This window comes from Schistocerca nitens, chromosome 1 (assembly GCF_023898315.1).
Source record: "Schistocerca nitens isolate TAMUIC-IGC-003100 chromosome 1, iqSchNite1.1, whole genome shotgun sequence".
Taxonomy (NCBI): domain Eukaryota; kingdom Metazoa; phylum Arthropoda; class Insecta; order Orthoptera; family Acrididae; genus Schistocerca; species Schistocerca nitens.
Genome location: NC_064614.1, coordinates 19,314,511 through 19,891,226, shown reverse-complemented (window position 1 = coordinate 19,891,226; position 576,716 = coordinate 19,314,511). Strand labels below are relative to the sequence as shown.

Sequence of the window (576,716 nt, the reverse complement as noted above, 5' to 3'; positions counted from 1 at the left end):
AGAAATTTAAGGTGTTTAAGTGTTTGGGAGGACTTCTTAATACCTGCTGTTAGCCATCTGTTTTTTTTTTTTTTTTTTTTTTTTTTTTTTTTTTTTTTTTTTATGTTGATACAGATATTCATACTTTTGGAAATGCCTTTTCAAAGTTCAATTTAAACTATGTGGAGAATAGAGAATTTCATATTCACTTTGGTTTCCTTATGCACTTCATCCCAGCTTTGTTTTTCTAGTTCTTTTGCAAAATATTTTATTTTGATTTTTGATAGATGTCATTTGTAGGCTTGTAGTTTAGGGAATGATTCAATGCCTGACTTTACTGTTGTTATTTGACAGAGATGGTCTTAGAGTCCGAGATCTTTTACAGCTACATCACATTTTTCCCTGTCCATATTTGTGGCCATATGGTCAACTACTGATGAACTCATTGTGGTAACCCTTGTTGCACTATTGACCAATAGGGACATGCCAAAACTTTGAAGGATGTTTATGAAGGTGCTGCTGGATTCATTTATGATGTTGGTGTTGATGTTAATGTCTCCACACAGAATTACGTTGACCTTTGTACTTGAGACTTTATCTAGAACTTCTGTTAACTTATTGAAAAAAGTGTCCACACTACCACTGGGAGATCTATATACACATAAAACGATTAATTTCTTCGTGATATTAATTCAGTAGGTGATATTTTGAAGTGTTTCTCTTCACTTACGGTACTGAGGTCATGTCTTGGTTTGAACTGTGTTCCTTTACTGATATAAATGCATGATCCTCCACCCCTTGAAGTAGTTCTGCAGTAAGAGTTTGCCTTTTCATACAATGATGATACTACATGTTGCATTTTTGTGTCTCTACACCATTGCTCAGTAATACAAACTACTGTGCAGTTCAAAGATTGGAGCTAAACTTATAATAGTTGTATTTTATTTTTTATTGATGACATGTTTTGATGGGGGATTGTTAAGTCTGTGAAATGCCCTATGTTACTCTTTCCAGTAGTCTGTTTTTATTTGTGACATCTGGTATATGTGATATTTGAGGTGTCAAAATCTGTCCTGGGAGTGATTGTTTCAGTATTTTTTAAAGTGCTGGAGATACTCTTTAGGCAGGGGAACCTGTTGTCTGGATTTATCCTAAAAAGACCTACTTTTCCTACCTATGACAACAGGTATTTCACCATGTGTGGCTCGAGATCCACCCCCTATACTTTCATGAATCACCTGTACCAATCTTCCCTTCCCAGTCCTGTTTATGTGTAGGCCATGCCTAGTGAAACCCCATCTGTTGATAGTCCCAACAGGCACCAGAGAAACATGAGCAAAGTTGGCTGTCCTCAGAGCCATCCTTAACCCCACATTGGTTCAACTCACAGCTCCATCAAAGTTTGGTCGATCATGACGCTAGAACAGCTCAACAATGTGTACGTTGGTGCCAAGAGGCAGGGAAGCTATCGTGTCCAGTTCACCACCTATGTCATATGCCCCATCCCTGTCCAAACTGTTTCCCGCCCAACCCACTATCACTACATGGTCCTCTTTTGTAAAGTCCTTACATAAAGACCCCAGGTCCTCTATAACATGACTTAGCCCTGCATTTGGCTTGAAGATACTGGTGACCTGGTATGCTGCCCCTAAACTTTCCTGTAACTGAGGGCCTACACCTCGCCCATGGCTACTACCTAGCAGCAGCACTTTCTTCTTCCTAACACTTTGTACATTCCTATGCTTCTTGGCCTCCGTTGAAGTGTGCTGCACATTTCCAGCTCCTCGTTCTACCTGACGCTCGTCTCCACTTAACTCTGGCAGTGGTAGATACCTGTTTTTGGCGTTGATGATAAATCTGTCAGATCGCGTTCTCTTTCTTCCTATCCTCCTACTAGCTGCCATTTACTAACCACCCTCCACCCCCCTATCTCCCTTTATCCTTGTAAGTTCCTCCCTTGCTTCCTCCAACTGTGTCTGAAGGGCACAGATTTTCCTTTCCTGTTTCCCAATCAGAATGTTCCTACTGCATACCCTGCAGTTCCCGGAGAGAGCCTCCTTTGTTCTCCCAACATTCTCCCCACTGCAACCCCCCCCCCCCCTCCCCCCAGTGAAAATATTTCCTACAAGATTGGCAACAAATCCTTCTATTCACTACCCTATAACAGCTCCCACATTTCTCACTCATGGTCAGTTTCGAAAGAATAATTGAGTTTAAAGATTGTTTTAAATTTGTCAAGGACACGAGATTGGCTGTGTGTAAACAAAAAATGACACAAAGGTCTTATGTGTGGTGCTTTATTATTATTATTATTATTTTTAATACTTATTTAGAGATGCAATGACAGAAAAATGAATTTGTTATTAATTTGCTTATAGAGAATTTACATTATCAGGCGTGTTTGGTCAGGTTTTTAAACGTTTATAACTCGGAAAATTTAGGCCTAGATCGCGTCTATCTAACTAGTAAACAATACGAAATGTGTAAGTTAAATACAATTTAGAAACATTTAATTACTCTTTTATTGTGACAATAAACACTGATGAAACTAGTAGCGTTTTTTTTTTCTAAACGAATTTTGCACTATCAATAGCACAAGCAAAATTTCGAGTTATGTCGCGATTATCGGGACTTCAGCTAAAGGACAAGTTTTTTCAAGAACAAGCACTGCTGGGATACTAATATTCAATTGTTTGACAAGAACGGACACTACAGCAAGTTTACAAAACAAAGAAAATTTAAATTTGACACTATTTCTTCTTAAATAAGTTCTTTTGCCGGACGAATAAAATACCTGTGATCTCACTCAGCCATCTTGATGCGCAATGACGAATAAATGTATTTATTTGTCTGTCTCTTTGTTTGTGTCTGATATATACTATTCATGAAGAAATTGGTCAAATATTTACTGTGTTTTAGAACACAATGACATTAGGCTACTGGCCTGTTTCTGTTCTACTCCTATGATGTATGTTTATTTAATTTGTTTATATATTTAATAATGTGTGTTGGAGCGTGTTTATGGCCCCGCTGTAGGAATATTTATTTAATTTCAAGTTATTTAAATGTAAATCCAGTATTTTGAATGTGTTTCTTTATGTTTGTGAGTGTGCATTGGCTTGGAGACTGGGCGGGAGTGCTCTAGCCAATAACAGCAATGGTTTTCAAGAGGGACACGTGGAGAGACGTATGTAGGTTGGGGAGGAGCATCATTTCCAGAGAGGATATAAGGCAGTTCTGAACAGTGTGGCACGAGGGACAGTCGCACAGGACAGGGCAGTTCTGAACAGAATGGCGCGACAGACAGGACACGGGAGGTGCTGGACAGAGTGCTGGACAGGATGGCGCGACGGCCGGTCGCAGGAACTACATTGGGAGAGTGGAGCAGTTTGTGCGTGATGGCGGGAGGTAGAAATATTTCGTAGTGTCTACTTGTGCACTTTGAGATTTCCGTGGCTTCTGCAGTGAAGACGTAGTATGCGTTTAGAAGTGAATATCTTGCGAGCTATGTTGTTGCCCATAACTAATTACGTGAAGTAGGAATCTATTGTTTCCCTGTTATTCAACTTCTATTTTATTTAATTGCTGGGCTATCGACACCAATAAGTGTTTTACAGTAATAAAGGGCATTCTTAAAGGTACTTCTGCTATCGTACCCATCATTTAAAGTCATTAAAATAGTACCTGCAGAATTTATTTAATTGCAATCTTTCATTTATAAATATCTATATAACATTCAAAATTCGCAATTGCTGAGTTATAGGAACCTTCGACCATTCGATTCATGTGTATATTCATATTGTATACTGTAGACTCACCAGTATTTTACTTGTAATGTGGCAACTACGTATCCCATCCCCTATACAACAAAACCAGCCAAAACTTTTAATATTTCATCTTTGAATCTGTGGGTATGTAGTTGAGGGCCACCCACACCATCACACCTCATTTTATAATTTGAAAGCCCGCAGGTCTCACCTTTTGCCTCACTCCCAAATTCAATCATGCAAGACTTGTTAAAGACCTTTGCTACTTCTCTCGGTCCCTACAGTGGAAACACTTTTTCGCCACCAACCCAACCCATCAGACTCAACCAAAGACCAATGTTGAACACTCTCTAACTCAATTCGCTCCTCCAGCCAACCATGATTCTCCCCTACTGCCCCCCAAATCACTCCCTGTTAACTTTCCAGAATTTCTTAACTTCAAAGCTTGCCTCATCATTCCCCAAATCCGTCATCATGCTAACCAACATTACATCCGCAGAAAGAACCACAGTCCACCATCTAAAAACTGAGCCTGACCTCATAATCCTACCTGCATACAAAGGCTCCACCATTGTTGTTTTGTACTGCAAGGATTACATGGCAGAAGGACCCTGCCAGCTGTCAGATACATCCACCTACAAACTTTGCGTCAGTGGCCCCATTCCAGAAATGAGCCATTCCATGTCAAATCAACACACCTATTTTACCTCACCCTCTTAGATTTTGCTGAAAGTTGGTATACTTATAGTGGGCACTGAAACTAAGAACAATGCCAAATTTCAATTTTTTAACTCAAACCATTCCTGAAATACGGCTATGTAAACTTTTCAAAAACCAGCCAAAAATGTGTGAACGGACTTTTTTAAATTGTCTTAGGAGCTGCCCTAATGGAGCTAGAGAATTGGGAAAGGTGTCATTTTGCAGCATTTTTCATGCTCTTTCCAGTGATAGACAAAAAACATAGCTTCTAATTAATAACCTTTTTGAAAATGGTAATTAATATTTTGATTTAATTTTTTTACAAAAAGTACATAATTGAAAATTTTCAAAATATTTCCATAACTAGTTCATCCTGTTGTAAATCACATGGCAAAATATAAATGTGGGATGATGAGGGTTCATTGTTAAAAAAAATTATTCCGGACTCTTGTTTCTCACTAACAGCCCTAGTTTGACCAAATTGACCTTTAACAAACAGGAATTTCTTTAAAATATACTGAAAGGTAAGTAAAAAAGTATTAGAAATATCAAAACATCACCTTATTAAACCAAAACTAATCAGCATATTTTATAATTAAGTTGATTACTTATTTCTATTTCATACAACTTCACTAACAGTATATTAACCGATATAACAAAAACAAGAAATTGAGCATTTAACTACAAACTGAAATAAAGTATGAATAAGTACAAGTATTTACATAATAGTTCTGGTCCATGATGTTTTAAATGGAACTATTAAACAAATTAAATACGTAATGCTTGTTTTTGAGTAACAGGTATCTGTACGTAGCTAAATTTAACACAATAGGTACTAACAATAATTTTGAAACAACTTTTTATAAAATATACATTAACACTAACCTGAGACAAAAATTAAGTTTTGAGTTGAAAACAGTTTCCCAATAAATTGTCTTGGAACTTCACATATTACATTTTAATAAAGCTGACTGGGTTTGGTTTACATCACTTTCATTAAGAATGTATGTTCTTCCTGTCAGAGTAAATGGATTCACTTTTGTGAGAACATCCACAACTGACACCCACAGGACATCTGCATGTGCAGGATAATAATAATAATAATAATAATAATAAGGCCCGGGAAAAGAATAGGCCTCCGGTATGTTCTGCCAGTCGTAAAAGGCGACGAAAAGAACAAACCACTAATAGGGCTAACCCCCCTTTAGTGTGATTAGTTGGTTCAGGACAGAACTAAAGAAGCCTCGGACAAGCGCCGTCATGGTCGGGGACGACGCTTGAACCCTATGCCCGCCCACAATGGTAACGACACTGCTAGCCAACTGGAAAATGATTTAAATCCAAATAGAGGTGTTTTGCAGGATATGCTTCCTGCAACCACCCTAGAAGGAAAACAAAGACAGAGGATGAGATGGTCAGATGAAGTTAATCGACACCTCATGTTCTGTTATTACCAAGCAACAAACCTAGGAACCAACACAACTGGATACAGATCACAAGTATACACAACATTTATTACCAGATACCCAGAATTAAAATTTTTAACAGAACAACGACTAGCTGATCAGATCCGTGTAATAATCAAAAATAACAGGATACCCCAGTCAGAATTAGAAAACATCAAACAACATGTACAACAAATACTGGAACAAAATAATGTGCAATCAGAAGAAGAAGAAAATACAGTAATGGACTCAAACATCCCAGAGCAAACAAACAAAGAACAGCACGCACCAATTAAACAATCAGAGGAAAACGAAATCTTAAGACAGCCACCAGAACAAGCACAAATAGAACACGAAGTGACACACATGTTAGATATAGAAGAAAAATTTCAGCTGACATATATAGAATACAAAGACACAAATACAGACATAAGACCATTCTTGCATAGACCACCAAATAACCCACAAGTCGAAACAACAATAAAAACTATCAACACAATCATACACAACAAAATAAATGAAAACACAACTATGGAAGAGTTACAACTACTGGTTTATATAGGAGCACTCACTACACTAAATATACACACTAGACAGAGATCAGAACCAACCAACACACAGAAGAAACCCACAAAACCAGCATGGCAACACAGGCTACAGATCAGAATAGAAAAACTGAGAAAAGACATCGGACAGCTAACACAATTTATAAGAAATGAAATCTCGGAAAAAAAACGAAAAAGGTTAGGTAAAATCTCACAACAAGAAGCGACAGAGCAATTAGACGAAAAGAAGCAGAAATTACAAGCATTAGCCAAACGACTCAGAAGATACAAAAAAAGTGAAAATAGAAGGAAACAAAACCAAACATTCAACACAAACCAAAAGAAATTTTACCAGACAATAGATAACACACACATTAAAATAAACAATCCACCAAACATAACAGACATGGAACACTTCTGGAGCAACATATGGTCTAACCCGGTACAACATAACAGGCATGCACGGTGGATACAAGCAGAAACAGACACATACAAGATGATACCACAAATGCCTGAAGTGATAATTTTGCAACATGAAGTCACCCAAGCAATTAATTCTACTCACAATTGGAAAGCCGCTGGAAATGATAAAATAGCAAATTTCTGGTTAAAGAAGTTCACCTCAACACATTCACATCTAACTAAATTATTTAACAGTTACATTGCAGACCCACACACATTCCCTGATACACTTACACATGGAATAACTTATCTGAAACCTAAAGATCAAGCAGACACAGCGAACCCAGCTAAATATCGCCCCATAACATGCCTACCAACAATATACAAAATATTAACTTCAATCATTAAACAGAAATTAATGACACATACAACACAGAACAAAATTATAAATGAAGAACAAAAAGGCTGTTGCAAAGGAGCACGAGGATGTAAAGAGCAACTGATTATAGATGCAGAGGTGACATATCAAGCTAAAACTAAACAAAGGTCGCTACACTACGCATACATTGATTACCAAAAAGCTTTTGATAGTGTACCCCACTCATGGTTACTACAAATATTGGAAATATACAAAGTAGATCCTAAATTGATACAGTTCCTAAACATAGTAATGAAAAATTGGAAAACCACACTTAATATCCAAACAAATTCAAATAATATCACATCACAGCCAATACAGATTAAGCGTGGAATATACCAAGGAGACTCATTAAGTCCTTTCTGGTTCTGCCTTGCTCTGAACCCACTATCCAACATGCTAAATAATACAAATTATGGATACAATATTACTGGAACATACCCACACAAAATCACACATTTGCTATACATGGATGATCTAAAACTACTGGCAGCAACAAATCAACAACTCAACCAGTTACTAAAGATAACAGAAGTATTCAGCAACGATATAAGTATGGCTTTTGGAACAGACAAATGTAAGAAAAATAGCATAGTCAAGGGAAAACACACTAAACAAGAAGATTACATATTGCATAACCACAGCGACTGCATAGAAGCGATGGAAAAAACAGATGCCTATAAATATCTAGGATACAGACAAAAAATAGGAATAGATAATACAAATATTAAAGAAGAACTAAAAGAAAAATATAGACAAAGACTAACAAAAATACTGAAAACAGAATTGACAGCAAGAAACAAGACCAAAGCTATAAATACTTATGCCATACCAATATTGACCTACTCATTTGGAGTAGTGAAATGGAGTAACACAGACCTAGAAGCACTCAATACACTTACACGATCACAATGCCATAAATATAGAATACATCACATACATTCAGCAACAGAAAGATTCACATTAAGCAGAAAGGAAGGAGGAAGGGGATTTATCGATATAAAAAACCTACATTATGGACAGGTAGACAATTTAAGAAAATTCTTTATAGAACGAGCAGAAACTAGCAAAATACACAAAGCAATCACTCATATAAATACATCGGCTACACCACTACAATTTCATAACCACCTCTACAACCCTTTAGACCACATAACATCAACAGATACGAAGAAAGTAAATTGGAAAAAGAAAACACTTCATGGCAAGCACCCGTATCATCTAACACAGCCACACATCGATCAAGACGCATCCAACACATGGCTAAGAAAAGGCAATGTATACAGTGAGACAGAAGGATTCATGATTGCAATACAGGATCAAACAATAAACACCAGGTATTACAGCAAGCATATTATTAAAGATCCCAATACCACAACAGATAAATGCAGACTTTGTAAACAACAAATAGAAACAGTAGATCACATCACAAGCGGGTGTACAATACTAGCAAATACAGAATACCCCAGAAGACATGACAATGTCGCAAAAATAATACATCAACAGCTTGCCTTACAACATAAACTTAACTTTTAAAACAACAAGTTCCTACATACAAGTATGCACCACAAAATGTACTGGAGAATGATGACTACAAATTATACTGGAACAGAACCATTATAACAGATAAAACAACGCCACATAACAAACCTGACATCATACTCACCAATAAAAAGAAGAAATTAACACAACTAATCGAAATATCCATACCCAATACAACAAATATACAAAAGAAAACAGGAGAAAAAATTGAAAAATACATCCAACTGGCTGAGGAAGTCAAAGACATGTGGCATCAGGATAAAGTTGACATCATACCAATTATAGTATCAACTACAGGAGTCATACCACACAATATCCACCAGTACATCAATGCAATACAGCTACATCCAAACACATATATACAACTACAGAAATCCGTAATTATTGATACATGTTCAATTACCCGAAAGTTCCTAAATGCAATATAACACATACCGTACAGTTAATAGGAAGTGACGCTTGATCAAGGTCCGCGTCACTTTCCATTCTCAACCAGACTTAACGTCTGAGAAAGTAAAGAAATAATAATAATAATGGAGGCCCGGGAAAAGAATAGGCCTCCGGTATGTTCTGCCAGTCGTAAAAGGCGACGAAAAGAACAAACCACTAATAGGGCTAACCCCCCTTTAGTGTGATTAGTTGGTTCAGGACAGAACTAAAGAAGCCTCGGACAAGCGCCGTCATGGTCGGGGACGACGCTTGAACCCTATGCCCGCCCACAATGGTAACGACACTGCTAGCCAACTGGAAAATGATTTAAATCCAAATAGAGGTGTTTTGCAGGATATGCTTCCTGCAACCACCCTAGAAGGAAAACAAAGACAGAGGATGAGATGGTCAGATGAAGTTAATCGACACCTCATGTTCTGTTATTACCAAGCAACAAACCTAGGAACCAACACAACTGGATACAGATCACAAGTATACACAACATTTATTACCAGATACCCAGAATTAAAATTTTTAACAGAACAACGACTAGCTGATCAGATCCGTGTAATAATCAAAAATAACAGGATACCCCAGTCAGAATTAGAAAACATCAAACAACAAGTACAACAAATACTGGAACAAAATAATGTGCAATCAGAAGAAGAAGAAAATACAGTAATGGACTCAAACATCCCAGAGCAAACAAACAAAGAACAACATGCACCAATTAAACAATCAGAGGAAAATGAAATCTTAAGACAGCCACCAGAACAAGCACAAATAGAACACGAAGTGACACACATGTTAGATATAGAAGAAAAATTTCAGCTGACATATATAGAATACAAAGACACAAATACAGACATAATACCATTCTTGCATAGACCACCAAATAACCCACAAGTCGAAACAACAATAAAAACTATCAACACAATCATACACAACAAAATAAATGAAAACACAACTATGGAAGAGTTACAACTACTGGTTTATATAGGAGCACTCACTACACTAAATATACACACTAGACAGAGATCAGAACCAACCAACACACAGAAGAAACCCACAAAACCAGCATGGCAACACAGGCTACAGATCAGAATAGAAAAACTGAGAAAAGACATCGGACAGCTAACACAATTTATAAGAAATGAAATCTCGGAAAAAAAACGAAAAAGGTTAGGTAAAATCTCACAACAAGAAGCGACAGAGCAATTAGACGAAAAGAAGCAGAAATTACAAGCATTAGCCAAACGACTCAGAAGATACAAAAAAAGTGAAAATAGAAGGAAACAAAACCAAACATTCAACACAAACCAAAAGAAATTTTACCAGACAATAGATAACACACACATTAAAATAAACAATCCACCAAACATAACAGACATGGAACACTTCTGGAGCAACATATGGTCTAACCCGGTACAACATAACAGGCATGCACGGTGGATACAAGCAGAAACAGACACATACAAGATGATACCACAAATGCCTGAAGTGATAATTTTGCAACATGAAGTCACCCAAGCAATTAATTCTACTCACAATTGGAAAGCCGCTGGAAATGATAAAATAGCAAATTTCTGGTTAAAGAAGTTCACCTCAACACATTCACATCTAACTAAATTATTTAACAGTTACATTGCAGACCCACACACATTCCCTGATACACTTACACATGGAATAACTTATCTGAAACCTAAAGATCAAGCAGACACAGCGAACCCAGCTAAATATCGCCCCATAACATGCCTACCAACAATATACAAAATATTAACTTCAATCATTAAACAGAAATTAATGACACATACAACACAGAACAAAATTATAAATGAAGAACAAAAAGGCTGTTGCAAAGGAGCACGAGGATGTAAAGAGCAACTGATTATAGATGCAGAGGTGACATATCAAGCTAAAACTAAACAAAGGTCGCTACACTACGCATACATTGATTACCAAAAAGCTTTTGATAGTGTACCCCACTCATGGTTACTACAAATATTGGAAATATACAAAGTAGATCCTAAATTGATACAGTTCCTAAACATAGTAATGAAAAATTGGAAAACCACACTTAATATCCAAACAAATTCAAATAATATCACATCACAGCCAATACAGATTAAGCGTGGAATATACCAAGGAGACTCATTAAGTCCTTTCTGGTTCTGCCTTGCTCTGAACCCACTATCCAACATGCTAAATAATACAAATTATGGATACAATATTACTGGAACATACCCACACAAAATCACACATTTGCTATACATGGATGATCTAAAACTACTGGCAGCAACAAATCAACAACTCAACCAATTACTAAAGATAACAGAAGTATTCAGCAATGATATAAGTATGGCTTTTGGAACAGACAAATGTAAGAAAAATAGCATAGTCAAGGGAAAACACACTAAACAAGAAGATTACATATTGCATAACCACAGCGACTGCATAGAAGCGATGGAAAAAACAGATGCCTATAAATATCTAGGATACAGACAAAAAATAGGAATAGATAATACAAATATTAAAGAAGAACTAAAAGAAAAATATAGACAAAGACTAACAAAAATACTGAAAACAGAATTGACAGCAAGAAACAAGACCAAAGCTATAAATACTTATGCCATACCAATATTGACCTACTCATTTGGAGTAGTGAAATGGAGTAACACAGACCTAGAAGCACTCAATACACTTACACGATCACAATGCCATAAATATAGAATACATCACATACATTCAGCAACAGAAAGATTCACATTAAGCAGAAAGGAAGGAGGAAGGGGATTTATCGATATAAGAAACCTACATTATGGACAGGTAGACAATTTAAGAAAATTCTTTATAGAACGAGCAGAAACTAGCAAAATACACAAAGCAATCACTCATATAAATACATCGGCTACACCACTACAATTTCATAACCACCTCTACAACCCTTTAGACCACATAACATCAACAGATACGAAGAAAGTAAATTGGAAAAAGAAAACACTTCATGGCAAGCACCCGTATCATCTAACACAGCCACACATCGATCAAGACGCATCCAACACATGGCTAAGAAAAGGCAATGTATACAGTGAGACAGAAGGATTCATGATTGCAATACAGGATCAAACAATAAACACCAGGTATTACAGCAAGCATATTATTAAAGATCCCAATACCACAACAGATAAATGCAGACTTTGTAAACAACAAATAGAAACAGTAGATCACATCACAAGCGGATGTACAATACTAGCAAATACAGAATACCCCAGAAGACATGACAATGTCGCAAAAATAATACATCAACAGCTTGCCTTACAACATAAACTTAACTTTTAAAACAACAAGTTCCTACATACAAGTATGCACCACAAAATGTACTGGAGAATGATGACTACAAATTATACTGGAACAGAACCATTATAACAGATAAAACAACGCCACATAACAAACCTGACATCATACTCACCAATAAAAAGAAGAAATTAACACAACTAATCGAAATATCCATACCCAATACAACAAATATACAAAAGAAAACAGGAGAAAAAATTGAAAAATACATCCAACAAAGACATGTGGCATCAGGATAAAGTTGACATCATACCAATTATAGTATCAACTACAGGAGTCATACCACACAATATCCACCAGTACATCAATGCAATACAGCTACATCCAAACACATATATACAACTACAGAAATCCGTAATTATTGATACATGTTCAATTACCCGAAAGTTCCTAAATGCAATATAACACATACCGTACAGTTAATAGGAAGTGACGCTTGATCAAGGTCCGCGTCACTTTCCATTCTCAACCAGACTTAACGTCTGAGAAAGTAAAGAAATAATAATAATAATAATTTTATTGTCATTCGGCCATTACAGCAATAGACAACGTCATATACATATTAAAATACAATTAATAGTTTGAAAGAAACACAGGTTTCTTGTTAACATTATAATATTATATTACAGTTGATAAATTCTCTTATGTCATAGAATGGGTGGAGGACTAGCCAGTCATGAATTGTTTGTTTGAATAATTGTTCAGGTAATTTTTGAACAGATTGAGGAAGTTTATTAAATAATTTGTACCCCATGATTTCGTAGCTGTTGAGTGACTTTGACAACCTGTGGTAAGGAATATAGAGGCACCTATTCCTTCTTGTATTGTGGCTGTGTACATTTTCTCTGGTTTTTGTTTCTGGTAATTTCTTCTTCGTATAAATTAGAACATAGTATATGTACAAGTTTATAACAGTCATGATTTTCTGTTCACAGAACAATGGTTTACAGTGTGCCTTATATGCAGAACCAGTAATTACCCTAATAGCTTTTTTTTGCAGTATTAATATGTCATGTACACAGCTAGAGTTCCCCCACAAAATAATTCCATATGTTATTATACTCTGAAAGAATGAAAAATAGGATATTCTAACATATTTTTCAGGAACACAATCCATAAGTCGCCTTAACAGGTAAATAACTCTAGACAATTTACCACTAATATATTGTACATGTTGACCCCAAGATAATTTATCATCAATGTATACCCCCAAAAATTTGACATAACTTGGATCATCTGACAGAAGCTTGTCTCTAAGACTACAGACCATCTGCTGTGTTTTGTTTTCATTCAGCAGGAATCCATTTGCCTTGAACCAATAGGATGCTTGGTCAATTGTCTTTGCTGCACAAGTTTTAAGGCTATTGAAATCCTCACTAGCATTAAGAAATGTTGTATCATCTGCATACAACACAGTGGTGGACTTGATAAATGACGGCAGATCATTTATCATTATCAGGAACAAAAAGGGGCCCAGCACAGATCCCTGCGGAACACCTACCTTGACTTGCTCTATACTTGACATTTCTCTCCCTACACAAACAATTTGCTTACGATTCTGAAGATATGATTTTATTAATTTAAGGCTGTTATGTCTAATGCCATAGAATTCCAGTTTTTCTAGGAGTGGCTTATGCTTTACACAGTCAAAAGCTTTGCTTGGATCACAAAATGTGAGTTGAGCATAGCCCTTATCCTCAAACACTTGATGTAAGTATTTGACTACAAAGTCTATAGCATCCACAGTAGACAACTTTTTCCTAAAACCATACTGAGATTCACTAATTATTCCTAATTTTTCAAAATAGACAGATAGCTGTTGGTAAATTACACATTCCAGTATTTTAGAAAAAGCTGGGACTATGGAGATTGGTCTGTAACTGCAAGGTGAGTCCATATCTCCCTTTTTATATATTGGAATTACCCTAGCCACTTTGAGTTCTTCGGGAAAATATCCTTCAGATATGCATTTATTTATACAGAATGTTAAGGGGTACACAATATAGTCTATTACTTTCTTTAGTAAATTACAGGATATGTCGTATATATCTACACTGTCTGAAGATTTCATCCGTTTTACAATGCTTTGGACATGACTAGGTGAGACCTCGGAGAACATAAACGTACCTGTGTCTGTTGGTGTTCTGCAAACATTTTTAGAAAGTAACTCTGATGAACTGATATCAGGTTTGATTATAGTATTTTCTACATTTTCAACAGATTTAATAAAGAAATCATTGAATTTTTGGGGACTTATATTAATTTTTTTGCTTCTTACATCTTTAGCAACACCATTTATTAATTTCCATGCAGCTTTGCACTTATTTGTGGAATTATCAATGGTATTGAAATTATGTGCTTTTTTGGCTTCCATGATGGCTTTTTTATACTCATTCCTGCATTTTATATAGGCTAATCTGGCATGTTCTGTTTTCTGATTGCTACATATATTGTGCAACACCATAACTTGGTTTTTCATACTTGATAATTGTTTAGTGAACCATGAATTTTGTCTGTTTGTAGCCCTGTTTGTAAAGCCTTTGTCAGTTAATTTGCATTTCTTTATGGGGATATTGTCATTAAATTGTGTCAGAAATGTTTTAAAAAATCTCTCAAATAATAGTTTCCCTGACAAATCAGTATACGGTCCTCTACTGACGTACTATCTTAAAGCTCAGTTTGGTCAAACTAGGGCCGTTAGAGAGAAACAAGAGTCCGGAATAATTTTTTTTAACAATGAACCCATCATCATCTCACATTTATATTTTGCCATGTGATTTACAACAGTATGAACTAGTTATGGAAATATTTTGAAAATTTTCAATTATGTACTTTTTGTAAAAAAATTAAATCAAAATATTAATTACCATTTTCAAAAAGGTTATTAATTAGAAGCTATGTTTTTTGTCTATCACTGGAAAGAGCATGAAAAATGCTGCAAAATGACACCTTTCCCAGTTCTCTAGCTCAATTAGGGCAGCTCCTATGGCAATTTAAAAAAAGTTCGTTCACACATTTTTGGCCAGTTTTTGAAAAGTTTACATGACCATATTTCAGGAATGGTTTGAGGTAAAAAAATTGAAATTTGGTATTGTTCTTAGTTTCAGCAGCCACTATAAGTATACCAACTTTCAGCAAAATCTAAGAGGGTGAGGTAAAATTTTTATTTAAAGTGTGTTGATTTGACATGGAATGACTCAAATCCAGCAGGATCTCCACTCAGTTTTCAAATCTTTAGGCCCATCCCAGAACCTCTCCCCAGTGTCCATCTCTCTGCTCACCCCTACCATTCCCTGCACTCCTACCTTCTACATACTTCCTGAACTCCATAAACCCCGACCACACAGGACACCCCACTGTGGCCAGTTATTGTGCCCCCACTGAGAAAATCTTTGCTCTGGTAGACCAACACCTTCAACCTATTACCCAGAACCTACCCTCCTATATAAAAGATACCAACCATTTCCTATACCGACTCTCCACAGTTCCTGTCCCTTTACCTCATGGTGCCCTGTTCGTCACTGTTGATGCCACCTCCCTTTACACTAACATCTCTAATACCCATGGTGTTACCGCTATTGAACAATACCTTTCCCAATGCCTGACGTATCCCAAACTAACAACCTCCTTCCCAGTCACCGTGACCAACTATATCCTCATCCACAGTTACTTCCTGTTGGAAAGCTTTACTTACAAACAAATCAATGGTATGGCCATTGGCACCCGCATGGCACCATCCTATGCCGACCTATTCATGGGTCATCTAGAGGAATCCTTCCTATACACCCAGAATCATAAACCCCTCACTTGGTTTAGATTCGTTGATGACATCGTTGTGATGTGGATCGAGGGTAAGGACACCCTATCCACATTCCTCCAGAACCTCAACAACTTCTCCCCCAGTGGCTTCACCTGGTCCTACTCAACCCAACAAAGCATGTTACTAGACGTTGACTTCCACCTAAAAGATGCCTAAATCAGTACCTCCGTCTGTATCAGACCTACTAACCAGCTGCAATACCTCCACTATGACAGCTGCCACCCGTTCCATACCAAGGAGTCCCCTCTGTAGAGCCTAGCCGCCCACGGTCGTCACATCTGCAGTTACGAGCAGTTGATCTCGAAATATACTGAGGGTCTCCTGAAGCCTTCACAGGCTGTACTTATACTCCCAACCTTGTACAAAAACAAATCTCTCATGCCTTATCTTTCCAGTCTCCTACCACCTCCCAAAGTCCCACTGTCCGGCCACAGAGGAGCATTCCCCTCATAACTCAGTACCACCCAGGACTGATGTAACTGAATTACATTCTCCTCCTTGGTTTCGACTACCTCTCTTTGTGTCCTGAAATAAGAAATGTCCTGCCCACTATCCTTCCCACCCCTCCCACAGTGGTATTCTGCCGTCCACTGAACCTACACAGTATAGTCGTCCATCTCTACACAACTCCTGTCCAAACCCCTTACCTCATGGCTCATACCCCTGTAATAGACGTATATACAAGACCCATACATCCTCCCTCCACCTCCTACTCCAGTCCATTCACAAACATCACCTATCCCATCAAAGGCAGGGCACCTGTGAAACCAACAGTTGTGTGATCTGCAAGCTAAGCTGCAACCACTGTGCTGCATTCTGTGTGGGCATGACAACCAACAAGTTGTCTGTTCACATGAATGACCACCAACAAACTGTGGCCAAGAAACAGTGGACCACCCGGTTGCTGAGTACACTGCCAAGCACGACATCCTCCATTTCAATGACTGCTTCACAGCCTGTGCCATATGGATCCCTCCCACCGACACCAGCATTTCTGGATTGCGCAGGTGGAACCTTTCCCTGCAATATATCCTACATTCTCATAACCCTCCTGGCCTCAACTTTCAGTAGGCCTTGTCCTCACCCATCCAGCCTCCATGTTCCCATTCCAGCACTATACAGCCGTCATTCCACCATCACACCCAGTCGTTTTTCCTCTCTTCTTTTCTGCGCCCCATCCCCACCTCTCCCCTGCCCTCCATCTAATCTCCCAACTGCGCGTGACTGCCCTATCCTCTCTCCACCTCATCCCTGGGCACTCCGCAGCAGAATTTCACTGTGCGCCACCCCTACCCTACCCTACTATCTGTCCCCCTCCCCGGCCCAAATTGATTGGTTGTCGTATTAATAGTTGTTTTACCTTCCCTTTAAATCTGAATGTCAGAAGTTTACAAACTGAGCTGTTAACCATCTTTAAAACTTTTTCACAGGTGGGACTGCAAATGGACAGAGCTTTAAATATCCACCAACATATTACAAGAAATCTGAGTTATGCAGTAATTTTCTTTTGAAAACATTGAATTCACACTAATAAAGCAATTCTTTACACGACATAATGTCAATAAATATTACATTATTAATACTTATAATCATTGCAATCGCAGACTGTCATAGGTGGGACAAGGAATTGTCACGAGTGGGGCTTGTGTGAAGGAGAATATATTTTTTAATTTAAAATTAATTTTATTATATCAGTTATCTATTACACTGATTATTTATTATATCAATTATCTGTTTCAGTATAGTATTACTTTAAAGTACTGAGAACTTAATTATTTCACTTGCACAATATACTACTTAGAAAAAATATAGAATTGACTTCTCATCCACTTTCAAAATTATCTAAATTTCCTGCAGACTCATAATATAAGGTGTCCCCAACATGTCTGATGCTTGGTTTTAGCAGAATAGCAAGAACTACTTGAAACTCTGTGAATGTCAAATTTGAATACCTTTGCTGAATCCCCTATAGATCTCATACACATAATCAGTATTTCCCCATTGTCTTCAACACTTCTCTGTGCAATTACAGCATATCAGTATTTAGTGGATTTCTTTCTAGCAGTTTGGAACTCCACTAAAATAAATATTCCCGGCATGATTTTTTCCAAGTTGGTTTTGAACCTGTAACTTCTTGGGGATTTTGTGAACAGATCATCAAGATACGATTCCTCATCACTTACCTCAGAAACTGTTTAGATGAAAGAGTATACAGTGGGTGAACGTTGAAAAACCTGCACTTTCTCGAAATCTGATTTTAGAAAACCTATACCACATATTAGGATACAGGTATTGTAACCATTGAAGTAATGCCTGCTACAAATATCTTTTCTCTTTTTAACAGATTTCCAGCGTCTGTCCAGTAGGTCTCTGTTTTCATCAATATGATTTCTTGTCAGTAGAAAGAAGTTTATTCCAAAAACAACTAAAATTTCCTGTGCATTATTGATCATAACTTTTCTTTGCTTAACTTTGTTCCAAACAGCCGTTTTTTGTTATAGTTCCGATGCCATCCACTGGCTCTTTCCCATGTATTTTTGCAAAGCAAAACCATTTGGCAGACACTCCAATGTCTTGCATCATGTAACAGAGGTTGGAGGTGGTGAATTTGTTCTTAAATTGACATGTGCAACCATCAGAAAAAATTCTAACGTAAGTCAGTTTTGATAGAAGATCTTGTTTCAGCTTACGTATTCCATCTTCAAACAAGCATAAACTGAGTACTTGTCATGGCACAGCTCATTGCTCACAACTGCAAATAACTGTAATCCTGTTTTTAGCCAAGCACAAACAGTGGCCACTGTAATCTGTGTATGACTTCAGTGGGCACTTTGTATCTCACGTTGTGTCAGTGCTACATAGTTTCCTGCAAAATCTCTTTGCAATATCACTTCATTGTCAGTAACTGATGCTTTCATAGCCTTGAAAGCTGTAGATTGCATCCTTTTGGCAAAGACGTGCTCATTGAATTTTTTAGTTGAGACTGAATTTCAGAGATAGCTGCATCAAGACTTCCACTACCAGTAATCTGTTTAGAGTGACACACATGTTCCAAGATATTATTTCGCATAAATCAAACTTTCCATCAATTAGTGTGTGCAAATTCATCATGATGCACTTCTTGCACTCACTTGTCATGCATGTTTCACTTTCTGTGTCAGATCAAACAAGATTCATAAGGTCAGTGTGAGTAGCTGGGAAACTACCTATGTTTCAGTGAATGGCCTCAATGATAACGTAGAAGTTAGTGTGATATTTTACACACACACACACACACACACACACACACACACACACACATTGTGAAGCATTTCAGAAGTCTTGCTTAAAAAGAAAAAAATGCTTCCTTAACTGTTACATTCATGTGATGTTTCTGCAAGCTAACTGTCTTCCCAGTTTCGTGGTCTACAATAGACTTTATGTTCTTTATACCATGTGTTTGCCTGCTGTTTTCTTCATTTGTGAAAAAGTTTTGTATTTTGAACAGATTATCACCTGTAAGTTTATGAGCCTTTTTTTTCTGAACTGAGAAAATCGGCTTTTTAGGTAAACTTTCACTTATAAGCTTTTTTGTTATTGCTGATTTTTTTTGAGGGGTTTGAAGGAGACACCTTCTTTACCTGAGAAACAGCTTTGCCGAGGTACTCAGGACATTTATAAGGTCCTGACTGTGAAGCAAAGGTCTCAAGCTGATCTCCAGTTGGTACAGATTTTAGTTTAAGTCTGTACTTCCTATTGCTTTCAGATTCCTTCTTGCAGTACTCCAGTAAAGATTTTTCACTGGAAGATGCTTTCATCTTCATATTTTTCCTGTCTTCTTTTATCCTGTCCTCTTTCTTTTTCTTTATGGGAGTTGTACTTGCTGGCATCTTTCATCAACTTTTCTTGAAATTTAAGTTTTTATTCATTGTAAACCATCAGGGCACTTGTTATACCAACCAACACAACAGTGACAAGAAGTGTTAAATGGTGTATGTTTTAGTAACATCCAAAAAACTGTCACAAGTGGCACACAATTTCTTTTAATATTTATAAATGATCATTTAAAACTTAAAAGCTGCCTTATGGATCACTGTGTGCTTTTATTATTTTTTTCTTACGTGTAACCTAAAATACACTGAGTTAGAGGGTAAGCTTTTTCACATTTTTTATTCCTTAAAAACTGAAGTTTGTCTAAAAGATAATGTTTTGCTCTTGAAACTTCAGAATTAAAACAACAACAATCACTGCAACCCGAATTTAAATAACTGCCAACACAAAAAGCAAACCTCTTTGCTGATGTTGAGTAAATGTAGTGTAAAACTGGGATATCATAGTCAGAAAATAATAAATGAGTGGGAAAATAATTGTTCATTTTGTTCAGGCATTTTGTAAAAATAATTAGGTATAGAAAATAGCTTTGTATGTATATTTTTCTGTTTCTGGCATTATTCACAAATTTTTGTTGCCTTCTGTCATGATTCTATTTCTTTATGACATTCCATCAACTAGAATTGCCTACACTGCAACAATCAACACTGCACTGTTGAAAAGGATTTTTTTTTCATCTGCTCCTAATTGAACTTGATTAGCCAATCTGAATTTCACATGGACAAGGATGATCCAACAAGAGCAGTACTAGGGAAATGGGAACTGCACACTGAGCTGTCGATAATGGCTTTTGGAAAGAATTTGCCAGATCACAGTGTGTCATAAAGAAGATGGATGCATCTTGTGGCTTATGAGAAAAATTAATTATTTGTCCCACCCACCAGTGATTGTCATACACAAAAGAAATGAAAACAATCAATGTATGACACAATAATTAAATTGGATACATAAAAACTCTACTCACCAAGTGGTGGCAGAACTCACACATAAAAGGCGGTTGTAACCGGCAAGCATTCGGAGCCAGTAGCTCCTTCTTCAGGCAGAAGGGTTGAAGGGAAGGAAGTGGGGTGAAAGAAAAGTACTCGGCAGGTCTAGGAAAAGGGGTAGATTTTGGGAAAGTCACCCAGAACCATGGGTCAGAGGAGACTTACTGCATGGGATGAGAAAGACTGATTGTTGCGGATTGCATTGGACGAGATCTGAAAACCTGAGAGATTAAGGGTGGAAGACAAGATAATACGCAGACAGAGATTACTGCCTAAACATTATGCATGAGTTAATAAGAGGGAAAAGTTAAATGCATTGTGCATAACAGAGGTGGGAGAAGGGAGGTGAAAAATAGATGGGTAAGACAATGAAAAATGTTGAAAACTAAAATGGAGTGAAGCAAAGAGTAATTACTGTGAAGAAATGCTGAGACAGAAGAAATTAACGTAAGTTAAGGCCAGGTGGGTGGCGAAAACCAAGGACATGTTATAGCCCTAGTTCCCACCTGCGGAGTTCTCTCCCATGCAGTCTTGGCATCCAAGGCAAATGTATTTGTTCGAATGCAGACTCTTTACAGCAATAAACCACCATCCTCACCTACGCACCTGCACCTAATTACCCCACCAGCTTATTTCAAAAGCGGATTTCCTGGGCCATCACATCCAACTTGGTACTGCTGATCCCTCCAAAAAACAACTTCAGAGCACACCACTGTTCACTCAATATTATCCTGGTCTTGAATGTATTAATCAGCTACTTCGACAGGGCCATGACTTCCAAAAATTGTGGCCTGAAATGAGATCCATTCTGTCTGAAATTTTCCCCACCACACATAGCTTTCTGTCACCCTCCCAATCTCCACAATATTCCTGTCAGTCCCTATGCTCCTTCTGCAGCCATCTCCCTACCCTATAGCTCCTAGCCCTGTTACCATCCCCACTGCAAGACTTGCCCTATGCACCCTCCTACCACTACCTGTAGCAGCCCTGTAACTGGCAATACATATACTATCAAAGGGAAAGCCACCTGTGAAACGACATGTCAGACACCAGCTGTTATGTAAACACTGTTTGGCCTTCTACATCATTATGACTACCACCAAATTGTCAATCAGGTTGAATGGGCATAGGCAGGGCATGTATACTGATAACATACAATATCCTGTTGCAGAGCATGGTCTACAACATGACAATCGTGACCTCAGTGCATGTTTCACCACAAGCGCTATCTGGATTCTCCCCCCAGCACCAGTTTCTCAGAACTCTGCAGGTGGGAACTAGCACTACAACACATCCTTGGTTCCCGCCACTCACCTGGCCTCCATGTTTCATTGTATTACCCAGCTCCCATCTCTGTTACGCACAATGCTGCCCAACACGACATCCTTCATTTCAGTGACTGCTTCACAGCCTGTGCCATATGGATCCTTCTCACCAACACCAGCTTTTCTGAATTGTGCTGGTGGGATCTTTTGCTGCAATATATCCTATGTTCCCATAACCCTCCTAGCCTCAACGTTTGTTAATCATTGTCCTCACTCATTCAGCCCCTCCCTTGTTCCCATTCCAGCACCACATAGCCCTCATTCCATCATCTCACCCAGTCTTTTCAGTTCTCTCCTTTTCCACTACCCCCCTCCAACTTTCCTCTGCCCTCCGTCTAACCTCGCCAAATGCACCTAGCTGCTCTACTGTAACGTTCCCTTGTTTTATTTCCTTGTTGATTGTCCTCGGTGTCGATGTACTCCATTGCTATACTGGCAGAAAAATGGGAGGGGGGGGGGGGGTGGAAGTTCAACACTGACTACTTTAAATGATGTAGCCGACAGGTGCACATTTATGTTTCACATTTCTTTTCTTTCACTGTTCGCAATCCCGCCCCCAATAATACACAGTTACATGGCCAGTCCACTATTGGTTAACTTTAATGAGCCTCATTAATACCGTATTTACTCGAATCTAAGCTGCACTCGAATCTAAGCCGCACCTAAAAAATGAGACTCGAAATCAAGGAAAAAAAAATTTTCCCGAATCTAAGCCGCACCAGAAATTTGAGACTCGACATTCAAGGGGAGAGAAAAGTTTTAGGCCACACCTCCAAATCGAAACAAAGCTGTTCCATTGTAATATGAGACACAATTTAGGTCGAATGAATGACGATACAGCCACAGTAGTTTGGTTCGAGTCGTAAGCTTAGCAGTTAAGCTTTACCAGGTAGCCATTGCTATGCGTCAGGCGCTCCATCCGTATTTATACGGGTACCCTTCCTTTTTCACATGCTTCGTCTGGTTTGAATTGATTGCTTATTTTTCTTTTATCTGATAAGAGGCTTGCTTTTGTGCACGCTACCGCCGCTTACAATTAAAAAAAAGGAGAGGAATCGTCTCATTAGCGAAACAATGGCAAGAGACTGCTATTTGTTGCTACCTACACCGCTGCTTTTTTTTATAATGATCAACAAGAACCAAATAATAGACTGCATATGATAGAAGATGTTCTGAACGAGAGTTTAGCGAAAAATTTTCTCCGTTTGAAAATCTTTGCAGGTGCCTCTTTAGCACTTTATCTGTGATAAATTCTTATTTAAGTAACCGAAAACAATTCGTTTCAGTCAGAAATTTAAATTCTTCCATCATGGAAATCAGCACAGGTGTACCACAAGGGTCTATCCTTGGACCCTTCTTCTTCATTGTCGCTATTAATGATTTACTTAAAAATATAGCTTACCCTGTTGTGTGTTATGCTGACGATACAACACTACTTACCACACATTAGAACATTTCGGATCTGAATAACCTAACAAAAGAAACACTAGATAAGAGGCCCTGGACTGGTTTGCAGCCAATAAGCTCCTATGCAACCCTGACAAAACACAACAACTTCTAATGGGAACATCAAATGAAGTAGGCAATAAGTCAGTAAAACTCTTAGGTATTCACATTGACTCAAAACTATATTCGGAGGAACATGTCAATCATGTATGTGAAAAAATATCTCGGGTGGCATACCTTCTCGTGAAATTAAGGGAGGTAGTGAGCTTGGAGTACCTCAGGGTGACATACTTTGGGCTATTCCAGTCACATATTTCATATGGTCTGATTATATGGGGGCACTCCCCTCACATCAAAAACGTATTGAAATTACAAAAAAAAAGTCGTACGTATAATATGTAAAAGAGGTCATAGGGAGCACTGTCTTCCTCTTTTTTCCAGACTCAGAATACTTACAGTTATAAATCTATACTTCTGTGTGTCTGTACTCTATTCAGAATTTATTGCCAGAAGGGAAATACACAAACACAACACCAGGGCGAACGGTAATTTAGACATACCGCGCCACAGATTAGCGAGAGCAGGAAATTCCCACAAAGTTAACCCACTCAAAATGTTCAATAAACTGCCAGTTCATGTTCAGTCTATGGATACAAATTCTTTTAAAATTAAGTGGTACAGCTGACTGTCAGATCATCCATTCTATGACATAAAAGAATTCTTTGAGATGCCTGAGGAGAATATAAGCATTTAAAAGTTGTCTGTAGTTAAACATATTATTTTGTGCTGTGGTCAATCGTGTGTAATTACAAAGTTTATACTATAAACAATAAAATACCATATTATATTAGATTATAAGATAGCTTGTTGCGTTAACTTTTAAAAGCTATCCTTTGTAATTTGGTACACTGCCATGCTTCAAATGTATTCTATAATGTATTGACAGAAGTTTATTTTATTATTCTGTATGTACTAGTACATCTTGTATGACGAAGCCAATATCATTGTAAAATGATCTACGGTGAATAAAATTCTTGATACATTACATTCTACACAGAAATTAGAGTCATCTTAGATTTAAAAATCCAGTCAATTGCCGTGTTACATTTCTGACTGTATCACTATTAGGCATAAGAATAATATGAATATAAACATGACATGATATGTATATTTTTCCTTGTTTGCTGTTGTCTCACTCTAGTTTCGTAGTTTATTAGGCAGACAGGATTTAAATGAGATAGCAGCAAACACGAAACAATACATGGCAAAATGTTTATATTCGTATTATTCTTATGGTGAAGAGAATACTGCATGTGATTCACAATTCATAAAAGTTCCTATTAGCAACCATCTCTTCCCACAGGTAGGAAAAATTCAGGATGTGGAGTTGGCCATATTGACAAACATCCCAAACAGTCTTGCCAGTCGGATTTTTGTAGTACATTGAAATACTGCTACATTTGAAGATGAACAATACGGAATTTGTATTTACTTCTTTGGGTAATGTATGAAAATGCAGTGGTCGAAACTCGGGGCGGAGAAAAAAAGCTCGTCTTCCACCTCTTTTTTTTTTTAATTTATTTACTGACGCAGAGGTTTTGGCGCCAGTATTTATTTTCGTGCCTGCAAAGCATGCCTGTGTAGCGCTACATATATTCGACAGCAAAAGTTAGTTGTGGCAGCACCTACCAACATTTTTCAGAACTTTCGCTTGCTTTGCACTCGATTGTAAGCTGCAGGCGGTTTTTTGGCTTACAAAAACCAGAAAAAAAGTGCAGCTTAGATTCGAGTAAATACGCTAGGTTGCAAGCAAACATCAACATACTGCAACAATAGTTTACTGTTGAATATCTATGAGCAGTAAAAACCTAACCTCACAGCTCACAACTCTTGCATAATAATACGGTACATATTGAACAGACACTGTTATTGTTTTAACAGTGGCCTATTTGTCTTACACTTATTTCACAGTTAAGTTGATGCATTGTAGTTGACCTAACCAGCATGGGTTTCTCGTCTGAAAATCAGCCATTGACTGACTGCCTTGGGACAAAAAATTGGGCCCTTATATATCCTCACAACAATAGGCACTGAAACTATACATTGTTCGATGTTTAATTTGCAGAAATTACAATTGAAACTTAACTCACTCAATTAACTGCGTATATAGAAAAATTCCGTCTTTTTAACAGTTTCTTCTACTACAACGGTTAAGCCGTATTATTTGTTTAAATGATGAAATTAACAGATATAGTTATACAAACAACACTTTTGACAAACCTGGTAGTTACTTTGGAATTAATTAAGGGCTGGGTTTGCTAATATATTTTCGAATAGAGCAAAATAAATACCTAAAGAATGCTATTGGTGGTTCTTCCAAATGTTTATAATTATTACAGCATTTATATTTGTTTATAATCAACAATAGAGTTTAAGTTACGAAGCAATTACTGATTTCACCCTATAACAAAAGTATTAACTAGGAACAGTCGAAATAAATTTGGAAATCAAGTACATACATAAAACTAAGCACAATTAGATCTGGTGTTATATTGTTTAATACTGAGGGCCAATCTTTCTCTTTTATGATAATGCAGATTATACTCACATATGTTAACGGTAATTAGTCCAAAATGAAAAAAAAAATTAATTTAAGCCGGCGGATGGCAAAACCAGAGGGGAGGTAAAAATACCCCAGCTTTCTTCATCACATCCCCACCTCACTGGATTGACCAGATATATTGCAAATAGCTAACTGGGAAATTCAATGACTACAAGAGACCTCAGAAAGTGGATTTAACAATCTACACACAAAAAAATATAACATAAGAAATCTTATCAAACCTGTATATGTTTTTCAAATTTCTACTTATATGAAATGGCCATATGAAAACCCCATACAGAATATTTACATACAGTGTACTGTACAATTGCACAAAATATCCACAAGTTATATTTAATAAAAATTAGGAATCTTCATCATAAGTGATGTCCTTTTTGGGTAAACAAAGATTACATTTTAAGATACATACCACTTTACACAAGTCCTGTCTTGCTTAAAAAGATAAATCCTCATGGGTCGCAAAAAGTAAAATTACAGTGCACAATGCAGTTCACTTTTTAGATGGAAAATTTTACTTGCGTGGTGTTTAATATTTTTCACAAGCACTTTCACACTTTTAATGAGCTTTTGCCTACTTTCTCACCAAGTTGTTCACGCCTTCAACAGTTCCAAGTGGCAGTTAATAAGGAAATGCACTGCTATCGGTACCCTTGGAGGTGGTTCTCCTCAGGCACAGCACATGAAAAAATGAGACAAAATACCCTACTTTAGTACACTTACTTTTACTTCTAACTTGGTCTAAGAAAAAAATGTTTCACACTAAAATTTATAGTCATTACTTCACAGATATCTTACACTGTTCTCATACCATCACAATAATTAGCACTAAAATTGACTATAATACAAAAGGTGGGGACTAGAAAAAATTTGAAAATCAAGACCACATTACACTACGAGACATTACTCCATCATAACTGTCTGAAACTGGTTAAACTTGAAAGATTTGGGTCTCTTTCCCACTTGCAAAATAGCAAAAACTCAAGGTGTGCTGCAGCATAGATTTACTAATCATAACATTATTAAAAAAAAAAAAAATAAAATAAAAAATAAAAAAAATGAATAGATTCACCTACTCAAATCAAAATTAAGGATATAAGATGAACATCAACAAAAGCAAAACGAGCATAATGGAATGTAGTCGAATTAAGTCGGGTGATGCTGAGGGAATTAGATTAGGAAATGAGACACTTAAAGTAGTAAAGGAGTTTTGCTATTTGGGGAGCAAAATAACTGATGATGGTCGAAGTAGAGAAGATATAAAATGTCGACTGGCAATGGCAAGGAAAGCGTTTCTGAAGAAGAGAAATTAATTAACATCAAGTATAGATTTAAGTGTCAGGAAATCGTTTCTGAAAGTATTTGTATGGAGTGTACCCATGTATGGAAGTGACACATGGACGATAAATAGTTTGGACAAGATGAGAATAGAAGCTTTCGAGATGTGGTGCTACAGAAGAGTGCTGAAGATTAAATGGGTAGATCACATAACTAATGAGGAGGTATTGAATAGAATTGGGGAGAAGAGGAGTTTGTGGCACAACTTAACAAGAAGAAGGGACCGGTTGGTAGGACATGTTCTGAGGCATCAAGGGATCACAAATTTAGCATTGAAGGCAGCGTGGAGGGTAAAAATCGTAGAGGGAGACCAAGAGATGAATACACTAAGCAGATTCTGAAGGATGTAGGTTGCAGTACGTACTGAGAAATGAAGAAGCTTGCTTTCTCTTTTCTCCAAGGGTCTCTTTAATTTTCCTGTAGGCAGTATCTATCTTACCCCTAGTGAGATAAGCCTCTACATCCTTACATTTGTCCTCTAGCCATCCCTGCTTAGCCATTTTGTACTTCCTGTCGATCTCATTTTTGAGACATTTGTATTTCTTTTTGCCTGCCTCATTTACTACGTTTTTATATTTTCTCCTTTCATCAAGTAAATTCAATATTTCTTTTGTTACCCAAGGATTTCTACTAGCCCTCGACTGTTTACCTACTTGATCCTCTGCTGCCTTCACTACTTCATCCCTCACAGCTACCCATTCTTCTTCTACTGTATTTCTTTCCCCCATTTGTGACAATTGTTTACTTATGATCTCCCTGAAACTCTGTACAACCTCTGGTTTAGTCAGTTTCTCCAGGTCCCATCTCCTTAAATTCCCATCTTTTTGCAGTTTCTTGAGTTTTAATCCACAGTTCATAACCAATAGATTGTGGGCAGAGTCCACATCTGCCCCTGGAAATGTCTTACAATTTAATACCTGGTTCCTAAATCTCTGTCTTACCATTACATAATCTATCTGATACCTTCTAGTATCTCCAGGACTCTTCCATGTGTACAACCTTCTTTTATGATTCTTGAACCAAGTGTTAGCTATTGCTATACTGGCTGAAAAATGGGGGGTGGGAGTTCAACATTGACTACTTTGAATGATGTACCCGACAGGTGCACATTTGTGTTTCACAGTTCTTTACTTTCACTGTTCACAGCCTTTCCCCCCCCCCCCCCTCCCCCCCCCCCCCACCATCACCACCAATAATATGCAGTTATATGGCCAGTCCATTATTGGTTAACTTTGATAAACCTCATTAATAGATTGCAAGCAAACATCAACATACTGCTACAATAGTTTACTGTTGAATATCTATGAGCAGTAAAAACCTAACCACACAGTCCATGGTTCTTGCAGAATAATACAGTATGTATTGAATAGACACTGTCATTATTTTAACATGCAGCCTATTTGTCCTACACTTATTTCACAGTTAAGTTGATGCATTGTTGTTGACCTGAACAGCACGGGTTTCTCGTCTGAAAATCGACTGTGGACTAACTGTCTCGGGAGCAAAATTAGGGCCCTAATATTTGCGATAGGTCCTGTATGATGGATATCTCTGACAGTACCATCACTGTGTATTCCACCATGGTTGTAAGGCAATTAACAAGGTGTGGAAATCTGGAAAAGATGTCGAAAATGAGGAACCATTTGGTATTCAGAAAAGGGCTTGCAAAATTGAGGTGCACACACTCCTAAGTTTTGGTGGTTACTGGCCAAGGCGAAAAAGCATCATGTGGGACTGCCTGTGGCTGCACACATCTGTTGCATTTCCCAATAAATGCCCAGCTAATAAATATGGCATTGATTGAGCAGGTTGGTCCTGGGCCATTCTGTGCCAAGTGGTCTAATATCGAGAAATGTTCCCACATGACCATCATGGATTTTGGTGAAATTTTGTATGAACATTCACACAAGTTCTCAATGAACACTGGTAAAGCTTCAGTTTCAGAAATTCAATACTTGCAGAGATACAGTCACTTGTTTGAAACCATAGCACAGCTTCCAATAGTGCATCCTTGAATTTTCAGCAGCTTTGAGATGAGATATCTCTGTAAGTATTTGCATGAAAGAAACAAGACTTGGCCATCTTATACAACTTTTTAGAGCTCTTTAAAGTAAAATATTAACAAAATGATTTCTGAGCAATTTTCATATAGATAATTTGAAGCAAAGTTGGGTGAAAAAATAGCTGTTTAAAAAAATGCGAACTTCTGTTTTTTATATCTCCAAAAGTAATTGTGGGATGTACATGAAACTTTGCACACCATAACTCACCAACACAAGGTCTTAGAATATAAAATTTCGTTCTCCTATTGCTATCCATTATTTCACAAATGTAGGGTAAAGCTGACGATTTTTCAAAAAGTGCTAAAAATGGGTATTTTAGTCAAATTTTTCCAAACTCTTCTAAATTATGGTCATTAGAAAGAGCATATTCTAAACTATCTAGAAAAGTGGATTTGGTTTTGCAATGCAAGCATATAAGGCCCTAAAAAGTAGCATCATCAAAGAGGCGCACTGGAAGTTTGAACACATTTTTCTGGCACTCAAATTATAGCTGAAACCTTTTATTATGCCTAATAAATGTTTATTAGTGCCTTGAATAATTGAAATAAAAAGATCTGGTAAATAGGCAATGAGGTTGTCAGAAAAACTTGAAAACTATGAGAAGTAGCCCTTCTGCTTTTATCGTAAGTGTTCATCTGCATAAAACTCTTCTCATTTGTTTAAAATAAAAATCGTAAAGAATTCAATGAATAATAGCTTCATATTTTTTGTACTTCTCAAAATTGGAAATATTTACAAGTGGAAAATGAAGACCTAAGTTTTGGATTCAATTGTATAAAACATTTTTCCAAAAAAGAATCGGCTTGCTTGAATCATGCATCAAGTGATGTAAATTTTCCAGAGATTTTTAATACCTAGGTGTTGTAACCTGTGAATTTTTGTCTTAAAGTTATTAGGGAAACGTGAAAGTGGTTGGCTAACATCTAAGAGTTTTAATTTTGTATTTAATCACACTTAAATGTAGCCTACTACCTTGGTAAATACGTAACCACTACTTTCACAGAGAAAATTCACAAGATTCACTGTTTATAGAAAATATAATGGCAACAATTAATTTAACAATCAGATTGTTTCATTATTGTGAGCCTTGTTTGAACAATCAGTAATTCAGTGGTGTGTTTGCAGCATAGTGAGTGGGTTCTCTTGACTGAGTGTGGCTTGTTAAGTGATTCATAAGACCATCAAAGTTTGTAATCTAATTTACAAAAAATTGTTTTGATTGTGTCTTTTATAGCATATATCTCTTATTAGATTTTTTCATTGGTATTATACATTGTGTATAATTTCATTCAGTAGCAATTTGTCTGAAATTTAAGCAGATTATAATTTGCACTTAGAGGCCAAATACATTATTTAGTTACTGATTAGAGATGGATGCAGAAGGGAACAGCATACCTTCCTGCTCAATTGGGCAAGGAGATAGTGGAACAAAGTGTCATGTCACTTTCTTTGCCAAAAAAGCTGCTTTAAAATGGTTTGCTGATTTTAATGATGAGGAAAAAGAGTTGTTGGTCCGACGTTCTGAAGCAAAGCTGGACAATACCTCTCAAGTTCGCCTACACCATAAAGCCCCGTTATTGACACAATATGAGACGTTACAAAAGAAAATGCTTCAATCCCTTTGGGAAGGTGAATCATAATGTTAAGGCAGGAATTCGCACTCTTGATACTGAAACAACTAATAAGGCTTCTGATATGTTGAAGAAGCAGCTTGTTAATAACATAAAGCCCGGTCAGAAAATTTGTCCGGCTTGCAGGACTACCTTAAATAAACACTTGGACGAAGCTTTATCAGCCTCATCATCACATTCTGATGAGGACTTTACACCAAAAGAAGAATTAAATAGTAGCTTCTTGTCTATCGGTATTTCATCCCTGAAGAGAACGGTAAGCTACAGAGATAAGCCCCAATATGTGAAGAAGAAAATTCAAAAGGCTCAAAATGTGATTAAAAGCAGAATTGTAAATGCAATGGGAGTAAACCGACAAATTGAAGATGCTAGTGAAATTGAGGAATGTTGAAACTGTGCCGACTATGCACATTTGCTGACTGAACTGAAAGCCAAGATGCAGAATGCAATTCGTAAAGAACAGATGCAAATTTTAACCTTGGCACCTGTAAGTTGGACAGTCAGACAAACAGTAGCTCAGTTCAGCGTGTCCGAAAGAATGGTGAAGAATGCTCGGAAGCTTAAGGCAGAGAAGGGCATTCGAGCAACAAAAATAGGCAAAGCAGGAAATTACCAGCAGAAGTTGCTAGTAGAGTGCGAAATGTTTTTGAAGATGATGAGTATAGTAGGGCGTGCCCTGGAAAAAAAGATAGTATTTCAGTTAGACTTTTAGATAGAAAGACATACATGCAGAAAAGATCGTTACTTTGCAATTTATGGGGAATGTATGTTATCTACAAGAATATAAATGGTCCAGAAATAGGGTTCTCAAACTTAGACCCAAATGGTGTGTAACAGTAGGATCAGCTGGAATGCATGCAGTTTGTGTCTGTGCAATTCACCAAAATGTTAAGCTTATGCTTAGCGTAGCTGGTATACATGAAAATTACGAGGTGCATTCAAGTCCTAAGGCCTCCGATTTTTTTTCTCCGGACTGGAAAGAGATAGAAACATGCGCATTGTTTTAAAATGAGGCCGCGTTCATTGTCAATACGTCCCAGAGATGGCAGCACTGTACGGCAGATGGAATTTTACCGCCAGCAGCGAGAATGAGAACTGTTTTAAATACTTAAAATGGCGACGTTTTCCTTACTTGAACAGCGTGCAATCATTCGTTTTCTGATTTTGCGTGGTGTGAAACCAATTGAAATTCATCGACAGTTGAAGGAGGCATGTGGTGATGCAGTTATGGATGTGTCGAAAGTGCGTTCGTGGGTGCGACAGTTTAATGAAGGCAGAACATCGTGTGACAACAAACTGAAACAACCTCGGGCTCGCACAAGCCGGTCTGACAACATGATCAAGAAAGTGGAGAGAATTGTTTTGGGGGATCGCCGAATGACTGTTGAACAGATCGCCTTCAGAGTTGGCATTTCTGTGGGTTCTGTGCACACAATCCTGCATGATGACCTGAAAATGCAAAAAGTGTCATCCAGGTGGGCGCCACGAATGCTGATGGACGACCACACGGCTGCCCGTGTGGCATGTTGCCAAGCAATGTTGACGCGCAACGACAGCATGAATGGGACTTTCTTTTCGTCGGTTGTGACAATGGATGAGACATGGATGCCATTTTTCAATCCAGAAACAAAGCGCCAGTCAGCTCAGTGGAAGCACACAGATTCACCGCCACCAAAAAAATTTCGGGTAACCGCCAGTGCTGAAAAAATGATGGTGTCCATGTTCTGGGACAGCGAGGGCGTAATCCTTACCCATTGCATTCCAAAGGGCACTACGGTAACAGGTGCATTGTATGAAAATGTTTTGAAGAACAAATTCCTTCCTGCACTGCAACAAAAATGTCCGGGAAGGGCTGTGCGTGTGCTGTTTCACTAAGACAACGCACCCGCACATCGAGCTAACGTTACGCAACAGTTTCTTCGTGATAACAACTTTGAAGTGATTCCTCATGCTCCCTACTCACCTGACCTGGCTCCTAGTGACTTTTGGCTTTTTCCAACAATGAAAGACACTCTCCGTGGCCGCACATTCACCAGCCGTGCTGCTATTGCCTCAGCGATTTTCCAGTGCTCAAGACAGACTCCTAAAGAAGCCTTCGCCGCTGCCATGGAATCATGGCGTCAGCGTTGTGAAAAATGTGTACGTCTGCAGGGCGATTACGTCGAGAAGTAACGCCAGTTTCATCGATTTCGGGTGAGTAGTTAATTAGAAAAAAAATCGGAGGCCTTAGAACTTAAATGCACCTTGTATAAGGAGATTCTCAGCAAGGCAGTTTGCAGTTTGAACTCTAAACAGTGCAGGCTACATCGCTGTGAAAGGTGTCCTGGGCCCGAAGCTATAGCATCTGAAATTGCCAGCTATTTCCTAGATCATGAGCCACAGGGAGTTATTGTGTTTAAGCAATGGATACATACTGATCGGGCCACACTGGACACGAAGCAAATGGTAGTGAATGAATTTATTGAAGATGTAAAAAATAAAATATGGAGTCTGTCACGCCATCATTACATTGCCAAGCATCAAAGCTTGCATCTTAAAGGCCTTAAATGTCATCTGAAAGACAAAGAGCTTGTTGTCCTAATGGATTTTGCAGAAAATTATTCTTTTATCATTCAGGATGCTGTGCAAGGCTTCCACTGGGACAATAGTCAAGCAACAATTCATCCATTTGTTATCTACTTTTGTCAAAATGAGAAAGTAGAATCTTTAAGTTTTTGCATTATCTGTGATTGTTTGTGGCATGACACTATTACAGTTCACGTTTTTATCAAGGAGCTCAAAGCACGGTTTGCACAGATATCCCACATTCATTATTTCAGTGATGGCTCCAGTGCTCAATATAAAAATTTCAAGAATTTCCTAAATTTGTGCTATCATAAGAATGATTTTGGAATGACAGCCGAATGGAATTTTTTTGCTACTAGTCATGGGAAATCACCTTGAGATGGGACTGGAGGTGCAACAAAGCGGTTAGCAGCAAGAGCAAGCGGAAAAATATTGCATCACAAGAAGAGAGGTTTAAACTTGGACAAACTGTAGCAGGCACTAGAGAAAATCATCACTTTTTACCTATTGATGAAACAATTCAGGTCAGCAGAGTTTCAAATGATTGTTCATCTTTTCTAGCTAAAATGGTTCACAGTAATGAAGGAGGTATATTAATGTCTGCTCTCCAACCAGGACAATATGTTGCATGCATCTATGAAAACGTGTGGTGGACTGGGAATATCTGTGAGACCTCCACAGAGCAAAGGGATGCATCAATAAACTTTATGCACCCACAAGGTCCAGCAAATTCATTTTATTGGCCGCCAAGAAGTGACAAGTGCTGGGTTCCGGAACACCACATTATTGCAGTTATTCCAGCTCCATCAGTAAATTCGTCTGGCCCGCAATACACCATTCCTCTTGATATTCATCAGAAAATTAATGTAGCATATCAAAAATTGAAATAGGTTAGAGGAAACAATCTAAAGAACCCAAGAGTGCCTTATAATTTTACACAGGGCACTTAAATAATTTTACTATCAGGCTTGGTAACCTGTGTAAAGAAACCCTTATCAGGCTTGGGATCCTGTGGTAAAGAAACCCACCCGTGGCTGTTGATGCTAAGCTGTCAGGCGTGGCCCCTATGGCAATATGAATGCTGGTTTTCTCGGGTGAACTGAAACTAGCAGTAGTTAAGCCACCATGACCATAGCATCTCATTTATACACTTCTTTTCCATCAGTAAGTTGGTGTTGTTCATTAAACAGGCAACTAAGAATTAGATGATTGTGCAAATAAATTTTACGATTTACATTCATTCTTAATAATAATTTTGTGTGTGTGTGTGAGAGAGAGAGAGAATGGGGGGGGGGGGGGGAGGAAGAGAGTAAGAGAGTGGGGGGGGGGAGGTGACAGTTAAGAAATAACATTGTTTCTATTTTTATTCTTTTGCTATTCGGACTTAAGCTAGGTCCTATTCATCAGGACTTCTTATTTCCCTTATCCCAGACATTAATAATCAAACAGTGTCACATCACATAGTAATTTTGAGGAAGAGTTGATTGTTGCCTGGCCAATTGCTCCAGCCAACCACTCAGGATGAAGATGTGAACTTGATTGAGAACATTGTCCACCTACATGACAGTTGCAATGTGGGCTCCTGTAATGGAGAAATCGTCCACGGCTTGTTGAATCTCATCTCTTTAGAGGAATAAGGCCCAGTGCAGGGCTGAAGAGCAGTATGATTTGGGATGTGAGCTGTTGGATTGAACAATGAGATCAATGGCTTATGGTCCATTACCAGGTGGAACTTGGAGCAATGAAAAAAGACATGAAATTTCTTCAAAGTGAATATAAATGCCAGTGCTTATTTCTCAGTTTGAGAGTATTTCATTTGATGACCCATCAGTGCCTTGGTGCATTAGGACAGTCCCCACACCATCATCTGATGCATCCATTACAACGTCTGTCTGCTTCCCAGCTGAAAGTTGCTAAAGAAGGTGCTTAGAGTAGATGCTGTTTGAGCTTCCAGAATGCCTTTGCATATGCAGCCAACTACATGAAAATCTCTCCTTTCTTACTCAAGTGGTGTAACACATGAGCTATCCGAGATGTCACCACAGTGAATTTTCTGTAATACTTATTTTTTTCCAGAAAGGCATTGAGCTGCAAGCAGTTTGCTGGCTGAGATACGGACGCAATCATTTAAACATGTTTCTGCATTGGTAGTATGCCTTTGTGAGCTAGGATGTGGCCAAAATACTCCACTGAAGGCTGAAAACATTTACATTGCTTAGATTGCACTTTAATCCTACCTCGTGAAAAATGAGAAAGAGTAACTTCAGGTTTACTAAATGGTGCTTGTTGGAACTTCCCATGATAAGGATGTAATTTAAATAGTTGATACAACCTGGCATATTGTGAAGCAGCTGTTTTTGAACCTCTGGACAATTGTTGGTGCACTGGAGACCCAAAAAACCAACTGCTTGTATTTGTATAAACCATGCAGTGTGTCAACCAGTATCTTCTGGGAACATTCATCTGTCGGGGGCTGTTAAGTATGCCTCAGTGTGGTCAGTTCTGGAGAAGTATCCATCTACCAGTTTTGTGTATAGTTACTCAGGATTTGGAATGGGGTACATGTCCACATCAGCTTGAGCATTTACTGTGACCTTGAAGTCCCTACTAAGTCTGAGTTTGCCGGATGTGAAGATAACCAGGGGAGCAGCCCATTGATTAGATGACGTAAGTTCTGTCACATCCAATCCCTGCAACATGTCTAATTTGTCCTTGACCTGGCTGCCAGTGGAACCGGCCAATGGGGGAAAAAAATTGAGGCTAAGGCATAGGTTTCAGTGAAATATGAGCTTCAGAATTTTTCAACTTTACCAGACCGGAAGGATAAAGGTCAGGGAATTTGTTGCAGAGCACATCCTGTTGTGGATAAGGAACGTTCTCTCAAAACAGACTTGCTGTGACATTGCTGGAAAATCCAAAAGACTTAAAAATCATCCAGACAAAACAGATTCTCAGTATCAGGACTGAAAGTTATGTCCCTGGCCACAGTTTTTATAAATGGCTTCCATGGTAAATTGACCTTACAATGGAGTGTTTTGCCTGTTATAATTGACCAACCATTGAACTGTTGAAGTTAGTGTGTGCCGCCCCCCTAATTGGAAATGTTTTTGAAAATTGATGAGACTTATGATGGCCTCAACTTGAAAGTTGACTGTCTTGCCATTCATCTGCAGTGAAATGAGAAACACACAGTATTAATGCCCATTTGATTTTGTGATTGTGAGACAGGAATGGCAGCCCAACAAACAGATGTGAGGTGACCCAGAATGGACAGTCATCTCTAGCATGCTTCTGTAAACAGTCCGAGCAGAATGGATAAGACTACCACAACCAGTGGTGGCATGAGACCCATTGTTTACGTGCGGTGCGACACATTTACTTTTGTTTGTGTATTGCTACGATGTCACCACTGGCTGCTGAATCTGCCACGTATCTGGGTTCCATGTTTACTGCAGCAACTTTCACCCAAAAATCTAAGTTGCAGGCTGCCACTTGTGTGGCTTCATAGGACTGCTAAATGCAACACCTCATCTAATTTACTCTGTTATTCACAATAAAGTGCCTGGCAGAGGGTTCAATGAACCACCTTCAGGCTGTTTCTACTGTTCCACTCTCGAACGGCGCGCGGAAGAAATGAACACTTAAATTTTTCTGCGTGAGCCCTAATTTCTCTTACTTTATCCTGATGATCATTTCTCCCTATGTAGGTGAATGTCAACTGAATATTTTCGCAATCAGAGGAGAAAACTGGTGATTGAAATTTCACGAGATCCCGCCACAACGAAAAACACCTTTGTTTTAATGATTGCCACTCCAGTTCACATATCATGTCTGTGGCAATATCTCCCCTATTTTGCGATAGTACAAAACGAGCTGCCCTTCTTTGAACTTTTCCGATGTCATGTGTCAATCCCACCTGATGCAGATCCCACACTGCAGAGCAATACTCCAGAATAGAGCACACAAGTGTGGTGTAAGCAGTCTCTTTAGTAGATCTGTTTCACCTTCTAAGTGTTCTGCCAATGAATCACAGTGTTTGATTGGCTCTACCCACAACTTTATCTATGTGATCATTCCAATTTAGGTTACTTGTAATAATAAACCCTAAGTATTTAGTTGAATTTACAGCCTTCAGATTTGTGTGACATATCACATAATCAAAATATAGTGGATTTCTTTTAGTACTCATGTGAATAACTTCACACTTTTCTTTATTCAGAGCCAAATGCCGCTTTTTGCACCACACAGGTGTCTTCCCTAAATCATTTTGCAATTCGTTTTGGTCATCTGATGACTTTACAAGACGGTAAATGACAGCATCATCCGCATATAATCTAAGATGGCTACTGAGATTGTCTCCTATGTCATTAATACAGATCAGGAGCAATAGAGGGCCTATAACACTTCCTTGGGGAACATCGCATATTACTTCTCGTTTTACTCAATGACATTCCATCTATTACTACGAACTGTGATCTTTCTGACAGGAAATCATGAATTCAGTCGCACTGCTGAGGCTCGCAGTTTGGTTAGCAGACACTTGTGAGAAACGGTGTTGAAAGCCTTCTGGAAATCTAAAAATTTGGCATCCCCTGCCGATAGCACTCATTACTTCATGAGTATAAAGAACTGATTGTATTTCACAAGAACAATGTTTTCTGAATCCATGCTGACTATGTGTCAATAAATCGTTTTCTTCGAGGTAATTCCTAATGTTCGAATACAGTATATGTTCCAAAACCATAATGCAAATCGACTTTAGTGATATAAGCCTGTAATTCAGCGATTAATCCTATTTACCTTTTTGCGTATTGGTGTGACTGTAGCAATTTTACAGTCTTTAGGTAAGTATCTTTCTGTGAGTGAGTGGTTGTACATAATTACTAAATATGGAGCTATCACGTCAGCAAACACTGAAAGGAACCGGACTAGTATACAGTCTGGATCAGAGGCCTTGCCTTTATTAAGTGATTTAAGATGCTTTGCTACACCGGGGATATCTACTTCTATGTTCGCAGTTGTTCTTGATTGGAATTCAGGAATATTTACTTCGTTTTCCTTGGTGAAGAAGTTCTGGAAAACTGTGTTTAAAAACTCTGCTTTAGTGGCACTGTCATCAGTGACTTCACCATTGTTATCATGCAGTGAAGGTATTGATGGCATTTTGCCACTGGTGTGCTTTATGTATGGATTTTCTGCCAGACTCTGAGACAGAGTTTCCTTGTGGAAATTATTAAAAGTATCTCACATTGAAGTACGTGCTATAATTCGAACTTCTGCAAAACTTTGCCAATCTTGGGGATTTAGTGTTCTTTTAAATTTGGCATGCTTTCTTCATTGCTTCTGCAACAGCGATCTAACCCATTTTGTTGTACCGTGGGGGATCAGTACCATCACTTATTAATTTATGTGGTATATATCCCTCAATTGCCCTCGATAGTATCTCTTTGAAACAATTACACATATTTTCTATGCTTACATGATCAGAATGGAAGGAGTGGAGACTGTCTCTGAACCTCTCCAGTCCCGAAGATAAAGAATGGAAAAATGTTTCCCTTGCTTTTTTTGTGCAGTTGATCTCAAAGTAGCACAAAAAAAAACTAATTTTGAAATTTTATTTTAAATAATGTTTGAATAATTGAATGTACACATATGTGTACATTCTGTCTTAACAGAGAAAAAAATGCTGTTCTCGTCGTCTTTTGATATTTTTATTTACAACGAAAAATGTTCACATTACTTCTCATGTTTATGGAATTTAGCAAAACAATTGTTTTTTAATATGCACAAATAAACATTGCACTTTTTACACATCATGCGAGAACATGATTTGCACCCTGGTAACCGACACTTTGAGGCAAAAATACTCTCAATATATTCAGGTAGGTGGCCAGTCCTGTCACATTTGCTTTCTCTAGTTGGCTTTGTCACAATTCGTCTTCGTTTTGTGTGGTTTGATGCTCCTCGTCTTCATCAGAACTGCTGACATACCCCTGTGTTACACTCGGAGAAATTTCTTTCGACAGTTCCAGTGAGTCTACAATTCTTGAAGATTTTACCAAGTCGTGGGCCATGTGAATTCTGAAGTTAATGAGAGACATCCCCTTTTGTTTTGGTATCCTTTTGTACATAATACATGAATTAATTATGGCTAAATCAGTGAAGTGGTTGAATACTCTGACAGTCCATTTTTTTGCCGTGATGTTTGACCTTTAGTATGCCATGTATCTATCATAAAGATCAATGCCACCCATATTGTGATTATAGCTTTTGATTATGGCTGGCTGTTTGACACTAACTTTTGCTTTCTCCGTATTACACCACCGTTTGCAGGTACCCTCTGGTTTGCTCCCTATGCACAAGGATAACAAAGTGACAGATTTATTGCCCTTCCATTTGAGGGCACAAACTTTCTGGTTCTCCCTTATGTTCTCATCCCATTGTACCCACTGTAGCTCCTGGTGTGTCTTGAACTTAGGCTGTACTTCTTTCATTCTGTTGGCCATCACAGTTCCTGTTTGAAATATATTTTTGTCTAGCAAAATATGAACAGATTTTGAACTGGTGAAAAATCTGTCACTGTAAATTACATGGTTGTAATCATTGGGTACAGTTCTTGCCAGTAGTTTGAGTATACCTGCTCCCAGGCAGTGTTCTTTTTGATCGCTTTCAGTAATTGTTCCTTTGCCATTGTATATAGCAAAATCGAGGACAAGTCCATCTGATGACACCAAAATAAAATTTTTGAGGCCAAGTAGATTAGGTTTGGGAGGCACATATGTCCGCATACAGACATGTGTTGAGACCTGGGTAAACTAATACATTTATTTCTAAAAGCATCAATTACAGGTCTAACCTTCCACAGTTTGTCATTTGCGTCATGATCTTCCAAATTATTTACAAAATGTAGTTTATTCTGTAGTTTGTAGTATCTATCTCTTGTCATGGTTGATGATACAAGTTGAATATCAAGTTCCATATTCCAGTACAGTTGTGCCTGATGCAATTTCAATGCAGCCATAAATATCTCAATGCTGACAAAGCACAAAATGTCATTAGTATTTGTACCAAGATTTTTTGAGTTCTTTTGGCAATGATATAAATTAGTTTGTCCTGCAACATTTTTCCAGAAATTTTTATCGAAGTACTCGAAGAAAAACTGTGAAGGGTTTCTCAGTTCACCGTCTATCTGTTCTTCAAAGTTGTCACCAGAAGGCTGTCGATTACACATCCTGCAAACAAATAGTACAACTGAAAAATACTGATCTAAATTGTGTCAGATGACACACAGAATGACACCAGTGTATTGCTTACTTAGATAGTTTCCATCTTAGTGGAGGACAGTGAGAAAATGAAGCTGATGTTTCAGGATTGTGTGCATCATTGTCAGATGCAGGTGCCTCAGGAGTAATAGCCACACTGCATGCTTCAGCTTCAAGCACACCAGTATATTCAGGTGGAGTTGGAAGTTCATCAACAGTATCCTCATCTTCATCTGACAAGGTACTCAAGTCGCTCGTCTCAAGTAGTTTCATAATTTCATGTCAGTCAGAGCTGAGAAGCAAAAATTTAATGAAGTGGGGGCAATTGAATAAAGAAATGAAAGGGAACCTAATAACTAAATTAAAAATTTTAGAGATTACTGTGATTAGTACCCAAGACCAATAGATTACATATCCAGCATGCTACCCGTAACACCCACAATGACTTTGTTCCTATTCTACCTTATTAATAACTAAACTTTCAGATTTTAATTTAGATTACATTTTAAATTACGATTTCACAATGAGATCAGTCTTAGCGTTAGCACCACTACATTCTGTGAGCTGAGACCTAATGTACACAAATGTGTACTTCAAATTCAACAGCTGATGTTTGTAAAACAACAAAACTATCGTTTTAATTGCATGCACATATCGCTACCTTGATATCTTGTTTGGAGTAAGACACAATAAAAACAGCAATACAATTCAAAAATGAATATTTAAACTGAATTTACCTTTCTCGCGTGTCGCAGATGATGCCAACTTTAAGATCGGAAATTTCAGGATGCGAGAAAATCTGCTAAAACTGACATGCGCGTGACCTAGTGGCAAAAACAGAAACCACATGATGTGCACAGTCGTGCACATCAGGTGTCAATTCGTGAAAACTACACTTGGAAGAATGGCACCACAAAGTCCTGATGTGCACATATGCATACGTCGGGACTGAAGAGGTTAAGAAGGAGTTAGGAGCATTTTTATCAGCTTTTTTTAAATAGATGTACTTCGCGTTTCATTTTGATGGTTGTGGGTGTTACGGTATTCAGTCTAGCAGCAACTGCCTTGTGGTCGCTTATCCCCGTACCCATCATGATACTCTCTATTTGTCCAGGATTATTTGTTGCTAAGAGGTCAAGTATGTATTCACAGCCATTTATGCTTCGAGTGGGCTCAAGAACTAATTGTTCAAAATAATTTTCTGAGAAAGCATTCAGTGCAATTTCGGATGACGTTTTATGCTGCCACCAGCTTTAAATGTTTAATTTTTCCAGCATATCGAGGGTAGATTGAAGTCGCCACTGACTAATTCTATGAGTGCGGTACCTATTTGAAATGAGACTCATTTTCTTTGAAGTGTTCAGCAACTATATCTTCTGAGGCCGGGGTAGTCAGTAAAACGATCCAATTAATAGTTTAGTCTGATCGTCAAGTATAACCTCTACCCATACTATTTTGCAAGCACTATCTAATTCAATTTCACTGCAAGGTAAACTACTTCTGATGGCAATAAATACTCCTCCACCAACTGTATTTAATCTATCCTTTCTGAACATTGTTAGGTCATCTGAAAAATTTCGGATGAACTTATTTCTGGGTTTAGCCAGCTTTCTGTACCTATAACTATTTGAGCTTCAGTGCTTTCTATTAGGGCTTGGAGCTCTGGTTCCTCCCCAACACAGCTACGACAATTTACAACTACAATACTGATCATTTCTACAACTGCCTTACTGCGTTTTGCCTGCCCCCTTTTAGACAGACGCCCTTTCTGTGGTTTCCTGAGACCCTCTAACCTAAAAAACCACCCAGTCCCTTCCACACAGCCCCCATTGCCCATGTAGCCACTTCCTGTGTGTAATGGACTCCTGACCTATTAAGCGTAACCCGGAAACTCACCACTTGATGGTGCAAGCCAAGGAATCTGCAGCCTAAACGGTCACAGAACTGCTTGAGTCTCTGATTCAGACCCTCCACTCAGCTCTACACCAAAGGACCACAGTCGGTTCTGTCGACGATGCTGCAGATTGTGAGCTTCGCCTTAATCTTGCAAGCAAGACTGGCAGTCCTTACCATTTCTGCTAGCCGCCCGAAACCAGACAGAATCTGCTCCGATCCAAAGTGACACACGTCATTGGTACCGACATGAGCCACCACCTGCAGTTGGCTGCACCCTGTACTCTTCATGGCATCTGGAAACACCCTTTCCACATCCGGAATGACTCCCCCCGGAAAGCACACAGAGTGCACACTGGCTTCCTTCCCCTCCTTGGCAGCCATGTACCTAAGGTCCCCCAAAACGCACCTAACGGAGCTCCCAATTTCTTCGGCAGCGGCATCCAGATGTCATTGTTTCTCACCTTCCCCCTTCCGTTCAAAAATGCTGGGTTGGTTACTAATCTCTGTCCTCTCTGTGTATCTGTGTACTCTTTTGTAGTATCAGCTTGCGGCTGCAGTTTCTGCCCTTCAACAGTTGCCCTTATATTCCTTTAGTCATTTCCTGACCGTTCTTTTTACCCACACCCACCTCTCCATAGTTACATGTTATCTTGTAAAATCCTGCTTTTTTTTGCTAGCATCCTCCACCTGTTCTGGGTTGGTTTGTAGATCCTAACGATATTCCGGATCGTCAAAATCTTTTCTATGCTGTCAGTGACTTTTTTTTTATGAACTACAAGAATACCTTGGATTTTGCAGACAGCTGTACATCGCTATGATCATTTCATGGCTGTCTTAAGGCTCTTTTTATCTCCGCAGACGAGTATCCATTTTTTACCAAAGTATTGGTGAGATATTCCAGTTGCACGTCCAGCAGCGTTGACTCCGTTGCCGAGCGCGTGGCTCAGTGGTTAGCGCACTCTAGTCGCATGCAGGAGAAAGATGGTTCAAATCCCTGTCTGACCATGCAGATTTAGTTTTTCGCGATTTCCCTCAATCGCTCCAGGCAAATGCCGGGATGGTTCTTCTGAAAAAGGCACGGTCGTTTTCCCTCCCCATCCTTTCGTAATCTGAGCTTTATCTCTATCGACGGTGCTGTCGACGGGACGTAATACTCCAATCGTCCTTCCCTGAAGATGTGCGCAGATGGAGACGAAGTGTTGGGTTTCAAAAAGAAATTCATCAGATTCATCAGCCCACGGGATAATAGCAGGGAATATTTTAAGAAGTGTGGTATTTCCGATTCTGAAATTTTATATTTTACGATTTTAGTGCAATGTTTTCTAAATGGATTATGTGTAACAAAAATGCCATGTTATGTAGATGGTGATATCCTCATTTTTCTTTTAAAACAAGAAAAGAAAAGAAAAGAAAATGAGTCAAGTGTACAAAATATTATCAAGCTAGGAATAAAATTGTCAATTTCTTAACGAACATACATATGCATGACCTTCTGTATACTTCTTGTCGGTGACGCACTTTTGCGGACTAGCGAAATTAGTACGTGGAAGCAGGATTTTTTAATTTCGTGTAGGCGCTAATTTTCAATGCCTTTTAGATCATGTTCTTGAATAATATAAAACGAGGTGCATACGATTCGCACAACTATTGAGTCAACTCCCCGGAATTCTAGCCCAAATGTGAAACCAGCGGCTTAACAGTAATCTTTAAATAACCTCGGTCGGTGTAGTGATTAACCCATTGGAAATTACTCGTGGATGACTTGCTTCCTTTGTGGAGAGGTTTTTCATATGCCGTCCAAAGAGTCACCGCTGAATATGACCCCGTGTATCTGTCTCATATTATAGGAAATATTTACCCTGTTTATCATTTTCAGCTCTTCGTTGAGTCGAAATCTTCAACTTGTTTCATATATCTAGGCGCACATGAATGAAATGTGTCGTAGGAGGTACATCTACTTCCAGATGCATACTGCGCATACCACCATATGGTGCCTTGCAGAGCCACCTCGTATCACTGTTGTTCCTCTCACAAATGTAACGAGGCAAAAACGACTCTGATTTCTTTTCTCTTCGTGAATTTTACGAACATGTGCCCCCTCCCCCACCCCTCACCCCCAAAAAACCTGTATTTTAGTGGAAGTGCCTATATTTTTAAATACATCAATTCCCAAATTCCACATGAAAACTAAAGTATCTCAAAAATGGCTAAGAGTTTTATAAATTAGTAGCTACGCTTAACAAAATGTACTTCTCAGTTTCTTGAGAGAGCACCTTGCGTACTTGAATGGGTTTCGATCTAACCAGTAATGTTTCAGCCAGATTAAGTTGCACACTCACAGGCTGTCAACAACAAATCCGAAGCGATTCTTGAAGAGTACAGGACGAGGGAAGGGAAGAACCCCCCAAAAAGGAAATAGAAGACTGGCCTAAAGAACGTAGGTGGAACAACTGAAATTAACACCGTACCTCTCAAATTATCAGCAGGATGCCGTTCAAATACTATATTTTTCTGAATTACAATTTCTTGGAAGTTATGCTAAACCGCCCCCCATGAACCATGGACCTTGCCGTTGGTGGGGAGGCTTGCGTGCCTCAGCGATACAGATGGCCATACCGTAGGTGCAACCACAACGGAGGGGCATCTGTTGAGAGGCCAGACAAACATGTGGTTCCTGAAGAGGGGCAGCAGCCTTTTCAGTAGTTGCAGGGGCAACAGTCTGGATGATTGACTGATCTGGCCTTGTAACATTAACCAAAACGGCCTTGCTGTGCTGGTACTGCGAACGGCTGAAAGCAAGGGGAAACTACAGCCGTAATTTTTCCCGAGGACATGCAGCTCTACTGTATGATTAAATGATGATGGCGTCCTCTTGGGTAAAATATTCCGGAGGTAAAATAGTCCCCCATTCGGATCTCCGGGCGGGGACTGCTCAAGAGGACGTCGTTATCAGGAGAAAGAAAACTGGCGTTCTACGGATCGGAGCGTGGAATGTCAGATCACTTAATCGGGCAGGTAGGTTAGAAAATTTAAAAAGAGAAATGGATAGGTTAAAGTTAGATATAGTGGGAATTAGTGAAGTTCGGTGGCAGGAGGAACAAGACTTTTGGTCAGGTGATTACAGGGTTATAAATACAAAATCAAATAGGGGTAATGCAGGAGTAGGTTTAATAATGAATAAAAGAATAGGAGTGCGGGTTAGCTACTACAAACAGCATAGTGAACGCATTATTGTGGCCAAGATAGACACGAAGCCCATGCCTACTACAGTAGTACAAGTTTATATGCCAACTAGCTCTGCAGATGATGAAGAAATAGATGAAATGTATGACGAGATAAAAGAAATTATTCAGGTAGTGAAGGGAGACGAAAATTTAATAGTCATGGGCGACTGGAATTCGTCAGTAGGAAAAGGGAGAGAAGGAAACATAGTAGGTGAATATGGATTGGGGGGAAGGAATGAAAGGGGAAGCCGCCTTGTAGAATTTTGCACAGAGCATAACTTAATCATAGCTAACACTTGGTTCAAGAATCATGAAAGGAGGCTGTATACATGGAAGAAGCCTGGAGATACTGACAGGTTTCAGATAGATTATATAATGGTAAGACAGAGATTTAGGAACCAGGTTTTAAATTGTAAGACATTTCCAGGGGCAGATGTGGATTCTGACCACAATCTATTGGTTATGAACTGCAGATTGAAACTGAAGAAACTGCAAAAAGGTGGGAATTTAAGGAGATGGGATCTGGATAAACTGAAAGAACCAGAGGTTGTAGAGAGTTTCAGGGAGAGCATAAGGGGACAATTGACAGGAATGGGGGAAAGAAATACAGTAGAAGAAGAATGGGTAGCTCTGAGGGGTGAAGTGGTGAAGGCAGCAGACGATCAAGTAGGTAAAAAGACGAGGGCTAATAGAAATCCTTGGGTAACAGAAGAAATATTGAATTTAATTGATGAAAGGAGAAAATATAAAAATGCAGTAAATGAAGCAGGCAAAAAGGAATACAAACGTCTCAAAAATGAAATCGACAGGAAGTGCAAAATGGCTAAGCAGGGATGGCTAGAGGACAAATGTAAGGATGTAGAGGCTTGTCTCACTAGGGGTAAGATAGATACTGCCTACAGGAAAATTAAAGAGACCTTTGGAGAGAAGAGAACCACTTGTATGAATATCAAGAGCTCAGATGGAAACCCAGTTCTAAGCAAAGAAGGGAAGGCAGAAAGGTGGAAGGAGTATATAGAGGGTTTATACAAGGGAGAGGTACTTGAGGAAAATATTATGGAAATGGAAGAGGATGTAAATGAAGATGAAATGGGAGATAAGATACTGCGTGAAGAGTTTGACAGAGCACTGAAAGACCTGAGTCGAAACAAGGCCCCGGGAGTAGACAACATTCCATTAGAACTACTGATGGCCTCGGGAGAGCCAGTCCTGACAAAACTCTACCATCTGGTGAGCAAGATGTATGAGACAGGCGAAATACCCTCAGACTTCAAGAAGAATATAATAATTCCAATCCCAAAGAAAGCAGGTGTTGACAGATGTGAAAATTACCGAACTATCAGTTTAATAAGTCACAGCTGCAAAATACTAACGCGAATTCTTTACAGACGAATGGCAAAACTGGTAGAAGCCGACCTCGGGGATGATCAGTTTGGATTCCGTAGAAATGTTGGAACACGCGAGGCAATACTGACCTTACGACTTATCTTGGAAGAAAGATTAAGAAAAGGCAAACCTACGTTTCTGGCATTTGTAGACTTAGAGAAAGCTTTCGACAATGTTGACTGGAATACTCTCTTTCAAATTCTGAAGGTGGCAGGGGTAAAATACAGGGAACGAAGGGCTATTTACAATTTGTACAGAAACCAGATGGCAGTTATTAGAGTCGAGGGGCATGAAAGGGAAGCAGTGGTTGGGAAGGGAGTGAGACAGGGTTGTAGCCTCTCCCCGATGTTATTCAATCTGTATATTGAGCAAGCAGTAAAGGAAACAAAAGAAAAATTCGGAGTAGGTATTAAAATTCATGGAGAAGAAGTAAAAACTTTGAGGTTCGCCGATGACATTGTAATTCTGTCAGAGACAGCAAAGGACTTGGAAGAGCAGTTGAACGGAATGGACAGTGTCTTGAAAGGAGGATATAAGATGAACATCAACAAAAGCAAAACGAGGATAATGGAATGTAGTCAAATTAAGTCGGGTGATGCTGAGGGAATTAGATTAGGAAATGAGACACTTAAAGTAGTAAAGGAGTTTTGCTATTTAGGGAGTAAAATAACCGATGATGGTCGAAGTAGAGAGGATATAAAATGTAGACTGGCAATGGCAAGGAAAGCGTTTCTGAAGAAGAGAAATTTGTTAACATCGAGTATAGATTTAGGTGTCAGGAAGTCGTTTCTGAAAGTATTTGTATGGAGTGTAGCCATGTATGGAAGTGAAACATGGACGATAACCAGTTTGGACAAGAATCGAATAGAAGCTTTCGAAATGTGGTGCTACAGAAGAATGCTGAAGATAAGGTGGGTAGATCACGTAACTAATGAGGAGGTATTGAATAGGATTGGGGAGAAGAGAAGTTTGTGGCACAACTTGACTAGAAGAAGGGATCGGTTGGTAGGACATGTTTTGAGGCATCAAGGGATCACAAATTTAGCATTGGAGGGCAGCGTGGAGGGTAAAAATCGTAGAGGGAGACCAAGAGATCAATACACTAAGCAGATTCAGAAGGATGTAGGTTGCAGTAGGTACTGGGAGATGAAGAAGCTTGCACAGGATAGAGTAGCATGGAGAGCTGCATCAAACCAGTCTCAGGACTGAAGACCACAACAACAACACATGCTAAACCGAGTTACTAAGCACAAATGGAAACACGTTTTTATTATGATATTAAAATATTTAATATGTGGTGGTGTTCAAAATTGTAGGCATTTGTTTTACGCCAAAAATGGATGTTACGGGAAGTTGTGCCTGGTGTGTGTGTGTGTGTGTGTGTGTGTGTGTGTGTGTGTGTGTGTGTGTGTGTGTGTAAGTAAGGGGTGGAGAGGGGGTGGAGAAGGGTTGAGAGACAGAACCGAACCTTCATCCGCGCCTGTCCTTACATGAGATATTCGTTAGCGGCAAGTAGAATCGTTCTGCACTCTATTGCAAATGTCGGTTGTGGGGTAGGGAGGATTAGCACTTGGAAGGAAGCAGGTTAAACAGAGTACTAGGAAGGAATTTTCAGAAGTTCTCACTGGTGTAGCCGCTTTAATGACACTCAGTCACTCTGCCCTGTTATCCTACTGATGCATTGCCCACAATATCATGGACTAACCCAACAGATTTTGTCATTCACAGTTAATAAAATGTTCCAAGCTATTATGGCGTGGTCGAATGGATTTCACCTTAAAACCCAACATTTCGTCCCCGTCTGCAGAGGAAATTTTCAAAGGTGATCGAAGTTTCTTTGAATGTCCGATTCACTCTCCGGCCCAATACTGACTAGCAGAGTGCAAACCGGACATTCAAAGAAGCTACGATCCCCTTCAAAATGTCCTCCATAGATGGGGACAAAACATTGTTTTTCAAGGTGAAATCCATTCGATCACAGCATAATAGCCCGCAACACTTTATTAGGTATATTTCCGGCCTTGAAAGTTTACATTTTACAATTAGATTTGTCATTGTCACCATCACATAATTGATGCGTTTCTTTCGTTTCTGAAAAGGGTAACACTACAAAAATACAGCAAGTCGCCACTAGCATTTTGTTTTTAGAAATGTTTATTCAACAACTACAGTCATACAGGTAATGCACTGCGTTATTTTTTTCCACTGCAAACAAGATGTTCATGTTTTTGCCATACCACTTTATTAACAAATTATTCCATTTTTAAATTAATTTAAGGTCAAAAATCAACATCTCGTGTGTTTCTACATGCACTTGTTAGTATACTATCTCAGTATTAATATGAAATTATTTACTGCGACTACCGACAACAGTAATACAGTGCGGTAATTATGTTATTTTAAGTGACTGATTAAAACATCTTTGAAAAGAATCAAATCTCGGTAAATTTCTCCATCACAACACACAGTTGTGCTATACGAAAGTAAATTTTTGTGTGTAATAAAATCGCATGCTCTAAAACATTCGCCTGTATAAATATGGACAACTGCTATAAACAAGGTATTGTATGTGGAGTTTTAAGTAAGGAGGGACCTTTCACTCGTCTACCGCATAACCAACGATCATTATTGCATACGGTCTTGAACGAAGTTACTTAAATAATAACTGAATAGAAGGCTTAATTTTGAGTATTTCTTTGTAAGTTGTCGAATTTTTATTTATTTTTTCTGTGCCTTTTATACTTTCTTTTCTTTATAAATGTTGCATTTTCCTCTGCTTCAGTGCCGCAAATTGGCGACAGTAAATGACAAAATTTTCAGATTTCTCTAATTATTTGCACTTCATGCATGCTTTCTTCACTGTCTTAGTAATTCTTATTACCGATGCATCAAATGAGCCTATATTAATACTTTCCTTTGTGCTGCTGGTTCCTGTTGCGTGGTATGTTTCTCATGTGCTACTCCGGCCTTCAGAGACAAGCACTTCTTCAGTATAGTGTTTGTCGCTCTGTGGAGATAATCGTCATTGCTTTATTTGCATCAGTTTTTTCACGTTCGTCAGTGCATCTATTTCCTTTCCGTGCGTACAAGACACAGGGCTGTTATTAATGCCTGATACCTTAACAAATAAGGCTGTTAAAGACATTTAGCGACATAGCACGACTAATCCAGAGTTTGAGTGTGTTGGCTTTTACGTAAATGCTTAACTTTTCTCTTGCAGGCACTGAGAACTGCAAAGTGAGGTCGTGCCCCTATTTCAGGCAACTTTACAAATTCGGTAGCTGTTTTACCGGCATGTTGTTGTTGTTGTTGTTGTGGTCTTCAGTCCTGAGACTGGTTTGATGCAGCTCTCCATGCTACTCTATCCTGTGCAAGCCTCTTCATCTCCCAGTACCTACTGCAACCTACATCCTTCAGAATCTGCTTAGTGTATTCATCTCTTGGTCTCCCTCTATGATTTTTACCCTCCACGCTGCCCTCCAATACTAAATTGGTGATCCCTTGATGCCTCAGAAAATGTCATACCAACCGATCCCTTCTTCTAGTCAAGTTGTGCCACAAACTTCTCTTCTCCCCAATCCTATTCAATACTTCCTAGTTAGTTATGTGATCTACCCATCTAATCTTCAACATTCTTCTGTAGCACCACATTTCAAAAGCTTCTATTCTCTTCTTGTCCAAACTATTTATCATCCACGTTTCACTTCCATACATGGCTACACTCCATACAAATACTTTCAGAAATGACTTCCTGACACTTAAATCTATACTTGATGTTAACAAATTTCTCTTCTTCAGAAACGCTTTCCTTGCCATTGCCAGTCTACATTTTATATCCTCTCTACTTCGACCATCATCAGTTATTTTGCTCCCCAAATAGCAAAACTCCTTTACTACTTTAAGTGTCTCATTTCCTAATCTAATAGTCTCAGCATCACCCGATTTAATTCGGCTACATTCCATTATCCTCGTTTTGCTTTTGTTGATGTTCAACTTATAGCCTCCTTTCAAGACACTATCCATTCCATTCAACTGCTCTTCCAAGTCCTTTGCCGTCTCTGACAGAATTACAATGTCATCGGCGAACCTCAAAGTTTTTATTTCTTCTCCATGAATTTTAATACCTACTCCGAATTTTTCTTTTGTTTCCTTTACTGCTTGCTCAATATACAGATTGAGTAACATCGGGGAGAGGATACAACCCTGTTTCACTCCCTTCCCAACCACTGCTTCCCTTTCATGCCCCTCGATTCTTATAACTGCCATATGCTTTCTGTACAGATTGTAAATAGCCTTTCGCTCCCTGTATTTTACCCTTGCCACCTTCAGAATTTGAAAGAGAGTATTCCAGTCAACATTGTCAAAAGCTTTCTCGAAGTCTACAAATGCTAGAAACAGGTTTGCCCTTCCTTAATCTAGCTTCTAAGATGAGTTGTAGGGTCAGTATTGCCTCGCGTGTCCAACATTTCTACGGAATCCAAACTGATCTTCCCCGAGGTTGGCTTCTACTAGTTTTTCCATTCTTCTGTAAAGAATTCATGTTAGTATTTTGCAGCCGTGACTTATTAAACTGATAGTTCGGTAGTTATTATATTCTTCTTGAAGTCTGATGGTATTTCGCCTGTTTCATGCATCTTGCTCACCAGATGGTAGAGTTTTGTCAGGACTGGCTCTCCCAAGGCCGTCAGTGGTTCCAATGGAATGTTGTCTACTCCGGGGGCCTTGTTTCGACTCAGGTCTTTCAGTGCTCTATCAAACTCTTCATGCATTATTGTATCTCCCATTTCATCTTCATCTACATCCTCTTCCATTTCCATAATATTGTCCTCAAGTAGCCTACATCGCCCTTGTATAGACCTTCTATGTACTCCTTCCACCTTTCTGCTTTCCCTTCTTTGCTTAGAACTGGGTTTCCATCTGAGCTCTTGATGTTCATACAAATGGTTCTCTTATCTCCAAAGGTCTCTTTAATCTTCCTATACGCAGTATCTATCTTACCCCTAGCGAGATAAGCCTCTACATCCTTACATTTGTCCTCTAGCCATCCCTGCTTAGCCATTTTGCACTTTCTGTCGATCTCATTTTTGAGACGTTTGTATTCCTTTTTGCTTGCTTCATTTACTGCATTTTTATATTTTCTCCTTTCATCAATTAAATTCAATATATCTTCTGTTACCGAAGGATTTCTACTAGCCCTCGTCTTTTTACCTACTTGAACCTCTGCTACCTTCACTACTTCATCCCTCAAAGCTACCCAATCTTCTTCTACTGCATTTCTTTCCCCCATTCCTGTCAATTGTTCCCTTATGCTCTCCCTGAAACTCTGTACAACCTCTGGTTCTTTCAGTTTATCCAGGTCCCATCTCCCTAAATTCCCACCTTTTTGCAGTTTCTTCAGTTTTAATCTACAGGTCATAACCAATAGATTGTGGTCAGAGTCCACATCTGCCCCTGGAAATGTCTTACAATTTAAAACCTGGTTCCTAAATCTCTTGTCTTACCATTAGATAATCTATCTGAAACCTGTCAGCATCTCCAGGCTTCTTCCATGTATACAGCCTTCTTTTATGATTCTTGAACCAAGTGATAGCTATGATTAAGTTGTGCTCTGTGCAAAATTCTACCAGGTGACTTCCTCTTTCATTTCTTAGCCCCAATCCATATTCACCTACTACGTTTCCTTCTCTGCCTTTTCCTACTACCGAATTCCAGTCACCCATGACTATTAAATTTTCGTCACCCTTCACTATCTGAATAATTTCTTTTATTTCATCATACATTTATTCAATTTCTTCATCATCTGCAGAGCTAGTTGGCATATAAACTTGTACTACTGTAGTAGGTGTGGGCTTCGTATCTATCTTGGCCACAATAATGCATTCACTATGCCGTTTGTTAGAAATATGATATATGAATTCTTAATATGTGCATATAACGTTCTCATACGTACAAGTAGGAAACAAACACATCAGTGTTCCAGGTTTTGCTGGTGTTAAGTATCCATATTGAGAGATAACAATGTCTTTTTATAATCGAAAATTTAACAGTTTCGTCATAAAAGACTGGTATTCTTATGTGACATCAGGAAAAATTTTTAAAAACTGCATTTCGGTAAGAAAAGAAGGACAAGGTCAGCTGACAAGTAACAAGAGAAAAAAGGGCCAATAAATACATAAAACATGCTCTGAGAATAGCTGATATTTTAGAGACACTGCGGCCATTCAAAATTTTACGGGAACGTAGTACAAGTTTTGTTTAAGTTTTAAAGAATGTTCTCTTGTAGTAGGAGTTCCACTTCATAGGCAACAGTATAAAAGGCAAAAAAGTAATTAAATATCAGAGAACAGTAGTGCATAGTGTTTCAATGTGTCACTTTTATTAGCTTAAAGATTATTACGCGGACAGATCTCGAGAATTATTTATTGCAGACGAAACGAAGTGAAGAGAGATTAACTGTTTATTCCGAAGGTGAAATATGTTTCTAAGGGTTAAACGTGTATCATCTTTATAGTGATTACTTAATGGCATGTTCGTTAAATTAAGACTTAGTTCCTGAAAACAAAAGTAAATTGCTTGAGCATCGTTATTAGCTCTGTTTAACAAGTCCATGTCTAAAAGCTACCATGTTAATATGACCAGTCAACATAGTTCCTATTGCTCCATGAGACAGTTCAAAATTGTTTTGTTGCAGCCTTTCTGTGGACTATAATATGTTTCGATATAATTCGGATTAACCGTCTTGTGCCAAATTCTTCCTTCTCACATAGTTCTTGGAAAAAGGGAATACGTGTGTAATAATGCAACTACCAAGAGTGATTTAAAATTTTTAATGTGATTTCCTTATCTTTGTTGATGGCATTGCACGAGCAAGATAGTCGTAGTGCGTATGATGCTGTCATCATGTCGACACTCCCTTCAAAATAATGAAACATGGACAAACTTTGTACAACATCGCAGATAATACGCATCTCTCTGATAAACATCAAGAACCTTGTCTGCCCTTCTTATGATCAACGGGCCAGACACGGTAACTGCGTCAAAAATTCATCTTCCGAATTCACTTCCTTCGTTTACCGTATTATGATAATAAAGAAAACAATTTTTTCTTGTACCAGTTTTACATTTGGAAATAATTACCAATAACAAAATGCAAAAGAAATGCATCTCATAATTCTTCAGTATTTTATTTGTTTGTTATGTTTACATTGTGTCTGTGAATCAAAACTGATATGAGACAAAGTACACAGAAAAAGCAAGTATTATTCAGATGGTTACAGATAGTAATTCGTTTGTACAGAAGATGACAAGACATGTAAAGTATGAAGAAGTAACTATATAAGAGTATCTTTCGCTAACTGATTATTCTGTGTTAAGTGTAGTATTCAGGGTCTCAGGCCTTTTTTGCGTAATTCCTCCTAACCAACAAGGCCAAAACCTTTCTGGCTGCAGATCATAGCTCGAAGAAACTGGCTTACACGTGTCCCAGATCTGTCCCCTTGTGCTGCGTTTTCTTCGTAGACTTTTGTGTTAGCTTTATTTCTAATAGTAGTCTCTTCTGCACACTTTAATCGGTTCATATAATCTAAATCTGTAGTAGCTCATCGTCTTGTTGTTGTTGTTATGTCGAGTCTGAAGACTAGTTTGCATTTCTTATTTATCATACCGTAAATTCTCCCTCTCTCGGCATTTGGTGTGAGTTGCGAACATGGACAGCTAATATTTGCATTCTCAGCATAAAAATTGGCACTACGGTGTAAGGCAGTAACGGATTTCCCGTTCAACTAAATCTCTGTCACTGAATAATGCGACGCTTTTGCAACTTGCAAGAAGGAAAATGTTATAAAGAAAACGCTCTAATTACATTGAGTGATTAAACTTTAATAAGGTTTTAGCAGGATGGCTTCCAACTATTGTTGAAACATGGACGATAAATAGTTTGGACAAGAAGAGAATAGAAGCTTTCGAAATGTGGTGCTACAGAAGAATGCTGAAGATTAGATGGGTAGACCACATAACTAATGAGGAGGTATTGAACAGGATTGGGGAGAAGAGAAGTTTGTGGCACAACCTGACCAGAAGAAGGGATCGGTTGGTAGGACATGTTCTGAGGCATCAAGGGATCACCAATTTAGTATTGGAGGGCAGCGTGGAGGGTAAAAATTGTAGAGGGAGACCAAGAGATGAATACACTAAGCAGATTCAGAAGGATGTAGGTTGCAGTAGGTACTGGGAGATGAAGAGGCTTGCACAGGATAGAGTAGCATGGAGAGCTGCATCAAACCAGTCTCAGCACTGAAGACCACAACAACAACAACATGTTTTAGCTTGGATTTCGCCATCATATAACCACATTACTAATTATGGTGACATGATATCGACTCTGATGTCTGTGCACCGTATTCCTTGGCTTGCACCGAACGACTTGGCAATGTGATTGGGACACTGCACACATATTCAACAACAGAGGTTGACAATTTCAAACCTCGCCCCTGGAGTTTTTGGTCTCGCAGTCTGAAATATTTGACTAAAAAAAAAAAAAAGTCAGCCTTACACATTTAATACTTTTTTAATGCAGTCTGCTGTTGTATTTATTTTAACAAATACAAATGGTTCACATGGCTCTGAGCACTATGGTACTGAACATCTGAGGTCATCAGTCCCCTAGAACTTAGAACTACTTAAACCTAACTAACCCAAGGACATCACACACATCCATGCCCGAGGCAGGATTTCAACCTGCGACAGTATCGGTCGCTCGGTTCCAGACTGTAGCACCTAGAACCGCTCGGCCACACCAGCCGGCTTAAGAAAGACACTGAGATTCGTTGTTTACTAGCATGTGCAGATAAGTCGTAGCTGCATTCGGTTTCATGTGTTGCACACAGTCACCTTAGTAATATGAATGCTGAGTACAGCACATGAAGCCTACTGATTGCTCTGCAACAGTGATTAGTCTACAAATGTTCATAAGAAAGAAATCAACTGTCATCGTAAAAATAATGATAAACCAGAATAAAAGACATTATAATAATTCAGTTGTTGACAATGTGTCAAGTTTTCATCCAGATTTACCTGTATTACCTTGTTGGTTCCTTCCAAACCGTCTGCAGTCCATGTTGTCCCATCGTAGTCCAGTCCGCTCTCGTCCTCTGCGCCTATGGACTTCGCCCTTAAATCTGAACAGTCCTTCCTCAAGTCTGCTCAGACTCATATAAGATTAGTTAAACATAAGAAATTTCTCTTCATGTATAATTTTTTAGTACAAATAAATCAATAAAGCAGATGAAGCATAACTTATTGTTTTCATCTGTCACAAGCAATTCAATTTTCTGTACCCTTCACCAGCATGAATGTAAGAAGACTAAAAGTCAGGTAGGTTCACTGAAGAAGCAGTGGAGCTTCTTTACTCCCTTGTCCCTCCGACCTATCACCCCTCCCAGTATCCATTCTTCCTCCCTTCTCCCTCTCTCCTTCCCCCTCCTTTCTGTTCCAGATGGCGCAGTACTTAAGACACAGGATTCACATTCAGGATGACGGTGGTTCAAATTCCCATTGTCATCCTGTTTTAGGTTTTCCATAGTTCCCCTAACTCGCTTAAGACAAAACGCCATGACCTGTTGCCCAAACAACAATTGCCTCTGATGATGTCTCCAGCACTAGTAAATCAAATATTAGACGCAGAAACATGCCTTAGAGGACTGCCTAACACCCATGTTGCTACTATCGCCAAGGACATTAATATCGTCTGTGCATTGTATGGTGAAGTGCAGTCATTCTGTAATGACACATTGGAGACCATGTGTTACTCATTCTCCTCAGCCCCGAGAATGGTTAGCTATGAACAACTTAATAATAAACACACAGAAAACAAACACTGTGCATCTACACACAGTGCAGAATCAACAGCCTCTAACTGCAACCATAGAACTGTTAGGGAAAAGACTTGAAACTGTAAATAGCAGCAAATTTCTAGGAGTTTGTATCCAAGATGACCTAAGATGGCAGAACCATACACAACACCTATGTGTTTACTTCTGCCAGTACCTCATCTCCTACCTTCCAAACTTTACAGAAGCTCTCCTGCGAACCTAGCAGAACTAGCACTCCTGAAAGAAAGGATAATGTGGAGACATGGCTTAGCGACAGCTTGGGGGATGTTTCCAGAATGAGATTTTCACTCTGCAACAGAGTGTGTACTGATATGAAAGTTCCTGGCAGATTAAAACTGTGTGTCGGACATTCATTCTGGGAACATCACCCAGGCTGTGGCAAAGCCATGTCTCCGCATATCCTTTCTTCCAGGAGTGCTAGTTCTGCAAGATTCGCAGGAGAGCTTCTGTGAAGTTTGGAAGGTAGGAGACAAGGTACTGGCAGAAGTAAAGCTGTGAGGATGGGGCGAGAGTCGTGCTTGGGTAGCTCAGTTGGTAGAGCACTTGCCTGGGAAAGGCAAAGGTCCCGAGTTCGCATCTTGGTCCGGCACACAGTTTTAATCTGCCAGGAAGTTTAATACCAGTACCAGTTTCGCAAGCAAGTCAGAAGATTAAAGGCTGAAAAGATTAACTCGAAAATACAAAATTCAGATTGTATCTCCAAGACGTGCTGGTCAATAGTAAATGAAATAAGAGACAGTAAAACAAAACTAAAAGGTAATATCAACATACAGATATCTAATAACAATATTGATGTCACCAATCCTCAAGAGATCAGTAACATTTTTAATGACTATTTCATAGATATCATAGAATCTGACTTTTGTACCACAGATAAAGTACCTATTGGAAATCTTGCTGAGGACAATTCTGAAGCTAATCAACTCCATGATATTGAAATCAAGGATATTTTGCAGCTCATCAGAGAATGTACAAATAAAAAATTCCGCTTGCTGGGATGGAATTTCTCCATTTTTACTTAAACAGTGCAAAAACAATCTAGCATATCCTTTGGTGCATCTAATAAATAGTGTCTTAAAAGAAGGAGTGTTCCCTGACATACTAAAATTAGCCATTGTTAAACTTTTCTACAAAAAAGGTGATAAACAACTAATAGAAAATTACAGACCACTCGCTTTAACTTCCGTTTTTAAAAAGTTAATTGAAAAAATAATTCTGAAATATATGTTTGAGCATTATAATAAGTACAAGGTCCTGGGAGATTTTCAATATGGTTTCAGAAGTGGTCATAGCACCATGACTGCAACACTTCAATTTATGTTGAAAGCTCTTTGACAATATTGATAAAGGCATGCAAATAGCTGGAGTTTTCCTAGACCTATCAAAAGCTTTTGATAGGGTTGATCATAAGGTACTTCTGTCAAAACTGGCCAGAGATGGCATAAGTGGAAAACTATGGCACCTCATCACATGACATTTCAATCTCACACAATAATGGAGAAACATTATAAAGTTATACATCAAGGGTCAGGAATATTAAATTTGGTGTGCCTCTGAGATAGATAATTGGTCCCTTCCTTTTTATATGTTACGTCAATGACTTCCCAAAGATAGTAAAAAATGATACCTTCATTACAATGTATACAGATGACACTTTAGGCCTTTGTTGGGGAAATGATATTCTTAATCTCGGTAATCATAGAGGTAAAAAACTTTATAGATACTGCAAAGGAAAAGTTTGAAAATGACAATCTAAAAGTCAGTTACAAAAAACAAATATAATACCCTTCAGTGTTGGTGATTTACAAACTTGTATTGTTTCTCAAGATTGTAATATTTTAGGGAAAATCTGCAGTGAGTGTAAATTCCTAGGAACATGCATAGATAGCAAACTACTATGGACACAACAGATTGACAATATATGTGTAAGGCTATCATCTAGCCTATACGTTTTAAGAAGAATAGCTCCATATGTCAATACCCAAACAATGAGGATGATGTATTTTGGTTTAATACATCCATTTGTAGCATATGGTCTTACATTGTGGGGCGGGGCTTCCAAAACTCATGTAGACCAAGTATTTAAACTCCAGGAAAGAGCCTTGTGAATATTAGGCAAAAAAGATGCTAGAACATCATGTAAGGGATTGTTTATAGAATTTAAAATTCTGACTATCTATTCAATGCATATGTTTGAAACAACAGTATTGACCATAGAAGATAAGAAATATACCTGTCATAGTGCAGAAATTCATGATCACAATACTAGACAAGCACAAAATTACCGTATGATACAAAGAAGACTGAAAAAAATGCAAACTGTCCATATATTCATGGAGCAAAATACTTCAATGCATTGCCAAATGAACTGAAGGTAATAAATGACGAGACATTCAAAAAACATCTAAAATCGTGGCTCATTGAGCAGTGCTTCTATGGATTACTGTAGAAACTAAAATGTAAAGTGTTATTATGCCAAATAATTTGGACTACATTCTTTAGTTCCTATTATAAAGTAAAATTGGATTGTGTACTGTTGTATTGTACTACCAATTGCTATGCATGTAATTACATGGTTTATGCAAATTACAAAACTTACCACAAAGATACTTGACATGTTGACTTCAAGATAATTTGTCATCCAAATATACCCCTAAAAACATAACTAGGATCATCAGATGGTAGCTTGTCTTTTAGACTAAATACTATCTGCTGAGTTTTATTTTCATCAAGCAGAAATCCATTTGCTTTAAACCAGGATTATGCTTGAGCAATTGTCCCTGTAACACAAGTTTTAAGACTATTGAGGTCATTACTGCTGTTCAGAAAAGTTGTATCATCTGCACATAGTACAGTTTTTGATTTAATACATGACGGCAGGTTGTTAATCATTATTAGGAACAGGAAAGGGCCCAGTGCAGATCCCTGTGGGACACCTACCTTAACTTGTTCTACACTGGACAATTCTTTGCCAACACAGACAGCTTGCTTATGATTCTGTAAAAATTATCTTAATAGTTTAAGGCTATTACCTCTAACACCTTACAAGTCCAATTTTTCAAATGGTAGTGTATGTTGTACACAGTCAAAGGCTTTGCTTAGGTCACAGAAAGTCACTTGAGCAAAGTCTTTATCCTCAAATACTTGATGGATGTATTTTACAACAGCATCTATCGCATCAGTTATTGACATATTTTTCCTAAAACCATATTGACATTCACTAATAATTCCTAGATTATCAAAGTAATTTGATAATTATTTGTAAATTGTGCATTCCAGAACTTTAGAAAAAGATGGGGCTATGGAAATTAGCCGGTTACTTGAGGCGGAGTCTTTATTGCCTTTTTTATAAACTGGAACTACCCTAGACAGGGTAGACATTTGTTTATACAATGTGTTAAGAGGTATACTATACTGCCTATGACTTTCTTCAGTATGTTACAGGATAAGTCATATATGTCTACACTGTCTGATGATTTTAACTGTTTCTCTATTCTTAATACCAAATCCTGTGAGACCTCAGAGAAACTGAAGATACTTGTATTTGTTGATGATCTACAACTATTTTTTGACAGTGACTGTGATGAGCTGATTTCGGGGTTAGCAATACCACTTCATACTTCTTCAACCGATTTATCAAAATAATCATTGAATTTTTGGGGAGAGATATTAATTGTAACATTTCTTTCATCTTTAGCAACACTATTTATTAGCTTCCGAGCAGCTTTGCACTTGTTGGTGGATTTCTCAATACTTTTGAGATTGTGTGCTTTTTTTGCTTCTATGATCTCTTTTTTTATATTCATTCCTACATATAACATAGGCTAGTTTAACTTGATTAATCTTCAATCTACTATAAACATTGTGCAACAACATATCTTGGTTTTTCAGAGTGGTCAACTGTTCTGTATACCACGTATTTTGTCTTTTTGGAACTTAAGTTTTCAGGCCTCAATCAGTTAGGCCTTCTTTGAATTTGTTTGTTGGAATGCAGTCATTAAAGTGTGCCAAAAATACTTTAAAAAACCTATCAAATAGTATATTTGCTGGCAGATCATTACTTAAAGTATAGGGTGTGTCGCCATAACACTGGCCAAACCAGTCTGTCAGCAAGGGAGTTACAAAACCTATGACTTTTTTCATCTGAGACAGGTCTGGTGATTTCAATTTTTGGGGCAGGCTTAGTTGTACTAGTCTTATCAGGAGGGAACCTACTTGTATAATTTAAGGTTACAGAACTATGATCAGAAAATGTAATCTCTGACACATCACATGATTTGTCTGTTGTTTTAAAATTCACATAAATATTGTCAAGACATGCTTGTTCTCTTGTGGGCCTATTATTGACACAGTGTAAGTTGGATTGTTTTAGTAGATTTTGAAGTTCATTGAAACTACGTTTGTGTGTTGTTACATCAAAATCTGCATTCAGATCAACACCTATTACAATATCATAATTTATCCATCTAGTTTCGCCAAGTACATGTAACAGCTGGTCCAGTTTCTCTAGAAATACACTGATGATGCCCTTAGGTGATATGTACAGGGATATTACCAATAACTTAAAACTTTCTAAAACCATACCAACAGCTTCAAAGTTCAGTTCATCACATAAAAAATCTAGATCCAATCTATTGATTGAACATCTAAGTGACTTGTTAACATAGATTGCTACACCACCTCTTAAAAGCAATTTTCTGCAGTAGGTATTGGCTATATTATAGTTATCAAATTTGACAAATGTTAGGTCATTCTCAGTAGCCCAGAGTTCACTCAAACACAAAATATCAAACCCCTTTTCTATTCCTTATCCCTCACTCCTTGAATGTTGAGATAGCATATTTTAAGATCAAACCTGTCTTTCCTCACAGATGAACCGTTATGGCGAGGGGCTGTTAAATCTCCTGCACTGTTTACCTTATGGGCTTCTTCTCTTTGCTGGCTTTGAGTAAAAAATTGTTTAGACAGAGAGGAGGAACTGTTAATTTCGCTTACCCACAACACTTGACACTGCTACTGCTCATTGAACTCTCTTCCCTTCTTCGTGTTTTCTTGTCTTGATCTCAATGACTGGGTTCCCCTTGTGGGTAGTTCCGATGTTGCCACAGAGTGGACACCTGTACCACTTGATGGAATAATAGTTTTTGTAGCTGAGTATGCTGTCACCCTTGCTGTTTCTGTTTTCGCTGTTCCTTGCTGTGTTGTTCCATCTGTTGTAGCTGTTAATATGCCTGCTTCTCTACCAACACATTCTTCTGTAATCAATGTTTCTTCAAGTTGTGTTACTGCAGCAGCTGGAGTAGTTGGTAGGCAAGATACATTGCAGCTCTCATTCACTATCAGCAATGGGATTGGATTACATTTCTTACTTCTAAGAGAAACACTTTCCACTAGTGCCTTGATCTTCTGGCTGAGTAGCGATTCGCCCCATTTATTTAAATGCATTCCATATGTAGTGAACTGCTTTCTCTCCAGGTCATCAATATTAAGGAAAAACACATTTGAAGTGGCCTTGCAGATCTTTTTGTACATCCTGTTTGCTTTTTGGATCTCTCTGTTGACACAAGAAGATTCAATAAGATCATATCTGTGTGGTATGCCTACCACGATCACGTTTTGATTCACTAATGTACATAGCGCATTTCTTAACACACTGTTTGCCACTTTTAGTTGATTCTTATACACATCATTTGCACTACCCATTATTACTATACATTCACTTTGCGACATAGTTATAGTTTTTACAGTCTTTTAAAACTTCTGTCAGACCTGCTCCCGGTTGGGAGGTGAAGAATACCCGCAACTCCTCTCCCGTGGCTGTCAGCAAGCAAAACTGTAGGCCTACTAAAGTTTATTTTCATAATTTTATTTGCATTGTCGCGGCAGTTACGATTTTCTGACATTTCCCATTTTCTTCCTGCCACTTCAGACAAATAATCTTGGTGCGAATTGCCGGAGTCCTCATTATTAACTTCACAATCTGTAATAAGTCACTGAAATCTGTTTCTTAGCAGAACTTTAAAATTGTTTGAAGCAGATTTAGGTTTTGCACACTTCTTTGGTTCATTGTGCCCCTGAAATTGTTCGAGTTCTTTAAGTGGTGGACCAGATAGGCTTTTAATCATATTTTCCAACAACTGAACATGTTCTCTTGTTGCTTTCAGTTCATTCTGCAGTGTTTCTAGTGCTATAAATTCACGATTTGCACCGTACACTTCAGTTGCAGCCAAATGTCCGTTTCACTTAGTTCCATAAGCACACGAAAGGTTCTCTTGATTTATTTTCGCGAAGCAATGTGACTGATACCATGTATGCATCACTGAGCATGTTCTAATACCACTTGACACAATTCTGTCACATAATATGCACATTATAGACCCTAAATACTCGCAATTTATGGATCGATTTACTACCACATCTATACTCGCCGCCATCTTACCAACCATGGGGCTAGCATTGGAACATGTATCAGAGCATGCATTGGCATCTGTGGTGATCACACACCCTATTAAGAACCATATCTTGCTGTTTGTGGTGTACTGGAGACTATCTTGATTCGCGGTGACTTCATTATACGAGAGTTGGAACTTTAATAGTGGCAACTATTTATTTGCAGCTCATACAAAATCGATACATGTTTCAAAGTTTTACTGAGCTTCAAAGTAGTCACCAGCATTGTGTATAACCCATTGCCAGCGATGTGGAAGTCGTAGAATACTCTTAGCAGTGCCAGTTGTGTTAACAGTTCAAGTGGCGCAATCTATTGCCTGACGAGTTTGTAGCACTTCTGAAGCGAATGCCGTAAGTGTTTCCTTCAGTTTAGAAGTCCAGTTGAACTCACGAGCGCTTAAGTCAGGGGAGTGCAGTAGGTGGTATAGCACTTAGCAGCCCCATCAGTCAAACAAATCAATAACAGTTTGCGCTGTACGTGCTTGAGCATTGTCCTGCACAATGATGGTCAGGTCCTGCAGAAAGTGTCGTCACTTCTGTCTCTAAGCTGGTCATAGGTTGTGTTAAAAAATGAACAGCATAAGAAACAGAAGTGATGACACTTTCTGCAGGACCTGACTAAGATAGTTGGCAGGATGTTGTGGAGTGATCATGAGGTCCACACAGATGATAATATTAGCTCCAGGGTAAAAATAGACAATCAGTTGTACGAGTATAGAGCCTAAGTATATGTGGCTTGGGTAGCTTATAAGACAGTGTGTACTAATTTGAACTTCATAATATGGGTGTCCCAGAAATGTTGTGACAAGCTTCAAGGAGTTGTAGAGGGTGTTTTGAAGAACAAATCAGGGTAGGAACCTGTATCCTGAATGATGTTACAGAGCATCAGAGTTATAGGTGCCAGCACCTATCACTAGTCCACCCTTCAGCAGAAAATGTGACTGTACACTGACGAACTGTAGGTGGAACATCTTGCAGTGTTGTTTGTTATTCAGTTATCACGACTGATTGCCACAATCATTAGTGAAGGAGATGGAGCTAGCTGCTGTATAGAAGGGCCTTGTCTCATATGAATCCAATGCTCTGTTGCCTTGATGAATGATGGTTTCAGATATGGGGTTCCATCCACAGTTTATTTTTTTCCTGTATACCAACAAACATAGGGTATTTTAAGAGGGTGCCAGGAGAAAAATAAACTGTAGATAGAAACCTGTGCTCGAAACTGTCATCCACCAAAGCAACAGAGTATCGTATTCTTAGGAGACAAGGCCTGTCTCCGCAGTAGCTAGCTCCATCTTTTTGCTGGTGACCGCAGCAATCAGTCATGATCAATGAATAACAAACAACATCATGAGACATTGCGCCCACAGTCAGTTGGCATACAAAGTCACATCTGTTGTGCAGGGGCTGATTGAGTGGTATGCGCCAGAGCCTGTAACTTCAATAGCCTGTATCATTGTTGGATGAAGTTTCTGGAGATGGGTTCATATCCTCAATCTGTTCATCAAGACACCATCTACAACCTCTCAAAGTTTGGCACATTTCCATTGGACCGTATATGAATGCTTCCAAATATTCCCACAGTTGTAAGTATATAGGGAATAAAGGCTGACAAAAATTATTGCCATAAAAAGTAGGTAACATACAGGGTTATGAGTTCATACACCTGTGTAAGCTGGAATAATTATTCGCCAGACATAAACTTTTTGATCCAATACATCCTGTAGATGAAGAGAACGTGAGTCATTAGAATATACCAGTATGTAATAAGTGTGTCACAAGAGATCTACTTATACATGCATTCTGGCTGGGACCTGTCTCTTGGCCAGTACCACTACTGGTGTATTCATCTGGAGCTGGGGGGTTGCTATACTCCTGACGTCAGTTGCCAAATCCAGCGTGTATGCAGGCATTCTAAACCGTGGCCAAACACACTGCATGATTACTAACATTGGTGGGACACAATATCAGCAAACCAATGTGCGTACACATCAGATGGCGACAGCCACGAGTCTCTCTGTATACCCCTCAGACACTAGCAGCATCGCCTTGTGGCTGCACCTCGCTGCCATCTGTTGCGAGCGTTCACCAGCAGCAGTTCCAGCACAGCTCAGGGTGCCAGCCAGACACCATCCCCTTGGAATTTCCTGACACTGTGAAATTACAATGAAATCCTGACCTTTAGCTACTTAGAGGCATTGATATATATCAACCTGGACAGTTGAAAATGTGTGCCCCGACCGGGACTCAAACCCAGGATCTCCTGCTTACATGGCAGATGCTCTATCCATCCAAGCCACTGAGGACACAGAGGATAGTGCGACTGTCCACACACTACATTTGTAGTACCCCTGCCCACTATACTCATTACTCGTGGCAGTCAATCTGCCAATTCCCATAAGAGTTTCGACATTGTAAGTGCATCAGCACTGAAGAAGAAGATCATTAGCCAGTAAGCCTTATCTATATGAAGATGGTATCTGTTCTTTCATCCATGGGATACTGAATGTATAGAGATAAAGGCAACACAAATGGCCAAAGGTTTATTTAATCCATGGGGTAGTGTTACAGAGGTACTGAAGGAACTGAACTGGAAGACTCTTGAACGTAAACATAAAGTATCCTCAGAAAGCCTACTAACAACGTTTCAAGAACTGGCTTTAAATAGTTACTCTAGGAATATACTGCAACCCCCTACATATCACTCACATAGGGATCGTGAGGATAAAGCTGGGATAATTAATGCACACACAGAGGCATTCAAACAATCATTCTTCCCATGCTCCATACGTGAATGGAACAGGAAGAAACCCTAATAACTGGTACAATGGGATGTAACCTCTGCATTCACCTCACATTGGTTTGCAGAGTATAGATGTAGATGTTAGTTTGAGAATTCATAATTAATAATTCCAGTATTCATAGTTTTAAATGTGATTGAAACACATTGGAAATATGAAAGGTGATAGTGTTTCTTGAAAAATAATGAAATTAGTTAATATCTGTTGTAGATCCATCATTTGAACATAGATTCTTATATCTGGACAATATTAGAAATAGAATAGATTGCTACTCACCATAAATATGATGCATTGAGCTGCAGACAGGCACAACGAAATGACTGTTACACATGTAGCTATTGGCCACAGTCTTCCTCAGCAAAGAAAATTTACACACATTCACATAAGCAAGCACACCTCATGCATACTCGGCTGCCACCAATGGTCAGAGCTGCAAGTGGCGGTGGCTGAGTATGTGTGAGGTGTGCTTGCTTGTGTGATTATTTATGTGTATTCCAAAGTACAAAACAAAATGAAAATGCTACCATTAATCAGTTCCAGGGGTGGTTTAAGTGCTGTCAACAGAAGAAAACCAAGATGAGCAAGAAAAGGTCTTCACAAGCATTCCTGGACTCCGTCAATCAGTCTACTTATTTTATGGGAGTAGGGAAAGCCATTAACATGATTTCTGATAAATGCAATCGGTGACCATAGCAGCAGTTTTGAAGCAAGGATTTCACCAAATGTCAACCGGAGACGTTGTCCAGACAATTGTAGAGCATTTTGCAGTGACTACTGGCACTGCCAGCCAGGGTCCATCATTTTGTTGGTACTGTGAGACCATGGAGAGGGCTGAGTTGTACTTCAGATCCAACTATTCTGAGTTGTACAACTGCCCTTTATTCTGAGTTGTACAACTGCGCCCTTTATCCATGTGGAAGCTGGATGTGACATTGTCAGAAACTTGTGATACTGTGCCCAGTCACGACCAAACCCAACACAGGATCTGAAAAAACTTGCAGACAGTGTCGAAGGAAATCCTAGAACATTTTAATTTGATTTGCAGACGGGACAATTTCCCAACTTCCGGAAAGAGGCAACTCTGATACCTTTCCTCTGAAACCAGAATTGTCTAGGGGTTAAAATAGTGTCACCTTAATGAGCTGTGTAAGAAAGACCTTGGAATGAATGTGTCAATTGCGTTCTGGTCTTGATATTAGAGACCAGGCATCTCCTTAACCATTTTCAGTGTGGATTTAGGAGACATACACTCCTGGAAATGGAAAAAAGAACACATTGACACCGGTGTGTCAGACCCACCATACTTGCTCCGGACACTGCGAGAGGGCTGTACAAGCAATGATCACACGCACGGCACAGCGGACACACCAGGAACCGCAGTGTTGGCCGTCGAATGGCGCTAGCTGCGCAGCATTTGTGCACCGCCGCCGTCAGTGTCAGCCAGTTTGCCGTGGCATACGGAGCTCCATCGCAGTCTTTAACACTGGTAGCATGCCGCGACAGCGTGGACGTGAACCGTATGTGCAGTTGACGGACTTTGAGCGAGGGCGTATAGTGGGCATGCGGGAGGCCGGGTGGACGTACCGCCGAATTGCTCAACACGTGGGGCGTGAGGTCTCCACAGTACATCAATGTTGTCGCCAGTGGTCGGCGGAAGGTGCACGTGCCCGTCGACCTGGGACCGGACCGCAGCGACGCACGGATGCACGCCAAGACCGTAGGATCCTACGCAGTGCCATAGGGGACCGCACCGCCACTTCCCAGCAAATTAGGGACACTGTTGCTCCTGGGGTATCGGCGAGGACCATTCGCAACCGTCTCCATGAAGCTGGGCTACGGTCCCGCACACCGTTAGACCGTCTTCCGCTCACGCCCCAACATCGTGCAGCCTGCCTCCAGTGGTGTCGCGACAGGCGTGAATGGAGGGACGAATGGAGACGTGTCGTCTTCAGCGATGAGAGTCGCTTCTGCCTTGGTGCCAATGATGGTCGTATGCGTGTTTGGCGCCGTGCAGGTGAGCGCCACAATCAGGACTGCATACGACCGAGGCACACAGGGCCAACACCCGGCATCATGGTGTGGGGAGCGATCTCCTACACTGGCCGTACACCACTGGTGATCGTCGAGGGGACACTGAATAGTGCACGGTACATCCAAACCATCATCGAACCCATCGTTCTACCATTCCTAGACCGGCAAGGGAACTTGCTGTTCCAACAGGACAATGCACGTCCGCATGTATCCCGTGCCACCAAACGTGCTCTAGAAGGTGTAAGTCAACTACCCTGGCCAACAAGATCTCCGGATCTGTCCCCCATTGAGCATGTTTGGGACTGGATGAAGCGTCGTCTCACGCGGTCTGCACGTCCAGCACGAACGCTGGTCCAACTGAGGCGCCAGGTGGAAATGGCATGGCAAGCCGTTCCACAGGACTACATCAAGCATCTTCACGATCGTCTCCATGGGAGAATAGCAGCCTGCATTGCTGCGAAAGGTGGATACACACTGTACTAGTGCCGACATTGTTCATGCTCTGTTGCCTGTGTCTATGTGCCTGTGGTTCTGTCAGTGTGATCATGTGATGTATCTGACCCCAGGAATGTGTCAATAAAGATTCCCCTTCCTGGGACAATGAATTCACGGTGTTCTTATTTCAATTTCCAGGAGTGTAGATCTATTGTCAACAACATTAGCCAGCTAGTGCTGGCTTTCCAGCAGTCTTTCCTACATAACACTTTTTCAGGTACCAGGCTGGTGACATGCTGTCGAATATTTTTCAGCAGGAGAATAGTAATGCCAAGGGAAACATAAGAGCTAACCTCTTTGCCATAGTCATAAAAAGCATGACATGAATGGTAAGGTGTCATATGTGATATTCCTTATTTGTAGACGATATTTCAGTTTTTGTTCCTCCAATACTGCAACAATAACTCCTCAGTTGCAACGTATCAGTGACGCGTTTGAAGGAGTGGGCTGCAAAGACATGTTGTCCATTTTCTGTAGATAAGTGTGTGGGTCTGTTTTTAACTATTTGTTGTCCTAAGTTGCATTTGTTGTCCTAAGTTGCATATGCCTCCCCCCCATGAACCATGGACCTTGCTGTTGGTGGGGAGGCTTGCGTGCCTCAGTGATACAGATAACCGTACCGTAGGTACAACCACAACGGAGGGGTATCTGTTGAGAGACCAGACAAACGTGTGGTTCCTGAAGAGGGGCAGCAGCCTTTTCAGTAGTTGCAAGGGCAACAGTCTGGATGATTGACTGATCTGGCCTTGTAACAATAACCAAAACGGCCTTGCTGTGCTGGTACTGCGAACGGCTGAAAGCAAGGGGAAACCACGGCTGTAATTTTTCCCGAGGGCATGCAGCTTTACTGTATGATTAAATGATGATGCTGTCCTCTTGGGTAAAATATTCCGGAGGTAAAATAGTCCCCCATTCGGATCTGCGGGCGGGGACTACTCAAAAGGATGTCGTTATCAGGAGAAAGAAAACTGGCATTCTACGGATCGGAGCGTGGAATGTCAGATCCCTTAATCGGGCAGGTAGGTTAGAAAATTTAAAAAGGGAAATGGATAGGTTAAAGTTAGATATAGTGGGAATTAGTGAAGTTCAGTGGCAGGAGGAACAAAACTTCTGGTCAGGTGACTACAGGGTTATAAACACAAAATCAAATAGGGGTAATGCAGGAGTAGGTTTAATATTGAATAGGAAAATAGGAATGCGGGTAAGCTACAACAAACAGCATAGTGAACGCATTATTGTGGCCAAGATAGATACGGAGCCCACACCTACTACAGTAGTACAAGTTTATATGCCAACTAGCTCTGCAGATGACAAAGAAATTGAAGAAATGTATGATGAAATAAAAGAAATTATTCAGATAGTGAAGGGAGATGAAAATTTAATAATCATGGGTGACTGGAATTTGAGTGTAGGAAAAGGGAGAGAAGGAAACGTAGTAGGTGAATATGGATTGGGGCTAAGAAATGAAAGAGGAAGCCGCCTCATAGAATTTTGCACAGAGCACAACTTAATCATAGCTAACACTTGGTTTAAGAATCATTTAAGAAGGTTATATACATGGAAGAAGCCTGGAGATACTGACAGGTTTCAGATAGATTATATAATGGTAAGACAGAGATTTAGAAACCAGGTTTTAAATTGTAAGACATTTCCAGGGGTGGATGTGGACTCTGACCACAATCTATTTGTTATGACCTGTAGATTAAAACTGAAGAAACTGCAAAAAGGTGGGAATTTAAGGAGATGGGACCTGGATAAACTGAAAGAACCAGAGGTTGTACAGAGTTTCAGGGAGAGCATAAGGGAACAATTTACAGGAATGGGGGAAAGAAATACAGTAGAAGAAGAATGGGTAGCTTTGAGGGATGAAGTAGTGAAGGCAGCAGAGGATCAAGTAGGTAAAAAGACGAGGGCTAGTAGAAATCCTTGGGTAACAGAAGAAATATTGAATTTAATTGATGAAAGGAGAAAATATAAAAATGCAGTAAATGAAGCAGGCAAAAAGGAATACAAATGCCTCAAAAATGAGATCGACAGAAAGTGCAAAATGGCTAAGCAGGGATGGCTAGAGCACAAATGTAAGGATGTAGAGGCTTATCTCACTAGAGGTAAGATAGATACTGCCTACAGGAAAATTAAAGAGACCTTTGGAGATAAGAGAACCAGTTGTATGAACATCAAGAGATCAGATGGAAACCCAGTTCTAAGCAAAGAATGGAAAGCAGAAAGGTGGAAGGAGTATATAGAGGGTCTATACAAGGGCGGTGTACTTGAGGACAATATTATGGAAATGGAAGAGGATGTAGATGAAGATGAAATGGGAGATACGATACTGTGTGAAGAGTTTGACAGAGCACTGAAAGACCTGAGTGGAAACAAGGCCCCTGGAATAGACAACATTCCATTGGAACTACTGACGGCCTTGGGAGAGCCAGTCCTGACTAAACTCTACCATCTGTTGAGCAAGATGTATTCTTCTTCATGTGCCGTCTCCTCTAAGAAGGTTGGCTGTCATCATGGCAATTTCTGATCTTGATTTGGCCGATCTAAGGAGTTCTGACGTTGAACAGTTGTACCAATTTTTTAGATTGTCAATCCAGGATGTCCGTCTTCTACCCCTCGTTCTCTTCCCACAAATTTTCCCTTCTAGTATTATTCGCAATATTTTGTAATTTACTCCCCTAATAACATGGCCTAAATATTGTAGCTTCCTTACTTTAATAGTTTTAATTAATTCTTTTTCCTTTCCCATTCTTCTTAGGACATCTTGATTAGTAATCCTCGACACCCAACTAATGATGTATGAAACAGGCGAAATACCCTCAGACTTCAAGAAGAATATAATAATTCCAATCCCAAAGAAAGCAGGTGTTGACAGATGTGAAAATTACCGAACAATCAGTTTAATGAGCCACAGCTGCAAAATACTAACACAAATTCTTTACAGACGAATGGAAAAACTAGTAGAAGCCGACCACGGGGAAGATCAGTTTGGATTCCGTAGAAATACTGGAACACGTGAGGCAATACTGACTTTACGACTTACCTTAGGAGAAAGATTAAGGAAAGGCAAACCTACGTTTCTAGCATTTGTAGACTTAGAGAAAGCTTTTGACAATGTTGACTGGAATACTCTCTTTGAAATTCTGAAGGTGGCAGGGGTAAAATACAGGAAACAAAAGAAAAATTCGGAGTAGGTATTAAAATCCATGGAGAAGAAATAAAAACTTTTAGGTTCGCCGATGACATTGTAATTCTGTCAGAGACAGCAATGGACTTGGAAGAGCAGTTGAATGGAATGGACAGTGTCTTGAAAGGAGGATATAAGATGAACATCAACAAAAGCAAAACGAGGATAATGGAATGTAGTCGAATTAAGTCGGGTGATGCTGAGGGAATTAGATTAGAAAATGAGACACTTAAAGTAGTAAAGGAGTTTTGCTATTTGGGGAGCAAAATAACTGATGATGGTCGAAGTAGAGAGGATATAAAATGTAGACTGGCAATGGCAAGGAAAGCGTTTCTGAAGAAGAGATATTTGTTAACATCGAGTATAGATTTAAGTGTCAGGAAGTCCTTTCTGAATGTATTCGTTTGGAATGTAGCCATGTATGGAAGTGAAACACGGACAATAAATAGTTGAGACAAGAAGAGAATAGAAGCTTTTGAAATGTGGTGCTACAGAAAAATACATATATATTAGTGTTGAAACTATTTTGCTTTATATTTTGGACATTATATACTGTGTTTAAGAACAATTCTGTCACATTTTGCTTATTTATTATGTAGTGATAATATAAATTTATACTTAAAAATTTGATAGAAGTTGTTCTGCGCATGTTCTTTTTCCTGTTTCTCTTGTTGAGTGAAATCCTGTTCATTATGTATAGCTTGTGTCTTAGTGCAGCTAGCTTCCAGTTGTTGGGATGATTGGATGTCAATGTGTTTTTATGTCTGTGGCAGTTGGTGCTCTACAAATGTTAAGAGTGTTTGCCATTTTTGTTTATTACTCTTATGCTAGGAAAATTTATTTGGTTTTCGTTTTCAAATGTGTACTTTATGTTTTGTTGTACTTTGTTGATTTCTGAGTGCAGTTCATCTATTTTTTCATTTGGCTCATCTACTAGACAATAAAGTGCCATCCACATATGTCTGTGAATATATGATTTTAAGTTTTTCAACAGTGGCTATCTTTTTAGATATCTGGTTCTCCAAATGACTGGTAAAAATGTTGGATATGGATCCTGATGTTGGGGATCCCATCGACAGTCCCTCATTTTGCAGAGGAAACAAAAGAAAAATTCAGAGTAGGAATTAAAATCCACAGAGAAGAAATAAAAACTTGAAGTTTGCCGATGACATTGTAATTCTGTCAGAGACAGCAAAGGACCTGGGAGAGCAGTTGAACGGAATGGACAGTGTCTTGAAAGGAGGATATAAGATGAACATCAACAAAAACAAAATGAGGATAATGGAGTGTAGTCGTATTAAATCAGGTGATGCTGAGGGAATTAGATTACATCAACAAAAACAAAATGAGGATAATGGAGTGTAGTCGTATTAAATCAGGTGATGCTGAGGGAATTAGATTAGGAAATGAGACACTTAAAGTAGTAGATGAGGTTTGCTATTTGGGGAGCAAAATAATTGATGATGGTCGAAGTAGAGTGGATATAAAATGTAGACTGGCAATGGCAAGGAAAGCGTTTCTGAAGAAGAGAAATTTGTTAACATTGAGTATAGATTTAAGTGTCAGGAAGTCCTTTCTGAAAGTATTCGTTTGGAATGTAGCCATGTATGGAAGTGAAACACGGACAATAAATAGTTTAGACAAGAAGAGAATAGAAGCTTTTGAAATGTGGTGCTACAGAAAAATGCTGAAGATTAGATGGGTGGATCACATAACTAATGAGGAGGTACTGAATAGAATAGGGGAGAAGAGGGATTTGCGGCACAAATTGACTAGAAGAAGGGATCAGTTGGCAGGACACATTCTGAGGCATCAAGGGATCACCAATTTAGTATCGAAGGGAAGCATAGAGGGAAAAAATCGCAGAGGGAGAACAAGGGATGAATACACTAAGCAGATTCAGAAGGATGTAGGTTGCAGTAACTACTCAGAGATAAAGGACCTTGCACAGGATAGGGTAGCATGGAGAGCTGCATCAAACCAGTCTCTGGACTGAAGTCCATAACAACAACAACATTCATCCTTAAACTGTAAGTAGTTTTTATTCAGTAACCCGTTTGAACATAGTTGTTATTTCTGTTATTGCTTCTGTAGTGAGGTTGCTGTGAAATGTGAAATTTTATTCTATTACTTCTATTGTTTCTGTATAGGGATGAAGTGAATGTATTTTCTAGACTATGTGATCAAAAGTATCCGGACACCCCCAAAAAACATACATTTTTCACATTAGGTGCATTGTGCTGCCACCTACTACCGGGTAGTGAGGGGTGAGATTAGTGTTTAACATCCCGTTGACAACGAGGTCATTGGAGACGGAGTGCAAGCTCGGGTGAGGGAAGGATGGGGAAGGAAATCGGCCGTGCCCTTTCAAAGGAACCATCCCGGCATTTGCCTGAAGCGATTTAGGGAAATCACGGAAAACCTAAATCAGGATGGCCGGAGACGGGATTGAACCGTCGTCCTCCCGAATGCGAGTCCAGTGTGCTAACCACTGCGCCACCTCGCTCGGTCTACCAGGTAGTCCATGTCAATTGCCTCAGTAGTCATTAGACATTGTGAGACAGCAGAATGGGGTGCTCTGCAGAACTCACGGTCTCTGAATGTGGTCAGGTGATTGGGTGTCACTTGTTTCATATGTCTGTACGTGAGATTTCCACACTCCTAAACATCCCTAGGTCCACTGTTTCCGATGTGATAGTGAAGTGGAAATGTGAAGGAACACACACAACACAAAAGCGTACAGGCTGACCTTGTCTGTTGACTGACAGACACCATCAACAGTTAAAGAGGGTCGTAATATGTAATAGACAGACAGTTATCCAGACCATCACACAGGAATTCCAAACTGCATCAGGATCCGCTGCAAGTACTGCAGAATCTACTAGTCAGTGGGGCAAGTCCTTTCTGGCACTGCTACCAGTTATATCTACTCTCTACAAACCACCATGAGGTGCATGGCAGAGGGTATATCCCTCCGTACAAGTTATTAGGGTTTCTTCCTATTCCATTCATGTATGGAGAATTAGAAGAATGATTGCTTTGATTCCTCTGTATGTGCAGTAATTATTTTTATGTAATCTTCACAATCCCAGTGTGAGTGATAAGTAGGGGATTGTAGTATATTCCTAGAGTAATCATTTAAAGCTGTTTCTTGTAACTTTGTGAAATACTTTCTCGTGATAGTTTACTTATATCTTCAAGAGTCTTCCAGTTCAAATCCTTCAGTATCGGTGTGACACTCTCCCTTGGATTAAAGAAACCTGTGACCATTCCTGCTGCCCTTCTCCATGTACATTCAATATCCCTCGTTAGTCCTATCTGGTACGATCCCACACACAGTTGCGTGAGTGATTTGTAAGCAATCTCGTATGCAGTTTGATTGCACTTCCCCAGTGTTCTACCAATAAACCAAAGTCTACCATCTGGTTTACCCATGACTGAACGTATGTTGCAAAGTGTCACACCCAGGTATTTGTATGAGTTGGCCGATTCCAGCAATGTCTCATTGATATTATAGTCATAGGATACTACACTTATTCATTTTGTGAAGTGCAAAATTTTGCATTTCTGAACATTTAAAGGAAGTTGCCAATCTCTGCACCACTTTGAAATCTCATCAAGATCTGACTGAATATTTATGCAGTTTGTTTCAGATAGTACTTCATTACAGATAACTTCACCATCTGTAAAAAGCTTGATTTTACTATTAATGTTGCCTGCAAGGTCATTAATATACAACATGGACAGCAAGGGTACCAACACTCTTCCCTGGGGCACACCCAAAGTTACTTCTACATCTTACAATGACTCTCCATCCAAGATAACATGTTGTGTCCGCCCTATCAAAAAGTCCTCTGTCCAGTCACAAATTTTACTTGATACCCCATATGATCGTACTTTTGACAATAAGTGTAGGTGTAGTACGCAGTCAATTGCTTTTCAGAAATCAAGAAATACTGCATCTATGTAACTGCCTTGATCCAAAGCTTCCAATATGTCATGAGAGAAGAGGCAGTTTGGTGTCTCACGATCAATGTTTTTGAAATCCATGCTGGTGGATATTGAGGACTCATTCTGTTCAAGATACCTCATTACATTTGAGCTCAGTATATGTTCTAAGATTCTACAACAAATGAATGTCAAGGATATTGGATGGTAGTTTTGAGTGTCACTTCTACTACCCTTCTTGTAGAGGGGTGTGACCTGTGATGTTTTCCAAGAACTAGGCATGGTTTTTTGTTTGAGGGATCTACAATATATTATAGTTAGAATAGGGGCTAACTCAGCTGCAATTTCAGTATATACTCTGACAGGGGTTCCATCAGGTCCTGGAGCTTTGTTCAGTTTTAATTATTTCTCAGTACCACTGACACTAATACCCATTTCATACATCTTTTCTCGTGGATTTTTCCTTTGTAAAGGAACATTAGAAAATTGAGTTAAGAACTTCAGCTTTTGCTTTGCTACCCTCAATTTCTCTTCCTGTCTCATTCACTAGGGACTGGACACTAAGTTTAGTGCCACTAACAGCCTTGACATATGACCAGAATATCTTTGGTTTCTGTGAAATCACTTGACAAATATTCTGCTACAGTAGTCATTGAAGACATCATGCATTGCTCTCTTGACAGCCAAACACATTTCATTCAGCATCTCTTCATCTATAACCCTACCCTTTGTTTTACCCCTATTATGCAGTAATCTCTGTTTCTTTAGAAGTTTCTTTGCAGTGACTGTATACCATGGAGGTTGCCTCCCATTATGGACTGTTCTACTGGGTACATGTCTATCCAGTGTGTGGTCAGCTATTCTTTTAAACATGAGCCAGAGTTGACATGCTCCTGCCCTGTGGTGAAAGTTTCAAGCTCCTCATTGAGATATGACACTGCTAGTTTACTGAACATATATATCTTTCAGCTTGTTTTAGTTGTCCTTTTTTCTTTGGTAATCGTTGTTGCCACAATCGTTTCATGGTCACGGATACCAGTTTTGATGTGGACATCCTCAAAGAGTTCAGGTCTATTTGTTCCCATTAGGTCTGATGGGATCTGACACAAATGCACTGTTAAATGCTCTGAGGGGGTCATTTGTATGCAGCAACAAATTGAGACAGTGGAACTATCCAGTCTAGGTAGTTTTCAGAGAAGGCATTTAGTAAAGTTTCACAAGATGTGTTATATGCCTACTACTAACAAAACTGTAATATTCCCAATTAATTGTTGAATGATTAAAGTCTCCACTGATGATTACAGTAGGATTGGGTCTCTTAACTTACAAGTGAACTGAGGTTTTCTCTAAAGTTTTCGGTTACCGTACATCATGAGATGAGACTGGTGGCTGATAAAAGGCCACCCCTGTGACTGAGCCTATGTGGTCATTCTGTTTCATATCCCTTCAAAATATTACTCACAGTTATTTGTGCGATTTGGCTTATTCCAGCTGTGACTCATTGATATTATAGTCATAGGATACTGTCATACCTTTTTTTTCATTTTATGAAGTGCACAGTTTTAATTTTCTGAACATTTAAAGCAATTTCCCAATCTTTGCATAACTTCGGAAGTTTTTCAAGGTTGTGTTGTTGTTGTGGTCTTCAGTCCTGAGACTGTTTTGATGCAGCTCTCCATGCTACTCTATCGTGTGCAAGCTTCTTCATCTCCCAGTACCTATTGCAACCTACATCCTTCTGAATCTGCTTAGTGTATTCATCTCTTGGTCTCCCTCTACGATTTTTACCCTCCACACTGCCCTCCAGTACTAAATTGGTGATCCCTTGATGCCTCAGAACATGTCCTACCAACCGATCCCTTCTTCTAGTCAAGTTGTGCCACAAACTCCTCTTCTCCCCAGTTCTATTCAATACCTCCTCATTAGTTATGTGATCTACCCATCTAATCTTCAGCATTTTTCTGTAGCACCACATTTCAAAAGCTTCTATTCTCTTCTTGTCCAAACTATTTATCGTCCATGTTTCACTTCCATACATGGCTACACTCCATACAAATACTTTCAGAAAAGACTTCCTGACACTTAAATCAATACTCAATGTCAACAAATTTCTCTACTTCAGAAACGCATTCCTTGCCATTGCCAGTCTACATTTTATATGCTCTCTACTTCGACCATCGTCAGTTATTTTGCTCCCCAAATAGCAAAACTCCTTTACTACTTTAAGTGTTTCATGTCCTAATCTAATTCCCTAAGCATCACCCGACTTAATTCGACTACATTCCATTATCCTCGTTTTGCTTTTGTTGATGTTCGTTGATGTTTTCAAGGTATGATTGAATATTTGTGCTGTTTCTTGCAGAAAGTAATTCATTAAGGGTAACTGAATCAGCTGAGAAAAGTCTGAAGTTACAATTAACTCTTGTGTGGGGGTTCCAGTTTTAACAAAACAAGCAATCATACTGCATAATTTGTACACAGGTAAAGAATAACTGTTTCTATGTTTTAATGTAATCATGTATGAGCAGAATGACAGTTTAGTCTTAGTTTAAGTAATCAATGATAAAATAAACTTTTACAAGCTAAAACACTGTTTAATTAAACAATAATAAAAAAACTTCCATTGTCTCATTCTGTTGCTGCATACAAGTTTTACCCCATAGTAATGACCCCCTTGGAGCATTAACAATGCAGTTGTGCCAGATCCCAGCCAAACGCTTATTTAATTACTGTTTATTTTGTAGACAACTACTTCATTGTGGGATTGTACTGCTAGCTCAGAGTCTGGGGCATTTATTTTGCATGGATCATAAAGTTTTTCACATAGCTCTGTTTATTTTATATTACTGCTGTTTACTTGGGTGTACAGCACCACATCTTATCACTGTGTTAGCTGAAGCAATAATGAAAGTACAGGTTCGGGCTCACAATTGTGAAACAACTACAGAACGGCACAAGACAAGTTATTTGTTATAAGTGCACACTATATGCAATGAACATGGGTTGCTAGGCTGTATGAAAAGTATTCCTTGGTACGGAATGGGTGGTAGCTGTCAAAGTGGAGGTGTAGTTTGTTGTTGGTAGGTTTGTTGCGGATGGAGGTTCTGATGTGGCCCCATGCTTCCTCCCTTACTCCCACCACCCACCCTAGCAGATTGCTATTCACACAGTCACAGCCCAGTCCTGGTGCCCGGTGATTGTGGCCCCATGTGTGTGGACTGTGATTGTGTCAGTATGTGTGTGTTTTTTATTTTGGAAGAAGGACTTTGTCCAGAAGCTTAAAATATTTCAGCAGTCTTCTTCACTGTGCCTGTCTCTAGCTCAATGAATTCTCTGTGTGGTGAGTAGCAATCTGTCCTCAAATTGTTGTTACTTTGGTAATTATTGTTGCTACATCTGCTTCTTGGTCATTCATAATAGTTTTGACGTGGACATTGTCAAAGAGTTCAGGTGTATTTAGTGCCATTGGATCCAATATATTTCCATCACGAGTAAGGTTCTGAACTGTCTTTTCAAGGTAGTTTTCAGACAAGCCATTTAGTAATGTTTTATAGGATGTCTTGTCACACCCACCACTAACAAAACTGTAATTATCCCAGTTGATAGATCTATGGTTAGTCTCCTCTGGTGATAACAGTATGATTGGGGAACTTATGTACAAGGAAACTGAGGTTTCTTTAAAGTTTTTGGTTGTATCAGGAGGTGGGTCTGGTGGTCAATAGAAGAATCCAAATACAATTTTATGGCCATCGTTCATATTTACTTTTGCCCATACGATCTCACACACATTTTCAAGTAATATCTATGTGGATTTAAGTTTGTTGTCCACTGTGATGAATACGGCACCTCCATTTCCCATTTGCCTATCCTTTCAATTTGTGCTTAAATTTTCCCCAGAAATCTCACTTCTGTGAATTTCAGGTTTTAACCAGTTTTCTATACCTAGTATTATGTGAGCTTCACCGCTTTTTAGGACCACTTCAAACTGTGGCACTTTGTTGCAAATGTTTCAGCAGTTATCTGCTAGGATTTTAATACTCACATCTGTTGTTGTGGTCTTCTGTCCTGAGACCGGTTTGATGCAGCTGTCCATGCTACCATATCCTGTGCAAGCTTCTTCATCTCCCAGTACCTGCTGCAACCTACATCCTTCTGAATCTGCTTAGTGTATTCATCGCTTGTTCTCCCTCTTTGATTTTTACCCTCCACACTGCCCTCCAATACTAAATTGGTGATCCCTTGATGCCTCAGAATATGCCCTACCAACCAATCCCTTCTTCTAGTCAAGTTGTGCCACAAATTTCTCTTCTCTCCAATTCTATTCAATACTTCCTCATTATTTATGTGATCTACCCATCTAATCTTCAGCATTCTTCTGTAGCACCACATTTTGAAAGCTTCTATTATCTTCTTGTCTAAACTATTTATCGTCCACTCACACCTATGAGGAGCATTTCTTTGGACCTTACACTGATACTTTGGGGTCTGCTATAGCTTTCAATATGTGGAATGGATGGACTCTTAATCTGAAAAGCCCTTGTGTGCACCCCATGCATTGTCAGCTACCTGGTACTAGTCTCTTATGTATAGTACATATCTGACCCATTTCGGGGGACCATAGAATTCTCAGGATTGTGCCACAGGATTGCCTACTTTGATCTTGGCCACAGTTTGGCGGTGGCCATTCATCCTGGTAGCCACCCCAAAATAAAACATGTCATATACCAGCTCCACTGCAATCATTGGCCAGCTTCTCATCTTCTCACCCCTTTTGTGTGCCATCCTCTGCCAGTGCACCCACTCGTCTTTCCTCTTTCCCACTCCTCTCCTTTTCCACTCTACATTTCTCACCCTCCCCACTTCCCTGCCCCACAACCTCCTGATGCTGTACCTGCTGGCAGTCTTATGCTTCCTTCATGTCCCTGCTATCCGTTCCCCTTCATCACCCCCTCCTGATTGCTGCTTCCATTCTATGTGACAGTTGCATTCTGGTCCGAGCTGCTGAAGACGGCACTTTTTGTGTGTGTGTGTGTGTGTGTGTGTGTGTGTGTGTGTGTGTGTGAGAGAGAGAGAGAGAGAGAGAGAGGAATGGTTGCTTGTGTGAATGACTGTGTGTGTGTGTCCTTCTCTGAAGAATTCTGTGGCTGAAAGCTAAACGTGTAACAGTCTTTCCATTGTGCCTGTCTGTAACTCAGTGTGTCATCTGTATGTTGATTAGCAAGATATCTCTTTCCTTATATTGTTGATATTCCAACCTGGAGTTTCCATTGTTCTTCATAGTCTCCCATTTAAGCCTTACATTCAACTACAAACTAGGGAGTCATGAACCTTTCTGGGGAAAAGTGCTGTAGATTGTGATCCTTGTTGAAATTCTGTGAGCAAGGATGGCATTCTCAGTCTTCTCTGCCAGTCGCTGGAATGATCCAAGTATGACCTTAGGACCCAGATGATAGAAATTGTTTGTTCAAATGTGCACTACAGTCTGCAGTTGCTTACATCCTTTGCTGCTGGAATAGCCTCTTCAACACATTAAATGAAGTCTCCAAGCATACACACTGAGTGCACGTAGCATTCCTTCCCATTCCTTGCTGCTGTTTTCCTGAGAGGTTCCATTATTTGCCATCCATTTGAATTGCCAACAATTAACAGACTATGCTTTTGTCTTTGCCTCCTCTTGACACAAGATAGAGCATAGTTCCCAACAGGTAAAGTGATTCTCAAATGGCTCAGTTTCAGTTTCAGTGGAAGACAGCGGCTCAGATTTGTTGGTTAGGGGGATGGATTTAACAACCTGAGTTCTCACTGGTGCCTGTCTCCTCCATACACAACACCTTGACCTACTGAATGCCGTTCACAGTCAGGTGTAATAGTAATGATAGAAAATCTGTTTTCTGCAGAACAGACAATATGCACTGGAGATGGTAGTACTTGAGGTACATTTGTTATCTGTGGTACACAACTCTCAGTAGCCCTCCAACAACTCATTCTCACCAACTTCCAATTGGTTGGCAGTAGTCTGTTCAATGACCTTCTGCATATGAACAGTAACTAACTCAGCCCGTGCGTGAAAACAATGTGTGCAGTGGGGGCTGCATTATGCCTGGTGCAATATCTCACAGAACATTGTTTGTTTGCTCATACAATGGGTACTGACATAAAATTTTAAAAGATTTTTCCCACTGCTCACAAATTTGTTATGTTATTACATTGTTATAGTTCTGTTTAATTTTTCAGTTATATTTCCTGATAATTTTTTTTTCATTTGTTCATAATCTGTTTTACCTCAAATTTTATATTATTATCTGAAAGAAATTCATTAATATGTGCAAAATTAAACAGTTACAAGAAGTCACATAAACAAAATTGAATATATTGTCCCATTTAATGGTCTGAAATACCATTGTTAGCTTCTATTCTCCTAAGGATATTATTAGTACTCATTATTTATTTATTTATTTGTCCATATAAATCTCTTTTCCAGTACATATATTGTACACAGGATATTGGACAGAAAACCTTTCACCGCCGCCCGGATTCCAGCAATATCTCTCCAGCACTCCTGCTGTCGTAGTGGACATGCCGCAAGAATCTTCGGAATCCTTCAGCCAGAACATGCAGTGGAATTCATCGAGTGTCGCCAGTTTCTTCCAACCGTCAACGGTCGTGGACTCTGGATTTGTTAGCCTGGACCTTCCCATGTGTTCTCCACAGAGTGTTGGTCGGAACATTCCTACTCCTGTGTCGAACACACAATTCATACAGTTCATGGCGTCGAGCGAGGTTTTGCTACTTTGGAAAATCCAGTAGTAAATTCAAACTCGAATCAGTTCCCGCCACGTGTGTATCCTTCCGCGCCGGCTAGTCAACAGGTGTTCAATGCTCGCCAAACAGCAAATAGCACACCGAGTGTGCATCCTAGTGAACGTGTGTGTGATCCTTGTGTTGCTTCTAATCAGGTCAACAATTCTGTGCTGGACAGTAATTACTCCGACATCTACAACCAGCCCCACCACTCACAGTCGAGTGAATACTGTGTGCATAACGGACATTCACTGGCGTACTTAAGCACTTGGGGCTTCTCTCCGAGCTACCACGTCAATGAGAATGCACATTTTGACTACAATCCTCACACCGTTCGAGCGTCCGTCGCTTCTCAGCCCCCCCCCCCCCCCCCCGGCATCAAGTGAATTTCGCGATTCCCGCATTACGGGACGCCAATAATTCGGACTCGCAATCTTCTGCATGCTCTTCTTCCGTCCGAAGTAATAGGCGGGCCTCCGCAGTGACAGCAGTGCCGAATCTGCCGAAATTACCAGACTTCAAACCCGCTCACTCGGAGTTCTGGTTTAACCTGGTTGAGCAAACATTCAATGTCTGTGCTTTGGACGACAACGCACGCTTCGCCTGCCTCATGAACCTTCTTCACGACCGCGTCGATTTAATTTACGATCTAGTCAAAGCACCCCCCCCTAGCAGGGAAGTATGCTGTGGCGAAACAGACGATACTGGAGCGCATCTCTAAAACCAGGAGAGAAAATGTGCGACAGCTCATCTACGAAGAGCGTCTCGGCGACAGGTCTCCGTCCCAGCTGTGGTGGTGCATCTGTCTTCTCGTCGATGAACAAGTTATGCCTGATGACACGCTCGCAGAAATCTGGACTCAAAAGCTGCCTTTGCCTGTCCAGACTGCAATCTCTGCGTATGAAGATAGGCCAGTAAATGAACGTTTACGCGCCGCCGACAGAGCATACTCCGCCAGGCAACGTGAGCTCCGTGCACTGCATCCTGGACGTGACCACACTAAGACGCTTTCTGACGCCACGCCCTTGTCTGGTGCTGCTAATAACAAGTTTGTTAAACTAGCCGCCCTGCCTGCACCTTCAACTCCCCACAATGACAGTGCATCGGCCTCGGTGGAAGACTCTGGGGCACATACTCCGTCACCTAGCAACTACCCACAGGAGCACAGGCCCGCCCAACCTTACTGTTTCTTCCACGCAAGATTCGGGGAGCAAGCTCGCAAATGCCAGTCACCGTGTTCTTACCCAAACTCCAACCGCAGGTAGGCTACGGTGCCACCTCCTGCGATGTAAACAACGGGCACCATCCCACGTTGCACTCCGTTTCGGACAATAACAGTAAGTGTGGTCGAGTCTTATGTTCGCGATTTATGATCAGGTGTATGTTTTCTGGTAGACACTGGCGCAGATGTCTCTTTGCTGCCGGTTCGCCTAGCAACCAATAGAGTGCAACCACACAAAACAGTACTTCGTGCAGTGAACTTGTCTACCCTACAGTGTTCGGGTTCCACTTTGTATACAGTGAAACTTTCGCCCGAGTGCAAGCTGGAGTGGACGTTTCTAGTGTCAACAATTGAAGAACCTATTCTCGGAATTGATTTCCTCAAGCACTATCAGTTGTCACTAGATTTTGTGCAAAATACTGTGTTTTACCCCCCCCCCCCCCCCCTAACAAACATATTCCTTTCGCTTCGCCGAGTGACAGTTCGGCTAACACCAAACATGTGTGCTGTGCTAAGAAGTGTGTAAACCTATCCTTGGAGCTGCAATCTTGGACAAACAAGTGGCTAGTGGAGTGCGCCAAGTCTTCGAAGTTGTGGATGGAACGTATGGAAATGCTGCTGCATCTCCGCGACATACACCACGAGTTGGCCTCCACACAACAACACCTCGCGGCACTACAAGGCTACAGACAAGGTCAGTCCGTGCCAATCTGGTGTTCCCGTGCCCGCGCACATTAACGACAATGTTGTGAACTCTGTAAACTGTGTCAGCACCCCCTTTTGTAATGATAGGGTATGCCCGAGTGCTCATGCTCCTTGCGTTCCGAATGGACAATTAACTTGCCAAGCTCGTGGCAATGAACTACGGCCATCTGCTGTTCGGCCACGCCCACTCATGCCTACAGCGCTCGTAGCGGCACGGCCCGCTACCGAGAACCAGTGTACCAACCTCGCCCATGTTAACACGTGTGCGGCCATTACGCAGCCTACGAGCAGGTGGCACACCTGTACTTCCGTGCCCTCAGCGCCACAGCTTGGCCCGTCCGCCACTGCCTGCTCCGCTTCACGGACATCTGACTGTCATGCCGCGCCACGTATTGCAGTAGTCACTAACGGCACAGTTCATCGGTTACGTCTAACCGATGGGCCGCCCATATCGCAACGCCCACGCCGCCTCAAGCCGGAATTTATGAAAATTGCAAAAGAACAATTGGACGATCTGTTACAAAAGGGAATAATTGAACCTTCTTCCTGTTGCTGGGCTAGTCATATCCTGTTTGACCAAAAGAAAGACGGTACTTGGCGAATGGTCGGAGACTATAGGCGTTTAAATGCCCGCACCATCATTGATAAATATCCGGTCCCACACATCACAGACTTCAATCATGCACTCGCAGGTGCAAAGTACTTCTCTGTTTTGGACTGTAAGCACGCATTTCATCAGATTCCTATGGCTCCGGAAGACATTGAAAAGACTTCGGGCTGTTCCAATACAAATTTATGCCATTCGGGTTGAAAAACGCCCCCCAAATGTGGCAGCGTTTCATCAATCAAACTTTATCCCATCTAGACTTTTGTTTCGTATACATGGACGACATATAGGTTTTTGCTTCTACTTTAGAACAGAGTGAGGAGCATGTTCAAGTTGTGACAGGTATTTTAGCAGCCGCTGGTATTGAACTGAACAATAAAAAGACTCAATTGCACCAGTCATCCGTCACATTCCTAAGTTATGTTGTGTCATCAGACAGTCTGACACCACCACAGGACAAGATCAAGCCTGTTCTCGAGATGCTACGCCCTCAGACCTATAGGGAATTACGCAGGTTCATCGGAACAGTTAATTATTATCGGAAACATTTGCCAGCCGCTTCTGCGGTGCAGGCTCCTCTCACAGATGCTCTCGCTGGCCCACAAACTTCTGGCACCCGCCAGGTACCATGGACACCAGATATGGGAGGAGGAGGAGATCATTGTTTAACGTCCCGTCGACAACGAGGTCATTAGAGACGGAGCGCAAGATTGGGTGAGGGAAGGATGGGGAAGGAAATCCGCCGTGCCCTTTCAAAGGAACCATCCCGGCATTTGCCTCAAGCGATTTAGGGAAATCACGGAAAACCTAAATCAGGATGGCCAGAGACGGGATTGAACCGTCGTCCTCCCGAATGCGAGTCCAGTGTGCTAACCACTGCGACACCTCGCTCGGTATACCAGATTTGGACAAGGCGTTTAATGAACTCGAACAGTTGTTGGCCTCCACTGTCACTATTGCTCACCCACGGGCGGACGCCATAATGTTTATCACTACTGACGCTAGTGACAATGCTATCGGCGCAGTACTGAGTCAGACATACAACGATGGTACGACCCCTCTGCAGTTTTTCTCAAAAAAGCTAAACAACACTCAGAAGAAATACTCAGCATTCGACAGAGAATTACTTGCATTTTATGAGGCCATAAGACACTTCAGAACTGATGTTGAGGGACGAGATTTCTATGTGCTCACTGATCACAAGCCGTTGGTTCCTGCCATAAAAAATCCTGTGGCTGATCCGCCCCCACGACGCTTTCGTCACATCGATTACATCTTGCAATTTACAAATGACATTCACTACATCCGAGGAGCGGACAATGTGGTCGCTGATTTTCTCTCGCATGTTGGTGCTGTCACAACCTTAATTGACTTAACGGACCTACCTCGGTTGCAATCGGTAGACCCCGATACCATGCAGTTAATTTCAGACCACAGCTCCTCTCTCCAACCGGTACGCTCTACTTTCCCTGGCATATCTGACTTAGTGTGGTGTGATGAATCGACTGGTATGTTGCGGCCATTCATTCCTAAGCCCCTTCAACGCCAGGTCTTTGACAAACTACACACTTTAGCACACCCCGGTGTCAAAGCTTCCACCCGTCTGGTAACTGAACGGTTTGTCTGGAGAGTCGTGCGCCGTGACTGTCAGTCTTGGGCAAGGGCATGCATGGTGTGTCAACAGAACAAAGTTTCCAGGCACACTTCTCCACCCCTTGGCTGTTTTGCCCAACCGCCAGGCCGGTTTCACCATGTTCATGTTGACCTCGTAGGCCCTTTGCCCCTCTCCGAGGGTTTCCGTTACTTGTTTACAGCTATTGACAGGATGACTCGGTGGGCTGAGGCTGTGCCTATTCCGAACATTACCTCCGAGGCAGTAAGTCGAGCATTCTTAGATTCGTGGATCTCTAGATTTGGCTCGCCTGTTTACCTCACCACTGACCAGGGGCGACAATTCGAGGCTTCAGTTTTCTCTGACTTATGTAAAATGTGTGGTATTCTCAAAATTCATACTTCTGCATACCACCCCCAAATCAGTGGGCTTGTCGAGCGATGGCATCACACCTTAAAGTCTGCCCTGCGTTGCCATGACTCACTATGGACAGAGGCACTGCCCTTCGTGCTTCTTGGCCTTCGTGCGACTTTCAAGGAAGACCTCAAGGGTTCCGTAGCCGAGTTTGTGTATGGCCAACCTCTAGTTTTGCCTGGAGAATTAGTCACTCCGACCCCACTTCCACAGCCCTCTGAACTCCCTTCACTTCTCGAGCGGGTGCGCTTGCACTGCAGCAAAATGCAGCCGCCACCTCCGGTTGCTCATACACATCCGTGCGTGTACGTACCGCGCACGCTAGACTCTTGTAAGTACGTGTTTCTCAGAGACGAATCAGTCAAAGCCCCGCTTCAGTCGCCCTACACAGGTCCTTACAAGGTCGTCAAACACTCTGAGAATAACATGGATCTCCTCATAAAAGACTCTGTAGCCACGGTCTCACTCAACCGAGTGAAACCAGCTTTCATTGAGCCTCAGGTGAACCTCCCTGATTCTGCCCCTATTTCTCCCACTCCTGCTTCGAGTGGCCATCCATCTTCCCACACCGTGCATTTGGGTATTGATTCTCCACAGCGTGCTTCTCTGCCGAGCACTGCTCCTTCTCCGCGTTCATCTAATTCGACTGGCCAATCTTTTCGGGGCTTCACTCCTCACAGCCCTCGCAGTCGAACTGCCAACCACTCGGATTCTACCATTGTGTTACCATCTTCGTGTTACCGCTCTTTGTCACGCCGTTCAATCCACGCTGGCTCCTCGTTGCCTTTGGTCACGCTCCCTCGTCTGTCAGCTGATCGCCCGAGGTTGTCTCCTGCACAGTCCAGTGCACCTGCCACCCCCCTCTTAGCAGATGCTTCCCCCTGCCATGGCTTTCCCACACCTCCCTGCCTCCCTACCATTGCTCGTACAGGTGCCATCCAAGAATTCACAACACATGTGCACCCTGATGACATACATAAATTATCTGTTGTTGTAGATGGCGATACGGTGTGTGTGGTACTCGCGTGTGACAATACTGAGGGAGGAAGTGCAGAATCTCGTGTGGTGCGCCACTTTAAATTGAGCAGAACTGCTGCTTGTGGCAATTTGCGTGCCTTTGTTAGGCCTTCTGGCAAGGTGATTCTCTGCCTGCCGGCTGACGAAGTGCTACACCTCCACTCCAGAACGGGACGTCGTCTTCAGCCGCCGGCGTCGCTTGCTGACTTCACCGTCGACGTACCGGTTTTCACCCCCCCGGTCTCCTACCAGTCGACCGCTTCCGCCTGACGCAGAAGAACTGTGCGTTACCTTCCTAACTTCTCACCCCATCCCACCCCATTCACAGGGACGTACTCCATACTGTGCGGGGGGGGGGGGGGGGGGGGGGAGGGGGGACGACGACGACTATGTGGCATTGAGCGCCATAAATATCAATATTTGTTCTGTGCGTAAGTGTGCTATCTTTGAGGAGAGGGCTTTGGGGCAGGATGTTGGACGCTAACAGGAGTTAGCCTCTGGACTTGTATCTGTGTAGAAGCTAAGTGTGAATAAATCTGTATCTGAGAGAATTCTAGTTGTTTACCTACAATTATACCATATTCCCTCAGTTCCATCCTGGATTTTCCATTATTTCTACATGAGCTATTTACACTACTGTCATCAGCAAACTATACTGTGAATGGTAAAACTTAGAAAAATGTAGCTGGAGTAGGAAATTAGCAATTCATGTAAATATTGTATATGTGGTTCTAATTAAGAGAGATTAGGGAAAAAAATAATAATATTAGCATCAGGAGTGGTGTAATAACAAGTAAAATATTTTACATTTATTTATTTTTGTGTTCCGTTGATCCTAGATGCGAATGTATCGCTAGGATGTAGAATGTGTCAGGTTATTACAGAAATAGCCACATGTAGATGATCAAGAGGCGACCAGTTTAACATATATAAGCAGATACGTGAAAAAGGACATCCACATGTCAAATAATTACACACAAAAATTCAGATAACAACACAGATAATAGTACTGTAATGACATAGATGATAATAATAGTGCAGTAATGACATAGATGATTACATAAACAAATTTAAAGAAATTCATCTAAAAATATTCTGCCAATAAGTGATTTGTTAATCTACATAACCAATTCTATTAGAAATGCAATAAATTAAACATAAATTCAAGGAGTATTGCACATTATCAAAGAATTCTTGCAAAGGATAGAAAGAATTATCTGAAAGATGAAGTTTTAGCTCTGTTTTGAATTTAGTAAGATCCCCAATGACTGATTTGATATAGACAGGAAGTTTATTGAACACTTTTATAGTTGAATAAAGAACTGCTTTCTGTGCCACACTGAGATTTTTTAAATCTTTGTGGGGATCATGCTTTCTTTTTGTATTGTGATCATGGTACGCACTATTCATTTTGTAAATTGCAGAATTTTTGTTCACGAAGCACATTACTGACAAGATGTATTGACAAGACATGGTGAGGATCCCCAGCTGTTTGAATAAATATCTGCAAGAAGATCTGTGCAACAAAGACTTTATTTGCTTGTGGTTGAATGAAAATAACCAACATATGCAGTTTTGATTGTTTCCTTGTCACAAACAGATGCAGTAGAGCGAATGACAAATGCTGCTGAATTAAGTCTTTTACATAGGTCAGTGATGTTGACAGACCAGTTTTGTTTGTTATCAATATGTAAACCCAGAAATTTGGATGATACAACTTTCACTATTTCTTTGTCCCTACCTTTTATTTCAACATTTTCCAATTTTTTGTTTATTGTTTGAAATTGAATGAAATGAGTCTTATTAACATTGAGGGACAGACCATTTGCAGTGAACCAATCTAGAACTTCTTGGAATATAGTGGTCGCAGAGTTCTCTAGACTGCGGGTGGGTACCTTGTCAATCATAATGGTTGTGTCATCTGCAAATAGGGTGAAGTGCGCTTCTTGGGTCACACACCATGGGAGGTCATTTACAAAGATTACATTTTTTTTGTACCCCAATCAGACCTGGCACATTTGCATAATTGTTTAATACTACCTTCTGATTTCTGTCATCTAGATACGACTCAAGCCACTTCCCTACTTTATCTTTTAAGCCATAATGCCCAGCCTTTCTTAGTAGAATCTTGTGGTCTACACAGTCAAATTCTTTTGACAGATCAAAAAGATTCCAACTGGTGACATGTCCTTGTTTATTGATTCAAGGAGTTGGTTGACAAATGAGAAAATGGCTTGTTCAGTCAAAACACCCTTTTGGAATCCAAACTGATTTTTATTAAGGATGTCATATTTATTAAGGTGAGCCATGATTCTATTGTACATAAGTTTCTCAAGGATTTTTGAAAGACTTGTTAACAATGAAACTGAACGGTGGATAGAAACCTTTAACACCTGCAAATTTTAGTCTATTAGGGACAGTACCTTGATTTAGAGATTCATTAAAAATGTGACACAGAACTTTAAGAATATATTTGTGGCAATGTTTCAGTACTTTGATAGATATATTGTCCACACCAGTGGAATTTTTGTTTTTCATTTGGCATATCACCTTCTCAATCTCATCTGCTGCGATGTAGGGTACAAAAAGGTGAATGGCCTTTCAGATCATGATGCGCAAATTTTAACTTTAAAAGATTTTTATGCTGCAACACGTGTTAAATATAGTCATCAGCTGTTCAGGAAAGCTGATCCAGTTGCTGTAGAGACCTTTGTAAACCTTATAAAGGAACAAGAGTGGCAAGATGTTTATAGCGCTGATACAGTAGACGATAAATATAATGCTTTTCTCAAGACTTTTCTCATGCTCTTTGAAAGTTGCTTTCCGTTAGAACGTTTAAAACAGGGTACTAGCACAAACAGGCAGCCTGGGTGGCTGACTAGAGGGATAAGAATATCTTGTAGAACAAAGTGGCAATTATATCAAAACGTTAGAAACAGTCAAAATCTAAGTGCAGCAGCCCATTACAAACAGTATTGTAAGGTGCTTAAAAATGTTATTAGGAAGGCAAAAAGTATGTGGTATGCAGATAGAATAGCTAAGTCTCAGGATAAAATTAAAACCATATGGTCAGTCGTAAAGGAAGTTGCTGGTCTGCAGAGACAGGTCGAGGATATAGAATCAGTGCGTAGTGGGAATGTCCATGTTACTGATAAGTCGCATATATGTACAGTATTTAATAATCACTTTCTGAATATAGCAGGTGAACTAAATAGAAACCTAGTCCCAACAGGGAATCATATAGCGCTCTTAGAAAAAAGTGTTCCGAGACTGTTACCTGAAATGCTCCTCCATGATACTGACAAGAGGGAGATTGAGTTAATAATTAAATCACTAAAGATCAAGAACTCTCATGGATATGATGGGGTATCTAGCAGAATACTGAAGTATTGTTCTGTGTATGTTAGCCCAGTTCTCAGCCATATCTGTAACTTTTCCTTTAGGAGTGGTCGGTTTCGTGACCGATTAAAGTACTCGGTAGTGAAGCCACTTTATAAAAAGGGAGACATTGATAATGTTGACAATTTTAGACCTATTTCTATGCCATCGGTGTTTGCTAAAGTTATCGAGAAGGTTGTATATGCAAGGTTACTGGAGCATTTAAATTCACATAATTTGCTGTCAAATGTTCAGTTTGGTTTTAGAAATGGTTTAACAAATGAAAATGCTATATTCTCTTTTCTCTGTAAGGTTTTGGACGGATTAAATTAAAGGTTGCGAACGCTAGGTGTTTTCTTTGATTTAACGAAGGCTTTTGACTGTGTTGACCACAAAATATTACTGCAGAAGTTGGACCATTATGGAGTAAGGGGATTAGCTTACAATTGGTTCGCCTCTTACTTTAAGAACAGAAAGCAGAGGGTAATTCTCCGCAATATTGAGAGTGGTAGTGATGTTCAGTCCCAATGGGGCACTGTTAAGTGGGGCATTCCCCAAGGGTCGGTGCTGGGGCCACTTCTGTTTCTTATTTATATAAATGATATGTCTTCTAGTATTACAGGTGATTCAAAAATATTTCTGTTTGCTGATGACACCAGCTTGATAGTGAAGGATCTTGTGTGTAATATTGAAACAGTAACAAATGATGTAGTTCATTAAATAAGTTTGTGGCTTGTGGAAAATAATTTGATGCTAAATCACAGTAAGACTCAGTTTTTACAGTTTCTAACTCACAATTCAACAAGAACCGATATTTTGATCAGACAGAATGGGCACATTATAAGCGAGACAGAACAGTTCAAATTCCTAGGTGTTCGGGTAGATAGTAAGCTGTTGTGGAAAGCCCATGTCCAGGATCTTGTTCAGAAGCTAAATGCTGCTTTATTTACCATTAGAACAGTATCTGAAATAAGTGACACTTCAACACGAAAAGTAGTCTACTTCGCATATTTTCATACGCTTATGTTGTATGGTATTATTTTTTGGGGTAATTCTTCTGATTCAAAAAGGGTATTTTTGGCTCAAAAACAGGCTGTTCGAGCTATATGTGGTGTAAGTTTGAGAACCTCTTGTCGACCCCTATTCAAAAATCTGGGAATTCTGACATTGCCCTCACAGTATATATTTTCTTTAATGTCGTTTGTTGTTAGCAATATTAGACTATTCCCAAGAGTTAGCAGCTTTCACTCAGTTAATACTAGGCAGAAATCAAATCTGCATGTAGAATGCACTTCCTTGACTCTTGTGCAGAAAGGAGTGCAGTATTCTGCTGCATCCATTTTCAATAAGCTACCACAAGAACTAAAAGATCTTAGCAGTAGCCCGAACTCTGAAACTGAAGAGTTTCCTCATGGCTTACTCCTTCTATTCTGTCGAGGAGCTCCTGGAAGAGCTAAAAAATTAAGCAAATTCCGGTGTTACATTGTTGATTTTCTTCATTTAAACCTACGACTTGTCACCTGAATATGTTTTTTTTTTTATATTTCATTTTATCTGTTTCTAATATCATGTTATAATTTCATGTATTGACTCGTTCCATGACCATGGAGACTTCTCCTTAATTTGGTCCCACGGAACAATAAATAAATAAATAAATAAATAAATAAAAAATAAATACATCAGGCTAATTTTTCTCTGCAGTGCTTTTTGTAGAAGGTTCATTGCTTCATCCATAGACCCTTTACATTGTTCTATTACAGGTTTTCCCGGAATATATATAGTTTCAACATATTGTTGTTAGGGAACCAGCAATTTTATAAAATTTCTTAAAGTGTTTATTAATGATTCTGTTAACAGTTGCAGTATTTATATTAGGCAACTAGTTTCAAATCTTACAGGTTCATTTTCAATCCTGGCCTACTGAGGCTGACCTGACAGTGCCTGATCTTAATTATAAATATCAGCGTGACGACACATGCTTCATAAATGTTTGCAGAATGAAAGCCACAATCCACACATGCCTCTTACCAAGTCAAAATCAAGTTGCGATACTGCAACTATTGGCTGAATCATTAATAAATGGTTTAAGAAAAAGTTATAATGTATGCTTTATTATTACTATTTACCTGTGTCTAATTTTTTACCAAACTCCGCCTTTGTGTTATTTAAGTAATTGTTCACATACAGATTGCAAACATAGTGAATATGTTAAGGAATGAAAGAAAGTATTTTATGTCTTTACTTAATATGAACTTGTCGCCAAAACGTTATTGACCAACATAGTCTCTTACAGAGTAGAAACATTAATTGAGTAGAAATTTTTAAAATTTTTCTGCTATAAGGTTACTGCCATCTTCTAACTTTCTGTTGTAGACTGGCAGTTAGTTGTTAAGTTTAACATCTACATGGCTCACATGCCCTTGTGTGGTCTTTTTGTTTGGTGTATGTGGAGTGCTGTATTATTTAAAGTGTTGTAGTTACGACGTTCAGCATTTGTCTGAAAATATTCAAATTGTATATCTATGTTGAGGGTATTGTTAGTATTTTAAGCTTCCTGAATATGAATCTGAAGTTTTTCTTTGGAGGCCTGTAGGTTATTATTTGGATACCCATCTCTGTGTAAGTTTTATTACATAATTCAGTTTCTGCGCAAGTTTTATTACCCCCGTACATTAGCTGCACTATCTAAGGCAGTGGCTGCCAACCTGGGGATGCTTACCCTGTGAGTGGTAAAATGAAAAAGGCTGAATTTTGTTTTGGGAAGGAAACTAAACTAAAAGATCTTTAATGTTATCACTATTTCATAAGACTGTAATACTGGTTACTAAAGTTACCAAATACTAGCATTAACATGTGGCAAAATGTGGTGGAAGTTACAATTGTTAAACAAATGTATGAACAAAAGCTTCTCACACTGTCCACCCACTACACGTGCTTCTATGACAGGAAAATTGAGATATATCACATATGCTGAAATATCTCATGAAAATGCATTCTCCCAGTTGTTCTCGCAATAGACTTGATATTGCTTCATTGTCACTTTGTAACAATGAACAAACTTGAGGTCGATGCTTGGGTGAGATACACCAAACACCACCTTATAATCAGGAGTTCATTTATTTACCTCTTCACACAAGTAAGGCCTACAGAGAACTGGATGGCATAACTACATAAAGATAATGTTTTGCTCAGTTCAAAGATGATGCTCAGATCAATACTGGTGTCGATCTCATTGGCGCCACATAGCCCCCCCCCCCTCCCACCACTACCACCACAGTGCAGGGTACCACTAAGTGGTCGGGGGGGGGGGGGGGGACTATGGCGTCGGCAGGGGTGAGGGGTGGTCCGCAGGAGCCGGACCACGGGCAGTGTGACAGCGTTGTCGGGGAGCTATGTGGGTAGATGTCGGGGAGCTATGTGGGTAGAAGTCGTGAAGGAAGGTCCAGCCACCGAACCTGGAAGTCGTTGAAGTGCTCAGGGCGTCGTGCTGGTCGTGCGGCGACAGGTAGACCGGCGGTTTGCGGTGGGTGTGGCGAACACACGAAGCATGTCCAGGTCGACATCAGGCGAGAGGGGAACACATTTCACCAGGTGGCAGGGAATGGCGGAGGTTGTGTCCTGAGCACCGGATGAATGGGAACAGTGACTCATTGGGTAGTATTATAGAGATGTCGTGGATTATGTCTGGGGGGACAGGCACAAACACCTCAAGCGAGGGCACGTTCAAGATGGGGAGGCGTGAGAAATCTTGACAGGGCGAGGCAGGCGACGGGGGAGAGGTCGAAGGGACTGGAGAAGGGCCCGGCGGAGAGGGCATGATCATAGGTAAGTTCGACGTGGGGAGCATGTGATCACTCGACAGAGTGTGTGAGACCGGAGTAGACAAAGACGAGGTCGGAGAAGAGCTCGACGATTGGAGCTGGAAGTCACTCAACTGAGTGAGTCCGATGTGGAGGGAGTGATTGGAGCATCATGGGCCACGACAGTCGACGATTGGAGCTGGAAGTCACTCAACTGAGTGAGTGAGTCCGACGTGGAGGGAGTGATTGGAGCATCATGGGCCACGACAGTGAGTGGCGTGGTCGTGGCCTGAAGGGGGGTAGAAGCGGGCTCGACATGAGCAGGCTTAAGTCTGTTGAGAGAGACTGTGACAGCTGAATCGTTCATCTGGATATCGTAGGTGTTGGCTGAGTGCCGGAGGACTCAGTACGGGCCGGTATATGGGGGTTGGAGGGGAGCATGGGCAGTGTTCAGAGATTTTGGGACGTGAACCTTAGGGCGGGAATGGCTGGTGGGTGGAGGGATATGGAGATTGATGAAGTGGCGTCTGTTGCGGTCTACGAAGGAAGGTAAGTCAGACTGAGGTGGAGAAGTGGAAGGGCTCACAAGTTCGCCAGGGAGAACAATGTTCTGGCCGTGTACGATCTCAGCTATTGTGCCTTTGAGGTCTTCCTTAGATCGCACAAATGCCGAGTAGCACCAGGGGAAGGGCCTCCATCCATAGAGAGTCATGGCACCGAAGAGCCGCCTTGAAAGTGCGGTGCCAGCGCTCAACTAGCCCGTTACTTTGTGGGTGATATTCTGTGGTATGGATGCGCCGGATGCCGCAAATGTTACAAATCTTGTTGAACAGGGCCGACTCAAATTGTCTGCCCTGGTCAGTCGTGATGATAGTTTGACATCCGAAACGCAATACCCATGACTTGACAGAAGCTCGAACAACAGTTTCTGCCGTGATATTGGGGAGGGGGACAGCCTCAACCCAGTGAGCGAGTTGTTTGGTTGATAGATGAGAGAACATAACGAAAGCCATTAGAGGGGGGAAGAGGGCCGAAAATGTCAATGTGAATATGCTGGAAACGCCCAGGAGGGATCGAAAAGGCACCGAGGGGGGGTGAAGTGTGCTTGTGTACTTTGCAGCATTGACACGCAACACAGGAGCGTGCCCATTGCTGGCAGTCCTTGTTGACATTTCTCCACACAAAGCACTCCGCTACGAGGTGGGTGGACACATGCACGAACACCGGGGCGGGCAAAATTATGCAGTGCGTCAAAGACAGCTCGACGGAGCGTGGTTGGGATGAGGGGGCATAACATGCCTGTACTGTCGTCGCACCAGATCTCACCAGAAATGCCAGGGAACGTGGTGCAGACAAAGTGTAGTGAAGAGGTAGAGTCTGAAATCAGGTTTTGTGTGTCCTCGTCAGCGAGTTGGAGGTTAGGCAGTTCAGAGAGGTCTAACAGCGAATGAATGGCGTCTACTGGTGAAAGGAAATCAGCAAATATATTTTCAACACCGTTTATGTGTCTGACACCGGTGGTGAACTGAGATGTGAAGTCCATGTATCTGAAACGGCGAGGAGGTGGGTCAGCTGGCAGGTTTGAAATGGCCGCAGCCAGGGGTTTGTGGTCTGTTAAAACATAGACAGTGTGTCCCTCAACGTCGGTCTTAAAATGCTTGATCGCTTTGTAGACCGCGAGCAACTCCCTGTCAAACGCAGTATATTTCCATTGTGCATTGGTGAGCTTGCGCGAGAAGAATTGCAGTAGCGAAGTTTGGCCGTTGACTGTCTGGCTAAGGACAGTGCCGATGGCAGTATCGCTTGCATCTGTGGTGGTGAAAAGCTACACATTGGGACGAGGATGCACAATGGTGCAGGCCTCGGCAAGAAGATTTTTGAGGGCAGTGAAAGAGTCAGTCATAGCAGGAGTCCACGGAACGGGCCAAGGTCCAGAAGTCTTGGTGCCTGCCAAGGCGTCCGTCAGTGGAGCCTGAATCTCTGCAGCCCGAGGTAGATGGCGGCGATAATAATTAACCGTCTCCAGAAAGCGCCAGAGTTCTTTGAATGACGAAGGTCTGGGTAGGTTTAGTATTGTTTGTACTTTGCCAGGGGGCGGTGAAATGCTGTCGGCAGAGACCCGAAAACCAAGAAAAGTGACAGCGGGTTGATGTAGCTGCAATTTGTCCTGGTTGGTCTCGATGCCTGCTGCCGTGAGAGTGTTCATAACAGTTTGCACATGTCGAATGTTGTCCTTGACAGAGAAGCTGAACACAAGAATGTCATCAAGCTATGCAAAGCAGAATTTTAGTTCGAATAGCACTTCGTTGATGAAGCTTTGCCAGGTCTGGGTTGCGTTTTTCATACTGAAGGGCATGAATCGAAACTGAAATAACCCGATTGGGGTGGTGATTGCTGTCTTCTCGATGTCTTCAGGAGCCATGGGGATCTGATGGTAGGCTCGTTTGCAACCAATGACAGAGAACGTGGTCACACCTGCGAGGGAACTGGTAAAGTCGGCAATGTTGGGTATGGGGTAGGTTTCCATAATTGTTCGTGCATTTAGTTGATGGTAGTCTCCGCACATGTGCCAGGACCCGTCTTTCTTGGGTGTCATATGAATGGGAGTAGACCAGCTGCTGGCAGAGGGTTCGATGACAGCGGAGCTTAGAAGTTCAGAAATCTGCTTTTTAACGTCGGATATGCGCTCGGATCAAAGTCGACGTGGTTTACTGGAGATCAGGGGGCCTGGCGTGAGGCGAAGCTTGTGAACCGTGCCATTGATGACGATGGAAATGTTGCCAGCGGCACGGGAGGCGGTTTGTTTACAATGTGAGGCGGGTGGGGCAGGTGAGGCGAGGTCATGGTGTTCGGAGCCACTCAGCGGATCCGACAGGAGCCGAGGTGGCAAAGTGTCCGAGGAGTTAACGTGACAAGATGGCTGCCGGCCCGAAGCAGTGGCACCATGGTCGGGTGAGCTTGATAGAGTTCGTGAAGCGTTAGTGAGTCCATTGTCCGAGGGTGCTGCCTGTGGCAGCACAGTCGCGGGTGAAGCGCTAGGCGCGAGTGCACTGTTTGTGTTGTCAGTGGCGGTCGCACGGCAGCGTGCAGGAGCCGCTGTTGCATAGTTTGAGGTGCTGTCCGCGAGGGGAGGGGTAGGAGCTGTCAGTACGGTACACGTGACGCTCATCATGCATGCACACTCGTGTCCGGCCGAGTGTCAAATGCTGACATGTTAGGAGAGTGTGGTCCTGTGGAAGTGTCAGTACATGTAATGGTAGACTTGATAGCACAGTTGCGAGGGGTAGTGGGAGGTAAGCACACGGAGGCTCAATTGCTGGGACTACAAGCAGATCCAGCACACTTACTGACCCTGCTTTGTACTTGCTGCAGTGTCTGTAATTCCTTTGCTGCTTCAGATAGCTGGAGCTGAGTTTTGTGGAGCCGGAGGGAGAGCTGGAAGTTTTCCTTGCGTAGGTGAGCGACGTTTTCAAGCTCAACAAGGCACCTGTGCGTTGTTTCTTGTAACAACGTCGACAGAGCCGAGCATGTACGGATGAGATGAGCCCGGACCGACGTGTCACGGGGGGGTTTGTTCGACGGAGCACAGGGGAAGTGAGTTTTGGACAGGTGATGAAACACAGTGTTTTGCACTAGGTCTGGTGAAAGTTTGTGGTGTCACAAGAAGTCAATGCCTAGTATAGGTTCCTCAATATTGCACACTAAAAAAGTCCACTCGAGTTTGTAGCTTGCAGAGAGTGAGACGACGTGGGAGGTTGAATCCAAGCATTGTAGTTTTGTGGAATTCACAGCTTTCCATGAAGTATGATGAGGGCAGATGTTCGACGACACTAAGGACATAGGCAGCAGCGAAACATCGGCGCCTGTGTCCACTAGTAAAAAATATCCCAACGAAATGTCTTTAATATAAAGTCATCTGTAATTATTTAATTGTTCCCGGACAGAATGGAGCACTGGGAGGTGCCTGTCATGTTGTGCGCAGGAGGCGGCACCCGGACCTACCTGCGATTTGCGTTTGGGAAGCAGCAGGGTGGTTTGCAGTTCCGCGCCGCCTCACCAAACCATGTGTAGAAGTAACAGTATGGGTAGTGCAGCTGCATTTCGTGCAGAAAGTTCGTTGCCAGAGCCAGTGGCCAAGGTTTGGAGGCCGTAGCCAGTTCCATTGCAGGAGGGGGCATGACCGAGGGCAGAGACAGTGACGTCCCAGCTGTTTGTATACTGCGCCCCGGAGCGAGCGGAACAGTCAGTACAGTGCAGCCCCGGCTGCGTCTGGCCGCGGGACGAGGACCCTGAACCTGAGACTTGCCAGGTAGGCAGTGGCTGGCGAAATAGAGCAGTAATGCCTCATGCAGTTTGTCAGCAATTGTCATTCGTTGCTTGACAGGTTTGGGAGACCCCTGAACCAGAGCAAAGTGGATGTGGGGAGGTAGTTTATCTGCCCAGATGGCGAGGAGATCTGTGTCAGAGAATAGATCGTCGCTGACCAGGGCCCGTAGCCATCTCCAAAGTTGTGAAGGGTTTCCGTTGCCTAGTTGCTCGACGTGGAGCACTTGCCGTATTGCTGTGTCAGTTGAGCGCGCAAGCCAACGTAGAACTGTCTTTTTGGCTAGAGTGTACTGGGTAGCTGAGTCCGAGGCGTCGACCAGGTCAGCAATCAAGTCGTCCTGGTCGTGCAGGTGGGTGATAAGGCACAGACATCTGATTGATTCGTCGAGTTTGAGATGGTCGAACACTTCGTCCACAAATTTGTCGGTGCACTGCCCGAAACGAGCTGTTGTTGCTGCAGTATTCCAGGAGACTGTGTCTCCAGTGTATGTGGCGACGACAGCTGGTCGGGTGGCAGCGTGAAGGTGACACATTGTGGTTGAGCGCGATCCATTGCGATGCGGCTGAGACACCGTAATGTGTCAATTGCAGTTGCGGAAGTTCTACTGGAGCCGGCAGGGGGGCGACAGGTGAGAAAAAGTTAAAAGTTTGAAAATGAGTGCCAGTCTGCCGAAAGCTCGATGTATGATCAGAGCCAGCGCCACCTGTGTTGCAGGGAGGCTGCGGAGGTGCGGGCTGTCCAGAAGCACAGTGTGGGAAATGATGTCGAATGTGGGATGGAATGTGTGAATGTTCACTGTTCATAGTCACTCCACCCAAAACGGTGTGCGGATAAGGTGACTGTCGTGGCACAAACCACTGAGGTGTAGCAATGAGATAGAGGTGGAGGTCAGGCACAGATAACAAGTTATTGTTCCTGTTGCAGGCCGAGGTATCGAAGTAGGAAGGCATTTGCTGATGCTGAACTGAGGCAGACACGGGCGTGGTCGGATGCTGAGGAGGTTGACCTGTGAACGAAGCAGTTCTGGCCACGTGGCAGGAATCCGCGTGTGGTACTGCACAGATTGCGGCATGGCAAACGGTTGTCCTGGCGGTGGTAGGTTATGCAATGGAGCATTTGCAGAAATCGGCATTGATCCCGCCCTGCATGGAGATCCGTAAGAGGTAACTGCACCGACAATGAGGGAGGGCACATGTGGCGGGAACAAAGGCATCCGATAGCCGCAGTCGTGCACACTCCGAACCTCACTTATTGTTGCAGGCATGAAAACGTCCGACGAAATCGGCGTAATCGACGAGTGAGAGGCATCGTGTTGCAGTCCTGGTGGGTGTACATCGCCCGCAACACGATGCATGTCGATCACAAAATCCAGCGTTAGGCGTTGGGCCAAAGCCATTGTTCGAATGTTGTGTTGATGTAATACATGAGAAAATAACCGACGCATAGGCCGTGGGCACAGTAAAACGGCGAAAACAGAATACATCACAACTCGGGGTCACGAGTGAGGTGGACGCTCAGGTGAGATACACCAAACAACACCTTATAATGAGGAGTTCATTTATTTATCTCTTCACACAAGTAAGACTTACAGAGAACTGGACGGCAGAACTACACAAAGATAATGTTTTGCTCAGTTCAATGATGATGCTCAGATCGATACTGGTGTCGATCTCATCAGCACCACCAACTAATTGACAGTACACACAACAGTAACTATATAATGGCTGCTACAATGCTGTATGGTCTACACTTTGATATTATTATTATTATTATTATTAGTGGCAGTTGAAACATACAAAGCATTGGCAGCTGGAGGTCTTCCAATTTCTGCCAGTTCACAACTATGGAGTTCAACAATGAAGTGGTCTACAAACAGCACCCTAACAAATTTTAATTTTGTTGATTCTAAATTGGGGTGCAGGATGTGTATGAAACAAGTGATACTATGGAGAGAAGTGGTGCATAGTTCGCATGTTTTGCAACAAGTGTCTACACTCAGTATTGATCACTAGCTCTCTTTTCTGAGAAGGAGTTTAAGTAGGACTCACAGTGTACTGAAAATTGCATTCTGAAGAGGGAAAAAAAAGTATATCCAACTGTCTCATTGACTCATTGGTTAGAGGTTTAATAAAACAACTGCAGAAACGAAATATCATTTGTCTTTCATCAATGTAAAAAGCAAAGTGTTGAAAGGAAATTCTTTTTCATTCTAATGATTATTTAGGTGTTAATGTTGTTCAGTGATTGTGCAGGTGAGGGAGGGAAGGAAGAGGAGGGGGGTGTGGGATAAATCTAATGTCTGACTGGATTCAGGGATAATTATCTCAGAAATGTTGCGAACTACTGATGTAAGGTGTGTGTCATTTGTAGAAATGTAACGGCCTGTTTACTTCTCAACTTTCACTCTTTTACATTCTATGGTATCATCACTGGAGCAACTCTGTGCCTTCATAAAGAATGCTCTTAAGCCAGAAAGATGTAGTCAAAATGATCTCAGTTGTTAAAGTAGTTGCACAGTTAAAGCATCTCTCAATTCTAACTTTGCCATCCTTGTACATAAACTCTCACCTGCAGTTAATAATGTTGACACACTGAAAAGGGGCAAAGAATACTAGTTAAAAAATGATCTATTCTTCGAAATAATTCCTGTAGCAGTTCTACAGAATGATGTACTCTCTTGAGTTGTTTCTGAAGGTTTCCTTCTCAATAGGCCGCCAGCAGGCTTGAGAAATTTGGGTGATATTTTCTAGATTTCAAAAACTTCGTTCAGACGTACTCCACTTATTCTGTGCTCGGATTCCTTGCAGTAGTTTAAAGGCTTGACCTCTGCACTGTAATACGTGGTTTGTTGTATGTTGTTGTTGTGGTGTTCAGTCCTGAAACTGGTTTGATGCAGCTCTCCATGCTACTCTATCCTGTGCAAGCTGCTTCATCTCCCAGTACTTACTCCAACCTACATCTTTCTGAATCTGCTTAGTGTATTCATCTCTTGGTCTCCCTCTACAATTTTTACCCTCCACGCTGCCCTCCAGTACTAAATTGGTGATCCCTTGATGCCTCAGAACATGTCCTACCAACCAATCCCTTCTTCTAGTCTTCTCCACAATCCTATCCAATACCTCTTCATTAGTTATGTGATCTACCCATCTAATCTTAAACATTCTTCTGTAGCACCACATTTCGAAAGCTTCTATTCTCTTCTTGTCCAAACTGGTTATCGTCCATGTTTCACTTCCATACATGGCTACACTCCATACAAATACTTTCAGAAACGACTTCCTGACATTTAAATCCATACTTGATGTTAACATATTTCTCTTCTTCAGAAACACTTTCCTTGCCATTGATCGTCCACATTTTATATCCTCTCTACTTCGACCATCATCAGTTATTTTGCTCCCCAAATAGAAAAACTCCTTTACTACTTTAAGTGTCTCATTTCCTAATCTAATTCCCTCAGCATCACCCAAGTTAACTCGACTACATTCCATTATCCTCTTTTTGCTTTTGTTGATGTTCATGTTATATCCTCCTTTCAAGACACTGTCCATTGCGTTCAACTGCTCGTCCAAGTCCTTTGCTGTCTCTGACACAATTACAATGTCATTGGCGTACCTTAAAGTTTTTATTTCTTCTCCATGGATTTTAATACCTACTACAAATTTTTCTTTTGTTTCCTTTACTGCTTGCTCAATATACAGATTGAATAACATCGAGGATAGGCTACAACCCTGTCTCACTCCCTTTCCAACCACTGCTTAGCTTTCATGCCCCTTGACTCTTATAACTGCCATCTGGTTTCTGTACAAATTGTAAATAGCCCTTTGCTCCCAGTATTTTACCCCTGCCACCTTCAGAATTTGAAAGAGAGTATTCCAGTCAACATTGTCAAAAGCTTTCTCTAAGTCTACAAATGCTAGAAATGTAGGTTTGCCTTTCCTTAATCTATTTTCTAAGATAAGTCGTAGGGTCAGTGTTGCCTCACGTGTTACAATATTTCTACAGAATCCAAACTGATCTTCCCCGAGGTCGGCTTCTACTAGTTTTTGATTCGTCTGTAAAGAATTTGTGGTAGTATTTTGCAGCCGTGACTTATTAAGCTGATAGTTCGGTAATTTTCACATCTGTCAACACCTGCTTTCTTTGGGATTAGAATTATTATATTCTTCTTTAAGTCTGAGGGTATTTCACGTCTCATACATTTTGCTCATCTTTTCCATCTGAGCTCTTTATATTCATACAAGTCGTTCTCTTTTCTCCAAAAGTCTCTTTAATTTTCCTTTAGGCAATACCTATCTTACCCCTAGTGAGATAAGCCTCTATATCCTTACACTTTTCCTCTAGCCATGCCTGCTTAGCCATTTCCACTTCCTGTCGATTTCATTTTTGAGACGTTTGTATTCCTTTTTGCCTGCTTCATTTACTGCATTTTTATATTTTCTCCTTTCATCAATTAAATTCAATATTTCTTCTGTTACCCAAGGATTTCTACTAGCCCTCATCTTTTTACCTACTTGATCTGCTGCCTTCACTACTTCATCCCTCAAAGCTATCCATTCTTTTTCTACTGTATTTCTTTCCCCCATTCCTGTCAATTGTTCCCTTATGCTCTCCCTAAAACTCTGTACAGGACCCATCTCCTTAAATTCCCACCTTTTTGCAGTTTCTTCAGTTTTAATCTACAGTTCATAACCAACAGATTGTGGTCAGAGTCCACATCTGCCCCTGGAAATGTCTTACAACTTAAAACCTGGTTCCTAAATTTCTGTCTTACCATTATATAATCTATCTGAAACCTGTCAGTATCTCCAGGCTTCTTCCATGTATACAACATTCTTTTATGATTCTTGAACCAAGTGTTAGCTATGATTAAGTTATGCTCTGTGCAGAATTCTACTAGGTGGCTTCCTCTTTCATTTCTTACCACCAATCCATATTCACCCACTACATTTTCTTCTCTTCCTTTTCCTACTATCGAATTCCAATCACCCATGACTGTTAAATTTTTGTCTCCCTTCACAACCTGAATAATTTCTTTTATCTCATCATACATTTCTTCAATTTCTTCATCATCTGCAGAGCTAGTTGGCATATAAACTTGTACTACTGTAGTAAGCATGGGCTTCGTGTCTATCTTGGCCACAAGGTGTTCACTATGCTGTTTGCAGTAGCTTACCCGCACTCCTATTTTTTTATTCATAATAAAACCTACTCTTGCATTACCTCTAATTGATTTTGTATTTATAACCCTGTATTCACCTGACAAAGTCTTGTTCCTCCTGCCACCGAACTTCACTAATACTCACTATATCTAACTTTAACCTATCCATTTCCCTTTTTAAATTTTCTAACCTACCTGCCCGATTAAGGGATCTGACATTCCACGCTCCGATCTGTAGAACGCCAGTTTTCTTTCTCCTGATAACGACGTCCTCTTGAGTAATCCCCGCCCGGAGATCCGAATGGGGGACTGTTTTACCTCCAAAATATTTTACCCAAGAGGACACCATCATCATTTAACCATACAGTAAAGTACTGTATGGTTTGTTGTGTATACTGCTTGAAGTTTTGTGTGTGTGTGTGTGTGTGAGTGTGTGTGTGTGTGTGTGTGTGTGTGTGTGTGTGTGTGTGTGTGCATGTGTGCGTGTGTGCTTTTTTAGTTTTTATAGTCTTTTGTTTTTCTTTGTAAATTTTCTTATCAGATTTCTGTGAATTATGTTGTGACTCATTCTAAGACCAAGTTCCTTTGACTCACATTGTCACTTAGAAAGCAATAGTAAAAAAAAAAAAATCAATCAATAGAACTCGCTTGTAGTGGCTATTTCTTCTTTTTAATCTGCAACTTGACTTTTTCCACATTCCTAAAGGCTCTACCTCATGATGGGATCTACCAAACACTATATGTGGATGAATGAACAGGAGGGAATTCACTGTGCAGCAACAAAAATGTTTGGTTACTTATTCAATAACACATTGTGTCTGGCAGGTAGTAAAACAAATCTTAACACTAATGAGAAATCATTTCCTGAGATGACTCCTATTCTGTAAATGTATATTTAAACAAACAATAGTAGTACATGTAGTACACTAAATGAAGGTGGTTCTTCATTGTTAAATTTATGTACCACTTGTAGTACATGTACTGATATCTATAATATATTTTCCTTAAAATGTAAGGTATGCTGAAGTGAAATTTTATGCCTAATCGTATTTTACAAATTCTGATCATAAGCTTGGATTGTTAAGAAGTGCTCAGGGTCAAGGAATATGGTACTAAGTTTTCTGATGTCATATTTGGATAAGGATTATATGTATACAATAAATCCACTATTATACTGACTCTGTGCTGAAAGTTGATAATGCAAAATATCAATAGTAATAATTAAGGCAAAAAGTCAAAAATAATAATAAGCAATCATGAGTATTGCCTAGTAAAGCTTGATGCTGGACTTTCAAATTGCTCTTATAATTCTGACACAAAATTGTCAATTGACCAATGCAGTGACTGATACCCTATTCAGTTTGGACCACATTTCGTTGGTCAGTTGACTTCACTTTATTGTTTTCCAGTTGTTGTTGTTGTGGTCTTCAGTCCTGAGACTGGTTTGATGCAGCTCTCCATGCTACTCTATCCTGTGCAAGCTTCTTCATCTCCCAGTAACTACTGCAACATACATCTTTCTGAATCTGCTTAGTGTATTCATCTCTTGGTCTCCCTCTACGATTTTTACCCTCCACGCTGCCCTCCAAAACTAAATTGGTGATCCCTTGATGCCTCAGAACATGTCCTACCAACCGATCCCTTCTTCTAGTCAAGTTGTGCCACAAACTTCTCTTCTCCCCAATCATATTCAATACTTCTTCATCAGTTATGTGATCTATCCATCTAATCTTCAGCATTCTTCTGTAGCACCACATTTCAAAAGCTTCTATTCTCTTCTTGTCCAAACTATTTATCGTCCATGTTTCACTTCCATTCATGGCTACACTCCATACAAATACTTTCAGAAACGACTTCCTGACACTTAAATCTATACTCGATGTTAACAAATTTCTCTTCTTCAGAAACGCTTTCCTTACCATTGCCAGTCTACATTTTATATCCTCTCTACTTCGACCATCATCAGTTATTTTGCTCCCCAAATAGCAAAACCCCTTTACTACTTTAAGTGTCTGCTTTCCTAATCTAATTCCCTCAGCATCACCCGACTTAATTCGACTACATTCCATTATCCTCGTTTTGCTTTTGTTGATGTTCATCTTATATCCTCCTTTCAAGACACTACCCATTCCGTTCAGCTGCTCTTCCAAGTCCTTTGCTGTCTCTGACAGAATTACAATGTCATCAGCGAACCTGGAAGTTTTTATTTCTTCTCCATGGATTTTAATACCTACTACAAATTTTTCTTTTGTTTCCTTCACTGCTTGCTCAATATACAGATTGAATAATATCGGGGAGAGGCTACACCCCTGTCTCACTCCCTTCCCAACCACTGCTTCCCTTTCATGTCCCTCGACTCTTGTAACTGCCATCTGGTTTCTGTACAAATTGTAAATAGCCTTTCGCTCCCTGTATTTTACCCCTGCCACCTTCAGAATTTGAAAGAGAGTATTTCAGTCAACATTGTCAAAAGCTTTCTCTAAGTCTACAAATGCTAGAAATGTAGGTGTGCCTTTCCTTAATCTCTCTTCTAAGATAAATCATAGGGTCAGTATTGCCTCAGATGTTCCAATATTTCTACGGCATCCAAACTGATCTTCCCCAAGGTCGGCTTCTACTAGTTTTTCCATTTGTCTGTAAAGAATTCGCGTTAGTATTTTGCAGCCGTGACTTATTAAACTGATAGTTCGGTAATTTTCGCATCTGTCAACACCTACTTTCTTTGGGATTGGAATTATTATATTCTTCTTGAAGTCTGAGGGTATTTCGCCTGTCTCATATATCTTGCTTACCAGATGGTAGTGTTTTGTCAGGACTGGCTCTCCCAAGGCTGTCAGTAGTTCTAATGGAATGTTGTCTATTCCCGGAGCCTTGTTATGAATTGGATTATTGAAATATTTTGCTGCATGTTGCATAAAAACCAATAGTTGGTTATACTTTGATAGGCATGCTGAAAGAAATTATTATCAGGAAGTCTTGTGTGTGGGTGGGTGGTGGCAGGGGTAGGCGACTCCATCTTGTCCCAGTTATGGTAGTTGTAGGAGACCCTAAAATATTAGTGTAAGATCTGAAGAAATCCCTCACAGATGAGATGATTGAAAACTTATGAGCAACTGCTAAATGAGTTACAATGAAGTCCCTGCGCTTGAAATACTCATAAAAGGTAGTTGAGTTCACACAGCTACAAAAAGCTGGGCAAAATGTGAAATTGACAATACTAACTGAGATTTTTTGCGTGAATCTAACAAGGGAAATGTGCCTACTTGTTATCACTGATTTTGTCCACATTTATGGTATGTACAAGGTCTGTTCAAAAAATTCCAGAACATTCTTAATTTTGTGCCAATGGTGTGTTGGAGCGAAAAGTGGTCGGCATCCCTGCACACACCAGTGATTAATGCGTAACTGCCAGAAGTTTCAGTGTTGTTTGTGTGTTTGTTATTATTGAGTGCTGTATTGGGTAGAATGTTGTGTCGCACAATTTTGTAAATTTCGAGACAGATAGAGCAGTGCATGTGCATTAAATTTTGTACGAAACTCAAGAAAATTCTTACAGGGAGACACCAAATGAAGCATGAAACCTACGGTGATGCGTGCTTAAGCTGTATTCGGTGTTATGAATGGTTCACATGATTTAAAAATGGCTGGACGAAAGTTAAAGATGACCCTCATTCAGGGTCCCCTTCGATGTCTACAGAAGACGCTCATGTCAAGAAGGTCTACAAAACTGAGCATGCCAATCAACAACTGACTGTATGAGAGTCTGTAGAAGATTGTAACATTTCAGTTGGATCATTTTGTGAAATCCTGCTGACACAGCATCTTGCAATGCATCGTGTTGCTGCCAAGTTCATCCCACACCTCATGAGTCAAGATCAGAAAGACCTTCGCTTTGCAATCTCTGAAGAGCTTTTGGATCATGTAAATGAGAACAAAATGTCCCTTAATAGAATAGTAACTGGTGATGAGATGTGGGTCTATAGTTATGATGTTGAGACCAGGGTTCAGTCTTCACAATGGGTCGGGAAAGGTTCTCCAAGACCAGTAAAAGCTCATCAGGTCAGGTCAAATGTCAGAGCCATGCTAATTGTTTTCTTTGACTTTGAAGGGTTAGTTCATCATGATTTCGTGCCACAGGGACAAACTGTTAATCAGTGGTACTATGGGAACATGTTGCAATGCCTGCAAGAAAATGTGAGAAGGAAATGGCATGAAATGTGGCTCTTGCATCACAAAAACACCCACACATACATCTCTGTTGGTGCATGATTATTGCCACTGTGCTGCCTCATACTCCGTACTCTACAGACTTTTTTTATTTCCAAAGTTGAAAACTCCATTGAAAGAATGAAGATTTGCAATGGCAGATGAGATAAAAGAAAATTCACAGATAGCAGTTCATGCGATCCAGCAAGAGGTGTACCATGACTGCTTCCGGAAGTGGAAATGGCATTAGGAGCAGTGTATCAATTGTAGAGTAGAGTATTTCAAAGAAGATCATGCACAATAAGTAAAAGGTAAGTTTTTCCATTCGTCTGTAAAGAATTCGCGTTAGTATTTTGCAGCTGTGACTTATTAAACTGGTAGTTCGGTAATTTTCACATCTGTCAACACATGCTTTCTTTGGGATTGGAATTATTATATTCTTCTTGAAGTCTGTGGGTATTTCACCTGTTTCATACATCTTGCTCAACAGATGGTAGAGTTTAGTCAGGACTGGCTCTCCAAAGGCCGTCAGTAGTTCCAATGGAATGTTGTCTATTCCAGGGGCCTTGTTTCGACTCAGGTCTTTCAGTGCTCTGTCAAACTCTTCACGCAGTATCGTATCTCCCATTTCATCTTCGTCTACATCCTCTTCCATTTCCATAATATTGTCCTCAAGTACACCGCCCTTGTATAGACCCTCTATATACTCCTTCCACCTTTCTGCTTTCCATTCTTTGCTTAGAACTGGGTTTCCATCTGATCTCTTGATGTTCATACAACTGGTTCTCTTCTCTCCATGGGTCTCTTTAATTTTCCTGTAGGCAGTATCTATCTTACCCCTAGGGAGACAAGCCTCTACATCCTTACATTTGTCCTCTAGCCATCCCTGCTTAGCCATTTTGCACTTCCTGTCGATCTCATTTTTGAGACGTTTGTATTCCTTTTTGCCTGCTTCATTTACTGCATTTTTATATTTTCTCCTTTCGTCAATTATGTTCAATATTCCTTCTGTTACCCAAGGATTTCTATTAGCCCTCGTCTTTTTACCGACTTGATCCTCTGCTGCCTACTCTACTTCATCCCTCAGAGCTACCCATTCTTCTTCTACTGTATTTCTTTCCCCCATTCCTGTCAATTGTTCCCTTATGCTCTCCCTGAAACTCTCTACAACCTCTGGTTCTTTCAGTTTATCCATGTCCCATCTCCTTAAGTTCCCACCTTTTTGCAGTTTCTTCAGTTTCAATCTGCAGTTCATAACCAATAGATTGTGGTCAGAATCCACATCTGCCCCTGGAAATGTCTTACAATTTAAAACCTGGTTCCTAAATCTCTGTCTTACCATTATATAATGTATCTGATACCTTTTAGTATCTCCAGGATTCTTCCAGGTATACAACCTTCTTTTATGATTCTTGAACCAAGTGTTAGCTATGATTAAGTTATGCTCTGTGCAAAATTCTACACGGCGGCTTCCTCTTTCATTTCTTCCCCCCAATCCATATTCACCTACTATGTTTCCTTCTCTCCCTTTTCCTACTGTCGAATTCCAGTCTCCCCTGACTATTAAATTTTCGTCACCCTTCACTACCTGAATAATTTCTTTTATCTCGTCATACATTTCATCAATTTCTTCATCATCTGCAGAGCTAGTTGTCATATAAACTTGTACTACTATAGTAGGCATGGGCTTTGTGTCTATCTTGGCTACAATAATGCGTTCACTATGCCGTTTGTAGTAGCTAACCCGCACTCCTATTTTTTTATTCATTATTAAACCTACTCCTGCATTACCCTTATTTGATTTTGTATTTATAACCCTGTAATCACCTGACCAAAAGTCTTGTTCCCCCTGCCACCAAACTTCACTAATTCCCACTATATCTAACTTTAACCTATCCATTTCCCTTTTTAAATTTCTAACCTACCTGTCCGATTAAGGGATCTGACATTCCACTCTCCGATCCGTAGAATGCCAGTTTTCTTTCTCCTGATAACGACGTCCTCTTGAGTAGTCCCCACCCGGAGATCCAAATGGGGGACTATTTTACCTCCGGAATATTTTACCCAAGAGGACGCCATCATCATTTAATCATACAGTAAAGCTGCATGTCCTCGGGAAAACCTTCCATGTGGGCATGTAAATTACTGCACTGCTCCACTTCCTCAAGATTTTTCCTATGCGGGCAGTCACTTCCTTAATGAATGGAAAGAAAATTTTCGATTTCACCAGTGCTTGAGCATCACTAGGATTTCTGTGTGGTGGTCTTACCGCTCATTTCACCTCAGTGAATGAATAATCATTCTTGACACATGAGTGGTGAAATTTTTAATTCTGCGTCAAGCACCTCTGATTCACAGATTTTCCTTGCTCTATCAGCCAATGTTTTTATGGTGCCTTGCTTTTGTTGAGGGTGGTGGTTCAAATCCCAATGTAGGTAAAGGTCTGTGTGCGTGGGTTTTTGGTAAACTGTGTGTGGCTAATATTCCCCCTGCCTCCACCTCCTCCTTTGTAAACTGTGTCTTCAGACTGATCCCATTCAGATCTTGTTCCTCCCTGCCATACCTCCACAAAACAAACGTATCATCAATGTAACGAAACTAAATATTCGGTTTCTTGTTCACAGTTTCCAATGCCTGCTCCTTGAATTTTTCCATATAGAAGTTTGCTACAACCAGGCTTAAGGAGCTCCCCACAGTAATACCATCTGCCTGATCATAGAGCTCATTGTTCTATTTGAAATACTTGGTTGTGAGACAACACTTAAACAGTTCTGCAACATTAGGAGGAAAAGTCCGATTTAGCTGTTGCAGCGCTTCATTGAGTGGAGCCATAGGGAATAGCGACACCACGTCACAACTAACTAATATGTCCTCCGGTTGTACCACTATGCTATTTAATTTACTGATAGAATGTACTGAATTTTTGATATACGAATCTGATTGGCCCACATAATAATGTTGTCATGAACTTGGCAATTGAATAGGTAGGGAAACCAATGGCAGTCACTATAGGCATTGGAGGAACATGTTCTTTACGCACCTTCAGCAATCCATAAAGTCTTGGTGTGAGCACAACTGAATTGTACAGGGTTTTCTGAATGCTCTGTTCGACAGAGGGCTTCTTTATTAATCACATAACAGTTCTAAGATCTTTGTCAGTGGGGTCTTTACTTAGTTTCCTGTATGTTTGCCTGTCTAATAAATCGTTAATTTTACTATGATAGTTGGTCACATTCAAAACATTCATTGCATTTCCCTTCATCAGCGGGGAGAATGATAACACTGTCAGCCTCATTCAGGACATCGTGTCGCTATTCACTATGGTTCCACTCAATGAAATGTTGCAACAACTGCTGATTCGGATTTTTCCTCCTGATGTTGCAGAACAGTTCAAGTATTGCCTCATAATCATGTATTTTGAATGGAACGATGAGTTCTATGAACAGACAGATGGTATTGATATGTGGAGCCCCTTAAGCCCGGTTATAGCAAACTTCTTTATGGAAAAATTCGAGAAGCAGGCAGTGGAAACTATGAACAAAAAACTGAATATATGGTTCTGTTACATTGATGATACGTTTGTTTTGTGGCAGCATTGCAGGGAGGAACTGGATTGTTTTCATAATCGGAAGATTCAATTTACGGAGGAGGAAGAGGCAGGTGGAAGATTATGTTTTCTTGATGTAATAGTTTTCAAGAAAGAAGATGGTAGCTTGGGGCGCACACAGACCCTAATCTACATCGGGATTCGAACCACCACCCTCAACAAAAGTAAGGCATCATAAAAACATTGGCGGATAGAGCAAGGGAAATCTGTGAATCAGAGCTGCTAGATGCAGAATTAAAACATCTCACCAGGGCATTGCTCAAGAATGATTATTCGTTACTGAGGTGAAAGGAGTGTTCAGACCACCATGTAGAAATCACAGTGATGCTCAAGTGCTTGTGAAATTTAAAGTTTTCCTGACATTCATTCAGGATGTAACTAACCACATAGGAAAAATCTTGAGAAAGTGAACATCGTGGTAATTTGCACGCCCACACGGAAGATACAAGATCATCTAAAATTACGGATACCACAGAAGACTACACAGAGAGGCCATAGAGTCTCTGAAGCACCCAGGAATTTTAATAAGAAGGAGGGCATGAAATTTGGATTCTGGTGCAGAAGAAGGTGTGTACCAGTCTTCCACCATGGTATGATAGTAACAGCGGACGACGACAATCGACAGAGGCCAGCAGTGCTCATTTATTCAAAACATGTGGCAACACACCTCTGTGGACTTTCGCTGTAATCAGTAGCGAGCCAGGAGGTGACTCAGACATTCAACAAAGCTACGACCCCCTGTGGGGCGGCGGGTGGAATTATTTTAGAATAATTGTTTTGTATTTATTTAATGCTGTTGTTTGCCGTTCTCAACACTGGCTCTCTAACTACAATATTGGCAACCAGAAAGCGATTAGCAAAACGTTAAGCCTGTAATTAGAATTCCTAGTGCCCACTTCATCTGAGAAATACATTTATAGCTACAGCTTATAGCTCTGAGGAATTAGGAGATTGTCTGGGATTCATAATCAAAAACCATTTTCTCTAAAATGTTCACTATATTCTGAAAGTCACAGACCAAAAAGAATCCACACAATCCAACTACCAGAGCAGTTCCGAGTCTAATGCGCTGATGCAACTATAATTGTTCAAATTAAATGTTTAAGTGAATGCTCGCCATAATTTGATGATAATGTTCATCAAACGCCACGCTAAATAATGGTAGAATGTCTGTCCCGCGGCGGCACGTGAAAATACGACATACGCAAACTGAAGATAGATCATTAAAGTCATCCCGGAATTAACACTTCACTCGAAAACGATTTCATGGTTACGCGTATCCCTAGTAACTTATTACGGCATCTGAGGCTGTTTATAGCAATGATACCGACGCGACGCGACTCCTGGCACAGGTGGTGCGCTAATCAGCGTCTGGAGGGAACTGGGGCCTTATTCTCTCACGCAGCATTCGTATATATAAAGCCGCCGTGCGGACGGATAAGGGAACGCCTGATCAAATCCGCTCTCCCGACTAGCCGCTGGGCTAGTAAAGCACCACTTTAAGTTATCGAATAAATCATTGCTTCCTTTGCTGATGGCCGATGAAGCTCTCAATTTAAATGTGCAATCAGCACACAGGTAAGTAATCATAATAAAAGTCTGACATGGCTAAGTCAAATATTTTGGGCGAGAGAATTAATTTAATTACACTACACACAGTAGACGAGCTCTGAACTTGATCTTTGGAGATACGGTATAGGTATAGTTTTATAGTTATTCAGTTGAAACTTCTCACATCTTTATGATTATAGCGGATCTCCCTTCTACTTAAATTTAAACATCCTAGCCTTATTTATTCGCTTACTTAATCTATCTTGCTTCCTTAATTTTTTAAGACAAAAACCAGAAAATCATGAATTTCAACTAAAATTTTAATTTGTGAGATCCAGAATACTGTTTCTACTAAATTTTTATGAAAAAGGAATGTAAATATAAATTTTTAAGTTTCTAGCTCTTTTCTGTTGCGCCAGTCATTTTTACAGAAAACGTCCAAATTTCGAAAATGGTTAAAGTTATTGAACTGATATTCAGTACATATTGATTTAGTATTACTCCTGACATGCTAGAAACATTTCAGGTTATTTACTTGATTTTTAAAGTATTGCGCAACATTTATGACGTCAGAGCTAGTTACAGCGGACTAGGCTGGCACACAATGGAAAGACTGATGTGAATTTTATACGGTGTGAGTAGGCTGCATCCCTACATCACCCTCTACTTAATTTTTTTTTAATGTAAATGGAAAAGAAAAAAAATTAATTACAAAAAGGGAAGCAAGAGTACAGCTTAACTCCGTATGAAAAATTGAAATGTAAACATATAGAAATATTAAAAGAAAGCTTATTACCTACTTCAATTATTTAAATTGCTAGGATGTTCACTGCTTAATAAGCAACATTATCACTTAAAATTTAAGCAAAATCAATGAAACACTTTGGCATACATATTGCCTTAGACAGACAAACACATAAAATATGTAAAATTATGAAAATCTTAAATCCATTAAATACATTTTTACATACACAAATTCAAAGAAAATAACACAGTTATTCATGATACATAAACAGATAATTATATCTTAGCAGTCTTTTCTAAACCTGAAAGAAAATTTCACAAATCATGACAATTTCATTTTTACACACGTTGTTGTAGCTGCTTTGGCTGGCGTTCTACACTTCCAATCACAAGGGTGGAGGAGGGAAAGTTGCTATGGAGTGTGTCCTTTACATTCACTCTAAATTACATGGGGAAAGGGGAGGGGTCACTGTGAGTTGTGTCCAAGTCACTCCACGCTTTCACACAGCTATCAGGCTGCCATTATCTGGTTTGTCCTGTAGAACAAACAAAAAGGGTGCCTCAGACTCTGTTCACTTAATATCTAAGGGTGGGTCACATTGAAATGGGGATATATACATTTTATCTTTCAATATGTTACTGGAACAGTTACTCTCGCAGTTACTTATCTGTCATAAAATCGATAAACAAATGGCTCAAAACGCCGTTAGTCACGTACTAGAGAAAATTTATGCTCAAGTGGTGGTGGTTAGTGTGTAACGTCCTGTCGACAACGAGGTCATTAGAGACGGAGTGCAAGCTCGGGTTAGGGAAGGATTGGGAAGGAAATCGGCCGTGCCCTTTCAAAGGAACCATCCCGGCATTTGCCTGAAACAATTTAGGGAAATCACGGAAAACCTAAATCAGGATGGCCAGAGACGGGATTGAACCGTCGTCCTCCCGAATGCGAGTCCAGTGTGCTAACCACTGCGCCACCTCGCTCGATATTTATGCTCAAGGCATACAATCATAAATCCTATTTAATTTCAATTTATTATTTCTGGGCCAGAACATTGAACCAATGCTCGGTACATTTCTGATACATTTGTGTTTTATTTACTTAGCTGACTCATCTTCGATTACCTTATTCTTAGAGATAGTATGAGTATATTTGATTAGTAGTTATCTTCTCAGCTTCTTTGTACATGTGAGTAACTTGTGGTAATAGTACAGTTCTGAGTGTTCAAAACACACTACGTTTAGTTGACTACTAAATCCACTTATTGGTCCTCTGTTGCTGTGTCAGTTCCACATCTGCAATTATATACTTACTTCATCGAAGTGTATTTATGCTGAGCTATAAATAATGTTTCACGTCTGCCATTATGTTACTCAATTATGTTGCTAGTGTATGTACTTATTTAACACTCACTCTAGTAACATTTAACGCATAGGATAGCACATTTATTTCATATCTATAGTGTATTGCAGCTGATCAGTTGGCTCACGTGGCAATCCATTTCCACTTGATTGAATGCTGAAACCACAGGTAGTCTCTCTCGACCTACCACTAAAGTGCATTAAGTAATTATGGATGAGCGAAATGCTAAATTCCTTAAACCTATAGGACACCATGGGCTACTCTGTCTCATCTAACATAAGGGTACCTATGGTCGCATTCACGCCTCCAACTCATAACCTCAATACGTGTAGGTGTGTCCTGTCACACACTACACCAAATGATGGCCAGCTCTAACCTTATAAATATTTCAAGGACGTGTCCTTCACGTCTCAGCCACAAACACTGTTCAATTCTATTACACTGCCATTCCTTGCTACACAAAGTGAGTTCATTTTTACAACATATCTGCATATTTTTCATAACACTAAGCAATCTCTTTTACTATTAATTAGTTAGCTCTACAGCATACAATAGGTTCCACTGCCACTTCAGATTCTGCTTGTACACGAATTTGTATATCTTTTTAAGCTACTGTTGGTCAACCATTTCCAATAAAACAACAACTTTGTACTTATAATATTACCAGGGTTCTATACATACTTGTTACTCAAATACCTTTGTATCTTGATTACATCATACTTCTCTGTTGTTTATGTCACTGTTAGGTTTGTCACATTAGATATTTTCTTCACTAATCGGTGGATAGAATGGTTACAGAACTCATGGCTTGATAGCCATGACAGAAAATTTTAGTATTCCAAAGAAGGAGTCGAAACTTTGGTGGATAGGAAAGATGAAGAATGAGTGAGACCTGAAAAGGAAAGAAGATCTAACACAGCTGGGACTGCACAGCTGCCACACTGTGTAGAGGTTACAGAACAACCTCCTCCCTACAGAATTCATTCACTACGTATGAATTTCTTTAGGTCGATCTCGTTCCTGAGACCTAATAACTTTTTACTCTTAGGGTACTCTAGCCTATATGCATTGGCATGTGGTTTTCCTATGATCCTGAAAGGTCCTTGGTATACAAACATGAATTTCTTTGTTTCTGCATTTATTTTCTTTGATTTTTCCTTGGTTTTGACAAGGACTAACTGACCTATTTCAAAACTGGTGGGTACAGCTTTTGCGTCATGACGCTTCTTCCTAGATACATGTATTTGGTATGGCTTCCTGAAAAACACTTGGTCAGGTTTCACCTTTAATGGACATTCATAACCTTTGACCACGCCAGGTCGATTTGAAAATACCTTATGATGCCTTTTTAAAACCTGTCTCAGTTCTTCCTTCTGATTAGCTGAAATTTTTTCGATTTCCTGCAATTTAGCTTCTATCTTGTCCAAAATAATTGCTTCTTCTTCTTCTTCTGTGTTTAGCTTACTTTTACTAAGATTAACACCTTCGTCCCAATATCCCCTATTTTTCAGAACTCGTATAGGCAGCTTCCAAGTTTCATCATTAGTTACTACATGTTTATCAATAAAAGGTACCGTAATTACTCTGGTTATGGGCAAGACCAATTTTAACTGGCTTCTTTCAAAGTCAACAACACTCTGATATTTCGACAAGAAATCTATGCCAATTAGAACCTCAATACTGAAATTGTTTACAATTAAGCATGGATGATCAATTAAATTACCATTAATGTTAAAGGGCAGCAAAGCTTCTTGTTTTACCATTTTTGACATCTTGCCAGTAGCACCAATTATTCTTAGTCCTGATACCCTCATTACTGTAAGCTTGTCTTTACCAGGTAATGCATCAAAGAAGGACTGAGATATCGCACTCACCTCACTTCCACTGTCTAAGAGACAACGTACATTGATACCCAACATATTCACTATTATTATAGGGTGGCTTATTCTAATTTGTACAGGTGGTTCCTCAAACTCATCCAATAGTTCCTTTTGGATTTGTCTCCAACTAAAGTGATCGACATCTGTCTTCATTACATTTAGGTCAAAGTGTGTAGGGGTTTCCTGAATTACATTTTCAGCTGCCTTTTCCAGTCGGTCTATTAATTTCAAATCGAAACACCGCACGACTTCATTACATTTAGTTTGCTGAACATGACACAAATTACTGTAGTCTGAGCGATTCTGCGCCTCCAGACCGGGCATAACACTAGTTACAGCTAAACCACTTTCACTATTATTGTCGGGTTCCTTCTCCAGTGACAACTGGTCACAGCTACTGGGTTCATCGACCCCCAACAGGCTATCCTCTACATTCTTACTTACCTCTTGTCCTAAATCTATTAGTACAGTATCAACATCCTGCACAGGCACTTTAGATAAGAGCACATCATCCTCATCGTAAATATAAGCATGAATTTCTTCTGCTTCTTCACCTGACAAAACAGTATTTTGTAGCTCTTCCCTACCGTTACACTGCTGCGCCTTCTCTTTCTCTTCCCACTTAGAAAGCGTCTCTAACACGGTATCTATCAAATACTGTGAGTGATCTAATATTTCTGCTGTATCCTTAGATGCTACCGACCCCTCATCCACATGTTCAGTCTGAGTGTTCTGATCTGTCTTACCAATTACTGTAATTACTGGCTTGGGAAAAGTAACCGCCTGGTGAGCGCCAGTGTCCTCATAGACGGGAACTAGTTTTCCTGCCTCAGCCTACTACTGTTTCCTTTATTTCCATTATAGTTAACTGGCACAGCATTGCTTTCCGCATTGTTGTTTATCTGCATAATTTTGTTCGGAACAAAATTATTATCATTTGTATGCCATTGTTGGTTCTGATAATTATTTCTCCAATTCCTACCTCTCTTAGGATGGCGAACACCTACTGTTCTGATGTTTACATTGCCATTCTGCTCGTTCTTAAAATTACTACTAGTGTTATTACCATTTCTGTTATTACGTGCTTGCTCCTCATTGGCAGCAACACGCTCTACACATTCCAAATATTCAATGAAACGATCCAGATTGTCTCTAGGGGCATATATAATTCTAGTTTGCCAATACCATGGCAGTTTGGCTTCAAGACCTAGTATTATCATTTCAGGTTTTAGCTTTTCAGCCAAATGTGACAAACGTGAGATCCATGACCTAGCAAACTCTTTAATAGATTCCTTGCCTGCATTGAAGCATTTTCTACTCCAAAATTCTCTCAACACTTCATTTTGCTTATTACTAGACCAATACTCATTAATGAAAGCTGTTTTAAATTCCGCTAATGTTTTACACTTCAACATAACATCAGCTGACCAACGCATGGCGTCACCTGCTAAATGGCTTCTAATAAATGAGATTTTCTCTCGTTCAGACCAAGTTGGTGGAATCACATCTTCAAAATCATTCCAGAAATCTAGCGGGTGGATATTTTTATCTGGATCGAACCGCAAGAACTGCCGACACCCGATAAAAGTGGCATTTGCAGCTACAATTTGTTGCATACTACCATTACCAGAAGTTACTGAAGCTACTTTACTCTCAATGTTAGCAATGTTAGTACTAATATTTTCTACTTTCATTTCAGCATTATCTACTCTTTGCACAATATGAGTAGTATCAGTTTTGATTGCATCTACTTCTGCTTGACATTTGTTTACTTTTATATTAACATCTTTAAACCTATCTGAGCACAGTTCAGATTCCGCCTCGATCTTTTCTGTTAACTTGTGCTCCAGCTTCGCATCTTCCATTTGGAAGTCTCTGCGAACCCCAGCAACTTTGGATTTTACTGTTTTATACATTTCAGAAAATTGTTGAGCAACCTTTTTCTTAATATCCTCATGATTGTAATCAATTTTATAATTCAAACTGTCCAGATCCTCTTTCAACTTATTGCAACCAGCCTTGAAGGTATTGTCCATTACCTCCAATCGTTTATTAAAATTAGTTTGGCTGGCCACAATCTCATACTTTAATTCAGCTGTCATTTTAGCATTACTAGGTGACATTTTTGCATTACTGGCAGCTATTGCTTGTAATATTACATTTAAATCAATAGCCCCAGTATCTTTGGGTTGCTCACTAGCTGGCTTTTTATCACACTCAGGTGACGAAAAACTAGCTCCAACACCAGACTCATCAAAACTAAATGAAACTTCTGATTGATCAGTCATATCTAACTTATCCTTTTTAAACTCTACCACCTCTGATGACTGTTTTGTTTTTAACTCATCAGATAAACTATCGTCCAATAAATTAACAATTTCTGATTTCTGCTTTACTACAGGGGTCTCTATTATTGAATCATTGCCCCTTTTCACACTACTGTCAGGAGACAATACTTCATATTTCACTTTAACATTACTATTTTCATGCATATTTACATTTGAACCGTTGTCTGGCTCGTCACTGGATGTCTGAAACCAACGCCAACAGACAAACTCTACCTTGCTGGGATTGCACCTCCTGCAGTGCGAAGAGAAGCGGCAGCCTATAGTGAAAGAGCGAGGGCTGAGATGGCAGAGAGCCGCCTCCTCCACAAAACTCAACCAGCCACCAAACTCTTGAAATCTAGACGTAGTTTTCTCAGAGCAACCGAAGATTTTAGCGACCAACCTGGATCTAGGGTGGAGAGATGGAAGCAGTCGGGAGAAGGGCACTGGATGGAACCAAAGGAAGAATTGGCACCAGGTTACGATGAGGACTGGGTGGTCTGGAGATCACTAAACAGGCTACGCACCAACACTGCACGGTCAAGAGATAACCTTCTGAAGTGGGGATATTCTACAACATCTAATCTCTGCGACTGTGGAGAGGTGCAGACGACCCAGCACATGTATAACTGCCCTGAAAGTCCTTCACACTGCACTTTAGAGGATCTGATGTTGGCAAACCCAAATGCTGTCGACGTAGCCCGCTTATGGGCCAAATGCCTATAACATTTTGTTTCTGTGCACACACACGAATAAAAAAAAAATCGTTGTCTGGATTTACGGTTCCCTCACCAGACATAGTTTTTGATTCAAGTTTAACCTCAGTTTCTTCTGGCGGTTCCATCGCTGACAGTCTTTTAGTGGTGCACGACATATGGCGTTGCCAGTGTGGTGTACCAGGATTACTGATGAGACGCGGCGCGTTGAATTGCAGACGGCACTTGGACCGCTGCTGTGTGTTTGCGTGGCCCGCAACTGCAGGTGCGGCTCCGGTTGATCCGGCGGACAACTGCGGTGAGGCAAAACTGGCTTCTCGCGATGCCGGCAGCGCCGCTAGACTCAGTGCCAGCTCCGTCAATCCAGATGCATTGTTAATCCAATTGCGTCATCCACATACACACATAACACTATCACTGTTCTATTACTCAGTTTCGTGTCGCATTTCACTCCCGATCCGATTATTTAAAAATCACTTTCACTTTTACTCAGTTTCTTTCCCGGCCGATTAGCAACATATGTGGGGCGGCGGGTGGAATTATAGAATACTATGTTTTGTATTTATTTAATGCTGTTGTTAGCCGTTCTCAACACTGGCTCTCTGGCAACCAGAAAGTGATTAGCAAAACGTGAAGCCTGTAATTAGAATTCCTAGTGCCCACTTCATCTGAGAAATACATTTATAGCTACAGCTTACAGCTCTGAGGAATTAGGAGATTGTCTGGGATTCATAATCAAAAACCATTTTCTCTAAAATGTTCACTATATTCTGAAAGTCACAGACCAAAAAGAATCCACACAATCCAACTACCAGAGCAGTTCCAAGTCTAATGCGCTGATGCAACTATAATTGTTCAAATTAAATGTTTAAGTGAATGCTCGCCATAATTTGATGATAATGTTCATCAAACGCCACGCTAAGTAATGGTAGAATGTCTGTCCCACGGCGGCACGTGAAAATACGACATACGCAAACTGAAGATAGATCCTTAAAGTCATCCCGGAATTAACAATTCACTCGAAAACGATTTCATAGTTATGCATATCCCTAGTAACTTATTACGGCATCTGAGGCTGTTTATAGCAATGATACCGACGCGACGCGACTCCCGGCACAGGTGGTGCGCTAATCAGCGTCTGGAGGGAACTGGGGCCTTATTCTCTCGCGCAGCGTTCTTACATATAAAGCCACCGTGCGGACGGCTAAGGGAACGCCTGATCAAATCCGCTCTCCCGACTAGCCGCTGGGCTAGTAATGCACCACTTTAAGTTATCGAATAAATCATTGCTTCCTTTGCTGATGGCCAATGAAGCTCTCAATTTAAATGTGCAATCAGCACACAGGTAAGTAATCATAATAAAAGTCTGACATGGCTAAGTCAAATATTTTGGGCGAGAGAATTAATTTAATTACACTACACGCAGTAGACGAGCTCTGAACTTGATCTTTGGAGATACGGTATAGGTATAGTTTTATAGTTATTCAGTTGAAACTTCTCACATCTTTATGATTATAGCGGATCTCCCTTCTACTTAAATTTAAACATCCTAGCCTTATTTATTCGCTTACTTAATCTATCTTGCTTCCTTAATTTTTTAAGACAAAAACCAGAAAATCATGAATTTCAACTAAAATTTTAATTTGTGAGATCCAGAATACTGTTTCTACTAAATTTTTATGAAAAAGGAATGTAAATATAAATTTTTAAGTTTCTAGCTCTTTTCTGTTGCTCCAATGATTTTTACAGAAAAACGTCCAAATTTCGAAAATGGTTAAAGTTATTGAACTGATATTCAGTACGTATTGATTTAGTATTGCTCCTGACATGCTAGAAACGTTTCAGGTTATTTACTTGATTTTTAAAGTATTGCGCAACATTTATGACGTCAGAGCTAGTTACAGCGGACTAGGCTGGCATACAATGGAAAGACTGATGTGAATTTTATACGGCATGAGTAGGCTGCTTCCCTACACCCTCTTGAAAATGTCGTCCGCAGATGGTGACAAAACATCGGATTTTGAAGTGAAACCCCTTAGCCCATTTCATAATAGCCCAGAATATTTTATTAATTGAAGCAGCAATCTTACAAAGACTCAAGTCAATGAAAAAAGAATTACAACAAAAATCATCAAGACCCATCCTTGTGGTACAACCTGACCTACAATCTCTCCTTAAAACCTCTGGTCCCTTACAAGGACTAACACTTTTGAGGTAATCGGCGAGTTGTGGCGCACTGAAAATATTCTAAGTTCGGAGTTGGCGTGGCTGCAGAGGCCGCTCGGCAGGCTGACCGCATGGTGCCGGACAAGAAGAGTAGCCCCAGCACATGGTCCAGGCCGCATGGCTGGGAATTCCATGTTGATGCTGTGATGAGGACTGTGCTTTGTGTCGGTGAAGGAGATTTGTATGCCGAGAGTGCCAAATATGGCGGACTTTGTGAAACCTTAATGGCAGACATTTCACAGTTCATATAGAAATTAATAGTAGCCAGATGAATCATGATACCTCAAAAAGAAACGTGTACATTTATATGATTTGCACAATGATTCTGATGGTGGAATCAGATTTTCAGTATCTTTATTAGTTTAAAGTTTAGTATCTGGGGATAAAGTACACAAGTAACACCCTGCAACGAATTTCCAAAATCTAAATGGCTCATCCAATTTTGTTGATCAATGGGTCTTTAGAAAGCTATTAGTGTAAACCTAAATTGGTATAAATTACAGGAATGTAACGTGAATAGTACATGAGTTATTGGATGTCAAAGTGGCCGATTACTATCGATCGCGTCAGGCCATAAGTACTCCACAGTTACACAAGTAAATGGTAACAACATGCTTATTTATAATTATTGGTGTTTCGCCCTTAAAGAGCACAGTTGGACTAAACTACATGGCCAGTTCCTTTTGCTGCCTTCCTTGCTGCCCAAACTTCCCTCATTCGCTCGCTGTGTTTCTGTTTCCGGTCCTCTGTCCATGCTTCTTGTCGGCTTTGTGTCTTCAGCTTCATCTTGATTGCCTTTTTGGTTGCCCAAATTTCTTTCATCTTCCGGCTGTGATCTTGCTTGCATTCTTCGGTCCATTTTATGTCTGTTCATTTGTCACAGTGTATCTCATGTCGTTTACTTTTCTTAATGATGTTTCTGAATTTTATTGTGTCATTTATTGTGTCTGGTGTTATGTTGAGTTGGTTCAGGTCGTTTTTTACCTCTTGTTGTTGTTTCTAGTGGTTACCCAGTCAAAGATCTGTTTGGTCAGTCTGTGTTATAGCATTCTGCGTTTTCTAATCTTTTTCTATGATTGTCTCCGTATGCTTGTATAGTTCCTCTGTAGGTTTCTTGATCCATACTCCGTTGTTATTAGTTGTGCCAAATATTTTCCGAAGTACTTTCTGTTCTACTTTTTCTAGTTGTCTGATACGTGTATGCCCTAGGATTAGTGTGGTCTCTGCTGCAAATAGCACCTCGGGAAGCACCACCGTGTCGTAGTAGTGTAATTTGGCTTTTTGGTAAAAATGGAAGCAGCATGCTTATATATTTATTCATCTACGTCTTTGTTTATATCCAATATATACTATTCATGAAGAAATTGGTCGATTATTTACTGTGTTTTAGAAAGCACAGAGACATTAGGCTACTGGCTTACTGCTGTTCTATGCCTTTGATATAGGTTTATTTAATTTGTTTATGTATTTAATAATGTGTGTTAGAGTGTATTTATGGTCCAGTCGTAGGAATATTTATTTAATTTCAAGTTATTTCAATGTAAATACATTATTTCGAATGTGTTTCAGAATGTTTGTGACTGTGCGTTGGCTTGGAGACATGACGGGAGCGCTATCACCAATCACAGCGCTCGTTAGTAAGGGAGGCAACTACCGAAATGAATGGAAAGGGAGTTCTGAACAGTGCGGCACAGGGTATGGCCGCACAGGACATGGGGAGAGTCCTGTACAGTACAGCACGACAGACGCACGGTCGCGGGAAAGACTTGGACAGTGGAGCAGTTTGCGCGTGGTCGCAGGAGGTAGAAATATTCGTAGTGCCGATTTGTGCACTTGTGAGATTTCCATGGCTTCTGCAGTGAAGATGTAGTATGTGTTTAGAAGTGAATATCTCGTGAGCCATGTTATTGCTCATAACTGATTATGTGAAGTAGGAGTCTATTGTTTCCCTGTTATTCAAGTTATATTTTATTTAATTGCTGGACCATCAACACCAATAAGTATTTTACAGTAATAAAGGGCATTCTTAAAGGTACTTCTGCTGTTGTACTCATCATTTAAAGTCATTTAAATAGTACCTGCAGAATTTATTTAATTGCAATCTTTCATGCATAAATGTCTAAGTTACATTCAAAATTCGCAATTGGCAAGTGATTAGAACCTTCAACCATTTGATTCATGTGTATATTCATATTGTATATTGTAGACTCAGCAGTATTTGGCTTGTAATGTGACGGCTATGTATCCCAATCCCTAGACAATGAAACCAGCCAAAACTTTTAATATTTCAACTCTGAGGGTACGCAGTTGAGAGGCCACACCATATGATTATTATTTGAAAGCCTGCACACTTGTGCCCTGCAAAATGGTAATTCTTTTGCTCTTTGTTATTTGGCATACTATGCGAAGTGTAAAAACATTTGCAAAACCAATAGAGGTTTCTGTAGAGTGAGCCTCTCACAACACAGAGTGTGAGATTGGTTTTTTTTTTCCCCGCAGGTAGGTTTCTGGAAATAGTGAAATTACGCAGCAATTTTCACAACTAACACATGCTATCGATAGAGGTCCTAATCTATCATGTTAAAGGCAATTTGCATGGGGGCTCAGAGTCTAAATAAGTTGAGTGCAGGGAACAGTATCTCTTAGCGCATTTAACGGACAGCTGTATCGGATATGGTTGGAACAAGCGGTAACGGGCGGCAGCTACGGTTACTTCAGTTGCTTCTCCAGAGGCGGATGCAGCTCAACAGCAGTACCATGGCAGCATCTTTGAGTACTCCAGGGCAGTCTTCAATGTCGTCTAACCGACGGCATCACCATGGCAGAGTTAACCATCTCAAACAGATAAGTGCCTGCGCAAATAGTGAGATAGTGTTTAACTATGAAGTTAAAGCTCCACTTATAGATCTCGCAAGTATAAAACAGTCACCTAGTATGTGTGCAATTCTGAAAACGGAAATGAGCCGGTTAGTCCGAAATCAAAGCGCGATTGTGTAACCAGTAGGAATTCAGGCAAGGGGAATGAATTTGGGGGGGATATGATGTATCAGCTAATGCAAGTGATCCAGGCATTGGGAAATATTATGAATACAATGGCAAATAATATCAGTACAATTCGAACAGATATGAGTACAATGTGAACTGAAATAGGTTCCGCTGTGAAAGAGGAAGTTGAAAAAATTATAGGTAACCTTGAAAAAGCAATTGATGATAAATTAAAATGTGTCCGAGTGGATATGGGGGAAATTACAGATGAAGTTGTAATAGTAAAATCTAAAATCGAATCAGTGGAAAGAGATCTTGGGGAAAAAATGGATAAGATACAGGCGGATCTTAGGTTCAAGGTAAGCGACTGCGTAAAGGTACAAGATGCTCATAAGAGCGATATAAATTTAGTAATTAGTGACATTGCCAATTGTGTAGGTGAGGGGGAGAAAGTAATGGGCAAAATTAAAGATAAAATAGAGTCCAGTATCAATAGTGAAAAAGAATTTAAAAAACAAATGCAACAGATAAAAAGTGATTCAAATTTGTTAGCATCCCAACAGGCCACACCGGTTATAAATATCCCTTGGGCAAATACCAGATCTGTGAAATGTTACTCAGATGATGGAAGATATCACCCAGTAAATTTCTTGGCTGCGTGTAGGGACGCTTTTGTTCGCGGCATGTCAGACGAAGCGAAAATAAAATATATTAGATGGCATTTGGAGGGAGACCCACAGTCTTGGGCAAATGTTAAATGTAGTTCATGCAAATTGTACGAAGAGTTTGAAAAATGTTTTTTGAATAAATTTTGGAGTGAGGCAAAACAGATGCGGATCCAAAATGAATTCTTAAAAGGGCCGAGTTACAGGTACAGTAATGGGACGCTGAGAGATTTTTGCAAGCGCGAACTTAGCAAGCTTATGCATGTAAAACATCCATTGGAGGTTTTAATGGATATCACCACCTTAAAAAGGTGATTACCCAAACATTTGCAGTGGGATCTTGTCCATTGTCCATGTGATTCCGTGGATGAATTTCTAGAATTTGTAGAAAAATTATAGAGGGCTATGAAGTTCAAACCTCAGAGCAAACTGGGTGGTATTTATCAAAATGGGAATCCAAATAATCATCACCAAAATAATAATTGTGAGAGAAATTGTATGAATTCTCAGGGGGATAGTAGTTGGAATGAATAGAATGGTCAGAGAATGAACAGGAGTGATAAATTCTGTGAATGGGACCCAAGTAAAGAATGCAGATTTGATGGGGGAAATTCATGCGAAATGCAATCACCTAACAATCAGTTGGGAAACTGATGTTCACTGCATCTCAGATCCGGGGATGGCAATCTGAACAGGCGATGAAAAGGACTGGAGATAATGATAATAGTAGGAATGTTCACAGGTTTGGAGAAAGGCAACAAATATGTAATATGGAGTATGATTAGATTAGATTAGATTAGATTAGTACTTGTTCCATAGATCATGAATACGACACTTCGTAGTGATGTGGAACGTGTCAGATTAATTAAAGGCATCTATACAAGATATTACATTACACAAAATATTACATGACACTTAATTTTTTTTTTTTTTTTTTTTTTTTTGGGGGGGGGGGGTTGGGGAAATTACCCACTTATTATATCCAAAAATTCATCTAATGAGTAGAAGGAGTTGCCATTAAGAAATTCTTTTAATTTCCTTTTAAATGCTATATGACTATCTGTCAGACTTTTGATGCTATTAGGTAAGTGACCAAAGACTTTCGTGGCAGCATAATTTATGTTAAAGTCAAAGGCTATATATAGGTGGTTCTTTCAATAACAGCAGGCATGAACGGTGGAAGCATAGATTTGTGAGAGATTTAAGTAAAAGTAATGGGAATAAATTTGCGGGGAATGATGTAAGTTATGAATGTGTAATGAATGAGTGTGTGAATGGTGGTGAATGGAAGATTCAGTGGTTCAAAAAGAAGTTAAAGAGGACATGAATTTTGTGAAAGCAAATTGTGTGGAGAGTTCTGAAGAGGTATTAGCAGATAGTAGCAATTGGACTGAGGGTGCGTGGAGGTCAGTGACCTCATGGATTTAAGTAAAGTATGTATCGATTTATGCTTTGTATAAGAGTGTGGCAAAGAATGAAGTGGTAAAGTTGAAGGGTATTAAAATTGCAATTGTGTGTGCATGCATTTTTTGGTGCGTGGAGGTAGGAAGGATTTATTAAAGTCAATTAAATAGAACTTGTGGGAATTTGAGCTTACTGTGATTCAGTCGTTTGCCTTGTGACTTTGTTCCTAAAGTATCGTTTCCGCTGGAGGGAATCTTTACCGAGGTTCCTAGTTGGTTTGGGAAATGGTTTATTGACAAGTTTCTACTTTTGGTTTTCGTTGTAGACAGATCTGTCACGATAAATGGTGGAACTCGGAATTCAGAGGCAGACACGATTTCTGCGAGGCACTTGGTCAAAAGACTGATGTGAGTTGATCAATACTTCGTGCTAAAATCCGTGTGAGTGTGTGTAGTGCAACAGAAAAAATTAGTGCATGAAGGAGCCTTAGCACTGAGTAAGTGGCACAAGACGTGCTTACAAAATCTGAGTAAAAGTGCATTTAAAAATTTTATTTCTTGTCCAAAAAATTATTTATGCATAACTGAAATGCATGCATTTATTTAATATGCTGTTACATTGATAATTTGTGTTAGTTTAAGTTTATTTTAGAATTCATGCTTGGTTCTGCATAACTGAAATGTAGGCATTTGTTTAATATGCCGTTACATTGGTAATTTGTGTTAGTTGAAGTTTCTTTGAAATTCATGCTGCTCCCACACCATGACAAAAATTTTGCAAAAAAACTGTTGGCCCAGCGTTTTAATCATTCTTTGCAATTTCTTTTATATGTACTCATATGAACTGAAGGTTGCTACTTCTGAACATTCGGGCAACTAGAATATTAATAAGTGGAGGTGTGTGAGGTAACGGGAGAGTTGTGGTGCCCTGAAAATATTCTAAGTTCGGAGTCGGCGTGGCTGCGGAGGCCGCTCGGCAGGCTGACCGCATGGTGCCGGACAAGAAGAATAGCCCCAGCACATAGTCCAGGCCGCATGGCTGGGAATTCCATGTTGATGGTGTGATGAGGACTGTGCTTTGTGTCGGTGAAGGAGATTTGTATGCCGAGAGTGCCAAAGATGGTGGACTTTGTGAAACCTAAATGGCAGACATTTCACAGTTCATATAGAAATTAATAGTAGCCAGATGAATCATGATACCTCAATAAGAAACATGTACATTTCTATGATTTTCACAGTGATTCTGATGTTGGAATCAGATTTTCAGTATCTTCATTAGTTTAAAGTTTAGTATCTGGGGATAAATTGTACAAGTAACACCCAGCAACAAATTTCCAAAATCTAAATGGTTCATCCGATTTTGCCAATCAATGGGTCTTTAGAAAGCTATTAGTGTAAACCTAAATTGGTATAAATTACAGGAATATAACTTGAATAGTACATGAGTTATTGGAGGTCAAAGTGGCCGCTTACTATCGATTGCATAAGGCCATAAGTACTCCACAGTTACACAAGAAAATGGTAGCAGCATACTTATATATTTATTCATCTATGTCTTTGTTTATATCCGACATATACTATTCATGAAGAAATTGGTCAGTTATTTACTGTGTTTTAGAAAGAACAGAGACATTAGGATACTGGATTACTACTGTTCTGTTCCTTTGATATATGTTTATTTAATTTGTTTATGTACTTAATAATGTGTGTTAGAGCGTTTTATGATCCAGCTATAGGAATATTTATTTAATTTCAAGTTATTTCAATGTAAATCCAGTTTTCGAATGTGTTTCAAAATGTTTGTGAGTGTGCATTGGCTTGGAGGCATGATGGGAGCACTGTCGCCAATTACAGCGCTCGTTACTAAGGGAGGCCACTACCGAAGTGAATGGAGGGGGAGTTCTGAACAGTGCGGCACTAGTTACGGTCACACAGGACACAGGGAGAGTCCTGGACAGTACAGCACGACGGACGCACAGTCGCGGGAAGACTTGGACAGTGGAGCAGTTTGCGACTGGTCGCGAGAGATAGAAATATTTCGTAGTGCCAACTTGTGCACTTCTGAGATTTCCATAGCTACTGCAGTGAAGATGTAGTATGTGTTTAGAAGTGAATATCTATTGTTTCCCAGTTATTCAAGTTATATTTTATTTAATTGCTGGATCATCAGCACCAATAAGTATTTTACAGTAATAAAGGGCATTCTTAAAGGTACTTCTGATGTACTCATCATTTAAAGTCATTAAAATAGTACCTGCAGAATTTATTTAATTGCAATCTTTCATGTATAAATGTCTATGTTACATTCAAAATTCGCAATTGCTGAGTGATAGGAACCTTCGACCATTTGATTCATGTGTATATTCATATTGTATACTGTAGACTCAGCAGTATTTGGCTTGTAATGTGGCAACTATATATCCCAGCCCTTAGATGATGAAACCAGCCAAAACCTTTAATATTTCAACTCTGAGGGTACGCAGTTGAGAGGCCACACCATATGATTATTATTTGAAAGCCTGCACACTTCAATCCATGGGCCGTCTTACCATACCAAAACCATGCACTCCCATCTGTTATATTCTTTCTAAGACCTGCAAATGCAAAACCACCGCCGGGCGCTGTGGCCAAGCTGTTCTAGGCGCTTCAGTCCGGAACTGCGCTGCTGCTATGTCGCTGGTTCGAATCCTGCCTCAGGCATGGATGTGTGTGATGCGCTTAGGTTAGTTAGGTTTAAATAGTTTCAAGTCTAATGGACTGATGACCTCAGATGTTAAGTCCCATAGTGCTTAGAGCCATTTGAAACAAAACCATAGTGACTGTTCCATTGCTGCTTGCTTCAAAAGCACCCTCTGAAGGTCTCTCTACCGTGGTTGATCAACACCTGCAGCCTGCAGAACAAAGACACCCGTCCTATATGAAAGACACCAGCTATTTTCTAGATTGTCTGAAATCTGTGACCATCCATTTCCACCACACGCATAGCTTGTCACCATTGATGCTACCTCCCTCTATTCCAACATTCCCCATGTAAATAGTTTGTCTTGTGCTGAATACTACCTCAATGAACACCCATCTGATTCCAAACCTATGACATCCTTCCTGCTCATCTTAACAAACATTATACTTACCAACAACTACTTTACCTTTGATAGGCAGACAAACCAACAGATCAAGGGTATAGCCATGGCAACCACAATGGCTCCTTCCTAACCTAACCTTTTCATGGTTTGCTTGAGGGGGACTTTTCTGGATTCATAGGCCTTCAGCCCCTTGTTTGGTTTAGATACATTGATGTAATTTTTGCCGTATGGACTCATGGTGAGACTAACGTGTTGAAATTTTTGGAGTCTCTGAATCTACGTCTGCATCTAAATTCTGCAAACCACTGTGAAGTGCATCTTTTTCACGTTCCATTGACATATAGAGCACCCAAAGAATAATTGTTTAAATGCCTCTGTGGATGCTGTAAATAATCGAATCTTGTCCTCAAAATCTCTATGGGAGTGATATGTAGGGGCTTGTAGCATATTCCTACCATCTTTTAAAGCCGATTCATCAAACTTTGTTAGCAGACTTTCTAAGGAAAGTTTCTGTCTGTTCAAAAGTCTACCAGATCAGTTCCTTCAATATCTCTACAACAATCCCCTGCAGGTCAGAGAAACTTGTGACCATTCATGGTATCCTTCTCTGTATATATACAATATCTCTTGCTAGTCCTATTTTTATGGGTTTCACACACTTGAGCAGTATACTAGCAGGGTTCACACAAATGACTTGTTAGCAGTCTCCCTTGTAGAATGATTGCATTTCCTAGTATTCTGCCAACAAATTGAAATCTGCTGTGTGCTTTACCCATGACAGAGCCTATATGATGATTCCATTTCATGTCCCTACTAAGTGTTATAACCTGATATTTATATGGATATACAGATTGTAGTTGTGATTCACTGATATTATATTCAGAGGATACTATGTTTTTCTGTTTTGCGAAGTTAAAATTTTACATTCATGAACATATAAAGCAAGTTACCAATCTTTGCACCACTTTACAATATTAGGAAAAAGATGATTGCTACTCACCTTAAAGACTATTTGTTGATTTGCAGACTGGCACAATGAAAAGACTGATACACATTATACCTTTCAGCCAAAGCCTTCTTCAGCATAGAAAACAAACACACACACACACACACACACACGTTCACACAAGCAAGCGCACCTCATGCACACAAGCACACTACCACCAGCAACTCCAACAGGAATTTGCCTGTCACAGGAATAGCAGTTTGGAGTTAGGTGGGGAAGAGGCAGGGATAGCAAGGTACTGGTGGGGGGAAGGGGGGGGGGAGAGAAGTGCGCTGTGTGGCGGGATGTACAGGGATGAGAGATTGCCAGCCATAGCATCAGGAAGTGAGGTGTGGGGGAAAAAACAGGGAGCGGAAAAGGAGAGGAGCAGGGAAAGGGGAAAGAATGGGTGGGTACATAGGCAGAGGCCAGTGCACTAAGAGAGTGAGGATATGTAAAAAGGAGGGGATGATAGGACTAAGGGATGGAAACTGTTGTGGGCAGGATTGGTGACAGTAGGCTACCACACATTGAGGAGGGGGGGGGGGGGGGGTAATTTCAGGAGCAGAGAATGTGTTGAGGGGAGGATCCAGATGGCCCAGGTTGAGAGTCAGTCATTGAAATCAATCATATTAAGTTCAGCTGCATGTTGCACCACATGGTGGCCTACTTTACTTGTGCCCACAGTTTGGCAGTGGTCGTTCATCCTGGTGGATTGCTAAATCTATGGTAACCTTCTGTCCCCACACCCTCCAACAAAACGTTTCTGCCCCCTCATCTTATCAACTTCTCCTTTTTGCACATTCCCTCACCCTTCTTGTATGCTGTGCTCTGCAAATGTACCTGCCCATCCTTTATCCTTCCCTGTTGTCTCCTTTTCCACTCCCTGTCTCTCCCCCCCCCCCCCACCCGCTCCCACCCACACATCCCCTACCTCCATACACTGCAGCTGGCATTCTCTAGTCCCTGCACATCCCACCAGCCAGTGCTCTCTCTTTCCCCACCCGTACATTGCCATGCTTCCCACTTCCCCATCCCACTCCAGATTACTATTCATGTGACAGTCACATTACAGTCGGAGCTGCCAGTGGCAGTAGTCTTGTGTGTGGTCTCTTTACAGTGAACAGCAATCTGTCTTTTTCCTAATATTATTGATATTCCAACCTGGAGTTTCCATTGTTTGATTTTGTACCACTTTGAAATCTTCTCAAGGTCTGATTGAATATTTGTACAGATTCGCTCACACTGTATGTCTTTGTAGATAACTGCATCATCTGTGAAAATTGAGGTTACATTTAGTATTGTCCATAAGATCATTAATATACAATATGAACAGCAAGGGACCTAAAATAGTTCCCTGCAGTACAACTGAAGTTACTTCTATGTCTAGCTATGACTCTTGATCCCTTATAACATTTTGCATTCTCCCTATTCTCAATCCAGTCACATATTTCGTGTGATGTTCTACATGATTCTACTTTTGATAATAAGGTTATGTGAGGTATTGAGAGAAATGCTTTCTGGAAATCAAGAAATCCTTCATCTGCCTTGATCCATGGCTTCCAGGATATCATGTAAGAAAAGCGCAGGTTGGGTTTCACAGATCTGTGTTTTCAACTTCGATACTGGTTGATGTGGATGAGGTAATTCTCTTCAAGGTACCTCATTATGTTCGAGCTCAGAATATATTTTAAGATCCTGCAACAAATGAATGTCGGGGACATTAGCCAGTAGTTTTGTGGATCACTTCTGCTATCCTTCTTGTAGACAGGTGTGACTTGTTCTTTATTCCAGCTACTGGGCATGGGTCAAAGGAACTACGATAAATTATAGTCAACAGAGTGGCTATCTTAGCCTTGAATTTGGAATAGAATCTGACAGGTATTCCATGGGCCCATGGGGCTTTGTTCAGTTTTATAACTTCAAATCTTTCTCAGTGCCACTGGCTCTAATATCTGTTTCATTTATCTTTTCAGTGGTAGGAGAATTAAACTGGGGTACAAAAGGAACATTTGAAAACAGACATAAGTATTTCCAGTTTTGCTTTCCTACTCTCAGTTTCATTTCGTATCTTGTTTGTGAGTGAATGGACTTCAACTTTTGTGCCACTAACAGCCCTTACATGTAAACAGTATTTCTTTGGGTTTTGTGAAAGATCGTTTGACAGTATTCTGCTAAGTTATTCATTGAAGGTTTCTTGCATTGCTCTCTTGGTTGCCAAATGTGTTTCATTCAGCAGCATTCTATCTATAGCCCTATGCAGTAGCCTCTGTTCCTCTAGAAGTGTCCTTACAGTGACTGTATACTGTGGAGGATCTCTCCCATTGTGAACTCTTCTACTGGGTACTTATCTATCCACTGCTTAGTCAACTATTCAACTTGGGCCATATTTCCTCTGCATGCCTCGTCCTGAGCAAAATGTTTCAAGTTCGTCATTGAGATATAACAGTACTGCTTCTCCATTTAGTTTGCTGAACATATAAATCTCTCAGCTAGTTTAAGTTGCCCTTTGTACTTCAATATTCATTGTTGCCGTAACTGTCTCATGGTTGCTGACACAAATTTTGATGTGGACTTCCTCAGGCAGGTCGGGTCTGGTTATTGCCATAAGACCTAACATATTTCCATCATGAGTGAGGTTCCAAACTAATTGTTCTGTGTAGTTATCAGAGAAGGCATTTAGTAATGGTTCACAGGATGTCTTGTCATGCGTACGACTAATAATACTATAACTATCCAAATTGATTATTGGATGATTAAAGTCTCCTCCAATGATTAGAGTGTGATCAAGGAACTTATGTACCAGCAAACTCAGGTTTTCTCTAAAGTTTTTGGTTACATGAGGAGGTGAGTCTGGTGGCCGTTAGAAGGCACCCATTATCATTTAATGCCAACCCTTGATACTGAGTTTGCCTAGACTGCCTCACATTCAGGTTCAGTTTCTATCTTGTTGGATTTGAGTTTCTTGTCTAACCGCAATAAATACACCACCTACATTTCCCATTTCCTTACTCTTTCGGTATATGCATAAGTTTTCCTGAGAGATCTCCCTACTGTCAACTTTGGGTTTTAACCAGCTTTCTGTGCCAAATATTATGGTAGCTTCAGTGCTTTTTAGGAGTGTTTCAAACTCTGGCACTTTGTTCTGAATGCTTTGGCAGTTGATCACTAGGATTTTAAACTCTCACCTGCAGGAGGCATTTCTTTGGATCTTACAGTGATACTTCAGGGTTTCCTGCAGCTACCATTATCTGCGTGTGACGGAGAGTCGCCTAATCTAAGAAATGCTTGTGTGCACCCCACACACAATCAGCTACTTGGGTAGGTGCCCATGTTGTGTGGTGCACATCTGACTCGTTTAAGGGGACCCTACAACTCTCACCCATGTGGTGCATGTCTAGGAAGTCACAGCCTAGCCTAGCTTATCACAGGACCCTCATTGTCTCTGGTTCAAGCCTTCCTCTCAACCCAGAACCAGGGAGCCACGATGTGTTCTGGCGACAATGCTGCAGATTGTGACCTTCATTGAAACACTGTGAGCAACGCTGATATTCTCAACCCATTTTTCTAGTCATTTGAATGGTCCAAGTATGACTTCAGAGCCCACTTGATAGGCATCATTTGTTACAGTGTGCACAACAATCTGTAGTTGGTTGCACCCTGTTTCCTGAATGGCTGCCAGAATAGCCTTTCAAGATGCTGAATGAGGCCTCCAGGCATACACACTGAGTGCACCTGGTGTGCCTTCCTATCCCTGCCATTTCCCTAAGGCGTATCATAATTTGCCATACTTTTGAACTGTCTTATGATTAAACAGACCCATAACTCTTTGCTTTTGCTGTCCATTGACATGGAGGACAGCAGGTTTTCCAACAGATGAAGCTAGTTCTACTGGCTCAGTTTTGGTTTCAGTAGAAGACAGCACCTCAAACCTGTTGGTTAGTTGGATGGGTGTAACATCCTGTGTTTTCCCTGATCTCAGTCTCCCATGTGCAGGATGCCTAGATCCATCATTGACACATCTGTCATGGTCAAGTGGGCGAGCAATAATGGAGCTTGTATTTCCTGCAGGAAAGTCAGTATCTACAGGAGAGGATAGTACCATAGATATTTTTGGTACCTCTGGTACATAACTTTTGGTAGCACTCACAAGACACACATTCACAGCAACTTCTAATTGTCTGACAGTAGTCAGAGTGATTTCCAGGTGCTTATGAATAGCAACAAACTCATCTCTTGCCTAATAACATCAAACACAGTGGGTCTGCATTATGCTAGATGCAGTTTTTTATGGAACAGTAAACAATATCTTATGCCCAGTACATTTTTTTCTTCAATAGTAAACAAGTTCCTTTATACTAAGCTTGCTGAACACACTTCCCCAGTTAAATTTCACATGGTCCTGTTCCAAATCTCATGCCTCTTTTCCTGATGTTGACCTTCCCTCACTAAGGGTTAGCTATACCCTTCTATTCACAGTAAACCTAAAAACAAACCAGAGTACTCACATTTTGACAGTTGCCATCTTTCCATGCCAAACATGGCATTGGAGCCAAATGTATTTGTTCAGATACAGACTCTTTACACCAGAGCACCACCATTCACAACTCAGCCTTCACTGTATGTAATTATCCCACCATCCTAGTTCAAAAGTTGATATCTTGTGTTGTCATGGCCAATCCTGGTCCTATTGTTCCACCCAGAAAACAGCTTAATAGTACGCCTCTTGTTACTCAGTTCTGCCATGGTGTTGAAAATATTAATCAGTTACTTCAACAGCTTGAGCATATGCACTGCTTCCCTACTCCCGCATTCTTACTGCTTCTCCCATTTCTACCACTCCCCTCAGCTTGCAGTCACTGCTGCCACCACTTCTTGAGCTAGCCTAGCAGCTGCCAACGAGGGACAGGGAGGCATGAGGAGTGGTTTGTTTGGATCTCATTCTCAGAGATTTTTGGTTCAGCAGCCAGAGATGGCGATCATGTGTGCATGAGTTGTGTATGACTGATTGTGTGAATATGTGTGTGCTTTCATTTTCTGACAAAGGCTAAGGTCAAAGATTTAGTTGTGAGTGTGTGATTGTCTTTTCTATGAGCTTGTCTGCAGCTCAGCGATCATCTTCACGGTGAGATACTACCTATTCGCATTAATGTTGATTCTCAGAGTAATTGTGTAAGTTATCTGTAGCATGGTTTGATCACCGTGGGCTCATTTTGTCAACATGGAGTCTGTGACACTTGACTAGCTGGCCACACAATTGAACTTCCATGATGGGCCAAAACCGCAGACCGTTTCTATTGGTATCTCTGATGGTTTGGGACCTGCCGACCTGAAGCTCATCATTTCTCACTAATGTGCAGGCCCTGTCCGTTGGGTCTAGTCTCACTGATCTGTCCGCAGGCTGGGTCTGTTTGCGTGTGGCGTAATCTGGTGGATTTTCATGGTTTATCCATGGTCCCAGGACTGCAGTGCTCCTCAGCAGGGCAGAGCCCACAGACAATGGATTTCAGGAATTGTGACTGTCTGACTGCAAGTACATTGTATAGAACCAACATTTTATTGGTGGTCACCTATATTGTTGGTTTACACAACCGTTCCTCGCCTTATACACTTCTTTCGAGAGGCCTACTTTTTTCTGAGGTTACTTCTGAAATCAATGAAGGTATTTTAAATATGTCTTGAGACTCCAAGGAAATGCATACTTTTGTCACCAAATGTGTTTTGTTTTATTGAAATAAAATAACGTCAGTGGTCTTAATGAAACACATACACCACTTGGCTTGCTTTCTCCATCTAAAAACAGTTCATTACAAAAAAATGTTAATGTTGGTACTTAAGATTTTTGCTCACACATTTAGAAATACAGAAGTCCTTACATTCTCTCTCTCTCTCTCTCTTTTTCTCTCTTTGTCAACTTAAAATTCACAAGCATCTCGAATGCAATGTTTCCCACATATTCGCTCATTTCACGATTCCGTTGGAAATGCTCTTCACCTCTTGACACAAAAATGAAACGCAGTCGGTAGGACTCGAACCTACACTCCCAGAGGGAATCGGATTTCTAGTCAGACGCCTTAACCACTCGGCCACGACTGCCAGTCGCAGAAGCATCTCTTGAGAAGTGAAACTGCTGCTTTTAAAGCAACCTGAAGGCAGAAAATGACATGGCCTCACTCGTTTCTGTAGTGCTTCCGTGGCCAGCACAGTAGCCGTTATGACGTACCCTTGAGATCTCAAAATTTCTCAGGGAATAATGCTAAAACTTGTCTGGAAATCAGCGAAATACAGGGAATTTCACTTGGAGTAACTTTTGGCAGCCATGCTGAAGCATCCCCCTACCATGACCTGCACTATCCCTGTAACTGACAGAACATATGCTATCAAAGGGAGAGCCACATGGGAAAGGCAAGCCATGTACCAGTTGCCAGCAGTTATGTAAACTCTATTCAACCTTCTATATTGTTATGACTACTACCAAGTTATCTCTAAGGGCTAATGGTGTATACTAACAACACACTATATCGTTCGTTTTGCAGAGTCGACTCTACAACCATACATGCCATGTGGATTCTCTCTCCTGACACCAGTTTCTCAGTGCCTCATGGGTGGGAACTGACTTTACAACAAGTGCTTGGTTCTTGTAAAGTTACATTAATTTCTATGGTCTCACCATTTCTGTCCACTCTGTATGCCCTTCCCCCTCCCACTCATCTGTCTGTCATGTCCATGTGTAATGCTCTTTACTTTCCAGTCTTACTGATTCTGTCACATTGCTTTTCAGTGACCTATTTAGTTTATTACCCAGTCTTTCATCTTTAAGTTCTCCGATTTCTAAATCTTGTCCAGTGCCATCTTTCTTTGTCATTCAGTGACCTGGTGTCCTGGATGTCTTTTCTGTAACCCAGCAGTCCTTTTCCTTAATCCCTCTTCCCTCCTCTTCAATCCTTTTGCCAGAAAGAGCCACTGGCTCCAAAAGTACACATGTTTGCACATTTTTTGGGTGTTTTACCCTTCTGTTGCTTGGTTAGTAGATTTTTATCTACCCATACTATATTTTCAAAGACTCAACAATTAAAAAAATAAATTTACTTATACCTAGACAGAGATCAGTGGACATGCACTGGATAATGTGCCATGTATGAAGTTCCTAGGCATCCATAAGGCTAATAAACTAAACTGCATCTGTATGTGGGTAAGTTATGCAATACACTCAGTTCTACATGCATTACACATAGATATATCTTTCATTGTGTTGATGTGCTGATGCAGTTGTTAAGCATACTTTCACTCAGCACTGTTTTACTGTGGAAGAACATTAATGACCACAATGTCATGTGCCCTTAGGCGAAAAAATTACAACAACCTACCTTGAACAGAACTGTAAAGGCAGAATTTTATCCTTGACATGCACCTAATATCTGTTACCACAGTTTCCCCCAATAGCTGCACATTCTTTCCCAATTCAGTGCACAAAGAATATTAAATTATGAAATTTGTATTCAAAATTCTGGATACAAATACACATTTCTACAATTTTAATATGCATACAAAATCTATTGCACAAACACTTATTTTTGTAAACATATAGGTTTTTAAAGAATTTCTTCACAACATTTTAATACATTTCTTCATAAATTAACATCTCTTTTAAGATATTGAGAAACATTTAACATCAATATTTTTTAAATTCTTTTGATTTGATTCCACACTCGGCTGATCTGAGCAAACTGTTATAAAACCACTTTTAAAAACAGCCTTCTACACAGTAAAGAACTCACAAATAGCAATGGCAAAGCTGCTGCTATTTTTTCACAAAACAAAGACTTTTAGCACATACAGCAGCAGTTTTTTTATACTTTTATAAAGACACAATCTGCACATGTTTGTGTAGTGTGAATAGGTCGGTAGCCTCTTCATCGTTAAAAATATGAATGTTAAAATAGTTTGAAATATATTTTATAGGAAGAGAACTTTAAATTTTCTCTTTTGACAATAGATATTGTATTTACTAACTTCAATCCCTTTCAGAATTCATGCAAAATAGTAATCTTAAACTTACATTTTCCTTACAGTTAATATAAGTCTTTCAAGAAAATATCTTGTTTCTTTTCTTTTGTTTAACAAAATTTACTACCATTTTTCTTTTATGGCTTTTTGGAACTGCCTGTTTTGAATATTAAGTAGATCATATTTTCTACACACCTGCTCACTCCTGTTGTGAGTAATTTACAGTGGATGAGGTATTTACTATGAATCATATGAGATCCTAATCCCATAATGTATAGTGATTTAACCCAATGCTTTATACAGAGACTAGAATGAACTATTAAATTTTCAGCTGAAGATGGTGTCAACAATTGACTACAGATGGATGTCGAAGAAATTGTGTAATTTTGTAGAGGCACGATGTTTTTATGTGAGAATCTAGCTCAGTGAATTTGATAGCTGTGGCTTTATTTAGCATGAAAGAATTATTCTGTCTTGCACAGTAAGAAAATCTATGGGCCTTTCAGTCTAATTAATAATTTGTTGTGATCTAGCCCTTATGAACAGAAAAACAGTATGTACATGGGATTCTGGTGGTCTGTACATAATCAAAAGCCTTCGAATTGAATGTAAAGCCATGCTTGAATAAGTAAATTTATGTCTTTGTTGGTTAAAGGAAGTTTGGAGAAACAATTTTTTTGTGTGCCCAGTCTTTTGGAAGCACTAAGAAAATGTAATGATGGTATTTATATTCAAGAATGCTCCTTTAAGAAATGCAAATGGATATGTTGCCAAAGTTGTCATAACTGAATCTTTAAATGCAAGTTGGTTCTTTAACTTTCATATTGTAAGTAACTTGAGTTAAACGAAAGTACTGATATATCAGTGAAAGTACTGATCTGTATGAATAAAAATAGAAAATTAGTTAGACTAATAATAATGATGAGACTATGATTTGCTGACACATGATGGCAGTGTGAAATGTTGCAAATAAAATATGATGTACTTAGATCAGCTGTACATATGATTGAAAGATTTTCAAAGTTTCTCTGTGACATGCAGGAAAAGTAACTGAGTGTAAGTGTAATTAATTCATTAAATAGAATAAATGAGTCTCAAGGGTGAACCATGCAAAAGGGAAAATGTAAAACACAGAGAAAAACAAAAGTTTTATGATTAATTAAAGGCTGAAAAATAAAATTAAGGTAACATTATCCTGGCAAAGGGCATATGGAGACATATCTTCACATGAAGAAGCTGGCAGTTGAGAATGAGATATGTGGTTAATTATTATTGTGTGAGGTCATGTGCAATTTCAGTGAGGGTTAAAAAAGTTGTCACTGACTAATTTTTGATATATCAGTGACAGAAGAAAGTATTCAGGCAACTGAAAAAGAATACTGTGCACTCAAGTTTCACATCCTTCAGATTAAAACACTGCACTTTTTCTCTTTGGTAAATGAAACAACCATGCCTCTCTTCCATTCTTGAATACTTGACTGTTATCACACATTTCGTACAGTGTTTGTATCTCAGATATTGAGAATGGAGAGAATAATTTTGTGTTTGCATCTTTGTATAACATTCTCTTTGTGTTAAAACCACATCACATTTGAGTAGAAACTCAGACGTCCAAAGGATTCCTCCATTTTCATTGACAGTCTTCTCCTGATGACGAAGACTGTGCACATTTTTAAGAGCTTGAGTTGTTGCTATGTATGTGGTTTAACACTAATGGGTTTTCATATTGCTATTGCTGAGCATCCTTTTCCAGAGCTGACAAACAGAAACAGAAATACACACAAACACACACACACACACACACACACACACACACACACACACACACACACACATATCAAAAATTAGTCGGTGACAACTTTTTTAACCCTCACTGAAATTGCACATGACCTCACACAATAATAATTAACCACATGTCTCATTCTCAGTTGCCAGCTTCTTCCTGTGAAGATATGTCTCCATATGCCCTTTGCCAGGATAATGTTACCTTAATTTTATTTTTCAGCCTTTAATTAATCATAAAACTTTTGTTTTTCTCTGTGTTTTACATTTTCCCTTTTGCATGGTTCACCCTAGAGACTCATTTATTCTATTTAATGAATTAATTACATTTACACTCAGTTACTTTTCCTGTGTGTCACAGAGAAACTTTGAAAATCTTTCAGTCTTATGTACAGCTGATCAAGTACATCATATTTTATTTACATTTCACACTGCCATCATGTGTCACCAAATCATAGTCTCATCATTATTATTAGTCTAACTAACAGGGGTGAGGTGGGATATGCTCAGCTACACTTTCTGGAGTGGGTTTAACAATGAGTAAGAAAATATGAGGTAAGATACTATGGACTGCGTGGTGAACATATTATCTTAACCAAGGTAAACATGAAGCCCATGCCTACCACAGTTGTACAAGTCTATATGCCAACTAGCTGCACAGGTGATGAAGAGATTGAAGAAATATATGATGACAGAAAAGAAATTATTCAGATAGTTAAAGGAGACGAAAATTTAATTGTGATGGGGGACTGGAATTCAATAGCAGTAAAAGGAAGAGAATAAAAGAGGAAGCAGCCTGGTGGAATTTTGCACAGAGCATAATTTAATCATCGCTATCACTTAGTTTAAGAATCATAAAAGAAGGTTATATACGTGGAAGAGATCTGGAGGCACAGGAAGATTTCATATTGATTATGTAATGGTTAGACAGAGATTTATGAACCAGATTTTAAATTGTAAGACATTTCCAGGTGCAGATGTGGACCCTAACCACAATTTATCGGCTATGAACTGTAGAATTTGCGAAAAGATAGGAAATTAAGGAAATGCGACCTGGATAAGTTGAAAGAACCAGAGGTGTTTGAGAGTTTCAGAGGAAGCGTTAGGCAACAGTTGACTAGAATATGGGAAAGGAATGCAGTAGAAGATGAATATGCAGCTTTAAGAGATGAAATAGTGAAGGCAACAGAGGATCAAGTATGTAAAAATACAAGGACTTGTAGAAATCCTTAGATAATACAAGAGATATTGAATTTAATTGATGCAAAAATAAGATTTAAAAATGTAGCAAATGAAACAGGCGAAAGGGAATAAAAAGTCTAACAACAGATTGACAAGAAGTGCGAAATGACTAAATAGAAATGGCTAGAGGACAAATGTATAGATTTAGAAACATTTTTCACTAGGGGAAAGATAGATACCCCATACATAAGGGAAAATTAAAGAGGTCTTTGGGGAAAAGAGAAGCAGCTGTATGAATATCAAGGGCTGAGATGGAAAATCAGTCCTAAGCAAATAAGGGAAAGCTGAAAGGTGGAAGGAATATATAGAGGGTCTATACAATGGAGATGAACTTGAAGGAAATGTTATAGAAAGGGAAGTAGACGCAGATGAAAGATGAGCGGGGATATATGGTACTGAAAGAAGAATTTGACAGAACTCGTGAAAGATCTAAGTTGAAACAAGGTCCTGGTGGTAGACAACATTTCATCAGAACTATTGATAGTCTTGGGAGAGCCAGCCATGACAAAACTCTTCCATCTGGTTTACAAGATGCATGAGACAGGCAAAATACCCTCAAATTTCAAGAAGAATATAGTAATTCCAATTCCAGTGAACACAGTTGTTGATAGGTATGAAAATTAGCAAACCATCTGTTTAATAAGTCATGGTTGGAAAATACAGGCTCTTTACAGAAGAATGGAAAAATTGGTAGAAGCTACTCTTGGGGAAGATCAGTTTGGATTCTGGAGAAATGTAGGAACTCACAAGGCAATATTGACCCTACAACTTCTCTTAGAAGATGGGTCAAGGAAGGGAAAACCTACATTTACAGCATTTGTAGACTTAGAGAAAGCTTTCGACAGTGTTGACTGGAATACTCGCTTTGAAATTCTGAAGGTTACAGGGGTAAAATGCAAGGATCGAAAGGCTATTTACAACTTCTACAGAAACCAGACGGCAGTTATAAGAGTTGTGGGGTATGAAAGGGAGGCATTGGTTGAGAAGAGAATGAGAGACAGGGTTGTAGCTTATCCCCATTGTTGTTCAATCTGTACTTTGAACAACCAGTTAAGGAAACCAGTGAAAAATTACCAGTGAAAAATTTGTAATAGGAATTAAAGTTCAGGGAGAAGAAATAAAAACTTTGAGGTTTACCAATGACATTGTAATTCTGTCAGAGATAGCAAAGGATTTGGAAGAGCAGTTAACAGAATGGACAGTGTCCTGAAAGGATGAATTTAGATGAACATCAACAAATTCGAAACAATTATAATGAATGTAGTCGAACGAAATCAGGCGATGCTAAGGAAATAAGATTAGGAAAAGAGCCACTTAAAGTAGTAGATGAGTTTTGCTATTTGGGCAGCAAGATAACTGACAGTGGCCGAAGTAGAGAAGATATAAAATGAAGACTGGCAGCAGGAAGGAGGAGGAGGAGATTAGCGTTTAACGTCCCGTCGACAACGAGGTCATTAGAGACGGAGCGCAAGCTCGGGCAAGGGAAGGATGGGGAAGGAAATCGGCCGTGCCCTTTCAAAGGAACCATCCCGGCATTTGCCTGAAGCGATTTAGGGAAATCACGGAAAACCTAAATCAGGATGGCGGGAGACGGGATTGAACCGTCGTCCTCCCGAATGCGAGTCCAGTGTGCTAACCACTGCGCCACCTCGCTCAGTACTGGCAGCAGCAAAGTCATTTCTGAATAAGAGAAATTTGTTAACATCAAATATAGGTTTAAGTGTTAGGAAGTCTTTTCTGAAGGTGTGTAGCCATTTGTGGAAGTGAAACGTACGATAAACAGCTTACACAAAAAGAAAATAGAAGCTTTCGAAATGTTGTGCCACAGAAGAATGTTGAAGATTAGATGGGTAGATCATGTAACTAATGAGGAGGCACTGAATAGAAATGGGGAGACAAGAAGTCAGTTGATAGCATACATTCCGAGACATTAAGGGATCACCAGATTAGTATTGGAGGGAAGTGTGCGTGTTTGGGGGGGGGGGGGGGGGGGTTGTTGAACATCATAGAGGAGACATGAGATCAATACAGTAAGTAGACTCAGAAGGAAGTAGGTTGCAGAAGTTATTCAGAAATTAAGAGGCTCACACTGGATAGAGTAGCATGGAGAGCTGCATCAAACCAGTCTTTGGACTGAAGACCACATCACCACCACCACCACCAACAACAACAACAACTACTTTTTCCCATGTGGCTACATTATCTCAACAATGCACCCTATCAGGCCAGTAGCACAGCTGCACTGATGCAATTTAGCCCTTCAGGACAATGTAGCTGTCTGTGTTTTTGTTAGTACATTCTGAAGGAGGACATTAGTAACAATTTCATTCTTCTTTGTTTGCCTGTTGGCCACTCACTGCCACTGCTATACAATGAGTGTTACCTTTATTAACTGCAGCACTTATATTAACACAGAGTTTGATGATGACATAGAAATCAACAAAATCAAAGAATCTTGTACATACATTCTATAAAGATATTGCTTGACACATTTAAAGATATAAATAATGAACAAAAAGAATAAAACATTGCCCATTGGAGGAAATTAATTGGTTATTTTTGTTAAATTTAGCATCCTGTGCCATGATGTATGTCAGTTATGGGATCTTCCACTCTGTTCACATTTCCCATGTACTCTGGTAAGCAACATTCTCTGAAATATTACTCCATATCTATCACACATTTCTGTGTATATTCAGCATGATACCACTTTTATTTATTAATAAATTTTTGTAACATTCCTTATTCATTTACACACAGTATAAAATAAAGCAGATTGAGATGTACCAAAAGGATTCAGATTGGCATTATGCATGATTCAAAATAAAGTTATTGGTGACTGGAGGCAGCATTTGATTTGCACGTGTCATAGAAATAAATTGACGAAGATAGTATGCTACAATCACCAAGCAGCTATAGCTTCGTGAAATGCTGTCAGTCTTTGGCAGATTAAAAATGTGTCCCATACTGGGACTCAAACCTGGGAACTTTTATGGGCAAGTGCTCCTCTAACTGGGCTAACCAAGAACAGCTCATGACTTGCCCTCAAACTATTTTTGTTACTTCATGAGTGCACAAGAATAATGATTTTACAAAGGATTAAGTTATAAAAGTTCACTCTTTACATCAGCAGAGAGGACATAAATATCTTGCTTGTCAGTAGTTTTAGTGGTAAAGTGGTTGGCCGGAATACACAAATGCAGATGCTGTGTCCTGAGATATCAAAACATTTGTCTTTGAAAAAATGCAGTAACAGAGCAGGGAATAACTTTTTGTTAGATCACTCCAGTAGAAAAATAAATGCCCTTCTATTCTCTTGGTACTGTTAGGAAGAGGACACTACCAACACCATAAAGTGGATAAGAGCATGTTGTGACTGTTAGAAAAAAAAAAAGAAATATTCTACTAAAAAATTAACAACGCCCTCCACTCAGAAGGTGGCATAGCAGTCATAAACCAAAATTAATGTTACCCACTCATTAACCGAGACTTGTAGGTAACAAGTAATATGAAGAATGTGCGAGTGTAAGCAGATTAATATAACAAATGACTTGTCTCCATGTTCTGGTTTAAGGAACAGCTAATCCAATGACCTCAGGATACAGTACCATGTTTTTCCATGTGGCAGACTTGTAGACCATAGTCTAGCCACATTATACAGATCAGCCTTTATATACATCATATTCAGCTTGTAGCTTTCATTTTTGACTTTCGTATATCATGATCAGTGTACAAGAAAGGGAAAAATGAATAAATTGAACTTAAATAATACTATCAACAGCTGCAATTTATGATTTTCTTCCTTTTATTTGACTACACATACATCTGCACTTCTTTTCATTCTAAACTTAATGACCGTCTCAATGTCCATTACATCTGAGTACAAAGCTGTGTGACAGATGATAAATAAGGAATTGTTCATCCATCTGAGGAATGAGGATGTTCGTTAAACAGCAATCTTCATATAATCTATGGCACAGTGAAGCATAATAGCACATCAGTATTTAATATTTTAATAACAGCAGAAGATGGCAAGGGAAATATTTTCTGTTGAGGTCAAAAATTAAAAACAATCCAAATCTTATGAAAGGTAGGGAGATGAAGAAAGTGAGAAAAAGAATGAGAGATGAGCACCTAAACAGTATTCCATCAAAGTAACTGTATTTGATTACTTTCATGATTTACTGTTACCTTCACATCTTTAATTATTTGCCATTTACATTTTTTTGCATGTATGTCACTCAGCTTGTGTTAATGTTTAATTATTGTTATTCATTTTTCTTTCTGTCAGATCATTTTACTGACTTCCACATCCTTTATCAGCATAAGATAATTTTTTTCATTTCTTTTGTAAAATCCTGTGCTTGAAATTACCAAGTTCCCTTTGTCTGACATCTTTCAAGTCTCATAGTTTATTTTGTTGCTGTAATTTGTTCACTGTTAAATGACTTGGGAATTTTTTCCATTAATATCTGTGTATGTATTGTGTTATGTTTGCCTGGAGAAAGGATTTTCTCTGGCCACAAATGGTAGCTACTTCTATCAGCTTTGTTGTTAGGATACTTGATATTATATTAGTGCAAGAATTGTTACAGGAGTATAGTGTCAGAATGTGCAGATGGTGCAGGTACAGAATGCAACAATTTGTCCCTAACAATCAATGGAGCAGGTTGTTCTTTATGCGATCACATGGTTTAATACTTGAAGTCTGAAGTAGATAATATATTAGTATCAGTCTTTTGACAGATAGAAATACATTGTCATAAAAATATATTATCTAAAGAAACAATTTATAAGATTACACAATGAAATATTAAGTTTTCAGTAAACTCTTTTTTATAAGTACAAAATTTGTTTTTGAGCATTTTTATTTATTATTACTGCTAAGCAGCAGTGAATACAAATGGCAGATGATTAAAAATGCTGTAATTTTCGTCATGTTGGTACTACTGGAAAAATTCTCTGCACACAAATGGGTAACTTTCCTCTCTGAGAAGTGTTGCTTTCATACTTAAGTCTTTATACATATAGGTAACTTCCCTCTTTGAGTGTTGCTGGAATACATAACTTTAACACAGTGTCAAGTTACATACATGATATTTGTAATTTTCAGAATGAACCAAGTAAAATTCTTCGCACAGACCAATAATGCTAACTTCTGTCAGTGATAACAACAAAGTCAGTATAGAAAACAGTAAGGTAGTAAAATATAGATACATAGTAGTGTTCTTAGAAAACACCAATATTGTATCAAAACAACCACAGATGGTCAAATTTTAATTACACACAATGTTCTTCCTTAAACATTTTTTTGTCTGAAATACTGACCTCAGAATAGAAACACGAATATCATAAGTTTAAAGCACTTCCTTTCAACTAATAACAATATAGCATCAAAAATCTATATTACCAGTGCTGTTAACATCAGCTCTTTTCTTTGCTACCACTATTATTCTTTTATCACAGTTTTCCTTGGGAACCATTGTTTCTAATAAGAGAAAACATTTAATTTACTTTCTTTGAAGGGCCACATACAAATCAGCTGCAGTAATTGCCTCAGACCAACGGCTTCATTGGTATTACTGTAAGCTGTAATACAAGAAAAATAACAACCAGTAATGGCACACAAAAATGCTTATGCTTCAACTCGAGTACTTATAGTACTATGTTGATAGTCAAAATTAATTTCAGAGAATGTAGATATTATCAACTATCCGTATTTCATGCTTACTTATAAATGTGTAAAAATAATATGCTGGCTGTGTGCACATTGTAGCTGCTAGTAGGAACTGGTATGCTGATTGCCTTGAGAGGTTTCTAAACATGAGTTTCATAGTAAAAATTGTTGTAGTAATGTATACAACTTGCTGTATATTGTGGGTAAATCCAGCATGTATTATAAATTAAATGTCAGGTACATTATGAAAAACAGACATCTGGGATTTAGAAAAGTTATGGAGTAAAAATAACAGTAAATGTCGTCAGCAAGGCACACAGTCCTATATTATATTGCAAGGCCATGATGCCATTTAGAGTAAGTGATAATGTCCTTCAAGATCAATGTTTCTCATAATAACATCATTAGTGCCATTCTCAAAAGTTATTTTTCTGTTAATGTTTAAAAGATTTGACATATATTAACAAAGGTGGATAATACATATCTTAAAGGGCACTGGCCCTTAATTTAATTCAGTAATGTTCTGCAATATATTTAACACAGACACACACACACACACACACACACACCCCTAAAGACATACAACTAACACTATTACTTTAAAAGTAATCATTCTCACTGACTTACAGCTATAAACCTGACCAGTTATGAATGATAATATGCAACTTTTCTTCAGTGCAAATATTAAAATTATTAATTCTGAAAACATCAGTCAAAAAATGAAAGCTAAAACTTAGATTTTCAAACATTTTGTAAGCACATAGCACCACATATATCTTATTAGATAATACTCTTTTTTTAGAAATGAGTCAAATAGCATTCAAAAATATAGATATGTGACGATATAAAAATATTTTTATTACTGCTGTTTACTAATTTAGGAACTTCCTTTTAGGTTTTTAAAGATTACATGCATTACGTCTTTGATCGGCGTGTGGAATATCTACGTTTCACACCTTTCCGAGTTTGCTGAGCCTGAAATGTGGGTGATGCTGTGTCACTTGTCTCATCTGCTGTGGCTGCTACTCTCATATCTGTTGCAGATGTACTGTCAGTTGATACAGGCTGGAAAATAACCTGGGGATCAGAATTCGAGATAAATTTAGCCGACACTGTCAAATTTGCATCAGGATTACTTACACAGGTTGCCTTTCGGAGAGCATTCGCAACTGCTCTACTGTTTCTAGGTGCCACTGCTGTTAGTGGTCCATTTCTAGTATTGGTACTAACAGGAACAGTAGCCACAACTGGATCAGTTATTGCTTCAGATGAAGTACATGTATGTCTGTATGCACTGTTGTGAAGAGAAACTGGTTGAGCATGAGATGTATCATCAAGTGTAGGTATAACTTCTTGGGCACTATCACATTTACTACTAAGTGTACTGTCTGATGGAGGCTCAGTGTCCATATCTTCTTCTTTCTCAAATGACGTCCTTGATCGCCGTGTTTTTCTCCGTTTCGCTTTTGGCCCCTTGGCGTCAGGAAGTGTTTTCATTTGCACTGGAATTGGTGAGGGACTACTCTGAGCCATTTGAACAACTGGAACCAGATGAACAACTTTTGAAGTACAGTGGTCCTCATTCAGCTGTTGCGTGGTCTTCGAAAGATTGGAAGCTGTTGAACCATTCATTGGGGACTGACAATACTCGGATGTTCGAGTCGTGTGGGAGGGTGGAGTTGCTGGTACATCAGGAATTTCAGACTGCTGCAGTGACACAACTGCATGGTAGGCTGCATTCAGATCTGCTTCTTCAACATCTGTGTCCTCCATTCCATCCACATTCAGATAAGATCTGAAAATATATGGAAATACAAACATCAAAATACTTTGAAATAATACACACTATGGTAACAAAAGTCATGGTTTAGCAATATACACTTATACAGATGGTGGCAGTATCGTATACTCAGGGATAAAAGGGCAGTGTATTGGTGGAGCTGTCTTTTATACCCAAGTGATTCACGTGAAAAGGTTTTTGTGTGACTGCGGCCACATGATGGGGACTAACAGACTTTGAACATGAATCATTTCAGAAATCATTAGGGAAAACAGTAGTGTGGCGAGAATGCCAGATTTCATGCATTACACCTCACCGTGAACAACGCAGTGGCTGACAGCCTTCACTTAACGACCGAGAGCAAGGCTCTTTGCATAGAGTTGTCAGTGCTAACAAACAAGGAGCACTGCATGAAATAAACACAGAAATCAATTTGGGATGTACGATGAATCTATCCATTAGAGCAGTGCAGTGAAAATTGGTGTTAACGGGTTATGGTGGCAGACAATTGGCGTGAATGACTTAGCTCACAGCATGAAATTGCCTGCAATACCTCTCCTGGGCTTGTGAGCATATTGGTTGGATCATAGATGATGAAAACCATGGCTCAGTAAGATGAGTTCCGATTTCAGGTGGTAAGAGTTGATAGTAGGGTTTGAGTGTGGAGCAGACCCAACAAAGCCATGGACCCAAGTTGTCACCAAGGCACTGTGCAAGTTGGTGGTGGCGCCATAATGGTGTGAGCTATGTTTACACAGAATGTTCAGGATCCTTTGGTCCAACTGAACCGATCATTTAGTAGGAAATGGTTATGTTCAGCTATCTAGAGACCACCTGCAGCCATTCATTGACTTTATGTTCCCAGTCAACTACGGAATTTTTATGTATAACAATGTGCCATGTCACCAGGCCACAGCTGTTTGTGATTAGTTTAAAGGACATTCTGGATAATTTGAGCAAATGATTTGGCCACCCAAATCACCTAACATGAATCCCATCAAAAATTTATGGGACGTAATTGAGAGGTCCGTTCGTGCACAAAATCCTGCAGTGACATCACTTTTGCAAATGTGGGTGGCTGTAAAGCAGCACGGTTCATTATTTCTGCAGGGGACTCGCAACAACTTGTTGAGTCCATGCCATATCAAGTTGCTCCACAATGTGCCAGGCGAAACAAGGGACAGCAAATTATTAGGAGGTATCCCATGACTTCTGTCACCTCATTGTGTTTTCAGACTGTTTGAAATGTGTTTAGCATTAAATTTTCTCTTCTGTTGAAATTAAATATTTTCTTAAAAGTTAAAATTAATGGTGTGATAAACATCTTATGAAGACTATCATCGAAATTTGTTACTTAACAGGGTGGACTACTGGGCAGTTCATATTAAACTTTGCTTGTCTGATTGGCACTGACAAACAACAACACATATTCTCTCATGGGTCAAATAATAAAGATATTATTAAGAACAAGGGGTGACAACAAGAATAAAGAAGGGGCAAAAGTTATATGAAGTATAAAACATTTGTTATAGCCCACTGCATGTCATTCAGTTTCCAAATAATGCTATGTAGATGGCTTAATGTATTTTCGTTTATAGTTAGATTTTGTCTACTGTCATCATCATATAAGAACTTAGAATTTGTGAAACAAAGTCAGCGTTCATTACAATAAAATGTAAGCATAAATAGGGCAGTTGACATAATACAAAAATATCATATATATATAACACAAACGCACTACCTTTGAACACTTTGTAACACAAACCCTTTATCTTAGTGTCTCTTTTATGCTGTTTTGATGATATTTTATTCCAAGCACCACTGTTACATTACATTCCAGATGACAAGATGCTCTACAGTAGAATTCCTACTTCTGGACTGCCTCATAATAAATAAATAGTTCATCATAAATAGTTCACCTAAATCACCTGTGTGTCACTGATCACAAATTGTAACAGTAATGCTTCAGTTACTGCCAAAACTCGGTACATTATTATCAACCAGCAAAAGGCATCCAGTAAGCTCAAGGACAAATTGTACAGGCTGAAAATTATTTAATGTGTTTACTACAAAGAAAAAAATAGTAGCTTGAATACAGTTAGACAGTGTATTTAATTCATCCATTATAGAGGTAGGTAAGAACTTATTAAAGCAGTGATATACAAAATTACTGGTGTCTTACTGTAATAAATTAATTGAGACTCATAAAATTACCCAAAACACACAAATATAAAAGAAATAAACGTACATTATAAGTGCCAAATTTAAACTGAATATGTAGTGAGAAATCAAAGTGAAAATTATGTAAGCAACTACAAAATTTAGTTCATATGAACTAGAAAGTGAGTTAAATAAAATGTGGATTCACAAATGTAGTCAATACTGTTCTAAACTCTGGCCTTTTTACTGAATGTCTTCAGGTGTTTTTCAAATATACTGAGATATACACTGAAGAATTCAAATTGTAAGTGCAAAAAGTAAATAACACTGAATGACTGAGAATCCTTGGACTTTTAACTCTCACTAAACTTTTTAAATACAGTATTTGTAAAAATAAACTGGCAGACTAACTTGCAATAAACTTTTTAGTTGTGTTTCTGCAAAGGTTGCTTCAGACACTGTTCTGTGAATAGTCCAGGTTAACCTACTGCAATGATCTAGCAAAGACACTGGATGGCCTATGAAAAATGTAATGCATGCTGGGAAATAAATATCCAAGTTCAGTGAACAAACTCTTTGATTAAGGAGGTCACTCAGCTAGTATACAGATGTTCTTAGTATACACATTAACTTTTAAACAAATAAAAATCATCACATGCAGTTACAGCCAAAGAAAGTAACAAGTGCAAGTAAATGAAACATAATATATGCTTTCGTGTTGTGATGGATAGTATCTGTTCATCAATACATTTGACTGTGTAGATAAGCATTTGACTGTGTAGATCACAAGATTCTACTAAAAAAGACTGAGCATTATGGCTTAAAAGATAAAGTAGGGAAGTGACTTGAGTCGTATCTAGATGACAGAAATCAGAAGGTAGTATTAAACAATTGTGCAAAGGTGCCTGCCAGCTCTGATTGGGGTACAAAAAAAATGTGGAGTGCCGCAGGGCTCGGTGCTTGGTCCCTTACATTTCTTAATCTTTGTAAATGACCTCCCATGGTGTGTGACCCAAGAAGCGCACTTCACCCTATTTGCAGATGACACAACCATTATGATTGACAAGGTACCCACCTGCAGTCTAGAGAACACTGCAACCACTATATTCCAAGAAGTTCTAGATTAGTTCACTGCAAATGGTCTGTCCCTCAATGTTAATAAGACTCATTTCATTCAGTTTCAAACAGTAAACAAAAAATTGGAAAATGTTGAAATAAAATGTAGAGACAAAAAAATAGTGAAAGTTGTATCATCCAAATTTCTGGGTTTACATATTGATAACAAACAAAACTGGTCTGTCAACATCACTGACCTATGTAAAAGACTTAATTTAGCAGCATTTGTCATTCGCTCTACTGCATCTGTTTGTGACAAGGAAACAATCAAAACTGCATATGTTGGTTATTTTCATTCACTTACGACATATGGCATCATATTCTGGGGAAATCAACCACAAGCAAATAAAGTCTTTGTTGCACAGAAGAGAGTTATCAGGATTATGAGTAGAGTGCATCCTAGATCTTCTTGCAGATATTTATTCAAACAGCTGGGGATCCTCACCATGCCTTGTCAATACATATTGTCAGTAATGTGCTTCGTGAACAAAAATTCTGTAATTTACAAAATGAATAGTGCGTACCATGATCACAATACAAGAAGAAAACATGATCCTCACAAAGATTTAAATAATCTCATTGTGGCACAGAAAGCAGTTCTTTATTCAAGTATAAAAGTGTTCAATAAACTTCCGGTCCACATCAAATCAGTCATTGGGGATCTTACTAAATTCAAAACAGAGCTAAAACTTGATCTTTTGGATAATTCTTTCTATTCTTTACAGGAATTCTTTGATAATGTGTAATACTTCTTGAATTTATGTTTAATTTAATGCATTTCTAATAGAACTGATTATGTAAATTAACATATCACTTGTTGGCAGAATATTTTAGATGAATTACTTTAAATTTGTTTATGTAATCATCTATGTCATTACTGTACTATTATCTGTGTTGTTATCTGAATTTTTGTGTGTAATTATTTGACATGTGGATGTCCTTTTTCATGTATCTGCTTATATATGTTAAACTGGTTGCCTCATGATCATCTACATGTGGCTATTACTGTAATAACCTAACACGTTCTACATCCTAGCGGTACATTCATGTCAAGGATCCACGGAAGTTGAAAATAAAAAAATAAAATAAATAAAAAAATAAATACACTTTGGAATGAACTGTGTTCAGAGTAATTTTTGATTATCAGTATTTCCTAATTTGTTGACTTCTGTGCAAAAATGATGGCACATTTTGCATATCTTCACACTGTGGTTTTATGCGGTGTAATATCCTGCCATACTGCAGAAAAACTGCAAGCTATTTGTGTTTCAAAACCAAGCCATGAGAACACTTTTGCAGTGTTTGCAGCTGACTACCATGAATTACCTTGTTTGTTAAGTCCCATAGTGGTGAGAGCCATTTGAACCATGAATTACCTTGTTCATAGACATCTTGGACACAAACATAAATGAAGGGAACTTATATCAAAAGCTATAAGACAAGTCTGAAAAGTAATTAAAAAGACTTGGACTACATTTCACTTCTTGCTGCACTTTCCAATAACTGATACACAATCTGAGTTGCAGTTGTGTTTACTGGTGTGTCATGAGAGACTCCTTGTATAATTTCGGATCTCTTAGGATTAAAGATCAACTCAGTGAATGAAACTGTCATGTGGTGCAGACAAATGGCGAAATTCTGCATAACCCACTGAAGTGTCGGAACATCGATGCTGTCAATGACCTCCTGAATGTTGTTTCAGCTCAGGAGTCGTATGTGTTCAGATCTGGAAAACATGGTGGCCAATCGAGGCCCATGCCAGTGGCCTCTGTGTACCCCAGAGGAGAATGCGGTCCCCTAAGTGCTCCTCCAGCACATCAAACACTCTCCTATTTCAATGGAGCCAAGTTCCATCTCGCATGAACCACCTCTTGTCGAAGTCAAGGTCACTTTGGATAATGGGAATGAAGTCATCTTCCAAAACCTTCACCTACTGTTCAGTAGGCACTGTGCCACAACAATTGTTGTGACCAGCCATTGCACACCACACAGTCACCCGTTGAGAGTGAAAAAAACTTCTCGATCAAGAAATGTGCCCCAAATGTACCAATTTTCCTTACTGAAGACATTTACATGTACAAATGGCTGACAACAACAAGTTGCGAGCACATGCATATACAAATTCCCATCATGCCTCATGGCCAACTGTTCAGTTTGAATGACCTAATGCATACCGTTCAGAAGTTATGATGATTTTATTCCACATAGTTCAATTATTTATTATTATTATTGTTGTTGTCAAATTTGTTCCCTCTAAATGCTATGGAAACTCTTTTAGTTTTTCATTAATTTCAGTGTTACTTATCTGATGGCTGTTAAAAAATCATGCTATTCATTTTATTTATATCAAAATTTTGAGGAATAATTGTGATAGTACAAGTCACAGCATCCACTAAAATATAATAAAAGTTATGTATGTAATCAAAGAGATGTTTTAAGTTGAAACGATGTAATGAATGCACCGTTTGGTAGCTGGTGGTTGTGATATCAGGCAAGGGGTGCAGGAAGGGGCACTGTGTTTGGTGGCCTTGAAGGAAACATATATTGTATAGGATCATAACCTATGAGATCAGTAACTATGTTCAGTGAAAGTGGAACTTTTATTTCAATCAATCATGGATATTACTCAAACATTTAACGATTTGTATTTTTAAAATTGTAGAAGAACATCACAACAGGATTATCAAGATTGGACCGTAGATTAGTGGAAATTTGTCACCTGGTCAAATGAATCATGTTTCATGTTACAGCAGCTCAATGGTTACGTCCAGAAACAGCATCATGCAGGCAAAGCTGCTTGAAGCATGGACCATGCCATAAATGCAGGCCAGTGGGGCAGTATTATGCTATGAGGGACATTGACCTGGGCTTCCATGGGACCTGCCTTACTAACCGAAGGCACCAAGACAACTGTGGGTTACATGGACATTATTGCTTGGTATTAATAAAAGGTGCCATACAACTGTGGACTATGTGAACATTATTGCAGACCACCTACATCCCTTCATACTTGTCTTTCCCAATGGCCATGCTTCTTCCAGCAGGATATCTGTTTGTCACAAGACCAGAATTGTGCTCAGTGACTTGAGGAGCACTATAGTGACTTTTCTTGGCCTCCAAATTGCCTGATCTGAATAGAATTGAACACCTCTGGGATTTTATCAGATGCTAGCTCCACACACAAACCATAATTTATGGGAACTGCATGACCTGTAGTCATCTCAAGCCACATACTTCCTGAAACCTACCCAGGACTTGTCAAATCCATGTGACACAGAACGTCTGCTGTATTGCATTCCAAAGTTGGACCAACACACTATTAAGTAGCTGTAGTCATAATGTTTCGGCTCATCAGTATATCTTTCATAATGTGTTTTCCATTATTTATTGAGGTAGAAGATTGAATTTTTTATTTCAGCATAGTCAAATACTATTTGGAATAACACTTATTTCATGTTCTCCGGAATCGTTGTTAGTGATGCTATGAGTATGACCTTTGGAAATAGCGACTAAGACGAATTCCATCCATACATACTATAAAAATGGATCTGTGTGTGTGTGTCCCACATCTCCTCCTAAACTATTGGCGGAAGGAGACTCATGAAAAACTGCCACATCATGCAAGACTTTTAAAATTTATTACTTCTTTTCTACTAACTATTTTTACAGTGATTTTGCAGACGGTTCCGACATATGCCACAAAATGTACCTACAAAAATATATTATTGTATGACATGTGGTTCATGTGATATGTCATAATAAATACTGAGGTGCAAGGGGGGGGGGGGGGAGAGATGCATCATGCATTATGTTTTAATACGTTTACTCTTTACTACTAAGGCACTTCTAGAGTTGAGTAAAATTAAGTAGCACAAATGGCTGCAGGCTAAGACGTGCGAAGCAGCTGCATCCAGTGTACAGAAACTGTCCAGGATCATCTCACACCAAGTCTACTGCATAATTTCAGACATGTTTTCATGAGTACATGGAAATGAAAGTTTTTCAATATTACACCACAACGTAGTTCATCTTATGCTTTTGTTTGTAATGGAAAATTGGCACCATAAATATCCAGGCAATGCTGAGATTGTCAGCTAGTACTAAAAATCAATATGGGATATATTAATGAAACAACAGGAACATTCATTTATGCATGTGATCATGTAAAGATTGGGGGGTGGGGGGCTGAGAGAGAGAGAGAGAGACAGCTGTAGCCTACAACCAGTTCAAAGCTATTCTGTCTCATTTTCATGTGATCTTTGTTTGCAAACTTGACATATTCCATTCACTATTAGAGGTGTTAACAATTGCTGGATATGTCAGACATTTTCTGCATGAATTTTTTGTGTCTTCATAACATTTTTCATTGCTAATATTTTTATTATTTTATATTTATGGTGCTGTATGGCAGCAGACTTTCATGATATGAAACAATTTACACTGCCACAAAACTCTTTCAGAATTTACTCTTTTACTTTATTGAGAATGTTAGGTCCATATATTTTATACTAGGCCCATAGATTTTCCATATAATTTTTTCAGTGAATAATCTGAAATATTTCCAGTAGCTGGCCATGTAAATTGTATAATCAAATGAAATTATTAGATGATTTTTCTAGCAATTGGCTGCCTCTGTACTTCAACAAAATATTGATGTACAATTCCATACTGCAAAAGATTTTATTAACAATAATGCATAAGGGAAAATCAATACACTAATCATAGTTCACTGAATTTTGGGATGAGTTCGTCCAGTCTTAGAGTATTGTTCGTCTGTATGGAACTGTTACCAGTTGGGTCTGATTCAAGAGATTGAGAAGGGCCAAAGAAGAGCAGCAAGATTCATGACTGATACATTTAGCCATTGCGAGAGTGTTACATATCTCATAGAATGTTTGAAGTGGGACACACTTGCAGATAGACGACGCACTAAACGGAAGGGGCTGCTCAATAAATTCTGAAATTCGATCTTCGCCGAGGATATAGAGCATATATTATTGCCACCAACTTTCAAATCGCCCAATGATCACCACTCGAAGATAACAGAAAATAGAGCTTGTACTGAGGCGTTCAGACAGCCGTTTTTGATTGATAGGAACTTGAATAGGTTGTTATGTATCACAGATATCCTGCAACATATCTGGTCTTTGGTCTTATGGTTAATAGTGAACTTTTATTATATTCCATTATAATAAATGAATTACCTTTGGATGTTACAATTTGGAGCGTACTTTTAACAAAAGTGCTACATTTTGTGCATAATGGAAAATTTGATGGCAACAAAAATAAGAAATTTTAACATTAATGTTCCTAAAAAGCTCTTGAGTGCAGGCTCATAAGATTCTCACTCCATCACATGAAGGAAAAACGAGAAACTTTTAAAAATATTTTATAAAAAATAAATTTTAATTGAAAGTTTAAATTATGCTTATCCCAACATGATACATTTTTAATCTATAAATAATTTTTTGGTCACTCAAAACTACAGCATTTCAGCAAATTCATTTTGAGTGATTTTTAAATAAACAAGTACATCTGATTTAAATGTATATATAATAAACCTTTTTTGTAATTGCCACTACAAAAATGGTTAAAAGTTAATTTATTTCATATATTTTACCAATCAATGTTTTATGTCCATGTAGAGTTGCTAGTCTCCCATTTGGCACCTAACCAGGTGGCAAAAAGGGGAATGGTCAACAGATATGATGGGTACCAGGGAAGTAAAATTACCAGGATGAAATAAAACTAGTGGCTGCTGCCTTGTAGCATAATACTGGCTTATCAAAGGCTAAAGCAAGGAAACCTTAAGAATAAATTACCTGGTTGTCCAGGTTGGGGATTGTGCAGTGGGCTAGCTTCTCACTCACATGAAAAAATTAAATTAACGTAGTAATATGTCTCAGAAAAAATTGGAATCTTCAATGACAAACTGGCAAAGATATAAGGAAAATGACATTCGGTTGCTGGAATGTGCAGGTGTCTGCACAAAATTGAATGTATTACCAACAGAACTTGACAGGTTCAAAATAGATGTTGTCATACTCTCTGAGACCAAGAGGAAAGGCAAAGGAAAAGAACTTTGTAATTATGCACATATTTGGAGGGGTGCCCAAAGCGGTAAGAGCCAAAGCAGGAGTCTCCATTATGATAAAGAAAGCATGGAAAAAGAGAATCACAAATTGGTGACTTATTTGTGAATGTGTTGTTATAGCGGAAATGACTCCATTTGCAAGGAATGTTGTATTTATTGGAGTATACACACCCAACAATGATACAAGAGATCAGAAGAAAGCACATTCTGGAAAATCCTTAGAGAGACTGTAGAAAAAGTCCTAACAAGGAAAGAACTAATTATTATGGGAATTATAAACTGATTAGTAGGAATTAGAGAATCATGTACAATAGTGGGGAAACATGGAGAGACTGAATATAATGACAATGGAGAATGATTTATTGAAATTTGAGAACTGGTTCGATTTGAAAATTATCAACAAATTTTTTAAACACAAGGATATTCATAACTGTATGTGGCAACAGAATATGAGAGAACTTCTTTCTGTAATAGATTAGAGTGGGGCAAGTAAAAGTGGCCTGGAGAACAGAGTTCCAAGGTGCGAAGAAACAAAGCAGAAGAAAGGAAATACGGTACTAACCTGACACTAGCATATGTTGAAAGGGACTAACATTCATCTCTTTGCACTTCTGAGCACTGGTCAGCAGGTTGCTGAAGGTGGTTCAAAGCTGGATTGCTGGAATTGCCGCAGCTGATCCAAAATGCTCTGCTGCAGATTTTAGATCTGTCAGTGTGTGATTACTTTTTATGGAGAGCCATCAAGTGTAAGGTGTATCACAACAACCCTCATAGTCTTCTAGAACTGCATCAGAACATTTCGGATGAGACTGCAGCAGAACAGCTTTGAACCACCTTCAACAACTTAGTGACCAAGCCCCAAAAGTGCCAAGAGATCAGTTGTGGTCACTTTCAACATATGCTATAGTCAGATTAGTACTGTATCTCCTTTTCTTTGCTCTGTTTCTTTGATCCCTGGTACTCTGTTCTCTGGGCAACTTTTATTTGTCCCAACCTTTGTTATCATTAGACAGACAAGTAATTTCAGGGCAGCACATGTTAGATCTTATAGACAAGCCCAGTGTGGATCTGATTATTATCCAGTAACAATGAAGAGTTTTTGGTCATGGAAGAATGCAAAGAATGATACTAACCACACTAAAATGAATTTTTCTGAGAAAGTTCAAATTTGACACTTTAATATTGACAGTCTACAAGATGAAAATGTACAAATGTTCTTTGCTGCCAGAATGAAAATGACATTGGAAGAATCATTAGAATGGAAATGACATTGGAAGAATCATTTGAAGAAAGTAGAGAGGAAATGTATGAATACATAAAAATCAACATTACAAATTAGCAGCAGAGGTGCTGAGCATAAGATGAAACAATCACAGGTGTACAACAGAATAATGTCAGAGGAGAAAGAAGTAGTAGTTAAAGAAAAGAGGAACGCATTCAATCAGTGGCTGAATGATAAATTGGAAGCAACAAGAACCGTCTACAGGGAAAAGAAAAATGAAGTGAAGAAAAAATGAAGATAGCAAAGAATGAAGCATGGGGAAGGGCATGTGCTAATGTCAATAGCAAACTAGGATTTGGGAGAGTGAAAGAAGTGTGGTCAGTATTAAAAGGGCTTCGACAAGAGATGAAAGCCAAACCCAATCTTCAACTGATAAGACCAGAGAAATGGGAAGAATATTTCTGGAAATTATTAAATGAGGATAGAGAAGATTATCTGGAGAAAGGAACAGAGGAAGGAAAGGAACAGGAAGAGAAGGAGATTCAAATTTTAGAGGTGAGTAAGGTATTACGAACAAGGAAGAATGGTAAATCACCTGGATCAGACAGTAGCAGTCTGGAGCTCTTAAAATATGGTGGTGACAAAATTGTGAAACTAATAACACAGTTTTTCAATAAAATGTACCCAAGGAAATGAAGCTAAGATATATTAATACCATATTTAAGAAAAGGGATCGCTAAAGCTGCTCAAACTGTCGAGGAATTTGTGTTATAAACATTAATGAGAATTTCTGTGAAAATAGTTAAAAACAAGTTGGTAATAAATTTTAAAACCCAGAAAGAATAATGTAGCTTCACATCTGGTATCATGCATAGATCATATTTTCACATTACAACAGATCATGCAGAAACATAGGGAAAAATCAAAAAACATAGGATTAATTTTCATAGATTTAGAAAAAGTGTGTGGTACTGTCCTGATGAAACCACTTTGGAGAGCGTTACATATGGTGAACATAAAGGGTCCTTTAATTAAAATAATACAATAAATATTTAAAAATAACACACATCAAGTGAAAATTGATAATATACTTTCAAAGAAAATAAGAACAAGCAAGGGTGTTTTACAAGGCTGCCCCATGTCACCAACATTGCTTTGAAATCTAAATAGACATTAGTCTTAAGTCATGGTCTCATAAATGCAATGGGATATGGCTAGAAATTTAAGACAGAGTTTATTTGAACCACCTACTATTTGCTGACAATCAGGTAGTTATAACACAAGATGGGGAGGGTGAAAATTATGTACGTAATCACCTAGCAATGAAATACAAAAACTGGGGATTGAAGAATAATCATCAGAAAACAGAAGACCTCACTAGTAATCCAAGTGACTTATACATAGAGGGAAAGAGAATTTAGAAGGTCAGTACTTTCTGTTATTTGGGATCCATTTTAGGGATGGAGGGAAAATCAGAGGTAGAAATTAATAAAAGAATTAGCAATGAAAGGAACATCATTGAGATGCTGTATTCAATCTTATGGAGCAGAAATGTGATAAACCAAACCAAAAGAGTCATATATAAATCAATACTAGAGACCATAGTTGCTTATGGAGTGGAGACAGGTACTAATTATCTGAAACACATAAAGAGCTACAAACAGTAGAAATGGACCTCTGGCTAAGATAAGCAGAAATTACTACAAAAGAGAACATAAGGAACGATGAAATAATAAAGAGAATGGAAGTGAGAGAAAGAATACATGACGTGATATACAAAAGGAAGAACAAAGGAAGCCACAATACCAAAAATGATCCTGGAATAAGAACCGGAGGGAACAAAGAGAAGAGGATGCTTGGTGACCAACTAGCTCCAAAACATACAATTAACAATGACAAGTCTTGGCGCAGAGGAAGGAGATATAGAAGGCCGGGACATCTGCAGGGACATCGTGAAGAGATGAATTAAGATATTATGTAACACAGATAATAGTTTCCTGGTGTTTGTTATGTTGGAGAAAAACCTCTGTACAGAGGAAAATCTCAATAAACAAATTTTTAAAAAGTTTTTGGAGAAAACTTTCCACAGAGGAAGAAAGTGTTCATTGCACATAATATGGATCTTTTCAGTCGCTTTTTATGTAGCTTGGTAACTGAAAATAGCATCACTTCCATGAAGGTGTTCTCAACAATAAGTTCGGAAAGGATACTATTATTCAATATACTTGACACAAAAATAAACTGTGCAGCAACAAAAAAAGTTTTACCATTTTTTCACTGCTGTGAAATCTTCCCCAGTCTGAGAAAAATTCTTAACCAGTGAAAGAGAGCAAGTGATAAGGGAACATTGTGGGATCCTCTTTCCTCTCTGCAAGTGAACTTCCAGCCCCCATACACATAAGAAAGTAGGATAGTAACTGCTGATGAAAATGATGGAATGTACCTAATCTTTCTCAAAAATGTAGGAGATAAGCCTAAGCACAGGAATGAGATGCTGTTCCATTACATTATGTCTGCCTTCAGATTTGTGGAAATACAACTCATTCACAGAGAGATGTAGCCATCAGATAATCACTTTGTATGCTCTGTGAAAAGTCAGCTATCCTCAACATACTGTTTTCTGTTTGTACTTAAACAGGCTATAAATTAACAAAACAAAATTAGCAATAAAGCTGCTACCATGGAACAAACATGTTTCATCTATTTACAAAGCTTCATTTGGCCTCACACTGTAAGAGCAGGAGTAGATCTGCAGTGAGCATTACACGGAGTAGATCTGCAGTGAGCATTACACCAAGCTGGTTACAAGAATTTTCAGTAGTTGTGTCTAATTCATAGGAAGAACTGCAAGTAAGACATGGTTTTAATTTCTTTTCAATTTGTAGATATCCACAGTTTATTCTGCTATGTCTGCTAGCTGGGAGAGCAGTCTAGTAAAATTTATTTTTATGGCCTTTATAGTGTTAATGTTAATTATAGTTAATGAAAAACTTATTTTTCTTATTAGCAACAAATACATCTACAGCTACATGTATACTCTACAAATCACCATGAAGTGCATGGCAGAGGGTACATTTCATTGTACCAGTCATTAGGATTTCCTCCCACTCCAATCACACATTGAGCATGGGAAGAATGATTGTTTGAATACCTCTGCATGTGCTGTAATTAGATCTTATCCTCATGATCCCTATATGAGCAATAAGAAGGGGTATGTAGTATATTCCGGTTGTGGTATATTCCTAGAGTCATCATTTAAAGCCGGTTCTTGAAACCCTGTTAGTAAACTAGATTTTCTCAGATAGCTTACATCTGTCTTCAAGAGTCTATCAGTTCAGTATCTGTCTGACAATTTCCCACAGATCAAACAAACTTGTGAACATTCATGTTGCCCTTCTCTGTATATGTTCAAGGTCCCCTGTTAGTCATATATCGTACAGGTCCCACACACTTCAGCAATATTCTAGAACTGGTTGCATGAGTGATTCGTAAGCAATCTCCTTTGCAGACTGATTGCACTTCCCCAGTATTCTACCAACAAACCAAAGCCTGCAACCTGCTTTACCCATGACCGAGCCTATGTGATCATTCCATTTCATATCCCTACATAGTGTTAAACCCAGGTATTTGTATTAGTTTGCCAATTCCAGCAGTGATTCGTTGATGTTATAGTCACAGGATAGTACATTTTTTTCATTTTTTGAAGTGCACAATTTTAAATTTTTAAATATTTAAACATTTGAAACAAGTTGCTAATCTTTGAAACACTTTGACATCTTACAAGATCTGACCAAATATTTATGCAGCTTCTTTCAGACAGTACCAAATTATAGATAACTCCATCATCTGCAAAAAGTCTGGTGTACTATTTATATTGCCTGGAAGGTCATTAATGTACAGCATGAGCAGGAAGGGTCCCAATATACTTCCCTGGTGCTCACCTGAAGTTACCTGTACCTCTGATGATAACTCTCCATCCAAGATAACATGCTGCAATCTCCCTGCCAATAAGTTCTCAATCTAGTCAAGATTTTATTTGATACCCAGTATGAGCTTACTTTTGACAATAAACATAAGTTTGCTACAGTGCTAAATGATTTTTGGAAACCAAGAAATATGTCATCTACATGGCTGCCATGATCCAATCTGTATGTTTTGAGAGAAAAATATGACTTGGGTTTCACATGATTGATGTTTTCAGAATTCATGCTTGGTGGCATGGAGGTGGTCTTTCTGTTCGAGATATCTCATTATGTTTGAGCTCATAATATGTTCTAAGATTCTACAATAAATCAATGTCAGGCATATTGGATGGCAGTTTTGTGGATCACTTGTATTACCCTTCTTGTAGACAAGTGTGACCTGTGTCTTTTTTTCCAAGAACGGGGCATGGTTTTTTGTTTGAGGGATTTATGATAGAATATAGTTAGAAGGGGGGCTTACTTAGCTGCAAGTTCAGTATAGAATCTGACAGGGATTTCATTGGGCCCTGGAGCTTTGTTCAGTTTTAACAATTTCACCAGTTTCTCAACACTATTGACACTAAATCTTATTTCACCCATCTTTTCAGTAGCACGAGGATTAATTTGGGGTAATTCACTGGGGTTTTCATTTCTAAAGGAACATTTGAAAATGGAGTTAAGCATTTCAGCTTTTCCTTTGTTACCCTCAATTTTAATTCCTCTCTCATTCCCCATGGACTGGACACTAACTTTGGTGCCACTAACACCTTTTACATATGACCAGAATCTCTGGGTTTTGTGAAAGATCATTTGACAATATCTAGTACAGTGGCCATTGATGGCATCACACATTGCTCTCTTGGCATCCAAATGCATTTGATTCAGCATCTCTCTATCTATATTCCTATGCTTTGTTTTACACCTATTATGCAGTAATCTCCGTTTCTTTAGTAGTTTCGTTATAGTGACTGTGTACCATGGAGGGTCCCTCCCTCCCATTACTAGTGCATGATGAATTATTCTTTTAAACTTGAGCCATAGTTTTCTACATTCTTCTGCAATGTGCTGAAAGCTTAAAGGTCCTCACTGAGATATGGCGCTACTGCACTACTGATTTTTTATCTGGTTTACTCAACATATATATCTTTCTGCGTGTTTAAGTTGTCTTTTGTAATTTGGTAATCACTGTTGCCACCACTGCATCTTGGTCACTGATATCAGTTTTGATGTGAACATCATCAAAGAGATCAGGTCTATTTTTTGCCATTAGATCCGATATATTTCCATCATGAGCTGGGTTCCAAACTATTTGCTCTAGATAGGTTGCAAAATGGCTCTGAGCACTATGGGACTTAACTTCTGTGGTCATCAGTCCCCTAGAACTTAGAACTACTTAAACCTAACTAACTTAAGGACATCACACACATCCATGCCCGATGCAGAATTCGAACCTGTGACCGTAGCGGTCGCGTGGTTCCAGACTGTAGCGCCTAGAACCGCTCGGCCACTCCATAGATAGGTTGCAGAGATGGCACTTAGTAATGTTTCACATAATGTCTTACCATGCCCACCACTAACAAAACTGTAATTTTCTCAATTGAATGGTGGATGATTTAAGTCTCCACTGATGATTACAGTATGATTGAGGAACTTATGCTCAAGTGAACTGAGGTTTTCTCTGAAGTTTTCAGTTATATCAGGAGATGAGTCTGGTGCACAATGAAGGATCCAGTTATCAGTTTATGCCCGTCCCTGATACTGAGCCTTGCCCAGAAAGTGTCACATCCAGCTTAAATTTCTATCTCAGTGGATTTGAGTTTCTCACCCACAGCGACAAATACACCACCTCCATTTCCCATTTGCCTATCCTTTCAATATAAACTTAAATTTGCCCCAAAAGTTTCACTGCACTCAATTTCAGGTTTCAACCAGTTTTGTGTACCTAGTATTATGTGGCCTTTACTACTTTTCAGGAGCATTTCAAACTCTGTCACTTTTTTCCAAATTCTTCCACAGTTAATCAGAATGATTTCTCTCACCTGTGTGAGGCTTTTTTTTTTTTTTATCTAAAGCTGATACTTCTGGGTTTCCTACAACTATCATTATCTGGGCTGAATGGAGAGTCACCTGATATATAAAATCGTAGTGAGCATCTCACACACAGTCAGGTACCTGAGTAGCAGCCTCTGTTGTATAGTGCACTCCTAAACCATTTTGAGGGACCCTGTGGCTCTCAACCCTACAGCACAAGGGCAGAAATTCACAGCCTAGCTTGTCATAGAAATTTCGAAGTCTCCAGTTCAGTCCTTCCACTCAATTCAGCACCAAAGGGCTGTCATCAGTTGTGGGTCAATGCTGCAGATTGTGAGCTTCATTGAAACTCCATGCACTAGGCTGGTCTTTCAACTTTCTCTGCCAGTGGCTGTAATGACCCAAGTATGAACTTGGAGCCTGCATGACAGGCATCAATTGTTCAGTGTGCACCATGATCTGCAGTTCGTTGCACCCTGTTCGCTCAAAGGCTGCTGAAATATCCTCTTCAACATGTTGAATGGGGCCCACTGGCATATACACTAAGTGTGCCTAGTGCCCTTTCTTGTCCCTTGCTGCCATTTCACTAAGGGGTACCATCATTTACCATGTGTTTGAACTGCCAATGATTAATAGACCCCTACCCTTTTGCATTTGCCTCCTCTTGATTCCGGACAAAACAGGTTTCCTCAAACCAGGTGAAGTGAGTCCCACTGGCTCAGTTTCAGTTTCAATGAAAGACAGCACCTCAGGGCTTGTTGGTCTGGGTGGATCGGTACAACACACTGAGTTCTCCCTGGTCCCCACCCATCCTTTACAAGATGCCTAGCATTACCATTGAAACACCTCTCACAGGAAGTGGACAAGTAATGACAGATCTCGAACTTTCTGCAGAGGATGCAGGATGCACAGGAGCAGACAGAACTTGAGGTACCTTTGGTACTAGTACCACAGATACATGACCCTTGGGAGCTCTCCCAACACATTGATTTGCAGCAGCCACCACTTGTTTGACAGTCATCATGGCAATTTCCAGCTGCTTATGAGTGTCAACTGACTCATTCAATGTTTAAGAGCAGTATTCACAGTGGAGCTGCATTTTAGCTGGTGCTATCCATTACAGGATAATGAGCAGATAACTTTAAATTTAGCCTGATCATTATCTGTTGGGCTAAAAAGTTGCTAATTCCTTGTAAGGATTGAAACAAATATATCACAATATAAATGAGTATTGTTACAATCAATGAAAGATTATCTAGAAGCAAGGCAAATGGTAAAATATGCAAATCTTGAATTTCAAATCGGCACATGAATCCTATGTGGGTGGTCTCACACAAAGGAACATTGTAAAGTTGGCTTTTATGTATAAAGAAATATGTGAATTGCATGGATTTTTCATTTATCTGTTTCTGTGCCAATTTCTATACTGGTGCACCAAAGACAAACACTGTAGCATAAGTTTATTTTAGTCAGAATTGTTACCATGTGGAGCACCAAAAAAGCACATCTTTTGATTGTTGCAGTTTAAGAAGTAACTTTAATGGTAGCCAGATGCAACAACTACAAGATCCCTGAAGTGGTCCTTGCAAGATTTGTAGTTATCCATTTTACATAATTTCTTGTAGCAAACTTTTACCACATATGAGGGTGGTTTGAGAAGTCTGGAAAAAGTAAGAAAAAATGTTGTTGAGTAAACAACTCACTAGGTCCATCAATACTCCAACTTTTTCATCCCATTAGCAGAATACTTTCTGTCAAACTCTGAAAAATACTATTTTGCTGCAACCATCATATCCTCATTTGATGAAAATTTCTTCCTGGCAAGCCAAAATTTCAAGTTAGGCAACAACAACAAGTCATTTGGAGCTAAGTCTGGTGAATGGGGTGGGTGAGGAACCAATTAAAAGCCCAATTCAAGCACTTTAACTGATGTATGGGGTGGAGCTTTATCGTGGTGAAGGAGCCCTTTTTTGCATACCAACCCTGGTCTTTTTTCAGCCAATGTAATTTTCAAAATATGCCAACAATGAAGCAAATTAGGTTCTAGTTATGATTCTGCCTTCTTCCAAGTAATCTATGAGGATTATTCCTTGAGAAAACAGTGTCCATCATCTTATCAGCTGACAAAATGGTGTTTGCCTTCTTCGGTGGACTTTCACCAGCCTTTGTCGATTGTTTTGTCTGCTGCTTTTACTTAGATGTGTAATTATGGATCCATGTTTCATCAACAATTACAGATTGGTGTAAAAAGTCTTGCAGATTGCGATTAAACATCGTCACAATCTCATGAATTTTTATTCAGCAGTCTTGCATTACTATATCATGGATTTTGTCAAAGGTTTCCTTTGTGGTGAGCTCAACTGGGCAGCTGTAGGGCTCTTCAACTTTCGATGCATGTCTGACCATGTATAAATTCATTAACCCAAAGTAAATGGTCATGGATGGTGTTGTGGAAACCACATGATCTTAAAGTTCTGATCTGATTTGTGCAGCAGTCCAACCCTTCAAATGACAATGTTTAGTAACAGCACAAAACTAGGTTTTCTCCATTTTCAATCATAGTTGACATACTGACCAAGACAAACAGCTGTCACCAATGAACTTTAGGCTGTAAAAATGTTACTTTCTTTCATGAAAATATGCCAGGCTTATCAAACCACCATCGTAAATACAAGTCAGTGCAATTCCAAGCAGAAAACTTGCTGAACTGAGCTTCAAGTTTATCTATAAGTTGAAATTTTAGTTTTTAAAATTCCAACTACACACTTGAAATTTTATGCATAGTGTTTCTTTTAATTTCGGACTATTAATGCTTGTTTTTGATACCTACACAACTGTTTTATTGGAATAAAACTGAGTGACATGAGTTGTTTTGAGATTAAGAGTCTTAACTGTGAACATGTAGCTGGGTGTGGCTATGTTTTCATATAGTTGAGACTGAACCCTTATTACTGTTTTTGATCTATCTTTTAAAAATTCTTAGGCCAGTACTTATGGAGGTTAAAAACAGGAGTTAATTTAGTAGCACTCATGTAAGGTTTCCAAATCCTCTGTCTCCTCATTATGAGCTTAGTTTCACTTCTGTGCTGCAGTTTGCCACTGGCATGTTTTCCTTCCTGTTATGAAGATAAAATTTTTTGACGGTAGTGACACCTCTCTTCTGTAACGCTACCAGCAGGATTTTATGCTCAACACTATTAAAGTCCTTGGGAAAATAACAGAATATCCTAACAGGATATATTTTCCTTTTTAGTTCATCATGGGTTCATTTGTGGTAATGTATTCAGTAGTCTCTCTAGAGAATCGTTTGTGGCAGTTAACAAATTTTTCTTGATAAAGTGGGGCACTATTGTATTCCAGACAAGTTTCTCAGAGAATTTTGGAAAGACTGTACTGAGTGAAACAGCTCTTTAATTAGAGGTGATTTATTTAACTTTATTTGTGTTCAGGAGTGTTACTTCTTAATATTTTAAGTATCTGAAAATATGCCATCAGTAACTGACTGACTACAGAGATAGTTGAAGGTCTGTCAAGCATAGAGTTTCAGTACTCAGCTAGAAATGTCACTACTAGGGCATAACAATGTAATGATTTTTGTGATTTTTGTAATTCCATTGAGGGGTCTATATTTGAAACTAATGTCAGTTCATAATGTGTAATATGTCTGCCACAATAAAGCTAATGTTTTTTGTTGTTTCTTTTTAATCATACCATGTATAATACTGGAATGTATTTCCAATATTTGATTACAGTCCATTGCCTTAATTAGATTTAGCACACTCGTCCTTCCAAAAGATACTTTAAAAATAGGTATAAATTCTTCATATGAGCAGTTTGCTTTCTAAATATTTTCCCAGTGTTCATCCTGCATGTTCTCTCTAAGTGCTGTTAACTGATTCATTTGTTTTGCTACAATTTTTCATATTTTCTTTAGAATTCAACTGTATCAGTTCAGCACATTGTATTGTTAGCATTTGATCTTTTTGATTCATTACACCTTTTTTTATTGAATCTTCACATTTTCGCAGTGTACTGCTTATACTATACAAGTTACAAGCTCGGAGCTGTATGCAGTGAATTTCTTGTGCCAATGTTTCAGCCGAGAACCATCCAGCCATCTTCTGAACTATGAGAGATGGTGCAGTCCTTCCATACTCCTGATAAATATATCACTCATGCTACTGTTCATGTGGACACAGACCATCACAGCTGCAGAAATGTCACTAGGACAGTAGAGACGTATATTACTGGCATGTCATCTATAATGAATATTGTGTCACATGTTCTAGTTTATGAACATTAGCACTTGATTTCACATATCATAAATAAGTAAATTGTTTGTTGGATGGATTTTGATTGCTTTCTTAATCACAAAGTCTTGGAAGAATGGTGTAGATGTTGGGGTCTTGATTTCTTAGTCCATGGAGTGACGTATCTCAATGCTGTGCTTGAGCACCGTAGATTTGTCAGACTGTAGCAGACAGTTGAAGCATTGGTCTCCATGCAATATTCTTGAATGATTCATGTTGTTTGTCTAACACATGTAAGTGCACACTGGCAGGGGCCTTGTGTACACTTACCTTATGTAACAAATAGTCATGCTTCTCAGAAGAGATGGGAGTGGCTGTTCATGATGCTGGGGTTAACTTTGTCTTTGTGGTTACAGAGAATTCGACTTTTGTCGGAAGAGAGACTCCCTACATATTGTAGGATGGCCACAGATTTGAGCCTTTCCTCTTCAGCATCTTGACCTATGATGTTCACCTTCAATTTGAATAGAAAATCCTTGCATATTTCGGGTGGTAGGTACCTATTATATTCAAACATTTTTTTGGGGTGTTAAAGTACCTCACGAGATGTTTATCATCCACAATAGTTTGTGCCCTCTGAACAAGTGTATTGAGGACACCACTTAGATGTGATGGATGGTGACAGTTGTCTGCTTGCAGATATAAATTCATATAAATCCATTTGTGTTGGCTTAGGGTAGACTCCATGTCCCAAAGTGTTATTTGTTTTGCGATGAACTAGAGCATCAAAAAAACAGGGAGGTATCTGGTCTTTCCCATGCCGATGACATTTTGGATGTTTTCAAGGACGGAAATATAATAAAGCAAAAATTGATGGCGTTGTACCTCACCATGGAGTCACATCACAAATGCATCGTCAACATACCACCAACAAATATAGGACTTAAAATTAACAGTACAGCACCTCCTCCTCATAGTCCCTCATGCAAATTGCCCATCAGAGGTGATGGAAGGCTCTCCATGTTAACATTGTCTTTCTGTTCATAAGAATTTGCTGTTTATTTAAAAATATGTTAAAGTAATCACATGTTGAAATAAAGTTATGATCTATTTCTGGAAACAAAGGGAACTTAAGTAAGCAATAATACTTCATCAATAGTGACTAGTAAATTTGAACTGTTATCTGTTACGAGTCTTTAGCCTGCAGATAAATTCAGTTGTTTTCTGACGACAGTCTTTGGTGGCCCTGCACCCCAGGTTTTTAAAACTACTACAATTTCTTGAGGGAAGGAGAATCCATTCTAGAGCACAGCCAGCATTTAGGCCAGTTAGTGAGGTCCAAAATTTTATGAGGCTGCTGAAACCATTTTTGTACTAATTCGCAAGGTAGTAAAATTGTTTGGATGTTATATGACATCTGGAGTGCTAAAATTCCAGCCTACTATGCAGTTGCACGTATCTCAAGATGAATAAGTTGTCCTCACTTTTAGGAGCACTTGTTGAGAAACGTTCTCACCACATTCAGAATTCAGACGAATTTAATAGGTGGTTGAAGATTCTCAGGCTCTACAGTACAGATTCACATGTCAGGTTTGATGCAGTGTTATTGTTTATCACCAAATCCAACACATAATCCTTATCTTTGCTTGCAAAAGGTTTTCATAAAAAGATAATAACTTTATTTCAGCATGCACCCATGTAATATTTTTTATTCAAATCTGATTTCTTTGCAGAGGCTGATGGTGTTGCCAATTGGAAGACCTCTGTCACCTCTGGTGACTAATTTGTTTACACACACTTTGAGGAAAAGCCATGAAACTCTGCTAACTTTAAGCTCAGTATTTGTGTGAGGCATGTAGATGACACATTTGTGATATGGCTCCATGGTGTGGAGGAACTTCATCAGTTCTTTACCACCTTAATTCCATTCTGGAAAACATGTAATTCATGATGGAAATGGAAAACGGTAGATGCCTTCCCTGTTTGGATGTTTTAGTTCATCACAAAACTGTGGCACTTTGGGGCATGGAGTCTGTTGTCAAGCAGACCCCTATCACCATTGATCTGCACTAGTTGTGTAGTTGTGTCCTCAATACACATGTCCATAGGGCACATACCAGGTGACCAACAGGAATCAGATATTTTTCGTTGAGCTAGAGTGGGGGAACCTTCAGCAGTGCTTTTGCTACCAGATACCATTTTAGTAGTGATGGTGCAGTGGGCAGCAGAGCACTGCATGTGACAGTTGTTGATTCAGAGCCTGTATTGTTCAGAAGCTGAAGGGAACAGATAAGCATCAAGAGGAGAGGACTTTACCATCTGAAAGCAAGTGCTGCTTGAAGACACTGTAACTGTGATAATCATTGAGTGATGAGGCTCATTTTCATTTGATTTGGGAGGATAACAAGCAAAATTTTCAATACTGGGTTTCTGAGAATACACTTGTAATTCATGAAACACTGTAACTATGTGCTTGTGATTAGCTGTCTCATCATCATTGCCCCCCCCCCTCCCCCCTGTATTTTCTTGAAGATGAAAATGGTGTCACTGTGACAGTCAACAGTGAACATTATTGCATCCACAGCTGTAACGGCGATGTCTACATGACAATAGGGTCTGTATATGTGTGGATGGATATGTGTGTGTGCGCGAGTGTATACCTGTCCTTTTTTCCCTCTAAGGTAAGTCTTTCCGCTCCCGGGATTGGAATGACTCCTTACCCTCTCCCTTAAAACCCACATCCTTTCGTCTTTCCCTTTCCTTCCCTCTTTCCTGATGAGGCAACAGTTTGTTGCGAAAGCTTGAATTTTGTGTGTGTGTTTGTGTTTGTTTGTGTGTCTATCGACCTGCCAGCGCTTTCGTTCGGTGTATGTGTGCGTGGGAAACATTCCACGTGGGAAAAATATATCTAAAAACAAAGATGATGTGACTTGCCATATATTGAAAATATGTCTGCTTGTGAGATGTCTGCTTGTGTCTGCATATGTGTGGATGGATATGTGTGTGTGTGAGAGTGTATACCTGTCCTTTTTTCCCCCTAAGGTAAGTCTTTCCGCTCCCGGGATTGGAATGACTCCTTACCCTCTCCCTTAAAACCCACATCCTTTCGTCTTTCCCTCTCCTTCCCTCTTTCCTGATGAGGCAACAGTTTGTTGCGAAAGCTTGAATTTTGTGTGTATGTTTGTGTTCGTTTGTGTGTCTGTCGACCTGCCAGCACTTTCATTTGGTAAGTCACATCATCTTTGTTTTTATATATATATATATATATATATATATCGAACGAAAGCACAGGCAACAGTTTGTTGCGAAAGCTTGAATTTTGTGTGTGTGTTTGTGTGTCTATCGACCTGCCAGCGCTTTCGTTCGGTAAGTCACATCCCTTTGTTTTAGATATATTTTTCCCACGTGGAATGTTTCCCTCTATTATATATATATATAAAACACACACACAAAATTCAAGCTTTCGCAACAAACCGTTGCCTCATCAGGAAAGAGGGAAGGAGAGGGAAAGATGAAAGGATGTGGGTTTTAAGGGAGAGGGTAAGGAGTCATTCCAATCTATATATATATATATATATATATATATATATATATATATATATATATATATATATATAGAGAGAGAGAGAGAGAGAGAGAGAGAGAGAGAGAGAGAGAGAGAGAGAGAGAGACACACACTCGCTAATAATGTTTGTAGCCAGCAACAAGGAATTATTCCAGAAAAATTGTGAAATTCACAAGCATAACACAGGATGGGAATAATTTCCACCAAGGCTCTGAAACTCTCACATAAGTCCACAGGGGAGTAACTGAGTCAGGAGAAAAGTATATATCAAGCTTTCCAACAGTATAAAAAAGGAAATTAATAACATGCAAGTATTCAAAAGTAAATGAAAAACACTCCTCAGAGAACAAACTTAATTCCTAGAGTAATAAGAATCCTTTTTAGTAAAAATAGTGGAAAGAAACTCTTTACGTTCATTATGAAGACAAAATTGTGTACTCCTAACATAAGTTACAGTGATAAAATGTAAATTTATTTATATCATAGGTTAAAATGTGCTCTATATACCAATAAAATTCAGGTTGTAACATTGTCCACAGTCAGTTGTTCATAGAAAATAAGTATTTGTGTGATATATGTAATGCTCACATGATTTTGTGTTATTTCATTTGACTTGTTCTTTATTACTAGTACACCATTTGTTCATTATGTAATCAACAGGACCAGATAAAGAAATCAGATAAAATCAAACTGGAAAGGACATCTACATTTAGACTTGGCAAGCTACTGTGAAGTGCATGGCAGAGGGCATATCCCATTGTACTAGTTATTAGGGCTTTCTTCTGTTCCATTCATTTATAGATCATGGAAAAAATGACTACTTAAATACTTGTCTGTATACTGAAATTGCCTTCATATACATACGGGGTGGCAATACATTGCTAGGTTTATCAATTACAGTTGTTTCTATAAACTTTCAAAGTACATTTCCACGCGGCATTTGGATAGTGACCATTGTGTTCTTGGCTTTGACAATACTTGAATTTTTTTTGTGACTTACACATGTTTCAGTTTTATTGTTATTTTTCTCTATATTACTTTTCAGTTTGGTTAACTGTGTTCCATTAGATGAAATATTGGTAACCAGAGAGTTGCTGGTTCAGATCATACCTTAGCATGAGTGTGAAGATAAATCTACTAAGCAAATAGCTCATATTAAACATTTTTAAGGTGCTGATAAAATGAAGAGAAAACAAAAGAAATAAAACACTACAAAATAAATGTAGAAATTTATAGAACTGTAAAATTACAAAATCATGTAGCGTGTTGTGGTCAGAATTCCTCATGAGGCAAAGTAATTGAAATTAATGATATGCAAAGCAACACTACAGAGGGCACATGTTTTTTTGTATTACACTGAAAATGTATTTTTTACCTGTATTTGAGAAAGGTCCATACATTCTGAACTTATACTACTCTATCTCAATATGTGTACACACCCAAATGATGGAAGCTCTAGAAGATTTTGTTGTTGGTCTGTATTCTGCTGCTGCAACGTATCTAATTTTATTTCGTCCAGTTCCTCCAGGAAGTCAAATGTTTCTTGATTCTGTTCATTTGTGGTCTGATCACAAATTTCTTCATTATCTTCTTCTGTCTTTACTGTAATATTATCACACATAAGTTTTTGTACATGTCTTTGGCTACTGAGATCCAAGCCATGGCTGTCATCAACCATTGGTGAAGACACTGTGTCATCATGACTGAAGGAGAGATGTTTTCTCTGTAAGTCTACTCCAAATTGTGCCTGTTGCAAATCTTCTGCTACCTTTGCTGTATTCAGAGTACTGTTACACCACATGTTCAGCCGAGCTTCCTGATCTTCCTTAGATTTTATTACAGTTCCTTGAGGTGGCCTAGAGATTGTCTCTTGTTTAATGTATTCAGATATTTTCTGCTGTACATGCAGCTCAGTAAACAGATTCTGCACATGCAGTGATTTTTTGTTCGATATATTAAGAGGCATTTCTGGTTGCTTTGTTTGCCTAAGCTCTGTAATCACCTGTTCATCAATTGTCTTTGATGTTCTCAGAGCTTTCTTTTGTTTTTGAACATTTCCCTTTTGACACATACCGATTTCAGACTGCCCTTGCATAAGCAATTGTGTTAGTTGTGACATTTTTGGTTGCTCTTTGTGTTTCACTTGCTCTGACTGATCTGTCTGAGAATCCTTCATATTTTCATTGTTCATATAATGGAATTGCTGCTGATGCATACATTCTGACATTTGGTTCACATACTCCTTCCCGTGCACAATTACACCTCTCTGCATTCTTCCTACTGAAGAGCTTTGTGAAGCTTTATGTCCTTCAAAATTCATTGCCCATTGCACGGTGCATTCTTGTTCAAGTGATTCTGATTTTCTTTTGCATCCTCTTTTTGCTTTTACTTTGTTTAACTGCAGGTTCATATCCTGGTGTGGCATTGTTTCTAAGTGTTGGCTCTGTGTAATGATCCCATGTTCATTTCTGTGCTGCTGTAGAGCTGGAACACAGAGTCCATCTTTCAAGGCATGGGCTGTTTCTGCTTGCTCCTGTATCTGTGTCAGAGTTTTCTTCTTTTTCTGAGTGCACTGTGACTGTTGTTGTTGTTCAATATGTGCCTGTATTGCCTGTTTCTGGAGCTCTTCATTCAGTCGCTTCACTGTGTCTTCTTCAGTTTTTCTCTGCTGTTGCTGCCGCAGCTGTTCATTCCTCCTCCTCAGTGTTTCTTCATTCATCCGTATCACTGTGTTTTCCGCACTTTTCCTCTGCAACTGTTGGCTTTGAACTAGCTTCAAGTGCTCCAGTTCATTTTTTTGCTGTTGCTTCTTTGTTGTTTTACAGTTTGCATTATTACAGCATCCACTGTTACTACAAGCAGGTGAAGCTGGAGTTTGTGCTGAGGAATTCGTATCTTGTAGAGCTGACCTCAGGAAGTCACTCTGATATGATGAGGAGGTAGCAGATCTTCCGCTCTGGGTGTATTGTGCCAGGGCAGAACCTGAAAACAATAAATGCAAGTGTTAAAAAAGAACTGCTCATACTCAACTGAGAGCTATTACTTACCTAACAAACTTTGACATAATCATTACATAGAAACAGCTGACAGTTTAACATGAGATTTCACAATAGATAACAAGTACAAAATGCTGAATAAAACAGTGTATTTAAAACCTGGTTGATTTGTGTAATCCCCTTGAAATTTTAATTTTCAGGCATGGCTGTCTAAAACTGCTACATAAACATTGCTACAAGGAAAATGAAAAACATCAGTGAATGGAAATAGTTGTTGTTGTTGTGGTCTTCAGTCCAGAGACTGGTTTGATGCAGCTCTCCATACTATTCTATCCTGTGCAAGCTTCTTCATTTCCAAGTAACTACTGCACCCTACATCCTTCTGAATCTGCTTAATGTATTCATCTCTTGGTCTCCCTCTTTGATTTTTACCCTCCGTGCCACCCTCCAGTACTAAATTGGTGATCCCACGACGCCTCAGAGCATGTCCTACCAACTGATCCCTTCTTCTAGACAAGTTGTGCCACAAATTCCTCTTCTCCCCAATTCTATTCAGTACCTCCTCATTAGTTATGTGATCTACCCATCTAATCTTCAGCATTCTTCTGTAGCACCACATTTCGAAAGCTTCTATTCTCTTCTTGTCTAAACTACTTATTGTCCATGTCTCACATCCATACATGGCTACACTCCATACAAATACTTTTAGAAAAGACTTCCTGACACTTAAATCTATATTAGATGTTAACAAATTTGTCTTCTTCAGAAACAGTTTTCTTGCCGTTACTGGTCTACATTTTATATCCTTTCTAATTCTACAATCATCAGTTATTTCTCCCCAAATAGAAAAACTCATCTACTACTTTATGTGTCTTATTTCCTAATCTAAGCCCCCCAGCATCACTTGATTCAATTACATCTACATCTACGTGATCACTCTGCTATTCACAATAAAGTGCCTGGCAGAGGGTTCAATGAACGACCTTCAAGCTGTCTCTCTACCATTGCACTCTCGAACGGCATGCGGGAAAAATGAGCACTTAAATTTTTCTGTGCGAGCCGTGATTTCTCTTATTTTATCGTGATGACCATTTCTCCCTATGTAGGTGGGTGCCAACAGAATGTTTTTGCAATCAGAGGAGAAAACTGGTGATTGAAATTTCATGAGAAGATCCCATCACAATGAAAAACACTTTTGTTTTAATGATTGCCACTCCAATTTATGTATCATGGCTGTGACACTATTTCCCCTATTTTGCGGTAATACCAAACGATGTCATTTGTCAGTCCCACCTGATGCGGATCCCACACCGCACAACAATACTCCAGAACAGGGCGGACAATCGTAGTGTAAGCAGTCTCTTTAGTAGACCTGTTGCACCTTCTAAGTGTTCCACCAATATGAATCACAGTCTTTGGTTTGCGCTACCCACAATATTATCTATGTGATCGTTCCAATTTAGGTTATTTGTAATTGCAGTCCCTAAGTATTTAGTTGAATTTACAGCCTTCAGATTTGTGTGACATGTCGTGTAATCGAAATTTAGATGAAATCTTGTAGTACTCATGTGAAGAACGTAACACTTTTCTTTATTCAGGGTCAATGGCCACTTTTCGCACCATACAGATATCTTATCTAAATCATTTTGCAAGTCATTTTGATCATCTGATGACTTTATGAGATGGTAAATGACAGCATCATCTGCAAACAATAGACGGCTACTCAGATTGTCTCCTAAGTCGTTAATATAGATCAGGAACAATAGAAGGCCTATAACACTTCCTTGGGGAATGCCGGATATTACTTCTGTTTTACTTGATGACTTTCCGTCTATTACTACGAACTGTGACCTTTCTGACAAGAAATCAAGAATCCAGTTGCACAACTGTGGTGATACTCCGTAGGCACGCAGTTTGATTAGAAGACGCTTGTGAGGAACGATGTCGATCTGGAAATCTAAAAATATGGAATCAATCTGACATTCCCCTTACTACTTCATGAGTATAAAGAGCTAGTTGTGTTTCAAAAGAATGATATTTTCTGAGTCCATGCTGACTATATGTCAATAAATTGTTTTCTTCAAGCTACTTCATAATGTTTGAATACAGTATATGTTCCAAAACCCTACTGCAAATCGATGTTAGTGATATAGGTCTGTAATTCAGCGTATTACTCCTACTTCCCTTTTTGGGTGTTGGTGTGACTTGAGAGATTTTCCAGTCTTTAGGTACAGATCTTTCTGTGAGCGAGTGGTTGTATATAGTTGCTAAATATGGAGCTATTTTATCAGCATACTCTGAGAGGAACCTGACTGGTATACAGTCTGGACCGGATGCCTTGGCTTTATTAAGTGATTCCAGCTGCTTTGTTACACCGAGGATATCTACTTCTATGTTTCTCATCTTGTCAGTTGTTCTTGATTGGAATTCGGGAATATTTACTTCATGATCTTTGGTAAGGAGTTTTGGAAAACCGTGTTTAATAACTCTGCTTCAGTGGCACTGTCATCAGTGACTTCACCGTTGTTATCGCGCAGTGAAGGTATTGATTGTGTCTTGCCTTAGGTGTCCTTTGTTGTATGACCAGAATCTCTCTGGGTTTTCTGCCAGATTTGGAGACAGAATTTCGTAGTGGAAATTATTAAAAGCATCTTGCATTGAAGTACACACTACAGTTCGAACTTCTGTAAAACTTTGCCAATTAGACTACATTCCATTATCCCTGTTTTTCTTTTGTTAATGTCCATCTTATATCCTCCTTTCAAGACACTGTCCATTCCATTCAATTGCTCTTACAGGTCCTTTGCTGTCTCTGACAGAATTACAATTTCATCGGCTAACCTCCAAGTTTTATTTCTTCCCCATGGATCTTAATTCCTCCGCAAATTTTTTCTTTTGTTTCCTTTACTGCTTGTTCAATGTATAGATTGCATAACATTGGGGATAGGCTACAACCCTGTCTCACTCCTTTCCCAACCACTGCATCCCTTTCATACCCCTCGACTCTTATAACTGCCATCTGGTTTCTGTACAAATTGAAAATTGCCTTTTGCTCCCTGTATTTTACCTCTGCCACCTTCAGAATTTGAAAGAGAGTATTCCAGCCAACATTGTCAAAAGCTTTCTCTAACTCTACAAATTCTAGAAAAGTAGGTTTGCCTTTCCTTAATCTAGCTTCTAAGTGAAGTCGTAGGTTCAGTATTGCCTCACGTCTTCCAATATTTCTATGGAATCCAAACAGATCTTCCCCCAAGGTCGGCTTCTACCAGTTTTTCCATTCGTCTGTAAAGAATTCGCGTTAGTATTTTGCTTCTATGACTTATTAAACTGATTGTTCGGTAATTTTCCCTGCTTACACTTTTTGCACTTCCTGACGATCTCATTTTTGAGAAGTTTGTATTCCTTTTTGCCTGCTTCACTTACTGTATTTTTATACTTTCTCCTTTCATCAATTAAATTCAATATATCTTCTGTTACCCAAGGATTTCTGCTAGCCCTTTTTTTTTTTTTATTTACTTGATCCTCTACTGCCTTCACTATCTCATCTCTCAAAGTTACCCATTCTTCTTCTACTGTATTTCTTTCCCGTTTTCTTGTCAGTCGTTCCCTAATGCTCTCTCTGAAACTCTCTACAATCTCTGGTTCTTTCAGTTAATCCGGTCCCATCTCCTTAAATTACCATCCTTTTGCAGTTTCTTCAGTTTTAATCTACAGTTCATAACCAATAGATTGTGGTCAGAGTCCACAATGGAGATAGATACACTGTTATTTTCAGGACCAGAAAGAGTAATGCAGAATGAGTCATGCATTTTGATTCATGGACATTATTTACCCACTTCTCAACCGATTCCCAGCTGTTCATGCAGAGAGAAATGAAAATATATCACTTACACTTAATCAATGACTTATGTCTCGTTTGAGATGGATGAGGATTATATTAGAACTGATTGCTCTGCAATGCAAGCAAACTAATATTATAATTTCTTTACTGCACTGTATCTTCCTCCCCATCATCACCACTAGTCTTAAGAGTTTATGGTTCCTTGTGTAGATCCATGGACTCTTTATATGCAACATGCACAGATTTCACTGGGAGAGTCAAATACGGAACATTTGAATAAAAATAATGTGCTCTATGAGTTAAAATTATGCACAAAAACAAGAAAAGAGAGAACACCTTTCTTTATCGATATATATAGTGTTCTCTGAGATAACATTATCCACAAAACCTAGAAAAACATAGAACAACTTGCATTCTACAGCACATTCTTTCAGAGGCAGGGGCAGTTACTTACAGGATGTTCAAAGACCAGGTTGTCACTGAATAAGTGAAGTCTGTGGATCAGAGAGCTGAAAACCAAGGTCCGTAGTCATTTCTAGGAACAGTGCTAAAGATTGTGAGCGTCATCAAAACAAAACAAGCAAGGGAGGCTGTTCTCACTCTCACTGTGAGTTGTTAGAAGGAAAAAGGATTGATGGGAATCAATGCATATGGCATTATTTGTACTGACATGTGCACTGTGGGGACTCAGTCACTGTCTGTTCAGCATGTTTAATAAATTGCCCAGACATACAGACTGAGACACATACAACTATTGGTGGCTGATGGTTGGAGGTACAATATCTTTGTTGCATGCAGTCTGTGAAAACCAATTCATAGATGTTGGCCACTGATGGAATCATGTATATGATTGGTGTTAACCCCCTCAACATCACTTAAGGCCTGAAGATGGTGTACTGAAGCACATGAAACACATCAAAAGGACCGCTGTAGGTGTTCCATTTTATTACATAATCACATTATAGGACATCAGAGTGTAGTATGGTGCTAACCAATTATCTGTGCAAATTTAAGCAGATGAGATTCGATCTGGCCATAAACCATAGGTTATTAAACATCAAAGTGCTGTTAAAACGTTTGAACTGTAAACTTGGTGTGGACCGCATCATAAACATTTTTCAGACAGATTTCATGGAGGCACAGCTATGCTATAGGATGTATTTCGCATTCTCAATAAACACATAATTTAAACTTATCAAACTATAGCTGTAGGAGCATCTTATTACCACAACACTAAAGAATATTATAAACAGAAATTTTTCTAACCATAGGCGGAAAGTGGATCTGATGTGCTGGAATGTATAGAAGGTGCCGGAGGAAGTGCAGCAAGTGGCGTTGCTGATCCAAGGCTGCCACGGGCCAGTATCTGGTGATCAAGCTCAGCAAGGGCATGTCTGAACTCTTTGTGTCCCCTCATTTGTTGATATAGTTGTGTTCCCAGTTGATCAACATGTGGTGTCAGATTGGTTTGTAACTTCGGCAATAGGCCTAGTTTGAGAGCTTGCTGCTGATAAACTGATGTCCAAAAGCTCTTCATAAACTTCTCTCTTTCTTCAGGTGTGCTTTTAAGTCCCAGATAAGGTGCTACAGATGGAAATGGATCTGGCAACATTAGTCTCCCGCTGGTGGCTAACAGTCCAGTATTTGTTTCTCTTGTAGCAACATCCATCACCTGTCCAGTAGATGGCAGCAGTGCTGTGTGGGGATCCTTTGGTGGTACACTCAGGGATGACTGTCCTGGGTGTACATGTAAAGCATCACCAAAGGATCCTTCCATATACCTGTCAACAAAAGAACAGCTATAACAAATAATATAGTATTTTATCATTTAAGGCCAAAAAATTATGATTACATGCACAAGAATTTAACTGTTGTAATGCAAAAAGGAAAGTTGCCACTAACCATATAGCAGAGATGCTGAGTCACAGATAGGCACAACAGAAAGACTGTCACAATAAAAGATATCGGCCAACAAGGCCTTTGTTGAAAATAGATGACACACATGCAAACACAGCTCACATACACATGACAGCAGCCTCTGGCAGCTGAAACAACACTGCGAGCAACAGCAACTGCCTTGTCTGTTTTCAGCAAAGGCCTTGTTGTCCAAAATCTTATACTGTGACAGTCTTTTTGTTTGAATGCATTGAATAAAATGTTCTCGGGTTTCCAACTGCGTCAATTGCTTAAACTACATGAGCTTTCAGCCATGCACTCCTTGGCCATTGTCAAGTGTTATGACTGCCAGTGGGCTGTTGGTGCGCCCTTATATATGCCATGCCATCAGCAATCATCATCCAGCACAGAAGTGCACAGTATTACAAACATTGGTGCAATGTGCAAGAGTAATATCAGACGACGACAACCTGCCCCACAAACTGAGCCACCTATGCAAGGTTTTCAAGAATAACGACTACAGGGCCCATCAAGTGAAAGAAGTGATTTCTGGGAAATATCAGAATAAGACCACCGACGAAGAGCAGGAAAAGAAACTTGCTTTGCTGCCATTCTGTGGCTCTGTGTCGGACAAGATAAGCCGCCTATTGAAAAGACACAAAATCAAATCCCTCTTCAGGCCTCCAACAAAAATCCGTCAATTACTGAGAGCAGTTAAAGACGCAGTAGGTCTCAGAACACCTGGAGTTTACGAAATACCTTGTGAGTGTGGCCAGAAGTACATCAGACAAACAGTGCGCACTGTGGAACAACGCAGGAAAGAACATGAGAGGTATTATTGCCTACGCTATCCAGAGAAATCTGCGTTAGCTGAGCATGCGCTAGAAAACGGTCACCACATAAAATTTGGTGATACCTCTGTTGTGGCTCACACTAACAGCTTCTGGGACAGTGTGTAGGTTTAAGCAATTGACGCGGTTGGAAACCTGAGAACATTTTATTCAGTCTTATTGTTGTGTCTATCTGTGACTCAGCATCTCTGCTATATGGTGGGTGGCAACTATCCTTTTCATAATATTGTTACATTCCATCCTGGACTTTCCATTGTTTGATTTTTAACTGCCATAGTGGTTAGATGTGATCATTGTTCTGATGTCATCAGCAGCTCGTTGCTGTTGCTGTTTGCTATTTTGAACAATAGGGAATCCAGGATGGAGTAATGACAGTGTTATGAAATGGCTTGATTGCTACTCACCATACAGTGGGGATGTTGAGTCGCAGACAGGCACAATAAAAAGACTGCTAAACAAATAAGCCTTTGGCTAAAAGGTCTTCTTCTGAATTTGACAACACACACACACACACACACATGCGCGTGTGACCACTTTCTCTGTCTCTGAGTCTGGCCTCGGCAACCAGTGACAATGGTCATGTGTATGTGAGTTGCATTTGCATGTGTGTGTGTGTGTGTGTGTGTGTGTGTATGTGTGTTTTAAAGTTCAGAAGAAGGCCTTTTAGCCAAAAGCTTACTTGTCTAGCAGTCTTTTCATTGTGCCTGTCTGCGACTCAACATCTCTACTATATGGTGAGTAGAAATCTATCCTTTTCGTAATAAAAGTTGAATCTTGTCATAGAGGCGACATGCAAAGGAATCAAATTGGCCACAGATTTTTTTTTTTAATTACAGTGCAGGGACTCATGTGTTTTTATGAGTGGTTCAGCAGTGCTTCAGATATTTATTGATACACAAATAAAAATGAGGATTGGAAAAGTGGAGTTAAAAAATTTAAGTGACGCTACGTGGGTCTGTCACTATTCTTCATGTCTGGCTGTGAGGAAGACAACTGGAGCCATCATTGTAACGCTAGTAAACATTCAGGCAGAAAATTCCAAACAAGCTGCAGGAGCATCAGAATCCAGTGCAAAGTTGAATTTTTCTTTTGTTTTTCATTTATGCCTGTTCACGTGTTTGCTAAATAAGTGCACGCCATTCTCTGATTTACTTGAGGGGAAAGACTGTGATACTGTTAATGCAATCAACTTAATAGATGCTACAAGGGATCAGTTCAAACAAATGTGGGAATCAGATGCAAGTTTCACATATGTATGTAAAAGAAAGTGTAGAAGTGGCAACAAAAATAGGTGCTGATATAACTCTTCTCTTGGAAGAATTCAAAAGTTGCCAAAACATCTTGGAGTATGTGTGTGTGATTTGCCAAATAAAGGTAGCCTGGAACCTATACATTCGACTGATTTCAAATCTTTAGTATTTGATAAAGTTTTACATATAATGGACACTGAACTTGAGAGATGTTTTACTTCAAACTTGAGAGATGTTTTACTTCAAACTCTGGAATCACTTGTCTAAAGCCAGAAAGTGAATATTTTTTGTGAATGAACAAATGTTACTGCCACAATACTATGAAAAGCTATTCTTTTGATAATATTGTTACTCTTTTGGTAATAATGTTACAGTCCATCCTGGATTTTCCATTGTTTAAATGTTACTGTCATTGGCACAAAATTATTCATGTAATACTGAATAATTGGAGGCAGAAATTAAGATATTAAAAAATCTTATCATTAGACATGAACAGCATAACAGAGTGAAGACTGACAATTTACCTGCATTGCTCAAGGTTTTAGAGCAATATAAACTAGTGTTACATGATTTGAAGAAATTAAATCAAATAGTAGTGACTATTCCACATTTCTCTGTGTCTTGTGATAACCATTTTTTGTGTATGTGATATGTAAAAAAAATATTTAAGGAATTCATTGTCTAAATGAATTTTATTCATAGTGGATGCTGTTGAACTCCGTGACTGTTCCTTTATAGGGTATAGAAGTCACAATACTGGTAGCGGAAATTTTTCTACACCCTATAATTCATTTTCTGATGAACAGCTAAGGTTTATTTGTCTATTCTTGAAATAGAAAGGGCTGTGACGAAACTGTTGATGTGCAAAGAGTAGTTGATAAATTAACCACCAGTCACAATAACAGAAGGATTAATGGAACAATGGAAAATCAAGCATGGAACGTAACAATATTATGTTAAGGAAAGTTGTTACTCATCATATAGCAGAGATGCTGAATTGCAGATTGGCACAACTAAAAGACTGTTGCAAATAAAGGTGTCACCCAGTAAGTAGTTGATAAATTAACCACCAGTCACAATAACAGAAGGATTAATGGAACAATGGAAAATCAAGCATGGAACATAACAATATTATGTTAAGGAAAGTTGTTACTCATCATATAGCAGAGATGCTGAATCGCAGATTGGCACAACTAAAAGACTGTTGCAAATAAAGGTGTCACCCAGTAAGACCTTCATCAAAAATAGACGACAGACACATGTACACACACTCTCAAGCAAACGCAACTCACACACACATGACTGCATTCTCTCTACCTCTCGTCATGCCCTGAAATGAAAAATGTCCTGCTACTATCCTTCCCACTCCTCCCACAGTGGTATACCACTGTCCACCGAACCTACACAATATACTCATCCGTCCCTATATGACCCCTGCTCCCAACCCCTTACCTCATAGCTCATATGCCTGTAATAGACCTAGATGCAAGACCTGTCCCATACATCCTCCCACCACCACCTACTCCAGTCCAGTCACAGACATCATCTATCCCAGCAAAGACAGGGGTACCTGTGAAGACAGTCATTTGATCTACAAGCTAAACTGCAACCACTGTTCTGCATTCTATGTGGGCATGACAACCAACAAGACGTCTGTCTGCATGAATGGCCACCGACAAACTGTGGACAAAAAACAAGTGGACCACCCTGTTGCTGAGCACTCTGTCAAACATGACATCCTTCATTTCTATGACTGCTTCAGAGCCTGTGGTATATGGATTCTTCCCACCAACACCAACTTTTCTGAACTGCGCAGGTGGGAACTTTCCCTGAAATATATCCTATGTTTCCGTAACCCTCCTGGCCTCAACCTTCATTAGTCATTGTCCTCACCCATCCAACCCCTTCCCTGTTCCCATTCCAGCACTACACGGCCCTCATTCCACTATCACACCAAGTCTTTTTACTTGTCTCCTTTTCTGCAACCCCACCACCCTCCCACCTCTCCTTAATCCTCTGTCTAACCTACCACCTGTACATAGCTGCCCTGCACTCTCTCCACCTCATCCCTGTGCACTCCCCAGCAGCACTTCACTGTCCTCCACTCATACCCTACTATCTCTCCCCCACCCCACCCCAGCTTCCTCCTTACCCCCACCCAGTCACAACTCCCATCATGTACTTGTACTTCTGCTCATAGTGTGGCTTATGTTACCTGAGACTGGAGTCGTGTGTGTGAGTTGCATTTGCATGAGTAAGTGAGTGAGTGTGTGTGTGTGTGTGTGTGTGTGTGTGTGTGTGTGTGTGTGTGTGTGTGTGTGTGTGTCGTCTGATTTTGACGAAGGCCTTACTGGCTGAAAACTTTATTTGTGACAGTCTTTTTGTTGTGCCTGTCTGCAACTCAGCATCTCTGCTATATGGTGGGAAGGATTAATCTGTTTTAAAAGTAAGTAATCACCTGTTTGTTATTTTTCATAGTTTTTCACTTTTTTCTCAGTGATACCAATTTTTCTGCTTTCCAACTGAACATAAAATTACTGTAATCTTGAAAATGCTTGTTTTGAGGCATAATTTGCTTTCGGTGTATTGTATGTTGGGACGTATTGGAGTATGTTATATACAGACATTATATTGTGGCAGTTTTAGGTAGAGGATGTTTTGGTCTGTGGTTCCTAAAGATACCAGCAGAGGTCATGCCTGAACTACACGTTTACAGTACTGTCAACCTCAGCAAACAGTTGCTCTGTAGTTTTTGATGAATGTTTTGTGTACTCTGCTTTGCTTTGTGTTGTGCATTCACTGTTGTTTACTCTTCTTAGTTTGAGATGAGTGAAGACACTAAATATGGTCCTTGGTGGGGTTCGAGTATGACCTTCACAACTCGAGTATGACCTTCACAACATCAGAAGGGATTGGCATCCCTTATGTACATTACTTTAGCCCGTCTACTATGATGCAGTGTCTGAAATACCTTTCAAGACTTCACTATTAATAGTGTATATGTGTATTGGAAGATGTAGCTTATGTATATAGTTTTACTTTAGTTTCCTATACAAGAACTGAAATATTATTTCACCATTACAAGGGAGTATGTGTATTAGAAAATATGATTTATGTATTCAGTTGCACTGAAGATTCTGATGCATGGATATCAATATTTGTCAGTATTTTAGTGTTGGTGTACATGGAAATATAGTTACAGACGTTGGTGTGCTGGGGTTTCTGAATTTGTTATTGTTCATTTTTTTGTAATGTTTGTGTTGTCCCCATTCAAAAGCCCTATGTTTTCACCGTGCTCCTGATGATTTGTTTGAAATGGAAAGAACATGTCAGGCAGAAGAGGATGACATAGCAAGTAATGAAAGATACCCTTATACTCGTATTTATGGCCACAGCACTAAACATAAATTGGAAATGTTATAGAAATGAAATGTCATTCTAATATTTTACTGCCTCTTAAGTCACTATTATTAAGTTACTGATGTAAATTAACTGTCACAAGTGCTTTTTTTACAAATACTTTCATCCAAGATGGAATGGCTTTTGAGTCTGTTACTGTATGCTTAAAATACCAACAAAAAGATAGAACCAGTCACTGGCTTCAGTATATAACTACAATGCATTTCGATCATTTCAGTGATTACTGTGTAACCTTCAGTTGCTATATACTCAAATTACATTGATTTACATTCCTTTTATCACCAACAAGTAAAGTCACTGTGATGTTTTGAATCTTGCAATTTTTATTTCTGCATTGAAAAGGTTATCCATATCCATATTATTAAACTTCTAATCCAGGGCACAGTTACCAAACCCATTTGCAGGTTGCCTACCAAATTTGATTTTCAATATTTCATGTAATTATTGACCCACTTTAAAAATCTAAAAGCTGCCATAATCTACTCTTTAAGAGGCACAATCTTTTGTTAGAAGCTTAACACAATAAGACAACTACTACAGTTATAAACTGTGTGTTTGTCTTGAGGCAACATAACTGATAGCATGCAAATGCCTGGACTTTATTTACCCAGTATTTAAGAATGAAAGAATGCAGGAACTTCCAACAAACTGTACACATTATTTCGAACCTTTCAAAAAAAGTTTTTGCTGACACCCTCCACATAAAGATGAAAGACAAAAGTTTACTGCTTACTGTATTTCCACTGTCCATGCAGTAATACAGCAGCATCAAGGTATGATAGTTTAATTTATTACTTCTTTACTACTAACTATATTTGCAACACACTTTGCAGACAGTATCCACATAAATCTCTGAATGTACCTGCAAAATTGTGACATGGTGTGACACATACAGTTCAGGAGATATGATGACATAGACACTGAGATGTGTGAAAAACTAGCTTTTGCTTCAAATGGGGCACTAATTACCCATATTATATTAATTCAGTATCTGATAGTGAGAGCACTTAATAACTTCCAACAAATTTTAAGCATAATTTCAAACCTTCCCTAAACTTTTTCTCTTTTACATGCTTATTTAACATATTAAATCAGGTGTTACGTAATCAGATGTTTGAAGCTGTTTCATACATAGGAGTTTGATTCTTTCACTGGTTTTTACTAAAATTTTACTTGTTACTGCCATTATACATTGAAATCAATATTGTTTACTGTTTATCAAGGAAAAATAATGATAACTTGAGCCAATGATCAAGATGGCGTCGCGTGTCGAAGTGTGTATAAATAGTTCCACGGTAAATGGCTACATATCAAGTATAAATTGTATAAAGTGCAATAACTACATCGCAAAAGGTATCAAGTTATGTGCAGTGTCGCAAAAATGGATTCATACAAAGTGTTTCGCGGGAACGGAAGAATGGGATGCGAAATGTGACTGTGGCATGGAATGCTGCGATCTTCTAACGGTAGCTTTGTCAAGATACGATAACTGCATAGAAGAAAGTGTTACTACATCACTTCAGCAAGCCCTTGTGCTTGCAAATCGTTACGTAAATAAGTTAGAGGAACTGATAAAGCAGCGGAATTATGACGGTTTAAAAAACGAGTGTAATGAAAACATACCGGCAATTTTCGATTCAAACAAAACTTCTGCTAGTAGTAAACGAAATCTTTTAGGCGGTTTGACATCGTCAGTAAATAGAGTGCAAAGAAAAACGGGTAATAAAGACACGACAGGAGGAAATGTGAACTCAAAAAATAAGACATATGAAAGTGAATCTAGATCATCTGTGTGTTCTAACGAGAGAAATGTTTCTCCAAAGTGTACTATAAAAACGACAGAACGAGGGCACCTGGAGAACAACAAATATCAAGTCTGTGTATTAGGTGACAGTCATGCAAAGGGTGTGGCACAAATAATAAATGATCGGCAGCCGCAATTCAGAGTAACAGCCATTGTCAAACCTGGTGCTCCCCTTAGTGAAATAGTAAATAATTGTGAAAACTTAGTTAAGACTGGAACATGCTGTGTGCTAATAGGTGGAGCAAATGACATATACAAAAATGAAAGCCAACTAGCGACAAGGGCACTTCAAACAACTCTAAAAAAGCTGTCAGATCCAAATTTAAAGGTTCTCGTTGTAAGTGTGCCACATAGATATGATCTGATCGAGGAATCATGTGTAAACAAAGAAATAAAGTCAACAAATAATAAATTCAGGAAGATCTGCTGTGCTTTTAAGTGTGCAACTTTTGTGGATGCAAACAGCTCAGTGAGAAATCATTTCACGAGGCATGGACAGCACAGGAACTATTATGGAAAAAAGATGATGGGTGAAAAGATACTAGAAGAAATAAGCCGCATAACAGTAGAAAAGTTCCCTAAAATCCCACTCCAAATGAGGGCAGAAGCAGAAGAAATGAAAACCTTAACAAGAGCAACATTTGCTGAAGCACTAAAAACATCATCATCTGCTATTGTAAATATTAAAATGTCATCAGCTGCCACAGCTAATATAAACAATCAATCAGCATCATCCACTTCAAGTAGGAAAAGCAACAGAAACAAGAAACCTGTGGTACAACAGGATTTTTGGTATCCAGCCATAATGAAAACTCCAAGATAACAGTGTTAAACGAAAGGAGAAATACCACCAGTGCTCACTCCCCTGTTCTAAAGATTATGACTCTAAATGTGCAGTGCCTCAAGAACAAATATTATGAACTTGAAATAGCAGTAAGTAACACCCAACCTGATGTCTTGTGTATTACTGAACATTGGTGTAAGGACCAAGAAATTAGTAGTATTCATATTAATCCATTTAAACTGGCAAATAATTATAGTAGGAAAATTGCAAAAGGTGGTGGAGTCGGTATTTACCTTAGACAAGAGTTAGAATTTAAAAAGAGATGTGAAGCAGAGAACTTAAGTATTGAAAAGTTTTTTGAAGCAGGTGCCGTCCAGCTATATGGCCTGATGAAAAAAGTCATAGTCATAACAGTGTATAGGTCACCATGTGGAAACATAGAAGTCTTTTTTGATAAATTAGAATTGTTGCTAAACACTATTTACAAAAAAGGAACTGTGATTATTCTTTGTGGTGATTTCAGTATTAATCTTCTAGTTGAAAGTCAACAAAAAAGGCAATTTTTGGACATATTAAAGAGTTTCAACATGTCGCCACACATAAACAATTCAACTAGAATAACAAACACCTCCAATAGCCTCATAGATAACATTTTCTCAAATATGTCAGAAACTGACATAGAGGTAACAAACATAGATTTAGGATTGTCTGACCACAATGCTCTCACCATTGAAATCCCTTTAAGGTCAAAGGAAGATAAAGGTGTAAATAATATTTACAAAAGAAACTTCTCTGTGGACAGCTGTCATCAGTTCATAAGTATCTTAGAAAATGAAAATTGGTTAGATGTTATGAAACAGTCAAGTACAGATGAGGCATATAGTGTATTTGCATCGATTTATATGATGAACTTTGAGATGTGTTTTCCAAAGAAACTGACCAGAATCAAGTCTACTGGATACGTAAAGTCAAGTTCTTGGATGACTCTTGGAATTAAGAAATCATGTGAAAACATGAAAAAACTGAATTCAGAGTTGAGGGAGTGTACAAATATTAATTTTATAGAATATGTAAAGAGGTATAGGAAAATATACCGCAGAGTAATTGCAAATGCAAAGTTATTAAGTAATAATATGGAAATAAAACAGTCGAGAAATAAAACTAAAATAGCATGGGAAATTGTGAGAAAAGAAACCGGGGTACCTACCAAAGACAAGGAAATTATTCTAAAAGATGAGGAGAATAAAATGGTAGATAAATATTCCATGCCTAATTATATAAATGATTACTTTTTAAATGTACCCCAGACATTAAGCAGGAATCTTGGGGAGCAGATTAAGATGGAAGCACCCAAGGCAGCCAGCAGTATGATGGCAGTTCCAACAAACGAAAAGGAAGTTTTAAAAGTGATTAAAAGTCTGAAGTCCAAGATGTCAGCTGGAGTAGATGAGGTGCCAATAATATTAGTAAAGAAAACAGCTAATCAGATAGCAAAACCATTGGCGCACATAGCAAACTTGTCAATGGCTGAGGGCGTGTTTCCACAAAAACTGAAAATTTCTAAAGTCATTCCCCTGTTACGAAAGGGTGATAATCTTAAAATAGAAAACTACAGACCTGTCTCACTCCTCTCAACTTTCTCTAAAGTTTTAGAGATACTAATGAAATATAGAGTCACACATTATCTTAATATGCACAACCTGATAAACGGTAATCAGCATGAATTTCAAGCTGGGAGAAATACCGAAACAGCTGTACTAGAATACACAAAAGAAGTAATCACTAAATTGGAAGAGGGAAATAGTGTAGTTGGAATAAATCTAGATTTGTCAAAAGCCTTTGACACTGTTGACCACAGCATACTTTTGAAAAAGTTTGAAGCTATAGGTATTAGAGGACTGGTAAAAAAGTGGTTTGAGTCTTATCTGGAAAAGAGGATGCAGGTGGTTGAAATTACAGCACCAAATATTAATCAAAAAATTAAACTGAGATCAGATCCAAGGGAGGTCACAGTAGGAGTACCCCAAGGAAGTGTATTAGGCCCCTTGCTGTTCCTCATTTACATTAATGATATTCAGGTGTCAGAGAGAAAAGCTAGAATCATGTTATTTGCTGATGATACTAGTTTAATAGTTAGTGATACGAAGCAGTCATTGCACAGTACTGTGAACCATGTCCTACAAGATATACACAAATGGTTTGGTGCTAACAAGCTAACACTGAATGCAAAAAAAACTAATTATTTGCAATATGGAAAAATAAGTGAACAGGACGACCTAAATCCCACCATGGAGGGCAAACAACTTGAAAGAGTACAGTGTGCAAAATTCCTGGGTATGCACATTGATGAGAAGATTAATTGGAAGGACCATGTGGTGAACTTAGCACTAAAACTAAATTCAGCATGTTTTGTGCTTAGAATAATTTCAAGAGTTTGTAGTAATGACTGTACCAGATTAGTATATTTTGGCTATTTTCAGTCCATTGCATCCTATGGGATAGTATTCTGGGGAAAAACAAATTGTCGTCTAAATGAGATTTTCAAATTACAAAAACGTGCTATTTGGATAATGACCCACAGCCCACCTCAAACACATTGTAGGCCCCTTTTTAAAGCATTGAAAATTTTAACAATTCCATCATTATACATTCTGAAATGTCTGTTGGTGATCAAAAGAAATCAGGACAAAATGAAAACCAATACAGACTTCCATAATTACGATACACGGCAATGTAAAGATCTCCACATACAAGCTGTAACAAGGACCCGAAGCCAGAAACATGTATGTAATCAAGGCATCAAACTTTTTAATGCACTACCAAAATATATCAAAGAGCTGGAAAATGAGGATAAATTTAGAACTGTTCTAAAGAACCACATGCTTGACAAATGCTATTACAGCATAAGCGAATATCTCTGCGCAACTGTATAAAATATATGTTTAAGTTAATGTGACAAATGAAATTACATCAGTGCATAATAAATTATGTTATAAAAACACTTATTAGTTGTATATTGTATTAAACATAAGATAGATAAATATGAATTCAGCACAGATACAAATTTTGTAAAAATATTATATAGTTGTTAAAATGTACCCTGACAAATCCTATATCACAAATGTGATCATTGGGATGATAATAAATAAATAAATAAATATTTCAAGTTAGTAAAAGACGATTAGAAAGGGTGTTCAAGAGGGCATGACAAACCAGATGTTGCCCTTGACTGAAGAAAAAATGGCAAACAGAAGTTCAGTATGCTGCAAATACATGGAGCCACTCAATGAAATTTTATCTCAATGATACAGGTACATGAATTCACACAATAACTACAAATATACAATGACTATAAATACACAGTAATAAATTTAATGTGCACTACTAAACAAATATGGCATTTTATGATATCTGTTATAATGAATTTATTGGCATAATTATTAACATCAATAAATTAATGTTTTAAACTATATTTTGTCCTCCATATTTTTCAATGTGAACTCAAGGCTAGGCCCACCCTTGGCCCATCCATGTGACAGTAAATGCATAAACTGTCAAATGTTAATCATTGTGAGATTTGTCGGGGCAAATTTGATGGGAAAGCTAGTAAAATACTTGATAGGCCTCTCTCATCAGCCTCTACATCATTCAGACAATGTAAGAGAAGTATATCAAAGGAATATTGAGGCCCCTCTGGCAAAATTGGAAATAGTGTATTCCTAATCGCATAGGATGAAAGGAAAAAAGATTGGTGAGGAATGGTAACAAGTAAACAGCGGAATGAATGACAGATATAAAAGTCCTGTTGTTAATTGGAATAATTACTATGGGCAGTTTGAAGTTTCATAGGAAAGCATTATTATTTAGTATAGGTTGTAAAGTTCCAAGAAACAGACCAAATTGACATAGTGAAGAGACTGATACCAGATTTGATTAACAGTGTTTGATGCAATTTCAGTTCAGCAATGTGTGATAAAACTTTACTGATGAATTACTTAATACATTTGGACCGTTTTTGTCACAACACTATCTTTAGTGCAGAAGCAATCTTTTCAGCTGTGATTTTTTTTTTTTTCTTTTAGCAAACGTTAACATGATATTTCGTAACTAAAATCCATCATTTTAATCTTTCACTTCCAGAATAAATAACAGCAGCAAAAAATAGATCTTAACTGTGGTAATTACCATTGCTTTTCTTTTATACTTCTTATTAAAGTGCAGGCTGAAAAATTCAAAGCTACTCAGAATTATCAGAACTCTATTTGAAGGGTTAAAGTAATCATTTAAATCTCATTACCTTGCATTCACTTTGCCTAAGCTATAATTGACTTGGAGGTGTTTGAGTTTCGTAACATCAGTTTCTGTCATTTCATGTTGAATTGCCATTGCCTTGCGTGAAACACAACATATGTTCTGTGGTATTTTGCAATGTGTAATGAAAGGATGAACCAAAACGAGGCAGAAACACTCTCTACATCAAAAGCACAACTTGTGAGATGTCATATTGTGATGGTGTTTTCAGTTAAAGCCCATTTTTTAGGGAGTTTATATTATGACCTACACCTTTGAAAATATATGCTGTTACTAAGCAGCACAATGAAAATTAGTTGTTATTAGTAAGTATTGTTTTAATAAAATGTTGGAAAACATCATGTTTGTGGTTAAAGAATTTCAGTGTTCAGTTATTTTCATGTTGTAACTTGGTGTTGTGAAAGTACATTGTTTTAAGGCAACAGCACATTGAACACTCATCAAAAAAGCGCCAGTTTTGGAAGGATTTGTTATAATTAAAGGTAGGAAGTGCATAAAACAAAAGCTGGCTTAAATACTGTTTGTTTACTGACCAGTTTCAGTTGATGACCATGTTCACAGTAATCAAATATGCAATTGTAAAACCAAGAGTACATATCATACATTTTCTGAAATCCAAGATACATAATTAAAGTCAAGTAGAACAATTCTGAACACAGTAACTGAGTTGAATGTAACTACAAATGAAGATATCAAACTGGTTCAGGATGGTCAACAACAGACTCTCACACATAAAGAGATATATGTGGACTGATGACTGAAATCAGCATTAGTGTTGTGCATTTCCTCAAGATGTTCATAGTTAAATGTCACATAGTAACACAGCAGAAATTAAAGCTCTCAGAAGATTGTTACATGATATATATGATTGTTTGTTGCAGAAGTTATGTGGTTTTTTTTTTTTTTTTTTTTTTTTTTTTTTTTTTTTTTTTTCCAGGGCTTTGAGTCTTTCTCAGTAAATTAATTGAAATAACTTTTTTTTGTAATACTCAGTGTTATGTAAATGTAAATGCACTCTCTCACAAGTGTGAGTTTGTCCAATTTTTTGAGATGTTATAAGCTGCTATCCTTACTGACGGGACATGGAACTTTATTTAGTCTTATAACATGTTCATTGGATATTGAAATTAATAAATATGTGTACTACGGACAGAACATGGTTATCATATGGACAAGGGAGGATACACGTGTTTTAAAAGAGCTAACGTAGAAATTTTACACACGTCCACTTTCATAAACAGTCTGTGTGTCTTGGGAGCCAGTTACAGCTAACAGCTGCTACTGAAGAATGCTAGTCACAAATCTAGTTAACTAGTACGTCCCAAGTGATGCAGGTGGCATGTTTCATGAGGCTGGATTTCCCATACACATCAATGCCAGTTGTCAAATGAGCAAGTTGTAGATCATTTGTTCCGTCTCAGTTATCTCATTGCTTTGGTAGCAGTCAAACTTGTTAGTTGTAAATCAGTTATTTCAAAGTTCTTTAGGAGCAGTTCTATTAAACTCTCTGTGTGTTGTAGCTGATTCAGCAGCAGGTAAACAACAAGAAATGAACAACAATTGTTCCACCATAGTAGGGAAGGACCATTGATATACACACACACCAATGGAGTACAATGGGCATTCTTTCAGGTCCTGTGCTACTCTCCTTCTGAATGTTCCTAGTGGCAGGGATTGCACTTCTTGATGCAGTGAGTTGAACATCTTTAGGGTAACCACTGGAAAGCTGTCTTGCGTTCCTGTCAGTCGACACCTGGGTATTTCGATGCTCCTCTTGTTACGGGCATTGTGATTGTGTATATCCTGCCTCACGCTGAAGTGAAGACTCCTCGGTTTTCTTTCACGCTGATGAGACATAAGAACACATACTAGCTGAAGACTGTCATAATTCCTAACTGCTTGAATATAGGTGTGCAGTGCTCCTGTCTTTTGTTTGATGTGATTATTCTGAGAGCTTTTTTCTGTAGAATTAGCACATCCTTACAATCTGCAGAATGTCCCCATAACAGTAGGCCATAATTGATGTGGCTATGGAATAGGGAATAGTATACTGTTATGAGGTATTGGTCACTCAATACACCTTTTAACCTCCTCAGAAGGTATATTACACGGGAGAGCTTGGAACACATTTACACTATGTGTTCGTTCATTGTTAGTTTCCTGTCTATCATGAAGCCCAACAGTTTGACAGCCTCCATATTATCATGGCATCCGATGTTGTTAAGGGTGCATATCAGATGTTGTGTTTTTTCTTCATTCATCATTTTATTTTTGATGAACCATTCTTTAATGTTTCGGAAGAGTTCATCTGTTTCTTGCAGTGATTCTGCAGCAGTTCTTCCTTTGGCAAAAAGGGTGGTGTCATCAGCAAACTGTAACATATTGTTGTTATGACCCATATCATTGACATAAATAAGGAACAGGAGAGGCCCTATGATGGACCCTTGGGGTACTCCATGTTCCAGCTTTTGTTCTTGTGATGTTGCTCCATGAATTGATACCACTTGTCTCCGGTTTTCCAGATAAGACTGAAAAGTTGCCAGAACAACACCTCCGACACCGTAACACTTCAATTTATTGTGCAGTATCTTGTGGGAAATGCAGTCAAATGCCTAGCTAAGATCACAGAGTGTCAGTGCCACACTTTCTCTGTCTTCGAATCCTTGCCTTATTTTTCTGGTTAAGTCCAGTGCTGCCGTAAACGTTGACTTTCCCTTGTGAAAACCATGCTGTGTGTCCTGAAAGAGCTTATTTACTTCAATATAATTCTGTAACTGGAGTTTCATAACAGACTCCATAACTTTAACTAGAATAGGAATGATAGAAATTGGTCTGTAGCTGGCCACCTTTTTTGTAGATTGGTACTGTCCATGCTAGTTTAAGAAATTTTGGGAAGACACCAGAGGATAAGCATTTGTTAATTGCTATAGATGATGGTTGAGCAAGCTCTAGAATAATTTTCTTTAGCATTTTGCAAGACATACCACAGATATCTTTGCTCTCTGAGTTCTTGTATGACTTAACTATTTTTACGATATCTTTAGGGTGCACTTCCTTCCAGTTTTCAAAAGTGCTACTGGTTGTGTTTCTTATGTGACTTCTGGGGACTAAGCCTGAGTCAGGTATTTCATTAATAGTATCTTTCACTATCCTAACAAAGTACTGATTGAAGGCATCAGGCCTACCAGAATTTAAGGCTGAGGTGGGCTTTTTTCTGCACTTGTTTACCAGATTCCAAGCTGCTTTGCATGGATTGTGAGCCTCTTTAATGAACCTGCCATTGTATCTCTTTTTTGCCTCCTCCACTCGCTTTCTGTAAATTTGTTTGGCTGTTACATAGTTACAATGAAGCAGGTCTCTAGATGGCAGATCTCTAGCTGCTTTCATACGGTCCCTGAAAATTAGCACAATGCATTTTAATTTGTTTAGCTCAGGGGTATACCACATCTTTCAGGAATAGGTTTGTCCCTTCCTTTAGCTTTGCCTATAGGATACTTCTTGTGGATTTCTGGAAATAAATCATAAAATTTAGCTTTTAATGATTGGAACAGACATTCGAATGAGGCATTGGCCCCCATTCCTGCAATTTTTTGCTGCCGGTTTACACTTGACAGGGCTATTTTAAGACCATTTAGTCTTTCTTCTTTTATGGTCCTTTTACTAAATGTGTAACTGGAGTGCCATGAGCTTGGTTGCCGTTAACTCGAGCATTTCATACTTATTTCCATTACTAATGCACTATGGTCAGCAATCATTGGTTCAGCTACACTGATTTTATAGTTCCAGATATTGAGGTTAGTGATAACTGTGTCTAGGCAGGCATCACCTCTTGTTGGCAGTCGGTTTGCAACAAACAGCCCATAGCTATTTATCAAAGTCATGAAGACTCTCTCTTTAGTGCTTCCATCACCTATATGTATGTTGAAATCTCTGCACAGTGCAAATTTAGATAGTGACCAGGCCAAATATCTCATGAAATAAGCATCAAACTACAAAGAAGGAAACTTGTCTAGCTTGAAGGAGGAAACCAGATGGTGCTATGGTTGGCCCGCTAGATGTTGCTGCCATAGGTCAAACGGATATCAACTGTATTTTTTTTAATAGGAATCCCCATTTTTTAATACATATTCGTGTAGTACGTAAAGAAATATGAATGTTTTAGTTGGACCACTTTTTTCAATTTGTGTTAGATGGTGCTGTAATAGTCGCAAACGTATAAGTACGTGGTATCACGCAACATTCCACCAGTGCCGACGATATTTGCTTCGTGATACATTACCCGTGTTAAAATTGGCTGCTTACCAATTGCGGAAAAGATCGATATCATGCTGATAAAAATGCTCTTAACGCCTTTTTAAGAGACAGTCTTCACTCCTTCCGATCTGATCATGTAAGTGTAGAAAAGTTGTGGAATGTTTTCAAAGAGATAGTATCAACAGCAATTGAGAGATATACACCACATAAATTAATAAATGATGGTACTGATCCCCCATGGTACACAAAACGGGTCAGATCGTTGTTGCAGAAGCAACAAAAAAAGCATGCCAAATTTAAAAGAATGCAAAATCCCCAAGATTGGCAAAGTTTTACAGAAGTTCAAAATATGGTGCGTACTTCAATGCGAGATGCTTTTAATAATTTCCACAACAAAATTCTGTCTTGAAATCTGGCAGAAAACCTAAAGAGATTCTGGTCATACATAAAGCACACCAGTGGCAAGACACAATCAATACCTTCACTGCGCGATAACAACGGTGAAGTCACTGATGACAATGCCACTAAAGCAGAGTTATTAAACACGGTTTTCCAAAACTCCTTCACCAAAAAAGACAAAGGAAATATTCCTGAATTCCAATCAAGAACAACTGCCAAGATGAGAAACATAGAAGTAGATATCCTTGGTGTAACAAAGCAGCTTAAATCACTTAATAAAGGCAAGGCCTCTGGTCCAGATTGTATACCAGTCAGGTTCCTCTCAGAGTATGCCGATAAAATAGCTCCATGTTGAGCAATTATATACAACCACTCGCCCACAGAAAGATATGTACCTAAAGACTGGAAAATTGCTCAAGTCACACCAATACCCAAACAGGGAAGCAGGAGTAATCCGCTGAATTACAGGCCTATATCACTAACGTTGATTTGCAGTAGAGTTTTAGAACGCATACTGTATTCAAACATTATGAAGTACCTCGAAGAAAACGATTTATTGACATATAGTCAGCACGGAATCAGAAAATATCATTCTTCTGAAACACAACTAGCTCTTTATACTCATGAAGTAGTAAGGGGATGTCAAATTGATTCCATATTTTTAGATTTCCAGAAGGCTTTCAACACCATTCCTCACAAGCATCTTCTAATCAAACTGTGTGCCTATGGAGTATCACCACAATTGTGCGACTGGATTCGTGATTTCCTGTCAGAAAGGTCACAGTTCATAGTAATAGACAGAAAGTCATCGAGTAAAACAGAAGTAATATCCGGTGTTCCCCAAGGAAGTGTTATAGGCCTTCTATTGTTCCTGATCTATATTAACGACTTAGGACACAATCTGAGTAGCCATCTTAGATTGTTTGCAGATGATGCTGTCATTTACCATCTCATAAAGTCATCAGATGATCAAAATGACTTGCAAAATGATTTAAATAAGATATCTGTATGGTGCGAAAAGTGGCAATTGACGCTGAGATAAGAAATCAATGTTTTGAAGAGGGCTGTTTCCCAGAGGTACTGAAATATGCTGAAGTCAAACCACTCTTCAAGAATGGATCAAGAGAGACCATGGAAAATTATCATCCTATCTCGATTCTCCCAGTCCTATCTAAAATATTTGAAAAACTTGCTGTTGCACAAATCCAAAACTTCATTGCAAAGTATTCTGTTATTCTAAACAATCAATTTGGTTTTCAGCAGGGTAAAAACACCATCGATGCAGTAAACAGTTTCATTGAGAAAATAAGCACATCATTAGACAAGAGAAACAAGGTGGCAGGAATTTTCTGCGACCTCACAAAGGCGTTTGATTCTGTAAACCATGCATTGCTTGTTTACAAACTTAAAAAGTATGAAATTAGCGGCAGTGCCCTACAATGGCTTAAATCCTACTTATCCAACAGAAAGCAAAGAGTTAGCATTTCTTCAAATGGCACATATTATTTTTCTGACTGGAAAAAAAATATCTCAGGGTGTTCCACAAGGCTCCATATTAGGCCCAGTCCTATTTCTCTTTTATGTTAATGACTTACCATTAAATATCAGCTCCCCATCCGTTCTGTTCGCATATGATACTTCTGTCTTTGTTGAAGATCAAGACTCGGAAAAAATTACCAAATCTGTGATCACTACCTTAGAAACTTGGTTTCAGCTAAATGGGTTGAATCTAAACATATCTAAGACTCACATGATGCAGTTCAGAACCAAACAGTCAAAATGTGAGCAGATTAAGATTGTACACAACAACCAAGGTATAGAAGAAGTTGACTCAGTCAATACCTGGCAAACAAACGGAGCAGCTTTGCATTTGCAGTGAAAATATTGTCAATTGCAATTGACATGGACACATGAAAAGTAGCATATACAAGCTACTTCGTATCCATTATTAGGTATGGTATTGTTTTTTGGGGTAACTCAACAAACATAGTGCGGATACTAAAAATACAGAAAAAAATCATACGAAATATGTGCACTGCAAATCACAAAGAAACATGTTGACCATTATTTAGAAAACTTAAAATATTAACTCTGCCATCCTTATACATACATGAGACTATTATATTTCTGTACACCAGACATGAATTATTTGAGGGAAACCATTTTGTGCATTCACATGGTACCAGAAACAAAGAAAATTTTATGCTCCCCACCCACCGCCTCAGACTGTATGCCCAGGGACCTCAATACATGGGAACGAAAATTTGTAATAAATTAAAATGGAACAAGTTGATGCAGATGAATTTAGGTTCACTTAAACGAAAGCTATATGAGGTACTGACACTGAAGTGTTATTACTCAGTGGATGAATTCAAGCAGGACAAACTGGAAATTTGAGCTGGGTACAATGAGTTATCCTTATAGTGTTGTTATTTATTATAGTGCTATTATTTATTAATGTAAAAATCATTGTAATTGTTTTATAAATTTTTGACATGTCTCCTGTAGGCAAACCAAATGGATTGCAAATGTATGTCACGATATGAATAAAACACAATTCACAAAAAATTCACAATTCTGCATGATTGACTGATCTGACCTTGTAACATTAACCAAAATTGCCTTGCTGTGCTGGTCTGCAAATGGCTTAAAGCAAGGGGAAACAACAACTGTAATTTTTCCCCAGGACTTACAGCTTCACTGTATGGTTAAACAAAATAGTCACCCATTCAGATCTACAGGTGCGGACTACTCAGGAGGACTTCGTTATCAGGAGAAAGAAAACTGGCATTCTATGGATCAGAACATGAAATGTCACATCCCTTAATTGCGCAGGGAGCTTAGAAAATTTAAAAAGGGAAACGGATAGGTTAAAGTTTGATATAGTAGGAATTAGTGAAGTTCAGTGGCAGGAGGAACAACACTTCTGGTCAAGTGAATACAGGATTATAAATACAAAATCATATAGGCCTAATGCAGGAGTAGGTTTAATAATAAAAAAATAGAAGTGTCAGTTAGCTATTACGAACAGCATAGTGAACGCATTATTGTAACCAAGATAAGACACGAAGCCCACACCTACCACAGTAGTAAAAGTTTATATGCCAACTAGTTCTGCAGATGATGAAGAGATTGAAGAAATTTACAATGAGATAAAAGAAATTATTCAGATAGTGAAAGGAGATGGAAATTTAATAACCTTGGGGGACTGGAATTTGATAGTAGGAAAAGGAAGAGATGAAAAAATAGTAGGCGAATGTGGAATGAGGGTAAGGAATGAAAGAGGATGCTGCTTGGTAGAATTTTGCACAAAGCATAACTTAATTGTAGGTAACACTTGGTTTAAGACACATGAAAGATGGTTGTAAACATGGAAGAGGCCTGGAGACCCTGGAAGGTTTCAGATAGATTATATAATGGTAAGACAGAAAATTTGGAACCAGGTTTTAAGTTGTAAAACATTTACAGGGGCAGATGTGGACTCGGACCACAATTTATTGGTTATGAACTGTAGATTAAAACTGAAGAAACTGCAAAAAGGTAGGGATTTAAGGAGATGGGACCTGGATAAACTGAAAGGACCAGATGTTGTAGAGAGTTTCAGAGAGAGCTTTAGGGAATGATTGACAAGAACTGGAGAAAGAAATAAAGTAGAAGAAGAGTGGGTAGCTTTGAGTGATGAAATAGTGAAGGTAGCAGAGGATCAAGTAGTTAAAAAGATGAGGGATAGTAGAAACCAATGGGTAACAGAAGAAATATTGAATCTAACTGATGAAAGGAGAAAATATAAAAAATACAGTGAAGAAAGCAGGCAGAAAGGAAGACAGACATCTCAAAAATGAGATCGACAGGAAGTGCAAAAAGTCTAAGCAGGGAGGACAAATGTAAGGATGTAGAGGCATATATCACTAGGAGTAAGATAGATACTGCCTACAGGAAAATTAGAGAGACCTTTGGAGAAAAGAGAACCACTTGTATGAATATCAAGAGCTCAGACGGAAAACCAGTCCTAAGCAAAGAAGGGAAAGCAGGAAAGTGGAAGGAGTATATAGAGGGTCTATACAAGGGCGATGTACATTATGGAAATGGAAGAGGACATAGGTGAAGATGAAATGGGAGATATGATACTGCGTGAAGAGTTTGACAGAGCACTGAAAGACCTGAGTCGAAACAAGGCCCCCGGAGTAGACATCATTCCATTAGAACTACTGACAGCCTTGGGAGAGCCAGTCCTGATAAAAACTCTACCATCTGGTGAGCAAGATGTATGAGACACGTGAAATACCCTCAGACTTCAAGAAGAATATAACAGTTTCAATCCCAAAAAAAGCAGGTGTTGACAGGTGCGAAAATTACCGAACTATCAGTTTAATAAGTCATGGCTGCAAAATACTGACACAGATTCTTTACAGACAATTGTAAGAACTGGTTGAAGCCGACCTTGGGGAAGATCATTTTGGATTCCATAGAAATGTTGGAACACGTGAAACGATACTGACCCTATGACTTATCTTAGAAGATAGATTAAAGAAAGGCAACCCTACGTTTCTAGCATTTGTAGACTTAGAGAAAGCTTTTGACAACGTTGACTGGAATACTCTCATTCAAATTCTGAAGCTGGCAGGGGTAAAATACAGGGAGCGAAAGGCAATTTACAATTTGTGCAGAAACCAGATGGCAGTTATATGAGTTGAGGGGTGTGAAACGAAAACAGTGGTTGGGAAGGGAGTGAGACAGGGTTGTAGCCTATCCCTGATGTTACTCAATCTGTATATTGAGCAAGCAGTAAAGGAAACAAAAGAAAAATTTGAGTAGGAATTAAAATCCATGGAGAAGAAATTAAAACTTTGAGGTTCGCCGATGACATTGTAATTCTGTCACAGACAGCAAAGGACCTGGAAGAGCAGCTGAATGGAATGGACAGAGTCTTGAAAGGAAGATATAAGATAAACATCAACAAAAGCAAAATGAGGATAATGGAATGTAGTCAAATTAAATCAGGTGATGCTGAGGGTATTAGATTAGGAAATGAGATGCTTAAAGTAGTAAATGAGTTTTGCTAATTGGGGAGCAAAATAACTGATGATGGTCGAAGTAGAGAGGATATAAAATGTAGACTGGCAATGGCAAGAAAAGTGTTTCTGTAGAAGAGAAATTTGTTAAGATCAAATATAGATTTTCTAAAAGTATTTGTATGGAGTGTAGCCATGCATGGATGTGAAACATTGACGATAACTAGTTTAGGCAAGAAGAGAATAGAAGCTTTCAAAATGTGGTGCTACAGAAGAATGCTGAAGATTAGATGGGTAGATCACATAACTAATGAGGTGGTACTGAATAGAATTGCAGAGAAGAGGCATTTGTGGCACATCTTGACTAGAAGAAGAGATCTGTTAGTAGGAAATGTTCTGAGGCATTTGGAATATTGTGAAAAGGGAAACAGGGCAACCGAGAGCACAAGAAGACTGTATTTCTATCAAACACAATGAAAAGTTTGTTAACAAGAAGTCAGAAATAGAAAACATTTTTAATAATCATTTTTTAAGTGTTGTATAGAAAATAGGTTCCAACTATTCATTCGAAAATGCAAGGCAGTATATGGAAGAGGCAGTACCTACGCAATTTGATAAAACTGAAATTCAACCCACCTCTCCTACTGAAATTAGGAAAATAATAAATTCACTCAAAAGTAAAAGCTCACATGGAATTGATGGCATTTCCAACAGAGCACTAAAAGCTTGTTCCCAACAAATAAGTAGGATTCTCAGCCACATATGTAGTAGCTCACTGAAACAGGGAATTTTACCAGATAGACTTAAATATGCTATTGTTAAATCATTGCATAAAAAAGGGGATAGATCAGATGCTAACAACTACCACCCAATCTCACTTCTGACAGCTTTATCCAAAATTCTTGAAAGAGTAATGTATTCAAGCGTAACGTCACATATTTGTAAAAATGAAGTACTAACAAAATGTCAATTTGGTTTTCAGAAAGGCTTTTCAACAGAAAATGCTACATATGCTTTCACTGATCAAATATTAAATACAATGAATAACCGAACATCACCCATTGGGATATTTTGTGATCTCTCGAAGGCTTTTGATTGTGTGAATAATGAAATTCTTCTAGATAAGCTTGAGTATTGTGGTATGAGTGGGAGAGTTTAATTCATACTTAACTGGAAGAATGCAGAAGGTTGAAATCAACATTACAGATAGTCTATAAAAACAAGCAGAGTCCTCTAACTGGGGAGGTATCAAGAATGGTGTCCCACAGGGTTCAGTCTTGGGTATCTTATTGTACTTAATATATATTAACGACTTGCCACTCTATATTCATGAAGATGCAAAGTTAGTTCTTTTCACTGATGATACAAGTATAGTAATCACACCAAAGAAGCAAGAGTCAGCTGAAGAAATTGCAAATAATGTCTTTCAAAAAGTTATTAAGTGGTTCTCTGCAAATGGACTCTCACTAAATCTTGAGAAAACACAGTTTATACAATTTTGTACAGTAAATGGCATAACACCATTGATAAATATAGACTATGAACAGAAGTCTGTTGCTAAGGTAGAATACTCGAAATTTCTTGGTGTTTGCATTGATGAGAAATTGAATTGGAAGAAACACATTGATGATCTGCTGAAACGGTTAGGTTCAGCTAGTTATGCTATTATGGTTATTGCAAATTTTGTCGATAAAGATATTAGTAATTTAGCCTGCTATGCCTATTTTCATTCACTGCTTTCATATGGCATCATATTTTGGGGCAATTCGTCATTAAGAGAGGAAGTATTCATTGCACAAAAGCGTATAATGAGAATAATAGCTGGAGACCACCCAAGATCACCTTGCAGACATTTATTTAAGGAACTTGGGATATGCACAGTACCTTCACAATACACATATTCACTCATGAAATTTGTCATTAATAACCCATCCCATTTAAAAAATAACAGCAAATTGCATAGCTACAAGACTAGAAGAAAGGATGACATTCACTATTCTTGAGTAAATCTCACTCTGGCACAGAAAGGGGTGAACTATGCTGCCACAAAAATCTTCGGTCATTTGCCAAATATTATTAAAAGCCTGACAGATAGCCAACCATTAGAAGAATTTCTGAATGACAACTCTAGCCAACCATTAGAAGAATTTCTGAATGACAACTCCTTCTACTCAATAGATGAATTCTTAGATATGAAGTAGTAACTGTAAAATAAAAAAGAAAGAAAGAAAAGAAAATTATTTTGTGTAAAGAAAACTTATGTTAAAGTGACACATTCCACATCATTATGAAATGTCGTACTCATGAGCTATGGAACAAGGATTAATGTATGTTTGTATGTATGTATGTATGTATGTCACCAGTTTAGTATTGGAGGGCAGCGTAAAGGGTAAAATTGTAGAGGGAGACCAAGAAATGTATACACTTAACAGATTCAGAAGGATGTAGAGTGCAGTAGTTAGGAGATGAAGAAGCTTGCACAGGATAGAATAGCATGGACAGCTGCATCAAACCAGTCAACAACAACAACAACAACAACAACAACATAAAAAAATTGAGCAAAGAATTTGCATCAAATTTTATGTGAACAATGGAATCGTGCTTCAAAACATTTGAAACATTGACAGTTGCACATGGTGAATCTGCTGTAAGTAAAAATAGAAAAACATTTTTACGAGTGGTACAAGCTTTTCTAAGATGGCCGAGAAGATGTCAATGACAAACCTCGCTCTGGATGCCCCAGCTCATCAACAACAGATGATAATGTTGAAGAAAATTGTTTAGGAAAATCATCGAATTACTTTAAGAGAAGTTGCTGTGAACGTTTGCATATCAGTCGGCAAAACACAGCAATTTTTTTGGATTATTTGGGCAGGAGACATGTGCCAGCAAAGTTGATTCCAAAACTTCCCGATTTTGATCATAAGAAGCTTCGAATGAGCATCGCTCAGGACCTCTTGAATGATATCAGTGATGATCCTGATTTGCTCCAAAGGGTCATAGCTGGTGACAAAACATGGATTTACGGTTATGACTTTGAAACCAAAGCCCAATGTCCCAATGGAAGCATCCCAGAGAGCCAAGACAAAAAAAAGCACACAAATGTCAAAGTTTTGTTCACTGTGTTTTTCAATTGCTATGGTGTGGTGCATCATGAATTTTTGCCTCAAGGTTGTACGGTCAATAAGAAGTCTTAACTTGAAGTTATGCGCCATTTACAAGAAGCAATTCCCAAGAAAACATCTGGAATTCTGGAAAAACAATTCATGGCTTTTACATCATGACAACACACCTGCTCATTCATCATTGCTTGTGAGAGATTTTTTGGCAAAAAACAACACAACTAGCCACCATATTCACTGGATTTGGCACTCTTTAACTCTTTCTTTGTCCCAAAACTGAAGAGATCCATGAAAGGATGAAAATTTTCAACGATTGAGGAAATTAAAGCTGCATCATTGGAAGTACTCAAGGCTGTACCAAAAAGTGCTTATGAGAAGTGCTTCAAGGATTGGAAGAAGCATTGGCACAAGTGTATTGTATCTGAGGGGGATTACTTTGAAGGGGAGAACATGAGTATTGGTGAATAAATAAATATTTTTTCATAAAAATATAAGTAACTTTAATTTTTGAACGCACCCTGTACGTGTTGGCTCACTAGAAATGTACAGGTGCCAGGGGGTGGGGTTATGACAACATCGTAGACAACTCAGGAGCACAATGACATTCAGTTGCCTATGCCAGAGAAATGTGTCATGGTCTTGGCATGCAGGACATGGGAAAGTACAGCCACAAATTGTGGCCCAGCATGTGCATGGGCTGTGTGTTAGGCCCAGTTTAGGTGTCCAGATTCCGATTCCTTGTCTGTGTTGACCCATACTCATTCACCTGTGGCCAACAATGCCTTAGTGTCACTAATGCTGGTTTCCACACCTTGCTGAGTTGAAATCCTGTGTCTCTGTTATTCAGTTCATTAGTTAGACGTATTTTGATTGTTTGTTTAATCATGGAATCCCAGTACTTGGAGGCAGACAAAAGGGTCCTTGGCTCAAATGGTTCAAATGGCTCTGAGCACTATGGGACTCAACTGCTGAGGTCATTAGTCCCCTAGAACTTAGAACTAGTTAAACCTAACTAACCTAAGCACATCACAAACATCCATGCCCGAGGCAGGATTCGAACCTGCGACCGTAGCGGTCTTGCGGTTCCGGACTGCAGCGCCTTTAACCGCACGGCCACTTCGGCCGGCTCCTTGTTTCTCCACAGTAATTGCTGGGTAAGTGCAATTTTATGTGCTGACAAGGGAAATGCTATTGTTCTTTGGCCTGCAACATCTTACATTGGCGAGATGACAGATTTACTGCAGGACTCAGTGTATCATAGTCTCCAGAAGGATCCAGCTGACAGTACAACAGATGACATATTTCCTCCCCAAATACAGCAAGTTTCCTGAACATCTTAAGGGTACAACCACCAGTTTCACCATGACTTTATGGGCTGCCTAAGGTACACTAGAAAGGGGTTACGCTTATTGTGAGCAATATAGTAGCCCCAACATATTACCTAGTAAAACATCTGGATTATCTTCTGAGCCCTTGGGTAAGAGAATATGAACATCATATTCGAAACACAGAAGATTTTATACAGCACCTAAAGAGTTTGTGTCTCAAACCAGCTGACATATTAGTGAGTTTTGATGAGGTCTCTTTGTTCACAACAGTACCTCTGGTGGGTTCACTACAACTTACAGGAGCTAAGTTGTGGGAGTACTTCTTACATCTATTGAAACATGTGCTTACCTCAACTTGCTTTAAGTTTAATGAACAATATTTTGAACAAACTGATAGTGTTGCTATAGCCCTTTGTCACCTATAGTAGCTAACCTTTTTATGGAAGAAAAAACACTTCAGTGGACAGTGTTTAAGCCTAAATGTTTCCGGAGTTATGTGGACAACACCTTTGTATATGGCCACATGGGGCAGCAATGATTCCTGTATTTCTGGGACGCCTTAACTCCCTCCATCCAAGCATTTGCTTCACCATGGAAGTGGGGAACAATGGAGACTTTCCATCGTAAATATCTTAGTCTGCAGAAAAGTAATGGTTCTTTTGGTCACAGGATATTCCATAGTTCCATAAAACAACTCACACTGACCTATACCTGTGAGTTGCAAGCTGCCATCACCTATCTCAATGCAATGGTGTATTACAGACAGCTAGAGTTACAGAGGCATCTCAGATACATGGAGCTTATCAGCAGAGCTTAGCTATCTTTGCTCTGTTTTTGTACAAAACAAGTACTGTGATTAACAGATCCATAATGCAAGTCAACCTGCATGCAGTAAACCTCAAGAACAGCCAAAAGAAATGGAAAACTCCAAGAGGATGCTTCTTCTACTCTATGTTGGGTGCCCTTTAAGATCTGCAGGCTGTTCAAAAAATATCAAATAAAATGGTTCTGTTAAAGACAGCCTAGTCTAAGGAGATCAAGGCTACAAAATTCTGTGCCAATGTGGGAAATAATACATTGGCCAGACACGTTGCAATGTTGCACTGTCAAAGATAGGGGTGCTGAACATAGATTGGGTCAGCCAGAAAAGTCTGCTGTCACTGAGCACTGTCTTGATATGGGACACAGCGTGGACTAGAGAGTGACAAAGATCCTTTCCGCTGCCTTCATGTACTTGGAATCTGTCATTAAAGAAGCAGTTAAAATATGTATAAGTAATGATCCCATTAATAGAGATACAGGATTTCAACTTGGCAAAGGATGTAAACCAGCATTGGTGGCACTATGGCTTGGTCAGCTGCAGGCAAATGAATCTGAGTCAGTGTGGACAGGTATCTGGCATCTGGACACTTAAACCATTAGAACACAAAGATATGTATTTAGATCATAAATGAAATGTAGAATCAAATTTGTCTGTTCTTAATATCAAAAGTAAGCACACTTGATATTTTTGCCATCTACCATGAATGGGAAACTACACTTTGAATAAACCACATGTATTTTTTGGCATGGAATTGAACATGCAATAAAAAATGGAGAGGGAGTTCTCATTTGAAAATAGAAAGTTGACCCCACCGATGCAGGAGGGGTGATTAAGAGGTGGCCGGTTATAGCACAGACTGATGTCCCCTTTACTGATATTAGCTTTTCACCTAGAACAGTTTTTTATACAATGTGTCATTTCAAGGTATTTAGTTTTCTCAAGTTAAAAGAAACACCACGTATATGAATAAATGTGAAAAGCTGGCAGATATACATATTCAAAGTGTTTGTAAGGAAAATCATGATAATTCTGTCATGTTGACTAAATCCCGGAATGAGAAATTTATATTTTATCTAACTGCTGCTGGAGATCCTTATTATTCTGACAAATATGTGATAACACTAGAAGTTACATTGTGAGAAAGTGAATTTAAATACAAAGTTGTAAGTGGTGTGTTTATTTGTAATGTCCAAGACAGTTTGACAAGAGAAACCTATTTTGTGTCAGTGTTACATTTAGTTAGGAATTTGTATCCAAGAGAGCCAAAACAAGCTTATACAAACAGATTACTGACAGTTGTTGAAGCACATGCTGTAGGAAGAACTGAAGATGTAAATGAGCATTAACTCTTGAATCCCAGTGGATCATAAGATCTTTTCGTTACACGTGAGTGATGAACACAGGACACTGTGCAGAACTATTTTCCTGTTTTCATTCTTCAAGGCTACATAATTTCCATAACTTACTGAAATCTTTCTAGTGTAATCTCATAAGGTAATGGAGAAACTTATTTACCTTCACAATTGAAAACTGAAAAATATTCTGATGTTTTTGATATGAAATCTGTGTCTAATTGGGTCTGTTTGGAAGGTTTGGACTGAAGTAAGATTTAATGTACTTTATTATTCTGAAAGGGAAAATTTACTTACATTTATGCTTGAATAGGGGAAATTTTGTTGTATTTTTAAAGGAAATATAAATTTCACTGTTTTTGAAGGAAAATATTTTTGCATGACATCATTTTGAGGTGTTTTGTATTTCTGCTCTATCTGGACTCTGTACATCACACATACTTTATGTCTTTGTACTGTTTGTGCTGGAATAAGTTTATGTTATTGAATATTAAGTGAATTTAAGAAATTATTATGTTTTCTTAATGAATTTTGCATATGAAACTTCCTGGCAGATTAAAACTGTGTGCCCGACCAAGACTCGAACTCGGGACCTTTGCCTTTCGCGGGCGAGTGCTCTACCATCTGAGCTACCGAAGCACGACTCACACCCAGTCTCACAGCTTTACTTCTGCCAGTATCTCGTCTCCTACCTTCCAAACTTTACAGAAGCTCTCCTGCGAACCTTGCAGAACTAGCACTCCTGAAAGAAAGGATACTGCGGAGACATGGCTTAGCCACAGCCTGGGGGATGTTTCCAGCATGAGATTTTCACTCTACAGTGGAGTGTGCGCTGATATGAAACTTCCTGGCAGATTATAACCGTGTGCCCGACCGAGACTCGAACTCGGGACCTTTGCCTTTCGCGGGCAAGTGCTCTACCACTTAGTATTTTGAGGAAGAAATTAACTGTTGAACATGCAGTGGATGACTATAAAGTCAGTATGGATGTACTGTGTTAAGATGTTTCTTGTAATTTGAAGGTGACAAGATGAATATTATGTTGTGTTGTTGAGACTGTCTACTTATTTTGAGAGTCTTTGAGAAATGTGATGATGACGCTACTGATGATGAGTATAGGATTTTTGTGTGTTATGAAAAGATCACTTTATGTTCGACCTCTGCTTAAGACAGAATTACTACTCAGCACACATATTGGTTGAAAGCACCAATGATGGCTGTTAATCAGTTGAAATCGATTTGCAAAAGTGAATAAATAACACATGATTTTGCGACTGGTTGCTGAATATTTGGTAATTTTAAGATATGAAGGGTTTTAAAGTATGATGCTGATAATGTATAGCTGTGAGGTATAGGTTATGTTGAAGAGTTATGATGATGTTTCAGATGATGAGAGTGTTGAAAGTACTAATGATGTGTTAGGGAACATGTTTGGATTTGTGGTATAACATGTTCATTTACATAATGTAGTACGGGTTTCTAACAGGCAGTAAGAGAAAACTTTGTGATGTGTTCACTGTGAGTCTGATGGCTGTATGAAGAATACAAAGGTTACATCCAATGATCTTGTCATGAATTTTTTTGGGACTATAATAAAGGTTTAGTGGTTAATTGTGAAAAACTGCTGTAATATTGAGTTGCAGCTGTTATCATTAGTACTATCAGAGTGTTTACTGAGACTATTCAAGAGCATATTGCAGAAAAGGTGTCATAAGTTAATTTTAATTTTGTATATAATACCTCTCTGGAAATACATTTTGGCTTGGGCTGTGAACTGCTAAGGGATTACGGTTAAACGTTTGCTGTCATTACCAATAAGAAGTATACTTATGTTTGTGTATGAATAATAAGAAATTTTCTTTATGCTTTGAAAAGGAAAACATATATTCTGTTGTTCCAGATGTGAAAATATTTTGACAATTAACTGTTGTTTAATGTATCTTTACTACCACTCTGCTAATTTTAATGGATAATTATATGCAAGGCATTTAAATATTCATGTTGCCATTCTGAAGGCTCTGAATGAAGCTTGTGTGGAATATGGGATGCAAATAAACACAGCAAAAGCAAAGAGTATGGTCATCAGTCTTCCCCCCAAGAACCATGGACCTTGCCATTGGTGGGGAGGCTTGCGTGCCTCAGCAATCCAGATAGCCATACCGTAGGTGCAACCACAACGGAGGGGTATCTGTTGAGAGGCCAGACAAACATGTGGTTCCTGAAGAGGGGCAGCAGCCTTTTCAGTAGTTGCAGGGGCAACAGTCTGGATGATTGACTGTTCTGGCCTTGTAACACTAACCAAAATGGCCTTGCTGTGCTGGTACTGCGAATGGCTGAAAGCAAGAGGAAACTACGGCCGTAATTTTTCCCGAGGGCATGCAGCTTTACTGTATGATTAAATGATGATGGCGTCCTCTTGGGTAAAATATTCCGGAGGTAAAATAGTCCCCCATTCGGATCTCTGGGCGGGGACTACTCAAGAGGACGTCTTTATCAGGGGAAAGAAAACTGGCATTCTAGGGATCGGAGCGTGGAATGTCAGATCCCTTAATCGGGCAGATAGGTTAGAAAATTTAAAAAGATAAATGGATAGGTTAAAGTTAGATATAGTAGGAATTAGTGAAGTTTGGTGGTAGGAGGAACAAGACTTTTGGTCAGGTGAATAGAGGGTTATAAATACAAAATCAAATAGGGGTAATGCAGGAGTCGGTTTAATAATGAATAAAAAAATAGGAGTACGGATAAGCTACTACAAACAGCATAGTGACTGCATTATTGTGGCCAAGGTAGACACGAAGCCCATGCCTACTACAGTAGTACAAGTTTATATGCCAACTAGCTCTTCAGATGACGAAGAAATTGAAGAAATGTATGATGAAATAAAAGAAATTATTCAGATAGTGAAGGGAGACGAAAATTTAATAGTCATGGGTGACTGGAATTCGGTAGTAGGAAAAGGGAGAGAAGGAAAAGTAGTAGGTGAATATGGATTGGAGCTAAGAAATGAAAGAGGAAGCCGCCTGATAGAATTTTGCACAGAGCACAACTTAATCATAGCTAACACTTGGTTCAAGAATCATAAAAGAAGGTTGTATACATGGAAGAAGCCTGGAGATACTGACAGGTTTCAGATAGATTACATAATGGTAAGACAGAGATTTAGGAACCAGGTTTTAAATTGTAAGACATTTCCAGGGGCAGACGTGGACTCTGATCACAATCTATTGGTTATGAACTGTAGATTAAAACTGAAGAAACTGCAAAAAGTTGGGAATTTAAGGAGATGGGACCTGGATAAACTGAAAGAACCAGAGGTTGTACAGAGTTTCAGGGAGAGCATAAGGGAACAATTGGCAGGAATGGGGGAAAGAAATAGAGTAGAAGAAGAAGGGGTAGCTTTGAGAGATGAAGTAGTGAAGGCAGCAGAGGACCTAGTAGGTAAAAAGACGAGGGCTGGTAGAAATCCTTGGGTAACAGAAGAAATATTGAATTTAACTGATGAAAGGAGAAAATATAAAAATGCAGTGAATGAAGCAGGCAAAAAGGAATACAAACGTCTCAAAAACGAGATCGACAGGAAGTGCAAAATGGCTAAGCAGGGATGGCTAGAGGACAAATGTAAGGATGTAAAGGCTTATCTCACTAGGGCTAAGATAGATACTGCCTACAGGAAAATTAAAGAGACCTTAGGAAAAAAGAGAACCACTTGTATGAATATCATGAGCTCAGATGGAAACCCAGTTCTAAGCAAAGAAGGGAAAGCAGAAAGGTGGAGGGAGTATATAGACGGTGTATTCAAGGGCGATGTACTTGAGGACAATATTATGGAAATGGAAGAGGATGTAGATGAAGATGAAATGGGAGATACGATACTGCGTGAAGAGTTTGACAGAGCACTGAAAGACCTGAGTCGAAACAAGGCCCCGGGAGTAGACAACATTCCATTAGAACTACTGACAGCCTTGGGAGAGCCAGTCCGACAAAACTCTACCATCTGGTGAGCAAGATGTATGAGACAGGCGAAATACCCTCAGACTTCAAGAAGAATATAATAATTCTGATCCCAAAGAAAGCAGGTGCTGACAGATGTGAAAATTACTGAACAATCAGTTTAATAAATCACGGATGCAAAATACTAATGCGTATTCTCTACAGACGAATGGAAAAACTGGTAGAAGCTGACCTCGGGGAAGATCAGTTTGGATTCCGTAGAAATATTGGAACATCTGAGGCAATACTGACCCTACGATTTATCTTAGAAGAGAGATTAAGGAAAGGCAAACCTACGTTTCTAGCATTTGTAGACTTAGAGAAAGCTTTTGACAATGTTGACTGGAATACTCTCTTTCAAATTCTGAAGGTGGCAGGGGTAAAATACAGAGAGCGAAAGGCAATTTACAATTTGTACAGAAACCAGATGGCAGTTATAAGAGTCGAGGGACATGCAAGGGAAGCAGTGGTTGGAAATGGAGTGAGACAGGGTTGTAGCCTCTCCCCAATGTTATTCAATCTGTATATTGAGCAAGCAGTGAAGGAAACAAAAGAAAAATTCAGAGTAGGTATTAAAATCCATGGAGAAGAAATAAAAACTTTGAGGTTTGCCGATGACATTGTAATTCTATCAGAGACAGCAAAGGACTTTGAAGAGCAGTTGAACGGAATGGACAGTGTCATGAAAGGAGGGTATAACATGAACATCAACAAAAGCAAAACAAGGATAATGGAATGTAGTCAAATTAAGTCGGGTGATGCTGAGGGAATTAGATTAGGAAATGAGACACTTAAATTAGTAAAGGAGTTTTGCTATTTGGGGAGCAAAATAACTGATGATGGTCGAAGTAGAGAGGATATAAAATGTAGACTGGCAATGGCAAGGAAAGCGTTTCTGAAGAAGAGAAATTTGTTAACATCGAGTATAGATTTAAGTGTCAGGAAGTCGTTTCTGAAAGTATTTGTATGGAGCGTAGCCATGTATGGAAGTGAAACATGGACGATAACTAGTTTGGACAAGAAGAGAATAGAAGCTTTTGAAATGTGGTGCTACAGAAGAATGCTGAAGATTAGATGGGTAGATCACGTAACTAATGAGGAGGTATTGAAAAGGATTGGGGAGAAGAGAAGTTTATGGCACAACTTGACTAGAAGAAGGGATCGGTTGGTAGGACATGTTCTGAGGCATCAAGGGATCACCAATTTAGTATTGGAGGGCAGCGTGGAGGGTAAAAATTGTAGAGGGAGACCAAGAGATGAATACACTAAACAGATTCAGAAGGATGTAGGATGCAGTAGGTTCTGGGAGATGAAGAAGCTTGCACAGGAGAGAGTAGCAGGGAGTGCTGCATCAAACCAGTCTCAGGACTGAAGACCACAACAACAACAACATTGTCATCAGTACAAAACACAGACTGTCTAATATTAAAATAGGACAATCTCCCATTAGCCAAGTACGTGCATTTAAATATCTCGGAAGCACAGTAACTGAAGACTTGAGATGTCACCAGGAGGTGAAAACTTGAACTGCCATAGCGAAGGAGGCATTCAACAGAAAGAGGAGACTCTTGTGTGGCAAATTAGATGAAGATCTAAGGAAAAGGCTTGACAAATGTTTTTTTCTGAAGTGTGGCACTGTATGGGGCAGAGACATGGACACTGAGACGAGAGGATGAAAAATGGTTAGAAGCATTTGAGATGTGGATGTGGAGGTGAATGAAGAGAATAAGCTGGATGGAAAGAGTGAGTAATGAAAGTGTGTTGGAAAGGGTTGGTGAGAGAAGATGTCTGCTGAAAGTTGTAAGAGAAAGGAAAAAGAACTGGTTGGGACATTCATTGAGAAGGGAGTGCTTGTTAGAAGATGCTTTGGAAGGATTGGTTCATGGGAGAAAGCCGCGTGGGATTAGCCGAGCAGTCTAAGGTGCTGCAGTCATGGACTGTGTGGCTGGTCCCGGCGGAGGTTCGAGTCCTCCCTTGGGCATAGGTGTGTGTGTTTGTCCTTAGGATAATTTAGGATAAGTAGTGTGTAAGCTTAGGGACTGATGACCTTAGCAGTTAAGTTCCATAAGATTTCACACACATTTGAACATTTTTTGTGAGAGAAGACTGAGAGGAAGAAGAAGATACAAGATGATAGATGACATAAAGGGAAGAGGAAATTATGCAGACCTGAAGATGGCAGAAGACTGGACAGCCTGGAGAACTACCAAGTGAAAACCTGCCTTTTGGCAGAACACTGATGATGGTGATGATGTTGCCATTAAAATGGAATTAATATCCTCTTGGCACAACTTACAAAAAATGAAATTATGTAGCGTATGAAGTATATTTTATTAAGACTCAAAAAATATACGAGGTCTATTCAAAAAATTCTGGAACATTCATAATTTTGTGCCAGTAGTGTGTTGGAGTGAAATGCGGTTGGCATTCCTGCAAACGCCTGTGTTTAATGTGTATCTGCCAGAAATTTCATTGTTGTTTGTGTGTTAGTTATTGTTCAGATCTGATTTGAGTAGAGTGTTGTGCCGCATAATTTGCGAATTTCGAGATGGCAGAGTTAGTGGAGCATTGCGTCTGCATTAAATTTTCCATGAAACTCAAGAAAACCTGTACAGAGACACAGCAATGATTCAGGAAGCCTACGGTGATGAGAGCCATACTTGGTGCTGTGAATGGTCAACACAGTTTAAAAATGGCCGGACGGAAGTTAAAGATGACTTTCACTCAGAACATCCATCGACATCTACTGATGATGCTAAAACCAATTAAATATAATAGAGGGAAACATTCCACGTGGGAAAAATATATCTCATGAAATCCTCCCCACTCCACCAAGAGTGTCTTTCCGCCGTCCACCTAACCTTCGTAACCTCTTAGTTCATCCCTATGAAATCCCCAAACCACCTCCCCTACCCTCTGGCTCCTACCCTTGTAATCGCCCCCGGTGTAAAACCTGTCCCATGCACCCTCCCACCACCGCCTACTCCAGTCCTGTAACCCGGAAGGTGTACACGATCGAAGGCAGAGCCACGTGTGAAAGCACCCACGTGATTTACCAACTGACCTGCCTACACTGTGAAGCTTTCTATGTGGGAATGACCAGCAACAAACTGTCCATTCGCATGAATGGACACAGGCAGACAGTGTTTGTTGGTAATGAGGATCACCCTGTGGCTAAACATGCCTTGGTGCACAGCCAGCACATCTTGGCACAGTGTTACACCGTCCGGGTTATCTGGATACTTCCCACTAACACCAACCTGTCAGAACTCCGGAGATGGCACTTGCCCTTCAGTATATCCTCTCTTCTCATTACCCGCCAGGCCTCAACCTCCGCTAATTTCAAGTTGCCGCCGCTCATACCTCACCTGTCATTCAACAACATCTTTGCCTTTGTACTTCCGCCTTGACTGACATCTCTGCCCAAACTCTTTGCCTTTACAATTGTCTGCTTGTGTCTGTGTATGTGCGGATGGATATGTGTGTGTATGCGAGTGTATACCTGTCCTCCTTTCTGCTCCCAGGATTGGAATGACTCCTTACCCTCTCCCTTAAAACCCACATCCTTTCGTCTTTCCCTCTCCTTCCCTCTTTCCTGATGAAGCAACCGTTTGTTGCAAAAGCTTGAATTTTGTGTGTATGTTTGTGTGTCTATCAACCTGCCAGCGCTTTCGTTTGGTAAGTCACATCTTCTTTGTTTTTAGATATATAAAACCAATTAAAGACTGACTGGCTGAGAGGTTGCAAAATAATGTAACATTTCAGTTTGACCGTGTCATCAAATCCTGACATGGCATCTTGGAATGCATTGTGTTGCCGCCGAGTTCATCCCACAGCTCATAGAGTCAAGATCAGAAAGACCTTTGCCTTGCAACCAGTACAGAGCTTTTGGAACATGCAGTTGAGAAGTTCCTTAAGAGAATATTAACTGGTGATGAGTCACGGATCTATGGTTATGATGTTGAGACCAAAGTCACTCTTCACAGTGGATCAGGAATTGTTCTCCAAGACCAAAACAAGTTCGTCAGGTGAGGTCAAATGTCAAACCCATGCTGATAGTTTTCTTTGACTTTGATGGATTAGTTCTTCATGAATTCATTAATCAATGGCACTATTGGGACATGTTGCGATGCCTGTGAGAAAATATGAGAAGGAAATAGCCTGAATGTCTTGAGACAATTCATGGCTCTTACATCACAATAACACACTCAAACATTTAACCCTGTTGGTGCATGACAGTTGCACAAAAAACAAAGTCACTGTGCTGCCTCATCTTCCGTACTCTCCATACCTAGCTCTTGTGGACATTTTTTTGTTTTCAAAGTTGAAAATCCCTTTGAATGGATGAAGATTTGCAATGACAGAAAATGACAAATGGAAAACCAAAGCTAATGGATTACGCTTGGCTTTTCTATCTTAACGAACTTATCAAAGTTATTACATTTGATAAAAGATTTTCTCCATTACAACAGGAAAAAGCCTTCGTCTCTTGGTCACATCTCTTGAACAACACATAAAATGAGGATTGAGTAAGCAGGTCTATTTCGTTTAAACAGGAAAAAGAGCCTTGGATATGATGCCTGCTAAATCTGAAAATGATAATAATAATGAGAAAAACAATCTGACTGACAATTTCTGAGTGAAATTTGTTATTGTCAAGAAAACATTATGGCAAAAAATCCTGTAAACAGAAGCTGAATGTTCCTACATGCAAAAGCATTAGACTTAAAGACTTTAACAGTGGTGAACAAGAAAATTCAGATACCGAAATGGATGATATGAAAAGTGAAGCATCTTCTTCCCATAATGTCACTAACCAAATGTCAAAGTTATTAGGAAAAAACTGTCCCTGTTCACTCAATTTTATGGTATCAATAACACAGACAGGGCAAGAGTAGGACTTACTGGCTAAATTTTAGGTTATAGTGAATGGCGATTGAGCCCTTGTGTAGGATGTGTTTCAGCAGTTCCAGTCCATTGTGGTTTTGTATAATGAAGATATGCTTCTTTATGTGGCTGCTGAAAATTTTGTGTAATTGCTCTGAATTTCAGTGGTGTTGCAGAAGTCTTCAGGACAACATACAAAACCATGGACAAGCAACTATTCACATGTAGATGAGTAATGATTGCATAGGCAAACTAAAATTTCTAGAATCACACTATTTTTCAATGTTTTATTCTCCAGTGGATTTCCCTCCCCAAACGTCCACCCCTCTCTCTCTCTCACCCACCTGTCAATCTGTCACGCATGCAAGAGCGAGTGCACACACACACACACACACACACACACACACACACACACACACACACACACACACACACACACACACACACACACAGAGAGAGAGAGAGAGAGAAAGAGTAAGGAGGTGGATGAGCTGCAGAAACAGAAGGAGCACTGAAATATTCAAAAGCATTACTGCCTGGTTCTCATAAATGAGGAACATCATTTCCAATTGTATAATGTCCAACAGTGGACAAAATTGAGTGTTGAGCTGTCTTTCATTCTGTGAAGTCAGATTGTAACAAATCATATTCACTAACAGTGTTGATAGTTTCCGAAAACTAGCTGTTGTTTCAAATCGCATTCAGTCCTCTATAGTGTGTGTTTCAAATCCTATTGTGACAAGCACTAACACTACATGAAGCTGATTACTTACTTTGCTCAGATGGCTATATTGCCAGTGAGTGTGCTTTTGTTGACAGTACTATGTATTACTTGTGAATTATGCATTGGGGAACAATTGTCTGGCACAGTTGTTAAATGGCAGGTTATCCAGCTTGAAGTGAGTTTGGACAGGGAGGTATAGTCGGTGCATGAGCAAAGGCCAAGGTAGCAATGAAGTGAGGATTTTCCCATATGACCATTTCACGAGTGTACCGTGAATATCAGGAATTCAGTAAAACATCAAATCTCCAACATCTCTGTGGCTGGAAAAATATCCTTTAAGAATGGCACCATTGACAACTGAAGAGAATTATTCAACATGATAGAAGTACAACCCTTCCACAAATTGCTGCAGATTTCAGCACTGGGCCCTCAACAGTGCCAGCGTGCAAACTGTTCAACGAAACATCATCGATATGGGCTTGGAGCTGAAGGCCCACTCGTGTACCCTTGAAGACTGCATGACACACAGCTTTACGGCTCGCCTGGACCCATCAACACCGACATCGGACTGTTGATGACTGGAAACATGTCGTCTGGTTGGATGAGTCTCATTTCAAATTGTATCAAGAAGATGGACATGTATGGGTATGGAGACAGTGTCATGAATCCATAGACCCTGCATGTCAGCAGGGGACTGTTCAAGCTGGAGGAGACTCTGTAATGGTGTGGGGCATGTGCAGTTGGAGTGATATGGGACCCCTGATATGTCTAGATACGACTCTTGACAGTTTGACACGTACGTAAACATCCTGTCTGATCACCTGCATTCTGATGGACTTGGCAATTCCAGCAAAACAATGCAACATCCCACACATCCAGAGTTGGTAGAGTTGCTCAAGGAACACACTTCTAAGTTTAAGCACTTCTGCTCTGGCCACAAACTCCCCAGACATGAACATTATTGAGCATATCTGGGATGCCTTGCAACATGCTGTTCAGAAGAGATCTCCACCCCCTTGTATTCTTATGAATTTATGGACAGCGCTGCTAGGATTCATGGTGTCAATTCCCTCCAGCACTACTTCAGACCAGACATTAGTCGAGTCGGTGCCACGTCGTGTTGCGGGGCTGTGTGAACGACCGAGATTCGAACTCGGGACCTTTGCCTTTTGTGAAAGGCAAAGGTCCCGAGTTCGAATCTCGGTCAGGCACACAGTTTTAATCTGCCAGGAAGTTTCATATTAGCGCACACTCTGCTGCAGAGTGAAAATCTCATTCTGGAAACATCCCCCAGGCTGTGGCTAAGCCATGTCTCCGCAGTATCCTTTCTTTCAGGTGTGCTAGTTCTGCAAGGTTCGCAGGAGAGCTTCTGTAAAGTTTGGAAGGTAGGAGATGAGATACTGGCAAAAGTAAAGCTGTGAGGACCGGGCGTGGGTCGTGCTTCGATAGCTCAGATGGAGAACACTTGCCGGCGAAAGGCAAAGGTCCTGAGTTCGAATCTTCGAATCTCGGTCGGGCACACAGTTTTAATCTGCCAGGAAGTTTCAAGAAGAATGTTATGAGTATTCTGTACATTAGAATGTTTATTGTGAAAAATTTATTTTTTATGAAATGATAATGTTCTTCTATAATAATAACAAAAATAATTGGTTAGGTACTCTTTTTTTTGTATATTTTATAAATTATTGAATCAAAGCATACTAAGTCCAACAAATGTTATATAAATTTGAAGAACACAACTGCAAATTGATTTCCCCATTTCATGTTTCTAGAAGTAAGTGTCAAACACAACAACTTCACATTGTACCATGTATGAAAAATTTCTCAGTTTAGGAGTAGTCAGGTTTTTGCTTCTCCTGTAAAATTCTGCATTTTGGACAAAATACGATTTGAAATGACACTCCTCAAATGGCCTGCTACTTATCTTAGAAAAAACTCAGTTCATTCATTTCTCTGCAAAGCAAGATATATCAACAAGATTGCTTTGAGTAATGAAAATATGTAAATCTGGCTGTTCAAAGTTGTTGTGTGTGTATAGTGATTGGGACTGAAGTTGAAATCAGATATTATGAGAATGAAATTTTCACTCTGCAGTGGAGTATGTGCTGGTATGAAACTTCCTGACAGATTAAAACTGTGTGCCGGACTCTGACTCAAACTCGGGACCTTTGCCTTACGCGGGCAAGTACTCTACCAACTGGACTACCCCCCCAGTGTGACTCACGACCCCTCCTCACAGCTTTAATTCCACCAGTACCTCATCACCTACTTTCCAAACTTCACAGAAGCACTCCTCCGAACCTTGCAGAACTAGCACTCATGTAAGAAAGGATATTGCAAAGACATGGCTTAGCCACAGCCTGGGGGATGTTCCCACAATGAAATTTTCACTCTGCAGTGGAGTGTGCACTGGTATGAAACTTCCTGACAGATTAAAACTGTGTGCCGGACCTAGACTCGAACTTCTGTGAACTTCTCTGAAGTTTGGAAGGTAGGAAATGGGGTACTGGTGGAATTAAAGCCGTGAGGACGGGTCGTGAGTCGTGCTTGGGTAGCTCAGTTGGTAGAGCACTTGCCCGTGGAAGGCAAAGGTCTCGAGTTCGAGTCTCGGTCCGGCACACAGTGTTAATAGCCAGGAAGTTTCGTACCAGCACACTCCACTGCAGAGTGAAAATTTCATTCTGGATACATCCCCCAGGCTGTGGCTAAGCCATATCTATGCAATGTCCTTTCTCCCAGGAGTGCTAGTTCTGTGAAGTTTGGAAGGTAGGAGATGAAGTACTGGCGGAATTAAAGCTGGGAGGATGGGTCATCAGTCATGCCTGGGTAGCTCAGTTGGTAAAGCACTTGCCCACGAAAAGCAAAGTTCCCGAGTTCGAGTTTCGGTCCGGCACACAGTTTTAATCTGCCAGGAAGTTTCAGATATTATCAGTCGCCCAAACACTTGAGTTCAGCATCATTTTCTCTATGTATATCATGTTACAATCTTCTGAAGGCCTTAATTTCTGCTGTGTTAATATGTGGCATTTAACTATAAACATGTTCTCCAGGCAGAAATCAGCATATATATAATGTAGGAAATGCACAACACTAATGCTGATTTCAGTGCTGTTTATTTACTGACAAGTTTCATCAATACACATATACAGACACAGGCAGACATCAAGACAGATGTCTGCCTGTCTCTGTATATGTGCGGATGGATATGTGTATGTGTGTGTATGTGTGTGTGTGTGTGTGTGTGTGTGTGTGTGTGCGAGTGTATACCTGTCCTTTTTTCTCCCTAAGGTAAGTCTTTCCGCTCCCAGGATTGGAATGACTCCTTACCCTCTCCCTTAACACCCACATCCTTTCGTCTTTCCCTCTCCTTCCCTCTTTCCTGATGAAGCAATCTTGGGTTGCCATAGCTTGAAATTTGTGTGTGTGTTTGTGTGATTATTGTCTCTATCAACATACCAACACTTTCATTTGGTAAGTTACAGCATCTTTGTTTTTAGATATATTTCTCCCATGTGGAATGTTTCCCTTGTGTGTGTGTGTGTGTGTGTGTGTGTGTGGGAGGGGGGGGGATGAGATTTTGTGAGAAATCACAGATTTTAGTGACAATACCACAGAAAATTAACGTATTTTGTATACTTTCATTCACTGTCACACAAAATAATTTTCTGGGGCAATTCCACACAGAGACACAAAGTATTCACTGCACAGAAACGCACGATAGGCCATGTATAATATCTGCTCTAAATTCTCTAATGTCATCTAGGCAGCAGTTTGAAAACATTATGCATACTAAAAACAGCATCTCAGTAGTCTCTTATTCAGTTTCTTATGAAGAATCAGGCATGACTGGAAAATAATACCAGCATTCATAAATACAAACAAGAGCAAAACTAGCCTCCTGTCTCTATAACTTAATTTTGCTAATGCATAGAAAAGAGCACAGTATGTGCAGTTATAAAAATATTTGACTTCCTGGCTTGTGAGATAAAGGTTCTTGCAGATGATGATAGTTTTAAAAACAAATTGAAATCATTTCTGCTTAACATCTCCTTCCACTCCAGAGACGAATTTCTGAGTAGACAGTATGTGGTTGTTGCACTTATCAAATGTTGTAGATTAAGATTTTTAAAAAGCCAGCACGCAGTCATGTTTTCTAACAGAAAGTATACCTTATTTATAAATCTAATAACATATTCTGTATCATAGCGCATTATCACAAATATTATTCATTGACCATGCAAGTACATGACCATTGGAGCACTGGCGGCTTATGAGTGGTTATCTGGGCAGATATCCTCACTGAGGATATATTCACTTTAGAGATAATGATACACTATGTGATCAAAAGTGTCTGGACACCTGGCTCAAAATGGCTTACAAGTTCGTGGGGCCTCCCATCGGTAATGCTGGTATTCAATATGGTGTTGGCCCACCCTTAGTCTTGATGACAGTTTCCACTCTCGCAGGCATACGTTCAACCAGGTGTGGAAGGTTTCTTGGTGAATGGCAGCCCATTCTTCACGGAGTGCTCCACTATGGAGAGGTATCGACGTTGGTCAGTGAGACCTGGCACAAAGTCGGCATTCCAGAACATCCCAAAGATGTTCTATAGGATTCAGGTCAGGACTCTGTGCAGACCAGTCCATTACAGGGATGTTATTGTCATGTAACCACTCTGCCACAGGCCGTGCATTGAGAATAGGTGCTCAATGGTGTTGAAAAATGCAACCGCCATCCCAAAATTGCTCTTCAACAGTGGGAAGCAAGAAGGTGCTTAAAACATCAATGTAGGCCTGTGGTGAGATAGTGCCATGCAGAACAACAAGGGGTGCAAGCCCTCTCCATGAAAAACATGACCACACCATAACACTGCCACCGCCAAATTTTACTGTTGGTGCTACACACACTGGCAGATGACGTTCATTCGGGCATTCGCCATGCCCACACCCTGCCATCGGATCGCCACATTGTGTACCATGATTTGTCACTCCACACAACATATTTCCACTGTTCAGTCATCCAATATTTACGCTCCTTACACCAAGCGAGGCGTCGTTTGGCATTTACTGGCCAGATGTGTGGCTTATGAGCAGTCGCTCGACCATGAAATACAAGTTTTCTCACCTCCCACCTAATTGTCACAGTACTTGCAGTGGATCTTGATGCAGTTTAGAATTGCTGTGTGATGGTCTGGATAGATGTCTGCTTATTACACATTACAACCCTCTTCAATTGTTGACGGTCTCTGTCACTCAACAGATGAGGTCTGCCTGTACGCTTTTGGCCTGTATGTGTCCCTTCACATTTCCACTTTACTGTTACATCAGAAACAGCGGACCTAGGGATGTTTAGGAGTGTGGAAATCTTGCATACAGACGTATCACACAAGCGTCATCCAATCACCTGACCACATTCGAAGTTTGTGAGTTCTGCAGAGCACCCTACTCTGCTCTCTCATGATGTCTAATGACTACTGAGGTTGCTGATATGGATCACCTGGCAGTAGGTGGCAGCACAATGCACCTAATATGCAAAACGTATGTTTTTGGGGGTGTACAGATACTTTTGATCACATAGTGAACATCTAAAGAGATCAAAGCCAAGCTAAACATATATCTATAGTCTGCAAAGCATTGTGAAGTGCATGCAGAGGGTACTTCTCACTGTACAATGTCTAAGGATTCTTCCCATTCCATCTGCATATGGGACATGACGAGAATGATTACTTAAATGTCTCTATGCATGCAAGGATATAGCCAGAGGTGCGGAGGGGGCCTCCAATGGGTCCGGACCCCCTATCACCCAAATGAAATTACACATGATCTAGATGCCGTGTAGTGATATAGGAAGATATTTTGATTTTCAATCATAAGACAAAATGGGATATGCACTATTGATAGTCAGCAAGACCAAAAATAAAGTTAGAATGTTTATAGATCCATTACACTATTAGCTGTTAACCATCCCTATTTTTGTCGAGATCAGCTGTTGGTTGTGCTTCAGCTCAGCTGTTATTTTGTTAATTAGTTCAGTTCTTGGTTGCAACTGAATTTAATTTAAGTGTTACCATTTATTGTTTTTGTGCTATGTGCTATTGCAATAGTTTCTAATTACGGATAAGTTTGTGACAAGAAATAAGAGGAAAATTGATTTTGATTGTCCTCTGGCATTATGGTAAGTTAAAACTATATATGCACTACTATAACAACCTAAATACCTATCTATAGCAGTTTAATATTAGGATTGGAGTCACATGGAGGCTGACAGACTTTTGAGCTTCAGTATTTCAGCATTTCATAAGGCAGTCGGTTGTACGCAGGCAGTAGGTTGTGCTCAATTAGGAAGATTAGAGATTAGATTAGATTAGTTTTTCGTTCCATGGATCCGTGCTGAGAGGAGATCTTCGTGGATGTGGAACATGTCTTTCTTTCTTTAAGCTGAAATAACAATACTAATACTGTGAGTATATACAATACATCATCTTTTTAGCTGAAATAACAATACTAATAGTATGAGTATATACAATACATCATTTGGTTCTATTAAAAAACTCGTCAATGGAGTAGAAGGAATTGGCCACTAGAAAGTCTTTCAGGCTCCTTTTAAACTGATCTTTATTTGTAACCAAATTTCTTATGTTTGCTGGCAGATTATTGAAGTTGAGTGTTCCTGAGTAGTGGACCCCTTTTTGAACTAAAGTAAGTGCTTTTAAGTCCTTGTGTAGATTATTTTTGTTCCTGGTATTGTATGTATGAACTGAGCTGTTTGTTGGAAAAAGAGCTATATTATTTAGGACAAATTTAATTAAGGAGTAAATATACTGAAAGGCAGTAGTTAGTACACCCAGTTCTTTGAAGAGGTTTCTACTGGACGTCCGTGAATTTACTCCACAAATAATACGTATTACACGCTTTTTGACTCTGAAAACTTTTGTTTGACTTGAAGAGTTACCCCAAAATATTATACCATATGACATTATCGAATGAAATTAGGCAAACTATACCAGCTTTTTCATTTTTATGTCGCCTATGTCTGCTAACACTCGAATTGCAAATACAAATTTGTTAAGGCGTTTATGCAGTTCTGTGGTGTGCTCCTACTAACTGAATTTATTATCAAGTTGTAATCCCAGGAATTTAAGACTGTCAACCTCTTCTATCTGCTCTTCTTTATGCATATGCTGGGTGGAAACCTCTTACAGGTTCTGAATTGCATATAGTGAGTCTTTTCGAAGTTTAATATCAGTGAGCTGGCTTTATACCATTTATTAATATCCATGAAAATATCATTAGCAGATGTTTCTAGAACTACACTCAACATACTATTTATTGCAATACTTGTGTCATCTGCAAAATAAATGAACTCTGTTTCTGGCAGTGTAACTGATGAGAGATCATTAATGTACACAAGAAAAAGCAATGGCCCTAAGATGGATCCTTGTGGGACACCACATGTAATTTCTTCCCATTCTGATGATGACTGATGACTTAATTCACTAGTCCCTTGCACCGACACCCTTTGTTTCCTGTTAGCCAATTCTGATACAGAACAATGGGGAGGGGTTTGTGGAGAAGAGAAGGTGTATGTGATGACAACACATTCTATAGTTCATTCATTTAAAAAAAATGTTTTTCAGTGGGCTGCTTGAATTTGTCTGAGCTGATTGCACCCTGCATCCCTCCATCCCTCCTTTCATCGAAAGGAATTTATGCTCTTGTAATACTATTGCAACGGAATTCTGCAGTTCCATGCACAATTAAATTTTAAAACACATGCATTCATACACTATCAAATGACTAAATATGCATAATTAAAGGAAAAAATTGCTTTAGCAGAATTCAGTCTTTTATTGTAATGCATTTTATTTTATTTTAAAACATTTACAAAAACCAGTTTCTCCAAATTCTCCACGGATTTGTGGTAGCTCTGCATGTTGAGTTGCTGAGATAGCAATCCTTTGAGGAGATGAAGTGGTCTGAATCCATCCACTAGCAACATTGAAAATGGTTTCCTGTGGTTTCCCATATTCAATTTAGGCAAATAATGGAGTAGGTCCCCTACATAGGCCACAGCCAATTCCTTCCGAATAGCTTTCTTTCCTGGCAGATTCCAATTCCCTTAAAGATGCAGCCCCTCTACTCAAGTGAAAAGAGCTGTATCAGAGACAAGCCGAGCATCTCTTTAGAGACTCCCGGCAATACAAACCATATGCTAAATAAATAATAATCCAAATTCTGCTCATTTAGGCTCATGCTTTTGTCTGCAGGACATTCTTTAATGCAGACAGTGATCTTTCTTACAATGCAAAATGTGACAGATGCATCCTTAAATGAGGAAGAGTAAAGCTGAATAATTCTAGATCTCTACATTTTCACCATCAAAAATTTTTCTAGCTTCTCTGTTGAACAGAGATCTTTTTATCCCAAAAGCCCTGTCAGTAATAATGGAGGTGCCCCTAAAAATTAGCACTCATGTATTTCTGATCATTTCCTCAGCTTGTGACAAAGCAAGCTGTGATATTTTACTTCCCCTCTTGTTTTTCCATCTGCCTCCTCAAATTCGTTTTTTAATTTAACTAATTACCATTAACATATGTGAATATAATCTGTATTTTAATAAAAGAGAAAGTTTTAAACAATATAACACCAGGTCTAATTTTGTGCTTAGTTTTATATATGTAATTGATTTTATTCCAAAGTAACTAACGATTTTGTTAAAAGTATTTTTTGTGTTATGATATTTGTTAATTTCATCATTTAAACAAATAATTAGGCCTAACTGTTGTAGCAGAAGAAACTGTTAAAAAGAACCAATTTTTCAATGTATACAGTTAATCAAATGAGTTAAGTTTTAATTGTAATTTCTGTAAATTAAACTTTGAACAATGTGTAGTTTCAGTACCTATTATTGTGAGGTTTTTTGGTGTCGAGACAGGCAGTCCACAGCTGAGTTTCAGACAAGAAACCTGTGTTGGTTAGAATCACAGCAATGCATCAATGTAACTGTGATGTAAGTGTTACACAATTAGGCCATGTGTAAAAACAATGACAGTGTCTGCTCCATACATACCTTTCTATTCTTCAAGAACTGTGAACTTTGTGGTTAGGATTTTACTGTTCGTAGGTATTCAACAGTAAACTATTGTAGCTGCATGTGGATGTTCACGTGAAAACTATTAATGAGGCTTATCTAAAGTTAAACAGTAGTGCACTGGCCATGTTAAATGTCTATATGAGGTGTTGTGTTGTGAAAAGTGAAAGTGGAACACAAATGTGCACCTTTTGGCTACGTCATTTACAGTAGACAGTACCGTACTTCCACCCCCTATTTCATCAGCCTGCTCTTCAACACCGAGGACAACAAATGAAGAAATAAAGAAGGCGAATATCATCACAATCTCAAATCCAGACTGAAAAAAGATTAGTGTAAAATGACCTTGGAGGGTGAAGGGAGATTGGATCATGACTGCTTCTCTGTGGTTTTCCAAAATGCAGCACTCCTAAGTAACAAGATTATATCTCCACTTCGAGATCATTTTTAAATAAAGAGGTTTATTGTTCTTTATGTAAATTTTCAGAATAAATGGAAGACTGTGCCTTTTTAAGGTCCTATGTAACAATCACGAATGCAGCTTCCGTTTTTATCACGGTGGATTTGAGTTTCTTGTGTACTACAACACGTACACCACCTCCATTTTATGTACACTGATCTGCCAGAATATTATGACCACATATCTAATAGCTGGTACGTCCAACTTTAGCATGGATAACAGTGGCAATGCATCATGGCATGGAAGCAGTGATGCTTCAGTTGGTCACTGGAGGAAGTTGGCACCACATCTGCACTCACAAGTTACCTAATGAGCTCTGACACCACATTCAATCACATCCCTGATGTGTTCGATCAGGTTCAGATCTGGTGAGCTGGGAGGCCAGGAAATTAACTGGAACTCACCACTGTGCTCTTTGAACCACTTCATCATACTCCAGCCTTGTAGCATGATGCATTAGTTTGTTGAAACATGCCACTGTCATCAGGAAACATGATCATCATGAAGGGGTGTATGTGGTCTGCAGCCAGTGTACAATACTCCTTGGCCACCATTGTGCCTTGCATGAGCTCCACTGCATGCTAGGACCCCCATGTGAATGTTCCCCAGAGCTTAATGGAGTGGCTGCCACCTTGTCTCCATCCTGCAGTACAGGTGTCAAGTAGCTGTTCCCCTGGAAGATGACAGATTTGTGCCCTCCCATTGGCATGGTGAAGAGGGTATCAGGATTCATCAGGCCATGCAACACTCTGCCACTGCACCAATGTCCAGTGCTAATGATCATGTGCCCATTCCAGTCATGATTGCTGATGTCATGATGCTAACATTGGCACGTGCAAGGGTCGTCGGCTGTGGAGGCCCATTGTTAGGAGTGCTTGGTGCTCTGTGTGTTCAGACACACTTGTACTCTGCCCAGCATTAAAGTCTGATATTAGTTTTGCCATAGTTTGTCACCTGTCCTGCTTTACTAGTCTGCCCAGCCTATGATGTCCAACATCTGTAATGAGAGGTGGCTCCCAATCCCATGATGTCTGGATGTGGTTTCACCACATGTTGAAGACACTCACCACAGTACTCCTTGAATACCCGACAAGTCATGCAGTTCCTGAAATGTTCGTGCCAAGCCTCTGGGCCATCACTATCTGGCTTCAGTCAGAATCAGATAGATAACATGCCTTTCCATTTCAGCATATGGACAGCGTGCTCACTGATGCTACATGCAGTGTGCATGTGTCTGACTAGCAGTCATTCCTCACCATGTGACACTGCTATCACCTGGATGGGTTTATATCAATAGTAGGTCAGTGGTTGTAATGTTCTGGCTAATCAGTGTGCATCTCTTCTTCTGATATACAGAGGGGTCCAAAAAATGTATCCACTGTTTAAAAGTCCATAACTGGCAAACTAACTGATGGAGTTGTCTCATCTTTGGTAGTGTAATAGTTTGTAGTTCCGGCAATCACCATACAAGCGTTGTATTGCTTTGTTTTGTTTTGTCAGATGACAGTCGCCAGATAGTCAGTGTTTTGTTCTTAGTTGCACCTAGTTACTCGAGTAAACATGGCTGGTGCAAGGCTTACATTCGATGAAAGGAAGTCAATTTTGAAGTGGTATTTTAAATATGAAAACATTAATGAGGTTGAATGGCAATGGCGAAATGAGTATCAAACAGAGCCACCAACACGTTTAACGATTCATCACATTCGAGACAAATTTGAAGCCGAAGGCTGTGTTAAAGAGGTACACAAACATCAATCTGGATGACCTGTAACAGTAACAAGTCGAGCTAACTCCCGTCGTGTGTTACAACAATTCACTCGCTCACCACAGAAGTCTGAGACAGTGTGCCCATGAAACTGGAGTGAGTCACTCAAGTGTTAGGTGAATTTTGAAGACAGCAAAGTGGAAGTGCTACATCCCACGATTACTACATGCAATGAAGAGGATGGCCCAGATCATAGAATGGAGTACTGCGAGTGGTTTAATAACATGGTGCGGAATGATGAAGAGTTTGCAGAGATGATTGTGTGGTCTGACAAGCCACAGTTCAAACTCTATGGTACAGTAAATCGCCACAATTGCATCTACTGAGCCGCCGAAAAACTGAACATCCACGTAGACAAAGCCGTGAATTTGCCAGGAGTAGACGTGTGGTGTGGGTTGTCTTACCGGCGCTTGATTGGGCCATTCTTCTTTGATGGCACAGTTACAGGTGAGGTGTACATTAAGAAGCTTCAGACATCCATTTTACCTGCCATCCGAGACTTGTATGGAGACAGAAGAGTTTACTTTCAACAAGATGGTGCCCCAGCCCACTACCAAAATCGTGTTAGGGTGTATCTCAACAAAAATCTACCAGGAAGATGGATAGGCCATAGAGGTGCTGTGGAGTATCCACCACATTCCCCAGACCTAACTCTTCTGGACTTTTACTGGTGGGGAACACTAAAGGACATTGTTTATCAACAAAAGCCACGCACATAGGATGAACTTCGAGAATCCATCGTACATTCATGTGCAAATATCCAACTGAACATGTTGCTGTCAGTAGTTCGTGCTGCAGTTCTTGCAGTCAGTAGTTCGTGCTGCAGTTCAGCGGCATTGTTTGTGTGTGGATTTTAATGGTGACAATTTTGAACACCTACAGTGATACCTTTAAGTTGGACTTTAAGTTACACTTTCACCAAAAATGAGACAACTCCGTCAATTAGTTTGCAAGTTATGGACTTTTAAACAGTGGATACATGTTTTTGGACCCCTCTGTACATTCAGATACTCCAAAATTGGAACTTTGCTTTTGTTTAACACCTATTTGCAGTAGTCACTGCTCTTTGAAAGTTTCTTTACAGAGACTGTATACAATGGAGGGTCCATCCATCCTGAATAGTTCTTGAAGATGCATATCTGTCAAGTGATTGGCCACGTATTCTTCTAAACTTGAACAACAATTCATCTACATGATCCTGCCTAGAGCTAAATGTTTGGAGTTTCTCCTCAGGCAGAGAGACACATATGCAACTTTGTAAACAATTTCACACAGAAGACTGTGTAATGAATTAAGTACACTATGAAATAGCAGTACACAAATGGAAAGCTTGCATATTTGGATACCAGCTGAACATTATGAGCAGTAGTGCTGACACCAGTTCAATGATAAAAACTTCCAAAACTCAGCGGGTTCTCATATATACTGCATATTGCAGTAATTTAAATGTAGTAAAGTAATGCAGAATGTTGTCAGCTTTAAAATACATGGAAATACAAATATCATTTGAGTTTAACAACTTCCAAGCTTAAAAGTAAAGTGGCTCTTGTCACATACATTATGTGATCAAAAGTATCTGGACCCCCTCCCCCCCCCCCCCCCAAAAAAAAATACGTTTTTCATGTTAGGTGTATTGTGCTGCCACCTATAGCCAGGTACTTCATATTGGCGACCTCAGTAGTCATTAGACATCATGAGAGAGCAGAATGGGGTGCTCCACGGAACTCACAGACTTCGAACGTGATCAGCTATTGGGTGACACTTGTGTCATACATCTGTACACGAGATTTCCACACTCCTAAACATCTCTAGGTTCACTATTTCCAAAGTGATAGTGAAGTGGAAATGTGAAGGGACACAAACAGCACAAAAGCGTACAGGTCGACCTCGTCTGTTGACTGATAGAGACCGCCAACAGTTGAAGAGGGCTGTAATGTGTGATAGGCAGACATCTATCCAGACCATCACACAGGAATTCCAAACTGCATCAGGATCCAGTGCAAGTACTATGACAGGTGGTAGGCGAGAAAAATTGGATGTCATGGTCGAGCAACTGCTCATAAGCCACACATCACCCCTGTAAATGCCAAACGATGCCTTGTTTGATGTAAGGAGCATAAACACTGACAACTGAATAGTGCAAAAGTGTTGTGTGGAGTGATGAATCATGGTACACAATGTGGCAATCCGACGGCGAGGTGTGGGTGTGGCGAATGCCCAGTGAATGTCATGTGCCAGCGTGTGTAGTGCCAACAGTAAAATACGGAGGCAGTGCTGTTATGGTGTCGTCGTGTTTTTCATGGAGGGAGCTTGCACCCCTTGTTGTTTTGTATGGCAGTATCACAGCACAGGCCTACATTGATGTTTTAAGCACATTCTTGCTTCCCACTGTTGAAGAGCAATTCAGAGATGGCGTTTGTGTCTTTCAACATGATCGAGCAGCTGTTCATAATGCACAGCCTGTGGCGGAGTGGTTACATGACAATAACATCCCTGTAATGGACTGGCCTTCACAGAGTCCTGAACTGAATCCTATAGAACACCTCTTGGATATTTTGGAATGCCGACTTCATGCCAGGCCAACACCAGACCGACACCAATATCTCTCCTCAGCGCAGCACTCCATGAAGAATGGCCATTCCCCAAAAAACCTTTTTCCAGCATTACCAATGGACTTGTAAGTTATTTTCAGCCAGGTGTCAAGATACTTTTGATCACATAGTGAAAGTGAATGGAGCTGTCGAATATGGCACATGACTATAACATCATTTCAACCTGCACCTTCTGTATGAGTGAGAGGTGCACCCAGGATGGTTGCCTCACAAGGTTTCAACCCATTTTATCACAGAGATAATGTTGAGTCCCGATGAAAGACTAATCCATTTCAAGAGACCCTTGTATTTTTTTAAGTCAGAAACTATGGAAATAATACAATACTGAAAAAAAAAAATTAAATTAACTGTACACCAATTTGATATAAAAGCTTCATAGGAAACAAATTGGAAGGAAAAATCCTGGGAAAAATCAAGAGACAGGCCCAAAACATCTGTATTACAAAGTTTTATCAGCAAAATGAATTGTAGCAACTACAAACAAACACTAAAGATGGCAAGAGACAGAGAAGGATGGCTACATCAGCAAGGTATTGCCATCAGCGTCTGATGATGATTGTGGTGAATGTGGTGTCACAGCCAGACACCACACGTGCTAGGTGGTAGCTTAAATCGGCCGCGGTCCTGTAGTACATGTCGGACCCGTGTGTCGCCACTGTGTGATCGCAAACCTAGCGCCACCACAAGGCAGGTCTCGAGAGACTGACTCGAACTCAGCCCAGTTGTACGGACGACAGAGCTAGCGACTAGACGTACGAAGCCTTTCTCTCTCATTAGCCGAGAGACAGAATAGCCTTCAGCTAAGTTAATGGCTACGAACTAGCAAGGCGCCATTAGCCTTACAGTGATTGTAATTAGAGTCTCACTTGGGTTCACCATAGAGATGTACAAGAAGACATTAAAGATAAGTATATGAGAAGCTCCGTTCTTTTCTTCATAGCATTAATTACGTATCCTGTTCCAGTACTTCACGCCTGTCTGCATTAGTCTCGTGTGCCCTTTAAGCCACCTCTATCTACAAGGTGTTGGCCCAGCTGCTGACACATCACATGGCGACGAGTCTACAAAGGATCTTGTGTTTTACTTTGCCCTAATTTCTTTGTGTCATGGCTTCGCCACAATCTCCAGATGTACTGTCCGAATTTTATCGCTTGCAGAATCAGCAGACGCAGGCGTTATTGGATGCTCTTGGACAGCTCGTCCAGGGTCAACGTGCGCTGCACACCGATGCGGCCGCCGCCGCTTCATCGCTACCGCAGCCACAACATGCTGTTGCACCTCAATTCAGACCCTTTGATGCCACCCAGGAGTCCTGGCAGGAGTGGTCCCGTCAATTCACCTTCCACCTCGCCGCCTACAGAATTCAAGGTAATGAGCGGCAGCCGTTTTTGCTTTCTTGTGTCGGTGTGTCCACCTACCGAGTGATAGTGAAGTTGTTTCCCCGGCGCGACGTAGCAACTCTGTCCTACGAAGAACTTTTGTCTGCTTTGGATGCCTATTTCAAGGAAACAGTAAATGTCGTTGCAAAAAGGTATACGTTCTTTCGTACAAAACGTACGGCCGGTCAGACTAATAGGGAGTGGGTTGCGACATTGCAAGGACTTACTAGGGATTGTGAATTTCAGTGCGAATGTGGACTTCCTTATTCAGATACTATGGTGCGTGATGCCATTGCACAGAACGTTTCTGATGTTCGCATACGGGAACAGATTTTGAAACTAGTTAATCCCTCCCTTCAACAAGTGATAGACATATTGGACAGGCAAGACACACTTGACTTTGCTCAGGACTCGTTTGCAACTTCGCCGGCAGTGTGTCACATTAACCGGCCCGCCGGGCCCGCTGCACGGGACGCTCAGCGGCCCTCGCGCTCGTCAGCGCAGCGGCAGCCTAGCTCGCAAACACGTGCGCCGCGTAAGCAAGCTAATGCAGTGAAATCATGCCCGCGGTGTGCAACTAGACATTCGTGTGAAAATTGCCCGTCACGCCAAGCTATTTGCTTTTACTGTCATAAGAAAGGACATGTCCAAAGTGTTTGCCAGAAAAAGCTCAGATCGGACACTCACACCAATTCCAGGCCCTTTGCTTCGCGCCGGAATCGAACCAAGGTAACTCAGGCTCGTGAACCTTCGCCCATGGATATTCATGTAGTTCATTCCACCCCGTCCGGTGACAGTGTTCATTCCACAAAAAGTGTGCGTCGACGTCGACGGAAGTCCCGTCATGTCGCACGTGATTCTGTCCCAGTGTCTGTTCCAGTTGCACAACACAGTCGCTTTTGTCGTCAGCACTGTACTTGGTTCGGAATCGATGCTGCGATTACGAATATGTGCTCCTCTTGCGTGGTGTGTGCCGAACAACAATCCGCACCGCCGCGGAAATTCTTTGCATGGCCGAAAGCCACTTCCCCTTGGAAAGGCTTGCACATCGATTTTGCTGGTCCATTCTGGAATGTTCGTTGGTTGGTTGTGGTCGATGCTTTCAGTAATTTTCCTTTTGTTGTCCAGATGTCTTCCACGACGTCTTCTGCCACAATCCAAGCCTTGTCTGCTATCTTTTGCATTGAAGGTCTTCCGCAGACTATTGTTTCCAACAATGGCCCACAATTCATGTCCGCAGAATTTCAGTCCTTCTGCAAGGCCAATGGTATTCAACATCTGACGTCCACGCCGTTTTCGCCTCAGTCAAACGGTGCCGCGGAACGATTGGTCCGGACTTTCAAGTCACATATGTTGAAATTGAAAGAGTCGCATTCTCGGGAGGACGCATTATTGCTCTTTTTGTCCTCGTATCGCTCTCAGCCCCGCGATGGTCGCTCACCGGCTGAGTTGCTCCATGGTCGTTCTCATCTAACCTTGATGTCTTTGCTGCATCCGCCGCATCAGGTTCCTGTGCAGCGGCAGACTCCTGCTTTTGCTCCTGGCGACGTTGTCTTCTATCGCACCTATCGCGGTTCACGGCGTTGGCTCGCGGGGCGCATTCTTCGCTGCCTTGGCCGCGCGATGTATTTGGTTTTGGGGGCCTCTGGTGAGGTGCGTCGGCATCTCAATCAGCTGCGCCTCTGTCGTCGCCCGGGTTCTGCCGCTCCCCGTCTGCTTTCAGCGACGGAGCCGTCAGGTCAGCACCCTGGGGACCCATCTACTGGCTCGCCTCATCCCCAGGTGTTACCGACGCTGCCTTCCATTTTGCCTCATGGCGTCGCGCCGCCGCCGCAGCCGCCGCAGCCGCCTCCGGCGCCGCCCGCAGCGGACGCTTCGCTGCAGCCGCCACGCGCCTCCCTGGGTCACGCGCCGCCGATCGCTTCCCGTGACCAGCTGTCCTCCGCCATGGAACTCTTGCCCGCTCCGGACCAGATGTCGTCCTCGCGCGTCGGATTCTCCGACCACATGGAGGTCGACCCTTCGGCCCCTCCTGTCTCTTTACGGGCGCATACACCGCATGTTGACGTGCACCCTGGACTAGGTTTTCAGGCGTTTCCTAGCTCCCCTCGGACCGAATGGCCGGGTGCGGGTGGCACAGCCTCGCCTGTTGTTAGGCTCCCCACCTCATCGCATACGTCAACATGGGGTCCTCCCCACGGCGGGCGGAAGCCTTATCTCACGACCGTTCGCCGATTTGCGGGGGAGGAATGTGGTGTCACAGCCAGACACCACACGTGCTAGGTGGTAGCTTAAATCGGCCGCGGTCCTGTAGTACATGTCGGACCCGTGTGTCACCACTGTGTGATCGCAAACCTAGCGCCACCACAAGGCAGGTCTCGAGAGACTGACTCGAACTCAGCCCAGTTGTACGGACGACAGAGCTAGCGACTAGACGTACGAAGCCTTTCTCTCTCATTAGCCGAGAGACAGAATAGCCTTCAGCTAAGTTAATGGCTACGAACTAGCAAGGCGCCATTAGCCTTACAGTGATTGTAATTAGAGTCTCACTTGGGTTCACCATAGAGATGTACAAGAAGACATTAAAGATAAGTATATGAGAAGCTCCGTTCTTTTCTTCATAGCATTAATTATGTATCCTGTTCCAGTACTTCACGCCCGTCTGCGTTAGTCTCACGTGCCCTTTAAGCCACCTCTATCTACAAGGTGCTGGCCCAGCTGCCGACACATCAGTGAACAAGCGAACTGCAGGTGTTGTTATTGTTTAGCTTGATTCATTATCACAATAGTCGTGCCAGACAGTGATATATGTTTACCCTTACTATTCAAAACTGTCTCCTTACCATGGCATACAAGAATGAACATTCCACATGAAAGTGTTCGTTGACTGCATTCACAGTTTACAGAAATTAGTACGGATTTAGGAACAGAGGTTCAGCATAGTCGGAGCTTGCAGTGAAATTACCTGACTTGATAAAATATGTTATTCACCAATACAAGCAAGTGGCAGCATAATAGCATGTGTTTACAGAACACACTGTTCATTTTTATGGCATTGCCCCTGACTGCTAAGTGAGAGGAGAGGCTAACAGCAGATCAATGACGCCTATTTGATAACTTCATAAAGGGAGACCTAAACATTCAGTATTATAATGTGGTTTTGTTAACAGTCTAGAGGCAGGCTGACTTTGATTTCAGCAAACCTCATACCTAAGGAGCACATCTGGAATAGTGTTAAGCTAGCATAATAAATTTTCATAATTTGCCTGTAGTTATTCTGTGGTCATAGGTCAGTGCAACTTCTCTATTTTTCAGGTGGCTTTCCATGTAATGCAAGTCAGTACTTGATGAAGGCATACAAGGTACTAGTTGTTATTAACTGAACTGCTCATAACTTTAAATGGTTGTAATTTCCTGTAAATGTTCAAAAATGTTTTGCTTCAGATCAGTTCTTATTTATTCAGTATACTTACAACCGAATTAGTTCTTTAAGCTGGGATGTTGTTGCTGCTGTTGTTGTGTCATCCTGTTGGATGACAGGACTAGTAAAAGGCACTGTTAGCTGATCACTAACTTCTGTGGCCTTTCTTGGGTGATGGCACAGTCTCTCCTTAGTATTGTCTTCTTCATTTTCCTGCAGAAAGTAAAAAGTAAATTTCACTTGTCGCTATGTATTATAATTCAAATCCTAAAGTCACCATTAAGAGGAAAACAGCTGATAACTAAACATTTGGGCAAAATATTTTTCTGTGCTAATAACTGTCCTCCAATACCAGATACTTATTATCAGATGCTATGAATCAAACATTAAGCTTCCCTATGGAACATCTATGAAAATTAACTAAAATGGTTTTATGTTCATGAGATGTTTTGTTCATGAGAGACTAAGGCAATATATTTTGAATGCTTTGCATTACCAAGGAGACCCAACATCAGCACAAACCAGAAAATTGTACACAGCATTGTATCACCATTTTAAATTCATTTTTGTTCATTTGATACTTATAAATGTATGAGCTTAAGGTCTTGGTACACACAAATCATCAATTAAGAAACTAGATGTATATGAGGTCTGTACAAAAAATTCCAGAATATTCATAATTTTGCACCAATGGTGTGTTAGAGCAAAATGCGGTTGGTATCCCTGCACAAGGCTGTGCTTAATGTGTAACTGCCAGGAGTTTCATTCTTGTAGTCTATTAGTTATTGTGTAGTGCTGCATTGAGCAGAACATTGTGTCACACAGTTTGCGAACTTCAGGATGGCAGAGTTAGAGGGGCAACACCTCTGCATTCGTTTTTGTGTGAAACTCAAGAAAACCTTTACAGAGACTCACCAAATAATGCATGAAGCCTACAGTGGTGAGTGCTTAAGCCATACTCAGTGTTACAAATGGTTCACATGGTTTAAAAAATGGCTGGATGGAAGTTAAAGAAGACCCTCGTTTAGTGTGCCCTTCGACATCTACTGACAATGTTCATGTCAGGAACATCAACGAAATTGTGCAGGCCAATCAAAGAGTGACTGAACGAGAGATTGCAGAAGGATATGGCATTTCAGTTGGATCACGTCATAAAATCCTGACACAGTGTCTTGGAATCCATTGTGTTACTGTCAAGTTCATCCCATGGCTCATCAGTCAAGACCAGAAAGACCTTCACTGTGCAATTCATGAAGAGCTTTTGGATCACACAAATGAGAATGAGACGTTCCATAAGAGTCATAACTGGTGATGAGATGTGGATCTATGGTTATGATGTTGAGGCCAAGGTTCAGTCTTCACAATGGGCCGGGGAAGATTCTCCAAGACCAAAAAAAGCTCATCAGGTGAGATAAAATGTTCAACCCATGCTGATACCTTTCTTTAACTTTGAAGGATTAGTTAATCATGAATTCATGCCACAGAGAGAAACGGTTAATCCATGGCACTGTCGGGATGTGTTGCAACGCCTGTGAGATAATATGAGAAGGAAATGGCCTGAATGTCACGAGACAATTCAAGGCTCTTGTATCACAATAATGCATCCAAACATTCATTCCTGTTGATGTGTAACTATTGCACAAAAGAATGTGCTGCCTCATCCTCTGTACCCTCCAGACCTGGCCTCTGTGGACTCTTTTTTTTATTTCCCAGGTTGAAAACCCAGTTGAAAGGATGAAGCTTTGCAACAAAAGATGAGATCAAAGAAAATTCACAGACGGTACTTCGTACGATCCAGCAAGAGGCATACCAAGACTGCTTCCAGAAGTGAAAACACCATTGTGCACAAAATAAGTAACAAGTAAGTTAAGAAAAATTTTGTGGACAAAGTTCCAGAATTTTTTGAACACACCACATACAAATATTAAATACAAGATGCTAATAAAGAGAAAGTTCAGTATTGCTGCCATGGAGTCTGAGTTTAAGCTCCATCTCATTATTAGTTATGACTACTTTGCTGACACTTTCATATACTCTGGCTCGAGGTATGGAGTAAATTTTACTTTCTGTGACAACTTATACACAGTTCATAACTACTATTATTCTTTTTTCTCTACAAAGTAACTATTTAGAACTTTGCAAGGATAAAGTGAAATACAGCCATTCAGTTGCAGAAATGAATGGTTTATTCAAACCCCTTAACCTAGGTTTTGACTTTTTTTTAAGTCTTCTTCAGAAGGCTTGATGGATAGCTACAGTAGCTAAAATTATATGCTCGTTAAAATACAGCTATAAGAAAAAGTGAAAAATAACTCACTACAATACAAATAGTTATTTACACCTACTGGTTATATGACCAGTAAATGGTTACATAACTAGTGGCAATGTAACTAGTTAATGTGGATAACTTGTATGGTAGTGAGTTATTTTTCACTTTCTCCTTGTACCTGTTTTTTAACATGTATGTAATCCTAATTATCAAAAGAGATTAAAGAAATTGCAAAAATACACTTATTTAAAAAGGCAGCTGAAAAGTACCTGTTATGCAATACATTTTATACATTGAAAGATTACTTAGACAAAACAGAGTAGGGGTTTGCTTAAACAAAGTTATACAAATAAATAATAATAATGATTATAAAACGTCCAACATTCCACATGACACATTCACACTATTTTTTCCTTTTTTCCTTCTTTTTTCCTTTCCCAGAAAAACTTACGCCCAAGATATGCATAGCACAATACTAACAATAAATAAATGTCTTCCTCTTTCTGAGCTCATTGCAATCATTATAGAGGGATGCTGATTCAGTTTTTCAGGATAGCAAAAGGGAAGTTGCGGTACAGAAAAAGGTCCAGAGAACACCATTGTGTGTGTGTGTGTGTGTGTGTGTGTGTGTAACAGTCTGGCATTACGTTATGTAATAAGTTACTTGTAAAAAAAAAAAAGTATTGTAGACCAGGAGTAAATCTAATGATTATCTCTAACTCGAAGTGTTTAAGTGTATGTGTGTACAAATTAGCTTATTTTAAATTGGTCTAAACTTGTAAATACTTTTGACATGTAGTATATCCTTGTAAAAAGAGATCTATGGATGAATAAAGCTACTACTACTACTACTACTCACTATTGATCCTTCTGAGAAAGATGTTTTTAAAGATGTCAAAGCGTAAGTCAAGGATTTGAATAAACATTTCATTTCTGCAACTGACTGGTTGAATTTCACTTTATCCTCACAAAGGTTCCATTCTACAGTTGTTTCATCCAGCAATGTTCAAGATTTTAATTATTTAAAGGTTGTAGTAGGTAGGGATTCAACTTTTTATTTTATTAATTTAGTTACTTTTCTAGACTTCACATCACCATTGGTTCTGTGTGCAGTCATTTCCACACTTTCACTCACCTTTGAAAGCAATCCTTGTACCCTATTTTTCTATTCTCTCTCCCGTTACTTGTGCCAAACACTAATTTGACTGACAGTAGGCAGAAAGTTTACCAGACTTTCTCTCTATTTGTCCTAATTTGATTTTGAATTGTATATGAAATTAAAATAAAATAATGATCAAAAATAGGAAATATTGTGCCTTCAGGGATGTATGAATAGTTATGTACTGGTGTTTTCCTCATGAAGGGCAAATATGGAAGGGGAAATTGCCACTTGCATACAAAAGCAGAAACCATACAAATTCTTGCCAAGATCAGCAAGCTGAAAAATTTTCTTAGTTAATTGTTAAGAATGTGTGTTGTGAATGTGCATAATTTGCGACTGGGGGATTCTGAGTCCACTGTTAGACAATTTATATCTTCAGTATGTTATCGGTCAGTATTTCCTGTTGATATCAATGTAGGGGTCCAAAAACGTGTTGACGGAGAAATATTCTAGGAAAATTATGACATACCTCTGGTTTGATTTCAGCAGCATGTGGAAGTATGGTACTAAGGTGTTCTAGAAACACTACTGTATGATGTACAATGTGGCTATAAATGAATTTTTTCATTCCATAGAGTGAATTTACAGAGCTTCCACAGGAAGATAAATAATTTACTATCGTGCAGACCAGAAGACCACCATGAAAAATCAATAACACTGATTAAAAATATCAGAAACAAGTATTTGAAAAATATTTGAGAGAGGAATATGGACATGCACTTTATAAAGAATTACCAGCATTAGATTTGATGCCTTTTTTTTTTTTTAAATAGAAAAATTATGCCAGTATTCAAAATCATACCCAGGATCTGAGAATGGAGTACATGAAAGTTCATGATAGTTTTATGGTATGGGAGGATTGAAGGCAGTAAGGTATCTTATTACAAAATGGAAGACAAAATTTCTGAAATGAAATTATTAATAACTAAACACACCAGTACTACAACTTCATATTAGGCATGTGTTACCTATTAGTATTTTAACTTGGTCATTGAAGTTTGTATGAGATTTGAACATATTTTGCTGCCTGGCAGGTAAAGTTCAAATACATGCAAATACTCTGTGTATTTCCTTTTGGTACTTTTGACCAGCTAGTAACATGAGAAAAGATATTGTGAATAGACTATACAACACTACTGGAAGCTTCCAGAAAACAGAGTCATCTGGTATTTTCAATTGCAAGAAGAGTAACACTAAATATTTTTGAGGTTAACAATAAATGGCTCCGAGTACACGTGCTACTAGCCAGGATGCATTACACGTTTGGCTTCCTTCAAACTGGTAGTGAATTAATACACCTGCTTATACGGTGGGTAGCACGCAAACTCAGTTTGTAAAAATTATAATTCTTTTTTTCTGGAGAGTAAATCAGTAGACCCCCTCACCGCGCCGCCTTCGCCTGCATTTGAAAGTAGCTTTACTATTAAAATAATCAAAAATTACATTAGAGAGTCATGTATGATCATGAATCCTTAGAGATATTAAAAGTCTCTCATCTCCAACACATTATCTTCTGGGCTGGCCATTTTTGTGAGTATACTTAAAACAGTATTTACATAAAATATTAAACTCACAATCACAAGGCTGCAGCTGTTTATGTAGACTGTTTTACAATGAGAGTGTGCAGTGTTTATTTTTCACAATGCTTCAGGCATAATGAGAGGCTGAGGAAATGTAGTGTATCATTCACATAAATGGACACGAACAACAAATCTGATACGATAATTGCAATAGAATTTGGTGAAAATCAGTTTTTCATTTCTGGTCGACTCCAAGGATTAAGGAATTATAATTACTACAGATATATGAAAAATGACCACTTTAAAAACATGTATCCGGTTTGGCACAAGATATCATTCCCACCTGGCTGACCGAAGTAGCTGCAATGCTGGACCACGGTGCTGCCATCAGTGCGGGTAGTACTTGTGGTGCCGGCAGTGCAGGTAAGACAGGTGGTGCCGGGAGTGCCGGAGTGCTACGGGGAGACTCCGTAGCTGCAGGGCCGGCCCACGGTGCTGCCATCAGTGCAGGAAGTACTTGTGGTGCCGGCAACGCGGGTAAGACGGGTGGTGCCGGGAGTGCCGGCATGCCGGTGGGAGATACCCCGCCACCGGTAGTTACACCCGGAGCTGCCGAAGCAGCCCCACCGATTGTTCTTCGAACAGCTGTGATTGCAGACAACAGCGCACAGGCTTCGGCACCCTTTTCGTACAATTGTTCGTTCAGGTCATCGCGGTGCTGTTTGTGTGGCACAACTGTTGTGTCACCTCCATTAACATTCACATTCACGTGTGTCAAATTACGTAGCCGGGGACACGGAAGTGGCACGTTCCGCACTCGACGATTGCCGTAGCAGTGGCCGCGAACTCCGCGCCCGTAATGTGGTGAGCTACAACAAAACGTATGCCGTACTGTTATGTAGTTGCTTGTTTTTCTCTTTTGTCACAATTATTAATTTGAGACCATTTTATCACCCAAATTTCCAGCTGTAATTCTCCTTTTGCTGCCACGAACCGTAACAGAGAATTTCACAGGATGCCTCAGACTTTGGCGTTACAGTTAAACAGACGGTAGGGGACCCTATACTGAATATTTCGAGATAAAGAATGTGTTATGAGTTCTTTACACAGGCAGCTGGCTTGCAACAAGTGGAAAATGGTGCCAGAACTATTTCACTGACACTGCTGCATTTACACAATTATGAGTCAGAAGAGAAAGATACGTCATAGACAAACTACACCACTCATCTATAATTCAGCTGACTAGTATGTTAGACTTTATATTTAAGCACCAGTTTCTAATTAACTATATTTAGATTATTGGTAATAAAGCTTCATATGTACAGTGTTTTGGTGTCCATACACACAGAAAATTGATGTGAACTGGACGTGAAGATAAACCACGTAAGGAAATTCGGTTTGGCTGCTTTGGATGTAGTATTATACAGAATATTGAAGTGATAAAATAGTGTTGTTCTCAATATGTATATGTATATGTAACAGTTTCATTGTTGGCACAAAAAGTAGATTTGCCCTGCTGCCACAGTTAAGTAATGAAGACCCTCATGTAGATGTAGGTGTAGCTGATGCATGGCAGAATTCAGTTTGGAAGCCTGCTGCTTCAGAAAAAGTAGGAAGAAAATTCTGCTGTTAGGTAGCAGTCATGGAAGAGGTGTGGGACAACTTCTGCAGGGAAAATTAGTTGACAGCTACCAGGTCACGAACATTTTCAAGTCTAGTGCATCTCTCGGCCAAGTGATAGAGGGCATAAGATCTTTGTGTAAAGGTTTCACCAAGGAGGATCATGTTGTAATAGTGGGTGGAACAGAGAACAGTATTGATAGGGACCAGGGCTACAGTATTGAGAGTGACCTGATAAAAATAGCATCAGCAACTAACCACACCAAAGTTGAGTTTGTGCCTCTTTTCAAGTGGTACGATCGACACCAGTTGAACAGCTCTGTGAAGAGGGTCAATATGGAGTTGGATCAACTGTTTCGAGCTTGTGCTGGATCAGGGATTGATTTAGTTCCTGTTGACACTATTGGTAGGTGGGGCTTTACTTTTTATGGCCTGCATCTCAATAGAATAGGGAAGGATATACTGGTTAGGTTAATAGCAAATTCTTTAAGGGGGGACACTGCAACTCAAGGAAGTAGTTCTTTTTTAGGTTAATCTCATTATCTACACATTCAATACTGAAACAAGATGTATCTGAAAATGTTAAGCATAATACTTGTGAAGACAAAAAAGTAACAGTAAATTTACTACATCAAAATATCAGAGGTTTAAAAAACAAAATTAATGAATTTCAGATCTGTTTAGATGAGCTACAGTCTACAAATCCTGTTGATATTATTTGTATTTCTGAACATCATTTAGGTAATGAAACTGAAATGCTTAATATGGAAGGGTATACCTTAGCTTCAAAGTACATTAGAAAAGAGATGGAGAAAGAAGGAGTTGCCACTTACATTAGAAAGTGTCACAATTATAAAAAAACTGACATTCTAAAATACTGTAGTGATCAGAATTTTGGAGCATGTTCACAGAAGTAGAAATACACACAACAAAAATAATTATAGTCATAATATACAGGGCTCCAACTGGTAATTTCCAGCTATTCACTAAACAGCTTGATGCAGTATTAAATTTCTTAACTCCTAAAAATAATGAACTCATAATAAGTGGAGATTTTAATTTAAATTTTCTGGACGATAGTCACTGAAGATCCATACTAGAGTCTCTTACCACTTCTTTTGATCTCATTCCCTTAGTACAGTTTCCAACCAGGCTTATGGGTACGAGCAGCACTGCTATTGATAACATTTTCATAGATACTGCCACACTAGCAAATCATAGTATAAATCCAGTATTTAATGGCCTTTCAAATCATGATGCCCAGTTGCTTACGTTTAATATAGTGGGGTCTGATTCAACTAATAACAGGAAGTGGGTAACTATACGAATAATAAATGAAACAGGAATTGAAGGTATAAAAACTGTTTGAGGAATACAGACTGGAAAGATGTATACAATTTACCTGGGAAAATGAAAAATATAACTGTTTCTCTAATACAGTCATAAGTCACATAGAAAACTGCTGCCCTAAGATAGTAATCAAAGCAGATAGATTAAATGTTTCAAAACCTTGGATTACAAATGGAATAAAAGTATATTGCAAAACAAAAAGAAGACTGTACTTAATGTCAAGCAAAAATTACAAAGCTACATCACATAAAACATTATATTGTAAAATTCTAAACAAAGTAATCAGACCTCAAAATGTATTTACTTTCAAGAAAGAAATAAATGCCTCTAATAACAAGATAAAAACAATATGGAACATAGTAAAAAGTGAAACAGAAAAAACTATGAGGCAAATGAAGAAATTATGTTAAATGTAAATAATGAGTTGATTAGAGATACCTCCAAAATTGCAGGCACTTTCAACAACTTTTTTCCTTTCAGTAGCAGACAACTTAGGTTTGCATTGTTCCTCACAAGGGAACCTCCCCATCGCACCCCCCTCAGATTTAGTTATAAGTTGGCACAGTGGATAGGCCTTGAAAAACAGAACACAGATCAATCGAGAAAACAGGAAGAAGTTGTGTAGAACTATGAAAAAATAAGCAAAAATATACAAACTGAGTAGTCCATGCGAGAGATAGGCAACATCAATGATGATGTAAGCACAGGTGCGCCGTGGTCTCGTGGTTAGCATGATCAGTTGCGGAATGAAAGATCCTTGGTTCAAGTCTTCCCTCGAGTAATAATTTTACTTTCTTTATTTTCGTAAAGTTATGATCTGTCCGTTCGTTCATTGACGTCTCTGTTCACTGTAATAAGTTTAGTGTCTGTGTTTTGCGACCGCACCACAAAACGGTGCGATTAGTCGACGAAAGGACGTGCCTCTTCAATGGGAACCGAAAACATCTGATCGCAAAGTCATAGGTCAACCGATTCCTCCACAGGAAAACACGTCTGATATATTCTATACGGAACTGGTGGGGGCATGTGCGTCACATGACAGGAATATGTTGTCGACCCACCTAACTTGTACACTTGGCGAATGGGTAAAAAGATTCTTCTACCTTTCCCGATTTAGGTTTTCTTGTGGATGTGATAATCACTCCCAAAAAAGTGATGAAAACATAAGAGTTTGTGACATAAACTGAAAACAAAAAATTAAAATTTCCACTCGAGGGAAGAGTTGAACCAAGGACCTTTCGTTCAGTAGTTGCTCACGCTAACTGCAGGACCACGGCGCTCCTAAGCTCACATTGTCTTTGATGTTGCTTATGTTCCACATGGACTACTCAGTTTGTATATTTTGCTTATTTTTTCATAGTTACACACAACTTCTTCCTGTTTTCTCGATTGATCTGTGTTCAGTTTTTCAAGGTCTATCAACTGTGTCAACTTAGAATTAAATCTGAGGGGGGTGTGATGGGGAGGTTCCCTTGTCAGAAGACAGCTTAAAATATTTAAAAAATGCATTTCCACAGAAGTATAACAAAATTCAACTATATCCTACCTCACCAAAAGAAATTTCTAATATTATTAGCTCTCTTAAAAACAAATGTTCCAGTGGTTATGATGAGATCAGCACAACCATAATTAAATGTTGCTGCTCAGAACTTTGTGACATACTGAGTTACTTATGTAATGAATCCCTTCACAGTGCTACTTTTCCAGATAGGCTTAAATATGCTATTGTCAAACCATTACACAAAAAAGGAGACAAATCATCAGTGGAAAACTTCTGCCCCATTTCATTATTGGCAATATTTTCAAAAGTGTTTGAAAGGGTTATGTACACTAGACTTTATAAACACTTAGTACAGAAAAATATTCTCATTGACAATCAGTTTGTATTTCAGAAAGGATTGTCAACAGATTAAGTTATATTCACTTTTACAAATGATATATTAGAATCAATAAATCAAAAGTTTTTACCATACCACTTGGCATATTCCGTGATCTGGCTAAAGCTTTTGATTGTGTTAAGCATGATGTCCTTATACAAAAGTTGAAACATTATGGGATAACAGGAGTAGCAGGCTCATGGTTCTCATCCTATCTTTTTAATAGAAAACAGTGTGTGTCTGTATCAGGCTTACCACATAACAACAGTCATTCAGAATATGAAACCATCTGGCAAGGGATGCCTCAGGGTTTTATTTTAGTCCCCTTGTTGTTCCTATTATAAATTAATGACCTTCTATATGCAGTGTCACAAAATGCAAATTTTGTCTTATTTGCAGATGATACAAGTATTGGTATAAAGAACAGTACCTGTGATCTCACTGAGCAATCATCTAATGAAATATTTGTAAGTATCAATGGGTGGTCCACAGCAAATGGATTGTCACTGAAGTTTGACAAGACTCAGAACATACAGTTTAGTACCTCACAAAGAATACCTGACCTTATAAGTATAATGTATTCAAACAATGAAATTAAAGCTGTTGACAGTATCAAATTTTTAGGGCTATAAATTGACCACAACCTAAATTGGAAAACTCACACTCTAGGCTTAATCAAACGCCTTAATTCAGCTACATTTGCAGTATGCATGATAGCAGAAATAGGTGATTTAAAAATGATGAAGTTAGTTTATTCCGCCTACTTCCATTCACTAGTTATGGAATCATCTTTTGGGGAAACTCCTCTCACAAAGAGAACCTTTTCAAAATTCAGAAACTAATCATTAAAATTATATCGGGTGTCAATCCTAGATTATCACGCAGAGACCTCTTTAAGAAATTGGTATTCTAACTACTACTTCTCAGTACATATACTCATTGATGTCCTTTGTCATTTCCAATATGTCTCTTTTTACACAAAATAGTGCAAAATATGATTATAATACCAGAACCAAAAACAATCTGTGTAAGGACTATAAAAGCTTAACATTAGTACTAAAAGGAGTCAAATACATGGGTACTCATATATACAATAACTCACAAGAGCATTATCAAAAGTTTTGTAAGTGATAAAGAGTGTATTCCGAGCGAATTAAAGAACTTCCTGTTGGCCAACTCCTTCTACACCATCAATGATGAATATCTTCACAAGGATTATAGCTCATAACTCTGTCTGCATTAGAATTGTACAATATCCATATATCTGAGACTTCTCGCCAAGGGATCCATGGAAAACAATAAATGTGTGGTGTCGATCCATCGATTGATAGGCCAGAACATCATATGTGTATTATGACTTCAAGTTGATCTTTGTTTTGTATACTTCCGGAACCTTAGTTCCAGCCTAGCCTTAGAACTGTACGTTTGTCGTGTAATAAAAGTATTGATGGTTAGAAGAGAGAACCATGGTCATTACCTTACCACCTTGATATCTCCTTTAGTGGTAACCCCGAAGTTCAAACAATCCGTCGAACCGAGTACAAAGTGACTACCGCGCCAGCTTCCACATTCCGCGTGGACCTCTGTCTGCTACACAATGGCCTTCTACAACACGCCGCCGCCGCCCAGTTTTCACCAGCAACAGCAACTAAATTCAAGCACGTCAGCTGTAGTCGGTGCCCGACGCGAATTTCCGCAGTCCTATAGCCTTGAGAACCCAGAGAACTCATCAGGTGCAGTGGTTTTGAACATAACACCAGCAGTCTCCGACTCCGGCTTTGTTAGCCCCAAAGTGCTCCAGTTTTTGGTGCACATCAGTGCAAGAAACCACTACACACTGATACCGAACTTAAATGCAAGGTTCCAAGATGGCCGCCGAGTAAGTGACGCCAGAAACCATTTCCAGAAAGTTAAGTGATTTAGACAGGAATACAATTTAGTTTAACACCGACAACAAATTAAATACGTGCATTAGTGTATCGTTTAGTCTTGCCGTTAAAGGTTTGACTTTTCTTTGCGTATTTTTTCAGAAAACACAACAAGATCGTAACTTCGCGAAGTCGCGCTTAGGCTTAAATTTTGTAAACGTGTTTGTTTCTTGTTTCACGGTAATTTAACTAGTTTCTCGGTAACAAATAAGTAAACTACCGTAAATAGCGTTTAACTTCATTGTTTTAATACAGATCTCAGAAAAACAGCGGAATTTTAAATCAGAAACTTGCTTATATACATTTGTGAATAGGCTTAATTCTTGTAACGTCTTTTTTGATTTTCGGTAATTTAATTGATTTATTCTAGCTATAATATTATTTTTGCCATGAGTGAGAAGTGCCTGACTTGCCGTAGAATTGTTAGTTCCGGGGTTTGGTGTGATGGATGCAGTAGTTTTTTTCACTGGGGGGACTGCAGTGGCGTGGGTGTCGGGAAAGTGGATCAGGCTCATCAGTGGTTATGTAGGATTTGCAGCAGAGATAGGAAGATAGTGGAACAGGAGGGGAAAATTGCTGCCCTTCAGGCTGAGCTAGATCAGGCTAGGGAAGATCTGGACAGGTTAAGGAGGGAGAAGGGCAAAGAGAGGTGGGAAGTGGCAACAGGTAGCAGAAGGAACAGGCCTAGAACTAAGTCTGACAGTTTTGTGGTGAATGTCAAAAATAAGTTTGACCTGTTGCTTCAGTTAGAAACTGATGAGCCTCAAGCAGAGGTAGGTGTAGACAGGACACAACAAACTTCCAATAGGAAATTGAAAAAGAATGTAGGAAAGTCATCGAAAAGGAAGAAAGTTTTGTTGTTAGGCAGTTCTCATGCCAGAGGTGTAGGCCAACTTCTGCAGGAGGAATTAGGACCAGAATACCAGGTCACAAATTTTTTCAAACCAAGTGCTAGTCTGGATCAGGTGACAGAGGATTTAGGTTCACTCTGTAAAGGATTTACCAGGGAAGACACCGTGGTTATTGTGGGAGGGCCAGGGAACAGCATCGACAGAGATCCTGGGTACAGTATAGAGTGTGACCTGGTAAAGATTGCGTCGGCATCGAGACACACCAATGTTGAATTTGTATCTGTCCTGAGACGCCATGACCGGCCTCATTTGAACTCTTCTGTTGGGAGAGTTAATTTGGAGTTGGAACGGCTGCTTGGGTCGGGTGCGGGGGCTCATATTGGTGTGGTTCCTGTTGATTATCTCAGTAGGTGGGACTATACCAGACACGGCCTACATCTCAACAGGAAAGGGAAGAGGAAACTGGCTGGGGTAATAGCAGGAAATGTAAGGGGGGGAGGCACTGCCATGAATGGTAAAATACTAGTGGTTACAGGTGTTGGAGCAGCACCTTTTTTAGGATAGGTAAGACAGAAAGATGTCAAGTTCTACGAGAGGTCAGGATTGAAAAAAATCTTCAGTTTAGGAAAGAAATTAAACAGCACAATTCTAGCACATTGGATCACCAATCACAGCTGTCAATTATAAATTTTCACCAATCACCAGAAATTTTATCTCCACCAAGTTGTATCTCAGTCCTAGGTAATTGCATTGATGAATTAAAGTCACCCAACCCAGTTGACATAATCTGCCTCTCTGAACACCATGTGACCACTGGTATAGGAACTAGGCCTAAGCACAATGAGAAACTGAGACAGGAGAGTACTGCAAATGTTAGAATAAGGAAAGGTTCTCATAAAAGTATAATTAAAAATAATGTAAGTATATTTCATCAAAATATTGGAAGTTTAAAGAATAAAGTAGATGAGCTTCTGGTTTGTTTAGAAGATTTAGAAGCTGAGAATGAAATAGATATACTATGCCTGTCTGAGCATCACATTGTTACTGATATGGATAAGGTAAATGTAAGTGGATATAAGCTCTCTGCACATGTAATGAGAGAAAATATGGAGAAAGGAGGAGTTGCCATATATTGCAAAAGTTATCATTGTGCAAAAAGTATAGAAACAAAAAAGTTTTGTGTAGAGAAACATATAGAAGCATGTGCCTGTGAGCTTAAATTAAATAAAGGCACATTTATAATTGTAACTGTATATAGGTCCCCATCAGGAAATTTTCATCTATTTCTGAAAAATTTGAACTCCTTGTTGTGCTATCTGTCAGACAGGGGGAAGCAAATTATTATTTGTGGGGACTTCAATGTAGATTCTCTGAAAGAGGATAATAGGAAAAATGACCTTGAAGTATTACTCGGTTCTTTCAATTTGACACCCGTTATTGATTTTCCTACTCGGGTGGTAAAGGATAGCAGCTCACTGATAGATAACTTCTTGATAGACCAAGATACGTTTAACCAGATAAATGCTCAGCCTGTTGAGAGTGGTCTTTCTGATCATGGTGCACAGCTAGTTACAATATATGACATAGCTCCATTCAGCAATAATAAACAGTCCTCCAAAGTAGTACGTTCAGTCAACGATTTAACAATTGCAAATTTCAGGGAAAGCCTACAGCAGTTAGACTGGGATGAGGTGTACCGTGAACCTGATGCCAATTTAAAATATAATTTATTTCATGACATTTTTGTAAATGCATTTGAAAACTGTTTCCCCAAGAAAATAGTTAAATATACTCGTAAGAAACCTTGTAACAAACCATGGCTTACTAAGGGTATAAAAATATCTTGTAACAGGAAAAGCGAAATGTATCTGACAGTAAGAAAGAGTAGTGACCCAGAAACTATCAAACATTATAAAAACTACTGTGTTATATTAAGAAAAGTTATTAAAAAATCCAGGAGTATGTGTATCATGTCTGAAATCAGCAACTCTGATAATAAAATTAAAACAATTTGGAATATTATTAAAAGAGAAACAAGTCAACCAAGAGCAGAGGATGACAGTATTACCATCAAATTGAATGAAAACTTTACGAACAAACAGTCAGAAGTTGAAAATATTTTTAATAATCATTTTCTAAATGTTGTGGATATAGTAGGATCCAGGTGTTCATTAGAAGATGCTAGGCTGTTAATGGAAGAGGCCATACCTATGCAATTTGATACAATTGAAATCTCACCCACTTCTCCCTCTGAAATTAGGAAAATAATAAACTTGCTTAAAAGCAAAAACTCACATGGAATTGATGGCATTTCCAGCAAAATACTAAAAGCTTGTTCTCAACAGATAAGTAAGATTCTCAGCCACCTGTGTAATAGCTCTCTGGAACAGGGCGTTTTCCCTGATAGACTGAAATATGCTATTGTTATACCTTTGCATAAAAAGGGGGATAGATCTGATGTCAACAATTACCGTCCAATCTCCCTTCTAACAGCTTTATCCAAAATTTTTGAGAAAGTAATGTATTCAAGAGTAGCTTCACATATCTGTAAAAATGAAGTACTAACAAAATGTCAGTTTGGTTTCCAGAAAGGTTTTTCAACAGAAAATGCCATATATGCTTTCACCAGTCAAATTTTGAATGATCTGAATAACCGAACACCACCCATTGGGATTTTTTGTGATCTCTCAAAGGCTTTTGATTGTGTAAATCATGAAATTCTGCTAGACAAGCTCAATTATTGTGGCATGAATGGGACAGTGCACAAATGGTTTAATTCGTACCTAACTGGAAGAGTGCAGAAAGTTGAAATAAGTAGTTCTCATAACATGCAAAGATCAGTACATTCCTCAAACTGGGGAACTATCAAGAATGGGGTTCCACAAGGGTCAGTCTTGGGTCCTTTGTTGTTCTTATTATATATTAATGACTTGCCATTCTATATTCATGAAGAGGCAAAGTTAGTTCTCTTTGCTGATGATACAAGTATAGTAATCACACCTGACAAACAAGAATTAACTGATGAAATTGTCAATACTGTCTTTCAGAAAATTACTAAGTGGTTCCTTGTAAACGGACTCTCACTGAATTTTGATAAGACACAGTACATACAGTTCCGTACAGTGAATGGTATGACGCCATTAATAAATATAGACCTTAATCAGAAGCATATAGCTAAGGTAGAATATTCCAAATTTTTAGGTGTGTCCATTGATGAGAGATTAAATTGGAAGAAACACATTGATGATCTGCTGAAACGTTTGAGTTCAGCTACTTATGCAATAAGGGTCATTGCAAATTTTGGTGATAAACATCTTAGTAAATTAGCTTACTACGCCTATTTTCACTCATTGCTTTCATATGGCATCATATTTTGGGGTAATTCATCACTGAGGAATAAAGTATTTATTGCACAAAAGCGTGTAATCAGAATAATAGCTGGAGTCCACCCAAGATCATCCTGCAGACATTTATTTAAGGATCTAGGGATATTCACAGTAGCTTCTCAGTATATATACTCTCTTATGAAATTTGTTATTAATAACCAAACCCAATTCAAAAGTAATAGCAGTGTGCATAACTACAATACTAGGAGAAAGGATGATCTTCACTATTCAAGATTAAATACAACTTTGGCACAGAAAGGGGTGAATTATACTGGCACTAAAGTCTTTGGTCACTTACCAAATAGTATCAAAAGTCTGACAGATAACCAACAAGTATTTAAGAAGAAATTAAAAGAATTTCTGAATGACAACTCCTTCTACTCCATAGAGGAATTTTTAGATATAAATTAAGAAAAAAAATATTAAAAAAATAAAAATAAAGAAAAACAAAAAAAACACAAAAAAAATAAAGTTGTTATATTAACTTAAGTATGTTGTTAAATTAACCTAATTATGTCATGTATTGGAAAATTCGACTCGTTCCACATCATTACGAAATATCGTATTCATGATCCATGGAACTAGTATTAATCTAATCTAATCTAATCTACTGTAAATAGTGGGGAGCATAGTTTTCATAATGTGCCACAACAGGAAGCCTTTTTGAATGTGCAAGCTCCACGTGTGTATCACTCCGTGCCGGTTGCACAATACATGAATAACATTCTCCAGCGTGATACTCCGAGTGTTCATCAGTGCACTAATTTGAGCGCATCAGGTTCCACCAAGCTCATCAGTGACTCTGTGATGGACAATTTTGCTGCAGATGTGGAGGACCAATTGCATAATAACCTGTCACCACTTTGACCTTCTGCCGCAACAACCTGTCCCGCTTCGCTCCATGCTGGGCTTCCTGCCATGGAACAAGCTTTTGACAAACTGAAGCACCTACTAGCAAACGCTGTGACTGTTGCCCACCTGCATCCGGACGCTACATTTTTTATTATTGCAGATGCCAGTGATACTGCAGTAGGTGCTGTCCTCAGCCAAACCGTCGGAGATACTACCTCTCCTTTGCAGTTCTTTTCTAAGAAGCTCAACGTCACTCAAGAAAAGTACTCAGCCTTTGATAGGGAGCTCTTGGCAGTTTACGAGGCTGTGAAACACTTTCGTGCCGAGGTTGAGGGTAGGGACTTCTACATTTTAACTGACCATAAACCTTTGGTTGCCGCTGTAAAGAACCCTCAGACTGACCCTCCACCTAGACGCTTCCGTCATTTGGACTTTATATTTCAATTTACCTCTGACATACGCTACATCAAGGGTGCAGATAATGTGGTCGCAGATTTTTTGTCTCGTGTCGGCGCTCTCACAACTCTGATAGACCTCTCTAACTTGCCTCAGCTGCAGTCTGCCGACACGGACACTACGGACCTTATTTCCGATCACAGTTCGTCACTCAAACCTGTGCAATCCACCTTTCTGGTGTCATAGGTGAGGTTTGGTGTGACAAATCAACTGGTACGCTGCGTCCCTTCATACCCAAACCTCTACAGAGACAAGTGTTCAACAAATTACACAACCTAGGTTATCCAGGTGTGAGAGCCTCTACCAGACTTATTTCAGAGCGTTTCGTCTGGCGCGACATGCATCGTGACTGCCAAGCCTGGGCCTGTGCCTGCATCCCGTGCCAACAAAATAAAGTTTCGCAGCACACATCACCCCCACTAGGCAGTTTCACCGCTCCTCCCAGTCGCTTCCAGCATGTTCACATCGACTTGGTGGGCCCCCTCACCCACTCCGAGGGTTATAGATACGTGCTATCTATTATAGACAGAACCTCTCGTTGGCTGGAAGCTGCCCCGCTACCCAATATTACATCCGAATCAGTGACACGATCCTTCATAGACACTTGGGTTTCACACTTTGGCTGCCCTGTTTACTTGACGACCGACCAAGGCCATCAATTTGAGTCTGCCTTGTTTTCTGAACTATGTAGGCTGCGCGACATCAAGAAAATTCATTCAAAAGCATACCACCCCCAAAGCAACGGCTTCATGGAACATTGGCATAGGACGCTTAAGACGGCCCTATGTTGCCATGGCCTCCTTTGGACGGAAGCCCTGTCATTTGTCTTACTCGGTTTGCAGACCACTTTCAAGGAAGACATTAAAGGCTCAGTGGCCGAGTTTGTCTACGGCCAGTCCCTTACACTGCCAGGTGAACTTGTTGCTCCTACTCCAGTCGCCAAACCATCTGAACTGCCGTCCTTGGTAGAATGGGTGAGGTTACACTGTAACAAGTTTCAACCCCCACCCCCTTCCAGCCACACTCCGCTGCACACATATGTTCCCAAGGTGCTCGACACTTGCAACTTTGTGTTCCTTCACGATGACACTGTAAAAGCCCCGTTACAGCCCCCTTACACAGGCCCGTACAGAGTTGTCAAATGAACCAGTAACACAATGGACATTGTAATTAAGGGCTCAGTAACTACTGCCTCCCTCAACAGAGTTAAACCTGCTCGCGTCGAGTTTTCCCCTACTTCACCCACCGTTGAAGAGACCACGCTCTCTGGCCACCCTCAGCCTTTTTCCTCTGCTCATGATTCGAGTAAACTCACGCCTACACTGGCCCCTTCAACCAGCCCACACTCATTCCGGGGTTTACCGCCTCCCGGCTCCCATAGCAAAGGCCCCAGCTCCCAGGGTTCTAATATAACAGTTCCATCTTCGTGCGGCAGCACACCGTGCTGCTCTTCCAACCGGTGCAGCCCACAGGTTCCTGCCACACCCACTCAGACATCACCATCTGACAACCATCTACTCGCAGCACACTGCCCTCATCATGCTACGGTTTCCCCACCCCACCGGCTCAGCATACCTCTCCATCAGCAGGTGACACTTACGAGCTCTCTACCCACATTCATCCTAATGACATTGGTGGTTATTAGTGCTGCTTGTGTGTGACAATTCATGTGACTCGTTAGGTAGTGTGTCACAACGTGTAGTGAAGCATTTCAAAATCTCTCGAAGTGCTACGTGTGGCAACCTACGTGCTTACGTTAGGCCAAGTGGAAAGGTGATCGTTAGGTTCCCTGCTGACAACACCTTTCCACACCAGCGCTCCCGCACTGGCCGATGACTACGACTGCCGACGCCACTTCAAGACTTCAGCATCAGCATTGCAGGATTTGCTCCACGCCCATGCCGTTAGACGCGGAGGAACTCACTGTAACCCACTTAAACTCTCGCCAACCCCCCCCCCCCCACCTTCGGGTACGTATTCCATACTGCAGGGGGGGGGGGGCGTCGATCCACGGATTGATAGGCCAGAACATCATATGTGTATTATGTCTTCGAGTTGATCTTTGTTTTGTATACTTCCGGGACCTCAGTTCCGACCTAGCCTTCGACCTATAGGTTTGTCGTGTAATAAAAGTATTGATGATTAGAAGAGAGAACCATGGTCATTACCTTACCACCTTGATATCTCCTTCAAATGTAATGTAATATGTTGTAAACCTGAAGTACACAGTTACATGATGATAATGAGACTCAAGAAATTGATAGAACTAGAGAGACTAGCAGAAGACCATATATTTTGAAAAGCTTGTTAACTCACTATTTATAGTAGCATCATAATATTCCTGTTTTGTATTTGCTTTCTGTTGTCATATTGACACATATTATGATTCAGTTAAGTTATTGGGTTTAGGTGTTGAGAAGTTAGCTCAACAGAGAGCCAAGTTCTGCATTTTGGAGGCTTCTCTACACTTGGCCATACCTTGTCATATATAGGAGATGGGGACTGGGCATTGTTTTGGGAGAACTTCTGAAACATAAATGATTTTATTCAACTTTTAGGCATAAAACCCTTGATTTTTTACACATTTATTTAAGGTATAATTTTGTCTTCCTGGTGATGAGCACTTGCAACTGTGATTCCTGTTGATATATTACAGTTATATAATCATGAGAAATAAATATGTGTGTGCCAGATAAGACTAAATTGACTGTGTAACTGCACACTACAACAGAATTAGATGAGCTTCAGAAGTATTGCAATCAACATACCTGTGATAATATGACTTAATTATTAACAGTCTAAACATTAGATAGATGTGCTCACAATAAATAGTGACTTAATAACGATCTTGAGATAATACCAGAATCCATAGTTATTGTCCATTTCATGTTACGTGTTGCTTTTTCAAGTAGATCTTTCAGCAATGACAATCAATTATCAATGTGCTATAGAGACACCATCTTCATCATCTGTGAGGACGGAAGACTTTGTTTGTTGGAAGCCATATCGAGTCAAATTATACGAACATGTAGTGAGTCTTCAAACTGGAAGAGTGAAATCCCAAGCAGCAACCTTGCACTGGGTCCAAATAATAAAGGCAGCTAGAATCAGTCAATTTTGTCACATAGTAAAACCACAGTAAAATGAAGTGCACTGTTTTTTCCCCTTTCTTCTGTACATTGGATATGGTAACAAAGCAAGTAGTGTATTGTGGTGAGTTATACCTGCAGTTATCATCCATCTGCATTGCCGAGTTGTCCATGTCAGGATGTAGCTGGGCTGGCACATGGTATCTGGCAAGCCGATGGGGCACATCCTGTGACCATCTCGACATCACGGTGTCAAATGTTCTTCTTTTAGCATCTGTGTGGTGAGGCTGCTGGTACTCTGGAACTGAGCACAATTCCACTTCTTATGCAACTAGCCACTTTATTGCATCTTAAGTAGGTTTATTGCACAGACACTACTGCATTGAACATTTTTTTTCTGTAGGAAAACTGTTAAAATTGGCACATCATCATGGAAGATATCAGTACATTTAATGAATTAAAGTTAAATACATTGGGCAGCTCTAATAATGTTCGTTTAGAATTTGTTATTAATACTGGTAGGTGAATAGGGAAGGTGGCTTTGTTAACAACTATGGAACAGGTTTTTATGTAAATAAATGTTTATTTTTTAATATAATAGAGGGAAACAATCCACGTGGGAAAAATATATCTAAAAACAAAGATGCTGTAACTTACCAAACGAAAGTGTTGGTATGTTGATAGAGACAAAAAACACACAAACACACACACAAATTTCAAGCTTTCGCAACCCACGGTTGCTTCATCAGGAAAGAGGGAAGGAGAGGGAAAGACGAAAGGATGTTGGTTTTAAGGGAGAGGGTAAGGAGTCATTCCAATCCCGGGAGTGGAAAGACTTACCTTAGGGGGAAAAAGGGACAGGTATACACTCACACACACTCACATATCTGTCTGTATATGTGCAGATGGAACTGAACTTTTGATCAAACTGAGTCTAATGAGTCAGGGTATTCAATGTTTTGCTCAGGCCATGTATTTCTATAAGCTCAACAGTTGTCAGCTTCCGATTGTGTGAATGCAGCAGTGTTGAATGTAATCAACATCCACCTGCTGAATTTAATTGCCTGGTAAGATTGACCATTTCTTCAGTCACAATTTCAATTTGATCCAGGTCTGGTGCTGAGTTCCCTTAGTTTCAGTGGTGAAAAAAATGGGTACAGTTTGATATAAAAACATTATCTATGTGAAGCCACTAAACCACCTGAAATAGTTTAAAGTAATTGACTGAAAACTAAATTTGGAACAAGAAGGTCCTTATTTGTAATAGATTAAATATAATTTATATTAATGACAGAGGGTTGATTACATCTATTAAATCTACATCTACATTATACTCTGCAAGCCATCTAATGGTGTGTGGCGGAGGGTACTTCCAGTACCACTATCTGGTCCCTCCAACCCTGTTCCACTCGCAAATAGTGTGTGGGAAGAATGTTTGTCGGTAATCCTATGTATTGGATCTAATTTCTCCAATTTTCTCCTCGTGGTCAATACTTGAGATGTATGTGGGGGAAGTAATATGTTGTCCGACTCCTCCCGAAATTTCAATAGAAAATCTCCCCATGATGCACAACGCCTCTCTTGTAACGTCTGCCAGTGGAGTTTGTTTAGCATCTCCGTAACGCTCTCTCGCCAGGTAAACGATCCCGTGACGAAACACGCCGCGCTTTATTGGATCTTCTCTATCTCCTCCATCAGTCCTGCCTGGGCCGGCCAGAGTGACCGTGCGGTTCTAGGCACTACAGTCTGGAACTGAGCGACCGCTACGGTCTCAGGTTCGAATCCTGCCTCGGGCATGGATGTATGTGATGTCCTTAGGTTAATTAGGTTTAATTAGTTCTAAGTTCTAGTCGACTGATGACCTCAGAAGTTAAGTCACATAGTGCTCAGAGCCATTTGAACCATTTTTTGATTCCTGCCTGGTAGCGATCCCAGATAGATGAACAATACTCAAGAACCAGTCGAACAACTTCCTTTAAGCCACTTCCTTCGTGAATGAGTTATTTTTTTTTTTTCAGTTTCTTCCTATGAATCTGAATCTGGCATCTGATTTTCCCACTATTTGTTTTACGCGGTCATTCCACTTAAGGTCGTTCTGGATTGTTAATCCTAGATATTTTACGGTGGACACTGTTTCTAGCAGTTTGTCATCAATAGTGTAGCTGTACAGAAGTGGATTTTTTTTTCCTACGTATGTGCAATATGTTATATTTATTTACGTTCAGGGTCAACTGCCAGAGCCTGCCACGGTCATCAATGCTCTGCAGGTCGTTCTGCAAATTCTTACTATCTTCTGGCGTTTCCACTTCATTGTAGACAATCGCATCATCTGCGAACAGCCTTAAACAGCATCCGACGCTTCCTACTAGATCGTTTATACACATTGTAAACAGTAACGGTCCTATCACACTTCCTTGGTGTATTCCGAAATTAACTTTACATATGTCGATTTTGTTCTGGTTAGCGCGACGTGTCGAGTTCTATCTGCAAGAAAGTCTTGAATCCAGCCGCAAATCTGCTCCGATACTCGATAAGCTCGCATTTGTTTATCTAAACTGCAGTGCGGGACGGTGTCAAATGCCTTCCAGAAGTCAAGCAATACTACATCAACCTGAGCGGCGTTGTCTACGGCTCTGTGGAACTCATAGAGGAACAGAGCGAGCTGAGTCTCGCAGGATTTCTTGTGCACGCCACACGTACCCCGCTACCCTAGCAACCGCTTCCTGCATGTAGTGTAGTATTAAGGGGAACCCTAAAATTCTGCACTCGACAGCGGAGGTCGACAAATTCGTATCCGATAAGGTCGCAGAATAATCTGAGCCTCTGGTTTAGACCTTCCACTCTGCTCCAAACCAGAGGACCGCGATGAACCCTGGGTACAATGCTACAAATAGACAGCATGCACCGCACGTGCGATGCTAGTCGCCTTCACCAAATCAGCCACCCTCCGAAAGGAGCCAAGGATGGCCTCAGAACCCAAGCGGCAGGCGTCATTCGTGCCGTCATGTGCCACTACATGCAGCCGGTGCACCCAGCGCGCTCGATAGCCGCCGGCAGGGCCTCCTCCACATCACGGACGAGGCCCCCCAGCAAACATACCGAGTGCACACTGGTACCCTTTTCCACCTTGTCTGCTATTCCCCCGAGGGGCTCCATCACTCGCCTAACACTGGAGTTCCGAATAACAAGCGCCACCCTTGCACTTGTCCGGGCTCCGCAAAAAAGTCGGCCGCTGGCCCAACAGGAGAGGCATCCCGTGCTGGCTCAAAGTTATCATCGACACTGCGTAGCATCTCGTACCTGTTGCTAAGGCGTAGGGAACCAGCCGCGCGACCTGCCCCCTCTTTCGCCTTCCACTCAGTGATACGCGAACCCGCCACTGTCTGCCACCCACTCTTCCACTGTCTGCCACCCACTCTCGAGTGAGGACGGACCAAAAGCACCAAAGGTGTCGCACGTCTCGTCCCCAGCGCCCCAATGTCACCGCAACTTTGAGCATCAGCCAGAAGCATGCCGGCGATAGCCAACGCAGTTTCCAGCTGTTTACGGACAGCAGCTAATTTTCCTTGTGTCTGCTCACAACTAGCACAGTCTCTAGCCATATCGTGTGTAAAAAAAATAGATACAAGATCTCAAATGGCGCCACTGAGTTTGGAATGTACGTAAAATATAACGAGGAGAATAAAGAAACACTAAAAACTGCTCTGCAGATTTCTCACTATACCCTGAGACTGCAAGCTGTTAAACAGAAATAAGTTTCTCTACTGAAACAGAAATAAGTTTCTCTACTGAAGTTGACGTATCTACTGTAACCTCTTACTAATTACTCTGCTTACCCAAAGTACTGCACGAGACAAGTATGCAAACCAGAATGCACTGATGTAAACTATATGCTGTGCACCAGCACGAGATTTAAACTTAGTGTCGTGACGTGAAGCTTCAAGCGACGGGAAAATTACGCTAGGAAGCCACCTTACACAAGGATATTATAGATCACTTCTTTGCAGAAGCACGTGAAAAAAGAAAACAGAAATTAAACTAAGTTACTGTGTATCAGACAACTGCTGCTGCTGCTGGCGCGTTCGCTCGTCTCGGCAAGTGGTGCTATGGATAGGAAATTTCCAAACCGATCCCCAAACAGCTGTAATGACGTCAGCAGCATGCTAGCAGGGAAGCACCGACCCATTCCCATCCAGTACACTGCCGTATCACACGTCTCCCCCCTCCCCAACTGACATCTTACGTTTCGCTCATACAGTTTTACACATATAGTTTAGCTTCTCTGTTTCTTCGCTCTTTTCTCTGTATTCAGAACCAATCTTCCCCCTCCCATCCTCAGTTCCCCCCACCCCCTTGCCTCCAACACGTTTTTCTTATTATTGGTCTATTACGATTCCAATGCTGTACAGCCGGCCTCTGATATACAATTGGATTCCCTAGATGTAGATATTTAATTACATGAACTTATTAATGTTCATATGTAAATTGGTAGGTTGTAGTCGCTACTGCAGCTACTTGTTTGCTGTAGTCAGTCGATTGGCAAGTGGACGTTAGTTTCAATAATTTGCAGTACATAACTGTACTCAGACGGTCGTTAATTTGTTATTTATAACCACCAAAACCTTAGCAGTATTTTACACACTTGGGCGTACGCTGTTGCCTAGCTGTTACCTAGCTATGAACAGTTACATTTACATAACTATTCACAGCTACAATTACTCAACCTTCTACTGTTCGGTTCATCTTTTACACAAAGCAAGTTCTTTTACGACACAGATTTTTAGTAAGTTGATCGATCATCTATAGTTACAGGTTTTTAGGTATCTACAGTTTTTTAGGTACTGTATCTACAGTTATGAGTGCTGAAGCATGAGTTCTAGGTGGTTAGCCACTTGTATTACCAGGTAGTTCACTATTTATTACTGCAGATACTAAACCATCTACAACCTGCAAGTGGCGATTTATTTTTGCTACAGGTGGTTAGTAATATGTAAATAATGATGTATACATATTCTATTCTGAAAGTGCTCCATTCTTAAAATGCTCTACTTTATAGTTACTTGTAGTGATTACAGTTAATGAGCCCTTACTCATTCACGGAAAGGTAGTCAAATTTACTGTACTTATTACATACAGCGTGTGTGAACGTCGCTAGCTACATTAGTAGTGGGGCACTGCAGGTACGAGCCAACCTTCAACTGTTGACCTTTGGGGCAGTATTACAGCTGCACTTTCAGCTTCCACAAAATGATGCAATTGCAAGTGCCAATAATTCGCTGACTTCAGTATCACCACTTTCTTGTTTCCAAGGACATTCCAGGAATCATGACAGCACAGGGGAGGGGAGGGAAGGGTCCTTCGCCTCCACCTGCACTTCTGAAAGTTTTGAACGAAGCATCCCCCACCCGAGCCTCGGCAACAGTGACGATGTGAGAAGGGGAAAATTGGGTGAAAGATTGAACGGAAATTTGTGTTACGGAGGACATCGGACTTAAGGCCTGACCAGACAGAATCCGGCCTGGCCGTCCCACCTGTGGCCTTGAACCGCAGAAGGCAGACCGCACTGGTGAATCGCTCGTTACTGTATGGCGGCGGTCACACAGAGTGCGGCTCTGACGCACCGGCAACCGGCCGCCGCCGGGTTCTCACATATTACAGATTCGCAGCAAGCCGAAGCGGCTGCTCTGTTGGCGCATTCAACGGCTCTGTTGTCACACTGGAAGCGGCGGCGTGCGCCAGTTTTTGTCTTGCAGCTCGTAGTGCACGCATCATGGACACAGGAAGACTTATAGAGGAGGTGAGAGAATACAACTTTTTGTATGATACACGCGATCCTGATTACAAGAACATTCTGAAGAAGGCTGATGCTTGGAGGGATATAGCTACTAAACTGGATCAAAATGGTAAATATTTTAGAAAAATTTTAAGTTCCACAAAAGCAAAAATGTAGTAAAGTATATTATTAAGTACTGTAATTTATCTAGTGTATATTATAACTTAAAGGAGCTGGAAGTATGTAAGCAACGATGCCATCATAATGGAAAACTACACATACACTCCTGGAAATGGAAAAAAGAACACATTGACACCGGTGTGTCAGACCCACCATACTTGCTCCGGACACTGCGAGAGGGCTGTACAAGCAATGATCACACGCACGGCACAGCGGACACACCAGGAACCGCGGTGTTGGCCGTCGAATGGCGCTAGCTGCGCAGCATTTGTGCACCGCCGCCGTCAGTGTCAGCCAGTTTGCCGTGGCATACGGAGCTCCATCGCAGTCTTTAACACTGGTAGCATGCCGCGACAGCGTGGACGTGAACCGTATGTGCAGTTGACGGACTTTGAGCGAGGGCGTATAGTGGGCATGCGGGAGGCCGGGTGGACGTACCGCCGAATTGCTCAACACGTGGGGCGTGAGGTCTCCACAGTACATCGATGTTGTCGCCAGTGGTCGGCGGAAGTTGCACGTGCCCGTCGACCTGGGACCGGACCGCAGCGACGCACGGATGCACGCCAAGACCGTAGGATCCTACGCAGTGCCGTAGGGGACCGCACCGCCACTTCCCAGCAAATTAGGGACACTGTTGCTCCTGGGGTATCGGCGAGGACCATTCGCAACCGTCTCCATGAAGCTGGGCTATGGTCCCGCACACCGTTAGGCCGTCTTCCGCTCACGCCCCAACATCGAGCAGCCCGCCTCCAGTGGTGTCGCGACAGGCGTGAATGGAGGGACGAATGGAGACGTGTCGTCTTCAGCGATGAGAGTCGCTTCTGCCTTGGTGCCAATGATGGTCGTATGCGTGTTTGGCGCCGTGCAGGTGAGCGCCACAATCAGGACTGCATACGACCGAGGCACACAGGGCCAACACCCGGCATCATGGTGTGGGGAGCGATCTCCTACACTGGCCGTACACCACTGGTGATCGTCGAGGGGACACTGAATAGTGCACGGTACATCCAAACTGTCATCGAACCCATCGTTCTACCATTCCTAGACCGGCAAGGGAACTTGCTGTTCCAACAGGACAATGCACGTCCGCATGTATCCCGTGCCACCCAACGTGCTCTAGAAGGTGTAAGTCAACTACCCTGGCCAGCAAGATCTCCGGATCTGTCCCCCATTGAGCATGTTTGGGACTGGATGAAGCGTCGTCTCACGCGGTCTGCACGTCCAGCACGAACGCTGGTCCAACTGAGGCGCCAGGTGGAAATGGCATGGCAAGCCGTTCCACAGGACTACATCCAGCATCTCTACGATCGTCTCCATGGGAGAATAGCAGCCTGCATTGCTGCGAAAGGTGGATATACACTGTACTAGTGCCGACATTGTGCATGCTCTGTTGCCTGTGTCTATGTGCCTGTGGTTCTGTCAGTGTGATCATGTGATGTATCTGACCCCAGGAATGTGTCAATAAAGTTTCCCCTTCCTGGGACAATGAATTCACGGTGTTCTTATTTCAATTTCCAGGAGTGTAGAATGTGGAAAGAGAAAAGAACCGTGACCTTTGTTAAAATCGGTCTTGATGTACGATAATAGTGTTCCATTTAAACGAAAATTCATTGTCTCTCCCCACGTCGTATATTTTGAGGTCGTGTGTTATTCCCATGCTTGTTTTTAACGCTAACAACAGAAGATGCTATTCCACGCAACTCTTTCATGATACAAATTGAAGTAATATTTCCGATATTATGAGAATAATTTTGCCAATCATCCGAAACATTGTTGTTTGCTCAACATTTACAGTCACTTAAGAATTTATCGACTAAATAACACAGAAATAGGATATTGTTTGTAGCGTCACAGAGATGTCTTGGTTATCTTTCCTTAAAAGATATTTTGTTACCCAAATGTGATATTGTAGTAACAATGTAACTGCCCTTTATTGAAAATGCGACATGTCTTGCTCTGCAGTCAATTGCGTTATGAGATACTACAGTGTATGTCTCCATGGCTATGACAGGCTCAGCTTGTTAAGAGTTCACATTGATCAAACAAATGCTTATATAGTTTGATATTTTAATACCCATTTGTTTTCTGCCAAGAAATGGTAGAATGTTCTACTTCAGGTGTAAATACTACCGTTCAGGTATGGTCAACTTGCCAAATATGCGGAAAAAAAATCTTTGATGACAAAGAAAATAATTACTGGCTAGACTAACTGAAAACTCTCACAGGACGAATACTCAATACTAGAGGAACATATACGGAAAGAGAATTTCATATTTGAATGGGAATAGTAGCATATCATAAGAAGCATTTTCATATGATATTAACATTAGAGATCTCTTTGAATTTGATTGTTTCCATTTCAGACATCTGCCACAGTCATTATTTTCTTTATACATCTACAAGAATACATTACCGGTACATTTGTTCATTTGCAGCCGAGACCTTGAAATCGAAGTGGAGGAACTTGAGAGATGCCTACGTCAAACACAAGAAGATGGTAAAAGGCACCACTGGCCAGAGCTTGGAACGGTACAGATCATGGCCGTGGAGTGAACACATGAGGTTAATGGACTGTGCTCTGGAAGCACGACCAACAACATCAAATATTCCTTGCTGAAGAGAGGCCGTCACAAGTGACAAGTTCACAGTCAGCTGAACACTCATCAGACTCCACAATTTTTCCTCAGCCAGAGTTGCTAACACATGAGTATGAAGGAGAATCTCAGGAGCAGTGCACAGAGGTTTTGGAACCATCTTCAGCACGAACGAAGCCAACTGCTAAAAAAATGAGAAAGCAGGGACGAAGTGCTGATGTTGAGTGTATAATTAGTTACTTGCAAAAGAAAGATCAGTATAAGGATAAGCATGACGAAGTTGATCATTTATTTTTAAGCTATGCAAAAACATACAAACGTCTTACAGTTAGATCACAAGCTAAGCTTAAAGTTCAACTGGCACAGTTATTTGCGGAGGCTGAGCTCGCGGAATTAGATGAGCAACAGCCAACACATGTCTCTCAAAGTCTTTCAGTAGACTCGGCCCACGTTGATTTCCGTGAACCCGCTGCATTTGGTGGTGCAAATACTGGCACATCAACTGACGATGTAGGTCAGGACACGAATCCTGAGAAGATCACCCTCACACAACTTTGAGCACATCAGATTTTTCACATGTAAAAGTTCTGTACTTGTGTAATTTATACTTGTATAGAAATAATATTAATATTTTGTAAACCAATTGCTGTAGCAAATGGAATACACAAAACATTGAACTTTTCTAAAGAATCTGCTAGTCTTTCTGTTCTCACATATTAGCCCTTTCGCAGTTTATCATAACTTCATTGCTTTTGTCACAAATGCGTTGTGTTGACAAACTTGTCGAAACACTTGGTAGGTATTCAAAGGTAATCGCACAACAATATGTTTATCTTCTGTTGAAATAATCAGCAAAATGTTCACTAACTTGAATTGCAGCAATAGGTAACCTTCGATTAGTTGATCCAGTATCTACGAATGCACGTATTGGCTTGCACTCTTCTTCACTTTCAGAAGGTGGGTATTCTTTGTTATTACTTGATATAACGTAATTGTGTAAACAGCAAGCCGCTTTAACAATATGTTCAGCAGTTTCAACATCGGTTTCTATGGCTCTTAAAAATACGCGCCATTTCATTGCCAACATACTAAAGGCATTTTGCACTACACGACGTGATCGGCTAAGCCAGGCATTGAATTGCTTCTTCTTTGCATTGTTGATTACTGCAGGTTTTGGATATGGTCTCAGTAAATAAATCTGAAGTGCAAAACCTTCATCACCAACGAAAACACGAGGAACAGGGATGTCTGTACCCGGTAGTGGCTTTGGAGGTAGAATACTTTTGCCCTCGATATACTCTTGATAGAAAGCTGAATTCTCAAAAATAGTGTTCTCACTGTGATGCCCATAACTTCCGATGTCAACTACTGTAAAATTGTAGTATGGATCAACGATCGCCAGGAGAACTAGCGAAAAGAATTGTTTATAACAGAAGTACTGGGATCCACTATCCTTCGGGCATTTTAACCTGATATGCTTTCCGTCTATGCTTCCAAGGCAGTTCGGAAACCCCCAAAGTTCTAGAAATCCTTCTTCAGATTTCTCCCACATCTCTGCTGTAGGAGTAGGGAAATACTTGGGCTGTAGAACATCCTAACCGAAAAGAAAAAGCTATGGTCTGCTGACTGTCGCCTGGAAAAGGTTAAAATAAATTATGCTGGTAGAACGAATAGACAAGTTAACGACCAAAGATATGTTTGTTTAAATTCAGTGACAATGTTATGAATATAATGAAACAAAACAATCTATTTAGTAGAAAGTTCAGCCTAGTGGGACATACGAAACTAGATGTTAACTATCATTTGCTGTATTCGTAAACACTGCAGATCAATTTATCGCTCCATTCGTAATTACATTGTGGGATAGCAATTTTTCCGCTGAACCTTTCATACTATACAGCAAAACTGAAATGGAATAATTTATATGACTTCTGTATGAAGCACAAAGAGGCCACAAATGGTAAACTTACCTCAAACTAATGGCTAGTCTTTGCCTTGTATCGACTGGCTTTCTCCAATTCGTTGTGCAATTCCCGGTGCTCCCTTTTATCAGGAGATGCAGTTCTTCGAAACATTCTCGCGACATACGAAAATACTTGAAGAACCTATCTTCGTCAGACTCTAGTTCAATACACAGACGGTGGTATTCTCCTAAGCTTTCTCTCTTGCTATTAATGTCGTGCACCCAACATCTCCTCTTCTTGGTGCCATTTCGTATCGCTAATGCGAGGAGGAGTTCTTCCTCGTCCGAACTACTCATTTCTACACTCGCACAAAGATAACGTGTCCTGCGTGAAGCTTCCAAATCGTCTAACGCCAAGACAATCGCGCTACGCATGCAAGCTCAATAATGGGGTTCGGCCCCTTCCACAGTGTAACAGCTGACGCAGCAAGAGTCATTGCGGCCGTTGCCTGTGTGTCGTCCCGGGCCCGGCAACCCTCTGCGCCGTCCGTCGCAGCGGCAGGCCGGATTCTGCCTGGCCAGGCAGCGCTGGCTACCACAACGCTACAGTCATGTAATGTATAGTACATCTGCCTAGTAAGCAGGAGACCTGGGTTCAAGTCCTGGCTCTGGCACGAATTTTAATTCATTCCTTCAGCTTCTATCATTATCCAGTATAATTATATCACTTCGGCAATTACTGGTAATGCCTCACCGCTTTTGCTGCTGTAATCACATTATTTCTTCTCTTTTTTTCCATGTACTACGACGTCCAATATCTTCGTCTCTGCAAACTGGCAATTTCATGCTGTTACACTACAATGATTAGATATCAAACCTCGTAAAATTTGCAGCTACAGGGTGCCTCAAAAATGACCGGTATATTTGAAACGGCAATAAAAACTAAACGAGCAGCGATAGAAATACACCGTTTGTTGCAATATGCTTGGGACAACAGTACATTTTCAGGCGGACAAACTTTCGAAATTACAGTAGTTACAATTTTCAACAACAGATGGCGCTGCAAGTGATGTGAAAGATAGAGAAGATAACGCAGTCTGTGGGTGCGCCATTCTGTACGTCGTCTTTCTGCTGTAAGCGTGTGCTGTTCACAACGTGCAAGTGTGCTGTAGACAACATGGTTTATTCCTTAGAACAGAGGATTTTTCTGGTGTTGGAATTCCACCGCCTAGAACACACTGTTGTTGCAACAAGACGAAGTTCTCAACGGAGGTTTAATGTAACCAAAGGACCGAAAAGCGATACAATAAAGGATCTGTTTGAAAAATTTCAACGGACTGGGAACGTGACGGATGAACGTGCTGGAAAGGTAGGGCGACCGCGTACGGCAACCACAGAGGGCAACGCGCAGCTAGTGCAGCAGGTGATCCAACAGCGGCCTCGGGTTTCCGTTCGCCGTGTTGCAGCTGCGGTCCAAATGACGCCAACGTCCACGTATCGTCTCCTGCGCCAGAGTTTACACCTCTATCCATACAAAATTCAAATGCGGCAACCCCTCAGCGCCGCTACCATTGCTGCACGAGAGACATTCGGTAACGATATAGTGCACAGGATTGATGACGGCGATATGCATGTGGGCAGCATTTGGTTTACTGACGACGCTTATTTTTACCTGGACGGCTTCGTCAATAAACAGAACTGGCGCATATGGGGAACCGAAAAGCCCCATGTTGCAGTCCCATCGTCCCTGCATCCTCAAAAAGTACTGGTCTGGGCCGCCATTTCTTCCAAAGGAATCATTGGCCCATTTTTCAGATCCGAAACGATTACTGCATCACGCTATCTGGACATTCTTCGTGAATTTGTGGCAGTACAAACTGCCTTAGACGACACTGCGAACACCTCGTGGTTTATGCAAGATGGTGCCCGGCCACATCGCACGGCCGACGTCTTTAATTTCCTGAATGAATATTTCGATGATCGTGTGATTGCTTTGGGCTATCCGAAACATACAGGAGGCGGCGTGGATTGGCCTCCCTATTCGCCAGACATGAACCCCTGTGACTTCTTTCTGTGGGGACACTTGAAAGACCAGGTGTACCGCCAGAATCCAGAAACAATTGAACAGCTGAAGCAGTACATCTCATCTGCATGTGAAGCCATTCCGCCAGACACGTTGTCAAAGGTTTCGGGTAATTTCATTCAGAGACTACGCCATATTATTGCTACGCATGGTGGATATGTGGAAAATATCGTACTATAGAGTTTCCCAGACCGCAGCGCCATCTGTTGTTGAAAATTGTAACAACTGTAATTTCGAAAGTTTGTCTGCCTGAAAATGTACTGTTGTCCCAAGCATATTGCAACAAACGGTGTATTTCTATCGCTGCTCGTTTAGTTTTTATTGCCGTTTCAAATATACTGGTCATTTTTGAAACACCTTGTAGTTTGTTTGAACTACGCTTATTGGAAGTCCTAATACAGATGATGTGGTTGAGGCCTTGATATTAAGCGAATATTCCAGTTGAGGTAGTTTCATGGACCAGTATAATCTCTAACGTCATTTCCAGTGGCCCACTAAATTTCGGAACACGACAACATCTAAATATTCATACGGTATAGAGAATAGCATCACTTTAATACGTGGAGTGGCATTTGTTTAGTATTTGAGCAATGGAGGGTGTCCATATAAAGTCTTATGTTAGGCGTATAATGATAGCTCTTTGTGTCTGAAAAGTGGACAAAGTCGAATTTTCGTAGCGATTTTATCTTACGATAAACATGTATATTAATGTGTCAGACAGATACATCAGATGCATCAATATTTAATTTGTTTTTGCAAAGTGTGAGACGTCTTGCAATGTGTGATAAATAGTTTTTCTGAGATATCGACTCATTGACTTCGGAAATGTCATAACTCTCACTATTACCGTATTTCAGGTTGTGTGTTTGCAAGCTGTAGGATACATGTTCTTATTCTTTCTTTGCCTAACAAGACAATTGTGTTGTGTGTCTTTGTGGTGCTGTAGTTGGTTACAGTTCTTTTTTTTTTTTTTTTTAAACACGATGCATTTACTTTCTCCCTCCTTAAATGTTGCTTGAGAACTTTTCTAAATGCTGCAATATATGCTTTGAGGGTGTGTTGTAAGGTTGTAAGTCACCATCTTAGATGTAGTGTGGATAAATAATTAATTTATAAGTCTGTTACGTTTTCAACCGTGCAGCAATCTATCGACGGCAGTGTGAAATCGTGGTCTAAAGATCGAACATCATTGTTTTACAATGCAGCTGTCTGCTGGTGGCGCTAAGACTTCGTTCTTTACAGTGCAGCATTCTGCTGGTGATGGTAGCAAGCAGGATATGGAAGTGAACTTACTTTTAATTGCGTTTTCAGAGCTTTTGGGTAAGTATTTGAGGTAAAAAAACGCATTTTCAACAAAAACGAATTTCTGTTTCGTTATTTAAATTTTATTAGCAAATGCTGGTTTTTAATTGTCTATAGAGAAATATTATATCTACTCAATCCGGTATTTCTTGGTGAATGATTTAGAGCAGGGCTTAACAACTGGCCGGTTTTGAGCGCGAGTACTCGCGTCTGCTCAGGCACGTGCTCGCGAGCAGGTGCAAGGTCGCGGAGTAGGGAGGGAGGGGAGGGAGGGGAAATGCGCGCGCACCTATGAATAGGACCGCAGCGTGCCTATTGAATTCGCGCCGACTGTGTAACGTTAAAAGTACTACGATCAACTCTAACAGTCACTTCGCTGGTTAAGAATCATGTCAAGTCGCCGTTGTGTAACCCCAACCATACTTTCGCAATTCAATCCCCATTCGGAGGAATTGTATCTGTTTACAGAAAAATATGGTGTTGCAAAATGTTTAGTATGTCACAAAACGCTGAATTCTTTTAGGAAATTTAATTTGCAGCGACATTATATTTCGTACCAGGCGAAAGACTACGGAAGTGGAAAATGTGATGGACCAGATCGTGCACAGGAAGTTATTAAACTTAAAAGGAAGCTATCCGAAGAAGATCTGGATGACGAAGAAAAATCAACTGAGGCAGCTCTCAAAGTGAGCTACAAAATTGCTTTGTTTTTAGCAAAATCCCTGCGCCCCTTCACTGATGGCGATTTAATAAAAGATGTTTGGTAGTTGCAGCGGAACATTTGAGTCCACCTCAAGTTGGACAGTTTCGGATTGTGCCATTATCTGACATGACTATTATGCGTTGCATACAGGACATGGCAGACGACGTCCAGAGCCAGCTTGCAAATATCTATAAAGACTTAATGGCGTATTCTCTAGCTCTGGACGAAAGTGTTGATATCACTGGAACAGCGCAGCTTTCCATATTTATTAAAGGTGTTAATAGATATCTTCAGGTGAGGAAGGAGCTCCTCGATGTAGTAGCCATGAAGAACACTACAACCGGAGGTGATATTTTAAGTAGTGTTGAAGAAAGTGTTGAAAATATAGGATTGTCGTGGAATTCTTTAGTTTCAGTGTCTACAGACGGTGCACCAGCGATGACAGGGAAAAAATTAGGTTTCGTTGCGCTGTTGAAGGAGAAAATGCAAAAACTGACCGTGCCGAATGAAATAAGGGGCGTTCACTGTGTGATCCACCAGGAAAACTTATGTGCAAAGAGTATCACTCACTAAAAAATGTGATGAGTGTTGTTGTTCGTACAACCAATTATAGAAGGAAGCATGGGCTACAACACAGGCAATTTAAAAGCTTTCTTGAGGATGTAGAAAGCCAGTATGGTTGCCTGCCTTATTACAGCGAGGTCCGCTGGCTTAGTCGTGGCGAATTATTAAATCGAATTTTTGCCTATTAGATGAGATAAATATGTTCATGGAAATAAATAACATGTGTGTTCCCGAATTGAAAGAGCCTTCATGGAAATGTGATCTCGCGTTCTTAGCAGATTTTACTAGCCATCTGAATGCTTTGAACATTTCACTACAAGGTAAAGATCTGCTAATTACTCATTTCATAGATCGAATACGAGCTTTTAAAATGAAATTGACACTTTGGGTGAGTCAACTGGAAACAGGAAATCTAGCTCATTTTCCTAAATTATCATCCATGCAAGATGTTCACAAAGACTGTGAACGTTATTCACATAGTTTAGTTGCCCTTAAGAAAGAATTTGATCAACGTTTTCAAGATCTGACAGCACTAGACAGTGATTCTGATCTATTCTCCTCTCCATACTTAGCGAATATTGAAGAGATTCGTCCTGAGCTGCAACTAGAAATTATTGACCTGCAGTGTAACAGAGAATACAGAGACAAATTTCAGAACAAGAAAAACATTTTGGAATTTTACAGACACTTCCCTCAGGATAGATTTCCTCATTTGCACAAACTGGCGGCTACAATAATATCAATGTTCGGTTTCACGTATGTTTGTGAATAACTGTTCTCTTCAATGAAATGTAACAAAACGCGCCTGAGAAACGCATTGTCTGATCGAAATTTAAACTGCACGCTGCGCCTACGATGCACAAGAACAATTACTCCGAACATAGACGCAATTGTAAAGGGCAAAAAGTACAAGTTAACAGAGAATCCCACACTTCAGTGACACCTTTTATTGTGTAACAGTTCACAAAATTAATACGAATGTAGAGGCACACACTAAGCTAATAAAATTATGTGGCACGGGTACATTCTCCTTTATTTGATTCATTTGTCACAATAATAATTCGTGAGTGATATCCCTGAAGGTGGCCGCGGATTTACATTGACTGGCGGCAGCTGTTGTGTGCCCCACGTGACTCTCCCCACTCTCCGCTCTGGTCCGGTAGTGGGGGTAGCGTGCTCGCGCTGCTCCGTGCTCGCGCCTTGCTGCTCACAGCTTGCTCCGCGAGCACGTATGTGGTGAAGCCCTGATTTAGATCTTCAAATGAGAATTATGAATGTGACTGTTGAAATGTCCAAACGACGTTCTCCCATCCACCTCCTTCCCTTCAGTATGCTGATGGCACTGCTTCCCTCGCCTTCTGTCCTACGCTCCAGAAATCCCAACGGTCCCTCCTAATCTACCTCAGCCACTTTACCTCCTAGTGTAACCAATGGCTCCTTAAAAGGCAGGCAATAATTATAGGACACACTACCCGCACCTTTCAGCTAACTACCATACTAAAATTTCCTGAAGTATTTACTCCACAGTAACAAAAGTACGCAATGATGACCACGTTTCCTTTCTACTATAGTTATTTTTGACTCGTCGTTGTAGCTACTGACTAACAACGAGAACTGTTTCTCCATTTACTCCAGTTATTGCTTCTCACCGCTTGGTTCATCTCGTGTTTGCTCGGCCGTATTCCTGTTACCACGCTATAGAACTCTCTACACCCGTTCAGCGGCGTGTTTTAAACTTACGGTATCATACAAATGGTATGCAGCCTGCTAGGTAGAATTCTATTACGAGTGGTACTTGCGACCTGCAAATCTCTCGGTACTCGTCGTTTTACTGTAGTACAATGGTGCCCATACTTCCCTTTCTCTATAGTCACTTTCCGACACTTAATATTTGCCAATGATTGAGAATTGTCTGTTCACTTACACCAGTTACTGTTTCCAGTTCCATGATGCGCTTCGTACATTGTTTTTACTGACAAGTTCCCTACTAATATGCTATTGAGTTCACTACAGCTGTTAGGAGATTAATCCACAAATTTCCCACCCATAGCGTCACTTGTCTTTGATATTAACTCATTTTATTTCTCATTAGGTTTTTATAGGTTACTTATTCCGCTGCTTATGCGCAACTACATTTTCGTTTATGCTGTATGACAATTATAGTTGTGTAAGGTTTTGTTTTATTATTTTATCGTTGTTTTACCCTCACCCTGAGACCAACCTCAAGATATGCCAGTCATTAGCTAATTAGCACCATTTCTCACTGGTGGCTGCACTTTTTGTTTCACTTTCTTGTACCATATTTGTTCGATCACCCAAAATCATTACTAGGGAGAAAGATGACCTGGAACAAAGTCCGACGAAATCTTCGACGCCGTTTATCTGTGCAAGTGGGAATTTGGTTTCTGAGTGAACCGGAATCACTACTTTTGGATCCTCTGTTTTTCATTTCTTCATTTGAGGACTTGTTCGTATGTAAACCCACAGAACATGGGCCATTATCCATCAGACTATTTCCATCAGTACTTTGAAGAATCGTTGAATAATCTCAAGATTGGTGTAGAGTGCACAATGTCTGGTGTCCGCACCGTGAAACGATTCTTTCACCAAATTCTTTATCCTAACCAGTACGTTCAGAAAGTGTTTAAATCCGTACGTGAATCAACTCACAGATGATGAACGAATGTATGGATATTTTCAGCAAGACAGAGCAACAGCACATACTACCTTGACAACCTTGTCACAAGTGTGTGAGGTGGATGACGAGGAGAGAACAGTTAGCGTAGGCAGAATAACCTCCTAGACACCTCGCTAGTCTCATCTCTTTCCCTGTGATTTATATCTGTGGGGTAAATTGAAGGGTCAGGGATGCTCAGATAATCTTCACACACTGGAAGACCTCTGAAAATGTAATAGCTGCTATTCCTCCGGAAGAGCTACTAAATCGAACACAGCGCTGCATCAATATCAATGGCGGCCATTTGCCCACGTAAGTAATTCTACATCCTTATTTAATTTGTGAACTTCATATATATATCAAAAAAAGTTTTGCATCACCCCGGTTCCCAGAACTCCTGAAGATAGACGTTGACTGTAGATATTGTATCACAGAGCAGTCCCTTTGACTGTTCAGAAATGCCACTAAATCCGCCCAAAGATTTAAACAACCATGCATGCCAGCGCCTGTTAGACGAAGGGGGTCCGACAGCCGATCAGTTCCACAAGGAGGTGCACGGCTCGTGTTGTCTGCAGTTCAACCGAGCCCAGACGGTCAATACCCCAGTTCGATCGCGTCCGCATTGTTACTTTGTGCCAGGAAGGGCTCCCAACAAGGGAAGTGTCCAGGCGTCTCGGAGTGAACCAAAGCGATGTTGTTCGGACATGGAGGAGACACAGAGAGACAGGAACTGTCCATGACATGCCTCGTTCAGTCCGCCAAAGGGCTACTGCTATAGCGGATGACCGCTACCTACGGATTATGGCTCGGAGGAACCCTGACAGCAACTCCACAATATTGAATAATCCTTTTCGTTCAGCCACAGGACGTCGTGTTACGACTCAAATTGTACGCAATAGGCTACGTGATGCGCAAGTTCACTCCCGACGTCCATGGCGAGGCCCATCTATGCAATCACGACACCATGCAGCGCGGTACAGATGGGCCCAACAACATGCCGAGTGGACCGCTCAGGATTGGCATCACGTTCTCAACCAGACAATCGTCGAAGACGTGTCTGGAGGCAACCCGGTCAGGCTGAACGCCTTAGACACACTGTCCAGCGAGTGCAGCAAGGTGGAGTTTCCCTGCTGTTTTGGGGTAGCATTACATGGGGCCGACGTACGCCGTTGGTGGTCATGGAATGCGCCCTAACGGCTGTGCGATACGTGAACGCCATCCTGCGACCGATAGTACAACCATATCGGCAGCACATTGGCGAGGCATTCGTCTTCATGGACGACAATTCGCGCTGCCATCGTTCACATCTTGTGAGTGACTTTCTTCAGGATAACGACATCTCTCGACTAGAGTGGCCAGACATGAACCCTATCGAACATACGTAGGATAGATTGAAAAGGGCTGTTTATGGACGACCTGACCCACCAACCACTCTGAGGGATATGCGCCGAATCGCCGTTAAGGAGCGGAACAATCTGGACCAACAGTGCCTTGATGAACCTGTGGATAGTATGCCACGACGAATACATGCACTCATCAATGCAAGAGGACGTGCTACTGGGTATTAGAGGTACCGATGTGTACACCAATCTGGGCCACCACCTCTGAACGTCTCGCTGTATGGTGGTACCACATACAATGTGTGGTTTTCATGAGCAATAAAAAGGGCGAAAATGATGTTTGTGTTGACCTCTATTCCAATTATCTGTACAGGTTCCGGAACTCTCGGAACCGAGGTGATGCAAAACTTTTTTTGATGTGTTTATATACATAGGGACTGGTTCATTCCAGAGCACATGATGATGTGGTGAGGACAAAATGTTGAAACTGCAATCTTGATGTATAACAACGAAGGCTTCTGGTATGGCCAAAGTGGAATGACAACTTTCATTAATAAGTTATATCCTCCTCTGAATAAAGGCCACTTACCTGTAGGTGGAGATGATTTGCTTTGCTGGTTCCAGTACTGCTCATGGTAACCGCGAGGATGACTTGAATACAGATTTCCTGTAACAGGAGACAGAGTCTTGTCATGCTGGTCTGGAGGTGGTGTCGGCATAGCCAGTAGGTGCGACAACAGCGTCTGGTTTGACGATTCCATATGCTGCTGTGGTGACTGTAGAGATGGTGGCAGAGGCGGTGGTAAAGGTGGTGGCCGTAAGCGTGGAGTCTGCAATGGTGGAGGTACCCAGAAGTTCAGAAAATTGGGCAGGCCATTGGCCAAGCTAGAGGCTTCACGATTATCCCTCCTGTAGCACGGATTGTACTCGCCCCTAAATGCTTCACGAGAGGTGTGATGTGTGCCTCCACGGTTTGCAAACGGTGTGTCCAAAGAAGCATTCTTATACGAATCTGTGACATAAGGCTGCGGTCTACAGTGAGCAGTGGAATGTTCGGTCATTCTTCGTGAATGCGGTCGATGTTGCTGTGCGCTGTGGGGCGATTTTCCATGGGTGGGTGGCACATCAGTTAGGGGCATGTGGGGAAGTGGGGTCATAGGTGGGTAAGGACGGTGGGTAGGTATGTGGGAATGAGAACTGTGATGTGTAGGCATACGATGCTGGGACACATGAGGTGGTGCCTCGTGTCTTGGCACCTGGGGTTGGGTCAAATGGTGCAGAGGCATGAGGGAGTGGTTATTGTTAGCTGGAGACACAGTGTGAGATGGAGGAAAATGATGCACCGGCATAAGGGGCTGTGACACAGCAGCCGGAGTCGAGTTAAATGGAGTCACGGTGCGCAGCTGCGACACTTGGACTTCATTCGGGTAAGTCGGTGGAACATTTTGTGTATGTTCTCGGGGATGGGACATGTGAGGTTGAGAAACATTTGATGGAGGAACATTTAGTAGGAAACCATTTGTAATATGCTCAAATGCAGCATGTCCGAGAAGTGATAGTATATTTGAGGGTATGCTAGGTGTCTGAGATATTGGTGGAGGTGGGACTGAGAAGTCAACTTGAAAGTTGTACGGTAAACTGGGAGGTGCGGCACTTTGCTTCTCGCGTGGTGGACTCCGCTCCCGGACGTTTCCGCTGTGAGTCGGAAGAGCATTGTCTTTGCAGCTGGGAGGCGGTGGGGGATACGGAGTCGGTGCGTGGGCGGCCAGTGGCCGTTCGGTGGCGCCAGTGCGCTGCTGCTGCCGGTCCTCCAGCGAGGGAGGGTGGGCGCTGGCTGTCAGCTCGCGAGGCGGCAGGACGGTGGGCGGACCGTAGCGCACGGCCGGCGGCGGCGGCAGCCGGTTCAGTTGTCTGCCGCCCGTCGTAGGCGGCGGCGGCGGCGGCGGCGGCGGCTTTGGTGGTGGTGGCGGCGGCGGCGGCGGCGGCTGCGCTGGCGGGGGCGGCGGAGGAACCGTCAGCAACATGTGCACAGTACGCGCGTGCTCGTCCACCGGCGCAGGGGGTGGCGCAGGGGGTGGCGCTGACGGCGGCGGCGGCGGCGGCGGCGGCGGCAGCGGCAGCGTCGCGGCAATCGAGTAGTGCGTGCCTCGCTCCTGCTGCGGCTGCGGCTGCGGCGTGGGAGGCGGCGGGGGCGGTGGGGCAGAGGCAGAGGCGGCCGCTGCGGCTGTCTTGCAGGAAGCGGCTCCGTGGCGTGGGGGCGTCATCGGCGGCGTAATGGGCGCGTCTGCCGGGTTGACGCGATACTTGGCGTGTGTGGGCGGCGGCGGCCGCTCCCCCCTGCTGTGTTGGTCCTCCTCATCGCTGGGCGGCTCCTCCTGCCAACCGAGCAGAAAGGTGGAACTCAGTTACTTATTCCACAGAACATACACTGACGAGTCAAAACATTATGACCACTGACGCTGTATGCTGCACGGTGGCGCCGAGGGCACACGACTCGATATGAGAAGTATATGAGCGGAGCAGAGAAAAACAGGGAGTAATTCCAGCGACGGTAAGTGGCGCAAATCCGAAGATTCGCAGACTTTGGCGACTTTGACCAAAGCCGGATTGTTGTGGCCCAGTGCCTGGGAGCGAGCATCTCGGAAACGGCGAAGCTGGTCGGCTGTTCGAATGCTACTCTCTTGAGCATCTATGGAAAGTGGTTGAAGAATGCCGTAACTACGAGTAGTAGAGATGGGGGATCCGCTCTTGAACTAATTCATAGAGTTCAATCTTTCAAAGGAGTGAAATATCAGTGATTCAGAAAAAAAGAACGGTAGCTCCAAACGTTTCCCTCACGGCAGAGAGAGAGAGAGAGAGAGAGAGAGAGAGAGAGAGAGAGAGAGAGACGGAGCATATCAGCGGCGCCTCTGCTGGTCAGAGCACAGTGCACGCCACACAACACAGCCAGCGCCGGCCTCTGCCCTGCTTCTACCTTGGCTGCCTGCATTGTGCAGTGCCCCATTGGATTTTGTGTTTCACATATGCCGTGCCGTCTCTGTGCGTCGTCTGCCGCAGCTTAACTTCGCATCGCACTCTGTCGGCGATCGTTTCAGTCGCACATCCTGCCCTCTGGGCAGTTGATGCGAGCAACAGGACAGAGAGCCACCTAGCGGATAACATAGGAACTACTTGCAACAACCTGCTCGCAAGGGAACGGACGATTTGTCTCGGAGCGGGTGAGCTCACCGCTCCCCCCCACCCTCGGAACTCGCCCGCTCAACGCTCGCCCCACCGTCTCGACTCTAGCCAGAGCGTCGAGCAAAGCGACTCAGGTGTCACACTGGTCTCTGCGGTCTCAGCTCACGCAGTAATACAGCTCGCGGCTCGACCTGCTCGACTCAGCGCCTCTGCATCGGAGTTCGTCTCTACTGGATATTGTTCTTCGTAGTAATACCGCTATGTATATTACATTATTATGTTATGTATACATCAATTGTTTTTATTTTATTTTTATTTGTTTAAACTGATTAGATTAGGTTCCTGATGACTCCTCTTACTATAGGATTTTTATTATGGACACTCGAATTTACGCTTTAATTACGAGCGAACCGATAAACGTATCGCAAAATGTGATACACCAATATTTTCCTTGTTTTATTCTGCGTAAGGCTACATGCAGCACTTTCGTTTTACAGTCAAATTTATATATTTTTTTCTTATTCTGGTACGGATTTTGCGATTTTAGGCGTCTTCGGAAGGAAACGTTCACTTTAAAAATATATGGCTTGCGATGTATTTGTATGAGGTTAGTGAAATTTTAATACATTATAGCCAAATATATTGTTAATGTAAATCTCAAGTTACAACATTTTCCGATAACCCAAAAATCCACGATAGTGCAAAATAAATCAATAATCAAAAACTTTGTCATATCGTGGAAATTTCAATAAACAATACAAAATTCTTACTCATTATCTGTGTTACTTCAAAATAGGATCAAATAAGATCAAAATACAGGTATAGTACTGGAATAAACCAAGTTTAAAGGGCAATGTGCCTTCCATTTATTTTCTATTGTAAATGAGTGGTGAGTCATGAAAAAGAGCTAATTCATTTCAGGGAGTGAACAGTTCTGATCCAATCTCTGAAAAGAACAGTTTTGCCCATCTCTAACGAGTAGGCGACAAGAAGTTGGGCGTTCATACCTCATCACAGAACATAGGGCTCGGAAGCTTGCCTTACAGTGCCGGCGCAGGCACAAGTGTTTTGGAATACAGCGTTGAGCGCACAGTGTTGAACGTGGCGTTCCACAGCACAGGACCGCACCTGTTCCCATGCTGAGCGAACAACATCGTCATTTACGATTACAGTAGGCACGGAATCATCGAGATTGGACAGCGGATCAATGGAATCGTGTCGCCTGGTCGGATGCACCCCGTTTATTGTTAAACCAGGTCGATGGTCGTGTCCAGATACTTCACGATCCACGTGAACGACTGATCGAAACGTGCAGCGCGCCAAAGACGCTGGCAGGTAGGAGCAGTATTATGTTGTGGAGGACATTCACGTGCCTTCCGTGGGACCTGCGATAGTAACCGAAGGCACCATGATAGCTGTGGACTACGTGAACATTATTCAAGATTTATGCTCGATGTCTTTCTCAAGAGCGGTAGCATCTTCCATCAGGATAACTGTCCGTGTCACAAGATCAGAATCGTGCTGCAGTGGTTTGAGAAGCACGATAGTGAACTCACGTTGATGTCGTGACCACCAAATTCGGCTTATCTGAAACCGATGAAACACACCTGGGACGCTATCGGGCGCCATCTCCGCGCGCACAAACCGACTACCCGTAAATTACGGGGAGTGTGTGACCTGTGCGTAGGCACCTGATGCCACGAACCTCTGGAAACCTGTCAAGTACTTGTAGAATCCATGACACGCAGAATCACTGCTGAATTGCGTTCCAGAGGTGGACCAACACGCTTTTGAGTAGATGATCATAACGTTTTGGCTCATCAGTGTATTCACGATAAACGTTACGATGTGGAACACGTCGACAGGAAAAAATCTAGAACACATAAAAAGTCTACTCTCTAAAAATTACTTACTATTTCTTTTCAAGAATTCCTCTATGGGACGGGTGGATTTGTCACGCAGAAATGTCTTTTGATTCATTTTGAAAGATTTTCTGCTATGCGTTCAGACATTGTTTGTCCGTGGGTACGTTGTCAAAGAGTTTTCACCTCTATCTGTGCCAAAGATGGATTCGTTAAAGGGTAATGCACATTATTTTTCCTCCTAGTGTTTTACTTGTGAATGTTTCTGTTACTCTCAAACTCAGATGGACCGTTTGTAACGAATTTCGTACGTGAATGTACAGTTGAACCTCAGTAATCCGACCCATACTGGACCAGGAGCGCGGTCGGAACCCAAAAGAGATCGGATTAGTAGAGGAACACTGTTACTGGCCCATAATATCCCATCACAACTGATAGTACTGTCTGGAATACCATTACATGTTAAAACAGTAACAAATAGAAAAGAAAACGCAGACGACGATCGATATTGATTTTGCTGCGATGTTCCGGTATTTCCTAATCCACAAAATGTCTATTGCGGTAAACGTAGAGCTTTGTTCGATGTATTGAAGGGCTATATGACATGCATTTTTAGCATTTGTGTGTGATACTCGAGCTGTAGGTTCGTTACTTTTCTTGTCGTCATCATCTTTTTCGGTCCCATCGGTTTTCGAATAACAGCGTCAGTGAGTCGTGCAGTGAACGTCAGCTGTACTGATCCACTCACTCAAGTCACTGAGCGCAACATGTGTACCTGTGAGGTTCCACTGTACAGGATGATCCTTATTAATGTTTTAAAACCCCAACACGACACTGAGACAAGCAATTTAACAAAGGACACACGGAGCCGCAAATGTCAGAAAATACCCGAAAAGTGAATGACGAATGTTGAACGTGGGTCGGCAGCAGCACGTGCAGCAGTTGAGCGTATTTGTCTGTCCCTCCTGATCTTCCCAACCGAAGTCAAGTATTCACGTCAGTGTGGCTCCGGGCTTACATGCACGACGATAGCGCGTATGCGCTAACGGTTCAAATCTTTCATGTGACAGGAAGAATTTTTCTTTCATTGTGTTACACGGTTATGTGTTTACATTGCGGTAATACCATACTTATTATTTCATTTACGGGTGTTCCGGACCCCGCTGGCTTATTTCAAAGTACAGTACGACAAAAAACTAGTTTTGCGTCATAAGTATATGAGCATAGGATGTCGAATTGCGTCCCTACCAGTAAATGATCTACATTTTCTTTACTAAATAAAGTACGTAAACAAAAAAGAAGGGACAAAAGGAAAGAAACACAAAATAAAACAGCTTTTGCTTGGTTACAGCATTGACAATAATTTTGTATCTTCTACGTTTACATTTTATGTATCCAGAAAGGCCCGTACAGGACCTGCAACATGCGGTCGTGCATTATCCTGCTGAAATGTAGGGTTTCGCAGGGATCGAATGAAGGGTAGAGCCACGGGTCGTAACACATCTGAAATGTAACGTCCACTGTTCAAAGTGCCGTCAATGCGAACAAGAGGTGACCGAGACGTGTAACCAATGGCACTCTATACCACCACGCTGGGTGATACGCCAGTATAGCGATGACGAATACACGCTTCCAATGTGCGTTCACCACGATGTCGCCAAACACGGATGCGACCATCATGATGCTGCAAACAGAACCTGGATTCATCCGAAAAAATGACGTTTTGCCATTCGTGCACCCAGGTTCATCGTTGAGCACACCATCGCAGGCGCTCCTGTCTGTGATGCAGCGTCAAGGGTAACCGCAGGCATGGTCTCCGAGCTGATAGTCCATGCTGCTGCAAACGTCGTCGAACTGTTCGTGCAGATGGTTGTTGTATTGCAAACGTCCCCATCTGTTGACTCAGGGATCGCGACGTGGCTGCACCATCCGTTACAGCCATGCGGATAAGATGCCTGTCATATCGACTGCTAGTGATACGAGGCCGTTGGCATCCAGCACGGCGTTCCGTATTACCCTCCTGAACCTACCGATTCTATATTCTGCTAACAGTCAACGTGAGCAGCAATGTCGCGATACGATAAACCGCAATCAAAGTCGGAAACGTGATGGTACGCATTTCTCCTCCTTACACGAGGCATCACAACAACGTTTCACAAGGCAACGCCGGTCAACTGCTGTTTGTGTATGAGAAATCGGTTGGAAACTTTCCTCATGTCAGCACGTTGTAGGTGTTGCCACCGGCGCCAACCTTGTGTGAATGTTTTGGAAAGCTAATCATTTGCATTTCAAAGGATCTTCTGCCTGTAGGTTAAATTTTGCGTCTGTAGCACGTCATCTTCGTGGTGTAGCAATTTTAATGGCCAGTAGTGTATTTTATTTTCCATATCGGATTCTAAATCGAAACTTAGGTTAAGTAACAGATTCGACGTCCTTGTTCTAAAACTAATTTATCTACAACACTTTTGATCTGACTCGATACCTTCATAGGAATCCCATTACTACAAACTTTTAAATTCTAATCCCTGTATGTTTTGTTCAGCTAGTGTAGGGATCTTTGATCTATGATCATTCTTTTGAATAATAACGATATCAAGTACTTACATACGAGCGAAAAAAATTGTTAGCATAATTGATTCGAAAGCATTCAGTTGTATTAACACAGCAGTCTCCATCCGTTCCCCACTCCCCCCTCCCCCCCTCCCACGCAACTCTCTCTCTCTCTCTCTCTCTCTCTCTCTCTCTCTCTCTCTCTCTCTCCCTCTCTTCCCTGTGCCGCTCATGAATGATTGTTTTCTTAGCATTTCCTGTGAGAATTTCATTATGTATTGAAAAGCAAATGTATCTGTCAGTTGCCTCGACTTCGGCTGTTGCAGAATGAGTCAATGTCCTTGCCTAGTTGCCAATTTTTTAATCGATATTATCCTGTGAAATTTTACCCTGCATTAAAGTTTACATTTTCAAATAATTTTGAGGGCGAAGTAGTTAAGGTAGGCATATATATATGAATACTCCTGTACTCATGTTTATGAAATAAAAAAGAAACCATCAGAGTTAATTCCTACTAACAAATTTCCTTTCCATTGCTTCGAAGAAGTGTGGTAAATCCCTTGATATTCTAGCTTTTGATGGAGGATATCGTGGATGTAGAATATCGTAACACCGTTATGTATCCTTGGTGTGTGAGTACTGGAATAACCTCAGTGTGTGTCTGTGTACTAAGAAATTCCCGATGCGCACATTTAAGCGGGAAGGATTACCCAGTGTTGAAAAGCATGAGATACTGTCATGTGAGTTTAGCTGTAGATCACAGAAACTTGATACCACAAAAAAAATGTATGTAAGAGAGTGTTTCTCCATCTTTTTATCTCTCTGCCAAAGAAACTGCCACGAACTGCTGCAGAAGATGGCCATTACCTTCATGAACATGACGATGTGTGGTGTTACTGGTGCAGTCGAACAAAAACATCTTGTAGTCGCAAATTTCTGTATAGTGGTAGGTGGTAGTGTCGTGACAAATACTAAAAATCCCTACCGATGGGATGTGAGCATAGGGGTGGGCGTGCATTTAAAGGTAAGTTTTTATGTTTTTCGTGAATAACTCGTAAATCGCGGCTGTTTCCAAGTACAAAATTAAACTACATTAAACTTGATACAGTAAATGTGCTCTAGGACTAGTCGTTTCTAAGTTGCAGGGCTGGAAAAACATTTTCGGTAGAGGACGGGGTTTTCGAGTTATTTAACGAAAACATAAAAAGAGACATTTAAACCCCCCCCCCCCCAGCCCACCCCTATGCTTACGCTTACACCCCACCGTTCGGGATGTTTAGTGTATTGTTCATGACACTCCTTCCTATCGCCGCATAAAAATTTGCGATTACACCATTTTTGTCCCCCTATTCGAACTTTCTTCGTCTTCGTTGACTGGGCTCTACCTATTTACAAATCTTTCGTGACGAGATTTTGTCATGTACGTCAGTTTTGTCTGATGTGCTTATTTTGCTGAAGTTGACATAATTTTTCATCTATGTAACTGTACTGCTTGACAGCATAAACACTGAACTAATTTCAGGTTCACAACCAGAAAGAATGCGCTAGGTAGACTGTCTTCAAAATGTAGCCCATGTTTTCATCAAGTTTTCTTTCCTCTACCGTGTCCTCTACTCTGATGTTAGTTGTACGAGATTATTCACCAAAGGGGACATAATTAATACTAAATGACGGCATTAGGAGTTATTCACAGTCTAAATATGTCACTGTTACGGAGTGAGTGTGTCAAGGCAGCCGCGCGGAGTGGCCGCGCGGTTTGAGGCGCCATGTGACGGACTGCGCGGTCACTCCCGCCGGAGGTTCGAGTCCTCCCTCCGGCATGGGTGTGTGTGTTGTTCTTAGCATGAGTTAGTCTAAGTAGTGTGTAAGACTAGGGACTGAAGACCTAAGCAGTTTAGTCCCCTAGGAATTCACACACATCTGAACATCCGTCAAGGCAAAAGGATTTTTCAAATGGTTCAAATGGCTCTGAGTACTATGGGACTTAACAGCTGAGGTCATCAGTCCCCTAGAACGTAGAACTACTTAAACCTAACTAACCTAAGGACATCACACACATCCATGCCGGAGGCATTATTCGAACCTGAAACCGTATCGGTTGCGCGGTTCCAGACAGAAGCGCCTAGAACCGCTCTGCCACAAAGGCCGGTCCAGCTGGCTCAAAATGATTGTGTTGTCTGCATTGTGTAATTAACAATCGATGTTTTAAAAGGTTTTCAGCGTAGCCGTTTTTCGCACAAAATACCGTGGCCGGTAGATGTCAGTCGGCAGGGCACGTTTGGGGAGAGCGGCAGTGATTGGGGTTGGGGGCGGGCGCTGCAGGGGAAGTATTGAGCGCTGGAGGGGACGTGCCGATCTAAATTGAAGGCTATGCTCACATTTTTTGTAAATATTAAGTGGAGCCCCTCCACGCCCACGCTTGCATGGTGACTATTCAAAAATACCTGTCACCGCTGCTGTGATTAGTATCTAAAACGAATTCTGCAGAAAATGCAGTGGTTTATTTCGCTTAGCTTGTTAACAATTTTTAACTTTCAGAGAAGTGTCATGAGTGACGAATTTTGAGTGCAACCTACACATTTCTCTTGTTGCACCGAGCGAGGTGGCGCAGTGGTTAGCACACTGGACTCGCATTCGGGAGGACGACGGTTCAATCCCGTCTCCGGCCATCCTGATTTAGGTTTTCCGTGATTTCCCTAAATCGTTTCAGGCAAATGCTGGGATGGTTCCTTTGAAAGGGCACGGCCGATTTCCTTCCCAATCCTTCCCTAACCCGAGCTTGCGCTCCGTCTCTAATGACCTCGTTGTCGACGGGACGTTAAACACTAACCACCACCATCTCTTGTTGCCATGTTACAAATTTGCTTCTTTTGCCAAAACACAGCGGAGGTTACAAAATGTCATCTCAATAACAACGGCAAACACAACGGCGAGAGAATTCTGAAACTTGGAAGAGCAGTTGAACGGAATGGACAACGTCTTGAAAGGAGGATATAAGATGAACATCAACAAAAGCAAAACGAGGATAATGGAATGTAGTCGAATTAAGTCGGGTGATGCTGAGGGAATTAGACTAGGAAATGAGACACTTAAAGCAGTAAAGGAGTTTTGCTATTTGGGGAGCAAAATAACTGATGATGGTCGAAGTAGAGAGGATATAAAATGTAGACTGGCAATGGCAAGGAAAGCGTTTCTGAAGAAGAGAAATTTGTTAACATCGAGTATAGATTTAAGTGTCAGGAAGTCGTTTCTGAAAGTATTTGTATGGAGTGTAGCCATGTATGGAAGTGAAACATGGACGATAAATAGTTTAGACAAGAAGAGAATAGAAGCTTTCGAAAAGTGGTGCTACATAAAAATGCTGAAGATTAGTGGGTAGATCACATAACTAATGAGTTATTGAATAGAATTGGGGAGGAGTTTGTGGCACAACTTGACAAGAAGAAGAGACCGGTTGGTAGGACATGTTCTGAGGCATCAAGGGATCACCAATTTAGCATTGGAGGGCAGCGTGGAGGGTAAAAATCGTAGAGGGAGACCAAGAGATGAATACACAAAGCAGATTCAGAAGGATGTAGATTGCAGTAAGTACTGGGAGGTGAAGAAGCTTGCACAGGATAGAGTAGCATGGAGAGCTGCATCAAATCAGTCTCAAGACTGAAGACAACAACAAACAACAGTTCATTAAGTTTATTAAGTGAGGAACTGAGGAAAAGTAAGGTCAGTAGCTTATCAGAAATCACATCCTCAGAATAAATTAAACGTCTAAATGTCCTCACTTATGTTGTTCCAAATCCCACAGCATCTCTTGTTTCACCCGCTATCGATGTCCCTTAAAAGTTTAATTCCTTCATTAAAAAAATCTGTAGTTAGTGGAATAACACGGTAGATAATTAATAATTAAGTTTTCCCTAATAAACATATAGCAATATATTCCCCTCCTTGCATACTGTCATTTGCCAAAATCTCTTTCCGATGCCTCAAATTGTTTCTGAAATACGGGGAATGTCGGGGATGTTTGTCGCTGGGGCGGCGCGATCGCAAATGAGTGTGCTACATCAGATCAGTTTTCTCGTTATTGATGACAGGTGCTAAATTTCATACGCAGCAACATACTATGCAATATGCACCAAAAGCAAAATCATAGCGACTCCTATTTTTCATTCCAAACATTTTCGAATTTCTCGCCATGTCCTACTACCATGTAAATATCACAGTAACTACGATAATTAACGAAATGATGGCCACATCTTCATGAACCTGACATATAAAGCTCTAAGTAACGCGAAAATGAATTTTTTCTTACCGAATAGTTTCCGTAAAATCGTTTGAGAAAGATTGCGGGGCATGCGGCGCGATTCTGTCACCGCCGACTGCCCGAAAGGTGGCAGACACTGTTGGCCTCCCCTTCTGAAGGAACGAATGAACTCGCCCGTTGCTTTGGACGAAAGCTGGTCAGTGCGCATCGATCACCACATCATGTGCAAAGTCTACTATTTGATTTACGTAGAAGATACGAGGAACTAGTCATATTTGTAGACATTAAACGACTACTCTCACTCGTATTTTAAGTTTTGTCAAACGTCTACGTGAATTCGGTGGTACATGGCCTGCAGCGCCCACCCCAGCGTGCATGTGGCAGGCCGAAAATACTTTCTAGCCGAAGAAAGTAGGCGTAGTCTTTTGAAGAAACTGCTATCATTTCAGTTCAATAGTGCGCTAGTGGGCGGCAGAGTGCAGATCTTACCAGACTTATTACGTCCTTCCAGCATTTGCCTACTTCATTCACGGACAGAACGGACAATAGTAGCCAAACGCAGATTATAACCGTGAAACTGAACATCACAAGGAAGGGTGTCGAGACGTGGGAGAGAAAAGCTGGTAGAGAGATGGAACGAAATGAAACAAAATGAGCAAATGGCATCGTTGGCCGAGAGGCCCCATCCTGGGAACTTCGGCCGCCAAGTGCAAGTCTTATTTCATTTGACGCCACATTGAGGACGAGATGATGATGAGCACAGAATAACACCCAGTCCCCGAGCGGAGAAAATCTCCAACCCATCCTGGAATCGAACCTGGGCCCACTTGCATGGGAAGCGAGCACGTTACCACCCAGCTAAGCCGGCAGACAGAGAGATGGACATGAACGCCGAATCAAATCGAACAAATTCCCGCGGACTGGCTTGGCATCAGGTGTTATTAACGCTTGTATCCGATGCGTGGAGTTCAAGGATGACGACAGACAGGCGTGATGCCTAACCGGCAGGGAGCGGCAGTAAACAAGGCCGCCCGTCTTCCACTGGAAACGCACTGCGTCGTCTGACAGGCAACTGCCTCTCCCGTACGGAACTCTTTTCTCCTTTCATTCAATATTGTTGCTTTTTGCTGTAAACACCTTACCCTTCTATAAGTGCTCATTAACGTTGGTGCAGGGAGGACAATCTTAAACTCGGTGTAGCTAGGTTAACTGATACATTGTCACAAACTCAACACTCATACAGAAAAACCAATTTTGTTTTGTTGTAGTGGCACTTCAGATTTCTGCCATGAGAGTGCAGCAGCGAGGAGCTAGGCAAGATGGCGGCAGCTGGCGAGAAAGTTCATTTTGTGCTTGAAATGCTTTCACATAGTCTGCCGTAACAGTGCAACGATACTGCAGAACGAAGTTCAACAAAGATCCACCAACTGCCAACTCCACAAGCCGATAGTATGCGCTGTTTAAGGCATTAGGTTGCCTCTGAAAAGGGAAATCAATGGGTCGGCCTGCAGTCAGCAAAGAAACGGTTGACCGCGTGAGGGCGAGTTTGGCACGTATCCCACAGAATTCGACGAAGAGAGCGAGCAGAGAGCTGAACAAGTCACAAACAGCCGTTTGGAAGGTCTTGAGGAAACGTCTTAATCTGAAAGCTTACCTTTTCGAATTGCTACAAGCCCTGACTCGCGATGCAAAGCCAAACGTTTTGAAATTTGGGCACTGCTGCAACAGCTTACGCAAGAGGATGGGTTGTGTGAGAAACTCGTCTTCAGTGATGAAGAAACATTTTTTTGTGAATGGAACAGTGAACAGGCACAGTGTGCGATTCCGGATGACAGAGAATCACACGCATATTCGAGAATCATCGAAAGTTAACGTGTTCTGTGCAGTCTCTCGGTTTAAAGTTTACGGTCTCTTTTTCTTCCGCTAAAAAACCATTACAGGACACGTGTATCTGGACATGCTAGGAAAGTGGCTCATGCTACACCTGGATACTGACAGCGTGAACTTCCACCTACCAACAGGACGATGCTCCACCCCGCTTCCATTATAATGTTCGTGAATTCTTAAACAGGAAATCGAGAAACCAATGGATCAGTGATGGTAAGGTTGATGATCAGGAGTCAGGGCCTCGATACTCTCCTGACCTAACCTAATTTGATTTTGTGCGTGTGGTTTTGTGAAAAATTCAGTGTTTATGCCTCGTTTACCAACAAGCATTCCAGAACTACGACCTCGCCTTCACAGTGTTTTTCACCAGACTGATGGCAATATGCTTTTATCTGCAGAATCAGTGGGAGACATATATGGAGCACTTTCAATATAAAAAAAAAAAAAAAACTCTCTGAGTTTTCCTATGTATGTGCAAAGTTCTGTGACAGTATGTCAAATAATATAGCTTGAATAATTCTGTGAAATCGCATCAATCATTTATAATATACTTCCAGTATCACTATTTAGTGCCCCTGCCGCGTTTTTCTGTCTGTATGTGACGATTAATTTGAGGAACTACAGTTGTGAGTTTGACACGGATTTCACAAACAGTTAGATGATCCACAAGGAAGAGTTGTGTATACGCTTTATGAATAGTTCGTGCAAATTGGCTGAAATGTGATGATGATTGTTTATTAAATCGCGTTTCACAAGAACCATGTGCTGTTTCAATCGCTTAAGTTACACCACAATTTTGATTTAATATTCAGTTACATAACGTTGTTCTCTGAATTTTAACCATAACTCTGCGCAGCTGTACGTGCTATGCAAGGGCGAGTCTCTTGTTTCATGCAGATACGCATGTGCAGATGTAAGGATTTGAAATTTGTGTCCTCTTCTTCTAAGTATCATAGTATCAACCTGTTAATTTCGAAACTGTTCAATATTCCTTAAGAAGACTTATCACATCTTTGCGATATTTTTCCATAGTTCAGTTTCGTGGAGAGTATACTAAATGCACCTCAATATAATATGGTTTGGATCTTCATTGTCATCCGGATGCTCAGTGCATCTACCGCTGCGGTCCTATAGAGGTGCACAGGGTAACATCTGTGATCTAACATTATTCGAAAAATTGGCGCAAAAGAACTCTCGCAAAATTCAAAGGCGGCACTTCAAATTTGGTTTGGAATGCCCTTACTGGTGATGAGTTTTGGTTTTATTTCTATACAGAAAAGTCATTCGCCTCAATCGGTCATGTGAACATCAGCTCGTGCTAAAGAAGTCGGACGAATTGTCAGTATTGGCAAGAAAAGGTAGCTATTTTTTTAACGGCCATTTTGCTGCCTTAGCATTAGAAGACAGACGTACCATTACTGCCGATTGGTACATAATTGTCTGTTTGTTGCAAAATTTTGAAGAATTTTGTGAGAAACACCCAAAAGCTCAAATGCCTTAACATCACGGCAATGCATCGTCCAGTATAACGAAACAAAATACTGAGTAACTAGATGCTCTAAAGGTCAACACCATGGAGTGTCCACCAGAAACCGTAACCCAGCAACTTATGATTTACTTTTTTGCTCTAAGATTGGTTCCATCGAATGCAGAAAAACGTATTGATTTTTAAAGAGGGAATATTTTGAAACGATCACTTAAATTTTTTAAAATAATCGCTGTTTGAGTTTCCAAAACTTTTCAGTGTTTAATACTTGACTTACTGTGTTAAACCTTTAATGTAAGAATATACCCATTAATGAGTTGGTTATGAGAGCTTTTAAGATCTTCAAATTTGGTCATTAATTATATGAAATACTGAGAATTAAATTTTTGTTGCTCCTGGAAGCCGTTAGATAGGCAACCTGGAATCAGGGCTGTTCCACTGTTTTAGCCATTTAGTAATAAAGGTGGCTTACAACTTTCGTACATCCTTATTAAAAAATGGCTCTGAGCACTATGGGACTTAACTGCTGAGGTCATTAGTCCCCTAGAACTTAGAACTAGTTAAACCTAACTAACCTAAGGACATCACACACATCCATGCCCGAGGCAGGATTCGAACCTGCGACCGTAGCGGTCCCGCGGCTCCAGACTGCAGCGCCAGAACCGCGCGGCCACTGCGGCCGGCCATCCTTATTAGAAGGCAATCTATAGTTCTGCAGCATACCCATTTCTCCAGCAGTGTTTTGCCAAGGCACCCTGTATTGGAGCTCCTCTGTCATTAGTGTTCGCAAAACGTAGGCAGTTACATCAGCATCAATGAAAAATTTGAGTCAGGCCTACAGGCGTTTCGCGGAATGAGTTCTTTCAGCCATTCGGACACAGGTGCCATTCTGTTGGCCATTCCCCGCACCAGCTAACAACACTCATCTGGCACACTGCTGCTTCCGGCCAGGGCTATTCAAGACACCTGTTGGAAACGACCTACCGTCATAACAGACTCACTCACCGTCATGCCAGCTTACTACATCCGAACCGTAGCCAGTGTAGATGTCGCTGTTGTCTGTAGGGAGATAGCAACGCCAGAAGACGGTAAACATTTGCAGAAGGATCTACAGAGGATTGATGAGTAGTGTAGGCACTGGCAGCTGACCTGAACACAAATAAATGTAACATGTTGGCGCATGCTAGGAAGCGAAATCCACTTGTGAACAACACCATTGGTGTCAAATTGTTGGAAACGATTGCTATCGTGAAATATCGAGGAGTATCTAAGAGGGACATTCAATAAGTAACGCAACACTTTTTTTTGTGGAAGCAAGTTGGTTTTATTTAGGATTCCAGTACACCATATTATTCCCCCTTCTTTACGCCGCAAAACCCTGTTTTTCAACGTAATCTCCGTACAATGCCACCGCCTTATACTACAGGGTGTGGTAGATAAGTAATGAGACTGGCCGCCGCGCGGCGCCCCAGTCGCTCGCAGGGCGGTCTCCACCTGTAAGTCACGTGGTGGGGGATCTGAGCTAACAATAGAACCGGTTCGCAGTCGCGTCAGAGCTCTGGTGCAGTGAGGGTCGAGCTTCGCGTATTACGTTGTTTGTGTGCCCGTGACACTTGTGAAAACGCTGAAGATGGATCGCTCGATAGAACAGCGGTATGCAATCAAATTTTGCTTTCGCTTGGGCAAAACTGCTTCGGAAACTTTTGCTATGATTACGGAGGCCTACAAAGAAGACTCCCTATCAAGAGCTCAAGTGTTCCGGTGGTTTAATGAATTTAAAAACGGGAGGGAATCCGTTGAAGACATGGAACGATCTGGACGCCCTTCAACGAGTCGTGTGGATGAAACGGTGGCCAAAGTGAAAGAACTCCTGGACTCCGACCGTCGTTTAAGTCTCAAAATGATCGCCGATGAGGTCTCCGTGAATAAATTTACGGTTCACCAAATTGTTACGCAAGATTTGATGATGAGGAAAGTTTGCGCAAAATTGGTTCCCCGAGTGCTCACCGCCGAACAAAAGCAACAACGAGTGGACGTTTGCCGTGAGATGTTGAACGATTTGGAAAATAATCCACACTTTTTAGACAACGTAGTAACAGGTGACGAATCGTGGACATTCCAGTACGACCCGGAGACGAAAGCCCAGAGCTCGGAGTGGCACACACCGGCATCCCCGCGGCCGAAGAAAGCAAGAATGTCAAAGTCCCGCATCAAGACAATGCTGATTGTGTTTTTCGACAAGCGGGGGTTAATTCACAAAGAGTTTGTCTCTCAGGGGAAGACTGTCAATGCCGAATTCTACAAAGAAGTCCTTCAGCGATTGCACAGAGCCGTCAAACGGAAGCGACAGGACCTTGCTCAACGCTGGCGTCTCCACCACGACAACGCTCCGGCGCACACAGCGTTCCTCGTGACCTCCTACTTGACCCGAATTGGAGTTGAAGTTTTGCCACAGCCACCATACAGCCCTGACTTGAGTCCTCCTGATTTCTTCCTATTTCCGAAGGTCGAAAGATGCCTGAAGGGTCATCGTTTCGACGATATTCCGAACATCCAACGTGCTGTGACGAAGGCACTAACTGGGATAACTCAAACGGACTACAGTGGGGCCTATGAAGCTTGGAAAACGCGCTGGCAACGTTGTGTCGACGCCCAAGGCGAGTACTTTGAAGAATATTAACGTTTTGTACAAATTGGATCAATAAATTTGTTTTTCTAGACTAAGTCTCATTACTTATCTACCACACACTGTATCTTACTGGGACGGCTTGTACACTACTACTAGTCGACGTACAAGCTAACGGCTTGCTGCATCAGTAATCTCCCCATCATCCAAGCACTGTTTCCCGCGGAGGGCATCCTTCATTTGGTCAAACAGATGGAAGTCGGCAGGTGCGAGATCCGGGGCGTACGGTGGATGAGGAAGAGCTGTCAGACTTGTGTGAGGCCTTGCGTTGTCATGAAGAAGGAGACGCTCGTTCACATTTTTGTGGCGACGAACATTCTTCAGTCGTTTCTTCAATTCGCTGAGAGTAGTGCAATACACTTTAAATTTATCGTTTCACCATGAGGGAGCACATCAAGCAGAATAACCCCGTGAGAGTCCTAGAAGTCCGTTGCCACGATTTTATCGGCTGAGGATGCAGCTTTGAACTTTTTCTTCTCAGGAAAGGTGGTGTGGCGCCGCTCCATGGATCACCGTTATGTTTCCGGTAGGGACACATGAATCCGTGTTTCATCGCCTGTGACGATTATCGACAAAAAATAGTCACGATCAGCCTCGTAAAGCGCAAGGAATTCCGCACTGATGGTTCTTAGTTGCTCTTTATGGTCTTCTGTTAGGTGGCGACGAACCCAGCGCGCACACACCTTTAAGTGCGGACTATTCCACGATGTCCCACGACAAATTCCGCATTTGTTCAACCGAAATTTGCCGAGAAAAAAATGTGTCGCATTACTTATTGAAAGCTCCTCGTAAGTAGAATGACCACGTAAAACAAATAGTAGGAAGATAAGATGCCAGATTGAAATGCATAGGAAGAATCTTAAGAACATGTAATTTATCAGCTAAAGAAGTGGCTTACAAGACGCTTGTTCGAGCGACTCTTCAGTATGATGTTAGGAAGAAGTTGGCTTACAGCTGGTAAGATTGTTGTTTATTATAACGGCCGGTCTTAAAGCCGCATCTTCAGGTGCGACAACGTTAAAAGATCATTGATATCCCCATCGCTCCTACTCCAAATTTACTATTCAGAGAATATCGTCAATACTATGTCGAGCGAAACGCAAAGAAGACGTGCTTCATTCTTTAAAATTTGTCTGCGTCAGTCTGACAACAGGGCAGCTCGGTGCAGGACAAGGCAAAAGCTGCCGGCACGAACGATAAAGCGTGTTGTTCATCACGCTGGAACCCTTACCAGGTGGGAGTCACAGAAGAGGCAGAGAAGATCCAACGAAGAAAGGCGCGTTTCGTCACGGGATCGTTTAGTCCAGGCGAGGGCGACAAAGAGATCATCAACAAACTGTGGCAGACGCTAGACGAGAGGCGTTGTGCATCAGGGAGAGGCTTACTATTGGCATTTCGAGAGGATACGTTCCGGGAAGAATCAGACAACATTACTTCCGCCCACATACATCACGAGAAATGACTTCAATGAGAAAACAGAAGAAATGAAAGCTAATACACAGACCTATCGAGAATCATTCTTCCTACGCGCCATACGCGAGTGGGAAAAGAAATGGGGGATCAGTTAGCGGTACCAGAGGTGCCCTCTGCCACACACCGTCAGTTGGCTTGCCAGTACTGACGAGACTTCAACGAGAAAATAGAAGAAGTTAAAGCTAATGCAAAGGGTTATCGAGAATCATTCTTCCGCGCAATACGCGATTGGAACAAGAAATGGGGGATCTGTTAGCGGCACCAGAGGTGCCCTGTGCCACATACGGTCCGTTGGCTTGCGGAGTACTGAGGTAGACGCACATGCAGAAGAATTAGGGAAAGACAGACTCGTCATATCCGGGCTTAACAATGCGCCCTGCCTCCGCGTACTGGAAGCCGATTCTTGTGTTCACAGTAGCGGAGAGCACGAGACCCCGGTCGCGGGCAATGAGTGGTGTGTTGCAGGTCCTCTTCGGAAGCTGGAGGAGAGAGACTGGAGGATGGCTCCCACTGGGCGCCTGCCCACGGCGGGCTTGTCCCTGGCTAATGGCGGCCGTGTCCGCGGTTACAGCCCATTACGACGGCCGAACAGCCGCGGTGGCGCCGGCCCGGTGTCGCGGGCGAGCGCAGCGCACTGCCACGCCAACAACTACGTAACTCCTCGCAACAGCCCTTATTTCCACTTTTTGAAATGTATCACTGTGGCCTCCGACAGTTAAAATTACACTGAAGTGGCAAAAGCCATGGGATACCTCCCAATACCGTGCCGGACCTGCTCCAGGAGGGTGTACTGCAGCAACTGGACGTGGCAAGGACTCGGCAATTCGTTGGAAATCCTCTGCAGAAATACAGAGCCATGCTGCCTGTATAGCCGCCCACGATTGCGAAAGTGTTGCCTGTGTAGGATTTTGTGCACGACCTGACCTCCCGACCCATAAATGTTCGATGGGATTCATGTCGGGCAATCTGGGTGGCCAAATCATTCGTTCGAATTGTCCAGAATGTTCCTCAAACCAATCGTATAATCCATAAAAATTCTATCGCTGTTTGGGGCATGCAGTCCATGAATGGCTGCAAATGTCTCCAAGTAGCCGATCATAACCATTTCCAGCCAGTGATCGGCTCATATGGACCAGAGAGCCAAGTCCATTCCATGTAAACACAGGCCACGCCATTATGGAGCCACCATCAGTTTGCACAGTGCCTTGTTGACAACCTGTGTCCGTGGCTTTGTGCAGTCTGTGACGCACTCGAACCCAGCTCTTACCAACTGAAATCGTGACTCATCTGACCAGGCCATGGTTTTCCAGTCGTCTAGGTTCCAAACGGTATGGCGACGAGCCCTGGGGCCCTACTCTGTATCGTTCATACCGATCGGTGTATTAGGTTTGTCACGGTAGTGACGTCATTTTCGGTTCCGAACCGAAAAATCCTATTCAGTAAGCTTCTGTTACCAAACGGTCCTCCCACCCATTTTACGACAATTGTACCGAGAGGTTTTGGATATATTTAGCGGTTTCAGCTTTGGATTTAGTGATTGTGTTACTAAAGAATCACCAGAGGACGCATCCGGTTGGAAAGTGAGTTCATAATAGATTATTTTACTTTATTAGCTCTTGGCCCGCATCTCGTGGTCGTGCGGTAGCGTTCTCACTTCCCACGCCCGGGTTCCCGGGTTCGATTCCCGGCGGGGTCAGGGATTTTCTCTGCCTCGTGATGGCTGGGTGTTGTGTGCTGTTCTTAGGTTAGTTAGGTTTAAGTAGTTCTAAGTTCTAGGGGACTTATGACCACAGCAGTTGAGTCCCATAGTGCTCAGAGCCATTTGAACCATTTTTTACTTTATTAGAAATATGGTTAGGTTAGGTTGTTACTGTGAATGATTACATCCAAAAAGAAAACATTTTCGTTCAATATTCTCTCAAAATACGTGTTATTTTAATGCAAATAAGAGTTTAAAGATCAGCCGGCACGGTAGCTCAGCGTGTTCGGTCAGAGAACTGGTTGGCCTCTGTATAAAAAACTGAGTGGAAGGGTCAACAAAACGAACTTGAACGAATGTCATGTGACGTCCGCAACGACCAAACACAATGATCAATAACGAACAAAAAAAGGGTTAGCGGGCGGGAGTACTACACGTACAGATACGGGTTCGCGCACGGATGGGTGCTAAAAAAATTTTTTTTTCCTCTTCATATATGCAATACGTTCTGAGACATTGTTATTCGTGTAAGTTAAGAGTTTTCTGTAATATTCGTTATTACTTACATGTAAGAGCGCGCTTCCAAACCAATGTTGCAAGAATTCCTTTTTAATAAGGATCATGAACTTATTACCTGAATCTTTCACGTTATACACTAACCCTGTTTTCATTTCTTCATCAAAATTGCTCTGACTTTGCCCATCTGAGGAGTTAATGCTACGGAAATACTTTGCTTAATTGCTGTTATCCTCTCTCCAAGTGTGCTTCCAGGTACAGAAATTGCTTCAGCTGCCTCTCTCGCTGCCATTTTGTTAGACATAACCTTGCAGTGCACATTTAATTTTCCTCTTACCTTTTCTCATTTTCCGCCGTGTCAGTACGGAAGAAAGTAAGAAGAAGAAGAAAATACAACTTAAAAATTGATACTACTTCTGGCCGACAACGGAGTAGCCGCCACAGCACGACAAACACGCTGAAAGATCTGTTCATATTGTACGTTCTTTTATAAAAAGTATCATGAAAGATTTGTTGGATGTCATTCCTTACATAACATAGATAACCGAAATACAGCAACGAAATTAATGACCTAGCTTAAAAAGGGATACCACATGCCTCAAATTACCTTCCAAGCGCTAGCAGCTACAGCAACGACTATCAGGCACTCAAAGTAGACAAAGAACTGAACCGAGGAAGATGATATCTGACTGTAGTCACATGGATACACAGGATTGCTGCTGCTTACTTTACATTTCTGTTGTCTTCAGGCGGAAAGGGAAAGCATAGTAGTAGCCAGTACTGTAACCCGTTCTATACTGAACGACTCTCCCATGTACATAAAACTCACTAGTGCAATTTGACCCTGTAGCAATTTTCAAGTTGAGTATAATAAAATTTTATTATGTTTCAGCTTATTAAAATGTTAAACCACAAAATCTGACATGCATATATGTCAACAGGACATTCTCACGCAGTATAATGTTTTTGCATCTTTTACATATATGACATTAAACCACAGCACACTTTCACTATTAACTGATCACTTGTTTGAAAAGTCATAGGCGACGATAATCTCTTTCTAAAAGTTATGCCACACATAGAACGCAGTCTTCCACGGCCGGTATTTGCGTTACCAGTGAATTTTGTTTTATGGGCGTAAAGTCTACTGAAATCCCACTCACACGGGTATATACCGTCATAAAAGCTGCTATCACTATTCCGAGAAGAAAAGAAGAGTGATCAGAACGTTGGTGGACCGGACTAAAAGAACCTGTGAATCGCAGTGCTTTGACGACAAGCTCAATCACTTAGGAACTGCCTTCAGAGGAAATGGCTACTCTGACAAAGATATAAATACGGCACTACAACCTCAAAGGATCGGAGCTTCTAATGAAAGACTTGTAAAAACTGGCAAAGATCACATCAGTGGAGTAACTAGAAAAAACGGTATTGGTACAGTGTTTAAACCAATAAGAAAGGTGTGCGAAAATCTGAGCCCGCCGCTTGCTTCAGCAGAGTGAATAAAATCTCGTCAGGAGCACATGTTGTTGTTGTCGTGGTCTTCAGTCCGAAGACTATCTGATGCAGCTCTCCGTGCTACTCTATCCTGTGTAAGCCTCTTCATCTCCGAATAACTACTACAGCCTACATGCTTCTGAATCTGCCAACTGTATTCATCTCTTGGTCTCCCTCTAAGATATTAATCCCTCCTCCCCCTAACCACACACACACACACTTTTCCCTGCAGTACTAAATTGGTGATCCCTTGATGTCCCAGAATGTGTCCTATCAACCGATCCCTTCTTCTAGCGATGTTGCGCCACAAGCTTCTTTTCTCCCCCATTCTGTTAAGTGCCTCCACATTACCTACGATATCTACCAATCTAATACTCGGTATTCTTCAGTAGGATCAAATTTCAAAAGTTTCTATTCGCTTCTTGTCTAAACTGTTTATCGGCCATGGCTCACTTCCATACAAACACTTTCTGAAAAGACTTCCTGACACTTAAATCTATATTCGTTGTTAACAAGTTTCCCGCCTTCAGAAACGCTTTTCTTGCCACTGCCAGTCTATATTTTATATCCTCTCAACTTCGGTCATCATCAGTTATTTTGTTGCCCAAATAGCAAAATTCATCTGCTACTTTCCTAACCTAATTCCATAGGTGTTACTTGATTTAACCGTTTGGTTTCTGTATAAGCTGTACATATTATTTCGCTCCCTATATTTTAGACCTGTTACCCTCAGAATTTCGAAGAGAGTTTTCCAGTCAAAATTGTCAAAGGCTTTCTTTATAGGCTTATAGAAAGCCTACTAATGCTATAAACATAAGTTTTCCTTTTCCTTGACCCATCTTCTAAGAGAAATCTAAGAGAAGTTAATTTTGCCTCGCGAGTTCCTACATTTCTTCGGAATCCAAACTGATCTTCTGTGAGATCGGCTCTCCCAGTTTCTCCATTCGTCTCTGTGCACAGGAACTACAAAAAGAACCATTATCATCCGTCTCGAGGAGCATAAGAGTGATTGTCGTTAGGGGAAAAGGGAAAAATCAGCAGTAGCACTGAGACCAAAGAACCACCGAGTACGTTTCTGTGATACTGTGATTTTAACAAGATCTGATCATCACTATGCTAGGATGTACAAAGATGTCACAGTAGTTCAAAAGCACAGAAACAAACCGAAAAGGATAAGGATCGAAATTAGAAAGTTGTGGATCATAGTGCTAAATAAAATAAACACCACCAATTCTTCCCCTTTACAAGCTCCATAAAAACGTCGGCGCGATCCACGATCTGAAGCAGCGGTCCTATAAAACCAAAGTTGCTGTATACTTCCTGGCTGACTGGTTTAGGATTTCGCCCATTTACAAAAGCCATCTATTACTGAGAACAAAATTCGTTATGAGTGGATGTGTTTATATAAACAATTCCGTCTCCTGAGAGTGATTGAGGCTGTAACTGCTTCCCAAGTAGGTAAGGCCTCTGAAGATGTCTCCAAAAAATGGTTCAAATGGCTCTGAGCACTATGGGACTTAACTTCTAAGGTCATAAGTCCCCTAGAACTTAGAACTAATTAAACCTAACTAACCCAAGGACATCACACACACCCATTCCCGAGGCAGGATTCGAACCTACGAACGTAGCGGTCGCTCTGTTCCAGACTGTAGCGCCTAGAACCGCTCGGTTACCCTGGCCGGCAGATGTCTCCAGCATTGGAAGACGAAACGACAGGCAAAGAGTTATGCCTTGACCCACGGCCTAATGTTCATAAAACAAAAATCACTCACTATGCCACACATTTTATTTTTCAGATTCAGTTCTATTAGTCTGTCTTAGGAGCCATCGAGTCTAAGTACTCCAAACGCAAAACGCGCAGACGGACCCATAGGGTCGAGTATAGTCGCGGGCAATACTCCACGATACGTTTATGGCGGAGACTGCCGCAGTCACGATTTACAAGAGCTTCAACCGTACGCCGCGGACTACACATCACGAAGTCGCTCTCCTTGGCGTTCTCTCAACCTTTCCTTGGAACGCAACCAAATCCGCCAATCTGACGTGTGCGTTCCCGCAGTGGAGCTGTAGTGCTGTCGCAACTCGACGTGCGTATCCTTCCTTCTTCTTGCTTGCAATTCGGATTGTACGTCTATTACTGCACAGAACGTTTGCACTCCGCAGGCCGAGTTTCAGTGCGTGACATAAGACAGTTCACTAGGGATGTTCTCTCAACTTTTCGTTGGTTTTTATTCCGTTTAATTATGAGCTCTGCTGTACTCAAGTCTTGACAGATTTATTTTATCTAACTTTGCGGCCGGATGCTATCCCTACAGCCGCACTCGTTAGCCACCTGAGGCAGGGAAGTCGTGTGCACCACCTGTGTGTGAACTGTGTAGACTTTCTTCTGTGTGTGTGATCGTATTTTAACTGTTTGTGTATCGTAATTTCTGAGGTGCAAGGTGGGAACCAACCCAGCAATTTTCTAAACTAGCATGGAAAACAGCCTAAAAACCACTCTCACGCTGGTCGGTGTATCGTTAATCCGTTGCGCGGATTCGGTGCAAATCCGGCTCAACTTCCTGTCTCGTAGGTTAGCGCGCTGCTTGTTACGCTATATGAGTAGGTCAGGGCAATTGAAATGGTGTATTTAATAATAGTCATAACAATAATAAACACTCCTCGAACACTGCTTGGGTATTATGTACGAGTAAATCAATGAAAGATATTTTCTTTTACAATAGCAGATGTTTTTCGAATATTGAACTCCATTTACATCAACAAAACTCCGTTTCTCCGGTTTTTTTTATAGCTATAACTAACTAGGACCTTGCCTAGTATGACGGTGCGGGTCTCCCGCATCGTCCCCTACGCTCCTCAGAGTATGGGACCTCATATCATCATCATCATCATCAACAACAACAACAACAACAACTAAAGGAAACGTGATAGCTGTTAATAAAGTGAGAACAGCACGTCAGGTGAAACTCATTATACACGATGATTCAGCTGCCCCTAACGCTGTCTTTTATGCAACCTGCAATGTACAGCCAGCCTTCATAAACCACACGAGGGATTTCTCTCGATCGCTACGCGCAAACTGCCCCGAGGTGACAAAAGGCAGATGCAGCGATGGGCGCATATACATATGGCGGTAGTATCGCGTACACAAGGTATAAAAGAGCAGTGTATTGGCCGGGCTGTCTTTTGTGCTCATGTGATTCATGTCAAAGTGTTCCCACGTGATTATGGCCATACGACGGGAATTAACACACACTGAACGCTGAATGGCAGTTGGAGCTAGACGCATAGGACGTTCTAATTCGGAAATAGTTGGGGAAGTCAGTATTCCAAGATCCGCCGTGTCAAGAGTGTGCTGACAACACCACATTTCACGCACTACCTCTCACCACGGACAACGTATGGTGTATGGCCTTCGCATAACGACCGAGAGTGTAGCAGCAGATAACCGACGCGAGCCGGTGCTGTCTCCATAATGGTGTGAACCGTATCTGCATGGAATGGAATGGAAAATGGTTATGTTCGGCTACATAGAGACTATTTGCAACCATTTATGGACTTCATGTCGCGAAACAACGATGGAATTTTAATGGATGTCAGTGCACCATGCCACCGGGTCACAACTATTCGCGATTGGTCTGAACAACATTCTGGTCAATTCGACTGAATGATTTGGCCATCCACCAACGTGCATGCCGACGTGAATCCCAGCGCACATGTGTGGCTCATAATCGAGAGGTCAGCTCGAGCACAAAACTCTACAGCGGCTATAGAGGCACATTTCTGCAGAAGACTTCCAAGGGCTTGTTGAGTCCTTACCACGTCGAGCTGTTGTACTACGCCGCGCAAAAGGAGGTCCCACACGATATTAGGAAGTAACCCGTGACTTTTTCCACATCAGTGTATTAGTCCTAAAGAGAAAAATGTGCAAGACCATTATGTAGGAAATTTAAATTAGTTAAATTTTGTACTGGGATATGTTTTCGATGTAGCATACTGTTTTTGTGTTATTGAAGAGAAACGCACAAAAATGACCTTCAAAGCTCCTTCACCCCACACATATCCCTAACAAGTCAGGATATCTAGTATGTTGTTCGTGGCACTCCTTCCCATCGCTGTAAAGAAATTTCTGACTACGAGAACTATTCCCGATATTCGACCTTTTTTATTGTCTCAATTGATTGGGCAATGACGCCATAAGAATAATTGCCTATTTCGTTAACATTATTAATTTGTATGTGGCCATGAGTGTAATGAACGAAAAACGTCTTTTGTAAACAATACGCTAAAACTAAGGACGTTGACAATTCGATCCAAACTTAATCGTCACAAGCGTAGTACGGTGAATACAACGATTTAATTGTTTATTCTATGTTGTTAAAATTCACAAAAATTGTCAGGCCAAATTACGCAAACATCAATTTTACAGTCTGTAAGTGCTCGACTAAGACGGAGCGAAATAAAGCTAGTCAGTGAAGGTCGACTGTGGGAAATAACTTGTGCCGTCGCAAATATTAGTACAATAGTAGTGTCATGAAAAACATACTGGTGGGACTGAGTGTGGGGGTAGGGGTGCGTTTGACAGTCACTTTTTTACGCTTTTCTTGAATAATTCGAAAACTACGGTCTGTAGCGAAACCGCATCCCAATGCGAAATTTAACTGCATTAAATTCCGTAAAGAAAAGTCGTGTTGATTTTTTATAGGACTGGTAGTGTGCGCGTAGCTAGCGAGAGAATTTGCATCAAGTGACAGCAGTAGGGGTGACTGAATCGCCCTGTAAATCTAGCTGAGACGCTGGTAGAATGAAAATGACTTGCGGTGCTTTTGGAAACAAAACAGTTAAACTTAGTACGCGCCTGAAAAGAAACGTTCTGACTTATGGCAATGAGACGTGGATTTTAAATGAGTAAGGGAAAAAATGTTCAAAAACTACCGGTCGCTCAGCGAGCAATACAGAGATGCGTGATCGAACTACTACGAAAGAAAGCAAACAAGGAAGTGATCGGAGAGAAGGCTGGAATGGCAAAGGTAATTATTCCCTCAATAAAAATTAAGTTGGAATTGTTGTTGTTGTTGTGGTCTTCAGTCCTGAGACTGGTTTGATGCAGCTCTCCATGCTACTCTATCCTGTGCAATGTTCTTCATCTCCCAGTACCTACTGCAGCCTACATCCTTCTGAATCTGCTTAGTGTATTCATCTCTTGGTCTACCTCTACGATTTTTACCCTCCACACTGCCCTCCAATGCTAAATTTGTGATCCCTTGATGCCTCAAAACATGTCCTACCAACCGATCCCTTCTTCTAGTCAAGTTGTGCCACAAACTTCTCTTCTCCCCAATCCTATTCAATACCTCCTCATTAGTTACGTGATCTACCCACCTTATCTTCAGCATTCTTCTGTAGCACCACATTTCGAAAGCTTCTATTCTCTTCTTGTCCAAACTAGTTCTCGTCCATGTTTCACTTCCATACATGGCTACACTCCATACAAATACTTTCAGAAACGACTTCCTGACACTTAAATCTATACCCGATGTTAACAAATTTCTCTTCTTCAGACACGATTTCCTTGCCATTGCCAGTCTACATTTTATATCCTCTCTACTTCGACCATCATCAGTTATTTTACTCCCTAAATAGCAAAATAGTTGGAATTACAGGGGTGTAACAAGAAGCCAGATAAATGGCTAGTACTCGAAGCAATGACGTATTTTGTTAGACTACAGAGATAAGAAACGACCAGAAGAGGAACAACGATCTGTCAACGACAGTACCGCGGTGTATACACCGGTCCGCATCAGATCAGAGAAGTTAAGCACCGTCGGGTATCTCTGGCACTTGGACAGTCGCTATGAGCTGTTGACCTGCTGGGGTGCACTCAGCCTCGTGATGCCAATTGAGGAGCTACTTGACCGAGTAGCAGCGGCTCCGGTCTCGTAAACTGACATACGGCCGGGAGACCGTTGTGCTGACCACGTGCCCCTCCATCTCTGCATCCAGTGACGCCTGTGGGCTGATGATGACGCGGCGGCCGGTGGGACCGTTGGCCTGTTCGTTCGGAGTTCATTAATGTTCTACATCTTCATTCTTCATGTCCCTGCCACTATAGGACTGCGAATTCTGGCATATAACGAGGCAGTTACAACGTAACTTTGTCGGTGCCTGAGAAACAGCGTACTGCACTCGAGTTTCGAATTCGATGATCTCTTCCACACATGGACCACCTTCTCCCTCAGTATGACAATGCCGAACCACATACGAGCGCCGCGAAATCTGCATCAATGCGACGTCTTGGGTTCACTGCCATCGATCATCCTCCATACAGCCCCGACTTGGCCCCATACCAGTTTCATCTGTTTCCAAAACTTAATGAACACCTCCGTGTACTTCACTTTGATAGTCACGAAGCGGCGCAAGTGGAAGTGAGACTGTGTCTCCGTCAACAAAGACAAACATTCTACAGTGACGGTAACAAAAAAACTGATCTCTCGTTGGGAAGAATGTGTTCGACGCTGGGGTGACTATGTTGAGAAATAAATATATAGAGACAAAGAAGAAAGATGGTTGGTTGGTTGGTTTTGGGGAAGGAGACCAGACAGCGTGGTCATCGGTCTCATCGGATTAGGGAAGGATGGGGAAGGAAGTCGGCCGTGCCCTTTCAGAGGAACCATCCCGGCATTTGCCTGTAGTGATTTAGGGAAATCACGGAAAACCTAAATCAGGATGGCCGGACGCGGGATTGAACCGTCGTCCTCCCGAATGCGAGTCCAGTGGAAGAAAGATGTATAATGTTAATAACGTCTGCTTTATTTAAAAAGCTTTAAGAGTTTCACACAAAAACTTTGGAGGAATTACTTTTCACCAAGCCCTCGTAAATGTGTTGTTAGGCAGCAATTTCTGCGATATTATGAATAATACAGGGAAACCCGGTACCAAGTTCACAAATGCTTCCCATCTTCGGTCACACAGAATTAGACCTCAGAGACGATGAAAAACTTTTTTCTGTGTCGTTTAGTGACTAAAAGGTACCATAATAAACGAGTTGCCACGTGCGAACGTGACGACATAGTTTCAAAAAAGACGCTTTACATCATATTTTTCCGGAATAAAACGTTAGAATGTAAGTGATCAATAGGTGAGTGATAGTGTTATACTGTGAGTAATTGCTAGGGTAGTCTGTCACACAAATTACCGTTCGAAGTTAAGCTGCTGTGATGTGCAGGGCATTGTATAAATGTGTACCATGTGGCAATGCCCCACTTGTACACGTAGCAGATGTACGCTATTATTGCCTCTCGAGAGTAAACACTACAGGCGGAGACTCTGACCAGATCTTGTCCGGTAAAACGTGGTTTTGGGGACTGAGGGATGGGAGTGAGGTAGCGAATCACTTGTCTACTTTTCTTCGGATCCATTACGTTCACTCGGTCGGTCGCCGCTCAGATATGGAACGGGACGATACGCGTGAAATATTGCAGACAGTCGGCGCGTCGTAAGTCAAAGCTACTTGCGCGTCCTTTCGACTTCCGTGTGAACTGGGCCTTTCTCAACGCGGCGCATGTTCCCACTGAGCTGCCGATTTCTCGGAACGGGCATTCCGCCCTCCTAGGGGCGCGGCGTGAAGCTTAACTCGAGCTGACGCTGTGAAACCTGCAGGGGTCCTTCCGGGAAGTGTTCGGCCCAACCCGTCAAAGACAGCCGCCACAGGCGCGGTCGGTCGCCCCTGGCAGAGGGCAGACGTGCACACACCGCCGCTGGAAGACCAGCCTCACTGATAACGCCGCCCTTTCGTGAACGCGTCTGCTGCCTCAGCATCGGAGGCTGTTCCTGTATCCATTCGCTCGGCCTACTCCGCGAAATCTGTTGTGGCGTAACAAGCTAGTCACGCCACACTGAGGAGGAAGCCGAAAGGCACGCGTACACACACGCCGACTGGCGTCAAGTCTGGAACAGGATACGTTATGACTGCTATAAAGAAAATACGTAGCTTTGGAATATACTTAACTTTTAATGCTTCCTTTGGTACATCTCTCTTGACTATACAAATGAGACTCGTAAGATACATGCACTGTTACAATTGGCGCCTTGCTTGGTTGTAGCCATTAACTTAGCTGAAGGCTACTCTAACTGTCTCTCGGCAAATGAGAGCAAAGGCTTCGTCAGTATAGTCGCTAGCAACGTCGTCGTACAACTGGGCGAGTTCTCGTACGTCTCTCGAGACCTGCCGTGTGGTGGCGCTCGGTCTGCGATCACACAGTGGCGACACGCGGGTCCGACATGTACTAATGGACCGCGGCCGATTTAAGCTACCACCTAGCAAGTGTGGTGTCTGGCAGTGACACCACAAAATCCATCTCAAGCTACGTTTTCCTAGCTGCGGGAACTTCCCGCAACGTGCTGCCTGAAAAGCTTACAAGGGGAGGCCGCCAATTGTGAAATTCAGATTCGATTCATACAGCGCATAATAAAAGCTCACGGCCAGAGGTGTAATGTGGCAAAGCACCAAGCCGTTGTCGAGAAAATCGACAGTTAAAAGAAACCGTTGCGGTGAAATACTCTCTACGATTAATAGTTTTCCACAGCGTCGTGGCGCAGCGGTAAGCGCTCTGGTTTGTAATCCGAAGGTCGCCGGATCGAATCTCGCACCATCCGACTTTTTTTTTTTAGTATTTGTTTTTTTGTGATTCAAATGTGTGTATATATGATTCCCGGCAATCAGTTGCAACAATTATGCATATAATAAGTTGTTGAAAGTCGTTTGTCGTGGAAAAACTGGCGACTTCGAACATCATTATGTTTTCCGCAAACAAAGTTGTATTTCACAAATTTTATTAATTGTCTTCATAATGTTAACCACATATAGTTAACGGAAGACGTAGAAACGATATTCCGAAACGAATACATAAATAGCGTAAGTCAAACGTTCGAGTTAGAATAGAGCCCCACGAACACAAATTCGCTGTGGCAGGTATGAAATATAAACTCCGTTACTCGCTCGTTACACTTGAAGGACAGATGTTGAATGGGCCGAAACGAGCCGCCGCATAACAGCGTAGTTGCCTGCTAACTTCGAAAGAAGGTAGATGCGGTCCCTAGCGCAACTTATAACATCGTCGAAAATCAGTGCGGACGGGAGAGCTTTGGTACACCCTGTTAAAAAAACGGAAAAATGGAGGCGGTACAATTGGAGAGCGATCCGACTTCACCAACACGCATAAGCAATTCATTAATAGATTCGATCAGGCGACCTTCGGATTACGAACCAGAGCGCTTACCGCTGCGCCACGACGCTGTAGAAATCTACACTCCTGGAAATGGAAAAAAGAACACATTGACACCGGTGTGTCAGACCCACCATACTTGCTCCGGACACTGCGAGAGGGCTGTACAAGCAATGATCACACGCACGGCACAGCGGACACACCAGGAACCGCGGTGTTGGCCGTCGAATGGCGCTAGCTGCGCAGCATTTGTGCACCGCCGCCGTCAGTGTCAGCCAGTTTGCCGTGGCATACGGAGCTCCATCGCAGTCTTTAACACTGGTAGCATGCCGCGACAGCGTGGACGTGAACCGTATGTGCAGCTGACGGGCTTTGAGCGAGGGCGTATAGTGGGCATGCGGGAGGCCGGGTGGACGTACCGCCGAATTGCTCAACACGTGGGGCGTGAGGTCTCCACAGTACATCGATGTTGTCGCCAGTGGTCGGCGGAAGGTGCACGTGCCCGTCGACCTGGGACCGGACCGCAGCGACGCACGGATGCACGCCAAGACCGTAGGATCCTACGCAGTGCCGTAGGGGACCGCACCGCCACTTCCCAGCAAATTAGGGACACTGTTGCTCCTGGGGTATCGACGAGGACCATTCGCAACCGTCTCCATGAAGCTGGGCTACGGTCCCGCACACCGTTAGGCCGTCTTCCGCTCACGCCCCAACATCGTGCAGCCCGCCTCCAGTGGTGTCGCGACAGGCGTGAATGGAGGGACGAATGGAGACGTGTCGTCTTCAGCGATGAGAGTCGCTTCTGCCTTGGTGCCAATGATGGTCGTATGCGTGTTTGGCGCCGTGCAGGTGAGCGCCACAATCAGGACTGCATACGACCGAGGCACACAGGGCCAACACCCGGCATCATGGTGTGGGGAGCGATCTCCTACACTGGCCGTACACCACTGGTGATCGTCGAGGGGACACTGAATAGTGCACGGTACATCCAAACCGTCATCGAACCCATCGTTCTACCATTCCTAGACCGGCAAGGGAACTTGCTGTTCCAACAGGACAATGCACGTCCGCATGTATCCCGTGCCACCCAACGTGCTCTAGAAGGTGTAAGTCAACTACCCTGGCCAGCAAGATCTCCGGATCTGTCCCCCATTGAGCATGTTTGGGACTTGATGAAGCGTCGTCTCACGCGGTCTGCACGTCCAGCACGAATGCTGGTCCAACTGAGGCGCCAGGTGGAAATGGCATGGCAAGCCGTTCCACAGGACTACATCCAGCATCTCTACGATCGTCTCCATGGGAGAATAACAGCCTGCATTGCTGCGAAAGGTGGATATACACTGTACTAGTGCCGACATTGTGCATGCTCTGTTGCCTGTGTCTATGTGCCTGTGGTTCTGTCAGTGTGATCATGTGATGTATCTGACCCCAGGAATGTGTCAATAAAGTTTCCCCTTCCTGGGACAATGAATTCACGGTGTTCTTATTTCAATTTCCAGGAGTGTATTAATCGTAGAGAGTATTTCACCGCAACGGTTTCTTTTAACTGTCGATTTTCTCGACAACGGCTGAGAAGTGCATCTTGGTGCTTTGCCACATTAAGCCTCTGGCCATGAGCTTTTATTATGCGCAGTATGAATCGAATCTGAATTTCACAATTGGCGGCCTCTCCTTGTTAGTAGAGCGCGTGTTCCCTCGCACAATGCAAACATACCAGACCGTTTCCTTGTGGTGCGGCCCTACCTGCGGGACTCGCTTGCGTGCTTCGTGAGGAGTCTGTCGCGTCGCAGCGTTTTTCTCCGTTGGAGGATTGCGGGAACTCGGAACTGAGCAGCAGCGGTTACTGGGCGACAGCTGCAGTATTTGGCGCGCACAGGCAACAAGATCTAATTACTGAAACATTCATCAGAAATGGTTCGCCGCTTCTCTGCTTCAGGGGATGGGCAGCTTATCGAGTCGATAATCGATAGGCATGTTTTGTGAAATATGGCTTACATCGAGATGAAAAAAGAAATGCAAAAGCTGTTAATTTTGCCAGAAATCGCAAGAAAAAGAAATGAAACATGTCAGGAGAAATCTCTTTGATTATGTCCAATGTAATACATTTGTAAATATATTTCTACTGGGCAATTAACTAAAGTTATAATGAGTTGGATGTTGTTTCTGTCATCATTACTGTGAACGCCGCTTAAAATTCGGCCCATTGACGTAATCTGTGAATCCGTTTCTCACAGCGAATCCCTCAGTTTTCGCGTAACCGCCGACACGTAGTAAGTTATTGTTGGGAACTTCATTAACTTCGATATGTTTGCGTTGTGAGGCAGTGGAAACTGGCATTTCTCCGCTTCATCGAGCAACTGTTTTGTTCTTCTTCACGATGTAAGAACAGTTGTGTGACTGCTTTGCGCTTCCGGAGTACGCTTCTCAATAATATACAGTCTTCCTCCTCTTAACTAACTTCCATGTGCTTTCGGAGTGCCAAAATTAACACGTTTTTAGATCTATCACTACGCTACAAGTTTTGCCTTCGCTGCCTCCGCTCAAACTGTCGCGCCGCACTGCATCGCCCCTGTAATGACAAATGGCCAATGAGCCACACAGTACTGCTCTCGTCTAGGGGAAACTAGCACCCACCGATTTCCAACAAACTGTAAAAAATAATTCAAAACTTTCCGAACCTTTTTCTCGCTTTGATCCCTCACAAAAAATGTAAAGCGAAAAAGTGTGTCGCTTGCTGCATTTCGGTTGCTAGTTGTCTAAAAATTACGCGTTATACGTGACATTTTAATTTATTACTTCACTGTTACTGACTCTATTGGCCATAAACCTTGTACACGTTGTCGACCTGTTATACTGAAGCCAACTATGAAATCGTGTTGTTCTACGAGACATAGGTTAGGAGATATTGTGTGTTAACTATTGAGTAGCGCGAAAAATCAACTTTTCTTCAAAGCCTAAATATTTCTCTATTTCAGTAGCACAACATTTTCATTGAATTAAAAAAAGACATCAGAAGGTAGTTCTCGTATCATGTACTGTTGTCAAATTATAAAAAACCAACACTTTCGTTTTTTAAGCTCTGACGCTCAGCGCCTATTGCCTAGGAAATCATTTCACGCAGCGTCCCGCGGCCCGCATCGGACATCGAAAGACGCAAACGTGTTCCGCAGAACGCTGCAATAAATTTCCTCTCCTAGCAAAATGTACACTACTGGCCATTAAAATTGCTACACCAAGAAGAAATGCAGATGATAAACGGGTATTCATTGGACAAATATATTATACTAGAACTGACATCTCATTACATTTTGCCGGCCGGTGTGGCCGTGCGGTTCTAAGCGCTTCAGTTTGGAACCGCGTGACCGCTACGGTCGCAGGTTCGAATCCTGCCTCGGGCATGGATGTGTGTGATGTCCTTAGGTTAGTTAGGTTTAAGTAGTTCTAAGTTCTAGGGGACTGATGACCTCAGAAGTTAAGTCCCATAGTGCTCAGAGCCATTTGAACCATTTTTTTCATTACATTTTCACGCAATTTGGGGGCATAGATCCTGAGAAATTAGTACCCAGAACAACCACCTCTGGCCGTAATAACGGCCTTGATACGCCTGGGCATTGAGTCAAACAGAGCTTCGATGGTGTGTACAGGGACAGCTGCCCATGCAGCTTCAACATAATACCACAGTTCATCAAGAGTAGTATCTGGCGTATTGTGACGGGCCAGTTGCTCGGCCACCATTGACCAGATGTTTTCAATTGGTGAGAGATCTGGCGAATGTGCTGTCCAGGGCAGGAGTCGAACATTTTCTGTAACCAGAAAGGCCCGTACAGGACCTGCAACATGCGGTCGTGCATTATTCTGCTGAAATGTAGGGTTTCGCAGGGATCGAATGAAGGGTAGAGCCACGGGTCGTAACACATCTGAAATGATGTAACGTCCACTGTTCAAAGTGCCGTCAGTGCGAACAAGAGGTGACCGAGACGCGTAACCAGTGGCAGCCCATACCATCACGCCGGGTGATACGCCAGTATGGCGATGACGAATACACGCTTCCAATGTGCGTTCACCGCGGTGTCGCCAAACACGGATGCGACCATCATGATGCTGTAAACAGAACCTGGATTCATCCAAAAAAATGACGTTTTGCGATTTGTGCACCCAGGTTCGTCGTTGAGTACACAATCGCAGGCGCTCCTGTCTGTGATGCAGTGTCAAGGGTAACCGCGTTCCGTATTACCTTCCTGAACCCACCGATTCCATATTCTGCTAACAGTCATTGGATCTCGACCAACGCGAGCAGCAATGTCGCGATACGATAAACCGCAGTCGCGATAGGCTACAATCCGACCTTTATCAAAGTCGGAAACGTGATGGCACGTATTTCTCCTCCTTACACGAGGCATGACAACAACGTTTCACCAGGCGACGCCGGTGACTGCTGTTTGTGTACGAGAAACATTGGAAACATTCCTCATGTCAGCACGTTGCAGGTGTCGCCACCGGGGCCAACCTTGTGTGAATGCTCTGAAAAGCTAATCATTTGGATATCACAGCATCTTCTTCCTGTCGGTTAAATTTCGCGTCTGTAGCACGTCATCTTCGTGCTGTAGCAATTTTAATGGCCAGCTGTGTAGCTTTACTGATCCGTGATGCTCTGCGAGACACACTCTAAACAGTCAAGCGCGGGTCAAGTGAAGAACTTGGAAACTTGACTTTTCGAGAATGAAGTTGCATCAAAACTAAGAGTGTTGAAAAGATCAAGGAATTCTGTAAATTGCAAGCTACTTTTCACAAAGGATATATCTTTCAGTTGCTTACGATGAGGGCCTGTCTATGCACATGAGCTTAAAACCTGACTGCTGACTTTCCAACCAGGTAATGGCACACATGCTGACCGTAGCTGCTGTAGACCTAACACAGTTATTTAAGCCCACAAGTGAAACCGACAAATCATTGGAAGTTGAGTAAAGGCTTCCCTAAACGATCAAACAATTTTGTCAAAAAAAGTATGTAAATAGCCCTCACTCATTCTTGTGATAGGAAATAATACTTTATTTTGCTATGACTTTTCGTACGATCACTCTATCTTTCCACACTTTCCCATTTTTTTTATTTTTCTTTACCTCTTATCAAAAAACTATGTGTTTCGTGTCGTGGCGATAAACAGAAAGAGAGCACGGGATACCCGCAAACGTTATTAGCTTACTTTCCCGTTTCTGCCCCTTGAGCTGGAGCACTTTGAGCTGAACTAGAAACTCAGGTGTGATGTACAAATATTAATATGCTGTTATTAGATGAAACATTCATCTCTTTTATTGATGTTGAATTCATACAATTGATTTCTAAATTGTACAATTTCATTTTCACATATGCTTCTGAATGTCCACACAATGGAAACAAGGTGAACTGAAGAAGAAATTGTATTATTTCGAAGGCAATAATGTGAGCTGAATCGTACCAATAAAACAGGTGTATGGATTAACCAGCAACAATGAATTAAGGAAATACACTTGAACCCCTTTATGTTTCTATCAAAGGAGAGGAATCACATCAAAATAGAAGTAATAACAGTTTACTGAAATAAATTGTACATACCCTCATCTGGCTGATCTTCATTGGACGGCTAAGTTTAGCCTTCCTTCGGTTCATTCTGAAAAACACAAACACGACACGTAAATAGTAGCAACAGTGTGAAACGTACCAATATATGATCGTTAGGATAAGTATGACATGAAGTGTTGAACTCAAGTGTCAGGCTGTCACATTTACAGGCTTACATAAATTTTGTAACATTCTTATTTCATTTATCTGGTCGTTATAAAATTCAATTTATTATACTGATTCATACTGCGCATTAATTGTATTTCAATTTCATCGGGTGTAAAAACACTGCTGCCTTGATTCCCCTGCTAATAATCGATACTTAAACACAAATCATAACCAATTCTTATTTTGTAATTCTAGAATACTTTTTACGTGCAATGAAACTAGCTTTTCGTTTGTATTTGTGTTAAGAACTTAACGTAGTTGTTAGGAACATTTTCCAACTAATAACTTTCACCATATATGTAATTTTGTAAAACGCATTGTTTGTGAACATATGTTGTAAATTTCGGCACTAAGAAACAAAGAAACAAGCGAAATTATTGTTGAAGTGTGGGACGAGCGAAATGGTGCTTAACATTCTGATATCAGTTTGTGAATGCCAACTTGGTTTTGATTGTAATCCTCAAATGTACTATATGAAATAATGGATGACCTCGTCTGTAATTACTGAAATGATTTACAAACAGGGGCGAATCACCCATGAGAGAGTCAGTTTTGTAACAGTTTTCTTGCGTGAAATATGTGCCAGTCGAAACAACAATTATATAATTGTAAAGTGAAACTTCGTGTCACTTTGATTACTTGAAATATCTCCTGGCGTACCAAATGCTTATGAAGGGCTCAGAAAGTTGCAGCAGATTTGGTGGAGCAGATACTCACAATTCTATTACAGCCAGAAACGAAGATAACTATTTTTTAATAACAGTTAGACGCACAAAAACAGTGTATTGGCTTGAGATAAATCGGGATCGCACCTCCTGGGTCCTGCTTTACTTCAAGCGGAAGGTATCATTACACTAACATAATCGAACTACGTTTCGTGTTCTCAAAACGATAGTTGCATACCTGACGTTACGACTTGTGACACTATAATACAAATGTGCTACTTAAAATTTTTGCTCATTGTTTTTACAGTGAATATGATGTTTTATTCTGTAAATCTTAGGTACTACTGTATGTATTAATTAGAAACGTGTGTTATGTTGTATTACGATGTTTTTTCTGGGTTTATGCTGTTAGAAGAAGTTCGGAAGAGCAGTATGCTTGGCAGAGAGTAACGGCTTGTGTAGGAGCGCTGCGTCTGGCCGCGACCTCTGGATTACGAGGTCCTGGGTTCGATTCCCGGCCGGGTTGGGGATTTTCTCTGCTCGGGGACTGGGTATTTGTGCTGTCCTCATCATTCCATCGTCATTCATGAAGAAGGCTAGATCGGACTGGTACAATTGGAAATATGTACGGGCGCTGATGACCGCGCAGTTGAGCGCACCACAAACCAAACGCCATTATCTTCATCTGGACGCGACTGGAACGTCAGAGCAGAGCGCGCAAGACACTTGGTTGTGAGACGTAAGAGTGAACGCACGCAAGCGGCGCTCACTGTCAGACCTAAGTGAGGCGCAGTTGTCAACCAGAGTGGCCGTATGGTGGGCGATAGTCAGTGCTGGTATCCCACCACTGTCCCGGGCGTGTCCGGACACATCTTCGCTGTTCACTGAGGCTCACTTCGAAGCGGGGCTCATCACTGAAGACAATTCCAGTGTAGTCAATGAGATTCCAGGCCGAAGACGTGTCTAGAGACGCCGAGGACGGCCTGACTGTGCCCACCATAAGACGCGACAACCTGGAGTGATCATCAAGAGTGATTTTTTTTTTTTTTTCCAGAGCAGGACCCATTTGGTTAGCATCCGTGGTACCCTTACAGCACAGTGGTACTTCGACGATATTCTACGCCCCGTTTTGTTGCCTTTCGTGGTAAGCCATCTTGGGTTTACATTTCGGCAAGACAAAGCCCGCCCGCACACGGCCAGAATTTCTACTGGTTGTCTTCGTGCTTGCCAAACCCTACCGTGGCCAGCAAGGTCGCCGAGTGCCTCCCCAAGTAAGAACGTTTGGAGCTTTATGGGCAGAGCCGTCCAACCAGCTCGGTATTTTGACCATCTAACGCGTCAGTTGAACAGGATTTGGCACGACCTCCCTCAATAGTACATGTAACAATTCTGTCAATCAATGGTAAGACGAATAACTGCTTGCATAACGGACAGAGCTGGACCAATGCGCTATTGAGTTTCTCAGTTTGTGAAACTCGTTCTCTAGAATAAATCATCCAATGCTTCTGAAATTGCAATAATTTGTTTGTCTGTACTTGTACACCAAATCTACCGACTTCCGTCCCATTCAGATAATTTCTTCATAGCGCGTCGTTTCTTTTTGTTAGAAAGTAAATTAGGGAAATGTGCTCAGCCCCATATTAATGCTCATATGTTGATGAAAACATCTCGACTTAAGTGGCCGACTTTTAATGAAATTTACCAGTTTGATCACTGATAGAAGAACCCAAAAAAGTACCGGGCGCATGCAATTTGATGCCGTTGCTCCTCGGCGAACAAAGCAGTGTGTTCCAGTAGCATGACGAGCCTCTTTATGGATCAGATTGGTTGGTTGGTTCAGTTGGAGGAGGGGACCAAAGAGCGAGATTATGGAAGGATGGAGAAGGAAGTCGACCGTGCCCTTTTAAAGGAATCATCCCGGCATTTGACTGAAGCGATTTAGGGAAATCACGGAAAACCTAAATCGGAATGGCCGGATGAGTCACTGCTTCAGACTGTTCATCGATGTATTCTCTGTTATGCAGTACATTCGTACACTATGATGCTCTCTGTTTAAACCTACACGCCAACTGTTTTCATTTCAAAGAGTCGGTTTTAAGTGCCGATTGCACTGACCAGGCAACCATTTTGAGGAAGATATATAGCAAAATTTCTTTTCTGAATGACAGCAATCTGATGCACTAGTTTTTGTTAGTTTGGATTGTCCACTGCTGTACAATTTCGTCTGTATGGCCATTTCTCACATGTCATGTTGCCAATGAAAATCCAGAAACTATTACTTTTTAGCGATATGCAGTGCCGGAAAAAATTGCAACGCCAGTGGCTTACTGAGGGGTTGTCACATTCATCGGTGATCACAAAGCACTCGGGAGGGCTGTCCGTGAGACCTCTGTTTCCACTCTGCAGGCAGCAATGAGCTGGGTGTAGAGAAGAACACTTTTTCCAAATTCATGCTGTAGATTTTGGCCATAATGTATCGGTGGCGTGTCGCTGCTTTCGGTAGTGGTGTGTTCTGGATAGTACAACGATAAAAGCATTACAGATTTAAAAGAATGCAAAATCCCCAGGATTCACGAAGTTTTACAGAAGCTCGAAGTTTAATGCAGACATCGTTTCAAGATGCTTTTAATAAGTTCCACGAGACCCTTTTTCGAAAACTAAAAGAAAATCCTAAGAGATTCTAGTCGTATGTAAAATAAACCAGCGGCAAGACACATTCAGTATCTTCACTGCGCGATAGCGATAGTAATGTTACCGATGGCAGAGCCACAAAAGTGGAGTTACTAAATGTGGTTTTTCGAAATCTCAACACCAAAGAAGGCGAAGAAAATATTCCAAAATTCGAATCAAGAATAGCTGCCAATCTGAATAACTAAGGAGTACAGTGTGACTCAAAAGTCTTTAACATTTGAAAAGACACTAATTCACGGAATAAAGTAGGTATGTAGGTAAACCGTGACACACGTGCCTGAAATGGCAAGAGGCTTTATTGAAACCAAAAACGAGTACAAAAGGCGGCCAAAAGATGGCGCTGCACTGCAATACGGAGTGACGCTGCATGAGTACACCTACAACTGCAGAATCTGGGCTACCGAAAATCCTAGAACTATCGTGGTAACTCTTTTGCATAACGAGAAAGCGACGGTGTGGTGTGGTTTTACCATATCAATCGTAATCCGACCCTTTTTCTTCGAGGAAATGCAGGGTGCTGATTTTGAAACTGTCGCTGGGGAAGGGTGCGAAGTACGCCTATATGTTACAGAATCCTTATGCTGGCTGATAAACAACTGCTGGACTTACTTTCATGCAGGACAGCGCTCCACCTCACAACACCACACTTGTGAATGATCTCTTGCGCACATTTTTGGTGAGGATCGAGTGCTAAGTCGCCACTTCCGTCATGTCTGGTCTCCCTCGTCCCCAGACCTCAATGTGTGTAATTGTCGGTTGTGGGGTTACCTGAAGTCGCAAGTCTACCACGACTTCATTAGGGATGCTAAAAGACAACATTCGAATGCAGTTTCCCACCATACCTACTGAGATGCTGTCTAGTGTTGTTCATAACTTTGTCCCTCGACTACAGGTATTGTTGATGACTGAAGGCTGACATGATGAGCTTTTGCTATAAAGAACATCGTCTTTGCTAAAAAATCAATTGCTTTTGTATCATATGAAGCGCGATTTGTTGGTAATTTTCTGCACTTTTTTTGGTCTCAACAAAATCTCATGTCATTTCAAGCAAGCGTTCATTTTTTACCTTCTACCCATTTAAAAAATTAAGATTACCATGGAAAGTTGGATGAGGTCATCGACCCGCACACCCGTGTGTGGTCGAGGTCTCAGTCGTGGCCATGGTCCAAGTCCATTGGTACAGTCACTGAGCCTCTGTCCACTTCGCCTGACTGCTGTCTGGCAGCCAAACTCCATCAGTACTGCCAGATACGGTCACCAGAGTCCACACACAGTCGACGCTCATCCACAGCCCAACTGGTCTGCCAACCAGCTCGCTAACCACAGCTCCGACCATCCAACCACTTGGAGGACGCTACCTGGCTGTGCTGATGGAGTGCGGGCTGGCAGACAGCAGTCGAGCTAAGCAGTTAGAGGCTCACCGGTAGAACTGACAGAGCTGGACCACAGACCCAACAGTGAGCCCACAGCCCACACATAGGCAGATGGGTTGAGGCTGATTCGCTCGGCGAGCGCGTCGGCCGATTAGGAATGGAAAAAAAAAAAACGGAGTTGAAAGAGGCCTTGTGGAGCCGAGTGGTTGTTGGTGGTTGACAGCACGAGCGAGCAGTCCCAAAGGCTAGCAGTACTGTGCTGAATGGTGTTGCCTTGGTGCCCGGAAGTCTGTTCCTTAAGCCGCCCACTCTCAGGCCGACTCGCCTGACTGTGTGTGGGCACACTGCGACTGCGTGGCAGACCTTATCTGCTCCCAGTCGTGTGGCAGCTTTCACCACTCCAAAACAGAAGAGTAAAGGGCGGAGCGCGGAGTGACAGGTAGCGGTCGGCGTTATAGCAGGCCGCGGTGCGCCCGTGGAGTCGACGCACCCCTACCAAGGACCCGACCGCTATAAAATCGCCCACACAAGGGTGAACGTGTTGGGGCAGACCCGGTCGGCAGGGGAGGTTGGCGGACTGGTCGCCTCTCTACTCCAAGAGAGCGTGGACTGAGGCGGCGACTTGGACTATGAGCGATACTTGCACACAGGGAGTCCCAAGAGGCAGTGCGATTTGTTTCTAAGTCTGCACGCTATACGGCAGTCTGTGTGCTGTCAGGAAATAGAACAGGCACTCGTGCACCTACGTAGCACATATGGGCAGAACAAAGTTGTGCACGGTCTTGCACCGTCTTAACTTATATTGTTCGTCGTTGGTAACGCCTAGTTATGAGTCCCGTGGCTAACGTTTTTTAGTGCAGTCCGAAGAAAATTTGTGCTACAGTTTTATTAGGAAATTACATCTGGAAAATAAAAGTGTTTTTGGGCAAACTAATTTAATATTTGTTGTTATATTATTAATTTTCATTTCATCGTTCAGTTGTGGGACTTTGAGCACGAAAAACTAGAGCCCAACTATTCTAGGCATTATGTGGTCAAGGTTCTACGTGTACTATATTCTGCTGTTTTTCCCGGTGTCGCCGATATTTGCTTTCCCCTCATAACATTATGTTTTGTTCTTTGTGAAAAAATTAAAAAACATTAATTACTGTACGTAAATTATACACACATGTATTCATTGTCACTCAGAAGTTTTTCACTGTTGATTGTCTTTTCATTGTGTATTTATTGGGGAAACTTTTACTATTCGTTTAATCATAGCCGTTGCTTTCTCCCGCTATAATTTGCTCTATTGATTGTGAACTCATTTAATAGGTTGTCTGTAATGTTCAGTGTTTATTTTATATATTTGAAAAAGATTTACTTGTTTAGAATTATATGTGTTATTTATGTTATTAATAAACAGTATTTTTATAACAGTATATGCCTCCACAGCTCCAGTCAGTTTCACTCTTCAACGCGTGTTGCTCCAAGTTCGGCCGAACCACAACTAAAATATTGCATGACGACAGTTTCAGAGCGGCGCAGAGTTTGTCAGAAAATCGATCGGTTAAAAAAATATTGCCTTAGTCTTATGTCACTGACTCTTCAAATATTTTGAACCTGTCCATTTGTGTTCCCATCTTCCCGGCTACACACCCATTACGCGAAACGTGGTCAATAACTGTGCCAAATAAACCAATTTGTCGCTCCTTTACAACTTCTCCAGTCTTCCCAAAAATGCCAAATTAATTACGCCAAGATGTGTTGGAAGAAGTTCCCTCGAACTGTTCAATTTGGTGGAGATAGTTTTCTATATTCACCACTCTCCACACTCTTTCTTGTGCATCTAGGCTCCGCGCTTTATCTGTCACATTCTCTTCCATATTTTGCTATGAGCTACAATTAGTCTCGGAACTGTTTTCCACACCCGGACTTGAATGTACGGCATTAGTAAAGTTCTATTCTTAAAGATAGCTTTCTTTTCCTTTGATATTAGCTCCTATAATGTTGTATTGCTTTGGAAATAACAATTCTTTAATTTTCTCTGTCTGTCTTTCTTTCTTTTGTATCGATGTCAGCCAAATTCTAATTTAACGAGCTCCAATCAACAGCTCTTCTAATATTTTATTACTCTTCGTCATAAAAAGTTTGTATTCTGGGAGCAACATCGGCAACTGTTTCTTTTCTACTTTTTGTCCTGAATGCATATTTACGATTTAACATAACAGCATCCGCGAGTGGCAAATGAGTCTAAGAGAAAATTCGGTGGATGAAAAGTGTTGAATCTCTTATCTTGAGTATATGAACTTGATTGGAAATATTACAGATTTCATCTGTTACGCTCAGCAGCCTTCTTCTACGGTTCTTAAGAAACCGTAGAGCACAAAAATACAAGTAGAAATGTTTCAAATACGGTTACCGAATTTACTTCGGGTTAGTACGATTTATAGATGCTTCAAGATTCATCGACCAAACCCCGCAAGCAAATTCAAGAAGATCCATTTCTAGAGTAGTCGCTAACTTACCCTATTTAGGTCGCGTGACCCGCTGACGGGGCTTCGCTCTCAAGCTACTAACTTATCAAGCCGTTTCATCTGCCCTGCTGGTATTCTAAGAAAACCCCCGACCTGAACTCTCACCTCATCTGCAATCCAAGTAGCCTCGGAGTGCTGCGCGAACAAAGCGAAAACTTTAGTTCTCTTTGTCATTCTGAGTTAACGTAACTTCCTCTGCCCCCTTGCAATGGATATCGCTGACGCCTTTAATTGTCGTGCTCGTGACATCTGCAAGCTTCCTTTGGGTATGGACAGGTATCTTTGCATCCATACATTTAAAGCGCTCTCTTTCTTGCTTTCTTTATTTCCTCTCTTTTCCCAATATTTACAATAACAGAAAAACTTCAGTTTTCAAAAACTTTTGCTTTATTATGAACCGAGCAAGGTGGCGCAATGGTAAGGCATTCGACTCACATTCGGGAAGGCACTGGTTCAAACCCCGTCCGTCTATCCAGATTTAGGCAAACGCCGAGTTGGTTCTTTTAAAGGGCACGGACCACATCCTTCCCCATCTCTCCCCAGTTAGAGCTTGTCTCCGTCTCTAATAACGCCTCTTGTCAGCGACGGAAAAACAATCCCTAATCTTCCTTCATTCCCTTTTTCATTTTTTTGTAAACTGTGATTAGAATTGTGCTCTAAGGCAGATGCAAACCCCGCTGGGGCAGTGTAACATTATTTTTAATTCCAAACATTTCAATAGGATCCTGCTGAATGAATTCCGTCAACCCAAAATCGGTGTCTCATATCTTTTGATTATGAGATGCTGTTTTAACGCATTCGTTCTGGAACTTAATTTCGTTTGGTTCTAAAAATTAATAATCTTATCCACAACAATACCTGGTAAATAAAAACTGTGGAGATAAAGACACATCATATCCTACTAGGTTTTAAAGGAAATTATACGAATCAGAACACAGGGCCGTGCAACAGAAATGAAAAATTATGATTTACTTATCGAATAAATTTCTTTTATTTCTATGATCACAAAACGTTTTGCTCCTTAGACAACCGGCTGCGGCCAGCGATGACCACCTTCAGATCTACAGGAGAACAGCAAAAAACCGAAACAGCTTATGGCCAGCCTAGTCTCAAAACAATAAAATATGCGTAACTATGTTTTAAAGTGTAGACTGTCCACTAGTCGTTTTGGTGTTCCATGTTTTGTGGCAGATGTGAAAATGATCGTCGCTGACACAAAGCTGTAGTCTACGGATCAAAAAGTTTTGTGATCACAGATAGAAATAAAAGAAATTTATTCCACGGTTTCTAGATCAGTGTTTTATTAGCGACTACGTGGCAGCTTGTGATATCCACTTCACGAAAGAAGAAGAAGAAGAAGAAGAAGAAGAAAAAAGATGCACAGTGAATGAATTACCCGAATGGGACGTAAATCTCTAGATGTGATATACACTCCTGGAAATGGAAAGAAGAACACATTGACACCGGTGTGTCAGACCCACCATACTTGCTCCGGACACTGCGAGAGGGCTGTACAAGCAATGATCACACGCACGGCACAGCGGACACACCAGGAACCGCGGTGTTGGCCGTCGAATGGCGCTAGCTGCGCAGCATTTGTGCACCGCCGCCGTCAGTGTCAGCCAGTTTGCCGTGGCATACGGAGCTCCATCGCAGTCTTTAACACTGGTAGCATGCTGCGACAGCGTGGACGTGAACCGTATGTGCAGTTGACGGACTTTGAGCGAGGGCGTATAGTGGGCATGCGGGAGGCCGGGTGGACGTACCACCGAATTGCTCAACACGTGGGGCGTGAGGTCTCCACAGTACATCGATGTTGTCGCCAGTGGTCGGCGGAAGGTGCACGTGCCCGTCGACCTGGGACCGGACCGCAGCGACGCACGGATGCACGCCAAGACCGTAGGATCCTACGCAGTGCCGTAGGGGACCGCACCGCCACTTCCCAGCAAATTAGGGACACTGTTGCTCCTGGGGTAGCGGCGAGGACCATTCGCAACCGTCTCCATGAAGCTGGGCTACGGTCCCGCACACCGTTAGGCCGTCTTCCGCTCACGCCCCAACATCGTGCAGCCCGCCTCCAGTGGTGTCGCGACAGGCGTGAATGGAGGGACGAATGGAGACGTGTCGTCTTCAGCGATGAGAGTCGCTTCTGCCTTGGTGCCAATGATGGTCGTATGCGTGTTTGGCGCCGTGCAGGTGGGCGCCACAATCAGGACTGCATACGACCGAGGCACACAGGGCCAACACCCGGCATCATGGTGTGGGGAGCGATCTCCTACACTGGCCGTACACCACTGGTGATCGTCGAGGGGACACTGAATAGTGCACGGTACATCCAAACCGTCATCGAACCCATCGTTCTACCATTCCTAGACCGGCAAGGGAACTTGCTGTTCCAACAGGACAATGCACGTCCGCATGTATCCCGTGCCACCCAACGTGCTCTAGAAGGTGTAAGTCAACTACCCTGGCCAGCAAGATCTCCGGATCTGTCCCCCATTGAGCATGTTTGGGACTGGATGAAGCGTCGTCTCACGCGGTCTGCACGTCCAGCACGAACGCTGGTCCAACTGAGGCGCCAGGTGGAAATGGCATGGCAAGCCGTTCCACAGGACTACATCCAGCATCTCTACGATCGTCTCCATGGGAGAATAGCAGCCTGCATTGCTGCGAAAGGTGGATATACACTGTACTAGTGCCGACATTGTGCATGCTCTGTTGCCTGTGTCTATGTGCCTGTGGTTCTGTCAGTGTGATCATGTGATGTATCTGACCCCAGGAATGTGTCAATAAAGTTTCCCCTTCCTGGGACAATGAATTCACGGTGTTCTTATTTCAATTTCCAGAAGTGTACATGTAAGACAACAAAGGATTATAATTTCAGAAAAAAATGGATGATTTATTCAAGGGAAAGCGCACACAAATTGAGGAAGTCAATGAAGTGTTGGTTCACCTCTGACCCTTCTGCGGGCACTGATTGACAATCGTTGAATGTCCTCCTGAGAGATATCGTGTCAAATTCTGCCCAACTGGCGCGTTAGATCGTCGAAATCCTGTGCTCGTTGGAAGGCCTTACCCGCAATACTCCAAACGTTCTTAATTCGGGAGAGATTCGGCGACATTGCTGGCCAAGGATGGGTTTGGTCGCAAAGGGAGACAAACGGTAGTAACTTTCGCAGTGTGCGGGCGGGCACTGTCAGGCTGAAATGTAAGCCCTGGATGGTTTGCCATGAAGGGCAACAAAACAACAAAACGGGGCGTAGAATACCGTCGATGTACCGCTGTGCTGTAAGAGTGCAGCGTATGAGAACCAAAGGGGTCCTCCTGCTATGAAAGGAAAAGCAATCCAAGACCATCACTTCAAAATGGTTCAAATGGCTCTGAGCACTATGGGACTTAACATCTATGGTCATTAGTCCCCTAGAACTTAGAACTACTTAAACCTAACTAACCTAAGGACAGCACACAACACCCAGCCATCACGACGCAGAGGAAATCCCTGACCCCGCCGGGAATCGAACCCGGGAACCCGAGTGTGGGAAGCGAGAACGCTACCGCACGACCACGAGATGCGGGCCAAGACCATCACTCCTGATTGACTGGCCATATGGGGGGCGACAGTCAGGTTACTATCCCACCGGTGTCCGAGATGTCTCCAGACATGCTCAGTTCGAAGCGGGACTGATCACTGGAGGCCATTTCACTCCAGCCAATGAGATTCGAGATCGAAGACGTGTCTGGAGACGCCCCGAACAGCGGTGGGATCTCAGCCTGAAAATCGCCCGCCATACGGTTCGACATCTAGGAGTAAGATGGTCTGGGGTGCCATTTCTTTTCATGGCAGGACCCCTTTGGTTGTCATCCACGGCACATTTACAGCTCAGCGGTACGACGACGATATTCTGCGTCCCGGTCCTGTGCTCACATTTCAGCAAGATAACGCCCACCTACTCGCGGCTAGAGTTTCTACTGTTTTGTTTTCGTGCTTGCCAATCCCTACATTGGCCAGAAAGACCGCCGCATCTCTCCTAAACTGAGAATGTTTTGAGCTTTACGGGCAAGGCCCTCAAATCAGCTGGGGATTTTCACGATCTAATGCACCAATTGGACAGAATTTTGCACCATACCTCTCAAGAGGACACCCAATAACTCCATCAATCAAAGTGAGGCCGAATAACCGCTTGCTTACGGGCTAGAGATGGATTAACACGTTATGATTTGCTCAATTTGTGAAGCTCTTTCTCTTGAATAAACCATCCGGTTTTTCTGAAATTGTAAATATTTGTTTCTACTTTTTTCCCTTTGAGTGTATTTATCGTATTAATACCTTCAATTCTAATTATTTGCTTGGAGAGTAGTGAAGTTGTATGGATGTGAAACGTGGACGTTTGGTTATTCAGACAAAAGGGAAAACCGCGCGGGATTAGCCGAGCGGTCTAGGGCGCTGCAGTCATGGACTGTGAGGCTGGTCCCGGCGGAGGTTCGAGTCCTCCCTCGGACATGAGTGTGCGTGTGTTTGTCCATAGGATAATTTAGGTTAAGTAGTGTGTAAGCTTAGGGACTGATGACCTAAGCAGTTAAGACCCATAAGATTTCACACACATTTGAACAATTTTCAGCAAAAGCGAAAAAGAGACTTCTCTACATCTACATCTACATTTATACTCCGCGAGTCACCCAACGGTGTGTGGCGGAGGGCACTTTACGTTCCACTGTCATTACCTCCCTTTTCTGTACCAGTCGCGTATGGTTCGCGGGAAGAACGACTGCCGGAAAGCCTCCGTGTGCGCTCGAATCTCTCTAATTTTACACTCGTAATCTCCTCGGGAGGTATAAGTAGGGGGAAGGAATATATTCGATACCTCATCCAGAAACGCACCCTCTCGAAACCTGGCGAGCAACCTACACCGCCATGCAGAGCGCCTCTCTTGCAGAGTCTGCCACTCGAGGTTGCTAAACATCTCCGTAATGCTATCACGCTTATCAAATAACCCTGTGACGAAATGCGCGGCTCTTCTTTGGATCTTCCCTACCTCCTCTGTCAACCCGACCTGGTACGGATCCCACACTGATGAGCAATACTCAAGTATAGGTCGCACGAGTGTTTTGTAAGCCACCTCCTTTGTTGATGGACTACATTTTCTAAGGACTCTCCCAATGAATCTCAACCTGGCACCCGCCTTACCAACAATTAATTTTATATGATCGTTCCACTTCAAATCGTTCCGTACGCATACTCCCAGATATTTTACAGAAGTAACTGCTACCAGTGTTTGTTCCGCTATCATATATTCACACAATAAAGGATCCTTCTTTCTATGTATTCGCAATACATTACATTTGTCTATGTTAAGGGTCAGTTGCCACTCCCTGCACCAAGTGCCTATTCGCTGCAGATCTTCCTGCATTTCGCTTGCAATTTTCTAATGCTGCAACTTCTCTGTATACTAGTGCATCATCCGCGGAAAACATCATGTAACTTCCGACACTATCTACTAGGTCATTTATATATATTGTGAAAAGCACTAACACTCCCCTGTGGCACGCCAGAGGTTACTTTAACGTCTGTAGACGTCTCTCCATTGAGAACAACATTCTGTGTTCTGTTTGCTAAACACTCTTCAATCCAGTGACACAGCTGGTCTGATATTCCGTAGGCTCTTACTTTGTTTATCAGGCGACAGTGCGGAACTGTATCGAACGCCTTCCGGAAGTCAAAGAAAATGGCATCTACCTGGGAGCCTGTATCTAATAGTTTCTGGGTCTCATGAACAAATAAAGCGAGTTGGGTTTCAGACGACCGCTGTTTCCGGAATCCATGTTGATTCCTACAGAGTAGAATCTGGTGCAACAGAGTAATGGTGAGGATTAGATGAATGGGTCGAGTGAGTGTCAGTAGGTATGCAGAGATGAAGAGACTTCCACAGGATAGATCTGGATCAAACCAGAGTTGGGACTGAAGACCACAACAACGACATGGGAAGTGACAGGGAGACCTCGTTCCGAAATTCATACGAAAGAACTGAAACCGTTTTAACGAAGTAGAAAGCCCCTTCGGTGTGGTACGAATGCATCAAAGGAAGCTCTGGGGAGGCCGTCCATTACTGAGATTCGTCATAAACACGTTGCGACGAGGAAACTGCTACCGCTGCCCGACGACAGGCCCTGGGTGTGCGCCAGCTCCGATCTCCCGCTGTCTTTTTACAGCCGAACGCACGCACACGCGTTACATATGCAGTGCCCTCTGGACGAGATCTGCACATATAATTACGAGTAGCACTGCCAGGTAGCGGAATAAAGAAGTCCTCTATGACGAGATAAAGACACGCATGAGCTTAGCGTCAGTATATCGAGCGAGATACACACGTTACGTTAAGAAATTGAGACATGCACCGAGGTCTTATGCAAAAAGAGTACCATAATGGTCTAAATTATGGAAGAAAACAGGCATTTATTTCCGATCGTGTTGGAATGAGTCTCCATTTCGTCCTCATCATACGGCTGCGTTAGCATCGTCGTCATGTTTCAATTGTTACACTAAATCGTCAGCCTGTAAAACTTCTCAGGATTCTTCAGGTTGTCTTGTTTTAAAATACAAAATTATTGCCTGTATTCTGCATCAGATTTTATAGGACTTCGTAAGCATACCGGGCAAAAAAGTTTTAACCCACTCACGAAAGATCGCGCTGGTCTCCTCTAGCCCCAGTTCGGCGAGGAGGAGGGTCCGCAAGTGTCTTCAGGTATGCCAGATACAGCTTGAACGACTCACTGATGACTGGTGATCAGATCCCGTGGAGCTAACGAATTACTAGGAAGGTGACTGCTGAGTTTCACCCGCTGTTCGAGACGCATCCATACATTTTCTGTGCGATTAAGGTTACGTGATTCAACGGTGTAATCGAGATGAGATAGGATGGCGCAGCGTTAGTCCAAACAAGAACTTTTACATACTGCCCTGTGAACACAGCTCTTGTCGTCATAGAAGACAAGAAATAGCACTTCATCATCTAGGTTATCGTAGTAAACGTCCTGGATTCATGTTCACGGTAACCCGAATGAGTGGGCAGAAGTCATGGTACGTAAAATATCCCCAAAACATCATATAACGACCTCCGACCTGTTTCGATACCCTTCACACATCGCGAGTTAAACCTCTCATTCGTCCGTTGCTGCATTCCACGTCCTGCATCATTTGACAAGGATCAAAATCGTGAGTCGTCGGATGACACCGCACGCCCGCAGCCAGCTACTGCCTACTTTATCTGCCGTTTGGTCCACTGAAGTCATACTGCTTGCTGTGCCGCATCATTTCGCGACGTACCCCCCCCCCCCTGCCCCCCAAAAAATCTCCATTACATGCAATTCCATTCCCAATAACCGCTCGCAAACGGGTTCAGATAGACTGAACAATCCACACTGACATCTGCATCTACATATGCGCCAATACTTCGCAAGCTACCAAACATTGTCTGGCGGAGGGTACTTCTGGACCACTAACTGATCTCCCCCTTCCTGTTCCATTCGCGAATGGCGCCTGACAAGAATCACTGCCGGCAAACCTCCGTATCTGCTGCAATTTCTCGAATTTTCTCGTTGTAGTCATTTTGCGAGAGGTATGTGTGAGGAAGCAATATGTTGTCCGACCCTTCCCGGAAATTCCGCTCCCGAAATTTCAATAGTAATCCTCTTCGTGATGCACAAGGTCTGTTGGTTGGTTGATTTGAGGGAGGAGACCTAACAACGAGGTCATCGGTTCCGTCGGATGAGGGAAGGGTGGGGAAGGTAATCGACCTTGCCCTTTCAAAGGAACCATCCTGGTATCTGCCTGAAGCGATTTGTGGAAATCAAGGAAAACCTAAATCAGGATAGCCGGACACGGGTTTGAACCGTCTTCTTCCAGAATGCGAGTCCAGAGTGCTAACCACTGCGCCACCTCGCTCGGTGCACAAAGTGCGTCTTAATGAACAATTCTCAAGAATCCAACATGCACCTTTCAAGCTACTGTTTTAGTGGCTGAACTGCATTTCGTTAAGATTCGTCCTATGGACCTCAGTCTGGCATCTCCTTTTGTGCTATCTCTCTCACATGGTCATTCTACTTCAGGTCGCTCCGCATGGTTACACTTAGATAGCATACGCTCGTTACTGTTTCCAGCAATTTGTCATCAATAATGTAGATGTACGGTATTAGATTTCTTTCCCTTATGTATGCGTAGTATGTCATATTTATCTACGTTCAGGGTCAACTACCAGTCTGCACCATTCTTCTGCCCTCCGTAGGTGCTTCTGCAAATCGTGACTGTCTTCTAGCGTTGCTGCCTTCTCATGGACAACCGAATTATCTGTGAACAGCGTTGAAGAGCTTCCGACACATTCTAGTTGATGATTTCAATTTTTATCCGACAATAGCGACGTGTTCAGTTTTACCTGCAAGGAAGTCTTATATCCAGTCACAAATCTTGCAGCGGTACCTGTTGAGCTCGTTTCCTTTTTCTTCACAAAACGGCAGTGCGGGAGAGTATCAAACGCCTTCCTGAAGTCGAGGAACACAGCATCAACCTGACGGACGATGTCAACGGCGCTTTGGATCTCATGAAGGAAATGAGCGAGCTGAGTTTCGCAAAATCTCTGTTTTCGGAATCCAGGCTGGTTTTTATAGGGGGGATTTGAGTTCTCCATAAACGTCATAATACAGAAACATAAAACATGTTTCATAATTCTAAAACTGATGTCAACGATATAGGCCTATAATTATGTGCATCTGTCCTATGAGCCTTCTTGAAAACGAAAATGGCCTACACTTTTTCCGAGCTGCTGGGTATCTTATGTTACTCCGGCGACCTACAATAAACCGCTACGATACATCAACAAAGCGGACTACTTCGTTGTCGATGAGGTCCTAGGCACGTCCAAATGCGACAGCTCTTTTCTACTATTCTGTCGCGTCCCTACCTAGACCCGTCTTACTGTCATGATTCCTTACGAGCGACTGGCGCGTAACACGCCGTATCACTATCACGACGTATGTCAGTTGTGGAGAATCTCGTATCCGGCCGCTGTGGCAGAGCGGTTCTAGGCGCTTCAGTCCGGAACCGCGCGACTGCTACTGTCGCAGGTCCGAATCCTGCCTCGGGCATGGATGTGTGTGACGTCCTTAGGTTAGTTACGTTTAAGTGGTTCTAAGTTCTAAGGGACTGATGACCTCACATGTTAAGTCCCATAGTGCTCAGAGCCATTTGAACCATTTGAGAATCTCGTCTGTTTCCAGTTGTATGGCACATACAGCGACCAGGGTACTTTTTTAAGAGGTGCTTAACATTTGGTCCGCTGAACTTAAATCTTTGGCTGAAGAGCGGATTTTGTCAAGCAACCAGCTTGCGCCCTGATGTGGAATTGAAATAACAATCAAGGGGAAAAGAGCTTAATACCATCGGTTTGTATATCTTTACAAGAATATGTAGACTTGGCGTCCGAGTTAAGCAAGTAATAAAATGAAATGTAATAACTTGAGACGTAATTGAGATATTTATTGGCGGTTTGCTTATACGACGACCGTAACTCAACTTTTTTTCCGTATTTGTTTGCGACAGTTGGCACCGAATGCGCATGCGCGTAACTGTTTTGGTAACGTAATTGCGGGTCAATAGTCATGTAGACTACACAGCAGAAGGTGTTCTTTGTGCATTTTCTCGTGGAGCCAGAGTCTATTATAGTGATACAAGGTCGTTTTCAGTGACCAGTTGACGATGATCCCACTTACGTAACAATTGAAAAATGGGACAAGCGACTTCGGGGAACTGCAGTTTGCCTTCGATGTCGGACCACCACGCCAAGCACGCAGTTCCGGAGGCTACTGCTGAATTACTCCGCACGTCCTTCCAGCGGAGCCCTCGCAAGTCAATCCGACAAGCAAGCAGGCAGTTGCAGTTACCTCGTTCGACGGTACACGAAGTCTCATCCATAAAAGATTGTCCCTAGGGGCGTACGAACTGCAGCTTCGTCTCAAAATCAAGATTGACGGCAGGCCGTGACGGAAACCATTCGCGGAGACAATTTTGGCAGAAATGGATGAAAACGAGGGTTTATCAAGACTCTAGTGAACGAGACACTAGCTCGCGATCTACCAGATCTCCGTCATTGCAAACGTGCAGCTATCCCAAATGTTACTTCTGCTATGGTGCAAGACACTTGGAGAGGAGTGGTATGCAGATTAGAATCTGTCGTATATCAACGGTACGTATATCAAGTTGCATTCTTTGTGTGAAAAAACATTTTGAGTTACCATACTTGTAGAAACATACCGTTAATTAATATCAAAACTGCTTCTCAAGGTCTTACACTTTATCTATGTATATGAAAGACAATGTCCAGAGTGACAGACTCACCATCGCCCAGCGCAAATCGCTGAGGATAGAAACTTGAACTATGGAGAGACTGTTAATCTTTTTCTGTAGGCATTGTTTAAAAAGGGACTGTTTAAAATTCCACTTCTAAGAGGTTGAAATAGGGAATGAAAGGTTTTTTGGAACTATGTCGCTCTGAAGACAATTTTGAAGCTAGAACTAAGAAAATTGGTATTTGGTTTCTCAGTTAGAAATTAAAAAAAAATACGTGTTTCTGCAGTTTTGGAAATTCAACCACTAAAGGGGTAAAATAGTGGCTGAACGTTTTTTTTTTTTAAATCATTATTAAAGAACTAGTAAATCATTTTCAAAGCTACAGCTATGAAAACTCGTATTTGACTTCTCGGTTAGAAATAAAAAATGCAAATTTCAGTGATTTTGGGTATTCAACCCTCAAAGGGAGTAAAATAGGGGATGAAGAAGTATTGTGAAATTAACTTATTATGAAAGCATTTTCAAAGGTAAATCTATGATAATTTGAATTTGGCTTCTCTGTTGGAAATTTTTAAAAAATACGGGTTTCACTGTTTTTGGAAATTCATACCCCAACGGGGTGAAACAGAGGATGAAAATTGGGAAGAAAATATTTCGTTATATTAAAAAATAGCAAAATCTACGAAAACTGATATTTCCCGGTTAGATATAAAAGAAATACGTGTTAAGGGATGAAAGGTTCTATGGAAATATCAGCACGAGAACACAAAAGGCATGATTAACAAAAACCTTGGACTGGACTCCAGCTACCATAATAGCTTTTTGGTAAGAAGTACATTCGGAAAAGACCATGCTTCTATGACCATAATTACCGAGAAAGGTTTAGAAGCTGTTGGAATTTGTGAACAACATAAAAAGTCTATTAAAGGAAAACAAAAGAAATTTGTGCAGAACACACGATCTACGCGACGGAAGCTGCGGGCCCTTATTATTGTGTATTTAATCCGGACACCCTACTTGCGCGCTACGGACTGATAGGGCCCAGGGCGCACCAGCAGGCGGAAGTCACCTTTTGTGTTGCTAACGATGAGTCGGGCGTGTCTCGCGATGTCTGCGTTCAATAAAGGAGAGGGCCGAGCGTTGACCCCCGTGGGCTCTCGCCTCGTGCAGCACGCTAACCTTTCGTGACCCGCGTCTGACCCCCGGCTGTGCCAGGGGTGTCTGTCTCCGGTGCCAGGAGGTTCCTACCGAGCTGTCATCTCTTTGATGTGACCCTCCACATCATAAGTTTCAGTTTTATCTCCACCCTGAAGGTTACGACGTACACTGATGGAAACGGAAAGCGTTACGTCACGAAGCACCAGCCCGAAGTTTATCAGCCTTCTTGGAAGAATTTGGAGGCATTAAATAAGTGAACTGTTCTCCGCCAGCAACATCAGTATGAAGTATGGTCACCACAGGCAATAATACTCTGTATTCATGGTGGCAGGGAAGCGAAGTGTCATCTTGAGGAATTTCTTGGCATGACTAAAACACAATGCTGTGTCAGTTCATGAAGATTGCTTGCTGTAGGCTGGTACGAAAGTATACTTCTTCCCATCCCATCCTAGGCCTATGACGTGTGGCAAACCGGACGACCCGACAAGTCGGTGAAGGATCGGTACTTTATGCGCATGTGCGAACAGCAGTGTCGAAGGTTGTGTGATCCTACTGTTAATATGCCATTTGGTGCTCTGGTTATGAAGGCGACAACAGGTTTTGTCATTCTTGCCACACATTGACGAGCATTCAGCCTTCTTTCAACAGTTACCGAATCAGTCTCAACGTCATATCAATAGTTCACCACAACTTAATTCCAAAAGTCAGAAAGGTATGCCCAGTCCATATCTCACTGCCATACAGTGTTGTGCTCCGAACGTACAAGCTAAGAAATTTCGTCCTTTATTTGTAATGTTTAGTTTCTCGCTGTTCCTCATTTCTGATACTTCTCATAACTTTCGTCTTCCTTTGATTTATCCTCAATTCGTATTCTGTAATAATTATAATGTTCATTCCATTCAACATATCCTCTAATTCTTCTTCACTTTCACTGAGGATAGCAATGTCATAATTTATAATAATATCCAGAATGAAATGCTCACTCTGCAGCGGAGTGTGCGCTGATATGAAACCTCCTGGCACATGAAAACTGTGTGCCGGACCGAGACTCGAACTCGGCACCTTTGCCTTTCGCGGCAAGTCCTCTACAGACTCAGCTACCCAAGCACGACTCACATCCCCTCCTCACAGCTTCAGTTCTGCCAGAATCTCGTCTCCTACCTCCTAAACTTCACAGAAGTTCTCCTGCGAACCTTGCAGAAGAGCAGGAGAGCTTCCGTCAAGTTTGGAAGGTAGGAGACGAGATACTGGCAGAACTGAACCTGTGAGGCGGGGACGTGAGTCATGCTTGGGTAGTTCAGTCGGTAAAGCGCTTGCCCGAGAAAGGCAAAGGTCGCGAGTTGGAGCCTCGGTCCGGCACACTGTTTTCATCCGCCAGGAGGTTTTATAATGATATCTCTGTCTGCAAATGAATTCTACCAATGCAGCGGTTCCAATAAATTACCATACAATCAGTAACACTTGAGAAATAACCCAAAACCTCTTATTCTACGTAAGTCACTAACAAAAGCATTTGTTCACTTTGATGAGGCAGACGTAAATATCTCTGAAAGGGAAGGCTGTGACATCAAAGGTGGAAATGTCGAACGATTTCGTAGTTGCTTCTGGCAGCACTAAATTTAGAGCTTCGCAAAGGCTTCGAAAACTATGACTCGTACATTTTGGATCGTGAGAAACGAACAAGTCACAAAGGTTAATTTGAAGGCATTAGTTAAATAATGATGAGCGCTGAGTGTAAAATATTAATCCCTGGCCATGCGGTGTGCAGTGGCCACAAAGGATTTATGTAACGTATCCTGTCAATAATATAGACGCTCGTGCGAGAAGTACTAGGCCAGCGGGTATAATTCCACAAGAAGAGGCGCAGACTGTTGCTCGTGTGATCCCCGGCTGTCAGCGTAAAATATTTCTGAGGCTCAGCGCATGGGAAGTGACTAAGTAAGAGACTAATTACCGCTAATGACCTTTAGTGGAGCCGGCCGAAATGGCTGTGCGGTTTTGGGCGCTGCAGTCTGGAACCGCGAGACCGCTACGGTCGCAGGTTCGAATCCTGCCTCGGGCATGGATGTGTGTGATGTCCTTAGGTTAGTTAGGTTTAACTAGATCTAAGTTCTAGGGGACTAATGAACTCAGAAGTTGAGTCCCATAGTGCTCAGAGCCATTTGAACCATTTTTGAACCTTTAGTGGCAAAAGACGGTGACACTGTGGAGAAAGGCTAAATGCTACCTACAGCAGAAAGGAAGGGGGTGAGGTAATTGCGAATACGTTGTTCTCAGGTAGAAGGCGACCTTGACAACAATACTATATTGCTTACGATTGCTGAACTCATCTGGAGTAATGTTCGATCTTGAGTATCAACATTTTTATTAAGTTAAGAAAGTTTATAATTTTTGGTCATTTGCATGTTCCGTGGGCACAACAGGGATAATCAGTTAAGATATAGAGCATTTCAGGATGTTTATAAATCTTGTTTCGTGCATTTTCTTCTGTGAAAATACGAGTACTTGCAGACTATGAAACTGAATTTTTAGCCTAATCTTAATCTCAATCAAATTTAATAAACATAACCCAACCATTTGCGGATAATATATATTCAAGAACTCGTGTATGAAGTAGAAGGATTTGTCAAGCAGAACTGATTTCAATTTGATTTTTATGATTGCCAGAAGTGTGTGCGGTATCTTTACTTACCAAGGCAGGAAGTCGAAAAATTTTTATGGTAACATACTCTGCTTCTTTCTATGCAAGAGTAAGGGTCAGTTGTGAGTAGTAGATTTATTTTTGATCCTAATATTATGATTCTGAAAGCTACTATTATAATGACATTGCGATTGGTTGTTCACAGAAATCTTCGTAAGCGATAGAATGTATTATGAAGCTGTTGTTTGTACAGTTTTGTACATGGTGCCCGAGAACTTGCACCAGACATTCTTCTTAGAGCCTTTCCGCGCAACGAATGCTTTGAGTGTATGGGCGGAATTGTTCCAGGAAATTGTTTCATATGACATTAATCATTGAAAGTATGCAAAGTATGATGGCTTTCTGAAGGTTTCATCTTCAAAGTCAACAATTAGTCGCAGAGGAATTATTCCTCGTACCAAGCTTTTTAGACGATATATGGGTTGAACTCGATCTCCACCGACAAAGTATTGGAGGTAGTTCAGGGGTATTTTCCCGGTATGTTAGTATAAGCGACTCATGGTTTCCGGTTGCTCGTTACAGAGAAACTGCATTTCGTTTGGTTTCATACTCCAATTACTAATTACACTGTTAAAAAAACGACGCGCCACGAAGGAATTAACCGAATGGGATGGAAATTGTTAGATGTAACGTACATGTACTGACAAAAAATGATTACAATTTCAGAAAAACTGGATGATTTATTCAATAGAAAGAGCTTCACAGCTTCAGCAAGCCAATAACGCTCTGGTCCATCTCTGGTCATTACTTAGGCAGTTACTCGGCTTGACGTTGATTGATAGAGTTGTTGGATGCGTTCCTGAGGGACATCCTGCCAAATTCTGACCAACTGGCGAATTAGATCGTCAAAATTCCGAGCTGGTTGGAGGATATTTCGCATAATGTTCTAAACTTTCTCAGCTGCGGTTATATACGGCGACTTTGCTGGCCAAGATAGGATTTAGCAAGCATGAAGGCAAGCAGTAGAAACTTTTTCCGCTTCCGGACAGGAATTATCTCGCTGAAATATAAGCTCACCCTGGCTTTCCATAAAGGGCAACCAAACGTAACGTAGAATATCGCCGACAAACAGCTGTGTTGTAAGTGTACAGAAGATGACAACTAAAGGGGTTCTGGAATGAAAAACAACGGTGCACCAGATGACTGGTCGTCGGGCCATAGGGCGGACGTATCCCACGACTGTCGGGGTTGGCTTCAAACACGTTTTCGGCATGGAATCTTATTGAGAGGAGTAAAGTTGTCTTCAGTGATCGGTGCCGCTTCGAGCTGTATGTCGGCGATATTCTACGTCCCGTTTTGTGACCCTTCATGAGAAGCCATCGTGGGCTTACATTTCAGCAAGATAATGCCCATCTGCACATGGCGAAGTTTCTAATGCTTGTCTTCATGCTTAGCTAACCCTACCTTGGCCAGCAAGGTCGCCGTATCTCTTGCCAACTGAGAATCTATGGAGCACGATGGGCAAAGCCCGCCGACCAGCTCGGGATTCTGACGATCCGACGTGCCGACTGGACAGAATTTGACACATTATTCCTCAGGAGGACAGCTAAAAAAACTTTCAGTCAGCGCCAAGCCGAATAACTGCTTGCATTAGGGAAGGGCCAGAGGTGGACCGACACGTTATGGACTTCTCAATTTGTGAAGCTCCTTCTCTTGAATAAATCATCCAGTTTTTCTGAAATTGTAATCATACGCCACATCTACATACTTCCGTCCCATGCGGATAATTTCTTCGGGGTGTGTCGCCTTCCTTTTTTCTGCCTTAGAGTGTATCTTTCTTCCTTTTGTTGTTGCCTCTCTACTGGGTTTGAATCATCCGCAAATAGACCTACCCGGATAGATGAGCAAAATAACGCGCCTCTTCCGGGATTTGGGAAGGCGAACATGTCGTGGATCGAATCCGCCCCGCGGATTAACGACGAAGACTGGTCATCCGGCCAGTACGGATGTGGTTTTAGGCGATTTCTCACATCGAATTAGGTAAATGTAGGCTGGTACCCACGTCCGGCCGCAGATACACGATTAGCAAACATCTGGAAAACACTTGAACAAGAGATTTACACTATACCACACAGACACAGGGGGTATACAAATTTTGTACCGGGGGCGGGAGAGAGGTAAAGGAGTGGTGGCGTCAGGAAGGGCATCCAGCCAACAAGTACTAGCATAACAAAAACCCATGTAACAATGTCGACCTAAAAGGACGGGAAACGGCAAGGAAAGAAAAGAACGTCGTCAGAAAATAGGCTTGCAGTAAATTAATTCTATTCAAAAAGGGACTGGCAAAGAGGTACCATTAAAGCACAGAGTTGACTCGTTTTAGCAAACTGTCAGAAGCTGTGCGGGAAAGATGATCGATTATTTGGATAGGAATATAATGCCTCTGTTATATTACTGTAGACTAATTTGATCTCCCTGTGGTGTAAGCACAAAAGTTAAGAAAATAACGGAAACATCTCTGTCCCACAACACAAGAGTCGTTTTGAGGAAACAACATTTTTCACTCATGCGGTGAGACGGTCGTTTTTTATTTCTCCGAAGGCAGTTAGTCAGCCGAATGCGCGCAGGTGTGTTACCACGGACGCGCTGTGCACGCGACCTGACGTTCGTTGTTGTTGTTGTTGTGGTCTTCAGTCCTGAGACTGGTTGGATGCAGCTCTCCATGCTACTCTATCCTCTGCAAGCTTCTTCATCTCCCAGTACTCACTGCAACCCACATCCTTCTCAATCCGCTTAGTGTATTCATCTCTTGGTCTCCCTCTACGATTTTTACCCTCCACGCTGCCCTCCAATGCTAAATTTGTGATTCCTTGATGCCTCAGAACAAGTCCTACTAATGGGTCCCTTCTTTTTGTCAAGTTGTGCCACATACTCCTCTTCTCCCCAATTCTATTCAATACTTCATCATTAGTTATGTGATCTACCCATCTAATCTTCAGCATTCTTCTGTAGCACCACATAACGAAAGCTTCTATTCTCTTCTTGTCCAAACTATTTATCGTCCACGTTTCACTTCCATACATGGCTACACTCCATACAAATACTTTCAGAAACGACTTCCTGACATTTAAATCTATACTCGATGTTAACAAATTTTTCTTCTTCAGAAACGCTTTCCTTGCCATTGCCAGTCTACATTTTATATCCTCTCTACTTCGACCATCATCAGTTATTTTGCTCCCCAAATAGCAAAACTCCTTTACTACTTTAAGTGTCTCATTTCCTAATTTAATTCCCTCAGCATCACCCGACTTAATTCGACTACATTCCATTATCCTCGCTTTGTTTTTGTTGATGTTCATCTTATACCCTCCTTTCAAGACACTGTCCACTCCGTTCAACTGCTATTCCAAGTCCTTTGCTGTGTCTGACAGAATTACAGTGTCATCGGCGAACCTCAAAGTTTTTAATTCTTCTCCATTGATTTTAATACCTACTCCGAACTTTTCTTTAGTTTCCTTTATTGCTTGCTCAATATACAGATTAAATAACATCGGGGAGAGGCTACAACCCTGTCTCACTCCCTTCCCAACCAGTGCTTCCCTTTCATGCCCCTCGACTCTTATAACTGCCATCTGGTTTCTGTACAAATTGTAAATAGTCTTTCACTCCCTGTATTTTACCCCTGCCACCTTTAGAATTTGAAAGAGAGTATTCCAGTCAACATTGTCAAAAGCTTTCTCTAAGTCTACAAATGCTAGAAACGTAGGTTTGTCTTTTCTTAATCTTTCTTCTAAGATAAGTCGTAAGGTTAGTATTGCCTCACGTGTTCCAACATTTCTACGGAATCCAAACTGATCTTCCCCGAGGTCAGCTTCTACCAGTTTTTCCATTCGTCTGTAAAGAATTCGTGTTAGTATTTTGCAGCTGTGGCTTATTAAACTGATAGTTCGGTAATTTTCACATCTGTCAACACCTGCTTTCTTTGGTATTGGAATTATTATATTCTTCTTGAAATCTGTGGGTATTTCGCCTGTCTCATACATCTTGCTCACCAGATGGTAGAGTTTTGTCATGACTGGCTCTCCCAAGGCCATCAGTAGTTCTAATGGAATGTTGTGTACTCCCGGGGCCTTGTTTCGACTCAGGTCTTTCAGTGCTCTGTCGAACTCTTCACGCAGTATCGTATCTCCCATTTCATCTTCATCTACATCCTCTTCCATTTCCATAATATTGTCCTCAAGTGCATCGCCCTTGTATAGACCCTCTATATACTCCTTCCACCTTTCTGCTTTCCGCCGGCCGCGGTGGTCTCGCGGTTCTAGGCGCGCAGTCCGGAACCGCGCGACTGCTACGGTCGCAGGTTCGAATCCTGCCTCGGGCATGGATGTGTGTGCTGTCCTTAGGTTAGTTAGGTTTAAGTAGTTCTAAGTTCTAGGGGTCTGATGACCACAGATGTTAAGTCCCATAGTGCTCAGAGCCATTTGAACCATTTTTTTTCCGCTTTCCCTTCTTTGCTTAGAACTGGGTTTCCATCCGAGCTCTTGATATTCATACAAGTGGTTCTCTTTTCTCCGAAGGTTTCTTTAATTTTCCTGTAGGCAGTATCTATCTTACCCCTAGTGAGCTAAGCCTCTACATCCTGACATTTGTCCTCTAGCCATCCCTGCTTAGCCATTTTGCACTTCCTGTCGATCTCATTTTTGAGACGTCTGTATTCCCTTTTGCCTGCTTCATTTACTGCATTTTTATATTTTCTCCTTTTATCAATTAAGTTCAATATTTCTTCTGTTACCCAAGGAGTTCAACTCGCCCTCGTCTTTTTACCTACTTGATCCTCTGCTGCCTTCACTACTTCATCCCTCAGAGCTACCCATTCTTCTTCTACTGTACTTCTTTCCCCCATTCCTGTCAATTGTTCCCTTATGCTCTCCCTGAAACTCTGTACAGCCACTGGTTTAGTCAGTTTATCCAGGTCCCATCTCCTTAAATTCCCACCTTTTTGCAGTTTCTTCAGTTTTAATCTACAGTCCACATCTGCCCCTGGAAATGTCTTACAATTTAAAACCTGGTTCCTAAATCTCTGTCTTACCATTATATAATCTATCTGATACCTTCTAATATCTCCAGGATTCTTCCATGTATACAACCTTCTTTCATGGTTCTTGAACCAAGTGTTAGCTATCATTAAGTTATGCTCTGTGCAAAACTCTACCAGGCGGCTTCCTCTTTCATTTCTTAGCCCCAATCCATATTGACCTACTATGGTTCCTTCTCTCCCTTTTCCTACTCTCGAATTGCAGTCACCCATGACTATTAAATTTTCGTCTCCCTTCACTACCTGAATAATTTCTTTTATCTCCTCATACATTTCTTCAATTTCTTCATCATCTGCAGAGCTAGTTGACACATAAACTTGTACTACTGTAGTAGGCGTGGGCTTCGTGTCTATCTTGGCAACAATAATGCGTTCACTATGCTGTTTTTTATTCATTCTTAAACCTACTCCTGCATTACCCCTATTTGATTTTGTGTCTATAACCCTGTATTCACCTGACCAAAATTCTTGTTCCTCCTGACACCGAACTTCACTAATTCCCACTGTATCTAACTTTAAATTATCCATTTCCCTTTTTAAATTTTCTAGCCTACCTGCCCGATTAAGGGATCTGACGTTCCACGCTCCGATCCGTAGAACGCCAGTTTTCTTTCTCCTGATAACGACGTCCTCTTGAGTAGTCCCCGCCCGGAGATCCGAATGGGGGACTATTTTACCTCCGGAATATTTTACCCAAGAGGACGCCATCATCATTTAATCATACAGTAAAGCTGCATGTCCTCGGGAAAAATTACGGCTGTAGTTTCCCCTTGCTTTCAGCCGTTCGCAGTACCAGCACAGCAAGGCCGTTTTGGTTAATGTTGCAAGGCCAGGTCAGTCAATCATCCAGACTGTTGCCCCTGCAACTACTGAAAAGGCTGCTGCCCCTCTTCAGGAGCCACACATTTGTCTGGCCTCTCAACAGATACCCCTCCGTTGTGGTTGCACCTACGGTACGGCCATCTGTATCGCTGAGGCACGCAAGCCTCCCCCCAACCGCAAGGTCCATGGTTCATGGGAGCTGGCTGACTTTCGTAGGCTGGCTGAATAAGAATCCTGTCAGGCTTTTTGTGAAGGCAAATGGTTGCCGTACAGTTACACGGAGCTAGAGCACTGAAGACGCGTTCGTAGCAACGACGGAAAATACTTTACTGAAGCGGTTGTTGTGCCAACGGACCGTGATTTTCCGGCTTGTTAAGAGCAAATACGAGTCAAATAATGCTAGAAGTGAGTAAGTCAATCTTCGTATGAAAGAAGGAAATGGAATCGTGGCTTTTCAATTGAAATGGTTAAAAAGTGGAGCAGGGGTGATACATAAGAAACTTGCGAACGTATTTACAGAATTCAGAATGAATCTTCTACTTTGCAGCAGAGTGCGTACTGTTTTGAAACTTCCTGACAGAGTAAAACTGTGGGCATGTTAGGGACTCGAACTCAGAACTTTGAATTTTGCGGGCTACGTTATCACATATTTATTTATTTAAGAAAATGAATTCGTTTCTGGTTGATTATCAGGTAGGTAACATAAATATTTGTTTCTTCGTAAAACGTAATTGATTTTTGATAAAATAAATGATTGGTTTACAAGTTACTTTCCTGCCATAATTAAAATAAATCTTTCTCCTCAAAATAATTGGATCTTCATGTAAACAACACTTTTTTCGTTCGTGTTCTTTAAGAGGAGAAAAATAATAGAATATATATAATTTTGTATTATATTATCACGCTCCTCATAGAAAAAATAAACAAAGAAATTTCGGCATCCATTTCTTTTTCGATTTCGTCACATTTTCGCTGCAGCACTTTCGCCCTAGCTTCCTTTGATTTGCTGTTTATGTAATTCCTAATCAACTGAAGTATTTCTTCTGTTACCCAACCTTTTTCGCAGTTACCGTTTTTGCACCTATATCTGTCTATCCAAATTATGTGATTACCCTTTTTAGAGATGTCCACTACCCTTTAGCTGTACTGTCTACAGTGGTATTCATAATCGTACTATCTACGCTCTTAGAGAGCTTCAAATGTACATTGTCGTTCTTCAGTACTTTAAATTCTCATTTCTTCCCACGTTGATTCTTCCTCACGACTCCCTGAAACTTCAGCCTGCTTTTCATTATCACCAAATCGTGGACTGAGTCTATATCTGCTTCTGAGTACGGCTTGCGATCCAATACCTGATTACGGAGTCTCTGTCTCGCCATTATGTAATCCAGCTGGTATTTTCACGTGTCCCTGACGTTTCCAAATATACATCCTCCTTTTGTGATTTTTAATAGTATATTCGTTAATACCAGTGAACTTTGTTGCAGAACTCAATTTGTCTTTCTCTTCTCTCATTCCTGTAACGAATATGCTGCTGTAACAACACCCTCAATTCCTTTCCCTAATACTACGTTTTAACCCCGATGATTGTTAGAATATCACGTCCCTTGACATACTGAATTACTAGTTCATTGTCCTTATATGCTCCCTTTACCTCTTATGTTGTCGCTGGCTACGTAAGCTTGTATACCTGTACTATTGTTAGAGGACATCTTGTAAAGGCCATGAGCTGCATGTAAAATGCTTAATATACCAATCGGTATTCGTGTGTAGAGCCCATCGCCAGTGCGATATACGTATCAACGACATACATGTTAATTATAGAATGAAATTTTCACTCGGCAGAGGAATGTACGCTGATCTGAAAATTCCTGGCACATTAAAACTGTTTGCCGGACCGTGACTCGAACTCGAGACCTTTGCCTTTCGCGGGCAAGTGCTCTACCGGCTGACACATGCCAGTACCTTGGCGGATGTGAAATTGTGAGGACGGGTCGTGAATCGTGCTTGGGTAGCTCAGTTGGTAGCTGGCACGGTAGATCAACAAACGAACTTGAACGGATGTCATGTGACGTCCGCAACGACCAAACACAACGAAAAAAAGTCGGTAGACCACTTGCCCGCGAAAGGAAAAGGTCCCGAGTTCGAGTCTCGGTCGGGCACACAGTTTTAACTTGCAGGAAGTTTCACGTTAATTATAAATTCTTTGTGGTGTTCAAATTAATGTTCACCTCTCGCAACATAGACAGCCGTGTATGTTGCTGCTGTCAAATCGCAAACGGTGACATTCTTGGACACAACTGCTTCATAACGTAGACATGGAAATGTCATTTTAAATGCAGCTCATGGTGATTATAAGGTGTCCTTAACAAATATTTGCAAACTGAAGAGCATCAGGCTTGAATTATTGTTGGAGCTGGTTTGCTGTCGAATCTGATGAAAATAATCCTATCACTGAACTGTGTTTAAATAGGAGCCCTGCACTGCAGCTTTTGTCATCAAACGACTCCGAGTTAGTTATATATGTCTTGGAAAAAATGTGGGGAGTATTATACATCCTCATTTGTTGGAATTGCCTAACAAGTTCTACGAATATATGACGCGAAGAGAAACGTATTACACACTCGAGATGATATTCACAGTGACTTTAAACAAACACTACGAAGAACTTAAAATATATCCGGGAAAACAAGATATATGTGAATTAACTTTTAACGACTGTCATTCAGCAAATTTGTGAAAAGTAAAAGTAAATTTTAGAATAACATACTCTGAACACCTAAAGTACTGAAGTGGAGATACATACTCCACATTTGCAAATCACCTCATATATCAAGATCACAACTCTTCTGGCATAGAAACATCAGTACGCAGTGAAAGTAATTCGCAGACATCTAATGCCCACCTAGCACGACCCTTCAAAGATTCCCTACGGTAACTTTAAGCACCAAAATTGACACACGCTATCTTTTTCAGTTACTCATATAGCTTTTTGAGGTAATAATATAGTCCCAAAATATCCCATGCAGATGTTGCTTGTGTTGAAAATGACGTGCGGCATTGAGAACATACATGAGACTGAAATGTCTCGACAGCCAGAGAACTTGTTTAATGTAATATAGCGTAACATTCAATTAATTATCATTAAATTTTCAAGTTGTTAGAAAGCTGTCTTTTCAAATAAATTTGCTATTTTAGACCATAGGTTCCGAAAGATAACCCTGTTATGACATTTATTTCTCATCCTCGAGACGCCAGAAACTTCTCCTTTCTTGTACTAATACAGAAAATTTCTCAATGTGCATCTTTTGTGTATAGGAATGTCAGCCGATTCGATCGGAGAAAACAAACTGACCTGAGTTCCGTCGACCGTCTCTATACGTTCGGATAGTTGTGATCGGTCGTAATGACACAGCGCACTTACTGGTGTAGTGATATGAAAAGATTCGGCAGATGCTGGTGCCATTGTAATCGCAGCCTAGGAGCGCTATCATTTGGTGTACTTTTGTACTGCAGATGATTAACGGTTCCCTACCCTTACGTACTCGCTTCCTCCTGGCACTTGTCACTGCAGACTTTCCAAGAGGTGCCGTGTGTCTGGCTTGTGTCGACGGAAGACAGCACCTCAGACTTGTTGGTTAGGGGGATTGCTATAATACCCTGAGTCGGTTGTGCTGTTGTCCTGAGCTGGCCTAAATACAAACACCCATCAGCTGCTTCTTTAACTTCATTGATAATATATACATTTTCTTTTCACCATGTTCAGTGTACTATACTGTAATCTTATTTTCAGTTGATTTCCTGCCTACTTTCCAATTTTGTCTGAAATCCATCTTTTCGTTATTGAAGGTAATTTACGTGCCCTAGAGACAGTACTGTGTAATCATGAATCGGTAATGGTTGAGGGGTGATCCATTCACCCGTGTTCCTTCATCGCTGTCCTTTTTCGAGCATATGAACATTTCCGGCAGAACTGCTGTGAATAGTTATGATGGTACGAAATCTTCTTAGCTGACTCCTTTCTGAGTTCTAAATAACCCTCTCCCTCGATGAAATAACGAAAGTAGCTGCATGTATTATTTATAACAGTAACACAGGTTGAAATAATGCATTGCTTCTGAAGCAATCTTGACAAGCATTTCGTTGAAATTTAACCTGCATTCAAACGTTCGTGTTCACGTTGTGCTGGTGGGAAGAAAAAGCGCATGTAAACACCCGAAGTTACTCATTCTCGGTAACATGACTTAATTCTAGGACGGTAGTGTGCTGCTCTGGCGAATGTGGACTGGCGCATACACGACTGCAGTCGTACGGCGGGCGGCGCATTAACGGCTAGTGAGTCATCGCTGCGCCTGGCGTCACGCGCTGGAGGTCGCGAGTTTGACCTCCGCCAGGTGTCGCCAGTCCCTGCCTCCTGTGGGCGCTGATCGATAACACAACATTACGTCGCGACGGGCCGCGTGACGCACCGAGGAAGCGCTGCGTACGGGAGGCGGCGCGTCAGCCTTCACGTCGCAGTCCCGTTTGAATTCTGTTTTCATTTCCTGGGATTCAGTTTGCTCCAATTAGTAGATACCAGAAAACCAGGACTGCCACGGATGTACTTGTCTTGGTTCAAGTGTTTCGTATAGGGTTCACTTCCGTGGATTTGTTTGATGTATCAGGTGATATTGAGGTGTGATTAATAAACAAAAACTGTACGGGATGTTTGTTTACTATCAGTATCCAGCACAAAAACATGGACAAGTCGACAACAATAGCTGCATCAGGGAGTGAAGGCGATTTACCCCTCTTTTTGTGAGTCAGCGTGTAATCGGGGTTAATAGTATATGAAAAACTGAAGTACAATAATTCGAAGTGCGACGCGTTTTCCTTAGTCACCACTGTACGTGTTATCATAATATAACCGCGTTTTCCAGTAAAGGCCAAGTGCAGTAACATCGTGATTCAGTTGTATCTGATGCACTCCAATACGGCTCTCAACACTTTTCTCGTTATAACATTAAACAAAAAGTACAGCATCCTACCCAGTGTTACATATGTGTAGCTCACTCCGTCAAACTATCATCATAACTGCCCCACTCAGCTGCGAATGTTTATGAAATGGTTGACCGTGACATCGTCTTAATAGCGTCACTCAAGCTATATGTCAGAATTACGACATGTATTGTAATTCAAATCATCTATCCCATAATTTCAAATCACGCTAGAGGCCTATTTTATTAATGATACAGCTCATTAAAACGCAGTCTCTCTCAGGTAGCCAGTTTTGTTTGCATGCAAATCATCTTTATAACATATTGACTGAATCGTTCTGGTAAAGCGCTGAAAGTACACAAACAAAAATCACTGCAAAATGACAAAATAAAAAATTAATAGCATGTTCTTCTTACGTTACATAAGAGGTGTACAGAACTGAAATCGCATATCCTCAATATTCTGAGTAGCGAAAGGCATGGTAGAAATCTCACAGCGGTGCAGGGACAATATGAACGTTTCTGTACATTGTACACTAAACAGAGAGAAAAGTTTGTATCCTGAAACGTATCGTTGGAGAGTACTTGACCTACGTCAGCAGGTGCGAGAATACAGAATTATGTCACTCATAAAACGTCAAGCAGACGCCTTTGTCTCCGCGGCATCCCAAGCTGTGCATACTTCTCCACTCTATAATTTTCACAATTTTTGCGATCTTCTCTTTTGAATAGATTTTTAACTAAAGCTGTTGACCAACAGAAACGAATTTAGCAATTTTCCCAGCATTTATTGAGTATATGTTGTATGGTGTCTCTTAATCTTATTTTTGTATTCTTCTGTTACTTCTTGCTAGAAAATTTCCATATTTTACGTTGAATAACAAGTACACTGTTTTTATTCTACTGACAAGGGGAGGCCGCCAATTGTGAAATTCAAATTCGATTCATATTGCGCATAATAAAAGCTCATAGCCAGAGGTGTAATGTGGCACAGCACCAAGATGCACTTCTCAGCCGTTGTCGAGAAAATCGACAGTTAAAAGAAACCGTTGAGGTGAAATACTCTCTACAATTTGTGACTTCCTACAGCGTCGTGGCGCAGCGGTAAGCGCTCGGGTTCGTAATCCGAAGGTCGCCGGATCGAATCTCGCGCCATGCAACTTTTTTTTTAGTATTTGTTATTTGTAATATATATATATATATATATATATATATATATATATATATATATATATAATTCCCGGCAATTATGCATATAATAAGTTGTTGAAAGTCGTTTGTCGTGGAAAAACTGGCGACTTCGAACATGATTATGTTTTCTGCAAACAAAGTTGTATTTCACAAATGTTATTGTCTTCATAATGTTTACACGTGTAGTTAACGGAAGACGTAGAAACGATATTCCGAAACGAATACGTATAGTGTAAGTCAAACGTTCGAATTAGAGACCCCATGATTATATATATATGAATTACAAAAAACAGATACTAAAAAAAATTGCATGGCGCGATATTCGATCCGGCGACCTTTGACTTACGAACCCAAGCACTTACCGCTGCGCCACAACGCTATAGGAAGTTATACATCGTAGAGAGTATTTCACCGCAACGGTTTCTATTAACTGTCGATTTTCTCGACAACGGCTGAGAAGTGCATCTTGGTGCTTTGCCACATTACACCTCTGGCCCTGAGCTTTTATTATGCACAGTATGAATCGAATCTGAATTTCACAATTGGGGGCCTCCCCTTGTGAGTAGAACGGAAACAGTTTCTGCTAAACTGCATGTGACTTGCCTAGTAACAGTGAACATTTAAGTTTCTATATGCAAAGTCAATAGCGCACAAAGGAAATATTACTGTCTTACGTAATCTGACTGTCCTCAGGAACGATTCGTCAGAGACACGCACATGTAATGCAAGAGAAATTGTTTCGGCGTCTGAAATGACCTAGTATTGATTATGACCTAGCAATGTAACGTTGTCACGGAACGGAATAACAAGACGACAAAACAGTTTTTGCCCAGAAACTCTCGAGATGAAATTACCTTCCATAATTTGAAAATAATTTATTAATGCTAAAATAATTTATTTCTGAATATTCGGTACAAGCAAAAACAGTACTAAGTGAAATATTAATTAAATTAGTTACAGAAACATTTTGCTTAATTACTTTCGAATAGGCATAAGTACAAGGCCTTAAAGTTGCTCCCATCTGTTGTCTCACAAAACTGCGCTTCACTTAACTGAATACATGAATAATATGGATTTGAAATAAAGGTATAAGACATGCGCTGACTTTGAATTATTGTGCTTCAAGCATACAAAAGTTCACATAGACCCACCGATTAAAGTTGCATGAAACGCGTGCTATCCTTACCACACTCATACAAAGATCAGTTCCTCACATACATTTGAAAATCATGTAAGACACGTAGTCTATTCGTCGAATGTAATTCCTGATTGCTACACCCGGTCAGGAATCACACAGAACACGTAAACAGAATAGAATCTGCCCCACTTTGATTGTAACCGCAACTGTCACTCTGTTAGTTATTGCCTAAGCAACACAACTGTTCCGATATGGCTCGCCTGGTCGTAAGATAAAGAAACACACTACCTTGTATTCCGGAGTCGGCATAAAGAAAATATTACGTTCGATTCTCAGTACCACTGCATGTATAGAAACCGTAAGCTGCTTTCAGTTTATCGCTCTTTATCTTTCTCATCGTAATGTCATGCAGCCTCTGTCAAAATCACATCATATTATACACGAGAAAAACACACACTCACACCAGGGCCGCCCAAACACGCAATAGACTGAAACAGAACGCTTTGTTTTCCTTCAAAACAAGCAAGCCGTGTACGGCGACCACGCCCTCGCTACACATTGGCCGAACACACTATCGCTTGAAACACCTCAGGCAGATACACTCACACACCGTAAATATGCAGAAGTCGGTCAATGGGCCACATGTATAACAGCAAAGAAAAGTGCCTGAGACAAAGAAAGCTATGTAAAAACAGTAGATGTAGAAGATTATAATGGACATATTTCAATGTAAAATTCTTAAAATGCGTATTACACCACACTGTATTTTAAAAGTTCCAAATTCACTTAATGTAATCCAGGTGCCTTTATAATTTTTACAATCTCACAAGCGGGCTAAATGTCACCAGTTATAGTGATGCATATAAAGGTCAGTAGATGTCGTGAGAGGTTTATGCATACATGCAGGTTCGCTGTTGAGGCTAACGCGGTCGTTTTTTAAGGGCGACCACGTTTTTACAATTCATTATGAGTGTTGTCTATGACAGTAACACAGTGAATTTTAACCTCTTTTTTTTTATTAAAATCTACTGATTGCGCCTTCCGTCACTTGTTTTCATTTTTATTTTTTGTCAGTACTGAGGACTTAACTTATTTCAGAGGAGCTGCCGAGTCATACATCAACACGAAAAAACCAGATACTTCCAAATGCAAATATATTAGAACTGAAAAAGCTACAACCAGGGTCATCAAGACAAGAACGATGTTGACAGAACTTGAAACAACGAAAATTTGCAAGTTTCTCAAGAAAGGGATTATCATTAATATAATGAAGGACTTGGTTTTACCATCATAACCATATAAAAGCAGCTTCTCAGCTGACAAGAAGAGGACTGTGCAACACATGTTGCCATATTTGAAGGAAGTTAATAGAGCATTCTTCGAGGAATTAGTCAAGTAAAATTGCATTATGTTCTTTATAAGTAAAAATAAAGTTTCAAAATAATTACTTGTACAATGTCGTTAAATAAAAATTTACTAGAAAATCTTGATATTTCGGTCATTGGCTCGTTTTGCCGAAGAAAGTAAAGCACTTAGAATTCGAGTCTTCAATGTAAAATATTACTTTCCATTCTTGTGAAGAAGAAAATTCATTAAAATTTTGCGATGGTAATATAAATCTTACCATACATAACACAAAAAAATTGGTCCAGAAATTTTGTCAGAAAATTTTTAATAAAATAAAAAAATATTAACCTATAATAATGTTTTTGGCAGCTAGCCCATTATTGTTTTCCACTCTGAAATCATACAACTTCGGAACGCCAATGTTTCAGATTCGTCTGATCGTGAATACGAAGATGTTGATAATGTTAATTACGATGATGGTGAGCCCACGCTACAGAAATGTGTTCGAGATAGATGACACTCCAGAATTATATGATTATGTACCACTGTCAACAATTCAGAGATTAGAAAGCACTTAGAGACATAACAAATTTTACGCTTATGTACTTTTGTTGTAATTTATGAAATACTGAAAGACTTTTTTCGGCTTTTTTGACCACATGTTACTTTCAGAGTAGCTTCCGACACAGTTGCTGGAACTTTTATTGTTATGGAACATTTTAAACACTTTTGATGACATAGTAAAATATACTAGCATCAAGCACGTTACTACAAAGGTAACTCAACGAATACTACTGTAATTTTAAATTTAATAAAAATATAACGTTTTATAGTACTTGCATAAATACACTCCTGGAAATGGAAAAAAGAACACATTGACACCGGTGTGTCAGACCCACCATACTTGCTCCGGACACTGCGAGAGGGCTGTACAAGCAATGATCACACGCACGGCACAGCGGACACACCAGGAACCGCGGTGTTGGCCGTCGAATGGCGCTAGCTGCGCAGCATTTGTGCACCGCCGCCGTCAGTGTCAGCCAGTTTGCCGTGGCATACGGAGCTCCATCGCAGTCTTTAACACTGGTAGCATGCCGCGACAGCGTGGACGTGAACCGTATGTGCAGTTGACGGACTTTGAGCGAGGGCGTATAGTGGGCATGCGGGAGGCCGGGTGGACGTACCGCCGAATTGCTCAACACGTGGGGCGTGAGGTCTCCACAGTACATCGATGTTGTCGCCAGTGGTCGGCGGAAGGTGCACGTGCCCGTCGACCTGGGACCGGACCGCAGCGACGCACGGATGCACGCCAAGACCGTAGGATCCTACGCAGTGCCGTAGGGGACCGCACCGCCACTTCCCAGCAAATTAGGGACACTGTTGCTCCTGGGGTATCGGCGAGGGCCATTCGCAACCGTCTCCATGAAGCTGGGCTACGGTCCCGCACACCGTTAGGCCGTCTTCCGCTCACGCCCCAACATCGTGCAGCCCGCCTCCAGTGGTGTCGCGACAGGCGTGAATGGAGGGACGAATGGAGACGTGTCGTCTCCAGCGATGAGAGTCGCTTCTGCCTTGGTGCCAATGATGGTCGTATGCGTGTTTGGCGCCGTGCAGGTGAGCGCCACAATCAGGACTGCATACGACCGAGGCACACAGGGCCAACACCCGGCATCATGGTGTGGGGAGCGATCTCCTACACTGGCCGTACACCACTGGTGATCGTCGGGGGGACACTGAATAGTGCACGGTACATCCAAACCGTCATCGAACCCATCGTTCTACCATTCCTAGACCGGCAAGGGAACTTGCTGTTCCAACAGGACAATGCACGTCCGCATGTATCCCGTGCCACCCAACGTGCTCTAGAAGGTGTAAGTCAACTACCCTGGCCAGCAAGATCTCCGGATCTGTCCCCCATTGAGCATGTTTGGGACTGGATGAAGCGTCGTCTCACGCGGTCTGCACGTCCAGCACGAACGCTGGTCCAACTGAGGCGCCAGGTGGAAATGGCATGGCAAGCCGTTCCACAGGACTACATCCAGCATCTCTACGATCGTCTCCATGGGAGAATAGCAGCCTGCATTGCTGCGAAAGGTGGATATACACTGTACTAGTGCCGACATTGTGCATGCTCTGTTGCCTGTGTCTATGTGCCTGTGGTTCTGTCAGTGTGATCATGTGATGTATCTGACTCCAGGAATGTGTCAATAAAGTTTCCCCTTCCTGGGATAATGAATTCACGGTGTTCTTATTTCAATATCCAGGAGTGTATATATTTCAGTTGTCAGTTTACAAATGGAACTCCTAAAGGCTGTTGTGGAAAACAATTCATCCCGGGTTCGATTCCCGGCGGGGTCAGGGATTTTCTCTGGCTCGTGATGACTGGGTGTTGTGTGATGTCCTTAGGTTAGTTAGGTTTAAGTAGTTCTAAGTTCTAGGGGACTGATGGCCATAGATGTTAAGTCCCATAGTGCTCAGAGCCATTGAACCATTTTTGAAAACTTTTCACTACTGGGATAGAAACAATGTTTGATTCCTGATGTAGCAGATATGACACATGTGCTAATAGTTTGCTGAAAAATATCAATTCTTTTTCAATATTCGTGTTTTTGTGTTATTTAGTCCTAAATGACACACTGACCACCTATATAGACGTTTCGTTCTTGTAATCTAAACTCAAGAATGTGGAGGATAGCCCACCGTTTGCGGAACGTCAGCTTACAGTTTTGTTACGGACCGCCAAGCCGGCCGATGTGGCCGAGCGGTTCTATGCGCTTCAGTCTGGAACCACGCAACCGCTACGGTCGCATGTTCGAATCCTGCCTCGGGCATGGATGTGTGTGATGTCCTTTGGTTAGTTAGGTTTAAGTAGTTCTAAGTTCTTGGGGACTGATGACCTCAGATGTTAAGCCCCATAGTGCTCAGAGCCATTTGAACCATCTGAACGGAACGCCAACTTACAGTTTCGTTGGGGAAATTTCGATCTCCTTCCTGTAATGCCTGAGTACACATGTTGTCCCAGAGCTACGTGGAACACGTTCCTGTGTTGTGCTCGCGCTCGGCTCGGCCTGGCTTTACGAGTCGGCATTTAGCCAAGCAGAGTGCCGCGGCTGCGCATTAAAATTGTCTTAATGGCCACATAACCGCCGGTTGCGGCCGCGGCATGCAGACGTCGACCGCTACAGCCGTGACATTATGTCCCGCGGCTCGGCGTTTCGCAAGAGGCGGCCGGGCAGGCATAATCCCACGCAGTGATTCAGCCCGCGGCTCGGCACAATTCTGCCCTCCACCTTCTCCCAGGATACGAGGCAGCTTCATCATCAAACAGCTGGACGCTGCTGTCCACTCCACGTTCCCGACAGTTCGAGTACCTGGTTGTCCAACATTCTCCAAACAGTGCTGTGTTCCAGGCGTACGGGTTGAGATTAAAGTCTTCTTCCTTAATTCTACGTCACTATTTGACAGCAGTAACGTTTTTTAGTGGTATAAATATTTCGCTGTGTTCCCCACCTTCTGATGCTATTCTTGTACCATCTTGCTTCCTGGATTTCTTGCACTCCCGCTATTACGTCAATTGTAATTTATTTTGTTTCATTATTACTGTTTTTCCGCCGGCCGGGGTGGCCGAGCTGTTCTAGGCGCTACAGACTGGAACCGCACAACCGCTACGGTCGCAAGTTCGAATCCTGCCTCGTGCATGGTTGTGTGTGATGTCCTTAGGTCACTTAGGTTTAAGTAGTTCTAAGTTCTAGGGGACTGATGACCTCAGCAGTTGAGTCCCATAGTGCTCAGAGCCATTATTTTTTCATTTAAGAATTTTTTATCCTCCCAATTCAACACTCACCATAAACCTTTGGTTTGTTTATCCTGAACCAAAATTATGTGAAACGTAACTTGCTAGTTAGATACAAGAGTTCTCCTACATTACTTATTTTCGATAAATGGGCGATGTCACCTGCGAAGATAGCATTTAACCGCCAGTGTACTTTTTTTTTTTAGTTTACTGCCTTTAGAGACATGCCCATACAGACACCTCAGTAGCCACTGTCAATTATGATGATACTAGCTCGAGGACAGCGCAACACCCAGACAACACGCAGCCGGGAATCGAACCGGGACCTCTTCGGTTGGCAATCCGCCGCGCTGACCGGGCAGCTACGGATACGGAAATTCCCCGATGTACAGTTTTACTATGGTCTCAACTTGTATCTCACTTACAGGAGTCCGCCGGCCGGAGTGGCCGTGCGGTTCTAGGCGCTACAGTATGGAACCGCGAGACCGCTACGGTCGCAGGTTCGAATCCTGCCTCGAGCATGGATGTGTGTGATGTCCTTAGATTAGTTAGGTTTAAGTAGTTCTAAGTTCTAGGGGACTGATGACCTCAGCAGTTGAGTCCCATAGTGCTCAGAGCCATTTGAACTTACAGGAGTCCCTTCAACGTAGAAGCTGCAGAACCTTTTCTATAAGGTACAAGGTACAAGCTTGCCTTTCTTTTGAGTCAACCGTCTTCTGTCAGCTTTCAAAATGGTTTAAATGGCTCTGAGCACTATGGGACTTAACATCTGAGGTCATCAGTCCCCTAGGTTCAAATGGCTCTGAGCGCTATGCGACTTAACACCTAAGGACATCACACCCATCCATGCCCGAGGCGGGATTCGAACCTGCGACCGTAGCAGTCGCGCGGTTCCGGAATGAAGCGCCTAGAACCGCTCGGCCAGCGCGGCCGGCCTGTCAGCTTTGATGCAGCCCGCCACGAATTCCTCTCCTGAGCCAACCTTTTCAGCTCAGCGTAGCACTGGCAATCTACGTCCTCAATTATTTGCTGGATGTATTCCGATGTCTGTCTTCCTCCAGTACTATGGAAGTTATTCCGTCATGTCTTATGTCCCATCATCCTGTCCCTTCTTCTTGTCAGTGGTTTGCATATACTCCTTTACTCGCCGATTCCGCGGAGAACCTCCTAATTCCTTACATTATCTGTCCGCCTAATTTTCATCATTCTTCTGTAGTACCACATCTGTTATGCTTCTATTTTCTTCCGTTCCGTTTTTCCCACAGTCCTCACTGCTTTATAACCTTTTAAGTATGAGTTTGCCTTTCATTACCTACTTCGATTTTGATTGAAGGTAACATGGAGTTCTGGCGACAATCATTCTTCCCACTCAGCCTGCCCAGAATGACGCGCATGTTAGAAAGTCCCTTTTGGGATTCAGAACGGCGCGTCGACCCCGGATCGCATCCGCCCGGTGTGCCGGCCGTCCTAATCGCGGTTTTTAGGCGGATTCCTACATCCCATTAGGTGAACACCGGGCTAGCACCCATGTCCAGCTCAGTTACACCGAGTCGCAAACAATTAGGAAACTTTCGCACTGTTTCACAGGCATAACGCAACACACGGCCACACTTTAGTACACAAATTCCGTCCCGGTAGGTAATGGTGTGGCGATACGAAGGGCTTCCGGCCACCCACTATCATTAACAATACCAATTACGATAGTTAAAACGTCAATCCTGTGTAGATACGGGACACAGTCAAAGGAAAAAGAAGAAGGTAACATACTGACAGTCTTATGAAGCAGTTTCCGGCGATAAGAGACGCTGTCGCTAATGCATGGACACTGTTCAACAACTTTTCCGTTTAACGGCAGCAGAACGACCTCTGGACAGTGCGATGGAGATTCGCGTGCGATGGGATAATGAAATCTCGACCAGTAAATGGACATACCCACAGGTCGGTGATTCAGCCCCCCTTTTGTCTTGTGTTGGCCTTAAATGGGAGTGCATCATCTTTGTAAGATTTCATTAGCAGAACACTGTACGATTGCGTGCTGTGTTCTAGTTTTGGGTTTGCTGCACGTTATAAGAATACGATGGGTCAGCCTGTGTTTGCATCACTGCAGGACGTAACGTACGAGTGTATAATATTTTTCATCCCAATGCAGTTTTCATCTACATCGCATTAAGGTGAGAAATGACTGATCAACCAAAAATTGTCGTGACGTCTTGTGACCCATTTCTGGTGCCTTTGCCTCAGTTTACTGCTACTAGTGTGTTTATCGTAACAATTGAAAGAAGTTTGGCTGCAATCATTAATGGAGTTTTCCAGGTTTGTGATTACAGTGCGTCGGAACTAATAATGTAACCTTTTAAATTTTTTTTGTTTTAGTGACTATGGCTTGACAACCGTTTGTGGTGCCGAAAACTTTAAATTTCATTCTGACGCCCTTCTAGACAACAGTTATGTCGAAATACATAAGCTTATATTTTGGTGCACTGTGACCATTGCTCAGTCTCATTTGTGTGTGCGGCGAGGAAGTATACACCTCGGATTATTTGCGTATGTGCTTGCGAGCCTTATAGTTGCGTTGCACACTAATATTTCCGGAGTTACTTGTCTTTTTATTCTGCCTGGGAGCCCTGGTAGATCTCGTCCACAATCAGCGTGCCGCCCGGTTTGTATGTATGATTCTTACAGCGTCGCCACAAACTAATAATATGCAATAATTATTTGATCAAATATCGTACTGTGGTAAGTTAATAGTAATAATGTCTTGGGTTAGCACATCAATGCGATCTCATTCATTATTAATGCACCGGTAAGTTTTCGTAGCAATAATTGTTTTAAATACTGTAGTGTGCTAACTGTCTAGGGTGTGTCTTTGGAATTGTATCAGTCTAAATTACATTAACAGCGATGGCCATATTCGGATTTTCCGGCCATTAATGTATGAGATTTACAGTAATGTTGCATATACTAATAATATTGCAGGATTTATTTTGTGTGTGTGTGTGTGTGTGTGTGTGTGTGAAATCTTATGGGACTTAACTGCTAAGGTCATCAGTCCCTAAGCTTGCACACTACTTAATCTAAATTATCCTAAGGACAAACACACACACCTATGCCCGAGGGAGGACTCGAACCTCCACCAGGACCAGCCGCACAGTCCATGACTGCAACGCCTGAGACCGCTCGGCTAATCCCGCACGGCTGATTTATTTTGTTTAAATATGTTAATTATAATTATGTCTTCATTCCACTTGAGAGTGCTGTTTGCCTGTCACCCGCCCATGAGCACTGATCTTGACGGCTTCATTCTGATTGGCCCAGTGAGAATGGAGGAAGGGGAGAGTATTGGTTGGCGCTTAAACTGTTAGCAACTTTTATCCGCAAAGCCATCCACAGATTTCCGCAGCTGACTGTGTAGGCGACTGTGAGTTGTGTGTATTGAACTGGGGACATAGAAACGTCGGAGAGTTTTCGTCCCGCCGTAGCCCTCAGTGGTTCACAACCCCACACGACAGGCCACAGCAGTCCACCCACCCCACCGCCGCCCCACACCGAACCCAGGGTTATTGTGTGGTTCGGCAGCCAGCGGAAACTGCCCCCCGTCTCCCCCGCCCAGGAAACGTCTCAGACCAGACGAGTGTAACCCCAAATATTTCCGTGGTAGAGTAATTATGGTGTACGTGTATGTGGAGACAGTGTTTATGCAGCAATTGCTGACATAGTCTAACCGAGGCTGAATAACGGGAACCAGCCCGTATTCGCCGAGGCACTTGGAAAACCGCCTTAAAAATCATCCACAGGCTGGCTGACACACCGGACCTCGACACTAATCCGCCGGGCGGATTCGTGCCGGGGACCGGCACGCCTTCCCGCTCGAGAAGCAGCGCGTTAGACTGCGCGGCTAGCCGGGAGGGCGTGACAGTGAGTTACTACTGGTTGTTTGTGCTGAGTGAATGATGCCTTTAGTGTCATTGATGGGGTTGGTCGTGTCGGAGATGATTACACAGACTTGCTGTTTAAATAATGCCAATTTCTCTACCATTCCTGGGGGGTTGGTTTGGCGTATTGTTGGGGAGACATGTGGGGCTCTCTCGTTCGTGGCCAGGGATTTAGTGGTGGCCGCAGCCGCTGGAGGAGTTCAGCATGCTACCAGCATGTCACCCAGATAATTTGACGTACAACGTCCGGCGAATGCAGATTGTTGGGGGTTGGTCGCGGAGGGGAGGGGGGGGGGGGCTAGTCCCTGGAAATGCAGGTATGTATTTGAAGCATTCTTTGATATTTCCAACGATGTGTTGTAATCCATATCGTCGTCATTACCGAGGGCCGGAGGTCCCTCGCTTGATGTAGCAGCATCGATATAGCAGCTTCAACGATTTTTTCGCCACCAGAAACCAAGCCGGAGATGATTACACCTAAAATTATAATCTTTTTCGGTCGTTGCTGGGGAAGGGGGGGGGGGCAGTGTCCACGGCTCTACAACACACGTTGGAGTTTGAGGGGTGGGCTACCCTGCAGGCGACATACCGTTTACTAGTGAGCTCTCTGGGTGCGTATTTTGTAGTGCTGTGCTGTACACACGGTATCTTGGCTGGAGGGATCAGAATTTTGCTACGATTTCACACAATCTAGTAACGCAGTGGCGACTTAATAAGGTTTACCACGCTTTAATATTCCCTATAGATACTGTAGCTCTGGTTGGAAATGGTAAAACTGCAGTGCTTATAAAATGTCCTGTGGCGTGATTATTTCTATCCACTTGGTCCGTTCCTTACACACACGAGTAATAAAGTGGTGGCTTACGAATGATAAACAGATCGGGCCCAGGCTGCGCTGTGACTGACTGAGAGCAGAACGGTGACGACGCGACGCGATGCGACGTTGACGTGACGTCGCGACACGACACTACGTCGCGACACGACGTGACACTGTTACACGACGTCGTGGCGTGACGCTGTGACATGACGCAACGCCAATGTGACGTGACGTCGAGAGCGGTGGGTTGGAACTCGCGAGAGATGTCGAATAATACGGAAAATTGTGGAAGAATGAGAGTACTTACATATCTGCATCACTGTGGTCTCTACTGGTGCCTCAAATGACATAATATTAAACTGTTATTAACAAATAGAGTTCGAGTGACAGGACGTAACGTTATTTGTTATTAAAAAATGCACACAGACTGACCCTCTTCGTATGCTGCCCCGCTCCAGAATGAACGCCAGTTATAAAAGATGAAGATCAGATGGCGAGCTTCAACAACAATGATGGATAATTCGGGAACATGCTGCATTGTGACCAACTGAGAGCATTGTGTTGCCGAGAAGAGCACGAGGGACCTCTTGTAATTGGATAAAATATGAAAAAAAAGTGGAAAAAATCGTAAAATTGTGTAAATACAGAAAAAATACGAAAGTAGGTGAATAATAATTAATAACGGGGAAAATATGAAAAAAAGGTGGAAATATGGATAAATATGTAATATTGGAAGAAAGAAAGTACGTAAAATTGTGAAAGAATAAAGCAATTAAATATCTGCCAGGGAGTGGTCACTGCTCGTGCCGTGAATGAGGTAATATTAATATGTTATTAACAAACAGACCTTGATGACACGACTTAACGTAATCTGTTATTAATAAATAAGTACAGCTTACAGTTTCTTCCTGTGGTGTGCAGCTCCGGTGAGAACCCACCCACTTGTGTCCCAGTTATACAAGATGAAGACGGAGTGGGGGTGTTTGAGCCTCATTGGTCCACGATAGGAGAGGGGTCATGACGGTGGAGAGCGAGAAGGGAGGGGTGGGGATTCCCTGGGTGACCTTTATCAATTTCCGCTGGTTCCCTGGGAGGGGGAGGGTTCGATGTCCTTGAATACATGTCACCAAAGTAGGTAACCTGACATCGGACGTCCTCATCAGTGACCTTAAGATAAGATAGTTATCTGAACTGGAATCGGTTTTGATAATGTACTTACGATCTGTCCATTTTTTTTGGCTTTGCCTTTCCTGAATCTATGGTTACCTATGCTACTTTAATTACTGCTTTTTAAATGTAATTACATTTCTACCCCATAACCACAACACCAATGCTTCCTGATACTGCCTCAGAAAATTTCTATTAGGTCTCCATATTTCTTCGTTTGTAATTATTATATTATTGTTTTAATACTTTTAAAGTTATTTCAGTCTACTTTCCGCGTCTACTAGACTACGACCCGAATCCATATTAGTGGAGCGTATGCTTTTGAAATATTTGGTTTCTAAATCTTTGTCTAATTAATATATTGTCCACTTCATATGCGAAATTCTTTAATTTCAAAGTGTAACTTTCTTACAGTGATTTTTAAAGATATTGTTCACTAAAACGACGTTCTTCCCACACCCCATATTCTCCAACAAGCGTAACTTTGTTGTTCTCGCTTACTATTGTGTTCAAACAATTCGATCTTATCAAATTTTCATCCCTTTTCGCGTATAAATTCGTTAGCTGGAAGGAACTCGCATACCCTCTCCTGTCTTCTCACTATCAGCTTACGGTTTGCTTATGTAACACTTGTACATTTCTGGTAGGCGTAAACTTTATTTCAGTCACGCCTTGAACGCTATAAGCCGCTTATAGTTCTTTTAATTCGCTTCATTAATCCATTTGAAGTCCACCTATCTATCTCTGCGTTAAGATTTCAGAGTGGCCCCGAATCTTTTAAACTAGCCATTTTCGATTCAAGTAACCCGTTTCACCTTTTTTCAGATAACGTGCCCAAGTAGAAAGAGTTCTCACAAATATGAAACTTCCAGTATTCTGGGCCTAAGTTCGTTGAATGAAAGCCCTTTTGTTAATCGACCTCGTCTGCACTATCTCCACCGGGAAATCCGAACGAGCGACAACTTTACAATTAAAAAAAAAAAAAAGTCAAAGGGATAAGTTATCATGAGAACTTTTTTAAAAATGTATCCAAGCAGATGAATTTCTCTTTGGTTTATAATCTGATTATCTCTATATTTCTCTTTTGCGTTCCCAGTTCTTTAGCCAGCAGGGCAACTTCTAGTTGCAAACGTCAAGGCACTATTCGATAATGGAGAACTGTTTCATAAGTAGACATTAGTCTTTGTTGCCAACTGTTAGTAAGGAATTTCTATATGTTTCCACATTCTTGCTGAAAATCAAGTCTTAACAGTTTTCAAAAGATAATATTTGCTTACGTCAGTTATCTTTTAGTTGAGATACTTCCACATTTCTGCGAGACACTACTGTCAGATAGACACCTGCGTTATCTCTGATAAATCTGAGGCTATCTGGCTGCAGCTGATTCGTTACGTATTTATAAACACAGGAGGGGTCCAGTCCTGAAAAACTACTTATACCGTGTTAACGTCAATTTGTTAAATATCGTCACCATTACCTCATTTTTAAGTTACGGAAGCAATAAAATCATAAGAGGCGTCTGTATCAGATAGCAGAATTTTAAACAGATATGGCGAGGTAAAAGTATTGCACCAGAACCCTGGAGATACTAAAAGGTATCAGATAGATTATATAATGGTAAGACACAGATTTAGGAACCAGGTTTTAAATTGTAAGACATTTCCAGGGGCAGATGTGGACTCTGACCACAATCTATTGGTTATGAACTGTAGATTAAAACTGAAGAAACTGCAAAAAGGTGGGAATTTAAGGAGATGGGACCTGGATAAGCTGAAAGAATCAGAGGTTGTACAGAGTTTCAGGGAGAGCATAAGGGAACAACCGACAGGAATGGGGGAAAGAAGTACAGTAGAAGAAGAATGGGTAGCTCTGAGGGATGAAGTAGTGAAGGCAGCAGAGGATCAAGTAGGTAAAAAGACGAGGGCGAGTTGAACTCCTTGGGTAACAGAAGAAATATTGAACTTAATTGATGAAAGGAGAAAATATAAAAATGCAGTAAATGAAGCAGACAAAAAGGAATACAAACGTCTCAAAAATGAGATCGACAGGAAGTGCAAAATGGCTAAGCAGGGATGGCTAGAGGACAAATGTAAGGATGTAGAGGCCTATCTCACTAGGGGTAAGATAGATACTGCCTACAGGAAAATTAAAGAGACCTTTGGAGATAAGAGAATGACTTGTATGAATATCAAGAATGACTTGTATGAATATCAAGAGCTCAGATGGAAACCCAGTTCTAAGCAAAGAAGGGAAAGCAGAAAGGTGGAAGGAGTATATAGAGGGTGTATACAAGGGCGATGTACTTGAGGACAATATTATGGAAATGGAAGAGGACGTAGATGAAGATGAAATGGGAGATACGATACTGCGTGAAGAATTTGACAGAGCGCTGAAAGACCTGAGTCGAAACAATGCCCCGGGAGTAGACAACATTCCATTAGAACTAATGACGGCCTTGGGAGAGCCAGTCATGACAAAACTCTACCATCTGGTGAGCAAGATGTATGAGACAGGTGAAATACCCTCAGACTTCAAGAAGAATATAATAATTCCAATCCGAAAGAAAGCAGGTGTTGACAGATGTGAAAATTACCGAACTATCAGTTTAATAAGTCACAGCTGCAAAATACTAACACGAATTCTTTACAGACGAAAGGAAAAACTAGTAGAAGCCAACCTCGGGGAAGTTCAGTTTGGATTCCGTAGAAATATTGGAACACGTGAGGCAATACTGACCTTACGACTTATCTTAGAAGAAAGATTAAGGAAAGGCAAACCTACGTTTCTAGGATTTGTAGACTTAGAGAAAGCTTTTGACCATGTTGACTGGAATACTCTGTTTCAAATTCTAAAGGTGGCAGGGGTAAAATACAGGGAGCGAAAGGCTATTTACAATTTGTACAGAAACCAGATGGCAGTTATAAGAGTCGAGGGGCATGAAAGGGAAGCACTGGTTGGGAAGGGAGTAAGACAGGGTTGTAGCCTCTCCCCGATGTTGTTCAATCTGTATTTTGAGCAAGCAGTAAAGGAAACAAAAGAAAAATTCGGAGTAGGTATTAAAATTCATGGAGAAGAAATAAAAACTTTGAGGTTCGACGATGACATTGTAATTCTGTCATAGACAGCAAAGGACTTGGAAGAGCAGTTGAATGGAATGGACAGTGTCTTGAAACGAGGATATAAGATGAACATCAACAAAAGCAAAACAAGGATAATGGAATGTAGTCGAATTAAGTCGGGTGATGTTGAGGGTGTTAGATTAGGAAATGAGACACTTAAAGTAGTAAAGGAGTTTTGCTATTTGGGGAGCAAAATAACCGATGATGGTCGAAGTAGAGAGGATATAAAATGTAGACTGGCAATGGCAAGGAAAGCGTTTCTGAAGAAGTGAAATTTGTTAACATCGAGTATAGATTTAAGTGTCAGGAAGTCATTTCTGAAAGTATTTGTATGGAGTGTAGCCATGTATGGAAGTGAAACATGGACGATAAATAGTTTGGACAAGAAGAGAATAGAAGCTTTCGAAATGTGTTGCTGCAGAAGAATGCTGAAGATTAGATGGGAGATCACATAAGCCCGCATATCGTGGTCGTGCGGTAGCGTTTTCGCTTCCCACGCCCAGGTTCCCGGGTTCGATTCCCGGCGGGGTCAGGGATTTTCTCTGCCTCGTGATGGGTGGGTGTTGTGTGCTGTCCTTAGGTTAGTTAGGTTTAAGTAGTTCTAAGTTCTAGGGGACTTATGACCACAGCAGTTGAGTCCCATAGTGCTCAGAGCCATTTGAACCATTTTGAAGATCACATAACTAATGAGGAAGTATTGAATAGGATTGGGGAGAAGAGAAGTTTGTGGGACAACTTGACCAGAAGAAGGGATCGGTTGGCAGGACATGTTCTGAGGCATCAAGGGATCACCAATTTAGTATTGGAGGGCAGCGTGGAGGGTAAAAATCGTAGAGAGAGACCAAGAGATGAATACACTAAGCAGATTCAGAAGGATGTAGGTTGCAGTAGGTACTGGGAGATGAAAAAGCTTGCACAGGATAGAGTAGCATGGAGAGCTGCATCAAACCAGTCTCAGGACTGAAGACCACAACAACAACATGTTTGTACCTTTACCATGGCAGGTTTCAGTGAAGACTGTTTTGAACTATGACGGCTAGATGTCAGCCCTGAACTGCCAACCTAAGGAAGCAATTGGGGAGTAGCCTTTACTGACTGCTTTGTGTACTTCGCTTTGCTATGCATTGTGAATTAATCGTGGTTTTCGTATCGTATTTTGAAATTAGTGAAGAGGCCAATTCTGGTCCATCGCGGAGGAGGGGGTTCGGGTACGTTTCTGACAACATCGAAAGGGTCGGTGACACCTACGACAGTGTCTCAGTTCTTCTTTTAGAAAGCACTGAGCAAGGGTGTAGACCAGGGGTCTCCAAACTACGGCCCGCGACGGCCGGCAAACCGGCCCGCCCGCGTTAGCTGGCCGGACATCCCCGGTATCCGGCCCGCCAGATATTTGAGGTGCTACCTATACTGCCAACAATTGAGTTGCGAGGCCTATCGCGACCAATACACCGCAACGTTGGCTGTGCTACTGGCTACAAGACTACATAACTAAACTTATTGTTGCGCCGCTTGAAATAACAATGCGTTGGCATGCTCCACCTCTGTTACGTGTTGCAGTAATTGTGTTGCTAACAATGATTTTGAGATTTCGTTAACTTTGCAGGACGCTTTCGTGAAGAATGTGCAGTGACATACTTTTTTGTCGGTGAAATTCGCCAGAATAAAATACGCCAGAATTTCGGTCAGGTACGTCCACCAATCAAAATTATGTAATTAAATAAAAATCGTAGTTCGTTTCAGTGCTAGCTATTCCCACAACCTTTGATTTTTGCGATTTCACCTTTCCTTTAGCCTTACATTACGGTGATCGTGGAGTGCTAGGGCGCTTTAACCCCACTAGGTAGATCTTGGCCCTTATGACTTCGTGGAGGAGTCAATGTGGTCCGGTGACTAAAAAGTTTGGAGACCCCTGGTCTAGACTACGAGCACTGCGAGGCGGGGCTTGTTCCCCTCTACCCTGCTCAGCTCTCAGGGTGTCTTAGGTACTTGTTTGTTTGCGCTCGCAGGTGCCACGTTACAATGTCCCTACTAGATACTATCTGCCGAAACAAGCAAAACTAATATAAAGCAGCGTGTGAGGTTTGATACAAATGCAAAGTCGATGTGACTTCTACAGGGATTGGACAAAAATATGTGAACACAGCGAGTAATACATGTTTGAACATAAACGCAGATGTTAGCCACGACTGCAAGGTTGCGCTGTTGTATTTGACGACGAACGGCGATCGTGCAACGTAGCACGTTACAGTCGCGGCCATAATAGTTTTCTGTGTGGTTGTGAGCGCATTGTTTCGGAGACAGTGAATTCGAATGTGGGCAAATTACTGCTGCTAGTACGGTGGGTGGGTGCTTGCGTAAAGAAGTTAGTCGGGGTGTTTGGTGTTACAAGAGGCAGGGGAAAGACATCATCAGCGAAGTCACAACGCGGACGAAAGAGTGTGTTCAGTGCTCGCGGCGGCCGGGCACTGAAGGGGATAATGACGAAAAATAAGGGGACGAGAGCTGGAAACGTCAATGCGGAACTAAATGCCGCAGTAGAGAACACTGCCAACACCAAAACAAGGTGAAGGGAGCTCCATAATTAGGGAATTACAGGGCGAGACGTAATTCCAAAAACACCCATCAGTGATGCAAATGACCGTAGCATGAAAACGTAGTGCTGAAGCCATGAAATCTAGACTACGTAGCAATGAAAAAGGGTCATTTGGTCAGATGAGTTTCGTTTTGCAATGTTCCCAACATTTGGCAAAGTTTATGTCCGAAGAGTGTAACATGGTCGGGGATTGAGTGATGCTTGAGGCAGCCACTTCGTGATGCACACTTGGTCTGGGGGCCCTCGTTCTGTCAACGGCCTTGTCAAAGAGGATGAAGGAACGGACGGAGGTTCAGGGCATTCTCTTGCCCTTGGAGTCGTAACTGCCCTTAAAAGGCCGAAGAATCAGCAATGATCAACGGCAAGAGGATCCACAAGGCAGTGGAAACCCTTGCATTAAAGACACATAATGTGTATTCTCAGGACATATGACCTGTAACTGAAAAGGTATCATGATGTTCTCTCCATTGGCAAAAAGGTTCCGGACTAGTCCCTCATTCGTATCTCCCGGAGGGGACTGCCAAGGGAGAGGCAGCCATGAGAAAAGGTTCGAACGTGGTAGGGCAGCTAGAAAATCTGAAAAGGGAAATGCTAAGGCTCAATCTAAATACAGTGGGCGTCAGGAAAGTGAAATGGAAAGAAGGCAAGGATTTCTGTTCAGACGAGTATGGGATAATGGCTCTGAGCACTATGGGACTTCTAAGGTCATCAGTCCCCTAGAAATTAGAACTACTTAAACCTAACTAACCTAAGGACATCACACACACCCGTGCCCGAGGCAGGATTCGAACCTGCGACTGTAGCGGTTGCGCGGTTCCAGACTGTAGCGCCTAGAGCCGCTCGGCCACCCCGGCCGGCGAGTATAGGATAATATCAGCGAAAAGGAAGTGGTATAATGGGAGTAGGATGGGCAGAGAGTCAGTTACTGTGAATAGTTCAATGATACGGTTGTCATGAACAGGAAGGTGGGGCAGAGAATCGGTTACTGTGAACAGTTCAATACAATAGTTCAGCCGTACATACCGACGTCGTAAGCAGAAGATGAAGAGATAAACTATATGAGGACACTGAAGGGGTAATTCAGTATGTAAAGGGAGATGAAAATCGAATAGTCATGGGGGATTGGAATGCGGTTCTAAGGGACGGACTAGAAGGAAGGATTACGGAAAAATATGGGTTGGTAGAAGAAATGAAGAGAGGAGAAACATTAACGGAGATGTGCAATCAATTTCAGCTTGTAATGGGGAATACTCTGTTCAAAAATCACAAGAGGAGGAGGTATACTTGGAAAAGGCTGGGAGAGTCAGAAAAATTTCAGTTAGATTATAGCAGGACCAGGCCGTGATTCCGAAATCAGATATTGGGTGAGGAGGCGTACCCAGGGGCAGATATAGACTCAAATCACAATTCGGTAATGAGGAAGGGTAGGCTGAAGTTTAAGAGCCTGGTCAACAAGAATCAGTGTGCTAAGAAGTGGGCTTCGGAAGTACTAAGGAATGAGGAGATACGCTTGAAGTTCTCTGAGACCATAGATACTGCGATAATGAATAGCTCAGTACACAGTACAGTTGAAGAGGATTGGACAGTCGCAGAAGTTGGAAAGAAAAACGTAGGTACAAGAAAGGTAGTTGCGAAGAAATCATTGGTAACAGAAGAAATACTCCAGCTGATCGACGAAAAAAAAGTACAAAATGCATAGGGAAATATCGCAATACAAAAATACAAGTCACTTAGGAACAAATAAACAGGAAATGCAGGTAAGTTAAGACTAAAGGGCTGCATGAAAAATGTGAAGAAATCGAGAAAGAGATGTATTGCCGGCAGGACTGATTCAGTATATAGAAAAGTAAAAACAAACGTCAGTGAAATTAACAGCAAATGCGATAATATTAAGAGTGAAATGGGAATTCAACTGTTAAATGCCGAGAAGAGAGTGGATATGCGCAAAGATTATGCTGAATGAGTCTATGATGGGGAAGATCGTATACGGTGGATGGGATGCATAACATTTTACAGAATTTCTAAAATCATTGGGGGAAACGGCAGCATAACGATTATCCACGTTGGTGTGTAGAATGTTTGAGACTGGCAATATACGATAGATTTCCGGAAAAAATATCATCCACACAATTCCCAACATTGCAAGAGCAGACAAGTGCGAGGATTATCGCACAATCAGTTTAACAGCCCATGCGTCCATTTGCTGACAAGAATGATATGCGTAAGAATGGGAAAGAAAACGAGGGTCTGCTAGATGACGATCAATTTGGCAGCAGGAAAGGTAAGGACACCAGAGAGGCAGCTCTGACGTTGCGGATGAAAACAGTGGGACTGAACAAAATCAAGACACGTTCATAGGATTTGTTCAGCAATGTCAAATGGTGCAAAATTTTCGAATTTCCGAGATAAATAGTGTAAGATATAGGGAAAGACGGGTAATATACATTACATTGTGTACAACAGCCAAGAGGGAAATTAAGACTGAAAGACCAAGAACGAAGAGCTCGGATTAAAGAAGTTCTGAGACAGGGACGTAGTCCTTCGCTCCTACAGTTAAAACTATACATTGAAGAAGCAATGACCGAAATAAAAGAGAGTGGAATAAAAATTCAAAGTGGAAGGATATCAATGATACGGTTGGCTGATGACATTGCTATCCTCAGTGAAAGTGAACAAGAATTACAGGATCAATTGAATGGAAGAACAGTCCACTGACTATAGAACAGGGATGGCGAGTAAATCGAAGAAAGACGAAAGTAATGAGAGAAACGTAACATCCGAATTGGGGACCACGAATTAGGCGACATTAACGAATTCTGCTACTTAGGTAGCAAAATAACCCATGACGGATTGAGCAAGGAGGATATAAAAAGCAGACTAGCACTGGCAAAAAAGGGCATTCCTGGCCACGAGAAGTCTAGTAGTGTCAAACACACATCTTAATTTGAATTTCTGAGAATGTACGTTTGGAGCACAGCACTGTATGGTACTGAAATATTGACTGTGGGAAAACCGGAACAGAAGAAAAGCTAAGGAATGAGGAGATTCTACGCAGAAGCAGCGAGGCATAGAATGACAGGACATCTGTTCAGACGCCAGGGAATACCTTCCGTGGTACTGGAGGAGCTGTATATGGTAAAAATTATTGAGGAAGAGATAGATTGGAAAAATCAAGCAAATAATGTATGACGTATGTCGTAACTGCTACTATGAGGTGAAAAGGTTGGCGCAGGAGAGGAATTCGTGGCGGGTAGAGCATCAAACCAGTCAGAAGACCGATTACTAAAAAAATATCATTGTATTCAATGGCGGCCTATGGTTACTCTAAAGGGTCGCAATACTGTCAAGTATTACGTGACCAATCTGGGTGAACAGGTCCTTCTCATGGAAAAACTTTTGTTTCCCAAAGGCGATGCTGTGTTTCAAGACTACAGGGCACTTTTTCACACAGCTCGCATCATACACGACTGGTTTCGTGGGCACAAGGATAAACCGTCTCACTTTTCGTGGCCACCAGTCACCAGATCTCAAAATTACTGAGGCTTTATGGTCTACCTTGGAGAGAGGGGTGCGTCATTGCCAGTCACATGCATCATCGTTAAATGAACTTGCCACTATTTTGCAGGAAGGAAAACCATACAGCATATGTATTAATTCATTACGAGACCACTGGAAGCTGTTGTGAATGCCAACGGGTTTCATACATCATATTAAGACACTGTAATGCATTATGTTGTTGTTGTTTCCATTTTTTGTCCACCCTGCGGCGCGGCACGTTTCTTTTTACCGCCCTACCAATGTCCAGCAATGTTCATTTGTCTAGCTAAAAGCTGTAGTAGAAAATACTAGACCACTACTGTCTATTGCAGGTCGCAACATACATAGAATTGTCCGGTAAACGGGATGTGGCTAGCTACTGAAATAAAAGTTTTAACTTGGCAATGTAAATTTTCAGGTGTATTCTTACGATAAAGATCACAGTTAATACTGCCAAGTCCGTACTAAGTGGCAACACAATGTAAAGTTCACACGCACACTACAATCACACACGCTGCCAGTTAATGGTATTTACACCCGTTACCGAAGTTAACAGAGTTCACCGGATCGTTTAGTTATGAAAATGCTCGCTCAAATGTTGTGCACTCTGCTCTACACGTAATACCTGTTCCAGTCTTAGATCGCAAAACACGCCACGCGGTTTTAACTAACAGTCAAAAGCAATAATTTTGATATTCCGTCTGAAATTGCACACGACTTCCGCTATACCGTTCACTTAAATTCACTTTGTACTACTTCGCGAACTCGTAATTAACATTTTTCCGCGATTTTACAGTACTTTCGTCGGAGCTGCTTTCAATCAGATGTTACTAGTTCGAACCCTCAGGCCCGACCCCCCTATATCAAACCAAAGGCTTTGTTCCCAGCATAGATTGGCGCGAGCCTGCATTTTTCTGATTGGCTGATATCACAAACAGCAAATCAGGTTGCAGTATTATCCCGCGCTAACCCGCGCTTTACTTCAATGACCAATCATAGTAAAACATTTCTTTCTATGGTAATTGCTAAATAAATAAATTTAGAAAACTATCAAATATAAAATTACTCCTTCTGAAATTACCGATTAATTTGTGTTCTACTCACGATTTATTAGTACCGTAAACTGACTGCACATTTAATTATAGTAAATCCCCTGTATAGTTTTACTGGTACTTCGTGAATAAACAAAACAATTTTCATTTACTTCTGTTCTTCTTCAGTCATACAACACTCACTCTGTTAATTAGTAAACATATAAAGCAATTATAATTATGCAAATACATTAAATATTAATCAAACATAACTTTACAACATTGTTTTGACTACGACTGCTAGCACTGTCCGTCAACTGCTGACCTCTGCCGCCTACTAGTACAACTACGTGCAGCTCTGTAACTCAGGTCCATGTCAGCTGGTGACATCTGTCGATGACTCATGCCTATAACGATATCGTCCTAACAAGTGACAGGAGCGATGCGAAGGCGCCACGCCTCAACCCCCTGGACATCAATGGTACGCTAAAATGGCTAACACTGTTTAATATTTGTAGCTATTCGCAGTGACTTACGTGTTACAGAGCATGATGTAGTTGCTTCTCCTTCTCCGGGTTCTCTCTTCGTCGGTGAATTAGAACGCGACACCTGCGGACAACATACAACAAATCACTTTCCAGCCACAAACAGCAATATCGTCGCTAGTCTACAAGCTACAACCAGCAGTAGATTTCGTGTAATGTAATTTTACGTCTACGTATATGTCAGATTTCTGAAAGCCACTGTGAAGTGCATGGCAGAGGATACTTTCCATAACACCATGAATTATGGGGTCTTCCCGCTCCAGTCGCTTACGGGGCGTTGTGGGAACAATGACTGCTGAAATGCCTGTGTGCGCGTCATGAATGGTCACGCAGCGATTTACGGTAGAAGCAGGTGACGTCCGGTGACAGAAGGATCATCTCAGCTACAGAAAGGAAATGTATCGAATGTTTTAGTGCTGCAGTCATCAAACGCACCGTCAGAGAAACTGTGGTGTCTGTGCTAGGAAATGATTCGTGGGCAGATCGGTGACAATGAAAGACTGAATCACTGGTAACGTGCTCCAGTCCACTGAATGCTCCATAAGATTATATGAAGGTTGTGAGGGGTGTTGTTTAAGCTTTAGAAAATATAGCGTCATACGGAAAGTGTATAACGTTGGCGACATTTTCTTCCCTTTGGATTTAACGCAGGAGTGAAGGCAGCGGAGGCAGTTTGAAACTGTTGTGTCGTGTATGGGGAGGGCACCTATGGGGAGGGAACCATCGAAGAAATCGCGTCAGAAAACAGAATTTTCGTTTAAAGTAGGATCGTTATGACGTGAATTACTCGCGACATTCAGGAAGACCGACGGTTTGTACGCTTTACCACTATGGTTCACGTCACTGTACTTGATAGTTGGTAAATGTAATAAACTGCGACGATTTTACCTTCGACACTTATATTCACCTTCGACACATACATTCTACATCTACATCCATACTCCGCAAGCCACCTGACGGTGTGTGGCGGAGGGTAAATTCAGTGCACAGGACTGGTAAGTTGGGGAAAAAAAATTCGGTTTGAGACCCGGTTTGGTATAAATTTTCAGCTAGCATGGGTTCAAAAATGTTCAAATGTGTGTGAAATCTTATGGGACTTAACTGCTAAGGTTATCAGTCCCTAAGCTTACACACTACTTAACCTAAATTATCCTAAGGACAAACACACACACACCCCTCCCGAGGGAGGGCTCGAACCTCCGCCGGGACCAGCCGCACAGTCCATGACTGCAGCCCCCCCCAGACCGCTCGGCTAATCCCGCACGGCCCTGTCTTTGCCTCTTCACTTATGTCAGTCCCTCGATCCATTCATTTTAGTCCCTTTAATTTATTTCAGTACGAGAGAGGTAAGTATATTCACCATGAGCTTGGATGGGCATCCTTCGAAGAAAGAAGATCTTTCTACCAAGCGCTATCAAAGACGTTTAGAGACTCAGCATTTGCGACAGATTGCAGAAAGATGCCTCCACCGTTTTTCTTGCGTAAGGACCGCACAAACAAGTTAAGGGATACTGTAAATCGTACCGACGCACATCAACGAAGTCCCAAACTGAGGGAATGAACGTAGGGGAGCACCTACAGCAATCCTACACCGCCCTTCTGGGCAAGGGCCAAGTGGAGGTGGTTTACCATTGCCTTCTTCCGACCTGGTATGAAATGCGATCTCCACATGTGCATCTACATGACTACTCTGCAATTCACAATTAAGTGCCTGATGGAGGTATCATTGAACCACCTTCAAGAAAACCATACCATTCTACTTTCAAACAGCGAGCTGGAAAAACGAACGCTTAAATCTTTCCGTGCTAACCACTATTTTTCTCATTTTATTACAATGACAATTTCTCCCTATGTAGATGGGCACAAGCAAAATATTTTCACACTCTGAGAGGAAAGTCGGCGACCGAGATTTCATTATAAGGTCCTGCCACAACGAAAGACGCCTATGTTTTAATGATTGCCATCTCAGTCTACGTACCATATCCCTGGCACTCTCTCCTGTATTTCGCAATAATACCAAACGAACCACCCTTCTTTGAAATTTTCGATGTCTTCCGTCAATCCTGTCTGATGCGTGTACGACATCGAACGGCAGTACTCCAAAAGATGGTGAACAAACGTAATATAGGCAGTCTCTTTAATAGATCTTTTGTATTTTCTCTCTGACAACAAATCGCAGTCTTTGGTTCGCTGTCTCCACAGTTGAAGCTATTCGTAGTTGTAATCTCTGAGTGTTTAGTTGAAGTCACAGCCTTTAGATTCGTGTGATTTATCGTGTAACCGAAATCTAACGGGTCCCTTTTAGCACACATGAGGATGATTTCACACTTTTCGTTATCTAGAGTCAACTGTCACGTTTCGTACCATACGGATATCTTTCCTAAATCATTTGCAATTGGCTTTGATCATGTGACGACTTTGCAAGACGGTAAATGACAGCATCATCTGCAAACAATTTAACCCTGTGGCGCATGAATTTCACTGCAGTGGACAACTTTTAATGGTCACTTCTCTGGTGTTTTCAATAAGTCATGAGGCTGAAAATGCATGCAGGACACAACACCAGTAGGTAGTGCCCACTGCAGCGAACTGTGTGCAGTTGCAGCCTCAGGACCGACTGAAAACGCCAAAGAAACAACCATTAACAGCTGTCCACTGTAGTGGACGCTACGCGCCACAGGGTTAAGAGGGCTGCTCAAATTGTCTCCTAAATCGTTTAAGTAGATCAGGAACAGCAGAGGGCCTATTACGCCATATACTAATTATCTTTCACTTAATGACTTAACGTCACGTACTACGAAAGCGAATTTTCTGACAGAAAAATCACAAATATAGTCGTAGAAGTGAGACAATACTACATCTACATCCATACTCCGCAAGCCACCTGACGGTGTGTGGCGGAGGGCACCTTGAGTACCTCTGTCGGTTCTCCCTTCTTCTCCAGTCTCATATTGTTCGTGGAAAAAAGGATTGTCGGTATGCCTCTGTGTGGGCTCTAATCTCTCTGATTTTATCCTCATGGTCTCTTCGCGAGATATACGTAGGAGGGAGCAATATACTGCTTGACTCCTCGGTGAAGGTATGTTCTCGAAACTTCAACAAAAGCCCGTACCGAGCTACTGAGCGTCTCTCCTGCAGAGTCTTCCACTGGAGTTTGTCTATCATCTCCGTAACGCTTTCGTGATTACTAAACGATCCTGTAACGAAGCGCGCTGCTCTCCGTTGGATCTTCTCTATCTCTTCTATCAACCCTATCTGGTACGGATCCCATACTGCTGAGCAGTATTCGAGCAGTGGGCAAACAAGCGTACTGTAACCTACTTCCTTTGTTTTCGGATTGCATTTCCTTAGGATTCTTCCAATGAATCTCAGTCTGGGATCTGCTTTACCGACGATCAACTTTATATGATCATTCCATTTTAAATCACTCCTAATGCGTACTCCCAGATAATTTATGGAATTAACTGCTTCCAGTTGCTGACCTGCTATATTGTAGCTAAATGATAAGGGATCTTTCTTTCTATGTATTCGCAGCACATTACACTTGTCTACATTGAGATTCAATTCTCATTCTCTGCACCATGCGTCAATTCGCTGCAGATCCTCCTGCATTTCAGTACAATTTTCCATTGTTACAACCTCTCGCTATACCACAGCATCATCCGCAAAAAGCCTCAGTGAACTTCCGATGTCATCCATAAGGTCATTTATGTATATTGTGAATAGCAACGGTCCTACGACACTCCCCTGCGGTACACCTGAAATCACTTCTGAAGACTTCTCTCCATTGAGAATGACATGCTGCCTTCTGTTTTCTAGGAACTCTTCAATCCAATCACACAATTGGTCTGATAGTCCATATGCTCTTACTTTGTTCATTACACGACTGTGGGGAACTGTATCGAACGCCTTGCGAAAGTCAAGAAACACGGCATCTACCTGGGAACCCGTGTCTATGGCCCTCAGAGTCTCGTGGACGAATTACGCGAGCTGGGTTTCACACGACCGTCTTTCTCGAAACCCATGCTGATTCCCACAGAGTAGAGTTCTAGTCTCCAGAAAAGTCATTATACTTGAACATAATACGTGTTCCAAAATTCTACAACTGATCGACTTTAGATATATAGGTCTGTAGGCACGCAGTTTGATTGGAAACTCATGTGAGGAACGGTGTCAAAATCCTTCTGGAGATCTAGAAATATCGAAACAATCTGAGATACCCTGTCAATAACACTCATTACTTTGCGGGAATAAGGAGCTACTTGTGTTTCACAGAACGATTTTTTCTGAATCCGCGCTGTGTGTCAATAGAGCGTTACGTGAGAGATAATTGACTTTCGAACACAGTATATGTTCCAAAATAGCACTGAAAATCGACATTCGTGATATGGGTCTGTAATTCAATGGATTACTCGTATTTCTTTTCTTCGGTGTTGGTATGACTTGTGCAACTTTCCAGTCCTTAGGCACGAATCTTGAGACGAGCGTCCGTTTGTGTATGGTTGTTAAGTACGGAGCTATTGTAACAGCATGTTCTGAAAGTAATCTGACTTCTAGCCAGGTGTAGTGAAGCACGTGTCTGTGCTCTAAGGAGGACTGCGGCGTTGTGTTGTTGTGGATGAAGGGAAGCAAGAGGGTGAGAGCCGGTGTCGGCACATACCCCGCTCTCGAATAACAAGCGGCCGAGCTTAACGCCCAATTCGATGGGTGATCAACAGTATCACATGCCCTCACTTCATGAGACACTGTGGAGAAGTTTGGAAATTTAATCCAGGACACTGATTGGCCCAAAGATTGCTGATCAGGAACTTGACGCCCTCACTTCTTCTCCCCTTAGCAGTCAAATATTTGCAGTAAAAATTTCTCAGTAGCAGGATTCGAACCGGCTGCTTTTTTTGTTATCTCATTTTGTTCTATTTTGTTCGTTGCATATGATCGGGGCGGACGTCGCATGACACCTGTTCAGGTTGTTCGTTGATCCGTTCACTCAGTTTTTTTTTATTACAGATGAAGTGTTGCTAGAGGAGGCCGAAATGCACGCGTTTAATTACACGCAGACTGGCGTGAGGTCTGGAACATTACAAGGAAATGACAACGTAGAAAACGGACGCAGTTGCCGTAATACTTTAATCCACAATTGGTGAACATTGGTCTGACGGTACAGGCATCACAATATATATAGCAAAGGATTATGGCGCCTTGCTAGGTCGTAGCAAATGACGTAGCTGAAGGCTATGCTAACTATCGTCTCGGCTAATGAGAGCGTATTTGTCAGTTAACCGTGGCTAGCAAAGTCGGCTGTACAACTGGGGCGAGTGCCAGGACGTCTCTCTAGAGCTGCCGTGTGGTGGCGCTCGGTCTGCTATCACTGACAGTGGCGACACGCGGGTCCGACGTATACTACCGGACCGCGGCCGATTTAAAGGCTATCACCTAGCAAGTGTGGTGTCTGGCGGTGACACTACAACAGAGTGTAGCGAAACCCTCTGACCGAACACGCTGAGCTACCGTGCCGGCTGGCTTGACTGTGAGGCAAGCGTCACCGCACAAACGTGCGTTTGCGAACTTTTTGTTTTTCTTTTTTTCTTGCATTTTGTTCGTTATTGTTCGTTATTGTTCGTTGATTTGGTCGTAGTGGACGTCACATTACACCCGTTGAAGCTCGTTGTTGATTCCTTCACTCAGTTGTTTATTATTATTATTATTATTTTTTTTGTAATCTCATTTTTGTTCGCTTTCGTTCGTTGCATCTGCTTGGGGCGGACGTCGTAAGACTCCCGTTTAAGTTCGTTGTTGATCGATTAACGCAGCTTTTTATTACAGAGGGGAGCTAACCCTCTGACCGAACACGCTGAGCTACCGTGCCGACTGCGATCCTGGCCACAAAGGCGGGTACTACAGAGGGAGGGACGTAACTAGCAGTGATGTAATAGTTTGTGAAGTATGTACGTAAATGTGGGAAACGCAAAGGCAAAAGCATTGACGGAATGCTAATCGGCGAAGCAAAGCGACTGTCCTTGAGGGACACGCAGCATCCTGCGGAAGAAACAGGTGACGTCCGGTGATGGAGGGATAAGCGAGGCTGCAGAAAGGAAGCGTGCTGGCGCACAGGTAAGCCGTGAGCGGTCGCCAACGGAACACCTGTGGGTCGGTCTGAAAGCGGTCCCCCGCGCTGCTGGGGCACGCTTTGATGTTCAGCACGGTGGCGGCGCAAGCAACGCGGCATCAGATACGCTTCAAGTCCCCGGGAGCAGCACGAGCGATAGCAATCTGCCGTGAGACACAGCGCGATGTCTGAACAGCGGTGCTCGTACGTCGCAGCACGGCTGTGACGGCAAACACGAGGCCCATTGAGAACTACACTGCCGAGGCACGAACACAAAAGAGAACTTGTAGGAAGTTGCTTTTATTTTGCCGAACAATTCCTCCGCAACTGTGACTCACTGCTTCGGGACGTCACACTTGTGGTCGTCTTCATGTGGTGCTGCTGTTTGCCAGTAACGGCATCAACCTCCAATCTCTGGGAACGCTAAGAGGACAAAATTCGCTTACATGATATGGACAACAAGTGCCACTAAATGAGGGATATGTTTCTTATTTTCCGCAACAAGATTTCCTGTAACCAGGCATTATTTATATGTTATCATTGGGCTACAATAAGTATTATGTCTGCCCCGGATAGCTGAGTGATCAGCGCGACAGAATGTCAATCCTAAGGGCCCGGGTTCGATTCCCGACTGGGTCGGAGATTTTCTCCGCTCAGGGACTGGGTGTTGCGTTGTCATAATCATCATCATTTAATCCCCATCGACGCGCAAGTCACCGAAGTGGCGTCAAATCGAAAGACTTGCAGCCCGCGATCGGTCTACCCGACGAGAGGCCCTAGTCACACGACATTTACAATAAGTATTATATTTGAAACTTCCTGGAAGATTGAAAATGTGTATAGGATCGAGACTCGAACCTCAGACCGTCGGATTTCTACTCCTTCTCAAAGGAGAGAAGTCTTCCGAAGTAAGAGTGATTTCAGGTGTGCCGCAGGGGAGTGTCGTAGGACCGTTGCTATTCACAATATACATAAATGACCTTGTCGATAACATCGGAAGTTCACTGAGGCTTTTTGTCGATGATGCTGTAGTATATCGAGAGGTTGTAACAATGGAAAATTGTACTGAAATGCAGGAGGATGTGCAACGAATTGACGCATGGTGCAGGGAATGGCAATTGAATCTCAATGTAGACAAGTGTAATGTGCTGCGAATACATATAAAGAAAGATAAAAAAAAATGGTTCAAATGGCTCTGAGCACTATGAGACTTAACATCCAAGGTCATCAGTCCCCTAGAACTTAGAACTACTTAAACCTAACTAACCTAAGGACATCACACACATCCATGCCCTAGGCAGGATTCGAACCTGCGACCGTAGCAGTCGCGCGGTTCCGGACTGAAGTGCCTAGAACCGCTTGGCCACCGCGGCCGGCAAAGAAAGATCCTTTATCATTTAGCTACAATATAGCAAGTCAGCAACCGGAGGCAGTTAATTCCATAAATTATCTGAGAGTAGGCATTAGCAGTGATTTAAAACGGAATGATCACATAAAGTTGATCGTCGGTAAAGCAGATCCCAGACTGAGATTCATTGGAAGAATCCTAAGGAAATGCAATCCGAAAACAAAGGAAGTAGGTTACAGTACATTTGTTCGCCCACTGCTTGAATATTGCTCACCAGTGTGGGATCCGTACCAGATAGGGTTGATAGAAGAGATAGAGAAGATCCAACGGTGAGCAGCGCGCTTCGTTACAGGATCATTTAGTAATCACGAAAGCGTTACGGAGATGATAGATAAACTCCAGTGGAAGACTCTGCAGTAGAGACGACGCTCAGTAGCTCGGTACGGGCTTCTGTTGAAGTTTCGAGAACATACTTTCACCGAGGAGTCAAGCAGTATATTGCTCCCTCCTACGTATGGCTCGCAAAGAGACCATGAGGATAAAATCAGAGAGATTAGAGCCCACACCGAGGCATACCGACAATCTTTCTTTCCACGAACAATACGAGACTGGAATAGAAGGGAGAACCGATAGAGGTACTCAAAGTACCCTCCGCCACACACCGTCAGGTGGCTTGCGGAGTATGGATGTGGATGTAGATGTAGATTCTGATAGACTACCTCCATACTTATAAATCATATACAATCGTTGTTTCGACGAAATATCCGTATCTAAAGACCTCGAAGTTGCACAGGTCACACTGATACTCAACAGAGGAAATTGGTAGTTATTCACTGAATTACAGATCCATATCTCAGACGTCAGTTTGCGGTAGCATTTTGGAGGGTACACTGTGCTCGAACTTATGAATTATCTCGAAGGAAACGATCTATCGACAGGTAGTGAGCCCGGATTCAGAAAATATCGTTCTTGTGAAACACAACCATCTTTTTACTTAGACGAATTAACGACTGCTATCGACAGGGGATGTCAAACTGATTCCACATTTATAGATTTCCAGAAGTCTTTTGACATTTTTCTTACAAGAGACGTCTAACCAAATTGCGTGCGTGCGTCTCAGTTGTGTGACTGGATTTTTGATTTCCCGACAGAAAGTCACAGTTCGTAGTAACTGGTGGAAGGTCGTGGAGTACAACAAAGTGATCTCTGGCGTTCCCCAGCGTTGTGTTATATGCCCTCTACTAATCCTAATCTATATGAACGATTTAGGAGACAACCTCAACTGTATCTTAGATTTTCTGCAGATGATACTGAGGCTTACCAACCCGTAAAGTCAACAGAAGATCGAAAACAATTGCAAAATGATTCAAGCAAGATATCTTATGGTGCGCAAAGTGGAATTGGGTAGAAATAATGAAATACATGGTGTCATCCACATAACCACTAAAAGGAGTCGGTAAAGTTTCGGTTACACGTTAAGTCACACAATTACAAAGGCTGTTGATTCAACTAAATACCTAATGATTACAGTTGCTAACAGTTTAAACGGGAAAGATCACTTAGAACGTGGCGCAGTGAAGGCAATCCAAAGACCGCGTTTTATTGGCCAATAGCACACATACTATGAGACTGCCTACACAACGCTTGTTCGCCCTGACCTGTAAAATTGCTTTGCTGGATTCTTACCAGACATTATTGACTGCGTGGTATGGGATCCTTAGAAGACAGAATCGACGGAGGGCACCGAAAAAATTCGAAGAAGGGAAGCTAGTTTTGTATCACTGCGAAATAGGGGCGACAGTAACACGGATACGATACGCGAGTCAAGGGTGGCAGTAATTAAAACAAAAGCTTTGCGGCGAGATCTTTTCACGAAATTTCAATCACAAACTTTCCCCAGCCACGTGGAATTATTTTGTTGACGCCCAGCTTCATTGGAAGTAATGATCATCGTGATAAAATACGAGAAATCAGAACTAGCACGGAAAGATTCATTTGTACCGCGCGCTCTTCGGGAGTCGACCGGTAGACAGTCGATGAACCGTCTGGCAGGCACTTAAGTGTGAAATGCAGAAGAGTCCTGTAGATGTAGGTGTTCCAAAATCATGTTTCACAGAATAATTTCCTTTCGGGCTACATTCTGTTCCAGACTTTAGTCTTAGTTTTCAAGATCTCATCACTGTACTCTTTACATGTGTGATTCAGAAAAGTCGTTTGCAAAACAAAAATAGGTCTAATTCTGTCTTACGTACGGGTGTATATAGAAACAGAGTGCCTTGTAAGTCGATACTGCGAAACATCGATAGAAATGTGCGCAGATTTAAGCATAATTATTGGGTACTGCACGGTTTGATGGTCTGAGAAATCCAGTCTTTATAATTTTAGTCATTGATGATGACAATAATAGTTACTATGCTTGAGAAACTTCTAAAAATGTTGTATTGTTATCCACTGAACTACCTGAGAACCCTCGAAAGAGACCGTGAAAGGCAATAAAGGTGATTGAAAGAAATAATTGTTTTAATTTGTCTTTTATATCACGAACACTTGCAGTTTCCAAATAATAGTCCAACGTCGACAACATAAGACTCTTCATTACTCGCATTTTATGTATCACACCTATTCTTACTGTATCAGCCTCAGCCTTGTGTGTTGTTTTAGCATTTTATATGCAAAGCTCTCAATATATTTCTATATCTGGAAAACTTTGATGAACAGTCTAGTTTAGAATATAGCACGTAAGGCTACCTCGATTTCGCTGTATGCCTTAAACAAGTTACACAAGCAACCCGCAACAAATTTTCTTTGACTGTGCTGAAAATTCAGTAAACGTTATTGAGGATTAAAAATAGCTGAGTAGATAGCAGCATGGGTGAAACAGGGAGAAAAGTATCTGCTGCGGAATGGCAAGCGGAAGTGCAGGGTATGCCTTCCGGGACCCTGTGTTGAAAACACCCTCCTCCAGTCGCGACGGGCGGCGTGGAGTGTCCGCCAGGAATAGCTTCTCCAAACATTAAAGGCGCCGCCGTCCCGGACGACCGGCGACGTATTTATATCTCCCCAGGCTAAGGCAATACAGCGCAGTCGGAGGGCGGGCTGGACTGCGCGTATGAGGAAAATATTATTACGTCGAAACCACAATCGAGTCCTAATCCGAAGGCAGGGTCAACGAAGTTCTCAAAGCAGTACTGACACCAACGTACAGCCAGAGCGTAAGTGTACTCGTGAAAGGAGAGTGCAGCTATTTATATAAATATCGAATATTTCAGAATATGCACACATTAAAAACGTAAGACGGTCCAACAGCATTCCTGAAATCATAAATACTAAATAAAAAATAATTGCTGATGATCGGGTTTGAAGTGGTGGTTCGCAGCACACCTACTAGTGAAGGTAAACACTACGCCACACAACGTACTCCATAGCTCGTTGCAGTATTACGCTCATTAGACAACTTCTAGTTCTGTGTCGTTCATATTCAACGATACTCGATATAAAGAATGTCAGCCTACGAATTCAATGAAATGCAACAATCATAAAGCGTCAGTCACAGACTTAGGTTCAGTGACAGAATACTAAGGAAGTGCTATTAGTCAACAAAGAAGATTTCTTACAAATCACTGGTGAGAGCCTTCCTAGAATATTGCTCAAGGGTGTGGAACCAGCACGAAATTAAGACAAGCAGGAGTTACTGAACGCACACAAAGAAGGACAGCTCGCAAGATCACGTCACAGGTTTGTTTGATCCTTGGGAGAGTGCCGCAGAGATGCTCAAAGAACCGCAACTGGCAAATGTTTGAAGACGGAAACAAATTATCTCGTGAAAGCCAAGGCAATAAGTTTCAAGAAAAACATTTAAACGGCGAATCTAGGTATATACTAAAATCTCCTACGTATCGCTTCCTTAAGGGACAGGAAAACAAGTTAGGCTAAATGAAGACTTGAAATAAAATAAGCTCTAAGTGCCAAACTCATGAATTTGCGGAAAATGAGTTTACTGGGTAGTTAATAGTCACAATTGCACTACTGATGTGTGTTACGTGAAAGTTAAGCATGGTGTGAATGTTGTTCCAAAGGGAAATTACAAACACTGTATTGTAATAGCATAAAAATCTTACTGAAAGTGGAAATGCAATGAAAAGCTCTAAATGATATAGTTCAATACTCATCAAAAACTTAGAAAAGTTCATTCCGCTTTTGTAAAACTATAAGTGGTCATTATCTATCAGGTACTGCATCATTTCAATCAAATCTTTCTTCTTTTTTTCACAAATGTCGCAGCTAATATCCAGGACAGGTAGCTGCATTTTCTTGATGCCCTTCACTCGTACACCTTTCCTCAAAGCAGGGATACATTCCCGGGCCTCAGTTTCATTTAAGATTCTCCTGGTGTTAACTAGATGAGGCTCATGTTTGTCAAATCACAGCCATTGTACTTCAGACATGTTTAGATTTGCTGTGTGTTTATGTTACAATCTGCTGCTTTCTTGAAATACACTCCTGGAAATTGAAATAAGAAGACCGTGAATTCATTGTCCCAGGAAGGGGAAACTTTATTGACACATTCCTGGGGTCAGATACATCACATGATCACACTGACAGAACCACAGGCACATAGACACAGGCAACAGAGCATGCACAATGTCGGCACTAGTACAGTGTATATCCACCTTTCGCAGCAATGCAGGCTGCTATTCTCCCATGGAGACGATCGTAGAGATGCTGGATGTAGTCCTGTGGAACGGCTTGCCATGCCATTTCCACCTGGCGCCTCAGTTGGACCAGCGTTCGTACTGGACGTGCAGACCGCGTGAGACGACGCTTCATCCAGTCCCAAACATGCTCAATGGGGGACAGATCCGGAGGTCTTGCTGGCCAGGGTAGTTGACTTACACCTTCTAGAGCACGTTGGGTGGCACGGGATACATGCGGACGTGCATTGTCCTGTTGGAACAGCAAGTTCCCTTGCCGGTCTAGGAATGGTAGAACGATGGGTTCGATGACGGTTTGGATGTACCGTGCACTATTCAGTGTCCCCTCGACGATCACCAGTGGTGTACGGCCAGTGTAGGAGATCGCTCCCCACACCATGATGCCGGGTTTTGGCCCTGTGTGCCTCGGTCGTATGCAGTCCTGATTGTGGCGCTCACCTGCACGGCGCCAAACACGCATACGACCATCATTGGCACCAAGGCAGAAGCGACTCTCATCGCTGAAGACGACACGTCTCCATTCGTCCCTCCATTCACGCCTGTCGCGACACCACTGGAGGCGGGCTGCACGATGTTGGGGCGTGAGCGGAAGACGGCCTAACGGTGTGCGGGACCGTAGCCCAGCTTCATGGAGACGGTTGCGAATGGTCCTCGCCGATACCCCAGGAGCAACAGTGTCCCTAATTTGCTGGGAAGTGGCGGTGCGGTCCCCTACGGCACTGCGTAGGATCCTACGGTCTTGGCGTGCATCCGTGCGTCGCTGCGGTCCGGTCCCAGGTCGACGGGCACGTGCACCTTCCGCCGACCACTGGCGACAACATCGATGTACTGTGGAGACCTCACGCCCCACGTGTTGAGCAATTCGGCGGTACGTCCACCCGGCCTCCCGCATGCCCACTATACGCCCTCGCTCAAAGTCCGTCAACTGCACATACGGTTCACGTCCACGCTGTCGCGGCATGCTACCGGTGTTAAAGACTGCGATGGAGCTCCGTATGCCACGGCAAACTGGCTGACACTGACGGCGGCGGTGCACAAATGCTGCGCAGCTAGCGCCATTCGACGGCCAACACCGCGGTTCCTGGTGTGTCCGCTGTGCCGTGCGTGTGATCATTGCTTGTACAGCCCTCTCGCAGTGTCCGGAGCAAGTATGGTGGGTCTGACACACCGGTGTCAATGTGTTCTTTTTTCCATTTCCAGGAGTGTATAAGGAGTCAGATGCATTCATGTTACTGACCATAAAGAGCTTTTTTTGGCTTGATTGCTGTATCGTGTCCTTTACATATTCTGGATCAATACATTCGGTAGCTCAAGAACAAACAATCTGTCTAGTTACGGTGTAGGTTAGCGATCAGTAATGAGACTGCTACAAGCGTGGCCCCATGGTGTGGCGTCACAGAAGTTTCGAATTTCCAATGTTGTGGTTTTATCCCCAGATGACTTTGGTACAAGGAACGTTCACCTGCCATGTCACACGCACTTGTTCAGGATTCCTTGCAACGCATTTCAGCTTCTGATCTTTAACATGTCTCGCACAATTATTCCGTTTTTTTGTTAAAAATATTTAAAATAACTGAGAATTAAAAAACCAATCAAAAACTGACCCAAATGATTTTTTTAGGAACGAGCTAGAGTTGGCACTTTTTTTATTTTTTTTTTTTTACAGCTCAAAGCTGTCTGCAAACTTCGTTGTCACAAGAGGCCCCTATGTAATATGTGTGTTAAAGCCTGCAATAAATACGGAAATCTTTAAAATTGGACTCTGGATTTACGTCCATTTGTTGCTGATGGTCACATCCGTACAACAGTGATGCAAATATTAGAGTGCAACTTGATCTAATCTATTGTGTTTGAAATAATTTCTACCATAGTAATTCGTGTCGGAACAGATGGAAGGACATTTTCTCCCTGCCTGTTAAAGACAAAAATATGAATTCTTTTCAACGGCACTGACGTCATCTGTGCAGATGAGTCCCAGAAGACGGTCCATGTTCTTCACCGCTGTAACACAGTTTACTGAAGGATGCACTTTTGCGAAATAGATGGGGAAACGTGAAAGAATCTCCGACGAAACGGAACTTTACGACGGGGAGAGAACTCACGGTTCAGTTCAAAGAGAGCCAAGCGCACAGGTCGTATATCGTCCGCAATATGAAACTGGCGGAGACTGATATGTCATGCTGACAAGCCTCGGTAAACATCTGTGAGTACTGGAAGGCTGCCATCTCAGTCTGTCATCACAACACGTCGACTGCGAGGAGCGAGTGCCTTACTCTTCAGAATCACAGTCAGATTTACAGGACGCTGGACTTAGTACGTAGTTAACGTTTCTCTCCAACGGTTGCGGCTAGGAACATTCAGCTCCAAGCCGTGATATTTCTGTCCCGGGGATATTTTTCCGTTACGAATGCTGAATTCCTCCACAGCAGTTCCGCTGCTACGTTCCTATTAAAGTCTGTCAACCAACAGTTTGATTTCAACAGCTTGTTGCAGGCTACTCACAACACTGCTGGAGTAGCTGCGCTCCACAACTTCCTCCGAGCTTTGATTCCTCTCACCGAGGCTGTTGCTTGCGAGGCTCTACAGATTAGTCTTCATTTTCATACATTCTCCTCAAGCCACTATTTAGTGCGTGGCGGACGGTACTTTGTCCTGATAGTAAGTACATCTTACAACAATGTATCAGTTCCACGTTGATCTCATAGCAACGTGCACTTAGAATTTCAAGCACTCAAAGATGGTATGCTACAGGGGTCTGTTTTGAGTCAACTGTTTTTTTATGGTACATAACTGAGCCATATGCATTCCAATAAGATGCAAATTTAGTCCCTGTTTGCAGGTGATACAAGCATAGAATTAAAAAACATCGCCAGTTCTTTTACCGAAGAGGCAGCTAATGAACTATGTGAAAAACATATGAACACATACACAATTCTAGAGATTTGATATGATGCCCACGGCTTTTGTCCCGGGTTCTTTGCCCGACGTTTGACAATTTTTTGACGTGTCACCAGTACGAGTCAAAGCTTCACCCGCACGTCCGCTACCACTAATGCAGCGTGAAGCTTTGATAATGACAGCCCTTGTGCAGGCGGAGCGTCAGAAAACGTCAAACAAACGTCAAACAAATGTCAAGTACACACAGTTCACGGCAAATGGATTGTCAATGAGTTATGAAAAGGAGCAGGACACAAAATTCAGTTTCCACATACAATGAAATGCAAAGAAAACTTAGGGTTAAGTTTTGGGACAACATGTAGATCCCAAACCTAACTGAAATAGGCACACTGTAGAATTAAAGAAGCGTCTTAGCGCAGCTATATCTGTAGTATGCACGAGTACTGCCACATATAATTTAAAAAATGAGGTAACTACTCCATTCTGATCTTTTGCATCCACTATGTATTAATTTTTGGGGTGCTAAACTCACATGAATAGAACAGAAAAACACGGAAGGGTAAACTTGGACTTTAGTGAGCATCCCAGAACCCCTCTTCACGCAATCGGTAGAATACAATTGAATGTAATTAGCCATTCTCTGTTTTACTCCTTTGGCAGGTAAAACGACAAAACAGTATGCTACCGTACCCGTTCAATATCCTCATATTGTTTCTTTGTCTCTTCATCTTCTGCTTGCGACGTCGGCATGTTTACTTGAACTGTCGTTGTCGGCGTTGGTTTGCTGTCCAATTTGATGAGAATAACACTATCACTGAAATATTCACTGGAACTCACTCTCTGCCCTTCCTTGCCGCGCGGGGTAGCCGCGTGGTCTCAGGCGCCTAGCCACGGTTCGTGCGGCTACCCTCGTCGGAGGTTCGAGTCCTCCCTCGGGGGTCATGGGTGTGCGTGTTGTCCTTAGCGTAAGTTAGTTTAAGTTAGATTAAGTAGTGTGTAAGCCTAGGGACCGATGACCTCACAGTTTGGTCCCATAGGAATTTACCACAAATTTACAATTTCTGCCCTTCCTTCCTATTCATAACGAATCATGCTCCCGTTATAAACTTTTCTGCTGTTGTTGATATTATCCCGCATTCCTCCGACCAGAAATCCTTGTCTTCTTTCCAGTTCAGTTCACTGAACCTCACTGTATATCGATAGTGAGCCTCAGCAGTTCCCTTTTCAGAATTTCTAGCTTTCCTACTACTTTCAAACTTCTGACATTCCAAGCTTCGATTTTTGGAATGTTATACTATCGTTGGTTATTCCACCTTTTCGTCATGGTCAGGCCCCCTTGACAGTCCACTCCCAGGGATCGGAATGGGAAACTAATCCGGAATTTTTTGTCAGTGGAGAGGTCATCCCAAAATTTCTTCAGTCACGGGCAACATGTTCTGTGGACACACATTACGTGTCTTTCACGCAGTGGTTACATTGCCTTCTGCGTCCTCTTACCGCTGATCACTTTCACCCTTTAGGAGCAGTTTCCTACCCCAGAGGCAAGAGAGTGCCTTGAACTTCCAGCCTCTTTGACAAGGCCGTTGGGTTACGCCTGACGCCGGAAGCCTTCGGTCGCCACTGCTGACGATTTTTATTCAAAATTTAAGCAGTAGCTGGATTCGAACTCTGGACTAAGGATGTTCTGATGACTAGCGAAGACGCTACACCTAGCCATGGGTCACGGGGTAAATAATTTTTCCGTGTACTGATCGCTGACTGATTGTTGAATTGCTAATCTCAACAAACCCCTATGATATAGTATATTTATTTGGATGGTAGTGTTAAATTTCCAAGATACCTGAACGACAGGTTACACGAATTTCGCAAATAGATACCGAAGATCCTCTTGACCGCCCTTTCTGTGGTGATTGTACGAAGCTGCCTAAAGTATGACACCATAGAAGATAATAAAAGTGACAGTAAGGAAAGTAAACTTGCCTTTGCACTTAGGACTCAAAGATTATGAGAATTATTTTCATAGTGAAGATAGCAGCATTTAGTTTCTGCAAACGATTTTCTGCATGATACTTACAAGAAAGTTGTTCACCTCAATTATAAAAACTTATAATGGTCAACTTCACTGTTTAACCTCCTTGGGTTGATAAAATTTACAGGAGTTCCGTATCAGAAATACAATCTATGGATTTTGTTACACTTCAATGTTAATCTGTTCTCTGAAGACCACTTGATGAAGTTACGAAAGCAACGCGCGGACGTTACACGATCTAAGGTTCTGGGGTTCGATCCTCGGTCAGGTCTAAGATTTTAATCTTATTTCATCTCCAGCTGTGTTGTTAACGTGTAAACGCCGAGTAGCACCATCGTTTTCGCGTCCGCTTTTAAACGTGGCAGGTCCTCTCGTAACAGGCTGGATAAGCCAGTTCAAAGGCAGGACGAAGTTATGAGCTTACCACTTCCAGTAGAAATGTGATTACTTAGTAAAGCATTACGGGAGTCCAAACCAACCTACGGTTTGATGACAGCTATATTAATTTTCATCTTGCTCTTCGAAAGTTCTCTCTCTCTTTTTCCCTACCGAGCAAGGTGGCGCAGTGGTTAGCACACTGGACTCGCATTCGGAAGGACGACGGTTCAAACCCGCGTCCGGCCATACTGGTTTAGGTTTTCCGTGATGTTCCTAAATCACTTAAGGCAAATGCAGGGATGGTTCCCTTGAAACGGCGCAGCAGGCTTCCTTCCCCATCCTTCCCTAATCCGATGGGACCGATGATGTCGCTGTTTGGTACTTACCCCGCAAAACGAACAACCAACCATCTTTTTCCCCCGAATGGTTTGAGCAGCCCGTCACAACATTCTGTCTTCTATTTCAGAATAGCACTTGCAAAAACGTCCTCAAATATGAGTTGGAATTATTTCAGTCTCGGTCTCCCTCTACAACTCACTCTAGTATTATGGAATTTATTTCGTAATGATTATAACTGTCTACTGGACCGGGAATCGAAGCTGGGACCTTTGCCTTTCACGGGCAAGTGCTCTACCGACTGATCTGTTCAGTTTACACCCACAACCCGCCCTCACAGCTTCACTTCCGCCGGTATCTCACCTCCTACCTCTCGGTCTTCACAGCCTTTCTCCTGTGTACCTTGCAGGACTAGCACTTCTTGAAGAAAGGATAAAGAGGCGTAATGACTTAGCTGCAGCCTGGGGCATTGTTTCCAGAATGAATTTTTCACTCTGCAGCGGAGCGTGTGCTGATTTGAAGCAGTGCACAAGGACTGAATCAGCGCTCACTCCGCTGCAGAGTGAAAATTCATTCAAATGGCTCTAAGCACTATGGGACTTAACATCTGAGGTCATCAGTCCCCTAGACATAGAACTACTTAAACCTAACTAACCTAAGGACATCACACACATCTATGCCCGAGGCAGGATTCGAACCTGCGACGGTCGCAGCAGCGTGGTTCCGGACTGAAGCGCCTAGAACCGCACGGCCACAACGGCCGGCCTGAAAATTCATTCTGTCCCCTGATGTCTTAAGGGGGGTAGGACATCAAACGGACCGACTTGCAGCAGGAGAGGCACGACAGGACATTTTAATTTCCACTGTCTATACTTTTACAAATAAATTCATAAAACTTTGCCAGCATGACTAGGAATGATTCATAATTCACACTCATAGCAGTGGAAGTTCGAAAACATAACGAAGTATTTTTTTTTTTTTGCATGTGAAATTTCATCATTTTTTTTCACTTACTAATGGCAGCGTTTGTTGCTATAGGTACACTTTTCTTCATAAGTTAGAGAGATTCTTCGATGAATTTTGCACAGCATACAAACCATACTTAAAGGTGTATGAAACTCTAGAATTTTCCAAATCTATTAAAAACTGTGGTAAAAATTGAGGAAACTAACTATAAAATTTGTGTTTTTCCTAATAATGAAGTTTAAAATATAACAGCTCATTCGTTTTTTCATAAATTAAATAAATTCTAGAGTTTCATACACCTGTAAGTATGGTATGTATGCTGTGCAAAATTCATCGAAGAATCTCTCTAACTTATGAAGAAAAGTGTACCTATAGCAACAAATGCAGCCATTAGTAAGTGAAAAAATGATGAAATTTCACACGTAAAAAAAATTACTTCGTTATGTTTTCGAACTTCCGCTGTAATGTGTGTGAATCCTGAATCCTTCCTGGTAATGCTGACAAAGCTTTATGAATTTATTTGTAAAAGTATAGACACTGGAAAGTAAAAAATATCCTGTGACGCCTCTCCTGCTCCAAGTGGACCCGTTTGACGTCCTGCCCCCTTCAACAGATGTCCTATCATCGAGTCCCTTCTTCTGGTCAGTGTTTTCTAAATATTTCTATCCTCGCTGATTCTGCGGAGAAGCTCGTTCTTTACCATATCAGTCCGCATAGTTTTCAATACTATTATGTTTCACCACATCTCAAACATTTCCACTTTCTTCTTTTCCGATTTTCCCACAGTTCCTGTTACTCTCGGAACAATGCTGTGCTCCAGACGTACAGCCTCAGAAACTACAATGAGGTGACAGAAGTCATGGGCTACCTCCCAACATCGGATCAGACCTCATTCTGTCCACTGTAGTGCAGCAGCTCCACATGGCAGGGACCAACAAGTCGTCCGATGTCCCCTGCCCCTCTAGCCGTCCATAATTGTGAAAGTGTTGCCGGTGCAGGATGTTGTGCACGTTTTGACCTCTAGATTATGCCCAGTAAATGTTCAGTGCGATAAAGAGGCTTGTGTTGCATTTTTTTTTTATCTTCAAGGTATCACTCGTAAACATAAGTGTTGAAGCACTTCTGTATCGAGATTCACTTTCCATTTTAAACGTGGTTTTGACTAAGAAATATGCTGATGTAACATTTTACTGCATCTAAAGCTAAAGAGTAACGGCAGTCGTACAGCAGCCACGGTTAGAAGCGCTGAGAGTTGTCTGGTGAATGAGAACGACGAGGCATTCGAGGCTGCGTGATTAGATGTAAATTGTCACAGATGGGGCTGAAGGACACCTCTTGGAAGACCAGAGCGCCGGGGCCCCGCACCATTATTAAGCAATCGCGCCGCAGTGGCTCCGTGCAGCTGCTAGCGCCGCTCCGTGAAGAGAGGAAAACAAACCTCCACACTTACTGCACGCTGGGGTTTTTCAGCTATGACGTTACGGTAATTGTTTCTTCGTGACAAATACCCAGAGTGACAAGGAGGATCCGGTTTCAGTGCCCGATACTGCCAGGAATTTTTCCTTAGTGGGAGGACTAGCAGGGGTTTCACTCCGATGCTAATAGAGCACCTACTTGAGTGAGAAGTGGTGGATGTAATGTCTGGGAAGCTGACAACGTACACTATGTGATCAAAAGTATCCGGACACCCCCAAAAGACATGTTGTTATTGATCTTGTTGTTGTTGTTGTGGTCTTCAGCCCTGAGACTGGTTTGATGCAGCTCCCCATGCTACTCTATCCTCTGCAAGCTTCTTCATCTCCCAGTACCTACTGCAGCCTACATCTTTCTGAAACTGCTTAGTGTATTCATCTCTTGGTCACCCTCTACGATTTTTACCCTCCACGCTGACCTCCAATACTAAATTGGTGATCCCTTGATGCCTCAGGATATGTCCTACCAACCGATCCCTTCTTCTAGTCAAGTTGTGCCACAAGCTCCTCTTCTCCCCAATTCTATTCAATACCTCCTCATTAGTTACGTGATCTAACCATCTAATCTTCAGCATTCTTCTGTAGCATCACATTTCGAAAGCTTCTATTCTCTTCTTGTCCAAACTATTTATCGTCCAAAATTCACTTCCATACATGGCTACACTCCATACAAATACTTTCAGAAAAGACTTCCTGACATTTAAATCTATACTCGATGTTAACAAACTTCTCTTCTTCAGAAACTCTTTCCTTGCCATTGCCAGTCTACATTTTATATCCTCTCTACTTCGACCATCATCAGTTATTTTGCTCCCCAAACAGCAAAACTCCTTTACTACTTTAAGTGTACGTTTTTCATATTAGCTGCATTGTGCCGCCAACTACTGCCAGGTACCCCATATCAGCGACCTCAGTAGTCATTAGACATAGTCAGAGAACAGAATGGGGCGCTCCGCGGAACTCACAGACTTCGAAAGTGGTCAGGTGATTGGGTGTCACTAATGTTATACGTCTGGACGGGAGATTTCCACACTCCTAAACATCCCTAGCTCCATTGTTTCCGATGTGATAGTGAAGTGGAAACGTGAAGGGACACGTACAGCATAAAAGCGTACACGCCGACATCATCTCTTCAGTGACAGAGACCGCCGACAGTTGAAGAGGGTCGTAACGTGTAATAGGCAGACATCTATTCAGACCATCATACAGGAATTCCAGACTACTTGAGGATACACTGCAAGTGCTATGATAGTTAGGCGGTAGGTGAGAAAACTTCGATTTCACGGTCGAGCTGCTGCTCATAAGCCACACATCGCACCAGTAAATGCCAAACGACGCCTCGCTTGGTGTAAGGAGCGTAAACATTGGACGATCGAGCAGTAGAAAAATCTACATCTACATTCATACTCCGCAAGCCACCCAACGGTGTGTGGCGGAGGGTGGTCAGGTGATTGGGTTGTGTGGAGTGACGAATTACGGTACCCAATGTGGCGATCCAATGGCATGGTGTGGGTATGGCGAATGCCCGGTGAACGTCATCTGCCAGCGTGTGTAGAGCCAAAGGTAAAATTCGCAGGCGGTGGTGTTATGGTGTGGTCGTGTTTTTCATGGAGGGGGCTTACACCCCTTGTTGTTTTGCCTGGCACTATCACAGCATAGACCTATACAGATGTATTAAGCACATTCTTGCTTCCCACCGTTGAAGAGCAATTCGGGGAATGCGCTTGCATCCGCCAACACGAGCGAGCTCCTGTTCATAACGTACTGCCTGTGACAGAGTGGTTACACGACAATAACATCCCTGTAATGGACTGGCCTGCACAGAATCCTGACCTGACTTCTATAGAACCTTTGGGATGTTTTGGAACGCCGACTTCGTGCCAGGCCTCAACGACTGACATCGTTACCTCTTCTCAGTGCAGCACTCCGTGAAGAATGGGCTGCAATTCCCTAAGAAACCTTCCACCACCTGATTGAACGTGTGCCTGCGAGAGTGGAAACTGTCATCAAGGCTAAGGGTGGGCCAACACGATATTGAATTGCAGTATTGCCGATGGAGGGCGTCACGAACTTGTAAGTCATTTTCAGCCAGGCGTCCGGATACTTTTGATCACTTAGTGTAGTGTGACAAGTTCCTCATCATAACGGCTACCGTACCGTGCGATTGATCAATGGAACACGCAACTAACTAACTAACTAACTAACTAACTTTGCCACGTCGTGATACATGCCATTTAGACAGCTGTATAAAAGAACGAAACAACAAGATAAAACCACGGGACAAATCTCAGTAATATGATTCGGTAAACCCTGCGAACTTGACACCACAACAACTCTGTACTGGTAACCCCTGAGAAAGAAAGCAGTGGTACAGCCTATGTCAGTATACTGGAGATGCTACAGCTCCCATTACACATCACTGAAATAGTGTGAAATTCAGAAGTGATAGAAGGGACAGGTAAGGAGATTCCATATCACCAACGCTGTTCTCGGCAGTGCTAGAGGAACTTTGCAAATACTTAAACAGAGAGAAAACGAAGAAGAAAACATTGATCGTATCTAAAACAGTAGCGTTTTACTGGTGACATTGACCTGTTTGGTCTGCCTCTGTAACTAAGTGATTAGCACGGCTGCCGGCATACGGGTTCAATTCCGGGTACAGTCAGAGAATTTTTGTTGGCATCAGCCACACGATGGTAATTGAGTAGCTATTTGAGATAAAAGCAGCAGGTGTAATGACTGGGAAGCATTTGAAACACACCAATGGAGGATGAAACGGCGGCCGGTCAGCACATGAGCTGTTTATCTCTGCAGAAGATGAATTTCGATAGTCAGTGGAAGACATCAACTGAGCAATTGTGAAATAAAGCCTTAAAGTCTAAAAATAAATTATTATTAACATGTCGAAATAGAGTAAGATTCACTATCATGTAACGGAATTAGTGTCCTCATGGTTAAAACCCGTGTCCGGCCAAACTGATTTTGGTTTTCTGCGATTTTCCTAAATCGATCAAGGTAAATGCTGGGATGGTTCCTTCTAAACGTCACGGCTGCTTTTCTTCTCCGTCCTTCCCTAATCCGAGCTTGTGCTCCGTGTCTAATGATCTCGTTGTCGACGGGACGTAAAACACTAATCTCCTCCTCATCGGGTAGGGACAGGGATTTTTCCTCATTCCAGTCTCTCCAGGACGATACCAGATCCACTCAGCCTTACATCAAGCGAGGATTTTTCCTGAGGGTATAAGGTGGCCAAGACAACGGACCTGCCGCCGTGGCCCACCACCCTCCTCCTCCTATTGCCGCAGTGAAGAAAGGCGTTACTCCACCTGTAGTGAGGCCGGTATCCCAGTACGGGCTGTGCGTCACAGATTAAGTATGTATTTTACATTGCTCCTTAGTCGTCAAATACAATACTGTTTTGTTCAGATCGAATCATGAACGTCGCCACATGTTGGTGACGACAAGCAATCCTGAAACTAAATGAAACTCTTTTATAAAATCTAAATCTACAAACTTCGGCCGGCCGAAGTGGCCGAGCGGTTCTAGGCGCTACAGTCTGGAACCGCTCGACCGCTACGGTCGCGGGTTCGAATCCTGCCTCGGGCATGGATGTGTGTGATGTCTTTAGGTTAGTTGGGTTTAAGTAGTTCTAAGGTCTAGGGGACTGATGACCAAAGAAGTTAAGTCCCATAGTGCTCAGAGCCATTTGAACCATTCGAATCTACAAACTTCAACAAACTGGAGTTAAAGATCGAGATTTAGAAGGTAATCATCGTCCTCTTTATAAGGATACGAATGGCTGCCTGGGGCAGTGTCTGCTTCCATTATAGTGGTGTTCAGGCTTCTCATTGGTCGGGTGACAATGCTTGGACTTCTAACTTCTACTGGCTGAGTGACTCATCTGGAAAGTGGGATTCGCCTGTGCTACTGTCGGAAACAGCACTGTGGCAGTAAGGCGACCTCCTTTCCCCATTGGTTCACGATTAAGGGGCAGGAGCGGCAGCGAAACTATCACCAGCATCACTCGTCCACCTTAAAAATATGTGATTAGCTATGAAAGCTCGTGTTGTAACTTTGATTTTACGCAGAACGGACACTGAGAAGCATCGAGTACCTTCTCGGTGTACGGCTCGCATCATCACATCAGAGTTAAAACTAAACTTTTCGGAGGTAATCAGCAATTTCTAAGGGGACTGGTGGATGGTGGGGAGGTCTCCTTACAGCTTCTGACCTCAGTCCCGGAGAAAATGTGAAAGTGGGTGGGCCTTAGCTCCACAGGGCTGATCTTCCGCATCATCACATGTTAATCCTGCCCTCCGGATGACGCCACTCCACCAGCAGAAGTGTCGCCAACTGACCAAAGACAAGGCTGAGCATCGTTATAAATTTTGGTACCTCCCACAGTGTTAACGTCTCAGTTGATCAGTTTCTTTGAATATTTGGATAACTTTGTTCTATTAATCTGTTGTTAACTGCTTGAAGCATTCAGAGGAACTAAACTTCTGTTACACGAATACTTGACTTAAATTTGAAGATCGTTTAACGTGTCCGACAATTATTACTGGTTAGGGGAGACATTAAACGTACATCTGTGTTAAAGTTTTAAAGGACTGAGGCGCCCGTGTTAGCAACTGCGGGCAGGTGAGGTGGTGGTGGTGGTTAGTGTTTAACGTCCCGTCGACAACGAGGTCATTAGAGACGGAGCGCAAGCTCGGGTTAGGGAAGGATTGGGAAGGAAATCGGCCATGCCCTTTCAAAGGAACCATCCCGGCATTTGCCTGAAACGATTTAGGGAAATCACGGAAAACCTAAATCAGGATGGCCGGAGACGGGATTGAACCGTCGTCCTCCCGAATGCGAGTCCAGTGTGCTAACCACTGCGCCACCTCGCTCGGTGCGGGCAGGTGAACATTACACCAAGAGTGCCATCTAGTAGCCGTAAATATAAGTAGGCTGCTTAACATTTAAAATATAGACAGCTATATTTTAAATATTAAGTAGCCTACTTATATTTACGGCTACTAATGGCACTCTTGGTGTAATGTTCACCTGCCCGCAGTTGCTAACACGGGCGCCTCAGTCCGTTGCTGCCTGTGGCTTTATATGTGTGAGCAGCCCATAGTGGCTCGCCTTCCATGAATTCTTTTTAAATTTTTGTGACTAAAGCCTTTCTCGCTCGATATTTATCTTCTACGTGACATGTAAGTACTGTTTCTTTCCTGTACTGTTACTCAGTACTTACACTTTTATATAAAAAAATTTTCCCATAATTTTGTATTTATAGTATAGGGCAATTTGAATATTTAATTTCTGATGAAGGCACTCACAGAAGTGTCGAAACTTCGACAAAAGACTTACATTTTGTGACCGAGCGTTGTAATTGCTTTAACTTTAATATAGTATATGTAACCTATTATATGTCCAGTTTCTTAGCTTCACTGTGTCGGCGTTATCTTTGTGCACAGTGGCCAAATACAAGGATAAATTACTTATTATTGTGTGAAAGTGTGGTGTCACCGGCAGACACCACACTTGCTAGATGGTAGCTTAAATCGGCCGCGGTCCATTAGTACATGTCGGACCCGCGTGTCGCCACTGTCAGGATCGCAGATCGAGCGCCACCACACGGCAGGTCTCGAGAGACTGACTAGCACTCGCCCCAGTTGTACGACGACTTTACTAGCGACTACACTGACGAAGCCTTTCTCTCATTTGCCGAGAGACAGTTAGAATAGCCTTCAGCTAAGTCCATGGCTACGACCTAGCAAGGCGCCATTAACCATTTCAAGATAGAGTCTCACTTGTATCATCAAGAATGCTGTATACAAATGATGGATTAAAGTTAAGTATTCAAGGAGCTACGTACTTTTCTTTATAGCATTCATTACGTATCCTGTTTCAGACCTCTCTCTAGCCTACGTGAGATTAACGCGTGCCTTTCGGCTACTTCAGTGTGGCGTAGCTGTCTTGTTACGCCACAACAGAAAGCAACAAGCTTTGCGTTCTTCTGGTATCAATACGATTTGGTTTCACTTCTTACTGTGTGATGGCAACGAGCACTGCACTCGCTCGTCTTGCATTCCTAAGATTTGGTTTCCTGAACTGGGGAGATTTGAGTCCACTTCCACTGCATGTATGAATTGGTCGTGGGCTGACATTAATTCACAATTTAACCAGCAGACTAGGAGTTTTCAACAGTACTGACAAGAAGCGAATACCTGCAGAAGCTTTTGAAATGTCAAATGGAACTACGAGTACATTATTCCAGAGACCATTTCATGTATCAAACACCCGTGATGTATGTATGCAGACTGAAATGACAAATGAAAATTTCTACCAACTCCTGGATTCTAACTCGGGTCTCCTGCTTCGCTAGCCAGATTCTCTAACCTCTACGCCACCCGACACAGTGGGTATGCACCACTGCGCGGAATTCCTTAGCATGCCTTCTTCCCCGGTCGAAATTCCGATTCGCGCCTCTGCTCATTTGTTATTCCCCCTAAACTCGAACAGGCAGAAGCTCTCCAATTGTACTGGAACACTACCTCGCTACTAAACGAAATGGGGAATCCTGCCTGAAACCCAGGCATAGGACCTTGAATCAAATGAAACTATATGGTTCCAGAGATTTTTTAGAGTCTCAAACATCTGCGATGTATATATGCAGACTGAAGCGACGAATGAAAATTTTGCCATTCGTTGCTTGAGTCTGCATATATATATTTTGAAATGTGGAGCTACAGAAAAATGCTGAAGATTAGATGAGTAGACTGAGTAACCAACTGGAGGTGCAGAACTGAATTAGGATGGAAATAAATTTATGGAGAACTTCACAGATTAAGAGATCGGATGATAAGACATACCCCAAGGCATCAAGCAATCGTTAGTTTAGTAATGGAAGGGGTAGGAACTCTAGAGGGAGAACATCATTTGACTACAGGGAGCAGATTCAAAAGGATGTGTGTTGTAGCTGAGATGAAGACGATTACACACGATAGGATAGCGAGGAGAGCTACATCAATCCGATCTTCAGAATGTGAGCCCGCAACAGCGATGTTTCAAACTTTTTGTGCTTCCGTGATTTATTAATCCATGCCCTTCTTTGGAACAGATCTGTCGTTGATGCAAATTTTGCGTCTTTGCCGCACAGTGAAAAACAAAGGTGCTAGTGCAGAGCCGTGGGACAATCTTGTATTCTGCGAACGCCCTTGTCTTGAGTAGCGTTTTTTTTGGGGCGGGGGGGGGGGGGAGGGGAGGAGGCAAGAGGAGAAGCTGTAGCGGTACAGCAGCCACCTAAAGGCAAAGCGGCGAAAACAAAGAACTCGCTCGCAGCAACGGCGCCGCTGCATAAATCAGAGAGTGCGGGCGGTTCTGTGCGGCGGCGCTGCCGGCTTTTACGACGCGCGCCCCTACCGTGGCAGCCGCATAGGCACGGCCCGCCAAACAGAGGCGGAACGACAGCCCAGGCGTCTGCCCGGAAATTACTCAACTACTCCCGCACAATGCGACGCGGAGAAATGGCCTCCAAAGCCTACAGCGGGTATCGCTTTCATTGCGTCACAGAAACATAGTGTTTCGGAAGTACAGGAAGCGAAATCTATTCATGGTTTAATTGATCTATTCCAAGAAGGATACTGTTTCCTGATTCTCCCTTCTCCACATCCAAGGGAAGTATCTCAGCTTAAAGCGACTAAGCCGAATAAAAATCATTTCAAAATACGAAGATGCCAATCACAACATTAATTCGGGAACATCAAAAATTGTTGAAGCATCGATTTTTAATAATTATTATACACTGCGCAGTGGGGCCGAGGAAGTTCCAGGTAAGTTTTATAGACTGACGATAATTTATGGATTTGTAGTTTCAGCTTGACGATGTCCACTATGGACAAACGGTAGTTACTGTTATTCTGAAGAAGGTTGGGTTATCCCGACTGAAACCTAGGTAAATTCTAGGTAAACGGTGCAACTGAGGCTGTTCATTATTAAAATTAAAATTAATAATTATACAGTTGCTGACAGAGTCGCGAAATGTTGAAGACATTTAAGTATCTGTAAATGAGAATTCCTCTGTAACAGTTGTGTGGAGGTCAACTAATATAAAGCCCACAGAAACCACTCGTCGCTGAAGAAATATCTCGTGTAACGATCATGAGGTACTCTTTGCGAAAAAGTAAACATTCACACAGAACAGCATACAGTATGTTAACATTATGCTGTACTTACAACGTCATATTCCCCAAAATACGAGTTGTGTTCTTTCCTCATTCCTCCTATAAGTTTAAATGTTGAGTTTCAATGAAACTGTTAAAACGGAGCGGAATAGAACAATGCGAACTCTTGAAAAGGGCAATACGTGGACGTGCTACATCATTTTTGGTTTACCCGCACGGCAATAGACCAGTGTTAGAAGTCACAGATCTTTGACATGAGCTCTTCCATTACTCTGCGTTTTAATTGCTTCAATGAATCTGCATATTCATATTTTGACGACTAATAAGGGAGGAAGGTACGAGAACACAGCAGCTTCGCAAAGTATCGCATGTGTTAATCTACACTGCTTCAGGCACAGGTTATGCTTTTCGGTAAGTGCCATTTCATTTATAAATCTTCTGGATCGGCTAGTCACAACTGTCTGTCAAGCGGCGTTGTCTTCAACGATCCGTGCTTGTGCGGTAAATAGATTTGTTACCCTATTAATAAATTTCAACTAGTAATAGCGAATACTCTCCTCAATACTCACAATGGGAAGAAGATTAGGCTGAGGAAAGGCCCCGGCCTTACAGGATGATTTCAGTTAGATTGCATCATGTTCAGGCAGAGATTCTGAGATCAGATACTGGATAGAAGGCGTACCCAGGGACAGATGGATACTTAGACCGAAATTTAGTGATGAAGAGTAGGCTGAATTTTATGAGACTAGTCAGGAAGAATCAATGCACAAAGAAGAGAGATACGGAAGTACGAAGGAATGAAGAGATAGTCTTGAAGTAATGTAAGGGTACAGATACTGTGATAACAAATTGCTCAGCAAGTAGTTCAGTTTAAGGGGAATGGACATCTCTAAAAAGAGCAATCACAGAAGCTGGAAACAAAAACACCATGGAACACAGAATAAATACTTCAGTTGATCTAAGAAGAAGGGTTAAAACAATCTTCGGTGAAATTCAAAACACGGGTGGTAACATAAAGAGTGCAATGGGAATTCCATTGTTAAATGCCTGAGAGAGCGGATAAGTGGAAAGAAAATATTGAACACCTCTATGAGGGGGAGGGCTTGTCTGATGTGACAGAAGAAGAAACATGAGTCAATATAGAGGAGATAGGGGATCCAATATTAGAATTTAAAAGAGCTTTCGAAGACTTAAGATCAAATAAAGCAGAAGGGATTGATAACAGTTCTTCAGAACTTCTAAAATCACTGGGGGAAGTGGCAACAGAACGCCTATTCACGTCGATGTGTAGACTGTATGCGATTGGCGATATTCCATATAACTTTCGGAAGAAATATCGTCCAAATAGTTCCAACGACTGCAAGAGTTACAAGTGAGTGAATTATCGCATAATGAGCTTAACATCCAAGTTGCTGCCAAGAGTAATATACAGAAGAATGGAAAAAAAATTGAGGATGTATTAGATGAAATCAGTTTGGCTTTAGGAAAGGCAAAGGAGCCAGAGGGGCTATTCTGGCGTTTCTGCTGATAATGGAAGCAAGACTAAAGAAAAATCGAGACACATGCGTTGGACTTGTCGACCTGGAAATAGGGTTGAGTAATGTCAAAAGGTGAAAGATTTTCGAAATTATGAGGAAAATAGGGGTTAACTACAGGGAGAGATGCGTAAAATGCAATTTGTACAGGAACCATGAGAGAATACCAAGTATCAGAGACCACGACCGAAGTGTCGGATTAAAAAGGGTGTAAGACAGAGATGTAGTCTTTTGCTCCTAATGCTCAATCTATATGTCGAAGAAGCAATGATGGAAATAAAAGAAAAGTTCAAGAATGGAATTAAAATTTAATGAGAAAGTATATCAACGATAAGATTCGTTGATGACATTCAGTGAAAGCGAAGAAGAATTTACAGGATCTGCTCAATCTAATGAACAGTCTACTGAGTACAGAATAAGGGTTGAGAGCATATCGAAGAAAGACGAAAGTAATGAGAAGCTGCAGGAATAAGAACAGCGAGAAACTTAACTTCAGGATTGATTATCACAAAATAGCCCGTGACGTATGGAGCAAGGAAGACACATACAGCAGAACAGTACTGGCAGAAAGGGCATTCCTGGCCAAGAGAAGTCTACTAGTATCAAACAATGGCCTTAAATGGACAAGGGTATATGTGAGAATGTACGTTTGGAGCACTGTATTTTAAATTCCCCCTTACACACGAACAGACTTGCCGAGGCTCTCCATGTTCTGGAACAGCACCTCAGCATCGAATGTAAATGGGGGGTATTCCGTGCAGTTGTGGGAACCGGTGTGCCACGGTGGCTTAGTGGCTAGCGCACCTACCCAGTAAGAAGGATACCGAGTTTGATTCCCGGCCTTCGTACAAATTTTCACTCGCCGCTTCAGCCTATATACATAAAAAATAAAGAAATTAAAAAAATACTTCCACACATTGATTGGACACAAATGCAGTGTGAACCAGAACGCTATCGACAAACTTTCACACGAGATAGTGTGGACCAAACCAAGAAAAAATTATCTGCCAAACATGGGCTCTAAAATGCGTATCTTAAGAGCACTGAGCACGTTTTCATTTTCGATACTGCGAAACACGTCTCTAATACTGCAAGCTCAAAATGTATACCTTAAAAGCTGTGAGCACTTGTTCAGTAGAAAACGAACAAGTGCAAATAGCTCATAAGGTACTCATTTTAGAGCCCATTTTGAACACACATTTTTTTCTTGTTTTGGTCCATTACTATCACCACGGAAAGTTTATCGGTGGACTTCTGCGTTCACCCCGTACATAAATCTACAGAAGCATGATCTAGAAAGTGGTAAACAGCCACGTCTTTGTATTACAAAACACGTTTTTCGGTTTTAGCCATTCTAGCTGGGGTATTTATCTAGTAAGAGAACTACAGACGACATGTGCAATGCTGTTTTCGACTTCTATCAATAGTAACTGCCCGTCTCTCTCTAAGACTCGCACTTATCAATATAATAATCTCCAAGGGAGGCCAAGAGTCCTCTGCGAAGTCCACAGTGCTGTTTGGCAGCTACAACAACGAACTCGGCGTCGCTTTCTGAAGGTAGCGACTTGAACGGAGGGTAGCACCCGAGTTCACACGACCAGAACTGCGCGCGACGAGGCGGAAGATCACCGCTTGTCTACGCTCAGCGCCAAACAGGGGGCGGACTTTGACCGGAAGCCGGTGGCTCTTTTAGCGACCAGTGCGAGCTGCGACAACTTTCTGGCGCTGCCCGAGGTCTAAAAGCGAGACCGCAGCAAGTTCACGTAAAGATGCACGTCCGCTGGTGAGGAAAGACATTTTACCTATGTCCAAACGCTCAGCCAAAGTGTTCCAGTTACGCGGAAACCAAAATAATAGACACACGTTAACGAGAGCGAGGGACGTGCGCTGCGATTTCTTCCACTTCACTCACAGCTGTTGGTGTTTCACGGACGACACCAGCACTTTCTCCCACCACCGCGCGGAACCACTTCCCTTTAGGCAAGCGCACAAGTGGACCTTAGGTACTTGCCCCCAGCGATTTAATACCCATTTAATTCATGTTGACAGGGTGTGTAGAGCATGGCCAGAACTTCATCTTATGTAAAGAAGAAGGCGCAACTCTCAACTGTTTTCGAGAAAATCGAGGTTGAGAGTTATAGGCATACGTATATGTACTACTGTGTGGTCGCTAACAGGCAAGGAGTCGGCAGCCAAGTGAATAATTGCTTAGTTTCATAAGCGCAACGTCCCTGGATCGAACCTCGCTGCTGGTGCTTCTCTTTAATTCCCGCGTAACTCTAGCAATAGATTCTTTATGACTGAATAAACTATCAGTATTACTGTGATTCTTGAGTTTCTACCGGCGTATTTGATAATCAAAATATCCACGGGTGTGCTGCCGGTCTATAGTGTCCAACGGGCACAATATTTCGGCGATCATACATGTCGCCATCATCAGGTGAACTGACGGACTGAGCTCCTGTGAACGTGCCGGCACGGAGATCCGTGCGCTATGGCTGGGTTCGGTCGCGGCGGCGGCCGATTTAAATACCCTCCGCCCGCGGCGCGCTCACTCCGCCGTCCGGGCCCCGCGCCACGGTCGCGCGCTGGAACAGATTGCGACGGCGTCTGAGATGACGTCGGTGTGATGGCTCTGTCCGCCGTGGTCGTCACAACTATTCGTTTGCTCGATTTACTCTTGATCAACCCAATCGCTGGTTCCCAAGCCTTGCTAAGATTATAGCCACAGTCACGGTTTATGAGGTCGTCATTGGTGCGAATTTCGATGGCCTCTCTAACTACGCTGTCCCAGTATCTCGACGTCTGTACCAGAATCCTCGTGCGGTCATACTCCATAGTGTGATTTACCGACAAACAATGTACAGCGACCGCCGCCTTGCTCGGATACATCAGTCGAGTGTGCCTCTGGTGTTCACGGCATCGATCCTCGACGGTACGCATCGTCTGCCCAATATACGACTTGCCACATTGACACGGAATCTGGTACACGCCGGCCTTCCTCAATCCGAGGTCATCTTTGGCGCTCCCCACCAGTGCACGAGTTTTATTCGGAGGACAAAACACAGTTCCGACCCGGTGTTTCTTCAGAATGCGGGCGATTTTCCCCGAGAGTGCGCCTGTGTATGGAATAAATGCAGTGCCTACCTCCTCCCTCGTGATTTCATCCATCTCCACAGGTTGTGCTGCAGTGGTTGGTCGGAGAGCACGTTGCCACTCTGAGTACCCATTTTTACGAAATACAGTTCTCAGATGTTCCAATTCCTGGGGTCTCACTATGGAGACTGAAACGGAGGGTAAATTACCTTTCGTTGACGTCTTGGTGAAGAGAAGGGCTGACGGCACCCTAGGTCATGGGGTGTATCGGAAGACAACGCACACTGATCTGTATTTGCACGCAGACAGCTGCCACCACCCTTCACAGAGGAATGGCATACTTAAAACTCTAGTACATAGGGCGCGCACTATCTCTGACGCAGAGAGTCTACCCCAGGAATTGGAACATCTGAGAACTGTATTTCGAAAAAATGGGTACTCAGAGTGGCAGATTCAACGTGCTCTCCGACCAACCACTGCAGCACAACCTATTGAGATGGATGAAGTCACGAGGGAGGAGGTAGGCACTGCATTTATTCCATACACAGGCGCACTCAGAGCCATCACACCGACGTCATCTCAGACACCGTCGCAATCTGTTCCACCGCGCGACCGTGGCGCGGGGCGCGGACGGCGGAGGGAGCGCGCCGCGGGCGGAGGGTATTTAAATCGGCCGCCGCCGCGACCGAACCCAGTTCGCTCTGAGCAGCCATAGCGTACGGATCTCCGTGCCGGCACGTTCACAGGAGCTCAGTCCGTCAGTTCACCTGATGATGGCGACATGTATGATCGCCGAAATATTGTGCCCGTTGGACACTATAGACCGGCAGCACACCCGTGGAAATTTTGATTATCAGTATTACTGATTTATTTATTTTTTGCATAATATTTATTCTGAAAAAAAGAAAAACAAAATATTTTTGTAAGGGCTTTGGAAATAATAAAAGATACACGACCATTTTTATCATTTATCACATCGGTATAGTATTTTTACTGACATTATTGTTTCTACATTTATGACACGTATGCAGCACTGCAAGAATTAGGATGATACTGATTGAAGAAACATGCAAAACAATCGTTATTATGGCATGTAGTACACGTAATTGACGCCGAGTTTTTGCTTGAGCATGTTTTTCTCTAATATTTCTACTGAAAAACAAACTTGGTTTACGGTCACAAACGGTTCTCAATCATCACTCAGTTTCGCGGCGTACCACGCATAGCTGATTATATCACCGAATATTGGTGCAGACAACTGATGGTGCACGATTGATTGAAATTTTATGCAGTCTTCTCTTGAAGTTATCTCTCTGTTGTCTTTAATGATGCACAAGCAATTTTGTAGTCGCTTTATAAGGATTTTCATCTGTCTGTAAAAATAACCAACGCAGGGCTGCATCGACGGAGTGCATTTTGGAGGAATTACTTCAATACTGCACGTTGGCAGACTCTCTTTATCTCGAAAAATTTTGTTGTACAAAACCGGATTCGTCTGTCCTCCCCATGAATCGAGGAGAAAAAGAAATTGTTCTTGTCCCACGTATGGCTTCATGACGTCAATTAGAAATTTCCAGTATAGTACTGTTGGGAGTTTGTCGGACTTCGAAGATATTATCGTAACATTTTTGTACTTGCGAGAGTATTCATCAGCTGCATTTTGCACCCTTGGTCCAAATAACAAATAAAGATCGTTGGTAGTAATTTTCGAGAGAAGGTGACAGCATACTGTGCAGTGTACGAATGTGCCCACTTTGTGCATATCCATTCGCTGCACAAGAAGCACCTTTGTTCCGCGTTCGGCGACAGTTCGGTCATAAGGTGATTAATATTGGCACCCTAGAACAAACATTCACAATCTAGCATCGTATGGTCTGTAAAAGTAGTATTGCAACTGACGTAAATGAATCAGATACTTTTATGTGTAATATCTGTTTCATCAGTGTTAATAACAAAATCCTTGTCGTATTTTGCTGCAGCGTCAAGGGCTTGCTGAAGCGAAGCACTTTCTCTTTTGGATACAATTTGGTTATTTTTCTCTGACGAATCCGTTGCCTTTGTTTGAAGAGCACGACTCACAAATCAGAAGCTTGAAAATGTAAATCAGGAAATTGGTTAGCAGTAGCAAGAACCCACTGCTACAGGTTTCTCGTCTTCATCTTCTGATTACATCTCGCGCTTCTATCAAACGGTCACAGATCCACGAATCAATTGTTTTGAGTTGTTCATTCCTTGTTCCACATTTTTATGTTCTTTTCATCTTTTCAAACCTTTCATGCTTCTGAGGCGTGAAGCTCCTCTTCTACGAAGACTGGCCAAACTTCGTCCTGGTAGCTCTCTCGCTAGATTGATGACTATAATCTTGTAATGCTGCGGCAAGTAATCGCTGTCCATTTACGACTGCTTCTCTTCGGCCTCGTAATAGTCTGATGAATGTGAAGCGACTTTCTCAATTTCTTGAACAACACCCTGTCTTGGTGGGCCATTAGTTCGTCTTGTACCACGAGATGTTTCTCCGATAGCATTTCGAAAATTCTGTGAAATATTTCTTCTCCAATTTCCGTGTATTCTTGTGTTATTACTGCATAAGCTTTCGACGCTCTTTACTGTACAGAAGTGCCGTTTTTAATCGTACTCTTGAAAATTCACAGTAAAGCGATTCGGTTTCACATTCAGGTTCACTTCTCTTGCAGTCAAAGTACCAGTCTCATCAATACATTTACTCGTAAAATCAAACATCTTGGGGCGTTGACTTGTAACTGCCTCGGGGGCGAACACACGAATGAAGTATTCGTGTTTGTAAACGCTGTTCCCCCTCTCCGCCCACCACCCAAAATTGCTTGTGTACATGCAGCTACTTCTGGCGGGTCAAAAGTAACTGCAGGATTACCGGGAAAATAGGTTCATACGGTGAGCCATACCGTACCTGTACCTATACCGGTAAAAGAGGCTCATGGTTGGTTGAAATGTACCTGCAGGAATACGGTTATAATGGTAAACTACTTCCTAAATGCTGGAAAAAAACTCGAATTTTCAGATTTTGTCATCAATAAATCATTCCTTAGATGCTGATTATTTGCACAGTGATAATATACCTGCTATTAAAATTACGTGAGAACGAAGAAAAGGAAGGCAGTAGCAGCAGCGAGATTCAATCTCTTATGAAACGAAGGGCTTGCTCGGTCGGCTACGGACTCCTTGGCTACTCGCCACCACACATCAGTGTATATGCTTGCCTAAAACTTTCAAACTCGATTTTCGCAAAAACGATTGACAGTTGCTCCTTCGTTTTTACATATGATGATGTTCTAGTTATCATCTACACACCCTGTTAATACGAATCAAATCGGTGAGGGTAAGTAAGTTCGATCCTCTTGTGAGCTGCCATCACCGCATTCAAATGGTTCAAATGGCTCTGAGCACTAAGGGACTTAACTTCTGAGGTCACCAGTCCCCTAGAACTTAGAACTTCTTAAACCTAACTAACCTAAGGACATCACACAAATCCATGCCCGAGGCAGGATTCGAACCTGCGACCGTAGCGGGCGAGCGGTTCCAGACTGTAGCGCCTAGAACCACTCGGCCACCCCGGCCGGCATCACCGCATTGCTCTCTGGTCCGTTGCTGACACAGTGTGGTCAGTGGCGTATCGGTCTGAAATAAGTAGCTATACGAGTTTGAAGCGACTTCGAAAAGCGGCCGAGAAAACCGTTTCGCCATTTACCTTTTAGACTGCTATGTCAGATGCATCTGCACACAGACCTGTGCACATACTGAAAACTTAAACTTAACGAAGTAACTGCAGTGCACCTACTGACCAATTCAGATATGTTCTTTGTCATTACTGCAACTAGCTGTCACGCATTATGGAGAAACTGATCGTGAAATGCTCTTTTTCCACTTATGCGACAACATGCAGAAAAATTTCATATTTTGTCGACAGAACGGAGCATCGCCGCACTGGCATCTGTATGTGAGGAAATTTTTAACTGTGAGTGCCTCGACGATAGATCATTAGGAGGGCAATACTGCGCTGCTAGGTGGCGCTAATCGACCGTTTTTATTATTATTTCATGTATGTATTTATTTTTAGGCTGTTGGTGTATTTCGTCTACATACCTCCTCTTCCAACAAATTAGGTGAACTGCAAAGCCACATAGTAGCGGTTAAAGTAACTCCACACTTCCTCGCCAAAATCTTTACATGTATGTAAGAGATACGCCCGTGCAAATCGGTTGATTGTTTTAAAAAGATCCTCCCGCCGGAGGTTCGAGTCCTCCCCCGGGCATGTGTGTGTGTGTGTGTGTGTTGTTCTTAGCATAAGTTAGTTTAAGTGTAAGTCTAGGGACCGATGACCTCGTCAGTTCGGTCCCTACGGAATTCACATACATTTGAACATTTTTTTAAAGAAAAACTTTGTAATGTAATGTGGTTTCGAAGCTCTAGCGCTAGCCGCATTTGGAGACAAAATTTGCTCGATTTCGAGTCCGCCTGATCACAGATATTTATAGATAAAATGATCTCTCAACTTCCCAACCAGACTCTCAGTTTTATTGCTGTCAGTCTTCTGCCTGCTTTCATGCTGCCCACCACGAATTCCTCTCCTATAACAACCTTTTCACCTCAGAGTAGCACTTTCAACCTACATCCTCAATTATTTGCATTCCAATCTCTGTCTTCCTCTAAAGTTTTTACGTTCTGCAGAGCCCTCTAGTATCATGGACGCCATCCACTGATATTTTAAGAGGTCATCGTGTCACTTCTTCTTGTCAGTGTTTTCCATATCCATATTAGGCAATGAAAACCTCATACTGCATTTTGATAAATTTTACAAGAGAAGCCAAAACAGTTTCTTAAAAAATATGTAAAGAGATACAGATAAAGTTGCTAAAAGTGTAACTATTTAGTAAAAGCCCAGTTAATGACAGATTACAGATGTCCATGAAGTTTCAAATCAATCTTTGATAATGGAGTTATTGGTCATTGTAATGACGAGGTTTTCACAAAGAGAGGAAGTTACGTTCATTGCCTATGATCGAATTACTCCTTTCCTGGCCGAATCTGCAGACAACCTTCTCATTTATTACCTTATCACTCCACCTGATTTGTAGCACCCTTCTGCAGCACCACATCTCAAATGCTTCGATTCTCTTCTGTTCCGGTTTTCTCACAGTCCATGTTTCGCTACCATACGATGCTGTACTCCAGACGTACATTCTCTTGACAAGGAATGCCCCTTTTGCCACTTTTGCTTTAAATATCCTCCTTGCACCGTCCGCCGTGATTTATTTTGCCACCTAGGTAACAGAATTCCTTAACTTCATCTACTTCGTCGTCTCCAAATCTGGTGTTAAGTTTCTCGGTTTTCTCATTTATGTTACTTCTCATCAATTTCGTCTTTCTCCGGTTTACTCTCCATCCATATTCTGCGCTCATCGGATTGTTCATTCCATTCTACACATCCTTCACTTTCCTTCACTTTCACTGAGGACAGCAATGTTATCAGCGAAACCCATCCTTTCATCTTGAATTTTAATCCCATTCTTGAACCTTTCTTTTATTTCCACCGTTGCTTCTTCGATATGTGGACTGAAAAGTAGGACAGACTACATCCCTACCTTACACCCTTTTTAATCCGAGCACTTCCTTCTTGCAGTTCCAGTTTTATTGTTCTCTTTTGGTTGTTGCACATACTGGGTATCAGCCCCATTCCCTACAGCTTACCCTACACAGTAACGTCATTTAATTCAAGATGACAAACTGTCAATATACAGTAATGTAAAGAGGGCCCTGCAGAACCTAACAATGGAGAAGAATCAAGGTAAAAACAACAGGCGACAAAAAGTGTTTTAGGCCTAATTTTTTCATGATATTTATTACGTAAAAGTGTCCAAATGATATAGAACTGAATAAAAGAACCAGCTGAGAATGGCAAAAAGATGGACTGATATAACCGAGTTTTTATAAAAACTCTTGTCAGAGGAGGTGGACTTTCAATACAATAAAATTTTGTAACGTTATGCCTAATTTAAAAAACAAAAAAAAAGGGTTCAAATGGCTCTGAGCACTATGGGACTTTACTTCCGAGGTCATCAGTCCCCTAGAACTTAGAACTACGTAAACCTAACTAACCTAAGGACATCACACACATCCATGCGCGAGGCAGGATTCGAACCTGCGACCGTAGCAGGCTACAGGCGCCTAGAACCGCTCGGCCACCCCGGCCGGACCCTAATTTACAATTTACTCCATATTTCTCTCCTCATAAATCTAGCAGATATACTCGAATGAAATCGTATGAACCACTGTTTTCTCAACCAAGAAGGTAGTGTTTCGTGTAGAAGTTATTAAATGATCTTCACCTCCATCATTCTTCAGAATACTCTCGGCAAGTGGGCGAAAGCGTACTAGCTGTGGCAGAAGTCAGGGGCGCTGAAGCTAAAGTTTGTGTGCTGTAGTGCAGTAACATTTTACAAAATTACTTTCCATAGAGAGCAGTAAATACTCACGCGATGCGTGTGCGCGAGTGTGTGGTCAAGTCAGGTGGGACCGCTAGGGCCCACAGTGAGTCCGCTGCGGCTGCCGGACACAGGTACTGCGCTTCGTGGCGGGCGAAGCTGGCAGTGACCAATGCTCTGGCTGCAGGCGGTGCTCCTGTCTGCGGGGCTGCGGCCGGCGTAACAGATCCTGCACAAAAGGCCAGAGAAGCCGGTGTAATAAAGGAACCACTAGAGTCTCAATTCTATATGCCTATTAATCACGAGGAAAGAAGGAATGAAGGAATGAATATATACAGCAGAAATTGACAGAATACTAAAAATAGAAAGAAGAATAATTAGGAAATGTATAAATAAACAGTATAAAATAAATGGACATTGGAGAATAGCATCATATGAAACAGTATATAAGAAAATAGAACCAGTCATGAGCACGATCAGGAAGAAACGCATCTCATTCTCTGGACATGTGATGAGAACTCCAGAAAACAGAATTAGTAAAAAAATAATACAAAAATTATGGAATAGCAAGAGCGACATTAAATGGATCACAGAAATTAAGGCAGATATAAAAGAACTCTAAATTACAGTAGATGACCTAAAAAACAAGACAGAGAAAACCAGAATACTGCAAGACCCGCAAACCAGACTACAAATGAAAAGCAATAAAAGGAGTACAGGAAGAGTGGTCTCAGATGAAGAAAGAAAGAAAATATCTGAAAGAATGAAGAAGGGCAGACAGAAGAGCAAAACACCTTTCATATAAGAATAGACTCTAATAATTATATTACCTAAATATCATATTAAGTTATTGTTGAGCCAAATTGTATCACTGTGTAACGACTTGTTTACAACTTTGTATTTTTGACTAGAGTGGTCCAATGAAGGCCATAAAATAAATAATAATAAAAAAAATAATAATAATACGTAAGTAGTGCTTAACATGCACTCGAGATGCAACTGCGTCTGCGATTAAAGCGATCTGTGTTTCTAACGAATGAATATTGCACTTATGAAGATTTTATCAGTATTGAGATAATACTCGAAGAATGCTCGCATGTATTTGACATCTGCACTGGATCGACGTTTGGTGCAGGGCGTGCCAATTGACACTCCACGCCGGCCGGGGTGGCCGAGCGGTTCTAGGCGCCTCTGTCTGGAACCGTGAGACCGCTACGGTCGCAGGTTCGAATCCTGCTTCGGGCTTGGATGTGTGTGATGTCCTTAGGTTAGTTAGGTTTCGGTAGTTCTAAGTTCTAGGGGACTGATGACCTAAGAAGTTAAGTCCCATAGTGCTCAGAGCCACTTGAACCATTTTTTTGAAACTTCACACAATACATGCGGCTTATTTGACGTAAATAAGCAGGACGTTACTGCTCGGTTGCTTTATTAATTATCGATCGCTGGAATCAATGACTATCGTAAAATGTATAAGAGTAGGAGTCCGAAGTAATTTAAGGTCAAACGATCACATAAAACTGGCTGTAGGAAAGTAGACGTGAAATGGATTCATTGCAAGATCCTCGTCATTTTGGGACGTTAACGAGGTAGGCTTGGTGATGGATAAATAAGAATACAGTTGTGGACCAGCCACAAGTCGCATACAACATTCCTATACTATTGGTTCAAATGGCTCTGAGCAGTATACGACTTAACTTCTGAGGTCATCAGTCCCCTAGAACTTAGAACTAATTAATCCTAACTAACCTAAGGACATCACACACATCCATGCCCGAGGCAGGATTCGAAACTGCGACCGTAGCGGTCGCTCGGCTCCAGACTGTAGCGCCTAGAACCGCACGGCCACTCTGGCCGGCCTATACTATTGATTTCGATAGTAAGAGGCGAGCATCTCCAGAACTGTGAGATTTAGAACAGCATAAACTGATGTATATATGCAGACTGAAGCTAGGAATAAAAATTCGTACTAAGGTCGGGGTTCGAACACAGGTCTTCTGCTATCTAGCTAGATGCGATAACCACTACTTCACACTGGCACAGTGGCTTTGCACAAGTGCACTAATTTTCCTAACACGCCTCCCTTCTCAGTGCAACTTCCCTTTCACGCCTCATCCCACATGGTATTTGCCATAAACTCGAACGGCATTTCAGACGTTCTTCAATTGTATTGGCAAAGCACCTCAGCATAGAACGAGATGGGGATTCTGCCTGAAACCCAGGCATAGGTGCTTTAATAAGATGGAACTATAAGGTTCCAGATACATTTTCAAGTCTTAAACAACTATGACGTATATACGCAGACTGAAGCGATGAATGAAAATCTGTACCAAGGCTGGGATTCGAACCTGCGTCTTCTGCTCACTAGGTGGATGCGCTAACCACTACGCCACAGTGGCTTTGCATAACTGCACGGACTAATGTTTGAGACTTGCAAAGGTCTGTGGAACCATATACTTTCATCCGATTAAAGTAACTATGCCCTGGTTTCGGGCCGCACCCCCAATTCGTTCGATGCTGAGGTGCTATTCCGATACAGTCGGAGAACCTCAGCAACGCTCTTCCAGTTTAGGAGAAATATCAATTGGGGTGAGGCGTGAATGAAAATTTGCACGTTAGTCAGTGCAGTTGTGCAAAACGTCTGTGATAGGGTGGTGTAGTGATTAGCGCATCTCCCTTGTGAGCAGGGTGCCCAAGTTCGAATCCCCGCCTTGGTCCAAATTTTCATTCGTCGCTTCAGTCTGCGTATATACGTCCGAGATGTTTGTGAACTGAAAAGATCTCCGGATCCATGTAGTTTAATCTAAAATAAAATCAAGTAAAACAACAGATTCCTATTTAGCAGCCAAGTACCTTGCGGTAAATGTATCTGAGTGTGTACGGCGCCGACGTCAGTCTCACAGGATCTGGTGAATTAAAATTAAACCTCGCAAACAGATTAGAAATTACCTAGTTCACGCGTGTTCGAACTTTCTAGCAGTTATGAAGCTACTACATCGACTCCTATTAACTCGGAAGAAAGGGAGAATCAAATTGTGTTATTAAAAAATGGAGGGTACGTAAGTGTAACTGTTCTACAGAGGACGTCATGGGAATTTCATAGGATGCACAGGGAATGTTGTGTTGTGCGGGTGTGTTACCTGGCTGCTTGTTTGCCGCTAGTAGTACAGAGCTATTCCTACTGCACTCGATGTCCGAAGAAAGACGAAACGACGTTGGTCACATAAAGTACAGGAAACTGAGGCGTAAAATGTACTTTATCATTAAATGGAGGATAAATAAAGCAACTGAGGCTCAGCGAATAATGTTTACGCTCCTGCAAAACTCATTTTCTCGTGCAGTGATACCTCTCGGGATGTTTATAGACGGCAAGTTCCCGCCGACATAAGGAAGGAGCATAAAAGGAACGGCCAACAGAGGTGGCGGCTGCGAAGATAACATCCTTTACTGTCGGCGACATCGTACGAGCGCTGTTCGGTTATCACTGGACGCCTCTGTCTCTCTGATGGCAGCGCAGCCCGCCGCGAGAATCGCGACCTCGGAACGACCACCCGATAATCCGGAAGGCGCTTTAAGGGATCGTAGACACAGGGCTCAGCACTTGGTGGCGATACAGCACATCTTCTGCCGGAGCTGCGATTCCAGTGCAACGACAAAAGGCTCCGGCCGAGCTTCCCGTAACGTCCTGTCTAGAACCGCAATAGTCGTTCTCTGAACTAACTTCTGCTATAACTTCTAGGCGCTCCGCGAACTTGTATACGACCACCGTCTGGTACAAAGACTGGCAACTGATTCTAAACACGTATAACTGTAATGTAGTGTGCACAAATAGACAATAGGATCTGACATCTTCGATTACTCCGGCGGCGATCAGGCACAGGAATGAGACACGAGCTTCAGGCACCTAAGCGAGCTATTTAAGGAGGGGAGCGATATAAACTGGAATGACCGCTTAAAATTAGTCGTGGGGGAGGCAGATGCTAGACGCAAACCTACTTGAAGAATCCCAAAGAAATGTAACTGTCAGGTAGCGCTTTTTTTTGTCATCAGTCTTCTGACTGATTTGATGCGGCCCGCCACGAATTCCATCCCTGTGTTAACCTCTTTATCTCAGAGTAGCACTTGCAACCTACGTCCTCAATCTCTGTCTTCCTCTACAGTTTTTGCCCTTTTGCCCTCTACAGCTCCCTCTAGTACCGTGGAAGTCATTCCCTCATGTCTTAACAGATGTCCTATCTTCCTGTCCCTTCACCTTAGCAGTATTTTCTACATTTTCCTTTCCTCTCCGATTCTGCGTAAAACTTCCTCATTCCTTACCTCATCAGTCCACCTAATTTTCAACATTCGTCTGTGGTACGACATCTCAAATGCTTCGATTCTCTTCTGTTCGGGTTTTCCCACAGTTCATGTTTCACTATCATACAATGTTGTACTCCGGACAGACATTAACAGATATTTGTTTCTCAAATTGAGGCCGGTATTTGATATTAGTAGACTTCTCTTGGCCAGGAATGCCTTTTTTGCCATACCTAGTCTGCTTTTGATGTCCTCTTTGCTCCGTCCGTCATTGGTTATTTTATTGCCTAGGTACCAGAATTCCTTAACTTCATCTACATCGTGACCATCAATCCTGATGCAAAGTTTCTCGCTGTTCTTGTTTCTACTACTTCTCATTACCTTCGTCTTTCTTTGATTTACTCTCAATCCATATTCTGTACTCATTCCGTTGAGCAGATCATGTAATTCTTCTTCACTTTCACTCAGGATAGCAATGACATCAGCGAATCGTATCATTGATATCCTTTCACCTTGTATTTTAATTCCACTCCTGAACCTTCCTTTTATTTCCATCATTGCTTCGTCGATGTACAGGCTGAACAGTTGGGGAGAAAGTCTACATCCTTGTCTTACACCCTTTTTAATACGGGCACTTTGTTCTTGATCGTCCACTCTTATTATTCCCTCTTGGTTGTTGTACATATTATATATGACCCGTCTCTCCCTACAGCTTACACCTACTTTTTTCAGCATTTCGAACATCTTGTACCATTTTACATTGCCGAACGCTTTTTACAGGTCGACAAATCCTATGAACGTGTCTTGATTTTTCTTTAGCCTTGCTTCCATTATTAACCGCAACGGCAGAATTGCCTCTCTCCTGCCTTTACTTTTCCTAAAGGCAAACTGATCGTCATCTAGCGCATCCTTAATGTCCTTTTTCCTTCTTCCGTATATTATTCTTGTAAGCAACTTGGATGCATGAGCTGTTAAGCTGATTGTGCGATAATTCTCGCACTTGTCAGCCCTTGCCGTCTTCGGAATTGTGTGGATGATGCTTTTCCGAAAGTCAGATGGTATGTCGCCAGACTCATACATTCTACACACCAACGTGGATAGTCGTTTTGTTGCCATTTCCCACAATGATTTTAGAAATTCTGATGGAATGTTATCTATACCTTCTGCCTTATTTGAACTTAAGTCGTCCAAAGCTCTTTTAAATTCTGATTCTAATATTGGATCCCCTATCTCATCTAAATCGACTCCAGTTTCTTCTTCTATTACATCAGACGAATCTCCCCCTCATAGAGGTAGCATGTTGTTGTTGTGGTCTTCAGTCCTGAGACTGGTTTGATGCAGCTCTCCATGCTACTCTATCCTGTGCAAGCTTCTTCATCTCCCAGTACCTACTGCAACCTACATCCTTCTGAATCTGCTTAGTGTATTCATCTCTTGGTCTCCCTCTACGATTTTTACCCTCCACGCTGCCCTCCAATGCTAAAGTTGTGATCCCTTGATGCCTCAAAACATGTCCTACCAACCGATCCCTTCTTTTAGTCAAGTTGTGCCACAAACTTCTCTTCTCCCCAATCCTATTCAATACCTCCTCATTAGTTACGTGATCTACCCACCTTATCTTCAGCATTCTTCTGTAGCACCACATTTCGAAAGCTTCTATTCTCTTCTTGTCCAAACTAGTTATCGTCCATGTCTCACTTCCATACATGGCTACACTCCATACAAATACTTTCAGAAACGACTTCCTGACACCTAAATCTATACTCGATGTTAACAAATTTCTCTTCTTCAGAAACGCTTTCCTTGCCATTGCCAGTCTACATTTTATATCCTCTCTACTTCGACCATCATCGGTTATTTTACTCCCTAAATAGCAAAACTCCTTTACTACTTTAAGTGTCTCATTTCCTAATCTAATTCCCTCAGCATCACCCGACTTAATTCGACTACATTCCATTATCCTCGTTTTGCTTTTGTTGATGTTCATCTTATATCCTCCTTTCAAGACATTGTCCATTCCGTTCAACTGCTCTTCCAAGTCCTTTGCTGTCTCTGACAGAATTACAATGTCATCGGCGAACCTCAAAGTTTTTACTTCTTCTCCATGAATTTTAATACCTACTCCGAACTTTTCTTTTGTTTCCTTTACTGCTTGCTCAATATACAGATTGAATAACATCGGGGAGAGGCTACAACCCTGTCTCACTCCTTTCCCAACCACTGCTTCCCTTTCATGCCCCTCGACTCTTATAACTGCCATCTGGTTTCTGTACAAATTGTAAATAGCCTTTCGCTCCCTGTATTTTATCCCTGCCACCTTCAGAATTTGAAAGAGAGTATTCCAGTTAACATTGTCAAAAGCTTTCTCTAAGTCTACAAATGCTAGAAACGTAGGTTTGCCTTTTCTTAATCTTTCTTCCAAGATAAGTCGTAAGGTCAGTATTGCCTCACGTGTTCCAACATTTCTACGGAATCCAAACTGATCTTCCCCGAGATCCGCTTCTACCAGTTTTTCCATTCGTCTGTAAAGAATTCGCGTTAGTATTTTGCAGCTGTGACTTATTAAACTGATAGTTCGGTAATTTTCACATCTGTCAACACCTGCTTTCTTTGGGATTGGAATTATTATATTCTTCTTGAAGTCTGAGGGTATTTCACCTGTCTCATACATCGTGCTCACTAGATGGTAGAGTTTTGTCATGACTGGCTCTCCCGAGGCCATCAGTAGTTCTAGTGGAATGTTGTCTACTCCCGGGGCCTTGTTTCGACTCAGGTCTTTCAGTGCTCTGTCAAACTCTTCACGCAGTATCTTATCTCCCATATCGTCTTCATCTACATCCTCTTCCATTTCCATAATATTGTCCTCGAGTACATCTCCCTTGTATAAACCCTCTATATACTCCTTCCACCTTTCTGCCTTCCCTTCTTTGCTTAGAACTGGGTTTCCATCTGAGCTCTTGATATTCATACAAGTGGTTCTCTTCTCTCCAAAGGTCTCTTTAATTTTCCTGTAGGCTGTATCTATCTTACCCCTAGTGAGACAAGCCTCTACATCCTTACATTTGCCCTCTAGCCATCCCTGCTTAGCCATTTTGCACTTCCTGTCGATTTCATTTTTGAGACGTTTGTATTCCTTTTTGCCTGCTTCATTTACTGCATTTTTATATTTTCTCCTTTCATCAATTAAATTCAATATTTCTTCTGTTACCCAAGGATTTCTCTTAGCCCTCGTCTTTTTACCTACTTGATCGTCTGCTGCCTTCACCACTTCATCCCTCAGAGCTACCCATTCTTCTTCTACTGTATTTCTTTCCCCCATTCCTGTCAATTGTCCCCTTATGCTCTCCCTGAAACTCTCTACAACCTCTGGTTCTTTCAGTTTATCCAGATCCCATCTCCTTAAATTCCCACCTTTTTGCAGTTTCTTCAGTTTCAATCTGCAGTTCATAACCAATAGATTGTGGTCAGAATCCACATCTGCCCCAGGAAATGTCTTACAATTTAAAACCTGGTTCCTAAATCTCTGTCTTACCATTATATAATCTATCTGAAACCTGTCAGTATCTCCTGGCTTCTTCCATGTATACAGCCTCCTTTCATGATTCTTGAACCAAGTGTTAGCTATGATTAAGTTATGCTCTGTGCAAAATTCTACAAGGCGGCTTCCTCTTTCATTCCTTCCCCCCAATCCATATTCACCTACTATGTTTCCTTCTCTCCCTTTTCCTACTGACGAATTCCAGTCACCCATGACTATTAAATTTTCGTCTCCCTTCACTACCTGAATAATTTCTTTTATCTCGTCATACATTTCATCTATTTCTTCATCATCTGCAGAGCTAGTTGGCATATAAACTTGTACTACTGTAGTAGGCATGGGCTTTGTGTCTATCTTGGCCACAATAATGCGTTCACTATGCTGTTTGTAGTAGCTAACCCGCACTCCTATTTTTTTATTCATTATGAAACCTACTCCTGCATTACCCCTATTTGATTTTGTATTTATAACCCTGTAATCACCTGACCAAAAGTCTTGTTCCTCCTGCCACCGAACTTCACTAATTCCCACTATATCTAACTTTAACCTATCCATTTCCCTTTTCAAATTTTCTAACCTACCTGCCCGATTAAGTGATCTGACATTCCATGCTCCGATCCGTAGAACGCCAGTTTTCTTTCTCCTGATAACGACGTCCTCTTGAGTAGTCCCCGCCCGGAGATCCGAATGGGGGACTATTTTACCTCCGGAATATTTTACCCAAGAGGACGCCATCATCATTTAATCATACAGTAGAGCTGCATGTCCTCGGGAAAAATTACGGCTGTAGTTTCCCCTTGCTTTCAGCCGTTCGCAGTACCAGCACAGCAAGGCCGTTTTGGTTAATGTTACAAGGCCAGATCAGTCAATCATCCAGACTGTTGCCCCTGCAACTACTGAAAAGGCTGCTGCCCCTCTTCAGGAACCACATGTTTGTCTGGCCTCTCAACAGATACCCCTCCGTTGTGGTTGCACCTACGGTACGGCCATCTGTATCGCTGAGGCACGCAAGCCTCCCCACCAACGGCAAGGTCCATGGTTCATGGGGGGAGAGGTAGCATACTGGCCGCTAACTCTCACGGGTTCCTCAGGCAACATGACGCGGCATTGAGACCGGACAATGGCGGGCATATTCGCGAGATAGGAAGCTACTTGCACTACGACGAATTAAAATATGACGTCATCATGACGTGTTCACGTTGCGTCGAAGGCGGCAGAAGCCGTTTATCGACTTCTCTGATCGTTCGAGTCGCTAAACTGCCGTAGCCTTGTAGCAGACGATTAAAACGAGTAGCTTATTATATCTTCATGTGGCATATTCATCACATTTCTTTAATCTATTCAATCTTTGAAATTGAGAACCTGCCAACGTTACGAGAAGTACCAAACAGTTTGGTTTTGTCAAAGGTAAATTAGCACTAAATGATTCAGTCGCCCTAAATGCAGTTGTACTAGGGTACATGTTCTGTGTTGAAACCTACTACCAGACTACGGGGCAAGTAAGTGAACTAGCGTATTTCGATGTGTCTGGTAACCGAAAACAACACAGTAGCCGGCCGAAGTGGCCGTGCGGTTAAAGGCGCTGCAGTCTGGAACCGCAAGACCGCTACGGTCGCAGGTTCGAATCCTGCCTCGGGCATGGATGTTTGTGGTGTCCTTAGGTTAGTTAGGTTTGACTAGTTCTAAGTTCTAGGGGACTAATGACCTCAGCAGTTGAGTCCCATAGTGCTCAGAGCCAGCCAACACAGTATCGCAGTACGTCTGGTTTTCGCCAAAACCAGAAATAGAAGGAGCTAGATATTAATGTAAAGATTCATTATAGTGGTCTTGCAAACACTATGGAGTACATGTTTCGTAACAATATGTATAGATGTTTCGGATTGTGATGAACTGCAAACTACCTTCATAATTCAGAAAAGAGTAATACAGATAACAAATAATGCCAGAAGTGCTCAGTGCATTTCACGGTCTGAAACGAAAGAAATTTTGAATTCTTTTTCAAGATAATTTTAAGAAAAACATTTATAGAGTACTTAACCTGTTAGAATTACTATACTGCAATATGTCGATGATCTGTGTATTTGTGCTACTGATGATTCACTGTAGACCGTTAAAAACAATTTGAATTAAACAATACAAAAGTTCAGACACTGGCTACAGCTGAACGGAATTAACATTACACTTAGTAAGTCGGCAGTCAGCATACAATCATGACAAATGTTCAAAACGATTGAAACTATACTAGTGGCTGCTCGCTAGATTTCCTTATAGGACATGTTAAATATCTACGACTTCTTATGAACAATAAGCTTCGAATGTCCCACCATATACATCACGCCAAAGCTAAGGGTGAAAGCGCTCTGAATATAAAACTTCCTGGCAGCTTAAAACTGTGCCGGGCCGAGACTCGAACTCGGGACTTTGCCTTTCGCGAACAAGTGTTCTACCAACTGAGATACACAAGCACGACTCACGCTCCGTCCTCACAGCTTTACTTTTGCCAGTATCTCGCCTCCCACCTTCCAAACTTTACAGAAGCTCCCCTGCGAACCTTGCAGAACTAGCACTCCTGAAAGAAAGGATATAGCGGAGACATGGCTTAGCCACAGCCTGGGGGATGTTTCCAGAATGAGATTTTCACTCTGCAGCGCAGTGTGCGCTGATATGAAACTTCCTGGCAGATTAAAACTGTGTGCACGACCGAGACTCGAACTCGGGACCAGCTCAGTTGGTAGAGCACTTGCCCGTGAAAGGCAAAGGTCCCGAGTTCGAGTCTCGGTCGGGCACACAGTTTTAATCTGCCAGGAAGTTTCATATCAGCGCACACTCCGCTGCAGAGTGAAAATCTCATTCTGGAAACATCCCCCAGGCTGTGGCTAAGCCATGTCTCCGCTATATCCTTTCTTTCAGGAGTGCTAGTTCTGCAAGGTTCGCAGGAGAACGTCTGTAAAGTTTGGAAGGTAGGAGGCGAGATACTGGCAGAAGTAAAGCTGTGAGTACGGGGCGTGAGTCGTGCTTCGGTAGCTCAGATGGTAGAGCACTTTTCCGCGAAAGTCAAAGGTCCCGAGTTCGAGTCTCGGTCGGGCACACAGTTTTAATCTGCCAGGAAGTTTCAACCCAACTCTTGTTAATAGCTGCGATGAAATTGTAATCATTGAGTTTTGCTTTGTGGAGCGCGCGCGTGCGTGTAAGTAGGTGTTTATTTCGATTTATTGGAAATTGTTGGTTAACTACTAGGCGAGTGCAACTATTTATATGTTATTAATCTTGTTGCTGAGATTGATTTTAAATTTATGATGAACTGAAGAAACGATAGAGTCATGCCTTGAAAAGATAGGCATTACTGTAAGTTTGGACTTGCTTTTATTTTGTGCCCAAAGACCAAGAAAATAAACGTAAATGACACTTAGAAAAGTCCGAAAGTTTTCTGTGCAAATTGTGACATTGTTTCCGAAGAACAAAATTCCCCGTGCCGTGCTGCGCAGCCGTAATTGAGTACTTTCAAAGTCCGAATAAGAGCGAGCATTCGAACCATTAAAATCCGTGTGTACTATCGGCAGCACGTCAGGGTGAAAACTTTAACTGGCTATTAGAGATTGTGACTAAATTACTACACACTGCGATAGGTTTCGTTCTTTATGCTGAAAGCTTCAGACTAATACGGACTTGGTGCCGTATATTTGTACATTAAATTAAGAATATATCGGATTTTACAGTCAATAACTTCCGACCATTTGGTAGTTAGTCAGAGCTGAAACTTAGATTATCTTATATCCTCAATAAAAACAATACCAATCGCCGTTGCATAGGTTTATTTCTAGGCAACCAGTTTCGACGTTACACTACGTCATATTCAGGCCTAAACTGCTCCAATCCAGCAACCTTCGTGTTGCAAATATAGCAGTTCACGGACGTTACTGGATTGGAGCAGTTTAGCCCTGAATATGACGTAGTGTAACGTCGAAACTGTTTGCCGGGAAATAAACCTATACAACAGTGATTGGTATTGTTTTTATTGAACGTTGAACAGCCGTAGTCCCATACTGCACCAGAAGATGGAGTTACATTCATGTCTTACATCCTGTCGACACATTTAGTGCGGCTAATTTTTCTTACGGCTCTTCTAGTTGAGAACACTAAACGTCGTGTCGGGGCCGGCGTATCTTCTGCAGAGACCACCAAAAGCGAATGAACTTTCTAATGCAGGGCAACAAAGCGGGCCTCCACAAGCGTGTGGGAAGTAGAAGTTATCAATATTTCAGTTGTAAAAATTTGATTTTTTTCTCTGCGGATTAACTTGCTGTTGTAGGTTTAAATGACAATTTTATAATAGTAGCTTTTTATTTATTTATTTATTTATTTATTTATTGTTCCGTGGGACCAAATTAAGGAGAAATCTCCATGGTCATGGAACGAGTCAATACATGAAATTATAACACGATATTAGAAACAGATAAAATGAAATATAGAAAAAAAACATATTCAGGTGACAAGTCATAAGTTTAAATGAAGACAATCAACAATGTAACACTGGAATTTGCTTAATTTTTTAGCTCTTCCAGGAGCTCCTCGACAGAATAGAAGGAGTGAGCCATGAGGAAACTCTTCAGTTTAGACTTAAAAGAGTTTGGGCTACTGCTAAGATTTTTGAGTTCTTGTGGTAGCTTATTGAAAATGGATGCAGCAGAATACTGCACTCCTTTCTGCACAAGAGTCAAGGAACTGCATTCTACATGCAGATTTGATTTCTGCCTAGTATTAACTGAGTGAAAGCTGCTAACTCTTGGGAATAGGCTAATATTGCTAACAACAAACGACATTAAAGAAAATATATACTGTGAGGGCAATGTCAGAATTCCCAGATTTTTGAATAGGGGTCGACAAGAGGTTCTCGAACTTACACCACATATAGCTCGAACAGCCCGTTTTTGAGCCAAAAATACCCTTTTTGAATCAGAAGAATTACCCCAAAAAATAATACCATACGACATAAGCGTATGAAAATATGCGAAGTAGACTACTTTTCGTGTTGAAGTGTCACTTATTTCAGATACTGTTCTAATGGTAAATAAAGCAGCATTTAGTTTCTGAACAAGATCCTGAACATGGGCTTTCCACAACAGCTTACTATCTATCCGTACGCCTAGGAACTTGAACTGTTCCGTCTCGCTTATAACATGCCCATTCTGTCTGATTAAAATGTCAGTTCTTGTTGAATTGTGAGTTAGAAACTGTAAAAACTGAGTCTTACTGTGATTTAGCATCAAATTATTTTCCACAAGCCACGAACTTATTTCATGAACTAAATTATTTGTTACTGTTTCAATATTACACACAAGATCCTTCACTATCAAGCTGGTGTCATCAGCAAACAGAAATATTTTTGAATCACCTGTAATACTAGAAGGCATATCATTTATATAAATAAGAAACAGCAGTGGCCCCAGCACCGACCCTTGGGGAACGCCCCACTTAACAGTGCCCCATTGGGACTGAACATCACTACCACTCTCAATGTTGCGGAGAATTACCCTCTGCTTTCTGTTCTTAAAGTAAGAGGCGAACCAATTGTAAGCTACTTCCCTTACTCCATAATGGTCCAACTTCTGCAGTAATATTTTGTGGTCAACACAGTCAAAAGCCTTCGTTAAATCAAAGAAAACACCTAGCGTTCGCAACCTTTTATTTAATCCGTCGAAAACCTCACAGAGAAAAGAGAATATAGCATTTTCAGTTGTTAAACCATTTCTAAAACCAAACTGAACATTTGACAGCAAATTATGTGAATTTAAATGCTCCAGTAACCTTGTATATACAACCTTCTCGATAACTTTAGCAAACACCGATGGCATAGAAATAGGTCTAAAATTGTCAACATTATCAATGTCTCCCTTTTTATAAAGTGGCTTCACTACCGAGTATTTTAATCGATCAGGAAACCGACCACTCCTAAAGGAAAAGTTACAGATATGGCTAAGTACTGGGCTAACATACATAGAACAATACTTCAGTATTCTGCTAGATACCCCGTCATATCCATGAGAGTTCTTGGTCTTTAGTGATTTAATTATTAACTCAATCTCCCTCTTGTCAGTATCATGGAGGAGCATTTCAGGTAACAGTCTCGGAACACTTTTTTCTAAGAGCGCTATATGATTCCCTGTTGCAATTAGGTTTCTATTTAGTTCACCTGCTATATTCAGAAAGTGATTATTAAATACTGTACATATATGCGACTTATCGGTAACACGGACATTCCCACTACGCACTGATTCTATATCCTCGACCTGTCTCTGCAGACCAGCAACTTCCTTTACGACTGACCATATGGTTTTAATTTTATCCTGAGACTTAGCTATTCTATCTGCATACCACATACTTTTTGCCTTCCTAATAACATTTTTAAGCACCTTACAATACTGTTTGTAATGGGCTGCTGCATTTAGATTTTGACTGTTTCTAACGTTTTGATATAATTGCCACTTTGTTCTACAAGATATTCTTATCCCTCTAGTCAGCCACCCAGGCTGCCTGTTTGTGCTAGTACCCTGTTTTAAACGTTGTAACGGAAAGCAACTTTCAAAGAGCATGAGAAAGGTCTTTAGAAAAGCATTATATTTATCGTTTACTGTCTCAGCGCTATAAACATCTTGCCACTCTTGTTCCTTTATAAGGTTTACAAAGGTCTCTACAGCAACCGGATCAGCTTTCCTGAACAGCTGATGACTATATTTAACACGAGTTGCAGCATAAAAATCTTTTAAAGTTAAAATTTGCGCATCATGATCTGAAAGGCCATTCACCTTTTTTCTAACAGAATGCCCTTCTAGTAATGAGGAATGAACAAAAATGTTGTCTATGGTTGTTCTACTGTTCCCTTGCACTCTCGTTGGAAAGAATACGGTTTGCATAAGATTATATGAATTAAAGAGGTCTACCAGCATCCTCTTCCTTGCACAATCACTTATACAATTAATATTGAAGTCACCACATATAACTAACTTTTTGTATTTCCTATAAAGTGAACCAAGAACCTCCTCTAGCTTTAGCAAAAATGCTGTGAAATCGGAGTCTGGGGATCTATAAATAACAACAGTTACAAGTTTAACTCCGTTAAATTTAACCACACCTGCACAACATTCAAACACCTTTTCAGTGCAGTACTTTGAAACATCAATTGACTCAAATGCGATGCCGTTTTTCACATACATGGCTACTCCCCCACACCGCAAAGAGCTCCTCGAAAAGCAGCCAGCCAACCTGTATCCTGGTAAAGGAAGCCTCTGAATTATCTCCTTATTTAAGAAGTGTTCAGATATACCAATAATTTCAGAGTCAACATCTATAAGCAGTTCACTAACTTTATCCCTAATACCTTGTATATTTTGATGAAATATACTAATTCCCTCATTACTCGGATACCTAAGCTTTGTCAAAAGTGATTCCCTTGTTAGAGAGACTTCCCTTAAGCAGGAATACCTATCAGCTGACTTCAATCTAAAAAAGGTGCAGCTCTAACACACACTACTGCAGGAATTTTCCCATGAGTGATCCCACCAACCCCACCTATGCTGTCACCTATAAGCTTTGCCAACCTCCCCTTCCCATACCTGTTGAGGTGCAGGCCATGTCTAGTGAAACCCGTCCTGCTGATAGACTCCACCGACACCACTGAAATGTGACCCATGCTTTCTGTCATCAGCGCACCCCCAAGTCTCATGTTATTACGCCTGACGGCTGTATTAAGATGAGGCCGATCGTGACGCTGAAACAGTTCCACGAAATGCACATTCGTGTTGCCAGTCTGAGTGGCTATCTTTTCCAGGTCACCATCTATGTTATACTCCCCATCCCTACCAATACTATTGCCAGCCCCACCCACAATCACTACCTGATCCTCTTTAGTAAAATCCCTACATAACCCCCCTATGTTAACAGTCACCTGAGCCAACCCTGCATTAGGCTTCACAATGCTGGTGACCTGGTACTCACTTCCCAGCACTTCCTGCAACTGCTGGCCTACACCTCTGCCATGTGAACTACCTAACAGCAGAACCTTCTTCTTCCTCTTCGACTTTGCAGCTGTTCTAGGCACAGTAACTACTGAGGTCTGCTGCATACTTCCTACATCTACAGCTACTAGAGATTCCTCTCCACTAGACTCTGACAGTTGGTCATATCTATTGTAAACACCAATAGTAAAACTATCTGAAAATCTTCTTCTCCTAGCAGATCTCTTGCCAACAGCCAGCTCCCATTCCCCAACCCCCTTCTCCCTCCTCATCCTATCTAGCTCCTCCTGTGCGTTTTTCAACTGCACCTGAAGGGCACAGATCTTACGCTCCTGCTCCTCTATCAGTTTACTCTTGCTACATAACCTGCAGTTCCAGGAGAGGATCTCACCAGAATGCCCACTGGCTTCCCCACTGCATTCCCCCCAGTGAAAATACTTCGAACAAGTGTCACACCGCAATCCACTACTCACGAACCTACGGCAAAGCCCACACTTCTCACTCATGGTAAAATTTTACTTTTTCTAAGTTCCGCTACTACAATAAGAAGATGCTAAAAACCTGACTACAATAATCACAAACTTACTCTACAAGGGAAGTAACTACTATTATTAACAGTATTAATAAACAACAAATGTGAATATAACAAAAGACTAATACAGAAAGAGAATCAAACGTCTAATCACACAGTAACGAGCTGTAAACAGTTCCCAAAAGGTTCTTCTGAAATTATTTCACCAGAAAACACCACGAACACCGGTTGAAGACTACTAAAGTTCCTAAATAAATCACTATGCACAAACAATTAATTAGTACTTAGCTTTCGATGCGCCGCTACAGCTGCAACTGGTCAGCGCGGAATGTAAACACAGGCAAGAGGTTAAGTTGCTCGATACGAAACACTCACAAATATCACGTCACAACAGAAGAAAGGCAGAGCTGAATGAAGAAACCACTAATACGTCACTTATATAGTAAATATTATCACAAAAACCGTTAAAATATGTATCTGGAACCTAAAAATATATGAAAACTTAGAGAGCGATCTCACACGCAGTCACTCGCTTTTCTTTCATATGATAAAGAAAGTGATGGTGGTATTATTGTAAAACATTGGAAAGATAATTAAAATTGGAACAGTTTTATCCTGTTACAAAACACATGGAAAACAATGATTTCAAACGGTTCAATTGTATAGTAAACCATTCACAAGAAACAACTTTAAAAATGCTGTTTTTAACTACAGACTCTCACGTGGTCTTTCGAAAACTCATTTGTCTAAGATTTCGTATATTTTATACACTAATACCTGTCAATCCGAATGTTACAAACTTATTAAAAATGATTATCTGTTGCGTTCATACGGCGCTCCTAAAAAAATTCTTTCCCGCTTTTTTATCTCTTTAGTCATCTGGAACTTAAAAATACGAGGGCTATTCGGAAATTAAGATCCGATCAGGTGCGAAATGGAAATCACAATGAAAATCCGATGTAGCTTTGCGTAGATGTGTTGGACAGTTCTCTGGTATCCTTGTCGATCGCGCCACCTCGCTCATTTCCGTTCTAACACACAGTGAGAAAGTAAACATGACTAGAAAACAGTGTCTGGGTCAAGTGTGGGGACCTAGTCACAGATTTCGCCTGATGTCATGCAACCTGCATAACGTAACTATCATGCGTTTCCATCTTCATCACAATTCTCGGCCGCGCTCTGCAGGGGCAATGAGGACGATCCTGAAGCGTTTTTGATCACCCACAGTGCTCGCCGTAATTGAATCTCTGATTATGAAGGCAGCACTTTGGCACAAAAAATAGCTGTAGACCAGTGTAAAAAAAGCTGGAAGCAAAGGAGGCTGATTTCTATGACGAGGGTTCAAATGGTTCAAATGGCTCTGAGCACTAGGGGACTTAACTTCTGAGGTCATCAGTCCCCTAGAACTTAGAACTACTTAAACCTAACTAACCTAAGGACATCGCACACATTCATGCCCGGGGCAGGATTCAAACCTGTGACCGTAGCGGTCGCGCGGTTCCAGACTGTAGCGCCTAGAACCGCTCGGCCACCCTGGTCGGCTATGACGAGGGTATAGGAAAATTAGAACAACGCTGCGACAGAGCCGGCCGCCGTGGCCGAGCGGTTCTAGCCGCTTCAGTCCGGAACTGCGCGACTGCTACGGTCGCAGGTTCGAATCCTGCCTTGGCCATGGATGTGTGTGATGGCCTTAGGTTAGTTAGGTTTAAGTAGTTCTAGGTTCTAGGGGAATGATGACCTCAGATGTTAAGTCACTTAGTGTTCAGAGCCTTTTGAACCATTTGAGCTGTGACAGATGTCTAAGTTGGAGCGGAGATTATGCACAGAAGTAGCTGGAAGATGCAGCTAACTGTTGCAAATAAAACATTTTTGATTTTGACAGCGGTTTCCATTTCGCGACCGATCGGCTCGTACTTTCAGAAGAGCCCTAGTAATTACAAACAGAAAATTTGTTGCTAGCCAAGTCTCGGACACATTGAAGATTTTTCGATATGAGGAGGTTTCTCCGACCACTTCAGCGGTAGTATCGGTTCAATAACACGGCAAATTAAACAAGTAACGGGAAAAGATCGACAGCAATAACGATCGTATCGGTATTTGCCTTGATGTTGTGGAGCTAACGAACTGTACGTTTCTTAAAAGAAGTCCTTTCCCATTGTAAACTATTCTTTTATTTTGAAACAAATACTTTATTTCATTATTTAGTGATTTGTAAATTCGCTTCCTTGTTCACTGTCAATCTACGTCACAAAAAGAAATACTTACAGTATGCTATTTTTTACACATCAGAAGGTGGAAAGCAATGTGTTATGGCGTCCCTAATAAAGGGTTTCGCACAACCATAGTAGGTAAAATGGGGGAAGTGCAACACTTCGCCACTGCGCCAGAGTACATAGCACCTTAAAATACGTTAGCGCAACTACTGAAGTGAAGACAAAAGCACAGCCTATAGAAAAAGATGGCTTCTTTGAAGAACTTTACAGCTTTTGTTGAACTTCTACATACAAAAGACTAGCGAACTGTAATTTAAATTCCTCTCGACTATTGCTCTCACAGTGACAATTTTTATGATCATCTTCCATGCCTATATTATCCCTGACATTAGCTCCTCGTGTCCTTGGTGTTTATAATTATACAAGCTTGGATGATGTCACAATAATTCGATGAGCAGTGAGTGATTTATTTCAAGCTGAAAATCTGCCGGAGATACAAACGAATTACGATGATGGCACTTGGAATTACGACAGATGTTGCGACCATGCTAATGAACGCTGAGCAGCGGGATCGCACGTCTCGAGGTGCCTCATTGGAGTCTCTGCTGACACATCTGTAAGGCTTCCTTCCGCTCATTTTCCATGTAGTCCGATCAACGAAGGGCGAAAACGGGAACTAAATCATGTAGTCGCTAACTTTTACACAGTTGTAGGAGGGTGTGTCATGAACAACACACTAAAGATGCTGATTAGTGAGGGAGTAAGCGGGGGAGTAAGGGCGCATTGAAAGTAACTTTTTACGTTTTTCTTGACTAACTCGAAAACTACGGCCTCTAGGGAAACACTATCCTGGTAAAAAATTAATAAATTAAATTTTCTAAAAAAAAAAAGGTCACGCTCGTATTTTCGCTACGGTACAGGAGACTCAAAAATTGCATATTATTAAAAGTAGTTTTTTAGTGATAAAATGTTTATTGTCAAATGAAGTTGGCTAAGAATTAATATTAAATGTGTGTAATGCATCTAAGTGTAGAAGAGCCATATTAAGGGATGAAGTGTGTTTCTGGGCGTGTGATGGGGTAGGGTGGACAGTAGAAGTGTGAGGGGCGGCAGGTCAGTGGACTGTGGTCACGCACTTCCCTCCGTTACAGGTCTGCCAACTGAAAAGCGAGCAGGCTCGTCTGCTTTCCCAGAAGAACCCTACAACGGTCGTACAGGATGACTAAGAATCAATTTCCCTCCAGCAGTGTGGAACAGTGTGCAGAGATTCACATAGATTTTCTCCATATGCGTTTCTTGAGTCAGTATTAATAACTCGCATGTGCTTTCCATGTAGTGTGAAAGCACTTTGTGGGAAGACACGACTCGGACAGTGTAACATTGTGAAACGCTCTGCAATTGCTTCTTGTGACGTATTGGGGTATAGGCACTGTGGATCCACCTGCTGCTTACTCATCAATTTGCAGGCCTAGGAAGCAGGTAAGTGTATGACCACAATCCGTCGACCTGCTTTCCCTCACGCTTGTTCCTTCCATTCCCCTCCCCCTTTTTCACGCCGCCACACCCTCAGAAACACACTTTATCTGTTAAAACGGCCGCCGCTCCACTTACAAGTAAACTTAACCAAGGGATACACAGCGATTTTGATCGGCTTTGACTATACTGTAGTATAGAGCAAAATGAGAGAGGCGTATTTTTTTATAGGTGCCCAAAACAACTGTGTGTGTGTGTGTCTGTGTGTGTGTGTATGCTAGGCAGAAATGTTAACCATTACACCAACGCAGTACAATGGTTAACATTGCTGCGCGAACTACCCAAGTTGAGTGCCCTCCCCAACACAAACTTCAATTCATATCTTCTGCTTATGTTCCCTTTTCTTAATTATAGGATCTCCTATGGTATAGGACTTTCCCATTACGTCCAATGCTGGGGTGCTATTCCAGTTTCGGAAAGCCCTGGCAGTAGTGACAATGTAAGGGAAAATAAGCAGAAGATATGAATTGAAGTTTGTGTTGGGAGGGCACTCAATTTGGGCAGTTCATGCAGCAATGTTAACAATTGTACTGCGGTGATGTAATGGTTAGCATTTTTGCCTAGCAAAAAATAGAAGACCCGGGTTCGAGTTCTGGCTGCAGCACAAATTTTAATTCATTTCTTTTGCTTCGATCATTATCGTAGGTATTTATTAAGAAATATAAAACTCAGTTGTTTTCATGGTTGTTTTTCCACTCGTTTAACGCCGTGTAGGCACGTATAAAAAAATACACCCCTCTTATTTTGCTCTGTACTGCAGTATATTCAAAGCCGATCAATTTAAATTTTTTTCAAGTTGTAACATTTTCAGATTTAATTACGTTATATCTGAAATCGTTTGTACATTGTTGTTCTAATATTATTGTACAGTAATGAGGAAGCAAGCGCAGAATTGTTCACGTCAAAAAGTGTTGAATGCACTTTGATTTTATACGGCGGGCATGTCGGACAATGGCAATTTCTTGAGAGAAGTCACAAAAAGGATCAAGCTTTTAAAGTATAAGTGAACAGGCCTCTCACATTCAGGTGGTTTCTGTTCAATGTAACCACTCTCGTATCATGTGTGTTTACCCCCTTAACGGCCGCTTGGACACTTATAAGAAAATGCATGTACATTATTTTGCTCTACACTAAAACTTATTCAAGCAGGTCAGGATCGAAGTGTACACCTTGGGTAGGTTTATTTCTTAGCCGTGGCACATAATTTAATATTTATTTTTAACCAACTTCATTTAACAACGAACATTAATTTTAAATCACTAAAACATTATTTTAATGATATGCGATTTTTCAGTCTCCCGTATCGTGCAAACTATTAGTGCTAGAGGAAAGAAATGAGCAGGATCTTTTTTGTAGGAAATTTAGTTTAATTTTGTATCAGTATATGTTTCCTCTAGAGGCCGCGATACTCAAGAAAAATTTAAAAAAACTGACCTTCAAACGCACCCCTATCCCCGCGCCCATACTCCAGCGGACAGGATTTATAGCATTTTATTCACAGCAATTCCACCTACCGCGTGCAAAAATTTGCAACTCACCCATTATTTCCCCCATTTAATGTTTTTTGGACTTCACTGACGGGTCTGTTAAAAGAATTCCATTTGACAGACGTACTGTCACAGCCACGCTTCGAGAGTCGTTTCAGCGGTCACAATGGAATCTTGCAGTAAGGCGTCATCAAGCCGGTTTTGGAGTGGCATGCGTGATGCTCTTGTTTCTCCCTCAGCTTAAGGATCGCAGCCGATAACTCTTTCTTTATTTAGTTTCTCATTTGTCTTGATGAGACTCAGTCGGATCCATTTTTAATCTTCCCCTCCCCCTCCCCCTCCCCCCCAAAAAAGTGAGGCAGCCACGTCAAGTGTTCTGTTACGGGGGGAGACGACGGTATTCCAGGAGACATGCGTCTGCGACACGAAATCAGTCGAAAAAACGTGCTGAAAACTTGACACAGTTACGCTTGTTTGTAGTACTTACTGCTGGTGAGCCATTTTCTGTCTCACTACCGGTACCGAGAGCACCTTTAGAAGTTCTTGCTCCGATTTCACTGCCTCGTGGAACCCGCTTTACATGGGTCTGGTGGTTCCTTACGACTTAACGCCAAGTCGCCAGTCGTGTGTCGCATATACAGGGTGGTCACACATACACAGTGGTCAGAAATAATCAGAAAACCTTGTAAGGGCCTTACGCGGTAGATGGTGCTGAGAAATAATTGTTAAGAACAACATTCGATTCGCTGCGACGTTTCCGAGTTAATTACCATTGAAGTTGGCCCGTCAGGCAGTTCCTCGCGCAAATCTAAGCGGCCCGACAGGGACAGTGTTGCCACAGGTATTCCTCGTTGATTTCCCAAAACTGAACGCGAGAGCGATATCAAAATTGGACCTGGGACGGTAGTGGGGGTCGAACCGCAGCCAAACGCTGAGCAGTTTCGGGCGCTAATCGTATCCGGCGGGTCCCTTCAATCCGCGCCAAACGGCTTGATGGGCTTACTTCATTGTCACTTAAAGCAGAACCGGCGCAACGTAATGAATGTTTTTCTTGACAGTTTTTTCTTAACAATTATTTCTCTTCACAACCTACCCAGGACACCCTTACAAGCTTTTCAGATTGTATCTGAGCCCACCGTATTTCTGCTTAGATTCTCCAAGAAGGTAGGTCGGCAAAGGTTTAAATTATTCTTCAGCTATTATGTAAAACTTTTAACACAGACTTTTAAAAATGCGTGGTGGTATCGGAATGAGTCCGTGTTTACTGCAACAATAAACATCCTTTGACGAGGAAACCAGTTTCTTGTTGCTCAATGTTTCTCTCACACGTTTCGATGATGTCACACCACCAATGATTTTTCTCATTCTTTTAAGATAAAACGTAAGTTTCACTAGTTAAAAATGCATGCAGGTGTATTTAGTCATTTGATTCAAAAAATATTTTTTAAAGAAAAGAAACAAACAGCTGAGCAGCACATTTGGTTTTTATGTTGATTGTCTTGTGAAATACAGGTGGTATTCTTACAGTTTTTCGTGATTAATAAGTTATTTTATGACTGCATGCTGTCTGTTCCTTCGAAAGAACCCCCTTTCCATTTACATATAATGAGGTTTTTCTGGCTTAACTGTCATTCCGTGGAAGGTAGTTTGACCGTGTTCGACAAGAACCTTCAATCAGTAGTGCGTAGCTGCGCTGTCCACTTAGTGTATTGGGTAGAGTTTTGCAAGACTCCTTGCTTGACTCGTGTCTACCCGTAAGTTTTAAAGTTTTGTGACATCTGGGTTCTTAGTCGTTACACCGGTATTAGAGCAAGTCGTCCACAAAAACCTGCAGTTGTTAACACTAACACAAACGTGAGAGTATCATATTTTTTTATTACTCCACTTTTAAAGAATCATTTTACCTTTAAATGTTTACTTTGTCTCTTCCACACATTACCCCCCGCCCCATGCTTTACGATCCATTGTCAGCATCGTTTATACGCCTTCCTAAGAGGAAAAAAGGGGGAAAAAATAAAAATACGCTGACTGAAACCTGCTTCTCGATCTATCCTTGCTTCTTTTATAGCCTGAAACACACTTTGTCTAGTTATCTTATTTTGCACTACTTCGTCCACTGCGTTCGTACTCAGCTTCCACTGTACCTTCCCTCCATTAGTTCAATCGATTAGTACTAGCCGGCCGGTGAGGCCGTGCGGTTCTAGGCGCTACAGTCGCAGGTTCGAATCCTGCCTCGGGCATGGATGTGTGTGATGTCCTTAGGTTAGTTAGGTTTAAGTAGTTCTGAGTTCTAGGGGACTGATGACCACAGATGTTAAGTCCCATAGTGCTCAGAGCCATTTGATTTTTGATTAGTACTATCATGCTCACAAATTTCGTATCCATTATATTTCTTTGGGAGATTATTGTCACCAATGCGGCTAGCAAGCCGCTTCACAGGTAACTATCAAAATCTGCTACTAATCTGCATTACATCTTCATCTACATAGACAATCTGCAAGCCACCGTGCAATGCATGGCGGGAATTACCACGTATCAGTACTAGTCATTTCCCTTCCTGCTCCACTTGCAAATAGTGCGAGGAGAAAACGACTGCCTGTAAGTTTCAGAACGAGCCCTAATTTCTCTCATCTTCGTGGTCCTTACTTGAAATGTACATTGGCGGTAGTAGAATCGATCTGCATTCTGTCCCAGATGCCGATTCTATAGATTTCCGCAATGCTGTCTCGCGAAAAAAGCGTCGTTTTCCCTCCAGGGATTCCCCATTTCATTTGACGTACATCTCCCCGTCGTACTTGCGTTCTGATCGAACCTATCGGTAACAAATCTAGCAGCACGCCTTTGAATTGCTTCAATTTCTTGCTTTAAACTGACCTGGTGGGAACCCAAACACTCGAACAGTAATCAAGAATGGGTCGCACTAGCGTTCCATACGCTACACTTTCCCAAAATTCTCCCAATAAAATGATGTCGAGAATTCGCCTTCCCGACTAGGAACCTCAGGTGCTCATTCCATTTCATATCGATTTCCAGCGTTAGGCTTAGATATTTAATCGATGTGAGTGTATCAAGCAGCATAATACTAATGCTCTATTCGAACGTTACAGGATTGTTTTCCCTACTCATCCATATTAACTTACATTTTTCTGCATTTAGTGCAAGTTTCCGTTCATCGCACCAACTAGAAAGTCTGTCTAAGTCATCCTGTATCCTCCTACAATACGGAAGACACTTTCACGTGCACCACAGTGTTATCAGCAAACAGACGCAAATTGCTGTTCACCCTGTCTGGCAGACCATTTACGTACGTTGACGTTGAGAGCGGTGCTCTCACACTCATGACGATACCCTTGTCTCTGATGAACACTCGCCGTCGAGAACAACAACAAAAAGTGGCTCTCGGCACTATGGGACTTAACATCTCAGGTCATAAGTCCCCTAGAACTTAGAACTGCTTAAACCTAACTAACCTAAGGACATCACACACATCCATGCCCCAGGCAGGATTCGAACCTGTGACCGTAGGGTCGCGCGGTTCCAGACGGAAGCGCCTAGAACCGCTCGGCCACACCGGCCGGCTTCGAGAACAACAACCTGGATTCTATTGCTTAAAAGGACTTCGAGCCACTCGCATATCTCGCAACCTAATTCTTATTCTCGGACCTTCATCAACAGCCTGTACTGGGGCAGAGTGTCAAACGCTTTCCGAAAATCGTGGAATATACAATGTGCCTGTTGCCGTTCGTCCATCGTTCGTAGGGCAGTATGTGAGAAAAGTGCACGATGAATTTCGCACGAGCGATGTTATCCAGAGATGTGCTGATCAGTGGACCGAAGGTTTCCGCTTTCAAGGAAATTTATTGTATTCGAACTCAATACGTGTTCAAGAATTTTGCAGCAAACCGATGTTAAGGTTATTGCTGTCATCGTCATGCAATGACCAATTATTTCTTTCAGTATTTAGTCAATATAGTCGCTCTTATTGACTGTAGTACCTGTATGTATGTTTGTCACCTCATTTGTGCTATGACATGTGATCAGTTTTATGTGATTATTACTCTTCGTGACTATTTCTGACGTGTCCGACCAGGAACTGTTACGTTCAAAATTTGAAAGGATTTATAGTTATAGGATATGTATCCTCGAAGAAACAGTGTATTATGCAGCGTTATGGGCAAATCAGAATTAGAAAAAGAAAGTTAAACCCTGACCTGGTATCGGAGTCTCGAACTCAAGTACGACAACATATATATATATATATATATATATATATATATATATATATATATATATATATATATATATAAATGACCTAGTAGATAGTGTCGGAAGTTCCATGCGGCTTTTCGCGGATGATGCTGTAGTATACAGAGAAGTTGCAGCATTAGAAAATAGCAGTGAAATGCAGGAAGATCTGCAGCGGATAGGCACTTGGTGCAGGGAGTGGCAACTGACCCTTAACATAGACAAATGTATTGCGAATACATAGAAAGAAGGATCCTTTACTGTATGATTATATGATAGCGGAACAAACACTGGTAGCAGTTACTTCTGTAGAATATCTGGGAGTATGCATACGAAACGATTTGAAGTGGAATGATCATATAAAATTAATGTTGGTAAGACGGGTGCAAGGTTGAGATTCATCGGGAGAGTCCTTAGAAAAATTAGTCCATCAACAAAGGAGTTGGCTTACAAAACACTCGTTCGACCTATACTTGAGTATTGCTCATCAGTGTGTGATCCGGGTCGGTTTGACGGAGGAGATAGAGAAGATCCAGGGAAGAGCGGCGCGTTTCGTCACAGGGTTATTTGGTAACCGTGATAGCGTTACGGAGATGTTTAATACGCTCAAGTGGCAGACTCTGCAAGAGAGGCGCTCTGCATCGCGGTGTAGCTTGCTCGCCAGGTTTCGAGAGGGTGCGTTTCTGAATGAGGTATCGGATATATTGCTTCCCCCAACTTGTACCTCCCGAGGAGATCACGAATGTAAAATTAGAGAGATTAGAGCGCGCGCGGAGGCTTTCAGACAGTCGTTCTTCCCGCGAACCATACGCGACTGGAACAGGAAAGGGAGGTAATGTCAGTGCTACGTAAAGTGCCCTCCGCCACACACCTTTGGGTGGCTTGCGGAGTATAAATGTAGATGTAGATGTAGATGTAGAACGTGAAACTCTACCCACTGCACTAACTCTGCAGCATGGCAATTAGGATATTTGTCGTACATGTGAGTACAGTGCTGCGAAATTGTCTTTTTCTTACGTCCATTTTGTACCTGAAATATGCAAAGGGCGAAGTTTTATAACACACTTTTTGCACTGTTAGTACGCAAGGAGCTGCGCTGTGGCGTCCGGATGTACGGACTTTGGTCCGCCCTGTGATGAGACAGAACGTGTCCTTACAGCAGGAGTCTCTCTCCTGAAGTGGACAGTGGGGAACGCCCGCCTCAGAGACGTCTGCTGCGCGCCGGATGCGGCGGTAATAAGCGCTGGCAGGGCGATTAAAGAAAGCTCTGACTTCACAAACCGGTTGCGGTGGCGGCTCGCGGGACCGACTTAACCAACGCAGCCACGCCGCTCCGGCTCTAAACGAAGAGAATGAAAAGCTGGAAGCATTAAAGGAACCAGTTTGAACACCGACCGAAATAATATAACACCTTAGAATTCCACAACGGCATCGCCAAGAGCTGGGTACAACGCGTGATACGACGAACACAATGCTCTACAGTACGCCCTATCCAAGCTCGGAAGTGTTGAACTGATTGATGTAACTGAAGAACGACCAGCGCTTGTGGTGGGTGAAGGGATCTTTCCAGGAGTAAGCTACAACTGCTGCACAGGAAGGTTAACAAGGGAAGGGTCTTGTAATGGTACTTGAATTACATAACCATTACGGCAGCTCACCTGAACCTCTCGATACCAGAAATATTCTACTGTGTTTCTGTAAAGTAGTTAACATGTTTCTGAGACAACATGCAGATTGATTTCATTAATGTAGAGGTACTTTGATACATCGATATCTTTGTATTGCAATGATATTATTCTGATGTGTATTCTTTCTTTTGTCACTATGATCTTTGACGTACTTATAACTCTTGATTTCTGGGCGCGTAAGCGATTAATAGTTTGTTAGAGAGTCGGACCTTGAGAAGGTCAAGTCTTGGACGTAATGTTGAAAAGACGCATATTGTAGTCAGCTTATAAAATGTGAACTTTAACCGTGAGGAAGATGTTTTCGGGTATGTTTTGTATTGTGAAGTGATGTTTTGTGTGTTACGTGATAGTGCAACAAAAGCAATAAAAAGGAATAAAAAGTAAGTGTAACTTAAATTCGGAGTCCTGATTACTTTTTTTACATCACCACTCTCCTGCAAAAGTGTAATCTTCAAGAATGGTTTGTGAAACACATCTATACAACTTTTGAATATAGCAGAATAAAACCTAGGCCTCTTTGCATCCGAGCTCGGAATCATCACCACCTAGATTTTCGACGATTGAGCCATGATTTTACAACGAGACCAGCGTGGGAAACACGAAAAGATGAGTGCCTAGTTTATTCATTATTACATGAAATGACTTTATTAACTGTGCTCTAATGACACCTGCCACATAGTAACTTTGTTGTTGCCCGTAAATGCAGTATTTAGCAGCGTGAGCAACACCACAATCCTTATTAAATTTTAACCTTTGTTGAGGTAGGGTTGTTAGAGTCTGACAGGTGTGTCACCGATCTTGATCAGGTTTCGCAAGGACGATCTACACTGAAAATAAAGACGCGCGTGTTTCGGCTTTTTGATAGACACTCCATAGTTTTTGAAAAAAGTCGAGGTCAAACTTGACGACGGAAAATCGTACTTTCATTGCTATACATCAAAAGATCGTCTAAGGGATCCAAAAATAATAATATGCGATTTTTTGTGTTTTCATGCTGTAGGAAGGGTAACAGTCATCCTACGCGGCTAGCAGAGCGAGGTCGGAGGTCGAGAGGTCGAGACATTAGGCTATCGATCTGCTGGTACGAGTTCGATTCTTGATCGTAGCTTTCTTTTTCATTCGATTTTTTTTTCGGTGTATCTGATAATATTCTGATAATCGGAATACTTTTCTTTGTCTTTCTTTGAAGTAAACCATCGGCAGGTGTGATTAACAGTCAACTAAGTGTGTATAATGTACTGACATTTTCATCGTGATACATAGGACTTTCGCCGGCCGAAATGGCCGAGCGGTTGTAGGCGCTACAGTCTGGAACCGCGCGACCGCTACGGTCGCAGCTTCGAATCCTGCATCGGGCATGGATGTGTGTGATGTCCTTATGTTAGTTAGGTTTAAGTAGTTCTAAGTTCTAGGGCACTGACGACCTTAGAATTTACGTCCCATAGTGCTCAGAGCCATTTGAACCATTTGATAGGACTTTCCTAGATGATGATACTCTGTCGGCCTACACTGTGGAAGTAATTCCACTGAAATGTACATCTCTTTGTCAACCGTGTGACGTTTACTTTTCCGACAGGTAAAGAATCTCGCCGAACGACTTCAAAATGATGCGACGTCATAGCAGACAACTACAAGATAGGGCGGCTGTTATTAATATTCCTGCTATGGTCCCTATCCAATTGCCCGCATCTGTCTTTCCAAATATGCTTTTATACGCATGGTATGCATCCAGCCGATTCGTGATAGATCTCTTTTTGGGAAAGTGAACCAGATATGTTTTGCCACGAACAACGTCCCGGAAAAAATGTCGGTGCAGAGAGATTTAGTTCGTTTGTTGCGCATGGTGCGAGAAACATTTATGTTTTCATCAGAATATTATCAGACACACCGCAAAAAATACAGAATGAAAAACTGCGCGACCAAGAGTCCAACACAGCCCACAAGTTTGGTAGTACAATGCCTTGAGCGATCGACCACCGACCTCGCTCTGCTTCATGCGCTAGACTGACGCGATTGCTAGCTACAGTACGAAAATACACAAAAAACGTTAATAATTTGGACCTCACATTGTATTAATAAAAATGTTTGTTTTTACACCATCATTCGACGTATTACATTGAAAATACGGGCTTCAGGCATCAACTTTGACCTCAATTCGTTCAGAAACTAGTGTGTCTAACAAAAGCCGAAACACGTGTCTCTTTCTTGTCAATGCAGATCGTTGTTGCAAACTTTTATCAAAATCGGTGACCCACCTGTCAGATCCTCCCCTTATAAGAATCAGTAGTGCAGTGCAGTGCAGCGTGCGGTGATTTACGCGGATTATGTTGTTCTGGGTTTCTTCCACTTTTTATATTAGCTACTGAATCTGCATTCCGTATGGTGTTAACGCATTTAGATGTAAATAAACGCTTCGTGGGGACATCTACACGCTACGTTCCCACTGATTTAAAAGACGCGCTGTCGAAGTGTCGGTATCGTTTTGTGTGTGAAACGGTGTGTGTTTGCTACTTATGACGTAGCGATGTACAGAGAGTGAGGACTCGTGTGATCTCTCTTCGGTTTACAGGCTATACACTGGTGCCGTCATCAGCAGGATGGCCGCTGCCGCCTCGTGCTATTAGTCATCCTTCGACAAAACCTCACAGGTGTTTCTGTAGGCATATCTGCAGCTCCTGCGCGTGACACTGTTTCCCTCCTGGAAGACGCGCCTTTGGTGGCACAAAGGATAATGTCGTGCCCGAGTTCACTGCCCTCTTGACACTAAGCTTAACCACTAGTACAGAAAGAAGATTCCCGCTTCCAATGTGTGTTCTCGTGTTTGATTTAAACCACTGGAACAATGACTGTCAAAGACCTTCTATCTCCGCCATCAAGTGGGAGTAGTTCACTTGGAATGCGCTGCCGGCCTTATGTCTATGTAACGTTTTTTTTCTCCTTATACTCCTTGGGATCGTTTCCTGCAGTTTGTCCTGGTTTAGCAAAATCACCCTGTATATGCATTCGCTTGATCGTGTAGAGTTATTTATAATTTTTTTAGTAAAATCACCAAATACAATAACACTAGATAGTTTCATTTTGTCGCCACGCTACAACGAAAAGTATAAGCAGACACAATAAAAGACGCAGACAGATTTAAGGACAATGATTTTTATTGTCACGTAGACTGTACAGCCTGCAGAGATATTTTTGTTTTGTTTTTATCTTGTTCACAAATTGAAACGTCTTCTAAGCTTTTCACGGTAATTAAGGCCATATAAGCACGGTCGTTTCCGAATGTACTTCTGACCAAAAAGCGATTCTAGAAGCTGAAGCCCAAAGTTTTTGTTAATCATGCTTTTTGCGTTCTTGTGGAGATATTCCCAAGGCAACTTTCATCCTCTAACTAATATTTCTTTATATCTAACCGAGAAGTGAAATACCAATTTTCATTAATTTAGCTTTAAATTTTTTTAATGTAACGAGATATTTTTTTTTTTAATTTGCACTCCCTTAGGGGGTGAATTTCCAGAAACACTGAAACACGCACATTCTTTATTTCCAACCGAGAAGTCAAATACCAGTTGTGATGGATGCAGCGTTAAAAATCCTGAAGTGGTTCTTTAGTAATTTTTCATTTTGAAATCAACCTTCATGCACTATTTTACCCCCTCAGTGGTTGAATTTACAAAAATGCTGAAACAGGTATTTTTCATTTTCTGACTGAAAAACCAAATACCAATTTTTGTAGTTTTTACTTCAAAATTCCCTTAACAGCACCATGCTTTCAAAAATCCTTTCATCCCCTATTTCACCACAACAGCAGTGGAATTTCGGACAATCCCTTCTAAAACGATGTTTACAGTGCAATATGTGCACCCTCTCCAAACTTCAAGTTTCTATCCTCAGCGGTTTAGGCTGGGCGACGATCATCATCATCATCGTCATCATCATTTAACACTTCCAGTTTCCTGGGTACTGGAAATGAGCCTCTTCCACTTCGTCCTGTCCAAATACGCCTGTTGACAGAGAACATCATCCACTGTCCGTCCTCTGGTCACTACATCAGCCTTAATCAAGTCCATCCATCGGGCTCGAGGTTTTCCTTGAGGCCTTTTCCCATCCACCTGTCTTTCCAAATTTATTTTGACTTTTCTGCTTGGCTGCATTCTCATCACATGCCCGTACCATTGAAGTCTAGATGCGCCAATTCGATCCAATATGGATGTCTTTATTCCAGCATCTTTACTCACCTCCTCATTCCTTAACTTGTCCATCTTGGTCTTCTGGATGGTGGATCTAAGAAATTTCATCTCTGATGCTTGCAGCCTTGATGATTCTCTTTTAGTGAGGGTACATGTTTCAATACCATAGGTCAATATTGGTATGAAATAGCTATTAAATATCATCAGTTTGGTCGGTTTTATAATCAAGTCATCCCATAATAATGATCTTACTTGTTGGTAGAATTCACCTTTTTTCACTCTGTTGGTGATTTCATTTCTGACCAAATTATCACTGGAGATAACACTTCAAAGGTAAGGAAAACTGTCGACACACTGTAGTTGGTGGTCACCTAGTTTTACACTTGCTGGTTGTCCATCTCTGTAGACTACCATCACCACTGTCTTGGTCTTGCTGGTGTTGAGGTTATATTTCTGGAACTGAGATTTCCATTCATTGAGTCTGATCTGCACTTCCTCTTCAGTTTTACCCAATATCATGGTGTCATCAGCAAAGGCAAACGCATTCAATTCACCTGACTTCTCCTTGACGTTCTTCGTTATAGTATCCATAACACTGCTGAATAGTAGTGGGGACAGTGTACTTCCTTGCTGAACTCCACTCTTGGTCTCAAACCATGATGATCGTATTTCCCAATTTGTACACAGCTAGTACAGTCTTTATACAACATCTGAATTTTTCTTATTAGTCCTTCACGCACGTTCTTTTTCCTCAGGTGTTCCCAGATCTTACCTCTTATAACACTATCATAGGCTTTTTCTATATCCAGGAATACAATGACCAGGCTCTTGCCTTTCTCCATCAACATGCAGGTGCTAAAAATTTGATCTATTATTGATCTGTTGCTTCTGAAGCCATATTGTTCCTCCTCCAGCTGTTATTCTATTAAAGTTCTCAGTCTCTTTTCTATGATTTTCTCAAGTATTTTCAGCCCATGAGACAATAGGGTTATTCCTCTATAGCTGGTGGGTTTCTGCCTGCTATCTTTCTTACACAGGAGAATTATTACATCCTTGCTCCAATCCACAGGTATTTTGCTATCGGCCCATATGGCATTGAGTACTCGGTGCAGCCATTGTATGCCTTGGATAGCTGCTGCCTTTATCATGTCTGCGTTCACTTCATCTGCACCTGAAGGTTTTCCTTTAGGCATAGATTTTAAGGCTGCCTCTGTTTCTGTCCATATGATGCGAGTTTCCTCATTGTAAGTGTCGATTTGCAGTTCTGCATTTGGTTCTTCAACTGACCTATTTAATAGGTGGTCATAATGGTTTTTCAGGACTTCTGTCCTAACCAGATTTCCATTCTGGGCGACGATGAGTCATTGAATCAGTCTGCCCATGTTTCACCCCCTTAGGGCTTGAATTTTCAAAAACAGTGAAACACGTATTTTTTCATCTCTAACCGAGAAGCCAAGCACCAGTTTTCAAAAATTTCGCTTTAAAATGTTTTCGCAATGAAAAATTTCATAAAACCTTTCACTCCCTTAGGGGTTGAATTCCAAACACAGTGACACTCGTATGTTTTATTTCTAACAGAGAAGTCAAATACAAATTTTCGTATATTTAGCTTCAAAAATGCTTCACAATGAAATATTTGCAAAAACATTTTCATCCCCTTTTCACCCATTTAGGGGCTCAGTTTCCTAAAACAATAAAAAAGGTATTTTTTATTTGAGAAGTTAAATACCGGTGTTCATAGGTGTACTTCAGAAGTTCTCTAATAAAAAAGCTTTCACCCACTATTTCACCCCATCTCGTTAAATTTAAAAAAAAATGCTGAAACAAGTGTTTCTTTATATTTCTGACTGAGAAACCATATGCCAGTTTTCGTAGGTCTAGGCTTAAAAATAGACTTGATAGTGACATATATTTAAAAAAACCTTCATCCCCTGTTTCATGCCTTTAGGGTTGGAATTTCGAAAAGTAGCTTCTCAAACGACGCCTGCACCATATGATCCACACTTCCTCCAAATTTCAAATTTCTGTCCTTAGCGGTTTGGGCTGGACGGTGATGAGTCAGTCATTCAGTACGTTGACTTTAAGTACAGATAAGATAATCAAGAAGGAATGTCTTTGTCTCTTTTGTGTGGATAAAAGGTTTAACGACTCTTTTTATCGTATCTTATTATTCTGTTGGACGTCGCCCAGATTAAACGTAAGTCTAATGTAGTGTTCTGTTAACTGAATAATATTCCATTTCGGTATTAATAGTGTCGGAAATCTATTCCAAACTTACGTTTCATAAAAATTAGTGAGAGAAATAATCGGGTAATGTTAAATGTGGCCGTCTTTGAAACGGAATAGATTCGTGTCGTGCGATAATTTTGAGTGCCATTTGTCTCCAATTTGTTCACTAAAATTTTGAAAACTGAACTTGCAGAATTAAGAGACGACGCCCGAATACGACCCTAAATGAGATTTTTCTGTAAAGAAGGTTCAATTGAGCTTAGCAGATTTTTCTAATTCTGTAAAAGCTGAATGAAAACCCCATTGATGTTTAAAGTATTTCATTTAAAGGCGTAATATCCGCTACACTCATTGCCCTTGGGCTTCTAGTGAAGACGAAGATTAATTTTATTTATTTTTCTAATATGGTTTCTACGTTGTATCATAACTTTTAATATTAAGGGAGGGTGGTAACTATTTGTCCATTAATAGCAGCAGGGCTCATGATATACTGCCAGGCTAACAATAGCAGTATTTACATAAAGTGATCAGACATTCACATCTGTGTATTCAAACGCGTCGTAACTGAACTAGAGGCACCACGAATTCGGTGATCAGAAATGAAACCTCGAGTAACTACCGCGGATTATGCGGGACTTATAACTGCCATAACAGTCTGCTGTGGTTAATGTGCAAAGTTGTGAGTACTTCGGATGCATCACTTTCAGAATATACGCAAGCGTGTGCTTAACTTGTGGAACTTGATTTAATATCCCCTCCGCCTGGACAGAGTAGCGCTGGAACCGACTGTCAATCACTGCAGCGGTGAGTCACCTTGGCGAACCATGTCCCAGTGATGTTTTCACGCTTAAGAATTTATGTAGACCCGGTGTTTTATTTGTAACGAGATCTAGGCACACGATAAACCTGCCGAGAACGGTTCACCATCGTTAACAGGGAAATGAGAAGCCGCTAAACCCAACACGCGTTTGTAACCGCGAAGGTGCTTGCAAGGCGTTTAAATAGAGTGCAAAGAAAATCACGACTCAGCTTCGCTCTGCAGCGGAGTCCGCGCACTTTTGAAACTTCTTGGTGGTACAGAGGAAATTTTGGCAGCATAAGATCTGGTGTGGAAGAGGACGGGGTTTGCGCGGGCACAAGCAGCGTCACCATTTTCTGACATTTCTATTACTGAACATATTTACTAATATATTAAGTAATACACATCTAATACAAATTATTTAAAACGGACATAATAATGACAGCAAAAACCTCACTGGTCCACATTTAATAATAATATCCAAAGCAACAGTGCCACAAATCTTTCATGAGACGCATATCAATACCTACAGTTCACATAACAGTGGAACTGAACCCCTCTTAAAAGGTATACTACCAGATCTCACAAACCATAACTGAGCTCTGGCCAAAAGTCTAGAAATTCTCAGTTATAGAATACTTCAACAAGCGAACCATAAAACATTGACCTAATACACAGAACATCTTCAGTGTTTTAGGGTTCGCTTGTTGATGTATTCTATAACTGAGGATTTCACAGTTAAAACTAAGATAATAGAGCCCTGGCTTGATAAGAACATTCTTTCAAGAATTGGAACCACTTCCTTGCATACACATGTGTAATCGAACCTAATATATTAATCTCGAGCAGTAAGCTCATAAGAAGAAACTAACATAGATAAACACTAACCGGAAAAGGTAGTGCAATGCCTGTCCCAAAAACTTGGAAATTTAAGAAACAACGTCTGACTATTGGCAAAGTTAATCTATCTGAAGGCCTTCCCAACAGACAAGTTACCACGACACTGATCGATGCAGACACCGTCACTTGGGGCTAATGATAGTACCTGTGCCACAGCTCGTGATTAGTCTGCAATTAAGCACACAGTTTCAAGATCACAAATAGCACATATCTAAGCTAAATCACAGTGATACGCGAACGGAAAGCAAAACTGACATTTTTTTGTGTTATCAGTCATCTGAATGGTCTGATACTGCCCACCACGAATTCCAATCCTTCGCCAACGTTTTCATCTCAGAGTAGCAGTTACAACCTACGTCCTGAATTATTTGCTGGACATATTCCACTCTCTGTCTTTCTCTACAGTTGTCACCCTCTACAGTTCCCCCTAGCAGCATGGAAGCTATTCCCGGATGTCTTAACAGATATCCTATCATCCTGTCACTTCTTCTAGTCAGCGTTTTCCATGTATTCCTTTCGTCACCGATTCTGCGGAGAATCTCCTCATTCCTTACATTATTAGTCAATCTAATTTTCAACATTCGTCTGTAGCACCACATTTCAGATGCATAAATGTTAAACTGGTTGTGCGACAATCTCACACTTATCGGCTCTTAAGTCTTGTGGTACGTCGCCAGTCTCATACATTCTACATACCAACGTGAACAGTTGTTTTTTTGCCATTCCATACAGTGATTTTAGAAATTCCGATGAAAAATTATCTCTCCCTTGTGCCTTATTTGATCTTAAGACGTCCAAAGCTGTTTTACGTAAATCCTGATTCTAATGTTGGACGCCCATCTCTTCCCTGTCGACTCCTGTTTCTTCTTCAGTCTAGTCATAAGACAAGTCCTCCCCCCAATACAGGCCTTCAGTGTACTCTTTCCACCTCTATGATCTCTCCTCTGCATTTTAACAGCGGAAATCCCACTGCATTCTTCGGGTTACCGCCCTTGCTTCTAATTTTGTTTTGACTTTTCTGTATGCCGAGTCAGTCCCTCAGACAATCATTTCTTTTCACGATTTCTTCACTTTCCTCCTGCGGCCATTTCGCTTCAGCTTCCCTGCACTTCTCATTTATTTCATTCCTAAGTGATTTCTATATCCCTATTCATGAATTTTCGAGCATATTTTTGTACCTCCTTTTGTCGATCAGCCTTACTATATCTTCTGTTATCCAAGAGTTCTTTGCAGTTACATTTCTTATACCTATGGTTTTATTTCCAACTTCTGTGATTGCCCTTTTAAGATATGTCCATTCCTCCTCAACCTAACTGCCTAATGAGCTATGCATGGGTATCTTTTCATTCCTTTGTACTTTCGTGTCGTATTTCTTTGCACATTACTTCTTCCTGACTACTCTCTTAAATTTCAGCCTACTCTTCATCAGTACTAAATTGTGCTCTGAAACTATATCTGCTCCTGGGTACACCTTACAATCCGGTATCTAATTTCTGAATCTCTGCCTGTGCATGATGTAATCTAATAGGAATCTTCCCATATCTCCCGGCCTTTTCCAGGTGTACCTCCTCCTACTGTGATTCTTGAACGGACTATTCTCTATTACCAGCTAAAATTTATTGCAGAACTCAATTAATCTTGCTCCTCACTCATTACAAATACCAAGCCTTTCTTCTACTGCTTCCCCTATAACAATATTCCAACCCCTATGACTATTAAATTTTCATGTGTACTGAAGTACCCCTGTCTTGAATTACCCCTACAATTTCTTCCAACACTTTCACTATCTCTTCATGTTCCACTTGCAACATTGCCATGCATACAAGAACTGTCGCTGTCGATGATGGTTTCCTGTCAGTCCTGATGAGAACAACCCTATCACCGAGCTGTTCACAGTAACTCTCTCCCTGCACCACCTTTCTATTCATAACGAATCCTACTTCTGTTATACCATTTTCTGCTGTTTTTGGTATTAGCCCATATTTGTCTGACCAGAAGTTCTTGTTTTCTTTCCATTTCACTTGAACCTGGGACCTTTGCCTTTCGTGGGCAGGAGATGAGCAAACTGTGATGGTATGTCATCAGTCATGCTTGGCTAGCTCAGCTGGTAGAGCACATGCCTATGATAGGCAAAGGTCCCAGGTTTGAGACCCATGTTTATCCTGCCAGGAAATTCCATATTTAACATGATTTTCAGACATCAGATTGTTCAGTATCAGATCAGTTACAGCTAGGTTCGTTGAGAGAGGATGTGGAGGGTGCAGGTGGAATGTTGGTGGGATATGTCAGTAGAGGTGTGTCAGAGTACTTGGATCGGAAATTGCGAAACAACAGGTTTACTGGAGTCTAGTTTGTGGATGGTTTAGATTGTTCAGAGGGGTGCAATGTGGGTGAAAAGAGCTGGGAATTTGATGAGACTGTAAAGGATTCATGTGGGGGAAGGTAAATGGATGCAGAAAATGAGGCAAAGTGCGTAACGTTCATATAAACTGGAGGGACATGTAGAACTTAGATGGAGGGGATATCTATGCAACATTTACATATGAGAGTATGGATTGGATCAACATTTTTGCAAGTGAGGAGTATAATGGGATCCTCAAATTTAGCCAGTTAGTAGTTTTGGTAACTTCAGTCTATTGTGGGCTTTCTGTTAGGTGGTTGGTAGGTGACGTTCTATGTTAGTTGTCAGTCGCTGGTTAGTCCAAGATATTTTAGTGTACTGTAGATGGTAAAGTAGAAGTCATGGAGGTGGAAGGGTGCTTCATCCTTTAATTATTTTGTGGGTTTTGAAGGGGTTGATATTGATGAAACATGGATTATACACCATGAGCTAAACTAATTGATGTGGAGCTGGAGGGTTTGTCGAGATTTCTGGAGTGTAAGGTGGAGGGTGTTGAAAATGGTGTCATCAGCATACTGAAGGAGGTGGCCTGGTGTAGAAGGTCTGGGTGTATTGGCAGTGTAGAGAAGATACGGAGGAGGAGAGATGCACAGCCTTGGGGCACACCTGGAATGGGATGGAAAGGACTTGTACTACTATTAGTGCCAACGGTCCCATTATTATGTAAGAAGGTTATAATGAGGCAGGCAATTAATTGGAAATGTGTAAGTGTGGATTATGAACAAGGGACTGGAATGCCATACCTTGTCATACGCTGTCTCTAGATCTAAGGAGATAAAGATATCCAATTTACAATTATTGATCTATTAAAATAGGAGATGAGTGGAACTGGTCATCAGAGGAGAAGTTGGGACAGAAGCCGCACTCATTAAAAGGAAAGAGGGGTTTTTGGTTCATGATTTGATGGATGCATTGGGACAGGATGGATTCGAAAATCTTTGTAAACACTGAGATGAGGCAGATGGGGCAGGAGGAGAAGGAATTTGTAGAATATTTGTGCAGTTTGAATAAGGTAAGGTTGTGGACGTTTTCCACAGTTCAGGATAGTAGACTGTAAAGAGGATAGTGGTCTAAAGAAATGTAAGGTGACTAGAAATGCGAGGGAGCAGTCTTTGAGACGGTGACAGGTAATGTGCTCATGGTAAGGGAAGTGTTGCATTTATTGTGAAGTATGTACTTGTTTATGTAGTGGGTTGTGACTGGTGTATTTAATTACATTTGTGGTATATTGTCCAAGTAGTAGAAGCTATGACCCAGGAGTGGAACAATGGCCACTGTGCATTCACGAATTGGAGTAATCACAATGAGGGCCATGAGGAGTTGACAAGATGTCAGAGAGATATGCAAAGTGGTCAGCTTTGCTCAGGTTGTCAGGTTGGGGATGATTGTTGTGGATGAGCATGTGGTGAGGGATGGAATAACTACCAGTGAGGTGACAGAGTGCTTTCCAGTATGTGAAAGAATTAATGGGGAGTGTAGCATGGAGCTGGTGCATGTCTGGCACCAGTTCCAACATGTTTAGCATTAAATAAATTCCTGACATTTCTCTTTATTTGCCATTGGTGTGTGAGTGTATCCTGGTCACAAGTCTGTATGAAGGAGTGGTGCAAATGACGGGATTCTCAGAAATGGAGTAAGGCTTGCTGGAGGGAGAATGGGGTGATAAGGATATATGGGGCTCATTTAGCATCTGGCGTGATTTGCTGCAAAAAGGACACGGCAGAGTGGACATCATCAGATTGCTGGAAAGTTAGGGGGGAGGGGCATCCAATCATTTAGTCTTTGTATCTGTGGATTCTCAGCATGCATTCCAATTAGTGTGGGAGTAGTCTTGGACAACTTTTAGATGAAAATGGAAGGGTGCATGTGGATGCAGTGTGTAGGATATGGTGATGAGAACAGGTAGGTTGTCACTTTCAATTGGATCGAGGACTTCTCCAGTGAAGTGTGCAATTAGGTTGACAAATACTAGGATGACATCTGGAGTGGTGGTGTTTCTGGCATGGGTGTGCTGTGGGATGGGCACAGTGTCACTTTGGGGGGGGGGAGTCTCTAAACTGACGCTACTGCTGGAGTATTACAGAGGACCTACTATAGATGTTGAGCTCAACGTCAATAATAGAGGTGGAAAAGATTGTCAATGTGGGTGAAAAAGTCATTGAAGATGGGGAGATTAGGTCAGATCTAAATGATGCAAAGGTAATGGTTAGGAGTTTGAGGAAGGTGGTAAAAATAAGGTGTTTGGTGGTAGTGTTGTACAACATTGTAGCTGAACAGGGACGTTGCCACTGGAGGCCAGCTGCAACTCTGTCTCTGGTCAGTAAAAGGGGGTTATCTGTATGGTGGAGGATACAGGCAGAGGTTCAGATGTGATATGGTTAGAGGATTGTTTCATTAAGGATGTTGTGTTAGGGCAGAGTATGCATTAAAAATATGCTGTTCAGTCATGATGAGAGACTAGGGAGTGGGTTGCATAGTGAGAGGTAGAGAGGGTTTGAATGAGATTGTAGCAGCATGTGAATATGAAATAAGTTTGGTTTGATGAGTAGGTGGCTTGGATGTTGAGATGGAATCTGGAGTGAGCAGCATGGGAAATTTGTTGGCGGATATGTGGCCACTGGAATGGGTGGAAATTTTGGATGATGAGGGAGAGGAAAGGTGAAGATATCACTGGCAGTAGAAGGTGAGCAGTGGGAATTGTTGAAATGAATTGAATTATCAATACATTGGGTGGGCACAGTTAACTCTGGTTTGATGGGTGGCAGCTTGGCTTTGCATTTGGTGGAGTAGATAGGGTTGGTACCACAGCAGACATTACAGGTCTGTGTGGAAGTTTATGGATTTAGTAAAATGTGAATCTTTGTGAGGTGTGGTTTTGGCTACAGGAAGGTGTGGGAAACACTTCTTGATTTCAAGTGAGGGTTTGGCATTATGGAATTTGAGATCTGGATGGGATAAGATGAAGATATAAACAGGTAGGGAAGAACATGCATGGCCGAGGTGGGGGTAGTGTGAAGGGGTAGCCGTGTCTATGTGTTAAGTGGGAATGTGACTGGTTTGGGGTTTTTGTTAACAGTGCTAGTAGTGGCATCTCTGTTAAGGCTCTTCTGTTGTTTCTTTGAGATAGTGGGATGAGGGGGAGCTGGGGAACTGTAGATCAGGAAACATCTCATGGTGCAGGCCCTTCCATTTAGCTTGAGGTGGTGTGGCAGCTCGTTGACTGGGTGACACATACTGAGACTTCTCATGTTGTCATGGTAGCACAGCATGATGTTATGCTTGCTAGCAGTTAAATAGCGGAAGTGGCAGGTGTGGGATAAGCTAGAAGTGCAGAACAGGTAAAAGCGGTAGTAGAAGGCAGGGATGAGGTCGAGGGGATGGTAGGGTAGACAAAGGAAGTAATTGTAGATGGAACCGAGACTGGTAGGGGAGTGTGGACATAGGTTGGTGGATTGGAGAAGGTGCCCCATTTAGTGACAGTGGGAGCAGGGGATGGGATGGTATCGATGATGGATGTTGCAGGAGTGTCCATACTGGGATAATGGAACAGGACACAGTTAACAGATGACAATTACTGACTATGAAGTGTTATCAAAATGATGAAGGATGACAGCATTGGTATGACAACAGTTGAATGTGGCGACGATGGTGGTGGCAGTGGAGAAACTGATGGAGACAGAGATGATGAGATGACTGCAGCAGAGGTGGTGAGATACATGTGGCAAGAAGACTGTGACGACAATGGTGATGATCTATAGGGTGAGAGGATTATGATGATGAACATGCATGCGCGTAGAAGCAGTCTTGAAGAAACAAAAAAGTAACACACACAACAGTTACTGAATGTGAAGTGTAGGACAGAGCTCTTACCAGTCTTTGTAGGATGGGAGAGGGGTGAATGGCAAACTAATGATCTAGTTCTGGGAGTGCCTAGGCCAGACTAGCCAATAGCCACTGGGGATGAGAGAATCCAAATCTCAGTTGCCTGTGGCTATCTAATCGAAACATATTGTAAATTAAAATCCTTAGCCACGTTTTTCTGTCTGTATGTGAAGGTTAACATATTGATTCACCACGAAGATAAAGTTATTGATTCATGATGAAGGTTTGCGTATATTATTTAATTGTGCTCTGCCAGACATTTCATCCAGCCCTAGAAGCTATCAAGTGCTTATAATTAAAGGGCAGCTACCCATAGAAGTCCAGTGTGGGCTGTAATTATTATATGGAAGCAAAACTTTATAGTTATTGCAGTGCATTAGTATGGAATCAGTTTGCAGTGGAAAAAAATTAGTTCCAATTTTGGCCACCAGGTGCAGATCTGGCGCTCTGAATGCAAGAAAGAAATTTGTAAATGTTTCCATATGGAATGAAATAGGAACAGGAAGTGGGCAGAAAAGGTCAAACAAGTGAGAAAGGCAGCATGTTGATTTTATTATTCACCAAATCTAACACAATTTTTTTGAGTATGAGCACCAGAGACACAGATGCGGTGTCGTACAGCACCAAATTTACACTTGTGGTCAAAATAGTAACCATTTTTTCAGTGTAAATTAGTTCTTCATTATACATTAGCATATCTACCAAGTTTTGCAGCCATTGTAGCTTAACCAGTTTGGTAGTCATTTTTTTATTTTGTTTATTTAGTCACTAAGCTACAATGGCCGTGCTTCTTCATAAACTTTATTTGAATGATAAATAAAAACAATTTTGTGGTGGAATATTATTTAATCATACACCAGGTGCAGTACATCTCCTTTCATTGATACAATATTTTCAAAATAATTGTTTCTTATTTGCCATAAATTCAACCTGTGAAGCATGCAGACATATAGGAGGAACAAAAAAGTTTGGTATTCCATCCATGAAATCAGTATGTATGCAGTTAATACTTATAGGTCTAACAAAATCTGACTGTGGTACTGTAAATATGCATGAAGTCATATACTACTCTACATCACTCATATGTAAACTGTACTGATGCTGATAACAAACAACATCACTGAATAAAGTTTTAACATATGGCATCCAAAAATAACACACCCCCAATGTCACAGAAGTTCATAATGACTGAATGATCTAGATAGATGGAGGAGTGCTGCATCCCCATACATCTCTGTGATAGATAGCCTCAAATCAAAGCAGCAGATGCCTGGGGAGGAGATCAAGATAGGTCATATTCTGTAGAAGCTGACGATGTATCGTAGTGTACGGCATAGCTTGTTGCAACCCATTTGACTAATCTGCTGTTTAATACCATGTTTGACATTCTCAATTTTCACTACTTCTTGGCATTCACTGTCTGCTTTTATGCCTGTATTCATATGCATTGACCTGTAGGCAGCCAAATTACATTTTGTGGCAAACAGTAGTACACTGAGGTAACAAAAGTCAAGGGATTGCGATCTGCACACATACAGATGGCAGAAGTATGATGTACGTAAGGTATAAAGTGGCAGTGCATTGGCAGAACTGTCATATGCAGGCACTTCATGTGAAAAAGGTTTCTGACGTAGTTGTGGCCTTGTATCGGGGATTAACACACCTTTAACATGGAATGGTAATTGAAGCTAGATGCATGGGGCATTCTCTTTTGGAAATTGTTAGGGAATTCAATATTCCTAGATCCACAATGTCTGAGAATACCAGATTTCAGACATTACCTCTCACGACAGAACAATGCAGTGGCCAAAGGCGTTCACTTAATGACCAAGAGTAGCAGCATTTGTGTAGAGTTGTAAGTGCTAACAGACGAGCAACACTATGTGAAATAACTGCAGAAATCGCTGTGGGATATAAAACTAGCACATCCATTAGGACAATGCGGCGAAATCTGGCGCTAATGGGCTACAACAGGAGATGATCGACAGGAACGCCTTTGCTAACAGCACAACATTGCCTGCAGTGTCCCTCCTGAGCTCTTGACCATACTGGTTGAATCTTAGATTAATGGAAAAATATGGGCTGGTCAGATGAGTCCTGGTTTGTTAGTAAGAACAGATGGAAGGGTTCGAGTGTGGCACAGATCCCACGAAGCCATGAACCCAAGTTGTCAACAAAGCACCTGAGCAAGCTGATGATAGCCCCATAATGGTGTGGGCTGTGTTTTCATGGAGTGGACTGGGTTCCATGGTCCATCTGAAGTTATCAGTGGCTGGAAATGGTTAACTTTGGTTACTTGCAGACCATTTGCAACCATTCATGGACTTCATGTCCCCAAACAATGATGGAATTTTTATGGATGACAATGTGCCATGTTGCCAGGTCACATTTATTCACAATTGGTTTCAAGAACATTCTGGAAAATTTGAGCGAATAATTTGGCCACCTACCAAACATTTATGAGTCATAATCAAGAGATCAGTTGATGTATAAAATATTGCACCAGCAACATTTTTGAAATTATGGATGGCTTTAGAGGGAGAATGGCTCAAAAGGTAAAAGGAGATCTGCTGTGATATTAGGATGTACCCCATCCATGACTTTTGCTACTTCAGTGTAAACCACGTCACTGTGATTTGATGAAGGGTGTGTGTCCTGATCAGATATATCTGGTGGCCCATATGTGCATTCCTGTGGCTCAACAAGTGCTATTGCAGCTAATAGATGGACAAACAGATGTGTGTCCTGCTCTAACATGGCTGCTTGTACTGCATCAGGAGGCTGCTGCTGAGCTGCTGAAAAGAAGGAAAGTGTATAAATACTTGTGCACATACACATAAACACATAACAAACAGTGAGAAAAAATGGTTGGGTTAATAATAGCAATAATAATAATAATAATAATAACAGCACTTACTCTTGAATGTAGCAGTATTATTCTTGTTCTTCTTCTTATTCTGCCTGGCGGAACTCTGCTGCTGATGCCCCATCACAGTGAACAGAATGCAACTGACTCAGGTGGCAGGTGACCTGCAGCACCTTCATGACAGAGTCTGCCATCTTGTGACATCATAACCTGCCACAGTCTGTCATTGCCAACCATCTTGTCCACCATTGTCCGCCATCTTGTCTGCCCTAGTCCGCCATCTTGTCTGTGGTGAATTACCATTGAATTCGTTGCAGTCTGTTTCATTTTGAATTAATTTACTGAGATGTATGGTTCTCATCACCAGAAATGTTAAGTGATCAAAGGCTGCTTCGTACCACTATCCATGTTTCTGCTCCTAATTTGCCTGTAACTGTCTATGCTTGACATTAATTTTGGATGCTCTATAAAATTACTTACCTTTGATCAAAACGTTAACAAAATGCTGTTTATTATTTCAAAAAGATTGATCCAATTTCGAAAGATATTCCACATGATTTTAACTTTTGCATCGAAACTAAAAGTCTATCTTGCCGTCTTTTGTCAGTGCAGCGGTAGACAGTAGGAGACTCCCTTGTGCAACTATCTCACTTGCTCGTTTTTGTGGCTTTTTCCACAGTTACGAGAATGTAGCGAAAATTTCATTTTTCAACGAAACAGAGCGCATGCTGGCTGCACGTGCAATTGCGTTTAAGAGTTAACAATATGCTAGCTTCATTGTGTATGTATTGTAACTGAAGAAAGTTTCACAAGCCAAGATTTCTATAAAACTATTTTACTGAATCAATGGTTTCAACAAAGCTATACCGTCATCATCGAAACTTATGCTTATAGACAGGAAGTTTTCAAAGGAGAAGACAGAGAGAGAGAGGAAGAGGAGGAGGCATGTTGTGTGGGTAGCCTCGGCATGCCTTGCAGGGGTAATACCTGCAGATTGACACAACTGAGCAGAGACATGGGGGAAGAAGGAGATATATAGAGGAACAGGGGAGAATGAGCTGGACAGAGATATGGAAGAGGAAGAGATGGACAGAGAGGGGAGGGGGGTTGGAGGATATTGATTGATAGTTGGTCAAAGTGAGTACAGAAAAAGGGGGTAGGAGAAGGATATCTACAGTAAGAGGAAGGGATGCAGGAAGAAAGTGGAGAAGGGTGAGGGGGAGGTGGTGATGGGCAGATGGATGGGAGGAGGATATGGACAGAGGGAGGGGGGAAAGAAGTAGTGGTCAGGGAAAGGGGAGAAGAAGGTGGAGACTGGGAAGGAGGAGATAGACTTATAGAGGCGGGAGGATAAAGTGGGCAGAGAGGTGGAAGGGAGGAAGTGGTGAACAAATCTGTGTCGAATGTGTATGTCAGCAAATCTGTGGAGAAAATCCGAATACACCTGTGTGTGTGTGTGTGTGTGTACATACTAGGAAATCTGGAAAGGGTCCACAACTGCTAAATACATGGGGGAATTGTATATATGTCCTAATGTCAGGTATCTCTGAGAATTGCATCCCAACTCAAATTTTGGCTCTTTCTCGCGATTTTGACCACTTTTGAGGTATTCGTAAGGAGTTTTTGATTTTCAGTGTTTCAAATGCTACATTTTTGTACACAATTATAAAACTACTTCAGAATATACATTTTCCGTTATTTTTGGATACTCTGTGATAGGAATAAGAATTGGTTTTCTGAACTACAACTTCATGAAGTAAAAACATGTTTGAGGTCCTGACCTTGAACCTTTTTTTACTGTTATTATGAAATCTTGATTGGGAACTGATGTCACTTTAAATGATTGGTATAGTGGGTACAACAGAGACCACTCGAGTTATTGGATCTGTTAGGACAGTAGCTTTAGTGACACTGTTTTGCACAGATTAAACCTCCGAAAGGGAGAGTGTTACAGAGTTTCGGACTTGCTACATTGGTTTTCTGTTAAAAACGACCGCAACAGCATCACTCCCAGAACCGATTCCGGTCCTCTGTTTTGGAGCTGCATCATAGATTTGAATGAGAAGCTCGGACGATTCTGTGACGATCTGACTGTGGATTTTTCGACCTCTTGTATCGGGTGGAGAATGATAATACCCTTCATTAAAAAGTCAGGCGTGCACTACACACAGAAAGTGGCAACTAGCGTAGCAGACTACATTCTTGTGATTGGTTTGATGTAGCCTACCATGAATTCCTCTCCTGTGACAACCTATTCATCTCAGAGTAGAAATTGCAATCTGTGTCCTCAATTATTTGCTGAATATATATAGAGAGTTTTAGGGAGAGCATTAGGGAACGATTGACAAGAACAAGGGAAGGAAATATAGTACAGGAAGAATAGGTAGGTTTGAGAGATGAAATAGTCAAGGCAGCAGAGGATCAAGTGGGTAAAAAGACGAGGGCTAGTAGAAATTCTTGGGTAACAGAAGAAATATTGAATTTAATTGATGAAAGGAGAAAATATAAAAATGCAGTAAATGAAGCAGGCAAAAAGGAATACAAACGTCTCAAAAATGAGATTGAGAGAAAGTGCAAAATTTCTAAGCAGGGATGGCCAGAGGAAAAGTGTAAGGATGTAGAGGCATATGTCACTAGAGGTAAGATAGACACTGCCTACAGGAAAATTAAAGAGACCTTTGGAGAAAAGAGAACCACTTGTATGAATATCAAGAGCTCAGATGGAAACCCAGTTCCAAGCAAAGAAGGGCAAGCAGAAAGGTGGAAGGAGTATATAGAGGGTCTACACAAGGGCGATGTACTTGAGGACAATATTAAGGAAATGCAAGATTATGTAGGTGAATATGAAATGGGAGATACGATACTGCGTGAAGAGTTTGACAGAGCACTGAAAGACCTAACTCTAAACAGGGCCCCGGGAGTAGACAACATTCCAGTAGAACTACTGATAGCCTTGGGAGAGCCAAGCCTGACAAAACTCTACCAACTGGTGAGCAAGATGTATGAGACAGGCGAAATACCCTCAGACTTCAAGAAGAATATAATAATTCCAATTCTAAAGAAATCAGGTGCTGACAGATGTGAAAATTACTGAACAGTTTAATGAGTCACGGCTGCAAAAATACTAATACGAATTCTTGAGAGACAAATGGAAAAGCTGGTAGAAGCCAATCTCGGGGAAGATCACTTTGCATTCCATAGATATATTGGAACATGAGGCAATACTAACCCTACAACGTATCTTAGAAGATAGATTAAGGAAAGGCAAAATACGTTTCTAGCATTTGTAGACTTAGAGAAAGCTTTTGACAATGTTGACTGGAATACTCTCTTTCAAATTCTGAAGGAGGTGGGAGTCAAATACAGGGAGTGAAAGGCTATTTATAATTTGTACAGAAACCAGATGGCAGTTATGAGTCAAGCGGCATGAAGGGGAAGCAGTGGTTGGTAAGGGAGCGAGACAGGGTTGTAGCCTCACCCCAATGTTATTCAATCTGTATATTGAGCAAGCAGTAAAGGAATCAAAAGAGAAATTCGGAGTAGGTATTAAAATCCATGGAGAAGAGATAAAAACTTTGACATTTCCCAATGACATTGTAATTCTGTCCGAGGCAGCAAAGGACCTGGAAGAGCAGTTGAGCGGAAGGGACAGTGTCTTGAAAGGAGGATATAAGATGAAAAGCAACAAAAGCAAAACGAGGACAATGGAATGTAGTCGAATTAAATCAGGTGATGCTGAGGGAATTAGGTTAGGAAATGAGACACTTAAAGTAGTAAAGGAGTTTTGCTATTTGGGGAGCAAAATAACTGATGATGGTCGAAGTAGAGAGGACGTAAAATGTTGACTAGTAATGGAAAGGAAAGCGTTTCTGAAGAGGAGAAATTTGTTAACATCAAGCATAGATTGAAGTGTCAGGATGTCTTTTCTGAAAGTATTTGTATGGAGTGTAGCCATGTATGGATGTGAAACATGGCCGATAAATAGTTTAGACAAAAAGAGAATAGAAGCTTTCGTACTGTGGTGCTACAGAAGGATGCTGAAGATTAGATGGATATATCGCATAAGTTATGAGGAGGTACTGAACAGAATTGGGGAGATGAGAAATATGTGGTACAACTTAACTAGAACATGGGATCGGTTGGTAGGACATATTCTGAGGCATCAAAGGACCACCAATTTAGTATTGGAGGGCAGCGTGGAGGGTAAAAATCGTAGAGGAAGACCAAGAGGTGAATACACTAAGCACATTCAGAAGGACGTAGGTTGAAGTAGGTATTGGGAGATGAAGCTTGCACAAGACAGAGTATCATGGAAGCTGCATCAAACCAGTCTGTGGACTGAAGACCACAACAACAACAACATTCCAATCTCAGTCTTCCTCTACTTCCACAGAAGTTATTCCCTGCTGTCTTGACAGATACCTTACCACTGCGTCCCTCCTTCTTGTCAGTGTTTTCCATATATTTCTTTGCCCACCGATTCTGCAGAGAACCCCCTCGTTTCTTGCCTTTCAGTCCACCTAATTTTCAACATTCTTCTGTAGCGTCACATCTCAAATGCTTCAATTCACATCAGTTCCAGGTTTTCCACAATCCATGTTTCAGTAACATACAATACTATGCTCGAAACATAAATTCTCAGTAATTTCTTCCCCAAATTAACACATATTTTTGATAATCTTAGCCTTTTCTTAGCCAGGAATGCCTTTTTTCTACTGCCAGTCTGGTTTATGTGTCCTCCTTGCTCTGTTGGTCTAGGGATATTTTCCTACCTAGGTACATGAATCCCATAATTTCTCTACTTTGTGATTACCAGTTCTGATGTTTAGTTTCTCAGGATTCTCATCTCTGATGCTTCTCATAAGTTTCGTCTTTGATTTACTCTCAATCCATATTCTGTAGTCATTAAATTGTTCATTCCAATCAACAGAGCCTGTAATTCTTCTTAACTTTCACTGAGGATAGCTTTGTCATCAACGAATCCTATCATTGATATCCTTTCACACTGAATTTTAATCCCACTCTTGAACTTTTATTTTATTTCTGTCATTGTGTCTTTGATGTATAGATTGAATAGTAGGGGCGAAAGACTACAGCCAGTCTTAAGCCCTTTATAATCCAAGTGCTTCATTCTTCCACTTTTATTGTTCCCTTTTGGTACTTCTACACATCATATATTACCAGTTTTTCCCTATAGCTTACCCCTATTTCTCTGAGAATTCCGAACATCTTGCCACATTTTACATTATTGAACACTTTTTACGTGTTGACAAATCCTATGAATGTGTCTTGATTTTTCTTCAGTCTCGCTTCCACTATCAGTCGCAATGTCAGAACTGTCTTTCCAGTGCCTTTACCTTTAGCTTTCTTAAAGCCAAACCAGTCGTCTTCTAAGAAATCCTCAATTTTCTTTTCCGTTCTTTTGTAACTTAGTCTTGTCAGCAACTTGGATGCATGAGCTGTTAAACTGATTGTGCGGTAATTGTCGCACTTGTCAGTTCTGGCATTCTCTGGAATTGTGTGGATGATATTTTTCCAAAAGTCAGATAGTATGTGGCCACACTCATATAGTCAACATACGAAAGTGAACAGTCGTTTCATTGCTGTTTCGCCCAATGATTTTAGTAATTCTGATGGAATGTTATCTACACCTTTCTGCCTTATTTGATCTTAAGTCATCCAAATTTCTTTTAAATTCCAATACGTGATCCCTTATGTCTTCTCTACTGACTCATGTTTCTTCTTCTATCACGTTTTCAGACAAGTTTTTCACCTCATAAAGGCCTGTAGTGTAGTCTTTCCACCCATCCACTCGTCCTCTACATGAAACAGTGTAATTTCCACTGCACTCTTACTGTTACTGCCCTTGTTTTTAATCTCACCAAAGGTTGTTTTGACTTTTCTGTGTGCTGAATCAGTTCCTCTGACAGTCATTCCTTTTTCTATTTCTTCACATTTTTCATGCAGCAGTTAATATTTATTTCATTCCTGAGTGACATATCTTTGTGTTCCTGAATTTCTATGAAAATTTCTTTATGTCTTTCTCTCATCAACTGGCTTAAGTATTTGTTTTGTTACTCATGGTTTCGTCACAGTTAACTTTCTTGCACCTATGTTCTTGTTTCCAAATGCTGTGATATTTTTAGAGATGTACATTCCTCCTCAACTGAACTGCCTACTGCGCTATTCATTATTGTAGTATCTACAGAGAACTTCATATCTCTCTGTTCCTTAGTATTTCTGTATCTCACTTCTTTGCCCATTGATTTTTCCTGACTAGTCTCTTTTTTGATTTACCTGATTTCGGAATCTCTGCCTGACTATGAGGTAATCTAATTGAAATCTTTCTGCCTCTCCTTGTTTCCAAGTGTATCTCCTCCTCTTGTGATTCTTGAACCAAGTATTTACTATTACTATCTGAAATTTATTACAGAACTCAATCAGTCTTTGTCATCTATCACTCCTACTACCAAGCCCATATTCTCCTATAACCCTCTTTGACCTCTTCCCTACAACCACATTCCAATCCCCTATGATTACTAGATTTTGATCTTCCTTTCCATAGTGATTTACCCATTCAGTATTCTCATATACTGTGTCTATCTCTTCATCTTCTCTTCAAGCTGAACAGATGGACTTTTACGTGTCATCTCCACAAAGATAATGAAAACTATTGTAAATTTAAGACCATATTGCGAAACTTCTTTGGAAATATACCTCATTGGCTCACAGAGTAATGACATGACTGAAACACATGTAGTGATGAGAAACTATTGGTCCACATCTACATATATTCTACTCAAGTCATGGTGTGTGTTGGACGGTACATAATACCACTACTAGTCATTTCCTTTTCTGTTCCTCTTGCAAATAATGTGAGGGGAAAAATGACTGTCTGTAGGCCTGTGTATGAGCCCTAATTCCTCTTTGTGGTCATTATGCAAATTCTTCATTGGCAGCAGTAGAACAGTTCTGCAGTCAGCTTCAAATGCTGGGTCTCTGAATGTCTTCAACAGCATTTCCCAAAATGAATGTCATCTTCCTTCCTGGGATTCCCCCTTGAGTTCATGAAGCAGTCTCTATAATAAGCATGTGTTGATGTCACCTACTAATAACAAATCTAGCAGCCCATCCCTGCATTTTTTTGATGTCTTCCAATACCAAAGTCAACCATCTGCCTTGCCTGCTCCCATCCTTATGTGCTTGTTCCATTTGATATCGCTTTGCAGATTTAGGTGTAGATATTTAACTGATGTGACTATGTCAATACTGCATATTAGAACACTATGGAATTGTTTCTTGTCATCATCTGCATTAGATTACATTTTTCTAATGACGACACCTTTCCGTATCCCACAGTATCATCAGCAAACAGTGCAGATAGCAGACTGCTGGAATTCTCTTGTCTCAAATGGTTTGTGAAACTAAGTTTGGTTAAAGATTGCAACAAAATGTTATTAATTTTTACAATAATCAAGCAGAATTGTAAAAAAAAATTCTCAGAGAGTACAGTCACCAAATAATTTATAGTAACTGAGATTTTCCAGTTTATCTGCTCCAGATATCATAATATAATGGGTAATTCTGAATTGATTCTTTATTGTTCATTTGCATACTATCTTCACTTACCAAACAAGCTTCAGTCTATTAATGAAAACGATATTACATTAAATACATAAACATATGGACTATTAAACAGATGTAAGAACAACAAGAACGTTATTACAGTGATAAAACATACAATTTTCATGAGATACCATACACGGCATTTAATATAAACTGTAAGTTGTTTAAATGTTATGGTAGAAAAGGATAAACATGGAATAAAGAGAAGACAGAATGAAAGGAAGAAAGTTAAAATATAAATGAAAACTCAACTGAAGATACAATAGGAAGTAAGTAAATTCACAAATCACAGGAAAATACCTAAAGGGAAAAAGTGGCCAAGAACAGTTGAACTTTTGAGAGACAGGTAGATGTTCTCAAATCAATACCAGTTAATTCCTCCAACTGAGTGGGCTATACCCCATACAGAACATCATACAATCAGTTGTTGATTCTAGCAATGATTAAGTTCTACTTACATTCTGAGTAGTATTTAATTTAGATGGCCACTAACATCAGTATCGATTGTGTAATTTGTGCAAATCAAATTCAGTAGTCTAAAATGGTGTATTATTAAGAACTGAATTAAAATATATTGTCTTAAAAATTAGTATTAATTTTTCCTAATACCCTTCATTTTTGTTAATAATAATTAGGTTGATATAGTGTAATTAATACTTCTTGCCTTGGTATTATCTGAGTACCCAATGTTCTATTAGTCCATGTCCTCCTCCCCTCTCTCTGTCCATCACCTCCTTCAACCCCTCTCTGTCCACCTTCTCTTTCCCCTCTCTCTGTCCATCTCATCTAACCTCTGTCTCTGTCCTATCTGGTTCTCCCTCCTCTCTCAGCCCATCTGCTCCTCCCCGTCTGTACATCTGCCTCTTCCCCCTTTGTCCATCTCCCCCTCTCTTTGTCTATAACCTGACACTCCCTCTATCCATCCTCTCTCTCTGTCCATCTCCTCCTCCCTCTGTTTCTGTTCATCTCCTCCTCTTTCCTTTCCTTGTCCATCTCCTCCTCTCCTCTGTCTGTCTGTGCATCCTCCTCTCTTTCTTTTCTCTGCCCATTTCCTCTTCATGTCTCTTTGTTCATCTCCTCTTTCCTTTGTCCATCTTCTCCTCTCATCTCTCTATACATCTTCTCCTCTTCCTTTTCTCTGTCCATTTCCTCTTCATGTCTCTCTATTCATCTCTTCCTCCTCCCTCTCTCTGCCTACCCCTTCCCCCTGTCTCTGTCCATTCCTCCTTTCTTTGTTAATCTCCTCCTCTCATCTTTCTCTCTGTCGATACCCTATTCCCCTCTCTATTGATCTCCTACTTCCACCATCTTTGTCTGTCTCTGTCCATCTCTTCCTTTCTTTGTTAATCTCCTTCTCTCATCTTTCTCTCTGTCCATACCCTCCTCCCCCTCTCTATCGATCTCCTACTTCCACCATCTTTGTCTGTCTCTGTCCATCTCCTTTCTTTGTTAATCTCCTCCTCTCATCTTTCTCTCTGTCCATACCCTCCTCCCCCTCTCTATCGATCTCCTACTTCCACTATCTTTGTCTATCTCCTTCTTCCCCCTGTCTTTGTCTGTCCATTTCCTCTTCCCCCCCCCCCTCTCTTCACATTGCTACCCTTACCCTAACCATAGGTTGGTGGTTCTTAACCCCATAGCTTTTCTTTCCACAGTGTAACTAATATGTGTACCAAATTTTGTTGTAATCGTTCCAGGGGCTTACAATGAGTTTTTTATGCAAGAATTTTCTTGTGTACACATTTACCAAATATATTTAACATATTTCTCATGTATCTTCTGTAAATTTCTCCCTGAAATTTTATTTTCACACAGCTCAATGTTTATGACATCATATCTCCTGAACTGAACTATATGCTGTACAGAGATATAATTTTGCAGGTACATCCAGTGATCTATGTGGGTACTGGTTATGTTTTTTTTTTTTTTTTTTGGTGAATGGAGTTAGTAGTAAAGAAGTAATAACTGAAAGTCATGCATGATGCTGCAATATTCATGCATCATGGGCTATGCTTCTTTTTCACTGCCTCCCCTTTGATAGATAGGTGGTTCCCACTTCTAGAATGATTCTTTCCAGACAGTAAGTGATACATATACCATGTTTGGTTGAAATTGGTTTTGGAAGAGATATGTTCCATATATACATACATACACTTTTATAATGTATATGGAAACCACATTTTATACACAATTTTTAAATTATGTATTCTTAAGTTAACCTTAAATTACAATTTCAGCTCTTATAACAACAAACACTCAATGACAGAAACGAAAATAGTATAGTTAACAAGAATTAAGACTAAGATTAGGACATCTCAAAAAATTCAGGAATTATATCATTTGTGTGTATAGTAAGGCACGGAATTGTCCTTGACATTGACATGGAAACATCAGCATAAATGGGAAAAAATTTCTATTTTTTGTAACTTCCTGAATAAATAAAATACAGTTCTCTAAAAATATGATCAGTAATACAGTTAATTTCGTTCTCACTTCATTTGTGAAAAATAGGCTTTTACTTTCCAACTGCTGCAGGTATAACTAATAATTTTCATACTTTGTTGGTTTCTTTATTTTCCAAAGTATTGTGAAAATTTTCCAAACAATAACTGAAATGATTTCTATTTGACTTCAGTTAGCTTTAAAGAGCAGCTTCTATCCATATTGAAAACACTCAATAAAAGTGTCAATTTTACAAGAAACCATGTTCAATGTTTGTCAAGGACATATAGTGGAATTGTCCTTCTAATAAATTGAAAATTGAATAAACTCGAATCTCGCAACACATAATTACTTTAAGAGAGGAAAGCAACATGTACTTTTGCAGAAGAGATCATAAAAGAAACCAGTTCCTGTAGGCCACTGAAATAATCGATTATTTAACTTAAATTCTCAATCACCAAAACCTGTACATTCTGACTTAAGCGCGTCACTACCCGAAAATAAGGTACAGTAAGCAAAATTTCATCAAGTTTGAATCACAAGTGAGGCTGGCCAAGTGGCGATATGTTCTCGCCTCTCTTCATTCAAAGATTTTTGTTGTGTATAGTGTGACAAGCAGAAAAAAGTTACGAAATCTCCTACAGACACACTAATTGTCAAAATAAAACACGTAGATTAAAGCCACCCTCATTACTTTATTCATGAACACAGTGTTACGCAATACAAGCATTCATTGCATTGTAGAGTTCAGCGATAAAAGCTACTTACCTTCAATCAAAAACTGTTTTTGTTGATCATCTTTTCAGTACATGTGTTTGCCAGAGCGTTAAGATTTACCTTCTAAACTTAAGAATGCTCTTTGAGGACAATGCATTTACGATTATGGAAACAAGACTAATGCTCAGAATTTCATTTAAAATAATCACGAAAACTTTGTAAATGATGGATATATACTGTGCAACATGAATCTAGTTTCGAACTAATTCATTTTATAAATTATATATTTACATAAAGTAGATGTGAAGCTACTCCTGATGAAACAACACAAACTGTGTATGAAAGTTTCGCGCTTGTTAAAAAGACAACACGATTCGTATTTCAGATTAAGTGATAGACTTAAATAGGAACAACTCAATGTTTCAACTCTGACACGCTTCACATCAGGGGCTGAGAACTTTGCATGTGCAGACGTCAATCATTATTATGAGTATTACACAACATACATCGAATTTTCTTGCTGTTTACTCCTTGTAATACAAAAAGCGAACTGCGGTGTTAGCTCCTGTTCGTTTACTTTCCCAGTGACTGACAGCAAACACTTGAAGAGTTTAGAGGAAACCGGTATAGTAACAATGTGTTAGCACTTATTCATTTTGCCCGCGAACCCACAACTAACTAACGACAGTAACATCATTCGACAACAATTCCAACGTTATGCTGAAGATCGAAAGTCATATTATGGTTACAACTGATGATGCAATATTACATCCCTAAAAAGCGTCAAACTAAATTTTCTAATCGTAAGAATAACTTTAGTACCGCGGCAAAAAGAATTATGTAGCATAAGTTTCGGATGTGTGGAAGAGAAGTGCTCACCCGTTCGCTGCGCTGGGCTGCGGGGCTGTCAGGGGGCGCTGCTGCCTGGGGTAGTCGGCTGGCGACGTCTTCGGCTCGGCAAGCGTCCAACCAGTTCGAGACCTCGAGCTCAACTGGTGCGCGGCAGGCGGCGCGCTCCGAACTAATACCCTCTGGCGGCCCACGCCGGACATGCGCAGAAAGCGCGCGCGCGGAAATCGATTGCCGGCGGCGCTCGTAGGTGGCTCTGATTCGCTGCCCTCTGATTTCCGGCGCTGCGAAGCGACAGGTGAGCCACGAATCACACGCGCTGGCGCTAACGCGCTTCCCGTGTCTTGCGGGAGGGGGGAGGGTCGAGACAGCCCAGGGGCCGACTGCGCAGGTGTGGGCCACCAAGTGTCCTGCGACCAGTTCACTCCCCGTCGCACCGCCGCGCAAATAACAAAAGAGATGCGCGTAAATAGCTGCTACCCGCCGCGCAGAAAACCGTTTGAATTTTCCAGACGGTCTTTGCTATTCGCAACGGCGCAGGCAATTACTAGCAATGTCGTTCAATATTCTCGTGTCTTAAGTTCGTCGGTGTGGCCGTTTTCTGCAACAAGTTAATAAATATTCTCTCTGTATGTTCAAACGCCTTTTTCTCGCGACAGTATATTTAATTTTCAGAAGCGTTTTTTTGTTGTTTTTTTTTAATGCACCTTCAGTAGATTTCTTTTCTGGAATAATGAACATTTTTGTTTTTGAAACAGTTCACAGTTGCTACAAAAGCAAATTGTTGCTTACAGTTACTTGTCAGCCAGATCTGCGTTTCGTCTCATCTGGTCATAGGTTAGGAACTGCACATCCACTTCTGTTTGCAAAATTAATCGAATCTATTATTTTTTTCCCCTCACAAAAAGTTGACAGAAGGTGAAGGATGTAAAAAAACTGCATGAGAGATGTGGCAATAACTTTAGATTTGTAGTACATGCGGTGTGATATTTATTTATTTTGCTGTAAGAAGATTTTTCTTAGGTTATACGTAAAAACCAAGCCATGTATTGTTAAAACAATTTACTGCAGGCGCCTTAAAACGGCGAAACACGTCTGGAAAGTAAATATACTGCAGCAAGGAAGAGGCTTTCGAATATGTAAAATCTATCTATCCATCCAGTTGCCCCAACTCCCCAACATGGGCAGTTATCTGAATCTCGTGAGAGTAAGTCGAGTCGTGTTTGTAGACAGAATTTTAGCTTATGTACCCTTCGTTTATATGGTGTAATATCTTGCTGTTGCTTCCATTCGTATGATCCCTTACTATCACGGAATATTTTTGTTTATTCTTCTTGTTTTCTGGTTCATTACAGACAGCTTGTGTTCATATAGACCGCACTCTGTGTGGAATTGTACTTTATTGAAAGTGATGTTAAAATTGTTTTTAGACGTCGGGACCTGTTTAAGTGTACTTTTAATCGCAAATGACTCTGGCGTCCTTACCAGACGAGGCGGTGCAGTCACTACGACAACAGACTGTTCTGCTGTTCAAATGGTGTCCGGTTTTCGACGATTTCCCTAATCCAGTTCATAAATTTTCCGGACTAGTGACTTCATCACAGAGGTAGGTGACGCGTTGCTCTGCAGTTGTGTGTGTTAGTGTCCGTTTGCAATGACTTGCCGGGTGGTGACGCTGTTATCCCAGATCTTGTTTGCGAGGAAGTGTGACCCGATAGTAATAACTGATCATAATAACTAACCATAAATGAAATAAAGCAATTCGTATACCAAAGTAGTAAGCAAAAGACTTAAGAGATGCTAACTTCGCACGAAGTCAGCATTGCAGGCGACTTGAACAACAAGTATAATACTTTTCTTCAAATCTCTACCACTTTCTCTTATAGCTGTTGCTCATCAAATAAGTGTACACACATATTTCGTTCGAACAAGCAACCGGTAGGGAAAACTAGTGGCATTAGTACGTCACGTAGGAGAAACCGGGAGCTGTTATTTTCTTGTTCATTATAGATAGCTTGTGTTTATATAGACCGTACTCTGCATGGAATTGTACTACGTTGAAAGTGATATTAAAATTGTTTTTAGACGTCGAGATCGTATGAAGAACACTCACAATTCGGTAACAGATTTTTACAAAAAAGCATGAAAACGATTTGGACAACTGTGGAAGAGATAGGTGAGCAGAATACAGCTGCTCAACGTAATACACTTCTCTTGTGAGAGAATGAAGCTGCTACTGATCCACCAGAATTCTTTAAAATATTTACGAATCATTTCCTGTCAGCAGTGATCAAGTTAAATTAAAATTTTAAGGCCACAGGTAAACATGCAGAAGTCTCTAAAAGCTTGTATTTGAAGGCAGTACATCATTTGCAGCTACACGTGGCAAACAAAGACGAAACTGTATCACTTATTTGTCATTAAAGGGTAGATTATGAATATCGGTGCATCATACATTGCTTCGGTACTCAGTCAGCTGTGGAACTAATTTTTCAAGTGTTGTCAAGTTCCTGATAGATTGAAATAGTCATTAGAAAAAACAATTTGTAATAAGGTTGAAGGAAATAACGCTGACAATTACCATCCAGTTTCTTTGTTACCATTGCTTACAAAAGAAAGCAGTGTATAGGAGAGTAGTTGCACATCCCATTGTACGTAATTTGTTGTCACTCTTAGGAAGGGCTTCAGGCTTCATGCAGGGCTAGGAGATACGCTGAGGATAGTAGGTTTTTTTTTCGTTTTAACAAAAGCATTTGACTGAGTGTACCATGCAGTACTATTGCGTAAATCGGAACATAATGGGGTTAAGGATGAAGGTGAACAATCTTAACTTCATATCTGGAAACTGGGAAGCAGAAGGTTGTCCTCCAGCCTCAGCAAACGGTACAGAAGTTAGAGTCTGACTGGGTTCATATAAATTTGGGAGTATCAAAGCTTTCACTTTCAGATCCACTGCTTTTATTGATATATATTACCAATATCACGCTAAGCATAAAACATTAAAGAAATAGAAAATAGGGAGAGGTTTCCTAAAATGGCATACCATTAGGGAAAAATTTTACTGTTGGTACATTTTTTGAATTATAAGCTTTATTTTATGAAAGTCAACACTAAAAACTATTAATTACATATTCATTAATGAAAAAAACTTTATAATACTTTATATGATTATTACAGTATATTATCAAAAAGCTTACACAGTGTCATGTCATGAGAGTAGCTAGGCAAAATGACATATTCTTTAAGTCTTCTATGATGCTTATTTTTATTTGCAAACGTGAAGTGTAAACGTCACAGAAGTGTATTTTGTCGAATTACATGTAGGCTATTAAATGTTTATAATTGTTTTATTAAATTAAGTATTTATCTGCCATCAATGTCTGCTTCCTTAATCGATTGCCAATTTCATTCCTCTTGACTAACTTTAATGACAGTTTCCTTACGTCATTCAATGTAAGTCCAAATTGCTGGGATTCAAATTCTTTAATGTGCTGTAATAGCTCAGTTTTTAGTTCTGCTGGAAGCGTTTGATGGAACCGACCTAAACCTCCTGCAGCTTGCTTACTGTTGCCTTGCACTTGCCTTTTTAAACTAGACTGACAAAAACCTAACATTGTTGAGGCATGCTGCCAGCACATTTGCTTGTTATTAACAGCATCACTAGCCTACTGCATGCTCTCTGGATCCCAAGACTGGCGGTTACCGCTTCATAATTTCCAATCATTATTACTGATATAATGACAATATTAATAATAATGAACTATATCTTATAGAAAGTGTTCGTAAATTCCCGTTCGTAAATTACTCGCAGAGGGGAGCGAGTGCATAATATTTTGAATAGGAACCCATGTTCGGAAGTGTCATAGGACGGCGCTACGGAGCGTCAAAGTTACTGGCGCCGGCGGCTGTAAATGGGTGTATACACAAGGTGATTCCGTGATGATGTTACCAACTTTCTAAGAGAACAGAGAAAGATAAATGTATCAATTTGAGGTAGACGTCCCTGTACCGAAACGAACGAGTCGAAAGTTATAAGCGAAAATTGTTCTTATACCTCTTACAGTGGAATACATGTACTGCAACTGTTGTCGCAAAGATTATAGGATAGGCAACTTTCAGAAGTGGTAATATGGACGAAACCAAGAAAAAATGTGTAGTAAAGACGGGCTATAAAATGCATACTTTATGTTTGAGCACTTGTTCAATAAATGTTCCGCAGGTTTCGCAATGGCGCAGATGAACACGTGCCCGTAGCTCCTCAGGCGTGCGTTTTGGAGCCCACGTTTACTGGACATTTTTTCCTTGTTTTGGTCCATACTACCACCTCTGAAAGTTGCCCACGCTACAATCTTGCAACAACAGTACCAGTACATGTATTCCACTGTCAGGAGTATCAGAACGGTTAGCGCTTATAACTTTCGACTCATTCGTTCCCGGTAGGGGGACAGTTATCTCAAACTGATACATTTATCGTTCTCCATCCTTTTAGAAAGTTTGTAACATCATCACGGAATCACACTATATATACAAACATTTAGAGGGGCCGCGGTGTATAGCTTTGACGCTCCGTTGCGTCGTTGCATGACGTTTCCTGACATAGGTCCTAGTCAAAATATTATGTACTCACTCCCCTCTACAAGCCATACAAGTCTATAAAAGGAATTTCCTAGCATCTTGTACTGTCTCAACAGAAACGAATGGAAAGACGGGAAGCATAAACCGTGGTTGTGGATAAAATGACGTACCTACGTCTTTTTACCACATTCACAGTATGTCATTTCACCCGCAGTAACAGCATTCTCTGTACACATGGACCCTACATATCCAGAAATATGCCTAAAATGTTCGCAGAAGAAGCGTTTACACACCTTCTGCCTAAAAAGTGTTGTAAACGAAAAATCGAAGCATACCACGGCGGAACAATTATCACAGCCTCTAATACCTGGTGTGCAGGGATTCTTCACATAACACGTAAGCGTTCAAGCAAACGGCCTCGAAATATTTCTCGTGTAACAGTGTCGCCAACACAAGAACATGTTTTTGTGCCATAAAGTGCTGCCACTTATGGCAGTAACAAGAGACACGAGATATGTCGTTTTACACGCTTCTATTATTCTGGAACTTTCCCCTATATAGGAATAAATGACAGATTACAGAGAGAAGTTCTCAACTACCGCGAGGAATTTCTGTAAGAAATAGAAAGTGTGTGCCACAAGGAAACCTGTCAACTTGGATTTTAATACTGGAGATTTATGTATCAATTTTTTAACCTCTGCTGAAAGCCTGTTGAAAAGGAAACCTGCTGAATTGTGCACACCTTTCCGCACAATGCTGAAGGAAGTGTTATGCAAACCGAGAAGCAAGTTTTCAAAACCAGTAATGTCCACTGGTTGATAATATTGAGTTTGATTTGAAAACATGCACTTTCTAGTTCGCTCTATACACCCCTATAATTACACCCGGTCAAAACGCCTCTTAATGCCTCCAAAAAAGAGCTTTAAAAATTAGTAGATGCATCAAATAGCGGTTTTTCGTTTGGGATGAACGAATCAGAGTGCGTAAAACCTGTTAACTTATTTCATTTTGTTGGCTACAATGTAAGACTGGTAGACTGAAGTGAAACCTTATAACTGAGCAACAATAATCAATTAGTATCCGTTATCAGTTACAGCATTTTTTGGCGTATGGTTCTTTTTTTCATTCTGTCTGTTAGAAATACAGAAGTCAAATGCGAAAACATTGTTCTGTTAAGATAAAGGCTATAGCAGAGTGTGGATGAGTTTATGTAATTGATTTTCGACATTTTTAGTTAGAAGAAAATCTCCAGGGCATGTGAATGATGTACTTCACTGCTTTACAATTCGGGGACACTCCTTTTTACCTGTCGACTGTGTTTTTGTCGAGTAGAAAAGAAACCTGGAAAAATTTCAGGAATATTTAACGCATGAAGGTCATGCTGACGTGGTTGAAACATGGATTTTGGGGAAAGATTCGCAAATATTTGATTACAAGGAACTATATGAAATTATGAAGCCTGTAAATGGGACCAGTGATCTGAAAAGGATTGAGTTTAACAAATACATAGTTGGCAAAAGGGTAATTGGTGTGAGAATCAAAACTCACCTCAATTACGGCTCTGACGATCTTTCAAAGTGCTTTTTGCCGTAACGCAAATGTGGATAGAGCTTTAGCAAAGTTGCAAATAGATCCAAAGTTTAATCTCTGAACAGAATGAAACAGGAACAGAAAGACGACGTAGAAAAGCAACTATACCTCAAACTTGGAAAAAACTGGAGAGATAGTGAAGTACTTTAGTTTTCGCCTGGATTATAAATTTTCCATGTAACGAACTCATTGTCCAAGATACTGTTTGTTAGAATAGGAAGCAGTTCTTGGATAAATAATTTCAATACTACCACTGGAAATACGGAAAGTAAAATTTATGTTTCTACATCTACTGTTAAAGTGCATTATTGAATTCAAAAAAGTGAAATATTACTCGGTTCTCCCTTTTAGGCTGCCTGAAAGTAATTACAAGGCATCTTCTGTGGTCATTCTGCAAATATGGATGTACATTTTTGGTTGTTTTAGATTAAAAACAGTGTTTTTTTTATAAAGGTGGCGTTCAATTTACTCAGAGTCTTTCTGTTACATATATACACTTACATGTGTGTAAATAAGTTTCTTTCGACGTCAGCCTCGGCTAAAGATGAGGGAGGAGGTAATGGTTTGCTGAACATGTGAATAAAAGGCAGAAACACCGTACGTAAATTACCTACGATTTTAAAACAAATCTAAAACAACCAAAATCATATAAACACATGCGTAAGAAAATTTCTTTCGACATCAACCTCCACCAACAACGAGGGAAGATGCAGTGGTTTGCAGAATAAGTGAATGAGACGAGAAACACCATAAGTAAATTACACGCCAAGTTTATATATAAATTACTGTTTTCAATTTAAAACAACCGAAAATGTACAAACATTCATATTAATGTGGTAAACGCGAAAGTAGCTCTGTCTGTACGTTTTAACGACTCAACCGCTGAACCAATTTTGATAAAATTTGGCATAAAGATAGCTTGAACACTGGAGAAGAACACAGACTACTTCAGAAAGTGCGTAGTACAACATATTTATTAATTAGAAAAATGTAACGCGAAACACGGAACAATAATTACTCTTTGAAAAAGTTATTTACTCTCTGATGTGGCGCAGTGGTTATCACACTGGACTCGCATTCGGGAGGACGACGGTTCAATCCCGTCTCCGGCCATCCTGATTTAGGTTTTCCGTGATTTCCCTAAATCGTTTCAGGCAAATGCCGGGATGGTTCCTTTGAAAGGGCACGGCCGATTTCCTTCCCAATCCTTCCCTAACCCGAGCTTGCGCTCCGTCTCTAATGACCTCGTTGTCGACGGGACGTTAAACACTAACCACCACTACTCTCTGATTTTTGACCTTTCTCATATTTGTGAAAATGCTTTAATTGTTTGAAATGTTCTACAGGAGTCAACGTAATGGTTATACAATCCTCTACGTGTCTAATTCATTACTTCCGTATTAATATCAGTCACAAACACGTCAAATTTTTGCCGCTGAGCGTCATGCGTCTCTTATAGCTTCTATGTTGCGTGCGTTCTAATTTGCTTGTATTGGTCGTAGCCACGCGGTTAGTGCTGTTTCATGATCGTGGATTCCCGGATTCAATTCCCCCTCGGATCTGTTTTCTTCCGCTCGCGTCTGGATGTGTGCGTTGTCGTCATCATTTCATCGTCATCGACGCGCAAGACACTGAGGTTACGTCAAATGAAAAGACTTGCACGAAGAACCTAATCATCCCAACCGGGATCTTCCGGCCAATAGAGCGAAACGCACATTTCATTTCACTTTACTGTTACGCGAGCGCATCCACACTTCCGTACTAATATTAAAAACGTGAAAAATAACTCGGTCTGTTATGTTTTAACAACTAAACCGTTGAACCGATGTTCATGAAATCTGGCGTGTGATAGCTTGAACCCCGAGGAAGAAGATAGGCAACTTTACAAAGCGTGTAGTGCAATATATTTTTTGATTTCACGAATATTACGCAAATTAAGGAAAAGTATTTTCTTTTTGGAAAAGCTATTCACTCTTTCACTTTTGAACTTTATCATATTTGTGAAACCGCTTTTATTAGTTGATACATTCTACGTAATATAATTCAACGTACTAAATACAATGCTTTTTCAGTGCGCAACGTATTTAATTCTTACTTCCATGCTAATACAAGTATTATTAATATCGAAAGTAACTCACTCTGTTACGTTTTCACGACTCGATAGCTGAAACAATTCCAATGGTATTTGGTATGGAGAAAGCTTGTATCTTGAGGAAGACCATATTCTACTTCAGAGGGGTATATCCTTTCGAGTACTATTAACGTTTTTCAATGTGGTATACGCGAGTGGCATGCAGACAGTGCTGGCGCGGTGGTCGACAACTTTAACAAGGGAAGGCCGCCAATTGTGAAATTCAGATTCGATTCATAGTGCGCATAATAAAAGCTCATGGCCAGAGGCGTAATGTGGCAAAGCACCAAGATGCACTTCTCAGCCGTTGTCGAGAAAATCGACAGTTAAAAGTAACCGTTGCCGTGAAATACTCTCTACGATAGATAATTTTCCACAGCGTCGTGGCTCAGCGGTAAGCGCTCGCGTTCGTAATCCGAAGGATGCCGGCACGGTAGCTCAGCGTGTTCGGCCAGAGGGTTACGTGCCCTCTGTAATAAAAAAACTGAGTTAATCGATCAACAACGAACTTCAATGAATGTCTTACTACGTCAGCCCCGAGCAGATGCAATGTACAAAAGCGAACAAAATGAGATTAAAAAAAAAACAAAAAAAAACCTTGTGCGATGGTAAATATTTAAAAAAAAAGGTCGCCGGATCGAAACTCGCGCGATGCAATTTTTCTTGATTATTAGTTTTTTGTAATTCAAACATTAATGAATTGCTTATGCATGTTGGTGAAGGCGGATCGCTCTCCAATTGTACCGCCTCCATTTTTCCGTTTGTTTAACAGGGTGTACCAAAGCTTTCACGTCCGCACTGATTTTCGACGATGTTATAAGTTGCGCTAGGGACCGCATCTCCATTCTTTCGAAGTTAGCAGGCAACTACGCTGTTATGCGGCGGCTCGTTTCGGCCCATTCAACATCTGTCCTTCAAGTGTAACGAGCGAGTAACGGAGTTTATATTTCATACCTGCCACAGCAAATTTGTGTTCGTGGGGTCTCTATTCTAATTCGAACGTTTGACTTACGCTATACGTATTCGTTTCGGAATATCGTTTCTACGTCTTCCGTTAACTATACGTGGTTAACATTATGAAGACAATTAATAACATTTATGAAATACAACTATGTTTGCGGAAAACATAATGATGTTCGAAGTCGCCAGTTTTTCCACGACAAACGACTTTCAACAACTTATTATGTGCATTATTGTTGCAACTGATTGCCGGGAATTATATATTCAGTGCGGACGCGAGAGCTTCGGTACACGCTGTTACACAAACGGAAAAATGGAGGCGGTACAATGGGAGAGCGATCCGCCTTCACCAAGATACATAAGCAATTCATTAATAGTTTATATATATATATATATATATATATATATATATATATATATGAATTACAAAAAACTAATAATAAAAAAATTGCATGGCGTGAGATTCGATCCAGCGACCTTCGGATTACAAACCCGAGCGATTACTTTTTTTTTTTTTTTTTTTTTTTTTTTTTTAAATCGTAGAGAGTATTTCACGGCAACGGTTACTTTTAACTGTCGATTTTCTCGACAACGGCTGAGAAGTGCATCTTGGTGTTTTGCCACATTACATCTCTGGCCATGAGCTTTTATTATGCGCAGTATGAATCGAATCTGAATTTCACGATTGGCGGCCTCCCCTTGTTAGTAACTATGGATTGTTCCGTGTCATGCAAACAAATGTTATCGTGCGCGTGGTTTATGATAATGAGTTCCTACACCACCTGGCATAACTGGAGAATTTTGGGCGATAAGCTTCAAAAATAACTGTTCTATAAGCCTCAACGGCGTCTGATTTAGCGTATAGTACTAAGAGAGCTCAAGCAGCGAAAGTTACTCGAATTCAGCAACCTTCAGAGCAATTTTATGTCCGCCGGAACTTGGATGCAGAACATCAGGCGACCGTAAGAGCTACAGGCACATTGTAGGAGTCACAAGCCCGTCGCATTTTATACGCTGAGTGACACGCGACTCTTACGACGGCGTCATTTAAAGGCTGTACCACAAACAGAGAGGCGCATCTTTATATGTGAAACGTCGGAGGCTTTTGGTGAGGCTGCATTTGATAATGATCTATTAACTGACTATGTTAAAGATAAGTTAGTGATCATAGAGGGATTGATCAAAAATGTAGGCACCATACGGTCAATACTAGCTGAGGCAGAGAAACCCCTAAAATCTTTACTTCTGCCCGATTGTAATGGATCAAGGCATTTTTAAACGTGATTTGAAAATATGCTTGCTTTCAGATTCGACATACAGAAAAATAATAGAAACGTATTCATTACGTACCTACACGCCGGACTTGGCACATTTTTTTTTTTATAAATACATCTCTGCACCACTACACAGACATCTCGTAAAATTAATGGCTTACTTACTCACCATTACTCTTCGTAACAAAACTACTGATGTGCGAGCGAAGCAGCCGGTAACAGCTAGTCTATCCACATTTGCGGAATGACTACAGAAGATACTTTGTAAATGAAAGCGAAACGCGTCTGATGTAAAATTATCTTCAATTAATTGCAGTAATCTCAAGACGGAAAAAAAATAATAATTGATGTTAAAAGCTGCTGCGGAAGATGGCCAAAACCAAGCATATTACAAGAGCGAAGTTTAAAAACAAAATTATTTTCGAGATCGATTCAATGTCACAGAAAACTAATCAAACAGCATTATGTCCAAAATAGCTTGCATCAAAAGGAGTATTGTTCAATAGAAGACAGCAAACCGCAGTTAGTCTATCAAAAAAGCTGTCATATCTTGAAATTAAACAAAAAAATCTTCCTCGTAATAAACACAATTTATCAACAATCCCTACGTGAATACAATGCGCAAAATTCTAAAAAATTAATAAGATACTTATTGTGGTATAATTTTTTCGGTTCTCCTGAAAATTTTACTTTCTGTAACATTATGCTTTGTGGAAAGTTGCTCCTCGACGTTTTTTGTCCAGTTTTCACTGAATGGAGCTGCAGTTTCTTCTGAATGAGTCATTATAGTCAACAGCACATCCCGTTATGAATGTCACAACGATTATTATCCGTGTAGATTACTGAAGTGTTAAACTGTGAAAGACGTGAAACGTAATATAAATTATGCAGTTAACAGCATAGTCAGTAATATCATTACGTGACTTTCAGAGAACAGATTAACTCTAAACAACAGTAAAAAAAAAAAAAAAAAAAAAAAAAAAAATGGAATGCAAACAATTTACGACACTCACCTCTTTCAAAAGCTAAATTTTATCGTCCGAAAGTTGTCAGTCATTGAACAGTGTTTACTATTTAAAATTCTTAGGACTGAGGGTGGAAGGAAGGCTTTCCAGGAAGCACCGCGTTCAAGATGTTGTGCAGAAACTGAAACCACCCATCTTCGCTATAACAATTATCTCCACATCTCTGACAGTAAAACACGAAGGCTCGGGCGTTGTTCAAGTGCCGTGGAATTCTAACTGTGGTGTCCCTGTATACAAATCACATGACGGGATTTGTTGTTGACAATATTGACTCATGCAAAAGAAACTGCAGCTTCATTCAGTGAACACTAGAGGGAAAATCTGTGTGCACTTGGATACTACTTCCTTAAGCATTGTGCGGAATGGCTAGCACTATTCAGAAGGTTTGATTTTCAGTAGACTTCCAATAGAACTGAAAAAATTTAGACAAAAACTCGAACCATTCAAAACCACGTTGAAAGGTTTACTTATAGCACGCTCCTTCTGTTCGGTGCAGGTGTTCCTTGAAGTAGTTGAGAACTTTTCTCCTTAATGTGCTGTTTGTTTGTATATAGTCTTTGTCTTTTCGACATTGATTAATTCATACCAGAATGAAATTTTCGCTCTGCAGCCAAGTGTGTTATGATATGAAACCTCCTGACAGATTAAAACTGTGTGCCGGACCGAGACTCGAAATCGAGGCCTTTACCTTTGGCGGGCAAGGACTCTAGGAGAGCTTCTGTGAAGTTTGGAAAGTAGGAGACGGGGTACTGGCGGAAACAGGGCTGTGAGAGGGGGGGGAGGGGGGGGACTGCTGGGTTGTGTTTGGGTGGCTCAGTCGGTAGAGCACTTAGCTGCGATAGGCAAAGGTCCCAAGCATGAATTTCGGTCCGGCACAAGGTTTTAATCTGTCAGAAAATTTCTTTAATTCTTTGTTTATAAACTTTCTAATTAGCCTCCTGTAACTATGTACTGGCTCATTCCATGACCAAATGGCTTTGACTCTCATTGTAACACGGAACCCGATGAATAAATAAATAAAAATCTGCAGTATGTATCAATATCATGCAAATACTCAGTTTATCTTAATACACAAGTTTACAGATTCATAAATATTTGCCTTGGTTTTGAGAGGCTTTCTTTGTATTGCTGACTGGTTGTTTCTTAATATATTCAGGTCTTGGTTGAAAAAGATTCTCTTTATTTAATTTGTTCGCAGTAATGCAGTAATCGTCATGAAAATATTAATCTATAAATACTTAATTATTTAGCATACGATTGTAAACGTATTATATACAGATAGATGAGAGGCAAAGTAGAATCAGCTTCCGTAACAAAAGAAGGAGAAAGAGTGAGTGAGAGAGAGACAGAGAGAGAGAAAGAAAGAAAGAGAGAGAGAAAGAGAGAGAGGGCGAGAGCGAGAGAATTGTCGTACATCGTATCGGTTGTCAGGTATTGTGTTTGGTGCTTATGTTCTGAAGTACGTAAATGTAATTAATTGCCTCGGTGACTGATTAGAAACATTTTTTCGTGCCATGGTATCAAAGCAGAATTTTTACACAGTGCGTAGTGTTCAGTGAAGGTTGAATGCCACACACAATAAGTGGCATGTGCCACGATTTGTTAACGTCAATTAGAGCCTCTTTCACCATCGAGGAACCACCACAAGTGACAATCAATGTATACAACTTACGCTGCGTAAGGATGCTGCCTAATCTGGTACAATTATGATACCGAACGTGCAGATGTTAGGAAGCTCTGCCTCTGCAAGTTACTGAAAATTAAATCCGTTGATGGAAGGGTGGAGTCGGCCGGCCGGTGTGGCCAAGCGGTTCTAGGCGCTTCAGTTGGGAACCGCGCGACCGCTACGGTCGCAGGTTCGAATCCTGCCTCGGGCGTGGATGTGTGTGATGTGGCTGGCTCTGAACACTATGGAACTCAACTGCTGTGGTCATCAGTCCCCTAGAACTTAGAACTACTTAAACCTAACTAACCTAAGGACATCACACACATCCATGCCCGAGGCAGGATTCGAACCTGCAACCGTAGCAGTCGCACGGTTCCTGACTGCGCGCCTAGAACCGCGAGACCACCGCGGCCGGCTGTGTGTGATGTCCTTGGGTTAGTTCGGTTTAAGTAGTTGTAAGTTCTAGGGCAGTGATGACCTCAGATGTTAAGCCCCATAGTGCTCAGAGCCATTTGAAGGGTAGTGTCGACGCTTTCAGTTTCACATATCACGTAATTCTGTCTTTTCTAACCACTTATTGTCAAGTGATTAACTCAAATTAATGTGAATTCATCACTATCTACACTTCATGTTTCATTATGACGTGAGATAGCCAATAAAGCGAACTGTAGAGCCGATCGTAGTGGAATCTAATTTTATCACGAGACTGGGTTAACATCTGACTATCGGAAAAAATATCATCCGCCTAATCCAGCAGATAGCAAGGTTGAAGCAGCGAGAATTTTGTCGCAGAATCGTCTTAACATCTCGTGCATCCAAGCTGCTAACGAGAATAATATACACATGATAGCGGATTCAGTATTAGAATCGGAACTTAAAAGAGAAATGAGAAGGGATAGGTAACATTCTATCGAAATTTCAAAAATCAGTGGGGGAAAACGACTACTCACGTTTATTGTAGAATTAGTGAGACTGACTATATACCATCAGACTTTCGAAAAATCATATTCATACAATTTCGAAGAAAGCAAGATCTGACAAGTGCGAGAATTATGACACAATCAGCTTCATAACTCATGCGCCCAAGTTGCTGACAAGAATAATATACAGCAGACTGGAAAAGAAAATTGAGGATCTGTTAGATGATAGTTTGGCTTTGAGAAGAATAAAGGCACCAGAGAGTCAGTTCTCATGTTGAGCTTGACAATAGAAGCAAGACTTAAGAGAAATTAAGACACGTTTATAGATTTGTCGACCTAGAAAAGCATTCGAAAATGTAAAACGGTGCAAGATATTTTAAATTCTCTGAGAAACAGGTCTAGGAGACAGAGGGTAGTATGTAATATGTACGAACCGAGAGAGAAAAATAAGAAAGGAAGACAAAGAACGAAGTGCTCCGATTAGGAGGGGTACAAGGCTGGGGTGTAGTCTTTACCCTGACTGTTCAATCTGTACTTCGAGGAAACAACGACGGAAATAAAAGAAAGGTCGAGGAGTGGGATTAACATTCAGGGTAAAAGGTTATCAATAATAAGATTTGCTGAAGACATTACTGGCCTGAATGAAAGTGAGGACGAATTTCAGCATGTGTTGTGTGTAAGAAACAGTCTAAAGAGCCCACATTAAGGATTGAGAGAAAACGGAAGAAAGACGAAGGTAATGAGGAATATCAGAAGTGAGCTTTACATCAAAATTGGGGAGTACGAAGTAGACGAAGGGAAGGAAGACCGCTCGCTTGGTATCAAAATAACACTTTACGAAAAAAAAACAAGGAGAAAGTAAAGACCAGAACACCATAGCCAAAAGGGCAGTCCTCTGCCAAAAGAAGTCCACTTATGTCAAACGTTGGCCTCAATTCGAGGGAGAAATATCTGAGAATGTACGTTTGGAGAACAGACTTGTACGGTGGGGACTCATGGTCAGAGGAAGAACCAGAAAAAAGAATCGAAGTGTTTGAGACATAATGCTATAGAAGAAGTTTCATATTTACGACATGATAAGAAATGGGGAAGTTCTCCGCAGAATCGGCGAGGAGAGGAGTATGTGGAAAACGCTGACAAGGAGACGGAACAAAATTACAGGACATGTTTTAAGACGTTGAGAAATAACTTACATGGTGCTTTAGTGAGATGCAGCGGGTAAAATCTTTAAGGGGAGCACGGACGCTGTAATACATCCAACAAATTATTGAGGGCGTTGAGAGCTTCTGCTGTGCAGAAGTGAAGAAGTTGCCACAGGCGAGAAAGACATGGCAGGCTGCATCGAACCAATCAGAAGACAGATTACGTAAAGCGAACAAAAGTACAGTCATGTTCGAGTTCAGAGCAGTGTGAGTTGTTAGCTCGTAGTGAAAGCATGGGAAATACACTGCCTGGAAAGAAAAGAATAAAAGTGAAGTACCCAGAAGGAGGGGAGGAAACAAAATGGAACTCATGGACTAGGAGGGTTTGCTATGTTACTGAAATGATTACAAAATCGAGACAAATGTACAAATAACACCTACATCAGATTCTGCAAGACGGCAAGCGGCCTCACTCGTTTCTGTAGTGCTTCCGTTGCCAGCACATTAGCCGTTACGACAGTGTATCAATTTTGGCCTGGACGGGGGTTTGAACCCGGGACCCTTTGGTTGAAAGTCTAGCGCTCTACCGGCTGAGCTACCCGGTCCCTCGGCCGAGCATTGTGGTACATGCTGCATGGTGTTTGAGTGATTCGCGTGTCGTAATTACTGGCTTATGGCTCCAATGGCGACTTCACCGAGGTGTGTGGCGGAGGGTATTTCAGGTACCACTAAATGAGCCTCCCTTCCCTGTTCCACCCACGAATGGCGCGTGGGAATAATGATTGCCTGTAAGCCTCGTCGTCGTCATTTCGCGAGATGTACGGGAGGATGTAATTGTTTTCCAGCTCTTCCCGGGCCCGCATCTCGTGGTCGTGCGGTAGCGTTCTCGCTTCCCACGCCCTGGTTCCCGGGTTCGATTCCCGGCGGGGTCAGGGATTTTCTCTGCCTCGTGATGGCTGGGTGTTGTGTGGTGTCCTTAGGTTAGTTAGGTTTAAGTAGTTCTAAGTTCTAGGGGACTTATGACCACAGCAGTTGAGTCCCATAGTGCTCAGAGCCATTTTTGAGCTCTTCCCGGAAAGTGCTCTCTCCGTGATGCACAAAGACGATAACGTAGCCTTTGCGGCTGGAGTTTGTTGAACATCTCTATAAGACTCTCGTGTCGAGTAAACTATATAGTGACGAAACGAGCCTCTCTTCGTTGGATCTTCTCTATCTCTTTTATGAGTCCTACGTAGTAAGGATCCCAGATTATGAAAAGTACTCAAGAATCGGTCGAACAAGCGCCTTGTAACCACTTCCTTCGTCGATGAGTTACATTTCGTTGATATTTTTCCTATCAATCTCAGTCTGGTATCTGCTTTTCGTACTAGTTGGTTTATATGGTTATTCCGCATAAGGTCGATCAGCATAGATGCATCTAGATATTTTACGGTAGATACTCTTTCCAGCAATTTGTCATCAGTAGCGTAGTTCTATACTACCGGATTTATTTACCAACGTGTTCGGTAAATGTTACATTTATTTACGTCGAGGGTCAACTGCCAAAGTCTGTACAATTCATCAATCGTCTCTAGGTCATTCCACAAGCCTACACTGACGTTGCTATTTTCTTATAGAAAAATGTATCATCTGCGAACACTCTTAACGAGCTTCCGACGCTTTCTACAGTAACGGGCCTATCACACTTCTTTGCTGTACTCTGGAAATCACCATTACATCTATCGATTTTCTTCCGCTAAGAGCGACATGTTGAGTTCTATCTGTAAATGCGTACTGAAGCCAGTCGCAAATCGGTAAGCTCGTATTTTTTTCACTAAACGGTAGTGTGGGACTGCATCAAATGCCTTCCTGGAGTCGAGGAACACGGCATCAACCTGAGCGCCGTTGTCCACTGCACCATGGATATCAAAGATAGAACCGAAGCACATATCAGTGGAGATCTGTCCTCTGTTTTAGCTGATGATGAGACGAGTGTGGCTAAGGTTTTACAGTTTTGTGTTGTGTCTGGACTCTGGCATAAGCTTTGAGGCTGGAGGTGTTAGTGTGTTGCAGAGTGACTGGCTCATCCTTTTTTTTTTTTTTTTTTTTTCCTTGCAGTCAGCCAGCCACTCACGTCTGCTAAATTGTTTTATCTCATTCTACCGGTTTCCTCCTGTTTAGTTGATGTTTTAATATTGGCATAATACTTCATTTCGTGCTCCCGTGTCGGTACACACACACAGTTTCCCACATTTTGTTACTTTTCGTTTCCATGCTGTTTTATACTCCTGTTTAGTGTATTTTCCCGACGCTTGTCTCCAACTGTTTCCGCACAGGTACTGAAGACCTCGCTGTCGTACGTCCATACCAGCACATCCATCCACCCACCTGCCACGTTTCATGGAGGGAAAGAGTGAAATGAGATATTTCTGTCTGCAGAATCCATGTTGACTTTCGTAGAGGAGTTTTTCGTTCCTCAAAAACGTCGTATTACTTGAACACAAATCATGTTCCACAATTTCACAACAGATTGACATCAATGATATAGGCCTATAAATATGTGAATCCATCCTATGAGCCTTCTTGAAAACGGGAATGATCTGCGCCTTTTTCCAGAGGTACCTTTCGTTGGTCAAGCTACTGCTAGCGGGGAGTGCGTTCGTTCGCATAATCTTAGTAGAATCTTGCAGATATTTCATCCGGTCCTGATTCCTTTCCACTACTAAGACACTGTAGTTGCTTTTCTGTTCCGCGATCGCTTATCTCAATATGAATAGCTACCGTTTCGATGTTCGTACGATGATTGAAAGGAGGGACGGCATTACGATCTTCCGCGGTGAAACAGTTTCGGAAGATCGTAATCAGTGTTTCGGCCTTCTCTCTATTACACTACTGGCCATTAAAATTGCTACACCACGAAGATGACGTGCTACAGACGCGAAATTTAACCGACAGGAAGAAGATCCTGTGATATGCAAATGATTGGCTTTTCAGAGCATTCAAACAAGGCTGGCGCCGATGGCGACACCTACGACGTGCTGACAAGAGGAAAGTTTCCAACCGATTTCTCATACACAAACGGCAGCTGACCGGCGTTGCCTGGTGAAACATTGTTGTGTAAGAAGGTGAATTGCGTACCATCACGTTTCCGACTTTGATAAAGGTCGGATTGTAGCCTATCGCGATTGCGAATTATCGTTTCGCGACATTGCTGCTCGCGTTAGTCGTGATACAATTACTGCTAGCAGAATATGGAATCGGTGAGTTCAGGAGGGTAATACGGAACGCGGTGCTGGATCCAAACGGCCTCGTATCACTAGCAGATTGAATAGCATCGGGGAGAGGCTACAACCCTGTGTCACTCCCTTCCCAACCACTGCTTCCCTTTCATGTCCCTCGACTCTTATAACTGCCATCTGGTTTCTGTACAAATTGTAAATAGCCTTTCGCTCCCTGTATTTTATCCCTGCCACCTTCAGAATTTGAAAGAGAGTATTCCAGTCAACATTGTCAAAAGCTTTCTCTAAGTCTACAAATGCTAGAAACGTAGGTTTGCCTTTCCTTTATCTTTCTTCTAAGATGAGTCGTAGGGTCAGTATTGCCTCACGTGTTCCAACATTTCTACGGAATCCAAACTGATTTTCCCCGAGGTCGGCTTCTACCAGTTTTTCGATCCGTCTGTAAAGAATTCGCGTTAGTATTTTGCAGCTGTGACTTATTAAACTGATAAAGTTTGGTAATTTTCACATCTGTCAACACCTGCTTTCTTTGGAATTGGAATTATTATATTCTTCTTGAAGTCTGAGGGTATTTCGCCGATCTCATACATCTTGCTCACCAGATGGTAGAGTTGTGTCAGGACTGGCTCTCCCAAGGCTGTGAGTAGTTCTAATGGAATGTTGTCTACTCCCGGGGCCTTGTTTCGACTTAGGTCTTTCAGTGCTCTGTCAAATTCTTCACACAGTATCATTTCTCCCATTTCATCTTCATCTACATCGTCTTCCATTTCCATAATATTGTCCTCAAGTACGTCGCCCTTGTATAGACCCTCTATATACTCCTTCCACCTTTATGCTTTCCCTTCTTTGCTTAGAACTGGGTAACGAATCTTAAATAACATGCCCGTATTAACAAAGGATCCCAAAACCGCCAACATTCGGTGAGCCAGAGTTAAAAAAAAAAATGGTTCAAATGGCTCTGAGCACTATGGGACTTACCATCAGTGGTCATCAGTCCCCTAGAACTTAGAACTACTTAAACCTAACTAAACTAAGGACATCACACACATCCATGGCCGAGGCAGGATTCGAACCTGCGACCGTAGCAGTCGCGCAGCTCCGGACTGAGCGCCTAGAACCGCGAGACCACCGCGGCCGGCGGGTGAGCCAGAGTAGGTGGTATCGGGAGTATCTGTGCATAATGGGGGACATGCGACGCCAAACAGACATTAGCATATTGCGTCCGTTGCAGGAGGTCTAGATGTCTAAGACGATGGTGACTTATTCCTGCTCTCATAGTTAAGGGTTGTCAGATGTGAAATCAATGCCAAGACAGCGGATTGTGTCACTGATTCGTAGCGGTGCGACGCTCTCGTCGGGTAGACTTCTGCCTATAGACAGGGCGTGCGATTTGTGGAGATTGAGATGGCTCCCCGATGCCGCGCCGTAGGTTGCCACCCATGCCAGTGCTGCACGAACATCGTCATTACTGCGAAGAATGAGTACCAGATCATTCGCATAGCCAGTGCAGCAAAAAGTGTGTCCACCAAGGGGCATCCCAGTCAGGCGTTGTCGGAGGCCGCAGAAGACTGGTTCCAAGACGAGGGCGTACAATATCGCCGAAAGAGGGCAGCCTTGTCGCACCGATCGCTGGATCTGTATCGGCAGCGTGAGACGGCTTTTATATAACACCTTGGACGTCGCGCCGCGTAGGAGACGCATCTGTACCTTAACTATGACGTCCGGATACCCCATGTGTCGCAGTACCTCCATCAAAAAAGTGTGGTCGACTCTGTCAAAGGCCTGGCTAAACTCGAGTGAGGGCAAAACTACTGGCTTTGGCTAGGGCGATCATATCTCGATATCGGCACAGTGCAGTGTGAATATTATGGTCACCACCTAACGATGCCTGGTCCTATGACACAACACATTGTATCGATCGCCTTATGCGTGCCGCCAGAAGCCGGGTGAAAATCTTCAAGTCACTGTTGAGTAAGGTCAAGGGGCGATAACCACTGATCCTGGATCCGCCTCGTGGTTTGTGTATGGGCTCAATCAGTCCTTGTAGGAAGGCCCCCGAGATCTGCGTCGTGCGAGACATAAGATCGAGGCAAATATCAGTCCATGCTGGTTCCAGCAATTGTTGGTATGCCCGGTAAAATTCCAGAGGGAGGCCATCAGGTCCCGGGGACTTATGAGCATCCCCCGCCTGTATTGCTTCAATGATTTCCTCTTCCGTTACATCTGCGGTCAAATCCGCTGCCTCTGTCGGAAAGATCGTGCCGTAAGTGAGCTGAGAGACTTCGGCGATCACCTCTGGGGTATGTCGGTGTTCCGAGTACAGCCTAGTGTAGTGAGCATGAAGGGCGTTTCCTATATCGCGCTGGGTATCCAGGCGTCGTCCGTCTTCCGTCGTGATAGCTGGGATCAGTGTCCGGCGTCGGTGTTCGTTCTGCAATGACGTGGTACATGGGCGGTTCCTCCTGGGCCACTCTGTCTTGAGTGCGAGCTGCGACATTGCTCCCTCCTTAAGAGAAACGTCGCCCTAGTTCGGAAAACAAGTCATCGGTGCTGCATACTCCGACTCCCGATGACTGATGTTCGCCCTGGCGGGGTGATCTTCTTAGAACTTCCCTTGCCGTTATGCTCTTTGTCACCTTCTCGCTTGTTGCCTGTCACTGGAGGAGCTTCGAATTTACCCTGGGTTGCAGGATCCTTATAGAGCTTCTTTCGAAGGACGTGCGTCGTCTTGCGTCGGGGTCGAAATCCTCAACTTCATAAGTAACATCAGACAACTGTTTCGAAACTTAATAATGTCCGAAGTAGGGCCTGAGGAGATTTTCAGAGAGACCAACGTTCCGAACAGGAGTGAAGATCCAGACGAGGTCACCAGGCTGGTAGACAACAGGGCGGTGGCTCGCATCTTACCTGCGGCGATCGTTTTCTTGAGCCTGCAGCGTTAGCTAACTTCATTTTTTATACGTGATTTTACCACTCATTTACCATTTTTAGTAATGAATCATTTGGCAGAGTAAAATTTGTTGGAAAGGATAAATTTTGTAAACATGATTGTAGTAGTCGAACAATGAGTTTCAGTTTTTGGAATACAGTCTTTTAAAGACGAAATTCCCTTCAATCATGGACATTCGTTATCCTCGTATTGTACAAGTACAAAATTTAGTAATCTCTAGCAGTAATTCTGAATGATCTACGCACAAGTGGAGATGTAAAACAACGTGTAAAGATGTGAAAAGAAACATAATTGAAGTGTCCAAATAAACAGCAATTCAGTGCCACAGATCGGTCGCAAAGAGGACTGGACCAGTTACAGTTGGCAATAAGGACAACAGACGTGTAAGAAACATTTTCAGGAATAATACCCACGACAGTGAAGTTAACAGCGTCCATTCATCACAGCAGAAGCGCGATTTACTGAAGAAAAACGTACAAGCAAGCAGAATACGCGAGTCTCACGGCTTCACCTGTACTATCCAAGCATCCAGCCCAAGATTCAGACTTAGAAGCAACTATTAGCGCAGGAAAAACAACACACAACACTGAACCGTGGCGTTGCTGCCGCGCCAGCGTATTTGCAAGTACCTCGCCTTCACGCTCTTATCTTTACTCGTGGCGCGTACTGAATTTTGGCTGCCGGAGGGTTAACTAGAGGCTCTCGCCAAGGACGGGACAGTTGGCGTTCGATGTTACCTGAGGCCTTAGTGCGCTTGTAGTGGAGCGGGAACCGACCACGTATGTGGGACAGCCTGGTGCAGAGCCTTTCCTGTCACCTGTGAAGAGGCTTGTTGCTGGGTGTTACCATGGGAGTAAAGGTGTGCCTATGAAGGGTTCATGGTGTTTAAGGCAGGTGTTAAATATTAATACAATGCACGAGCGTGCCTCTTCCAGCTCGTGGGAAATTGTTGTTTGATGTAATACGTAATCAGCTGCAAGGCCGTAATCTGTTTATCAAATATACTGCTTTCGAGTGTTTGGTAGCCTTAGCGCAGTGAGCCGCAGTAAAACTTATAATGAAATTTTCAGAATTGTGCTCGTTACGGTTTTCACTTAACAGTGGGGCATATGAGTTCACGTAATTTAATTGTGACTAAGATTGGAGTGCCCACTGGCCCTTCTAGTAAAAAAAATAAAAAAAAGAAGCACTCCGTCTTCAGGCCACGAGTGGCCTACGGGGACCATCCGACCGCCGTGTCATCCCCAGAGGAGGATGCGGATGGGAGGGGCGTGGGGTCAGCACACCGCTCTCCCGGTCGTTATGATGGTATTCTTGACCCAAGCCGCAACTATTCGGTCGAGTAGCTCCTCAATTGGCATCACGAGGCTGAGTGCACCCCGAATAATGGCAACAGCGCATGGCGGCCGGATGGTCACCCATCCAACTGTCGGCCACGCCCAACAGCGCTTAACTTCGGTTATCTCACGGGAACCGGTGTATCCAATGCGGCAAGGCCGTTGCCGGCCCTTCTAGTAATTTTAAGTTTTTTTTACATCGTAATAGCAGGCAATTCTCCTCAAGGTTATTTTTAAGATTTGCGCTGTAGGTTGTACCTTGCCTGTGTAGTTCATTCGTAGTGGGGCAAAGGAAGTGTGCGGTTTTACTAGTGAATAATTGAACCTGTTATTTAATATCTTTTGGTGGTTGTTTACATTGTTCCTACGGACCTGTTCTGTGCGCTTATTAAATGTTACAGCTGGCTGGTGTTTTGGAGCAAGCGTTACCTTTCCACCTATGGGTACCGGAGCTCTGAAATCCAGGACAGCGGGAGGTGACTCCGGGTTGAAGCTCGAGAAGTGGGTCTTGTTCGAACTGCCGCCTTCCGCCTTCCGTCTTGGCTTATCCAAGTTAAGTTTTCGTTCAGCCTTCGAGCTAATTAATTCTGGCACTAATTATATTTACTTGGGTATTTATTATACTTATTATTTTTATTAAACCTTGTCTCAAGAGCAACATACGATTGTGAAAGGTTGTGCTCTTAGTAAGACTTTGCGCTGACTAGTTGTGTTACTGGGCCTTGGAGCCAAAGTTTGAAACCTTAGTAGGCCTTAGTGTTATTGACTGGCTCTTGAGTGTGAAACAAGTGCCTTTGTATTAACTTCATACTGCTATTTATTGGGTGCATGTCTGGCATGTTTTTGAGTACATCAGTTCTCAGTGTCCGAAGACTAGTCAGAAATATTGTGTCTTAATTTAAGCCACCAGGAGCATAATTGTCAGTGGTTTTAAAATGTTTCACAAAAGGCATTGGTAGCAGACTAACTATTCTTATTACTTAAAGTAATCAGGATTAAGATATTGTTGTTGTAAAGAATTTTGTTGATATGATTGTTAAATAAAACGAGTGAATACAAAAGGGGTTCTGTCCCTCCTATTGTTTCCCTATTCGCTAGTAGAAGACCGTTTCAGTGGTAGCAGAGCGTGGTTTTGTTCTGTTGGCAGGGGGGGAGAGGTAGAATTGTCTTCCCTGTCCTTTTTTAACACTCGTTTATTTTGAATTTGTGATTGAAATATTGTTATTGTAAGTTCTCACTTAACATTTTATTTTCTTCTCAGGTGCTTGTCGTCCGATATGGCTTTAAGGGAGTGTCCGGGCACCGGTTATTTGAAGAAAGAGTTGTTACAGTTCGAGCTTCGAATTACAGAGCAGCCGGTAGCCGGAAGTGTTCCGGAACTAGCCGCTAGGTTGCGCGCGGCGTTGGACCGCCCGGTTTCCATCTCCCCCAACATCGTTGGCAAGGTAGCTGATTCAAATGTTTGAAATGGCTCTGAGCACTATCGGACTTACCATCTGAGGTCGTCAGTCCCCTAGAATTTAGAACTACTTAAACCTAACTAAGCTACGGACGTCACACACATCCATGCCCGAGGCAGGATTCGAAGCTGCGATCGTAGTGGTCGCGCGGTTCCAGACTGAAGCTCCTAGAACCGCTCGGCCACACCGCCCGGCCGCAAGGTAGGTGACGTCTTACAATTTCCTGACCGTGCCCTAGAGGAGATGGATAGGAACATTTCCTTTTTGAGTGATATCAACCCACGCATAGACAAGTATGTCTGGTTCAAGCACAGTTAATTCATTTTATGAGTCGCTTAAAAGACTTGGACAGTATAGAGCTTAAAGACATGGAAAGGCAGGAAGTTAAGCAGGTTATCGATCGTGTGCGTGGGTTGCAAATTAGAGCCGCATCGTTAAATTTAGAAGCCGAAGGAACGAATTCAGAACTAGTGGTCAGCCGAGATCAGCAGTCCAGTAATATTCCAATTTTACAAATAAGGCATTCTGAAGACAAGACTGGGGATTGTTTCGCTAAATTACCTAAGCCTATTATGAACCTGTTTCTCGGATTATAGAAGTACCAATTGATAACTTAAGATTCAGAAATTATTATGGTTGTTAGTTAAATTTGAGATTCAGGCTGACACGTTAGGTGTTGCTCACAGAACTGCTCTGTCATTGCTTAACCAAGGGGGCGTTGAACCAGTTAGTGTCTGATATTTTGAGGTGTTGAGGCTCAATCAAAGATTTGAGAGTGCAAATTATTTCTCGGAGGTTATCGGCACGTATGAGAAATGAGCTGGTATGATCGTTTTATTGGCGAGTGCAAGAGTCTGTAGAAACTTTGGAACAGCATGTAGATAGCATACGACCTGCTGTGTTGGATTTGAACTTGTCGGTTTCTGGAGCAGATACAGTAACGAATGTTTTGGAGGGCATGCGCCCCCAAGATCGGTCTCGGCTCATATTTTCTAATCGGCCAACTAGTTTTGCGGAGTTAGACACCTTGGTTCAGTCTGTCCGACCTCTTATGTTCGCCGATTCCCAGCGTGGAATTGATCGGAATTCAGTTACGGTGCCTGTGGTTGAGCAGAATAGTAAGGAACGTGTTGAATCTGCATTTGCATCCGGAAGGCATTGCTTTAGGTGTGGTGACGGACATGTAGTGCGTGACTGTCCTGTTCCGAAACCATGTAAATCAGTTAGCTGACGCCAAGCTAGTAGCAGAAGCAGGAAGCATAAGCCTTGGCTTTGGTGTTCTCATACTCGTTCTGTCATGAGGCCACCGCTACCCTATATTTGCGCCGTTACGGGAAGGGAACCTTTGTGCGGCCTAATTGATTCAGGTAGTTCGGTGTCATTAATAGATTTTTACTGGTACCTCGAGGTCTGGCGTTTGAATAAGTTGTCTGTTGTTAAACCCACCGCTCAGAGTTGTTGTGCAGTCAATGGCCAGGCTTTATCTGTGCTGGGTAAGGCCAGGGACGTATTTCTGTTTGTAATTGCACTTGGCCTATTACTCTTTTGGTCATTAAGGATTTGACGGTGTTACTGTTACTGGGCTGCGACTTAATTCAACGTACTGGAATGATACTTGACGATGTTAACAAAACTTTGAGTTTTAGATTTAGACCTCAGCAAAAGATTTTGCTTTGTGCTTGTCGTAAGTTTGCTTCGGTAAATGTGGTTCAAAAGGGAGATAGTTAATTTGAGATTAGCCACCTCTCACGTGATCAGGGTGCTCAGCTTATGGGATTGTTAGACAATTTTCCCGACGTTCTTTCTGATAAACTTGGAGTCACAAAAATCACTGAGTATCAAATTCAGTTATCCGATAATATCCCGGTTCGGCAGTCTCCGTATCGTCTTTAGACTCCCAAGATGAAAATTTTAAGGCATAAGTTAGAGAGGATGTTAAAAACAGCGTTATTAGACCATCAACCTCTGCTTATGCTTCCCCCATGTTGCTTGTTCCTAAGGCTAATGACAAGGATTTTCGATCAGTGGTAGACTACCGTGTGTTAAATAAAAAGGTTATTCTGGAATCTATGATAATTAAATAGACACCCTAGCTGCAAGCAGGCGTTGATACACTTCATTGGGGACATGTTGAAAATGTGTGCCCCGACCGGGACTCGAACCCGGGATCTCCTGCTTACATGGCAGACGCTCTATCCATCTGAGCCACCGCGGGCACAGAGGATAGTGCGTCTGCAGGGACTTATCCCTTGCACGCTCCCCGTGTGATCCACATTCCCAACATGTCCACAACACTACATTCGTAGTGCGCCTAATAGATGTTTGCCCATCATACTCATTACTCGTGGCAGATTAATCTACCAAGTCCCGTACGAGTTCGGGCATAGCGTGTGCGTTCGCACAAGAAGGTCAAAGGCCGGGAACCCATATTTCATTTCGAGCAAAGCTGCATGGTCATTGACGGTAACTGTTCTTTCGGGAACAGATACCACCGTCATATATAGTTAAAAATATGGATTCTGGACTCTGTACTTCTACCAGATATTCACAATTGTTTTACCTGGTTCTCGGGCGCCAGGTGGTTTACTGTTCTAGATCTGAACGAGACTTATTTTTAAATTCCTCTTCGTGAAGAGTCTAAGCGGGTCAGTGCGTTCTGTACTGATTGGACTCTCTGAGTTCAACAGAGTTCCTTTGGGTTTGACCACTGGTGCCGTGGAGTTGTCGCGCTTGTTAGACCACGTTTTCGGAGAGCTGAAGTTTAAATTCGTGTACAATTATTTGGACGACGTGGCCGTGTATAGTCGAATCTTTGAGGAAAACCTCCTCCATCTTGGGCAGGTGCTCAATACGTTTCGGGCTGTTGGATTACCTATCAAACCAACTAAGCTTACTCTGGCTAAGCAACAAGTCTCATTCTTGGCTCATCTTATTTCTGGGGACGGAGTCATAATCGACCAAGAGCGCACAAGTGCCCTCAAGAAGTACCCTCCGCCGAGAATCAAAAAGGAGGTGGCACGTTTTATCGGGATGGCCAATTATTTTCGAAGATTCGTGCCCAATTTCGCACAGTTGGCCGGTCCTCTGAATGATGTACGTAAGAAGGGACAGAACTTTAACTGGGGAGACAGTCAGCAGGCTGCATTTGAAACGATTAAGACTGCTGTCTCGAACCCCCCGGTGTTTTGGGAGTTCCGGATTTCGGGAAGCGCTTTATTGTCGAGACGGGCGCGTCTAATGCAAGAATTGCAGCTGTACTGCTTCAGGAGGATCAGGGCGTTAAATGGCGGTTGGCGTATGCTTCAAGGAAGCTCAGCAGAACGGAGCTGAATTATTCCGTCTATGAATGTGAAGCACTTGCCGTACTCTTTGCGTTAGAAAAATTTAGGTTCTACTTAGAGCATAGAGAATTTGACCTGGAGACCGATAATCAGGCCTTAAGTTGGGTTCTGGCTCGTCCTCACAAAACAGGGAGGATCGCTAGGTGGGCAGTCCGCATTTCTGCCTTTCCATTCAAGGTGCGCCACATCAAAGGGATGGATAATCACGTTGCGGACACACTTAGTCGAATGTTTGGTGAAGATCGCGACTCTCAATTGAGTGAACAATCTGAGTCACAGTGTCCTTTGGTTAACAGTGTTCTCACAAGTATTCCTGAGCTCTTTGCCAACCTTCACACTAAGCAGGATCGCAATCCGCATTGGCGTCCCCTTAAAGAAAGATTTAAGACTGGAGAAGAGTTGCTGGGTTATTCTTTGAGGGAAAGTGTCTTGTGTAAGGAGGTTGGGGAGCTGGGAAGCCCGGTGAGTTTAAGGATTTGCTTACCCCTAGATTTGATTGATCCTGTTTTCAGATATTTCCATCATTCTGTGTTAGGAGTGTACCTTGGACTTAACAAGACCTTGGCCAAGGTGCGGTCACATGTTGTCTTGCCGTCGCTATACCGCGATGTGAATCACCTGGTTGGTGAATGTGAGGAATGTAAGAGGGGTAAGGGTGGTTCGAACACCTCCTTGGGATTACTGCAATCTCGTCAGGAACAGTAACCCATGGACAAGATGTCTGTAGATTTTGTGGGTCCCTTGCTCTGAACAAAAGGAAGGCACCGTTACGTGTTTGTAGCGGTCGATGACTTTACACATTTCGCCTGTTTTCTTCCGAGTAGCGAGATTACGGTGGGGATAAATCCGCCACCTCACGGGTATATTCTAATGGTTTGTTCCACCTAAACAGTTGGTTAGTGACAATGTTCCTGCCATTGTGTCCCAGGAATTTAAGCATTATTGATTTTGTAACGGCATTTACCATTTGACCACGATGTCTTATTATCTGCAAGCTTGACTTGTGGAAAGGGTTAATCGTAATCTGAAGGTGGCCCTGCTAATTCCCCTGATCACTGGGATACTACCCTTCCTTGGTTGAACTCTGCCTTTAACATGGACCAGCACGAAGCTAAACAAGCAGTTCCCGCCCAATTAATGTTAGCCTGTCCGATTAATTCACCCCTTTCCAACCTTTGGGGAATAATGACCTATTACCCATCTCTATTACACTGGATACTCTCCGTGAGAACTGGCGGTGGGCCCGTAACAACATGCAAGTAGCCCACAAGCGACAATATCGACGTTATAACCTGGTTAGGCGGCCTTTTAAGGCCAAGGTAGGCGATAGGCTGTTTGTGAAAAACTTTGGCGGTCGGAACCCTGGTCGGGTTGCCAACGGTAAATTGGTATACTGATGTCTGGGACCATATGTTGTCACCAAGGTATTGGGTCCGGTAAATCCTTTATTTAACGAAGAGGCTACTGGGGAGGTGTCTCGGGTCCATTTAAGTCAGGTGAAGCCATCTAAGTGACCTTCTCCCTTTGGTTCTTCCCCGTCCTGTTGGTCAGGCTTTAGTGGGGGAGGCTGAGCCGTGGCGTTGCTGGAGCACCAGCATATCTGGAAATACCTCGCCTTCGAGCTCTTATCTTTGCATGTGGCGCGTACTGAGTTTTGGCTGCCTTATCCTTGCCCGACTGTTAACTGGAGGCTCTCGCCAAGGATGGGACAGTTGGCGTTCGATGTTACTTGAAGCCAGAGTGCGCTTGTAGTGGAGCGGGAACAGACCACCTGTATGGGGCAGCTTTGTGGTGAACCTTTCCTGTCGCCTGCGAGGTGACTTGTTGCTGCCTTGGGTTGCGTGCTACTGGTTCCAGACACGGCGGCCTATGGTCGTCTGCTGCCTTATTGCCGCCTGCTGTACTTCACGCAAGCCATAACGGACGTCCAGTGAAAAGTTAAGTGAGATTGTACTTTGGGCATGTGTGTGAAGGTGTTGACGGCTGTTATCTCACCTCTGGTAACTGTAAGCGCATGGGTGTTACCATGGAAGTAAAGGTGTGCCTATGAAGAAAAAAAGTGGCTCTGAGCACTATGGGACTTAACTTCTAAGGTCATCAGTCCCCTACAACGTAGAACTACTTAAACCTAACTAACCTAAGGACATCACACACATCCATAGCCAGCATTCGCTGGAAACCGGCTAGTTTGTGCACAATCAGATGAGTACAGTATTTGTGTATGGCTGTGCTAGCGGTGGTGTCTTTCCTGAAAATGGTTGTTGTATTCTCTACTATGAGATCAACAAAATTTTTCATTTTGACATTTTCTCTTTCTATGGTGCTTTTTATTTTTGGGTGAACTGTGTTTATATCACTGCAAAGTTGGTGGATGCAAATGGATGTGTCATCTAGAAGGCATATGATGTCAACTACATAGTGATATCAATATACTATCCTGTATTGTTTGTGTGCTAATACTGTTTCAAATATTTTGTTTTCAGTGTGATTGAGGAAGATGTTGGCTAGGAGTCCACTGACTGGTGATCCCTTTGGAAGCCCATACTGTTGTGAGTGGAACTTGTTGTCAAATGGGCAATAATTTTGCTCTGTGATTAGTTTTAGAATGATAGCTATTTCTTTTGTGTGGTGTTTGGGAATGACTTTCTGTTGTTCTGGATGTTGATTGATGATGATGATGATGATTTCAGTTGTGGGAATATTTGTGTACATAGATGTGATGTCAAATGATATGAGTAGGCTGTTGTGGGTATACCGATGTCTTTAATTTTTTGTATCTGTTGTTTATTGTAGTGTATGCTTCTGTTGGTTATGTATACATAATATTTCTGTAGTATATTTGTATTTATCTGGCTGTATCTGTTGTTTGCTGTAGTGTATGCTTCTGTTGGTTATGTATGCACAATATTTCTGTAGTATGTTTGTATTTATCTGGCTAGGTGATATGGGGGTTCACTTCTAAAATTTACAATTGGATGTATCAGAATATCCTTCTTGTGGAGAGCTTTAGTAGACTGTTCATTGTAGGTACGTTGAGGTTGTTTTGTTTTAGCCATTTCTCCTTCTGTTTTGTGAATATGAGTAAAATATTTTTTAGGTGTATGTTTAATTTTCTGGTATCTTTGGGTGTTGGGTCACATGTTTAGCTTTGTTATGTTGTCCTCTGCTAGAAATATTAAGGATTTATCTTTATATTCATCCTGTGTTATTATTATCAGGGTGTTGCCCTTGTCTGATTTCCTGACGAGAACACAATGTTTTTAAGTTTGTTCATTATTTTCCTGAAAGCTTTTTCTTCTTCAGTTTTTGTTCCTGCCAATATGTTGTTTTTGTTTTCCTTTATGATGCATATTGTTTCTTTTGCAACCAACTCTCTTGTCAGACTTCCAGTGAAGTTTGAATTATTGTTTGTTTCTTGTTGTTTTATTATGCATTCATTTTCTGCGGTGAGATTCTGTACTTTCTTATGTGAAATGTGTGTGTTGACATTGTATTTAGGTCCTTTTCCTAGCAAATTTGTTTCATGGTTAGTTGGTTCTGTGTCAGTGCAGTTGACCAGGTGTTTGGAGAAAGTATGATTTGCTTGCCATTTGTTTTGGTTTATAAGGTTTCTTAGCTTGTTTCAAAAGTGTGTTTAGTTATTGTTGTTGTTTTCACAATTTTATTTTTGTTGGTGTGCCAGAATTGTCTGGTTAAAACAAGAAATTAGATACCTACATTCTAGGAAGTGGGAACTTAATGCCACAGTATTGATAATTGATCTGAAACTAGGAAATCACACCAAAACCTCTGAAATATTGTCATCAAGAATACAGTCAAACAAAACACAGAAACACTATTATTTCTTTGCAACGGAAGTCTGCTCTCTGTTCTGAAAGAACTATCAGACAATACCAACCTATAAACATCCCAAATCCCCTTCTCTATGCACACACACACACACACACACAAAATATTCTATACAAATAAGTTACTCTTAGGCATAACCCTTACACTCCTAGTCATAAAATTTATATAATTTATGGATTAAGTTTTTTATTTTTAAAGATGAAGAACTGTGAAAGAAAGCACCTGCAATAAGAAACCTAAAAATCCAGGAAAACCGCAACATGTGGTAACAATGTATACATACAAAACCATGTGTGGTTTTCACAATTGTAAATATTGACTAAAAAACTCAAATTTATATGTGTACAAGTAGTAAAGAACATTTCTCCAGTTTTATAGAAAGAAACTTCAGTGAAGCATGTCTGGGAAATAAAAGAAAAGATAAAAATTATGTTTTGCTTAAGGTGGATTCTCTCCAAAAACAAATCTGACTGGGTACCATTTTTGTGAGAGGTGATGAATGACAGAGTTGTCAATGAGTACGGGCAGGCATTCAGACAACATTTTAGAGGTTCACTTTTCAGAAATAGGAAAACACAAAACTTTGAAACAATTTAAGGATAGTTGGATAAAAGTTAACTAAGACCAGAAATTATAAGAAAATAAGATACTTTATGAGCACACAGAAATTGAATGTGTAATGGGGATAGAGATGCTAATCATTGTGGTCAATAACAAGCCGACTAGATATATGAGCTTAGAAATTTATGGCTTGTCAGTTAAGAATGATAATTTTAATTGCAACACGTTTCCTGATAGTTGGAAGATTTAAAGAATTTCTCAAGTGCAAAAAAAAAAAAAAGAAAGAAAAAAAAGAAATGGGAGGGAGGGTTCACTACTCCACTGAACATGTGCAGTGGCATATGTGTGGTCCAAAGCTGTTGCAGTGCAGTATCTATTTTTTAGTTTTCTGCACTGCTTCCTACTCTTCTACTGTTCTTTGCATCTGTTACAGACAACTATTCAGCTATCAAGCTGCCCAGTGAAAAGATACAGTAGTTATAACTGGATTACGTTACTGGACTGGATTACGTTACTCAAAAGTGACATACTGCATGATGATGGCAAAATAAGATAGTGATAGATGAACATTTGGATATAATGAAACTCTGGAAATTAACAAGAATAAGATAATTATGTTTATAAAGATTTGTCTAGAAAATATGGGACTACTGATAAGAAGCAAAAAATGATACTGTAGTGATGTAAGGTATTAACTAAACGGGTTTGGCCTGTATAATTTGAATGGTAATAAAAAAGAATTTTGAATATATTGTTTCTGTGTAGAAATAATGATTGAAGATGTGATGGAACTGATGATACATAATATGTGTGAAGAGGAGAGTACTGAAGTGAGATTCCAGAATGAAATTTTCACTCTGCAGTGAAGTGTGCACTGATATGAAACTTTCTGGCAGATTAAAAGGACTCTTTCAAGTCTCGCAGGCAGTGAATTTGAAGTGAGATTCTTTTGCTGAAGTGTGTGTTTGAGACTGAGAGGTGATTGCTGGATGAAACCATGAATTCTGATGGTTCATGGTAAGGAAAAGTATTAGACAATTACTGACATGAAGAAGCAGTAGGTCAGAATAATATCTAATGACAAAAGGCATCAAATAAGTTGAGAAATTACACTGAGAGAAATATGAGATAAAAATAAGCAGAGAAAAGGAAAATAAGATACGAGGAACAGAAAAGAATGTTGTAGGCAGAAGTTATTAAGAACTCTAACACTATGTAGTCAAGAGGAATGGATGGAATTCAGTAAAGTAAAAAAAAAGTGGAAGTAAAGTGACATTATGATTTGATGGATCAGCAAACAATGTGGAAAATAATGTTTGCTGTAATATTGTGCATGACAAAAATTTGAAAGAGGACTAGTTAAAATGAAACATGGACAAGTTGTACAGTGATAATAAATTTCAGTATTATGACAAATGGTGAATCCAACGAAGACAGGATTTTGTTAATCTGCCCAAAAGAGAGGCATTTGCCCACTAAAAACTTTATGTACACGCAAGTGCACAAGTGTGAAACCAATTGTTGAGTATAAAAATAATATCATTTACTGAATAGTTAAGGAAAATTTTTTGTTTTTGTATATTTTTAAATAGTTACATTCTTGTATTCAATTTTCCACGTTTTGATCATGAGATATGATTGCTACAATTTTTACTGTTGGACTTTTGCACGTGTCTTGCATTGAAAAGTAGACATATAGTATTCTGTAGTTGATACTTTCTATGTAATGAAACATCTTTTTATATGTTTAAAGAACTAATTTATGCAAAAAGAGTTATAGTGAAAAAATTTCTTCTAAGGAATGCTACACAGAAGGAAATGATTACACTTGCATGATGAATTGAAACTAACTAATATGAAGTTCTGAAAAATGTGCACAAATGAGGGAAACTGAGATGAAATTAAAGACACTACTTACTTTTTTTTGTAACATAAGCAATACACTTTTATTTTTAAATTTAATCTTTCCTGCTATGGCGTAACTTAACTTTTAATGTTATAGAATGACCTTATGTAAGAATATGTTTTGATAACATTCTTTTCAGATTTTAGGTACAACAATATTTAAAAAAATGAAATTTAGGGACATAACAGAATTAGGTAAGTTATATCGTATGTCGACATGAAACGCTAAGCATAGGGAAAAACCAAAATGGAATAACTCACTTTCTTTTCCTGGTGTGCTAGAGAAATGTGATACTTGATGAATGGTATGTATTTAGGTTTGTGCTGTGATGTGATTTAATGTGTTGGAAGAATTAAGAGGAAATCTACATAGATTGATGCTATGTGTTTAGGTTTCTTAGCTGTTTGTGATGTTGAGGGTTTTGAAAAAGAGAGATGAATAGGATAGATACATGAATAATGTGGCATTATAGGATATTGACAGAGGAAACATGGTGATGAACTAGAGGATTTTCTTCTTTTTTTAGAATCAAGGTATGGAATGCTGACAGAGGAAGCAAGAGAAAGAAGTAAAGGTGTTACTTTCTACTGGTCAAAATGTGTATGAACTGAAAATGTGATGAAGCTATGGTAACTACATGAAGCTATGGTAATTATTATAATAAGAGAAATGAAGAGAAAGTTCAGAAGAAGTTGACAAAATGAAAAAAAATGAAAATGTAAGAGATAATGGTAAAATGAAGTATATGTTTATAATGGAAAGTATAGTAAGAATTAAAGAAGGAAATAAGAATTCTTATAAGTTCAGTGCACTGAAGGGAAATGGTGGTTACTTACTTTGTGTATATTTTTTTACTGCTGATGCCATTTGAACAAAAATGCTGAAGGTGAGGCAACAAAACAGGTCATTTATAAATTATTTAAGCAGAAGTTAAGTTTAGCTTGGTGTACCATTTTGATCTTTTTGCCATTTTCTTTGTTAGCATAGGATGATATTTAAATATTCTTTTTGTTTGACTGGCTATTGACAAAAGACTTTCTAACAGCAATTTTTTCATCAGTATTTTGAATGCATTCAATAATCTTTGCTTGAATTAGTCCAACCATGGTTGTTACCTGTCCATATGTGTCTGTAGTTATTTCATTGCCTGGACTTACATGTGTTGTAGCTGATTTATTGCCCATACTTACATTTTTTCTGCATTGGGTGCATAGTGTGTAGTCAGGTAAATCAGTAAAAAAGATTTTCTTAGTATGTTCACACAAATAATTCTTTTTTATTCTTTCTTACCATTAATTATTAGTAGGTAATATTTTGATGTTCACTCGTACATATATTTTCTTACCCCATTTGTTATATAACATTTGAAATGTTTTACATTTACAATTGCTAGGAGTGTCATTTTCGCTTATTTCTACTGTTATGATTACATTGCATATGCCATTTTACATTAGCACTTATGGATGATTACCTTGATTTTTATACTAATTTCTTTACATACAATTTACTTATAGCAGCTTAGGAATATGTTATCATACATATCACTGTTCATATTTCAAACATTTTCTTTCACGTTGAATGGCCTATTGTGTTACATGTTAGCCTTGTGGATCTTGTCAGGGAGATTACTATCATTAACAAAGCATACGCAGGCCTATGACGAAGGAAATGGACGGAATGTTGACACTAATACTAACTGACTGCACAAAGTGCCATTCAGTACACAAATATGGTGATTTATACTGTCACGAGAAAGAAATAGAAGACATTCATTGCATTGTAAATCGCAAAACTGTTGTTGTAGTACAAATGAGACCTTGGCAGATGCATTATTACAAATAATGAATTTGTGGAGTGTTATTAATGAACACACTATACTATCTTCCTGAGTCTGCACCAGTGAGAAACATATGCTGCAACCACGTTATATGTCATATGCTGGTCACTGTTATGTAAGAGAAGATGCTAGGTGAGTTATCAATGGACATATCACATAACTTCTTTCCTGAGTCTGCCCTCTAGTCCCCACATCTGTACACTTTCAACACTTTCTGCTGATTTCAATCTTGACAATCAACTTTTGGAGAATCTTGATGTATTGTGGTGTGATGTGTGCATGGAACCTGTGTCTTTGGCTACCTAAATAACTTTTGGTTAGTTCATATCCTATGTACGTGAAACTCATGTAATCAAAAGACTAATTTCATTACAACTGTATTATGTACTGGAAATGTAATAATTTTTTCTTCCTTGTCAAAGTCATATTACTTTGGTTCAGGATTCCAATTTAACATTTTTTTTCATCTCTTTGCTATGATTCTCTGTGTTACAATTTGTTGTCTTTTCTTTCCTTTTTGTAAGAAACATCCTCCCAAATTCTAATGGGCAAATGGCAGAGGGGGATAATGAAAGATTTCTAGTTTCTTTTTGATTTTCGAAGAAAGTGATGTGAGGTTTTAGATTTTCATTGGGTGATTCATATTTCGTATTTGTACACTAAACATTTTTCAAACAGTAGTACCAATAGTTGATTTGTTATGCCACAGAGGTTCTGAAGGCTAGCTAGTTAGTTAGTGAAATGGTTGTGTGTTCCATTGATCAATCCCACGGTACGGTAACCATTATCATGTGGAATGTGTCAAGTGCACAAGCAATGCACATATGCAACAAGATATATATATATATATATATATATATATATATATATATATATATATATATATATATATATATATATATATATATATATATATAACAAATATCATGTAACTTACCAAACGAAAGTGTTGGTATGTTGATAGACACACAAATAAACACAAACACACACACAAAATTCAAGCTTTCGCAACCCACGGTTGCTTCGTCAGGAAAGAGGGAAGGAGAGGGAAAGACGAAAGGATGTGGGTTTTAAGGGAGAGGGTAAGGAGTCATTCCAATCCCGGGAGCGGAAAGACTTACCTTATAGGGAAAAAAGGACAGGTATACACTCGCACACACACACATATCCATCAGCACATATACAGACACAAGCAGACATTTGTAAAGGCAAAGAGTTTGGGCAGAGATGTCAGTTGAGGCAGAAGTACAGAGGCAAAGATGTTGTTGAATGACAGGTGAGGTATTAGTGGCGGCAACTTGAAATTAGCGGAGGTTGAGGCCTGGTGGGTAACAGGAAGAGAGGATATACTGAAGGGCAAGTTCCCATCTCCGGAGTTCTGATAGGTTGGTGTTAGTGGGAAGTAACCAGATAACCCGGACGGTGTAACACTGTGCCAACATGTTCTGGCCGTGCACCAAGGCATGTTTAGCCACACTGTCTGCCTGTGTCCATTCATGTGAATGGACAGTTTGTTGCTGGTCATTCCCACATAGAAAGCTTCACAGTGTATGCAGGTCAGTTGGTAAACCATGTGGGTTCCTTCACACATGGCTCTGCCTTTGATAGTGTACACCTTCTGGGTTACAGGACTGGAGTAGGTGGTGGTGAGAGGGTGCATGGGACAGGTTTTGCACCGGGGGCAGTTACAAGGGTAGGAGCCAGAGGGTATGGAAGGTGGTTTGGGGATTTCATAGGGATGAACCAAGAGGTTAAGAAGGTTAGGTGGACGGCGGAAAGACACTCTTGGTGGAGTGGGCAGGATTTCATGAAGGATGGATCTCATTTCAGGGCAGGATTTGAGGAAGTCGTATCCCTGCTGGAGAGCCACATTCAGAGTCTGATCCAGTCCTGGAAAGTATCCTGCCACCAGTGGGGCACTTTTGGGGTTCTTCTGTGGGAGGTTTTGGGTTTGAGGGGATGAGGAAGTGGCTCTGGTTATTTGCTTCTGTACCAGGTCAGGAGGGTAGTTGCGGGATGCGAAAGCTGTTTTCAGGTTGTTGGTGTAATGGTTCAGGGATTCCAGACTGGAGCAGATTCGTTTGCCATGAAGACCTAGGCTGTAGGGAAGGGACCGTTTTATATGGAATGGGTGGCAGCTGTCATAATGGGGGTATTGTTGCTTGTTGGTGGGTTTGATGTGGATGGATGTGTGAAGCTGGCCATTGGACAGATGGAGGTCAATGTCAAGGAAAGTGGCATGGGATTTGGAGTAGGACCAGGTGAATCTGATGGAACCAAAGGAGTTGAGGTTGGAGAGGAAATTCTGGAGTTCTTCTTCACTGTGAGTCCAGATCATGAAGAAGTCATCAATAAATCTGTACCAAACTTTGGGTAGGCAGGCCTGGGTAACCAAGAAGGCTTCCTCTAAGCGACCCATAAATACTTGGCGTACGAGGGGGCCATCCTGGTACCCATGGATGTTCCCTTTAATTGTTGGTAGTCTGGCCTTCGAACGTGAAGAAGTTGTGAGTCAGGATGAAGCTGGCTAATGTAATGAGGAAAGAGGTTTTAGGTAGGGTGGCAGGTGATCAGCATGAAAGGAAATGCTCCATCGCAGCGAGGCTCTGGACGTGTGGAATATTTGTGTATAAGGAAGTGGCATCAATGGTTACAAGAATGGTTTCCGGGGCTAACAGATTGGGTAAGGATTCCAGGCGTTCGAGAAAGTGGTTGGTGTGTTTGATGAAGGATGGGAGATTGCATGTAATGGGTAGAAGGTGTTGATCTACGTAGGCAGAGATACGTTCTGTCGGGGCTTGGTAACCAGCTACAATGGGGCGGCCGGGAGATTGGGTTTGTGAATTTTAGGAAGTAGGTAGAAGGTAGTGGTGCGGGATGTCGGTGGGGTCAGGAGGTTCATGGAGTCAGGTGAAAGGTTTTGTAGGGGGCCTAAGATTCTGGGGATTCCTTGAAGCTCCGCCTGGACATCAGGATGGGATTACCTTGGCAACTTTGTATGTTGTGCTGTCTGAAAGCTGACGCAGCCCCTCAGCCACATACTCCCAATGATCAAGTACCACGATCGTGGAACCCTTGTTCGCCGGATGAATGTCGATGGATCTGTCAGCCTTCACATCACAGATAGCCTGGGCTTCTGCAGTGAAGATGTTGGGAGTAGGATTAAGGTTTTTCAAGAAGGATTGAGAGGCAAGGCTGGAAGTAAGAAATTCCTGGAAGGTTTGGAGAGGGTGATTTTGAGGAAGAGGAGGTGGGTCCCACTGTGACAGAGGATGGAACTGTTCCAGGCAGGGTTCAATTTGGATAGTGTCTTGGGGAGTTGGATCATTAGGAGTAGGATTAGGATTATTTTTCTTCGTGGCAAAGTGATATTTCCAGCAGAGAGTACGAGTGTAGGACAGTAAATCTTTGATGAGGGCTGTTTGGTTGAATCTGGGAGCAGGGCTGAAGGTGAGGCCTTTGGGTAGGCCAGAGGTTTCGGATTGGGAGAGAGGTTTGGAGGAAAGGTTAGCTACTGAATTAGGGTGTTGTGGTTCCAGATTGTGTTGATTAGAATTTTGAGGTTTTTTGGGGGAGGCTGGAGCTGGAAGTGGGAGATTGAGTAGATGGGAGAGACTGGGTCTGTGTGCAATGGGAGGAGGTTGAGGTTTGCTGGAAAGGTTGTGGAGGGTGAGTGAGTTGCCTTTCCGGAGGTGTGAAACCAGGAGATTGGATAGTTTTTTGAGGTGGAGGGTGGCATGCTGTTCTAATTTGCGGTTGGCCTGTAGGAGGATGCTCTGAACAGCCGGTATGGATGTGGGAGAGGAAAGATTGTGGACTTTTATTAAGGATAGGAGTTGACGGGTGTGTTCGTTGGCTGAGTTGATGTGTAGGTGAAGGATTAGGTGGGTGAGGGCTATGGATTGTTCAGTTTAAAACTGGTATAGGGACTGATGGACAGAAGGGTTACAGCCAGAGATGGGGACTTTAAGTGTGAGGCCTTTGGGGGCTATGCCAAATGTCAGACAAGCCTGAGTAAATAAAATATGGGAGCGTAATCTGGCTAGGGCGAAGGCATGTTTGCGGAGGGAATGTAAATGAAACTTAATGGGTCGTTGTGGGCATGTTGTGAGGGTGACATGGTTTTAGAAGGTGGAAAGTGTAACATGAGGCTGAAATGAAAATGAAAATAAAGATAAAAATATATGGGAAGAGATGAAGGTGAACTAGAAAGCAATTGGAGATCTGGTGTGAAAAAAGTCGAAAAAGTGTTGGTTAAAGATGAGCTTTGTTGATCCTGTGGTGAATTTGGGTTGGTAACCAACGATGTGCACAAAGGTTAGGTGGTTGTGTTGTCGCCAAAACACGTTAAAGGGTGGAGAAATTTGGGAAAATTTCGAAAAAACTGCGTGTAAATGTATTAAAAGAGGAAGCCTTCTTGGTTACCCAGGCCTGCCTACCCAAAGTTTGGTACAGATATATTGATGACATCTTCATGATCTGGACTCACAGTGAAGAAGAACTCCAGAATTTCCTCTCCAACTTCAACTCCTTTGGTTCCATCAGATTCACATGGTCCTACTCCAAATCCCATGCCACTTTCCTTGACGTTGAAGTCCATCTGTCCAATGCCCAGCTTCACACATCCGTCCACATCAAACCCACCAACAAGCAACAGTACCTCCATTATGACAGCTGCCACCCATTCCATATAAAACTGTCCCTTCCCTACAGCCTAGGTCTTCGTGGCAAACGAATTTGCTCCAGTCTGGAATCCCTGAACCATTACACCAACAACCTGAAAACAGCTTTCTCATTCCGCAACTACCCTCCCGACCTGGTACAGAAGCAAATAACCAGAGCCACTTCCTCACCCCCTCAAACCCAGAACCTCCCACAGAAGAACCCCAGAAGTGCCACACTGGTGACAGGATACTTTCCGGGACTGGATCGGACTCTGAATTTGGCTCTCCAGCAGGGGTACGACTTCCTCAAATCCTGCCCTGAAATGAGATTCATCCTTCATGAAATCCTCCCTACTCCACCAAGAGTGTCTTTCCGCCGTCCACCTAACCTTCGTAGCCTCTTGGTTCATCCCTATGAAATCCCCAAACCACATTCCGTACCCTCTGGCTCCTATCCTTGTAACCTGGAAGGTGTATACAATCAAAGGCAGAGCCACGTGTAAAAGCAACCATGTGATTTACCAACTGACCTGCCTACACTGTGAAGCTTTCTATGTGGGAATGACCAGCAACAAACTGTCCATTCACATGAATGGACACAGGCAGACAGTGTGGCTAAACATGCCTTGGTGCACGGCCAGAACATGTTGGCACAGTGTTACACCGTCCGGGTTATCTGGTTACTTCCCACTAACACCAACCTATCAGAACTCCGGAGATGTTAACTTGCCCTTCAGTATATCCTCTCTTCCCGTTACCCACAAGGCTTCAACCTCCACTAATTTCAAGCTGCCGCCGCTCATTACTCACCTGTCATTCAACAACATCTTTGCCTCTGTACTTCCACCTCGACTGACATCTCTGCCCAAACTCTTTGCCTTTACAAATGTCTGCTTGTGTCTGTATATGTGCGGATGGATATGTGTGTGTGTGCGATTGTATACCTGTCCTTTTCTCCCCCTAAGGTAAGTCTTTCTGTTCCCGGGATTGGAATGACTCCTTAACCTCTCCCTTAAAACCCACATCCTTTCGTCTGTCCCTCTCCTTCCCTCTTTCCTGACGAAGCAACCATGGGTTGCGAAAGCTTGAATTTTGTGTGTGTGTTTGTGTTTATTTGTGTGTCTATCAACATACCAACGATTTCGTTTGTAAGTTACATCATCTTTGTTTCAGATATATTTTTCCCACGTGGAATGTTTCCCTCTATTTTTTATATATATATATATATATATATATATATATATATATATATATATATATATATATATATACATACACACACACACATATCCATCCGCATATGTGCGGATGGATATGTGTGTGTGTGCGAGTGTATACCTGTCCTTTTTTCCCCCTAAGGTAAGTCTTTCCGCTCCTGGGATTGGAATGACTCCTTACCCTCTCCCTTAAAACCCACATCCTTTCGTCTTTCACCCTCCTTCCCTCTTTCCTGATGAGGCAACAGTTTGTTGCGAAAGCTTGAATTTTGTGTGTATGTTTGTGTTTGTTTGTGTGTCTATCGACCTGCCAGCACTTTCGTTCGGTAAGTCACATCATCTTTGTATATATATATACAGAGTTAAATATTAATATTTCTATTATTTACCCCATTCCATTAAATGGCACAAAATACATATACTATATTTACAAATTTATTTATTCCTATTCAAGAATTCATCTATGGTATAGAAGGAGTTGTCAAGGGGATATGATTTCAATTTATTTTTGAAGTTATTACTGTCTGTCAGACATTTTTTTCACCTGGTAATTTGTCAAAAATTTTTATAGCAGCATATTTTACCCCTTTCTGTGCCAAAGAGGGTAAAGCAAATGATACTGTAAGTCTCTCTTTTTTCTGGTATTATAATCATGAATGTCAATACTGTTTTTAAACTGGTCCATGTTGTTGAGAACGAATTTCATTCGTGAGTAAATGTACTGTGAGGCTGTTGTAAGAATTCCCAATCTTCTAAAAAGATGCCTACAAGATGTGTGACTATGAACCCCACACATTATTCTAACCACTTTCTTTTGAGCAGTGAATACTTTTGTCTAAATATATTTAATTACCCCAACATATTATTCCGTATGACATCAGAGAGTGAAACTATGTAAAGTATGTTAGCTTACTAATTTCTATATCCTCAAAATTGGCAATTATTCTGATTACAAAAGTTGCTGAACATAGTTGCTTTGGAAGATCCAAAATATGAATTTACCAATTAAGATTCTCATCTGTATGTGCACCCAAAAACTTAGTACGCTCTACCCTGTCTAAGACTTGTGTTGGTATGTTATATTTATTAAGGAACTGTACTTTTTGCAGCAGAAAATTGGATGCACAGTGGTTTTTCAAAGTCTAGAGCAAGCCCATTGGCTGAAAACAAATTAATGACTTTTCCAAAGAACTTATTTGTATCATTTTGAATTGGAGTATCTTTTACTGGATTAATAATGATGCTTGTATCATCAGCAAACAGTGTCAGTTCAGCTTCCTGTTTCAAATAGGAAGGGAGGGCGTTCACATATATAGAACAGAAGGGGACCCATGATTGAACCCTGTGGAACACCTAATGTAATTTCACTCCAGTTACATGAAGTGGCAAACTTATAAATCACTTGACCCATTAAGGAAACTTTTTGCTTCCTGTTCTGTAGGTATGACTTAAACCACTCATATACTATTCCATTTATACCATAGAATTGTAATTTCTGTAACATAATGTCATGGTTCACACAATCAAATGCTTTGGACAAGTCACAGAAAATTCCTATTGGTGACATTTTACTATTTAAAGGCTCTATTATCTGTACAGTGAAATTGTATATTGCTGTCTCAGTGGAACTGTGATTTACTAATTATCCCATTACTGTTGAATGGCTAACCACTCTTGAGTATAATACTTTCTCGAAGATTTTTGAAAATGCTGTAAGCAAGGATACTGGCTGATAATTATTGACATCTGTGGGGTCCCCCTTTTTGTAGAGAGGCCTGTCAATGGCATATTTTAAACTGTCTGGGAAAGTACCTTGAGTTAGTGATGAGTTACATATGTGTCTCACAACATCAGCTGTAATTGCTCCAAATTGTTTTAATATCTTATTAGATATGTCATCTACTCGAACAGAACATTTATTTATCAAAGATTTAATAATGTTACTTATTTCACAAGAGGTTGTTAGGTGAAACTTAATCTGACAAAATTGTTTCGAAACAGATTCTTCCATGTACTGTCTAACTTTTTCTTTTGAGCTGTTCTCAACAATTTTTTCTCCTACTTTTAAGAAATGGTTGTTAAATACATTAGCTACTTGTGTAATGTTGGTTAGGATGGTCTCATTCTCTTTAATAGTAATACTACCTAACCCAGTGGTTACTTTTCCTGTCTACCTTCTAACAAAATTCCATATTGATTTGATTTTAGAGCCGGAGTTGTTAATTTCTTCTCTAACATACATAATTCTTGACGTCCTTACAACTTTTCTCAGTCTGTTACAATATTTTTTATACTGTAAAACTTCTTCCAGATCTTTACTAATTCTTGCTGTCTCATAAAGTTTTCTTTTTCTTTCTAAAGACACTTTAATACCTGTAGTAATCAAACGTTTCTTTGAAAAGTGGGTGGTGTTACATTTAGTAATTTTCTGTGGGGGACAGTGTTCAAAAAAGGATACAAATTTATCAAGAAATAAGTAGCATTTATCATTAGCGTTTGGCTAATTATATATATCTCCCCAATTAACATGTCTTAAGCTTTCTTTGAAGTGCTCTATCGATACTGGGTTGAGCGACCTCACACATTTACTTAATGGTTTCCGAACTGTACTCTCTTTTAGATTTGTAAGTTGTGCATCATGGTCTGACAATCGATTTACCACGCAGAAATCATGTGTTTGTTTTACATCCTCTTTCTGTACAAATACATTATCTCTTAGCATGCTAATGTCTGGAACTATATGTGTAGGGAAATTGATCACTGATTCTAAGCTATATGTTGTTAATAACACTTCTAGTTCACTTTTCCTATCAGAATTACTTTGAAAGTTTACACTGAAATCACCGCAGATTAATAACTTGTTCTTTTTGTCTGACAGACAGCATAATAGGGAGTCAAACTTTTTTTATGAACATCTCCCAGTCTCCTAATGGAGACCTGTACACTGTTACTAATATCAATATTACATTATCTAGGTGAAAATCACATGCACAAACCTCATAGTGATGGTCAACACAAAATTTGCTTACTTCTACACTTTTGCATTCATACCCTTATAGCATAGTGAACGCATTATTCTGGCCAAGATAGACATGAAGCCCACACCTACTACACAAGTACAAGTTTATATGCCAATTATCTCTGCAGATGACGAAGAAATTGAAGAAATGTATGATGAGATAAAAGAAATTATTCACATAGTGAAGTCATGGGTGACTGGAATTCGATAGCAGCAAAAGGAAGAGAAGGAAACGTAATAGTTGAATGTGGATTGGGGGTAAGAAATGAAAGAGGAAGCTGCCTGGTAGAATTTTGAACAGAGTCTAACTTAATCATAGCTAACACTTGGTCCAAGAATCATGAAAGAAGGTTGTATACATGGAAGAAGCCTGGAGATACTAGAAGGTATACATTATATAATGGTAAGACAGAGATTCAGGAACCAGGTTTTAAATTGTAAGACATTTCCAGGGGCAGATGTGGGCTCTATTGATTATGAACTGTAGATTAAAACAGAAGAAATTGCAAAAAGGTGGGATTTAAGGAGATGGGCCCTGGATAAACTGACTAAACCAGAGGCTGTACAGAGTTTCAGGGACAGCATAAGGGAACAATTGACAGGAATAGAGGAAAGAAATACAGTAGAAGAAGAATGGATAGCTCTGAGGGATGAAGTAGTGAAGGCAGCAGAGGATCAAACAGGTAAAAAGACGAGGGCTTGTAGAAATCCTTGGGTGACAGAAGAAATATTGAATTTAATTGATGAAAGTAGAAAACATAAAAATGCAATAAATGAAGCAGGCAAAAAGGAATACAAACGTCTCAAAAATGAAATCAACAGGAAGTGCAAAATGGCTAAGCAGGGATGGCTAGAGGACAAATGTACGGATGTAGGAGCTTATCTCACTAGGGATCAGATAGATGACGCCACAGGAAATTGAAGAGACCTTTGGAGAAAAGAGAACCACTTGTATGAACATCAAGAGCTCAGATGGAAACGCAGTTCTAAGCAAAGAAGGAAAAGCAGAAAGGTTGAAGGAGTATATAGAGGGTATATACAAGGGAGATGTACTTGAGGACAATATTATGGAAATGGAAGAGGATGTAGATGAAGATGAAATAGGAGATATGATACTGCGTGAAGAGATTGACAGAGCTGGTCGAAACAAGGCCCCAGGAGTAGACAACATTAGATCTACTGACCATCTCGTGAGCACGATATAGGACACAGGCGAAATACCCTCAGACTTCAAGAAGAATATAATAATTCCAATCCCACAGAAAGCATGTGTTGACAGATGTGAAAATTACAGAACTATCAGTATAATAAGTCACGGCTGCAAAATACTAAAGCGAATTCTTTACAGACGAATGGAAAAACTGGTAGAAGCCTACCTTGGGGAAGATCAGTTTGGATTCCGTAGAAATATTGGAACATGTGCGGTAATACTGACCCTACGACTTCTCTTAGAAGATAGATTAAGGAAAGGGAAACCTACGTTTCTAGCGTTTGAAGAATTAGAGAAAACCTGACAATGTTGAGTGGAATAATCTCTTTCAAATTCTGAAGGTGGCAGGAGTAAAATACAGGGATCCAAAGGCTATTTACAATTTGTACAGAAACGAGATGGCAGTTATAAGAGTCGGGGGACATGAAAGGGAAGCAGTTGTTGGTAAGAGAGTGAGACAGGTTTGTAGCCTCTCCCCATTGTTATTCAATCTATATATTGAGCAAGCAGTAAAGGAAACAGAAAAATTCGGAGTAGGTATTAAAATCCATGGAGAAGAAATAAAAACTTTGAGGTTCGACGATGACATTGTAATTCTGTCAGAGACAGCAAAGTACTTAGAAGAGCAGTTGAACGGAATGGACAGTGTCGTGAAAAGAGGATATAAGATGAACATCAACAAAAGCAAAACGAGGATAATGGAATGTAGTCGAATTAAGTTGGGTGGAGCTGAGGGAATTAGATTAGGAAATGAGACACTTAAGGTAGTAAAGGAGTTTCGCTATTTCGGGAGCAAAATAACTGATGATGGTAGAAGTAGAGAGGACATAAAATGTAGACTGGCAACGGCAAGGAAAGCGTTACTGAAGAAGAGAAATTTGTTAACATCGAGTATAGATTGAAGTGTCAGGAAGACATTTGTGAAAGTATTTGTATGGAGTGTAGCCATGTATGGAAGTGAAACATGGACGATAAATAGTTTGGACAGGAAGAGAATAGAAGCTTTCGAAATGTGGAGCTACAGAAGAATGCTGAAGATTAGATGGGTAGGTCACATACCTAATGAGGAGGTATTGAAGAGAATTGGGGAGAAGAGGAGTTTGTGGCACTACTTGAGAAGAAGAAGGGCCTGGTTGGTAGGACATGTTCTGAGGCATCAAGGGATCACCAATTTAGTATTGGAGGGCAGCGTGGAGGGTAACAATCGTAGAGGGAGACCAAGAGATGAATACACTAAGCAGATTCAGAAGGACATAGGTTGCAGTAAGTACTGGGAGATGAAGAAGCTTGCACAGGATAGAGTAACATGGAGAGCTGCATCAAACCAGTCTCAGGACTGAAGACCACAATAACAACAACACCCTTGTTTTATGAAAATGACAACTCCTCCTTTATACAACCTAGATCTGCAATTGTAAGATGCTAAATTATACCCACTTATACTGACACTATCCATGCCCACAGTTACATGGTGTTCAGACAGACAAAGTATATCAATCTCATTCTTATTTTTGAGATCATCTAAACACACTAATAGCTCATCTACTTTACATTTTATTCCTCTGATATTTTGATGAAGTAAGTTGATACTGCCCTTAGCTTTACCCCTGTTTACTGTACATGAAGTTTCTTTTATTCTATTTATCTTGATTGTCATCCGTCTGGACTTTGGCTTTAACCTAAAACACCTGTCTGCCTGGACCCTTTAACCACAGGAATCACCCCTTGTGTGACTGTGAACTTCCTTACAGTTTCTCCTAATAGAGAAGCTAACTTATTTTTCCCCATCTTATTCAGGTGCAGGCCATGTGCAGAGTATCCCCAGCTATCAATAGCATTTACTGGAACAACACTTACGTGCAAGCACTGTGATCTTGGGTAGTCACTAGCACTGTCAATTTAGTAGCATTCAAAGAGAAATGTAAACGACTATTCTACTGAACGATCTATAATAGCTAGCAGAGCACAGAAAAGGATTGATTTTGAAATCTAATTTGGTAAAGATTAAATTCAGAATTAAAAATTATCTGGTACAGTTATTGCTGCACTGCTTGCTTTCACATAATTATGAAGTATTTGAATAATGGAAGGTTTTGATAAAAATTTTCTTTGTTGAGTGAGTACATTTCATAATGAGACATGATTAAGTAATGATGTCTGTTCACATGACTAGCACTCACAGGTTATAGACTTTACCACTCATTCGAGATTTTTAGTAATTAATCAGTTTTTGCAATACAGTTCTTTAAAGGTCAATTCTCCTTCAGTTGTTTAGCAAGCTTAAATCTTTTATCCATCTCCTCACGAATGGATGTCATTTTCTGATTATATGCGTTTGTGCTGCACAGAACAGAACACGGTTTCTTCAAAAGTGAAAGGTGATCTGTTTAGAATAGTAGCATGTCCTTACACTGGACTGTGGAAGGCTTCTTCTTTCATACTGAGCACGCTTGCTTGCTGCTGAACTCCATCTCTTATATTCATCACGTCAAGCAGTACCACATTTCCCCTGCCACAGGTAGGACTAAGCTGTACGAAATTTGTTAGGGTCAGTTTTACATTACAGTCAGGTTACTGTTAGTTCATTCTCAGTCAGCTTTCGTTTTCAAAATTAGTTATCAGTTCATTTTAGATAAAGTTCATTTCAGATTTCATTTCATATCCAGATAGTCTTATTCACAGTGCAGTGTTACATCTGCGTGTGTATCATTTAGTGTTTGGAAGTCTGTTTAGCCGGATTGCATTCATAGAATGATGGAAATTTTTATTGAAATATTTAGGTTATTTATTCTCTCAGAATTTATTTTGTAATTTTATGTAACATTTTTATTTTGTTAGCTTTGTGTGTTGTAACTAAAAGTCACGTACTGTGACGACATGCAGTGTAGCATTGCTCACAGTAATGCACAATACAGCGTTATTTATTTAGTTGTACTTCTGGCTTTATAATTAATTTCGTTGACTTAATTAAAGTACAGTTGTACAGTTTCAATTTTAGCGATTGATTTATGAGATAGCGTTTCTGTAACTACAGCATTGTTCAGGATTACAACACAGATATATGAGTTTTAAAGAATAGTGGTTTAGTTTACACCAGTTTCAGTTCACAAGATTACACACAGAAAAGTTATAAAGCCATCCCCTATTACAACCGCATGATGAAGAAAATTACTCCGTGCGGGGTAGCCGCGTGGTCTGGGACGGCTTGCACGGTTCGCGCGGATCCCCCTGTCGGAGATTTGAGCCCTCCCTCGGGCATGGGTGTGTATGCTGTCCTTAGCGTAAGTTAGATTAAGTAGTGTGTAAGCCTAGGGTCCGATGACCTCAGCAGTTTAGTAAAAAAATAAAAAAAGAAAAAAAATAAAATAAAAAATTACTGGTGATATTCTATAACCCTAATCTGAAGCGCTCTACCACTACAGTTTCTGATCCAGCCTGTCTATAAAACCACACTAAATTACCATTTTTGACCGACCTGTGATGCTTAACTGCACACAGATTAAGTCACGTTCGGAATCCGTGATAACCTCGCTAGATATTATCGAATTTTTTAATGCAATAAATACGTTGCCATCATTGGTGACTAATTTGTCCTTACAATAAATATTATAATCTGAACTTAGGATTACGTTGCTACTTACATCTGGTTTCAATCAACTTTCTGTTACTAATATGTCTGAGCATTTTAACATTCAATTAACGATACTATGTCTGTGACCTTTCTTTGGATGCTCTTTTAGTTTATTAACATCATATTAACCTTTTCTATATTCAATCTGTGAGGACGAGCATTCTCTGAGATCATTGAGGCTGCAGTAACTACACTGCTGGCCATTAAAATTACTACACCAAGAAGAAATGCAGGTGATAAACGGGTATTCATTGAACTAATACATTATACTAGAACTGACATGTGATTACATTTTCATGCAGTTTGGGTGCATAGATCCTGAGAAATCAGTACCCAGAACAACCACCTCTGGCCGTAATAACGGCCTTGATACGCCTGGGCATTGAGTCAAACAGAGCTCGGATGGCGTGTACAGGTACAGCAGCCCATGCAGCTTCAACATGATACCACAGTTCATCAAGAGTAGTGACTGGCGTATTGTGACGAGCCAGTTGCTCGGCACCATTGGCCAGACTTTTTCAGTTGGTGAAAGATCTGTAGAATGTGCTGGCCAGGGCAGCAGTCGAACATTTTCTGTATCCAGAAAGGCCCGTACAGGGTAGAGCCACGGGTCGTAACACATCTGAAATGTAACGTCCACTGTTCAAAATGCCGTCAATGCGAACAAGAGGTGACCGAGACGTGTAAGTAATGGCACCCCATACCATCACGCTGTGTGATACGCCAGTATGGCGGTGACGAATACACGCTTCCAATGTGCGTTCAGCGCGATGTCGCCAAACACGGATGCGACCATCATGATGCTGTAAACAGAACCTGGATTCATCCGAGAAAATAACGTTTTGCCATTCGTGCACCCAGGTTCGTCGTTGAGCACGCCATCGCAGGCGCTCCTGTCTGTGATGCAGCGTCAAGGGTAACCGCAGCCACGGTCTCCGAGCTGATAGTCCACGCTGCTACAAATGTCGTCGAACTGTTCGTGCAGATGGTTGTTGTCTTGCAAACGTCCCCATCTGTTGACTCAGGGATTGAGACGTGGCTGCACGATCCGTTACAGCCATGCGGATAAGATGCCTGTTTTCTCGTCTTCTAGTGATACGAGGCCGTTGGGATCCAGCACGGCGTTCCGTATTACCCTCCTGTACCCACCGATTCCATATTCTGCTAACAGTCATTGGATCTCGACCAACGCGAGCAGCAATGTCGCGATACGATAAACCGCTATCGCGATAGGCTACAATCCGACCTTTATCAAAGTCGGAAACGTGATGGTACGCATTTCTCCTCCTTACACGAGGAATCACAACAACGTTTCACCAGGCAACGCCGGTCAACTGCTGTTTGTGGATGAGAAATCGGTCGGAAACTTTCCTCATGTCAGGAGTTGTAGGTGTCGCCACCGGCGCCAACCTTGTGTGAATGCTCTGAGAAGCTAATCATTTGCATATCACAGCATTTTCTTCCTGTCGGTTAAATTTCGCGCCTGTAGCACGTCATCTTCGTGGTGTAGCAATTTTAATGGCCAATAGTGTACTATTTTGACAAGCAGTTCGTATCTGACACGAAGGGACATAAGAAACCGCTCTGATACGAAGGGACAGAAGAAAGATTCTTGTGTATGACACCGTAGTGGCAACTTCCTGCGTGTAATGCACGCCTGACCGATTACGGGGAACCCTACAATCGTCCACCTGATAAATGAGGTCGAGAAATTGGCATTCGATACATCGCAGGGTCATCTGAGCCTCTGGCTTAGACACTGCAGTCTGCTCAGAATCAGAGGACTACGATCGACCCCGGGTACGACATGGACAGCTCTGCCTGCGCCATGTGTGTGATGTTAGTTGCCTTTCCCAAATCAGCAGTCCGCCAAAAGGAACCGAGGATGGCCTCAGAACCCAGGTGGCAGGCGTCATTAGTGCTCACGTGTGCCACTGTTTGCAGCTGGTTGCACTCAGTGCATTCGACAGCCATAGGCAGAGCCTCCGTCACAGACGAGACTCCCACCCCTGGGCTCCATTACCCGCCCAACGTTGGAACTCCGAATGACTAGCTCTAAATATAGATAAATGTAAATTAATGCAGATGAATAGGAAAAAGAGTCCCGTAATGTTTGAATACTCCATTAGTAGTGTAGCGCTTGACGCGGTCACGTCGATTAAATATTTGGGCGTAACATTACAGAGCGATATGAAGTGGGACAAGCATGTAATGGCAGTTGTGGGGAAGCAGATAGTCGTCTTCGGTTCATTGGTAGAATTTTGGGAAGATGTGGTTCGTCTGTAAAGGAGACCGCTTATAAAACGCTAATACGACCTATTCTTGAGTACTGCTCGAGCGTTTGGGATCCCTATCAGGTCGGATTGAGGGAGGACATAGAAGCAATTCAGAGGCGAGCTGCTAGATTTGTTACTGGTAGGTTTGATAATCATGCGAGTGTTACGGAAATGCTTCAGGAACTCGGGTGGGAGTCTCTGGAGGAAAGGAGGCGTTCTTTTCGTGAATCGCTACTGAGGAAATTTAGAGAACCAGCATTTGAGGCTGACTGCAGTACAATTTTACTACCGCCAACTTATATTTCGCGGAAAGACCACAAAGATAAGATAAGAGAGATTAGGGCTCGTACAGAGTCATATAGGCAGGCATTTTTCCCTCGTTCTGTTTGGGAGTGGAACAGAGAGAGAAGACGCTAGTTGTGGTACGAGGTACCCTCCTCCACGCACCGTATGGGGGATTGCGGAGTTTGTATGTAGATGTAGACCTCTGCACTTGTCCATACAGGGTAGGAAAATCGGCCGCTATCCTATCAGGAGAGGCAACCAATGCTGGCTCAGAAGTATTATGATCACTAGGTGGTAACTTGTACCTGTCAATGGGGTGTAAGGAGCTAGCCCGGCAGCCTGTTCCCTCTTTCGTGTTATACCTAACGACCCGCTAACCCACCACTATCCGTCGCTCACTCTTGAATGAAGACGAACTGGTCGGGTGTTGCATTTCAGAAGATGCAACAACAACCAGGCCACAAAGAGTTTCCAATGGCACCGGCACCAAGGGTGTCGCAGGTCTCGTCACCGACGCCATGTTGTCGCCGCAATTTCGAGCAGCTTTGACTTAGCAATATGAACCCACTACGACGCTGCCTCCATCCTCAGGCATGGATGAATGCTCTGGTTTTGTTGGGGAGGGTGTCATAATAATTTTAAAGGCTCTGCTGAGGAAAAGTGGATCCTGGATACAGTTAGTGGCATGGCGTTGACGTCCGAGCTGTTTCCACACATGTTTCGCTGGAGACAGATCGGGAGGTTAATTAAATTTTAATGTCGATTAGTGATGAAGCTTGATCTGAAAACTGATTTTCAAACTACTGTCAGTGTGATCTGAAAACTGATTTTCAAATTGCCGTCAGTGTGTAAACAAAATGCGAACTAAATTCAAGTCTGCGTAACAACTTTGGGTTATTTAAACTCTTCTTAATGTTTTGAAAAGCCTGTTCACAGTATTTACTCCATATCAAAACAATGTTCTCCTTAAGCAAATCACTTAGACAGGATATATTTAAATTCTGATCACTTACAAATTTTCTGTGAAAACCACATAAACTGTAAAATGATTTCAATTGCTAGCTGTTACATCTAGCAGTAAAGCCTCAGAAATTACTTCTTTAGTAATCACATGTCCTAAAAACTACAGTTCAGGTACTGCAAATTTACATTTCTCTATTTTTAGTGCTATTTCTCCTTGCATCAGTTTTTCACACACTTTGATAATAGCCCATTGTGTTCATCCCACCCTCACCCAATCACTAAAATGTCCTCTGCATAAACTGTTAATTTAGATGTAAATTTCTGCCCAATTAAACTATCTAATGCTCTAGTGAACTCTGCCTCAGATTAATTAAACCGAGAACGTTCTTTTTTTAATTTTTATTTTATTTAATTTTTGTGTTACCAGTCTTATGACTTGTTTGATGTGGCCCACCAGGAACTCCTCAGTTGTGCCAACCTCTTCATCTCGGCGTAGCACTTGCAATCTACATCATCAATAGTTTTCCGGATGTATTCCCATCTACAGTTTTTACCCTCTACAGGTCTCTCCAGTACCATGGAAGTTAGTCCCTGTCATCTAAACAGATGTCCTATCACCCTGTCCCTTCTTCTTGTTAATTTTTTCCATATATTGCTTTCCTCTGAAATTCTCCACATAACCTACACGTTCCTTACCAGAAGGTACTACACAGTATTGATAACATCGTCCACTGTAAAGAAAAGCAGTACATTTTCTAGATTCTGGTGTTAAAAGAACCTGATGAACTCCTGATGTTTATTCTATACTTGACTTGATTGATAGTTTTTACTATTAGTGTGAAAGTTCGTTAGTTTCCTCAGATTGATCTGTTTTTACAAAGATCTATTCAAATGTCTGGAATCCGGTAGTAGTGTTTCTACGAATATTTATTTTAATATCTGGAATCCAAGATAGATACGAAGCCCACACCTACTACAGTAGTACAAGTTTATATGCCAACTAGCTCTGCAGATGACGAAGAAATTGAAGAAATGTATGATGAAATAAAAGAAATTATTCAGATAGTGAAGGGAGACGAAAATTTAATGGTCATGGGTGACTGGTATTCGAGTGTAGGAAAAGGGAGAGAAGGAAACGTAGTAGGTGAATATGGATTGGGGCTAAGAAATGAAAGAGGAAGCCGCCTGGTAGAATTTTGCACACTTGGTTTAAGAATCATAATAGAAGGTTGTATACATGGAAGAACCATGGAGATACTAAAAGGTATCAGATAGATTATATAATGGTAAGACAGAGATTTAGGAACCAGGTTTTAAATTGTAAGACATTTCCAGGGGCAGATGTGAACTCTGACCACAATCTATTGGTTATGACCTGTAGATTAAAACTGAAGAAACTGCAAAAAGGTGGGAATTTAAGGAGATGGGACCTGGATAAACTGAAAGAACCAGAGGTTGTACAGAGTTTCAGGGAGAGCATAAGGGAACACTTGACAGGAATGGGGGAAAGAAATACAGCAGAAGAAGAATGGGAAGCTTTGAGGGATGAAGTAGTGAAGGCAGCAGAGGTTCAAGTAGGTAAAAAGACGAGGGCTAGTAGAAATCCTTGGGTAACAGAAGAAATATTGAATTTAATTGATGAAAGGAGAAAATATAAAAATGCAGTAAATGAAGCAGGCAAAAAGGAATACAAATGTCTCAAAAATAAGATCGTCAGGAAGTGCAAAGTGGCTAAGCAGGGATGGCTAGAGGACAAATGTAAGGATGTAGAGGCTTATCTCACTAGGGGTAAGATAGATACTGCCTACAGGAAAATTAAAGAGACCTTTGGAGATAAGAGAACCACTTGTATGAACATCAAGAGCCCAGATGGAAACCCAGTTTTAAGCAAAGAAAGGAAAGCAGAAAGGTGGAAGGAGTATACAAAGGGTCTATACAAGGGCGATGTACTTGAGGACAATATTATGGAAATGGAAGAGGATGTAGATGAAGATGAAATGGGAGATACGATACTGCGTGAAGAGTTTGACAGAGCACTGAAAGACCTGAGTCGAAACAAGGCCCCCGGAGTAGACAACATTCCATTGGAACTACTGACGGCCTTGGGAGAGCCAGTCCTGACAAAACTCTACCATCTGGTGAGCAAGATGTATGAAACAGGTGAAATATCCTCAGACTTCTAGAAGAATATAATAATTCCAATCCCAAAGAAAGCAGGTGTTGACAGATGTGAAAATTACCGGACAATCAGTTTAATAAGCCACAGCTGCAAAACACTAACACGAATTCTTTACAGACGAATGGAAAAACTAGTAGAAGCCGGCCTCGGGAAAGATCAGTTTGGATTCCGTAGAAATACTGGAACACGTGAGGCAATACTGACCTTACGACTTACCTTAGAAGAAAGATTAAGGAAAGGCAAACCTACGTTTCTAGCATTTGTAGACTTAGAGAAAGCTTTTGACAATGTTGACTGGAATACTCTCTTTCAAATTCTAAAGGTGGCAGGGATAAAATACAGGGAGAGAAAGGCTATTTACAATTTGTACAGAAACCAGATGGCAGTTATAAGAGTCGAGGGACATGAAAGGGAAGCAGTGGTTGGGAAGGGAGTAAGACAGTGTTGTAGCCTCTCCCCGATGTTATTCAATCTGTATATTGAGCAAGCAGTAAAGGAAACAAAAGAAAAATTCGGAGTAGGTATTAAAATCCATGGAGAAGAAATAAAAACTTTGAGGTTCGCTGATGACATTGTAATTCTGTCAGAGACAGCAAAGGACTTGGAAGAGCAGTTGAACGGAATGGATGGTGTCTTGAAGGGGGGATATAAGATGAACATCAACAAAAGCAAAACGAGGATAATGGAATGTAGTCGAATTAAGTCGGGTGATGTTGAGGGTATTAGATTAGGAAATGAGACACTTAAAGTAGTAAAGGAGTTTTGCTATTTGGGGAGCAAAATAACCGATGATGGTCGAAGTAGAGAGGATATAAAATGTAGACTGGCAATGGCAAGGAAAGCGTTTCTGAAGAAGAGAAATTTGTTAACATCGAGTATAGACTTAAGTGTCAGGAAGTCATTTCTGAAAGTATTTGTATGGAGTGTAGCCATGTATGGAAGTGAAACATGGACGGTAAATAGTTTGGACAAGAAGAGAATAGAAGCTTTCGAAATGTGGTGCTACAGAAGAATGCTGAAGATTATATGGGCAGATCACATAACTAGTGAGGAGGTACTGAATAGGATTGGGGAGAAGAGGAGTTTGTGGCACAACTTGACCAGAAGAAGGGATCGGTTGGTAGGACATGTTCTGAGGCATCAAGGGATCACAAATTTAGTATTGGAGGGAATCGTGGAGGGTAAAAATCGTAGGGGGAGACCAAGAGATGAATACACTAAGCAGATTCAGAAGGACATAGGTTGCAGTAGGTACTGGGAGATGAAGAAGCTTGCACAGGGTAGAGTGGCATGGAGAGCTGCATCAAACCAGTCTCAGGACTGAAGACCACAACAACAACAATCTGGAATCCAGTACTAACCTTATGCCTCCAGCTCTTCTTGAAACAGTAATAAGGGGGTTGTTATAAGGACTAAACTTCTCTCAATAATATCACGTTTCCATTTTCTGTAACTCCTTCTCAACAGCTGCTCGTTTGGCTGTGGGTACACTATAAGTTTTTATGAGAAACTGTTTCTGTGGTTTTAACTACAAAGTGCACTGGTATCCATTAACTCTTCCTGGAATGTTAGTTAAAGCAGGGCTATATTATCGCAGTATACATTCTAGCTCAAGTCTCTGATTGTCCATAAGCCCACCTGTTTCAGCAATCTTTGTGTCTTCAAGTCTTTTAAATTCTATTTCATCTGTATCTTGCCAGATATGTATCTCTCTATAAATTCTCTCTTTCTTGAAAATTTTATGTTGTTAATTTTTTCATTACAACTTACATTAGGTTTAGCAAAATTAGTATGGACACAGTTTTCATTCGGTGCTGTTATAAAGCTTTTGTCATTCCCAGTCAAATCCTGCACACATACACTTCCCATCCTTTCATCCCGAAGATAAAGTCCTCTGGAAGTCCAGGAATGATTAAGCATCGATAAGTAAAAGTCACTCTTTCAACAGTGAAAGTCAATACAATTTGGTTTTTACTGTTTTACTGTGTCTTCCTGTTGCACCGTTTATTTTAACGCAGTTTCACGAAACTCATTATAATAATTTTTGTCTTTAATTTTTTTCTCAGTGCCTCTGAAATTCCTGAAACCAGACTACCCGTGTCTGTAAGGTACATGCCATCTCATGTACCAGTTTCTTCTTTGATAAACGAACTACAAATGCCATAGCTTTTATCACAATTAAAATCATCATAAAACAAGCTATCTTCAGTTTCTTTAAAACTGTGCCCTACAGATTTGCTGTTATTTTTGCTATCTTCATTTGCATTATACACATTCATTACACCAACACAAACATCATTATTATTACTATTCTCATCAATAATTTCATCAATCCAACCATACTAAATTTCGATACACTGTTTTTCACAATGGTACTTACCTTTCAGTTGTTCAACAATACTGTGCTTTGTCTTATGCCATCAATTAGGATGCAAAGTTACACACACACTGATAATCATGTTTCTGAAGTTCTCATCTTAACTAATAGCATCACTATTTAGCCATGTAACATAAAAAAATAATTCATGTTTTCCTATTACGACACGTAACCTCTGTTCAGTGTCATGTTTGGTAACTGCAATCTTTTCATCGATTACATATGGTTTTTTGTAAGAAATCACATCAAGAAACTCTACATTGTTCTTAATATTACTTAGTTCTTTAATAATGTCTTTGGGCATCTCCACAACAGTCTTACAATCATCAGCATCCTCATAATGTCCCAATGCTTATAATTCCTGCTGAAAACATATTAAATACTTGTCTTTTCCATCAACATAGTCCATCATTAAGTCACTATAATTATCATAATTCTTGCTCTCTCAAACATCGTCAAAATTGTCTTCCCATGCTCCTTCAAAACTGCTTGTAGACCCAATAGCATTAAAATAATTTTCAATAAACACAATGTTTACATATTTCTTACCTGGTTACTTCATCATCTTTTCACTTCCTACATCATCAAAAAAATCGGTTGCCTATTCATTTTCTGATAAGTGACAAGTTTCTACCGAATCATAAAATTCTGACAAGTTGATTACTTCTTAATGTTCTTCACCTTCTTTACCTTACCCGTATCGTTCTGTTTAACTGGTTGATATACTTCTTTTTCAACAGACGTTATACTGATTGCATAGTATGAAACTTTAAAGTAACTATTAATTACTTCACACGAGTTCTTGTGTTATTTTGTTGTTGTTATCATAGTCCATTTATCATGTGATTTATTTGCCACTACCTTGCTGACTGAGAGTGGAGTGCAGGCTATTTTCTTTATTTCCCGAATAAATACATCACAATATCTCCTTGTGTCATTGTGCTCATGCCGACCTCTGTTTCTGTTGTCAAAATCTCTATTTTCATTTGTACTCCAGGCATTTCCATAGTGTCACCTTGGATGAAAATTGTTACCATTACTGTTATTGATGGACGTTATTTCCATCACAATCATTTATCCCTTTCTGTGATAATTAGCGTTTCCCCCATTTTGATTATCTCCTTTTTGTGATTGACTGTGACTGTCATGATGTTGTCTGCCCATTTTTGCATAATTCTATTTAATTTTTCCACATATTTTAAAAATTAGTCTATTGTATAATCTAGTCCATGAAATAAGTACCATAGTGTTAATTCATTTAATGGTTTCTTTAAGTGTGCCGATTTTTTAATCTGATCTTTACAAAACTATATCATACTACGATTTCCTTCGCTGTAATTTGGTCCACTCAAATATTCACTCTTTATTCTGGCCTCCTCAGTTTCTGATCAGAACTTGCTTAAGAACCCATTTCAAATTTTGAATATGACTTGTGTGCAGAAAAATTTTGATTAGCCCAAGACAATGCTTGACCTTGAAAACTTTTTAACAAACATAATTTTCATATTATAACTCATATTAGCTGCAAAACTGTCTTTGCAATGCTGTGAGAAGTCAGTTGGGTGCAAATTCCCCTCATCTGAAAAGTTATCATTGGAATATTGCACAACATAGCACCAGCAATATTAGCAAGGCTTCTAGTTACTGTGTCATTACTAAGCTCATCAAATCTATTAGCAAGTACAAAAATACTAGTTTCTAAGTTTGTTATTTACCATTATGATGACATATTAAGTTGCTCCTTCTCTGTTGGCAACAGAAAAACCAATTAACATAGCGAGTAAAGCCTTTTAATAATAATGCATCCATTTGTGTGATAATAGAAAATGAGCAAATGGTTGATAAAAACAATTAAAGTTAACTGTGGCCTCATTGATGTGGAATGCTTCTTTGGCAGGTTTCTAATTTTATGATCTGGCTTCTTACAAAAAGGGATGGGTTGTTACATTCATACATGTACTGTGAAATGTAATAATGAAGTAGGAACTATAATTTCACTTGAACGTTTTTAATGTATGTCACTTCTTTCACTTCGTGACATCAGTCAAAAAACTTTCCATAATTCGAAGAAAGCATTTACAAAAACCAGTATTCAATACAGCACATCACAACTGCTTGCATCATAACTGTAAAATACCACGTTTAGAGCCCAACCAACAACGCCATCACACAACTAGTGCTAACCAATGACTGCTTGCAGCACACGTGGGTCAACAAGTTCTGTAATACACAGAGTCGCAGTAGAGAGATGTGTGTATACATTGATCTTTACATCCAAAAATCTTGAGATAATTGACTACTTCTTGTTATACGTTTTCAGAATAAATCATGTAAATGTAAGTAATGACAGGAATTTCAAATAATAATTACAATTTTGTCTTTTTGAGTGATAATAAAAAGTGTTATATTAATAGTGCATCACTAGAGTCATTACTTTCACCTTTGTAGTATCGTAATCTACAATACTTCACGAAAAACAGGGTGCTTGAGCAGACCCGTTACAAGCAGTATCAGCCAGCTACGAAGCAGCAGCAGCCAGCCCCACTGACGTCTGTGATAATGTACCAGTGGCCAACAATGAAGCAACAGTTGCAGCAGCAACATCAGCTGGTTCCGTCGACATCTGAGACGATTTACCAGCTGCCAACCGCGAAGCAGCACCAGCAGTCAGTCACGTCGATAACTGCGATGCAACCTCGGCCATCTACGCGCTACGACATACCGTAGCATGGTGTCACAACTCTGGCCCATTTTCCGTGTGACGGGCAACAGTCCCCGCGCCCTGGTCGATCTGGTGAGTGCCTCCACCACCAGAGATCTCTGTGACATCGCGCTGGTTGTAGCAGCAGCAGCAGCACCACCACCACCACCACCGCCCACACCATTAATGATCACCAGGTGAGTCCTGTAACCTCACTGGACTACCCAGTGATCGCTGGCGCATTTGTGGACAGGATCTCACTTGCCTGAATCAATAATAATGTGAATGCAGGCCACCGAAATCCTGCCACTTTCGTCAATGTATGTGAAGCTGTTTTGGGAAGAGCTCCTTGGATACATCAACGACCCGTGGTATCTCACCATCAGTGGAAGTCGGCTCTGTACCGTAAACTGGCGCAACCCTCCCCTGATGGAGGACTGTGGCGACGAGCAGACAAGGATCATCCAAATTTGTGTGAGAACTGGCGTGATACCGTGGGGCGTGTCGATCATTGACTGATTCGGAACTTTTACCAAGATCTTCATGCCGGGCCATTTTTCTGAGATGCAGGAAAGAGCGTCTGGTTTGGCGCTCAGTCGTGTACTTCACCTTGATGTTTACTCATGTGTCTCTGATCACTTAATAGGGGGTGCAATTAAATCCCTCTTCCGAAGGATATTGCTGCTAAACGTACAAGCATTAATGTCCAGAATATCGCTGAGAGGGGTATAAGTTGCTTCTCCTGGTCGCTTCTGGCTATTGACAGAAGTTATAGTAGTCATGCATGAGATACGAAACGATACAATACATCTCATATCTGCAGGCATTATAGTTTCCAATAGTTTATTCCCCATAAAACTCATGGACATTGCAGAATTCGAGATGTATAACCCAGATTACTGTGTCCACGTGTACATACTGGGAGCTAATGAGCCAGAAGATGAAGACGGCCATGAGCACACTGTGCAGAACAAAGAAATGAAACATAAAGTAATTTTATCTCACTACTTTTCAAAATCAGCTGGTAAACATTCGAGATAAGTAGACTTCTTGCTAGTCACCAAGGGCAATGAGCAATACTAAATATATCAAAAACATGTCCCATCTACTTTCCTCCCAAACGTCAAACCATAACAGGGCGTAGTATTTTTGCTGCAGATTTTTCTACGTGGTCTATGAGTAGCGTCTTTGATTCATTATCAAAACATCTTCTGTCCCGGATTCTAATCCCGCCGCTGCTTAAATTTCGATTAATAATCAGCATTGGCGGCCGAAGACTTCCGGCGTAAGAAGTCAGCCTCATTCTGCCAACGGCCTTGTCAAAGGGGGCGGAGGAGCGAACAGAGGTTCAGGGCACTCTCTTGTCCTAGGGGTGCGAAACTGTCCCTATAGGCGGAAGAGTCAGCAATGATCAACGGCATGAGAATGCAGAAGGCAATGGAAACCACTGCATTAAAGACATGTAACGTGTATCTACATGACATGCAGCCTGTAACTGAAGAAGTGTCATGATGATCTCTCCGTTGGCAAAAGATCTGGAATAGTCCCCCATTCGGATATCCGGGAAGGGAGTGCCAAGTGGGAGGTTACCATGAGAAAAAGATTGAGTAGGATTCGTTATCAATAGGAAGTGTATTACTGTGAACAGTTCAGTGACAGGGTTTTTCTTATTAGAATCGACAGCAAACCAACACCGACAACGATAGTTTAGGTAAACATGCCGAAGTCGTAAGCTGAAGATGAAAAGATAGAGAATGTGTATGAGGATATTGAAAGGGTAATACAGTACGTGAAGGGGGATGAAAATCTAATAGTCATCGGGGACTAGAATGCGGTTGTAGGGGAAGTAAAAGAAAAGGTTACAGGATAATATGGACTTTGGACAAGGAACGAGAGATGAGAAACACTAATTGAGTTCTGTAACAAGTTTCAGCTAGTAATAGCGAATACTCTGTTCAATATTCACAAGAGGAGGAGGTATACTTGGAAAAGACCGGGTGATACGGGAAGATTTCAGTTAGATTACATCATGGTCAGACAGAGATTCCGAAATCAGATACTCGACTGTAAGGCTACCAAGGAGCAGGTATAAACAAAGATCACAGTATGGTAGTGATTAAGAACAGGCTGAAGTTTAACACATTAGTCAAGACGAACCAATACGCAAAGAAGTGGGATACAGAAGTACTAAGGAATGACGAGATACGGTTGAAGTTCTCCAAGGCTATAGATACAGCAATAAGTAATAGCTCAGTAGGCAGTACAGTTGAAGAGGAATGGACATCTCTAAAAAGGGTCATCACAGAAGTTGGGAAGGAAAACATAGGTACAAAGAAGGTAGCTGCGAAAAAACCGTGGGTAACAGAAGAAATACTTCAATTGATCGATGAAAGGAGGAAGTACAAAGATGTTCCGGGAAACTCAGGAATACAGAAATACAAGTTACTGAGGAATGAAATACATGGGAAGTGCAGGGAAGCTAAGACGAAATGACTGCAGGAAAAATGTGAAGACATCGAAAAAGAAATGATTGTCGGGAGGACAGACTCAGCATACAGGAAAGTCAAAACAGCCTTCGGTGACATTAAAAGCAAGGGATCTAACATTGAGAGTGCAACGGGAATTCCACTGTTAAGCGGATAGGTGGAAAGAATACTTTGAAAGCCTCTATGAGGGGGAAGATTTGTCTGATGTGATAGAAGAAGAAACAGGATTCGATTTAGAAGAGATAGGGGACCAAGTATTAGACTCAGAATTTAAAAGAGCTTTGGAGGACTTAAGACCAAATAACGCAGAAAGGATAGATAACATTCTATCAGAATTTCTAAAATCATTGGGGGAAGTGGCAACGAAACGACTATTCACGTTGGTGTGTAGAATGTATGAATCTGGCGACATACCATCTGACTTTCGGAAAAGCATCATCCACACAATTCCGAAGACAGCAAGAGCTGACAAGTGCGAGAATTATCGCACAATCAGCCTAACAGGCCATGCATCCAAGTTGCTTACAAGAATAATATAGGAAAGGTAAAGGGACGTGAGAGGCAATTCTGACGTTGCGGTTAATGATGGAAGCAAGACTAAATAAAAATCAAGACTGGTTCATAGAATTTGTTGACCTGGAAAAATAGTTCGACAATGTAAAATGGTTCAAGAAGCTCGAAATTCTGAAAAAAAGTAGGGGTAAGCTATAGGGAGAGACGAGTATATATAATACGTACAACAACCAAGAGGGAATAATAAGAATGGACGACCAAGAACGAAGTGCTGGTATTAAAATGGGTGTAAGACAAGGATGTAGTCTCTAGCCCCTAGTATTCAATCTGTACGTCGAGGAAGCAATGATGGAAATAAAAGAAAGGTTCAGGATGACATCGCTGTCCTGAGTGAAAGTGAAGAAGCATTACATGATGTGCCGAACGGAATGAACAGTCTAATGAGTGCATTGTATGGACTGAGAGTAAATCGAAGAAAGATGAAGGTAATGAGAAGTAGTAGAAATGAGAACAGCGAGATACTTAACATCAGGATTGATGATGACGAGCCGGCCGCTGGTGGCCGAGCGGTTCTGGCGCTACAGTCTGGAACCGCGCGACCGCTACGGTCGCAGGTTCGAACCCTGCCCCGGGCATGGATGTGTGTGTTGTCCTTAGGTTAGTTAGGTTTAAGTAGTTCTAAGTTCTAGGGGACTTATGACCTCAGCAGTTGAGTCCCATAGTGCTCAGAGCCATTTGAACCATTGATGATGACGAAGTAGATGAAGCTAAGGAATTCTGCTACCTAGGCAGTAAAGTAACCAATGATGGACGGAGCGAGGAAGACGTCAAAAGCAGACTACCAATGGCAAAAGGGCGTTCTTGGTCAAGAGAAGTCTGATAATATGAAATATTGGCCTTAATTTGAGGGAGAAATTTCTGATAATATACGTTTGGAGTACAGCATTGTATGGAAGTGAAACATGGGCTGTGGGAAAACCGGAACAGAAGAGAATCGAAGCATTTGAGATTTGGTGCTACAGACGAATGTTGAAAATTAGGTGGACTGATAAGGTAAGGAATGAGGAGGTTCTGCGCAGAATCGGAGAGAAAAGGAATGTGTGGAAAACACTGCTAAGGACAAGGGACAGGATGATGGGACATCTGTTAAGACATGAGGGAATGACTTCCATGGCACTAGGGGGAGGAGAAAAACTGCAGAGGAATAGAGGAAGACAGAGACTGGAATACATCCAGCAGGTTGGAAGTGCTACTCTGAGATGAGGAGGTTAGCACAGGGGAGGAATTCGTGGCACTAGTCAGAAGACTGATGGCAAGGAAAAAAAAAAGAGTATGAAAGATTATCTTGAAAGTTACTTCGTTGTCTGCTCAAACGAGGAAATTATAAGTCTAGAATTAGGTACCGAGGATAAAAAGGTATTAGGGCTTAGGAACACCCACCACCAGGAGCGTTGCCTCTTCATTGGTATGTCGATTTGAGGTGCCTTCTTGCTCCTGTGGCATGTTGTGAAAGCGAACCTTCTGCCTCCTATACCATCTTCACAGAACAGCACATATCGTAGGTGGCTTGTGTGCCAAGCTGTGTGCACATATGACTAGTCGAAACAAATTCGAATTTTACATCGTAGATAATCTTGTGTAACGGTTGTTCACTGAGCTCCAAAAACTTGTGTGGGAAGCAGATCGCTTTTATTGGGACAACGTCCCCGTGACCCACTCGGAGGATAATGATACACTACACGAGAAGGTATTTGGCTGTCGTATTGTTGGCTGCCATTGGGTAGAGATGCAGACCTCCCCTAGAGACTACTATCATCTAAAGGGAAAGTTCTGCTCACAATGCATGCAACTTGAAGTGCCAACTGCCATGTCACATACGCATCTATCTCCACAACTTGTATGATACCCACTTCTTAGTTCAACAATATAGAGCTCATATCGTTTTCCAAGAGAATGACACTAAGGATAACGCTCCGCTTCCTGGATTCGCTTTGCTCCATGCACGCATATCTTCAGAAACTTACTGAGATGGTGTGTCCAGAGGATGTATATATCGCCAGAGCATCTGCTGTGAAAGGGTCTCTCCATACGAAACCACACTGCCCAACTCAATGGCGTTCTATAATGAACTAACAGGCTCTGCCATAACGGATGCGAAGTGTGAGCACGCAGTGAAAGTTTGGCAGGAGTTCAGTATCACCAATTTAGGTGAATATATAAAAAAGTACATGAATACTGACGTCGACCTGCTGCAAACATCTTTAAGAAGTTCTGGAGTATATGTGTGGGCACATATTTTCTGGGCCTTTTCTTCTATTCCTCCACCGCACCTGGGCTTTCGTGGGACGCGAAGATAACGAAGACGCGTGTCAACATCGATCTTTTTACCAATGTTGATATGCTGCTATGCTTTTGAACACTGGAGTCGTTGGAGACTTTGACAGTGCATGCCAAAGTGAATAACCCACAAAGGAGTGAGAAGGACTACAGGTCTTCCGACGATTTAATTTACACCCTTTACCTGGATGTAAAAAACTTCTACAGTCAAGCCATGCAACAAAGTCTACCATCTGCCATCTGGACGGTCCCCGTCGCTGCCCAAGGAGAATACTGACAGACTGAGGGAAGAGATACAAAATGTGGCTGAGAAGGCTGGTGAGGAGCATGTTCTGGAGGCAGAGTCGGAATGTCCCACTCATCTGCACAATGAACCGAGTGACCTGCTGCTATGCCCGGAGTATGTAGTCCAAGCAAAATGGTTCAGTGACAAAGCTGTTGACAACGCTGGGGACAAACAACGCTATATTAACAATTACAAAAACCTCCAGCAGTGCCTCAGGTTGGGGATGAAACTTGTTAGAACAGCTCACGGACTCTCCTTCAGGCAGCGTTCGTGGTTGAAGGAGTACATTGATTTGAATACCGTATTGAATGCTCTCGCGACATGTGATTTTGGGAAAGGCGTTTACAAATTAATGAATAATTAGTTTTTGGAGACGAGCATGGAGAATGTTAGAGAATACCGCAAAGTTCGTTTAGCTTACTGGTGGGACTGGCGTTACGGTGCACGAGATTATGTTATGACGCAAGAGATTATTTCACCACACGAAATTTGTAACTCAATTAACATCCACAATAATCAGGTGGACTACCAACGGGAAGATGACCATAACTAACGAAAGGATAAGATTATACGATTCTGGGTGTGAAATTTCAGAAGTTTGAACGTGGTAGGCAAGCTAGGGAAACGCTAAGGCTCGATCTAGCAGGTCAGTGAAGTGAAATGGAAAGAAGAGGATTTATGGTGACATAAGTATAACGTAACATCAACAGCACCAGAAAATGATTTAACGGGAGTCGGATTCGTTATGAGTAGGAAGGTTACACACAGAGTATGTTACTGCGAACAGTTCAGTGATAGGATTGTTCCTATCAGAATCGACTGGAAACAAACACCGACAACAATAGATCAAGTGTACATGCAGACTCCACAAGCAGAAGAAATTGTATGAGGATATTGAACAGGTAATTCAGTACGTAAATCTAATTGTCGTGGAGGATCGGAATGCGATTGTAGGAGTAGGTGTAGAAGAAGCGGTTACACGAAAATATGGGCCTAGTGGTAGGAATGAGAGAGGAGAAAGACTAATCGAGCCCTGCAAAAAATTTCAGCTAGTAATAGCGAATACTCTGTTCAATAGTCACCAGAGGAGGAGGTATACTTGGAAAAGCCAGCGAGACTACTCCAATTAGATTACATCATGATCAGACAGAGACTTCGAAATCAGATAATGGATTGTAAGGCGAATCGACGAGCAGATATAGACTCATATCGCAATTTAGTAATGATAAAAAGTAGGCTGAAGTTTAAGAGACTAGTCAGGTAGAATCAATATGCAAAGAAGAGGGATACGGAAATACTAAGGAATGAAGTTCTCTGAGGCTGTAGATACTGCTATAATGAATAGCTCAGTAGGCAGTTTAGTTGAAGAGGAAAGGGCATTTGTAAAAAGAAGTTGGAAAGAAAAACATACATACAAAGAAAGTAACTGCGAAGAAACCGTGGGTAACAGAAGGGATACTTCAGTTGATCGATGAAAGAAGGAAGAACAAAAATGCTCAGCAAAAATCAGGAATACAGAAATACAACTAACTTAGGAATGAAATAAATCGTAAGTTCAGGGAAGCTAAGACCAAATGGCTGCATGAAAAATGTGAAGAAATTGAAAAAGAAATGATTATTAGACGCACTGACTTATCATATAGAATAGTCAAAACAAACTACAGCGAAATTAAATGCAAGGGTGGTAACATTTAGAGTGCAGTGTGGATTTCACTGTTAAACGCAGAGGAGAAAGCGGACAGGTGGAAAAAGTACATTGGAGGCCTCTATGAGGGGGGAAGGCTTGTCTGACGACGTGATGCTGGAATAAACGGAAGTTGATACAAAGGAGCTGGGGGATCCAGTGCTAGAATCCAAATTTAAAGGAGCTTAGGATGACTTAACATCGAATGAGGCAGAAGGGATAGGTAACAGTCCATCAGAATTGTTAAAATCACTGGGGAAAGTGGTAACAAAACGACTATTCACGTTGGTGTGTAGAATGTATGAGTCTGGCGATCGTGCTATCTGACTTTCAGAAAAACATCATTCACACTGTTTCGAGGATTGCAAGGGCCGACACGCGTCAGCATTACCGCGCAGTCAGTTTAACAGCTCATCCATCCAAGTTGCGGACAAGAGTAATAAACAGAAGAATGGAAAATAAAATTGAGGATCAGTTAGATGATGACCAGTTTTGCTTTATGAATGGTATAGGCACCAGAGAGACAGTTCTAACGTTGCGGTTGATAATGGAAGCAAGACTGAAGACAAAGAATGTAAAATGATGCCAAATATTCGAAATCCTGAAACAATAGGGGTAAGACGGGTAATATATGATATGTACAAGAACTAGCAGACAACTATAAGATTGGAAGACCAAGAATGACACGTTCGGATTAAAAATGAGTGTAGGACAGGGGTATACTCTTTCACCCCTACTGTTCACTCTGTACATCGAAGAAGCAATGACGTAAATAAAAGAAATATTTAAGGGTGAGATTAAAATGCAAGATGAAAGGATATCATTGATAAGATTCGCTGACGACATTGCTATTCTCAGTGAAAGTAAAGAAGAACTACAGGGTCTGCTGAATGGAATGAACAGACTAAAGAGTGCAGAATATCGACTGAGAGTAAATCGAAGAAAGACGAAAGTAATGAGAAGTAGCAGAAATGAGGACAGCGAGAAACTTAACGTCAGAGTTTCTGATTACTAAGTAGATAAAATCTGCTATCTAGGCAGCAAATAGCCCATAACGGACGAAGCAAGGACATCAGTAGCAGACTGTCACTGATAAAAGGGCATCCTCGGCCAAGAGAAGATTACTGGTATCAAACATAGCCCGTAATATGAGGAAGAAATTTCTGAACATGTACGTTTGGGGTACAGAATTGTATGACAGACAAATATGGATTGTGGGAAAAGCGGATGAGAAGAGAATAAAAGCATTTTAGATATGGTGCTACAGAAGAACACTGAAAATTAAGTGGACTGATAGGATAAGGAATGAGGAGGTTCTCTGAAGAATTGGCGAGGAAAGAATTATTTGGAAAAAAACTGACAAAAAGAAAGGACAGTATGAGAGCACATCTGCTAAGCTGCTAGGGTATAACTTCCATGGTGATAGAGGGAGCTGTAGAGGGTAAAAACTGTAGAGGCAGACAGAGATTGGAGTACATCTAACAATTAATTTCAAAGATACAATGTGAAGAACGTGGCACATAATCGAAATCGCCTACTTCTCGTGAACACATGTGCTATTTATTAGATAATATGTTGGATATTCTTTCCAATGATGTCAACATTTTGTTAGAAGTTGTGGAACATCAGAATACACAGGAAATAGCTCGAACTCTTCCCTGAGCTGTGGTTCGAACCATGATTGTCGAGCTAAGTAGAGTTCAGAACAAAAATAGAGCACCTTCCAAGCCCCCCCCCCCCCAATAAAAAAAAAACAGCCGTAGCTTTTCAGCGAGAAAGAAAAGGCTGTAAATTTTTGGGCTAAACGACGGAGGGAAAATATCACTTCAACGTCATCAGTGCGCAAAGCCGGTTTCGCTTCTTAAAATCTGAACGTGAATTATACAAATGGAAGTAAGATTTACACGAGTTACGAAATATGCGTCAAACCGAGATTTGCAAAAGTGTAAAAGAAAAACTATTCGAAAGGTTTAGAACTGCTCGCGGGAGTCAGTGCAGTGTTACCGAGGCGGATCTATGAGTCTCTATGAGTCTGGGTAGGTGAAATGCAAAAATAACTGTTTACAGACTTATTCGACATAGTTAAGCAGATTCAGGAACTTATACGGAAAGGACGTCGCAAAATTATTAAGTTTACCTCAGGTAAGCGTGTAGGTAAAACTACACTACTGCCCATTAAAATTGCTACACCACGAAGGTGATGTGCTAAAGACGCGAAATTGAACCGCCAGGAAGAAAATGCTGTGATATGCAAATTATTAGCTTTTCAGAGCACTCACACAAGGTTGGCTCCGGTGGTGACACCTACAAAGTGCTAACATGAGGAAAGTTTCCAACCAATTTTTCATACACAAACAGCAGGTGACCAGCGTTGCCTGGTGAAACGTTGTTGTGATGCCTCGTGTGAGGAGAAATGCGTACCATCACGTTTCCGACATTGAAAAAGGTCTGATTGTAGCCTATCGTGATTGCGGTTTATCGCGACATTGCTGCTCGCGTTGGTCGAGATCCAATGACTGTTAGCAGAATATGGAATCAGTGGGTTCAGGAGGGTAATACGGAACGCCGTGCTGGATCCCAACGGCCTCGTATCACTAGCAGTCGAGATGACAGGCACCTTATCCGCATGGCTGTTACGCATCGTGCAGCCACGTCTCGATCCCTGAGTCAACAGATGGGGACGTTTGCAAGACAACAACCATCTGCACGAACAGTTCGACGACGTTTGTAGCAGAGTGGACTATCAGCTCGGAGAGCGTGGCTGCGGTTACCCTTGACGCTGCATCACAGACAGGAGCGCTTGCGATGGTGTACTCAACGACGAACCTGGGTGCACGAATGGCAAAACGTTATTTTTTCGGATGAATCCAGGTTCTGTTTACAGCATCATGATGGTCGCACCCGTGTTTGGCGACATTGCGGTGAACGCACATTGGAAGCGTGTATTCGTCATCGCCATATTGGCGTATCACCTGGCGTGATGGTATGGGGTTCCATTGGTTACACGTCTCGGTCACCTCTTGTTCGCATTGACGGCACTTAGAACAGTGGACGTTACATTTCAGATGTGTTACGACCCGTGGTTCTACCATTCATTCGCTCCCTGCGAAACCCTACATTTCAGCGGGATAATGCACGATCGCATGTTGCAGGTCCTATACGGGCCTTTCTGGATACAGAAAATGTTCCACTGTTCCCCTAGCCAGCACATTCTCCAGATCTCTTACCAATTGAAAACGTCTGGTCAATGGTGGCCGAGCAACTGGCTCGTCACAATACGCCAGTCACTACTCTTGATGAACTGTGGTATCGTGTTGAAGCTGCATGGGCAGCTGTACCTGTACACGCCATCCAAGCTCTGTTTGACTCAATGTCCAGGCCTATCAAGGCCGTTGTTACGGCCAGAGTTGGTTGTTCTGGGTACTGATTTCTCAGGATCTATGCACCCAAACTGCGTGAAAATGTGATCACATGTCAGTTCTAGTATAATGTATTTGACCAATGAATACCCGTTTATCATCTGCATTTCTTCTTGGTGTAGCAATTTTAATGGCCAGTAGTGTATAAAGATATTCGTAGCTGACGTGAAGACGAAGCTTCTTGGTATCCCCAAAAAGGTGCGTATAAAGCCTATCAGTCAGGTTTCGTGCAAACCGCACTTTTATCATTTCGAGGGAGAAAAGAAAAAGAGTCGCTTGTGGAGTCGCTGAATGCTGTGACACATTCGTGTACAACACCAAGGACAGGTAACAGTACATTACAGTTTCCGCAACTTTATCTCTGTCTTCAGGAACGTCAAGGTAATTCAGAACAAAAAATTTTAAAAAATCTGTTTACTACCAAAAGTGTTGTAATCGAGTTAGCAAAATCTGAAAAATGGGAGAGAATAAATTTCAATGTTTCATTCGAAACGTCTTCTTGCCATTTTCAGAGTGTAATTCATTTCTTTTGTTCGAATCTTGGCCCGTACATAACGTCACCACTGTCTTTAGGAGGAAGGGGAAAAGAATATTAATATAATTTGGATTCCACCCGGAACTAACACTGTGATTCACCCTCTTGATAAAAAATTTCAACAATGTAAAACATTTTTCGGATACTCGGGGGAGTTCCTAGTCTCCAACCTGTAAGATGGCAAGAGCTATGTCCCTTACATGAAGTTATTAAAGATGGCCTAACTCACGTTGAGTGAACAGTAGGGCTGAACAAAAATGACTGACATGGTACAATGCATCTTGTATGGATGTATTGGAATAATTAATGTCGGGTGATGGTTTTAAAGTAATTCACATGACATGAAAACTTTGTTGAAATGCGTCGATTTACTGGAGGCTAGTTTATCCCAGGGAAGTATTCGAGTTGACCACCGTGGCCAGTGGGAGAGCAGCGAAGGGAAGCGACAATAGGCAGCTTAGGGCGGCTCAAGCTCTGAGAAAGCGGTAACGGGGTGCGGCCTCCAGCTGCCTTAAGATGAGTGACAGTGAGGGGGTGGTTGACCCCATGCCGGTGTACCGGGAAGCAGACAGAGAACTTGTACGCCTGTTGATAAATGTCCGTCGTCCCGTTTTCAGTGAAACATGTGAGAAAGCCGCACAAAGCTATGGTGGAGCGGTCAACAGAGGTCAAAACATGCGTGTTCATGACTATAGCAACTTCACGCTGAATTCGTGGTCTGTAGAGTCTGAAGTAAATCAGGTGAAGAGCGACAGAATGAAATATGCCGGCCTCCGATGGGAATGTAGGACCAAGCAATTTGAAGTACTCTCCTGGGAGTCAGAATTCCGGAAAAATTGGTGTTTGTGCAGACGCTAAACTTGATGGGTGGCCTGGGAGGAGATAAATAGCAGAAGTTGAGAGGAAGGGAAATTTTGTGTGACTTTGTTCACTTCCCAGAGCAGGCATTGGTCGGTGCTGGGAAGCGACGCATAATTAACGCGACTTGCTCTGCAATTGGCGTAAGTAATTTTGCTGGAGGGGAAACCGAGGTGAAGAGCGGACTGGGAGAAGTCTCCGTATAGGTCTTCTGTTCCCAGCTTGCCTAGAGTGTGGACATGGCGTTCTTTACTCAGCTTGCCTGAGAGAGAGTGAGCATCTCTGCAGTTTAGGACTTAGCAAACGGAACGATTGAGCTTGGAGATAGAAAGTTTTTGTTCAGCTATGTACTGAGCAAGATAGCTAGAAGTGAATAGACGAGCGCAGCCTTGCAGCACCATGAGGTCGGCCGAAATCCGCATAACGACGACGCGCCGCCACGCTGAATTATGTGATATTGCGCGCACTCCGGCCAGTGATTAATTTGTTGGATCACGTCAGTAAAGTTTCCACGAGGGTTTCCTGGGCTGTGTATTGTAGGACTCTTCTCACACTTCGCATAACGCCTGGGTCAGTTGATAGGAATTACTTTGGATTTATCGCGCTTTACTCCAAGCAAACGCAATTTATTACTACTGCCTGTTAGGAGAGCCATGTAATGTGATGACTGAAGTTCGTGAGTTAAAATAAATCTGTGCTAATCGACTGTATCTGTTTTCAATCAAGTAGTTGAAATCCCAGGTCACTTTCTTAAGTAATTTTATGTTCAACATTTGCATCTGGTGTTCAATAGCTGAATATAACATCAATGTGCACCCCTTTTTAATTAAAAGGGATTAATTCTGAATCAATTAATGTCAACACTGCCGCCGCAGTTCAATCAGGAGTCACAGGGCCTTATTACTTTCTTTGCATTATCCGACATTGCGGCAGTTTTGCACTCTCTGTTGCTCTGTTAGTCAATTACCTTGGGTGAACACACAACAAAACCAGATAAGTGACGGGTGGGGTGTTACAAACCAAGCGCCTCCTCAGGTGGCGGATAGGGGGATGCTCACCCGATATGAGGGGTACCGGGCAAATAAAATACCCGGGGTGAACCAAAACTAGTACTAATGGCATGGCGGTTACACACGTCAGTGGCAGTACCCCAACAGTGTCTGATCCACATCGTAGTGGCGGCTGATATAATATACCTCAGGGCTAACAACCTTGAGAGTTAACTTTGTCACCCACTAGGGTGACCCCATACACACACTCGTTGGACACAACATGAAGAGAAATATCAATAGAAATAAGACATATATTTTTCTATAGTGTCCGTTTTTAGCAAAACACAATTTTGTTGTTTAATCCAAACACGTTTCACTGCAGTTGCAGCATCTTCAGTGGGCTTTTGTTTTATGACTGTTATTGATGTTGTTGTGGTCTTCATTCCAGAGACTGGTTTGATGCAGCTCTCCATGCTACTCTATCCTGTGCAAGCTTCTTCATCCACCAGTACCTACTACAACCTACATCTTTCTGAATCTGCTTAGTGTATTCATCTCTTGGTCTCCCTCTACGATTTTTATCCTCCACACTCCCCTCCAGTTCTAAATTAGTGATCCCTTGACGTCTCAGAACATGTCCTATCAACCGATCCCTTCTTCTAGTCAAATTGTACCACAAATTTCTCTCCATTCTATTGACTACCTAGTCATTAGTTATGTGATCTACCCATCTAATCTTCAGCATTCTTCTGCAGCATCACATTTCGAAAGCTTCTATTTTCTTCTTGTCCAAACTATTTATCGTCCATGTTTCACTTCCATACATGGCTACACTCCATACAAATACTTTCAGAAATGACTTCCTGACACTTAAATCTATAATCGATGTTAACAAATTTCTCTTCTTCGGAAACGCTTTCCTTCCCATTGCCAGTCTACATTTTATATCCTCTCTACTTCGACCATCATTAGATATTTTGCTCCCCAAATAGCAAAACTCATCTACTACTGTAAGTGTCTCATTTCCTAATCTAATTCCTTCAGCATCACCTGACTTAATTCGACTACATTCCATTATCCTCGTTTCGCTTTTGTTGATGTTCATCTTATAGCCTCCTTTCAAGACGATGTCCATTCCGTTCAACTGCTCTTCCAGGTCCTTTGCTGTCTCTGACAGAATTACAATGTCATCAGCGAACCTCAAACTTTCTATTTCTTCTCGATGGATTTTCATTCCTACTCCGAATTTTTCTTTTGTTTCCTTTACTGCTTGCTCAGTATACAGATTGAATAACGTAAGGGCTAGGCTACAACCCTGTCTCACTCCCTTCCCCTTCATGCCACTCGACTCTTATAACTGCCATCTGGTTTTGTACAAACTGTAAATAGCCTTTTGCTCTCTGTATTTTACCCCTGCCACCTTCAGCATTTGAAAGAGAGTATTCCAGTCAACATTGTCAAAAGCTTTCTCTAAGTCTACAAATACTAGAAAAGTAAGTTTGCCTTTCCTTAACCTATTTTCTAAGATAAGTTGTAGGGTCAGTATTGCCACACGTGTTCCAACATTTATACGAAATCCAAACTGACCTTCCCCGAGGTCGGCTTCTACAAGATTTTTCATTTGTCTTGAAAGAATTCGCGTTAACATTTAACAGCTGTGACTTATTAAACTGATAGTTCAGTTATTTTCACATCTGACAACACCTGCTTTCTTTGGGATTGGAATTATTATATTCTTCTCGAAGTCTGAGGGTATTACGCCTGTCTCAACACCTTGCTCACCAGAGTTTTGTCAGGGCTGGCTCTCCCAAGGCTGTCAGTAGTTCTAATGGAATGTTGTCTACTCCCGGGGCCTGGTACAACTTAGGTCTTTCAGTGCTCTGTCAAACTCTTCACGCAGTATCATATCTCCCATTTCATCTTCATCTACATCCTCTTCCATTTCCGTAGTATTGTCCTCAAGTACATCGTCTCTGTATAGACCCTCTATATCCTCCTTCCATCTTTTTGCTTTCCCTTCTTTGCGTGGAACTGGGTTTCCATCCGAGCTCTTGATATTCGTACAAGTGGTTCTCTTTTCTCCAAAGGTCTGTTTAATTTTCCTGTAGGCAGTATCTATCTTACCCCTAGTGAGATATGCCTCTACATCCTTACATTTTTCTTCTAGCCATCCCTGCTTAGCCATTTTGCACTTCATGTCGATCTCATTTTTGAGCAGATTGTATTGATTTCTGCCCGCTTCATTGACTGCATTTTTTTATTTTCTCCTTTAAATGCAATATATATTATGTTGCCCGACGATTTCTACTAGCTCTTGTCATCTTACTTACTTTATCGTCTGCTGCCTTCACTATTTCATCCCTCAAGGCTACCCGTTCTTCTTCTACTACATCTCTTTCCCCAATTCTTGTCAATTGTTCCCTAATGCTCTCCCTGAAACTCTGTACAAACTCCGTTTCTGTCAGTTTATTCTGGTCCCATCTCCTAAAATTCCCACCTTTCTGCAGTTCCTTCAGTTTTAATCTACAGTTCATAACCAATAGACTGTGGTCAGAGTCCACATCTGCAACTGGAAATGTCTTACAATTGAAAACCTGGTTCCTAAATCTCTGCCTTACCATTATATAATCTATGTAAAACCATCCAGTACCTCCAGGCTTCTTCCATGTATACAACCTTCTTTTATGATTCTTGAACTAAGTGTTAGCTATGATTAAGTTATGCTCTGTGCAAAACTCTAGCAGGCGGCTTCCTCTTTCATTTCTTACCCCCATTCCATATTCACCTACTACGTTTCCTTCTCTTCCTTTTACTACTATCGAATTCCAGTCACCCATGTCTATTACATTTTTGACCCCCTTCACTATCTGAATCGTTTCTTTTATCTCATCATACATTTTATTAATCTCTTCGTCATCTGCAGAGCTAGTTGGCATATAAACTTGTGCTACTGTAGTAGGCGTGGGCTTTGTGTCTATCTTGGCCACAATAATGCGTTCACTATGCTGTTTGTAGTATCTTACCCGCACTCCTATTTTTTTTATTCATTATTAGACCTACTCCTGCATTACCCCTATTTGATTTTGTATTTATAACCCTGTATTCACCTGACCAGAAGTCCTGTTCCTCCTGCCACCGAACTCCACTAATTCCCACTATATCTAACTTTAACCTATCCATTTATCTTTTTAAATTTTCTAACCTACCTGCCAGATTAAGGGATCTGACATTCCACGCTCCAATCCATAGAACGCCAGTTTTCTTTCTCCTGATAACGACGTCCTCCTGAGTAGTCCCAGCCCAAAGATCCAAATAAGGGACTATTTACCTCCAGAATATTTTACCCAGGAGGACGTCATCATGATTTAACCATACAGTAAAGCTGGGTGCCCTCAGGAAAAGATTCGGCTGTAGTTTCCCCTTGCTTTCAGCCGTTTACAGTACCGGCGGAGCAAGGCCGTTTTGGTGAGTGTTACAAGGCTAGATCAGTCAATCATCCAGACTGCTGCCCCTGCAGCTACTAAAAGGGCTGCTGCCCCTCTTCAGGAACCACACGTTTCTCTGGCCCCTCAACAGATACCTCTCTGTTGTGGTTGCATCTACGGCACATCTATCCATGGTTCATGTATGGCTGTTAAAGATAAAGAATGTTCTTTACTGTTTGTGTACATGTAACTATTAGCTTTTAAATCGTAACTACATATATTTGAAAAAACACATAAAATTATGAATTCATACCTTTTTATCACATGGTGTGATTTTTCTGGTGTATTGTGTTTCTAGTCACTTATATTTTCTTTTCCTTCATCTTCATCACTGTGAAACACTATATATTGAGCTGTCACAGTCACTGTTTACCAGCTGTAAAAACAGACATGGCCGACAGTGGAAGATGAAGGTGTAAAAACAAGAAGGTTGACGGTGGAACGGTTGAAGGTGTACCTAGCAGTTGTTCTGAATATTTCATAGGTGTCTGTGCATTTGCGTGTGAGTGTGTGTGTGATGTATGTGAGAGAGAGAGAAAGAGAGAGAGAGAGAGAGAAAGAGAGATGGAGAGAGAGAGCAGGTTTGAGGATTTTTCATTATTATTATTAGAAGTAATTTTTCGTGTACGTGTTGTGTTTGAAAAGGGAGAGAGAGAGAGAGAGAGAGAGAGAGAGAGAGAGGGTGCATATGACAGTAGGTTTGAGGATTTTCTTTCTGAGTGTGGGGGGGGGGGGGGTTGGAGGGTGGTGTGGTGGGGAGTGAGACCTCTATAGGTTGGTCTTATCTAATAATTATTTGAGGGCAGAGAACAGGGTTCCATTGCAGAGAGCTTTTTGTTCATTTATCACTTGTTTTACTTCCACTATGGCACTTTGTATCGGATAAATTTCTTCAATTATTTGTTTTTGTGAGAGGCTGTTGCTGCATTTGAGAATTTTCACATCTGTATTGATGTTTGTTGGGTTATGTTTCTTGTCCATAAGGTGTTCAGCAAATGTGGAATGACATGTTAATTGGTAAATACCAGAAGTGTTGTGTTTGTCTGTGCTTGTGTTGGTTGTCCTTAGTTTTCTCTGCGCTGAGTTCTCTATCCTGTAGGCTATTTTAACCCATTGTTTTCTGAGTATGTTGCCTATTCTATGGACTGCAATGTTGTTACACGTGAGAGTGAACCACTTGTTTGTCACTGTGGGTATTTCTTGTTCATGTGTGCTCATATGTGTGTTCTGTGTGTTTGTAAGTAGATGAGGAGGCTTTTGTTTTTGTGTGTTGGGTGGCCTTTTTAATTTTGTTTCAGTTTTGTGGTTCAGTTTATCTATAGTATTTGTGTCATATCCATTCTCTACTACTATTTGTCTGATTGTCTGCAATTCATTCTTGTAGTTGCTTTCATTGAGTGTGGGTTTTGCTCAGTCTGTGTAGCATATATTGGAAGCTGGCTAGTTTGTGTGTAATCAGATGATTAGAATCTTTGTGAATGGCTGTGCATAACCCAACAAACATCAATACTGATGTGGAAATTCTCAAATGCAGCAACAGCCCCCACAAAAACTAATAATTGAAGAAAATTATCAGATACAAAAAGCAATACTGGAAGAAAAACAAGTGATAAATAAATACACAGCTCTCTGCAATGGAACTCTGTTCTCTGCCCTCAAATAATTATTAGACAAGACCAACCTATAGAGCTCTCACTCCCCACCACACCACCCTCCAACCCCTCATCCCACCCCACACACACACACAAAAAATCCTCAAACCTATTGTCGCACTCACTCTTTCTTTCTCTCTCTCTCCCTCTCTCTATCTGTCTCTTCTCTCTCTCTTCTCTCTCTCTCTCTCTCTACCTCCCTCTCCCTCCCTCTCTCTCTCTCTATCTCTCTCTCTCTCTCTCTCCCCCTTTTCACACACAATACACACACAAAAAGTACTTATAATAACAATAACAATACTAATAACAATAATAATGAAAAATCCTCAAATCTGCTCTCTCTCTCTCTCTCTCTCTCTCTCTCTCACACACACACACACACACACACACACACACACACACAAATGCGTAGACACCACTGAAAGTTTCAGAACAACCACCAGGAACACCTTCAACGTTCCACCGAACCGTCTTGGTTTTACACATTCAGCTGTTCCAGTGTCCACCATGTTTGTTTTTACAGCTGGTAAACAGTGAAACAGTGACAGTGACAGCTCAGTATATAGTATTTCACAGTGATGAAGATAAGGGAAAAGAAAATGCAAGTGAAGCATAATGTAAACACACACGCATACACACACACACACACACACACACACACACACACACACACACACACATAGAATTAATTTCATTCAGGTATAGAAATAAAAATTTTCAAATCGTCATTTTGGCTTAAACAGTTTATCTACTTTAAGCTGTAAGTGGTTACAGATGACAAAATGTGAAACAAAACAGTGACTGTAGAAACACAATACATCAGAAAAACCACACCATGTGATATGAAGGTATGAATTCATAATTTTATGTGTTTTTCAAGTATCTGTCATCACGATTTAAAAGCTAATAGTTAGATGTGTACAAACAGTAAAGAACATTCTTTATATTTTAACAGCCATAAAATAAAAGCCCACTGAAGATGCTGCAACTGCAGTGAAACATGTTTGAGTTAAAAAACAAAATTGTGTTTTGCTAAAAGTGGACCCTATCCAAAAATATATGTATTGTTAAAGCAAACATGGAAAAAAAGAGCTTCAACCCTAAGATGATTAATAGAAATAATACCCCAGGTGGTAACCAATCCACCCCCAGTCATGATGGGGCAACCACGTCATCAGATTCTGGGGAGCCAGCACCTTCATGTACTCCAGCACTACTGACCTCACCTAAATAAGAACAAAAGAAGAAAAGAAACATCACTTACCTAGCTACAGTGAACATGAACTCCCTGTTAAAGATTTGTAGACTCCAACATGCCCTTCATGTGTTGGAGAAGTATAACATCAAGATAGCAGCATTACAAGTGACTTGGTTCCCAAATGAAGATGATTTGATTTGATTTTTATTGTTGCAGAGAACTCAGAGACCATCTGAGGCACTACGAATGTCAATATTACACAGAATAAATGTTACACAAATAATTACAAAAGCAAGAAAAATATTACACAATATAAGTATTACACAAATAATTATAGTATCTTCACATAAATACAAAACAGAGTTACTTCTGGTAAAATTGATATCGCATAGTAAATTTAACCAATTACAGACTTACTCAGATATAGAAACATATACAAACTGATCACATAAAGTGTAGTCACGCCATATTCTTTGTGTCTCTTAAAAATTCATTAGTTTCATAAATGCTGAATTCAGGAAGAAATTCTCTTACTTTTTTTTTGAACTGTTCAATTGCAAGATCCCTGATAAGTTGGGACATGGCATTAAAAATTTTTATGGACTTGTATAGGAAGCACTTTTGTGAATTTTTATGTTAAATTTAAAAGAAACTATGTCCTGCTTGTTTCTTGTGTTATAATTATGTCACATGTCATACTGTTGTTAACTAGAATAGTTTACCTTAATATGCATTACACACTGTAGTATAAATATTGATAGCAAGGCCATAATCTGTAATTTTTTAAAGCTTGGCCTACAGTGAGCTCTTGGTGCCAAGCTACATGTTAGTCTTATTGCCTTCTTTTGTTGGTGATGACATTAACTGCCTTGCTTTGATGTCCTCACAGTATTGTGCCATAGCAAATGTCACTGTGTATTAAAGCAAAATAAACCACTTTAAGTACTGGTGGGTTTACACAAAGACGAAGCTTCCCTAGAGCAAATATTCCTTTGCTAATGTTGCTTCCCACTTTTTCTATAGGGCTGCCCCAGGATAATTTTGAATCAATTGAGATTCCAATGAAATAAACAGCATTTGAGCTCTGCTCAAATTGAGGGTTATTATTCCATGATACATACAGGTCTTGTATCTTTTTCGGTTGACACAAAGGGAATTAGCTTTACCCCAATTTCCAGCTTTGACAGTGCACTGGTCTGCTTCATATTTCACCTTCTGTGCTGTTTCTGCAGCTATACAGACTGCCAGATCACCTGCAAATAAGTAAGTCTTAGTTGATGGCCCAACTATGTTACGTGGTAAGTCATTTATATAAATAATAAATAGAATTGGCCCAAGTACAGAACCTTGTTGGATACCCATGCCCACAGGTAAGTAGTCTGTTTCTGCACCATTAAAAGCCACCTTCTGCACTCTATGACTTAGATAAGATTTTATCACTTCCAGAGCACTTCCTGTAAAGCCATAGAATTGCAGTTTGTTCAATAAGATTTCATGAGACACAGAGTCGAAAGCTTTTGATAAATCACAGAGCTTATTTTTGAACCACTAGATTGCTTTCTAGTTGATTCACACACTGTGTTGAGAGTGATAAGGCAGATTTAACAGTTCCTAACCCTGATATGAAGCCAAATTTGACTATCAGTGAAGATTTTGTTTTCTTCAAAGTATTTTACTATTTGGTCATTTAGTATAGCTTCTATCACCCACTTTAGACAAGATTGGCACAATTGAAACAGGCCAAAAATCATCACAACTAGAGGCTGCCTTTTTTGTGTATTAGAGTGACTTTAACAAACTTTTATGCCTTTGGTAGCTGCACCTCCAATATACATGTATTTACTACATGTGTTATCAATTCTGGCAGTTGAACTGAATTACACTTTAACATGGCTGAACTTAAACCATAGACATCATTACTGAAACTGTTCTTCATTTTCTTCAGTATATTAGTAACATCCTGTACCAGTTTAAAGCTAATGTACTTTCAGGCTTTGTGGTGTATCTTAGGTAATAATTATGGTCAGTGCTATACTTTATTATTTATTATTTCTTGCAACTTCTCAGTGAAGAATGTATTTAACTATGCAGCATTCAGATTACTGCTTTCAGCCTGTGAAGTCATTTTCCTATTGCACTATTAATGATCTTCCTCACTGCACATGTCTTATTTTCAGGTGTTAATGTTATATCTTCATTTTTTTTACATCTAGCTTCTTTTAAGGCCTGTCTTAATCTTTTCTTCTTCACTGTGAGCATGTTTTTAACTTCTTGAGAACCTGTACTTCTATACCAGTCATAATATTGGTCACACTCTCTCTTGATCTTCAACATCTTTTCATCCTTGACCTTATTCACTCTAAGTGCCTTTTTATTGTTTAGTGACTTAATGGAAAAGGACAGCATATACAGAAAGAGTAGATGTGAGGCCTTCCACCTTTCTATCTATTGCTTGTTCTCAACAAACCTGCAACCAATTACTTTTATCAATATGAGACTTAAATGTATTTAAATTATCATAATTAACCACACATACTTTCTTTCCTGCCATGTGCACTGAGTCAGTGTTACAATTACTTGCTATATCTGTTCTAATAAATAGTGGGCAGTGGTCAGATACCCAAGCCTTAATTACCTCTGACTTGAGGTGCATTAACTGATTTGATACATCAATATTGTCGATACACGTACCTTTACCTTTATAATGTGGCCTTCTTATTTCAGTGGTTGTAATATAAAGACTAAAAGAATTTACTAAATTATTTACATATGAGTTATAGATAGTGGATAACTGAAAATTCAAATTGAAATCCCCACAGATTATTATCCTACACTTATATTTAAGGACTGTCTCACATAAAGACACTAACTTGTTAACAAAATCATCTGTTGAATTGCCTCCAGTCTTAGTTGAGTACAAAGCTACAAATATTACATTTGAATCTGTTAACCTAATAGCTGCAATTTCACAGATAATGCTTTAATTTTTGCTTTTGGTTAATATTTAATCCCCCCCCTTTTTTTAGAAATATCACACACCCACCATGATTTTTATTAGTTCTACAGTATTTGTCAGCTAGGATGTAGCCCTCAGGACAGTATAGATCTATTTCATCATGCTTTAACCAGTTTCCTATGAGACAGACTACATCTATGTGGTAAGTCTCTATGATGTCTTCCACTACTTCCAACTTATTAGATAAACATTGTACATTCCAGTGAAGGACATTAAAACTATCTGATCTCTGCTTGAGTCTGTTTACCTTGAGATCTTCCTCCCCTTTGGCCTACCATTAAAAAATCTTTTAGAATGGGAGTGAATGAAGCACTGTTTTCAGTTTACTCACCCTGTTAGTATTTGGTCTTGTTACTGAGATCAGTGATGATGCTGAGTTATGTGCTACTGCTACTGCTGGTGGTAATGGTTCTGCTGTGGCTGATGGTGGATTGTCAGCTACTGTTGTGACTATGCCTACTGTTGCTGTCGGTACTCCTGGTGATTTCACAGTTGCCATTGTGATTAATTCTTTATGAGATGAAGCTATTACTGGACTGTCTGCTGATGTTTCTGTTTCTGCTGCTGATGGTGGTTCTCTGTGGCATCTGATATTTGTACTGCTAATGTTGTTGCGGTTACTTCTTTTTGAACTGAAGCCACCACTCCTCCTGTGGCTTGACTGACTTCTGCTCCTGATGGTGATTCTGTTGTGGCATCTGATGGTTGTACTACTGCTGTTGTTGATACTGTAGCTGTTATTCCTAGTGTATTTACCATTTCCATTGTGGTTTCTTGTTTTTCATTTAATACTACTATCACTGGTATTGCTAGGCCTAATTACCTAATGTCTTCACTACTTTATTTCAGCAGGACCATATTAATATGGCAATGCTTGCACATAGTTTGCTTTTTCCTCTTCTATTTAAGTAATTACCATGATGTATGAAGTGCCCTCTGTGAAATAAAATATAGCATTCACATCTGAGGCACTGATATTTGAGTACACATCTTCCAAGACCAATATTACACTATTTAGTATATAGATTGCTAGACTGTTTTCTGGTTTATCATAATGATACGGAATTGTACACATCACAATTCTGGTGTTGGTAATTACTGAACATAATCTTTTTGTGGTAATCATAAGATTGTTACAGTTTTTATCACAGTCATTTGAGCCCGAAAGAATTACAATTACATCATCTAAGGTAAAGTCTTTTGTCAACACATCTACATCCTTGATCACATTCCCAAACAATGTATTTGGTTTGATCATTGCAGACACACTGAACTGTGACTCCAGAGTTTCCCTTAAAATTGAAGCACAATGCCTGCCTTGAGCATCTGATAACAGTAGAATCTTTTTCTGATCCATTAACATTACGTTTCACAGTGTCCCTGCTTTCATAATTAATATTTACACTTCTGTCTACAGTGTTACTGTCACATAATTTCAATACAGATCCGTGGTTATCAGTCTCAATTTTAGATACTTTTGTGATGTCCTTGTCTACACTTCTTTTAGTCATTAATAAACTAGATTTGTAAGTACTTAAGCCTACAGCCTTTTCTTGTGTGTTATGTTGGGAGGATGACTTTTTTAGGCCTACCACCGTGACCTCTCCTGGAACACTAAACTGTTCACATTAGGCCTAGTTGCAGAAATATTATTTTCGTCCTCTGTTTGAAGAACTTCAAACCTATTGCTTGTCCTAATTGATGAACAATCTTTTGAAATGCCTCTCACTGTTTTGAATGTCTTTTTAAGCACCATATATTGTTTTGTTTTCACCACATTTTCTTTAACACAACATTGATCTTCACATGATTTAGCAACATATTTTTAGTCTCTTTGTTATTAAAATTTAATCCCAATTCGTCTTCCATACATACCAAAGTTTTTGTTTCGAATTCACATTTACACAGGTGGAATGAAACACACTTTTTCATTTGATACACATTATTCCCTTGCACACACGCTTTCCACAGTAACAGAGTCCTGAGACATTGTACTTTGCTGGTAAGACGTTGCTATGCTGTCTCATTTGACCTTTTCCTCACGTCTCTTTTCCATAACTTTTGATCTTATAAAGCATGCTAAACACGTATTTCGACTATATATATTGCACTCGTCAATATATGAGTTACATTTACAACACTTATTTACGCGAATTTTACTTTTACTTGTCGAGTGTTGTGACTGACTATTCGAACTTGACGCCATCTGTCTTACGCTGACAGAAGCAAAGAATGCAATGGAATCCCAAGTATACCGCATCTTTAAAGGAAAACCAGGTGAAACAGTGCTGAAGACACCTGGATACTGGCTTTGCTGTGCATCGTAGAATGGTCGACCATATTTCAAAATTGACATCCCCCAATGGCAGAACTTCCTCGTTATCCTTGAGGTCCCACAATAGAGCATACACAATACTTAACTCAATGCATCTAAAAATGACACCAATAGGAAAGATATGGAAGCAGTAAAGTACTAGTGGAACACCCTTAAAGCGACCCTAGACAAGATCCATAGACACCATTATACTCATGGGTGACTGCAACGCACAAGTTGGCAAGGAAAATAAGTACTGCAGGATAGCAGGCGGTCACCCAGCCTACAAGAGGACCAACACAAATGGTGAGCGCTTCATATACCTTTGTGACAACTACAACCTGGTCCTAAAATCAACTGCATTCAACGAGTACCAAGGAAGACCACGACCTGGAGGAATTCAAATCACATGCTGGGTGAATTTCAGACACACCATGTGGCTTTTTACAGGAGATGCCACAAGGAAATACTAAATGTCAACTTACTGAGGGGAGCAAACCACGACTCTGACCACTATCTCTCCCTAGTTAAGACCAACCTAAAACCTTTGAGAAGAACTCACAATCCCCAAAGGTTTCGAGAATACCAAGGTTTAACACCCGCCAGCTGAGCGATAAGGACTGCGATTTCCAGACCGCCCTTGAGAAGAACACACAGAAAATAGGGTGGTCTAGTCCTCAAAAGGCTCTACCGGATGCCGCTCATGAAACTATACCTGCTTCATCGAACAAAGGTAAGCACCCCTGGTAGACCACAGAATGTGATCAAGCTGTACAAGAAAGGTGTAGAGCCTGGATGAAGTGGAATCAGCGCAAAGATGAGCCCAACCACCAAGCTTTCATGGAGCAAAGAAAAACAACAGCATCATCCGCAAAACCAAGAGGAACCACAACAGCTCTCAAAAGCTACAGGCAGAAGAAGACTTTAGGAAAAACAATTCACGAGAGCTTTACAAGTGTCTCAAGAAACAGACTACTTCATACATGGCCCCAACATCTCAGATGGGAAACTCCAAATGAATAACAGAGACTGCAGTAAAACCTTTGCAGAATACTTCCAGAAACTCCTCAATGCAAAACAACCGAAAGAGAGACTTGCTTTCACCAAGCCCACTGTCAGGAACCAGGACTCTATACCACCCAACAGTGAAGAAATAGAGAAGATCATTAAAGACCTTAAGAACCACAAGGCCCCAGGTAAAATGGAAATGAGCGTTTCGCGTCATTGGCCGGGAGACCCCTTATGGGGCAGGTCTGGCCGCCTTGGAGCAGGTCTTATTACATTCGACGCCACATTGGGCGACCTGCGCGCCAGATGGGGATGAAATGATGAGAAAGACAACACAACACACAGTCCCTCAGCGGATAAAATCCCCGACCCAGCCGGGAATGGAACCCGGGCCCCTGAGGACGGCAGTCCGTCACGCTGACCATTCAGCTGTTGGGGTGGACAAGGCCCCAGGTGAAGATGGTATAGTTACAGAAATGTGGAAGCACGTAGCTGAGCAGTCCCTGGCGGAGTATCACGCAGATCATTGAGGATATTTGGAGAACAGAGGTCTTGTCAGAGGGCTGGACCTCAGCCGTGATCCATCCACTACACAAGAAACGAAGTAAGACCGACCTCAACAACGACAGAGGCATCTGCTTGTTGCTTGTAACCTGCAATATCTTCTCTGAAGCCCTGCAAAATAGAGTCGCCAAACAGCTAGTTTCCCAGTAGGTGAAAACGAGGCTAGTTCCCATGCAAGTAGGTCCTGCACAGAACAGATTCAAAACCTCAAGACCATCCTCTCATATAGGAGCCGAGGGGGACACCGCTGGCTAGCCATTATGGTAGACAGACATTCTTCTCTACCCTGTGGGAATTAGGCCTAGATGGGAAGACTACCAGACTGGTTCAAGCTACCCTGAAGAACATCACCTCCAAAGTCAAGTTCAGGGATGAACTCTCCGTGAGCTTTCCCATTCAGACAGGAGTCAGGCAGGGGGATGGCCTCTCTTGCATCCTCTTCAACTGTGTTCTGGAGAAAATCGTCAGTGAATGGACTTCCACATTGTCACCAGAAGCAGGACTGAGACTTGGGTACAAGAAAGACAACCTCACTGTAACCTGTCTAGCCTTTGCTGATGATCTCACCCTATTGGCCAACAGCATGGAGGAGGGTATTCACCAACTACAGAGCCTCTACAGCATTGTGGCAAAAACTGACTTGAAGGTCAACATATACAAGACTGAATTCATCACAAATATCAAGCAGGCTTCTTCTACAATCCTACTAGGAAACTATCTGTAAAGTTCCTGCAGTCAAGAACTTGGGAGAATGGATCTCAGCAAGCGAGAGCGAAACCTCGACCATAGACTCCAGGTGCACCAAATTAGAGAGAACCTGTCATTCCTGTAAGAACATCTATACCTCCAAGTACCTATCCAAGAAGATAAAGCTGAAGCACTACAGTTCGGTAGTAAAACCCTCTGCACTCTATGCCTCTGAGTGCCTCTTGATGAATGAAAAGGGCCCACTCAGGAAACTAAAACTTAAAGAGAGGAAGATCCTGAGGAGAATACTAGGAACCATAAGAGAGGAAGACGGTACCTACAGAATCAGGCACAATAACGAGCTCAATGAACTTCAGGAATATATAGTAACATGTATGACGAAAGGGCAACTGACCTTCTATGGGCACATGACCCGCCTGAATCACTTCAGGCTCTCCGATAGAATCCTCACAGTGACAATTAGGGGGAGGCGTCCAAGGCCAAGTGGATCACCTCTGTTAAATCAGGCTTAGAGGAACTGCAGATCCCATTAAAGACAACAACCGAGAACCGAACTCAGTACCGACAGGCCATCCTGCAGGGAGTCTTCCCACTGTCTCTCACAAGCGAGAGGTGTCCAGGCGCCTCCAGGCCTGAGTGGACGGACGAGAGGAAGCAGGCTCACAGCCAGAAGATGAAGCCATACTGGGCCAGGAAAAAGCAGAAGACCCTAGCTGAGAGTTAAGACGAGCCCCGTGCTTCATAGTTGGCCAAAACGAAATGAAAAGAAAAATTTCAGATAATTGTCGGACAATATAATTTCTGATAGCTCTTTGTCATTTCAGGTTTATCAACGTAGCTGTATTCTTAAACTTCATCACTTTTGAATTGTCAGTTTGCTTCACAACATTTTACGAGTTTGACTAAGTACGCCTCAAGTAACATCCACGACCACTTCTTACTCCATTCCAATTCTGTCTAAAGAAAAATAGTAATTACTGTGAAGTACCTGAATGCGTTAATTTTTCTTTCTTCAGGTGCAGCTGATGTAAGGAAAATGTTTGTTCAAAAAAATGGTTCAAATGGCTCTGAGCACTATGGGACTTAACATCTGTGGTCATCAGTCCCCTAGAACTTAGAACTACTTAAACCTAACTAACCTAAGGACATCACACACATCCATGCCCGAGGCAGGATTCGAACCTGCGACCGTAGCAGTCGCGCGGTTCCGGACTGAGCGCCTAGAACCGCGAGACCACCGCGGCCGGAAAAATGTTTGTTCTTATCACCCAACAGACACTTCGTTATTTTGTGAAGACTACAGGGAATAAACATGGAACTGTTTTATTATCAGCAAAATGTACGTTATTCAAAAATGATCATAAGAATTCTGGTACAGAAATGGTTATAAAGTATTCTATGTCAACAAATTAAAATTCCGATTGATGACAAATCATCTGCAATGTACCGGGTGACAGTTATTGAACTATACGAATAAAACCATCATAACTTCTGAACGGTTCGCGTTAGGACGTTCAAATTGAACTGTTGACCGCGGGGCACGATGGGAACTAGTATGGTCATGCTTGGTTTGGTTTAGCGACGAAACTCACTTTCATTTGGACGGGTTTGTCAATAAGCAAAACTGGCGCATTTTGGGGACTGAGCATCCGCATTTCGCGATCAAGAAGTCTTTTCACCCTTAACGGGTGACTGTGTGGTGCGCAGTGTCCAGTCACCGAATAATCGGTGCTATATTCCTTGACGGTACAGTGACTACCGAACGGCACATGAAGGTTTTGGAAGATGACTTCATTCGTGTTATCCAAAGTGATCCTCATTTGGACAAGGTGTGGTTCATGCAAGACGGAGCTTGATTCCATCGAAGCAGGAGAGTGTTTGATGTCCTGGAGGAGCACTTTGGGGACCGCATTCTGGCTCTGGGGTACCCAGAGGCCTCGACTGGCCGCCATATTCTCCGGATCTGAACACATGCGACTCCTATTTGTGGGGCTATATTAAACACAAGACGTACAGCAATGACCCCAAAACCATTGCTGAGCTGAAAGGAGCCATTCAGGAAGTCATCGACAGCATCGATGTTTTGACACTTCAGCGGGTCATACAGAATGTCGCTTTTCGTCTACGCCATATCATCGCCACTGATGGCAAGCGTATCGAGCATGTCATAACTTAAATCTGAATATCTGTAGTGGCGTTTACATGTTGAATAAAGCGTGTGCACGCCGTGGTTTGTAACCAATTTACGTTTTTTTCGTATAATTCAATGATTGTCAGGGCATACAGTGCCTTGGTTTTCTTTCCTGTACCATTGATTTATGTAACAATTACAACTGCAACAGTTTATCTGCCTATATGAACTGCCATTTATTCGAAAAATAAATGGCGTGGGACATTTTTGATATGGTCTGAGTTGTTAGTTTTTTATTAGTGTATGAAATCTTATGGGACTTAACTGCTAGGGTCATCAGTCCCTAAGCTTACACACTACTTAACCTAAATTATCTTAAGGACAAACACACACACCCATGTCCGGGGGAGGACTCGAACCTTCGCCGGGATCAGCCGCACAGTCCATGACTTCAGGACCCCAGACCGCTCGGCTAATCCCGAGCGGCCCGAGTTCTTAAAATTCACATACAACCATATTAAGGGGGTTGGACGTCAAAGAGGCCGACTTGGAGCAGGAGAGGCATCACAGGACATTTTAATTGCCAGTATCTATGCTTTTACAAATAAATTCATAAAACTTTGTCAGAATCAGCAGGAAAGATTCAGGATTCACACTTATTCCAGTGGAAGTTCGGAAAAATAACAAAATAATTTTTTTACATGTGAAATTTCATCATTTTTTCACTTACTAATGGCTGCATTTGTTGCTATAGGTACACTTTTCTTCATAAGTTACAGAGATTCTTCGATGAATTTTGCACAGCGTACATACCATACTCACAAGTGTATGAAACTCTAGAATTTATTTAATTTATGAAAAAACGAATGAACTGTTATATTTTAAACTTCATGTTCAGAAAAAACACAAATTTTATACTTAATTACCTCAATTTTTACCACAGTTTTTAATAAATTTGGAAAACTCTAGAATTTCATACACCTTTAAGTATGGTTTGTATGCTGTGCAAAATTCAAAGAAGAATCTCTCTTACTTATGAAGAAAAGTGTAACTGTAGCAACAAATATTGCCATTAGTAAGTGAAAAAATGATGAAATTTCACATGTAAAAAAAAGATCATTTCCTTATGTTTTCGAACTTCCACTGCTATGAGTGTGAATTCTGAATCCTTCCTGGTCATGCTGACAAAGTTTTATAAATTTACTTGTAAAAGTATACACAGTGGAAATTAAAACGTCCTGTGGTGCCTCTCCTTCTCCAAGTCGTCCCGTTTGACGTCATACCCCCCTAAAAAATGTCTCACGCCATTTATTTGTCTCACTTCGGACATCGCACTATGCGGTGCTACGTCCTCTCGTTACGGCCATGTCTGCTTATTCGCCGAAGTGCTGTACAAGTCGCTGCTACAAACGGTTCTTCGTGCAGCAAAAAATGAATAAATTTAACATTTAAAAAAATATTTGCAGTGCGTATTAGCTGTTGAAATTTTGACATTACATTTCGTTCGGTGTATTCTACCTTCTTGAAAAAATTCAGGGCAAGTTTCGACATGTCGGACTGAACCATTCTCTTGTAAGTGTCTGCAACCGCACGACTTGCCTGTCGTGGTGGTGATAAAATATATACAAACCTCCCTCGCCAATCAGTGTATCTATTAGTGAAAAACCCTACAGTATTTTCTGAGATTATCCGGTATAAACAGACAGAAAAAGTCGGGGGGAGAGTTTAATTCCTCATAGTTCAGCCAAATTGCACGAAATATTTATAAATTATGTGCACAATCCTTCCTTGTGAAACAACTTCCCTATCAATGAAAACCGTGTCAAAACCCCTACAGTAAGTCCTGAGATTAGCCATCACATGTAGAGAGGAAAACTCTGCGAGGGATTTTACAGGGTGTTTCAAAAATGACCGGTATATTTGAAACGGCAATAAAAACTAAACGAGCAGCGATAGAAATACACCGTTTGTTGCAATATGCTTGGGACAACAGTACATTTTCAGGCGGACAAACTTTCGAAATTACAGTAGTTACAATTTTCAACAACAGATGGCGCTGCAAGTGATGTGAAAGATATAGAAGACAACGCAGTCTGTGGGTGCGCCATTCTGTACGTCGTCTTTCTGCTGTAAGCGTGTGCTGTTCACAACGTGCAAGTGTGCTGTGGACAACATGGTTTATTCCTTAGAACAGAGGATTTTTCTGGTGTTGGAATTCCACCGCCTAGAACACAGTGTTGTTGCAACAAGACGAAGTTTTCAACGGAGGTTTAATGTAACCAAAGGACCGAAAAGCGATACAATAAAGGATCTGTTTGAAAAATTTCAACGGACTGGGAACGTGACGGATGAACGTGCTGGAAAGGTAGGGCGACCGCGTACGGCAACCACAGAGGGCAACGCGCAGCTAGTGCAGCAGGTGATCCAACAGCGGCCTCGGGTTTCCGTTCGCCGTGTTGCAGCTGCGGTCCAAATGGCGCCAACGTCCACGTATCGTCTCATGCGCCAGAGTTTACACCGCTATCCATACAAAATTCAAACGCGGCAACCCCTCAGCGCCGCTACCATTGCTGCACGAGAGACATTCGCTAACGATATAGTGCACAGGATTGATGACGGCGATATGCATGTGGGCAGCATTTGGTTTACTGACGAAGCTTATTTTTACCTGGACGGCTTCGTCAATAAACAGAACTGGCGCATATGGGGAACCGAAAAGCCCCATGTTGCAGTCCCATCGTCCCTGCATCCTCAAAAAGTACTGGTCTGGGCCGCCATTTCTTCCAAAGGAATCATTGGCCCATTTTTCAGATCCGAAACGATTACTGCATCACGCTATCTGGACATTCTTCGTGAATTTGTGGCGGTACAAACTGCCTTAGACGACACGGCGAACACCTCGTGGTTTATGCAAAATGGTGCCCGGCCACATCGCACGGCCGACGTCTTTAATTTCCTGAATGAATATTTCGATGATCGTGTGATTGTTTTGGGCTATCCGAAACATACAGGAGGCGGCGTGGATTGGCCTCCCTATTCGCCAGACATGAACCCCTGTGACTTCTTTCTGTGGGGACACTTGAAAGACCAGGTGTACCGCCAGAATCCAGAAACAATTGAACAGCTGAAGCAGTACATCTCATCTGCATGTGAAGCCATTCCGCCAGACACGTTGTCAAAGGTTTCGGATAATTTCATTCAGAGACTACGCCATATTATTGCTACGCATGGTGGATATGTGGAAAATATCGTACTATAGAGTTTCCCAGACCGCAGCGCCATCTGTTGTTGACAATTGTAACTACTGTAATTTCGAAAGTTTGTCTGCCTGAAAATGTAGTGTTGTCCCAAGCATATTGCAACAAACGGTGTATTTCTATCACTGCTCGTTTAGTTTTTATTACCGTTTCAAATATACCGGTCATTTTTGAAACACCCTGTATAATACGTTTAGAAAACTCCACCATAGCCGGTCGCAAGCCCGCTTGAGAAAGGAGGTGGGGGAGGAGTCACACCTCGTAAAAAAGAACCTTGGTTCACCTGGCCCGGTTGGTGGTACCTTCTGAGGGTCTCTTGCCACGGTAACGGTGAAGACCTCAACGGCTGTGAAGACGGAGATGAAGAACTGGCGGAAGAGGCGGCCCTGCCTTTAGGTTTAATATAAAAGCTAACGATAACAAACCCAGACGCGTCTGAACCCATAATGGGCGGCTTCCTGGTCAGTGTCTATTCCCCATGTTAGGGGCTACTGCAATAACTACTCGAGGAACTAACACTCCCTGGTTCAAATAAACCAGAGGAAACATTTGACAAACAATTACAAGCTATCATGATTCCTGAAAGTAATAACAATATTACCCCAGGTGTTACTCAATCCACCCGCCAACAGGCGGCAACCGGGTCTTTGGAGTTTGGGGGACCTGGGCAGTCACGAACACAGAGAAAGTCGGAGTTCTCTGGCAGACTTGCATCCAAAACTATCACTTATATAGGCATATTTAATATCAACACTCTAATTCAACCGGAAAAATTACGCAATCTAGTACAGGAGTTAGTACGGCAAAAAATTCAGGTTTTAGCCCTTCAAGAAACGCTATTCACGGATTAAGCCACAGTAGATTATGGAAATTACCGTATCTTTAAGTGTAAAACAGAAAAACGTACTGCTAAAGGTGCTCCGCTTCTAGGAACGGCTGTTGTCATACTGAAAAATATAATAGACTCCATAAGAGATGTGTGCCCCATAAGCAACCACCCATGCAGTGCGCTAACAATAAATATACCGTCGTTAATGTTCGTGGCCCCACCAACGTTGCTAACAGAAAGGATCCACAGACTGTGGAGAAATTCTGGATCGAACTTGAGAAAGTAATGACTACAATTCCAAAGCAGTACTCAAAATGTTATTTGGTGATTTCAGTGCTCAGAGAGGCGAAGGAAAACAATACTTGAAAATTGTTGAAAAATATCCCGCCCATAAATTTACCAACAAAAACGGAAAAGGCTTATCGAACTATGCCAAAGAAAGCAATCTTACAATCATGTCAACATCATTGAGGAAGAATCCGCGAAAACAAAAGACCTGGAGATCTCCAACAAAATAGCTCGGTGAATATCAGACTGATCATGTGGCCACCTCGTATCCTCTACAGAAGGAAGTTCATGACATACAAGTCCGTAGAGGTGCAAACATAGATCCAGACCACTATCTAACACGGATAAATATGAAATTTACCCCAAAGAGAGTCCACCGCAAGAAAGTGTACCAGCAGAAATTTGACACCAGAAGAATTAAAGAAATGAAGCTTGGAGAAGAACTGGAAAAAGTCCAGGCAGATACGTGGGAAAAATTTCCATGGTGGGATACTATTTGAAAAACGAGAAACGGCTTTTCTTAACTACGACAGAAAGAAAACACCGGAAAATCTCAATACTTTTACGAAACTAGGAAACAAGTGGTGAAAATCATTAGGCAGACCAAAAGAAAAAACCTGAAAAAGCAACTGAACATAATCGAAAAAAATTTCCGCAACTACAATACACAAGATTTTCACAGAATCTTCGCAGAAAAAAATTCGCGAATGCAGCACACAAAACCGATGTTTCAAGAAATCTGACGGAAAACTTGTGCTCACTAACAAATGTGTGTCAATTCCTAAGCGACCGAAATGCTAAGGTTATCGGTCCCTAGGCTTACACACTACTTAAAGTAGCTTATGCTAAGAGCAACACACACACTGATGTCCGAGGGAGGACTCGAACCTATGGCAGGAGGGGCCGGACAATCCGTGACATGGCGCCTCAAACCGCTCACTAACAAGGAAAAGTGTAAGGAACTGGCACATTATTTTTCGACACTCCTTAATTGTCCGGGACCACCTTCGAGACGCACCCTGAATCATCCTCACCAACGCGAGAACAAATTCACAAACACATTATTAAATGAAAAAACAATATAACATCTGGTGAAGATGAGATTATTGCTGAGCTACTGAAAACACTAGGACAAAATTCTCTTAGAGAGTTAACCCAAATCATTTCAGATATTTAGGAGACATAAAAATTAGCTCTGGAATGCAAATGTGCGCTTATCCATCCATTACACAAAAATAGTGACAAATCTGTTGTAAATAACTATCGAGGCATATCCTTACTTCAGTTCGCATACAAAGTTCTATCAGTCTGTCTTCTTCAAAGAGCACAAGAGCAACTAGAAAAGAAAATAGGTGAATACCAAGGTGGCTTTCACCCCACTAGATCCTGTACAGAACAAATTTTCAGCCTAAAGACCGTGCTAAAATACAAAGCAGTCAGAAACAGCCCAATAATTTGCAGGTTTGTTGACTTTAAGAAGGCATACGTTTCAGTTAACCGACATTCACTTTTTGATATCCTTGAAGAACAAGGGATAGATCCAAAAACCCTTAACCTCATCAAAGAAACATTGACCGATACCACCTTTAAGGTGAAATTCATGGGCGACATATTCGAGCCCTTCCTGATTAAAACTGTCATCCGATAAGGTGATGGTCTGTCGCCTCTCCTATTCAACCCTTCGCTGGACAAGGTCATTCGCGAATGGGAAAAGGAATAAAAGAATAAAAACTGTTCGAAACCTGTACAGATGGGTCGAGTCAACGATGGTATAAGAATTTCATGTTTAGCTTTTGCTGGCGACTTAGCCTTACTAGCGGATGACGAGATAACAGCAATCGAACAGGTTGAAAACCTTAAAGACTTTGCAGAGAAAGTTGGTCTGCAAATATCTTTCCTATAGTCTGAGTTCATCGCCACAAAAACTGACACTCAAAGCTTGACTGCAAGATACTTTCATATCAATAGAGTCCCATATTTTAAATACTTAGGTGAATTCCTTGAAGCCGCAGGGCGAGAGAAAATAGCACAAAACTTTCGCCTCCAAAAAACATAAGAGGCCCTATGGAAGAACCCGCAAGGTGTACAACAAAAAATGCTTGTCCAGTAATACTAGAATTAGGCACTATAATACAGTATTAAAACCAGAAGTCCTGTACGTCAGTGAAACCCTGCCAGTCTTCACAAAAGGTGACCTAGAAAGCTTATTGAAGGGAGAACGTAAAATCATCGGAAAGATACTAGGGCCAAAGAAAACAGAAGAAGGCTGCAAACTAAAATCTCGTCAAACAACTGAGAAATTGTCCAACCTTGCAGCAGACATTAGAAAAAGGAGATTAAAATTTTATGGGCACGTCTCCAGCCCTCCCAAACCAAGACTTACGCACAAAGTTCTTAAATGCGTAGAAGGACTTAAATCTACACCATGGATACAAGAGGTCAAAAAGGACCTACAAAAAACTGAGATAAATTATTCAGATATTTTGGACAAAAAGGTATTTAAGCAGAAAATGGACTGATGGGGAGTTAAGTCAGAGAACGAATCTCCGAAGAAAGCAGGAACAAAATGGACAGAGGAAAGGAAGAGACCCCTTGCAGAAAAAATGAGAGCAGTGTGGAAAAAACAAAAAAAAAAAATCAAGAAACTTTGCGTGATCAAACAGAGTATAATCGCACATAATAATAAATGATAATAATAATAATAATATGTCTAGGAGACGGAGATATGTACAGAGTTTGGTAGTATTAATTTCGCGTGACTGAATGGCTTGGTCTTTCAAGTGAACACCTATTCAGCGACTTGCACGTCCCTAATCTATCCCAGTTATTCAACTGGCGAAAAGGACCTATAGCTGAAAGTGAAATCCGAATAACCTGTCGTTTGTGGCGCAACTCCACATCATTGGAGGTGAAAAGGCAAAGGAAAAAGTCCTTGGTCCTCCTGAGAATCTATTCTGTGAACTTTACGTCTCTAGATATGCACTTTACCACTTCCTTGTTTTTTTCCCTTTTCTATCGTCTCTCTTTCGATCTCTTTACTCGTCGTTTTTCGTAAGTTGTTCTGCGCGGATGTCGCATGACATCTGTCACAGTTTTTTTTTCTTTTTTTCCATTTTGTTCGTTATTGTTCTTATTGTTCTCGTTTTTTGGCCTAGACGAACGGCACACGATATCCCTTCAAGTTCATTGTTGAATACCTTACTGATTGAACACTTTGCGCTAGCATGCCGGTCGGCTAAACCACCAAGCCTGACACAAATTCTGCACGAGCTTCGCTCTCTCCGCATTTGCAGCGGCTATTATTCTATTACATGAAATAACAAGTTTACTGTTACCAGTCACTGTTTGTTTATCTCCACGACACTTTTCAAAGGTTTAAACCTTCATCATCAGGTGGATTTATATTTGTTAGTATGACATTTGTGTGTATGTGTTGTGTTACGATCATTTGGAGGAACTTGTGGCACTGTCTGGTGGAGAAGCAACACACTATTTCAAAACATGATTTTGGGTTTCTTTTGACAAAAAGCTAAACGTATATCTAACGGTAAAAATAAATTAAGTAAAATAGAGTACCTACAGTGGGCACATGTTCCTTTTACTGTCGTAACACATCACATGTATACTGTCATATTTTGTAAACAAATATGGCGTATGGAAACTATTAGGTGCAAAGATCGTATAGCAGAAGAGAAAAAATTATCACATGGTACAAAGAATATACTACGTACAACATAATTATAGAATAAATTTTTAAAAGATTTTGGGAGATGTTTGTTTTGAGGTGTCGAATGCAAGTGTTGGAATAAATATTTCGAAAATGGTTCAAATGGCTCTGAGCACTATGGGATATAGCATCTGAGGTCATCAGTCCCCTAGAACTTAGAACTACTTAAACCTAACTAACCTAAGGACATCACATACATCCATGCCCGAGGCAGGATTCGAACCTGCGACCGTAGCGGTCGCGCGGTTCCAGACTGAAGCGCCTAGAACCGCTCGACCACACCGGCTGGCCATAAATATTTTAGGTGGTATATATAGCAATGTTGACAAGTTAATATAGCTTAAACTTCATACTCGTTTATACAATCAGATGGTATATTACAAACTTTAAGTTCAATAATCTTGTTGGCTACAGTGGTAAAATTATACACAAATAACAATTTTGGCTGGGATTCACAGTCAGGCTGGAGGCAGAGGGAGTGGAAGAGAAAGAGAAGTGAGAGGGAGGGAGAGGGTGGAAGGTGTTATTGTATGAGACCAAACTTTACAAAGCAGGGGGACTTAAGATTATATCAGTTACATGTAATGTTCGCATGTAAATGTTATTTTTTTGTTTCTCCCGCCAGACACCATCACCTCTCGAACTGGGCAGCTCGTAGCTACCATCACTTTCACGATGTGTCACTCCAAACACCTAAATGTGGAACATTAAAATACATATATTACGGACTCATCATAACTTAGCGGTAAAAAATTATGCATAAATCATTCCTCGTGAATCAGTCTATTTATTACTGAAAACTGTATAAAAGTCCCTGCAATAGTTCCTTAGATTAGCCCGAACATATAGAGAGAAACTGTGTCTGGAGACTAATTTACAATACGTACAGAAGAAGAAGATAAAGCTTCTAACTGTCCGAACTTGGGGATTACGCCCATCCACTATCCTCCACACCTATAAAACCTTGATCTGACATATCCTCTCCTACGCAAATCTTGCATGGATGTGCGCCCCGCCAAAGTTCTGTAAGTCCCTCCCAGTCCTTAAACTTCGTGCATTCTGGCTCGTTTTCTGCATCCCCTTATCTTCCCTCACATGGATGCTGTGCTGTCTCACCACCCACATCGTACACCTACACGTATCCTACACTTTCCACTAACCAGATTCGAATAACACTATTGCTTCCCTTCTGGTCACCAATCCCTGTGTGATACCTCTCTTTGCAAACACGTCCCACTGTCCCTACACCGTCACACACTCCACACCCTGTATCAACGCAGCTTCAACTGACTACCTCTCCCAGACAATGAGATCCGCTCTGATATTTATCTGTCCCGCCAACTATAGCTTTTCTCCACCTATCCCATTCACATCACGGCAACAGTCTCCTTTCCCTTTCCGTCTTTACCCCTCCCTTTCTTTTTGATACTACTGTCATGCCTAACCTTCATCTCCGTAGTTTCCTACCCAACCGACCTCTATATTTTTTTACCCACTCCCCTCAGCCCTACAGAACATATTCCCTCCTTCCCAAATATTTTTTTTCCAATGCAAATTCCTCAACTTTTAAGGGGCTCCGGAAAGGCTCAAAATCATGAAAAGTTCAATTTTTACTTTTTTGCGTTTTCTGAATCTGCAGACCATTACCTTTTAATAGATATATAATTTATTCAATTCCGAAGACTACAACTATTTTTAAATTTTTTTTGAAATGTGTTCTACATGGGCGTGACCCATTGTGGCGCTGTTAAACTGCTGTCAAATGGTGTTATTATTAACGTTCGTGTTCATCAGGTACATTTCAGTGATGTGAGATAAAGTATGTGTTGTGGCTAACCTGTGATGGTTCAATATATATCACTGGTGTGATTGTCGATTGTTTCATGTTTATTTACTCTGTCGTTATCTCGAAAATATTTGTAATTAATTCTGTTTCTTGAGTCTCTGTTTTGTTGAAGTATAATAGTGAGTAAAAGTAAAGTTATTAGAAATCCTCTGAAGGCTTTTAAGAAAAGGAGAAATGTTGGAAAGCCAAAGGTATGTGTTATTATTGTAAACAATAAAGACGTTGAAAATCCCCAACATAGCTTGTGTCCCAAAGAAGAAGACAGTTGGTGTAAATATAACAAAGGATTGCTAACTGGTGAAGTGTACACTCATAAGCATAGTCTGCCTCATGCAATAATGGAGGTGATAAAACTTATTTTCAGAGACTTAGCATCACCTGAACTGTTGAAAAAGTGTATTCACGGAAAAACTCAAAACCCCAATGAAAGTGTAAATAGTGTTATATGGTCGAGAATCCCCAAGACTGTATTTGTTGGAATAGAAACACTTCACTTTGGTGTGTATGATGCTGTTGCGACTTTCAATGATGGCAACATGGTAAGGTGCAAGGTATTTAGAAATATGGGAATGAAGATAGGTTCTAACATGGTACGAGCGATGCTTGCTTCAGACAAGGAACGCCTTCGGGCTGCAGACAGGGCTGTAAAGAGTCTAGAAATACAAGCAAGAGTAAACAGGAGGAGGAACAAGAGGAAGCTGGAGGAGGAGTTTGCAGAGGATGAAGATAATCCATCCTATGGACCTGGAATGCACTAAAAAGTTAATCCAATCATTGTCGCTCGATTCCCAAAACTTTTATTTTCTCATACTAATTACATGTTTTCTAAGGATCTTCCAAACATATTTGTTTCAAACTTTCAGTAAATGTTACACAGTACCTTATGCATAATTTAACACAGCATTTTTCCAAAAAACTGTATATTTTTGAATATATAAATAAAAAATTGCAAAAAAATGTTGTGAATTTTCATTACAATTGAAAAAAAATCATCTTTAATAACTGAACTAAAATTTTGTAAAATCCCTGCGTTAAGTTGTAGCCCATATTCCAATAAATAATCTGTAAAAAGTTCAACTTCCTACCTCAAATACTTTGTGAGGAAAGATGTAATTTATAAGCGTTATTTTAACATTGCAAGTATAGGGCGTTCCGGAGCCCCTTAAGTGAAAGTGCACTGCTGTTTTTAAATGTATGTATTTTTTGTCCTTTGATTTTTATTTAAAAACAGTAGTTTTATTGTTTTTACGTAAACGCCACCAAAATTCATAATTTTTATAGTTATTATACCTATCTGTAGGCTTTTGATCTTTTAATAATTTTTGTTTTTTCGTCTTCGTTGTATTTTTAAAGGTCTTGGCAGAAAAGTGGGATATTAAACCGCTGACAACCCATCCCCACCCATATGGGGCGAGGGGGATGAAAAAACAACAAAGAGAAAAGGAGATATGGGAGATAAATGTTACGAAATTCTTCTTTTTCAGAAATGCTTTTCTTGCTGTTGCCAATGTGCATTTCATACACCTTCTAGTTTAGCCATCATCAGTTATTTCACTGCGAGTATGACAAAACTCATCTACTACTTTTAGTGTCGCGTTTCCTAACCTAACTCCCTCTGCGTCGCCTGATTTAATTCAGCTACATTCCGTTATCACTGCTTTACTTTTGTTGATGTTCAAGTTATAGTCTCTTTTGAAGATGCCATCCATTCCATTAACCTGCTCTTCCAAGATACTTGGTGTGTCTCTCCCAGAAATTCAATTCCGTTTCCAAATTTATCCTTGGTTTCCTTTACCTATTTTCCTTTACCGATTAATCAGTGTACAGTCTGAATAACATTGGGAATGGACTACAAACCTGCTTTGCTCCATTCTTATCCACAGCTTTCGTCGACTTTTGTATCTGCAGTCTGGTTTCTGTACAAGTTGTAAGTCACTTGGATGAATGCAGTAAGAAGGTTCAAATGGATATGAGTTGGAGTACGTATTCGAAACTAGAGAGGCTCGCAAAGGAGAGAATAGCATGCAGAGATGCATCAAACCTGTCCTCGGACTGAAGTTCACAGCACCAACAAAAACAACTTACATTATAGCGTGAAGGACCGCATGTCCCATATTTTCATTTTAGGTTTTGTATTCGAACAGAGATAAGCAACGAAACTTCCTGGCAGATTAAAACTGTGTGCCGGACAGAGACTCGAACTCGGGACCTTTGCCTTTCGCGGGCAAGTGCTCTGTCATCTGAGCTACCCGAGCACGACTCACGACCGCTCCTCACAACTTAAATTCTGCCAGTACCTCGTCTCCTACCTTCCAAAAGCTCCCGAGTTCGAGTCTCGGTCCGGCGCACAGTTTTAATCTGCCAGGAAGTTTCATATCAGCGCACACTCCACTGCAGAGTCTCATTCTAGCGATAAGCAAGCTTACAAAAAGATATTGTACATCATTAGTTTGTTATTTACTGCATTCTGATGCGATGTTTTCTTTATATGAAGACCATCTTCGTGAATTAATAAAGCAGCACTGAACGTATGAATTTATTCGTCTCTTTCGCAGCATGCTCAAAGCGTTGCTGTTGCATGTGTGCAATTAACTTATGCACACTTGCCACACTTTTTTCTATTTTCTAAAGCTTATGATCGTAAAAAAATGCAAATGAATTTAAAAGGATTTAACACATCCGGAAACTGTTGTGCAGTAAACTGTTTGCAACTTACAAACAGAAACTAGTGCCAAAACAAAAAAAAAGTTTTTACTTTTCTCTTTTATTTATCTGTTATAAATATTATTTCCAAAACACAAATTATAGACTTTCAAGGATGCTTCGATAATAAATACTGAAATGTGTATGATCAACGATTTTCATAACAAGACGTACTTTTGATGAAGGAAGTTTGTAATTTAAAACAATATTTCCAACAGACAGTCTGTTGCAATCCTTGGAATGCTTGAGTTTAATCTGAGAGAGTCTGGGTAGCATGTTTTGAGAACGGCGCGCATCGGCCCATTCAGTGCGTTGCATCAGCAGCTTCGCTGGAATTGGACGCCGTCGCCGCTTTATGGTCTGCTGCTTAGGGCGCAAAGTTTTATAGTAGGCGCATAACGCTTCTGTCAGCACAAAAGTCGGGAGCCAGCCATTCCTCACAGAAAGCACCTTATCGCCTGTCCTGCTCTCGTAGCTCTCAACGCGTTCTTTCAGGCCGCCAGACTTTTACACAGAAGTAAGTGCCATTTAGCACAATGGCGACTTTACACGCGAGCATTTCTCGCTGTAAGGGGCACTCGAATGCTTTGCCCTGCTATCGCGACGGGTAGTGACGTAAAGCCGCAGTCCAAAGGAGAAAAACTCAAGAGAGGCAGACAGCGTTCTTAGAACACGTTATCTTCTTTCGAAAATTAAATTCTTTAGGAATAAATCGGTGATTCTGAAAGCACCTATTGAAATCCTGCACAGTAAGGTTATCGAAGCAGAGCTGTTACTGCGTACAGCAGGCTCATGTCACGCTCTGAACACAAAAGAATGAGATGAAGAGGTGAAATTCATTTAATCTTGGCGGAATTCACTCTGTGTCGCTAATACTGACAAGCCTATGCCTCAGTGGGAAGGCATGGGAAGTTGATGTTCTGAATCTTCGCTGGTTTAGTAACAGACTACAGAATCAAAGACTGGTTCGATTCTCAGTTGGTCCTAAGATTCTTTTGTCGCTTCAAGGCAATGGTTTATTGTTGTGCAAATTTCGAGAGTAAGCTTCCACACTTTTCGTCTCTCTATCTTCATGGTCACAGCATAATTATAAGCACACTTAAGTGAGGTAATATATCCAGCTCGGAGAGAAACCTTGGCGTCAGGTTACAGGATGCGTCACAATCAGGTACGGCAGAGATCAACATAACAAGTTTACTAGTTTATTGACGCGTAACACTTAATAACCAAACTTACACATTCCAACACGCCACTGACATTGTGGTGTCTGCCATTTGATTTTTTAAAGCAAGGAGCGCACAGGCGCAGCTCATACATCTTCAACATTAGTGGCGGCCGCTACCACGCTGCATATTGTTACATCATAATATAGCAAATTTTACACATCACCAGAAAAATATGGATTATGAGTGGTTTGGCGTTAGACAAAGAACCATAAAAATAAAAGAATATGATGAAAATTGCCTTCATATAATCATTATATACATAATATTCAGCGAGTAAAAATTATGACATGTATGTCACAATAAGACATAAATGAGAGTTCGAAAATAAGTTAAAATACCAATGGCGGTGTCATCTTAGTGTAAACTAAAACAAATACAAAAAACGTAAATATATTGCTATTCAAGTAGCGTGGTTATTAACACACAGAAATGAAACAATATGTATATACACTACTGGCCATTAAAACTGCTACACCACGAAGATGACGTGCTACAGACGCGAAATTTAACTGACAGGAAGAAGATGCTGTGATATGCAAATGATTAGCTTTTCAGAGAATTCACACGAGGTTGGCGCCGGTGGCGTGCGGACATGAGGAAAGTTTCCAACCGATTTCTCATACAGAAACAACAGTTGAGCGGCGTTGCCTGCTGAAACGTTGTTTTGATGCCTGTTTAAGGAGGAGAAATGATTATCATCACGTTTCCGACTTTGATAAAGGTCGGATTGTAGCCTATAGCGATTGCGGTTTATCGTATCGCGACCGTGCTGCTCACGTTGGTCGAAATCCAATGACTGTTAGCAGAATATGAAATCGGTGGGTTCAGGAGGGTAATACGGAACGCCGTGCAGGATCCCAACGGCCTCGTATCGCTAGCAGTCGAGATGACAGGCATCTTATCCGCACGGCTGTAGCGGATCGTGTAGACACGTCTCGATCCCTGAGTCAACAGATGGGGACGTTTGCAAGACAACAACCATGTGCACGAACAGTTCGACGACGTTTGCAGCAGCATGGCCTATCAGCTCGGAGACCATGGCTCCGGTTATTCTCGACGCTGTATCACAGACAGGAGCGCCTGCGATGGTGTACTCAACGACGAACCTGGGTGCACGAATGGCAAAACGTCATTTTTTT

At 41.2% G+C, this 576,716-nt stretch overlaps 1 protein-coding gene and 3 non-coding genes across 4 annotated transcripts; all 4 read right to left on the bottom strand.

Moving 5' to 3' along the window:
• Positions 1-139,613: 139,613 nt before the first annotated feature.
• Positions 139,614-139,695, bottom strand: Trnas-aga (transfer RNA serine (anticodon AGA)). The gene has a single exon. It is a non-coding gene; the product is annotated as a tRNA-Ser (tRNA).
• Positions 139,696-146,211: 6,516 nt separating this feature from the next.
• On the bottom strand, positions 146,212-146,284 carry Trnaa-cgc (transfer RNA alanine (anticodon CGC)). Its single transcript has one exon. It is a non-coding gene; the product is annotated as a tRNA-Ala (tRNA).
• Positions 146,285-148,412: 2,128 nt separating this feature from the next.
• Positions 148,413-472,390, bottom strand: LOC126249995 (mucin-6-like). Its single transcript, XM_049951522.1, has 12 exons — positions 472,282-472,390; positions 415,867-416,044; positions 376,299-376,371; positions 319,648-319,702; positions 282,327-284,112; positions 262,754-262,922; positions 247,553-248,078; positions 242,311-242,471; positions 184,591-185,105; positions 177,927-179,469; positions 151,448-152,102; positions 148,413-151,372 (listed from the first exon to the last, which is right to left on the bottom strand). Exons 3-12 carry the CDS (start codon positions 376,310-376,312, stop codon positions 151,223-151,225), a joined length of 5,574 nt encoding a protein of 1,857 aa, XP_049807479.1. The 5' UTR covers positions 376,313-376,371; positions 415,867-416,044; positions 472,282-472,390; the 3' UTR covers positions 148,413-151,222.
• A 26,250-nt stretch (positions 472,391-498,640) lies between these two features.
• Positions 498,641-498,715, bottom strand: Trnat-ugu (transfer RNA threonine (anticodon UGU)). Its single transcript has one exon. It is a non-coding gene; the product is annotated as a tRNA-Thr (tRNA).
• Positions 498,716-576,716: the final 78,001 nt, after the last annotated feature.

Excerpts from the sequence above, each read along its gene's own strand:
- LOC126249995 (XM_049951522.1), bottom strand. Across the intron at positions 185,106-242,310 it reads CTTAAAGAACTAATTCGGTT|GTATATGGAAGGATCCTTTG; the intron begins GTAAGTATACTG and ends TTTTGTTGACAG. Across the intron at positions 179,470-184,590 it reads AGATCCACTTTCCGCCTATG|GTTCTGCCCTGGCACAATAC; the intron begins GTTAGAAAAATT and ends TATTGTTTTCAG.